This window comes from Felis catus, chromosome C1 (genome assembly GCF_018350175.1).
Source record: "Felis catus isolate Fca126 chromosome C1, F.catus_Fca126_mat1.0, whole genome shotgun sequence".
Lineage (NCBI taxonomy): Eukaryota > Metazoa > Chordata > Mammalia > Carnivora > Felidae > Felis > Felis catus.
Window position 1 is genome coordinate 160,201,068 of NC_058375.1, and position 576,716 is coordinate 160,777,783.

The following is a 576,716-nucleotide window of genomic DNA, read 5'->3' on the forward strand; positions in this document are numbered from 1 at the left end:
GATTTCAATAGTGTTATGTTTTCAAAAATTCTTTAAGAGAAAATAAAAATGCTACCTACCACACTACAACAAAGAACTGAAGAATTATTTGCAATGCTGATAAATATTTATTTATTTATTTATTTATTTATTTATTTATTATTTATTTATTTAGCTAGCTATTTATTCCAACAGTAATCATTTTATTTCTGGGCTCAAATAAATATTCCATGTGTACACGATGAAATTTAGGAGAAAACACAGGAATTAGAAGTTCTTATTGCTAATTTTCATAACTGTAACACTCCAGCTAAGCAAGTTTACAACCGTCCAAGGATGCTGAGTAAAAACTGAATAAAGACTTACAAATTTTTTAAAGACAAATTGTCACATTTCTGACAGAATGTAAAACTTTAGTTTTATATTTTAGATATTGCCTAAGATGCCACATGAAACCTCAATAAGGCGTTTTCTCCCTAAAACTGGTGTATATAGCCTAAAAAATGTTGTTCATGTGCAGTGTAATACATAGATTCACAGCCGGAAAATAGCCCTTCTTAAAATCCGGCCAGTGTTGAGTCAAAGATCTTAATATATAACTTATACAACACTGTGAGCGCTGACCAATGGACCAGAATACTGGTTTAAGGCCAGTGCTGGCAGCTTCTCTTTGGGATACCGAAGGTAGAAGGCCTCGACTTGGGAAACCGTAAGCCTCGGAAAACACTACACGTCCCAGCATACTTTGCGACTATCATTGACCATAACTCCCAGAATGCCTTGCTCGGCGCACGCAGGTTTCCCTTACAGCTGGGGCTTGTAGTTCTCCCTCTCTGGTCGTGTCAATCTGTAAGGCAAGGGCGGTGGTTGCTTATCCGGTCCGAGGATATCAGGCGTATTCTTCCAGATTTTAGCAAAGTGGAAACACTTCGGGTCCCTGGGCTGACTGAGGTCTTTGTCTTACCTCTTGGTTTCTACTTTACACAGGTAAGTCACGGAGGGGCTGCAATTCCACGCAGCGGGGCCCCACCCCTTCTTTCTGGAAGCGACCTCGTTCTGGTGAAGCCATTTGTCCCTAAGCTCTCGCCGTAGTGGCCGCCGCCCATCTCTCTTTGTGTGTGCCTCGGCAAGTCGCGGAGCTAGTGGCGGCGATTCTTGGAGTCGGGGGTGGAGGAGAGGGACGTTACCGGGTCGTTGCAGGCGGGCGGACTCTTTTCTTTCCCGCCAGCTTACAGGTGGGTTGACTGTGCTTCCCTCAAGGCCTTTCTGTCTGCTGTGTCTCACGTCGGGGCTCAAAGGGCGGTTTGGCAGTTCCTGCTGACTGCGCTGCCCGGCCCGACTCCTGAAGGAGAGGCGGGGAGAGCCAGGTGCGGTGAGTTGGGAAGGCGGGTGGAGACCAGACCACTTTCTTTCCTCCTTGACCCACCGGAGGTGGCCGGCGGAGCCTCGAGTCTTGCTCGGTCCCCAGCGCCCCCCTTTCCCAGACCCCCAGTCCTGGACTGCGCCCTCTTGGTGGTGACCTCAGGGGAAAAGCAACTCTTCGCCTTGTTCCATTTTATAAATAAATTACTACCCGGCGATGACAGCGTCTTCCCTCCCCGCGCGTGTTGGAAAGTACCCGAACATGGAGGTTGTAGCACAAAATTACCGAGACTTTGTCTACCTTGTAGTTTTGAGAAAGTGAACTTGTCACTCGTGGAGCTCCCGGCCTCGGAGGAAGAGCCGGTCAGCTGTAGGTAGTGAAGCCAGTCAGACTTTGTTGTTGGGCTCTGTCTAAAAATATTCGTACTTTAAATACATGTGACAGTTAATGATGGCAGTTTTTGTGTTTTGCTTGTCCTGAATGTTAGTATTACACGTCGGTTTTAGAATTTACAGGAATTTTTGTCTGCATATTGTTTTCATCAAATTTCTAGGGATGAATACAAAACTCTGGTGATAGATTTGGTTTATGTCCTATAGTCGAAGAGCTCCTTAAAGCCAATCCATGCCTTCTGTTTTAAGAGTCAGAGACATTGTGTTAAATTTGGACATTTGAACGTTAAAGAGCTTACTGTGTGCTAGCTACTTTGCTCAACTCCAAATATTTACTTACATACATTTCTTCATAATGTTTCCCAAGTCTTAGTGATATATATATGCTTCCATATTTTTTTTTATTTTTTTTCAACGTTTTTTATTTATTTTTGGGACAGAGAGAGACAGAGCATGAACGGGGGAGGGGCAGAGAGAGAGGGAGACACAGAATCGGAAACAGGCTCCAGGCTCTGAGCCATCAGCCCAGAGCCTGACGCGGGGCTCGAACTCACAGACCGCGAGATCGTGACCTGGCTGAAGTCGGACGCTTAACCGACTGCGCCACCCAGGCGCCCCTAGGCTTCCATATTTGAAAAGTAGAGTTTATATGTTGTCTTTTGATCGCAGTGCACTACATGGCCTCTTGAGATAATTCTCTTTTTGAAGACTGATTTTTTAAAAGAGCCCTGCTTTTACCAACGTAGTGATGATTGTAAATGATTGTATATTTTTTCCAACGTAATGATGATTATAAATGATTATATGTTTTTTAAGCTCACAAACATGTCGGACAAAAGTGAATTAAAGGCAGAATTGGAACGTAAGAAGCAGCGGTTGGCCCAAATCAGAGAGGAAAAGAAGAGAAAAGAAGAAGAAAGGAAAAAAAAGGAAGTATGTTTTCTTTTTTTTAATAAACAGTGTAAAATAATTGGATTTAATATCAAATACACTTTTATGTAATACCTGCAGAATAATTAAAAATCTAGCAGTTGTGACTGCAAATAGAGCACTGTATGTGAATTTTAAGGAAATCAGATTAACAAAATGTGAAAATGACAAAGTTGATAAGTTAAAATGATTTTTTTTACCGAATAAAAATATTTCATATGGATTGATGCATAAAAGTTCAATTTACATATTTCTAAGAATATACTTATCATATAAGTAAGGGACATCTGCCTTGTAATAGCTCTTAAAAAGCATGGCATATATATCATAACTTAGTCTGGATTTTGAACTTACCTTTCTGAATGTTTTGCCAGTCTGTTCTGCTAATAATTTGCAAGACTAAATAACAGCAAAGAGAAATACATAATAGATTATTTAATTGATAGGGAACTTGTTCTTTTTTCATCATGTGTGGCAATTACACGTTAATCCTGAGCTGGAGATATTTTACTCGCTCCTGTGTTGAAATGTACATTTTTTTCCCAGTGGAAACTATTTGGACAGACTTGTATAATTTTACCACAGATATGTTTTAAATGGTCAGTGTACAATAATTTGTCCTAAGTGTGACATTAGTTCCAAGGTTTTCTATTTGATAGCTAATAGCCAAGACTTCTAGAAATCTCTTAAGGGAAAAGAAAATCAGAAAAATTAAAAGTATGATTTATGTGCAGCATTGCTATGATGCTCTAAAGGCCTGTAATTGAAGAATTTTCTAATTTATTCTGAACCTTGGAAAGTTGGAGATTTAAGTTAGCTGTTTGATTAAAAGTTAACTGATAGAATGGTAGAGTCATTCCAAAGTAGTATCTATAGCCTTAAACCCTTCAGTGCTGAAAGCATATTTGATTTTTGTTTTCCAGAAATGGCCTTAAGTGGCATAAATTGCCTCTTAGGCATATCTACTACATGATTTATAGCTAATTTAAAATTTATAAAACATTATGAGGGATAAGTTAATAGCATTAAATAGTGAGTCTACTAATACATTGCTAGGTACAGGTAAATTACCAACTTGGTAATATAACCTCTTTGACTATTTTGATGAAGTTCATGGATGACTTCTTTAAGTTAAAATGGTATCATAGAATGTTATGATTGACAAAATTCACTGCAGATAATTGTATGAGTAATAGTGGTTAGCCGAAATAGGCATCTGAGGTGAATATATAACACTTTTCCTTCAAAAAACTTAAATTTCACTTGAAATGTTTTGGATGATTTCAGATTATTGAGGCTTATCTAGTTTAACTGAAGGATTTTGCTAAAACTATAAAAGGCTAAAATCCGGCAATAATTTTGCTATGCAAAAGTGAATTTTAGCTTTACCAAATCCATCCGTGTTTTTATTATTATAAAAATACTACCTATAGTTTCAAAAACTAAGATGTTTCCTCCAGATGAATTTTTGACAAACATCCTCTACATAAAATTGCATAAATACAATGAAAAGCACATTGTACAAAAGTTTGAGATACTCATACTTGATTTTCAACAGAATACGTTGTCTATTTACTTAAAATGTGTTACCTGTTAAATAATCTTTTTTTCTTTTTTCAATACTGTTGTGATATTTATATCTACGCTTTTGTGTCTCTAGGGAAGGTTTCCACAATTCCTAACCATGAATAGCAGTTTCATACTGTGGATAAATAGAAATAACTGTACTTTTTAAATTTACTAGTTAAAACTTTTGTGGGAACTCCTTCATTACATATCATTTGGAGATTACTTACTAGAACTCTATTGAGAATGGTTTTCATTTAATGACTATAACGTGTATTCAAAATTAAGTCCACTCTCCCAGAGTATACAGTATTAGTACATTATTTAAAATACATTTTTTGGCAAACAAATATTTCATGTCCTATGTAAACTTACGTTTTTAACTTTAAAAATTTAGACTGATCAGAAGAAGGAAACAGTTGCTCCTGTGCAAGAAGAATCCGATCTTGAAAAAAAAAGAAGAGAAGCTGAAGCATTGCTTCAAAGCATGGGGCTAACTCCAGAATCCCCCATTGGTAAGGACAAGAATATATCCATTTATAAGAGATAGAAATAGATTTTATTTAGCTTAGACATATCTGAGATGAATGAATTGACTTTCATACGTTTTGCATATTTTTCTTATTTGTGTCTCTTAAAAATGACTAATCTTGCAATTTATTCAGAATTATCTTTTTTCACATATGCCAATACATGGTTATTTTGTTTGTTTAAAAGAGCTGCAAGATTAGGTATACTTATTAACATACAGTGAACAACCAATTGACTTTTATTGTTCAATCAGTAATTTATTTCAACATTTGTTGGATAAGTTTTCTGTGGTATACTGTATTTAACTCAAAGATAACTGTGATTCCTGGTCTTAACTCTATATTTCTTTCTGTAGGTTAAAGAGAGGTATAATGAGTCAGAGTTCTAAAAGCTTATTAGTATTCAGAGGTAGAGGAAGGACAGGATACACCTCTGCTGTCATTGCCAATAAGAGAAGTAATATTGGTAGCTTATTCTGGCAGTGATTTGACTTGTTCTGCTTTTGTGCTATTCATTTTGATAACAGTACTAAACCAAAAAGCTGAAGTAGTAGAGGTACTGGAGACAATCTAGTTACATATCAGAAAGCATTAAATATTTAAATGAGCTGGGTGCTGTTACGTAGTATTTTAGTTTGATATGGCCTTTATCATTTCTGGTTCGTTTGTGGGTTAATTCCATCTAGTTCAGGGTACATATATTTTAGAAATAGTAACTGCTGTTTGCCTCTTGTGAAACTACAATATAACTATTTCTAGAGCTGATATTTCTAGGTTTCAAGATGAAAAACTAGTTACTCTCTTAGTCTGCTTCATTGTTATTTCTTTCAGCTCATTTGCCTTTCTTTATGGTAGAATTTGAAGATTGAAATATATTAACTTGAATTGTATTTATTTATTTATTTATTTATTTATTTTGAATTGTCTTTATTTAATAAGCTAATGTTGCATAATGGCAGTTTTAAAAGTAAATGAATCGTAACACTACTGTTAAAAAAATACTCTAGTAACTAAACCAAGTTGCTTGTTAGTTGCATAGACTATAATCAGTTTTTCTGAGTCTTTGGCTTCATTTTTCTCCTATAGGAATTTTTTCCCTTTTCTGTTTTTAGGATTTCATTTTCATGGAATTCACTTGCTCATAATTCTCAGTTCATATTCGTTATCAATTCTTGAAAGGACAGTCTTTTTTAAAATTTTTAAATTTTTTTTAATGTTTATTATTTTTGAGAGAGAGAGAGAGAGCGTGAGTCGGCGGCGGGGTGCGGGGGGGCAGAGAGAGAGAGACAGAGAGACAGACAGACAGACATAGTATCTGAAGCAGGCTCCAAGCTCTGAACTGTTAGCACAGAGCCCGCCTTGGGACTCGAACCCATAAGCCGAGATATGACCTGAATCGAAGTCTGACGCTTAACCGACTGAACCATCCTTGTGCCTTGAAAGAATGGTCTTTCGGTGTGTGGGTGTGGGTATGTGGGTGTGCATTTCTCCCTCATTCCCCATCTCCAATTCCATTCTCCTTCCTAGTCTTGCATTAAGTTCCCATTCTTGCATTTTTAACATATATCCTCTTGATCTGTCCTACATGTGCGTACGTATTTCAAGGTTTCATATTTATGTATATTTTACACACATAAACGGCATTGTGCTGTGTGTGTCATTCTGTTTATACCTTTTTGTCAAGCAGCATTTGAGAGCTACCTATGTTGCCAAATACAGATCTAGGTATTTATTTTTGACTGACACCTAATATTCTATTCTGTACCATATTTTACCTGTTTCCCAGCAACAGGCACTTGGCTTGCTTCTCTCTCTTTGCTTTGCTCTCACAAGCAACACTGCAAAGAATATATACTTTCTCTTTGAGAACTGTGGAAGAGTTTCTCTGGGATGTAAGCCCAAGAGTTGATTTGCTATGTTATTTGTATGGGCTTACTTACATTTATTAGATTCTACATACCACTTTCAAAAATGACCCTCCCGGTACCACTGAATAAGAAAGTAACAATATTACCGTATCCACATCATCACTTGACCTTCTCCAACTTTCCAGTTTTTGCCACCTTGATGGGTATAAAACGGTATACCAAAAAAATTTTTTAAGTTTATTATTTACTTAGAGGGGGAGAGAGAGAATGAATGGGGGAGAGTCAGAGAGAGAGAAGGGGACAGAGGATCTGAAGCAGGCTCTGTGCTGACAGCCAAGAGCCCAATGTGGGGCTTGAACTCACGAACCATGAGATCATGATCTGAGCCAAAGTCAGATGCTTAACCCACTGAGCCACCTAGATGCCCTTACCAAAATGTTTTAATATAAATTTATCTCTTTATAGTGAGGTTGACCATCTCTCAAATATCTGTTATTTTCTCTTCTGTGAATTGCATATTCATATCTTTTGCCATTTACCATTGGAGTTGTAGGAGGTCCTTGTATATTTTAGGGAAGGACTTCTTTATTTTAGTTTTTTTTTTTTTAAATTTTTTTTTTCAACGTTTATTTTTGGGACAGAGAGAGACAGAGCATGAACGGGGGAGGGGCAGAGAGAGAGGGAGACACAGAATCGGAAACAGGCTCCAGGCTCTGAGCCATCAGCCCAGAGCCCGACGCGGGGCTCGAACTCACGGACCGCGAGATCCTGACCTGGCTGAAGTCGGACGCTTAACCGACTGCGCCACCCAGGCGCCCCATATTTTAGTTTTTTAACAAAAATACCTCTCCCAGTCTATTACCTGTTAACTCTGTTGATAGTATCTTTCATTGAACCAAATCCTTCATTTTGATAATAGATCTGCCAATTATAACCCTTTTTTTGTACCTTTTTAAAAAAAATTTTTTAATGTTTATTTATTTCTGAGACAGAGAGAGACAAAGCATGAGTGGGTGTGGGGCAGAGAGAGAGGGAGACACAGAATCTGAAGCAGGCTCCAGGCTCCGAGCCGTCAGCACGGAGCCTGATGTGGGGCTCGAACTCACAAATGGTGAGATCATGACCTGAGCCAAAGTCAGTCGCTCAACCAGCTGAGCCACCCAGACGCCCCTGGTCTTTTTTTTTTTTTAAAGAAATACTATCTTTGAGGACACAATATATATTCTCCTACATTTTTTTTTTTTCTGTTAGGCTTTATAGTTTTAGCTTTCACCTTTAGATATTTGGGTTATATTTTTTAATATAGTATGAGGTAGGTATCCAATCTAGTTTTTCTCCATATAGTTAGCTAATTTTCTCAATACTGTTTATTAAATAGTCCATCTTTTCCCTCACTGATATCTGATGCCAACTTTGTCGTACAATCAGTTCCCATGTATTCATGGCATTTCTATTTTCACTGTTGATCTAATTTGTTTGATTTTATACTATTAACCCCCAATTTTAATTACTGTGGCTTTGTATTATATCCTAATTTCTAATAGAGAAAATCGCCCCTCTTTTTTCCTCTTTTTCAAAATAGCTCTAGCTTAACAAATTTTTCTTCCCTATAAAAAACTAGTTTAAGTTTCCCCCCCAAAATCTTGCTGCACCATATGTTGCATTTAGTGATATGTTTGTAGTCTTTCTAGATCTAGAAGATTCTTCACACACTACTTTTTGCCCTATGTCATCAAGTTGTTGAAGAGAGTGGGCCAGTTGGTCTCTAGAATGTCCCACCTCCTGCGTTTGTATGATGGTTTTTCTCACATTTAGCTTTTGTTCCTGTATCGTTTGTATTTCCCCTACCCTGGAAATTTGGCTTAAAAAACTTGTTTGGGGGGCGCCTGGGTGGCGCAGTCGGTTAAGCGTCCGACTTCAGCCAGGTCACGATCTCGCGGTCCGTGAGTTCGAGCCCCGCGTCAGGCTCTGGGTTGATGGCTCAGAGCCTGGAGCCTGTTTCCGATTCTGTGTCTTCCTCTCTCTCTGCCCCTCCCCCGTTCATGCTCTGTCTCTCTCTGTCCCAAAAATAAATTTAAAAAAGTTGGAAAAAAAATTAAAAAAAAAAAAAGTTGTTTGGAACATCTTTGGAAAGAATATCTCATAGAGATTCTGTGTACTTCATATTACATCATATCAATAGTACATATGCCTGGTTGTTGAGCTATTAGTGATGCCAAGATTGATTACTGGGTTACAATTATGACAGGCAAGTTTCTCCATCATAGTTTTTTGTTGTTATTGTTGTTCTCCTTATGACTATTCAGTAATATCTGGAGATGGTACTTGGGCACCATGTGAATGTTCATTTCTCCATCAACTTTTCACCAAATAGTTTTAATACTTCTTGGTGATCCTTATCTAAATCAGTTTTTTAATTAGGAGTTGCAGAACTGTTTTAATAATTCCATCTTTTCTAGTGCACTTAGTGGCTGAAATTCTTCTGTAAAGGGGAGCTTTCTCTCATAATAGATTTATTTGGTTACCCTAAATGAATTTCCTGTTAGAAAAGCAGAAGACATGCTTAGTTTTTTTCACTTTAATTACTAAGAGTCACCTCCGGGGATTGCCAGAGATTTTGTGTGTATTTTTTAAAAAGATTAGCCAGTACTGTATTTAGAATCTTTATATATATATATATATATGTATATATATATATATATATATATATATATACATATATATATATATATTCATAAGTAAATTTGCGTGTAATTTTCTTATACTGTTCAAGTTCATTGGCCATCATGGTTATGATTTTCTCTTTTTTTTTTTAATTAATTAATTTATTTTGAGAGAGAGCAGGGGAGGCAGGAGGAGAGATTGAGAGAGAGAAAGAGAATGAATCCCAAGCAGGCTCTGCACTGTCAGCACAAAGCCCAGTGCAGGGCTGGAACTTGAAAACTACGAGATCATGACCTGAGCCAAAATCAACAGTCAGATACTTAACTGATTGAGCCACCCAGGCACCCCTGGTTATGATTTTAAAATAAATTAGACAGCTTTCCCTTTTGATATTTTGTACAACAGCTTGTAAAAGGTAGATGTTACTTTTCCCTTTAAAACTTGGTAGAATTCAACTGTAAAACTGCCTGGGATTGCAACTTTTTTTCCCAGGGAGTAGTTGAGAGCAGAGATTATTCACCATTTCTAGTCTTCTTTTAAAGTTACAGTCTATTCAGGTTTTCTATTCCTTTTTGTATCAGTTGATTTTTTAAAAATAATAATAAACATTTATTATCTCTCATAGTTTCTGCCTGTCAGGAATTTGGTAGTGACTTAGCTGACTGGCATTGGTTCCTGGTCTCTCATGGCATTGAAGTCAAGATGTCAGTCAGAGCTGCAGTCATCTGAAGGCATGCTTGTTACTAGGATTTGCTTTCAAGGTGCCTCACCTACATGGCTGGCAGTTGATATTGGCTATTGGTAGTGGGAGTCCTGAGTTCCTCTCCACACAGAACTGCTTGAGTATCCTTGCAGAATGTCAGTTTCTCCCAGAATGAGCAATCCAAAGATAGAGAGACCCAGGAAAAAGCTACTCTTTTTGACTTATTCTTGGAAATCATAGAGCATCAATTCCACCACATTCTGTCAACTGGAATTCACAAAGAATTTGGATATTTTTTAAAACTGCCAAAACTGCAACAAATTCATTGTTCTCTTTATATTTTCAAATATGTTTTTTTTTCCTTTTACTGTATTAATACAATGATTTATAATGATAGTTTTTCTAATGTAAATGCATGTTTACATTCTGGAACAAATCCCACTTAGTTATGAGATAATTTTTTTTCTTATACATTGTTGAATTCATTTGCTAATATTTTATTTAGGAGTTCTTTATGCTCATAAGAGAATAATGCCTGTAATTTTTTTCCTTTTATTATATCTTGTCTGGCTCTATTATAATAGTTATAATAGCCACCTTAAATGGGTTGTGTGGTTTTCCATCTTCTTCTGTTCTCTGACAGATGCCTAAAGATCTTTCTAGTATTTATTTAAAATTAGACTTGAAGAATACAGGATACAGATGAAGTCAGTGTCCGTAGAACTTTCTTGACAGTAACCCATAATAAAAAATATATTTTATATCATGACCCAGGATGGATACTTGTTTTCCTTTTCACTACAGAATGTACTTAGTAAATATTTTTGAATTGTAGAAGTATAAAATACTGCTAGAATATTCAAGAGGATTTATTAAAAACACCAATCTCTGATTTTCCTAAAACAGACTTTTTTCTTTTTTTTTTAAATTCTGAAAGGAATTTGTTTTATATTTTTATTTTTTTGAAAAGATTTGATTTTTTAAAAAGTTACAGCTAGGGACACCTCAGTGGCTCATTCAGTTAAGTGCTTGACTTTCAGCTCAGGTCATGATCTCATGGCTCGTGAGTTCGAGCCCTGCATCAGGCTCTGTGCTGACAGCTCAGAGCCTGGAGCCTGTTTCTGATTCAGTGTCTCCCTCTCTTTCTGCCCCTCTCCTGCTCACACTCTGTCTCTCTCTCAAAAATAAACTTTAAAGAAATTATTTAAAAATATATATATAGCTAATAAAATCTCTTTTAGCTTCTCTTTGTTGGTAGATTCTTACTTGGTGAGTTGACTACTTTTTGTCAGGAATCCTCGAGAGTAGGGACAGTAACATTTTTATCCCTGGTGTCCAGCACAGGCTAGACATTTAAATGTTTGTTCAGTTATTACTAGGTCATATGTCTTTATGTACCTTGTAAGGCCAAATAAAAGCCATCTGCTTTAAAAGTAATAACAAAATGTAATTGTTTAAATTTCAGAAAAAAGCATAGTGGAAATTGAAATTTTTTTTTTTTAATTTTTTTTTTCAACGTTTATTTATTTTTGGGAGAGAGACAGAGCATGAATGGGGGAGGGGCAGAGAGAGAGGGAGACACAGAATCGGAAACAGGCTCCAGGCTCCGAGCCATCAGCCCAGAGCCTGACGCGGGGCTCGAACTCACGGACCGCGAGATCGTGACCTGGCTGAAGTCAGACGCTTAACCGACTGCGCCACCCAGGCGCCCCAGAAATTTTAATATTTCATAAAGGAAGCATGGCTTGGTTTTGTTTTGTTTTTAACTAAATTTGAGTGGCCAGTCAAAGAAAGTTAATTTTATTTATTTTTTATTTTTTTAAATTTTTTTAAATTTTTTTAACGTTTATTTATTTTTGAGACAGAGAGAGAGCTTGAATGAGGGAGGGTCAGAGAGAGAGGGAGACACAGAATCTGAAGCAGGCTCCAGGCTCTGAGCCATCAGCCCAGAGCCCGACGCGGGGCTTGAACTCACAGACTGCGAGATCATGACCCGAGCCGAAGTCGGACACTTAACCAACTGAGCCACCCAGGCACCCCAAAGAAAGTTAATTTTATTTTTTTTTAAATTTTTTTTTTCAACGTTTTTTATTTATTTTTGGGACAGAGAGAGACAGAGCATGAACGGGGGAGGGGCAGAGAGAGAGGGAGACACAGAATCAGAAAAAGGCTCCAGGCTCCGAGCGGTCAGCCCAGAGCCTGATGCGGGGCTCGAACTCACGGACCGCGAGATCGTGACCTGGCTGAAGTCGGACGCTCAACCGACTGCGCCACCCAGGCGCCCCAAGAAAGTTAATTTTAGATACAACTTTCAAACATGTTCTATCCAGTGTGGAGCTCTTAAACATTGATGATTGAAAAAAAGTGAAGTGAATCTCTTTTGTATGTGTAATTACTGTTTTGACCATCTTATAGAGAGATGAAAACAGATACTGTCAATTAGTCTGTAGCCTGAGTCTGTATCAGTAGGACACAGTACATTGATTAGTATGATAGTTTATTATCTGTATTTTCTTTTATTAGGAAGAAACAAAAGGACTTTGCTAGTCAAAAATAAGTACTACATTTATTTCCCTCATACTTTGTAACTTTTCAATACCTTAAATCTCATTTTTTGCCAGTTTTATCGAGAAGTAATTGACATATGTCACTATATAAGTTTACTTATTTGTAGTGGTGTGATTTATATATATTGTAAAATGATTACCACAATAGGTTTAGTTAACATCCATCATCTCATACAGATATACTAAGAAGAAAAGAAAAAAAAATTTCTTCTTATGGTGAGAACTCTTAGAATCTACTCTTTTAACAACTTTCCTATGTACTATATAATAGTATTAACTGTAGGTCATGTTGTAGGTTATATCAATAATATTTATTTATCTTAAAACTGGTAAATCTGATTTTTAGATAGAATGAATGCTTCCCATGTACCAAGTCATTTCTTCAAGGTTAGACTGATTTTAACAAATGGTTCCTTCAAGTATATTAATGCTACAGAATTTTATTTTTATATATTAATTTCTTTTAAAAAACTTATCTGATGCTCTGAACTACATTGAAAACAATAAAGGAAATGAAACATTTAGGGGAAATTAGTGGCAGATATTTAAACTTCATTATCAGGAGAAGGGGCCATAGAAAGAGAGAAAACATTTTTAGATGTTTGTTTATTTTTAGAGAGATGGGAGGGGCAGAGAGAGAGGAGAGAGAGAATCCCATGCTTACAGTGGGAAGCCCGACCTCAGGCTTGATCTCACGAACCATGAGATGATGCCCTGAGCTGAAATCGGGAGTGGGATGCTGAGCCATAGACACCCCATAGAAAGGGAGAAATTAATATTTAAGACAATTCATGTTTAAAGCAACACCTTTCAGGACAAAAAGAGGAAGTTATGAAAAAGTTATTTAAATGTTATTTTTCCAGGCTAAGAGTATCCACAAGGGGGCATTATTGTAGTGTGTGCTGTGTTTGAATGTTAAGTATCATTGATTACCTAGACAATGTCTTACAACTTTGGGTTATCTCAGAAGCTCACTTCTTCCATTTTACTGTCTATACTAGCTCTTACTCCATACATTCGCTTTCCTTGGTTGTTCACTTTTTCTAGGTTCTACTTCCTGGCAAAAGCCCCTTCTTGCCAGAGGCTTTCTTCTACATGAGAAATAATTGGGCTATGCATCATCCTTCATCTCTTGAGACTTGTGTGGTTCTGAGTTGTCAACTCAAACTTAAGTCTAATTGTAAATCTAGGTGCATTCCTAGTTCCCTTCTCATTTAAAAATAGTCTAGTTGTTTCTTTGTGTGCCAAAAGGCAGCAGTGTTTATTTTACATCCTTGGAAGGCCAAGATCTAAACTGGCAGGAAAGGCCTTCTTGATTGGGTTTTTGTTCTAGAGAATTTAAAAAGTCACAGTCTTTTTTTTTTTTTTTTTTTTTTAATTTTTTTTTTTTTAACGTTTATTTATTTTTGGGACAGAGAGAGACAGAGCATGAACGGGGGAGGGGCAGAGAGAGAGGGAGACACAGAATCGGAAACAGGCTCCAGGCTCTGAGCCATCAGCCCAGAGCCTGACGTGGGGCTCGAACTCCCGGACCGCGAGATCTTGACCTGGCTGAAGTCGGACGCTTAACCGACTGCGCCACCCAGGCGCCCCAAAAGTCACAGTCTTTCCATACTACTTAAGTGATCAGTGAAGGCCATGGTGCAGATTTGTTTACCAGTTTACTCCATGTATCTCCCCTGGTTTTCAAAAAAGGAAATAGGATCTTTGCTCTAGACTTCTAAGAAGCTTGAACTTGTTAAACATTGTCATATGGTAATGTTAAATCTAGTAATGTGATTCAATCACTGTTCTTACTAAACATTATATCTCTGATACTTGGCAAAAGCTAATTAGTAATGGCTTTTGTTATTTTCAAAGCTGATTGGACTGTTAAACCATCTTTGCAAATGAATTCTAGAGTTGAGTCTTGAGATTTGAGGGACTGAGTTCAGAGGTGTTTTTTGTTTTTTTGTTTTTTTAACCTCCTTGAATACATGCTGTTTGTTCTTGGGAGGTTGTTGAATCTGGGAGTATGGAGGCGTTGCCTTGTTGTGCAATTGCTGTAGTCTTTGATTTTTTAGACTAATTAGGTTGAAATATGGTAGTGACCAAATAACATTATCATTCCCCTTTTTCTGTTAATATTACTCCTTTTCAATAATGGTAATTTTCTTTTTCTAGGCTTGTCCCTTCTGTAGTATACATTATTTATTATTGCAAGATGAAGTTGGTGAGCCAGATAATAATTTTGAGTCTTTAATGAGTCCTCTCCATAGGTTGCTTGAAAAATACCTTTTGTGAGAAATAATATAGTTCTAGGATGGAGATTTTTATTGAATTACAAATTTGATGTCGTGGCAATTAATTTTGCTTCTGTCTAATAAACCATGGTAATTTGGTAGCATCACCCCTGTAATTTATTTTTTATTTGGGAAACTTTTACTTCTGACACTTTAAAGGCTAGGTTAGTGTATTTATTTTGTGTATAATTACTTTTTAACTTGTTTCCATAAAGAACTTGAGGTAACATTTTTTATAGTGTAGTCTTAACCAGTATGATACTGTTGAATTTATTGAGTGGAGTCACTGATACTTAACAGTCATCAGAAAGGGTAACAAATATGGTAACCATATTAAACTGCAAAAGAATTTTATAGTTCACCACAAATAAGTTGATAGAAATATTACTGTTTTCCTCCAATCTTTGCAATATGTATACCTAGACACATGATTTTCCTAAGCATGAAGTTAAGTATGTAACTTAATACAAAATTTCTTCTTTAAAAATCTTTAATATGAAAAAATCATGGTGTCTCACTATAATAAACATATTTGTGCTTTACAGCATAGTTGGCAAGCCCCTGTTAGATACTATTTATTCCTGTATTTATTCCTGTTGGGATTTAGACTAGGGGAAGCCTCACATTGAGAGATATACAAAAAGATGAGGAAATGTGATCTAAGTGAAGTTAGGGGACATTAATATTCCTTTATTTCAGATACAGATCATGTTTAGCTACTTTGAGTTGTACATGCAGCACCTAGCACAGTGCCATCCACCTGTAAACTATATGAAGGTGACCTGGTTTTTCATTGTTTCTGAGAGATTTAATCACAAAGTTAGAAACATTTGATTTTAAGTGAGAATTAACCACTATGTCTTGGGAAACCTTCTAGCTATGATTTTTTCCCCTTCTAATCTTACTATTGGTTACCAGTAGAATTTACCATTGAAAACATAGGGATGGTTAGTTTTGTTCCTGTGTTTAAGATGTAATTCATCGTAGGGGCAGCCGGCTAGCTCAGTTGGTAGAGCATGCAACTCTTGGTCTTGGGGTCATGAGTTCAAGCCCCACATTGGGTGTAGAGCTTACGTTACAAAAACAATGTAATTCATCATACTATACTTGTACATTTTGTTAGATTAGCAAACCCCTTTTTTATTGTATCATGTATAAACAATTAAACATAATTTCAAGGATTCAGTGAATGCAACTATCCCCAAAACAGATTTTTAATTAAATATATACTTCTTTAGATTAGTTCCTTTATAACTAGGAACTCACCTTCTTTTCAATACACTATTAAAACAGCAGCTTGCAGCTCAACATAAAATGTGTTAGTCACTTAATATTGTATACTGAAAAATTATTTTAAAAAGATACTTGGGATGGGGGACATTTATGGTAAAATTTAACCAGAAGATGGCAGTGATGATCCTCCTATACTTCCTGCAATGGTAATCAAAATGTTTTACAAACGTAATAGCATGAAATGTGCACGTTTAATTGTTGGTATATAATGTTAAGAGTGATGATTTAGGGGAAAGCATTTGCTGTTTGTTTTATATACTTGAAAAATGTGTATTTTTCTATAAGAAGGGATTAAGAATATTTTGGGTGTCTGTATCTTTGTTTGTACACTTCAGTTTTTTCTGAATACTGGGGTAAGGAAGTTATCATAAGTCTTGCCTTGTTTAAGTTGCATGCATCACTTTATGTTATGCATCATGTCTAGAAGGCATGCTATTTTATGGCCTGTTTGCATTTTTCACCCAAATTGCTGGAAACTAATGGACATTTTAAAGGAGCCATTCCTTTAGCTGTAGTCATTTCTCTAAATTGGCCCCTTTTCTTGTTGGGGCGGGGGAGGGGGAAATGAAATCATTTAAGGCATTAATTCCTAAAATAAAAAGTTGTTAGACAAAAAATAACATTTTGAAATATCAGAAAATCAGAAAGCAAATGACTTCTGAAGAATATTTCAGAGTTTTGATTTTGACAGCAATTATAAATAATATTTATAATCTGGTGATCTTAAAAGTGAGAAGTTGGGGGAGAAGGAATGCTCTCCTTTGAAAATTAGTGCCCACATTTGGTGTTGGCTGGGATGAAGATGCATCCTTTCATAATCTTGCTTTTTTTTTTTTTAATATAAAGCCCAAATGCATTTTGCCAGAGAAATTGCATGAATCGTCAGCATGCATTGTTAACTTTGTCTTTTTCCTCTTCTTTCTACTGTTCATTTTCATTCATGTATTTTTGTTTTTTGGTTTGCCATTTTTTCTTTTTTGTTAATTACTTCATGTTAAATTACTTTTGAAACGTCATAAGCTGAGCAACCTCTCCGTGTAGTAACAGCGGATACCTGTCTATTTCACTATTTAGTCCCTCCTCCTATGTCTCCATCCTCCAAATCTGTGAGCACACCAAGTGAAGCTGGAAGCCAAGACTCTGGAGATGGCGCAGTGGGATCTAGGTACAGTAAATTTTTAAAAATATTTTAATGATAGAATGCATTTAGTGCCCAGATACCATTGATGCTTTAGAGGGATTCTAAATAGTTGTGTTGAACCTAACATTTTGAAATCTAAATTGTCATAGAAGTTATTTGTTATAAATTGGGGGAGATTTTTTTAATAGTATTTTAATTGTCCCCATTGATTAAATCAGACTGATTTTATGGTATTTTATATTGAAAATAGAGTGTTAATTCATTTAATTTTTTTATGTCTAAGCCTACTGCATGAGTTATTGTGTAAAGGTTTTGTATATATAATATATATGAAAAATGTAAATAGTGTATAAATAGTGTAAATAGTGTATGATAATATAAAATAGTATCAATATAATAGTATAAATATAGTGTGAAATAGTTTATAAATGGTGTAAAACCTCTTTGTTGTGCTTAATTCTCCATTCAGTAATTGAAAATCTAAAGAATTCACTTAAACATTTCAGTTGTGTTCTATTGAGTCACTAGTTCTAATTGGGATAGAAAATAATAGTGCATAAAATATCAAATAGAGATAACTGCTAAGGAAACATTAAGAGTGTTTACTGTCCTGGGGCGCCTGGGTGGCTCAGTCAGTTAAGCATCAGACTTAAGCTCAGGTCATGATCTTGTAGTCCATGAGTTTGAGCCCTGTGTCGGACTCTGTGCTGACAGCTCAGAGCCTGGAGCCTGCTTTGGATTCTGTGTCTCCCTCTCTCTCTGCCCCTTCCCCCCCTCACTCTGTCTCTGTCTCTGTCTCTCTCTCTGTCTCTCTCTCTCTCTCAAAAATAAATAGACATTAAAAACAAATTTAAAAAAAGAGCGTTTACTGTCCCAAGGGCAAAATGAAATACAAAATGAAATTTCATGCAAAATGAAAAAAGTGAGAGAAAGACAAATATTGAATTATGTCACTTATGTATGCAATTTAAGACCTCCCCGCCCCCACCCCCCAAAAAAATCCAAGCCGTAGTTAAAGAGAACAGATTGGTGATTGCCAGAGGTAGTGGATAGGGACAGTCGAAATGGGTGAAGAGGCTCAAAGGGTACAAACTTGCAGTTATCAAATAAGTCATGGGAATGTAATGTACAGCATAATCACTACAGTTAATAATACTGTATTGCATATTTGAAGATTGCTGAGAGAGTAGATCTTAAAAGTTCTCATCACAAGAAAAATACTATGTATGATGATAGATGTTAACTAGAATTATGGCGATCATTTCACAATATATACAAATATCAAATCATTATTTTACATACCTGAAATTAATATAGTGTTATATGTCAGTTATACCTCACTTAATAAACATTTACCCCCAAGTTTTTCTGTACTCACGTCTTCCTTGTAAACTGTATTTCATGTTTGTTTTAGGATCCTGCACACATGTTGAGACTTGCTTTTCCAAAGTTCAGTAAGATTTCACTTCTTTCCAAAGATTGTATCAAGGAAAGTATTATTATTCCTTTCTGTCACGCTAACAACATGCCTTTTAAAAACAGGATTGAGACGCCTGGGTGGCTCAGTCAGTTAAGCTCCCGACTCTTGATTTTAGCTCAGGTCATGATCTCAGTTGTGAGACCAAGCCCTGTGTCAGGCTCTGTGCTGAGCATGGAGCCTGCTTGGGATTCTCTGTCTGTCTGTCTGTCTGTCTGTCTCTCTCTCTCTGCCCCCTCAATAAATAAACATTAAAAAAAAAATAAAAGGAAAAACAGCATCGTGCTTTTTGACTCCTTGTGAGAGCTGGAATGAGATTAAACATAGTTAAAATCTTTATTCAGAATCCTTATTTTGGGCAGGAAGTTAAGTGTCCTCCTCCGAGCAATTTCTTAACACACCATTTAATAAGAAATAAACATGAGAAGTTCTATCTTCTTTGTGCCTGAGTTCCTCTGATTAAGGTTACAAATAAATAATGAGTATCAAAAAAGCAGGCAAGAAAAAAGAAGCAAGGAACTAGATAATAAACTCAGTATTTTAATTAATTCCTGAATAATCGAGTTATCGTTAACAATTAGAGAACACAAAAGTCTCACCAGTTTGTATTTGAGCTGTGTTTTCCAAAACTGTTTTATAAATAGAACTGAAATTACAAATCTAAGCTATACTGTCATTTGAGGTAAATGATACAATTATCATTTAAGAAAAGTCAGAACTTTTCTTTAGAAATCATCGTACCTTATAAAATAGTATATATTATAAAGACTAAATTTATTTAGTCTACATTCATTTTTAAGGCTAAATTTGTTTAATACTTCATACTTCTGTACTTTTATACAAATGTATTAATATTCTTTTTGTAATAAGCAAGTGGTATTTTCTTTCTTTCTTTCTTTCTTTCTTTCTCTCTCTCTCTCTCTCTCTCTCTCTCTTTCTTTCTTTCTTTCGGGAGCCTCTGCACAAGCAGGGGAGGGCTAGAGCAAGAGGGAGAGAGAGAATCCTAAGCAGGTTCCATGCCCAGCACAGAGCCCAATTTGGGGCTTGATCTCACAACTGTGAGATCATGACCTGAGCAAAATCAAGAGTCGGATGCTTAGCTGACTGAGCCATCCAGTCACCCCAGCAAGTGGTATTTTCAAGAGAAGGCTTTTTTTCCCCTTCTACAACATTCTTGTAATACAAATATTTACCCAAAGAATTATTATATTTATTAAATTTGTTTATTTCATTATACATTATTTTTATGTAGATATTATACTTTGTTCATTTTGCACTCCCTGTTCTTGATTTTGAATAGGAGTAGAAAGATAATTTTAAATGGAGTATTAGCAAGTTTGCTTTCAAAACTACTGTATGACATCTACTTGGTTTTTTAAATTTGAATTAGAGCATGTCCTCCTGATGGGACACCTGGGTAGCTCAGTTGGTTAAGCATCTGACACTGGATTTCGGCTCAGGTCATGATCTTACAGTTCGTGAGTTCAAGCCCCACATCGGGCTCTGTGCTGACATTGCAGAGTCTGCTTGAGATTCTCTCCTCCCGCCCCCTCTCTGCCCCTCCCCTTGTTTCTCTCTTTCTCAAAATAAATAAACAAACGTCAAAAAATATATTAAAAAAAAGAAGAACATATCCTTCTGAGTTTCACTGGGAAACTTAAGAGTTTATTAGAGACCATTGAAATACTGTGAATTGGTATAGGAAGTAAACGCTGTTAAGAAAAATATTTCTTTGTATATGGAATGCATTTATCAAATTGCCAATTTAATGTTAAATACTGTATAGGTTACCACAGAAAATAAAATATTCATGGCCCTTGCCTTCATGGAACTTACATTCTAGTGATTACATCATTAATTTTAAGATATTCACTGTACTGAAAAGTTCTAAGCATAGTGTGCTAACTTGTGTTTAAGTTTAAAGTATAGGTTTTTAATGGTAAGTAATAAAACAAGAAAATAGGTACTTAAATATCTTCAGAGGCATTTGTTCTTATTAGATAATGAATATAAAATTCAGTTTCTTCGAAGTTTAACAGGAAAAAAATTCCTCTTTTTGAGTGAGATGACCTTGTTATCTTTTTAATCTTACTACATACATTGTCCACTTTGAGAGCACAGACTCAGTTTTAATCATTAATTTTCAAGAGAGCTGTGTATGTTCTTTTTTATGTATATATGTATGTATACATACAAGAGTAAAAACTATGAATTCTGCATCATCTCCAGATTCCATAGTAGAAGATAGTTAATCTTGTTGATTAATTGGTGCTATTGGCAGTGAAATAATAGCATTTCTAAATACATGGCTTTTAAAAAGAATGCTAAGGGGCGCCTGGGTGGCTCAGCTGGTTGAGCATCTGACTTTGGCTCAGGTCATGATCTTACAGCTTGTGAGTTTGAGCCCTGACGCTCTGTGTTGACAGCTCAGAGCCTGGAGCCTGCTTCAGATTCTGTGTCCCTCTCTCGCTCTGCCCCTCCCTCACTCATCCTCTGTCTGTCTGCCTCTCTCTTTCTTTCTCAAGAATAAATAAAACATTAAAAAAAAATCTGTTTGAAAAGAATGCTAAGATCTGAGAATGAAACAGAATGAACTTGAACAGAGCAGGCATGTTGGTAATGAAAAAATGAAGAGAATAAAAAGTGTCAACGGAAAAATACATGAAGATGTGTGAAATGTATGAACGTCTGCATTTACTTGGCAAGACGTCCAAGATTAGTACACTCAAGAAGTAGGAAAAGATATATTAGACATTACCAAGTATGGTATTAAGACATATCTGAATCACTATTTCTAAATGCCAAAAATTTCTGTTGGGCCTGGTTATAATTTACGAATAAATATAAATATAAAAGGCCATGAAAAGTGTTCTCTCTAACTTTGTAGATTTGGAATTGCATTTCATTAAGTTTCTAGTTTTCTTAGCACTTCTCTTATCTCTAAAATTTCGCTGACAGTTACTCAGTTGGGTAATCCATACTTTGTGTTCCTTTTTCCATTCTTGATGAGTTTTTCTTTCAGGCTTTTAGATTATGTTGGAATTTCACTTTATATGTCTATTGATGCCTTTAATATAATTCTGTATGTTACACAATGTATTTTCAGTAATGGCTGTATTTTGAGGCAAAGTTTTTCTTAATTTTAGACTTAAATGGCATTCTCAATAAGGAGCTGTATGTCACTGATAACAGTTATCCCTCTCATATAATGTAAAGGCTGTGGACAGAACATTCCTTGGAGAGCAGCTCATAGAACCCCCTCTGATTCAACAAAGCCTAAGTTTGTTGCTGTTCATTGCTTTTAGTACAAAGTAGATCTTCAGAGTGACCTTTACATACATTATACACAATCCTGTTTAAATCCCAGAATCTTTCTTTATATTTTTAATATGAAGAATTTCTCTAGCTCAATTCATCTGAAAGTTTTTATTGATAAATTATATAGGAAGTAAAGTATAGAAATGATTTGTTGTATTTAAATATTATAGCTATCTTAGTTATATGTTAGAACTTTATATAAATGAGAAACATTTGACAAAAATGGTAGTACTGAATATATTGTGGTTAACTTTTTTATAAAGGACTATGAGCATCATATAGTACTATACCTAATTACCTTATATACTGTTAACTTACAAGAATGCCAGTGTGATAAAGTACCTTTTGTTTTAGTCATATAAGATTTGGCTTTAGTGGAGAAGGTCCCATGTAAGTTATTTATCCAGTAGGCAAGGCTAAAACACAACCAAATATTTATTTAGAATTAATATTCTTTAGAAGTTTATTTAGGTAAGTCCTTTGAACATAAAACACTTTTCCTGGAAAAATTTATCTTTTCCTAGAGACAGAAATCTTTAGTTGCTTTCTAAAGCAGATGACATGTAAGCCCAAGGCAGTGCTTAACCCATAAATTACATAGGGGTCACATTTTGGAAACTTTAGCTTTTTTGTATCCCAGTGGAATAGTCTTTGGTTTTCTTACCAAAAGGCTTATGTGTTGATTCATTTCCTTTACCAATATGACAATTTCCTGCACACATTTAATGCTTTGGGCAAGATTATAATATGTTAACTAAGATGTTTTTACTAATGTTTTTTTAATTAAGAAAATTAAAAGTTTGGCTATTTTTATAGCCTAACTTGATATCCAAAAATAATATATTATTTGTGTTGTATGCTTTGGCTGTTCTTGTCCATTATTATGCAATACTAGTTTCCTGTAGTCTCAAAATACTGCCTTTAACTATTCTGGGTTGTATGTTTGCATCTTTAACCACATTATGCTTATGGCATGCACTAAGCATTGAGTGATACCTGGTGTTTTTTTCATACTAACCAGAACATGTGGTTTTTAATTGTGAACAGTATTTTAGCTTACCTATTCATAGAATGTATTTGCTTTACTAACGTATGGCCTTTTTTGCTAACGCTTCATGGTTGTCCTACAACCATTTAGGACGCTGCATTGGGATACAGATCCATCAGTTCTTCAGCTTCACTCAGATTCCGATTTGGGGTATTGAATAGATTTTTTACCTTCCCTCTTTTATAGTTAATTTGATTCTTTGTGTAACTGTCCTAATTTTACTTAAATTTCTAATGTACATTATACAGTTAGGGAAAGAGTTAATATTTTGCTGTGACACCTCATTTATCCTCTATCATTAGTGAAAGAAATCTTTTATGTATATGATTTTTTAGGTACCCTAAGTTTACCTGTTTAAGTTCCAAAGTCCTTTTTTTTTATTTCTGTGTTTTTGATGTAAAATTTTCTAAGCTGTGTTACAAACTTCCCAGATTTTTTCTGATATATGTTCTACATACAATTGAAACTTTTCTGGGTTACTAGATATGAATATTAATTTATTTTTCTATATTAATATTTCCTGATGATTCCTTCCTTAGAAGGTTTCAAGAGGAACAGAGCTGTTGGTCATCTACACCATGGCCCCAGATTGTATTGATTTATTCATTAATTCATTCATTCACTCATTTATTTATTCTAGTCAAATTATAAATGTTTATAGATGCCATTGTTCCTTACTCAGATAGTTGTTTTACACTGATAATTTGTACCTTCTAAAACACATGACCAACACCTTTTGGAATTATGTCTAAAGTCAGAGTAAGTTTTCCCACTTAATTCTTTGATTATGCACTTTTTTCCCTTTGAAGCTAAGATATTCCTAAAGTGGAAAACACATTAAAAATTTATTATGGCCCACATTTGGAACCTTAGAGAAAATTAATCCATTTAATGTACTAATTTTATTTTTTTGTACAAGATTTTGAAAATGATGTTTTATAAGAAAAGTTACTATATTACATATATATGTATATATATGTATTCATGGGTGTGTATGTATGTATGTGTGTATACGTACCCTGTGTGTGCATGTATGTATGTGTGTATACATACCCTGCTTGATATTCTGGAAGTTACAGCAGTGCTTTTATTAGATGTTCTTTTAAGACTGTCTTCTAATTGAGAATTTCTTTGGGAGTTTGTAAGCGTACCACATTATTTGATTTAGAATTTAGATATTCTAATAAACCAAAAAAAAAAGATATTTTTTATTTGATCCATTTTCCTCAGTTACAGTTCTCTTCTTTTGTTTATCAAAAAAGAATGTATTCCCTCTGTTTAAAACAGAAGGTGACTTTAGTAGTTTTATGGTGTTCAAAATACCTGTTACTTTAGTTCAAGTATAGACAGTCTGTACTATAGTTTGTCCATGTGTGAATCAAGGACAGTACTGACCATGCAGAGATTAGAGATTTAAAATTTTTAATTTAAATTGACTTTACGATTCTCAATTTCTGCAAAGTAGAAAAAAGGCTTTCAAGAGGAACTTATTTTCCATTCTTAAAGCCGAAGTCTCCTAATGGTGAAGGAAATGAAATGTGGACTGAGTGAGGTCTGTATACCTGACTCTTCAGAAAAGTCAAGATTCCTATCCTCCTGCTAAGAGCATTTCTTATAACCAACAATATTTAGCAGTCCACTCTGAAATTCCTATCCTCTTACTCTATTATGCACACATTTGCTCTAAGAAACTAAATTATTTTCCATTTTAAGGTGAAAAATAAATGAATGATTCAGAAATATCTTTGTTTTTGCTACCTTCTAAATTTCTTTTCTTAAAATGAAGCCAATTCATTGTTCATCTAAAATTTCTTGAATAAAACAGGGTTTTAAATTACAGTGTTGGATACATAATGTTTAATTCTTAATTTTCCAAAATAACATGATTTGATGTAGTCAAAATGTTTCATTTGTTGTATTTAAAAACATTTGTCTTTATTTAGACGAGGACCTATTAAACTTGGAATGGCTAAAATTACACAAGTTGACTTTCCTCCTCGAGAAATCGTCACATATACAAAGGAAACTCAGACTCCAGTTATGGCTCAGCCCAAAGAAGGTGAATATCTATCCTTAATATGATGGGCATTAAGCTTCCATATTGAATAAATGGATTCTTTCTTTTTTTTTCTCTTCCTTTTTTTTTGGGGGGGGGCATATTTTCTTAGGGAAATATGAAACTAATATATTAAGGTTTCTGTATTGATGTATTTGTTTCTTAGAGTTTTAAAACTTCTAGAAGTTAATAAAACTATAAGCTGTGATTATGGTTTTTAATTTTATTGGCATAAACTTGAGTTTTTTAATCCTCATTTTGTCATTGATATGTGCTGTTTTAGAAGCAGAAAAGGTTAGCAATTTATTTCTCTGTCACTGAGCATAATCCTCTAAAATAGTATATCACATAGTAAATGAAACCATGTAAATTATTTTCTGTAGAGCATGTATATTCTGATATGCTATCATTGTTATTCGTATTAATGAACAAATCTAGACCTAATTCTTAAACTTTTTCTTTTGTGATCTAAGGGCTCAATTATATTGAGCTTATAAGCAATCTTTAATCTGTGCATAATGGAGAGAAGTATACACAGACATTGAATGTGGAGTCCTTTGATTCTTAAACCAGAAGGAGTTACCTTTTTTACATTAGGGACTAATTTTTAAAATCTCATCAGATAGTTAATGATTCAAGCATGAAGTTAATATGCTAGTTCTTATGTTTTCCAGTGAGGCTAATAAATTTATGTCACAAATAAAAGAGGTTTACATAAGATCCACAGTTTCTTATCTGAAACCTTTGAAGCCATATATGTATTCAAATTCAGAATTTGTCAGATTTTGGAAAAGTTACTAGTAAAGTAGATGTACCATAAGTAAATACTCCAGCAGCATCTTGGACATTAATATTTTGGCAGCAGAAGATATGACTGTTCAAATTAAGTAAGATAAATAATAATTATAAATAGCTTTATCTGTGGTCAGGGTTTACCACCAAATGAGTTATGGATTTTAGAGTTGTTGATATTTTGGATTGTGGTCCCGTAATAAATTTTCCATTTAGCAATCTGTGCATAAGGAACATTTTTTTCTCTTTGGCCAGGAAGATTCCTATTTAACAATGGAATATCAAACATTAAAATGTTATTTATCAAATTTTTAAAATTTTAGTTGCATTGCTGTATTTCTCCCTGAAGGAGAAACAAAAGTAATATTCACTAAAGAAAGTCTAGAAAATACAAGTAAACAAAAAGGAGAAAAAAAATCCTTGAAACCTCTGGCTATTACCAAAGAAAATCTTTAAGTTTTCATGTTTATATATACCTCAAAAGGTATTAGGATATACCTGTTTAAGTCTTTTTTTTTATTTAATAGTAGATTATCACATGCACTTTTTAACAACTCTCCTTTCCCTGCCCACTAAGGATGGAAATGAAATAAATACCTTAAACTTTTTTGTTGACTTTCCTCTTGTTCCCCAAAAAACCATACTATTACGCTTGGAAAAATTTGAGGAAATCAGGGTAACATTTTTATCGTAAGTAGTTTTTTTTTCACTTGATCATGCAAATGTTCATTTCTATGGATACGTTTTTTCAGTTCTATTGCTCCATTGATTGGTAAGATTGCTTTCACAGGTGGAAAAATCCTCATCTTACTAGAAAAAAAAGCCACTGATGGTAAACTAAAGACATAAGCAACTTAAAAAAGGAAAGATAAAGTGTTGGACTATCAGTATGGAGAATACTAATACTGCAGGATTCCATAATTTCTGGAAAATAATACTTTATTAATTAGTATATTCAAGTATTTTAATGTCTCTCTGAAGCTACATTATTAGATACATTAACTCAAAAAGTGAGCAAAATAACCAAAATTAGGGCACAATGACTCATTTAAAAAGTATATTAGGCTGTCTTTCTTCATCTAATAATTTGGAGATTTATTGTTAGTTATTCCATCATAATTATGAAATGCATCTTGGAATGTTTGAAATGTAAAGCATTCTGAAGCAGTTTTGGTCAGTGCCATCATAGTAGACTTAAACTGAGTTTAAGTGAAGAGTTCCTTGTTTTTTTTTAAATAATTTTTTTTCTCATTATTACAGTAGTATATCATAGAGAATTTAGAAAATACAGAGAATGAAACTAGGATACTATCTTTCATCATACACAAAAATAAATTCAAAATGGGTTAAAGATTTCAGTATAAGACCTGAAACCATAAAACTCCTGGACTGGAAGAAAACATAGACCGTAAGTTCTTTGACATCAGTCTTAGCCATATTTTTTTAGACCAGTTTCCTCAGGCAAGGGCAGCAAAAAGTAAAATAAGCAAATGGGATTACGTTAAACTAAAAAGTTTTTGTGAAACCATCAACCAAAGAGGTGACCTATCGAATGGGAAAAGAAATTAACAAATCATACATCTGAATAGAGGTTAATATCCAAAATATATAAAGAACTTAGACATTATAAAATAAACTCAATTAAAAAATGGGCAGAGGACTTGAATAGACCTCTTTCCAAAGAAGACATACAGATGGCCAATAGACACATGAAAAGATGTTCAACGTCACTAGTCATCAGGGAAGTGCAAATCAAAACTACAGTGAGATATCACCTCACACCTGTCATATTGGGTAGAATCAAAAAGACAAAAAATAACAGATGCTGGGTGAGCATGTGGAGAAAAGGGAACCTTTGTACACTATTGCACTATTGGTGGGAATGTAACTTGGTGCAGCCACTCTAGAAAACAGTGTGGAGGTTTGTCAAAAACTTAAAAATGGAGTCACCATATGATCCAGCAGTTCCACTCTGGGTATTTATCAGAAGAAAATGAAAACACCAATTTGAACATTATATGCACCCTTATGTTCATTGCAGCATTGTTTACAATAGTCCAAAATATGGAAGCAACCTAAGTGTACATCTATAGATGAGTGGGTAAAGAAGATGTAGTGTGTATATATACAATGGAATATTACTCAGCCATAAAAATAATGAGCTTTTGTCTTTTGTGACAACGTGGATGGACCTAGAAGGTATTATGCTAAGTGAAATAAGAGAAAGTTACTGTATGTTTGCGCTTGTATGTGGAGTCTAAAACACAATAAAAAACCCGAAACAGAACCCAAAGAGACTCATAGATACAGGAAGCAAACTGTTGGTTACCAGAGGGGGCAGATGTTGGGGGTGGGTGAAATAAGTGAAGGGGATTAAGAGGTACAAACTACCAGTTATAAAATAAATGAGTCATGGGAATATAATATACTGCATAGAGAATATACTCAATATTATAACTTCATATAGTGACAGATGGTAACTAGACTTATTGTTGGGGTCATTTTGTAGTGTATAAAAATATTAGATCACTATGATGTACACCTGAAACTAATAGGATATTTGTGACAATTACACTTCAGTTAAAAATATATATATAGGGTGCCTGGTTGGCTCAGTCAGTCAAGTGTCCGACTTTGGCTCAGGTCATGACCTCATGGTTTGTGAGTTCAAGCCCTGTGTCCGCTCTTTGCTGACATTTCAGAGCCTGGAGTCTGCTTTGGATTCTGTGTCTCCCTCTCTTTCTGCCCCTCCTCTGCTCATGCTTGTCTCTCAAAAATGAATAAACGTTAAAAAAAATTTTTTAAAGTATGTGTAGGATGAGCACTGGGTGTTGTATGGAAACCAATTTTACAAATTATATATTAAAAAATATTATGTGTATAAAGGATATAAAGAGGAAATGTCACGATTCCATTGTGTAATAGCCGCTGTTAATATTTCCAGTTTTCTGTGATCTATTTTTTCAAAAATTCTGTGTATATGTATATACACACACAAATATATATACACATATGGTTTTATATCCTGTTTGAAATTTGCATTTTAATTGCTAATTTTTGAGATGTGTATAAATTTTTATTTTTTATTTATTTTTAAATTTTTCGTGGGGCTTGAACCCATGAACCATGAGATCATGACCTGAGCTGAAGTCAGATGCTTAACTGACTAAGCCACCCTGGTGCCCCTGTGTGTAAATTTTTAAGTGTGACCATGTATAAGACTGGCATTTTTACAAAATTCTTTTTCCTATTTTTATTTTGCAAGTAATTAAAAATTTGAAAGATCATGATTTGTTAGATAGGCTGATGATCCAGAAGCACAAAATAAACTGTATTCTTTTCAGTTTTAAATTATTTGGAGCAAGGCTTTTAGCATCATCAAACTTTGTCAGATTTTCCATGAGCATAATAAGGACTGTTTCTTCTTAGCTGCTGTAATACCTGGTCTGGAATAGTGCCTGGCATGTAGTAAGAACATAATATTTGGTGAAGGAATTAATTGTTTATATCTACTGTGGAGAATAATTTTGCTTACTTGGGTTATTAATTTTCATGCATTTACTCTGGAAGTAACTACTGGAAAATGGGTTATTTTCAAGTGTTAATGCTACAGTATAATTATTGATGAAATTGGTGAAAAAGTGTGATTAGTCTCAGTTCTTGGTTTAATGTGACTATATAATTTTCTAATCTCTATTTGCTCTTAGATCTATAAATGAAACCATTATAGATATTCTCCTTATAGCCTTTGTGGATTCCATTGTGACAAACTATGTAGATACTAATGTGTTATTTTATGTTCCTGTGTATCCCTCAATGTTTTGAACAAAATTGAACATGTTAGCATCTTTCAAATATATTATTTTAGCTATTTATTTGTAAACAGTTCTTCAAACTTTATGTTTAATAGCTGAAAATTTTAACAGCAAAAAGTGCTACATGTCAGGTATAGTGTAAGCACTTCACGTTATCGCTAATCCTCTCACCAAATATTGGTTCTTTTTACACATGAAGAAGGTAAAACTGAAGGAGATAGTTTATCAAGAGTCACGTAGCTGGTAGCTAAGATTCTAAACCAAGTCTGATTCTAAGATGTGCTTTCTCTCGCATGCTGCCACTAAAGCAGCATTTGCTACTTTTCATAATAGTAACCTATGATAAAAATTCAATTTATAGTATAATACAGTACAGACGTGGGTACAGATGTATCACTGAAACAAAAGTTTTATTAAATAGCACCTCCCCTTTTGTTACATTTTTTTTAATGAAAAATGACCATAATGTGCTAAATTTATATCTGCATCTGGATAATATTTTATAGTAATTGTCTAAGAGTAATGAATAAACAGCTTTGATCTTTCATAGTGCTGTGTGTAATTTTTCTTATCTTATTGAAGGTGAAGTGACGAGATACTTGAACTCAGCCATTGATTATGTCTGCATCAGCAGTACTACCTTTTAAATGTTCTTATGCAGACTAGACCTAGATACTACAATTAATAAAGGTCCTATTTGCAACCTAACAAGTATTCACTATTCTACAATTTTATGGAGTATGCACTGTATATGAAGGCACTAAGTCATTTTTGTTGTTGTTGTTGTTTCAAGTTGAGTTATGTAAGTGAAGGAGAATGAGAAATTTATCCTGCTACCATAGGGCCATCCTTACCCTTTGGAGCTGTTGATAAAAATGAAATCATTTCTGTATTATGATAATTATTTTCATGTCTAGGGCTCTTATATTAAGTTTCTTTTCCCAATTTGGGAAAGTTTTAGAAAGAAAGAAAAAAAAGCTGAAATTAAGGTTTTTTAATGAAAACACTTTGTGCTGAACTGCACTTGTACTCATCCATTTTTTTAATGCAGTGGTTCTCAAACTTAGCCTGGTTGGTTTCCATTTAAGAATTATGTAACAAATTCCCAAACTCACCATGAGACAGAATTGTTGAAATTACAATTTGAGTGTAGCAGACAGTAAATTAAACTTGGGTAGGCAGTGTAATCAGTGCAGAAGTAATATGAGTTACTAAATTGAAGATAAAAATTGGTGTTAGGCTTAACTCTACCATTTTTTTTTTTAAGGCTGAATCTATTATTTTAAAAAGCAGTGGGTGTTTTGTTTTGTTTTGTTTTGTTTGCTTTGTTTTTCTTTTTCCCCATTCTAGCCATCTTCTTGGTTTCAAGTTTACTCTGTAAGTTGGTAGCACTGTTTCTGAACTGAGGTGCTTTGCTGTCTTAAAGCACCTACTGTGAATGAAATTGACTAGGAACATGTGACCTCAGTCAATTTCTCTCTCGGCAGGTAAAAAGCTTCTTATGGTGCCCACAGATAAACTCCTGGAAAAGTTACTTTCTTCCCTTACCTTTTAGAAGTCTAACTCTTTTGAAAATAGAATTATTTTTTCTTACCTACCTTTTCAGGATGAATTTTTTTGTTGCTATTTTTAGACAGATTTTCAAAGGGGAAGAAATCTGTCACCTAATGTAATCAGTTTGTTTACATCAGAGGAAACTGAGGCCTGAGGAAGTTAATTGACAAGCCTGTCCTTACAGTGTGGGTGAATACTAGGGCCACAACCAGAACGTGGCTTTTGATTTCCCCTGAAGTGCAGTTCTTACGCTATTCCAATGTCTTATCTGTGTGGAGTTTTACAATTACTTTTGGTGTTGGTTTAGTAACCAGATATTTTTCCTCAGAAACGTCAATTAGTATTTATAATGTATAGAAAAATATTATAAGTAAACAGCTCTAAGTTTTTTTTTTTTTTTTTGCATCATCTCAATATCTATCAGTAATCCACGCTTACCAGGTAGACTAAATTTGTGGGCCTTCTTGTTGATACTACCCTTGTCCAAAATTGATTTTTCTTTTTTAAATTCTGGAATAAATAAGGTATTTAATAAATTCATTTAACCCTTAGAGAATCTGTGAGAATGTAAATATAATTGAAAATTAAAGCGTTTGTTCTAAATCTTAAAGACTTTTAATCAGCATATCTGAAATTATGGCTTGAGAAAAATGTAATATTTATGACATCATAGATCTCAGGATCTATGTAAATGATGCCACTACTGCCTAGATAAAATCTGAATTTTGTATAAAAAAGACCATGTAGAGAGACAAATTGTGTTAAATGGTATAATTGAAATTTTACTTCTTTCTTATTTCCCCCCAAGTTAGCATTAGATCTGTATTCAAAATATTTCTTGATTAAAAAGTCTGCTATATATCTTCCTTTGTTGAAGCTCTAAATTATTAAGGAAATCCAAGTGACCTTGCATATCACTCTATGTTATTTTAAAAAATAATAAAAGGAGTGGATTCTGTTGATCCATTCATGAAGCTTTGTCCCAACATAAGGTTCTCTTAATATTGATTTTAAAGAATAAGGTGTAAGTAGATGAGATTAAGGACAAATGGGTTGAAATGAAGTGGGTCAAATGATTTTGATCTAGAAATTTTTAAAGGAAAACTATTTATATCTAATTTATATTTTAAAACTAATGATGAAAGCATTTTCCTCTAATAGTTTATGAAAGATTTTGTGAAGTTATTCATAAGTTGAATTTTTGAAAATTATGTTTTTATATGTAACAAATTTTATAATTTTTAGAACTTGGTGGCAACTTCCTTTGTACCGTGAATAATCAACCTACTGTGTAACTTAGGAATACTCCATAGGACATTAAATTATTTTAAAATAGGGCACACCGATATAATGAAACTACAAAATAAATTTATAGGCAACAAATGTATTTCCTAAATAACATTAATGCACTAATGATGGGATTTGTTTTTCACTTCATAATGAGAATTAATCGTGATAAATGATAGATTAAAAGTATCAGTGTTTAGTGAGGATTCTCTAGAATGTTACACATTACCTGTTAAATGTGTTATATTTTAAAATAATTCAAAGTGTACTTTGTCGCTTATTCTTAACTCAGATGTCTCTTAAATGTAATGTGAGATATAGATGAGAAAACTTGCTCTGTAGACTCCTTCCCTCAGCTTAACAAAAGCCACCCATTTTACAGATGATTTAACTTTGATTAACCTACTCCATTGTAACAGATTATTCCGACAACTGGAATTTCATTCTTTGGTGTTATTTCTAGGTGCAGCTTAATTTACAGAACAGCTTTTCTTTCCATCTCACCAAAATACATCACAATTTTGATGTTAACTCAAAGTAAAAATTCAATGGTTCATTAAACCTAGTCTTAGCATTCATTGACAAGAGATTTGTCATTTTAAAAGTAACTGCTACTTTATGCATTCTTTACTGCTCAGTTTATAACCCTAGATTCCCTGTCAGAGAAAGCATGGAGTTAACCACTTAGCATATTGCAATGAATATTCATCAATAAATTGATGTGACATGGCAGTCCCATTTTTCAGTCTTCTTGCTCTGTTGCATTCTTTTTCTGTTTTAAATATATTATAGTTTATCATGTAATAAGGACTCGCTTAGAAAATTTCCAGAATTATGATACTATATTTTTGATCATGTTAATAGTCATTTAGTAGCTATTGTATTAGTTTTTAATAAGAGAAGTGTATTTGTTCAGAGGAACATTCTCTAATCTGATGTTACTGATGGGCGTTTTCGTCAAATATTTGGTATATATAGATAATTGCCTAAGACCAACTTTATAATAGAAATATTTTTTGTAGTTTTTAAGAACAGATCATTTGTTTTATGTTCCTTGAAATTTTGTTTAGCTTAGTCTTTTGACCTATCACAGTTTTTAAATCAGTTTTTAATCCATGTAGTAAGGGAGCTGTGTACATTCACTTTAAAACAAAATCCTGAAAACATGTATCTAAATGGTAAGTCATCATTCAGCTACAAGTAAACTATATGGGCAAATAGCATAGCAAATGCCGTATAATAGGCAGATATAGATCACTGTCTAACATACTTCATCTACATTTTAAATTTTAAAAGGAAAAGAGTGTCTATAAACAAGATCTTTTCTGTTAAATATGTAGATTATGAGGTCACTTAGCACTAAAGTACTGACCATATGCATTATGACAGGAATTTGACACCTGTCATTGGAAATGGTACTTAGAAGCCGTATAATGCAACAAAGTTGAGGGAGGAAAATACAATGTGGCTAGGAGGCTGTAATTTATAATTCACAGTGCTCAAGAATGACCTGTCCAGGGTATCTCAAAATCCTTCTCTTTGATTTTAGGATTTACATACAGTAAACCCTGCTAGTAAACAAAATTGATTAGGATAGCTAACAGCAGAAAATAGAATATATATATATATATATATATATATATATATATATATATATATATATTCTCAGACTTCATTAGAATATATATATTCTCAGACTTCATTTTTAATTGAAGTAAATATATCATTCTAAAAGTCAGCTTCTGAGTTAAATGTAATTCACCTATTTTATTACATTACACCTGCAGGTGATTTTATGGTAGAATTTCATCCTAATGTTTGAGCAGTACAGTATAGAATTGTTACCAGTTATACTGTTTTCAGATTAATAATCTGTTGTATATGAGAATTCATCTAAAAAGAAGTACTGTCTTTCTGTTTCTCTGTGTGATTATTTTGCCCAAAAAAAGCTTTCATTTTTTTAAGTAGCACAAAAGCTGTAATTGGCATGCTTTGTAAGGAAGTGTCAATGTGCAAGAGAGTGGCGATCACTAAGAATTCTTTTACGTGTTCTTTCCCCTTTGCACCACCGCCTCCTCAGCAGGGTCACTGAGATCACTAGCTTTTCTTGAAATGGCCATTTTCACTGGCAGGTGCATTATACCCTGTATTTTCAGATTGTTTTTCCATTCTGAATGTTTGGCAGGTTGATTGCTCTGGCTGCATTGACGGAGAAAGGGCTGACAAATGCGGTTGGGCTGGCTGAAAAGACAGTGATTACTGTTTTCCTTTGTGGCTGATTGAGGCCCTTGAAAGGAAAAATTTTAACCTTCACCATTTGGTTCAAAAGTATGAGCATATATTGAAATCATTCGTGCCATTTATCCTAGTTCTGTAAACTTGTCAGAACGTAAAAATCGCTCAATTTCAAGTAATGTAGGATTGGCATACGTCATTATCATTTTGATTAAGTTGGAGGTTGTATCATTGTGTGCATTATACAGTGTCATTTAAAGCTTTCTCTCCTACAGGTACAGTTATATTTTTATTGCTTATACTATAGACTTAGAAAGATTTTCATAGCTCTCCAAACCTAACACTATGTGTGTGGTTTGGCAGCTGGTGTGGCCTACAAGCTGCATTTTGTTTGCAGGGTAAAGGCTTATCTGTAGGCCTCCTGGAGTGTGGGTAATTGCACAGGCTCACCATTGGGGAGAGACAGGATTGGAAGCAGCCGAGCGGAAGAATGTTGTGCCATCCCTTTGCCACCTTGCAGCAGAAAGACACAATCCCGGCAGTGCCATCTGGTTGTTGCTATCTTGTCAGCTGGCCTGGCTGCTGGGACCATGACTTGGCAGCTGGTTCCCATCCTTGACCAGTTCTTTTGTGTATGTAGCATGTATGTGTGCTTTAGATAATTTTGAACATAGGTTGGGGAAATGACTATAACTAACAAGTCCCCTTATTGAATAGGCCCTCATTACTTCAGATGCACTGTGCTGTAGACGCCTGCTGCCATTCCCTTATAGACAAATGACACATCTGTTTAGGCAGTGAAAATAACCGTTTTCTCCATAGAAAATCTATCCCAGTATGTAGTGCAGAGTTGTCTGTTCTAAAACATTCTAAAGTAAGTGATTTTAAGGTATCTCTTGGTTTGGAGAGGAGATTTAGTAATAAAGTCTTCTTATAAACATTGTATATTATCTCAATGTATATTTTTGTTCAAGTTAATAAAACATTATTTTAAGTGCTTATTGCCACATCATGCAACGGTACATAATGAGACTTGCATTTAAAATGACAGAATAGAAAATGTGGTCTCATAGCTATTATCTTTAAAATCTGCCTCTCAAATAGCAACCTGAGAGTTAATGTAAGCCGTCTTTATGCCATATGAAGACCCATTAGACACTGATGGTTTCAGATCACAAGTAAGCAGCCAGCTCTGTAGGCTATTTTAGACATTTGATTTTCTTCATTCTGCAGCATTAATGTGTCAGCATGCTACATAAAACTATGCAGGAGTTACATGTTATTCTGTCTGGAATGATAAATGCTTGCAAGCTTTTAGAGATTTCCATGAGGAATTTATCCTAGTTGCATATATATCTTATTTCAGTTTATGTAGCTACAAAATTTGGAATGACTGTTGGAAGTGCCACATAGGTATGTATAAACACCAAGAAGTTCCACTTATTTCTTTCTCTAAAATTGTGTTGATGAAGTTTGTATCATTTTTACTCATTCTGTCTTATCAGCGGTTTATCTTTAGCTTTTATCTGAAATTAGTTAGATACCTTCTGAACTATTGCTCAGAAGTTCAGTTATTTTCATAGAAATAATTGTTGTGTTACTGCTCTGTGTTTTTAGATGAAGAGGAAGAAGATGACGTAGTGACTCCTAAACCACCTATTGAACCTGAAGAAGAGAAAACTTTAAAGAAAGATGAAGAAAATGATAGTAAAGGTATCTTAAAGAATTTAACTTTAAAAAATTTTGTTGATTCCAATTAAGATTTTTTAAATTATTTATGTGTTAAGGTAGAATAAAATGCTCTAAATCGATGAGGCGAACCTAGTTGGAAAAAAAATGTGTGGCATTCACTGATCCAAACTGTGATAGTGAGTTGACGTGATTTGATGGACATAAATCAGACTTCAGGAAAACATTTGTTTTCCAGCTCCCCCTCATGAGCTGACTGAAGAAGAAAAGCAACAAATCTTACACTCGGAGGAGTTTTTAAGTTTCTTTGACCATTCTACACGAATTGTAGAAAGAGCTCTTTCTGAGCAGATTAACATCTTCTTTGACTACAGCGGAAGAGATTTAGAAGACAAAGAAGGGTAATATTTAATTGCTAAAATTACGGCTTCAGCAACATTACTTTAAGATTACTTAAATTACTTTAAGATCAAGAGTGAGAAGTTATAACACCATCTTTTCTTGGGTTTTATTCTTTTTCTGTAGAGAGATTCAAGCAGGTGCTAAACTGTCATTAAATCGACAATTTTTTGATGAACGTTGGTCAAAACATCGTGTTGTTAGTTGTTTGGATTGGTCATCTCAGGTAAATTGTAACAGAATTGGTTACTGTTAACTCATTTCCGAATTAAAATTAATAGACACTTTTAATTATAGAAATGTAATTAAATCAATATATATCATTTAAGGTAATAATGGATGATGGTTCTAATGTTATCATATTTACTTTATTTTATATACTTTGGAAGAAAGGATTGGAAACACTATTTATATTTAAAACTCAAGATTGAATTTATGCCACAACCCAGGTTTGCCGATTTCAGTTGCTCACTGAATCCTTTGGATAAAATTGCAGCATGTTTTAATAAAATGTTTTAACATTAACATTTAACATTTTATTAAATGTTTTAATGTTAAAACATTGTAAATAACTAATTGTAGTAACTTAAAGTTGTGTTAACATCCCATTGAGCATTAACTCTAGAGATATCTCTCTTGCAGAAATGTTAGGTATTTCTTTGCAAAACAATTGATAAAAACAGTTGAGTAACTAAGAATGTGAGGCAATTCTTACGCATAGCATTTTTTTTCCCACTTGATTCTTGTGAGCAGTATCCAGAGCTACTCGTGGCTTCCTATAATAACAATGAAGATGCTCCTCACGAGCCGGATGGTGTGGCCCTTGTATGGAATATGAAATACAAAAAAACTACCCCCGAATATGTGTTTCACTGCCAGGTAAGATGGTCTCTTAACAGTCTTCCCTAAGTTTAAGAATTCATTAATGAATTTAGACAAGTGCCTTTTTTCTTTTCTTGTCAACATGATGATTTCATTGGATTGGCATTTACTAAACCACCCCATATTTGCAAACAGATGTTAACAGAAAACTGAGGACTTCTCAGTTCAACATGATATGCCTTTTGTAGCTTTTCTGACATCTCTTATGTTTAATCACACCTAAAGTCCTTTGCAGTTGTGATTTTCTGTTATTGTGATTGATTGTTTAAAAGGAATCTTTTATAAAATGTCTTTTCTACAGGGAGTTTCTCAGGAACTTATTTGCTGAATATACAATTAGATGGTTGGCCCACTGAATTACTTATACATGGCCTGAGGAATTGGAACTAGATAGTTTTAACTAGGAACATATGTTTGAAGCAGGAAACAGATGCAGATTTTTAAAGTGGGTTTAGTGGAAGGTTAGAATTTGTAAGCCTTTTCTGGTTGCATAAGTTATAATCTTTTAATAATAATCATAATTCTGAAAAAAATGCTTCACTGAATCACAACTAACTTATACTCTGTTGTCAGATTACTGTTAGAGGCTAATGGAGAGCCAGTTGTCTTTTGATTTAATACTGTAAGCACATGAAATAATTTTTTTGCTTTTTTTATAAATTGAACACATTTATGCAAATAATCATTACTTTTGACTTTTAAGCAAAAGCTATTCTAAAGGTATATTTTTATATTCCAAAATAAAATGAAAATTTTAAATAAATTTCTTTTTATAATCTCTAATACCTTATAATAAAAGGGAAGATGTTTTGGATATAGAATTATTTTTATAACAAGCTTCTTCCATTTGAACCTTAAGTATAAAAATCTTACTTATTTATAGTCAGCTGTGATGTCTGCTACGTTTGCAAAATTTCATCCAAATCTGGTTGTTGGTGGTACATATTCAGGCCAAATTGTGCTGTGGGATAACCGTAGCAATAAAAGAACTCCAGTGCAGAGAACTCCGCTGTCAGCTGCTGCACACACAGTAAGTAAAGAGCTTATTTCCACTAGACTCCTGTGCTGTCTCGCCATTAAATACTTAGTAGTGTCCATCAGAGTAGTCTCGGAATGTGTCTCCTTTGATGTATGAGTTCCTTATCTAGCCACCAAGAATGAAGGCAGTTTGTTTTGTTTTGGTTTTTTTTTTGTATTTTTGGAAATCTGTTTTATTAGAAACTCTTCTATCTTCTGAGACAACATTTTGTTAATCAACAGAATAGCATCAAACTTCACATTAAAAATATCACATCAAGATAGGAGACTGTTTTGATGTGAAACAGAATACTTGTGATTATAGTGTAAAAACGGTTTCATTTCTTTGGTAAAATAATCCCAGAAAACTTCTTTTAACATCTTTCTTTAGCATCCTGTATATTGTGTAAATGTTGTTGGAACACAAAATGCTCACAATCTGATTAGCATATCTACTGATGGAAAAATTTGTTCATGGAGTCTGGACATGCTTTCCCATCCACAGGTAGGTTAAACTTGGAAAACTGAAATTTTGAGACAAGTGTTATTTTTTAAGTCTGTACTGATCCCAGCTTATGTTTTTCATAAATGTTTTATAATAGTATTATAAGTTTATAAACTAAACATGTATTAAGTATAGTTGTATGTATACTTTATTTTCAAACCTGTGTCGTTTAAAGTACATTTCTGTAAGTATTATAGTAAAAGAATTGCTTTTAAACCGATTAAACTAGAAAATTAAAAATTGCAGGTTTATCATTTCCTCAATTTTCTTCTACGTAGGATAGCATGGAATTGGTTCATAAACAGTCAAAGGCAGTAGCTGTGACATCTATGTCCTTCCCTGTTGGAGATGTCAACAACTTTGTTGTTGGGAGTGAAGAAGGTTCCGTGTACACAGCATGCCGCCATGGCAGGTAAATCTAAACTGGAATTTGTAATTATTTAAATGTCTCCCTTTAATAATCTCATTAAAACAAGCTGCCCCCTGTTTAAGTAGAAATTTGTCAGAGAGCCACTCATTATTTTTGACAAATTATATTTGAGTTCAGATATATAATATCAAAACTTATATACTTTTTTAAATAAAAGGTTATTTGGGATCATGATGTGTTCTGGATCTTAAGGATTGTGATGTGTTTTTGTATGTGTGCATGTGCTCACAGAAGTTAGCGGTAGGAAGTAGCTTTTAGCAATTGGAAATACAATATGCCCGTGCCACATACTGACCCTTAGAGTTGTAAATAAAATTTTCAGCCATTTTCCCATTTGATTTATTTGTACTTTGAGCTTTGGTTCATCTTCCTGATAATTATAGTTGTAATGTCATGTACATATTTTAAATTGACTGGTATGTCTTCTGCTGTGCAGTTTGTTTTGAAAGTGTCTAGCTGTACCTTATCAGTTGCTTCCTTAAAAAAAAATGGTGTCGGGGCGCCTGGGTGGCACAGTCGGTTAAGCGTCCGACTTCAGCCAGGTCACGATCTCGCGGTCCGGGAGTTCGAGCCCCGCGTCAGACTCTGGGCTGATGGCTCAGAGCCTGGAGCCTGTTTCCGATTCTGTGTCTCCCTCTCTCTCTGCCCCTCCCCCGCTCATGCTCTGTCTCTCTCTGTCCCCAAAATAAATAAACGTTGAAAAAAAAAAATAAATAAAAAAAAAAAATGGTGTCTAGGTTTCATCTCAAATACAGATGACCTTCACTTCAAAGCTTTTGATACAAAAGTACCCCGGATTTTCTGTCTTACGTATAGCATCCCTTTGTCTCTATTCCACCACCTTAGATATTGAAGTCATGAGTTCTGCTGTCAACAGCATATATTTATGGTTCATCATGTACCAACTGCTTTAGTAGTGTTTTCAAATCTGAATAGTTACACTCAACATAAGTTACTCTGATATGTTATGAACAGAATTAGGTTTGTTGAAATTATGTTAGAGTCTGACGTATAACCCTTAATAAGATGTATTTATAAGTGGTCTACTTACAAGAGATTTCCCTAACATTTTCACTCTTATGAAATAGCAAAGCTGGAATCAGTGAGATGTTTGAGGGACATCAAGGACCAATCACTGGTATCCATTGTCATGCAGCTGTTGGAGCAGTGGACTTCTCACATCTTTTTGTCACTTCATCATTTGACTGGACAGTAAAACTTTGGACAACTAAGGTATCTAAAAACTAAGGTATCAAGGCTCATTTGCTCAGGTTTCTGACACAAGGTGGTGCTCTAATTCTACATGGGAAAGATGAAAAGCTTTCTGGTAGCTTAGAATGATTCACTGATAGATGAAACCGGTTAAGTTATACTGAACATGAGTGAGCTACTAGATGTTCTAGTTTTCATAAGTGTACTGGCAAATACATTAACCCACACACAATCAAAGACCAGTTTTCCCACTTAAGGCTTTTTAGGCACAGAACTGTTTATCCTGAACTGAGCTGGGGAAGAAGCACCTGAGTATCTCTCATAGCACCTTACATAGCTGTGTATAGCCTGGCACAAAAGCCATCTATTTACTCTTGGGAGAGCTTTCTGGAGGCTGCAGTAGCTCACAGAGCTGTTAGAAAAACGGAGAAAACACAGCTAACTGACATACAATAAATCCTATAAAATAAGACTGTACAGGGGCGCCTGGGTGGCTCAGTCAGTTAAGCGTCCGACTTCGGCTCAGGTCATGATCTCACGTCCCGTGAGTTCGAGCCCTGCGTCAGGCTCTGTGCTGACAGCTCAGAGCCTGGAGCCTGCTTCAGATTCTGTGTCTCCCTCTCTCTCTCTGACCCTCCCCCGTTCATGCTCTGTCTCTCTCTGTCTCAAAAATAAATAAACATTAAAAAAAAATAAAAATAAATAAGACTATACATAACAAACTTGAATCATTAAAGAAGTATTGTGTGAAGAAGAAGTATTGTGTTATTTTCCACAATAAACACTTTAAATTGTTTTGGTTTTAATAAGCTTCAGTTTTTTAAAAAAAACCCACTGTGTTATTAAGTGCTTCCTAATCCTCTAGCAATTCCAGATAAATGTGACATCGCCCTGCTTCAGTGAAAGTCTCAAGGCAAATCCAAGTAAGGAATGTTACTTTTTGTGATAAGCCTTCTAGTTTCCTTTAACCCCATATTTAAAAAAAAATTTTTTTTATTATTTAATGTTTATTTTTGAGAAAGAGATAGAGCGTGATTGGGGGAGGGGCAGAGAGAGGGAGACACAGAATCCAAAGCAGGCTCCAGGCTCTGAGCTGTCAGCACAGAGCCCGACATGAGGCTTGAACCCACAAACCGTGAGATCATGATCTGAGCTGAAGTTGGACGCTCAACCTACTGAGCCACCCAGGCGTCCCTCATTTGCCCCATGTTAAAACTAAGAAGTCTTGACTTTGCTATCTTTCTTTTCTGCAATATTACATTGTAGTTGGCAAAGCTGCACAATCAGAATATCAGATTCTATTTAAATCAAGTTAAATTTTAAGCTGTATTTTTCTCATGTTTCTATTTGCCTTATTCTAAATGTTGACACTTTGAATAGTTTCTTATGAGACAGAGTTTAGAGATCTTACTTTGTTCTTCAGTTTCTTTGAGGAAACCTAGTGGTCTTAAGAAATGTTCTTTATTGTTAACAGTGAACTCATGTTTATATGTCAAATGCTGGCCTCAGAAAGCTGGGAAGGATTCACTGTTCACTCTTGTTCTTTCATGATGCTTTCTTTCGTGTAAAATATGAAGTGAGTTAGAAAATTTTGCCTCTAAAAGCTTGCCTTTTAAATTTGAGCATTTTCTTGTTTGGCATTAACGAGTATAAAAATAGCACTTAAGGCTAATGAAGGAAACTTCTAGAAAGGTACATAACACAGTGTCTAGCATGTAATAGGCACCTAGCACTGTTTAGTTTCTCTCCCCTTCATGAGGATCAGACAGAGCCTGAATGCTTTTAGTCAATCATTTGTTTGCTTTCTTGGGTTGTTCTTAAAAAAATAAATAAATAAATAAATTTTAATGAGATTTTTCAGTGGAAAAAGGTAGAGGAAGAAGAAGGTTCTTACAACCACAAGCAAAAAATACATAGTTTAGCTAGTAAAACCAAAGGAAGATGCAGAATTGGAGAGATGAGGCCAATTATTTCAGTATAGGCTGCAGGCAGCTGTATAAGAAGCTAGATTTCTTAATGTGTTTTCACCTGAGTAGTCCTTTGTATAGACACAGCAGACATCACATCTTTGTTAGGTTGTTGCCCAGCTTCCTTTTTCAGTAATTGAAAAGAATCTTTTATAGATTTGTAGATTTAAATATTTCACAGGGCTTCAGTTGCCAGGTTTTTAGCTTTAAACTTAACAGCAGGACTGGGGGCGCCTGGGTGGCTTAGTCAGTTAAGTGTCCGACTCAATTTCAGTTCATGAGTTCAAGCCCCACATCGGGCTCTGGGCTGGCAGCACAGAGCCTGCTTGGGATTTTCTGTCTCTCTTCCTCACCCCCTCTCATGCTGTCTTTGTCTCTCAGAAAATAAATAAACTTAAAACAAATTTTTTAAACTTAACAGCAGGACTGGAAAATGAAGAATTCCTCTTCATTGCCTAAACAAGAACAGAACGTATGTCTGTGATAGCAGACTGATTGATGCTTGCTTTTGTGGTGTTACACAGCTGGTTGATTGGTGGTTGGTATTTTTTGTTCTAGTATTTTGCTGTATTTCAACATAGAACTGCCTTCTGAATAAGAATGACAGGCAGGCATATAGGTTTCTTTGCTAATTGAGCTAGGCATTGCTTCCTTCTGTGAGCTTCATTTATTCATTCATCTGTGATACATATGTCTCCCCCCACCCACATACATATGTACATACCTCTCCAGTATTAGTGACCAAAAGACTAGCCCACATTGAACAGGGTGTTTTTATACATGCTCAGGGGCCCTCTAAAACTTTACAGAAAAGTTATCTTTTATTCTAACTTTTCTACACACAACTAATTCTAGTCTATGAAGAATAGAACAGCAACAATCTGAATAAATATTTTTTTATTTGATCATATCATGGCTTCCAGTATTCTTGTTTTGATCTTGGATTTATACTTCATGATTAATTATATTATTGGTATTTACTGTCTGCCCTGTCAAAAAACCTGATAGAGCCTCTGTGCTCTCCAACACAATAGTTATAAATAATAGACAAGGTTTCTAAATAATCTCCTTAAAAACATTGTTCCAGTTCCATTTTAAGCTTTTAAATCAGTATCTTCACATTCATGAATTTAACAAACTTTAAATGTTTTTCTTCTCTGCCTTGTAAGTCTGTTAAAAAAATCCCAGAAATCTCAATTTGACACTGCCTGAAATTTAGCTTAAAGTAAGCTACTTTTGGGGCACCTGGGTGGCTTAGTCTGTTAAGCGTCCAACTCTCAGGTCATGATCTCATGGTTCGTGGGTTCAAGCCCCGTGTTGGGCTCCATGTGTTCAGCGCGAAGCCTGCTTGGGATATTCTCTCTCTCTCTCTCTCTCTCTCTCTCTCTCTCTCTCTCTCTCTCCCCCTCTCCCTCTCCCTCTCCCTCTCCCTCTCCCTCTCCCTCTCCCTCTCCCTCTCCCTCTCCCTCTCCGCCCTGCCCCTGTGCACACACACACTCTCTCTCTCTCTCTCTCAAAATAAATAATAATTTTTTTTTAAAGTTCAAAAAAAAAAAAAACTATTTCTGTAGTCAGCTTCTGATTTTTGCCTGGTCAGGAATTTATAAGGCAGCAATAGTTCTGGGTCATCAAATTGTTTTCATGACTTTTTTTTTAATTCAGTTATTTTTAGTGAAGAAGATAAACAGAGGGAGATGATTTTCCACGTTTTGGTGAGGTTTATACCAACCAAGACATTGCTTCTAATATATTTGGAAGACACTATTACCTTTTCAAAATGCCAAATTTGAAAGTTTACAACAGAAGTATTTGGCAGCCCTGAAAAATTGTGGGAAGAATGTGTGAGGAATGAATCTTCTTGAAGGTAACCAGAGGATTCCGTAAGAGCTCAATTTAGGGGTAGACCTGGTAAATTAGCTTAATATTCTACCACATCTAACCATACTTGTTACATAATCACTCTTAAAATATAAGAATTACTTATTTGGGGGCCAAAATGTTTTCATGTATGCACAGTATATTCTAACCTCAGAACAAATGCCTGTCAGAATTGTATTTACCAGTCATGGTTAAAATTATTAATGTGGGTAATTTCTTAGAATAGGTAGTTTTCAGACTTCGATAGTCCATCTACACCTTGAATTTTCACAATCTCTGATGTCTTAAATCGTCTTTTCTATTTTAACAGCTTAATTATTTAACTCTCAGAGAATACCAGCCTTAAAATGGGGTTAAAGAGATTTTCCTAATGCTTGGAATAGCAACTGTGCACATGTTGAACAAGTTCAAATGAAAAAATGCTTTGAATTTGGATTGTTTCTTGGGGAAGGCTGTCCAACCATTAGGACCAGTCCTCCATGTTAGCATTACTATAGTAACTTGCTACTAGCCAGTGTCCAGCCTGCCCTTTGCATATTCAGAAACTTAGTCTTGTCAGTCTGCTAGAGTTGATTAGCCAGGGAGTGCTGACTGGAACTAACAAGCTTCTAAGACGCTGACATGGAGAGGATCAATTTATTAATTTACCAATGAGAAACGATTGCCAGAAGGCCCAGAGACACTCATGCTGGCCTGGCCAGCTCATTGTTTCCCTGTAGACAACCCACGTGGGAAGCCAAATTATAATCAGAAGATTGCTTAGTGAGCAAGGAATTGGAACAAAAGAAGTTTTCTAATTTGAATGTTTAATGGCATCAAGCAAAGATAGTGTGATTCATTCATTTTCATAGAGAGATAGCCTTGCCATGGGTGGTAATTTTTAGAATCCATTGGCTGAGATTCTCTCCTGGACAATTGGGTACTGTCTTCAATTTTCTTTTAAGACTCTACTTTGTATTTCCATTGCTTTTAAATAGACATTCCTTCTCAAAAAGTTTGTATCTTCAATAAGGCTATATAGGAAGATGTTTCTGATCTTGGAATTATTTGTTTTTAAAGAGATTTTGTTTATTTCTCTTCTCATCCAAGTGAGGGCATACTTAGTTCTCTGGAGAGCACTTACCTGTTATGTTCATAGGTTTATTATAGGGACACTTTTGGTTATTAAGCTAGAACTCTCTCTATAGAAAAATATAGAATTACTATATTAGTTTCCTAAGGCTGCTGAAACAAATTGCCACAAACTGGGTGGCTTAAAACAACAGAAATTTATTATTTCACAGTTCTGGAGACTAGAAGTCCAAGATCAAGATGTTGGCAAGGTTGGTGACTTTTGGAGGCTTCTGAGGGAGAATCTGTTCCTGTGCTCCTTGCCTCTTTCCTAGCTTCTGGTGGTTGCCAGCAATCCTGGTGCTTCTTGGCTTGCAGCTGCATCACTCCAGTCTCTGCCTCTGTCATTACATGGTATTCTCCCTGTTTGTCTCGGTGTCTCTGTCCAAATGTTTCTCTTTTAAGACAGCAGTTACGCTAGATTTGGGGCCCACTGTAATGCAGTATAGCCTCAGCTCAACCTGATTACATCTGCAAAGAACCTGTTTCCAAATATCATCACACTTACAGGTTCCAGGCGGACATGAATTTGTAGGGGGAGAGAGAGAGAAACTATTCAACCCAATACATAATCGTAAAGAACTCAGAAAAAAAAAATATGGCTTCTCACTTGACCATACAGTGTTTATTCACACCACTGTACTATAATGAGCTACTTTTGCTTATTCGGATGCTACCTATCATTCAAAGAAGCTTGTTTTGATTCATTCTTTTGGCAGATGTGTTTGCAGACCTTTTATTTGTAATAATTTTACAGCTTCAGTGATCCTTTAGATCACTTTAGATCCTTAGATCCTTTAGTTAAGTGGGTCTCAGTTTGGGTCACATTAGAATAACCTGGGCAACTTTTAAAACTTTTAGTGCTAACCTCGGGATGCTTGGGTGGCTCAGTCAGTTGAGCATCTGACTCTTGATTTCGGCTCGGGTCATGATCCCACAGGGTCAAGGAACTGAGTCCCACATTGGGTTCTGCACTGATGGAGCCTGCTTAAGATTCTCTATCTCCCTCTACCCTGCTCACACTCCCTGTCTCTCTCTTAAAAAAAAGAAAAAGAACACTTTTAGTGCTCACTTGGCATGCTGAACTAATTAAATCAAAATATCTAAGGGGAGGAGCACCTGGGTGGCTCAGTTGGTTAAGCATCTGACTACAGCTCAGGTTGTGATCTCTCAGTTAGTGAGTTCAAGCCCCACATCAGGCTCTGTGCTGACAGCTCAGAGCCTGGAACCTGCTTTGGATTCTGTGTCTCCCTCTCTTTCTCTCTGCCCCTCCCCTACTAGTGCTTTGTCTCTCTCTCAAAAATAATAAACATTTAAAAAATTAATTAAAAAATATCTAAGGGGGAGATCCGAACAACAGCGTATTTTTAAAAATTCTCCAGGGTTAGGGGGATTACAATGTATAGTCAAGGGTCCGAACCACTGATACAAAACCTTTGTCTTGTAAATAAGGAATTAGGGGCCTAGAATGATGAAGTGACTTTTCTAAAGTCTTAAAACTAGTTATTAGTAGCCCTGAGACAGTGATCTGGGTCTTGTACCCCTCTTCAATTCCTCCCTGCTGCCTCTCTGCCATTTAGGCAGAAGTCTTAAAGTTAAGAAAAAATGTTACCGTTAAAATGTACTTTAAGTGATCCATTTGGGGTTTTAATTGACAGTTATATAAAATTATTATATTACAAAACAGTATTTGGTGTTAAGTACATGTTTTCTTTTTGAAAGGAAAAAATTGCTAGTCCTTGGATGAGTGTTTTTAAAATTAAACTTGAAACAATTGTAAGAGGTCTATAATCACATTTGAAAAATTTGGGAACATGTTGCCATTTATTGTATTTTTATTTTTAATACAATCTTTTACCCAGTTGTACTGCTTCCTGCTTTTTTTTCTGGCTGCAGCATAGTGCACTGAGTAGATGAAACATTTAATCTAAATCATTTCCTGAGATATTTACCAGTCTTCTTTTTCATTATAAACATGAATAGCTTTTAATCTAGTTTGCATACAACTTTTTTCATATTTTATAAAAATGGAATCATATAATATTTACTTATTTGTGTCTGGCTGCTTTTGCTTAACAGTATGTTTGTGAGATTAATTCATATTGTTTTTCTTCTCTTGGTTGTATACTATTCCATTGGTATACTACCAATTGTAGGTATACCACAATTGGTCCATTCTACTGCTGATGGTTTTTGGGTTGATTCCAGTTTGGGGCTGTTATGAATAGTGTTGCTGTGAGCATAGTTGTAGATGTCTTTTGATGGACATAAGCAACCATTTCTCTTGGGCATATATGTAGGAGTGAAATACTTGGCCATAGGATATGCCTGCATTCTGCCTTAGTAGCTACTGCCAAGCAATTTTCCAAAATAGTTTTACTAGTTTGTAATCCACTAGTAGCACATGAAAGTTCCCCCAGTTCTGCATCCTTGTCAACACTTAATATTTTCTGCCTTTTTCCATTTTAATCATTCTGATGGGTGTAGTTGCATTGCATTGTGGTTTTAATATACATTATCTTGAGACTAATGAGATTAAGCACCTTTCATGTGGTTTTTGACCATTATGTGAAGTGCCTGTTCAAGTCTTTTGCCCATTTTTCTATTGATATCCCCTTCTTTAGAACATTATGTAGACCAATATGTATTCTTACAGAGCTGAGCAAGTGAACATGTTTTGAACAATTTCTGTTTTAAATCTTTGGGACCACAAAATTGCTTGAAAATGGGATGTCCTTAGGGAAGTATACTATCACCTCAGGAGTAATATACCTTAGCATGGTGGTTCTTAATCGTGGTATGCATCAGAATCACTAGTGCAGCAACACCAGAAACACGGATGAAATGTATGGAGCGGGGGGGAGTGGGGGGCGGGGGAGGATGGGTTGCTGCATCTAGATTTTTAAAAAGCTCTGCAGATGATGGTGATGCCAGGCCTATGTTGAAAACCACTACCTGAGAGAGAGACTTCATTTATCATTGTTGCCTAAGAGATTTATAGGAAAATAGTGATCTTAAGAGGATAAAAAACTTATTAGTTTATGTTTATAGCTTATAAAACTTTTAAGTTTTGTGAAAAATTTCTTAATTACAAGCAAACATTTTTAGATACTAAGATAGTCATGCTGTTGACATTTACTATGATATCTGAAATTTTTAAATATTTTAAAACTATTATGGAAAATTCCAAATAGATACAAAAGCAGAGAGAAGAGTATAATGAAGCCATGCATTACCTAGCTTCCACAATTATCAACACATGACCAGTCTTGTTTGATTCATTCCCATGAACACTCCCTCCGTACGCCTGGATTTTAAAGCAAGCCCAGACATATTATTTCATCTATAATTATTCAGTATGTATCTCTAAAAAAGAAGGTCTTTAAAAAAGAAAGCCATGGTGCTCTATATCACACCCCCAAAAATAAACAGTGATTTCTTAGTTTCATTAAATAGCCAATCAATGTTTAGTTAAAAAAAATTTTTTTTACCATTTGTTTGCAGCAGGACCCAAATAAAGTCCATATATTTGCAGTTGATATGTCTTTTGAGCCCCTCTCTTAAGATAGGGCTTCCTTTCCCTCTCTTCTTGCTTTATTGCTGTTGTTGAAGAAGAAACCAAGTTGGTTGTCCTGTTAAGAGTTTCTCACAATCTGGATTTTGCATTCTTAGTGTATTATAGTTGTAGATTGTTCACGCTTCCGTAAAGTGAAGTTTACCCTCATGAATCACTTGGTATCTCCCTGTCCTTACTCTGATGTCTCCTCAGGTTTGTTTTTTTTTTTTTTTTTTTTTTTTTTGTCATCTGAAGCTCATTCTGCAGTAGAGTGCTTGTGGATGTGCTTGTGGTTGCATTATTCCCAATTCATAATAGCCTGTCTTGTTAGAAAGGTCAGTTTGGCTATATATAAAATCCATGATTTAGTTTTTTGTTTGATTACCTTAAATGTTATTCAGTTGTCTTCTGGCAAAAAGCATTGTTGTCAAAAAGTCTGATGACAGTCTGATTTCCTTTTCCTTAATTGTGACCTGGTCTTACAAAACTTTTTTTTTTTTTCTTCTTTTTCTTTAAAGGGTTGATTTTCCTAGATACAAAGGAGTACTCTTAAATATGTAGTTTCAAGCCGTCTTTTATTTTAGGAGAGTTCTCTTGAATTATTTTTTATATTTGTACTATATTATTGCTTTGGTTTTCTTCTTCAGTGGCTGCCTTTATAGGTATATTTTTGTTAATTTTTGTCTGTCACTTTTTAAAAAGTTCACTTTATCTTTTTTCTTTTTTTAATTAACAGTATTATTGAGATACAATTCAAATACCATAAAATTCACCCTTTTAAAGTGTACAATTCTTAGTGTATTCACAGAGATGTGCACTGTCATCACTGTCTAATTTTAGAACATTTTCAAATTTCAGAAAGAAACCTTATAGAAATCCATTAGCAGTCATTCCTCATTTCCCTTCTCCAGCTCCTGGAAGTGACCTAATCTACTTTCTATTTCTGTGGAACTTCCTGTTACAGACATTTCATGGAAACGCAGTATGTGACTGGCTTCTCTCACTTCACATAGTATTTTCAGGATTCATCCATGTGTGGCATGTATCAATACTTCATTCCTTTTGCGGCCAAAAACTATCCCATTTTATGGATATACCACTTTTTGTTTTACCCATTCATTAGTTAATGGGCATTTAGGTTGTTTCCACTTTTGGGCTGTTGTGAATAATGTTGCTGTGGACACTTGTGTACGAGTTTTTGTTGTGTACTATGTTTTCATTTCTCTTGGGTATATACTAGGAGTGAAATTGTTAGGTCATATGTTAACTCTAATTAGCATTTTGAGTAACAAGCTGTTTTTCAAAACAGCAGCACTAATTTATATTTCCACCAGCAATGTATGAGGGTTCTGATTTCTCACATCTTCACTAACACTTACTATTGTCTGTCCTTTTAGAAGACATCCTAGTGTATGAAATGATATCTTATTGTGGTTTCGATTTGCATTTCCCTGATGGATAATGATGTTGTGCATCTTTTCAAGTGATTATTTGTTGTATATAGATCTTCCTTAGAGAAATGTTTGTTCAGATCCTTTACCCAGTTTTTGATTGGCTTGTTTTCCTTTTTTATTAATAAGTTTAAAGAGTTCTAGATACAAGTCACCTATCAGATGTATGATATCCAGATATTTTCTCCATTGTATATGTTGTCTTTTCACTTTCTTGAGGGTATTGTTTGAAGCACAAGAGCATTTAATTTTGATATAGCCCAATTTATTGACTTTTTCTTTTGTTTTTTGTACTTTTGGTTTGGCGACTCCAAGGTCACAACAACTTAACTCCTATGCTTTTTCCTAAGAGTTATAGCCTTACCTCTTTATTTGGATATGTGATAACATTTTGAGTTACTTTCTTTTCTTCTTTTAAGTTTTAATTTTAATTCTAGTTAGATAACATGTAGTGTTAGATTAGTTAACATACAGTGTTATACTAGTTTCAGATGTATGATATAGTGATTCAGCAATTCTATACATCCCTGGTGCTCATCACAACAAGTGTACTCCTTAATCCCCATCACCTGTTTAACCCATCCTCCTCCCCCCATACACCTCTCCTCTGGTGACCATCAGTTTGTCTTCTGTAGCTAAGAGTCTGTTTTTGGTATATCTCTTTCTCTCTCTCTCTTTTTATCTTCCCTTTGTTCCTTACATTCCACATTAGTGAAATCATATGATATTTGTCTTTCTCTGACTGATTTCGCTTAGCATTATACTCTCTAGCTCCATCCAAGTCATCACAAATGGCAACATTTCATTCTTTTTTATGACTGAATAACATTCCTGTGTGTGTGTGTGTGTGTGTGTGTGTGTGTGTGTGTGTGTGTGTATACCTACTTTATCCATTTATAAGTCAGTGGACACTTGGGCTGTTTCCATATCTTGGCTATTATAAATAATGCTGCTATAAACATAGGGGTACATGTATCCCTTTGAATTAGTGGGGTTTTTTTTAATTTTTTTTTTTAATGTTTATTTATTTTTGAGAGGGAGAGAGACAGAGTGCAAGCAGGGGAGGGGCAGAGAGAGACACACACACACACACACACACACACACAGAATCCCAAGCAGGCTCCAGGCTCTGAGCTATCAGCACAGAGCCCGACGCGGGGCTCAAACTCACAAACTGCGAGACCATGACCTAGGCTGAAGTTGGGCGCTTAACCAACTGAGCCACCCAGGGGCCCCTGAATTAGTGTTTTTGTCTTTTCTGGATAAATAACCAGTAGAGTGATTGCTGGATCATAAGGTTGCCTCTATTTTTAACTTTCTGAGAAATCTTCATACCATTTTCCATAGTGGCTGCACCAGTTGCTTTCCTACCAACAGTGCAAGAGGGTTCCTTTTTCTCCATATCCCCACCAACACCAGTTGTTTCTTACATTGTTGATTTTAGCCATTCTGATAGGTGTGAGGTGATATCTCACTGTAGTTTTGATTGCATTTCCCTGATGATAAGTGATGAGGAGCATCTTCTCGTGTGTCTGTTGGCCATTTGGACATCTTCAGAGACTTGTCTGTTCATGTCGAAGACTTGTCTGTCTATTTTTAAATTGGATTATTTGGGTTTTGGGTGTTGAGTTGTATCAGTTCTTTATATATTTTGGGTACTAACCCTTTATTGGATATGTCATCCCATTCCGTAGGCTGCCTTTTAGTTTTGTTGGTTGTTTCCTCTGCTGTGCAGAGGCTTTTTATTTTGAGGTAGTCCCAATAGTTTATTTTAGTTTCCTTGGTTTCCCTTGCCTCAAGGGACCTATCTAGAAAAAAGTTGCTATCGCTGAGAAGTCAGAGAAGTTACTGCCTATACTCTTCTAGGATTTTTATGGTTTCAGGTCTCACATTTAGGTCTTTAATCCACTGTGACTTTATTTCTATGTATGGTGTAAGAAAGTGGTCCAGTTTCATTCTTTTGCCTGTAGCTGACCAGTTTTCCCAGCACCATTTGTTTAAGAGACTTTTTCTCATTGGCTGTTCTTTCCTGCTTTCTTGAAGATTAATTGACCATATAATTGTGGGTTTATTTCTGGGTTTTTTTTTTTTTTTTTTTTTCTCTTCTGTTCCCTTGATCTTGTGTCTGTTGTGGTGCAATACCATACTGTTTTGATGACTACAGCTATGTAATATAACTTGAAGTCTGGAATTGTGATTACCTCCAGCTTTGTTTTTCTTTTTCAAAGTATCTTTAGCTATTTGGTGTCTTTTGTGGTTCCATATAAATTCTAGAATTTTTTGTTCTAGTTCTGTGAAAAATGCTGTTGTATTTTGATAGGGATTGCATTGAGTGTATAGGTTGCTTTGGGTAGTAGAGACATTTTAACAATATTCTTCCAATTCTTGAGCATGGAATGTCTTTGCATTTCTTTGTGTCATCATAAGTTTCTTTCATCAGTGTTCTGTAGTTTACAGGGTATGGGTCTTTCATGTCTTTGGTTAAGTTTATTCCTAGATATGTCAATTATTTTTGGTGTAATTGTAAATGGGCTGTGTTCTTAATTTCTCTTTGTGCTGCTTCATTATTGGTGTATAGAAATACAACAGATTTCTGTACACTGATTTTGTATCCTCTGACTACTGAATTCATTTATCAGTTCTAGCAATTTTTGAGTGGCATTTTCCCTATTTTCTGTATATAGTATCATGCCTTCTGCAAATAAAGTTTCACTTCTTCCTTACTGATTTGGATGCCTGTTATTTCTCTTTGTTGTCTGATTGCTGTGGCTACTAGTATATTTTGAGTTACTTTTTGTGTAGGGTACAAGAAAGGAGGGGTCCAACTTCATTCTTGTGCATGTGCATATTCATCTTGTACCCCCCAAAAAACATTCTTTTCCCATTTAATTGTCATGACACCATTATTGATGATCTGCAATAACTTTGGGATTTGGCTAAGAACCTACTATTGTATTTATTTGTTTATTTATTTGTTTAATATAGAGAGAGAGCATGCATGAGAGAGAGACAGAGACGGGGGTGGGGGGGGGGGGCGTGGTGTGGAGAGAATCCTAAGCAGGCTCTGCACTGTCAGCGCGGAGCCTAATGCAGGGCTTGAACCAGGAACTGTGTGAGGTCATGACCTCGGCCAAAATCAAAAGAGTTGGGTGCTTCACTGACCAAGGCACCCAGCCACCCCAACTAAGATTCTTTTTTGTTGCTTATTGTCTACTAGTGAACTGATTTTTTCTCTACTCTTAGGAGGGAGGTAATGGGCAAGGATAGCTTTTCTAGTTTCATAGTCTAGGTTAAAACTCTGTTGGGATGAGCACTGGGTGTTGTATGGAAACCAATTTGACAATAAATTTCATATTAAAAAATAATAAATTTTAAAAATTAAAAAAAAAACCTCTCTCTTCTGTGTTTGTTTCATTTATTTAAGAAATCTTGGGGCGCCTGGGTGGCGCAGTCGGTTAAGCGTCCGACATCAGCCAGGTCACGATCTCGCGGTCCGTGAGTTCGAGCCCCGCGTCAGGCTCTGGGCTGATGGCTCGGAGCCTGGAGCCTGTTTCTGATTCTGTGTCTCCCTCTCTCTCTGCCCCTCCCCCGTTCATGCTCTGTCTCTCTCTGTCCCAAAAATAAATAAAAAACGTTGAAAAAAAAATTTTTTTTAAAGAAATCTTTACACCCACTGTGGGGTTTGATCTCACGACCCCGAGATCAAGAGTCTGTGCTCCTCTGATGCCCCTTTCTGCAAAGTGGATATTTACCTCTATGTGTCTATCTTGTACTTTCTGAGATGTGTGTCTTATGTTTTTCTCTACCACTTTTATCTGAGCCTTGTCTTTCCTTTGTCCTACTGTGCTATATATGCCACAACTTTGATTCTTCTCCCAGCGGTTTCTCTTTGGTGAGATTTTGTCTTGAAAGAGAACTTTGGTTTGTTAATTTTGAGAGTTTATAGAACTCTGACTGCACCATTAGACCTTACTTACATCACATTGGAGTCTGCTTGCATTATTTATAAATAGGATTGCATTAAACTCCCTCCTAGTTTCTGCTGCGATTCTCAGACTCCACGTGCTCCCCAGCACTATGCAGTGAGCATCCGCTGTCAACTGTGAGTCTCCTCTCTTCTGCTCTCTGGTCGTCAAAAGCCCCATGCCTTTCCACACTTCTTCTTGCAAGGATGCTGGTACCCTGTAGGTCTTGCAGTTGGCAGAGGTTTGTTTCTACTCACATTGGAGCTTTGTCTCCTGATTTTGGTGTACATATTGTCTGTGAATCTTTGGTTTTGCTATCCTCTTTGCTGTGTCTGGGTTTATGGGGAGATTTAGGGGAGGTTCAAAAAGTATACAGCCATTACTATCCTCTTCCCAGAATCCTCTCATGGTCAAGTGTTTTTGAAGTACATTCTGTTCCTTTTTTTTTTTAACAGTATGGTGTCTACAAGTTAAAAAGAAACTGCAATCCCATAGTTGATTCTTAGTTTATAACTCCAGGTAATTTTGTAGCGAAACAAATAAGAGGAACTTCTAGGCTGAGTTAAAGATCATAAAATGTTATTCATACCTATTAATGTATGTTGTATTTTGACTATGCTAAGAATCAACTTTTCCCTTTCAGAATAACAAGCCTTTGTATTCATTTGAAGATAATTCAGACTATGTTTATGATGTTATGTGGTCACCCACCCACCCAGCCCTGTTTGCTTGTGTGGATGGCATGGGGAGGCTGGATTTGTGGAATCTCAATAATGACACTGAGGTGAGCAGGATAATAACAAAAATAGCACTGAAAAATAGAAAATTGGAGATTTATTGAATAATTTGTGAAATTCTTTTTATCCCAAGGAATGTAAAAGGGCTCTGTGATTGTAGCTTCATCACAAAGCAACCAAATAAGCTTTGTACCCTAAATAATAAACAGCATGCTGTGCAGAATTGAAGGGAGAAATAATGTTGCCAAGAGCACTGGGGCATTTCCTTTTACTTCTGAAAAGCACTATCATGTCTGTAATGTCCTGGCAAAGTCTCATTCATAAGGCAACTGGGATATTTTTCATTCATAGACTACAAAGCAGATAGTTTCAGACTGTTGAAATATGTTAACCTTAATTCTGAATTTCTAAATTATCTCTTAGCCTTGACAGAATTGTATATCATCCGTAAACATTGGTCTTAGCCTGACTTACTTGAATGAAAGAATGTATTTTGATGACTTGTTCCATAAAGGACTGAAAACAGGTTGTTACTGTTACTATAAAACGAATACAGAAATCACCAAATTGCCTAATTACTATGCTAAAATCATTTACTGTCAATGAAATTTAACTGTAGCTATTACTTATATTAGCTATGTGTATTTTTACCAACTTAGAGATGTTCCTTGAGTTCTCTATTGCTACGTGGTGGTAAGAAGTAATATTTTACAGTTCTATCGGAAGCAGTTATTGAGGGGAAAGTCTCCTGGTGCCTTCCCCCCGCATTCCACATTTCTTCATATGTCTAGTGGCAGCTGTCCAAATTCCTTGAAATAAAAGTTGGTTATACAGGGCAATGAAGTTATGTATTGGAAATGTAGGAATACTTAACTGTCCTAACTACTGGTCTAGTAGTTTGAGGAGGAACATTCAGATACTCCTAGGAAAAGTTGTTAAGCCCTGACTAGATGGTTGGGCTTACTATTACATTTGTAGTTACCTAGAATGGTATACTAAGTAATTGTATTTTTTTACTCTGGGTTTGGTGTTTGAGATTTGTGGTAATGCTTAAATTTGGATCTTTCCTATAATCATTACCTCAAAGAATATATCTAAATTATAATTTTTCTCTATAACAGTTTTGGCATTCTAGGAGTTAATCACGTGGGGATGACTAGTGTCAATTAAAAGGATTATTTTTAATCAGATTGCAGAAATTTTATTGTGTCTCCAGTCTGAGCCAAACATTAAATGTCTGTTCCGTGTGTGGCAAATAAATCTCTCTTTCCTCAGCATAGGAGAGGTACAGTCAGAGTCCAAGGGGCTGGTACCACTGTGTTGGTGCTGTCTTCCTACTCGCTCCAGAGAGTTCATGGGAACAAGAGCTTTGGAAAGACCCACACTGCACCTTCAGTATAAGCTGTTTCTAGGAACTGTGGATCAAATCATGGGTTTCAGCTGACAGAGTTGCAACCTACAAAAGTAATTTCTGTCCTCTAAAATTGAACCGTAATCTGTTTATGAGGGCTTTTGAAATTTCTTTAAAATGGGGTTTTGGCCGTCTGTTTTCAAACAGCTTGATTTCTTAAAAAAGTTAAAATAACAACAAAGAATCCTTTAATAAACAAAAGATCTTTCAAAATAACGTATCCAGTTGCGTGAGAATTTCTTATATAAGAACTTCAGTTATTTTCCCAAACCATTTTCAAGGATTGACTATAATGTCATTCATAAAGTATTACCGCATAGGAAGAAAGTTGGGAAAATTCTTTATCTATTTTCATCTTTGTTTTAAAAAATGTAGCCAGATTGAAAGAAAGAAGAGTTACTGCTTTACATGTTTATAGAAATCTTGATGAAACTTTTAACACTGCACTATATTTTAAATGACTTTAGGTGCCAACTGCCAGCATTTCTGTGGAGGGTAATCCTGCTCTTAATCGTGTAAGATGGACTCATTCTGGAAGAGAGATTGCTGTGGGTGATTCTGAAGGACAGATTGTCATATATGATGTGGGAGAGGTATGGGGCTCACTGCCTGTAATTTTGATACATCTGTTTAGCTTTCAGGGCATTGCAGTTATGGTATCTTTGTGGCTAAAACTAGTGTTCAAGGTTCATGAATTGTATAAACTATATGGTTGTAAAGATGAAACTTTTTCCACCACAGAAGCAACTCTTGGAATTAATTTTCCTAAACTAGACGTTCTGTGTCCCCATGCAACAGATTTTGAGGATAATATCATACATTGGAAGTACCTTGTTTCTTGAGGCATAAATCACTAGAAATTAGAAATTCTTCAGGAAGAAGCAGAAATTTAGAGTCAAAGTTGAGTTTATAGACGTTGGGGCTTTCCAGAATTAAGTTCTTATTTTTCTGTATTTGTAGATTTGTTTGGGCCAGGTAGTAAAATACCTTTTGAGGGGTGCCTGGGTGGCTCTGTCAGTTAAGCATCCAGCTCTTGAATTTGGCTCAGGTCATGATCTCACAGTTGTAACATAGAGCCCCTGCACTGGGCTCTGCACTAACAGCACAGAGCCTGCGTGGGATTCTCTCTCTCCCCCTCTCTCTGCCCTTCCCCTGCTTGTGCATGTGTACACTCTCTCTCAAGATAAATATTTTTAAAAAGTAGTATTACTCATTTGAGAGTTATTTGATGACTGTGTGTAACGTGAACCTTGTTGCAAAGCCATTATCACTGAATCCAGTAGGATGAGTTGCATCTCTCTCATCTTTAGTACTTGGGTTGGCCATCCGCAATGTCCAGGGTGATTTCCTTCTTGTTAGTCCTGACTAGTGCCTTAGTCACTCTTGCTTTTGCTCTGCCTTTATGATTCGCCACCCCTCTGGACACCCTGCAGTTTCTAGCAATTGGATCTGGGGGGAGGTAGATTGAAGCATTTAGAATAACCAATTGAACTGTCCACACAGATGGAATTCCTGTCTTTCAGCACCAATGTAGTAGTTACTAGCCACATATGGCTATTGAACACTTAAAATGTGACTGGTACAACTAAAGAACTGAATTTTAAATGTTATTTCATTTTAAGTAATTTAACTTAATTGCCACATGTGTCTGGTAGCACCATGTTGGATATCACTATCCAATCTGATATGGTAGGTTAAGAAACAGGCACATTCATTTGCCACCCTGAGTGGTTTGTGTCCTCATACGGCAGTATCTGAATTCCTCCAATATTATGATGACAGTTATCAAAAAGTTTTGGTCCGGGGCGCCTGGGTGGCTCGGTCGGTTGGGCGTCCGACTTCGGCTCAGGTCATGATCTCGCAGTCTGTGAGTTCGAGCCCCGCATCAGGCTCTGTGCTGACAGCTCAGAGCCTGGAGCCTGTTTCGGATTCTGTGTGTCCCTCTCTCTGACCCTCCCCTGTTCATGCTCTGTCTCTCTCTGTCTCAAAAATAAATAAAACGTTAAAAAAAAAAAAATTAAAAAAAAAAAAAAGTTTTGGTCCTTGGATGCTTCAAGGAAGCATTTTTTTCCCCTTTTGCTGTTTGTACATCACTAAAGTGTTAAGAGATAACGTACCTTCTGATGAAGGGATGAAGATATCTAAAAAGGTTATCTTATGCTCCAAGCAAAAATAAATACTTATAAGAAACCCCTTTGAAGCATGCTTCAAAAACTATTTCCTATTAGGAATAGTGCAAGAAGTAAAAACTGTTAAGGAATTCCTCCCCACCAGCAAAATCCATGAGATAGTGCATGGGAGTTATATTTACAGAGCGTCATTGTTATTTTCTCTTGCACTGATGGTGGTAACAGCAAAATCATTTCTGAGGCTGTCACAACACACTTCACAAACATCATCGTTTGTTTTGAAATGTATTGTAAAGCGTTGTTATAGTCCCTGTAATTATGGAAAGACCATTTAGGTCAATTATTACTTTTTAATGGAGAAATTATTTGAAAACAAACTGAAATACTGGGTAAGATGATCTTTTATTTCAGCGTACATTGAAAAAACATTGTTTTTCTTTTAACAGCAGATTGCTGTCCCCCGAAATGATGAATGGGCACGGTTTGGCCGAACGCTTGCAGAAATTAATGCAAACCGAGCTGATGCAGAGGAGGAAGCAGCTACCCGAATACCTGCTTAGCTGCTGACAGGGTGATATTGTAGCCTTAGTGGATTTGGGGAAGACTCTAAGTAGAACCTAAGCTATTTGCATGTTTCTATCTAAATGTTAATTAACAGGAGATTTCATGGATTTAATGCAGCAAGCAAATCTTACAGTCTTACAAAAATGTCCCTTTTATATAACATGCATCTTGTTTTGGATTTGTGTCATTTTTAATACAGCCGATTGACTTTACAGATTGTAGCCTTTTCTGAATTCTTAAACACAGGTGTATATTTAGTATTAGTTATTCTTTTGAATTCTTTTCAACTTATAACACTATTTGCAGGTTATTTCTAAAGTACAGATTAAATAAGTTCTGCATATTTTTAAATAATCACAATTCCCTGTTCTACTGATAATGTTCTCACTAACCATAATATGTAAGAACGTTGTTTATTCTTAGCCAAAGCATGCATACATCTGCCCAAGTTCCATTCTGATGTTCTTTTTCTTCTTTATAATTCATGTGATAGCTATCTATAAATAAAAACAAATATGCTTTAACTTTTCAGATTTTTATTTTCACTTAGCCTTGCAGTTTTAACTTTTCCATCTCTTTTATAAAGTGTCTTTTTTTTCCCCATATCTTTCTTTAAGCTCTTGTAAGCAGTCACCTCAAATCTCGTAGTTTTATGTCTTAAGTTTTTTTTTTTTTTTTTTGAGAGAGAGAGTGTGGGCAGGGGGAGAGGCAGAGTGAGAAGGAGACCGAGTCTGAGCAGGCTCTAAGCTGTCAGCACAGAGCCCAACGTGGGGCTTGAACTCACAGACTGCGAGATCATGACCTGAGCTGAAGTCGGACACTTAACTGACTGAGCCACCCAGGCGCCCCACAGTTTGGTGTCTTAAATATTCCATATGTTATACTGTAGATCTCTTAATGAATTGGACTGATGTTTAAATAACCTGTCAGTTAAAACATTTCTCCTAGGTTAACTTTTGCATTACTCCCCTACTTTCCATCTGAGATCTATTTAGTCTAAAGAATAAACAGAAAGCTGCCTCTTATTTTCACTGATTGAGATTGCTATGTATGTGAGCTTTCTGAGACTAAAACCTCCTTTGAGAGAAACTGATTTCATGGTTGCAGTAGTAGCCGTAAAGGAAAAGTGTTCAAATGACATTGTCATTGTATCAACTCCACATCTTGAAATCTGTTACCACACAACCTTGTGTAATAAGTCTGAAAGATAAGTGACAAATATCTAAGAATTAGTGTTGAAATCAATTTCAGGATTAGAGGAAAGCATTATGATCAGATCTTTATTTTATCCACTTTAAATTGTCCATTTCCTTAATCCTGACCTCTTGTCTTTCTAAAGTTTACCTGTTGTTTATTCATCAGAACATGAACTAGGAAGGGAGAGGAGATAGCAGAATTTGAACATTTTTGTTTTGGTTTTATAATTCTAAAATCTGTTGGAAGATAAATTTCCAAATACAGTAATAAAATTTCTGAACTATGAGTATCATATAGTGTAAGAAATAATCAACTAGGAATACTAGACTTAACTCTAGTTCTAGCTCTGGCACTCATGAGAAGTGTGATTTTAGGCAAGTCTTTCCGTCTGTTTGTATCTCATTCTTTTTATCTAGGAATAAAGCTTAGATTAGAAGATTTTTAAATTTCCTTCCAGCTCTAAAATTATTAATTGTAATTACTTCAGGCAGTTCTCCATTTTAATATATTCAGTTTTCACAAATTAACACCCTAAAATTGCCTATAGCATACCAAAGATAAGTTGTTGTTGTTGTTGTTGTTGTTGTTTTTTAATTTTTTTTCAACGTTTATTTATTTTTGGGACAGAGAGAGACAGAGCATGAACGGGGGAGGGGCAGAGAGAGAGGGAGACACAGAATCGGAAACAGGCTCCAGGCTCTGAGCCATCAGCCCAGAGCCCGACGCGGGGCTCGAACTCACGGACCACGAGATCGTGACCTGGCTGAAGTCGGACGCTTAACCGACTGCGCCACCCAGGCGCCCCAAGTTGTTGTTTTTTTTTATATTAGTAGGCAAGCATCTCATGTTAGCTCATGGTAGCAGTGTCTTTGAGTCAGAAGTTCAATTTCAACAGGATAACACTGTCTTTGTATAGAGAAATTCATGTAGTCACTGTAATAGTTATTATGTTTTTTGCCATCAGTCTGTAAAAAGGACTAGAAAAAGGGAAAACATCATTATGACTAGGGTTGGAAGTCAGAAGATGTGGCAAATCAGATGCTCTTTGGGCTCCAGTTGATGTGTTCAGTTGCGAAAGAATAAAGTTGGTAAGTAAAATACTTAGCACGAGAGATTGTGCTTTTGAGGAATACCTTCTCTCCCTCTCCCCGCAAAAATGCAATGGAGACCTTTGCCGATTTAGTCTACATTTTTAGGAATACAGCAATTTAATGGGAGGAACTGCCTTTTGAGGTTGATTGTATGACAGGAAAAAAGTAAGTACTAAGACTGTCAATATTGATGTAGAATCTTCTGACAGATCAAGCTGACTAGAAGAGTAGAGCACAGCTCTTTACTCTTTTACAAATGAAAACCTTAAAATTTTCAAAAATATCCAGTTATGGAAATTAGACCTTATTCGTGATCAGTTATACTTTTTTCTGAGTGGGAAACAAGCCATAGCTTTCTCACTAGTTTCTTATTTTGTTTATTGTATGGTTATTATCTTTTGAATAAGATGTTAAAGATCATGTTAAAGGGTTATCCCTGTTTGTGTTGGAAGAATAGTCAGTTTTGCAGACAATAATTAACTTAGAATAAGTCTCAGAAGTAATTTTTGGTATAATTTAAGCAAAAAAAGAAACACAAAAATTCATTGGTAGAATCTATCTTCGTGTTTATAGATCCCATTCCCTACAAAGTTTAGAAAATCTCTAGATATAAAATATTGTTGCAGTAATGCTGACATACTGCATCTTGAAGGAGTGGATGACTTAAAATTTAAGGGGAAGAAACTAAAGGAAAGTAGTATTAGGAGTGATCCTACTCTTTCAGTATTGTAAGAATGTTGATTCATTCTGTTTTGTACTAGTACTGAATAGACTAATCTCTACCTCTTAAACCATATGGAAAAGAAGGGCTTGAATGAATGAAAGAAAATCTGGTGTAAAGCATGTGATTTTTCATCTTTCCATTCTCTTGGGCAGTGCAATTTTAGAAATTCTTTTTTGTTTTATGTTTGTTTATTTTTGAGAGAGAGTGAGAATGGGCAGAGGAAGGGCAGAGAGAGAGGGACAGAGGATCTGAAGCAGGCATTGTGCCGACAGCGGCAGGGAGCCTGATGTGGGGCTCAGACTCACGAACCGTGAAATCTTGACCTGAGCCAAAGTTGGACACTCAACCAACTGAGCCATCCAGGCGCCCTTGAGCAATGCATTTTTAAATCTTTTCCACAATCCAATCCTGGTATTTCAACATTGGTATTGTGTTATTTTCTAAATAGGAAAAGCTCTGCAATTAGGTGTATATCGGAGAGGATGGATCACTGGTTACAGCTCCAGCTGCTCCATGGTTGTGGGAACTGAGTTGTTCCAAACATGACGTAGCATCCAAGGTGGTAGTGTCATGCCTGAATCTTGGGCATAAGTCTAGGATAAAAAGCTATTGGCTTTGCCTCATTTGATGATTTAGTGATGAGATTTCCATTCAGATTTTTTTCCCCCAAGCTACAAAGAAGCAAAAAAGGAATTCTTGCTTTCCTGCTATCATCTTGCCAATTGCTAAGCAACTAAAGAAAGATCTTACGGGTTTGGGAAAAATACCTGGGACTCTTCTAGTGCTGGTCAGCTATTTACTTAAAGATCTGGTTTACAGATTCTGGGGGCTTCTAGTGCTACCAAAGAATTTGAAAGTTGCCCCAGAGACAACCCATGTTTAATAAAAAAACACCCATGTTCAATATTTTTTTTGAATTCAAAGATTACAGTAAAGAATATTAACCAGTCTCTTTAATCTTACTGCCCCCAAAAGGTAACTTAGTATGTTAAATTTTTTAAATCCTTTTCACATATAACAAACCTGTTTTAGAAAAAGATGCTACAATCCTAACTCAGAATGCCAACCAGAAGACTGTGAATAGTCATCACATTGCAGTACTTTTCTCAATAGGCTGACACTCTTGGAGCTTTAGCTGGATTTTAGGTGTACAGATTCTTTCTGCCTGCCATGTTCACAACTTCTTAAAGTTCAAATGGATTTCAGGTATTTAAGTTTTCAGTATATAGTTCCTAACCACTGATAGTTTCAACATAGCCAATCAGCTATCTTTTACAGACTTTTCTAAAATTACAGTATTTTGTGTTGTTAGTTTCATAGCAGGAATCTCGGTTTTGGCTTCTTAATATTCCATTACCAGTTCCCATTCAGAGGATGGAACAGCTTGCACTCAGGTAAGCTTTCAGAAAGGTCTGTTTCACTTTGTGAGGTCATTTATTCAGGTGTCTGGTAATGTATTATCATTACTGTTTTTTAATGTGCTTGATTTGGCCAGAAAGCTGTGAGGCAGTGATTGTGTGGGGTGTAGAACACACCCGCCTGGTGCCGAACATGCAGAGACCTGCCTCTGGTGACTTCAGAAATCAGGTATAGCACCGGTAAGGCTTTGATGGCGAGGAATGTTATCTTTCGTGAATTTTTATGCTAGATTAAAAAACATTTTTTTCTGAACAAAGTAACGGAAATGGTTTGGAACAAAATCTCTTCTGCTTAAGTGTGGCTGGTGTATGAGGAAAAGAACACTGGGCTCAGAAGACCCAAGTTCTATTCCTGATACCACCCGTAATGTAACCCGGGACAAGGGTCAGTATTCGTCTGGGTTAAATGAGGAAAATGTTCACTTTCTGTGAAGATTACAGGAGATACTGTGTATGTGAAAACTTGTAAATTATAAAGCCCCACACAAATAAGGAACTTTTCTCTTTTTCTTAAGGATACAAAAATGTAAAGAGACCATTTGTGTAGCCATCTGTGCCGCGTAATAAGAATGCATCTTCTGAGGGTTAAGTGGTTTGGTGTCCAAGAAAAAATTTTTTTATTCTAAGACATCATAATTTAACTCTCAGATGTTTAGGAATGGCAGTGAACTGAGGGATATTAATTACCCTTAATCAGCGATACTTTTCCCAGGAATGTTTTATTAAATTCTGTGGTTTATAAATTATGAAAATAGGAAAACAATGACCCACTCTGAATTTCCAGCCTGTACTCAGCTGTTGCTCTTATGTTACTTACGTATAACATGGGTTGTGATATCTGGAGACCGAAAAAGAGGAGGTGGAACCTCTTTTACAAATCATTGAGAAAAAAATTCATGACTACCCAACTACATGGTAGCAGAACTGGAATCAGTCACTTACACAAAATTCTGGGGAGAAGTTCTTCAACTTTTAAAACTTACAGTTCCGGGCGCCTGGTGGCTCAGTCAGTTAAGCGTCCGACTTCAGCTCCGGTCATGATCTCATGGTTCGTGGGTTCGAGCCCCGCATCAGGCTCTGTGCTGACAGCTCAGAGCCTGGAGCCTGCTTCAGATTCTGTGTCTCCCTCTCTCTCTCTCAAAAATAAACATTAAAAAAAATTTTTTTTAACTTACACAGTTCCATTCCTTCTTCCCTACAGTCAGTCCCTTTGAAAATAACTTGTGTTTGCTGTAGGAAGATAATTACTAGAAGGAGGAGCTTCAGTCCTTGATGACCTGTGTATGGCTGTCAGGCTTAGAGGAAGCCCTAAGATGAGTCCTGCACTAATAGCTTTTATCTAACTCACATCTGGATTGGCAGATCTCTGCTATCTCATTGTATCCAAAATGTGATTTTGAAATAAGTCAAAACCTGACATGTTAATGAGTACCAGTTGAGCAAGAAACTTGGCAAAATGACTAGGTCCTTCCTAATGGGCTTCATTCCCAATAATGTTTGATACAGTCATGATCTGTCAGTACATGGAGGGTTGTTAGATGGCTGTGAAAGACCTGTCCTCTTCCATCAGCTCTCCTGAAACTTAGGAGTTACTTGAATAGAGGTGGTATCAATTGGGAAAAAGGACTTTTGTATTTTGTGTTGAAAATCAGACAAGGAAGGGTGCCTGGGTGGCTCAGTTGGTTAAAGGTCTGACTCTTGATTTCAGCATAGGTTGTGATCTCAGTTCATGAGATTGAGCCCCACATCAGGCTCTGTGCTGACAGCGTGGAGGCTGCTTGGGATTCTCTTTCTCTCTCTCTCTCTCTCTCTCTCTGCCCCTCACACTCTTGTGTACTCTCTCACACAAAATACACATTAAAAAAAATTAGATAAGAAGAACAGTGTGATTCATAGAAGACTGCCCCGGGGTTTGCTGTTCCTCATCTCTCTTGACCTTCATCCTAAATATTGTAAAATGAATGCCATAGTAATAATAGTGTAACAAGAGAATAACTGGAATAATAGATCCACAGAGATCAAAAGCCCCCCAAAAGGCTATAACATTATCAGGATGTTGTACCTTAGTTGGAACTATATCCACTGAGAGGAAACAGTTGACCACAAAATTCTAATGTTTGGTTCAAAACATGGTGGCTCTGAGATTTGTATTTCTAGTATAAAGAGTCTTGGACTTATAGTCAGCTTGTGTTGAAACTCGGTTAACCGTAACTTTGAGCACATGGTTTCACCTCTCTAAGCTTATTTCTACATCTGCTGCTTCACAGGGCTGTTACAGAATTAAACCAGAATCTGTGTGAAAATGAAGAATTATACAAAAAAAAAAAAAAGATACAAATATGAGGCATTGCTATTATGGTACGTGATGAGTAAATAACCTTTAACAGGTTCAATAACTGCTCTTCAGTAGCACTTACAAGTTTATACGCTTTATCTCTTGGCTGTTAGAGCTTAAAAACAAGCTTGTACAAGTTCAGAGGTCTCTGCTTTACCACACAAGGCTTTCTGGATTGACCCGTTAGGATTCCCTTCTAATCCTTCTCCCCTCCCCTTGCTTCCTCTACTGAAAGAGACCGCAAAACCAGAATGCAGTAAGCTTCAAAGAAAAAGAATGGGGAAGAAACACTCAAAAGATCTTCCACTAACTCTTCATACTTAATGGAACTGTATATTTCTTGTTTCCAAAGTTTCCTCTGCTTTACAAAGAACTGGCCTTTATGCATTCTGACCATGTATTTATTAATAACTGGTAGCATTTATTGAGCATTTGCTAAATGATTATATATGACACATACTCTTATTTATCCTAGCTTCCTATAATGTGGGAACTATTATGATTACTAATATACAAAAACAAACTAATTTGAACCAATTTCTTTGGGCCTGATTTGTAGCCAGTTTGCAATGGTACAAATGCCCCCACCACGGCCAATAAATAGCAAACTACCAATGTGATATCACTGAATATGGAATTGGGAACATGCGCATATAATGGGGTTCTCCTTCAGCTGGTACAAGCCAGGTCCAGAATATCACTGGGCTTCGGGACATTAAGTGATTCACAATCTACAAACTAAACCTAAACAGTCTGATTGAGAGCTGTGTTCTTAAGCACCACACTACACTGCCTTTATGATCTTAGCCAATCAACAAGTCAGTTTTTTATCCAGATAAGCCTATGTACTAGCTACATGTTTAGAAGACTATATTAAAAACAAACAAACAAAAAAAAACTCTGTAAGAGAGAGGAATTAAGATTAGTTTTCTGGCTTCTAGGAACCTACAAAGTCAGTTTCCACTGGCTGAGGATGATGGCAGTAGCTGTGACTTTACAGCTGAGCCACCGTATGACATCCCTTATGGCATCTCTGTTAGCAAGGACTGTACCTAAAACCCATTTAGCAGTCACTACTTTTCTCCTCTGTAGGCCCTCCCCCTAACATTTACAGGCCTTGAAGCAGTAGGTCAGAAGATTTCACTGTTATAAAAACAAGCTATTAAATTATGTTCATAGCATGTACATATAGCTTGGATTTTAGAATTTTCAGAATTCCACCTCAAAATGCAGCAGCCAGAGGAGAACCAGCCCACAGCCCATTCCTCTCCTTCTCTTCCACCTGTTCTGTGAATGATGAGCCTCCAAGGAACTCTTGGGAATTCTTCAGCCCACATGCCTAAATTTTGAACCACTGGAAAACCACAGGCACTTCTTGACTACCCTTTAGATTTATAGGTGCATTTTATGGAAGATGGACCTGGTTGAAGAAGCTCATGCAGGCTCTGGAAGCTGAGCTGTTCAGGGAGAAAATTTGAGTCCCAGCTACCTTGAACATGATCTTATAAAGGAATAAGATGGGCTCGAGGTGGGGATATCCTGTTGGCCCTGCAGGGGCACAGCTATAGGAGGGTGTAGGCATAGATTTTGAAGATACCCTCTAAAATGAGGCACCTAAGGGCAGTGCTGGGCCTTTTCTCTTAAAGTCAATTGAGTAGTTTTTTTTTTTTTTTTAATTTTTAAGCATAGTTAAGATATAAGATTGTGTAAGGTGTCCAACATGTTTATTTTATATACTTATATAAACAGCTATTTAGCATGAAAAAGTGTTAGCTAATACCTATTTCATGTCACATAATTACATTTTTTTTTTTTTTTTGTGGTGGAAACAATTAAGATCTAATCGCTTAGCAACTTTGAAACTTACAATATGGTACTGCCTATAATCACTGTGCTGTGCATTACATCTCCCAAGTTTGTACCCTTAAGTAGTATATCCCCAAGTATCTCACCCCCCAGCCTCTGATAACCACCAATCTACTCTCTGCTTTTGAGTTTGGCTTTCTAAAAAGATTCTGCCTATAAGGAATATCATACAGTATTCGTCTTTGTGTCTGACTCACCTCACTTAGTATTAATGCCTTCAAGTGTCCATCCATGTTGTTACAAATGACAGGATTTTCTTCTTTCTCATGGCTGAATAATATTGCTGTGTGTGTGTGTACCATAACTTCTGCATCCATTCATCTGTTGAAGGACAATTAAGGTTGTTTCCATATCTTGGCTATTGGAACAGTGCTGCAGTAAACATAGAAGTGCATATATCTCTTCAAAATCCTTTTTTTCATTTCCTTTGGATATATATCCAGAAGTCGAATTGTTGGATCATAAACGGTAGTTCTATTTTTAATTTTTTTGAGGAGCCTCCCTACTTTTTTCCCATTGTAGCTACACCGGTTTACATTCCTACCAACAGTTATACAAGGGTTTCTTTATCCTCACGTCCTCACCAACACTTATCTCGTCTTCTCAATGATAGCCATTCTAATAGGTATGAAGTGGTATCTCATTGTGGTTTGATTTTCCCTAATGATTAGTGATGTTGAACACGTTTTCATGACCTGTTGGCCATATATATGTCTTCTTTGGAAAAATGTCTATTTCCTATGCCTATTTTTTAATTGGGTCATTTGGGGTTTTGTCATTGAGTTGTAGGAGTTCTTTATATATTTTGGATATTAACTTATTGGGTAAATGATTTGCAAATGTTGTCTCCCATTCCATAGATTGCCTTTTCATTTTTTTAACTTTTGTTTACTGTGCAGAAGCCTTTTTGTTTGATGCAGTCCTACTTGTTGATTTTTGCTTCTGTTGCTTGTGCTTTTGGGGTCATATCCAAAATATCATTGCACAGACCAATATGAAGGAGTTCTTCCCTTTGTTTTTTTCTAGGAGTTTTACAGTATCAGACCCTACGTTTAAGTCTTTAATCCATTTTGAGTTAATTTTTGTAAGTGCTATAAGGGTTCAATTTCATTTTTCTACATGTGATTATCCACCTTTCCCAACACCATTTCTTGAAGTTCTTTTCTGATTGAGTGTTCTTGGCTCCCTTGTCAAATAATAGTTAACTCTGCATGTAGGGATTTATGTCTGGGCTCTTCATTCTGTTCCATTGGCCTGTGTGTCCTTTCTTTTTTTTTTAATGTTAGTATCCTACTATTTTAACTATAGCTTTGTAGTGTAATTTGAAGTAAAGAAATGAGATTCCTCTGGTTTCTTTCTTTTCTGGATTGCTGTGGCTAGTCGGGGTTTCAAATTTTAGGATTGGTTTTTCTAGGTCTTGAAAAAGGCCATTGGAGTTTTGATAGAGATTGTGTTGAAGCTGTAGATGGCTTTGGGGAGTATGGACATTTAAACAATGTTAATTCTTTTGATCTATGAGCATGATGGGATTTCTGTTTGTTTGAATCTTTCACTTTCTTTCATCAAGGTCTTGTAGTTTTCATTGTACAGATCTTTCACTTCCTTGGTTAAATTTATTCCTTAAGTATTTTATTGTTTTTGATGCTGTTGTAAGTGGGTTTATTTATATGTTTCACCGTTAGTGTATAGAAATGCAGTTGATTCTGTATGCTGACTTTTATCCTGCAACTTTGAACTTGTGTGTCCTTCAAACTGAAGTGAGTCTCTAGTAGGCAGCATATAGTTGGGTTTTTTTTTTTTAATCCCTCCAGCTACTCTGTGCCTTTTGTTAGTGAATTCAACCCATTTATATTTACAGTTATTACTGATACGTAAGGACTTACTAATGCCATCTTATTAATTGGTTTCCGGTTTTGTATTTCCATTTTTTTTTCCCCTCTGTTTCTGCCTACCTTTGTTGGTGACTTTTCACAGTGATAATGTTCTTTTTCCCCCTTCTGAATCTTTTGTGAATCTGTTCTAGGTTTTTATTTGTGGTTACCATGAGGCTTACATAAAATGTCTCATAGATAGGAGCATCTGGTTGGCTCAGTCACTTGAGTGTTGGACTTCAGCTCAGGTAGTTCCTGAGTTCAAGCCCTACATCCAGCTCAATGCTGCCAGTGCAAAGGCTGCTTCAGATCCTCTGTCCCCCTCTCTGTGCCCCTCCCCTGCTTGTGCTCTCTCTCAAAAATAAACATATTTAAAAAACAAAATCTCATAGATAAAACAGTCCATTTTAGGGATGCCTAGTGTCTCATTTGGTGAAGTGCCTGACTCTTGATTTCAGCTCAAGTCATGATCTCACAGTTTGTGGGTTCAAGGCCCACATTGGGCTCCACACTAACAGCACAGAGCCTACTTGGGATTCTCTCTCTCCTCTCTTTCTGGCCCCTCCCCTGCTCGCACTCTTGCTCTTTCAAAATAAAGTTAAAATAGTCCATTTTGAAGTCCTACTTCAGTTGCACAAAAAGCTTCATCCTTTTGCATTTTCCTTTCATATTTTTGATGTCATTATTCTTTGTATTGTTTATTCATTAACAAAGTAGCTATAATTATTTTTAATACTCTTCCCCTTTAACCTTTCTACTACAGTTAAGTGGTTAACAAACTTATTACAGAATTAGAGTTTTCTGATTGTATATACATAAACTGCATATATAACACTTTTACCAGTGTGTTGTATATTTTCCTGTGTCATCATGTTGCTGATTAGCCTTTTTTGAGATTGAAAAACTCCTTTCAGCATTTATTGCAAATCTAGTGGTAATGAACTCCCTCAGTTTTTGTCTGTGAAAATAGTTCTTCTTCATATCTTAGGTATAACTTTGCCAGACAGAGTATTCTTGGCTGGCAATTTTTTTCTTTCAACACTTTGATTCTACTCTCTCCTGACCTATAGTTTCTGCTGAGTCTCTTCTCATAGCCTAACAGGGATTCCTCTGTAAGTTACAGGCTTCCCCCCCCCCCCCCCCCCCCACTGGCTGCTTTTAGGATTCTGCCTTTATCTTTGATTTAAAACAGTTTTATTATAATGTGTCTTAGAGAAAGTCTTCTTGCATGGAGATAATAGGGTGACCTCTTAGCTTCATGAACTTGGATGTCCCTATCTCTCCCCAGGTTTGGTAGATTCTCAACCATTATTTATTTAAATAAATTTTCTGCCCCCTTTTCCTGTTCTCCTTCTTGAACCCCAGCTATTCTAATATTTGTTTTGATGGAATGCTATTGATTACATAGGCTTTCTTCTTTTTTATTCATTTTTCTTTTTCCTGATCTGTGTTATTTCAACATTTCTGTCTTCTAAATCACTTATTCTGTCTTCCATTTGCTTTTACTCTGCTTCAGATGCTCTCTGTTGGATTTTTCATTTCAGTCATTCAGTTTTTCAGCTTCAGAATTATTTTGGTTCTTTATGATCTCTGTCCCTTGGATAAATATTTCATTTTGTTGTTTTTTGTTTTTTTTTTCCCCCTCTGATTACATTGACTTGTCTGAGTTTTCTTGTAGTTCATTTCTTATTTTATCAGGTAGATCACAAAACTCCATACCTTTGAGAGCATGGTTATTGGATAATTATTTTATTTTGGTGATGTGTTTCCTTGATTTTTCATGTTCCTTGTAGTTTGGCTTGCTCCTTTTGCATGTGAAGTAGCTGACATCTCTTTAGATCTTTACTAGATGCTTTCAGCTGGAGTATACTGTTTGTTAGTGCTGTTGTATTCGGAGTTTTCTCTGGCTTTGTATAAATACACCCAACTACATAGATTCTTCTTGCTCTCTGTTATGGCAGAATTCTTAAGCTTTTATAGCTTCCCTGGTCCTTACCACTCACCAGTGCCCACTGGAATCCTCTCATTTTTCAGAATGTGGCACTACAGCTCAGGTTTCTGGTTTCTCTCTGATGGTGTTTACTTGACTTACTGTTGCGTTTGCACTCCAGTGTGCACAAGCAGCTGGCTGCAGGGTCAGGGATGTTGGTTTAGCCCTTGGGGTGATTGGGTGCCTATATGGACCCAGTGGGATGATCCTTGGGTGAATCACTCCCAGAGGCTTGTGGGCTGAGTTCCTGAGCACTGCCAACAGGAAATGCATTCTTCGATGCCCTTTGATAGTCTTATCTGGCTCTTTCCCAGACCACCCTCACCCCAGTCATAAAGGTCCCTCACCACTGGTCCCCTCACAGTGAGCCAGACACTCACTGCTTTCCTTGACCCCAGGGAAGGGATTGCCACTGCTGGATAGTTCAGCCCTATCCATCATGGCCATGTGAAAGTTCCTCTTACAGTCCACACTAAACCAAACTTACCTTTTGTTTTGTTTTTTTGTTTTGGGGGGTTTTTTGTTCCCATGGTGTGCTGGAATCTCCTCTTGGGAAGTCTGGATTTTTGCAAATTCTTTCTCATCCATGCATATCCACCTAGGACAGTACTTTCCAAGTTCTTCTCTGACTGCAGCAAGAGGGTTTGAGGCAGTTTTGCTGGTTCTTCAGCCCATAACAAGGTCTGGTTGCAGGGGTGGGCAAGACTCCTCCTAGGTTCCTTGGCAGATGGTGCTCATTCCCACAGTGCTTTTGTTCAAGGATGGATGTCTAATTCATTGTTTAAAAAGGGGGACAAAAGTCACTACGATCCTGAGTGAAGATAGTTCTATTGTCTCTAATGCTTCAATGCAAATAAAATCGATTATCACTAAGTACTATTTCATGACCCCTAAGAGTATTCACTGCTGCGAATTGCTTTTTAGTATTGATAGGTGCATCACAAAATTGTGGGTGTTAGGAAGCAAAGAGCTAAAATTTCAATAGCTCCTTGTAAACAGTACTTTCTGTGAACAGATAGTAGTACATCACATTTGGTAACTAGAGGACCATCCTAGGAGCCACTGCAACACTAGTTCTTTTCAAGGAAGTTAACTGGAATAAAAGAAAGGCTACAAGAATTTTTTTTTTTTCTGTTTTCTTAAAGTGGTAGTAGTAAGATTGGATCAAGATGGTAAACAGGACAGGATCTACTATCTCTCTCAACCCTAAATTCTATATAAGGTGATAAAGCAGAAGAGAAATAATAAAATCTGCTACAGCGCTGAAAAACTAAGGGCTAGCAAAAGCGTAGAAGTTTTGAAAAATGCCAGAAAGATAAAAAGCAGCTGGGATCAAAGCTATGGCAAATAAAATGAGGAAACTGCAACACAAAAGAGATAGAAACTACTACACACAAAAGAATGGGTTGAAATCCAGAATCAACCGACACAAAGAGCAGGAAGGTGCTCATGGCTGCTGGTAAGGGTGATTCATTAGGGAGTTGATGCACAATAGCTAAGCAAGTCCCATTCCCCAACCATGGGCCAAGTGGTGGGCAGAAGGGGTGTCCATACCCAACTATAACATAACAGGGAAACCACTGGAGCAGGAGAAATAGGGCAATGCCACCCCCCACCACCACCAGGTACTTGCTTATCAAGAGAAGTCTATACCCAGAATCAAAATATTGGCATATATACACCTGGCAGCATAGCCCACCCCTCCCATTATGGGCTTTGATAAACAGAACAACATCCACAAAAAGAAATCTCAAACACAAAAGTGATCAACTAAATTACAACTATGAATCACCAAAATATTTCAAGAAAGCCAAGAATATGAAAGGCCCAAACAAATTTTTTTAAAAGTCCACAGAATAAACTGTATTTAATATATCCCAAAGGCATAGAAGAGGATATCAGAGTCACTAAATTTAAAAAACAAGAAACAGGCCAGTCAAGGGATACAGCTGAAGAGCAAAGCTGTCAGCAGAATGATCACAAGGTAGCTCCCATTACTCATCCTAGAAGTATTGATGGAGAAACTCTCAAAGAAAGCTAAAAGATGCTGGGGTAGTTCCAAAAATTCCAAAATCTACCTAAACAGAAAGGAGATAAATGAGAAAATGTAGAGAGACCAAAAGAGCGGAACAGATTCCTTTGGTCTGAAAAGTTTTAGGAATAAAAGGGTTCATGCCCATTCAGCATAGAAGCAGATGAAATTTTAAAAGGAAAATTTTAAAGTACCAACACTATAGGACCAATCCTAAAAACTGTCAGAAGCCAAAAAAACAAGTTATATACAAGTTAACACTACTGGCATCAAGTGTCTCTTTGACAAGAATATATGAAGACAAAATTACTTTGAACTAAGAATTCTAGACTTCCAGTTTCTAGTCCTGCATAAAAGAAGTTTAGAAGTTGCCACTCTGTACTAAAAGCAAGTAAAAAGCTGAACAAACAACTCTTCCTAGATCCATAAGGGAAGTAAGTTCAAAGTGCAAACCACTGTCCCCCCAAAATTAGACCAACAAGCAAATATAGAAAACCACAACATGCTAGAGCAATTACATCCATGGGAACCAGTGCCAGGGTAGGGAAAACTGAACAGCAATTGACAAATTGCTGGAGGTTCAATGTGTGGAAAAATCAGTTAAAACTCCAGGGGAATCCAGTCATGTGAAGTGTAGACTAGGGGAAGGAACAGCTTTTGTTTTACCACGGGAGTCCCTACCAGTATCTCAGTGAATACCTAAAAATAATCCCCTTGTGTTTTCAGCAGGAGGAGGAGAAAAGGAACTACTTTTGAAGTATGCTAGAGCATTCTGTTTTAAGGTCTGCCCTCAGAAGAAAGTAATTAACCAGAGCCTAACTACCTGAGGGAAGAGAAGCACCCAACTCTGGTGTACTCTAGCCATCCTGTCCCACCTATCAAGAAAAAAATTACAGGATTCACTAAGAGTCAGAAAACTTACTTTTTAAGAGAGTAAACATCAAAATTATGTGACATGGCAGGAATGTTGGAATTACGAGACCAGGAATTTAAAACTAGGATTTAATATGTTAAGGGCTCCAATGGAGACAACATGCAAGAACAATGGGCAACATAAAAAAAGAGATGGAAATTCTAAAAACGAACCCAAAAGGAATGCTAGAGATCAAAACACAAATGAGGAATGCCTTTGATGAGTTTATGAGTGAACTGGATGTGGCTAAGAATCTCTGAGCTTAAAAATGTCTCACTAGAAACTTCTAAAACAAAAAAGTATCTAAAAACTTGGATGACTACAGAAGTTGTAATGTGTATAATGGGAATACCAGAAGGAAAAAATAGAAGGAACAAAACAAGTATCTGAAACAATGAGAATTTTTCCCAAATTAAGGTCAGATACCAAACCACAGAACCAGTAAGCTTAGGGAACATCAAGCAGAAGAAATGCCAAAAACAAACAAAAAACAAAAACCCAAAAAACAACCTACACCTAGGATTTAGTTTTAAAACTACAGAAAATCAAAGATAAAGAAAAAATCTTAAAAGCAGCCAGAGAAACACCTACCTATAGATGAACAAAGATTTAAGAATAATACCCAACTTTTCAGAAACGATGAAAGGAAGAAGACAAATATTTAAAAGTGTTGAAAGGGAAAAAACCACCAACCGAGAATTCTGTAGCATGTGAAATTATCCTTCAAAAGTGAAGACAAAGATTTTCTCAACAAAAACTGAGGGAATTTGTTGCCAGGAGACTTACCTTGCAAAAAATGTTAAAAGAAGTTCTTTAGAGAGAAAAAGAATGATACAGGTCAGAAACACTCTGTTCCACATAGAAAAAGGAAGAGCATCAGAGAAGGAATAGTGAAGGTAAAATTAAAACCATTTTTCTTATCCTTAATTGATGTAACAGGTAAATTTGTTTAAAATAATAGCAACAGGGGTGCCTGGGTGGCCCAGTCGTGAGCATCTGACTTTGGCTCAGGTCATGATCTCACAGTTCCTGAGTTCGAGCCCCGCATCATGCTCTGTGCTGACAGTTCAGAGCCTGGAGCCTGCTTCAGATTCTGTGTCTCCCTCTCTCTCCCTCTTCCCCTCTCATGCTTTATCTCTGTCTCTCAAAAATGATAAACATTAAAAAAAATTTTTTTTTAAATAATAGCAACACCATATTCAACTATATATACTTGTGTGTGTGTGTGTGCGCACTAATGTACAAGTGAAGTGAATGACAACAATGAAAGGACAGAAGGGAGGAATGAGGATTATTTTATTATAAGGTATTCCCACTATGTATAAAGTAGAATATTACTTGAAAGTGGACTTGGATTGGTTATAAGTTTATATTGAAAACTCTAGGGGAACAACTAAAGTTTTTAAAAACTATGCTATGGGCGCCTGGGTGGTTCAGGTGGTTAAGCATCTGACTTCGGCTCAGATCATTATCTGGTATGTGAGTTCGAGCCCCGCATCAGGCTCTGTGCAGACAGCTCAGAGTCTGGAGCCTGCTTCAGATTCTGTGTCACCCTCTGTCTTTGCCACTCCCCCGCTTGCTCTCTCAAAAAATAAATTTAAAAAAATTTAAAAAAATTTTTAAGTATGCTATAAAAAGGAGATAAAATGGGATATGAAATGCCCAATTAAAGCCAAAAAAGGCAGAAGAATGGAAGATAAAAATAAGAAAAAGGGCAAGGAATAGAAAACAGTAACAAATATGGTAGGTATTAATGTAAGTATATAAATAATCACTTTGAGCATCAGTGGTCCAAAATTCATCAATTAAAAGGTAGACTATCATAGCTGGTCAAAAAATAAGACCCAAATATGTGTTGTCTATAATAAACACACTTTAGCAAGGTGCCTTGGTGGCTCAATTAAGCATCCAACTGTTGATTTCAGCTTGGGTTATGATCTCATGGTTTGTGAGTTTGAGCTCTGCGATTCTCTCAAATCTTGGGATTCTCTCTCCCTGTCTTCCCCTGCTTATTGCTCGCTCTCTCAAAAATAATTAAACTTTATAATAAACACATTTTAAATATAAAGACACAGATTAAAAGCAAATGGGTGGAGAAAAATACACCATGCCAACACTAATCAAAAGAAAGCAAGAGTAACTATATTAATTTGAGACAAGAGCAGACTTAAAAACAAGACAAGTTATTGGGAATCAAGAAGGATTTTATGTAATGATAAAAGGGTCAATTCTCCAAAACAACCCCCAACAATCCTTGATGTGTATGCACCTAACAGAACACCTAACTGAGATTAAAACTAATAAAACTGAAAAAAGAAATACATAAAACCACTATAATAGTTGGAGACTTCAACACCCCTCTCTCAGAAATGGACAGACCCAACAGGGAGAAAATCAGTAAAGATGCTGTTGAACTCAACAGCACCATCAATCAACTGGATATAATCCATATCTGTAGACTACTTTATCCAAGCTCACATGGAACATTCACCAAGATAGACCACATTCTGGGTCATAAAACACACACAAAAATTTTTTAAAGAACAGAAATCACACAATCCCCTCAGACCACAATGTAACTAAACTATAAGTCAATAACAGAAAAACTGGAAATCCCAAAATATGTGGAGATTAAGCAACATACTTCAAATAACATTGGTCAAGAAAGAAATCTCAAATTTTACAATATTTTGAATTAAATGAAAACATATCAAAACTCATGGGAGTTAATAGAAGCAGGGCTTAGAAGAAAATATAAGCATTGAATACATATATTAGAAAGGAAAAAAGATCTAAAAGTAATCTAAGTTTCCACCTTAGGACACTAGAAAAGGAGCATTAGAAGAGAAATAAACATTAGAGCAGAAAACAATGAACTGAAAATAGGTAATCAATAGAGAAAAATCAGTGAAACCAAAAAGCTGGTTCTTTAAAAAGCTCAATAATATTGATAAGGCTCAGCCAAACTAAAAAGAGAAAATTATTGCTAATAACAAATGAAAGTGGGAACATCACTTCAGATCCCAAGAATATTAAAAGTATAATAAAGGAATACCACAAAAAACTTTATGCCCACATATTTGATAACCTAGATGAAATAGACTAATTCCTTGAAAGACACAATTTGCCAAAACTCCCAAGAGAAGAAATAATATGAATAGGTTCATATCAAAGAAATTTAATCAATAATTACCTCTCCAAAACAGAAAGCACCAGACCCAGAAGGGTGCTTCTGGTAGGATTCACTGGTGAATCCTACCAAACATTTAAGGCAGAAATTCTACTACTTCTCTACAATCTCAGAAGATAGAAGAGGGAGTATTTTCTAACTCATTCTATGAGGCCAGCATTATCCTAATACCAAAGCCAACGACATTATAAGAAAACAGAACTATAAACTATCTCTCATAGATGCAAAAATCCTCAATAAAATATTAGAAAATTGAATCCAACAATGTGTAAGAAAAATTACACACCACAACCAATTGGGATTTATCCCAGGCATGCAAGACTGGTCAACATTTGAAAATCATTGTAATCCATTACAATAGGCTAAAGAAAAAACACATGATCATATCAATACATGCAGAAAGAGCATTGACAAAATCTTGAACACTCATTCTTGACAAAACTCTGTAAACTGGGACTAGAAAGGAACTTATTCAACTTGATAAAAAAAAATATAGCTACAAAAACCCTACAGCTTAATGGTGAGAAACATGAAGCTTTCCCACTAATATGGAAGAAGAGCTTTCACATTATGAGAAAGCAGACAAGGATGCCCCCTCTCACCATTCCTTTTCAACATATTGGAAGTATTAGCTAACACACTAAGACAAGGAAAGGAAATAAGAGATACACAAATTGGGAAGGAAGGAATAAAACTATTGGCTTGAAAATGAACATGATTGCCTATGTAGAAAATCTGAAGGAAGTGACAAAACAAGCCAAAAAACAAAAAACCAAAAACCTTCCTGGACCTAGTAAGTGATTATAGCAAAGTTAAAGGATACAGGATTAATGTACAAAAAGTCCATTTCTTTCCCATATTCCAGCAATGTACAAGTAGAATTTGAAGTTAAAAACACAATACCATTTACATTAGCATGCCCAAAATTAAATATTTATATATAACAACAGAAAAAGATCTACATGAAGAAAACTATAAAAGTGATGAACAAAATCAAGGAACTAAACAGATATTCCACGTTTGATAGCAAAACTCAACATTGTCAAAATGCCAGCTTTTCCCACCTTGACTGATCAATTTCAATTAAATCCCAATTGAAATCCCAGTAAGTTATTTTGTAGGTAACATCAAACAGATCCCAGAGTTAATAGAGGCAAAAGACAAATAGCCAACACATATTGAAGAAAAACAAAGAGGACTGACACCACCTGACTTCAGACATAGTATACAGCCATAATAGTCAAGATGGTATGATATTGCCCAAAAAAAAATCAATGGAACACAAGAAAGAGGCCAGATTTAAACCCACATAGTCAAGCAATCTTTGACAAAGGAGGAAAGGCAATACAATGGAGCAAAGATAGTCTTTTCAACAAATGGTGCTAAAATAACTGAACATTCACAAATTAAAAAAAAAAAAATCTTGGGGCACCTGGGTGGCTCAGTCAGTTAAGTGTCTAAATTCTACTCTTGAAATCATTATTACACTATACATTAGCCAAGTTGGATATAATTTTTCTAATAAATAAATATACTCTTGCCATTTGATCTAGTAGTTAAATAAACACTTACCATATGATCCAGTAGTCATGCTCCCTGGTATTTACTCAAAGGAGCTGAAAACTTGTGTCCTGCACCTGGATGGTTACAGCAGCCTTATTATTCATTATTGCCCAAACTTGGAAGCAACAAGATGTCCCTCCGTAGGTAAATGGATAAACACTTAGTATATCCAGACAGTGAAATATTTAGCACTAAAATGAGTACTCAAGCCATGAACAGAGATGGAGGAATCTTAATTATATATTACTAAGTTAATGAAGCAATCTGAAAAAGGCTATATACTCCATGATTCCAAATACATGACATTCGGGAAAAGGCAAAACTACGGAAATTAAAACATCAGTGATTGCCAGGTGTTGAGGGCAAGGGATGGAGGAGTAAGTGGGACACAGAGGATCTTCAGGGCAGTGAAAATACTCTGTATGCCACCATAATGATGGATAAATGTTGTTATGCATTTGTTCAAAGTCATAAAATATACAACACCAAGCGTGAACCCTAATGTAAACTATAGACTTTGCATGACTCTAATGTGTCAATGTAGGTTCAATGAGTGTAACAAATGTTCCACTCTGATGGGGGAAATGTTGATAATGAGGGAGGCTCTGCATGTGTGGAGATATAGGGGGTATATATGGAAAATCTCTACAATACCACTTAATTTTGCTGTGAATCTAAAACTTAAGAAAAAATATTTTTTAAGATAGTAAAAACAAATTAAATGATATACTACAGATATAAATATAAATATCTATTTAATAATCTAGTAAATATATCTTTTACACAAAAGAAAGCAGCAAAAGAAGACAGGAACAAAAAGAAAGAAATAAGATATATAGAAAAAATCCAGTTACCAAAACTAAGTGAATTCAGCAAGATCATAGGATACAAGATCAAATAGAAAAATCAGTTGTATTTCTATATAGTAACAGTGAGCAATCTGAAAATAACACAATTCCATTCATACAAGCACCATAAACAATACTTAAGAATAAATTAACCAAGGAAGTACCAGACTTGTGCAATGAAAGCAAAACAACATAGCTGAAATTTTTAAGTATCTAAATAGGTAGAGATTCCAAGTTCATGGATTGGAAGAGTAAAGACTGTTAAGGTACAATTCACCCCAAATTTCTTTACAGATCCAACAAAATTCATATCAAAATACCAACTGGAGGCACCTGGGTGGCTCAGTGTGTTGAGTGTCCGACTTTAGCTCAGGTCATGATCTCACAGTTCATGAGTTCAAGCCCAACATGGGCTTATTGTGGTCAGCACAGAGTCTGCTTTGAATCCTCTGTCTGCCTCTCTCTCTGACCCTCCCTTTGGCTCATGCTTTTTCTCTCAATAAAACACTAAAAAAAAAACAAAAACAAAACCAGCTGGCTTTTTGGAAGAAACTCTCAAGCTAATCTAAAATTTATATGGAAGTACAAAAGATCCAGCCGAATAATTTTGAAAAAGAACAAAGCTGGAGGGGTGCCTGGGTGGCTCAGTTGGTTAAGCATCTGACTCTTGGTATCAGCTGAGGTCATGATTTCCCACTTGGGATCAAGCATGTTGGGCTCTGAGCTGATCATGAAGCCTGCTTGGGATTCTCTCCCTCCCTTTCTGCCCCTCCATCACTCTCACTCTCTCCCTCCAAAAAAAAAAAAAAAAGCTAAGCTGGAGAATTTACACTTTCCTATTTCAAAACTTAACATTAAGGGGCACCTGGAAGGCTCAATTAAGCATCTGACTTCGGCTCAGGTCATGATCTCCTGGTTCATGGGTTCAAGCCCTGAATCAGGCTTTGTGTTGACAGCTCAGAGCCTGGAGCCTGCCTCAGATTCTGTGTCTCCCTTTCTCCCTGCCCTTCCCCTGCTTGTGCGCATGCTTGCTCGTTCTCTTTCAAAAAGAAACATTTAAAGAAATTAAAAAAAAAAAAGCATAAAGCTATAGCATGTGGTACTGGAGTGCCTGGGTGGCTTAATCGGTTAAGCATCCAACTCTTGATTTCAGCTCAGGTCAGAATCTCACAGTTCTTGGGTTAAAGCCCTGCATCAGACTGCATGCTGACAATGTGGAACCTATTTAGAATTCTCTCTCTCCCTCTCTCTCTGCCCCTCCCCCCCACCTCTCTCTCAAAAATAAACTTAAAAAAAAGTGCAGTACTGGTGTAAATTAACTCCAAATAGTTCAAAGATCTAAATGTGAAAGTTAAAATATACAATTTTTCAAAGAAAACACAGTAGAAAATCTTGACGACCTTGGTTTAGGCAGAAGTCTTAGATCATACCAAAGCATGATCCATAAAATTCAAAAATTGATAAACTGGACTTAGACTTTAAAACTCTTGCATTTCAGGGGTGCCTGGTGGCTCAATTGGTTAAGCATCTCACTTCAGCTCAGGTCATGATCACGGTTCATGGGCTTGAGGCCCACATCAGGCTCTGTGCTGACAACTCAGAGCTTGGAGCCTGCTTTGGATTCTGTGTCTCCTTCTCTCTTTGACCCTCCCCTGCTCACACTCTCTCAAAAATAAACATTAAAAAAAGAAACTCTTGCATTTCAAAGACACCATTAAGAAAATAAACTGGGAGGAAACAATTGCAAATCTGATATAGGACTCATATCCAGAATGTATAAAGAACTCTTACAACTCAATAATAAAAGGACAAACCCCAACTTACAAATAGGTAAAAGGCTTAAACACCAATATCTATAAGCACATGGAGATGCCCAACATCATTAGTCAATGAACAAATGGATGTTAAAATCACAATGTGTATCATTTCATGCCCACTGGGTAACTATAATAAAAGACAATAAAGTGTTGGTGAGAATGTGAAAAAACTAACATTCATATGCTATTGATGGGAATATAAAATGATACATTTTACATTTGGGGAGCTAAAGAAAATGTATTAAAATTGGATTGTGGTGAAGGTTACATAACTTCGTAAGTACCTCAGCAGCAAAGCTGTTACAAAGAAAAATTAATCACTATACCACTAGACTTCTAGTTTATAGTATTGGGACAAGTTAGACAATACCACAAGGACACAATCAGATAATCAATGCAGGACGTTCTGTAAGACAAATGACTTACATACAATGTTAATGACCAACAGACAAATGAAAAGGCATGGGACTATTCCAGAATTAAAAACTAAAGATGCACAACCAACCATAATGCATCAATACTGATTAGATTCTGCCTCAGAAAAACAAAGACATTTCTGAAGTAGTTGGGAAAGTTTGAATTTAGACTGAATATCAGTTTATGAAGTTATTGTGAATTTTTAAAGAGCGTCCAACTTCAGCTCAGGTCATGATCTCGTGGTTCGTGAGTTTGAGCCCCACAATCAGGCTCTGTGCTGACAGCTCAGATTCTGTGGATCTGAGGGATTCGGTGTCTCCCTGTCTCTCTGCCCCTCCCCCACTCACACTCTCTCTCAAAAAAAAAAAAAAATTAAAAATTTTTTTAAAATAAAATGTGTGATAATGGTGTTGTTTGGTTGCAGAATGTCCTCATTTTTAGGAAATGTTTGCTAAAATATTTAGGGATGAAGCACCATGTTGTCTGCAACATACTTTCAAATGGTTCAGCAAAAATAACTGTATTTGCAAAGATAAAGCATGGAAAAATGTAAATAAGTGAATCCGGTTAGAACATTCAAAGAGTTTTATATTACCTCTTCACAAACTTTTCAGGTTTGTAATTTTTGAAAATAAAAAGTGAGGAGAAAATTATATTCCTATATACCAGGCATCTAAATTATATGACATACCTACGAATGAATATATATACACACAATGTATAAGACCTCTTTGGTGATAATAAAATGTTATTAAGACATTAAAAAGACTTAAATAAGAGATATCATGTAAATGGGATTAGAAGGTCTGGTATAATGATGGAAATTCTCCCCACGTGGCCTATAGAATCATTGGAACTCCAATTAAAATCTCAGTGTGTTTGGTTTGTTTAGTCTTTGGGAGGAAGTTCACAAGCTGTTTCTGAAATGGATATGAAAGAGCAAAGAAACAAGAAAAGCCACAAGCTCTTGAAGAACAACAAGGTGAAAGGACTTGCAGTACTACATATAAAAACTGTTTTTTAAAGATAAGGTAACGGGGGCGCCTGGGTGGCGCAGTCGGTTAAGGGTCCGACTTCAGCCAGGTCGCGGTCCGTGAGTTCGAGCCCCGCGTCGCGCTCTGGGCTGATGGCTCAGAGCCTGGAGCCTGTTTCCGATTCTGTGTCTCCCTCTCTCTCTGCCCCTCCCCCATTCATGCTCTGTCTCTCTCTGCCCCAAAAATAAAAAATAAGCGTTAAAAAAAAAAATTTTTTTTTTAAAATAAAAAAATAAAGATAAGGTAACGAAGAGAGTGTATATAAGCACAGGGAAAGACCAATAAAACAAACAGTCCGGAAGTAGATGTCTGCACACACCAACGCTCAATAGATAACAGAGAAGGCACTTCAAAGCAGTAGGGAAAGGAAGGTCTTTTCAATAAACAGGGCTGGGACAACAGACTAACCCGTATAAAGAAGCAAAAAAATCACCTCCTACCACACACCAAAGACATTTCCAAGTAGGATAAAACCTCAATGTGGGGGGCAAAACTATAAAGCCTTTATGAAAAAAAATAGCAACCATATTCATGACCTAGAGAAAGAATAATTTTAAAGTGAAATATAAAACATGCTAACTGTAAGGTAAAAGTATATTTGAACGTATTAAAATGTTAATATATCAAAAACACTGAAAAGACAAGCCACAAATTAGAGAAAGATTTTGCAAGCACAACTCATGAAAGACTAGTATCCAGGATATAAATATAAGAATCCCCTGCAAATTATTGGGAAAAAAATTAACAAAATACTTTAGCACATACTGCACTCACCAAGCCAGTAAACATGTTGACATTCTCATATGCTGTCAGCAGGAAAGTACGTCTTTTTGAAGAACAATGTGGCAATATATATGAACACATCAAAGGCTCGTTCAGCCTCACTTGACATAAGGAAAATGCTAATTAAAACCAAAATGAGATAACATCAAGCAGCTTGGTAAAAATTAAAAAGCCAATACACCCTTGGGTGAATGTACATCAGTACAAGGATCTCTGGGAAATAGTTTGGCATGACCTGGCAAGAATCTAATGAACCTGTGCCTCTCTGGTTCTACTCTTTGGTATGTATCCTTTTAAAAGTGCATACTCTAGGGGTGCCTGGCTGGCTTCATTAGGGGACCATGTGACTTGATCTCAGGGTATTGAGTTTGAGCCCCATGATAGGTGTAGAAATTAATAAACTTAAAAAAAAAAGTGCATACTCTAGGGGTGCCTGGGTGGCTCAGTCAATTAAGTGTCCCACTTCAGCTCAGGTCATGATCTCACAGTTCTTGAGTTCAAGCCCCATGTGGGGGTCTGTGCTGACAGCTCTGAGCCTGGAGCCTGCTTTGGATTCTATATCTGCCTTTCTCTCTCTGCCCCTCCCCCGCTCACACACACTCTCTCCTTCTCTCTCATGAATAAACATTAAATTTTTTTTTAAGTGCATACTCTAGGGGCGCCTGGGTGGCTCAGTCGGTTGAGCAGCCGACTTCGTCTCAGGTCATGATTTCGCGGTCCGTGAGTTCGAGCCCCGCGTCGGGCTCTGTGTTGACAGCTCAGAGCCTGGAGCCTGTTTTCAGATTCTGTGTCTCCCTCTCTCTGACCCTCCCCCGTTCATGCTCTGTCTCTCTCTGTCTCAAAAATAAATAAACGTTAAAAAAAAAATTTTTTTAATAAAGTGCATACTCTAGAATACACATACAAAATATCCACTATTTGTAATATCCCCAAGTTAGAAACCACCCAGATGTCCAAACTAAAATGGAAAAATTATAATATATTCATATAATGGAATAAGCAAAGCATAGCTACATACAATTACATGGATGAATCTTATAAACATTTTTAGCAAAAGAAGTCTCAAAGTCTATAATATGACTCATAAATTTCAAAAATGAACTAAATATTGTATTAGGGATGTATATATGGGTGTAAAACTATAAAGAAATGAAGAGTAGGACTGGTATTAAAGAAGAGAGAAGGAGTGTGATGGGGAGAATCATGTGGGAACTTCAGAGGTGTTAGAAATACTCTATTTCTTGACAGGGTAGTTACACTAGTGTTCACTTTATAATTTTAAAAGATGTGTGTATATACATACATACACGTATGTCTCATGTACTTTCTGTATATTCCACAATAAGAAAATATACAAATGGCCAGTAAATATGAAAAGACATTCAACCTCATTAGTAATCAGGAAAACAAAAATGAAAACCACAGTGATCACCCATCATGATTTACCTAAAAGGTAAGACTGATAATACCCATTTTTTCTGAGGTTACAAAGAAATAGGCATTCTTATATGCTGTCAGTAGGAAAGTAAATCAATAAAGCCTTTTTGAAGAACAATGTGGCAATACAGACATCAATGTAAAACCCATATTATCTTGTGAATTATCAGTCCAAATTTCAAATACGCTAATGAAATATTAGCACATGTACTCAAAATATATGTACAAAGATGTGTACCATTCACTGCAGCAGTTCTTGCAGTAGTAAAAAAAAAAAATGAATGTCAATAAGGGAGTAATTACTAAAAGTGTCTATAACCATACTATGGAATACTACGCAGCTATTAAAAATTAAGATAAATCTCTATGAATTGGCATGGAAAGATCTCAAAGATATTAAGTGAATGACAGTCACAGAACAATACATACATAGCATAGTCCTGTTTTTAAAATATAAATATGTACATATATCTTTATATAGATGTATGAAAAACAGACTACAAATTTAGACTCTAACCTATTAGCAGTGATTACCTCTCAGGAAGCAAGTGGTAAAGGGAGAAGCGGGGTAAAGAGGGCACTTTCACATCTTTCTCTATATAGTTGACCTACAAACAACTTGGGTTTGAACTGTGTGGTCTACTTATATTTCATCAATGCAGGACTGTGTTATGATTTTCTTAACATTTTCTTTGCTCTAGCTTATTTTATTACAAGAATACAGTATTTAATACATATAAAATATGTGCTAATTGATCCTGTTATCAGTAAGGCTTCTTTCTGGTCAATAGTAAGCTATTAGTAGTTAAGTTTTCAGGAGTCAAAAGTTACACGCCCATTTCCCACTGCACAGGGGGTTGGTACCACTAGCCCCCAAGTTGTTCAAAGGTCAATTATATGCACAGATATTCTATGAATCTTTTGTAAGAACATATCCATGGGCTACTCGCATATTTTTAACAGGTGGCAATAGTGAACAACTGTATTGTTATTTATTCCATTCCAATGAGAACTGAATACATTTGGAAATAACTTGCTTTCAAAGCTAAGTCTTTTGTTGCTGGAGGGCCTGAGAGTGCCTATAGTTGTGTTACAGACCTGTCAGCCATCAAGCAATGAGTGTTGTGTAGGATACTAAGTGACTTGGTCTATCTCCAAGTTTGTCCCTTGAAAATATTTGCATACATTCTCCTATCCCGGCTTATCGGCAACAGCAATAATGTTTTCCCAAAGCACTTTGCTAAAGTAAATTCTGACGTACACATCAAATCACAAGCACAGCAAAGTGTAGATGTGGCTGTCAAGATGCATGTTTAGATCTAAATTAGTAATCACATCCTGGGTGAGTGACTTTTGGAATAAGTAGTTTGTATTTGGATTCATAAGGAAGAACCTAGACCCCACTAAAAATCCCAAGGTACAGCTTCTCTTTATCGTCCTCCCTCCCCTCACTCCCAGAGCCCTTTCCAAATCAAATACTTTCTTACAGAAGTGGGAGAGAGGGATTCCTGATCATGAGTTCTTTGGAACTGGTAGTGAATCAAAATAAAAAGCACTATCAGAGTATTTACGAAGGAAAATCCAACTACATGCATACATTTTGGTGTGCATTTTATTTTTGATTGGAAACATGTCCATATGAAGGAAAATTGCCAAAGTATCTTTAAATCTTAAAAGCTAGGCCCTTGCCTTGCTGTGTCAGAGGAAAGCAAAACTAAGCCAGTAATGCTGGGAGACATCCCTATTTCCGTATGCCCACTGACAGGAGAGGAGCTGTCTAGGAAATGCCTTTTGATTGATGAACAGAGGAGAATCTATACACATATTAAATACAAATGGAAACACATCAGCACACACAAGTCATTAGCCTGGTCCTCTGGCATCTACTAGCATGCATCTTCCAAGGATCTCTTATTCGATGGTGTAAGCACTTGGCCTCATTATGCCTCCTTATCAGCAAATACCTTTTTATTCCAGAATGGAAAACGAGCTGGGAATTAAATACATCCAATATTGATGCTTTATTTCTATAAGTCACCAATAAGAGAATGAATTTAATTTTAATACATTTATTTTTGTGTGACTCTTAATAAAACACTTTCAAAACATTCTGTACATTTCAAGCCACTTAGAACCGCATTACATTCTATAAACGTGATTTGTTGGGATGAGGTGCCAAGATGTCTCTGTACAAAGATGTACAATATGTACAGTCACTATAAGTGCAAGCTGTGCAAAGCAGTCTAGAACACTAATTCATGCCAAGGCTTAGAAAACATTTCAACACTTAAGACTAAAGCTTGAAACTGCGTTGTCGCTTTTTCCTGGGCAAATGATTACTTTATAAACAAATATATGTATATGTCATATAGAAAGAATAGTTTGACTCCTCAGCTCAGTCAGCACCATGCAGCTGACTGGATACATTACAGGGCTGCTCTTCGAGGCCCCTTTCTCCAGGGCAACCATTTTGCCACACTCAGTGGTTGTCTCATCACTGAGCGGCCGCCGCCACTGCCTTTGACTGAACCACAGCAACACTAGGAGCTTTAAATTTGGGGAGATAAAGGCCAAACTTGTTTTCAATGCCAGCAAAAGTGGCTGTGGCCAGTCTGTATCCACCGATGTGATCAGGATTGGCAGGAGGAAGGTCTGCGATGCGTGACTTAGGTGTTGGTTCTGAGCCAGAGGGCTTGCTGTTGATAGGAAAAAGCTAATGGTTAGTGCGCGCCAGACTGATGAGGACGGCACGTGAGGATGGGAGAACACTTTCAGCCTCACCCATGTGCCACAAAGAGGAGTGTTCGTCCGAATAGTTCCTGGTCATCTATGCTACGTTTGTTATATTTATAGCTGCTTGGAAAGCAACACATTCACATTTTTTTTTGGTGGTCTCAATTTATAAATAGGTCCACAGAAAAAAGATCAGAAACAAATACACTTAAATATTAAAACTCTCTGGGAAACAGGACCATGAGTGACTTTCTCTTTTACACTTTCCCATTTTCCAAATTTTCTGTACTAAGCATAAATTAGTCATAAAAAGTTTATATTTTTCTTTTATTCTGACATAGTTTAAAAAGCTAACTTTTGGGGCGCCTGGGTGGCTCAATTGGTTGAGCATTCGACTTCGGCTCAGGTCATGATCTCACAGTCTGTGAGTTCAAGCCCCGCGTCGGGCTCTGTGCTGACAGCTAGGAGCCTGGAGCCTGCTTCAGATTCTGTGTCTCCCTCTCTCTCTATGCCCCTCCCTGCCCACACTCTGTCTGTGTCTCTCAAAATAATAATAATAAAAAAAAAATTTAAAAAGCTAACTTTTTAAATAGTAAACTCATGAAGTATTACTAAATTTAAAGAGAAATAGAGAGAAATCTTACGTTTACACAATCTGAAAGCATAGGAAAGCCTGGAATTGTGAGACTACTATTCTTACTTCCTTTGTTTAAGTCCCTCTACTTCTTGGTTCAACAGCTAATTTCCTATTTGGCCTCTGAGCAAGAAAGGGGGTCAAAGGTTTATGAGGTGAAGACCCACATACGGGATTTGATCATCTGCTGAAAAGCTGATAAGTACTTGCTTGGGTACAACCTTCCCCCTCAGCAGATTCAACAAGTAGTTCCTTTTCTTCTCAGAAGAGACTTCAAGTGGCCCAATTTCTGACCTAGATCTCACCAGTGATTATGTCCATGGGCATAACCTCTCTCTTTTTTTCCTGTTTGTTAGCTCTAAGAACACCTATACCTATCTAGTCATAAATTATGGTGAATAATGAAGTCTTGGAGGTATGAAAGGGCTTGATGGAGCCTTTGAAACAAAGTTCATTAAAATGTTACTAACACAAATTTACATTACTTCTGGTTAAAAGACCATATAATAAATTCAAATAATAAGGACCTAGATCCATGAAGCTCAGTATTTGCTTATACTAAAAAATAACTTATTCACATAACATTTTAATTTGCTGCTTGCCTTCACCTTCCCCAAGTAACTGCTTAATACTGTGTATGATGTCCCCCTACCAAGGTCTCACTCCCCTGATACTGAAGCTTCTCAAGCCCACTGTTTGTTTTATTTATTTATTTTTTTACATAGGCTTCGTGCCCAGTGTGCAGTCCCACACAGGGGTTGGACTCACAACCCCAAGATCAAGACCTGAGCTGAGATCAAGAGTTGGATGCTTAGCCAACTGGGCCACCCAGGCACCCCAAGCCCACTGTTTGTTTTAAATGCACTGGTCCTGTAGGATTCTCTGTCCTCCTAGTTTCTAATAGTTTCAAAAATGCCTTTGTAGGCCAAAGGCCTACTTTGATTTTGGTGCTTTCTTTTACAAGGAGTTGAATAGCTGCACTTACAGGCCTCCAAAATCAATGTAAAACCACCGCTGGAGAAGTTCATAGGTGACCAAGGTAACACCAAACTGGGGAGAAGATCGAAACACTCGAGCTGAAAAAGATGGGAGTGGGGATACTTAACATGGCTGTGGCAAAGCCGACCAGTGAGTAATGGGAGCAGGTCCCTAACACCAGACAGCCATTCTGCACGGCCCTAGTCCCTACCTGCAGTCCCCTTCCAAAATGCTGAGGGCCCCTCTTCCCGGAGTATCTTCCTGAAACAGTCAATGACACCACTGTATGTCGTCTGGCCAGCACGGGCGGCCACTTGCAATCTTGTCTTGATGACATCAGCGGGGGTCACCAGAGAAGCAGCAGGCACACCTTTCAGGAGAAAGGCACATGTAAGTCATCCAAAGTACCTTATAAAGAACAGACATACTGCTAACATCTAACAATACAATTAGCAACTTTAACTGCTCTAACTCAAAGTTTCTTAAATAGATGCCTGGGCACTCATGGAAAAAAGGACACATAAGCCTAACTAGCTGCTTCAGTGTGGAACAGAATCCTTTTTTCTTTATGAATTAGAAAAATCACTCTATACTGCATGATCCCAAAGAACTGTGACAAGAAAAAATGCAGCAATATTACCAGGATGATTCCCAAGTATTCCTCTTTAGGTTTCAATTATTTTACCTCCTTTTTTTGGTAAATAAGACACAAGTATTTATGTATATAGTAAGAAATGAGGACACTGTCCATTTAATGAGATGTTAAATGTACCTGACAACAAACCAGTGGTTTTTGCTGATTCTTGTCATCTTACTGTGCAAGGTGACTGTCAGTACTCATATCCACTCACCTGTTTGAGGGCTAACTCAAGAGTTGACTGGGACTCCTTTCAGACATGCTTACATGACAGAAGTCATTACAATTGGAGCAGAGGCAGCCAGGCAACCAGTTAAGGAACAATATGAGAACCGATCATCAAAAGGCCTTATTATCTATCCCCTGTGCGTGAGCTCCCTGGGGTCATGCTGAGATTGATCAGCAGCGGGACACCCAAAATGGATTTCACAACCACGTCTTTCACATAAAACAAAGCAGGGAATAAAGGAGCAAGATAACCTTCCTCAGGGGGAAGATATTCAAATGGCCTGAATATCACTGAATCATCACCAGGCAGGTGGAGCTAGTGGACTTTGTGGGAGCCTGTTACAGGATGATGCGAATACCCCCCCTTCCACATGGCCCTGCACCGTATTCAGATGAAACAAGGAAAATTGCCTGTCTTTGGAATGTTCTGAATTCTAAATGTTCTCAGGCCCTGCCAGCAAGGCTTCACTGGAAAAAAAATGAGAAAAAATCATCTTCCATTATGAAAACTTGACATCGAGTATCTGTGGGCAAAAAGTTGGTGCTGACAGTTCCATGGAAATGTTTCCTTGGTTCCATCAACTGTTGGCAAAATGCCTGTCCACGATTAGACTGTTCTTTGGCTGGTTTTTTGCTGCTGACTGGAAAGCACAGGCCAAAGTCTGGAGGAAAAATTTCCTGGCCCCATTTAAAACTGGGAGCCTTTGGTGAGTACCCAAAAGAGGCTGGATGAGCACTCAGTGCCAAGACAGAGCAGATAGTTTTTCTGGCTTTCAAATGTGCAGTTGACTGAAATAGCAAAGGCCAGAGGACACGGGATTTGGTAGACCCCAAATAAGGACTCAGAGCTCCCTGGAGAGTTTTTTTTAACCATCACAAGTCATTCCCTGTCATCGTGGGCGAGGACAAGAACATGGTCCATCCCAACACCCTTAGAACCCCACCATATGCACCCCACACTTCAGGAAGTGCTCAGGCTGTTCTGCTGTATAGCCAGGGCACCAGAGGAGAACGAACCCAGTGAGAGCCAGACGGCACCATGAGTCCAGGCAGTTAGACCTACACCAGCATCTGGGGACTCCGTTTGGGTCTGTGTACACCCTTCATGTTTCTATCTCTGACCAGCAGTAATGGAGAGCAAACACATGCCTTTTCCTTCCTCTGTCATTTCTGAGTGCCGGTGCAGCCAAGGACACGTGGTCCTCCCCTACTATCCCCAGTCAGCTCCTTCAAGAGGAAGGCTAGGCCTGTGCGATCAAAAGAAAACATCTTAGTACCTTCCTGCATGTGTTAGGCTCCTCTTTCAGATGGAATTTCTTTTGTGTCTAATTTGGGATCTTAGACCAGATGAAGATTTTCATTTATCCCACTGACATTTTTTGAGCTCCTATTATTACCATGCTGGCCACGAAGGGATAGTAAGGATAAAGAGAATAAAACTCCTCCCTGCAAAAAGCTCCCAGCCTAGTACAGAAGATAAAACTTACGCAAACAAGTATTATTAAAGAAAGCGTTAAAGGACAGAGAAGAGATGCCCATTTGAGTATGGGATAGTTTGCTGGGAAAGTACTGCTTACTTTGATCTAATTAGAATGACGGTAGAAGGAACATCGACAGTATCATGAGGAAAGCTCAAGTTCTAAGGCAAATCATGGGGACTCCAACATGCAGAAATAGCAAGTGAGGCAGGCTAGACCTGGGCATCACATAAGATACAATGAAGCAACTGATTTGATGAAGAATTTTTCCACCTTAATGCTTAGCTTGGCTACACCCAAGGTTTCAGGGGCATGGGAGGCGCACATTAATGATGAAAGCCCAATTTAGATGGGCAGATCTAATTTGGCTCTGAGTTGCTAAGCTGCATTATGCTGTTTATCCACAGTATGCAAATGTAATTAACTCTCATCAGAATTAGAGCACATCCCACAAAGGAAAAAAAGTGATCATATTTAAACTAAGTCAGATACAAACAATAACCTTCCAGAAATAAAGGCAGACGGTACACAGAGATTCTGTACTTCTTAAAGAGAATGGGGGAAGGGTTCTTTGGTTTAAAAAAGAAAATTCTAGTTACCTGCCATGGCTCCAGCTGCAAGGAGATTTATACCTCCCACGTGTCCATTTTCATCAGCCAGAAGTAGTTTACAATGAGCATAAACAGGAAAATAAATTGCAGAGAAGGGAATGTCTCGGAGGAAACACGCTTTGGCACCCTGTTACAAGTGAGGAAATAGTGCAAAACAGTTATGTAAACAGGGCCATGAATGCCCATAAGGGATCCAGGGTGACAAGTATTAGGTATTCCCTCAAACAGCATGGGGACTGATGTGGAATAGAAATGGGGGGCGGGGGGGTGGGGGTGGCGAGAGGAGCATAGACAAATATACATGGCTCAAAGTTTGAGAAAGGCTTGTGGACTCGAGTCCTAGAGTTCATTAAGTGGGTAATGATGTTATCCTGATAACTAAGAATTTTCTGGCATTTCCAATACAGATTGAGATTTTTTAATGTTTATTTATTTTTGAGAGAGAGAGAGAGAGAGAGAGAGAGAGAGAGAGAGAGAGAAAGAGAGAGAGAGAGAGAGAGAAAGCAAGCACAAGCAGGGGAGGGGCAGAGACAGAGGGAGGCACAGAATCTGAAGCAGGCTCCAGGCTCCGAGCCGTCAGCACAGAGCCCAACGCAGGGCTCAAACCCATGAGCCGTGAGATCATGACCTAAGCCAAAGTTGGACGCTCAACCAAGCCACCCAGGCACCCCCAGATTCAGATTCTAAGGTTAAAAAAATTGAATTCTCAAACTTCCAGACTGCTTGTTCCGTGTGGCTTTGGTGGATGCAATGGGGAAGGATATGAGTGGCAACAGACTTGGAAACCCAAGGTTAATAGCTTGATTCCAAAGTAAGCAGCAAAGGCAGCCCACAGTTCTAACAATTCACCAATTCGATCTACACAGCTTAGAACCCATGAAGTACCAGTTAAGAAGCTACAGACAATGGCAGTGGAAAAGAAAGGTGACTATTCTACAAAAGGGGAAAAAAGAAACCACCAATCTTCCTTCCTGGGCCCCCATGTCCTGAACAGCAGAGGAGGGGCGGGGGTGGGGAACTAGGACAAATTATTTTAGCGGAAGTTTCCACGGGAGTAGAAAGCTCACAATAAATGCCTCCCTCAGCTTGGTTAGTAGCCCATGCTATTCTACTATCCAGGGCTTTATCTAGCCAGGCAAATACACTGTCTTTGGCACTTGTTTCCCTAATGGTTCTGTTTTCAAAAGACAAACTCAAACATTAAAAAAAAAAATTCCAAGAACTCTCTGAAGAATGATACAGACAGAAACAGTATCAATAAATTTAGCTCTCAAAGGTAATTCCACAAAAAGGATGGAAATTGCGGGTGAAGGGGAGGGAATGTATACAGAACTCTCCCAAGATTCAAGCATCATTGGTTTACTGGTCTCCCAAGAGCCCTGTACCTGTGTGAATCTAATCTAGAGAAATTCTAATTTCTAATTTGCAGCTCCAGAAGCCAATTTACACATTTCTACAGCAACAGATCTATAAATAAATCAGATGCTGTGGAAACACAGTTGTCTAATAGCAGCTAAATTTACGTATTCCCCTCTTATACCAGGCAGAAGAATGGAAAGAAATACTCTTCCTTGTTTAAGAAAAATAATAGCTTCTGCTCCATTACATCTGATCTGTAATGATGGGAGTAAGTATACCTGCAGGGAAGGAATCTGTTGACTGGCATTCTGCTAAAGTACAGTACACTCTGGTTTGTTTTGTTTTTTTTTTTTTAATGGAATTCATTATTGACAAATCCTACCACTTAACTTCTTAAGACCTGAATTCTACCAAACTCTACTACTGTTTCACTGTGGTCAAATTATTAAGACAAACAGAAGCTCCTACTGGGAAGATAACAATAGAGATAACTCAGACTCAAACACAAGACTATTTTGAAGTCCTAAAACAGCCCAAAGAGAACACCAAAGAAACTTTTCCCAAACCTGTGGTCAAATAAAAGGCTGTGAGCCTAAAGCCAGCAGGTCTGCAGTGCTGGCCTCCCTGCTGGCAGCCTCATAAAAGCCTGAAGATGACAACAGGAGAGTGTGTTTGTATATCCCACTGCCTCTAATAGAAGTGTCCTGATTTTTTCTTTTTGTCTGATTTTGTACTCAAGGGACTACCCTGCTGGACAAAATTACTTTTCCAGTTTGGAGGGAGAAGCCTGGTTTCCACATTCTTTCACGGTTCTATTGAGTACATTATAAGCTGTCTACTGAGATAACCCAAGGGAATCTACCCACCTTATACAGACCAAAAAGTCCCAGGTCCCGGAGTACATTCAGGGCACTGACCCTGGGTCCTGTGGTGATTTCTCCAGCTACCTGCAGGCGAATCTTTACTATCTCCAGTGGATTAGTAAAGATGACTTGAGAGCCGCCAGCCTGTAGGCAAGGGAGGAGAGACAGAAGCAGATTTCCAAATCAGAGACCGACTGACAGTGTAACCAAGAAAAATCCAGAAAAGCCTCTACATGGTACCACTTTACTCTTCCCTCTTCACAGGAGACTGAGAGTCCCACGCTTCGGCCAATAATGGAGGGGCCCACAGGGATGGTCCCAAATTCAAGTCAATCTATGTCTGGGTTTGTTTCTATCTGAAATGTCAGGAGTATTTCTCAGACCAGTTTTTCCAGAGTCAACTCAGCACCCAAAATGGCAAAACTAATAAACTCATTTGGAAAACAAAAGTGAAGCCAGATGAGGCAGTGGGGAGTTCCCCAATGAAAGGGAAAGTGATGGCAGAAGACCGGTTGGTATCTTTTGTAAGCTGGAGGTAAAATTTGGATCTACAGTTGTTTTTTTTCTTTTCTTAGCAATCATTCTTTTTAGCTCAGCCACCCATTTCCACTGCCATGGATTGTAAAGCAATTAACACAACTTCGCCCCCACAGACGTGCCTTAAGTCAGAGGGGAAAAGTCTCCCATGGTTCAAATTCTAAAATATATTATCCTGAGCAAAACTCTGGAGACAGATACACAGCTAAAAGGAGAGAATGTAGAAAGACACGTTCAGTATTAAGACAAAACCAGAAAAACTCTGCTAGGAAGTGGAACCTCTAGTTACCACGAGTACAAAACTGGCAAATCAAAGCCACACTCCACAATGGTGGTGAGTGACAGGGATTTGAATTTGGATAATGAGGGTGTATTTGCATCTGAAATCTGTTAACTAGTCGAGGAGAAAAAAAAGAAGAATGTTTAACAAAACTGCTACCAACTTTTTTTTTTTTTTTTTTGGTTTTTGTAAGAAAGTAAAAAACGTATATGGGTGTGTGTATGTGTATGGATACATAAAAATACATTTGTTAAAACATAAATAAATATATACATCTCCATGAAGTGAAAAAATCTCATTTGCACATCTTCATCTGAACTGCAGTTGTTTATATTACACGATTATAACCATATTCATATAGTCATAATTATATTCTATAATCGTAACTTCACTGCAACAGCAAGTCACATGTGAATCAGGAAACAGGAAAGGCCTCACTGGGGCACTATAGTTCCACAGGTATAGAAATATTGCAAACAATACCCATAAAACCCAACACTCTACCTTCACCCCCATCCCTGTTCATTTATCTAAAACCCACAGTCCTTCCAGTCCTACTTTCACGGGGCAGCAAGTCTCAGCCATTCTGCTAACTGGCCGGAGCTGGAAACCCCTCAACTACGCCTGCTCCAATCCTGACCCCTCACTCCCATCCATGACATCCACGACTGCCGACACTGACGCGAGATTCCTTTCCACTTCGTGGGCAGCTTACTGTCCTGGATCCCCCAGGGCCCTAATCCCCTTTTTGTCCACCAAGCTCAGGGGGCGAGCAATTTGCTGTCTCTCTCTGGGTCTCCTGCAGCTCCCAAGTCGACAATCCAGACCACTGGCACACAAGTCCCCGAATGATACGTGACCCAATTTTACATGTTGATTTGCCTGTGTTTCCCTCTCTTTTAATCTGTTGCACTGCAGGCAGAAGGAAGCATTTCAATGTTTCAATCTAAGCAAACAATACTTTCAAAAGGATTGCTGGGTAAAAAAATTATGTTAAAATGATAATCCAAGTAATTGCTCCTGCAGCTAGTATTAAAGACCAAACGAATTGAAAAAGTTTACTACTTCCCTGAAATCTCTTGTATAAATAATGGTTGCAAAGACCATCTTTGGGAAAATGCACCTTACGTTCTCAACTAAAGCAGAATTAAACAAATAATAATAGAAACACAAATTTTGATTATAACCCCCAAACTTTGTCACCACCAGATGATGTCAAACCTTGGGTGATCCTCACATTAAATATGGACATCATGTTTAAATAAATACAAAGTTCTTCCATGTTTTTAATCATTAGTAAATTAAAACATCCCACAGAGCAAGAGTATTCCAACCAGCAGTCTCCCAGCCCACACTTCCTCCTCCCCAGCTCGCCACACCCTTCTGGAAATAACTGCCAGTTTACTGAGATTTGCACTCCTTTAACAACTCTTACATTTCTTTCTCAGTGTACATGTAACGTGTAACACAGTAACTGTTGTGTGCTTTGAAGATCTGTTACCCAGAATGCATACAAAGTCCTGACAATGCACTGGACATAATGACAAAACTAAACTGATTTGGATTTATACATACATCTGACAAGCGAGCATATAAACAACAAAGCAATGACACTATAGCAAGGCACATATCTATGAGTTTCATTCACACCTACATACTCTACTATATTTGAAGGAGGAAAACATCTAGCAATTGCACAAGTCTGTATATGCGGTAAAACTTATACTTTTGTATTTTATTATATTTATTTATATTCTATTATATTTATTAAAATTTACTTATATTTTATGATAGACCCAGGAATATGCAGGCAAATACTATCCAGAAACATTGAATAATTTAAAAAATAATAAAAATGATTATTTAAGTTGTCTAAAACTTTGGATATTTCATAACAATTAAAGGGAAACACACATGGCAAATATGTGCTGTCCTTTTCCGAACTCTGAGATTGACCTAAACTGGGGACATGAGATGGGGGGATAAAATCTGCAGTTAATTCAATTGCTCTAGTAAGAAATCTAGTGACCCAGAACAAAGATTATGTTTTACCACATTTTTAAAAACATTTTTGAAATTTATTTATTTATTTTGAGAGAGACAGAGACAGTGTGAGTCGGGGAGTGGCAGAGAGGGAGAAAGAATCCAAAGCAGGCTCCATCCTGCCAGAGCAGAGCCCGATGTAGGGCTTGAACCTATGAAACTGTGAAATCATGATCTGAGCCAAAACCAAGAGCTGGACACTCATCGACTGAGCCACCCAGGTGCCCCAGGTTTTATCACATTCTTAATTGTTTCCACTCTGAAACACAAATATAGGAAAATATCATTTCTATTTTAAGGCTCTACTGATTTTAAGTAATATTATTACATTAAAAACAGCTTTTCACAGGGGAAAAAACCCTGGTTATGATAAATATAATCATTGAATATGCTGAATTTCAGAAGTGTTAAATTGTGAAATAAAAATATGATAACTTTACAATAGAATAAAAAGTATATTTTTACAAATATGTCCATATGTTTTGCTTTTTACAAATATGCAAATATGTTTGCTACTTTAAAGAGCAATAAATTAAACAAAAGAATGTAAATGCCCAAGTAAGGAAAGAGTTAAGTGGAAACAATTATATGCTCTTGATCAGGTAATAGGATCATAATAAAATCATGCCAACGTAAACAAAACATAAAATATAGGTATCCACTGATGACCAATATGTCAAAATTAACCTAAGTTCATCAAAATTGGAATGGCTTAGAAATGAAAATATTGGTTGCCTCGTGGAAAGAGAAATGTGTACCTGAAAGCATATCCTATTGTACCTTTTAAATCCTGAATTATGAAATGTATTAACTGCTCAAAAACAAAAAATAGAAAAAAATAATGAGAAACAGAACTGGTCTTAGAAACAATGACTTCTTTTATAGACTATGTCCTCTTTCACACATTCTTCCCCAGAATAAATTTGGGAATTTATATACGTTGAATGCATTTTAAAAACTGGTTAGCACTAGTTATCTGTGGATCCAAAACTTTAAACAGGCTTATCCATCTATTTAGGTATGAACATCAAACAATCTAACCAAATATAGACAGTGATCTGAAATAACAGACACCAAGACATATAAAATTTCAAGTTAAATTATGATGATACACAGCTATACAGTCTTAAATGGACACGGTCTCATCTGCCATCCTGCTGCTCCTTGTACTGATGCTTACATTAGATAACCCCACTCCATACAATACCTTTGAGGAACTTGTTTCACTCATCAAATCACCAAAATTAACTTCTAAACTTCTACTTGCTAAATTTCCCTCTTCAAATTTGCTGCCTATTTTTATAGAGAGAAGCAAGCATTGATATTAAAACTGTTTTAGAAGCTTTCACTTTTCAGTACTAAGTTGTTTCTTTGTTCTAGAATTGAATTACAAATGACACAATAAAAGAGAACAACTCCCATTTTGAATGAAGGTTATCTATATATAACAGAAAGAGAAAGAATGTAAACACTTCCATTCAATCTTGTGTCACATAAATTTTTTCTTAATGAGAAAATAAACCAACTAAAGTGGACAGCAAAAGTCAGGAAAAAAGGATGGAAAACTGAGATGTCACCAAGCCTCTGATGTGCCCGAGGCCAAGGGGCTGCACGCAGGATCAGGCCTGCTCAACCTCCTGCCCTCACAATCCTGCCCCGGGGCAGAGTCCACAAAGAGGCAGGAGGACCTGGCCCTGCTCGTGCCAAGTCTCCTGTTTACTTTCTTCTTTGATCTGTTTCTCCTGTAGTTTGGAAATATTTCCCTCTAACCACAATCTGAACAATTCATTATAAAGTCTTTCCTTACAGATATTGATGAAAATCTAATTTCAGTTTAAGGCCACACCAGGAACTTGAGCAGATGTACAAACTCTGTGCATTTAAAATAGCCAAACAAATAAAAGTCACAGAATTAACTGTCACCAGGACTGACTCCAGAAGTATAGGAACAGACAGTGACTCTGTCTCAGATACCATCAACCAAACTTTCTTACATATTTTATAAAGCAATGGGAAATATTAATGGTTCTTTCTAAAATAGCCTAGGACCATGATAACTTAAAAGGACTAAAGTACAATTTGCTCATTGTTGAGTCACTAATATATGTGAGGGTGTTAAGATATGAATAGATAAAACTACACATACCTCTAACGAGAGTAAAGGAAGAGTCAGAATCTGTGTATCTATCATGAGCCCCTCTGACATAAATATATATGGACTTTGAACTTGTACACATATGTATGTGTTCACATAAATATGCAAGCATCAAGTTGGGAACACACTGATTGGGGGGATGGGAGGTGGAGAGACTGCTCCTAAGCAACTCTTTAGAGATGTGCAAACTCAGCTTGTTGAGGAAGACACAGTATAATGAGCTGGCTAGCTACAAATCTTGGCCCTAGGGTCAGTAGATGCTCCAACTAACAAATGGACCTCTTGCTGCACCTACAGTTGTGTGCATGCACAGACTGAAGGGAGGAAGCATGGAAGAGTGGAAAGATTCTAGGTTTGCTGACCTATAGTGTCATTGACTTTGTAACCCTGGATAGGTCATACCCTTCCCATTCCTTGGTTTCCTATATGACAATAGGGATCCCAACAACAGCCCAATATACCTCACAGAGCTCTTGTGCACTAATGTGAGAGCACCGTAGACTGAAAGCAAGATATCAAGGGAAGGGACATGTTGTTCAGGAGGTATGTTCACACAGGGCTAAGAATATCTGCAACACATTAAGATTACACTAGCCTTCTGCTGAACAATAAATACACCCTGAGTTGTATGACTTCTACCCATTCAGAAGTATACACTCCCTGAAAGAGTTAATGTGATCAGGCAGGTAAGTGCTCTGGTTAGAGTTTAAACATAAAAACAGGTACTTACCAGAGAGATGTTTAAAAACTACATATAGGTTAGTCTATTTAGACTGTTAAACCTTCTGTGTTTTTGACTTGGAAAGACATTAATTTTTTTCCCATTTAAGTTTACAGATATGTCTAAGAAACTCTACGTAAACTTTTCTTCGAAAAAACAACCACAGAGTGGGCAGATCAACATGGTAGTATGAGAAAACCCAGAACACACCAAATCTACAACTACATATGGAACAATTCTCTCCAAAAAAGACCTAAAAACTAGCTCAACAGCTCCTCCACAACAGATAAAAAGGCCACATGGAGATAGGTATAATAGGCAGAGATGCAGTATTGCCAAAAACCCCACCCATTCTAGAGTGAAATCACAAATATAGAGTATATCCCTGACAAGCAACAAGTTCGAGCCCCATATCAGGTACCCCAACCCTTGGGACCTGTACTAGACAGACAAGTTCCCAAAACGCCTGACTTTATTTTTTTTTTAATTTTTTTTCAATGTTTATTCATTTTTGAGAGAGAGAGAGAGCATGAGGAGGGGAGGAAGAGAGAGGGGGAGAGAGAGAGAAGACAGACAGACAGACAGACACAGAATCCGAAGCAGGCTCCAGGCTCTGAGCTGTCAGCACAGAGCCCGACATGGGGCTCGAACCCACGAACCGCGAGATCATGACCTGAGCCGAAGTCGGATGCCCAACTAACTGAGCCACCGAAGTGCCCCCCAAAATGTCTGACTTTAAAAACCAGTGAGGCTCACTTCCAGGAGACCCAAGGGCTGAAGGAAACGGACACTCCCCTTTTGAAGGGCTTGTGCACATACTCACTCACCCTGGGACCCAGTGTAAAAGCAGCAGCTTAAAGGGCACCTAGACCATACATGAAAGAGATCCATAGGCTAGACATAAAGTATCTGCTGGAAGGACAAGGGTCTGTTGGAATCCTCTCTGGGGACAGGTTGTGCACTCTCCTGCCTTGCTAGTGCTGGCAATGGTAGGCATCAGTCTTGCATTCTTCCTCTCCTTGCTAGCATCACTTGCCCTGACCCTGCACTATTCTGCAGCTTTGCCCTGCCTAAACCCAGTGGGCAGCCTTACCCCAGGCCTGCCCTCTTCTGTAGCCCTGGTCCTGCTAAACCTGGCAAGTGAGCTTGCCCTGGCCCTGCCCTCTCCTGTGGCCCTGCCAAAGCAAGTGGGTATAAGCAGTCTGCACAGGGGATGCCCCTTGACAAGCATCTGGCTGTAGTGGTCAGGAGGCCTGCATTTCTGGGGTCCGCAGGACTAAAACAATTGGAGAGACAGTTCCTGACAGACTACCACCCCCAGGGTACACAGACAGCAGATAGAAACACATCCCCAGTCTTCCTATGAGCACTTCTTCAAGACTGGGAGAGATGGCTGTTTTACTTATGATAGAGAAACAAACAGAGTCAAACAAATAGAGGAAATACAGGAATATGTCCTAAATGAAATAATAAGATAAAATTCCAGGAAAAAAAAATATCTAATGAAAGAAACAATGAAATGGAGAGAAGTCACTTACCTGATAAAATGTTCAAAGTAATGATCATAAATATGCTCACCAATCTTGATAGAATAGATGAAGAAACTTCAATAAAGAGACTGATAATGTAAAAAAGTACAAAAAAGAAGTTACAGAGCTGAAAAACACAATAACTGAACTGAAAAATAAACTAGATGGATTCAAGAGCAGACCAGATGAAGCAGAAAAAAAGGATAAGTGACCAGGAAGACAGGGCAGAACTCAACCAAACAGGGCAGCAAAAGGAAAAAAGTGAAGATACCTTAAGGGACTCATAGCACAACATCAAGCAGAACAAAATTCTCCTAGAAGGAGAAAAGAGAGAGAAAGAGACATAACTTATTTGAAGAAATAATGGCTGACTACTTTCCTAACCAGGGGAAGGAAACAGACACCCAGATCTAGGAAGCCCAGAGAGTTCCAAATAAGATGAAGCCAAAGAGATTCAAAGCAAGAGACATTATAATTAAAATCTCAGAAGTTAAAGAGATAATCTTAAAAGCAGCAACAGAAAAAGAACCTGTTATATAGAAGGGAACTCCATGAGACTATTAGCAGATTTTTCAACAGAAACTTTGCAGGCCATAAGGGAATGGCAATGATATATTGAGTGCTGAAAGCAAAATCTCCCAACCAAGAATACTCTAGCTAGCAAGATTATCATTCAGAATTGAAAGAGAGGTAAAGTTTTCCAGACAAGCAAAAACTAAAGGAGCTCATCACTGCTAAACTGGCCTAAAATTAAATGTTAATGGGACTTCTTTAAGCTGAAAAGAAAGGGTACTGGTTGGGTAACAAAGTAACATATGAAAGTAAATACTGTACCAGTAAAGGTAAATGTACAGCAAAGGTAGTAGACTAATGACTTATAAAGCTAGCATGAAGGTTAAAAGATAAAAGCAGCAAAAATAACTACAACAATTCACAGAATAAGAAGATATAAAATGTGACATCAAAAACATAAAATTGGAGGTGAGCGTAGTAAAAAAAGTAGAATTTTAGAATGCATTCAAACATAACTTGTTATCAACATAAAATAGACTAGTATAGGGTGGTTCAGTCAGTTAAGTCCAACTTCGGCTCAGGTCATGATCTCATGGTTCACGAGTTCGAGCCCCACATTGGGCTCTGTGCTGACAGCTCAGAGCCTGGAGCCTGCTTCAGATTCTGTGTCTCCCTCTCTCTCTGCCCTTCACCCACTCACTCACTCACACACACACACACACACACACACACACACACACACACACATACTCTCTCTCTCTCTCTCTCTCTCTCTCTTAAAAATAAATAAACATTAAAAAATTATAGACTAGTATACATACAGGCTGATATAGGTGAGCCTCATGGTAATCACAAAGCAAAAACCTATAGTAGGTACACAAAAGATAATGAAAATGAAATCTAAACATAACACTAAAGGCACCAAACCACAAGAAGAGAGAACAAGAAGAACAGAAGGTCACTACAAAACTGCCAGAAAACAATTAACAAAATGTAAATAAGCACACACCTACTTGTAATTACTTTAAACATAAATGGACTAAATTTTTCAACTGAAAGACATAAAGAAGCTGAATGGATAAAAAAACAAGACCCATCTATATGCTGCTTACCAGAGATTCATCTCAAATGTAAGGACATACACAGACTGAAAATGAAAGGACAGAAAAAGATGTTTCATGCAAATGGAAACCAAAAGAAAGCCAGAATGGCTATACTTATCAGACAAAACAAACTTTAAAACACTGTTAATCAAGCAAAGATAGGCATTATATTATGATAAAAGAGTCAATACAGCAAGAATATATAGCATTTGTAAATATTTATGCACTCAACATAGAAACACCTAAATATATAAAGGAAATATTAACAGACCCAAAGGGAAAAATCAACAGCAATACAATAATATTTGGAGACTCTAATACCCCACTTACATTAATGGATAGATCACCTCAACAGAAAATAAAAATGGAAAAATCAGCCTTGAAGGATACATTAGACCAGATACACACATACATATATATATATATATATATATATATATATATATATATATACATATATATAAACATATATAGAACATTCCACAAAGAAGCAGCAGAACATACATTCTTCTCAAGTGCACACAGAACATTCCCTAGGTGAGATCACAAGTTAGGCCACAAAACAAGTCTCAGTAAATTTAAGAAGACTGATACCCTATCAAGCATTTTTTCAGACCACAACAAAACTGGAAATCAATCACAAAAAAATAAAAAAGGAAAAATCACAAAGATGTGAAGATGTAATAACTTGCTACTGAATAACCAATGGGTCAACAAAGAAATCTAAGTAAAAATTTTAAAAATCCCTTGATACAAATGAAAATGAAAATACAACACACCAAAATCTGTGGAATGTAGCAAAAGCAGATATAAGAAGTTCAGAGTGATACAGACCTGCCTGAAAAAACAAGAATAATCTCAAATAAACAATCTAACATTACACCTAAAGGAACTAGGAACAAATGAAGCCCAAAGTTAGAAGAAGAAAGGAAATAATAAATATTAAGGCAGAAATAAATAAGATTAAAAAGAAACTAGAAAAGATCAATGAAACTATGAGCTGGTTCTTTGAAAAGATAAACAAAACTGATAAACCTTTAGCTACATTAATTAAAAAAAAAAAAGGCTTCCCAAATAAATAAAAATAGAAATAAAAGACAGGAAGTTACATGAAGGGGTACATGCACCCAATCTTTATAGCAGTACTATCAATAATAGCCAAGGTATGGAAAGAGCCCAAATGCCCATCGACCGATGAATGGATAAAAAAGATGTGGCATATATATGCAATGGAATATTACTTGGTGATCAAAAACAATGAAATCTTGCCATTTACGACAACGTGGATGGAACTAAAGTGCGTTATACTAAACAAAATTAGTCAGAGAAAGATAAATATCATATGATTTCACTCATTTGTGGAATTTAAGAATCAAAACAGATGAACATAAGGGAAGAGAAGCAAACATAAGATAAAACCAGAGAGGGAGAGGGGTGCCTGGGTGGCTCAGTCGGTTAAGCATCTGACTTTGGCTTAGGTCATGATCTTGCAGTCCCTGAGTCGAGCCCCACGTCGGGCTCTGTGCTGACAGCTCAGAGCCTGGAGCCTGCTTCGGATTCTGTGTCTCCCTCTCTCTGGCCTTCCCCTCTTGAGCTCTGTCTCTCTCTCTCAAAAATAAATAAACATTAAAAACAAATTTAATGGGGACTCTTAAATACAGAGAACTGAGGGTTGCTGGCAAGGTATTGGTGGGGGTGGATGGGCTGAATGAGTGTTGGGCATTAAGAAGGGCACTTGTTGTGATGAGCACTAGATGTTATATGTAAGCAATGAATCACTAAATTCTATTCCTGAAATCATTACTACACTACACATTAACTAACTTGGATTTAAATAAAAAAAAAAATTTTTTTAAAGACAGGAAGTAACAAGTGATAGCAAAGAAATACAAAGGATCATAAAAGACTACTATGAACAATTATATGCCAACATTGGACAACCGTGAAAAAAAATGGGTAAATTCCTAAAAACATACAACATTCAGTCTTCCAAGACTGAATAACAGAAAAACAGAAAATGTGAATAGACTGATTACTAAGAAGAAAACTGACTTGATAATCAAAAACCTACCAACAAACAGAAGTCCAGAAACAGATGGTTCCACTGGTGAATTCTACAAAACATTTAAAGAAGAACTAATACCTATCCTTTCTCTAAGTTCCAAAAAACTGAAGAGGAGGGAATGCTTCAAAATTTCATTTTATGAGACCAGCATTATCCGGATACCAAACACCAAACAAGAACACCACAAAAAAAAGAAAATTACAGGCCCAAATCCCTGATGAACATAGATGTAAAAATCCCCAACAAAATATTAGCAAACCAAATTCAAATATACATTAAGAAAATCATATACCATGATCACGCAGGATTTATTCCAGGATGTAAGGATGGTTTAACATCTGCAAATCAGTCATTGTGATACACCACATTAACAAAATGAAAGCTAAAGATCACACGATCATCTCAATAGATGCAGTAAAAGCATCTGGCAAAATTCAGCATCCATTTATGACAAACCCACAACTAACATCACACTCAATGGTGAAAAAAATGAAAGCATTTCCCATTTCCTGTAAGATCAGGAACAAGAGAAGGATGCTTGCTCTCACCACTTTTATTTAACATAGAATTGACAATCTTAGCCAGAGAAATCAGGCAAGGAAAAGGAACAAAAGGCATCCAGTTTAGAAAGGAAAAAGTAAAGATCATCATTTGCAAATGAGATGATTCATATATTAAAAAACCCCATAGACCACCAACACACTGTTAAACAAATACAACAAAGTTGCAGAATACAAAGTCAATATACAAAAACCTGTTGTGTTTTTACATACTAACAATGAACTATCAGAAAGAGGAATCAAGAAAACAATTCCATTTACAATTGCATCAAGATGAATAAAATACCTAGGAATAAATTTAACCAAGGAAGTGAAAGACCTGTATGAGAAAAACTACATTGATAAAAGAAATGGAAGAAGACACAAATAAATAGGAAGATATCCTGTGCTCATGGACTGGAAGAATTAACACAGCTAAAATGTCCAAAGTACCCAAAGCAATCAATTCAATCCCTATGAAAATCCCATGGCATTTTCACAGAAATGGAGCAAACAATCCTAAAATTTATATGGAACCACAAAAGATCTTGAGTAGCCAAAGCAATCTTGAGAACAAAGGGCAAAGCTGGAGACCTCAAGCTCCCTGATTTCAAACTGTATTTAAAAATGACAGTAATCAAGGGGTGCCTGGGTGGCTCAGTCGGTTGAGCATCCGACTTCAGCTCAGGTCATGATCTTGCAGTTCGTGAGTTCAAGCCCTGTGTCAGGCTCTGTACTGACAGCTCAGAACCTGGAGCCTGCTTCGGATTCTGTGTCTCCCTCTCTCTCTGCCCCTTCCCCACTCATGCTCTGTCTCTCTCTGTCTCTGTCTCTCAAAAATGAATAAACGTTTAAAAAAATTTTTTTTCAATGACAGTAAGCAAAGCAGTATAGTATTGGCATAAAACATATAGATCGATGGAACAAAAAGAGAATCCAGAAATAAACCCGTGCATATATGGTTAGTTACTTTACAGTAAAGGCAGCAAGAATATGCAATAGGGAAAGGACAGTCTCCTCAATAAATGGTGTTAGGAAAACTGCACAGCCGCATGCAAGAGAATGAAGCTGCCATCACTCTCTTACTCCAAATACCAAAACTAACTCAAAATGTAGTAACTTAAATATAAGAGCAGAAACTATTAAAAAAAAAAAAAAAACTCCTAGAAGAAGACATAGGTGGTATACTCCTTGATACTGCTCTTGGCAATATTGTTTTGGATCTGACTCCAAAGGCAAAGGCAAGAAAAGTGAAAATAAACAAGTAGGACTACATCAAACTAAAAAGCTTTTGCACAGCAAAGGAAACCACCAGCAAAAGGAAAAGGCAGCCTACTTCAATGGGAGAAGATATCTGCAAACCATATATCCAATAAGGGGTTAACATCCAAAATATGTAAAGAACTCATATAAATTCAACAAAAAAATCCAATTAAAAAAATGGATAGAGCATCTGAATAGCATTTTTCCAAAAAAAGACATACAGGTGGCAAAATAGGCATATTAAAAGATGCTCAATATTATTAATCATCAGAGAAATGCAAATCAAAACCACAATAAGATACCTTATACCTGTCAGATTGACTATTATCAAAAAGATAAGAAATAATCAGTGTTGGTGAAGACAGACAGAAAAGGGAATGCATGTGCACTATTGGTAGGAATGTAAATGGCACAGCCTCTATGGAAAACAGTATGGAATTTCCTCATAAACTTAAAAATAGAACTACCATATATATAGCAATATTACTTTGGGGTATTTATCCAAAGGAAAACAAAACACTACTTTGAAAAGATATTTGCACCCCTATGTTAACTGCAGCATTATTCACAATAGCCAAGATACAGAAACAACCAAGGTGTCCATCAATGGATGAATGGATAACGAAGATGTGGTGTATGTTTACAACGGGACACTACTCAGGCATAAAAAAAGATGAAATTTTGCCATGTAGAAACATGGATGGACCTTAAGGATATTATGTTAAGTGAAATAAAGCACAGAGAGAAAGGCAATGAATGGATTATTTCACCTATGTGTGGAATCTAAAACACAAAATAAATGAATAAAACAAAACTGATAGGTGCCGAGAACAGACTGGTGGTTGTCAGAAGGTAGGGAGATTAGGAGGGTGGGTGAAATAGGAGATGGGGGTCAAGACACACAAACCTCCAGGCATAAAATAATTAAGTCATTGGGATGTAATGTACAGCATGGTGACTATACACAATAATACTATACTGCACATTATGTAACTTTATGGTGACAGGGAAACTACACTTTTGTGGTAATCATTTCACAGTATGTACAAACATCGAATCATGTTGTACACCTTAAACTAATATGTTATATGGCAATTATACCTCAATACAAAAACCCCACAGACCCATTAAGATAATAGATGAGTCACAGACTGGGAAAAATATTCACAATACATACATCTGACAAAGGACTACATCCATGATGGATAAAGAACTCCTACAAGTCAATGATAAAAAATATAAAAACCTAATAAAAAATAAGCAGAAAACTTTGAACAGATACTACCAAAAAAGATACACAAATAGCTAAAAAACACATGAAAGGAAGATCAATGTCTTTATACACCAGGGAGATGAAAATTAAAACCACAAAAAGACATCCTTTCACTCCAACTTGAATGACTAAAATAAAACAATTAGGGGTGCCCGACTGCCTGTCAGTAGAGCATACAACTCTTGATCTCAGGGACGTAAGTTGGAGCCCCACACTGAGTATAGAGATTACTTAAAAAATAAAATCTTTGGGGTGCCTGGGTGGCTCAGGAGGTTAAGCGGCCAACTCTTGATTTCAGCTCAGGTCATCATCTCATGGTTTGTGAGTTCAAACCCTGTGTCAGGCTCTCTGTCTATAGGCTCAGAGCCTATTTCAGATCCTCTGTCCCCCTCTCTCTCTGCCCCTCCCCTGCTCATATACTCTCTCACACTCTGTCTCTCAAAAATAAATATATATTAAAAAATATTAAAGAAATTAAAATAAAACTAACAATATCAAATGTTGGTGAGGATGTGGAATTACAAATATCTGACACTGCTGCTGAGACTGTAAAATGGTCCATCCATTTCAAAGAAGCAATTAGCAGTTTCTTTTTTTTTTTTAACTTTTTAAACATTTATTTATTTTTGAGACAGAAAAAGAGAGCAGAGGAGGGGCAGAGAGAGGGGGGAAAGAGAATCTCAAATATGCTCCATGCTGTCAGCACAGAGCCCAAAGCAGGGCTCAAACTCACAAACCATGAGATCATGACCTGAGCCAAAATCAAGAGTCAGCCACTAAACTGACTGGGCGACCCAGTTTCTTTTAAATTGAATACAACCTGTACTCTATTCTACTCTTAAATACTCACCTGTGAAAAATGTTGACAAAAAGATTTATACAAGAATGTTTACAGCATCCTTATTTATAACAGATACAAACTGGAAAAAACTCAAATGTCCATCAACAGGGGGTGCCTGGATGGCTCCGTCAGTTAAGCAACTGACCAGCTCAGGTCCTGAAATCGCAGTTTGTGAGTTCGAGCCCCACGTTGGGTTCTGTGCTGACAGATCAGAGCCTGGAGCCTGCTTCAGATTCTGTGTCTCCCTGTCTCTCTGCCCCTCCACTGCTCTCACTCTGTCTCTCTCTCTCTCTCTCTCTCTCTCTCTCTCTCAAAAATGAACAAACATTAACAAAATTTTTTTAATGTCCATCAACAGAAGAACAAATAAGCAAATTGTGGTCAATTCATACAGTGGAATAATACTCAGTAAAATTAAAAACAAAACCTAACTACTGATACCCACACAATAATAAGGATGACTCTTGAAAACAAGTTTAGCAAAAGAGGCCAGCTATGAAAGGATGCATTTTGTATGATTTCATTTATATGAAATCTAAGAAGAAACAATAGTGGTTGCCTAGGGGAACAGAGGAATGATTGATTAGAAAGAGGAATGAATCAGCTTTCTGAGGTGAAATGTTCTATATCTTGTCTTGAGTGGTGATTTCATGGGTATATACAATTGTTAAAACTCACTGAGCTGACATCTAAGATCTGTTCATTTTTTGGTATGTTAATTACACCTAGTCACATATGTGTTTATATACTCAGATATATACTACATCTTTATCATATAGATAACAATGTAATTAAAAAAAAAGTCATCACCAAGTTGAATAGGCTCACCTAGATTTATTTTGACACATGAAGAGGGCCTGGATTTGATTCTCCAAGAGAGCATTATCAAACAAAAGGAATTGTTCTTAAAATATTTGGTGCTCACATGAAACCTGCAGCATGTATTAGCTGTGTGATTTGGGGTGAGACTTAACCTTTCTAAGCTTCTTTTCCTCATTTACCTATTTCACAAGAAGTGACCATGTGCATATTAAAGTACTTTGAAAATTCTAAGTTGACATTAAAATATTATTCTTGCTCACAACAGATATAATTAAGCACTCAATTATATTATGTCTGATATGGACATGTAATATGCGTGTATACATGTGTGTATGGATTTCTACACATACAGAGACCTTCTAAAAAAAAAAAGAAAAAGAAAAAGAAAAACATATGGCCTAATAAGAATGGCTTGCCTATAAGAGCAATGAGAAAAAAATATTTGAAACCAAAAATATTTGTTACATATGCCACACATACAGCATCTGTAACACATATTTATGGGTAACCGTACACACAAATACTGCCCCAACCCCACCTAAAGAAGGGTCAAGCAATTGTTAAACCTAAAGGTCAATGGATAGGTTATACAACAGCTGGCTTCCTTAGTGTAGTGGTTATCATGTTCACCTCACACACGAAAGGTCCCCAGTTTGATCCCAGGCAGAAACACGCTTGTTTTCCCTCTCTGTAGAGCTGTAAAACTTACTCAAGAGTAACTGTATTATCATCAGGGAAATACACATCAAAACCACAATGAGATACCACCTCACACCTGTCAGAATGGCTAAAATTAACAACTGCAGGCAACAACAGATATTGGCAAGAATGCAGAGAAAGAGGAACCCTTTTGCACTGCTGGTGGGAATGCTAACTAGTGCAACCACTCTGGAAAACAGTATGGAGGTTCCTCAAAAAATTGAGGCGCCTGGGTGGCTCAGTCGGTTGAGCGGCCAACTTCGGCTCAGGTTACGATCTCGCGGTCCGTGAGTTCGAGCCCCGCATCGGGCTCTGTGCTGACAGCTCGGAGCCCGGAGCCTGTTTCAGATTCTGTGTCTCCCTCTCTCTCTGACCCTCCCCCATTCATGCTGTGTCTCTCTCTGTCTCAAAAATAAATAAATGTTAAAAAAAATTTTTTTAAATAAATAAATAAAAATTAAAAAAAAAAATTAAAAATGTAACTACCCTATGACCCAGCAATTGTACTACTAGGTATTTATCCAAAGGATACAGGTATGCTGTTTCGAACGGGCACATGCACCCCAATAGGTATAGCAGCACCACTGACAATAGTCAAAGTATGGAAAGAGCCCAAATGTCCATGGACTGATGAATGGATAAAGAAGATGTGGTATGTATGTATGTGTGTGTGTGTGTGTGTGTGTGTGTGTGTATACATATACGTATACATACGTATATATACGTATATGTATATACATACACAATGGAATGTACTTGGCAATCAAAAAAATAAAATAAAATCGTGCCATTTGCAACAGCATGGATGGAACTAGAGTATATTATATGCTAAGGGAAATTAGAGAAAGACAAATATACGATTTCACTCATATGTAGAATTTAAGATACAAAACAGTTACGGGAAGAGAAGCAAAAATAATATAAAATAATATAAAAACAGGAAGGGGGACAAAACATAAGAAACTCAAATACAGAGAGCTGAAGGCTGGTGGTGGGGTTTTGGATGAGAGGATGGGCTAAATGGGTGAGGGCATTAAGGAGGACACTTGTTGGGATGAGCACTGGGTGTTATACGTAGGGGATGAATCACTGGATTCCCCTCCTGAAATCATTGCACTATATGCTAACTTGGATGTAAATTTTAAAAAACAAAAATATTAAAACAAAGAAAAAAAGGTAACTATGATATAGATACAACAACAAAAAACTTACGAGGGCACATCTATATTATTATAAATTCTGAATTAGAAGTCTTTTTTCGAGGTTTTGGTACATTTTAAAAAGTTGGTTAGGGGCGCCTGGGTGGCTCAGTCGGTTGAGCGCCCGACTTCGGCTCAGGTCACGATCTCGTGGTCCGTGGGTTCGAGCCCCGCGTCGGGCTCTGGGCTGATGGCTCGGAGCCTGGAGCCTGCTTCCAATTCTGTGTCTCCCTCTCTCTCTGCCCCTCCCTCATTCATGCTCTGTCTCTATCTCAAAAATAAATAAAGGTTGAAAAAAAAATTTTTTTAAATAAAAAATAATAAATAAATAAATAAATAAAAAGTTGGTTAAAGTTCGCAATGAAGATTTAAAATTTAAAAATGCATACCCTGTTTTATTTCTTTTCCCAAAAGTTATAGTCTGCTTCCAAAGTGAAATGTTCTGCTGTTGATTCTCTGCTGCCTTTAGAAAGTAAGAGCAGCCTTGGGGCACCTGGGTGGCTCAGTCACTTAAGCGTCTGACTTCGGCTCAGGTCATGATCTCGTGGTTCCTGAGTTCAAGCCCCACATCAGACTTTCTGCTGTTAGCCCAGAGCTCACTTTGGATCCTCTGCCCCCTCTCCCTCTGTCCCTCCCCACCACGCACACTTGAAAATAAAAGAAAGTAAGAGCAGCCTGTATCTTCGATCAAGAACTCAGAGTCAACAAAACTTCCATTTGGTTTTAAAAAGCGTGTGTGTTGGGGCGCCTGGGTGGCTTGGTCGGTTAAGCGTCCGACTTCGGCTCAGGTCATGATCTCACAGTCCGTGAGTTCGAGCCCCGCGTCGGGCTCTGTGCTGACAGCTCAGAGCCTGGAGCCTGTTTCAGATTCTGTGTCTTCCTCTCTCTCTGCCCCTCCCCTGTTCATGCTCTGTCTCTCTCTGTTTCAAAAATAAATAAACGTTAAAAAAAAAAAAAGTGTGTGTGTGTGTGTGTGTGTGTACACATGCAGATGAGCATGTGTATGAGAACACTAGAAGGAAATATATACCAAAATGTTAACAATGAAAAATAAAACTGTCATTTAATAATCTCTATGCTCAGGGCAAAAGACCCTAAAAAATTAAGGTTAACAATTTGTGTGAAAGATCGAAGACCTAAATGTAAGAGCTAAAACTATAAAATTCTTAGCAGAAAATGGGTATTAATCTATGTGATCTTGGATTAGGCAATAATTTCTTAGACATTACACCAAAAGCACAAGCAACAAAATATAATTAAATTGGACTTCATTAGAATCAAAGTCCAATTCTCCAAAGGACACAGTCAAGAAAGTGAAAAATACTAGAAATCACATGTCTGGTAAGGGATTCTAAATATACGAAGAACTCTTATCACTTAATAATAAAAAACAACCCAATTTAAAAACAGGCAAAGGGGGGCACCTGGGTGGCTCAGTCGGTTAAGCGGCCAACTTCGGCTCAGGTCATGATCTCACGGTACGCGAGTTCGAGCCCTGCGTCGGGCTCTGTGCTGACAGCTCAGAGCCTGGAGCCCGTTTCAGATTCTGTGTCTCCCTCTCTCTCTGCCCTCCCCTGTTCATGCTCTCTCTCTGTCTCAAAAATAAACAAACATTAAAAAAATTAAAAAAAAAAAAACAAAAAAAAACAGGCAAAGGTTCTGAAGAGACATTTCTCCAAAGAAGATATATAAACGCCAATACATTCTTAAAAAGATGTTCAACACTGTCAGTCATTAGATCACAACAAGGTAACATTCATACCCACTAGGATGGCTATAAATCAATGACAAGGATGTCAAGAAATCTCAAAGCTCCTACACTGCTGGTAGGAACATATAACTGTGCAGCCACTTTGGAAAACAGTCTGGCCGTTCCTCAAAATACAAATTAGAGTTACTATATGACCCACCAATTCCACTTCCTGGGTATATACCCAAGAGAAGTGATGACGCATGTCTGCAGAAAACTTTTTACATTAATGTTCAGAGCAGCATTATTCATAATAGCCACAAAGTGGAAACAACCCAAATGATCAACAACTGATGAATCAATAAACAAAATGTGACATATCTACATAATAGAACACTATTCAGCAATAAGACCTGAGGCATTGATCCATGCTACAACATGGATGAACCTTGAAAACATTATGCTGAATTTTAAAAAGCCAGACACGAAAAGCCACACGTTTTTCATTCCATTTACATGAAATGTCCAGAACTGGTGAATCTGTAGAGATGGAAAGCTTATTAACGGCTGCCCAAGACTTGGCAGAGGCAAAGAGGAAGGACTGATGGGCGACAGCTAGAGGGGACCAGGTTCCTTTTTGGGGTGATAAAAATGTTCTAAAATTGACTTTGGTGATAGCTACACAACTCCGTGGATATACTAAAAACTGCTGAGTAGTACACGTTAAAGTGGGGGAATTGTAGGGTATGAGAATTATATCTTAATAAAGCTGTTGCTTTAAAATATTCCTGAAACATGGCAGGCATTCAATGAATGAGAGAATAAATAAAAAATGAATAAACAGAAACAAACACCAAATATTGCTACATTTCACTGAGTTTTTAGTTTCTTCAATTCAAGCTGAGAATAATGAGAAGATGCCTATAAAGTACAAGTCCAGTACGAGATGCTTAAGAAATGGCAGCTATTATGATGAATTATAATCATAAGCATGTATTTTCTTTGGTGATATGTAGGAATGAAGCAAATCACAATAAGAAATTCTACTTTCAAATTGCCACAGAATATGATTAGACTTAAGATTAAGTTTTATCTGGTGAGAATGATCAGCAACTACCCTTTTTCTATGAGATGTAAACATATCCTAAGTCTGGTTTCCTTCACAGGAAAAAAGAAGCTAAATCCTTCTCAGCCTTGATGGCTGGTTTTGAATCAGAATGAATAAATGGAAGAATGAATAAATGGAAATATACCAAATATGAATAAATATGGATTTGAAACAAAAGTGGTTTGAATCCTAATTTTACCATTTACTAAATAGTGGATCTCACTTAGGTTTCTTTTCTTCACCTCTAGGTGAGAATGATAATGAGATAGTTAACGCCTATAAAATGTTCAGATAGGAAAAGTCCCTACTGCTTGCTCATTAGCAATCTTAGCATATTAGAGCTACATTAGAAGCAAAAACCAGGGGCGCCTGGGTGGCGCAGTCGGTTAAGCGTCCGACTTCAGCCAGGTCACAATCTCGCGGTCCGTGAGTTCGAGCCCCGCGTCAGGCTCTGGGCTGACCGCTCGGAGCCTGGAGCCTGTTTCAGATTCTGTGTCTCCCTCTCTCTCTCTGCCCCTCCCCCGTTCATGCTCTCTCTCTGTCTCAAAAATAAATAATCGTTGAAAAAAAAAAAAAAAAAAGCAAAAACCAGTGTCAATTATAGTAATATTTTAGTTGGGTGACAGGCTTATAGATGCTCATTTTATTATTACTCTTTAGATTTATATAGTATGTACTCTTTGGCATGTATCAAATACCATATTTTTAAAAAATAGGTCGTAAAACAAAACAAACAACAAAAAATAAGGTCTAAGGACCAGGTATTTTTATTTCTTGGTCAATTCATTATCTAGTCAATGAACACCATTTTTCCTAGAGGGCAACAGTCATTTTCACAGCAGAATTTCTCTCCATTAAAAAAAGGCAACTCAAAGCCCAAGTCCTAGATGATCCTTCTGCTGGGGAAAAAACCTATAAAACCAATAATGACTGCTCAGTTTGAGCCATTTCCTCTGAAATAATCTGCATTAGGCTAACATGTTTTGCATTAGGTTAACACAAGGTAGGTCTTTAAAACTGAGTGATTTTTGGAAAAACATGAGCACTGTTCTTAGCTGGTTGCACTGACAGCATTCAGCCAAATACCCACAGGGACACTGCACATTAGATCACCACCAGTAGCCAGGATGGTGAGAGTTCTCACGATCAGGCGCACGGGTAACCACTCTTCCCAGTGTTTATCTGGTGGCTGTCTATCAGGTTTCGTTCGGTAAAGAGAGAATTCCTGTATTCCACAGTGGCTGATATTCTTTACACAGAGACTCACTCATTTCGTTTAAGGCCTTATTCTCTGTTGAAATACATAGACCTTTGAGAGAACTGGCAGATTATGCTTTAACAATCATTTACAATGTAGTGTAATTGAATTCATCAATACAAACTCAGTAATTACACATTTTCTTTCCTCCCCGAATGAAGAAGAAATTTAGAAAAAAGAGGGCAGCAAAAAATGTTTGAGATGAAGAACTGTGGACAACGTCATCGTTCTGCCTACAACCCAACCTGTCTATTTTTCATGCTGTCAATTTCCAACTAGACAATCCATCAAAGCTCTCAGAAAGAAGTCACGATGAAAGAAGAAATTTAGAGTGTCAGCACAACCCTCAAGGCACCCCAGACTTCAATAGAAATTCCCAAAGTTCAAACCTAGAAACAGGGTCCATGGTAGGAAAAACAAAGGAACCAAATATCTGATTACAGTTTAACCACCTAGGTCACATGTCAGACATGGGAACAGGTCAGTTTCATGGGCAAAAACCTCTGGGTATTACAAATGGAAACAAATAATTAGCTACATGGGACAGAAAGAGCATGACTCAGGATATTTCTGGCAAGTGTACACATGAGCAGTTGCAAAACTAAGTTAGGAAATTTCTTAACCAAACTAAAACTAAAACTGAGAAAAAGAATATTTACGATTTGCAAACATTCTCTCATGACAAAAGAAATAATTACAGCATCTAATTAGGGTAAAGGAAGAAGAGAAACTATATTTTTTGTGATCTGCTTAAACAAAGGTCTTATTCTATGTTTGTTATTTGTCCTTCATGAAAAAAGAAAGTCAGCCAAAGAGGTGAGTTTTCTTCCTGAGAATGTACTTGGGTGGACATGTGTACAAGCACACACACAAATGGACATACATACATATGTACATATGTACACACACACACACACACACACACACACACACACACACACACACACACACAAAGAGCCCAAGTCACCTCTTCAATAGGAACTTCAACTGCCCAAAGGTGAGGACCCAGGTATGTACCAGGCTGACAAATCTCATCAAGAAGAATCCAGAGCAGCCCCTCTCTCTGACCCTCAGGGCATCTTCTCTGAATTAAAAGTTGCAAAGGTCACTGACCTTATCACCTCAAGTTCCACTAGCAACTGAGGAGGGTTTAGCCAGGATTGTCAGCCAATTCAACTGGAAATTATTAAGGGCTTCAGGACAAAACGGACTAAATAAGTCTTAAATTGTGTATTAACAAATTTGAAATGAACACCACAAATAAAATTAGTTGAGCTACAAACTTAGATTAGAGAATTGGTCTAAATCCAATATTATACTTACATTTTAAAGATAGAAACCTTTGTGCTCTAATTAAATATAATCTGAAACTCTGCATTCAGAAATGTAATAGCCTTAACATAATTACAGTTGTTTGCTATAACCTCTGGTCCCTAAAGAAGGAAAATTATAATTATACCACAATGGTTTACTCAGTCCTACACCTGAAATATAAGAGCTCAATTAATCAGTCATCTCACACTTAAACTTCCAGACAATATAAATGTATGGGAACCCTATCCATTACTCTATTTTCTATAATATTTAAGAATCAGAATCAGAACTTTACAAAGTGTGGAACATAATGTCAGGAGCTTCTAAGAGTTACAGCTGACAAAAATACTACCTCTTTTCTGCACTTAAAATCAGTTAGATCATGCAATGAAATTAAAAAGCATTCCTTATTATCACTGAGAAAATCTTAGAAACCCTTGAGTTCAGAAGGAATGTCACTCAGATATTATACCTAATGTGCAAAAAAGGTTAAAGGAACATACTTGTCATGAGAGATGCCCAGTATTAATACTTACACAACCTCCAGCAAGAATTTCTGCTAAAAGTGGAATGGAGCCATCTCTTCTGGTAAATTTGTCCCGGACAAAATCATTAACCTAATCAGAAAGACAACATCGGTTAACTAGAATTCTCAACCATTTCCTCTAATGGCATGTTATTCATTTCCCAAGTCATCAAAATATTTGTCTCAGGATAAAATTAAAAATTATCACATCGGGCGCCTGGGTGGCTCAGCTGGTCAAGTGTTTGGCTTCAGCTCTGGTCATGATCTCGGTTTGAAAGTTCAAGCCCTGCATCAGGCTCTCTGCTGTCTACACATAGCCCACTTCGGATCCTCTGTCCCCCTCTCTCTCTCTGCCCCTCCCCTGCTGGTTCGCTGGTTTTCTCTCTCTCTCTCTCTCTCTCTCTCTCTCTCTCTCTCTCTCTCAATGTAAATAAACTTTTAAAAAATTATTAAATGTCTACATAAAAGTTTAAAGTTTTACAAATGTCTTGATAGTGTGCCAGTCTCAGCAGCAGCACCATTAATTTTTGGCTTAATGATAATCTAAACAAAAGACATAAATTCAAAGAGAAAGATACTTACAGTCAGTTTAATGGCCTTTTCTGGAGCAACACCTATAAGCTGTGGTATCAGACCTAGGTAAACAGAAAGAAGCATTAACAATATGAACATACTAAACATGAACATACAAGCCCAACAAGCAACGGTTTCCCTCATATTATTAATGCATCAAACATTTTAGGGTTTTCATTAAAATATGGAAAAATGGACTATCCTAAAAACTCTGTACATGTATACAATACTGATGTGAAATATAATGTTATGCTTTCTTGAGGCTATAAATCCTTAAGCATGCTTCCTTTAAAGCCTAATTATCTAACACCTCTCAAAAAGTATGTGAGCAAGGAATGGAGACCATGGATCTTCTCTACTCCTGAACATTGCCAATAACAATGTAACCAAATCCCCTCCCTTTACAACCAACAATATACAAACATAGGCACTTTAAAGAAGCCAATGTTGTATGCTTGGAAAACCTCTGCAAAGCCTGCTGTTGAAAAGACCCAGATTTTGCCACAGATGCTGCTACCTATATAATAGTATATAGTGGTTTGGTTATTACAGAACACCAACTTGCATAATTTTCTCTTTATAGAGAAAACCAGAATTCAGTACCATTTATTTTAAAGGAAGCCAAAACTGCAAAGAAAAATGCAGTTTTAAGTATCATTTAATGGATATCTTTTACAAACAAAAACATATGCCTGCTACATTCTTATTTACTAATGTATGTCAAACTTCAGACATTTCTAAAGAATCTTCTTAAAACAAAGGAAATCATTATTCTTAGAAAGTTAAATTTCCCAGGCTGGCTGCAAACTGCAAAAGAAAAAAATATATAAACAATTCAACATCTGTAGATATTCATAAGGCTCAGCTTTGTAAAGCACACAGATTACTCAAATTGTTGGCATACATTTTTTGCATACATTTTTTAAAGATGCTAACAATAAACATTCTATATCCTTTAAATCACCCAGCCAAGGGGGAGTTATGTATGTGTTTGCACACTCACTGCTGATCTTAAGCCTACTTTGAGGATACTGCTGAGTGATTTTCTAAGAGTTGAGAGCCAGCAAGTAATCATACATACAGGCTACTGTCAGTCAAACTGAATTATCAATGACAAACACAAATCTGCACACACCTTTAATGGGTAGCAGACTGATTTAAAAGAATAAATCAGCAGATGGCAGTCTTAACTTTCTAACCTTCATGATTATGAGGCCCTATTACTTTTAATCTAACTTCCATACAACCATGTCAGCATGTGTATTTGTTTTACAACTTGCCTCAATAAGGCTCATGGAATTTTAATAAAGTACTGATTTATGTCATTTTATCACTGTTGCCTGCAAAGAAATTTAGGCTAATCTGTCAACAATTTTGTCAATCATCTGACAGAATAATGGACCAGTTTTAAGCCATATATGACAATCTCAATAATCATAGTGTTCACATACAGGACTCCTACAATCTTCTCCCTAATACAAGAGTCTCTCATTTAAAGAACTGATTTTATCAGCTCACATCCTGGATAACGCTAACAATCCCTCCACCTCTCCCCCACCCCTAAACTTGCTATATTGGACTCATTTCATTAACATGACATCTCTCCCAAATGAAATTTTCTATAAGCATCCATCCATTGAGAAGGTTAAATTGTGCAGTATATATCTAGGTTACTTCTGATAGAGAAAAAGTAAACCAAGGAGGAAGAAAGGTCATTTTTCAACAAAGAAAGATTGGAGATGACAAAGAAAAAAAAAACCCTTGGCACCACTCAATCCTCATTAAATTCCTCATTAAATATAATCTAGATATGCAGGGTTTAGTACAGATTAAAATAAGCATTCCCAGGCAGAGATCTGCATTCTGGACAACACACACCTTCCTCCCGTGGAGTACATGTGATACAGCTGGAATTCAGGGAGGTTAGAGTTCTGAATATTTGAGTAAAATTAACTACATTCATTCTTAGGAGCAGGGTATTTAAGCCTACTTTGATTTCAAAACCACTCTCTTTTCTTATTCTATATAAAATGCCAATAATGAACATCCTCATGACCCTCTCCTTTAACTGTATCAGAGATACATTTTTCACTTGAATATCTGCAAATAATGCTAACCAGAGGTGTTTTTTCCTCCTGTACATGAGCATAAGCTTTGTTCAGGTCCAGTCCTTCTTTCCAAGGAAGAAGTTCTAGGCCAAACAGTTCAACAGAGCTCAGAGTGAGCTAGGGATTAATGAGACTGTGTGTGCAAACAAATAAGTACAGTAAATTACAAAAATGCTCTGGACTTGAGCATGTAGAGAATATTTTCAAAGAATTCCAAGTGGCGCCCAAAGGGATTAAAAAATTAATCTCCCTCCCAAAGGAAACCCTAAATTCTAATGTGAAAACATGTACATGAAAGTCATTCCCTCTCCAAAGAGAACAAGTTCCTACAAAGCCGACGGGGGTGGGGAGAATTCTACAAGGGGGTTGTTGCCTCTGATGCTGACAGCACTGTGCTCAGCCTAGACTTGGTGGTAACATTCTCTGCAAAAGAAAATCTCTCTGCTTTTACTCACAGTGCCTCTGAGCTAAGCGGAGGAAAGGAGACAGAATGAGACATGAAGCCAAGCATTTTCTTTTATTCATTTTTTTTTTTCTAACTTCAGATGACTCACTGGAAAAAAAGACTTGTGAATGGTCTCCTTGGAAGAGACAAACACATTTGATATCTCTTTCAATTGAAACAAGTGCAGAGAGGGTAAACTCACTTTCAGCTAACTGCCTGGCTTCTATTTCACAGAGCAGAGGCATATCTCTTTTCTCCAACTCTTTGAGAAAAGCAGCTCTCTGTTTCTTAGCTGTCATCCTTTACTCCACTTGCAGACATGTGCCTGAGTTTGTCAGAGCACAGTGGCAACAGAATTTGGATTCCATGAAATACACACATCAGGAAGAAATAAAGGCCTTGTCTACACACATATTGCTAGTTACCAGCAAGAATGTAAAAAGGGAAACAAGCAACAAGAAAATTAAAAGAGAGAAACATCTTTACTCTGACTGGACAACACACTTTTTTCATAATCAAGGTGTTAAAATCTGCTGCTGCTGAGATAAAACCACTAACTTCAGCAGCTAAGATACAGTTACTCACCCCGGTAGAGTCCAAAGAAGCCCTCATAACGCAAGACTTTCTTAAAACAGTCAAAGCTGTTTTTGTACATCAGCTCCCCAACAACAGAGCCAGTGCCACGCTGGTTTTGCATGCGGGTCTTCACCAGATCTATAGGATATACTGCAGTGGCTCCCACAGCTACAAAGAAAACAAGTTTTACCCTTAGAAGAGAGCGCAATTAAACGGAGGCTCTTTAAGGACAACAAATCTCATCTCAAAGGACTAGAAAACAAAACACGGTATCTATTCTCACAAAAGAGACTGTATGTTATTCTTCCTTCTTCCATACACTGCTGAAGGATGACAGGCTAGCATTTGGGACCCATAAATACAGCTGCTTCAGAGAACAACTGCGTGCATTTTCAAGTCATTACCAACGTTAAGTCATCAAGACTTGATTTCCACAACATGAAACTATTATATATTTCTTTATACTTTCCATTCAATGCCTAAATATTATACCATTTACCCTTTAAAATAACCATATGTGTAGAAACAGGTAGCTATAATTTTAAAACTTAGTTTACTAAAGCATTTTGGTAAATTACTCTTAGTTATGACCATAATATTGGAACCACATCTCAACATGACCCTATCCCTTTGTACAGAATTTGTGTTTTTTGGCTTTTTTTAATGCCAGGCTTTAGGATTTCTGACACTGGAAAAATTATAAAATGAAGTGGAGTGTTATTTTTCCACTGTTGAAAACCAAAACATGTTCTGCAACTTCTAAAACTGAAAAGGAAAAAACAATAGTTTCATCAGTTCAGGCTTGTTTTGAAAAATCATAAGCATTTTAATCACACCTCCTAGGATCTTCTCAACAAAGCTACTTCAGATTCTATACATTTTCTATGGAAAGATGTAAGAAAAAAAAAAAGTCTCTCAAATGTTGCCTAGGAGCAGGGACTAGGGGTTCATTTTAGCAAATATTAACTACAAGTCTAGATAATTCTTTAGCCAGTAAAGAGGGAGAGGAAAAAAAAAATACAAGTAGAAAAGCTACAGTGAATCAATCACTTTAGGAGGCTGTTTTGTTTTGTAAGGTTCTGGGATTTGTATACCTGCCTCACCCCCAACACCATTATTCCATTTCTGCACACTGTCTTAACAGGATAATTAAGGCGAGTGCAACACACATGCAGACTTTCACTTTATTACAGGGGTTTGTCCTGAAGACACACTGGAGCCAGAGGGGCCACAGCTGTGCTGCGACAATCCTCTCATCACAGGTAGAAATAAAGGACACTGCAGAAAGCTCTGTAGTTATGACCCGCAGGAACTAGAAACTGCACCTTTGCTGACCTGTCTCGGTCTAGTGAGATAGTACTGAATTAACACAAGCTTGAGACAGCACACAGACATGTCACTCACCTCCAGCAACTGAGCCCAGAGTGAATCTGTAAGCAGACTCGGCAATCTGGAGCCAGATCGGCCTGCCTAAACCGTGCGATTGCTGCAGGGAGGAAAAAATAGGTAAAGACACTCGGAAAAGTATATGGCAAATAAAAAAGGCTACAATTCAGCTACTTTACGATTTTAAAATAGATACCTCGATTAGCCTAAGAGACACAGTTGCCTTCTTCTCACCCCGTTTTTTAATAAGCCTATTAATACCTGATTTCTCTAATATTGGAGAATACACTATCATTACAGAGAAGTGAATCTTTCGGGTAAATAAATGTCTCGAGTAAAAAATCTTTCCCCCTTCTTTAGCTAACTTAAAATTTTAAAATACTTCAAAAATGGGGGCACCTGGGTGGCTCAGTCAGTTAAGCATCCAACTTCATCTAAGGTCATGATCTCACAGTTCGTGAGTTTGAGCACCACATCGGGCTTGCTGCTGTCAGCGTGGAGCCTGCTTTGTATCCTCTGTCTCCCACTCTCTGCCGCTTCCCCGCTCTCACTCGCTCTCTCTCAAAAGTAAACATTAAAAAAATATATTTCTAAAAGGTACACAAACTATCTTGATTCCTAAATCAGAGAATACTGATGATAAAAAACACCTTCTCTAATAACTGAAAGTCATCAGATTCCTAGGTCCATCAATTACTGCATCAAGATCTAATGCACCTGTTGGTGCTATCTTCCCATGCCTCAAGGCCATTACTTCTTTCACCAACAGCCTCCTGGTTGGATTTGGTTTGGCCGCCTATCGCCTCTTTTCTTAAGGCTGGAGCAGTCACACAACTAGGATTGTTATGTATATGTAGGTGAAGCAAAGTCAAATGCTTCTCTTTGGGACTAAAGTGAAAAACTTTAATAACTACAGTTTTAAGAGTTCAGAGCCTTGGCCCCCTTACTTCTGGCTTTACAAGGTCACCACTGAGGTTATCACTAGTTAACCACATATTTCTGAACAATGTTACTGAGCATTTTTTTTTCCTAGACCTATGTATTCTCCAGCTATACCTACCCAACGAAAGGCTTTAAAAAATAAGTCTCTGGGGCCTGGAGCTTACTATTTTTTAAAGGCTTTAAATCATTCTGCTATGTAGTTAGGCTGAAAACTATCCTAGCTACTCACATTTATAGTTACAACATAGGATTTATGATGGTAACAATGCAAAGGAAAAAACCCTATTGTGACTCAGAATGTTATTTCATGAGTAACCCACAACATAAAGGATCTAAAATAATTTGTCTATACTAGTCTGCCAGTCTTGTTCTTTAATATTTTCTTTATGAAAACAGCAGTTATGCTGCATAAACAGTTTGAAATGAAAGAATAAAATATTTGGTTTATTACAAAGAAAACTTGAAAAATATTAACTTGGAATGAGCTTTTTTTAAAAACCTGCATAATAAAAAGCTTAGATACGCTCATTAGAATAATTTAATGGAGAGGGAATCCATGCCTAAAATCTAAAAGAAAGAAAAAAAGCTAGTCTACTCTGACTTGCTTTCATCTGTACAATCTCTTCAAAGCTCAATTAATCAAGATAAATATGACAAACCTGGATATTTACAAATAATTTGAGAAGCAGCCTATAGAAAGGTTTTATTTGGTTGTTTTGTAAATCTTGAATCACAATACACATCTTTTCAGTTTTTAACCAAAGCATGTGATACCTAAATGTTTAATGTTTGATTGTGATCTCTGTAGGCAGAGATCTTTTAAAAGCTCTTTATGCTTAAAAAAGAAAAAAAAAAAAGCTCATTATGCTTGCCAGTGCTGTGGTTCAACAAATTCTATAGTAAAAAGGAAAATAAGTAATGTATGATGAAAAGTCAAAATGAAACCCAGAGAAAACCCTTGGCAAAAAAAATTGGTAAAACACCATTATTTCAAATATCAGTGCATATTTTATAAAGCTCAACTATCACAATATACTAACTTTATTATAATCCATTGCGTGAAAGTATATACCTATTATGTACAAAACTGAATTTAGCATGTGGAAGAAACCATCATGAAAACGGTGGAAAATTACAGAGTAGTACATTATCATGATCTTGTAGGAAATACATTTTTTCCTACCAAGTTAGCCCAGACAACTGCATTGCCATCCATTGTGTTTAATTTATGTACTGTAACAAAAGTGAGCAATAAATAGAAACTGATATTTATATTTGAAATCAAATAAGGGAAAGAGTAGGATATGTTAACAAAACCTTAATATAAGCATAATTTTGATTCATTCATAGAAGAGCAAATGGGCCATCCAAAAAGACAATTACTTGTTGTTCTCTTTATCACTACAATAACAACACTAATTTTAGACTGTTTAGAGATTTACTATCTCCCAAAGGGTAAAGGAATTTACCAAGCAGCACTCAAGACTTGTGCTCTAATGTAGCCATTGGGGGGCCCAATGTTTCTCAATCTTCTGTAAATAAACTCCCTTTGAGACCATCAGGATGGTCTAACCCACCGTGAGACCACAAAGTACTAATTTCTCAGTCAGTCCACTGTGCATTTAAAGGTAAGATGGCCATACTAAGGACAGGACAAGTGACAATAAAGGTCTCATAGTGAGATGGGGAATAAGCAGACATGTGGCCCTAGTCACCCCACTGCATTCTCCACCATTATTTAAAGTAAATAGTTTCAACAACCGTTTATGAATGAATACTCTGCCAACCAAAGATTATGATTTCATTTATAAATTATATACATGATCCATTGTACTAATATCTATATAAATCTAAGTAATAGGTTTTATTAAATTACACATAATATGCATTGTACACTTGATCTTAGCCAAAAGGGCAAAAAGCGATTGCATTGTAAACATCTACAAAAGTAAAAGTTATAAAAGAAAGAGATCAGAGGTGCCTGGGTAGCTCAGTCAGTTAAGTGTCCAACTCCAGCTCAGGTCATGATCTTGCAGTTTGTGAGTTCAAGCCCTGCGTGGGACTCTGTGCTGACAGCTTGGAGCCTGGAACCTGCTTCAGGTTCTGTGTCTCCCTCTCTCTTTGCCCCTCCCCCACTCATGCTCTGTCTCAAAAATAAATAAACATTAAAAAACAAAAAGAATGAGATGGTATAAAATAATTTTCAAAAAATTTTATTTTCATTTACTAAACCAAAAATCTTTTTGATATCACTTCAATGTATTATATTAACTATGTTCAGTTAGTTTTTTAAACGTTGATTGAACAAAGCAAGGCTAACCAGTTACTTCTAATACTCTGTTTCAAAGATAGCACAGTGGAAAACACAGTGTGTGTCTTCAAGGTAAAGATAAGTTAAGAGTCTGTTTCTTGGACAGCAAAAATATTTTTAACTTCTAAAAACATGCACATAAAACTTTATCCCAAAATGGAATTTCTCAATTACAAAACTGGGTGAAAACAGGCCTCATTCTCATAGATTTATTATTTTCAATCATGTCTCCTTTCAAAAAAATATGTTGAACTAAAACTCAAATAAGGGCTATGATCCCAAAAAAGAATGAAATTACCACTATTTTTTATTAATATAAAAAGCCTCTCCTGTGTTCATCACATATATTTTCTTTACCCTCTCTCTTCCTTTACAAAATGTTTATGGATCAGTCAGTGAAGCATCCAATTTCAGCTCAGGTCATGATCTCAGTTTGTGAGTTCGAGTCCCATGTCAGGCTCTGTGCTGACAGCTCAGAGCCTGGAGCCTACTTTGGATTCTGTCTCCCTCTCTCTTTGCTCCTCCCTCACTTGTGTTCTGTTGCTCTCTCTCTCAAAATTAAATAAGCACTTAAAAACTAATTTTTTAATGTTTATAAGCCCTACAAAATCCTATGAAAACTGAAGGATTACAGTGTGTTTTAATTCTTAGCTAAAAACATCTCTAACTATAAACACCCAAATACGCAAATGCCTTTGGCCTCTGCCCTTATTAAATAGCATTTGTTTATTTTTTTAAATACAATATGGTCAGTAAGTTTTTCTCAAGCTTAGCTATCACTGTAACTTATGGTTCACTTGTATTCAGGTATGTAAATTAATGTAATTAATGCTATGGATTTCACTTCATGAATATTCATAAGTAGAACGCTACTGTAGCTGTCATGCCTGTTAATGACTGTGTACTGAATTTTTAGCATTTAGACTGAAAGAAAATACTCAACACTAAGAAGATCGCCTACCGTGAGCAAATGGGCCAAAGGAAAAGGCACTTTCCCTTAAGTTATGATTATGATCATGAAGCTGATATTTAACAAGATTAATTAAGTGTTTTTCAAAGCAAAATAAGAGTTGAGAATCTTAACTGATTTTTAACCTGTTCCCTAAGCACATGTGTATGATAGGAAATGACTTGAGACCTCATTTGGGTAGCAGAAAGTTCTTCTGCTTTTGTTGTTGAACATACCTCAATCTATAAATGAGAATGACCTAGAGCAAGATCATGCCACAAGTCAAGCTATGTGCCCAAACCACACTACTTCAGGTAGTATGCCAATCCAATGAAGAGAGCTACCTCTTCAAAACAGCGTACTATTAATGGAGAGAAGAAAAGGAAAAGGTGAAGATTTGTATACTGACTATACGAGGTGGGGGAGAAAAGAGCTAGATTTTAATACCTACTGAGATGTACGATTGGAAAAATAAGGCTAGGGAAAATAAATTAACAAAATTCTTTTGCCAGTAAATCACACCTGAATTTTAATTCAATATTCTTGGCCTTACAAAACAAGATTTAAGAGTTGGTGGGTTTTGTGTTCATTTTGTTTTTTTTGATACCACAGGTAAGTAAAATCAGATGATACTTGTCTTTCTTGGACCTATTTCACTTAGCATTAATACCCTCTAGGTCCATCCAAGGTGTCACAATTGGCAAGATCTCATTCTTTTTTATGGCTGAGTAATATTCGTGTGTGTGTGTGTGTGTGTGTGTGTGTGTACCACATCTTTCTCATCCATTCATCTACTGGTGGACACTTGGGTTACTTCCATATCTTGGCTGTTGTAAATAATGGTTGCCAGAGGGAATGTGTAGGGCGGGGGGGGGGGGTGCAAAATAAAGGGGATTAAGAGGTATAAACTTCCAGTTATAAACTAAATCCGTCACAGAGATGAAAAGTACAGCATAGGAAATATAGTAATGTTATAAGCTATTTATAGACACATAATACTGAAAAATCTTTTGAAATGCAACTTTTTCAAATTTCTAGAGCAAATTTTCATAAATGTATACCACAAAATATAAAATTAAATTCACTAAGCTCTTTAAATATTTCAATATCTCAACCATTTAACAATTTTATTAAATTTTATTATAAATCAATGAACTGGAATAAATCCATCTATTTTTTAAGGACCTGAGAACATACAGTGGAAATAAACTTTGATGGCAGCAGGTAAGAATTCTTTGCTACTAAAGAAGCTAAATTGTAAGGAGTTACAGATATATCTTAATCTGCAGAAAGCTTTGTTACACTCCAAAGTATTAACATAAAATGTAGATATAAAAGCAAAATTTTCCATTTTCAATCTACTTACCTGACTACAAACATTCTTATTTATTATGAAAAGTAGAACTAGAAATCCTAATTAGCTTTAGAAGCAGAAACATCATTTCATGGAGCACAAGTAGAAGAAAAACTTCCTACCAAAATTTCCCAAAGTGAACCACACTTAACATGCCTTGATGTTTTACTAGCACATGTGGCTATTCACCTATGTGGCAGCAATGAAGAAAAAACAGACTTGGGCTCTTTCTGTGGCATGCCCATTTAGTGTTTTCTCTCTCTCCTTTTTTTCCTGTCTTCTTCCCTATCTCCCCACACCCTTTCAATGTCTCATACGGCACAAGTCTCCTCAGGAATCATGTGGGACACAAGCATTGTCTATGACAGCAGGGAAATACCGGGACAGGGAGGAGCCCTCCTAACCCTCACCCCACACACAAAGCCATGTATGTGACCATAACTACAACCGGGGCCTCCTCCAAGTGCCACAGAAGTGAAAGTTTCAATTTAAAACAAGACTTAAAAAGAAAAGAAAAGAAAAATAACTGTGCCATTGTACTCTTCCATGTAATATCATGGGGTTTATTTTCCCACTGAGGTAGTATTTTTGTAATCAGAAATGGGACTGTATTAACTTTATGGGACTCAGAAGCTATTGTTTAAATCATCCTTTAAGAAAAAATGCTGGGGCGCCTGGGTGGCGCAGTCGGTTAAGCGTCCGACTTCAGCCAGGTCACGATCTCACGGTCCGTGAGTTCGAGCCCCGCGTCGGGCTCTGGGCTGATGGCTCGGAGCCTGGAGCCTGTTTCCGATTCTGTGTCTCCCTCTCTCTCTGCCCCTCCCCCATTCATGCTCTGTCTCTCTCTGTCCCAAAAATAAATAAACGTTGAAAAAAAAAATTTTTTTTAAAAATGCTAATATTTTATTTAAAAAACGTAGTAATATTCAAGGTTGTCTTTCTGGCTCATTACTTATATAGTTTTCCTGTGTTATTATTGTAATCTATAAAGCATGATCTCAAAGATGTACTTCATTAGAAGAATGTTTTGTATTTTTAAAGCCCTATAAATATCAGTCTAATTTTTCAAAGTGAACTTAACACTAATCTTTAAGTGTCACCACACAAGTGAAAGGAAGACTGCTAGTTCTAGGGAGGAGTCAAGCCCGTGTATGTCTGCACTCTTATTTCCCTTATCTTAATAAAGAAAAAAACACAAACATAAATTTAGGTCCCCATAAAAATAGTCCATGAGGGTGGGAATAACAGTTGCAATCTTTGAGCTAAGTAGAGACTTTTTCTGGACAGTTTTTAATTTTCATAGCATTCAGGAACTTTAGGTTGTCATGTACATACTATTTCAGCATTTTTGAAGGTGATTCTATTTATGAGACTCCTCCTACCTGTCTCTGAAGTTCTGCCAGGTTGTAAGGTAAGGCTCCCTCAGCCAACGGAGCTATTCTCTCAATATCTGCCAAAGTCAAGCGCCTTCAGGCAAAAATATGGGAAAGAAAAAACTGTTAGACACCAACAAACTCCTCATACCAAGATCATATTTCTTCAGAAAAAAAGAAGACGGGAAAAGAACTAGGCTTTTTTATTTTTTTAACCTTTTTATTCATTTTTGAGAGACAGAGAGAGAGACAGAGCATGAGCAGGGGAGGGGCAGAGGGAGAGAGGGAGACACAGAATCCAAGGCAGACTCCAGGCTCCGAGCTGACAGCACAGTGCCCAGTGCAGAGCTTGAACCCACGAACCAAAAGATCATGACCTGAGCCAAAATCAGAGGCTTAAATGACTGAGCCACCCAGGTGCCCCAAGAAGCATGCTTTAAAAAAAAATTTTTTTAATGTTTATTCATTTTTTGAGAGAGAGACAGAGTGTGAGTGGGGGGGTGGGGGGCAGAAAGAAAGGGAGACACAGAATCCAAAGCAGGCTCCAGGCTCTGAGCTGTCAGCACAGAGCCTGACTCACGGCTCAAACCCACGGACCTCAAGATCATGACCTGAACTTAAGTCGGATCCTTAGCTGACCGAGCCACCAGGCACCCCAAGAACGATGCTTTAAAAGTAGTATTTCTTGGGGCGCCTGGGTGGCTCGGTCAGTTGAGCATCTGACTCTTGATTTCAGCTCAGGTCATGATCCCAGGGTTGTGGGATGGAGCCCCTGTGTCGGGCTTGGTGCTGAGCATGGAACCTGCTTAAGATTCATTCTCTCTCTCTCTCTCTCTCTCTCTCTCTCTCCCTCTCTCTCCCTCTCTCTCCCTCTCTCCCTCTCTCTCTTCCTCTCTCTCTTCCTCTCTCTCTCTCTTCCTCTGCCCCTCTCCCCTGCTCATGCTCTAAAATAAACATAATAGTAAAATAAAGTAGTATTTCTCTATTCACTCAGATCATCTTAGTGAGGAAAAAAATCTCCAAACCCAGGATCCCACAACAAAAAGCAAAAGATCTCAGAAAAATAATATGTACTACACAAATTTAATAATACTCCAATGGTAGATACTAAAAGTAAAGAACTAATCCTTGTTAGAAGTAAAGTATAGACATTGACAGTTCATACATACTAAGTGTATTCCTTTAGGGTACATATTTAATGCATAGGTACAAAGTATCTTGAGAAGGACAAATACAAAACTGATGAATACTGGTTGCCTTTAAGGAAAGGCACAAGGATAGAAGAGATACTTTTTACAGCATGCTCTTTTAAGCTCTGAGTTTTGAACCCTGCACTACTGTTTCCAAAAAATTTACTTAAAAATAAGTACATTCCATGAACCAGGTAGATCACTTCAGATCTAGTTTTGAAAAGCATTTTTTGAAACCATTTATTATCTTATAAAGGTGGCACAGAACCTCTGCTAAAAATGTGAATTCTAGATGAATGAGACATGGCCTGATATTTCATGTCAATCATCAAAGACTGGCTGGCATTTTTAGTATCATCTCCAGACCAATAATTCATTATGTAGCATAAAGGCAATAAATCACCCATATATACCCAGATTCTAATAGTCCTCAGCTCTAGGGTTAAAACCCATTTTTCGTTTATATACACAATGGAATACTACGTGGCAATGAGAAAGAATAAATATGGCCTTTTGTAGCAACGTGGATGGAACTGGAGAGTGTGATGCTAAGTGAAATTAAGTCATACAGAGAAAGACAGATACCATATGTTTTCACTCTTATGTGGATCCTGAGAAACTTAACAGAAGACCATGGGGGAGGGGAAGGAGGAAAAAAAAAAAAGAGGTTAGAGAGGGAGGGAGCTAAAACATAAGAGACTCTTAAAAACTGAGAATAAACTGAGGGTTGATGGGGGGTGGGAGGGAGGGCAGGGTGGGTGATGGGTATTGAGGAGGGCACCTTTTGGGATGAGCACTGGGTGTTGTATGGAAACCAATGTGACAATAAATTTCATATTAAAAACAAAAATAAAGACAAAAACCATTTTTCGGATATTCCTACACTTTAAAAAATCTTGCAACCTAATATAAGAGCGTAAGTCCCGCATCCCACAAATCCTGCCCAGAGATGAAGGTTTTTCTTTTGGATTTACAAAAGAACTTCACAAATCAAAAACTCTCAATGTGCTTTGGTTATTTTAGTCTATAAAGTGGAGGCATTAGGGGTCCCTGGGTGACTCCGTCACGTAAGCATCCGACTACTGATTTCACCTCAGGTTATGATCTCACGGTTCATGAGATCGAGTTCTGAGTTGGGCTCTGCACTCATAGTGCACTACCAGTGCAGAGCCTGCTCAGGATTCTCTCTCTCTCCCTCTTTCTCTGCCCTTCCGCCATTCACATGCATGTGCTCGCTCTCTCTCTCTCAAAATAAACATTAAAAAATTAAAAAATAGAATGGAGGCATAAAATATCTGAGCTTGACTATGATGATAACCATAGCGATAATGTCACGAACATATTTCAAGAAATGATACCTTCCAACACAAAATGATACATACTATTCTGTAAAAATGACCATTTGTGAATGAACCAAAAAGATTATAAGACACCTGGACATGTACTGCAGTTTACTTTATAAATGTAGGCAAATTTTCACAAATCTCTTACATTTAATCGAGTCCAGATGAAATCAACTTTTCCCCATTCCTCTCTTACTTCTCACTCCCCCTCACTCTCTTCTGTCCCCTATCTCCCTCTCACAAGTCCCATGAGCTCTTACTCTCTTCTTTTACCTCCCTCTCTCCCTCTCTTCCCTCCTTTTCTCTTCTCCTCCTTGCTCTTTTCCCCTCTTGCTCTCTCTCCCTTTACCTTCATTCATTCCCCCCAACCTAAACGTCTGTCTTCGTCTGTCTCTCCCTCCTCCTGTTTCTCATTTGGCCTCTCTCTCTTTCTTGGAATTTGTAGACTGAATTAACTACCATAAAATGAACTGAAAGCATACCCCTGTTTCACGTTACAGGAACTGTCCTATAATAAATATCATGAAGAATTATTGGAATAGTTACCCTGTAGCATTATATAAGTCTGCAAGTTGGTAGAGGATATCAATTTCTAGTGGAGTGACTTGTCCATAGCGTATGGCACTCTGGGCAAACTCCTCTAGAAGAAAAAGAAAGAATTGAACATCTTAAAACATTCTTAACATGCTTCTAGTTTAACCAACTATCCTCTGAAAGCTAAAGGCATTTTAGAATTATTTTAAAAATCTAAAACTGAATTTAAATACCTAAGTTCCACTATGAAAGTTTGAAAGCTGGCAAAAGATAAAATGTTAACACAAGGAACCAGCAAAAACAAATTTATTTCAAAGATAAAACAATCTCTTTAGAATCCTCTCTCTTATCTTGTTTATTTGCTTTCGTCTCCAGAGTCACAAGATAAAAGACGTGCTATTCTCCAACCAACGAAAACACCCTACTACAACACAGCAAAAAGAGGAGGCTTGCCCATCTTTCTGCCACAACTCCCTCCTAGTACAAACAAGTTTCGGCCACACTGCCACTAGCCGGTTTGACAGACTGGACCAAGGTTCTTTTCAAAACTGTCAGAGCTGCTTTTTTATTCCTGACCCCAGCACCCCATTAAATGCACCTGGATTTTTGAAGACCACTACCGCCCAAGTGAAGCATACGCACACCGTAACACACTCTCTAGATCTGGCTTCAGAGTGGTAAACTTAGGTCAGCTTCATGCCCTAGATAAAGAAAAGTGAAAATGCACATTCCGATCAACACACAGTTTTGAAATCTTACCCTTTGTGACTTCGACATCTTTCCTTGTGCCAGCTAAAGTGCTATATATCTTACGAACAAGCTCCATGTTATTCAGTAAGGAGTTAAATGCATTGAAGTAGGAGAAGCTAACCTGGTGTGAGATGCTGCCTCCAGCTGCCTAGGAAATGACAACAGGAAAAGTTTAAACAGTAAGCAAAAACAAATAAAACACGTTTAAGGACACTACACTTTTCTCAAAGAAGATCCCAAGTAGTCTTCATTATTAAAGTGATTAACAACCAGTCCATAAATACAAAGAAAGTATCCTACTGAAACACTCAGTGCATTTCACGCCCTCAGGGAGGTCTATGTAATTTAGGTTTTAAGGAAGAAAGCAACATCTGGAAGTTGGACTTCACGGTTCATATACCTATAAGGTCAGAAACAACAAATACAATTATCACAGATCAAAAATAATGGTTATTTAAACAGGATTTTCAAGATCCTCAACTATGAACTCTTGCTAGTCTAGGATAATTCAAACATCAATGTACAATACAGAGTATTTTTTAAACTTGCTTTTTTTCCATACACAAAAACCAGTGGTAACTTTATATTTTAAAACTATTTCACTATATCAACTTTCCTAATTGTTTTCTTTTTTTAAAGACCACTACTATAATTAAGATATTTAACAGTCTGAATCTGCATCACGAAAGGTACAACTACCAAAAACTCCAAAAAATGTAGAGAAAATCTAGGGAGGATTTATTCACTATAAATTACATCTTTAGTGGAACAGTGCAAAAGAGGCTCTCTTGTGCCTGGGGAGTGATGGGGGTGAGGGGCAATCTGGCCTTCATTACCTCTGCAGGGTGAAGAGGTAAGTTCTCCCTCTGCCCACCACTTGGATATAAACTCAAAAGAGAACATTTTTCATAGTTTGCAAAAGCCTAATTTCTAAGCCAGGAGTCAGAGGAACCCATATGATTAAAAACATTCTCTAATAAAAACTCAAAGAAATACTTATGGAAATACCAGTGTGACCTTAATCACAAAGGTCTACTAAGAATAGTGTAGGTAATGATGGGCAAATGTACCCATCCCTCACATACATGCCTTAACCCAAATATAGATGATATTTGTATTAGCTTGAATTTGGATGCCAGTGACCCAAAAGGAGAACTCAAATTATTTAATACATTCCTTCAGGGACTGAAATGGCATTTGGTAAGTTGAAGCTATAATAGGTCTATGTAACCCAATTGGAAAAGATTAAATGGGTCCCCTCATTCCAAGGCAATGAGAGTCCCCCTCTGTAGGATTTTCTTTCCTTTCTCCCCCCCCCCCCCCCCCCGGCCTTTCCTCCTTCTCTCCCTTTCTTTCTGTCCTTCTCTCATTTTTTGGCTAGGGTATGAGGTAAGGGTTCAGGGAGTGGGAGATGGGTGTCAAGGAGGTGAAATGTGTAGGACAAAGTGACATGCTCCATGTTCAAATTCACTGAAGAAAAAGAACAGAAGTTGATCTTTCTACCCCGGTCTAAATCAGGGATAATGATCTTCAGCTGAAACAACAAAAGCACTCACTGGCTTCCCTCCATATAAAACAAGCAGCAATCAAAAACTTATACATAAGTACAATGCACGAACAAGAGAACTGGTAAGTGAGGAAAGTTTCAGCACTCTTTGTGAGGAAGTGAATGACATCAGTTTGCTATTGGTCCAGATGATTACTTTATAGAGATTAGCAGTTTGACAGAACAAAAAAACCGTCTGGTCCATGCAGACTGAATGCACAGGTGAAGGGGCAGAGAGAGGAGGGAGCCACATTGGCTGATGCCCACATATTTCCTCCATACCTTCTGCCACGGCCATGGTTATTAAAACAGTGTAGAGGCCAGTGATGATTCCTCTAGCAAACAGCACCCTGCAGGCAACAAAGGAAGGAGCCATCTTTATAGCAAGGCTTTGGGAGCCTGGTGGGATGGAAAAAGGCCAAGGTGAAGGCAGCAGTGTCTGGGCGAAGTACTGCCCTGCCCACTGGGAAAAGTAATTGCACACCCCTGTCTACAAACTCCCTTGTTTTCTTTCATTGGACTCTGTAAATGGAAATAAACAATTTAGAAATATAGGAGAGCACGATGGTGGCTCTGAAAAAAACTTGATCCAGGGAAAGACTATTCACCATCACAGCACTCCCACCTCCCTTACACATACCTGTTTACCTTCTACCAACCAAACATTAAGTTAGAATAGTTGACAGTCAGGTGTGTCCAAGGAGGCGAGCCAGGACCCAATGGTTCAAAAACGTTAAGGAAAGAGAAAATTGAAGTACTTGCTTTCTACTTACTGAAACTAAATTCTCCTCCACAAAGGGAGTGAGCATGTGAGACCGAATGGTAACCATGATGTCACTGAAATCCAGACCAGAAATCATGCCACTTTTGCTTTTGTCTTTCAGTGCAAAGGCTTGTCTTGCATGTTCCAGCTGCAGCTCCTAGAGGGAAGTTAGAAATAGAACAGTAGATTGGTTAAAGCACATCCCAACTGCATGTTTTGAAAAAGGAGGACATTCTTCCCTTGCATGCACTTACTACAGAAATGAACACTGCACAGCTCTGAATTTACAACAAAACTTTTAATTTCTTTTAAAAAGCACGTTTTCCTGAAAATGTACTACACAGTACTCCTCGGGAAGAATGAATCATAGCATGACAATAAAGAAAGAGGAGGAGGAAAAAAACCTTAATGCACTTGAAAAGTTTTCAACACTGAATGAACCCTTCTTAGTGTTTTAATTCAGCTTTTAAAATGTATTCTTTCTTGCTTGAAGGCATTCTTATCCAAGGGTACCTTTTTTTTTTTAAGTTTATTTATTTGAGAGAGAGAGAGAGAGAGAGAGAGAGAGCGCGCGAGGGAATAGCAAGCAGGAGGCACAGAGAGAGAGAAAGGAGGAGAGAGAATCTCAGGCAGGCTCTGTGCTGCCAGTGTCTCCCAAGGGTACGTTTTGAAATAAAAGTTTAGATTTGGGGTACCTGGGTGGTTCAGTCAGTTAAACATCAGACTCTTGCTTTCGGCTCAGGTCACGATCTCACGGTTTGTGGGACTGAGCCGTATGTCAGTCTCCACACTAACAGCGCAGAGCCTGCTTGGGATTCTCTCTCTCTGCCCCTTGCCCACTTGCACTCTCTCTCTCAAATGAGCAAACTTAAAAAAGTTTAGATTCATTTTCAGTATTTCAATGTAATACTGTAATTAAAGGGTCTCTTTTTCTCTCTCAATGAATTAGACACCATTTTTCAAACAATTTTTAAAACATGAACTTAGTGAGAAAGTCTACTGACTGGTAAGAGCAATAATTAGTAATTCTAACATGAAAGTTATAAATAACAAACTGATAACTAGTGTTCAGCTATCACTGTCTGGCTTGGGCAGCAGTTACTCATAAACTGTAAAATAATCCAGAAGATCGCTGAACTTCTGAATTATTCAGCAGTCACATTTTGTCATAAATGATATCAATAAAAACAATAAAACGTGCCAGTAACATGCTGAATACTATACAAAAGTGAAAAGTAAAGCATTTCTGCACTGAGGACCTATGACATAATCCAAATAAATCTGTTACCACAACATAACAATGGTGCTATTGGGTGCCATTTTCACACTATTTGCAACTTTAAAAATAATATTCATATCTAAATATATATTATTCACAGATACAATACTGCAATTTTCATTACCATATTTATACAAGCCTACAAGTCAATGTTGCTTTTTCTGATATTTCAAAGTTTTGGTAGCGGGGCGCCTAGGTGGCTCAGTTGTTGGAGCATCTGACTTTGGTTCAGATCATGATCTCATGGTTCGTGAGTTTGAGTCCCATGTCGAGCTCTGGGCTGACGGCTGGCATACTGGAGCCTGCTTCAGACTCTATGTCTCCCTCTCTCTCTGTGCCTCCCCTGCTCATGCTCTAAGTAAATAAACATTTAAAAAAAATGTCTTTAACAGTTTTGGAAAAAGTCTCATTACTTTACTAATTTATTTTCCTATGGGCTTGTGATAGTTCATTGGTAATTCAAAGACATTTAAATTATCTTAGGTTTGTCTTATAATTCATTAAACTATGTATTTGTTTTATGTGGCTTTCTAGATTTTATTTGTATGCTATTTAATAAGTTTTAAAAATATTTTTTCTTAGCAGGTTGGCAGGCTAGAGACAAGTATATCAAACCTATTAAATCTTCCAATAGTCTTAAAAAAATTAAATGAGAATACTGAGGGAAACATCTAAGGTATTTTAACATCTATCACCCAACATCTAAATGTTTGGATTTTTTTGAAAAGCTAACAGAAGTGGAGAAACTAAAACTCAATTGGTAAATATGAAAGAGTACAAAATAAACAACCAGCATGATATGACAAAGTTGTCTCTTCCCTACTCCTACTTTTTTATTTTTTATTTATTATTTTTTTTTACCCTACTCCTACTTTTTTAAAATTTCAACTCTATTGAGATAAAAGGGACAAAATTGTGATATATAAAAAGTGTGCAACATGATTTGATACATGTATACATTGGGAAAGGAGTCCCACCAAGTTAAGTAACATATCCATCACCTCAGTTACCTTTTTTTATAGGAACACTCAAGTTCTACTTCCTTAGCAAATTTTAATTACACAACACAGTATTATTACTATTATTATAGTAACCATGATACACATTACATCCCCAGACCTTATTCATGTTATAATGGAAGGTTTGTATCCTTTTTCCAGCCTCCGCCCCCCTACCCACCCACCCCCACCCCGCCTGTCAACCATTATTCTTTCTGTTTCTGTGTTCAACTTTTTTTTAAGGTTCTACAAAGAAGCAATCCCTTGTAGTAGGTCTTTCTTTGGCTTATTTCACTTAGTATAATGCCCTCCAAGTTCATCTGAGTTATTACAAATGGAAGGATTTCCTTTTTTGAGTGAACAATATTCTATTGTGTGTGAATACACACACATTTTTCTTTACTCATTCACCTCTCAATGGACACTTAGGTTGTTTCTATGTACAACAAACATGGGAGTACAGCTATTTCTTTGAAATAGTGATTTTTGTTTCCTTTGCATACATACCCAGAAGTGGGGTTGCTGGATCACCTGGTGGTTCTATTTTTAATTTCTAGAGGAACCTCCAGACTGTTTTCCATAGTGGCTGCACCAATTTACTTTCCAACAATGTACAGGGTTCCCTTTTCTCCATATCCTTGCCAGCATTTGTTGTCTCTGGTTTTTTTGATAATAGAGATCCTAATAAATATGAAGTAACATCTCACTATGGTTTGGATTTGCATATCCCTGGTGATTAGTGAGATTGAGCAACTTCTCATATACTTCCTGGCCATTTATATGTCTTCTTTGGGAAAATGTCTATTCAGGTCTCTTATCCATTTTTAGTTTTTATAATTAATTAACTTATGGAGTTGAAAGTGTTGTTCACATCCTATATATATATATATATGTGTGTGTGTGTGTGTGTGTGTGTGTGTATGTATATATGTATGTATCTGGGATACATACATATGTATATATGTACATATATATGTGTCTGTGTATATATATACATGTACATATACGTGTATATATATGTATGTGTCTCTATATATATACATATATATACGTGTATATATATATGTGTGTGTGTGTGTGTGTATATATATATATATATATATATATATATATTTGCATGTGTGTATGTTACTGTGTTGTAAAGTTCCCTACATATTTTGGATATTAGTCCCTTATTAGATATGTGGTTTGCAAATATTTTCTGCCATTCCATTGGCTGCCTTTTCATTTTGTTGATGGAGTCCTTTACTGTGCAGCTTTTTGGTTTGATGTGGTCCCACTCATTTATGTTTGCTTATGCTGCCTTTGTTTTCAGTGTCTAATTCAAAAAATCGTTGCCAAGACTGAAGTCAAGGAACTTACCCACTATGTTTTCTTCTAGGAGTTTAAAGTTTCAGGTCTTATGTTCAAGTTTTTAATCTATTTTCAGTTGTTTTTTCTGTCTGGTATAAGATAGGAGTCAAGTTTCATTCGTTTGCATATGGATATCCAGTTTTCCCAACACCATTTATTGAAAAGACCACCCTTTCTCCATTGTATATTCTTAACTCCTTTGTCAAAAATGAATAATCATATATGCATGGGTTTATTTCTGGATTCTCTTTCTGTTCCACTGATCTATGTGTCTGTTTTTGACAATACCATCCTGTTTTGAATACTATAGCTTCATAATTTGAATTTTAAAAATGTGATGTCTCCAGCTTTGTTCTTCTCAAAATTGCCTTGGCTATTTGGGTTCTTTTGTGGTTCCATACAAATTTTAGGACTGTTTTTCTATCTCAGTGAAAAGGCCCACTGGAATTTTGATAGTGACTGTATTGAATCTATAGATCACTTTGGGTATTACATTTTAACAATATTAATTCTTCAAATCCATGAACATGGAATATCTTCCCATTTATTTGTGTCTTAACTTCTTTCATCAACATCTTACAGTTTTTAGTGACCAGATTTTTCACTTCCTTGGTAAAATATATTCTCAAGTATTTTATCCTTTTTGATATTCTATAAATGGGATTTTTGTAATTTCTCTTTTCAGTAGTTCATTGCTAATGTATAGAAGTGCAACTGTTTTTGATTGTGTACCCTGAAACTTTAAGTCATTTATTAGTTCTAACAGTTTTTGATGGGTTTGTGTGCATGTGCGTGTGCATAGTCTTTAAGGGTTTTCTATATCTAATATCATGTCATCTGCAAAAAGGGACAATTTTATTTTTTCCCTTCTAATTTGGATGTCTTTTGCTTCTTTTTCTTGACTAATTTCTCTGGCTAAAGCTTCTAGTACTTTTTTGAATAAAAGTGGTAAGAATATGCATCCTTGTTTTGCTCCTGGTCTTTGAGTAAAAGCTTTCAGCTGTTCACTGTTGAGCATGATGTGAGCTATGGGCTTGTCATATATGGCCTTTATTTTGTTGAGGTATGTTCCATCTATACCTAATTTGCTAGGCACTTTTTAAATATTTTTTTTAATGCTTATTTATTTTGAGAGAGGGGAGTGTAGGGGCAGAGACAGAGAATCCCAAGCAGGTTCTGTGCTGCCAGTGCACAGTCCAACATGGGGCTCAGTCTCACAAACTGTATCATGACCTGAGCCAAGATCAAGAGTTGGATCCTTAACTGACTGAGCAACACAGGCACAACTTGCTAAGCATTATTTTTAATTTTTTTTTTTAATGTTTACTTATCTTAGAGAAAGAGAGCAAGAGAGAGCGAGAGAGAGAGAGCACATTCAAGTGGGGAGAGGCAGAGAGAGAGGGAGACAGAATCCAAAGCAGGCTCCAGGCTCTGAGCTGTCAGAACAGAGCCCCACATGGGACTCAAACTCACAAACTGTGAGATCATGACCTGAGCTGAAGTTGGGACACTTAACCGACAGAGCCACCCAGGCACCCCACCCCTTGCTAAACATTTAAAAATTTGTTTAATGTTTATTTATTTTTGAGAGAACAAGAGAGACAGAGAGACAGAACACGAGCAGGGGAGAGGCAGAGAGAGAGAGGGAGACACAGAATCCGAAGCAGGCTCCAGGCTCTGAGCTGTCAGCCCAGAGCTCAACACGGGGCTTGAACCCACAGACTGCGAGATCATGACCTGAGCCAAAGTCAGATGCTTGACCAACTGAGCCTCCCAGGTGCCCCGCTAAGCATTTTTTATCATGAAAGGATAATGGATTTTTCCAAATGCTTTTTCTGTATCTGTATCTATTGAGATGATATGATTTTTATTCTTCATTTTGTTAATGTGATGTGTCACATTTAATGATTTGCATATGCTAGACCATCCTTGCATTCCAGGAATAAATCCCATTTGATCATGGTACATGATCCTTTTAATGTACTATTAAATTCAGTTTACTAATATTTCGTTGAGGCTATTTGCATCTACCTTCATCAGAATACTGACCTGTAATTTCCTTTTCTTGCAGTGTCCTTGTCTGGCTTTGGTATTAGGATTAATACTGGTCTTGTAAAATGAATCTGGAAGAAATGTACCCTCCTCTTGTACTTTTTGGATAAATTTGAGAATGATTGGTATTAACTCTTCTTTAGTTGTTTGGTAGTATTCACCAGGGAAGCCATCTGGTCCTATACTTTTCTCTGTTGGGAGATTTTTAATTACTGATTCAATCTCCTTACTAGTAATTGGTCTGTTTAGATTTTTTATTTCTTCATGATTCAGAATTGGTAGACCGGATATGTTTCTAGGAATTTATCCATTTCTTCTAGGTTACCTCATTTGTTGGTATATAAATGTTCACAGAAGTTTCTTATGATCCTTAGCATTTCTCTTATTAATTGTAATGTGTCTTTCATTTCTATGTGTTTTTTCTCAGTCTAGGTAAAGATCTGTCAATTTTGTATATCTTAAAAAAAAACAGCTCTTAGTTTTATAGTCTCTGTTGTCTCCCTAGACATTATATTTCATTTATTTCTGCTACAACTTTTGTTATTTTCTTCCTTCTGCTGACTTTATCCTTAGTTTATTCTTCTTCTAGTTCCTTGAGGTGTAAAAAGATAGTTCGAGATCTTTTTTTTTTTTTTTTAATGTAGGTGTTTATCATTAGAAACTTCTCTCTCAGAACTGCTTTTGCTGTATCCCATACATTTTGGTATGTTGTGTTTTCATTTTAATTTGTCTCAAGATATTTTTTTTAACGTTCCTTTTATTCTATGATCCATGAATTATTCGGGAGCATGTTACATAATCTCCACATATTTGCAAATTCTGTCTTCTTCTACTTTCATCATTCTCCCTACTCACTCCATCTTCCTATCACCTCAGCTCCAACCCTATCATCCTTCAAATGAAGCAGGAATTTTAAGTCTTTATTTCAACCTTAAAATATGATTAAAAGTATTCCCCCACAGAAAGGATGTTCCTAAGCAGCATCAGAAATAGACATAGGTCCTCTCCTTATCTTATATGTTTTCCCTTACTCACTATTTTTTCCCTCCTTCTCTATGTCTTTGTTACACCTTTGTCTTCTCCCATGTACGTCTTCGTTTTTCAGAAATATCTAGTGGCAGCCATGGACATGATGAAGCCTCATTAATGACACTCAATACTGAAGAAAATGTGAACTTTTATATTAATAAGACAGAGCAGAATCCTCATTGCAAGAGTAATACTGGAAGAAGAGATTTTCTATTTTCTATTAGGTCAGCAATCGGAGGGCTCCTATGTATCTTTTAAAGATCCATAGTTAGGAGCGCCTGGGTGGCTTGGTCGGTTAAGCGTCCGACTTTGGCTCAGGTCATGATCTCACAGTCCGTGAGTTCGAGCCCCGCATCGGGCTCTGTGCTGACAGCTCAGAGCCTGGAGCCTGTTTCAGATTCTGTGTCTCCCTCTCTCTCTGCCTCTCCCCTGTTCATGCTCTGTCTCTCTCTGTCTCAAAAATAAACAAACGTTTAAAAAAAAAAAGATACAGTTAAAGTTGCAGATAAAACCAAATACAGTGTTTGGGATTGGCTTCCAAATGATCCAGGAGGGAGCACAGTGAAGAGTACAGACAAAACAAGATGGGCCAACAGTTAATAACTGTTGAAGCTGGTTGATGGGTACGTGGAAGTTCATTACACTATTCTATTTTTAAATACATTTGAAATCCTTAAAAATAAAAAGTTTAAAAAATTAAAATTAATGACTTCAAAATGAGAAGCAAACAAAGGGGAAAAAAAACCCATATCTAAAGCTCTCAGTTTATGTAGTACAGTTAGTATATCAGGGTAGAATTAGATATTGTAAAATACATTCAGACAATGCAAGACAACCAATGAGAAGAACAAACCATCTTTGGAGAAATCTTAAAAAATACTAGTTGAAAGAACATTTCTTTTTTAAATAATCATCTCTCAAATATATAATACTTTCAACTTTTCAAGTGTGAGCATTTTCCAATGACAGTCAGGTGGGCACTAACAGTGCAAGTGTTAGAACAAGCACTGGGTTCCACAAATAATCACACATAGCACTCGCTTCGGCAACATGTATACGAAAATAACCACACCTAAAGGATACAGTTTTCAAACTGTGATCACGCTCATGAAGTAAAACAATACCCCAGGGTTATAAAAGATAAAATACATAAAAATACTCTAAAAAGATGCTTTATCTAAAAAGATAAAGATACTCTAATAAATAAAAAATAAAGTCTGCTTCCAGATTTCAAGTGTGGATAGGGGAACTGAGGGAAAGGATGAAAAAAGGAAGCTACGCTAAAGCTAAAGATCTCAGACACCTGGAAATGCATTTCATCTAACTATGAGATGAAAACTGCTGCGCTTCAGAAACTGTGGCTTTGAATGAGAATGAACTAGTACATGTAATTCTGCAGTCTTCCAAAACTTCACTCTTCACTAAAAATCACAGTAAAGGAACTAAAAGCAAAACAGAAACTCAAGGACAAAGAGAACAGAAAAGAAGATAGCAACTACGTTTTTTAAGATTGTAGAGCAGAAAGGCAAGCGACAACTGACTTAGCAGAGTCAAGAAAACTAAACACGGAGGGACATCTGGGTGGCTCAGTGAGTTGAGCATCTGACTCTGGATTTCAGCTCAGGTCATGATCTCACAGTTTGCGGGTTTGAGCCCCATATCCGGCTCTGCACTGACAGTGTGGAGGCCTGTGTGGGATTCTCTCTCTCCTGTCTCTCTGCCCCTCCCCTGCTTGTACATACTCTCTCTCAAAATCAAAAATAAAAAGTAAAACATTAAAAAAAAAATAAAAGAAAACTAGACATTGGAAAAGCCAAAAAGCTATGCAATGTACATTACAGGACCCCTTAAAAACTCCAGAACTGGCTACACGAGTACTCTCACAAGTGACAGTGAAGGTGGAGCTACAAACAGGAAGCTCAGATGGAAGTCTGTTGAAAACTCACTTAGTCACCTGCACTACTTCACTATAGCCAGGATTCTGGCCTTTCCCAACCCTGGTAGAGGACTAGAGACTCACTGCCTAGAGAATTTAATAGAGGATCTGGACTAGGGGAGACCAGGTACAGTGGAAAAGAGGTAATAAAATCAAAGTCCATCTCCACACTTAAAGTTGAGACCTCTAACCCTCTTGAATTATTCAGCAACCATAATGTCAATAGCCAGATCTAATATTCTAGATGATTATTCTCTGGGTCCCCAATGCAAAAGAAAGACCTGAACATACAGACATTAAAGGGTCCCCAATATGACAGCCGAGACAGCAAACTTTATAATAAGGTTTAGAGTTAATAAGTAATACCATGAACTCAAAGTTCCCAATAAGCCTCAATCTTAAATATGAGCAGAGGACCAATGACTGTAAGAAAAGCCACTAACATGAAAAACAAAAACCCAAACAGAGAAAAAGAAAGAAAATTGAAGAAAACAGACAATTCGCAGGAAGAAAAAAATCACCTATCTTTAATATATTTGGAGAAGTGAGAGAAACTAGTACACCTATAGAAAAAGAACAATATGTTATTTTTTAAAAATGAATATTCAGAAAACGAAAAAGAACTGAAAATTTTAAATGTAACAAAAATTAAAAACTTACTAAAAGTTCAGGCGGAAAGTGGGAGAGAAAACTAAATTATACATTTAATATATTTACTAGTTCCATAAAGAAAGAAAATAGAAGTAAATAAAAAAAAAAAAAGCAATGAGAATATTTTCAAGAATTGAAGGACAAAAGTTTTCAAATTCAGAAAGCCCACTAGATGCCCAGCACCAAGGAATATCATCATGGAATTTCAAAACACTGAAGAAAAGGAAAAAAAATCTGACTCTCCAGAATGGGGAAAAAAAAAAATGTCAAAACAGAATCAAGAATGAGAATGGGGGCGCCTGCATGGCTCATTCAGTTAAGTGTCTGACTCTTGATTTAGGCTCAGGTCATGATCTCACAATTTCCACGAATTCGAGCCTCGCATCAGGCCCTGCTTTGGCCCACTTCCAACTCCATGCTGACGACACCAAGCCTGCTTCGGATTCTCTCTCTGTCCCTCCCTAGCTCACGTGGAGATGCAGGTGAGTTCTCTCCCTCTCGCCCTTTCTCTCAAAATAAACTTAAAAAAAAAAAAACAAAAAACAAGAATGAGAATGGCATTGGACTTCTCAGCGGCAATACTAGAAGAAACAAAACAAAAAAGAAATGTTTTCAAAATTAGGAGGGAACTAATTTCTACTAGAATTCTAAACCTAGCCATACTAAGTATAAATAGAACAGAGGTTTTCAGGTATAAAAAGTCTCACAAAAAATTACTATACTTTCCTCAAGAAGCCACTACAGGAAATATTCCACCAAAAAGAGGAACTACACTATAATAAAGAGATGGAATCCAATAAGCAGAAGATTCAACACAGAAGATAGACAAATGCATTCCCCAGTATGAAGCTAAGGGGGATTACAGACCGACAGCTATGCAAAAAGTACAAAGTCCAGCCTCCAACCATGAAGCAGGTCAGAAAGTTCCAGGAAAATGGTGCAGGGGCTATGAGAAACAGTCTGGCAATTCCTCAAAAAATTAAACATAAAATTATCATATGACTCAGCAATTTTATATCTAGAGATGTACTCAAAAGATTTGAAAACAGCTATTCAAACAAATACTTGTACATCAACGTTCGTGATAACCAAAAGGTAAGAACACCCAATTAGTAGGCTCCATTAACTAATGAATGGATAGACAAAAAACAGTACATCCGTACAATGGAATATTACCCAGCCATAAAAAGGAATAAGGTACTAATACATGCTACAACTTGGATAATCCTTGAAAACATTATGCTAAGTAAAAAAAAAAAAAAAGAAAGAAGAAGAAAAAAAAAAGCCAGACACAAAAAGTCATGCTGTATAATTCCATTAATAGTAGTCCTCCCTTACCTGTGGGGTGTATGTTCTCGGAACCCCAAGTGAATGCCTGATACTGCACATAGAACCAAACCCTATATATGATGTTTTTTTCCTATACATGCATAAGATAAAGTTTAATTCCTAAATTGGACACAGTAAGAGATTATCACTAAAATAATAAAAAATTATAACAATATATTGCAATAAAAGTTATGTGAATGTGGTCTCTTTCTCTCTTGTCCTCTTAAAATATCCTACTGTGCTGTACTCACCTTCCTTCCTGTGATGATGTGAGATGATAAAATGTCTAAGTGATAAGATGAAGTGAGATAAATTATGTAGGCATTGTGACATAGCAGTAGGCTACCATTGACCTTCTAACGGTACATCAGAAGGAGGATTATCTACTTCTGGACCACGGTTGACCATGGATCCACTGAAACTGTAAAAAGCAAAACTGTAAATAATGGGGGGACTACTGTACATGAACTATCCAGAATAGGTAAATCCATAGAGTCAGCGCTGTTTGGTGGTCACCAGGGGCTGAGGAGAAACAGGAATGGGGAGTGACTGCTTAATGAGTAAACAATTTTTTTTTTTTTGGAATAATAAAAATGTTTTGGAATTAGACAAAGATAGTGGTTGCCCAGCACTGAACTGTACTAAATGCCACTTAAATTATGCACTTTTATATGGTTAAGTTTATGTTAAGTGAATTTTATCTCCATTTCTTAAGAAAGAAAGCTCTTAGCTCCAAGAAGATGAAATTGATAGAATACATAATATTTTGTAAACACATTAAAATGAAATGTTAATAAGTGAGGCAAAATTTAAGAATGAATTAGCATTAATACATAGAAAACTAAACAAATAAGAAAAACTAGAAACGCTAAGAAAAGTAATCATTTTAGTCAAGCACAGTATTTTTTTTTAAGGTTATTTATTTATTTATTTAGAGAGAGAGAGAGAGAGAGAGAGAGAGAGAGAGTGCTCAAGCAGGGGAGGGGCAGAGAGACGGGGAGACAGAGAAGCCCAAGCAGGCTCCCCACTGCCAGTGCAGAGCCCAATGCAGGGCTTAATCTCATGAATCATGAGATCCTGAACTGAGCTGAAACCAAAAGTTGGACGTGTAACCAAATGAGCCACTCAGGTGCCTCTATTTTTATTTTTATTTTTTATTTTTTGAAAGAGAGAGCAAATTAGCGAGTGGAGGAAAGAGGCAGAGGGGGAGAGACAATCTTAAGCAGGCTCCATGCTCAGTGCAGAGCCTGATCCCACAACCCTGGAATCGTGACCTGAGATGACATCAAAAGTCACACACTTAACCGACTGAGCCACACAGGCACCCCAGTCATCCATAGTATTTATAAAATTATAGTAATTCAGATATGAATTATATGGTGATGGAGACAGAAAATGTCTGTGGGAGAGAGGGAGAGATGAAAGAACCAGCTCCTGATCTTCCACAGTTCAAATTCAATGAAAAATACCAAAAAGTGAAAAATTTAAAAGTAGAGTACAGAACTACAAAAGACCCCATACTGTCAAGGCAATCTTGAGAAAGAAGAATAAAGCTGGAGGTCCAGATTTCAAGATAAATTACAAAGCTGTAGTAATCAAAACAGTATGGTACTGGAACAAAAACACACACAGATCAATGGACCGGAATAGACAGCCCAGAAATAAACCCACAATCATATGGTCAATTAATCTGTAACAAAGCAGGAAAGAGTACACAATGAGAAAAAGACAGTCTCTTCTACAAACGGTGCTGGGAAAACTGGACAAAACTATGCAAAAGAATAACACTGGACCACTGTCTTAACCATACACAAAAATAAACTCCAAATGGATTAAAGACTTAAATGTAAGATCTGAAACCATAAAACTCCTAGAAGAAAACACAGGCAATAATCTCTCTGATATTGGCCTTAGCAACATTTTTCTCAATAGGTCTCCTGAAGCAAAGGAAACAAAAACAAAAGTACACTATAGGGACTACACCAAAATAAAAAGCTTTTGCACAGTAAAGGAGACCATCAACAAAATGAAAAGACAATGTACTGAATGGGAGAAGATATTTGCAAATCACACATCCAATAAAGAGTTAATATCCAAAATACATGAAAAACTTCTACAACACCAAAAAACAATGATTAAAAAACAGAGGAGCTGAACAGACATTTCTCCAAAGAACACATACAGATAGCCAACAGACACATAACAAGATGTTCACCATCACTAATCATCAAGGAAATGCAAATCAAAACCACAATATCACCTCACATCTGTTAGAATGATTAGTATTAAAAACATAAGAAATAACAAGTGTTGTTGAGGATGTGGAGAAGACGGAACCCTCATGCACTGTTGGTGGGAATGTAAACTGGTGCAACCTCTCAGGAAACAGTATGGAGTTTCCTCCAAATAATTAAACATAGAAACAGCATCCAATCCAATAATTCCACTACTGGGTATTTACCCAAAGAAAATGAACAATAATTTGAAAAGATATAAGCATCCTTATGTTTATTGCAGCATTTAAAAAAAAAAAAGTATTTATTTGAGAGACAGAATGCTCACACAAGCGGGGGAGGGGCAGAGAGACGGGGAGAGAGAGAATCCCAAGCAGGCTCCACGCAGTCAGCATGGAGCCCAGCTTGGGACTCTAACCCATGAACCGTGAGATCACGACCTGAGCAGAAATAAAGAGTCACACACTTAACCACCTGAGCTACTCAGGTGCCCCTACTGCAGCATTATTAACAATAGCCAAGACATCTGGAAGCAACCCAGGTATTCATCGATAGATGAACAGATAAAGAAGATGTGGTATATACGTACAATGGAATATTACTCAGCCATTAAAAAAAGAAAGGGGGAATGAGATCTTACCATTTGCAGCAACAGTGATAGACCTAGAGGGTATTATGCTAAATGAAGTAAATCAAAGACAAAGAAGACAAATACCATATGATTTCACTTATATGTGGAATCTAAAAAGTAAAACAAAGCTGAAACAGACCCATAAATACAGAGAACTGGTGGTTGCCAGAGGGGAAGTGTGTGGGGGGATGGGCAAAATGAATGGAGGAGAGTGGGGTGTACGGGCTTCCAGTTACGGCGTAAGTCAGAGATGAGAGGTACAGTGTGGGTAATATAATGAATGGTACTGTAATAGCACTGGACGGTAACAGATGGCAGCTATACTTGTGGTGAGCTATGAAAGTGATTGCTGAAAAGAAACAAGTTTAAGAGTGCTTAAAAGTTGCCTCTGGAAGTGGGAAATAAGAAATGGGGGTGTAATGCCACAGGGAATTGCTATTTTTGGTAACAAGCTTAAACCTGCAGTGGGAAATAAGAAAAGCCACAGGGAATTGCTATTTTTGGTAACAAACTTAAAACTCAAAGGGAAGTGGAGAAGAAATGGTATATATTTACATCGGTTATGAAAACTAGGCTCACCTGGAGAAACTGTGTGAATTCTGTGTAGTTAAGATGCTTCTTCCGATTATGCCCAAAATGCAGTCGGATAAATTCACAGTCCCAGTTAAAAGGGATATGGTGATGAATAATAGTCTGTCCAAAAATTTCTTTGACATTTTCTTAAAAGGGAAGACAAAAATAAACAAATTATATCTGGAATAAGTAGTTTAGTCCACTGCAATGTTCCTACAGAAAGAAATTAAGAGAAATTTCAAGTCAATATTATCTGCTTCTATTAAGATTAGCTGCAAAATTTTTCGTGCCCAGAAACCCATGCACAGGAACACAATTGATACAAAATATAATTTTACACTTAAGATTGTGTACCATTACATATAAGGCCATGAGATTCTTAATTTCTCTTGATTTAATTTTAATTAGGAAGTGATTTATATCTTGCACTATAAATGGCTGCTACTTTGCATTCCTGTATAAAATCAATAGTGTTTTCCCGGTTCCTCAAGGAGTCGAATTAAGCCCTTTATCAGAAGCATGAATACCTAAATTACAGTATAATGCAATATTTGTCATACTAAGTATGGTTTGATTGAGGCTTGATTATTACATTCACACTAGCCTGAATCTGTCTATTGAAGATAGGTATAAGAAATACTACCAAAAGCGTATCATTAGCTCAGCAGCAAGCACCTTATTAAAAGCTTCTGATATTGTCAAAAATATGGTCTTGACACAAAGCTACAAAATCCCCATAAAAAGCATGATTATTAGTCTCAACTATTAAAATATTTTAAGATAAGTGAAATTAGTGATTCACTTTTAAATAAAGAAGGACTAAACACAGTACACTAACTTTAAGATAGGAACCAGTCACACTGTGTAAATATACAACCAAAACCCTCTGACAGCTGGTCTTCATGCACTAACAATGTCAGTCACTTTCTTACACAGTTCTACACTTATTATAAAAGTCAATTCACAAATGACTGGTACATTAACAAGCATAGACTGGATAGCCTAATTTAGAAGCTCATGCCAAAAAAAAAAAAAAAAAAGTCATTAACAAAGTTAAGAAAGCAGGAAGCCTGTTTTATTGATGTCTTAAGAACAAAATTATTTTCAAATGTAAGCCAATTAGTGGAAGCGTTTTACCATCCATAGCTACAATTTTACTAATTAGCAAATACAAGTTTAATGTTTTATAATCTCCAACTATGCTACTTTCTCTACTTTCTGTAAATTCTTTGAATAAGATACTGATCTCATATTGTAAATGGTTTAATGGATTCCCTTTAGTTTTATATACCATTTTTTTCTTGATAAAAGCATTACTGGGGTGGGAAGGGGGAGGTGGAAGAGAGTGTAAGAATTCTGAACTGGAAATCCTACCAGTCTGGACTCAATATAACAGCTCCGAATAGGTCACTGCTATCAGTAAGTTGGAAGAAGGCATTGGATGTCACTGGGGAGATGGGATTCTCATCTTTTCTTTCAAATGGAATATAGCATTTATTTCTTGCCTAGTTAGCAATACTATATCATAATTTTCAAACCACATTAAAATATTTTCACCTTCCATAAACACAAATTAAATATATGGGGTTTTGTTTCTAAAAGCAAAAACAAACAAACAAACAAAAACAAAAAAACAAAAACTCAGTAGCAATTCATGGGATAGATCTTGGCTTTTAACCAATATAAAAGTTTACCCTCAAATCTATGTGGAATATCAACAGTTGTAAAATATGTCAAAGTTTATAAGATAACTAATAAGGGTTACCAAAAATAGAGCTAAATATATTAAGAGAGATCAGCAAAGATTTTTTTAGGATCTTTTTTTAAATAATTAGCTGCTTTATTCCCAAATTAATTACTTTGATTTCTTATTTTTAAGATCCAACAAATAGTGTTAAACTAATAAGACACAAAGAAATTAAGGGAAAGCAGAATAGAATAACTTAAACTACTACATATATTTAATTTAAATATTAAGATTATGAAAGGGAATACATTTTTTATAACCTTTATTTTAAAGGTTACAAATCCTAAAACTCAACTATTTGACAAGAAATGTACATACTGCTACCTAGATTAAGTTTTAAACAATGGTGGAATAAAACTGAATTCCCTTTACATGATCAGAAAATATTAGAATATTACTGTGAAATTAATCAAATACAATCAAAGATTCAAAAGCTTTCAAACTATGAAAATTTACTTAATTATGAAAATTGTTTTCTACTATCACAAAAAGGATAAACCGAAGTTATAATGTCGAATTTACATTCAGAAAAAGTTCCATAATAAAAACTTTAACTAAAATCCTATTTTGTAAACTTCCTAGCAACCTCTAGCTAAGATCTTGGAATATCTTTGAAACAATTAAAATGATAGCTTAAATTACTCATAGTAATCTTCCCAAATATTGAAGTGTCATTTTCCATGACTATTTGTTTCAACATTTCCTACTTCTCCCAAAGTGGTCATTGATAGCTTTGGACATGATTTTATTATAAGCATTAATATATGCTGTTTTATTTACCACCCCCCAGACACTTAGTTATTTTGACTATGTCACAGGCTACAACTATAGTTACTAGGACTAACAAAATTTCAAACCTACTTTGGCACCTCTTGATGTGTCCCACTTCCTTTCTGTTATTATTTTACTACCAACTGCCTAAGGCTAATTCAGGAAGCTTATAAAAATAATTAGTACAACTATTATTTTAAAATCCAATTCATAATTACCACTTTACCAGGATGTGCTTATCCAAAAAAAAAAAGTTATACAAAAGCTCCAGAACTGGAGAGCTTCTACTTGTGTGAGGCAACAGCTCAAACATGTGATGCTCTCTTTATCCAGTTTTATCCGGTTCTGCATGACATAAAAGGGAACCCCAATAATCTCAAATATTCCCAATACATCTAACTGAAAATGCATAGCAAGTCCCCCCCCACCCCCACCCCCACCGCCCCCACAGAGAATCCCGTCTTTCCAGTGGCAAACAAGGGTCTTTAGCTCTAAATAGCACTCCTTGGAGTATTATCTCAGTGGCCATAGTTCTGGCCTGGATGAAAGGGCTATGACAGTCACATCTTATTGGCAGCAAGATCATGATCTACTGTTTTATACTAGGTTGGTATTGCTACGGGATATAGGAATCCATTCGTTTTCTGACATATAGAAAACAATAGACCACTTTTTCACTTCCTGCAGAGCATGGGCTTATGAAAGAGATGGTTTATAATTCCTCTTGAAAAGGGAGTTGGGGCCAGATACAAAAGTAGCCTGTCATTATGTTCTCTTTGCTCAAAGGAAAGGAGTATGATTTGTCAGGAGGGCAGGTAATGGTGACAACTGTGATTAAGTAAAAATGTTCACAGACGTATAACATTAGTCAGTTCAGCTGTATCAGTCACTTATGATGATTGGACTAGATGAATTACACATTGAAGCATATATATTATGTAAATATGTCTTAACAGAGGTTTTAATTTCCCCAACAGCCCACAATGTGTCTCCCCATCTCATCCACCCTCATCCCTCCCCTGGTCCTTATGGGAGCTTCCTACTGGTCTTGTTCACCTTTCTTCAGTACAAAATTACCTCTGACCGGGGCTGGCACTCTTCTCCAAGACTGCCGCCATGCCTGTTCCATGAATGAGCCTGGAAGGAGCTGCTGTACCAACGGTGTGGCCAGAGAACTCCTCCTGTAGGTATACAAGCCATCAGCCCTGTGACACAGCCCACCTACCATCAGCCCAACGACATCCTGATTCCAAGGATTCCAGCCCAGCAGGAGCCACTGCTTCCAACTTAAGAGGCTTGAGACCAAACATTTTTATTGTCAGTGGGGGTGGGGGCGGGGGAGTCCTCAATAGCTCAGTTTCATCTGCATAGTTCTTAAAGTGAAGTCAGAGAGGCTTTTAGAAGGACTCCCACCAAAACAGTGAATTCCTTGTGTATAACTGAACAAAAACAATGGCGAGACTTGTGGAAGTAAAGAGTTTTTCAGTGAAGGAAAACTTGGGGAGAAAGAAGAGGAACAACTAAGAGACCAAAAAAGAAAACAAAGGAAAACAAACAACAACAACAGAATGTTCAACAACAGGAACTTGGTAGAGGAAGTCCCAACCAAAATAGCATGTAGACTCAGTCCCAGACTACTAGGTTCTACTTCCAGTTGGGTCATTAATTTCCTAGGTGACTTCCTCTGTTTCTCTAAGCAAAAGTATTTCTATTAATCCTTTACCTACCTCCAGAAGGGACTACCATACAATTAGTCAACAGAGTAGTCCTGCTGCCAAATATATGTGAAGGTCCGTTTCTCAGGAAGGATGAGTTTACATTTAAAGAGCATCTATTACTATAGAAACTAGATGCTTCACCAGTCTATCACCAAATGCATAAAAACTAATAACACTATGACCTTTTTTTTTTAACCTTAAACTCTAAGCTACTCTAGTAGCCTTCAGTATTAACAGGATTTTTTTTCTGCAATATCTGAAAGGGGTCTCAAAATTCTTACTGATTTATTTTGAACACCCAGGTGAAGCTCTAATTCTTACTAGACCAAATTAGGTATTGGTTACCATTAGATTTTCATAGTATTCCATGTCTACAGCTTTGTTCCCACTGAGAGAGGGTAATTTTTCACATCTAGACTTCCATCTCCCGAACCTTTTAAAAACAGCGGTGGTTATGCCTAAGCCACCCCAATCTATTCTTCCCTTCAGGGAAAAAGAGTCTATTTTAAAGGCACAAATGGAACCCATTTCTATTTGCTGTATTTAATGACAATCAAAAACAGTACCAAATCAAAAGGAATCCCTGCTTTTTCAGGGTTCTACAGTGAGGGGATAAAGATGTGCCCTTGAAAAAAATCACTTTGGAGAGGTCCCATTCCTAGGCAAGCGCTTTGGAACACAATGCTGATGAGATTTTAATAAAAAACTTAGACTGTACAACATATCTTATATTCATTTATTAGTTAATAGACAGGAGTTGGGGTTTCATTTTTTTTAGAAGGATTACATCTTTGTTAACGCAATGGGCTTTTATTTTTTAAATGTGGGACAAATGCAAGGCAGCTACTGACAACACAATGTAGTATAACTGGTTATCTAGGTTACCTCAACCTAATTCTATCAAGCAGAATACCCAGTACACTAGAGGCTAGTAGTGAGACCAAGGCAAGTTTAGACTGTATCTAGCACACACCAATCATGCAACGGCCTCCACAAGGCTCAACAGTGGCAGTAACAGATATATAAGCCATTAAGTAATTATCCACAGCATGCATTAGAAATTTTATTAAAAGAACATCAAAGAGGAAACAACTATGGTTTTATTCACTCTTTTAAAAACTCCAGAACCCTCTCCTGCGCTTGCTTGCACATTCTGAAATGGATTACCGAGGTCTCAATGTAAGTCTTCTCCCCCAAAGTAGAGGCATCTCTAACAATTAAAAAACAGAAACAAAAAACTTGTCCAGCACTCAAGTAAATGTTGTTCGATATTCCTATTTACATAAATACTTGCAAAAATGTACACAACTTAAGTATCTAATCTGATGTGTATTAAAAAGCGTATCTAAAAAAACAAAAGCATAGATGAGAACAATATATACAAATACACAGATAATAACATCATCATCATAGTCCACGAGATACCAATGGCATAACAGTCCCCCCCCCCCCCCACTCCATTACACCTGGCATCCAATATTCTCTCCCACCTTTCTCTCCTGGTGTGCACAAGAGAAAATTGTACTTTAAATAAATTCTAAACTAGAAAATACAAGGCCATTTGGTGAAAAGGATTTACAGTTAGAATGGATCTATAATTTCCTTTTACCTAAACATATATCTATAAATACATAAGCACAATTCATTTTATTAAGTGGATACAAACATGAAAACTGACCTTTAACACAGATCCAAAATCCTATAAAAATAAACTCCAAGTTAATTAGTTCCTTATGCTGAAATTCTGTAGTCTTGAAAACAGCCTGTAATGAGTAGGCCTTAGAAATCTTGTTAAATGGCATTTGTAACAGTTTCAATGCTTTTCCTCTTTCCTTAATAATATAAAATTAAACTTTCTCTCCTTCATTATGATTTTTATTTAAGAAAATTTGTCTAAAATGAATCCTCAAAACCAGGGAGGCAAGACAGGAAGGGAAAATGGTCAAGGTCCCCAAGAAACAGATGACCATCATCAAGACAACCACCCAACTGGCCAGGGGCTCCAAGAACAATGTTGAAAGGGCATTCAGCAGTACCTCATTCCATAGGAATCTTCCTATCTCTACATTATGAAGCAGAAGAATGAAAGCAGGATTTTGGAGGGTTCATATGTTTATTTTTCAGGTCATATCAGGAGCTATAACAACTGAAACTGATTTGTTTTGCTTCTAATCCTAATTATATTTTCTTAAAATTCTAACTCATGAATCATAGTCTGGGAGAAAAACAAAAGATCTTTAAAATGCTAAAGTTGGGATCTAATAACTACAAGCTCTCATTTGCATGAAATAAATGTGTTCATAAACCACTCAACTGCTTCTTATACCCATTTTAATCTACTAATCAACACTGGCATGGGTCTCTATTGTTAGTCAACTGGATGAACTGACTTGAGTGACTTGTTTTTTAAAATAGAAATTGCGAAAAGCATCAAATGGAGATGACACAAAGAACCATGATACCAAGGTAGGAAGGACAAAAGTCCCCACAATTTGGTTTTGGGAAATCTAATTCTTAAAACAATGGATACATGATAGAAGCACAGGTCTACCATCACTAATACAGATATTTGTATGGAAGTATTTCCCAAGTATTGCTGCACATTTGGAAGTGAGACATGTGAGAATGTGTGATACCTATTGAAAACAGAAAATGCAGCATTATTAGTGGTCTGGAGTTAATGCTGAGTGATGAGATAATAAGGTTTTATATTTTAAACTACAGAATTTGGGTGCTTCTGGGAAAAATCAACCTTCTTTACGAGGCAGAGTGGCCAGAGCTTGCTCCAAAGCAGGAGTATGCCAACATGGATACAGAAACCTAAGGAGTTCTGCATAGGTAATGATTTGGGGAAATCTTACACTGACAACAACTAGGTCAATGGACAAAAGGAAACAGTCAATGCCAAGCTAGAAAATGTGCCCACTAAAAGCATTAAAGAGCACCACTGGTCCTTCTAATACCTGTATTTTCTCACCATTCTTTTCATGGCAGTGATACTTCCTCCTTTGGGTGTAACTGAAGGATTTTTTTTAGAAGACAAATTCTGTGGTGAATAAATATTTAGCTCAGGGAAAGCCTGATTTTCAAGAGTCTCTCTACAACATATTGATGCAAATTCACCCTATAAAAGGGGCTCAAGTTCAGCTTTACAAGATAAAAAAGTTCTGGAAATCTGTTTCACGACTATGTGAATATACTCAATGCTACTGAACTGTACACTGAAAAATGGTTAAGATTTTATGTGTTCTTGTATCACAATAAAAATATATAAATATTTTTTTAAAAAGAAGAGGATTCAAGGTCTTTGAAAACACTGCATTGTTTTTATTGAAAAACCTGTTGCAGGAAAAATTAGCAGATACGGTAAACATAAACTAATTTCTGCAAATAAGCGTCTTTAAAAACTAAAACATACATGGCTACAAACAGAAATTCTAGTTTATATGCTTGTCAAACACTGATCTTGTGCTAGATTATACGCCTAGCAAAGGATTTATATCAATTTCTATATTTAACACAAATGTTAGTTTCAATGTTCTAGGCTTGTTTCCTAAAATCAAAAATTTACAATGGTGATTCAGAGAATGCTAACTATTGTTAACTCCCTCCTTCAGTTCCATTCTTGGTGTTACATCGTAGCACTTTTCCAAACTGCTACTGAGGAGCTATGCACTCTCTACCCAAAAATCCCTTCAAGAATGATATGATTATTCCATGTTGTTCCTCGTCTGTTTCATAAAGAATTTTGCTCAGGCTAGCCCAGAGCAAGAAAAGTTTACACCACATATTTTTGGAATGTAAAAGTGTCAATAAATGACTCAATGAGCAAAGATTCCTTAATTTTTTGCAATTGTCTAATGCTTTAAAGAAAATACACCATTTTAATTTTATCTGTGTAAATTCTTTGAGGAAATCAATACTTCACTTATTAACTAGCTCCTAGATAATCAGCAATTTATATGCATTTACTAGATTTAGCAATTAAAGACTGGACCAGCTTCACTAACTTCACTTATCCCTTATAATCTTTTTTTTTCCTTACCAAATGTCACCTCTCCATTTCCACTCTTGTCAAACAACTGGAAAGCCACTATGAACATAGAATCTGGAGCACACAAAACAGATTCAAATGCCAAGAATTCTTGATAGGAGATCAATCTGCAACAAAATATAACATGTTATTGGCTGGTAAAGAAAGGGAAAATATCAGGCATTTAACCTGTCTTTACTGTATGAACTATAGCTCAGGGTAACCACACAATTGGTAAAGGGAAGTCATCTGGAATTTGCTTCAAAATAATCCAGGAGATGAAAAATATAAATAAAACAAATTTAATAATTATTTTAATAATTACCCAAACTTGGTGATGAGGATATTGAATTTGCTACACTAGTCTGGGTTTTATAGGCTTGAAATGTCAATAATACATTTTTTAAAGGAAGATTCAAAACAAGAGGAGGGAAACTAAAGCACATGGAGTCCTAGATTACTCAGGGTTGTGAAATTGGCCAGTGGCCAAAATTATACTAAAATTGCCTTCAATGATCTTATACAGTTGGCATATGCTAGTACATAGTTTAGAGTCATCTTCCATAGCAAGCTTGCTGCAAACATCCCACACCATGTTGCTGCTATTGGTAAGTGACTAATATCCAAGTAACAGCATTATAAAAATCTGGTTTTTTATAAATATATAAATACATGTAGTTATTTATTTACGTATTCATATTAGTAATGGTGCTGCCTTTTATTCTCAAATGGCCTGGTTTGGACAATACATTTATAGTCACCCTATCAAAAGGAATAGACCTAATCTTAACGTGGCTTCTTGCCCCTCAGGATCTGATCTCTGTATGCCTCCCCTTTGTTCTCTGCACTCCAACCCACTCTTTTTCAATCCCTGCTCCTTCCACCCAGGACCATCACACAACATTTCACTTTCCTTGGAATGATCCCACCATCTCCAAACTTCTGCCCATTTAATTTGTACCCATCCTTACATAGCCCAGATCAAATATCATTTCCTCAAGACAACCAACCAACCATCTCACAGTCTCGAGATGATTTCACTTACCCTTTACAGCCTTACAGCAGCACACTGTACCTTTTTAGTGCCCCTTGCAAAATTTTTATTAAAATAGTTATGTGGGGCGCCTGGGTGGCTCAGTCGGTTGGGCAACCGACTTCGGCTCAGGTCATGATCTCACACTCCGTGAGTTCAAGCCCCGCATCAGGCTCTGTGCTGACAGCTCAGAGCCTGGAGCCTGTTTCAGATTCTGTGTCTCCCTCTCTCTCTGACCCTCCCCCGTTCATGCTCTGTCTATGTCTCAAAAATAAATAAACGTCGAATAAAAAAAAATTTTAAATAAATAAATAAATAAAATAGTTATGTAATTCATTGTTTAAAGTCTGATTTCCTGCGAGAAGATAGGCTTGTCACAGAGCACAAGTTTGATTCAGGTAAGAACTTGTAAATATTCTTGAATGAACTCAATTTATAATATACGGCTTTTATTTATTTATTTAAGTGTTTATTTTTGAGAGAGACTGAGTAAGCGGGGAGGGACAGAGAGAGAGGATTCAAAGTAGGCTCTGCACTGTCAGCGGAGAGCCCAAAGTGGGGCTCAAACCCATGAACTGTGAGATCATGACCTGAGCCGAAGTTAGACGCTTAACTGACTGAACCACCCAGGTGCCCCAAGAATATATGGCTTTACAGAGAGCTATATTTCTCAACACAGATTTAGGAAAATGACTACATTTTACATTTCATTTTATGTCTCCATTCATCTAAGACATATTTTACATTTGTAGTTTCCTTTTCCATTACTTGTAACACTCTGAATTATGTTTAAGTTACACAAATTACATTATATCCAAAGCAATGGTGCATACTATGCCTTTTCCCTTTATTGAGGGAAAGGCTTTGTGGTGGTATGATTCAGGGCACTAAAGACTATGCCTTCACTGTGCCCCTGCTGAAGAATCTTTGGTGGAATTAGGAGCTTAAGTGCCTAATGAATCCTGGGAAGAACAACCCAATAAACTGTTTATCAGGTCACCTTTCATAATACATTTTATGCATTGGTATACTACTAAAAACACAAAAGCGTGGTTATCATTACACAAATTTTCAGGTAGTAAAAACAAATGAAGTTATAACATATCAGGTATCATCATCTACACACTCCTAAAAAGCACTGAGTCCTATGAGGTTTTAATAACAATGTATAACACAAGGGTTGCCTGGCTCTGGCTCAGTCGGTACAGCATGTGTCTCCTGATCTCAGGGTTGTGAGTTCAAGCTCCATGTTGGGTGTAGAGATTATAAATAAACTTAAAAAAAAAAAAAAGAATATATAACACAAATACAGTAATGATATAGGGATGACTTAGAGAAGGCCTTCATTTTCTACATTATGTAATTCTATGTTTGAAATTTTTATCATGAAGAATTAGCATTATTCTTTTGATTATAAGAGTAATTTAAAAACTACAAAGTAATTAGGCTGATTATGAATTAAAAATAAAAAAAAAAAACCTGTAACATCATGGTTTTTCCAAAATAGTCTCAGGAATCTGACATCAAAAATACAATTACCCTAAAATACAGAATATGTAGCTTTAAAATACATTTCATACTCAGTAGTAAAACTTTTCTCTATGAGAAAAGGTAAGACTTTTTCCTTAACTAGCAAAGGTCATAAATGGTCGGCTGGCAGAGTAAATTTAGCCCACACATGTTTTCTTTGGCCATGCAAAGAATAGTATTTTTAGTTACATTAGTTGCCAACATTAGGAAATTATAAATATTTCACACAAATATCCAGCTTTCTGGTTTCCCTTGTTAAATTGTGAGCAAGGGCAACCAGCTTCTGGTCCCAATACTTTTCATTCCACCAGTCTCCTGGAGCCAAAGTGGAAGCTACCTCTTCAGGGACAGCAGGGCCCATCAGTTATCTACACCTGCCCCTGGGGACCATCCCCGTGAGCTCGAGCCCCATGTCGGGCTCTCTGCTGTCAGCACAGACCCTGCTTTGGATCCTCTGTCCCTCTCTCTCTCTCTGCCCTGCCCCTGCTCATGCTCTTTCTCTCAAAAATAAATAAAACATTAAAAAAACAATTAAAAAAGAAGATATTGGGGGAATCCTCAACCAATCCTCAATACTCACTTACCTTTGTTACACAGAGTGATTTATTTGAAGAAAGATCAATTAAGAAACACAAAGGCATCAGCAACTTAAAAATTAAGTCACTTCATATTAATCGGCCTTAAAAAGGAACGAAATTCTGACACAAGCTGTAGCATGGGTGAATCTTGAAAACAACAGGCTAAGTGAAATCAAACACGAAAGGACAAATAATACATTATTCCACTTACATGAAGTATCTAACATAGTCAAACACATTAGAAACAGAAAGTACAATAGTGATTACTAGAGGCTGAGTATCGGGACAAAACAGGAACTCACTGTTTCATGGGTACAGAGTTTCAGTATGAGAAGATGGAAAAAAAAAAAAAAGGTAGAATGGATAGTAGTGATGGTGGTACAACAATATGAATATACTTAATGCCACTGAAATATATACTTAAAAATGGTTAAAATGATAAATTGTATTATATATATATTTTAATACGGTAAAAAGTCACCTGAGATTACCCAAGTATAGGCATTTATTAGAACTCAGCAAATGCACCTTTAAGTTTTGTATTTGTCACTGTGGGTAAATTTTACATATAAAGAAAACACTCAAAACAAATACTGAAATCCAGTTAATAATATGCATGCTGAAATGTGTAAGAAAAGTATCAGTGTTCGCAATTTACTTTGAAATGGGTGAAAAAACAAGATGGATTGATGTAAAGATAGATATATGAAAAACGAAGCATAGAAAAATGTTAATGGTAGAACATGATGAGTATGTTAAGTATACACTGTAAAATACCTTCAACCTTCCTGAATGTTTGAATTTTCATAATAAAATATTGGGAAGAAGTAGGAGGTGAGGGTAATGGACCATTTTGTCTCTCTGATATGCTCCCTATCTATCTTTAGCCCATAGGCCTTTTATACCACATGACAGTGGAACAATACTTTTCATAAAGCAAGAAATGGCCTGTTTATCTGCTAACATAAAGCAAACGTGTTCTGGAATAATTTTTAAGGCTCTTTTTCCTTTATCCTGCTATGAATTCCTCTATTGTTAGAAGGCCTTGATCAAGACTTAAGCAGCGCCAATGCAAACCACAAGACGCTAACTGGAGTGAAGAAACCACTGCTAAGTTCATAGTTTAATAAATTGTTTGTTTTCTTTCAATAAGGATGGGGTGGCACCTTCACTTTTTACCATACCTGCTGCTTGACTTTTTACAAAGAACATGTATTCATTTTATACTCTGAAATAATGGATTTTACGGGAGCCTGGGTGGCTCAGTCGGTTGGGCATCCAACTTCAGCTCAGGTCAGGATCTCGCCATTTGTGGGTTCGAGCCCCGCGTCGGGCTCTGTGCTGATAGCTTGGAGCCCGGAGCCTGCTTCGGATTCTGTGTCTCCCTCTCTCTCTGCCCCTCCCCTGCTCACATTCTGTCTCTATCTCTCTCTCAAAAATAAATAAACATTAAAAAAATTTTTTTTGAAATAATGGATTTTATGAATTGGATGTTTTAAAATTTTTCTACAAAGTTCCTTTTAAATTTACTGAATGGAAACTAATAAAATTTCAAAATATTAATATGTTAATTTTGCAATTTTTAAAACCATCAAGATTTTTGCATAAAAGGTTTTTCTACATGCATCATTTTTTTTTTTAATTTTTTTTTTCAACGTTTATTTATTTTTGGGACAGAGAGAGACAGAGCATGAACGGGGGAGGGGCAGAGAGAGAGGGAGACACAGAATCGGAAGCAGGCTCCAGGCTCTGAGCCATCAGCCCAGAGCCTGACGCGGGGCTCAAACTCACGGACCGCGAGATCGTGACCTGGCTGAAGTCGGACGCTTAACCGACTGCGCCACCCAGGCGCCCCATCATCATTTTTTTTATATACATGTAGAAGAGTAAAGGAAAGCAGTTATGAAAAACTAAAAGAGAAAAGTAATAGTTTTACACATTATAGACTAGAGCTTCCAGATGAAATTCTGGCCAGAGCTAAATATAGAAACTATAATTCTAGAAGTTACAGCTTCAAACAAGCAACTGTCTAAACACTTTAGATTATATCACACAAGAATAGTTCCTGAAATCTTCATTTAATGCATAAAATCATTTTGCCTTTCATTATAAAAGCACAATTTCAAAGTTTAAGCCACAATTTCACAAATAACATTTGACTAATGACTTTTACTTTAGACAACCCATCATGCTATTTATACCATACGATGTTGCTTCTACATGGTTCTGCACAACAAACACCTATATCAAAACACTCCTGCTTATTTTACTATCTATTGGAGGAAAAGGAATGCGGAAGAGGAGAAAGGGGGTGGTTTACATGCTAAGAAAACATGCAGCAGAGGGTGAGGCGGTCCAGGGTACAAAAAGGTATGGTACTGACCTCTCTCAAACCTGCTTTTCCCACATACTTAATTAAATCACTTAGACCTCTGTATACTAGTGCTATTAAGATTTGGTTTTGATAATTATAAACAACCTATGTGATGCTACTTCAAATTATAAGACTCTCATCAAAAAAAAAAAAAACACAAAAACTACAACAGAACCAAGGAATACCTCTTGGGGCTATAAAAAAAATGTACCAACTACATACACTATTCTAATCTTTGATCACTGTCCTTGGTAAAGGAGTGGGAAACAGAAAGTGGGGAAGAAAGAGAACATCATTTTTTAAAAAGATGATTAAAGAAGGAAAATGGACTAAAAATTAAGAGAATTTTGTGTTATTGGGCAAATCAATCAATCTCTCTAGGCCTCATTTTCCTTAAACGTTAAATGAACAAGAGTGACTACTTGGAATAAGTTAAACATCATCAAAACCTTTCATTTTCTTGGGGCGCCTGGGTGGCTCAGTCGGTTGGGCATCCGACTTCAGCTCAGTTCATGATCTCACGGTCCGTGGGTTCGAGCCCCGCGTCGGGCTCTGTGCTGACGGCTAGGAGTCTGGAGCCTGCTTCGGATTCTGTGTCTCCCTCTCTCTCTGACCCTCCCCCATTCATGCTCTGTCTCTCTCTGTCTCAAAAATAAATAAACATTAAAAAAAAATAAAAATAAATAAAAAAAACCTTTCATTTTCTTGAATTACAAGTATTTTTTTAAAGGTTTTTTTTATTTTTTTTTGAGAGAGAGAGACAGAGAGCAGGGGAGGGGCAGAGAGAGAGGGAGAGAGAGAATCCTAAGCAGGTTCCACGCTCAGCACAGAGCCCAGTGCAGGGCTCGATCTCACAATGGTGAGATCATGACCCGAGCCAATATCAAGAGTCAGACACTTAACCAAGCGAGCCACCCAGGCACTCCATCTTCAATTGCAAGTATTAAAGAAACTTCAGCAATGATACTTAACCTTTTTTGAAGTCACAGGTCCTTCTGAAAACCTGGGATTTCTCCCGAGAAAAACGCAGATACAAATTCACTCATTTTGCATGATATTTCAGCAACTTCAGGAACCCCTGAAGACTATCCATGAATAAGAGGTTAAGAATTGCTGTGTTTCTAGAAAATTCCAGCTTTCTCTGCTTTTACAAATTACCTATATGTTTCATAAACTCACTGATAATTTTTATGATCTGTTTTTTTTAATGTTTATTTATTTTCAGAGACAGTGAGCGTGCAAGTGTGGGGAGGGGCAGAGAAAGAGGAGAGAGAGAAATCCAAGCAGGCCCCACGCTGTCAGCACAGAGCCCAATTCGGGGCTCCATCTCAGGAATCAAACTGTGAGGTCATGACCTGAAATGAAATAAAGAGTCCGATGGGTGGACAGATGTTTAACCAACTGAACCATGCAGGTACCCTATGTGATCTAGCTCTTTGAATCAGATTTCCTACAGAACCCAATCTGACTAATTCCAAAGAGAGGAAAAAGGAAGCTTAAGAAGTTTTTAAAATCTGAAATAGGAAAGATTTACCTTTTACAAAGAGAAATAGATTTGTCTTTAAGTGAACACTATTAACATTATCAGATACTTTCCTAGCCAAAACCCATCTTTGATCTATTCTACTCTGGCAACTTAAACCCTTGATTCCATTCAACCACATCAACAATGCAACGGAGTCTGGGAGAACCACATGAAGCTTCAAAACAAACACACTGAGAAAGATGAGCAAAAATGGTCACAAAAGAAGCATCTGAGAAGATATGGGTACTCTGAAAGCAGGTCTCAGGCCAAATTAATGACAACAAATACCATCCTAGTTTTTAAAAGAGCTAAATATATATGTTACCTTTAATAATTTTGAAGAACGAATTCTGATTAAAAATAATTTTCATATGCATTACTGTCTAATGACTGTTAAGAAATCCAATGACTAAGTGGTTTATCATAGCTTATCAGCTGATTTCACTTTTTTTTTTCAATGAAAGGGACACTTTATTGAAGTCCCAGGGCCCTGGGTCTTGGGCAGAAGGCATCCCTGCGAGTAAAGGAAGAGCCGGTAGACAGGCCTTATTTGACCTTCTTAGGGCGTGGGTTGTTGGTGTGGCCACACTTCTTGCGGCAGTTAACTGCACAGGGATGCAACACTTGTGGCAGATCATCCTGTCGCAGTTGTATTTCTGGGCCAGCTGGCAGAGGGAAGGCTGAATGACGCCACCCGCAGGCAAAGCACCAAGTATAGGGTGGACTCTTTCTGGGTATTGTAGTCTAATGAAGTGCAGCCATCTTCCAGCTGTTTGCCAGCAAAAATCAGACACTGCTGGTCAGGCGAGATGCCCTCCTTGGCTTGGACTTTGGCTTTGACATTCTCACTAGTGTCACTGGGCTCAACCTCGAGGGAGATGGTCTTGCCCATCAGGGTCTCCACAAAGATCTGCGTCTGCAATGCTGCCACCAAACCGTTGGGAACCTAGTTTTGACTTTTTTTTTTTTTAAGTTTATTTATTTTGAGAGAGTGTGCACGCGCACAATCGGGGAAGGGGCAAAAAGGGAAGGGGACAGGGGATCCAAAGCAGGCTCTGCGCTGACAGCAGAGAGCCTGACATAGGGCTCCAACTCACAAACCGTGGGATGGTGACCTGAGCCAAAGTTAGATGCTTAACGGACTGAGCCATCTGGGCACCCCTGATTTGACTTTTTAAAAGACTAATCACGAAATGTATGCAAGTTCCCCAACATCTACCACTGACAAATTACATAAAATCTTTATCTAAGATATAAAATATTCAAATTTCATGCACTATACTAGATTTTGTGGGAAAATATGAATACTAACCCTAGTTTCAAAGAACTTAGATATCAACATTTCTAGTTTAACTATAGTCTCCTAGTTTACAATATAGTCTCTAGTTTATAATAGTCTCCTAAACGTATTTCATTGCATGCAAATCTTGCCCTATTTCAACCTACCATTTTTTAAAAATCTCATCATATCTGCAGTAGTATCTTTTTTTTTTTTTTAATTTTAGAGAGAGGGAGCATGAGTCGGGGAGAGGCGCAGAGGGAGAGAGAATCCCAAGCAGGCTCCACACCCAGCATGGAGCCTGTTGCAGGGCTCGATCCCACAACCCTGGGATCACCAACTGAGCCACCCAGGCACCCTATGGAAAATAACTTTTAACAACTCCTCATTGCCTAGTTTTTCACACAACTACCTCTACAGGTAGGAGAAAGAACCTGGGCCTTTGAAGGCCTGAGGATGTAGCTTGGAACTCACAAAGCAAGAAAAAATTTTCTTTATAATTCATAAGAATACTCCATTTGTTCTATAATACAGTCATATTTGATCTTAACTTAAAAACGGTGTGCTTGGGGCGCCTGGGTGGCGCAGTCGGTTAAGCGTCCGACTTCAGCCAGGTCACGATCTCGCAGTCCGTGAGTTCGAGCCCCGCGTCAGGCTCTGGGCTGATGGCTCAGAGCCTGGAGCCTGTTTCCGATTCTGTGTCTCCCTCTCTCTCTGCCCCTCCCCCGTTCATGCTCTGTCTCTCTCTGTCCCAAAAATAAATAAACATTGAAAAAAAAAAAATTAAAAAAAAAAAAAAACGGTGTGCTTTTTCCCCTTGAGTAAAGTGACACTCTAGTAAGATGCACCTTGCTATTTCTGTGACTGCACACACCCATACACTGCCAGGCTAAAAATACCTCCAAGACTAAGTCACGAGCCTACAGGATACAGTCAAAGCTTAGCACAGACGGTCCCCAGTTCCACTTCAACCACAATTCCAAGAGTAACAAGGCAAAACCACAGCCACACCAAGGTACATGTAACACAACCTCTTCAATGTCACTCCCCAAGACACACACACACACCACTGCTATTCCCTTTCCTGGAATTCTCCCAGCTTATCCAACCACCAGCAACTTCCCGTTCATCTTGCCAGATTTCACTCAAGTATCTCTTCTATGATGCTGTCCTGACCACCCAAAACAGAGTTAACTATGCCTTCTTGGGTGTCCTTTGTATCTTTCATATACTTCTATTACAGCATCTTATACCCAAAGTATTCTTTTCTTTGTTCACTCATCCTTCTTCTCACTAGGCCATGAGTTTCTTCTTAAGGCCAAGAACCCCATTTTTTTAAATTTATTTTTTTAATTTGTATCCAAGTTAGTTAGCATATAGTATAACAATGATTTCAGGGATAGATTCCTTAATGCCCCTTACCCATTTAGCCCATACCCCCTCTCACAACCCCTCTAGTAACCCTCTGTTTGTTCTCCATATTTAAGAGTCTCTTATGTTTTGTCCCCCTCCCTGTTTTTATATTATTTTTGCTTCCCTTCCCTTATAGAACCCCATTTTATTTATGTTTGTATTACTAAAGCCCAACAGTGCCTGGCTAATGGTGGTTGTTCAATAAATGTTTGTCAAATAAATGAGTAGACAGATAAATTAATAAATACTACTAAGTTCTTCCCTGATTCATTCTTCTTCATAGCACTTCTAACCTAACATGCTATAATTTACTTTTAAATTTTTGTATTGCTTTTGCATTTATCACTTTACTCGCTGATGTAATTCCAGTCCTTAGAACATTAGAAAACATAGTAGGTACTCAATGTTTGTTGAATGAATGAAAGAAAACCATTCTGTTCAGATTATTCAATACAAAATATGGTTCTCCATATATAGTTTACTTCCAAAAAAAAACCAAGAAACAAATGCTAGTTTTGCCCAATCCTTGATAATGGCAGCAAGTAATACTTCTTATAAACTTCTAAGAAAAGATAATGGTTTATTAATATTAAAATTCCAGGTGGTCATAGGTAAACTTAGGGTGTTCCTATTTTTTGGTAAGATATTGCAGAACATTCATTTTCAAAAAATGTATAAAGGTTCTTACCCATCCTTGGTTTGATCGGCTACTCCTGCCAAGAGCTGCACGACCTTCGGATTACTATTTGGATCATTATACAGTCCAAGATAGCGCTGGACAAAGTCTTCTGGGGTCATGTAATGCTCTCCATCAACCTCAGTACTGGCATACTAAAAAATAAATAATGTATACTTAAAATTAAAATTATTCAACATCATATTGTAGCCAAAAACATTTTGTGAAAAGGTATATAAAGGACAGTATCAAAATCAAAATAAAGATAATAAATGCAGGATAGTGCATTTTCCTCTGGACAGTGAAAAACAAACACTCAGAGCCAGATTTAAGAACACTGGCAAAGTGCTGACACATGCCACAACATGGATAAACCTTGAAAACATTACAAGTTAAAGAAGCCAAAGGCAAGAGGCCACAGATCGTATGACCACATTTACATGAAATGTCCACAAGAGGCAAACCCACAGTGACAAACAGCAGAGGCACAGGTGCCAGGAACTGGGAGGAGGGCAAATGAGAGTAACTGCTTTAACATATATGGGGTTTATCTTGGGGGCAGCGACCATGTCCTGGAATTAGATGGTGGCAATGGCGGCACACTGTAAATATACTGAAAAAAAAAAACACTGCAGTATACTCTTAAATGGTTAAAATGGAGAATTTTGTCTCATGTGACTTTTATTTCAACTAAACATATAATATGTAAGAGACGAAATACGAGAAAGATGAAGAAAGGTGAAAGGGCAGCTAAGGTGACTAAGACCTGAGAGTGAGAAGGTGACACATGTAGACTCCCAGAGGCTTCCCACCTACAAGAGTGGGGAGCAGCAGGAGAACACAGGCTGCCAAACCTTAAAAATAAAACGAATGAGAAAAGCATGACAAACACACAAGACCTTCCATCACAGGTATTTGTTCTACGTTCCAGTAGCTGGAGAAAAGAAACAAAAATATTCTGCTTTTAGGTCATTAATTTTTAAAAATAAAATAGTAGAATCTGCCTGTCAAATAAAGACCTCACTATTTTAAGGGTTTTACGCACTATGGCATGATCAAACACAACCAAAGCTCTCCTCTTCGGGTTGCAGCTGATCAATTTAGCTACTTCAGTCAACTATCAAAGTAGTAACATCAGAAAATTTCCCAGAATTGAAGAATACAAGGGCTAAGTGCCAAGCACAACACAGTAAAACAAACAAAAACCTACACCAGGCCATGGCCCATCATCATAAAATTACAGAACACCAGTATAAAGAGAAAATCCTACAAGTTTTCAGAGAGAAAAAAGGTCACTTATAGAGAATTATGAATCACGGGCACCAATGCTTCCTCAACAGAAACACTGAAGCTTGAAGACAATGCAGTAAGGCCTTGAAAATTCTAAGATAAATGATTTGCAGCCTAGAATTCTAAACTGAGCCAAACTTTGAATCAATTAATTATAAGGGTAGGTTAAAAGTACTTTGAGATATCCATGTTCTCAATACTTTTTTCTCTTGCCATGTGCCTCCTCAGGAAGCTATAGGAGAATCTGCTCCAACAAAATGAAGGCATGAACCAAGTGGGATACAAAAATCAGATGACCCAATCCAGAAAAGTGGCCAAGAGAAATCCCAAGACAACAATTGTGCTGCAGGCCTCTAGAGTACATAGTCCTGGCAGGGAGCAAACGAAGGGCTCCAGGAAGGAAAGCCACTGGGAAAAACGGAATGCTTATCCAAGGCATTTGGCTAAACGAAAAATAACATTGGGAGGAGTATGAACCTTTGTTCAAATGTCACCTTCTCAATGAGATCTATTCTTATCACCCTATTTAGTATTATAACTCATGCCTGCACCTATATTCCCAATCCCCCTTACATTGCCATCCCCCCCCCCTCGGCAGCTATCACTTTCTAACACACTATGTATTTTACTTATTATGTTTACTGTCTATCTCCCAACAAAGGAAGGAATCTTTGTCTAGTTTGGTCACTGATGTATCCCAACACCAATAACAATGCTTGGCACACAGTAGGCACTTGGCAAACCTTTTTTTTTTTCTTTTGAGAGAGAGAGAGTGAGAGAAAAAAAGAGAGACACAGAGAGAGAGGCAGAGAGAGGAAAGAGGGAATCCCAAGCAGGCTCCCTGCACAGCACGGAGCCCAAGCCATGGCTTGACCTCATGACCTGAGCCGAAATCAAGAGTCAGATGCTTAACTGACTGAGCCACCCAGGTGCCCCAGCACTCAGTAAATATTTGTTAAATTAATGAATTTGTATGAGGTACACAAGTTGCTAAGTAAATGAAAAGTTAGATAATTTTTAACTCTATCAGAAAGTAAATTACGAAAAAGCATTTTTGTTGTATAAAAACAGGAAACGCATGACTTGGCTCAAATAAACAGTATTCACGGTCATAATAATATAGATACCAGATATTAATTTAATAACAATGATAAACATACTGAGAGGAATGGAGGAAGAAGAATGGAGGAGGAAGTAGTGTAAGGAAGTCCTCAACTACTCTCATAGAAAGCCAATAATATCTAGAAATAGCAGTATAGAAATATGAAGGGAAATACCAAATAAATAGTTAAGAGTTAGAAGTGGTTGCTTCTGTATCAGATAAAGGGCTAGTATCCAAAATCTATAAAGAACTTATCAAACTCAATACCCAAAAGACAAATAATCCAGTGAAGAAATGGGCAGAAGAGATGAATAGACACTTTTCCAAAGAAGACATCCAGATGGCCAACAAACACATGAAAAGATGCTCAACGTCAATCATCATCAGAGAAATACAAATCAAAACCACATTGAGATACCACCTCACACCAGTCAGAGTGGCTAAAATGAAAAACTCAGGAAACTACCGATGCTGGCAAGGATGTGGAGAAATGGGAATCCTCTTGCACTGGTGGTGGGAATGCAAACTGGTACAGCTGCTCTGGAAAACAGTGTCGAGGTTCCTCAAAAAATTAAAAATAGAACTACCCTATGACCCAGCAATAGCACTACTAGGAATTTACCCAAGGGATACAGGAGTGCTAATGCATAGGGGCATGTGTACCCCAATGTTTATAGCAGCGCTTTCAACAATAGCCAAATTATGGAAAGAGCCTAATTGTCCGTCAACTGATGAATGGATAAAGAAGATGTGGTTTATATATACAATGGACGACTACTTGGCGATGAGAAAGAATGAAATCGTACTATTTGCAGCAATGTGGGTAGAACTGGAAGGTATTATGCTGAGTGAAATAAGTCAGTCAGAGAAAGACAGATATCATGTTTTCACTCATATGTGGATCTTGAAAAACTTAACAGAAGACCATGGGGGAAGGGAATGGGAAAAAAATAGTTACAAACAGAGAGGGAGGGAGGAGAACCACAAGAGACACAAATACAGAGAACAAACTGAGGGTGGATGGGAGGGTGGGGGAGAGGTGAAAGTAGATGATGGGCATTGAGGAGGGCACTTGTTGGAATGAGCACTGGGTGTTGTATGTAAGCCAATTTGACAATAAATTATATTCATAAAAAAAAAAAGAAGTGGTTGCTTCTAGGAAATAAGACAAGGATGGGAAGGATCACAGAAAAGGACTGTTGGTTTGCTTTTTGGTTAAGCATTTCAAATGTTCTCATTTGTGAATCTGACTAAACCAAGCAACCAGCTCTTTCAACAAGAGGAGAATTAAATTAAAAAATGTTTCCTCTGTCATATTCTAGAAAACCCCACAGAGGCTATCATAGCAAATGCTTGATCAGCCTGCACACAGGTAGACATATTTTTACTAACTTGTACTACCCAAAAGCACCTAACAAATATCACCCCAAGATAAAGTCATGTTCACTTTACATTCTATAAAAGTCATTGCTGAAATGGTCCTAAGTTTAAGTCCTGGCTCAACAACTCCATTCTCCTCCCAGGCTTCTACATATATCACACATCTATAAAATTAAGACTAAATGATCTTTGACATTTCAAAACAATAAGTATGCAAATATAGGATAAAGAAAAAATAAACTGTATGGTATTAATACTAATAGTGAATGGATTCTACCAATTATTCGACTACTTCTTCTATTCTGTGTTCCTCAATATCCTTCATAATCTTACATGTTTTACCAAGATCAGAAAACCACAAAGTTAAGAACAGGCAGGAGTGGGGAAAGGCACAATGTCAGGAAGACTACTGCAACTGGAAAGAGGAATCAACACAAGGAAGTCTAAAAATAGAATTTAAAGCCACTGACAAGTCAAAAACTCACTAGATTATGAGTGCCAAACAATGGTATGAGAAATGTACTATAGGATCCAAAAAGGAGTGGCTCGTTCTAAGGACAGGTGGAATGGGGCTGCAGTAGGAAAGAGAGAGTATGTTCAGAATAGGCCTTGAAAGTAAAATTTGATTTTAACTGCAACAGACAGAAAGGGTCTACAAGGTTTTAAAAAAATGTGAATACAGAGATGTTAAAATAAATTATTCTCTCTTTTTTGGAGGGAGAGAACTAGTTGGAGACACAAATGTTAATAAAGAGAGGGCATACAAAGATATGAAGCAGGGGCGCCTGGGTGGCTCAGTCAGTTACGCATCCCAATCTTGATTTCAGCTCTGGTCATAATCCCGTGGTTCATGAGACTGAGCCCAGCATCAGGCTCCTTGCTGACAACACAGAGCCTGCTTGAGATTCTCTCTCTCCCTCTCTCTCTGCCCCTCCTCTGCTCATGCTCTCTCTAAAAATAAATAAACTAAAAAACAAAAACAACAACAACAACAAAGCAAAGATGTAGAAGTTGAAATGGAAAAGACAAAGGCAGTTTGAGATCAAATGATGGAAGACTTTGAATGCTAAGTTGAACAGTCTGAACTCCATTCTGTGGGTAATGGGATGCCACTAAAAGTTTTAGAGGATGACAGAGACATGATCTGACCTGTGCTCTCTCTTGTGGCAATGTAAAAGATGATTTGGAGAAGACAGAAAATGACTGGGGGCAGGGAGACCAAGTGTCAGCTACTGAAGATCCAGGTGAAAGAGGATGAGACCTGAACCAAGGTGGTAGGAGTGCAAATGAAAAAACAATGGGTACTTTCACCCCTTGTTAATGACTTTTTAAAGATGATTTTAATAGTGTTACAGTCATACCATTCAAAATTCAAAAAGTACATTGGGGCACCTAGGTAGGTAGCTCAGTCAGTTAAGCATCTGACTCTTCGTTTCGGCTCAGGTCATCATCTTATGGTTTGTGAGTTCAGCCCCTGTGCTGGGCTCTGCACTGACAGTGTGGAGCCTGCTTAGGATTCTCTATCTCTCCCTCTCTGCCCCTTCCCCGCTGTCTCTCTCTTTCAAAATAGATAAACATTTTTTTAAAAATTCAGGGGCACTTGGGTGGTTCAGTCCGTGGAGTGCCTGACTCTTGGTTTTGGCCCAGGTCATGATCCCAGAGTCGTGGAAATTGAGCCCTAGTCAGGGTCCTGACTTAAGATTCTCTCTCTGTCTCCCTCCAAAGGCAATCAATTTCTGGATTTTTTTTTTTTTTTAATGTTTATTTTTGAGAGAGAGCGTAAGCGCACCCAAGTTGGGGAGGGGCAGAGTAAGGGGGACAGAGGATCTGAAGCAGGCTCTGTGCTGATAGCAGGGAGCTCGATGCAGGGCTTGAACCTACAAACCAAGAGATCATGACGTGAGCCAAAGTCAGACTCTCAACCAACTGAGCCACCCAAGCGCCCCAGAAGCAATCAATTTCTTGTCTGTCCTTCCAGAGATGTTTTATGCATAAATGATTATACATATATGAAATATATGCATATACATGCTAATGTATACACATGCAAATGTGCATACTCTTACCCATTTCTCTTTTTTACACAAATGATAACATAATTATTAATTAACATTGTTCTGTAGATCTTACTTTTTTCAATTTCAGTCTTGTTGAAAAGCAATTCAGCTACACACACACACACACACACACACACACACACACACACACATGCATATCATATATAAAGAACTATAAGAATGCTCACATCTTTTGTCAAAAAATCCTGGCCTGACTCTTATGAGAAATTTAAAAGAAGGAAGAGCAAAACACAAAATGCAAAATTAAAAAAAACACTAGAGATGGGCTATGGAGATCTTTGTTCTCTTCACAACTTTTTGCTGCTTGCTTTCTGAATCAGATGCCAATTCTCAAAAGAGAGAATATGAAAACATTTCAGTTAGTATTAACAAAATGCAGCAACTAATTCTCCATTTATTTTTGCCACATAGGTGCCTAATATCTAATACTAATACCTGAATTTGACTGCCAGGACTACCACCACTATACACACAGAACACACACACACACACACACACACACACACACACTATACACACAGAACACACACACACACACACACACACACACACACACAGAGTAAACTGTACCTACAGAATCACCAGGATTTCACAACAATCTTGACTTTAAAACTATCAGGAAATAAAACTATCAGGAAATAGCCTTAGCACAAACCACTAGCACAGCAGCCAACAAGGAAAACAAATGCTTTTGTTGACAAGTACTGGAACAGGCTTTGCCAGTATCTGGGGTTATAAATGATGCCAAAGAATCAATTACCCTGAGGTATTTTGCTAATGTTTTCCCCAACTCTCCTACTCTATTTTAACTTGATTTTAACTGAAAGATAAAGTATATAGCTCAGAGGGGAAAAAAAGTCTTCTCATCCATAAGGAGTCAGTACTTGACTTCTCCAGGAGACAGTTAACTAATTAACTCATTAAATTACAGACAATTACTTGGCAATGTCAATGAGTCTGTTGCCTGAACAGACAGAAGAGGGAGTGTAGAACAGAAACTAGAATCTACCCACAGTCAGTCAAGATGCTAAAACACTGTAGGTATTATGTTAACAAAGCAAAGCAGATACCTCAAAAACAGGTGATTTATTTAAACAAAAAGTATATTTTAAAATAAGAATGACTCATTTAAATAGTTTCATTACTTTCAATGCTTATTTTAATTGCTGGACAATAATGTTTTAAATGAAGTAAACATGGCCTACAGTAACACAGAAGGCTAGAAATCAGAAAAGATTAGGTGGCCATATTGAGACCTTCTCCTTCTGCTAACCAAAATGACTTGCATGTTTATACTAAAAAGAATAAAAAGAAAATTAAAACAAAGTTTTGGGTCTCCCATGCTAAATTATTCTAAAAACCTAATATGTCAACTTAATAGTTTCATAATATTTCCATTTTGTTCCTGTCATTTCAAAGGAGGAACAAAAATGACTTTAAATGAAATTAACCAAATATTATATCCATACTCCAAATAACTTTAGAGTTAATCATTTGCCATTTCAAAGATGTCTCTTAAGCAGTTGTAAATCTCTCTTGGGCAGGAAGTCAAGGACACACGAAAGACACTGACAAGAAGTAGCTGACAGTCTCCAAACAAAAATAGGTGATTTATTTTCTTGATGAAACTTTCCAAATCCAACTCAAGTATTTGAATGTAAAAGTACACATAGCTTTGACATTTCCAGAAATATTTAAGTTTACATTGAGTATAGCTCACATGTGCTTGAAAAAGTCTTGACATTATGAAGCTTGAGAAATGAAATGGATCTCGACGAAAGATCAGAATCTTTATACATTGATTGCTGATAAAAGATGGCAGGGTTTCACATACAGATATATATAATTACACTATTGCACTTACACAGAACTACCTCTAGCTCCAAATGAGATCATGTTATCTCCAAATGTTTTGCCTATCCAGCCAACAGATCAACATATTAAGGTCTCACTTGACTGGAGTAAGTTGGAGAGTAGTAATTCCTTTACAATTTGCCAAACTTTAACCCATATAGCAGGTTACCTGTAAAGCAGACTTTACAAAGAGTTTTCACACAACCCTAGATTTCTATCGAGTACAAGGGGAAAAAAGAAGATTAACTTAAAATTTAATCACACGAATGAGTAAAAAAACCAAATAGTCTAAATGATGCAAATTACCTGTTTAAATGATTTAAGTTCAAAAACAGATCTTTTGATATTTTATATGTCCAGAAGATTTTCCAGAGGTTATAAAGAAAAATTCTGATCTCCTGTAACTAGAAGGCTGGTTACTTTTTAAAAAGTACACAGTGTATCAAGATCAAGGATTTTCTTTTTAAGTATGCACACCAAAACCAAGTAATATATTTAGAAGCATTACTTTTTAAGCCAAAAATCTGCTATTATCAAATCTTCCAGGTAATTTCGCTTTCACTTAAAAACATTTATTAAGTACCAGTCGTGTGCTGGACATTATACCTGATACCAGGGATGCAAAGATCACAAAAACAGAGTTCCTACCCCAAATAACTCAGAGACGGTGGCATGCTGGACACTGAAACCCGGGTCTAAAAACAAATTCTAATCCCTGTGCCATTAACTAGTTGTGATTTCTTGAGTCTTCTCTGAGTCTCTTCTCTAATAAGAAGATATAGAAACATTAACGGTCTTGACATAAGGAAAAAATGAGATCCTGAACACCAAAGTTCTTGGAAATTGTAAAACTAATAAAACATAATGAAATACTGTAGTTACTCTAAAATGCTTAGAAACACAGAAAAGCAAAGGATCCAAATTTCCCTCCTTGCTTATTTAATTATTCTGCTTTTGCCCAAACATGAAGGAGTTAATGTTCTACCTCCTCATCTTTCTCCAAACCAAGGTTTCCTTGGGGTTGGCTCCCACTGTTGTTGGGTTTACCAAATCAGTCCTAACTGGTCTAGCCAGCTTCATCTCTGCTCATCCAACATGTGGCTGTAATAGGAGTCAAAACACACTGCTGCTCCAAGACTTTGTTCCAACTGAGATGAACTGACATTTTCAGATCTTAACATCCTTCCAATTTCAGTAACTCTCACATGACAATGCCACAAAGTTCAGTAACTACAGAGATCATGTAAAGCATTTCCCATACAGAAAAGTGAATTATAGGAACAATGGAAGAGCTGAGCTTCTGAAGCTAATCCTCTTGCTGTCCTTCACTTACATGGCTCTTACTCCTAACAGAAACCAAATTTAGTCAGGAACCAGGAACGTATGCCCTTTCACTACACAAGCACTCTGCATAATGAGCAGACCACAACAAACCCTGTTACAATAGTACAATGTGGAATTTATCTGTTATAAATTAATATTCTAATAAGAAAAAATAATTCTAACACATATGGCCACTTTTTTAAAGATTTTAATTAGTGATGCAAATTTTTTCCGATATTTACTAAAATCAACTACACACGCATTAGGAAAAGGCAATTTTATGCATCTAATTTTAACTAGCACTCTTAGTCACGTATTTCAGATACACTAGAAACAAAACCTTCTATTGGATTTTGCAAAAAAGGTTCTCAGAAGTCTGCCTTTCTAACTCAGTTTGCCTCCATGAAATATTATGTGCTTATTTTTCTTTTTGCTTTAATATATGTATTTTTACCTTCCATTATATCAAATCCTATTGTCAGCGACTAAACAATGTAATTCCTAACAGAGCAGAGAGGTATAAGCTCTTTATTAATCACTGAAATCAACTGAAGCTACTATAATAAACTATGTATACCAAAACAATTTTCCCCTCAAAGTTTCCAAAAACCTTGGAAATAAAATAATGACCCCAGAGAACTCAATAACTGAAACTAGAATGATTCTCAGGGCAGATTAAGTTGAATAATTAATTCACATTGTTCTTAAAATAAATACTTCAATCTCTTGGTCTAAGTAACCATGGGAACATACAAGGAGCATATATATTTATAAGCCTGGGCAAATCATGTCTTTGACAATCAAGGTGCAGCTCCTAGGGGGACACAATGCTTTAAGGTTGGTAAGCCTTAATTAAATACCAAGATTTTTGTCACAGAGAAAGAAGGACCTTTTTCCTGGTAAGGAGTGGAAAATATTAGAAGATTTAAGAGAAAGGGCAACCAAATGTAATGTATGAACACGTCTTGGATCATGATTTTAATAAAGCAACTCAAAAAAATGAAACCATCAGGGAAACTTCAACACTGAATGGAAATCCACATTAAGGAATATTTTTACATGAAATAATCAAATTATGATTTGATGGTTTTCAGAGTCGTCAAGTATCAAGTCATCATTCAGTAGCTTTTCGAGATACTAAAGTATTCATATATGCAGTGATACAATGTCTGGGAATTGCTTCAAAATAATCCAGTGCAGCTGTTAATATCGAGGAAGCAAGATTAGCCAAAAGAGCTGATGAAGCTGAGTGACAGATATATGGTAATTCATTATACTATCTTCTCTAACTTTATATAGGCTTAAATTTTTCCATAATTAAAAAGGTTTTTTAAAAGGATACAGAAAAATAATGAGGTGATTCTATATATACTAACATACCTGTATCTCCCAAACAAAATTAACTTAGAAAGGCAAGTTGCATTGAAACATATAAAGCAAGTCTCTTCTATTTACTGTATAACCTTGAGCAAGTTACCTAACCTTTCTAGGGCTCAGTTTCTTCACCTATAAAATGAGAATGTTAATCGCTTCTCGGCCTTTTTGGCTAAGATCAAGTGTAAAATGAGAATGTTAATGGTTCCTACCTTTTAGAGTTGTTTTGAGGACTGACTATAAATGATTTATATAAAATACTTAAAATAGTGCCTGAGACATAATAGTGACTCAGTAAGTAAGCAAGAGCACAATTCTAAAAGCCTAATAGTGGCCATAGAACTGATTTCGGTGAATGATGCTTTAGAAACTTCAGTATTATTAAGTAAAAGAGAGCTGGACATAAGGGGGAAATGATTTTTTTTTTTGAGTTATACACATAAAGAATGAATTATAAGTCTTTCTTTCAGATCTGTGTCTTGGTATTTCAGAGCTTACAGTTGGACTATTAGTCCTTCTCTGATCCAGATTGAGCAGTTGAAGGTTCCAAAGAAAACTGTTATCATCCACATATCATCCACAGTCTATCTTAGACCATGGCTATACCCCTTCTCAGAACCTACAAACTTGAGAGAAATTACTTCTTATTCTTATTTCTGAATGTGGAGATTTGTAAATATCTTCAGGTATATGTCTCAACAATATGAGTAATTAGCTGATTATATGTACATAATCATAAACACATATTAATATTTTAGTCACTTTATAGGTCCGGCACAGTTAGCTGGGAAAGATAAGGGACTCAGATCTTATTCACGAAAGAAAGTCCTCATCCCATCTTAGAAGGAAAAAAAGGGACCAAGGAACTAAGCTCCATTTGTCAGGCATCATTTACAAATTACCTCATTTAATTGTTATAGCATCCCTATGTGCTAGGTGTAATAATCCCTTCTTAGGTAAGGAAACTTACTGGTATAAATACCTAAGGTCCTAGAGGAAAAAGGCATCCAGTAAGGACTCAAATCCAGATCAGACTACAAAGCTCTTGCAGGCTCAAGCTACACTCTGCTGCCTCCTGGATGAAAAAGAGTCAGCTGAGGCCCCACTCAAGATGTTCTAAGAACCCTATGGACAGAAAGAAATTAAATTGGAAGAATCACAGTCTAATTAAAGCAGTCATCCATAAGAAAGCATAGAAACATGTAAGGAAGTTAACATTTTTTTTTTTAAGTTTATTTATTTATTTTGAGAGAGAGTGCATGCGTGAGCAGGGGAGAAGGAGAGAGACAGAGAAAGGAGACCATCTCAAGCAGGTTTGGCACAGCACAGAGCCTGAGAATGGGGCTTGAACTCACGACTGTGAGATCATGACCTGAGCTGAAATCAAGAATCAGACGTTTAACCAGCTGAGCTACTCAGGTGCCCCGAAAGTTTACATTTCAATATGATCTATTTCAATATGATCTATTTGAAATGTAAATTGAGGGGCGCCTAGATGGCTCAGTCGGTTGGGTGTCCGACTTTGGCTCAGGTCATAATCTCACGGTTCATGGGTTCGAACCCTACATTGGACTCTGTGCTGACAGCTCGAAGCCTGGAGCCTGCTTTGGATTCTGTGTCTCCCTCTCTCTCCTCCTCCTCCCCCGCTCACACGCTCTCTCTCAAAAATGAATAAACATTAAAAAAAATTTTTTTTAACGTAAATTGAGGGGCGGCTGGGTGGCTCAGGTCATGATCTCACGGTTGGGTTTGTGAGTTCAGGTCCCACATCAGGCTCTCTGCTTTTGGCATAGAGCCTGCTTGGGATCCTCTGTCTCTCACTCTCTCTGCCTCTTCCCAGCTCATTTTCTTTCTTTCTTCCTCCCTCTCCCTTTCTCTCTCCCCAAAATAAACAAACATTAAAAATTTTTTTAATGTCAATTATTCCACTTCCAAGGTGAAAGACCTTTGGTGGTCTCCACAACAATCTTTGAAAAAAATCCAAACTCTTCCCTGAGGCCTACAAACAAGGCCCTGCTTGATATGGCTCTCCTTCAGTCTCATCTCTCACTGGCCATTCACTCCCTCACTTACTGATGCTTCGGACACACTGGCCTCCTTTCTGTTTGTCAAACATACCAAGCCCTTATCCACATCTAAGCCTTTACACATGTGAGCCCTCTGGAATTCTCTACCCACTTTATAGTCTCATCTCTAGTCCCACCTTCTCAGGGGTCTTTACTGACCACTTTCTTGAAAAGTGATGGCCTTTTCCATCATTCTGTTTGTTTTCTTATTAGACTTGTCACCTTCTGAAGTTTGTTTTGTTTTGTTTTTTTAAATGTGTGGGCTTTGCTACTGTCTCAGCCCCACCCAGAATGAGTTACTTTCACTGAACTCCTCTATCTCAACTCTATAAAGGTAGAACCAAGCACAATGCCTGGCACATGGTAGGCAATTAAAAATATGATTGGTAGTGGAACATAACATGACATTTAATAACACTAATTTTCTCATCTTTTCAATTACTTTTCAATCCTTGTATCAGACTCAAGGATAAAGTCTCATTATGGTGCTAGTATGCCCTTAATGCCTAACACTTTTTTTTTTTATGTTTATTTGTTTTTGAGACAGAGAGACAGAGTGTCTCTGTCTCAGAGACAGAGCAGGGGAGGGGCAGAGAGAGAGGGAGACATAGAATCTGAAGCAGGCTCCAGGCTCTGAGCTGTCAGCACAGAGCCTGACGTGGGGCTTGAAGTCACCAACCATGAGATCATCACCTGAGCCAAAGTAAATGCTTAACCAACTGAGCCAGCCAGGTGCCCTGTCACTTTTTTTTTTTTTTAATGAAAACTTTATACAGTTTATTGCAAATACTAATATACCAAAGATAAAGGCTATCGTCTTCAATTCCTAAATTCTAAAAAAGTGGCGAAAACACTTAACAGTTTAGATAAGAAAACTTTAGATCCCCTTCTGTGTGTCTCATAGACTCTCATTGGCTTTATTCAACCCAATTTATTCTGGGAAGTCCTCTTTTAACTTCAGATTCTGAAATTTCTAAATTCTTACTTTTTTTTAATTTTTTTAATGTTTATTTTTGAGAGAGAGAGAGAGAGAGAGAGAGAGAGAGCACGCGCAAGAGAGAGCACACCAGTGGGGGAGGGGCAGAAAGAGAGAGAGAGAGAGAGAGGGAGACACAGAATCTGAAGCAGGCTCCAGGCTCTGAGCTGTCAGCACAGAGTCCTATGCAGGCCTCAAACCCACGAGCTGTGAGATCATGACCTGAGCCGAAGTCAGATGCTCAACCGACTGAGCCACCCAGGCGCCCCTATTCTTACTTTTTAAATTATTCACTTGATCAAAATCTAATACATACACATTAAGGCTTTATTTTTACTTTCCTCTAATTCTTCTATAAATGTATATGTGTAAATATACATACAACATATATGAAGCGGCTTACAGAAAACTAGAGTCATGCTATAGACACTTCTTTACATCTTATCCCACTTAATAGTACATTGGAAATCTCTAAATCAGCTGAAATAGGCCTCATTCTTTTTAGTTTTGCATAATTTTCCATGGAATGGTTTTTCCATAGTTTTTCTATCACTCCTCTCTGATAACATTTGTTTCTCTTTTCTTTTTCCTACTTTTTCTTCCCTCAAGGAACAATTGAGTGTTACAACTAACAACCTTGTACATATATATTTTTATGAGTATTTTTATTTTTCTGGGTTAAATATCCCCAAAGTAGGATTGTTTATTCAAACGGTATCTTTGTTTTAAACTATTGCCAGATTGCTTTCCAAAGAGTCTTTGTTTCCACAAATACCCCATGAAAGCACCTTTTTTCTCCACACCGGGCCTCAGTCGATGTTATCATTTGTGATACACATTCCATCCTTTTGAAAACATAGCCCTGGGGCACATGGGTAACTCAGTCAGTTAAGTGTATGACCCTTAATTTTGGCTCAGGTTGTGATCTCCTAGTTCCTGAGTTCAAGCCCCGCATTGGGCTCCTCAGTGACAGTGTGAAGTCTGGTGGGGATTCTCTCTCCTCTCTCTGCCCCTCCCCTCTTTCTCTCTCAAAATAAATAAATAAACTTGAAAGAAAGAAAGAAAGAAAGAAAGAAAGAAAGAAAGAAAGAAAGAAAGAAAGAAAGAAAGAAAGAAAGAAAGAAAGAAAGAAAGAAAGAAAGAAAGAAAGAAAGAAAGAAAGAAAGAAAGAAAGAAAGAAAGAAAGAAAGAAAGAAAGAAAGAAAGAAAGAAAGAAAGAAAGGCATCTGGGTGGCTCAGTTAAGTGTCCAACTTCAGCTCAGGTCATGATCTCAGTTCATGAATTCAAGCCCCACTCATGAGTTCAAATCCCACTTGGGATTCTCTCTCTCTCTCTGCCCCTTCCCTATGAACACACACACTCTCTCTCCCTCTACAAAATAAACTTAAAAAGAAAAAAAAGGAAAACATAGCCCTAATGCATATTCCAACAAGGCAGAAGGGTCTCCCGCTTAATTAATTCCCTTCTGAGCCCCAGGTTATTGCCAAAAATACATACATATGTAATATGTAAACAAATATTTATTGAGTAAAAGAATATTTCTTTTGGGGTGCCTGGGTGGCTCAGTCGGTTAAGCATTTGACTTTCGGCTCAGGTCATGATCTCGTGGTTCCTGGGTTCGAGTCCCGTGTCAGGCTCTGTGCTGACAGCTCAGAGCCTGGAGACTGCGTCATATTTTGTGTCTCCCTCTCTCTCTCTTCCTTCCCCTACTCATGCTCTGTCTCTGTCTCTCAAAAATAAATAAACATTAAAAATTATTTTAATAAAAAAGGATATTTCTTTCAATTAAAAATGAATACATTATCATAAAAACACTAAGGAAGAATCACTCTTTGCTTTACGTTAGCAGCACCTTCTTCCGTTTATTCTATAAAATAAACAACACAGGGGTGCCTGGGTGGCTCAGTCAGTTAAGCATCCAACTTAGGCTCAGGTCATGATCTCATGGTTTGTGGGTTCAAGCCCTACCTCTGCTGTTAGCACAGAACCCTCATCAGATCCTCTGTTCCCCTCCTCTCTGTCCTTCCCCCACTGTTTCTCTCTCTCTCAAAATAAATAAACTTTAAAAAATAAAATAACACAGAAAACGCATTTTCATAATTTTTACATGGGATATGATAATCATTGTTACATTGGGTGATAATGAGAAAAAGAACAGGTTCAAAATAATACTTGAATTCTACACTGCAGTATATTTTTGGTCTAACATATATAATGATACAGTCTTAACATGTGTTGCTTTTACCATACAATACATTGATTAGCAAACAACAAAAAGTCTACCAACCAAAAAAAAAAAAAAAAAAAGAGAGATCTTGACAAATCATTCACTTATAACAGTTTTTGATAAACCTACTTTGCCACATAGCATAGACTAACTTCTCGTTTTGAGGTTCCTCACGTTTATAACAATCAGCCTGTGACAGTCCTGTTATCCTCACCTTACCTCCCTCTTCATTGCTTCTCTTGTCTCCTTTTGCTACTGTATATTTCTGATGTAGCAAAATCAGGTCAATGATAGTGTGTGGGTGAGAGGTAAAAGAAGAGAGAAATCACGAAATGACAGTTGTAAGGGTAGTAATAGTAAAATCTTAGCTTGACAACTGGTTGTAAATTACAGCACAGTCTAACACATAAGAATTCATTTGTTGTGCTCCAACTTTATGAACTTGTAGGAAGCTGGAAACAGCAGAATCCTAGTGAATATTATTGCTCCTTTTTTTTAACTAATAGAAAATATAGGTCATCAAAATTTGAGAAGCAATGAACACAGAAAAAATAAACCTATGTCCCTATACTCAAAATAATAATGCTTCACTTTTCTAAAGCCCTTTTCACATACTTTTAAACATATATATATCAGCATTTTCAAAGAGAAGTATTTTCCTGTTTACAAAAACAAATGAGTATTTGTGAATTTAGACAGTTAATGCCACAGATCTAAATTTACAAAAAACAGCTTTCAGTTGTATTCCAAAATTCAAAATTAAATCTCTCTGTAGTCTTTAAATATCTCACTGATCCAGAACTCAAGTAACCCCCAAATCCTACCAAAATCAAATTATACTAATAACAGAATAATTTTAATCTTTGACCATATCCTTTTTTTTGAAACTACTTTAAACTCCCATAGGACAACTCTCCCTCGTTCTCCTCCTCCTTCTTTCCACTTTAATTATGGATATCACTTATAAATCAGTCCCTTATTCCTGGTCCTGGTTCTTTTATATTTAAACTCCTAACCACAAGGATTTATCTACCACCTGTACAAATTTGTATCTCTCCACTCTTGTCGGATTTAACATATTAGGACATACTTATTTAACAATGAAACTTAAACTTCTCTCCCCCACCAATAATTCCCAAAATAGATGCCTTATCAATTAACATCCATCCAGATTCACTACTTCTTCCTTTACTTCTATATTTAATACCAAATTCAATAGATTCATCCCTTACAAAGTCCCTGGTATTCTTATTCCTTCCCATTTCCCCAGCCATCAGACACTCCAGGTCATTATCTCCCACATGTATTATTTCAATAGCCTCTTAGCTGATCGCCCTACCTACTTCCAACCTCTCCACACTTTATCCAACATACACAAAGAGATGTCAGAATTTACCGCTTCAATTTGCCCACTCAGAAACCCATAGTGCATCCCTACTGTTTCAAATCCAAACTCATTGGCCAAATGTTCTAGGTAGTTACGGTGCAAAGGCACTTTTTTTTTTCATTACCTAAGTAACCAGATTTTTTCCTTTAACTTAACAAACACAGCTGCCATTAGCACCTCATGTACTTCTAGCTTTCAAAAAATTACCCACCCCCCCCCCCACTTAGAGACCCCCCCACAAGTGATTTAGTGTAAGGGTTAAGAATACAGGTTCTGCAGTTTGATTGGACTCCAGCCTCCACCACTTAAGAACTAAATGACATTAACCAAGTCATTTAACTTCATCTATTTAACGGGGACTCTAACCCTACCTCCTAAGGTTGTTATGAAAATTAATGTAATACCCTTAAAGCACTAGGCCAATGCCCAGGACACCGGTGAATGATCAATAAATGTTAGCCACTGTCATTATTATTACAGCCACTTTTATCCAGGCAAGCCAATTGCTCTACCAGAGGCTATGTATCTGACTTCATTATTCTTGACTCCCTCAACTGCAATCTGTTAGAGGTGGAATGGGTTGAGAAAGGAGCTAGTCACATGTCAATTACCATCCAAATCTTGGCTTAGTCCTCTCCTTCGATTATTCAACTGATGCCTACTGCTAAACTAAATACAAGTGCACACATGGCACACAGCAAATAGTCCTTAGTAAATATTTCTTGGGCTGATATGTTAAATGCTAACGAAATACTGTAGTTAGTATATATTTTTTTGCCTATTTTCTCTAAAATATTAATAAACCATATGCTTCTAAAATAAAACTGCTCCTAAACAGTGTCCTATAGCTTCAAGTAGCTACAGTTTGAAGTACTCAAAACAGGAATAAAAAAATTTAATATGTTACTTAGTAACTGTCCTCAAATAGATTCAACTAACTATATTCTACCTTTCTAGCTGGTGAAGGTAAGTATCTGTGATGTCTTATCTATCAATTAATTCTTGGGTCAGTGCTTTATAACTAGTACTAAATGCACTGTTATTAATTCCACAATTTTTCAATATAAAAATAAAACAAGGGCATCATCAAAATAATAATGTGCAAAAAGATAATGATAGGGGGCACCTGGCTGGCCCGGTCGGTAGAGCATGAAACTCCTGATTTTGGGGTTGTAGGTCGAGTGTAAACATTACTTAAAAATAAAATTTTTTTTTAATTTTTTTTCAACGTTTATTTATTTTTGGGACAGAGAGAGACAGAGCATGAACGGGGGAGGGGCAGAGAGAGAGGGAGACACAGAATCGGAAACAGGCTACGGGCTCTGGGCTGATGGCTCAGAGCCCGACGTGGGGCTCGAACTCACAACCGCGAGATCGTGACCTAGCTGAAGTCGGATGCTTAACCGACTGCGCCACCCAGGCGCCCCAAAAATAAAATATTTTTTAAAAATGATAAGATTTTAAAATTGTCAAAAAGCTAAGCATAGATACTCCCAGTTCTTTCCTTGTATTCTTATCCTCCCTCTCCCAAAAAACCAAACCCATGCAGAAGCACAGATTTTTTTTCCATAGGATTTTTAAAGCTGAAAGGACCTCAATTCCCATTTCCCAACATCCCACTGAGTTCCACATGAGAAGGTGAAGCCCAGAAAGGCCAGACAGATAGCTACAGATCCAACAATCAAAATGAGGCAGGAGCGGGAACTGAACCCAGTGTTCCTGACACCTAGGTCAGTGCTCTTTGCACTACATCATGAACCATTTCAACTGATTTCTTCCATGCCTACTTAATATAGAAAATAAAATTAACTGTATCACATGAACATCTCACAAAATAACTAAGTATAATCATGGTGTGGTTAATACTGACATATTTTACACTATTTTTAAGAACACTTGTGAGGAATAAAGGTTTCAAGCCAGAAACAGACTATTTCTATTATAATTACTTATGTTCTGGAAATGATCCTTCCCTTTATCAGATTTTATAAAATCTAAGATTCCAATTTTAGCTAATTTTTTTTCATGAGTTACACATGGTATGGTCATCTATGCAGCCTCTTCCCCAACAATAGCTTAAGCAATCCATGTCTCAGATAAAAATGTCATCTAGTCCAGGCTGATGAGCATATGTTAGAATCTGTTCCTAATATAGAATCATACACTTTTGGAGTTGGAAGGAACCTTGGAGATCACCTCTCATTTTACAGAGGAAACAAATACCCAGCAGGGACCTGCCCAAGGTCAAAGTTTCTATATAAGAACCCAGGTCCAGAACAGAAAGTTTTCAAAAGAAGATTTCACAGAAAAACACAATACTTAATCGAACACCTTAGCTTGTCTCCCTTTTCATCTATTTAAGTACAACTTCCTGCATGAGGTCAACTTCTGAAATTTAAGAAAAGAAAGCAAAACAAAAAACTAAGCCAACTTGTTTTAAGTCTACAGCCAAGTCACTGATCTTAAAAACTTAGAAGGTAGATCTTTGCAAGAATTGCAGACAGTAATATTTTATAATAAAACCCCAAAAGGCTATCTATGAATATAAATAAGCAGAGGGAGAAAAGACACACACATTATCAATATTCTTATCTCGCTAACAAATTACATAAATGCTTATAAACAGGAAAACTATAAACTTGCAACTTTCAAGAAAGAAAGAATATTAATCACCATACATAGTAATTACAGAAGAGTGTCGATATGTTTTGAAGTTATATTTTGATCATAGTGCTTAAGGGAAGCTGGAAATTGTTTTTAGTCTCCTTTCACATACTTTAAGTCATGTTAAAAAACAAAATTTTGAGGAAAATATTTTATCAAACCTTAATAAAAAGGAAAATGTGTATTCACACCTTAACAAAATAAGAGAATTACAAACTACATTGTCTACCCATGTTTTTAAGAATAAACAGGGGAAAAAACAGAATAAATGAAAACAGAACATTCCTGAAAGTTAAGGCCTGAGAACCATTAAGCTTACACTTTTTTTTCTCAATAAAAAAAGGTGCCACACAAGCCAATTTACCTGGAGGAATATGTTTCTTAACTCATGAGGATCACCTCGCTTGGTTGTTTGCACCTGTAAGGAAAAAAAGAAAAAAGAAAAAACCAGTTAATGCTTTACTAGAGACCATATCATCTCTTCAGATTAGAGTTCACAAATGCTAACAAATCAATGCTCTTATCTTTTATAGGGGCATTTCGTTTAAAACAAACCAAAAGTATTAACACTGATAACACCTGTCAAATTGGAGATCTATGGCTACAGAGTGGAAGTACAGGTGTGAAGAGCTTAATATACAGCAAATCTACCAGATTTCCTCTGGACTGGAAATGGAAGTCAGTGAGGATCAATCTCTTATTTTATTCCACATCCACTAGCAACACAATAGCAACCACCCACCTCCAAATCAAAAGGCCAGGAAGAACAGGGCAACAGAAAAGTTAAAACACCCAAATCAATCGCCTGGCCTAGCAGCTTTTCTCCCCCATGGAAAGCAATCCAGAATATAATTATCACTGCGCCCCTGTCTTTCGCCACCCAACCTAAAATACGAAAGCTGCTACATTTCCAAATACTTTCGACATCTTGCCACCAGCAGCACAAATGCCAACCACTGCCCCCAGCCCCACCGAAGCCCCAAATAACTCCAATTCCTCACCCCCTCCCCCACTGCAATACACAGATGCCTTAGGTTATCCCCGGCTTTACATGCCACTTCCTCCCACTCCCTTTCTGATGGCCTCCAACTCCGGGCTCACAATTTCACGCACCTAAGGCAGGGCACTACTCTTCCTTCACCGACCTGGTCCTCACAAGCCCCTCCAACTCATAATCCCTCCTACTTCCCCTCCCCCAGCCGGGCATCCTCTCCCTCCGGTCCAAGCCCCCACACAGCTCTCCCACCCGCAAGCTGGAGCCCCAGGATACGCTATCTAAGAACCAGGCAACGAAGGAAATGGTAAGAGGTGAGGGCCTGGGGGCAAGGTCCCCGGGATGTCTCTTATGCAATAAAGGCAGCAGCAGAGAGTCGGGAGTCACCTTGACCGCCATGCTGTGCTCGGAAGCCGGGGACGAGCGAGTGAGCGAGCAGGGCCGAGCTGTCAGGGCGCGCGCGCGCCGCCTCCCCGACCGCGCCCGCCCACCCGCTCGCCGACGCCGCGCGCGTCCCTATGCAAATGAGCCCGGGGCGGGGCGGGAAAAGGGCCCCGAATCCCCGCCAGAAAGGGAGCTGGTCCCGGCCGGCGACCTGTCTCGCTGGGGAGGGGAATAATCCTCCCACAGGCTAGACTGGAGTGCCAGCCCTGGGATTCCGATGCGCCGCGTGGTTGTCTACTGCTCAGTCGCCGCCCAGGTTTCTTAAGGCCTCTTAATGGGTGTGGCTTTGGGCACCGACTTCAGCCAAAGTCGTTTAATCCTGAGACTTAAAGGAACGCTTGGGGCCCAGACTGAGTAAGATTTCGAAAGATCAGATGACATGTCCCATTAATGATACTAATAAATGAATTAATGACAACTAATGGCAAATATTGACAATGAAAAGGATTGGGGACCATGCACTCTGGGCAAAACCTAAGGAAATATAACTTGAGAAATCTGCCCCTAAATTGGCATCGGATGAATATGCTTAATATATTTGTAATTCTTGTACTTCTATAAAGCTTTATTAGTAGACTCACTCCACATTCCTAATCATCCAAATCCTTTGTGCAATGAGGTGGGGCACAAATGCATACAGAAAAAAAATCCATCTGTCCATGGACAGGACTGGTACTGAATTCTGGCCCAAGTCTCCAGTACATAAAGATTGCCGGCCCTGCCTAAGTAGTAGCTCTACCTGGAACCAAAATAATGTCTCTAAAACTGAGTTCTGCCACTATGACTATATTGAGGTATTGAGCCACATAACGATTCACTCAACATTTACTGGGCATCTATTACATGCTAGACATAGTCCTGCTTGTAAAAAATACAAAAACAAATAGCATTGTGTCCCTAACTTCTAGGATCTTACAGATGGTTAATGCTTACCCAAACCCCAACCTTAAGTATATTTTATTTGTGACTACAAGCATACTTGCTGTTTTTTTTTTAAAGCTAACAACATAAGATTTATTTTAATATCACTTAGCTCTACGATCCCATCCCTCTCCACCCTCTTTCACATTTCCAATGTTGAATCTAACAGGAGGCTTCCCTTTTCTCCAGTCTCACTAATCATGTTTGTATTAAGTATCCAAGTTAATAGAAATGAGGAAAGAGGAATGGAGAATGTAAATTGTTGATAAGGAATGCTACATTACTAGTACTCCTATAATGAGCTTTTCTGCTGCAGTTGACTTAACTGTTTACCACCATTCTTTCTTCAACTTGTTCAAAGTTCTTTTAACAATGTTATCGGACATAAGGATTTACAAATTCATATTTTGTTCTTCTACACCCTTATGCCCCTGATACTTTGCTCTCTCTTATTTCATGACATTTCTCTAAGTAGGATTCTTAAGATTTTTTTTTTATATTACTTTACAAGGGAAGAATGTTTAGTAGGCCAAAGTTCCTTAGTTTGAATAAAAGTACTTAAGGAAAGGAAGACATTTATTTAAAATAAAAGTATTGGGGCACCTGGGTGGCTCAGTCAGCTAAGCAACCAACTCTTGATTTTGGCTCAGGTCATGATCTCATGGTTTGTGAGTTCAAGACCCTAGAGGACTCTGCACTGAGAGTGTGGAGCCTGCTTGGGATATTCTCTCTCTCTCTCTCTCTCTCTCTCTCTCTCTCTCTCTCTCTCTCTTTATCCCTCCCCAGCTTGCACTGACATGTGCACTCTCTCAAAATAAATAAATACACATTTAAAATAAATAAATAAACAAAAGAATTATTTCCTATTGGAATACATTGTTGGCCAAATCTATATAGTTGGAGTGAAAATTTAGGGTCAGACTGGCCACTCCTACAGAGGAAGACATCACATTTAAACAGAGCCCACCACAACAATGCATAGGTATAAGCACCAAGCCACAACGAAAATTTTCTCAAATAAAAATAGCCAACTTTTAAAAAAAATTATACATATCTATATATATACATATATATAGATATAGATATACACACATATATATATGCCTTAAAAAATAGTTGATTTTTGAGTAAGTCCAAGAGCTTCACTGGTGCCAATCTAGTTGCAATGGAAATGATGTAATAATTTAAAACTAAATTAGGGTGCTATACAGAGAAAATAGAAAAGCTCAGCTACCCTAAATAAATATGGATTTTGCTAAATTTTTTATCCATCATAGAATAATAAAATGGACAAAGGTATTAAAACTATCTACTTTAAGGAAATTAAGTATTTAAAGGAATACAAAAGCCCATGAGTTAGAGTTCCTACGCTGAAGAGTTTTCCAACCTATCATTCTGTTATAATGATTGGCTCAGTTAAGCATCCGACTTCAGCTCAGGTCATGATTTCACAGTCTGTGAGTTCAAGCCCCGCGTTGGGCTCTGTGCTGAAAGCTCAGAGCCTGGAGCTTGCTTCAAATTCTGTGTCTCCCTCTCTCTCTGCCCCTCCCTGTTCACGCTCTGTCTCTCTCTATCTCAAAAATAAATAAACACTAAAAAAATTTTTTTTAATTAAAACTTACTTGTGCTTCAATTGCAAATGAGCAGGATTTAGGGAAAACTTAGTCAATGGGGTATCAAAAGACAAACCTGTCAAATAAGATTCACAATATATTTGGGAAAAGGTAGTAGAAATAGTTCAAAACTTTTCACAGTTTTTTAAAATTACTTGCCAATATAGTAATTTATAACTCTTTCCTTAAATTGCAAATGACATTTGTAAACATGAAATAATTTTAAAACTATGGAACAACTACAGGTTGAAAACTTGATCATTGAAAGTCTATAGAGAATGACATTTAGGAAGCACAGTTGTCAGTTAAAGGCTAAGAAACTGTTGCAAATATATTTATGTTTATATATTGTCATTAATAGTCACTTTTTAGAATTGGTTTCATAAGAGATTCAGTATGTAGCTTGACTGAGCTGGGAATTTAAATATGCTTGTGAAGTTGTGGCCCATGAAAATAATATATTACCCCAGATGTAAAACCAAAATATGGGTTTACTAGACAAACCTGCAGAAACATGTTTCTAACTCCCAAACAGCTTACATTATATTAATTTGAAACCAGCCAATCACTTTGTGGGTGAAAGTTAGAATTATACTAATGTCTAGTGCCCTAATAAGCTAAAATATAATAATTAAAACAAGAGACAATTTCCAGTGAGCCTGTTCTGCCACAACTCTTGGCCCTCCTTCCATCTTTAATAACATACTATTTCTGTTTATCTTTTAGCCTCCTCTGATTATTTTACTGACATGAATACATTTTTGTTCTTGTTTCCATATCCCACATAGCTACTAGGAGTGTCATCTTGCAAGAAGTAAATCCAGGTGGTATATGAACACTTAGTAGAGCATTAGGATATCACTGACTAATTAAACCAGGAGTGAAGCTCCTGGCATACAGCATCATTATGATAAAGAATAAGCGGCATTTTACGCCTGCCATCAAGATGAAACTCACTTAAAATATCTGAAATAGGGGCATCTGGGTGGCTCAGTTAGTTAAGTGTCCGACTCTTGGTTTCCACTCAGGTCATGAGCTCATGGATCTTGAGTTCCAGCCCTGCATGGGACTCTGTGCTGACAGTGTGAAGTCTGCTTGGGACTCTCCCTCTTTCTCCCTCTCTCTCTGCCCATCCCCTGCTTGTGCTCTCTGTCTCTCTCAAAATAAGTAAGTAAACTTAAAAAAATAAAATAAAATATTTGAAATAAATAGCATGATCTGACTTTGGCACATATACACAAAGGATGTTTGAACATCTGGAACTAGAATATAAAATGGTTCCTTTTATTTTACTGAAATATTACAAAACTTTCAATTTTATTTCATTTATTTCTTTTTAAATATTTTATTTTTAAGTAATCTCTACACCCAACATGGGGCTTGAACTCACAACCCCAAGATCAAGATACACATGCTCCACTGACTGAGCCAGCCACGTACCCTCAAAACTTACAGTTTTATAAGATGTGCTTTTAACTCCTTCTTTGCTAAGAGTCTATATGGGGAAATGGCAAGGGGTAGACTAGAGAGAAATATGAAGGGTTGAGTGTCCAAGTTTGAGAAAATTATGTTCTAGATGGTAGGCTGACCTCAAAATCAATCAATCAGAAATTATTAGTTCAACCCAAACCACTCATAGACACTAGATAAATGAGACACTTTAGGATTCCTCCATACTATACAAATATACTCCCTGTATGCACATTTTCTCTAGTTTAAATAAATTTTTTTTTTGGTGGAGAGGGCAGAGTGGGATACCAAAAATCAGATGAAATAGTTGTACTTCTGGAGTTACATCTTCCTAAACTGTTCTTCCTCACAATCTGACTCTGAGTCCTATAAATTATGCAATGAGGATGAGTAGTCTTATTTTTGGACCACAGTCTTCTTTATTCCCTTGTGGAGACAATAACAGACAGTTTTCTTTTCAGTGGATTTTGGAAGGAATTCACGGAATGACCTTCTGTAGAGGTTTAAGTCTGTGAGGGCCCTATCACTATATTAGTCATGTGAAAGCTAATATTTAGTGGAAACCCTTGTGATCAGATGGAGGATTGAACTAGATGAACTTTAATGGTTTGTTTTTTTTAACACTCTAATGTCATGATTAAGAGTGAGCCAAATTTTAGCTAATAAAAACTTATTGAGTGCCTTGTGTTTACACTAAATTCACTGTTGCAACTATAGGAAATAAGAAAAATAAATACCATGATCCCCATCTGACCATGGCAACTGCTATTATTCATTTTTTTGAGGAAGAAAGCTGATGATACCAAAACCTTCTGCATGTGGCAAAGGCCAAGGCAGCTGTAGGTAATAATGGGGTATTGCCACATATTCCCACTCCAACCAGAAGTATGTAATTGGGACAACGAACATCTTGCCCGGTTCGTGAGCCACTTACCTCTCTCTACCCTATCCCTGGAGATTTACCTGGATCTCGTTTTTGCCTCCCTTCTATTTAGAGGTCAATAAGGAAGGATGCTAGGGATCTGGTCCAAAGTAAAGAAAAAAATTTCGCTTTAAAAATTGTGCCAGGTGGGGCACCTGGGTGGCTCAGGTCATGATCTCACAGCTGGCCACATCAGGCTCAGTGCTGATAGCTCAGAGCCTAGAGCCTCCTTTGGATTCTGTGTCCCCCTCCCTTTCTGCCCTTCCTCTGTTCATGCTCTGTCTCTCTGTCTCTTAGAAATAAATAAACGTTAAAAAAAAATTATAAAAATTGTGCCAGGAGAAAAGCAAAAGCTTCATAATATCCAAAGTAACTTAAAAAATAACAAAGTCAGAGGCACCTGGGTGGCTCAGTTAGCTAAGCATTCCACTCTTGATTTCAGCTCAGGTCATGATCACAGGGTCATGAGTTTGAGCACTGCACCAGGCTCCATGATGAGCATGGAGCCTGCATGGGATTCTCTCTCTCCCTCTCCCTCTGCCACTTCCCTGCTCATGCTCTCTCTCTCTCTTAAAATAAATAAACATTTAAAGAAAAAATAAAAAAAAAAAAACAACAAAGTTAGGGGACTCACACTACCTGACTTCAATTTACCGTAAAGCTAAGGAAATCAGTACAGTGTGGTACTGGCTGACATAAGGATTGATAAATAGATCAATAGAACAAATTAGAGAGCCCAGAAATGGATCCAAAATTACAAAGTCATCTGATTTCTTTTTCTTTCAATGTTCATTTATTTTTGAGAGAGAAAGAGAGAGAGAGCCTGCAATCAGGGGAGGGGCAGGGGCTGGGAGAGAGGGAGACACAGAATCCAAAGCAGGGTCCAGGCTCTGAGCTGTTAGCACAGAGCCCGACACAGGGCTTAAACTCATGAACCAGGAGATCATGACCTGGGCCAAAGTTAGACACTTAACCAACTGAGCCACCAAGGCGCCCCTAAACTCATCTGATTTCAAAGGTACTAAAACAATTAAATGGGGCAAAGAGTCTTTTCAACAAGTAACTCTAGAATAACCAGAAATTTATATGGGAAAATAAACTTCAACCTCTACTTCAAACATGCACCAAGACTGATTTGAGATAAATAATAGACCTAAATACAAAAGCTAAAATCATAAAGCTTTAAGCAGAAAACATAAAAGAATATCTTAGTGACTCAAAGGTAGGTAAAGGATGTTTATTCAGGACATTAAAAAGCAATAACCATAAATTAAGAAATTATGTTGCACTAAAATTAAAATTTGTACTCATCAGGGGCACCTGGGTGGCTCAGCTGGTTAAGTGTCTGACTTCTGCTCAGGTCATGATCTTGCAGTTCATGGGTTCAAGCTCTGCATCGGGCTGCTGTCAGTGCAGAGCCTGTTTCAGATCCTCTGTCCCCCTCTCTCTGCCCCTCCTTCCCTCTCTCTCTCTTTCTCTCAAAAATAAATAATTTGTACAAGTACAAAATTTAAAAAATTTGTACTTATCAGGGGTGCCGGGGTGGCTCAGTAGGTTAAGCATCTGACTTTGGCTCAGGTCATGATCTTGCAGTTTGTGGGTTCTAGCCCCGTGTCGGGCTCTGTGCTGAGAGCTCAGAGTCTGGAGCCTGCTTTGGATTCTGTGTGTGTGTGTGTGTGTGTGTGTGTGTGTGTGTGTGTGTGTGTGTGTCTGCCTCTCCCCTACTCACACGCTGTCTGTCTCTCTCTCTCTCTCTCAAAAATAAACATTAAAAAACAATTTTTTTAAATTTGTACTCATCAAACAACAGCATTAAGAAAATGAATAGGCAAGCCACAGTCTCTGGGAGAAAAGTCAGCAAAACATATACACAACAAAGGACTGATATTCCAGTATATAAAGAATTCCTGGGGTGCCTGGGTGGCTCAGGTGGTTAAGCATCCAGGTTATGATCTCATAGTTCGTGAATTTGAGCACTGAGTCAGGCGCTGCTCTGGGCAGAGCCTGCTTGGGATTCTCTCTTTGTCTTTCTCTCTGCCCTTCCCCCACTCGTGTTCTCTCCCTCTCTCTCCTCTGTCTCTCTCTCAAAATAAATAAATAAACTTAAAAAAAAAAAAAGAGCTCCTAAAACTCAATGATGAAGAAACAACTTAGTTTAAAAATGGGCAAAAGACAAAAGACTCGAACAAATACTTTGCAAAAGATAATGTACAAATGGCCAATAAGCACATGAAAAACTGCACATGATTAGCCATCAGGGAAATGCAAATTAAATCACAGTGAAAAGATAGCACTACACACCCACTAGAATGGCTAAAATTAAAAAGACTGAAAACAGATGCTGGCAAGGATGTGGAGCAACCAGAGCTCTCATGCACTGTAGTGGGAGTATAAAATGGTATAATCACTTTGGGAAAAGATCTAGCAGATTCTATAAAACTAAACACACACCTACACTATGACCCAGCAATTCTACCTTTTGGTATTTACCCAAGAGAAGTGAAAATATATGTGGATAAAAAGACTTGTACAAGACTGTTCATGGCTACTTTATTCATAAAATCCAAAATCTGGAAATAGTCCAGGTATCTATCAATAGGAGAATGGATAAACTATGGTATATCTACAGAATGTAATACTATTCAGGAATAAAAGATAGAGCAAATTATTGATACACACAACATGGATGAGTCTTAAAAGTATCATGCTAAGTGAAAGAATTAGTGCAAAAAAGCATATGATGGGGATGACTGGGTGGCTCAATTGGTTAAGCATCTGACTCTTGATTTTGGCTCAGGTCATGATCTCACAGTTCGTGAGTTTGAGCCCTATGCCAGGCTCTGTGCTAACAGCATGGAGCCTGCTTGGGATTCTCCCTTTCCCCCCCTCTCTCTCTGCCCCTTGCCCACTTATGTTCTCTCTCTCTCTCTTTCTCAAAATAAATAAACTTTTCAAAAAAAGATTTTTAAAAGGTGTACACTGTATGATTACATTTATGTGAAGTTCTAGAACAAATAAAACTAATCTATGGTGGAAAAGAAAACAGAACCATGTTTTCTGGAGGAGAGGAATTGAAGGCACTATCTGGATGATGGTTATAGTCTATGTCTTGCTAAGAGTTTAGATTACAGGTATATGTATTTTCCAAAACTTAGGGAATGTACACTTAAGGTTTCATTGTGTGTAAATTTCCTCAAAAGGAAAACTATCTGTGAATACTGAATTGTAGCTAACGAAGTATTTAGGGGGAAAAGTACTAGTATCTTAAATTTACTTTGAAATGTATAAAAGAAGTAAGATTGAAGACTGGATAGAGAGAGACAGATGAACAGATGGACAGATGGATGGATGAATGGATGGGGAAGGTAGGGGAGAGAGAGAGAGAGATGTGACACCTCACTGAGGGGCATATGGGAATTCATTGTAAAACTTTCAATTTTCCCATACATTTGAAATTTCTCATAATAAAACTTTCTGGGAAACTGTACTGGGTCTTTGTGTTACTAAAGATGGCTACTCAGGTACATAATTCTATCATTTGGCTAGAAATTGTAATGGGACTTGTTTTTTGAACATTGTTAGGCCTCTGTGCCTTGTTGGACAGTAGGGAATAGAAACTTCTTGACAAACTTCTTGTCAAGAAACTTCTTGACAAATAATGTATCTCTATTATGGACAGGGGAATCTGAAAACTACGTTGAATTGAGAGAAAAAAAAATGTTCTCCTTAATGTGGATTCAGACAGTAATTACATGGAAGTTGTGTTTGTGTGTATGTGTTTCTTTGGTCTAATGCTTACCCACGGGAAAACTGGAGGAAGTATATGGAAGTTTATTTGTATAACATACTGACAGAAATCTTGGAAATTCCAGCCTATACTGAAACTGTCCTGCTTAAGTGTACCTACAGTGTAAATCTAGACTGAGAAACCCAAGACTTTGGTAGGAAATACTCAGTAATGGGTCATTGTGTCCTTGGATTGCCCTGTTGGGAGAAGGATGAAATCCTAGAGAGTTTCCAAAAAGGGGAAAGAAGATTTGTAGCAGCAGACCTACAGAAAGGACTCACTGAGGAAGAAAGGGCCACAACCCTCAAGACAAGGAATCCAGGAACTGGGGTATGCACAGGAAAAACTTCTGAAGAATTACTATAAAGAAATGGTGTAATATTGACCAGTATCAAATTGTACTGATCAGACAAATAATCAGGAAGTTTAAGTTAGAAAGTCTGGAGAAACAGTATGAAACAGCTAGACTTTGGAGAGGAAGCCTTTCTGGAAAGAGACAGATCAAGGAGGAAAATTGGGCAGAATTGTGGAATGGTTGGCATTCTTTTAATCAGAAGAGGATGAAGCTGAGAACACAGAAGGAACTTGACCAAGAATTGTTGAAGGTCTCAAAGTTGTACTCTGCATATTCCTTTCCCAGTAGCCCTGACAATAGAATACCACTTTAAGGTACTGACAATATTATAAGGAAAAACTACATGAAAATGAAATAAACAGGAATTAAGAGTTGAGTCCATAAGAGGACCATAACCTCTCTGTACTGCGAAAGATGTCAGAAAGAGTAAAGAATATACTTACACATAAAAATAGTTAATGACAGCTTGTACTTCTGAAGAAGTTTGTGGGTAATACTGATAATAGGTAATACTGACCTGCTGCTTCTTCCCTGATTCTGGTCAAGTCGGCATTGGAAGAAATCAGAGTAACACATCTCTATATGGTCTTTCCTATATTATCCTATATTATCAACTATCACTACTTGGAAAGAAGCACAGAAACAGTCATTGTTTGCTCACCCTGTTCTTCTATCATCCCGGATGGATAGCTTACCTGGAAGGTTCAGGATAGAGATAGGTAATAAAATAGGTAGTCAGCAATTATATAATTTTAGCATCCCCAACCCTTCAACAAAGCCTTACATAAAACAAGTTTTGTGTTGATGGTAGAGAATAATATTAAGGCGCAGTAGTGGGAAGAGTACCTTTCTCATATCACCCCTTCACAGAGATCCATGTGGCAAAAGCAACAATATCATTTCATCAAATACAGTAGACTCAGAGTTCTAGGTGCAAAACAGAAGCCAAGTGAGTGCAATTCAAGTTACGACAAATGGTAACAGGGGGCATGGATCACAGAGAAGCAAAGGCTTAGTAGCAGATGAGACAAATCTCCCTTTCCTTAAACATACTCGGGAACCTTAAAGGGGTGGTAGGGCATCTTGTCATACAGAATTCGATATGGCTATGAAGTTCTAATCCATCTCTTATTTTTTAAATTTTTAAAATATTTACTTATTTTTGAAAGAGAGAGAGAGAGACAGAATGTGAGTGGGGGAGGGGCAGAGAGAGAGGGAGACACAGAATCTGAAGCAGGCTCCAGGTTCTGAGCTGTCTGCAGAGCCCGATGTGGGGTTTGAACTCATGAACCACGAGATCATGACCTGAGCTGAAGTCAGATGCTTAACTGACTGAGCCACCCAGGTGCCCCTCTAATCCATCTCTTAGATGCAGCATGTCTGCTACTATTGATACCTATGAGTAGGAAATATGAAGGGAACATAATTATCCCTCTCCATAAAGATCTTACAATGTATTGGGAAAACAAAACATAGGTAAAACCATTAAGTTACAATGCATATGCTTAGCTATGTAGTAAATTTCTGCAATATAGGTTTAGAAAATGAAAAAATTGGTTCAAGCTGGATAATATACAGAAGGTTTCATAGAAACTGTAATTTACTACTTGTTCCTGACTTTACCATTTCTCTGTGTTCCTTGTGGAATATGTCTTATTCCCCTTATCCTCCCTTCTTCATCCACACCCTCGGTCCTAACACTTATCTCAATGCCTGACATTAGCTATCCAGGTACTAATTAAATGTTTGTTGATTATTCCTAGCTGATCTCTCCACCACAAGCCATTAGTCCTTTCATATTTCCTATATTGCTTTAGTTACTCAGGCCAGAAAACTGGGTATCAGACTCTTCCTTACCCCTCACATCTGAATTGGTACCCAGTCCCTTGTTTTCCACCCCCTTCAGCGCTTTTTAAAATCTCTTATCATCATTATAATAGGCTTTATTAGGCCTCTTGATTGTTCTTCCAAGCCTCTAGTTCTCCACTTTCTGACTCCTATCACTATCCTCAAATCCATTCTCCACAGTGCTGTCAAGTATTCAATCTAAAACAGAAATTAAATTTTGTAACTTCCCCATCCTTCAGTGGCTTTCTACTGACTTCAGCACAAAATCCAAACTCCTCAGTATGGTGAAGAATGGAAGCTTCCCAAACTGTTCCCTTTTAGTTAAATCTTCTATCTTACTGCTACCATACTTGTTCCTTTAGTCACAAGGATTTTAGGGCTATTTCCTTTGTGCTAATCCTTTGAGAATATTTTACTCCACATTTACTCCACACTGCATATTCTTTAAGGTACAGCTCAAGAATCTTCTTCAGAAAACAATCTTTCATCCCCTTTCCCTGACTAGGGTAGGCTTCCCTCTGTGTACAGTATTTATCACTGTGTTATAATCACTTCTTTGCTTATTGTCTTTTCCACTGGTGGCTTTCAAACTTCATTGACCCAGACATATATAGTAAAAAATACATATTTTTAATCCTAACCCCACCCAGTACACACTGAAATAAAAATTTCATGAAACAATATCTAACTTTACTATATGCAACATACTCTGGTATTTATTATTCTGTGTTAGTCTCCTTCCTTTTTTTCCTAATTCTGGTTTCAACATACTGAATTGGTTTCATGGCCCAATTTAAAAATACTGCAACAGACTGTCAACTCACATAGATTCGTGAGCATGATAGATGCTCATTATAAGTAATCAAGAAAAAGAGAAAACAAAAATCTCTGTATCTCTAGCAATTAGCACAGGGGTTGACATATAGCATTAGTCTATAAAAATGTTTAATAAAAGAATGAATACACACTTCTGGGGCAGACCATCTTCATAAATCATCTTTTGCCCCCATCATTTCCCTTTTTTTTTTATTTACAAAAAAAATTAACGTTTATTTATTATTCAGAGACAGAGAGAGACAGAGCATGACCAGGGGAGGAGCTGAGAGACAGGGAGACACAGAATGTGAAGCAGGCTCCAGGTTCCGAGCTGTCAGCAGAAAGCCCGACACGGGGCTCAAACTCACAAACTGTGAGATCATGACCTGAGATGAAGTCAGACGCTCAACCAACTGAGCCATCCAGGTGCCCCAATCGCTTCCCTTTTTTAAGAATAAGAGTTTCTTACAAGACATTAAATTAAAATATAGACCTGTAAGCACAGATACAGAGACAGGAAAAACTGGAGAAGGGATTTGAAAACTGTTGAGTTTGGGGGCACCTGGGTGGCTCAGTTGGTTAAGTGCCCAACTTTTCATTTTGACTCAGGTCATGATCTCACGGTTCATGAGACTGAGCTCCATATCTGGCTCTGAGCTGACAGCATGGAGTCTGCTTGGCATTCTCTCCCTCCATTTCTCTCTGCCCCTGTCCCGCTTTAAAAAAAAAAAAGAAAGAAAGAAAGTTTATTTATTTTTGAGAGAGAGAGAGAGAGAGAGAGAGCAAGCACAAGTAGGGGAGGACAGAGACAGAGGGAGACACAGAATCCAAACAAGGCTCTAGGCTCTGAACTGTCAGCACAGAGCCCGATGTAGGGCTTGAACCCACGAACCCATGAACTGTGGGATCAAGACCTGAGTGGAAGTTGGACACTCAACCAACTGAGCCACCCAGGTGCCCCGCCCCTGTCCCACTTACTCTCTCCCTCGCTCTCAAAATAAATAAATAAACAAAAAAAAAGTTTTCAATTGTTGAGTTTAAAGGGTATAATGAGAGAGGCATGATTGCTGAAGGCCAACTGTTAGATATTTCAAAAAAGGCCCAATATGGTGAAGTTACTGAGGTCCAGGATATCTGGTCATCAGTTCCAGAGGTCAGAAATCATCTTGTAAATGACCGAAAGATCACTTAATCTAACCAAATTCACAAGATACTGATGCATAGGGGTGCCTGGGTGGCTCAGTCAATTGAGTGTCTGACTTAGGCTCAGGTCATGATCTCACGATCCGTGAGTTCGAGCCCCACATCTGAGTGTCAGGCTCTCTGCTGGCATCTCAGAGCCTGGAACCTGCTTCATATTTTGTGTCTCCTTCTCTCCCTCTGCCCCTCTCCTGGTCATGCTCTGTCTCTGTCTCTGTCAAAAATACATGAACATAAAAAAAGATACTGATGCATAGCTCATTTTAACTAATACTTATTACTGAGTACTTACTTTGTATCAGACAATATCCTAAGGTCAAAATACGATTCTATCCTCAAAACAACCCTGTGAAGTAGGATTATCTCATATTATTATCTCTGTTTCAAAGATGAGGAAACTGAGACTGAGACATGTAGTTACTTCTCCAAAGTTAAACAGGTAATAAGTGTAATAAAAAGGTTAGTAAAAAGATTGTGATAAAAATCTTGCAAAAAATCTCTCAAAAAGCAGAGCAATACACAAAGAAAAGGAGGAAAGATATTTAAATATGGAGAACTAATCCAAGGAGCCCAATAATTGATTATCAGGTGTTCCACAAAAAATTGAGTTTTAAAAGGATAGGAGAAAAATCAGATAAACAAATAAGAGAATTTTCCATATCCAAAAGATGGAGTTTTGAGTCTCAAACTGTCCTCTGTGTATCCAGGATGAATGAAAAAGTTTCAATACCAAGGCACATTTTGAAATATCAGAACATTAGAGGTAAAAAGGGTAGCCAGAACATACAGCTCCATGAGCCAAGAGGAAGAGGTGAAAATGGCCCCTGTCACTATCACACCAAATAATCCACAGGAGAAATTTCTGCCTCCCTTCCCCACAGCTTTGGGCTCATGGATTTTGAGGTCCTGTATCCAAGGGAGGAATGCTTCCATCAGGAAATACCACCAAGGTTCAGATGAATTAGAAATTAATACTGCCCCCTGGCCATTTGGGGCTTCTCAAACTGCAGAATTAAAGGCAGGAAGGGGTCACCATAGCCATGTGGTGATTAATTCCAATCATCAAAGGGAAACTAAATGATGAGACAAGGATGACTATGTCCAAAACCCAGCTGAGGCAACTCTATAGCCAACCCAACAAAGATAAGTCTATACTGGACTCAGATCATTTGGGAATTAAGGGTTAGGCACTGCACTAGATATAGAATTAGATCCAGTTAAGGTGCTCATAGGGATAAGGGAGCATGTAATGAAGGACTGAAAAAGAAGTTATTAGTAGTTTAGGCCTCATGGGCACCTACAGAAGGAGGGTTCAATAGCAGCTACACTATATTATTCTTACTCCCCATTCTACCCCACATTATGTGAAGAGCATTGGCATTGGCTAGCATTTTAAACCCCATCATCCTGTGATTATATGATGACTGATAGGTCTATGTGTGCCCATTGTGTTGGGGACAATGATTGTCATACAAGGGATGATACATGAATTTCTTACAGTACAAATTACACAGGAAGATATTGGGGCTTGATTGCTTTTGTAGTATTCCATCTAAAGGAGAGACCTACTAACAAAGGAGACAAAAGCAGTGAGGAGCCAGAGTTTTCTTTTCAGGGAATTGGTATAAAACAGAGGCCCCTTGGGGCGCCTGGGTGGCTCAGTGGGTTAAGCGTCCGACTTCAGCACGGGTCATGATCTCATGGTCCGTGGGTTTGAGCCCTGCGTCGTGCTCTGTGCTGACAGCTCAGAGCCTGGAGCCTGTTTCAGATTCTGTGTCTCCCTCTTTCTCTGACCCTCCCCTGTTCATGGTCTCTCTCTGTCTCAAAAATAAATAAATGTTAAAAAAATAAAAATAAAAATAATAAATAAATAAATAAAACAGAAGCCGCTTTCAGAAGCCCACTGAATAAATTAAGAATGCATGCTATATGAGAGACAGGGCACTGATGGCAGTCATTGTCAACTAAAGAAGCAGGGATGACCGAAACAGAGTAGTTAAGTAGCAAGATACATTTCTCCTCTCTTCCTACTTCTAGCCAACACCAGAAGAGTTCGCGTTGAGAAGGAAAGAGGAAAAAATATACTAGAACCAACCAGGCATCCCCCAACCTAATTTTTAGGGGTTTAAAGAAGGAGAATGACTGAAAAATTGACTATACTCCTTTCCTCATTTCAAGTCCCCATGGCTATAACTCTACATAGCAATGGAGGAGGTTTCAAAACATCGAAGTTTTGGGGCACCTGAGTGGCTCAGTTGAGTGTCCAACTTCGGCTCAGGTCATGATCTCACAGTTCACAAGTCTGAGTCCCATGTCGGGTTCTGTGCTGACAGCTCAGAGTCTGGAGCCTGTTTCAGATTCTGTGTCTCCATTTCTCTCTGCCTGCAACACCCCCCCCCCCCCCGCACTCTGTCTCTTTCTCAAAAATAAATAAACATTAAAAAAATAATTAAAAAAATAAAACACCAAAGTTTTAACTAGGATAGGCTAGACTTTTTTTTTTTAATTTTTTTTTTCAACTTTTATTTATTTTTGGGACAGAGAGAGAGAGAGAGAGAGAGCATGAACGGGGGAGGGGCAGAGAGAGAGGGAGACACAGAATCGGAAACAGGCTCCAGGCTCTGAGCCATCAGCCCAGAGCCTGACGCGGGGCTCGAACCCACAGACCGCGAGATTGTGACCTGGCTGAGGTCGGATGCTTAACCAACTGCGCCACCCAGGCGCCCCTAGACTTTGAATAACTCAAAAATTTTGTAAATGTTTATTTATTATTTATTTTGAGAGAGAGAGGGAGAGAACGAGCAGGGGAGGGGCTGAGAAAGGGAGAGAAAGAATCCCAAGCAGGTTCCACACTGCCAGCAGAGCCCAACACCAGTGGAGCCTGACTCACGAACCGAACTGTTGAGTTCATGACCTAAGCCAAACGACAGTCAGATGCTTAACCAACTGAGCCACACAGGTGCCCCTAGACTTTGAGTAACTTAAAAGAGCAGAAAATGTACTCTAGGAAAACATAATACAGTAGAGCGATGACTAGAGAAAAATAAAGCATTTTAGTACATACCCCAAAGAACTTCAGATTCCTTAGTAACTTGGTCACATAAAAGAAATAGTAGTATGTAGTTTATGATATAATGTTAAGTGGATGAATCAGAACTTAAAATTGTATGTATGTGGCAACTACAATTGTACGACTAATCTGAATATATTAAACAATGCCTGGAGCAGATAATTGAGTTTTCCCTAAATCACAATTTTTCATAGGGTCAGCAATGATCATATATATAACCAAACCTACTATTACATTTTTTTTTGCCACCTATTTGTTTTAAGAAGTAAAATAAGTTTATTTTGTAAGATTGCTTTTCATAAATCCATGTTGGATGATAGATACTTGGCCACCCTCTGTGGACTTGTAAATTATGATTTTCTGGTTTTTGTTTTTTGGTTTTTTTGGTTGTTATTGTTTTTCAAAGATTAACACCATAGTATTTCAAAGAAGAAGACTAAACAAAGTGTGGTCTCTCAGTTCTTCCCTTTTCCATTAAAATTTGAGTATTATGCTTGAGTTTTTCCATTATCTGCAATCATTCTAGTTTGCAGGGAGTCCATACATATAATTGTTAATAGCACAGATATTTCAGAGAACATGTCTTTGAGTCCTCTAGTGAAGATTCCTTTAGGCCCACCTGATGTGAAATCATCCACCCTAACCTATTCTATCTCTGACTCCAATTTCTACAGCATCATTGGTAATATTTGTATGAGGACTCTAATTTATGAAGTCTTCCTCTCACATTGGAATATTTTAGGACACTGGAGCAGGGTGAGAATATCCTGGAATTATTTACAGCATATTGATCTATACTAGGAATGCCCTTACCCCCCCCCTTTTTTTTTTCAACGTTTATTTATTTTTGGGACAGAGAGAGACAGAGCATGAACGGGGGAGGGACAGAGAGAGAGGGAGACACAGAATCGGAAACAGGCTCCAGGCTCTGAGCCGTCAGCACAGAGCCCGACGTGGGGCTCGAACTCACGGACCGCGAGATCGTGACCTGGCCGAAGTCGGACGCTTAACCGACTGCGCCACCCAGGCGCCCCCCCTTACCCCTTTTTAACCCAATCCTGGTAAGAGATAAAAAGTTTATGGCTATCTTTTTAAAATATCAACCCCATATGATCCCAATGGAAAATATATATGAACTAGATAGCATAAAAGTAAAGTAAGGCTCACCAAAGAATCACCTTTCAAATTACAGCTTATGTTCTTATCTGTTATAATTATGATTTAGATAAGTACTCAGCTACCTTTAATAAATGGATAAGGTGTTGTAATATACTAAATACATAACTATGCAATTTTCATTTGTGCTTAGATATGGGCTCATATACCAAAAAATCTCCTAATAGTATATAAAATGTCATTTGGTATTTAAACACATTGTCTAGGGGCGCCTGGGTGGCGCAGTCGGTTAAGCGTCCGACTTCAGCCAGGTCACGATCTCGCGGTCCGGGAGTTCGAGCCCCGCGTCGGGCTCTGGGCTGACGGCTCAGAGCCTGGAGCCTGTTTCCGATACTGTGTCTCCCTCTCTCTCTGCCCCTCCCCCGTTCATGCTCTGTCTCTCTCTGTCCCACAAATAAATAAACGTTGAAAAAAAAAATTAAACACATTGTCTAATTTCTTTTGCTTAACACAAAGCAAAGCAAAACCTAAGATAATTAAATTATATTGATGCTATTTGAAAGAATTGGACATTTGTCATCTCCCTGCTGCAGTCCTTCTGTGCATTTTGATGAAAAGAACAATATAAAGTTCAAAATCTGAGAATAAAAGAACTTGAACGTCTACTTGAAAAGGAAAAATAGCAAAAATCTTTACTAAATGAAAGAAACATACAATTTAGCTCAGCAAGGCTTCTACATATCCAAGGACAACGTAGATGTGCAGCCACAATTTTTTGAAAAGAAAATGTCTTCCCGGCCTGTCTTGTGATCTTGCATAATAAAACTTACATAAAACAAAATGTTGTAACTACTTGTTAATATTTTAAAATATTTTAGGAACCCCTTGCAATTGTTCTTGCAACTTTTTTTTAATAGAATTTTTCATTTCTCCAAGTATTTGTCCTTAAATAAGGATATTACATATAATTTTTTAAAGTCAACATTCGGATTTTTAGATAAGAATTCATAAAATAAAAATGCAATAAATTATAATAAATAGATAATTCCAGTATTACAATAAATAGATAATTCTATTTACATAGGAATTGTCCTTAAAGGCCAGGCAGAGAGGGGAGGGAGATAAACCTGAGCATGGGCCTAAAGAAGAGGGGATATGGGCAAGCTTAAATATTAATGTATTCAATACAAGACTTTCTCTGAATAAAAATCTTTCATAAATGGTAAAAGAATTTGTTCTCACTTCAAGTAAGAACTCAGAGATGAAGATAATATTCTTCCAGCCCTGGAGGAGTTATCAATAAGAGGTAAATAAGCTTAAGAGAGGAGAAGGTGATGATTCATAATTATCCCCTAGGAGGACAGATCAGAAAGTGAGGCAATCTTTCTGTGATAAGTAGGCCTACCTTGGTGAGTGAACACAGCAGGCCCCAGATATAGCAGGCCTCAATGGAGCCAACTGGAGAGAAGTGAGAGAAGAGTATAAAAGCCTCACTTGGGGTGAAATGTGGGGCTGCTGCGGGGAACAGCATGCGCTCACTCCTGTTTGTTGTGGGAAACCCAGGGAGGAAAAGGAGGAAGGATGTTATATCCACTGGTCCACTTACCCAATACCTCTCTTTGACTCTGTAAGTGTATTCCTAATAGGACCTGGGTTTGGGGAGATGGCAGCCTACATCTAGTGTCTGAATGTCTGGATGCTCAACTGATTGAAGGATAGAGATGGAAGTATAGAGGAGCAGGGTAAGCTGCTCATGAGGAATAGCTAGGCCTTCTTAGAGCTCTGTGAGAAAGCTCAAATCTGGGTTAAAACTCTCTGGGGAAAACCAGGGCTACTGATGATCTGGGCTTGTCTACAAGAATACATGTGCCCCAGAGAATCTTGTCTTTGGAGCCACTGTACCAGGGATAAACGTACTCTGGCAAAAGATCATCTCCTGGCAATTGTGTCGATTACCCGCCTTAGGCCAGAGCTACTCCCTGGTGACATCCAAAGAACAATTTAATAAGGAAAGGCCTGCAGTATACACATATTGGCAGGATGAGTTGAACATGAATAAGGTGGTTTGTAGTCTTTGATTCTAATCACATGCTGAAGGATGTTTTAAAGCAAAGAAACTTAGCAGTTTCCAATCTCAAGAACCATGAATTGCTGGAACAAAAGCGGAAGCATAGTTGTTTTGTGGAGAAATGATGTTCTTGATAGTATTACACAAAATCATTTAAAATAAACACTTAACGGGTATCAATCATGAGCCAGACACGGTGACTTTCTTTCCAAAGTAAAGTATTTCATGAAAGAAATTAACCCTTTCAACAGCAAGAATGGGAAGAAGAAAACCCAGAAAAACATAGGATCAAACTGAGAGTTGGGCCACAGTATCACCTCTATCAGTAACTCACTGAGAAACCTTAAAGAAGAGTGTGGGATGAAGTCAGGGATTTTCAGGGGTGCACAGGTGGCTTACCTAGGTGGAATATATTAAAAATTAGTATTCATATTCTTTTTTGTCTAAAAAACAATAAGTTAACAATAGTAATATTTAATATAGGAATGAAGAGTGACAAAAATATATTAGATATACATTTATATGGAGATACACAAATTTTTATGCGTATATATACCAAATTAAAAAGATGGCAATGACTAGATTATCTGATTTCTAAAATCACTTTGCTCTAAAGTTCTGATTCTACATTATTCAAAGTACTTTAGTTTCTCTTAAACCATATCTAAAAATCACACCATATCTATAATAACATAAACTTCCCCATATACAATATACAAAATTAAATCTTACAAAGATATGAAAAAGTAAACATTTTATTATTTAAATGCATCCTAGCCCTACCAACACACCCTTCTTACCTGATGAAGCAGGTTCTCTCTGTATTATATGATGCCAGTTGGCATGACCCTTTCGTCCTCTTAGCTCATTCAAGAGACTGGCAAAGGGATTCTCTGAGAGCCCTGTGTTGATGAGATTAATGACAAACTTAAAGTCTGGATTCTCTCTAGGAAAATTTTCAGAATTCTTTTAATTTTACTAATTTGCACAGCCACTAGTTTGCTTCGTTTGTTGATAACTGTATATATATATATATATATATACATATATATATATATATTTTAGTTTATATTTATATTTTATTTTATAATTCTTTTAATTAACAAGTTAGAAATATTAAGAATCAATAATATATATTGCTGATAACAATATATATATTTTAGTTTATAATTATGTTTTATTTTATAATTCTTTTAATGGATAGATTTATGAACTAAACATTTAATTCACAGTATTATATAACTGGTATAAAAGCTACTCACTTTGTGTGCCCAGATGATAGCAAGTTAAGAGTCTTACTGTGCATAGTAATATGGATAAATAGATCAAAAGGTGAAAACCAGTCCATTAAAATGTCAGCTTTGGGGCTCCTGAGTGGCTCAGTGGGTTAAGCATACAACTCATGATTTCGGCTTGGGTCATGATCTCGGGTTTGTGGGATTGAGCCCCGTGTAGGGCTCTGTGCTGGCAGCGTAGACCCTACTTGGGATTCTCTTTCTCCCTCTTTCACTGCCCCCTCTACCCTGTGCACGTGCTCTATCTCTCCCTCTTGCTCTCTCAAACCAAATAAATATTTAAAAAAATGACAGCTTTCACAATTAAGTAAATATACTTAACACTACTAAAATGCGTGTTTAAAAATCATTAAAATGTTCAATTTTATGTGTTTTATACCAGTCAAAGGAAAAAAAAAAGACAAGGACTGAAATAATATATCATTTTAAAATGAATATTCTAGTCATAAGTTTTCATTTTATTTGTTTAATATCTAAGTAGCTTTGATAGTGTTTCCTTCACCTTCCCCCTACCCTGAAGCTTTCCACATTAAGAAACAACCCAAAACAAGATCAAAAAAATTTAAGACAGGGGAATAATGGTCATTTTTTTGTTAGCTAAAATTGAAAAAAAAATGTATGAAACAGCTTTTTTTTTTAATTTTTTTTTTCAACGTTTATTTATTTTTGGGACAGAGAGAGACAGAGCATGAACGGGGGAGGGGCAGAGAGAGAGAGGGAGACACAGAATCGGAAACAGGCTACAGGCTCTGAGCCATCAGCCCAGAGCCCGACGCGGGGCTCGAACTCCCAGACCGCGAGATCCTGACCTGGCTGAAGTCGGACGCTTAACCGACTGCGCCACCCAGGCGCCCCTGAAACAGCATTTTAACTATGGAATGTGAAATATCTTAGGCCTTATTGTATTACCCTAAGTAGAGACACATAATTAATGCCATTTTTAGAAATTATAGTTTCAAAACATGAAGCATGCGTTGCTGGTTGGTCATTTCATAAACAAGTATAATAAATTATAGTGCTCTTTCCTCATTCTGATCAATATTTGCTTGTAAATAATGACAGAATGCAAAAGTAGAAATAGTGACTTTCAACTGTTCCTTGTTTCAGTTAAGCTGCTTCTCTTTGATTCTGTGTATCACAATTCATAGAATGTAAAGAAGAGGGTAAGAGTTAGCACATATGTCTAAAAACCTCCAAAAAGGTTAGTAAGTTTCTAATTATGAAAGAAACTAATATAACCTCATTAAAAGAAGCAAACAGTATTTTTTAAAAATTCCTCATTAATTCTCTTCAAACTTTCCCTTCTACAGGCAGTCACAGTTAACCTTGTTAGGTATGTTTATATCAAAATACACTTCTTTATATAAATAACATAACATTATAATGTTATGTAACTTAGTTTTTAGCCTATTATATACTAGATATTCTCCCATGTCAGTACCTATTAACCAGCCCCTTTTGATGAATGTTTAGGCTATTTCCAATTTCTCAATAAAATTAATGCTGTATTGAACATCTTTGTTCATACATCTTTGCATTCTTATGCAAACAATTTTGTAGACAAATGTTTGTAAGTGGAACTTCTACCTCAAAATATATACAAATTTAAAAAAATGTACAAATTAAAATTTTTGCTAAATTTGTTAAAATTGCAAAATTGCTTCTTAAAAAGTACTAGTTCATACATCTATGGCTAGTGTATGAGAGTTACAAAATGGAGTGTGCAAATTGTTGGTAATGTACGCCTTTAAGTTACTATTCTAATAGTAGTTTTCGATATGAGCTTATCTATTTTTATTTTAACTCATAAGAAAGTCAAGTAGGCGGGTAGGGCATTCTAAATAATTGTTCTGGGAATTGAAACTCATTGCCCCCCTCCCCTCCCAATAAGCACTATGAACCAAACAAATGAGTTGACTAGCTGTTGTTACTACCTGTAGAGAAGTATACATTTTGAAATAAAGACATATTAAAGATCTGCATTTTCTTTTAGATTTCATATTTCTTATACCCACTTTCTGATGTCCATCACTTTAATACCATGTTTTTTTAAAAAAAATCTCTTCTGGAGGTTTCTTTCTTTCTTTCTTTCTTTCTTTCTTTCTTTCTTTCTTTCTTTCTTTTAAATTATTTTTTTAATGTTTATTTATTCTTCAGACAGAGACAGAACGTGAACAAGGGAGGGGCAGAGAGAGAGGGAGACACAGAATCTGAAACAGGCTCCAGGCTCTCAGCTGTCAGCACAGAGCCCGACGGGGCTCCAACCCACAAACTGTGAGATCATGACCTGAGACGAAGTTGGACGCTTAACTGACTGAGCCACCCAGGCACCCCTCTTCTGGAGGTTTCAAGACAGGATGCCAAAATTTACTAGTCCATTTGCACTTGAATCTATATCAAACATACAGTTGCTAGTTGATTCCTAATAGTGCAATATGGCCTTTTTCTTTGGAGAAAAATGCCTTTTCCAAACCTCCTATTCTAGAATAAATATTAACATACCGATATCATCTCATATTAACATATAATTTTAGAGTTTACAAACCTCTTTCATAAATATTGTTCCATTTCATTTTCACAACCAAGGTGTGGTAACTGGGAAGGTATTATCTCCACTGAATAAATGAAACAGGTCCCACAATCATGAAGCAGTAGAACTGAGACTAGTAGAGCACTGAACTGTCCACACCCCTCTGTTGCCTCTTATATATGTATAAGGACAGCATATTCCTTTCGCAGAAATTTTACTCCACGGTGGTAACATTCACCCAATAAATTCCCTTTATAACAAGGTAAAAGATAAATTTTAAAAAGAGGGGCAAAAACCCTGCAAAAAAAGAAAATACCTTTCTCCTTTTTGGTAATGTTACTACTACCTTTCTGAAGGAAGTCATTCTTTTTACTTTTAGGTAAACTGTACCTAAACATGTGTTCTGTGGCATTGTAATAAATATGTGTGAACAATTCTAAGACAAGGACAATTTAAAAATGTAACCTCAATTTTCCAAGTAGATCATACTAAATGCTAGTCAAACAATATATGTTTCATTGTATTTCTAATTCACATTCATCTTATTTCTTATTCATATTTATCATATATAGGTTTCACTGTTTTTTTCTCTACAACCATAAAGTCACAGGACTAATCCATTTCAGATTTTATTTTCTTATTATAAGGATAATTGCTGGTCAGCTATTGGCTGATCTACAAATAAGGTGGTTTTGTAAAGGAATGAGCCTTGTCATTTTGAAAAAATGATTATTAAAAAAAGATTGTTTTCCTTTTTTGATCCATAATGTCATTAATGGCAGATTTCAGTTTCCTTCTTAACATCATGATCATAATTTCTTGTGTTTCATTTAGATGTAAAGAAGGATCCAAGCATTCTTGGTACCTTTTCTGATCTTTATCTTCAAGAAGGCCATCTCCATGCAGTTGAACAAATACTGGGCTGAGTATCTGGAGAACCTGACTCTAAGGTAGGCTGTATACTGAGTGTGAACTTGGGGAAATTTCTCTTTTCTGGGCTTTAATGTCTTTATCACTAAAATGAGAGGATGTATTAGTTCTAGACTATCATCCCAAGGGTCCAATTTAGCTTTCGCAGTATCATTGTAAAACCTATTAAACAACATTTGTTTAGACAAGACATTCTAGTGTTTTAGACAACTATTTGTGGATACCTAAATAATGATTTATCTTCTGGGACGAAAGGTTTCAGCAATTATGAAATACTAGCAAGTACTATGGCCCAAATCAGGAAGCATCCTGTGCGGTGGTTCGGGCCACTAGAGTTTGAGGTATTATTAGGTAACAATTTCAGCGGCAGAGTACCTCAACGTTACAATATATACTGTTTAAACCCATGAGAAAAGAAAAACGAAGTTAAACAAGAATTTCGGGCAAAAATAGAAACAAATAGGGGCACCTGGGTGGCTCAGTCGGTTAGGCCTCCAACTTCTGCTAGGGTCATGATTTCACAGCTTGTGGGTTCTGACCCCAACGGGATCTGTGCTGACACCTCAGAGCCTGGAGCCTGCTTCAGATTCTCTCTCTCTCTCTGTCCCTCTCCAACTCGCGCTGTCTCTCAAACATAAACATTAGAAAAAAATTTTTTTTCAAATAGAAGCAAATACTTGTAAATTTCTCCCGCGAATGCAACTCAAACCCTACATTTTACCTACATAAATCTAGGCCTTAGGTGTTGGCGCAGGCCAAAGGGAAAGTTTCTCTACCCATCTCTGAAACATCGCTGGGGGGAACAGAAAACAGCTCTATGGTATTTATATCATTCAAATCCAACCTAAAAGAAACTGTCCTCGCGCCAGCCAGCGAGCATCTTAACACGTTAGGTCCCTTATGCGGCCTCCACCTCCGGCTCAGGCCTGCAAAGCTGCTGACCGCGCTTGCGGTGGCTAGGCAACGGTCGGAGCATTCCCCGCGGTGTCAGCCCCTCCTCTTGGGGTGCATCCACCTCCCTGCGCCTCGAATCTCCTTCTCTCATTGGCTAGCGACATGCCAGAGGTGGGTGGGGGAAATGCGTCAGACAACGAGCTCACTTCCGGCCAGGGAGCGCGCGGGTTGATTCGTCCTTCCTCAGCCGCGGGTGCTCGCAGCTCGGAAATGGCGGGTAAGTTCCCGGGAAAAGTTTACCAAGGGGAGGGGGCGGTCAGGTTTGGGAAAGAACGCCGAGACCGTGGTGACAGTGCCCGCCTGGAACTTTCGGGCACCAGCCTGGGTTCCAGAAGGCTTCCTTCAGCCTGGAAGCACGGAACTCTCACCCCAGCTCCTTGTCGGCCGAGGTTCGTGCCCCCACCCCCAACTACTCGGGGTTCTGCGGCTTCTGCGAAGAACTCGGCCCCGGCGGAGGGCTGAGGAAGCCGGGGGAAGGCGTCGCGATTTGGGCTTGTAAGGTGCTAGATGTCTTGAGGCCTGTTAATCTCCTCGTTGCTTCTTCCCCACTGCTGTCTCAGCCACAGTAGTCTGGTTCTGTTCCCGCCAGCTGATTTTAATGCTCAGATCTTCCTCTTCCAGGTCTCCCTCCACCTTCCTTCCACTACAGTCAACTTCTGAGCTAGCGCAGTTCTGCCTTGCCCTGCGTTAGGGCTCTCACTTGAATCTTGACTTCGTAATCGTTTTTCTTAATCTCTCGCGTTTAATATTCCTAGGCTCGATTTAGATTTCCTTTGAGAAAGAGTTTCTCGCATTCTTCCTTCATCTAAACTTCTCTTAGTATTCTTTCTACACTATAATTCTCGTGTTCATTCTATTCTGCTTTCTTTATTGAGTCTCTTTAGTTTGCAACATTTAATGACTAATTGCTATTTTTTACATGTATTAAGCCTATTTTGGTGTGGTTTTCCAATTACATATTTTTTGAAGTGAAGGGACAGTTTCTACTTTATCTTTTCCCGCTGTCTTCATAGTTGTCTTACTACACTTTTATGGATGTGCTGGATAGACAGGCTATCACGTGAACGCTACAGACATTTAAGGAAGGACTGTTCTACCGGATAGTGACTGTGGGATTTTGGGGGTACACTGGTGCTATAAAAGAGGGGGACCATATGTATTATGTATGGTGTGCATATAGTAAGAATTACACCTAAATTTGAATCTCTGTTTCACCACTTAATAGTTGGGCGCCTTTAAGCAATTAAACCTCTTTCTTTCTAATCCTGAGCTTTTGAATATGAAATGGGACTGATAGAGTATTTACTTGTCTAAGAGATTGTGGGGATTAAGCCAAAGTATGATTTCACAAGTTAGATTTTGTTGCTTGCGTTGTATATAATTCCCTTGAAGTGGTTCTGTTGTCTCAGTTTCATAGGTTAGGGTCTGAGGAGTCAAGTGCTCTAGTTCTAGTTCACAGATCCAGTAAGTGGTGAAGACTGGATTTGATTCTAGGAATTCTGACTCCAGACTATTAATCTGTAGTGCCTCAAATGTTCCCATTTTCTGTGTATGATGTCTCAACCACTTGTTAAAGTTTATGGCGTGTCATTGTACCTTTCTTTTGTTTCTGCTAATGACTTCTTTTTTCCTGAATTTTTACTAATTTTTATGTTCATTATGTCAGGAGATTTATTGTCATCTTTGCTTGACAGTTTACTTTGATAATGATTGCTTCCATTTTTAATTATTACATGTATTGATGGGTGCCCACGTTGTAGTAAAAACCATTTAGCTGCCAGTAGCCCATAGTTTATGACTTTATACATATATGGTTAAAAAAAACTTCAATGCAGTTAAAATTTTCTTTCCCAACCTAATCCCCATTCCTCCTCTCTTATCCTAGAAATAACCATGGTTACCAGTTTCTTGTGTATCCTTCCTGAGATAATGTATGCATTATCAGTTGATGGTTTTTTAATAGTTGATATGAAGTACTTTGGGCAGAATTTTTCCAGTATTAGAGATGAAATGGTATTGTAATTATCAAAGGATATTCTCATTTTGTTTTTTGGTGGAGCAGTGGCATCCTTTTTATATTTTAAAAAGCCGCTTAGGTGTAAATCCTAGCAGGTAGTATATATTAGTATTAAATATAAAGAAAGGTCAGTAGTCATTAATTTTCAGATTTACTTATTCATGTAAAGCAAGCCTAGTTCATAAGCTACTATCTCACAAGTGATATTTCTCTTGTTTTCTAATGAGGAAGTCATATGCAGTACATTTATTTAGGAGTCTATAGGCCTTTACTTTTATGATCTGTTAGCATGTTTTAAATCTTACCTTTTATTCTACTTCTAATAAGAACGCTATTTGTAGGTTTGACTATTTAAACCAGTTCCAACAAGGCCTTTTAAAAACTTTCCCTTAGGATTTGGTGCTATGGAGAAATTTTTGGTTGAGTACAAGAGTGCAGTGGAGAAGAAGCTGGCAGAGTACAAATGTAACACCAACACAGCAATTGAACTAAAATTAGGTACGTATGCTATTTTGAAGTGGTATTATATATGCACTGTGTGTTCATATATAATCTTTTTTTTTTTAATTCGAAGTAGAAGTTTACATAAGAGGAGTTGTTCATGTACATGGTTAGTTTTCTGCATGTATTGAACACATTCCGATTTTATTCAGTCTCGATTTATGTCATAGAGTGGGTAGATGTTTAAGAAGTGGCAGAGTGTACATATAGGAAGTACAGTGTGGCAAAAAATGATAGGTGTCAATGTTCTCAGACTCTTAAAAACATTTACCTTTACATTTTTCTTATAAAAATAGTAGACAGTAAGTGTTGGTGAGGATGTGGAAAAACACTTGTATTGCTGATGAGAATGTAAAATGATGCAACTACTTTGGAAAACAGTTTGGCAAGTTCTTAAACAGTTAGATGTGCTATATGACCCAGCAATTCTACTCCTAGGTATCTATCTACTCAAGAGAAATGAAAACATATGTCCAGGGGCACCTAGACGGTTCAGTCGGTTAAGTGTCCGACTTCGGCTCAGCTCATGATCTCATGGTTTGTGAGTTCGAGCCCTGCGTCGGTCTCTGTGCTGACAACTGGGAGCCTGGAGCCTGCTTCAGATTCTCTCTCTCTCTCTCTCTCTCTCTCTCTCTCTCTCTCTCTGCCCCTTCCCTGCTCACGCTCTGTCTCTCAAAAATAAATAAACATTTAAAAAAATTTAAAAACATATGTCCATACAAAAACTAGTATGTAAATATTTATAGCAGCATTATTCACAGTAGCCCGAAAATGGAAACAACTGAGATCTCTGTCAACTGATAAGTGAATAAACAAAGTGTAGTATATCCATATGATGGAATAACTACTTGACAATAAAAAGGAGTAAAAGATACTACAAACATGAGAGAACTCAAAAACATTCCAAGTAAAAAAAAAATCAGACAGAAAAAAACCTCACATACAATATGATTGTATTTATATGTATGTTTGGAAAAGGCAAATCTGTAGACAGAAGGTAGAATGGTAGTTGTCAGACTCAGTGTGAGAGAGAATGACTGCAAATAGGCATGAGATTTCTTTTGGGGACAGTGGCAATGTTTTAAAATTAGATTGTGACAATGGTCACACAATTCTAAATTTACTAAAAATTATAGAATTATATGCTTAAAACAAGTGTTATTATGTAAATTATACCTCAATAAAGCTATTTAAAAAAAGTTTTATGTTCATGAATTCTGGTTCCATCACATTCCATCCCTGAATATTCTTATAGTGAAGTTAATAGTACTTACTTTTACAGTGGTTGTAAAGATTAAATGAGGAGGTTAAGTACAAGTAAAGTGCATTAACAACTTGACTTTTAAAAATTCTCAATAAATATTAGCTTCCATTATTTAAAACAATACAAACATAACAAAAATATAAAGAAAGTGACAAAGAAGGTACTCTTCACTACAGAGATAATACTTACCTAGGTTTTTTTTTCTTCTGCATACATAGATTTATTTTTCTAAAATCAGGATCCTGTTGTAAGGATATAAGTATTCGTTTTCCATATTGGTTACTCCATTTTGCATTCCTACCAACAGTGCACATAGGTTCCAATTTCCCTACATCCTTGCCAACACTTGTTATTTTCTGTGGATTTTTTACTGTATTTTTTAAACTATTTTTTTAATTTGATAATTAACACATTTTTGATTCTAAGAAAAGTATATCCTTTGTATCTAAGTGAATCAGCCCTTATTATATATAGTAAGTATGTGTTTTTGTCATATCTTACAAAAAGGCCCTCCCTACTCTAAGATTTTAAAGTTTATCCATTGTTTCTTTTAATATTTTTGGGATTTTTTTCAAGTGCAAACTTTTGACTCTTTCCTGCTATAAGGCATGAGATAGGAATCCAGCTTTGCTTTCTCAGATGACTTAGCCAATTTTCCACCTGCCAGTTTAAGTTGTCTTTTCATTAATGATTTAAAATTGCTTTTAGCATATTAAAGTATCATAAAAATCATGTATCTTTTGTCCTTGCTCCATTAGTGTAATGCTGTTAAAAATTTTATGATATATGATGTGACTAGGCCCCCCACTTGTTATTCTTTAAGAGTTTTCCTAAGTTTTCTCTAATTCTGTTTGTTCTTCTAGATGAACATTTTATCAAGTTCCAAAAAGATTTTTTGTTGATTGTTTTGTTTTTTTTTTTTATTTGAGATCCTGTCAAATTAAGTTTAACTTAGGGAGAGTCAACATCCTTACATTGTTGAGTCTTTTCTTTTTAATAGTAAGCAAGAATATTTTTCGGGATGCCTGGGTTACTCAATTGGTTAAGCATCTGACTTCAGCTCAGGTGATGATCTCACAGTTTGTGAGTTCAAGCCTCATTGCTGTCAGAGCCTGCTTGGGATCCTTAGTCCCCCTTTCTTTGCCCCTCCCCCATGTGCACCCTCTCTCTTTCTCTTTGTCTCTCCCCCAGAAATAAACACTAGGGGTGCCTGGGTGGCTCAGTCAATTAAGTGTCCAACTTCGGCTCAGGTTATGATCTTGAGGTTGGAGAGTTTGAGCCCCGTTGGGTTCTGTGCAGACAGCTCAGAGCCTGGAGCCTACTTCAGATCCTATGTCTCCCTCTCTCTCTGTCCCTCCCCTGCTTGTGTTCTGTCTCTCTCTGTCTCTCAAAAATAAACTTAAAAAAAAAAAAAAAAACACTAAAAAATGTAAAAAAAAAAAAAAAAAAAGGAATATTTTTCTATTTATTTGAGTCTTTTTTAAATGTCCATCTTTTTAAAGAGTTTTAAACTTTATAGATGGTAAACATCTCTTATTATGTTTATTCCTAGGTATTTCATTCATGTTATTGCTATTACAAATGAGATTTTCTCTTCCACTATATGTTCTGTCTTTATTAGTAGTGTGTGAGAAAACTGTGGAAAACAATTTTTAATATATATTTATTTCCCCACTTCAAAATCCAAGTTACGTAACTCGAGTTCTATACATACATAACAGAATTAAAACTGGGTTATTTGGTCATTCTAATTCCTTACAGTTATAGTAATAACTTGTAACCTCAAGCCAACCTTCCTTTCTCCCTCTTTTTTTTCAGCTCTCCTGTCCCAGTTCCCTCCCCTTCCACCTTGTCTGGACAAATGGTTATTGAAATCTATGTGACAGGCATTGTGCTAGACACATGGGATAACTTTAACTCTTGACTGCATACCCAGAATTCCACTAAGGTTTATCCTGAGATTCTTCCTCTCATAGAAGCTCTTGTTCACTTGGTTTGTGAGGGATTGACAGACACACTTTTTTTTCCACAGAGGTTTGGAGCTTTGGGGTAGGTTATTGTAGAAAGAATGAATCTTTTTTTTCTGTTTCTTTTTAACCATTTTTATGTGTACAATTAGGTAGCATTAATTGTATTAATAATATTATGTGACCATTAGTGCTATCTTTTTCCAAAATTTTTTCATCACCCCAAACAGAAACTTTGTGCCTGTTAAACAGTAAATCTCCAGGGTGTCTGGGTGGCTCAGTCGGTTAAGTGTCTGACTTCGGCTCAGGTCATGATCTCGCGGTTCGTGAGTTCGAGCCCTGCATCGGGCTCTGTGCTGACAGCCCAGAGCCTGGAGCCTGTTTCAGATTCTGTGTCTCCCTCTCTCTCTGGCCCTTCCTCTCTCCCTCTCTCTCTCTCTCTCTCTCTCTCTCTCTCTCTCTCTCTCAAAAGTAAATAAACATTTTAAAAAAATTAAAAAAAAAACCAAAACAGTAAATCCCCATTCACTTTTCCCCTCCAGCCCTTGGTAACCTCTAATCTATTTTCTGTTTCTGTGAATTTATCTGTTCTAGATATTTTGTTTAAGTGGTATCACAGCAGTATTTGTCCTTTTGTGTGTGGCTTATTTCACTTAGCATAATGTTTTCAATTTATTTCACTTAGCAGATATTTCATGTTGTAGCATATATCAGGACTCCAGTCCTGTTCATGGCTGAATAATATTCTATTGTGTATAGATACCACATTTTGTTTATTCATTTGTTCATGGACATTTGGGTCTTTTTTTTTTTTTCAAAGTTTATTTATTTATTTTGAGAGCAAGAGATAGGAGAATTCTGAGTAGGCTCCGCAGCATTCATTGGTGCGGAGCCCGATGTGAGGGTTGAACTCATAAAGCATGAGATCGTGACCTGAGTCAAAATCAAGAGTCAGATATGTACCTGACTGAGCCATGAAGGCTGCCCCCATCTTGATCTTTTCTACCTTTTGGCTATTGTGAATAATGGCACTATGGACGTCAGCCTACAGGTATCTGTTTGAGTCCCTATTTTCAATTCTTTTGAGTTTATAGCTACGAATAGAATTACTGAGATATGTTAATTCTATGTTTAACTTTTTGAGGAACTGCTTAGTTATTTTACATAGTAGCTGAATCATTTTACAGTCCTACCAGCAATGTACAAGGGTTCCAATTTCACCACATCGTCAGTGCTTGTTATTTTCTTTTTTTCCTTATATTATTATAGCCATCCTAATAGATGTAAAATGATATCTTACTGTGATTTTGATTTGCACTGTTCTAATGACTAAGGATATTGAGTGTCTTTTCATGTGCTTATTTGCCATTTGTATATCTTCTTTGTAGAAGTGTCTATTCAAATCCTTTGCCTATTTTTTAATTGGGTTGTCTTTTTGGATATATTTTCTTCGTTTTATTTTATTCTGTTTTATTCTTTTATTCTGTTTTATTCTATTTTATTCTATTTTATTCTATTTTATTCTATTCTATTCTATTCTATTCTATTTATTTTGAGAGGGAAAGCATGAATGAGGGAGGGGCAGAGAGAGGGGAAGAGAGAATCCCAAGCAGGCTCCATACTGTTACTGCAGAGCCAGGCGCAGGGCTTGAACTCACAAACCGTGAGATCGTGACCTGAGCTGAAATCAGGAGTTGGACACTTAACCGACTGAGCCACCCAGGTGCCCCTGTTATGGTTTTTTCCCCAATATATTTAAAACATTTTTTTTTTTATGTTTTATTTTTGAGAGAGACAGAGTGTGAGTGGGGGGAGGGGCAGAGAGAGAGGGAGACACAGAATCCAAAGCAGGCTCCAGGTTCTGAGCTTTTGGCACGGAGCCTGAGGCGGGGCTTAAACCCACGGACTGTGAGATCATAACCTGAACCGAAGTCAGACAGTTAACCTACTGAGCCACCCAGGTGCCCCTTTCAGTATATTTTAAAACCTGATAATTTTACTGGCTTCTCTTACTTTCTGGGGAGTGGCTTCAGCTGATTGTTTCTTAGGCTTATAACCATATCTGGTCATTTTCATAAATTCACTTTGTTTTTGATATACATGCCTCTTTGTTCTCTTTTCAGATTGCATTGGCAAGCACTTTCAGAACAGTGTTTAAAAATGATTACAGTCATCTGTTCCTTAATTTAATGAGAATGGTTCTAGTGTGTCTTCACTAAATATCCTTGCTTATTACTTTGAAGAGTAATTTGTCTTGTTTTGCAAAGAGTTTTTATTTAAACATCCATATTAGAATTTATCAAGTGCCATTTTGGTTTCCATGGAAATATTTGATTATATTATGTTACATGCAAATGTTACTACTACATAATATTTAATATAATAGATTTTATTATCATATCTTTGTATTTTGAACCACCCTTGCATTTCTGAAACGAATATCTTGAGGTTTTTTTAATGAATTGATGAAGACTATTTTATGTTTAAATATTTTTATCTTACCACCACTTATAGATGAGATTGGTCTGTGTTTTTGCCCATTTTGCTTTCTTTTTAGAGGAGGTGAAGATCAGCTTTTGTATTTTTTGTGACTACTTTTCTTGGCCTTCCTATTTTATCACTCCCACCCTCACCAGTTTTAAAAACATTAGATTTACCTAAAGGTAAAGGCTTGAAAGAATTCACCTTAATCATGAAGAGATCTTATGCCATTTAATGCATTTTTTTTTTTTACAAGTTAGATTACATTTTCAGGTTTTGTAGTTTGCATGATACATTTTTGACCCTTCCATTTATTTTTAACTTGTCATTCCTTTTAGGTATGTCTTTTATAGAGTATATACTTGAATTTGATTGCATAGGTTTTTTTACCTGATAATTTTATCTCCTTTATATTTATTGTTTGGTGCTTTTGTTATCTTATTTTTCTCTTATTTCCTTGCACTTCTCATGTAATATATATATTGTTTTCCCTGATCTCGTCATTCTCCAGTATGCTCTGTTTTAAATTCTACAAAAAAGCCATATAACCTATTATTAAAATACAGTATATTGTTAGTTCTACTGAGATTGTTTATATTTTAAGTTCATTTACCATTTGTCAAATACTGCGTTGGTCATATAGTGGTGAGCATAGCTGCCTTCCATTTGCCAAATACTCATTTAGCTATACTTATGTGGCAGAAATTTATCTGGGGATAAAAAACTGCACTGGAGATAGAGCGGTATACAAATAGTTTCTCTTTTCATGGAGCTTACATTCTGGTTATGAGAAACAGACATAAATACATGGAAAATTGTGATTTGTGTTATGGAGAAAATACAGGGTGATCAGGTCCAACTACTAAGGTGACATTTGAGTATGTAACAAAAGGAATGAATTTGTAAGCAATGTAGATATCTCAAGGAAGATTGTTAACATACAGCAGAATCGCAAGTGCAGAACGTGCTGTATGTGTTCAAGGAATATTAAGGAAGCCATTGTGACTGAGAAGGCTAGCTTGGGAGAATGAAGTATCTGGAAGCCAAAAGATTGAAGTATTTGAAGGAGGAAGAGGTAATCAACTATGTCAAATGTTGCTGGTAGTCTCATAACATAAGAACTATTGGGATTTAGTGATTTGATAACTTTTTTTTTAATGAGAGAAGTCATAGGATCTACTTTATAGTAATTTAGAGAAATTAAGAGGAGAGAAATTAGAAGTGGAGTATAGACTCCATATTTGAAGAGATTTTCTCAGGAGTAGAGTTGAGAAATGGGTAGCTAGAGAAAGACCTAGGATAAAGTTAGAGAACTTTATTTTTGCTTTTTATTTATTAAAAAAAAAATTTGGGGGCGCCTGGGTGGCGCAGTCGGTTGAGCGTCCGACTTCAGCCAGGTCACGATCTCGCAGTCCGTGAGTTCGAGCCCCGCGTCAGGCTCTGGGCTGATGGCTCAGAGCCTGGAGCCTGTTTCCGATTCTGTGTCTCCCTCTCTCTCTGCCCCTCCCCCGTTCATGCTCTGTCTCTCTCTGTCCCAAAAATAAATAAACGTTGAAAAAAAAATTTTTTTTTTTAAATTTTAATGTTTATTTTTAAGAGAGAGAGAGACAGAGTGCACGCAGGGGAGGGACAGAGAGAGAGGGAGACACACAATCCAAAGCGGGCTCCAGGCTTCAAGGTGTCAGCCCAGAGCCCAACATGGGGCTTGAATTCATGAATGGTGAGATCGTGATCTGAGCCAAAGTCAGACACTTGACCGACTGAGCCACCCAGGCACCCCTATTTTTGCTTTTTAAAAAGTGTTGTACAATTTATACATGATGAAATGCACAATAAGTGTATGATTCAGTGAGGTTTGAGGTTTCCCCCCAAAATAGCTGTTTTTTGGGGGTTTTAATTTAAAACCCAGTTTTGGGGGTTGATACATGCAGCGGGTCTGGTGGGCTACATTCCTTTGTTTTGTTTTGTTTAAAGTTTATTTTAAAAGAGACGGAGAGAGAGCATAACCTGGGGAGGGACAGAGAGAGAGAATCCCAAACAGGCTCTCCAACAGTGCAGAGCCAGATGGGGGACTGCTCTCATGAACCGCGAGATCATGACCTAAGCCAAAATCGAGTTGGATGTTCAACCAACTGAGCCATTGAACCAATTTTGTTTTGAACCGGTTGCAGACTTACAGAAAAGTTGGGTATAAATACAGACTTTTTCTCCCTGAACTGTTTGAGAATTGCTGACTTGATGCATCATCACCACATATTCTTTAATGTATATTTACTGTAAACAAGAACATTATTATACGTGGCCAGAATATAGTCATCAAAATTAGAAAATATCAGTACATTATCACCATCTAATTCTCAGACTCTGTTTAAATTTCCCACTTATCTTAAAATGCCCTTTATAGCAAAGGGATCCAGTTTAATTAGGGCCAGGGCTTACATTTGGTTGCCTTGTTTTCTTTTGTCCCCTTCAGACTGAAACAATTGTAAGTCTTTTGACTTTCATGACCTTGACCAGTTGAGGATTATAGATGTTATGTTGTAGAATGTTCTCAAGTTGGGTTTATCTGATATTTGCTCATGGTTTATTTAAGGTTATATATTTCTGGTAGGAATATCACAGAAGTGATGTGCAGATTTCATTGCACTTGTTAGTTTTTCATTAAACTTCCAGTTCTTTCATTTATTTAGTTCCTCTTTTATTTAGTGGATTATAATCTGTTACTATCATTTATTTTGGTGCCTATATTGTCCCTGATTTGGCCAGTGGGAGCCCAGTTCATGCTGGCCTCTATGTCATTTTTACATGTCCTCTTCATTTGATTACTTCATTCTGATTGTTTTTTAGAACAAGATATTCCAGGCTCATCTGTTATGTCTGTCATAGCTCTGGAATCAACCATTTCTCCAGGGAGCCCTGGTTTTTTGTTTTGTTTTGTTTTTTTGTTTTGTTTTGTTTTTAAGAGGAAAATGGTATTTCGAAGCCAAGATCTAGTAGGTGAGCTGGTAAACTCATTGCTGTTAGTGTTGTTCTAACATTAATGAGGATGGCCTTCTCAGTGGACAGAACTTTGTTCCTTCCCTTTCGGTCCCTGCTTCCTGCAAAGTATTACTGTTCTGCTTCCTTTCATTAAAAAAAAAAAGAGTTTTGCCTGTTTTAGAACTTTATATAAATGTAGTTATGCACGTATACTCTGTGACTGGCTTAGTTCAATCAGCATGGGTTTGAGGTACATCTTATTGTTGCCTATATCAAAGGTTCATTCCTATTTATGGCTGAATACTATTCTGTTGTTGGATATATCGCTATTCATCAGTTAATGGACATTTCGGTTTTTCTAGTTTTTGGTTGTTATAAATAACTCTGCTAAGAATGCTCTTGTAATAAGTCTTTTTGTGGACCCATGATTTTATTTAGGGTAAACTCCTAGCAGTAGATTTACTCGGTCATAGGATGGTTGTATGTTTAGCTTTATGAGATACTTGCCAGACTGACTCCCCAAGTACTTTCACATTCTCTGATAATGTATTATAATTCTGGTTATTCCATATCCTCATGAATGTTTGGTGGTGTAAGTTTTCAAAATTCATAGATTGAAGGGCTCAGTATTATTATTTTTAAAGCTTATTTATTTTGAGAAAAAGAGAGCATGCACACATGAGCAGGGAAAGAGCAGGAGAGAGAGAGAGAGAGAGAGAGAGAGAGAGAGAGAATGAATGAATGAATGAATCCCAAGAAGGCTCCATGCTGTCCTCTCAGAGTCCAATGCGGGGTTCGATCTCACAAACTGTGAGATCATGACCTGAGCCAAAACCGAGTCAGATGCTTCACCAACTGAGCCACCCAGGCACCCTGAAGGCCTCAGTATTATTAAAACAGCAGTTCTCCCCACATTCGTTTATAGATGTAATCTTTTTTTCTAGGTCTTAGTTTGATTTTGGTATGAGGGTTTTTGCCAGCCTTATAAAATGCGTTGGCAAGTGTTCTCCATCTTCTAAAAAGAGTTTGCAAAAGACTGATATTTCTTCTTTAAATGTTCAATAAAATTTGCTGGTGAAGCTTTGTGGGCCTTGAGTTTTCTTTGTCAGAAGGTTTGTCACTACAAATCTAATTAGTAGATTTAGTACTATTCTGATTTGGTGTTTCTTCTTGTGTCAGTTTTGGTAATTTTTGTCTTTTAAGGAAATTGTCCATTTTACCTAAATTTCCTGTCAGATTGTTGTTCATAATATCCCTGTTACCCTTTTAAGGACTGTAGAATCTGTAATCCCTTTTCTGGGATACTGGTAATACGTGTTTTCTCTCTTTTTTCTTAATGAGTCTGCCTATCAGTTTATCAGTCTTACTGATCTTTTCAAAAATTGCTTTTCTGTTTATTTCTTATTTCTCTTAATCTTTATAATCTTTATTATTCTTTCATTTGCTCCTAAGAAATCTCTCTTCTTGGGGTGCCTGGGTGGCTCAGTCTGTTAAGCATCTGACTCTTGATTTCAGGTCAGATCATGATCTCACCATTTTTTATTTTGAGCCCCACAACAGGCTTTGGCCAAAGCCAAAGTAGGCGGAGCCTACTTGGGATTCTATCTCTCTCTGCCCCTCCCTTGCTCATGTTCTTTCTCTCTCAAAATAAATAAACAAACAAATAAACAAACAAACAAACTCCCTTCTCAAGGTGAATGCTTAAATAACTGGTTTTAAACTTTCCTTCTGTAATACTAGCATTAAAATTATAAACTTACCTATGAATACTGATTTACTTGCATCCCACCAATTCTGTTATGTTGTGTTTTTTATTATTGTTCTGTTATTATTTCTTCTTTGATCTGTGGGCTACACAGAAAAAATGTTGCTTAATTTGCAAATACTTGGGGCTTTTCTAGCTACCTTATTACTGATTTCTGTTAATTCCAGGAAGGTCAGATTATTTCAGTCCTTTTAAATTTGAGATTTGTTTTATAGTCTAGCACATATTGTCTGTTTTGGTGAATGTCCCAGGTGTTTGGGGAGGGTCCCAGAGAATGTAAATAACTTATATTCCGCAGTTTTATACAAGGTTCTATAAATGTCAGTTGGTGTAATGGTGTTATTCAAGTCTTGTATATTTTTGCTGATTTTTATCTACTTATTCTGTCAGAACAGTTGAGAGAGGACTATTGAAAATTCCAGCTATAATTGTGGATTTGTCTGTTTCTTCAGTTGTCTAGTTTTGCTTCATGTATTTTTCTTCTTCTTTTTTTTTTAATTGAAGCATAGTTAATGCTTCATATATTTTGAAGATTTGGTATTAGGTGCATACATATGAGTCTGAGTCTTCTTGATGTATTAACCCTTTAAGCATTTATAAAATGTTCCTTCCTGCCTAAATGCTCCATCATTTAGGCATCCAGCTCTTGATTTTGGCTCAGGTCATGATCTTACGGTGGTGGGATTGAGTCCTGCTTCTGGCTCCGTGCTGGGCATGGAGCCTGCTTGGGATTCTCTCTCCCTCTCCTACTGCCCCTCCCCTGCTCACACACATTCTCTCTCTATCTCAAAAAAAAAAAAAAAAAAGTTCCTTCTTTATTTCTGGTAATAAAGGGGTCTCTATCTCTGTCCCCACTTTAACTCTTCATCTTGCCTTATATTGAAGACGGCTTTTTCAGATATGAGTATTGCAACAAGAGTTACGTAAGCATGGGAGAAATAACAGCATGTTTATATGCTGATGCCTATGATCTGTCAGAGGAGGGGAGAATGGTACAGGAAAAGAATGAGGAGTATTTGTGGAGTGATCTTGAAAATATGAGAGAATATTCTTGAGAATATCATTGTAGGGCTTAGTCTTAGATGGGAGCATGGAGAATTTCTCTGCCAGTTTAACAAAAGGAAGACGTGGGAATGGCTACAATAAATTAGGTGTAGAAGTGGCAGTTGTGCGGGTTCTTTTGTGAATGCTTCTGTTTCCTAAGTGAAACAAGAAGCAAGGTTATCAGATGAGAATGTGTTTCTAGAAGATGTTGGAGGTTTGAGGAAGTAGTCATCTTGTCAAACAAGAGTGAGTAGCCTTGACAACTATAGTATGATTGTCAGGTAGCACTAAGGGTCCACTTCCAAGTTTTGTACTCATGAATGTAAAGTCAAGGTCAACTACATGAAGATGCAAGGGTGTAACAAAAAGTGGGCATACCGTCAGACTTCACTAGAGTGGGGATTTAGCAGACTGGCATGACAAAGATTGGAGCAAAGGAGTTAAGGATGTTTATGAGGGAGTGATAATATTGATTGGCCATGGAATCCTACACTGGAAAGTGAGGGTACAAAGGAGGGGAGGAACAGTGAAAATTGTGTTCTAATCAATACACTGTAAGTCCTGGTGGAGGTTGGAGGTTAAAAAATTGTTAGAGTTGAGGTATCACAAGGAGTGAGCTAGGAAGAGGTAGTGGTAAAATTGCTTGCGATTCCCCCACCCCCCAACTTGTGCTTTCTCTCTCTCTCAAATAAACTTAAAGATTAAAAAAATTATTTAAAAAACTTTATTTATTAGATATTAAAAGAATCCTTTATATATAGCATTGGTTTTAAAGAATCTCTCTTGAATTATTTCACCCAAATCTAATCAGATCCAAGCAATAAATATTTAATTATATATTTGCCTTAAAGTATTTGAGTTTTACTTCAGTTAAAAGACTCATCACTTTGCTTTCTCTTTCTTTTAGTTCCTATTACCTGTGGACTACATTTCATGCCGAAATAGTAAAACCTTAGTAGTTTAGATGACAGGAACGTTGAAGAAGGCCAATCCAAACTATAGAAATAGTTATCACAGCTAGGTTTTTGACACTTATAATGTTTCTTTTTGTCTGTGTCTCTTCATCACTACCAAAGTGCTCTATATTAGAAGCAGTAGTTTGCAGTTAATTTTTAATAATTTCTAGAGGCTTCTAAACATTTTTAAATATTAGAGATGCAGTGGTGGGAAATTTGGGGGGTTAATGAGTCTAAACATACTGGATTTATTTATTTTTTTTATTGTGAAATATTACAGACATGCAAAAAATACATAGCAAACTAATGAATATCATGATCCCATCACTCAGCTTTTCCACATCTTAACATTTTGCTGTATTTGCCCAGGCTTTTTTTAATTTCAATTTTCATCATGAAAATTTGTAAACAGAAAACTTGAGAGAATAGAACATTACTTACTTACATATCTAATACCTAAATTCAGCAATTAAAATTTTGTCATATTTGCTTTAGAATATTTTTTTACATTTTATTTTATTTTGGGGGGGGGGGTCAGAGAGAGAATTTTAAGCAGGCTCCACACAGCACAGAGCCCAGCATAGGGCTTGATCCCACATCCCTGGGGTCATGACCTTAGCTGAAATCAAGAGTCCGACACTCAACCTACTGAGCAACCCAGGCACCCCATTGTATTTGCTTTAGCATGTACATTTGCTGAATTCTTTGCAAATAGATTTCTAAATATGACAGTTCCCTCATAGCACAGGTTCTAATATATGAATATTTACATATATAACCATAATTCCATTATTACACCTATAAAAAGTAATGGTAATTTTTTGATATCATGTAATTTTCTGTTTTCCTTGGTTGTCCTTGAAAGTCTTCAATAGCTTCTTTTTTTTTTTTTTTTAATTATTTAAACCAGAATTCAGTCAAGGATCGTGCATTATGGTTGGCTGTAAAGTTTCTTTAATTTCTTTTAATCCAGAACAATTCCTCCCCTCAACATGGAACTTTTTGCCCCTCTGCCATTGATTTATTTGGTAGAGTAAAGTCATTGTATAGAATTATTAGACAAATCTACATTCTTGATTTGTCTGTTTTCTTTTAGTAGCAGTTCACCTGTTACTCTGTCCTCCATATTTCTTGTAAATTGGAAGGTTTAAAGCTGGATTAGATCTGGCATAAACATTTTTGGTAGGAAAATGTGTATTTTATATTGCATTGAATCAGCAGACATACAATGTTGGTCTTGAAAAGGTGGTGACTGCCAGATGTCTATGTGAAAAGCTATCTTTTCTTTTGTAAATCATTAATCTGCTGGATGATACTTTGGCATCCTGTGAATGATCTGTTGTAGGAGGACAATGGTAGAAATTTTTCATGTACAACTTTTCATTCTTCAATTTAAAGATGGTGGGGTAAGATAAATTATACATAAGATAAATTATACTGGGAAAATGTCCAGTAATATCAGAAGTCACAATAAATGCAAATAAAATAACAGAGTACCCTTTTCCATCTTAAATTGGTAGAAATTAAAGTTGAGTGTCCAGAATATTGTCAAGAATGTAGGAAGCAAAGGAATCTAAGTAACTGCTGGTAGGTGGGTATGTGTGCATGCGTGTATATATGTATGTATACATATACATACACGTATACATATATACATATGTATGTACATATACATACATACATATACATACCGTTAAAGTATTTTTAGAGAACAGTTAAGCAATATTTACAAAAATAATTCAGTACTTTTACTCAGCACTTCTACTGCCAGGAATTTATCCTGTGTGTACTTGTACAGCAAGGTGTGTGTATGAGGATGTCATTGCAGTATTACTTTTAATAGCAAAAAAAACCCCTCTAAAACCTAGTAACAACATAAATATCATCTTGCACTGATAAAGAATGATGTGACGATAAAGGCCTTTTCAAAACTCAGATTATTCTTGTCCTCAGAATGTTTTCCATAGGTTTTGTTGTTGTTGTTTTTGTTTTTCTTTCATTGATGCTATAGCTTTTCTTACCTGCGAGTATCTTTTTGGTTTTATTTTCTTTTACTCTTTTCATTGTATATAAACATATAGAAAAATAAAAACTAAATCAGATGCCTCTCATACCTAGTTTTCTAATTCTTAGAATCAGTAGGGTTTTGATGCTAAAGCACTCAAAGCAATATTATTCATTGTTCATTTGTCTCATGAGAATCCGATGTAAATCATATAATGGAGAAGTGACATTTTACATAAGAAAAATGTTGGCTGTACCCTAGTTATAGTGAAATTCTTGAAATGGAAATACCTGTCACCTTTAATATCTTTAATTTAGTATCTTTAATATCTCTATATTTTTTATTCTTTTAAACAGTTCGTTTTCCTGAAGATCTTGAGAATGACATTAGAACTTTCTTTCCTGAATATACCCATCAACTCTTTGGGGATGAGTAAGTAACATAGTAAGATGTTTGCCAAATTAGTATGGCCAAAAAAAAAACCAACACTTTTTTTTTTTTTAAGATCTAGAAATCAGACTTTATTTTCTTTGTTGTTTTTTATGTAATTTATTTAAAATATACATTAGAATGGCATTTTTGACATTGAGACACCAGTTTACTATATAATACTTATCACAGAGTACTTTAGAGGCATTCTCTCATTTAATTCTCACAGCTGTTTTAGTGATGGTATTACTAGTCATTACACTGTACATTGGTGGAATTGGGTAGTTGCTTAAGGACATCTGACTGGCCAAAGTTCAGATTCAGGCAGTCTGACTGTGAAGCCCATATTCGTAACTACTACTTTTTTCTTCCTCTTGCTGTGCTATATTGCTTTTAGTACAAAATATACTCTCCTAAAGCTGGAAAGCTCAAGTTGTTCTTCGATGATGAGTAAGCAGTTTATTTATTTACAGAGAAATTTATTTTTGAAAGCAATGTTAAAGATATAACCTAGGATATTCAGCACAATTCCTTTATTTCTTATAGCTTCATTACATTATATAGCCAGTTACCATTTTTTTTAACTTTTGATTTTGAAAAAAACTTCAGATTTGCAGAAAATTATAAGAATAGTACTCTTATATCCTTTAAAATCTAGATTCCCCAGTTACCATTTAGTTATATTTGCTTTAATCGTTCACTGCTATATAGATCTGTTGGTATGTTGTTGAACCATTTGAGGGTTGGTTGCAGATGTATCTTGATCCCTTACTCCTAAATTCTTTACAATGTATTTCCTAAAAGCAAGGACAGTAACCATAGAATTATCAAAACTCAGGAAATTTAACATTGCTGTAATACCATTTTCTAATATATCATCCACATTCCAAATTTTGCCAGTTGGTTTCCAGTAATTCTTTTTAACAATTTTCTTCATTCTGGATCCAATCCAGAGTCATATATTGCATTTAGTTTAGGCTCCTTTAATCTGAAACAGTTCCTCAGCCTTTTTGTTTTTCATGATATCACGTTTTTGTGGGTTATAGGCTAGTTTTATAAACTTTAATTTTGGATTAGTTTGATTTTTCTTCATGATTAAATTCAGATATTGTGCATTTTTGTAGTACCTTAACAGAAGTTGTGTGTGTCCTTAGTCTGTCACAATCAGAAAGCCCATGATGTCAGTTTGTTCCATAACTTGTTAACTTAGTTTAGAGGTGCCTGTCAGCTTTCTCCACTGTAAGGTTTTTTCCTTTATTATGTAATCTGTGGGGAGATACTCTGAGACTGAAAATATACTGTTCCCTATCAGTCTTTTTCACCCAGTAGTTTTAAATCCATTGATGATTCTTGCCTGAATTGGTATTTTACTGTGATTATAAAATAGTGATTCTCTAACTTTGTCATACCTTCTACATTTATTAGTTGGCATTCTGTAAGGAAGAGCTCTTTTTTTCCCCTTAACTATTTCTTTGTGTATATCAGAAGAGACTCAAGGATTCTTCTTTTTTAATCCAATGAGTTATAATCCATTACTGTTATTGTGACACTCAAATTACCCCATTTCAAATGGGCTTTTGAATCCTTTTGATATATCATCATCATTTTGGGGACACTTTACCTTCTGATATGGAGATTCATCGTATACTTTTTCCAGTATTTCTGGAGTCAGCCATTTTCCTAAGGAACCCTGGTTTGTTGTAGGAAGAAAGCGTGTTTTGATATAGTTGACATTTAAAATATTTCCCTTCATGGCTGTTTTACCTATGTGTTATTTCAGCATTGTTCACATATTTATTTAATGTGGTTTTTGTTTTTAAAGTATACTGATCTTAAGAGAAAGAGAGCACGCTAGTAAAGGAGGAGCAGAGAGAGAGGGAGAGAGAATCCCAAACAAGTTCTGCACTGCCAGTGCAGAGCCTGATGCAGGGCTCAAACTCACGAATGGTGAGATCATGACCTGTGCTGAAATTGAGTCGGATGCTTAACCACCCAGGTGCCCCTCATGTGTTTTGAAATGGACAGATGTCTCTTCATTGACAAATTTCCTCCGAAGTTTTCATTATTAATGTATCAGATTAGGCATTTTATGTGCTATTAAATAGTAATAATTGTATTTTATTATGTATTGATTCATGCCAAAATTTGAGTCTTTTGTATTTCAAATAGGTTTTATTTTATTATAAAAAGAGGAATGTTTTCTTTTTGGATTTCTATTTTTAAGGAGCTATTTTTTTTATTCTCTTCCTATTACTGCTATTTTAAATCTCTTCCTTTGGTGCATAGGATCTAGTCTACAGATGATGCTTCTTAATGGTATTCTGTACATTCATTCTGTTTTGCATGTCATTAAAAATGCTTGCATACTCCTAAGTTAGACAGATGACAGATAATTATGATGACCATGTCTTATGACTCAGGTATGACCTTGATACTACTATCATTGCCATTCCATTTTATAAACATAACTTTCAGAGTCCTGGAATGGGCACTGCTAATACTTTATTTTGGTAGTCTAGACAGAAATCTGGAAATGGCACTGCTTCTTCCAGGCACTCTTCTTCAGAATTCACTTAAAAAAAGAAAAGCTTTATTGAGATATAATTTACTATATAGTTGATCTACTTTTTAAAACATTTTTTAATGCTTATTCATTTTGAGAAAGAGAGCACAACCAGGGAGGGACAGAAAGAGAGGGAGACACAGAATCCGAAGCAGGCTCCAGGCTCCAGGCTCCGAACAGTCAGCTTAGAGCCTGACGTGGGGCCCGAACTCAGAAACTGAGATCGTGACCTGAGCTGATGTCGGACGCTTAACTGAACTTGAGCCACCCAGGCGCCCCTGTATTTAAAGTATACAGCTCAATGATTTTTAGCATAATGAGTGTTGTGTAGTCATCTTCACAATCAGTTTTAGAATATTTTTGTCATTCCTACCCAAATTCCCATAACCAGTTAGCAGTCATGCTCTTTTTCCCCATTACTCTCCCCAGCCCTAGGCAATCATTAATCTACTTTCTGTCTCTGTAGCTTTACCTATTCTGAATATTTTATTTATTTTATTTATTTATTTATTTTTAATGTTTATTTATTTTTGAGACAGAGAGAGACAGAGCATGAATGGGGGAGGGGTAGAGAGAGGGAGACACAGAATCGGAAGCAGGCTCCAGGCTCTGAGCGGTCAGCCCAGAGCCCGACGCGGGGCTCGAACTCACAAACCGTGAGATCGTGACCTGAACTGAAGTCGGACGCTCAACCGACTGAGCCACCCAGGCGCCCCTACCTATTCTGAATATTTTAGATTCACATTTTGGAAGACTCTTTTTAGAGAATATCAAGGCATAGATGGATGTCAGGGAGCAGGATTGGAAAAATAGCAGCCCCAGATCTGCTTTCTGAGTTCATACAGGGGTGTAATTAGGTGTTTTCACCACTCTCAGCAGCTCTGGTATCTTGATGATAGAAGCAGGTGGTAAATTGGAGGCAAGACTGGGCCAAAGCTACATGTTAGCTGCTTGCCTAGCCAGGTACCAGTTTAATACCACTTGTGTCTGATTTGAAATGCTCTCTGGTACTAGTAATAATAGCAGCAGCTGCAACAGTAGCAGTAACATCTGACACTTATTACTACTTGTATAATGTGTTAGTCAACATTATGAGCAGTTTACAGGTATTACCTTCCTCATTCAACCCAAACAACATCCCGAAGGTAGGTGCTGTTATTTTCTCTTATTTTTTTTAAAGATTTGATTTTTATGTAATCTCTGCACCCAGCGTGGGCTCAAACTTATAACCCCGAGATCAAGAGTTGTATGCTTCACCTACTAAGCCACCCAGGCGCCCCTCTCATTTTATAAATGAGGAAAGCTGAGACAGTTTCATTACAAATACTTGTTTCTTTTTAAAACAGGTGTAGTTTAAAATCTTGAAACTACCCATAAAGTTAAACTTGTTTATATGGATGGTTAATACTTGGTAATGACTTTGCAAGATTCTTTCTGGGGTCTCAGATTATTGATATTTTTTTCCTTTTCAGTGAAACTGCTTTTGGTTACAAGGGTCTGAAGATCCTGTTATACTATATTGCTGGTAGCCTGTCAACAATGTTCCGTGTTGAATATGCATCTAAAGTTGATGAGAACTTTGACTGTGTAGAGGTAAGAACAAAAATGAATTTATCTTTAACTCTGCTTTCCATTTGAGTATAAAGCAGGTTTTAAAATTTAAAGGTTTGAGGGAGGAGAGAATCTGTTATATAGTAGCTTTGAAACCACATATTCAATCTTTAGTTATGGATGTGATTGCCTGCCTATCATGGCAGTTAACGTTTGATCATGATCCTTAGCCTGATCTTTTTCCTGAGTGGTCGTTCTCTATAAAAATGTTCACTCTTATGATCATAGTTGTATTTTGTTTACCAAATACAATTCTGGCCACTAGAATTAGAAGAAGCAAGGAACAGATTCTCCACTGGAGCCTCTGGAGGGAGTGTGGCCCTGTTGACACCTGAGTTTAGCTCAGTGATACGGTTTGTAGACTTTGCCTCAAGGCTGTGAAAGAATAGGTTTCTGTTGTTTTAAGCCTCCAAGTTTGTGGTAGTTTGTTATAGCAGCCACAGGAAACTAATATAGATTTTCATACCAGGAAGTGGGGTGCTACTGCAACAAATAACTAAAACTCTAGAAATGTCTTTGGAAATAGGTAATGGGTAGAAACTGGAAGAATTTTGAGGTACGTGATAGAAAAAGCATTGACTCCCTTGAAAAGACTGTTGGTAGAAGTATGGACATTAAAGGCATTGCTGGTGAGGGCTCAGAACAAAGTTAGAGGCATGAGAGAGAAAGCCAATATCATCATAGAGAATAATGTACCATCACAAACAGTATATTGGTAGAAATAGGAATGTTGAAGGTGCCTCTGTTGAGTCAGAAGGAAAGGAGGAACATGTTATTAGAAAATGAAGGAAAGGAGATAGATACTTGTTATATAGTGTCAGAAAGCCTAGCTGAATTGTGTCCTACACTTATATAGAAAGAATTTATAAGCAGTGAACTTGGATATTTAGCTGAGGAGATTTCCAAGCAAAGGGTTGAAGTTGTGGCCTGGTTTCTTGCGCTTATTATAAATTTGGGAGGAAAGGGAGAGATTGTGAGAAGAACCGTAAAGCATAAAAGATCCACGACTTGAGGATTTGGGAGACTCTTAGCCTATCCAGGTTGCAGAAGACACGGAAATTAGGAGATTCATTGTTAGGAAAGCGTGCTGTGGAGAGAAAGCTGAAAGCATGGCTAGATAACTTTTTACTCTTGCTGAAGAGATTAGGCATGTGACTCTTGTATCTCCTCAGTAATCTCAGCAAAAGCCAGGAACAGAGATTGAGTAGAGATCAAGTCCTTTGTAGGACCATCTTGTCTAATGGCATGAACCCTCATGGCATACACAGGTGACCTAGAAGGGTTTTGAGAGTGTTATATCAGCAGAAACACTGCCAGTGTGGACTAACAGGATGAGGAAAGGCAAATGAATTTTCTAAATTCTATAGGTAGGAAACAAGCTGATAACACTACTCAGCTGCAAACATGTACTTCCCTTCGAGAAAAAAGGAGTAAAACCCAGAGGGTAGAGCTGCAGGCCACAGTATCCCCAAGTCTTGAAACCTAATGGAATTTGACCTTCTGGATTTTGAAATTGCCTGGTACCAGTGACACCTTTCTTTCTACCATTTCCTTCCTTTTGGAATGGGAAACTCCTTAACTTTTCCTGTGCCTGTCCCACTACTGTATTTTAGAAGCAATAACTTGCTTTCTAGTTTCACAGTATCACAGGTGGAAAGGAATTTTGCCTCGTGAAGTATCCTACCCAGAGTCTCACTCATACCTGATTAGATAATGACATTTTGGACTTGAGTTGATGATGGAATGGTTGAAACTTTTGGCAGTGTTGGGATGGGATGAGTGTATTTTGCATGTTTAGGATGGATATGAATCCCTGAGGGACCTTAAGAAAGCTGTATGTTTTCAGACATCTTGGTGGCTCAGTCAGTTAAGTGTCAAATTCCTGATCTCTGCTCAGGTGAGGTGTAGCCTACTTAGGATTCTGTCTCTCTTCTCTGCCCCTTCCTGGCTTGTGTGCAGGCTCTCTCTCTTTAAATAAATAAATAAAGTTTAAAAAGAAAAGAAAATTATGTGTTTTAGAGTTGTTCAGTTTCTGCGCATTCCTATTGAAACACACTGAAATTTTTTTTTCCTTTAAGGTTTTGTTTAAATTCCAGTTACCATACAGTGTAATACTAGTTTTAGGTATACAGTATAGTGACTCAGCACTTCCATACGTTGTCACCCAGGGCTCATTACATGTGTACTCCTTGATCCCCATCACCTGTTTAACCCATCCCCCCCCAACTCTCTTCCTTCAAGGCATTGAAACTTTTCATTAAGAATTACTTCACAGAAGGGTGCCTGTGCCTGGGTGGCTCAGTCGGTTAAGCATCCAACTTCTTCCGCTCAGGTCATGATCTTGCGGTTCGTGAGTTTGAGCCCCTCATTGGGCTCTGTGCTGACAGCTCGGAGCCTGGAGCCTGCTTTGGATTCTGTGTCTCCCTCTCTCTCTGCCCCTCCCCTGCGCTCGCTCGCTCTCTCTCTCTCTCTCTCTCTGTCTCTCAAAAATAAACATTAAAAATTAAAACAAAGAATTATTTCACAGAGTTGAGTTTTTTAAATGCCATTTTTGTCGCTGAATCACATTTACAAAATTGCAAGTTGCATTCTTATTTTTTAAAAAAAGGTTTTTTTAATGTTTATTTTTGAGAGAGACAGAGTGCCACTGGGGGAGGGGCAGATTAGCAATTAAACCAACTTTTTCAAGGTTTTAAATGGACTTTAAACTTCTGACTTAAATCTTTTGCCAATCTCATGCCCCATCTTTTGTTGGCTAAAACCTCTCCATGACTTGGGACTGGTTGATTTGGTTCTTTTTATTGTTTAATTTTTAAAATTTTGTTTCATTGTAAAGGACTTGCCCAAATTCACGCAATGCTGTATAAACTAGCACATAATATAGACTTATTAAAGTGAAGTTTTTCCCTGATCATATGTTTCTTATTAGATTGTTAAATTCTCAGGCCCAGCTACATACTCTTATTAAAAATGCAGGTAGTAGTTTCCTTGTGTAGTACAAAATATAATATCATTTGAAGATTTTGGTGGTGGTGTTTTTTTTTTTTAAAGTTCCAGCTGATAATACTGGATTGATTTCTTCCAAAGGAACTATTGACTTAGTTATTGGTAAATCTTTCAAATACTATTTGCAGTGAAATAGCTATGTATTTGCATTGACTTCTAATTGTTCCATTCTTGAAAACCAGGTTTTTCCATTTAGAAGTGCTGTGTTAGGAGTAAGGAATCAATCTTTTATGGTGTCTTTTTGTAGGATTATTTGCTTCATGACTGAAGATGATTTGTATAAATTACATGTTCAAGCAAAGACTTTTTTCCCCTTATAAAAAAAGAATGGGTAGTGGATGTTGGGGGGATGGGCTTACCTCTTCTATCTTAGTTTGTATTGAGATACCACTATGCCTCTATATTCCTGATGCTATAGTGGCAACAAAACAAAATCATTCCTCTCATGGAGCTTGTATTGTAGCTAGGAGGAACAGTCAGTAAACAAAGAGTTTTGTTTGTATGCTTTGTTTTTTAGATTTCCCTTAACATAATACTCTGTAGGTCCATCCATGTTGTTGCAAATGGCAAGATTTCATTTAATTTCTTTTTTTTTTTTTTAATTTTTTTTTTTAACGTTTATTTATTTTTGAGACAGAGAGAGACAGAGCATGAATGGGGGAGGGGCAGAGAGAGAGGGAGACACAGAACTGGAAGCAGGCTCCAGGCTCTAAGCCATCAGCCCAGAGCTCGACGTGGGGCTCGAACTCACGGACTGTGAGATTGTGACCTGAGCTGAAGTCGGATGCTTAACCGACTGAGCCACCCAGGTGCCCCAAGGCACCTCATTCTTTATGACTGAGTAATATTCCATTGTATGTGTATTTATATATATCCCATCTTTATCTACTCATCTATCAATGGATACTTACAGTGCTTCACATTTTGGCTGTTGTAAATAATGCTGCAGTGAATACAGGGGTGCATGTGTCTCTTCGAATTTGTGTTTTCATCTTCTTCCGATAAATATCCAGAAGTAGAATTCTGGATTGTATAGTAGTTCTGTTTTTAATTTTTTGAGGAACCTTCATACTGTTTTTCCATCGTGGTTGCACCAATTACATTTCCACCAACAGTTATGAGGGTTCCCTTTTCTCCACTTTTTAGTATGATGTGATCCCACTTGTTTACTTTAGCTTTTGTTGCCCTTGCCTGAGGAGACTAGTCTGAAATCTACTGCTAAAAACAATGTTAAAGAGTTTATTGCCTATGTTTTCTTAAAGGAGTTTTATGGCTTCAAGTCTTAACATTCAAGTCTTTAATCCATTTTGAATTTATTTTTGTATATGGTGTAAGATAGAGGGTCCAGTTTCATTTTTCTGCATGCAGCTGTCCAGTTTTCCCAATGCCATTTATTGGAGAGACTGTCTTTTCCCATTGTTTATTCTTGTCTCCTTTGTCATTGATTAATTGACCATATATGCATGGGTTTATTGTTAGGCTTTCTATTCTATTCCATTGATCTGTTTTTGTGCCAATACCATACTGTTTTAATTACTATAGCTTTGTAGTCTAGTGTGAAATCAGGGAGCATGATACCTCCAGCTTTGTTGTTCTTTCTCAGGATTGCTTTGGCTGTGCAGGGTCTTCTGTGGGTCCATACAAATTTTAGGATTCTTTGTTCTAGTTCTGTGAAAAATGTGTTGGTATTTTGATGGAGGGTGCATTAATTATAGATTGCTTTGAGTAGTACAAACATGAACACAATGTATCTTCCCATTTATTTGTGTTGTCTTCAGTTTCTTTCATCAAGGTCTTACACTTTTCAGAGTCTCCCGCTTTTTCTGAGGTAATTTCATTGCTTTTTAGTGCAAGGGAGTGGAACTAAGATTGCTCAGTCTTGCTAATTGTTAGCATTTCTGGGAAAAGGTTTAGTAGAGAAAGTTGAAATATTTGGGTACAGTTTGTATTATCTGTGAATTTCAATCATCTATTTTATCTTTGTCTTCCACTAATATGGATTGAATTTGAGAGTAGATGAGAGCAAATATTTAAAATTTGCTGGATTCTTTAGCATCTTAAAGAAAATCCTTGTGCACTCCTAAAAATTTAATCTTGAGGAAATGAAAAAATAATCTTTGGTAGACTAATACTTCACTATACTCTTTTTGATAATTTGGACAGTGTTCTTAGTGTGTAATGCTTTTTATAAAATATAAAAAGCTTTCAAATTATATATTGAGATTTCTATCTTAGAATTTTATATATGAGCTTAGGTAGCAAAATACTAATGCAGTATAAATCAACAGGATACCACTTTTGTTTTTCCAGTAGTGAAAAAGTTCACACTGTTAACTTCTCTAACAACACTCAGATTTCCAGACATGTTGTCGGGTAATGTAAGATTGAGCAAATTAAGCAGATACGGAAATTTTTTGGCTTGTAGTTTGTAGTAGATCTTAGGTAATCTTAGAATTCTAGTCAATGTTATTAAGTCTGCCACTTTAGCCAAGTAAAGGAGCACCTACTTAACAGGCCTTTTTAAAATCATTATTTCAAAAATAACTCACAATAGACAAATTTACACAAATGATGCTGTTTAGGATAAGATACTAATGACATCATTTGGTTTTCAAATGTGTATAAATACAAATAAGGTGTAAATATATTTACATCATACAGACTACCAGTTATTCTCAGGCACATTGCTTTATGCAGTGATGAGGAAAAGCAAAAATTGCTTTCTGGGAAAATCGCATATATATCAAGGTATAGAACATTGGAAGTTGAAATGATCATAATGTGAGATAATGCAATCTAAAACATTTCATCATGACTTACCTAAGAGCTAAATAGTATAATAGTTACCTTTATACTTTCCTTTATATTTATTTATTTAAAAAAATTTTTTTAAATGTTTATTTATTTTTGAGAGACAGAGCATGAGCAGGGGAGGGGCAGAGAGAGAAGGAGACACAGAATCCAAAGCAGGCTCCAGGCTCTGAGGTGTCAGCACAGAGCCTGACATGGGGCTCAAACCCACGAACTGTGAGATCATGACCTGAGCCACAGTCAGACGCTCAATGACTGAGCCACCTAGGCACCCCCCATACTTTCCTTTTTAAAAAGATATTGCTAAATGTTTGGAAAACATTTGTAAGGCATGTCTTTATTAATACATCTGGTTGTATTCTGGATTCTTGATCTATTCATGAATGCTTAATTTCTTATCTATAAGTACATTTTTTCTTTAATTTTAATTGCGGTTTAAAATAATATTCTTGAAAGTAGGGAATTTTTTAGTGATTTAGAAATAGAAATAAAATCGAAGCTTTTAGCAGCAAGCATTGGAACTAAAAGGTTTCAGTTAAGCTTTGATTCTACATGGAATTTAAAAAAGATGAGATGGGGTGCCTGGCTAGCTCAGTCACTGTAGCGTGCAAATCTTGATCCAGGGATTGTGATTTCAAGCCTCATGTTGGGTGTAGAGCCTACTAAAATAAACAAACAAACAAATAAAAATATTAAAAAAATTTTTAAATGATGAGATGGGGTTTTCTTTAATGACGATTTTTATTATCTGGCCAGTAATCCAATATGAGAAATGAATATTTAACTGAACTAAATTAGTAAAGAGTACAGATTTCTAAGACAGGGTGGTTATGGGATATTTTCCTTAAAAGAGTATATTTAGTAGATAAGAGCCATTTGGTTTTATGCGATGTATTTTTTGTAATATATCCGATACATGTTTTTTCTAACCTATTATATGTAATAGATTCCTTGTTTTTAAACTTACTCTTTTATTCTTCTGTAAAAGTTCTTAAATGTTATGAACTTGCCCAGAGCCAGGTATTTATTTGAAGATATTTATTACGGTAAATAGGTATCCCTTGAAGGCTGAACGTTAAACATTAACTCTCTTTCAGCTTTATTGAGCTCAGACCTTTGGGTTTTTCTGTCTTCCACCAGAACTGCTACTTGAAACTTAGTTTCTACGTTTGATGCAAGATATGTGAAGTTATTCGATCATACTTTGCAATGCCTTGTTAAGAAGACAGGATATAGGGAATGTTTTTAAAATTTACAATTATACTATAAATGCTTTGAAGTGTTTTCTTTTAAACTGATAGGTTATAAACCTTTTTATTTAAAAGTAATATTTCTTGACTTTTTTTAACTTGGACTAAAATTATACTACTTTACCTGTCACTACTTTGGATTTTAATTGCCATACATCAGACTGCTTAAAACTATTCCTTATTGTTACAGTTTCCTCTTGTACTTATTGAGGTTGTACATATTCTATAAAATATGTTTAAGATGGTTTCTTCACATTAGATGGCACTTTAAACAAAAAATATCAAATGCAGTTTATTTGATCTTGAAGGTGAATGCACTGCAAGGACTGATGTACGCATTACAAATAAGCTGTTGGGCATAATATTGAAGAGCTATGTTTTAAATAATAGCTCTTCTTTTTTTATAGCTATAAACAAGTTATGTATAAATGTTGGTGGTAGCAGAGCATTAAAATAATAAAACTTGTTTGTGATAAACTCCATCCTTGGTTCTCTATCCTAAATTGTAACTGAATGATAATAAAGTGCTATTCATCTGCAGGTGCATTGCTTCTACTTAGTTAAAAGATGGTTGAAAGGACAGGAATTAGTAGCATGTTGTATTAGCCTTTTGTAGTGTATTTTGTCCTAAGCATCTTAATTTCCCTGTTTTGAATGCTAAGTAGCAAGGGTCTTGGTTTAGAACTAATACCCATCATGCATGTAAACGGTATGAAAGAGCTGCTTAGTAAGTTAACACAAAGTGTTCTTGTGTCAGTCCTTGTGGAAATAGATACAATACAAACATTACAGCTGAACTCACGGCAAACTCCATTAAGTAAAAACCTGGCCTCATTGTTCAAGAAAAAGTTTGAATAGAATGCAAGCTCATTTTGTTGAATGTAATGTCAGGCTTTTAGGGACTGTATTGAGGGATAAGGTTTTGTTAAGTTGAGACCAATTCATTAAGTTTTATTGCCTGGTGAGAAGCAGTAATACTTTATTGTAAGACTTCATCAAATATTCATGGTTAAAGAGAAGTAGTAAATGTATTCAATCAAGTGGTCTTTTGGGGTTTTGAAAGGGATTATGAAGTCTGCTCAGCTGATAGTTTTAACATTCATTGAGGTTGTTTAACAAGGGTAATTTTAGTCTCTGAGTTTAATTTTGTTGTCCAGGCTTGTCTCTTTCTACTGTCACAAATCCAAGTCTATAAAATTTGTGTCACATTATAGGGATGAGTGGATAATCTATCCATTCATATAAATTATGTATGTCCTAAGTGGGCATATTTTTTAAATTGTCATCTTAATATTGAGTTTAGTGTATGAAGGAGTTACGACCTACTTGTTAATGTAAGTTTGCTGTTCGTTTGGTCAGACTGTAGCCTCCCCTTACTACTGCTTGTGATCTTGGATAATATGGTCCCCTTGACACTCATAAAATAATAAGCGGTTTTTTGTTTGGGCCAGTTCCAATTGTCCTGAAGGGATATGGTCAGCATTTTCTATATGATGTTAGAAATTTCAGTAGCATTGCCCTCATTCTTGCACCTGATTTCAGGCTACCTGCCTCTTCTTTTTTACTTCTTTATTATACTTATGTTCATCTCCGATTTGTGTGGTAGTAGTCTCTTGTGCACATGAAACTCATCCTTTCTCATTTCTCCATGTGTCTTCTTCTTTGGTTTAACTGGGAACTTCATTTTTGTGATTTTTGTGGGTTTTGTCCATTTCAAAGAAATTAAGTATAATCAACTAAAAGTCAAATTTGTTATTAATGTTTTCTTATGTCCTTTAACCTCTGTTCCTTAGGCAGACGATGTTGAGGGCAAAATTAGACAAATCATCCCACCTGGATTTTGTACAAACACGAATGACTTTCTCTCTTTGCTGGAAAAAGAAGTCGATTTCAAGCCGTTTGGAACCTTACTTCATACATACTCTGTTCTCAGTCCAACAGGAGGGGAAAACTTTACCTTTCAGATATACAAGGTAAAGATAAATCTAAATATTTCTTGGGTGAAAGTATTTCATTTGCCTGAAACCGGTGTGCTGTTTTGTTGTGTTATTTTCAGTGACTCATTCTAAGTTCAGGAAACAAGTTTCAGTCAGCATTAAAAACAAAGATCTATTTTGTGTGTGTGTCTGTGTACACATCTTAATCTGAGACTTCTAAACATTTTCCCACAGGATAGTTTTGTGTTCTGCAGACTTTCACTTACCTCTGTGATGAGTTTCACCTGACTTTTCCTGGCTTTTTCCCTAGGCTGACATGACATGTAGAGGCTTTCGAGAATATCATGAAAGGCTTCAGACCTTTTTGATGTGGTTTATTGAAACTGCTAGCTTTATTGACGTGGATGATGAAAGATGGCACTACTTTCTAGTGTAAGTACAGTTCTAAAGCAACAGTAGACCTTATTACCTCCACAAAGCCAGCATTTTAATTGTGGCGGCCCAATTATTGGGACAGTATAATGATATTTTTCCCAGGAAAGAAAAACTATTGTTTATGAGGCTTGAGTTTTCCTTCATTATGCTTTCGGAGACCTTGAGAATAGAGCTGAATTAAATGCTGTTGTCCGTTAGGGCCCTGAATGTAGGCTTAAACAGTAAAATGAGCTTTGCCTGTGTTTTCTTTTACTTGCCACCTATTCATCTTTATAATAGGCAAGTGCACTGAAGTGATGTAAAGAGGTCTGATTTATCCAAGTTGCTGCACACCAATTAAGTGAATTGTACATTCAGAACATAGCAGGTGTACCCATTGGGCCCTCACAGAGTAGCTTGCTGACACTGAAAATTCAGTCGGAGAATGGAAAAGAAAATGGACACTGCATGGGAGCGCGACTGTAATTGACCTGCTTGGCTTTCTGTTTTATCTGCAGATTTGAGAAGTATAATAAGGATGGAGCTACGCTCTTTGCGACCGTAGGCTACATGACAGTCTATAATTACTATGTGTACCCAGACAAAACCCGGCCACGTGTAAGGTAATTGGCGGTATAACACGTGCCTTGTCTTTTATTTCAGAAGAAGGAACTGCTGAAGTTTCCAATACTTGTTATAATAGTGTTGATTTGTTTAAAAAAATCGCCATTATTCATTGGCTATGTACTGATTTATTTCATTGTTCCCTTTGAAACAGTGTGGAAGATTAAACCAATTTTGCGTATCTTGATAATTTTGGGATTTCTGGAAGGTTGATTGAAAAAAACCACACTAACTTTAAAATGTTCTTAATGCTATAGTGATTTGCAATTCTTAAACGGATCATGTTATGATATTTTAATTTTAAAATCATTTCTTTACTGTAGTCAGATGCTGATACTGACTCCATTTCAAGGTCAAGGCCATGGTGCTCAACTTCTTGAAACAGTTCATAGATACTACATTGCATCTCCTTCTGTTCTTGATATTACAGGTATGTGAAATTTGATTTGTTACTGAAAGAGCCTTTCTTAAAGAATCTGTTCTTTACTGATTAATTTTATTTTTGTCAAAAAATAACTATTCTGGTTTTTTAAAATTGTTTTTAATGCTTATTTATTTTTGAGGGGGGCGGAGGGAGACAGAGAATCCAAAGCAGGATCCATTCTGTCAGTGCAAAGCCCAACATAGGGCTCGAGCCCACAAACCATAAGATCATGACCTGAGTTGAAGTCGGATGCTCAACCGGCTGAGCCACCCAGGCATCACAAAAATAACTATTCTGTTTTATTTTATTTATTTATTTATTTATTTATTTATTTGTTTATTTATTTATTTTAACGTTTATTCATTTTTGAGACAGAGAGAGACAGAGCATGAATGGGGGAAGGTCAGAGAGAAAGGGAGACACAGAATCTGAAATAGGCTCCAGGCTCTGAGCTGTCAGCACAGAGCCCGACGCGGGGCTCGAACTCACGGACCGCGAGATCGTGACCTGAGCCGAAGTCGGACGCCCAACCGACTGAGCCACCCAGGCGCCCCAACTATTCTGTTTTAAATAGCAGCATTCTCTTGGGGTCTTTTTGGAACTGTGTGAAGATGGCTTATGGTTACATTTTAAATTATACACCTTTGGTGGGATTGGATTATATATCTAAGTAAAGTGCTTTGTGAATTGAACAACTTGAAGATAATGAACTGAATATATATTGGGAAATTGTGGTCAGGCATAGGTACTTTGTAAGTGTGGTATGATTTTAGTTGTTCAGTTCATTTGCCCAACCATTGCATTGCCACAGGCCCTGCTCTAATTTTCATGTAGAGAAAGAATATTCTGAGCCTCACGAAGAAAGAAAAACCTAGGCAAATCGTTCCTGAATAGAATATACTTTTTTTTTAATGTTTATTTATTTTTGAGAGAGAGCATGAGAGTGAAGGGGCTGGGGGAGGACAGAAGATCGGAAGCTGGCTCTGCATTAACAGAAGCGAGCCCTATGCAGGGCTCAAACTCATGAACCATGAGATCATGGCCTGAGCCGAATGAAGTCAGACAGGTAACCAACTGAGCCATCTAGGCACCCCTAGAATACACATTAAAAAAAAAATTTTTTTAATGTTTTATTTATTTTAGAGAGAGACCGAGTAAGAGTGGGGGAGGGGCAGAGAGAGAGGGAGACACAGAATCCATGAAGCAGGTTCCAGGCTCCGAGCTGTTAGCACAGAGCCCAACACAGGGCTCGAACCCATGAACCACAAGATCATGACCTGAGCTGAAGTTGGATGCCCAACCAACTGAGCCACCCAGGAGCCCAGAGAATACACATTTCTTAAAACATGTGTTTTATATCCCTAAAATGCACACCTTCACAACAGTAGTTTATAAGGCAAAATGCAGGCCTATTTGTTTTGGATACATCTTTCATTATGAATTAGCCAGAGTCATCATTAGATGGGGTTACAGATGATAGTGTGTAACATGTGAACTACCAAAGAACTGAGTGGCTGGAACATTTATGTTATTGTTATTTTCTTCTCCGTGAGTAACACTGTTTCAGATTTGTTACTCATACAGTTGCTGATTAAACTGAAAGTCACCCCCCCTTTTTTTTCATGAAAAATACTATATCGGATATTCACATCCAAATTAGGTTTTACATTTTATTAATTCTATAATAGTTGGAGTACATTTTTGTTTTTGAAGCTGTAGTACCTAACACATACTAAAATGTTAGTTTTTTAAAAAAACCCTGTTTTGGAATTTTATCAATTTGTTTAAAGATACCAAAAAAAAAAAGTACTGGATGTGGGACTAACAAAAATATAAGTAGGCTTTTGAAAAAAAAAAAAAAATATATATATATATACACACACGCATACATATACACACACACACACACACACACACACACACACACACACACACACACAGGCTAATAGGCAGATTAGTAGTCTTTCATGTAATGTAGGGGTTTCACTTGTCCAGAGTAAACAAAATTAAAGTTACTGCAAAACAGATTCTGAATTGATCCTATAGATTAATAAAAAACTAGAGGGAAAGCATTTGCTTTGAAAAGGGAGTTCCATATTTAAATTATCTTTTCATCTTACTTTTGTGCTACTGTGAAATGGTTTGGAAATTTGGAAGCTAAAGAAGTAACTGCTTAAGTTAGTTTGTATTAAAAGTTACAAATTGTTTAAGTGATACCTTCACTGGCTAAGTGAAAAATTACAGGGACAATAAAAATGATGACACTTGTTAAATAAGCTGAAAATTATTTGGCTTCTGTTTACTCTATAGAGCTTAGACTTGGTGCTAAACGAAGGGACTTTTTGGGTGATTTTAATCTGGAGACTTAGAGTTCACATAAGTAGTCTTTGTCTTCTCTAGTGGGTAATGTGCCAGCAGGGGTTGTTTCTATGAAGCCTCTTAACCATTTTCTTCTGTCTACTCCAACCAATAAAGTCCTTGATACTTAGCACCAATTAGCAGATAAAGAATTTTATTTCTTAAATCTCAGTGAAGAGTCATCAATAGTGTAGCCTTTATTCATTGCAAACTGAAGTCTCCAGAGAGAAAAGGCTAAACGTGCTAAAGGACTTCTGAATTTGAAAACTAGGTATCAGCTTTTATTTTCAGCGTTAACAGTTCTCAGCATTATAAATTACTAAAAATGCCTTATCAGCTGTTCTCGTTAAGACATTTCTTTTAGATTTCCATACCCAGTCTTTTTTAAAAAAGAAAACATAATTTTCTACTTTTTAGTCATTTTAGTTGCCTGTTTCTCCATTATTTTGTATATATATTTTTACCTTTGTTGATCTTTAGTAGGTTCTTGATCTTCCTTTGCAACCCTGAATATTCTTTATATTGAGATGGCCTTTTGCTTACTTGATTTACAGCCTGATATGGTAATAATTAAGTTAACATTGATGGGCCTATGTTACAGGATAAACAGGTGGTTGTGGTGTAATTGCCACTCATTTTCTTTTTTTTAGCACTTAATTTTAAAGCAAAATATTGGAAGATAGTTCTTTATAACATCTGCACCTTCCTATTCAGGATGTCACTATCTTAAGATATAAAGCATTTGAATACACCTCAGTTGTATGACCTTATAAATATAATCAGTGATTTATTTCTTCTAAAGTTCTGAAGAGAATTGAATTTAGCAATAGAAATTGATCTTGCAGGGGCGCCTGGGTGGCTCAGTCGGTGAAGCGTCTGACTTCAGCTCAGGTCACTATCTCGCGGTCCGTGAGTTCGAGCCCCGTGTCGGGCTCTGGGCTGATGGCTCAGAGCCTGGAGCCTGCTTCTGATTCTGTGCCTCCCTCTCTCTCTGCCCCTCCCCCGTTCATGTTCTGTCTCTCTCTGTCTCAAAAATAAATAAACATTAAAAAAAAATTAAAAAAAAAAAGAAATTGATCTTGGGCTGGAATATATATCAGTATTACTAATCTATCAGTAGTGTATTAAGAGCTAATTATAACTGTCCTTTAAATGTCCCTTTATAGTACTGGAATAGAATATTTTAGAATATTATCTGTAAAATTTTTATACTTAGGTGATTTGTGTTATCTGATTTCATATGGTTTTTTATCTCTAATATAACATATTAATATGGAGAGGTTTTTATTTTATTATTTTTTTAATGTTTATTTATTTATTTTTTTTTAATTTTTTTTTCAACGTTTATTTATTTTTGGGACAGAGAAGACAGAGCATGAACGGGGGAGGGGCAGAGAGAGAGGGAGACACAGAATCGGAAACAGGCTCCAGGCTCTGAGCCATCAGCCCAGAGCCTGACGCGGGGCTCGAACTCACGGACCGCGAGATCGTGACCTGGCTGAAGTCAGACGCTTAACTGACTGCGCCACCCAGGCGCCCCTTTAATGTTTATTTTTGAGAGAGAGTACACACACACGGGGCAGAAAGAGGGAGACAGAGAATCCGAAGCAGGCTTAGAGCTCTGAGCTGTCAGCACAGACCCCAACACAGGGCCCAAACCCACAAACTGTGAGATCATGACCTGAGACAAAGTCGGATGCTCAACTGACTGAGCCCTCCAGGCGCCTCTGGAAAATTTTTCTTTTTAAATTTTTTTTTTAACGTTTATTTTTTAAGGAGACACAGAGCATGAGCGGAGGAGGGGCAGAGAGAGAGAGGGAGACACAGAATCCAAAGCAAGCTCCAGGCTCTGAGCTGTCAGGGCGCAGGGCTCAAACTCACAGCTCAAACTCACGAACAGTGAAATCATGACCTGAGCCCAAGTCAGAAGCTTAACCGACTGAGCCACCCAGGCACCCCTGGAGAGATTTTTAAAAAATGATAGAAGAGCACTTATGTTGTTAGATAATGTATTTAATTTGGAAAAAACTCAATTTTTGATTTTGAATGTGACTGTAGATTTAAACTCAAGCAAATTTCATCTTTTAAACGTGTTGCTTTTCTTTGTAGCAGAGAAACAAAGGAATTGAAAGATGTCACAGATTACTGAGTGTCACCATTTTAAGTTCATTTTCAGTCTGACATTTTTGGTTAAAGTTCTTACAGATTGAAATGGTGACTTGCCTCCTTATATTGTCAGTCTATCACAGCTTATGTAAAACTAAATGGAAATTTTTTGTATGTTTTTCTGAATTACAAGAAAATTTCTGATAGGAATGTAGTGTGAGTTTTAGATTTTTCTCAACTGTAATTCTATTTTCTATGTTTTTTCCTAATATTCTGAGATTATAGAGGTTACTTAAGCTGTCACTCATACTAAATTTTATTTTGAATTTATATTAGCGAAAACAGTGTTTTTCTAAACAGATTAGAAGAGGTAGACTTGAAAAAATTGACATTAAATAAGTTTGAACCTCATCTGTTAGTACTGAAATTTTTTAAAGAGATGCTTGCTTGAGAGTATGTCATTTAGTAGAGGTTTAATTAAAGCAATTTTATTGAGGTATGATTTGCATACCATAAAATTCACCCATTTTAGGCATACAGTTCAGTGAGTTTTAGTGTATCTGCCTAGTTTTACAGCCATCACCACAGTCCTGTTTTAGAATATTTCTATCACAGTTAAAAGACCCCACATGTCCATTTGCAGTCATTCCCTGTTCCCAGTCTCTTAAATGAGGTCTGTGATCCATTTTGAGTTAATTTTTGTATATTATATAAGTTTCTAAATTCATCCTTTTACATATGGCTATCCAGTTGATGCAGTGCCATTTGTTAAAAAGACTGTTTTTTTTTCCTCCATTGAATTGCCTTGGTACCTATGTTGAAAGTCAGTTGATCATAAATGGGAAGAGTTATTTCTAGATTCTGAGAGTCAATGTATGTCTGTCCTTATGCCAGTATTATACTATCTTGATTAGTTTACTATAGCTTTATGTTGAGTTTGTTTTTTTTTTATTATGTGAAATTTAATCCACCAAATATGTACATTGAGTTTGTGGCATGTGGTTTTCCTGGGTGCTGCAGAAGTTTCTTGAAATGATCAATGAGTAGGGTTAAAAATGGATACTGGCCCTGCCCAGGTAGCTAGGAATGGGGTAGGGAAGGGCAGAGAGAGGAAGCCTCAATTAGAGGGGACTGGCTGGGAACAACCATGACCTTTAAGGACCTGGAGTGGAGTATAGCCTCTGTGAGTGAGCCCCCAGTCAACACAGTCTGGGGCTGGTGTTGCAAGTTTATTAGTAGCTGACCCCAGCACAACCACCCCATAAGGTGCAATCTACCTGACAAATGAAAACTTCTTAACCCGTTTCCTATATATTCCTTCTACCCCCCAACAGAGGTTTAAATTCTTAAAACAGAACCACTCTAATGGTTACATAGGAAACACAGTCCTCATCTTTTTGTCTCAAGGATAGCAGCTGTTCCCTCTCCAGCCAGCCCCCCAGCTCGCCTTTTCCCCCAATTATTTATGTGTTAAGATGATGAAGAGGAGGACCCAGGCCATAGGGAGACTCCTACTTCTGAGGGGCTGCTTCAGTGGTGCCAGGGCATAGAGTGGGCAAGACATAGCAGATGTCCTGGCAAAAAGGCCCAGTTGCCTGGTATTTCCTCCAAAAGGCCTTGCTTACTTATTAGGGTAAGGGATTGCATTTGTTTTCCTGATAAAGTTGCATCCTCTTTTGCTTGTCTTGCCTCTTCTTTCTTCCTGGTGACCTGCTGCACTCCTTTCTGCTCTTTCTGATTGATCTCTGGCCAGGTGAGGTCAGCCTTGGCCTAGTCTGTCTTCCCAATAAATGCATTTTAATGTGATGCTTTTTTGCTTTCTCCCTGTCTTCTTTTTCTTTCCTTGAAAGCTCCTTGGGCTTGTCCAGATACACTTGTGTGACCTTTCTAATTATCTGTGCCACCCAGTTGTGGTTCTTGATGTTGATGAGCCCTTCCACACCTTTGCTGGTGGTCATCTTCATCATCCTTACTCTCTTCTGAGGCTAGAGATTTCTTCTTCTTTTTGGAGTCACCTGCAGCCTCATCACCTTCTTATCTTGCTTCTCCTCTTCCCTGGCCTTTTGCTTTCCAGCCTAAAGATGTGCATCATTCTCCTTGGGGCTCATGTAGTGCTGGCTAGGCCTTTGTGGCCTCCCTTTCTCTCTTAAGTATCATGGCTCCAGCAACAGCAGTACCTCAGCCTTTATATTGAGTTTTGAAATCAGAAAGTGAAATTTCTCTAGTCATGTTCTTTTTCAAAATTGTTTCGGTTATATAGGATCCCTTGTGTTTTCATAGAAATTTCTATTTCTGTTTTCTACTTACTTGATTTCCACTTTAACTTTTATTATTTTCTTCTTATTTGGGTTCAATTTGCTCTTATTCTAATGAAGACTGAAACTTAGGTTTTTTATTTGATTTGATGTCTTTTCTAATGCAGAAGTTTAAATATATAAGTACTTTCATATTTATATACAACATGTATTTTCATAAGTTATGCTTTTATTCAGTTCAAAATACCTGTTTTTTAAATTTTTTTTTTTTTTTTTAATTTTTTGAGAGAGAGAGGCAGCATGAGGACGGGAGGGGCAGAGAGAGAGGGAGACACAAAATCTGAAGCAGGCTCCAGGCTCTGAGCTGTCAACACAGAACCCAACGTGGGGCTCAAACTTGTGAACCACAAGATCATGACCTCAGCCAAACTGAGCCCACCAGGCGCCCCATCTTTTTCTTTTTTTTTTTAAGTAAACTCTATACCCATTGTGGGGCTTGAACTCATAACCCTGAGATCAAGAGTCGCATGGTTTACCCACTGAGCCAGCCAGGTGCCCAGTTCAAAATCTCTTCCAATAGCATTTTGGTCCATGGGTTATTCAGAAGTATGTTTAATTTCTAAATATCATAGATTCCCAAATTTCTTTCTGTTGTTGATATCTAATTCTATTGTTGTTGGAGAACATACTTTGTAACTTCAGTTCTTTTTCATTTCTTGAATTTTAATTTATACTTTACCTTAGGGTCCCTAAACTCTTTCTTTAAAATGTGAAGCAATAAATACCTTATGTTTTGCAAGCCATGTATGTTCTCTGTAACCATGGTGAGATTTGGTCCATGGGCCATTGTTTACTAATTTTTTGCCCAACATGTGGTCTTGCTGGAGAATGTTCCATGTGTGCTTGAAAGGAATGCGTATTCTGCTGTTGTTGGGTGAAATGATACCTAACTACCAGATAGGTCAAGTTAGTTGATAGAGTTCTTCACGCCTTCTCTATATTTGCTGATTTTCTGTCTAGTTGTTCTGTCCGTTATTGGGTAGTATTGAAATTTCCAACTATTTTTATTGAATTATCTATTTCTTCCTTAATTCTGTCAGCTTTTATTTTATGTATTTTGGGCCTCTGTTGTTGTCTATGTGTTTATAATTGTTAACATCTTCATGAATTAATTTGTCATTATAAAATGTGCCCTTTTTTCTCGTTTTTTTTTTTTGCCTTAAACTGTTTTTTCCCAATTTTTTTATTTTAGTAATGCTTAAACTCATCCTTTGACTTTCAGCTTTCGAATCCAAAATGTTTCTGTTGTAGATAGCATATCGTTGGATCTTTTTTTATCCAGTCTGACAATCTCTGCTTCGTTATTGGAATGTTTAATGTATCTACATTTAATGTAATTATTGCTGTGGGTAGAATTATGCCTTCCATTTGCTACTTGTTTTCTAAATGTTGCTTTTTGTTGTTCTTCTTTTGTTTCTTTTTTGCTACCTTTTTGTTTAAGTTTATTTTGAGAGAGAGGTGAGAGTGCCTGCCCACAAGCGGGGGAGGGGCAGAGAGAAGGAGAGAGAATCCCAAGCAGGTTCCTCACCATCAGCGCAGAGCCCAGTGTGGGGCTCAAACTCAAGAACTGTGAGATCACGACCTGAGCCAAGATTTTAAGAGTCAGATGCTTAACCAACTGAGCCACCCAGGCACCCCATTGACATATATATTACATCCTTGTACATTAGAAACCAAACGTTGGTTTTATAATTATTTTTTCATGTAATTTTTTTTTAAACCAGTTGAGAGGAGAAAAGAGAAAAAAATTACACCAACTTTTATATTTCATAATTAACACGGTTCTTTTCTTCATATAGATTTGACATATCATGTTCTTTTAATCTAAAGAACTTTTTTTTAGTATTTCTTGTACGGTCTGTTAGCAACACTTTCTCTTTCCTTTTCTGAGAATATCTTTATTTCACCTTCATTTTGAAGGATATTGCTGGATATAGAATTCTTTAACAGTTATTTTTCTTTCAGTACTTTGCATGTATCACCCCACTGACTTCTGGCCGTCTATGGTTTCTGATGAGTTGTTTTCCTCTTATTGCTTTCAGGATTTTCTTTTTGCCTCTGGCTTTTGACAGTCTGTACTTCAGTTATTTTGTTCACTGTTGATTTCATCATCTGTGTACATTCCTAATAGACCATAATTTCATACCAAACTGATACAGTGACAGAATTTCACTTACCATTTTTAAGCCATTGTCATATAATATTTAATTAATGATTACATGGATACGATGTTAATGTCACATGGAAACATTAAGAAGGTGTTTAGTTCATACGGATTGAATGAATGGAGGATTGGATAATGACTCAGAATCATAAAACATTACCCCTTGCTCAGACTTTTTTTTTTATAAACAGCTTTATTGAGATATAGTTAACATATTCTGCAATTCACTTAAAGTGTACAATTTTTAAGTGATATTTATAGTGCAGCCATTACCATAATCTAATTTTGGAATGTTCCATTCTCCCAAAATAGAAGCCCACTACTCATTAGCAGTCACTCCTTTCCTCATTCACCGCCTACCACCTATACCCCTCCAGCTCTAGGCAACCACTAATCTATTTTAGTCTATAGATTTGCCTATTCTTGACATTGAAGTCATATAATAATACGATGCTTCTTTCACTTGATGTGTTTTCAAGGTTCATCCTTATTATAGCATAGGTTAGTACTTCATTTCTTTTTATTGCCAAAGAATATTCCATTGTGTGGATATACCAAATTTTATTTATCCATTTATCAATTGATGTACATTTGGGTTGTTTCTACTTTTTGCCTCTTATGAATAGTGCTACTGTGAATATTTGTTTAGAAGTTTTTTGGTGGACCTATGTTTCATATCTCTTGGATACATACCTAGGTGTAGAAATGGTCAAAAACCTGGTAACTGTGTTTTACCTCTTGAGGAACCACCAGTTTATTTTCCAAAGTGGCTGTACCATTTTACATTTCCACCAGTAGAATGAAGGTTTCAATTTCTCCACACCTTCATCAATATTTCTTATTGTCTTTTTTATTCTAGTCATTCTAGTGGACGTGGAATGGTATTTCATTGTGGTTTTGATGTGCATTTTCTTGTGGCTAATGATTTTGATTGAGCATCTTTTCATGTGGTTATTGTCCCTTTGTAGATCTTCTTAAGAAATGTGTGTTTAGATCCTTTGCCTGATTTTTAAAGAAATTTTTTAATGTTTGTTTATTTTTGAGACAGAGCTTGAGCCGGAGGAGGGGTAGAGAGAGAGAGGGAGACACAGAATCTGAAGCACCTTTGCCTGATTTTTAATTGAGTTCTCTTTTTCTTATTGAATTGTAAAACATTTTTATATATAAAATCTGGGTGCAAGTCTCTTACCATATATGTAACTTGGAAGGAAATATTTGCTCCCATTCTGTAGGTTGTATTTTCATTTTCTTAATGGTATCATTTGAGCACAAAAGTTTTAAATTTTGATATAGCCCAATTTATCTTTTTTGTTGTTATTTGTGCTTTTGGTTCTGAGAAACCATTGCCTAAGCAAAAGTCATGAAGATTTATTCCTATGTTTTATTCTAAGAATTTTATAGTTTTAATCCTTCTTTTTTTTTAAGTTTATTTATTTTGAGTGAGAGAGAGAGGAGAAGAGAGAATCCCAAGCAGGCTCCATGCTTAGTGCAGAGCCCGACATGGGGCTTGGGGCTCCATCTCATGACTATGAGATCAAGACCTGAGCCAGTATCAAGAGTCGGATGCTTAACCAACTGAGCCACCCAGGCATCCCTAGTTTTGCCTCTTACATTTAGGTATATGGTTGATTTTGATTTATTTTTGTGTACGGTGTGAGGAAAGGGGTCCATCTTCATTCTTTGGCTTGTGGAGATCCCGTTGTCCAAGTACCATTTGTTAAAAGATCATTCTTTCCCTCACTGATTGGTTTGGGAACACTTCTCAAAAGTCAGTTGACAAAAAAAAAAAAAAAATTGATCATAAATGTAGAGGTTTATTTTTAACTCTCAATCCAGTTCCATTGATCTGTTCTTATGCCAGTACCGTACTGTCTTGATCACTGTAGCTTTGTAGTAATTTTTGAAATCAGGAAGTGTGAGTCTTCTAACATTTGTTCTTTTTCATGATCGTTTGGGCTAGTCTGGGTTCCTTCCATAACTGTATGAATTTTAGGATAAACTTAATTTCTGCAACTAAAAAGGCTAGCTGGGATTTTGATAGGGATTGCTTTGAATGATTTGTAGAGTATTGTTACTGTAACAATATTAAGTCTTATGATCCATGAACTAGCTCAGAATTTAGTATTCTTTGTTTCAAGCCATTTACTGATCAGAAAACAAGAGCTCAGAGAAGTGAGGTGACTTGCCCATGGTCCTGTATCTATGAATGACAGAACTGGGACTCAAACTGATTTTCTTTGTGTAGTCTTCTTTCTACTCATCATGTTTTGCTATTTTCCTTGTCAACTACTTAGTCTAATGTAGGTAAGAGACAAACAAAGGAATATCTATGCTATTCAGATGCAGTGAAGAAAGGATCAAAATCATATTGTCATTTTATTCTTAAATATATATATATATTTGCTTTTGTGGAAGCAAGAATTTTTTTTAAATTAGGGGAAAGAAGTATGGCAGACTGTAAAGGTTATTGGTTTAGGGTAGGGGAGTTATACATTGAGCTTTAGAAGCTTTAGATATCACTGAATACTTGCTTTTGGAATTGATTATCCAAACTTGAATCTCTTGTTTATACAGCTACTTTAATTGAAAATAAAATTGGGGCGCCTGGGTGGCTCAGTCAGTTAAGTGTCTGACTTCGACTCAGATCATTATCTCAACGCTTGGTTCGTGGGTTCGAGCCCCGCGTTGGGCTCTGTGCTGTCAGCTCAGAGCCTGGAGTCTGCTTGGGATTCTGTGTCTCCCTCTCTCTCTCTCTGCCCCTCACCCGTTCGCAGTCAGTCTCTCTCTCTCTCTCTCTCTCTCTCTCTCTCTCTCTCTCTCTCTCTCTCTCAAATTAATAAACATTAAAAAAAAATTTTTAATAAAAAAACTAAGATGCATAGGATAGCACCCATGAAAAAGTCTACATCTGAAAGGAGTAGCTCTAATTTCACAAATACTATGTAATTTTATTTAGCAAAGATAATGGTGCCATTGTTTGATTAATAAGGAATAATCCTTTCTCATTATAACTTTTGTCTTGTAAAATTCTTTTAATAATATTTCCTTTTTCTAGCCTAACATGTATATTGAGATCTCAAATGATGAAGGAATTATGTTGGATAAGAGAAATATTATTCTGCCTTTTCTTTAGCGGAAGATCCATCCAAAAGTTACGTGAAATTAAGAGACTTTGTGCTTGTGAAGCTCTGTCAAGATTTGCCCTGTTTTTCCCGGGAAAAGTTGATGCAAGGATTCAATGAAGAGATGGCAATAGAGGCACAACAGAAGTTCAAAATAAATAAGGTATTTTTATTCTGTAGAAGGAAAACATTTCAGTTTGGAAGTTTTCTTTCTTTTTTAAGTACAACTTAAACGTTGCAAATGTATTAAGAATACATGTGTGGGAAGTAGCAGTGGTTGAGAGTATAGGCTCTGAAGCCAGATTGCCTGGTTCAGATCTGGGTATAGCACTTGTTCTGTGACTTAGGGCAATTTAATTTCCTCATGAATAGAATGGAAAGATAGTTGATTTTATGGCTTATTAAGTGTAACAAGCAGAAAAGAATGGATAGTATGATCTTACTTTTGCTTTTTAAGAAAATATTTCAAATGATAAAATAGTTAACACTTCTGGAGACAGTATTGGTGGGGGGAAGGGCTGAAGGAAAACACTTAACTTTTACTTTATATACATCTGTATATTTGAATTTTAAAGTAGTAAATATCCTAAAATAGGTACAGAAGAAATAATCTGGGAGTTCAGAGGAGGGAGTTTAGTTTCTTATATTTATGTATGCAGGGGAGTCAGAGTTTTTCATGGGAGGGAGATGCATCTGATCTAAGCTTTGAAGAATGGGTAGGATTTGGATTATGAAGGTACGTGAGATGAAGAGTATTCCAATAAGGACTAGTATGTGATATTGTTGACTTGGGAGATCTCATCTAACTCTCCAATGTAGATTTTCCTTCTGAACTTCAACACTGTATATAAAAAGGTTCCTGATCACTGATCTTCAACAGCTTAATTTGAACTGAAACTTTCCATTTTCTCCTACCTTAAAACACTTTAGTGGCTTCCTAGTTTTAAGATAAATAAATATTTTAGAAATATTTGGTATGTCCAGACTGTATTAAACCTTTAGAGAATTTATTCAATAGCTCAGCTTTTAAAAGAGAATACAAACACCTTTTTTCCTTTAAGAAAAAGAATTTAAAACTTAGTATGGCACATAGAGCCAGTCATGATGTGGACCCTGCCAACCTTGGTAGACTCATTTTCCTACCACTTTCCTGCAAGCTGTGGCATTAAACCTCTTGCTATTTCCCAACTGTGCTACATCTTTCTTCTTTCGAAGTCTGTTTAACTATTCCCTTTGCCCTTGATACCCCCTTTTCTTGTTCCTCCATCTTTGCCTTGCCGGATATTACTCATTTTTCAGGCTCAGCTCAGGTGTCCCTTCCGGAATGTTCAGACATCATCTTCCCCATCTACCTATACTTGACCCCTCCCGTCTTCAATAAATAGATGTGAAACAACACAAACAGAAAAACTATGGGCTACTCTTTTGGCTTCAGTGATACCAAAACTACTTTTGGTATCGAAAGCTTGATCTTCCTAATATTTCTTCGTTTTTGTCTTCTCCCTGCCCTTTAATTGTCACTGTAGTACAGGGTTCTGACATCTCCCTCTTCACTGTTTATGCTTTCCTAACCAATCACGGTTTTAACTCTTGCCTGTGTACTGATATTGCTTAAATCCTCACTCTTTTAAACTAGAATTTTCTTTAGGTTTATATGTTCTGCTGCCTCCTGACTCTCTCCTAGGCTGTGAAAACTCTATCATCCCACATGCTTCTCCACACCCAGTCTTTCCTCTTCTTCTAGAATCTTTGTTCCTGTAGTATTCTTACTTGTGCTGTCTTAGTTAATGCCTTCATCATTTTTGCCTGATTTAATAGCTCAGCTTCCTAATTGGTCTTCCTACCCTTTTTGCTACCATTTCTATGTAGCTGAGAGAATACTTTTCTTAAAACTCATATTTGTGCACTTTGTTCATGCCATTTAAAATCTGTCACCTGCTAGATAAAAGCCAGTGTGTAAAAGCCCAGTGATAAAAACACAGTGTGTAAGCCTCGATGTAAACACACTTCTGCTGTATCCTCACTTTACTTCTACTCACTGCTTTTCATTTTGTGCTCCAGCAACGTCAGGCTGCTTCAGTCCTGCATGTGTGTTGCATGTGTGCACTTGTATACACACAGTGCCCTCCCTTCTTTCTAGAATGGCATGGTCCCTTCCCTTGAAGATTTAGCTCGGGTTTTGGGGCTTCTGGGTGGCTCAGTCAGATAAGCATTCAACTTTGGCTGTGCTGACAGCTCAGAGCCTGGAGCCTGCTTCAGATTTTGTGTCTCTGCCCTTTCTGCCCCTCCCCCACTCATTTCCCCTCTCTCTCTCTCTCTCTCCCTCTCTCTCTCTCTCTCTCTCTCTCCCCCCCCCCAAAAATAAATAAACATTAAAAAAAAAGAAAAAAAAGATTCAGCTCAGGTTTTGTTTCCCCAGGTTTTGTTTTTAGTGTTTATCCCATTCCCAGGCTACACTACCATAATACCCTATGCATATTTCCATCATTAAATTAACCACTCCTCAATCATTTGTGTTAGTCATTAGGCTGCTACCTCCTTGAAGACAGAAACTATCTTTTATTGTTTTTCGTCTGGTACCTAGCACAATTTCTGGCCCATAGGAGATATTCAGTATATCCTGTGTTCTTTTGGAAAAGTGTCACTATTTTGTGATTTGAAAGTGTTCATGTTTTTCTTTTGTTTCATTAAGCAACATGCTAGACGAGTTTATGAAATTCTTCGACTACTGGTAACTGACATGAGTGATGCTGAACAGTACAGAAGCTATAGACTGGACATTAAAAGAAGACTAATTAGCCCATATAAGGTAGGACTTTGTAGAGTCTTAAAGATTGTATTCTTGTCATTGTTTAAAAGTGGAGAAGAGAGGCACCTGGCTGGCTCATTTGGTAGAGCATGCAACTTGATCTTGGGGTTGTGAGTTTGAGCCCCACGTTGCAGGTAGAGTTTACTTAAAAATAAATAAATAAGTAAGTAATAAAATAAAAGAAGAAAGTGTAGCAATTGCCATTGTATGGGAGAGTTCAAATAATTTTCCTAAATTATACTTTTACAAAAGTGAATACATTCTTCCAATTAGTTATAAGAAGTCTTGCTGTCATAATTTTCCAGTGTAAGCTATAAATCTCTTTTCATTCACTTAAAAACTAATTCTGAGAATAGTTTATTCATGGTTACTTTTTATTTCATTTGTTTGCCCTCTTTTAAAAATGTGAATGCCCAAACTTTTCCTTAATAAATTATTTTGTTAGTTTTTTCTGAGTCTTTAGTTTCCTAGTTGTCATATATATTATGTTTGCCTTTGCTGCCTTCTTCCTAAATATGCCCTTGGTTGTCATTTTTAACATCTATACTTTACCATAGCTGAAACTGCAACATAATATTGTTTACTTTTTTTTTTTTAATATTCTTTCTTCTTGTTCCCTACCCCCACCCCATATTTTTCATATCCCACATTTTCCTCTAACTCAGAAATTTCCCCTCCTAGATCAGGTTTGTCCTGATCATCATGTAGCCATTATTACGGTAGATATTGTCCATGGCAGCCTCTGTGAATGGGGATTTGCTATGATAGCTGCAGCTGTGCAGTAAGCTGATTGGGGAGAATATTTCTTAATTTGTTCCATAAATAATATCTGACATGTGGTTGCTACAGTTGTATACATCATACCTGTAGGCCTGTACAATACAGGAGCTGAGAACATAAATGATAAATCCAAAAGTTTTCTGTCTTATGGACTACTGTCTGCCTATAAACAGGTTGTAATACATTGCACTGTTCTCTCTTCCCCAAAATTGTTCAAAGTTGCATTTTATTCTTTGATGTTTATCAATTCAGAAACATCAGACAATTGGTAAAGATGGTGCTTTCCAAAGGTTTTGAGTTTTAAAGTAACATTAGTTTGTCAACTAGAAAAAAAAAATTTAAGTGTTTATTTTTGAGAGAGAAAGAGAGTAGGCACACAAGTGGGAGAGGGGCGGGGAGGTGGGCAGAGGATCTGAAGTAGGCTTCTCACTGACAGCAGAGAGCCCAATGTAGGGCTCAAACCTGAGAACTGTGAGATTATGACCTGAGCCAAAGTTGGACGCTTAACCAATTGAGGCGCCACTAGAAAATTTATGGGAAATTTGGGCATATAGAACAGTATAAGTAGATGTGATCATGGCAACATCAGAGTATAGGGACACCTCAGAGATACTGCAGGTTCAGTTCCAAACAGCTGCAATAAAGTGAATATTGCAATAAAGCAATCAAGTGAATTTTATGGTTTTCCAGTGCATAAAAAAGTTATGTTTACGTTATACTGTATTTTGCTAAGTGTACAATAGCATTATGTTTTTTTAAACTGTACATACCTTAATTTAAAAATATTTTATTGCTAAAAATGCTAACCATTATCTGAGCTTTCAGTGAGTCATTATCTTTTTGCTGGTAGAGTGTCTTACCTTGATGTTAATGGCTGCTGTCTGTCTGTCTTACCTTGATGTTAATGGCTGCTGTCTGTGTCTGCTGGTTGCTGAAGGCTGGGGTTGGTTGTAGCAGTTTCTTAAAGTAAGACAACTGAAGTTTGTCACATCAGTTGATTCTTTCTCTACAGCGTGTGATGCTGTTTGATACCATTTTATTACCTACAGTAGAAATTTTTTCAAAATTGGGAGTCAGTACTCTCAAACTTTGCTACTGCTTTATCAACTAATATTCTAAATTCTTTGTTGTCATTTCAATAATCTTCACAGCATCTTTATCAGGAGTAGTTTCCATTTCAAGAAACTACTTGCTTTGCTCATCCATAAGAAGCAACTCCTCGTCTGTTCGAGTTTTATCATGAGAATTGCAGCAATTCAGTCACATTTTCAGACTCACTTCTAATTCTGGTTCTCTTGCTATTTCTTCACTGAAGTCTTAAATCCCTCAAAGTTAATCCATGTGGGGTGGAATCAGCTTCTTCCACAGTCCTGTTAAGGTTGATATTTTGCCTTTTACCATGAATCACAAGTGTTCTTAACGGCACGTAGAATGGTGAGTCCTTTCCAAAGGTTTTCAGTTTACTTTGCCTAGATCTATCAGAGAAGTCATTATCTATGGCAGCGATAGCCTATGAAAGGTGTTTCTTAAATAATAAGACTTGAAGATAAAAATTACTCCTGAGTTCATGGGCTATAGAATGGATATTGTGTTAGCAGACATGAAAACAACATTAATCTCGCTGTACATCTCCACAGAGCTCTTGGGTAACCAGGTGCATTGTCAGTGAGCAGTGATATTTTTAAAGGAATCCTTTTTTCTGAGCAGTAGGTCTCAACAGTGGGCTTAAAATACTCTGTAAATTGTGTTGCAAACTGATGTGCTGTCATCTAGGCTTTGTTGTTCCCGTAGATCTAGCATAGGCAGAGTAAAATTAGCATAATTCTTAAGGGCCCTAGGATATTTGGAATTACCCTTGAGCATTGATTTCAACTTAGTCACCAGCTGCATTAGCCCCTAACAGGGGACTTAACCTATCCTTTGGAGCTTTGAAGCCAAGCATCTCCTCTTTCAATAGAAGGCTGTTTTGGGACTCCTGGCTGGCTAAGTCAGAAGGGAATGTGACGCTTGACCTCTAGGTTGTGGGTTCGAGCCCCATATTGGGTGTAGAGATTAAATAAGTAAGTAAAAAGAAATAATAAATAAATACATAGACTTAAAAAAAAAAGGCTATTTTGTCTATATTGAAAATCTGTTGTTTAGTATAGCCACTTTCATTAATTATCTTGGCTAGATCTTCTGGGTGACTTGCATAGCCTCTACATCAGCACTTGCTGCTTCAACCTTGCACTTTTATATTATGGAGATGACTTCTTTCCTTAAACCTCATGAACCAACCTTGGCTAGCTTCTGGGTTTTTTGGTTTTTTGTTTTTAATGTTTATTTATTTTTGAGAGAGAGACAGAGCGTGAGCCGGGGAGGGGCAGAGAGAGAGGGAGACACGGAATCCGAAGCAGGCTCCAGACTCTGAGCTGTCAGCACAGAGCCCAACACTGGGCTCGAACTCACAAATCATGAGATCATGACCTAAGCCGAAGCCGGATGTTTAACCGACTGAGCCACGCAGGTGCCCCTCCAGTTTTTCTTCAGCAGCTTCCTCACCTCTCTGGCTTCAGAGAATTGAGGAAAGTTAGGGCTTTGTTTTGGATTAGGTTTTGGCTTAAGGGAATGTTGTGGCTGGTTTAATCTTCTATTGAGACCACTATATCTTTCTCCATATCCGCAATAATGCTGTTTTGGTTTCTTATCATATGTGTGTTCACTGGAGTGGCACTTGCAATTTCCTTCGAGAACTTTGTGTTCACAACTTTGTCTCTTTGGCACAAGAGACTTACTTTTTGGCTTATCTCAGCTTTCAATATGCCTTCTTACTAAGCTTAATCATTTCTAGCTTTGGTTTAAAGTGAGATCTGTGCAGTTCTTCCTTTCACTTGAACACTTGGAGACCACTGTAGGGTTCATTTCACTATTGGCCTAATTTCAAAATTGTTGTGTCTCAAGGAATAGAAAGGCCCAAGGGGATATACCTGGTCAGTGGTACACTCAGAACATACACAACATGGGCCTCCTGGATGACTTGGTCAGTTGGGTATCTGACTTTGGCTCAGGTCATGATCTCACGGTTCATGGGTTCAGACCCCGCATCAGGCTCTTTGCTGTCAGCACAGAGTCCGCTTTGGATCCTCTGTCTCCCTTTCTCCTCTGCCCTTCCCCCTTTCACACACTCTCTCTCAAAATAAATAAACATTAAAAAAAAAAAAAAATACAACGTTAAGTTTACCATCTTATATGGCTCAGTTTGTGGAGCCCCAAAACAATACTAACATCAAAGATCACTGAATATAGATGACCACCACAAATACAATAATAATGTAAAAGTTTGACATATTGTAAGAATTACCAAAATGAGACACAGAGACATGAAATGAACAAATACTGTTAAAGAAATGGTGCCAGTAGACTTGCTTGATGCAGGGTTGCCACAAACCTTCACTTTATAAAAAGAATATCTGCGAAGCACAAAATGAGGTATGTCTGTATTAAAACTATTTTAGTAAAGTAAAATAATTTATTGAATTATGTGTCTCATAATTATTTGATGTTTTACATAGGCAGATGTAGCACATGAGAGATGATGGATTCTAAGTGTAAATAGTCACCAACTCACGCCAAATAGGAATTTCTGTACTTTATAAAAGCAAGTGTTTTTCACCCTTAAGGAATGGTAATGATTTTTTATATTAAGTATCCTCATCTGTCAAACAAGTCATCTATCTGAAAGACAACCGAAAGCGTTATTAAAACTCTTTAGGTTCTCAACACCACTGAGATGAGAGTACCACCATCCTTGCACTAAAGCTCACACAGATTACAAATTCTTCAGATACTTGCTTAAACCATATTTATAGTAATGTACACTTTAATCAGTTCAGTTATCCAGTATTCTGTCCCACTGAGAAAACCAGGAAAGCTTGAGGGTCCCCCTCCCCTCCTTTAGGTTGATAGTCCCAATGTTTGGGATAAGAAACCTACCACAAACTTTAAGAAAGCCTAGAAATGAGTTAAATGTCCTATAGGCATAGAAGAAGTGCTGTTATTTTTTTGTTGATTGTGTGTAGATGATTTTCTTCAGCTTGTCATTGCAGTGTGATACTATGTACTTTGCTGTTATTACAGCATTCTTAAATGTCAAATTATATTTAAGAATAAAGTAAAGTTGCTTAATAATATGGTTTAGAGTTTTTCTTTTTTTTTTTTTTTTAATCTTTAAATGTATGCCCAATGGGGAAAGTTTGGAGTGTAAAATTTATGTTTACTTTCAAGTTTTATGAAAAGATTATAATTTTGATTGTCACTAAATTATTACTGAGATATGAAGTAATTTATTGATTGTTAGCAAAGTAGTGCTGCCTTTATTTGAGGAATCAAGTTTTCCTATCAGTCTAATTTTTTTTTTAATGTTTTATTTATGTTTTGAGACAGAGCATGAGTGGGGGAGGGGCAGAGAGAGGGAGACACAGAATCCTTGGCAGGCTCCAGGCTCTGAGCTGTTAGCATAGAGTCCGACCCAGGGCTCAAACCCACGAACTGTGAGATCATGACCTGAGCTGGTCAGATACTTAACCAACTGAGTCACCCAGGCACCCCTCAAGTTTACCTATCAGTCTAAACACACTCTCCCCCTAAAAAATTATTTGGATAGCTATTAGAAGTACTTGTGCCTTACTTTAAAAGTTTTAAACACTGATAATTCATTCACATCAATGCCAAAAGAGGGGAAATAACCTATATTAACTAGAATCTTTTTTTTTTTGTTGTTAAGCATAAAAAGAAACTCCCATCTCTAGTACAGAAATAATTTTCTTGAAGAAAAGATACATTTGAACAATTTGGCTAACAAAAGAAAAATTGGTGTACCTGCTTGGTTTTAGCATTAAAGCTTTTTTATATGGTTTCATAGGAGTATTTTAATTCTTAGTTGGTTTGCAAATATAAAATTTCGAATCATTGTTATGTCATTGCATTTAGAATCTAGAAACTCAATTTTGAAGTTTTGTTCTATCTTTTAGAAATTGTGTGATTGTCGACAACTTATTAACACTTGGATGTTAGGCTTCCCTTGCATAAAATGGAAATACCTCCATAGTTAGGAACTGAACAGAAAGAAATGCAGTACAGTGGTGCATGTTTTAAAAGATGTCTTTTGGCAAGTCTTTGGAATTAATGTGCCTCTACACCATTATTATTTTAAAATTCTTACAAAAGAACCTTCTCTCTGTACTTCGCATAAGTGCCTGACTAGTTCAGCCAGTGGAAATTAAGGAGCCCTTAGATGTGGTGGCATTTTTGAGATTATACTTGTAACCCCTCTTGGAACCTGTGAAAACTAGACAAGAAGAAAGGATTATTTTCTAGAAATAAATTCATATTCAAGCCAAATGTTAACATAAATAAATTTAAAATAATGCCATCTTCAATTTATCTTGATTAATTAAAAGTTATGAACTGCCAGGGCACCTGGGTGGCTCAGTTGGTTAAGTATCCAATTTCGTCTCAGGTCATGACCTCATTGTTCGTGAGTTTGCGCCCTACATCAGGTGAGCTTGAGCCCCACTTGGCCTCCACACTCTCTCTCCTTCTCTCTCTCCTACTCCCTCTGCCCCTCGCTCACTCACACACTCTCCCTCAAAAATAAATGGGGAACAGCTGGGTGGCTCAGTTGGTTAAGCATCTGACTTCAGCTCAGGTCATGATCTCGCGGTTTGTAAATTCAAGCCCCGTGTCAGACTCTGCTGATAGCTCAGAGTCTGGAGCCTGCTTTGGAATCTATGACTCCCTCTCTCTCTGCCCCTCCCCTGCTCACTCTCTGTCTCTCAAAAAATAAATGTTTAAAAATTTTTTAAAAAGTAAATGACTAAATAAAATAATAAATTATGAACTGCCCTAATCTATGAAGGAAATTAAGTTTTTGTTTTTAGAGGGAAAAAATTATTCTGAAGCTTATAGAACATCTATTCCAGTCTTAAGTTCTACCTTTCATTGTTTCATTTGTTCTCCCAATGTGTGTCACTTTGCTGGATAGACATGTTCTGTAAATCAATTTGGGATTTTTATTTCTTTACCCATTCTTTGAATGTTTATTTTTGAGAGGGAGAGAGAGAGGGAATGCAAGTGGGGGAGGGGCAGAGAGGTGGGAGGACAGAGGATCCAAAGCGGGCTCCACACTACAGCAGAGAGCCCGATGCAGGGCTCAGAATTCACAAACCGTAAGATCATGACCTGAGCCAAAGTCGGACGCTTAACTGACTGAGCTACCCAGGCCCCCCCCTTTTTTACCCATTCTTTGAAAGATTAACTTATAATACACATAGAGTGGAATATATAGTGTAAGGAATATTAAAGGATAATAAATACCTCAATGTAGTTATTTTTTAAATTGAGCCATACCTTACATGTTCATGTTCATATATAGTTTTTTTCCATGAAGCTATTTATAGGCATTTTTTATTCCTACGTATTTTAGAGCTCTTAAATTCATAGATTTCCATCATGCCAATAAAAATTACAATAGAGATTAATTCTGACATCCATTTAAAAGAAATAGACAATGAAGAAATTGAATGTGGTGAGGAGGGGGGAGATAAATTGGAGATATAAGCTCTCAGATTTTAAAACAGCATAATAATTTAAAACAGTATGTTAGGGCGCCTGGGGCTCAGTCCTTTGAGTGTCCAACTCTTGATTTTGGTGCAGGTCATGATCTCAGGGTCCTGGGATTGAGCCCCTGTCAGGCTCTACTGGGCATGGATAAATAAATAAATTAATTAAATTACTAGCACATGATTCATTTTATAGGTTATTTAGAACAAAATTTGATAGTCTAGAAATATTTAAGAATTTAATATGATGGTTCTATTATATATAAGAATCTAATATGATTAGAGGTATCTTCAAGCAGTGGGCATCAATTATGAAATAAATAAACATTATAACTGGTTAGCAATTTCGAAAAATAGCTTCTATTCCTATCACACACCACACTAACTTGCTGGTGAATTACCCTTTAGTTCCTGAACTGCTTTCTTAAGTTAAATACTCTTATATAGTATAGTGAATAACTTTTACAGCAGAAACAAAGCATTTCTCATCCAGCATGATTGAGGGAGTAAAAAATACACTGTCCTCATGGGTCTTAGGAACAATAAATTTGAATTTTCATCAGTTCTCTAGAATATTCAGAGTGTGGTCGGTAGATCAGTAACATTGACATCACTTAGGAGCTTGTTAGAAATGCAGAATCTTGCCCCATCCCACATCTGCTGAGTCAGAACCTGCATTTTTATCAAGGTCCCCAGGTGGTTTATGTGCACATTAAAGTTTGAGAAGCACTACTTTAGAGGGGGCATCTTACGCTAATGAAGTTAACTTATTTTATTTCAGATTATAGTAGCAACAACCTTATTTACTAAAGCCCCACCAATTTAGACCCAGTATCAACCTGTTTTTGTAGTGTCAGAAAGGCTTATCTACAAACTTTATTGTTGTTACCTTGCTTTAAAAACATGTGTTTAGGGGCACCTGGGTGGCTCAGTCGGTTGAACAGCCTTCAACTTGGGTCATGATCTTGCGGTCCGTGAGTTCAAAACCCTGCATCAGGCTCTGTGCTGACAGCTTGGAGCCTAGAGCCTGCTTCGAATTCTGTGTCTCCCTCTCTCTCTGCCCTTTCCCCATTCACACTCTGTCTCTCTCTTTCAAAAATGAATAAATGTTAAAAATTAAAAAATAAATAAAAATAAAAACGTGTTTAGGGGCGCCTGGGTAGCTCAGTCAGTTGGGCAGCTGACTTAGGCTCAGGTAATGATCTTGTTGTATGTGAGTTGGATCCCTATGTCGGGCTCTGTGCCGATAGCTCAGAGCCTGGAGCCTGCTTCTGATTCTGTATCCCCCCCCCCCCACCCCGCCCCTACCCCACTCATGCCCTGTCTCGCTCTCTCAAAAATAAATGTTAAAAAATTTTTTTTCAATTAAAACCGTGTTTATAGGGTCACCTGGCTGGCTCAGTTGGTAGAGCATGTGACTTTTGATCTCAGGGTCATGAAAGTTGAAGCCCCATGCTGGGTGTAGAGCTTACTTTAAACAAACAAACAAACAAATAAATAAAATGTGTGGTTATAAATTTAGCTGTAGTTTGAGCTTTTTAAGTAGTAATCATGACACATTTGCCTAGTATTCCAAAAATATTAGGGTTCTCTTTAAAGGACATTTATTAGTATTTAGGTTTTTTAAATTTTTTAATTTTTATTATTTTTTAGAGAGTTCTCTTGAGCAGGGGAGAGGGGCAGAGGGAGGGTAGGAGAGACAGAGAGAGACAGAGAGAGAGAGACTCTTAAGCAGGCTCCACACTCAGCACAGAGCCCTTTGCAGGGCTTGATCCCACAATCCTGGGATCATGATCTGAGCTGGCATCAAGACTCCAGTATTCTCTGGCTCTGCACTGGCAGTTGGGAGCCTGCTTGGGATTCTGTCTCTGTTCCTCCCGTGCTTGCACATGTGCATGTGTGCACACACTCTCTCTCAAAATAAATGTTTAAAAAAGAATAGAGTCCAATGCTTAACCAGCTGAGCCACCCAGGCGCCCCAGGGCTGTTTGTATTTTTTTTTTTTTAATTGTCCAACCAGATTGTTAGGGTTTGCATTCTGGTTTCTCCTACTACCTCTGTGTCAAGTTATTCAACTCCTATATCTTGTTTTTCTTCATCTGTGAATTGTAGAAAATTATCTTACAGAGTTGTTAGAATTACATGAGTTAATACATTTGATTTCTGATTTTTTTAAAAAGTTTATTTCAAGAGAGAAAGCACGAGTGAGGAAAGAGCAGAAAAAGAGAGAGGGAGAGAGAATCCCAAGGGGACTCCACACTGTCAGCATGGAGCCCAACACAGGGCTCAAACCCACCAACTGTAGATCATGACCTGAGCCGAAATCAAGTTTGACTGAGCCACCCAGGCACCCCTGATCTTTATGTACATAAAGTTAGCTCTTTATTATGTACTCTAGTAAAAGGGGATTAATGTATTAATCTAGAATAGTTTACCCAAAATGTATGAAAGTTTCATGTATTGCAGTGTTGCCACCTATCCAGGAGTCTTGGAGTCATATTTTTTTTAGTTTTTATTTATTTATTTTGATAAAGCATGAGAGCAAGCAGACAGGCAGGGCAGAGAGAGAGAGAGGGAGGGAGGGAGAGAATCCCAAGCAGGCTCTGCGCTGTCATCACAGAGCCCAATGCGGCGCTTGATCTTGCGAGCCCTGAGATCATGACCTGAGCCAAGATTGAGAGTAGGACACTTAACCAACTGAGTGACCTAGGGGCCCGCCCCTTGGAGTCATTCTTAATTCCCCACATCATCCAATATTTTCTTCCCAAATACGCCCTTTCCCCTCCATCTCTGTTCCTATTGACTTGGCCTCTCAAGTGAGAGGCTTTCATCATCTCACTTAAATTTTTGCAGTAGCTGTTAACTTAGTCCTCCAGTCCCATCCTCAGCATTATTAACAGTACTGTTCAGACACAGCATCTGGCTTAAAGTTGTTACTGGCTCCCGACTGGCTCATCATGATGGGTTTCTTCTCAGTAAAATGGGGAGGGTTTAATAAGATAATGTATGTCTGGATAGTAGAGATTCAATAAGTGCTAGTTAATAGTGTCTTCTTAAAATGTGACAGTTTTTGGTTTATCTTTCTGAAACTCAAACAGTTTTGGTTAAAATAATATTGGGCCATAAATACATTGTAAGGAAACTTAGAAATTAATTTAGTGGCAGGAAAAAGACACTTTGGAATTTAAATTAATGTAATGAATTAATGATTGAATAGTGAAATGAAGAATAATAGCACTTAATCTTACTTGTCTTTTTTCAGTTAATGTATTTATTTATTAAAGAAATATTTGAGCATCTATACTGGCCAGTTCTTTATTATGCTTTGGAGAGGGGGCTGTTAGTGACATGTATATTTACCATCAGTTGACACAAATTCCAAGTCTTCTAGTTAACTCCATTTAGAAGGTTCATAATTCAGGGCTAACATTATATATATTTTTAAATATAGTAAAAGAGGATTAATATTTACTATAACATTATGATTTTCTTAACAAAAAAACTATATGGGACAAATTGGCCTATTCGTACTATTATTTCTAACAGTAGAGACTTAAAATTCTAAGAATATAAAGAACTATATCTTCTTTCTTAGTCTAACCAATAATTGTATTTGTTGCTTAGAAAAAGCAGAGAGATCTTGCTAAAATGAGAAAATGTCTCCGACCAGAAGAACTGACAAACCAGATGAACCAAATAGAAATAAGCATGCAACATGAACAGCTGGAAGAAAGCTTTCAGGAACTTGTGGAAGATTACCGACGTGTAATTGAACGCCTCGCTCAAGAGTAAAGGTTATTCTGCTGTGTACAGGAAGTTTGCAAATTTCTGTACATTGTGTTGTGGAAAATCTGATGATGACTTTAATCTTAAAATCTTGTAACATTTACTTACATTAAAAGTTATCTATCTTATCTTTAGTTGAATATTTTCTTTCGGAGAGATTGTATATTTTAAAATACTGTTTAGAGTCTATGAGCGAATATTACATTTTAAAAAAATATATAGCTTCTGAAATACCACTGCAATTGCTTCCCTTCTTAACAGTATAATAAATGCATAGTTGTGATATGCTAATGTGTGATGATATGATTCTTAAATACTTAGGGTAAATTTTTTCAGTCTTGTTAAAAAACTTGAGGTTTTCAGGGTACCTGGGTGGCTCAGTCGGTTGGGCGGCCGACTTCGGCTCGGGTCATGATCTCACGGTCCGTGAGTTCCAGCCCCGCGTCGGGCTCTCTGCTGACAGCTCGGAGCCTGGAGCCTGTTTCGGATTCTGTGTCTCCCTCTCTCTCTGACCCGCCCCCGTTCATGCTCTGTCTCTCCCTGTCTCAAAAATAAAATGTTAAAAAAAATTTAAAAAAACAAAAAACTTGAGGTTTTCACATCATATGATACCCTCTAGGTCTATTCATGTTGTCACAGATCGCTTTTTGGCTTTTATTATCATTCCTCCCATATTTTGCTTCTAAGATTTTATATCCGGCACCTTTAAAACACATTGAAGGCCTTCCTAGTAATCTTGTTTTTCCTGGGTGATTTCTCCAAATAGGAAACATTCCTAGTAAGATTTGTTTTGTTCCTCCTCTGTTAACTGCTTCCTGGGGGTAGGTTGGGTAAAAGAGAGAAAAGAAACTAGATACAGCCTAAAACCTTGGCATCACATACTAATCGAAGATAATTTAGAAGTTAGCATAAACATAAATAAATTTTTTTAAAAGCATAAATGCTTTATAAAAATGTAAAATAATAAGAAATCAGTTTATAGAAATCAGTTTACACACCATATATTGAAATATATCTTCTGTGAAAATGAGGTGTGTATCTGTTGTGATTTGTTATAAGGTTATGAAGATGTTGAAGTCCAACAGGGAAAAAAAACAAAGTAAATTACTATAGTCTTTATTTTTTTATTAGAGTACAAGTAAATTGCTTGATATAGAATCATTAAAAGTAAAAGCTTGGTGTTTATAACGTGTGCTAGTAAGTGAAATATTGTATAACATAACAAATGGGATGTAAATTGAACTTTACCTTTAAAATCTGATTTGTTCAGTGCTTAAGGCAAAATCCCAACTTGGACAAGTACTATCTTGTCCTTAGATCAGCTTTCCATTAGGAAAGCCTGTCAAACGTAAGAGAAGCAAAGTAACCACTATCCTCTGGGCACAAAATAGCTGTGGCCAGCAGCATACCAACAGCACTAAGCCCATCCCCTTAGAATCGGGGTGTTGCAAAAATTTTAGTCTCATCTCAGAAGCCTGTATATAGATAAAACTGATTGATTTCTGAGAGTATATACACAATTTGCTATAGATAGAATGAACTAGTTCAGTTAAAATCCTTCCTGAAAATATATGAAAGCAATTTGCTTTTTATCTAAATTTGCAAATTAAAAATTTTTTAATTAAAAATTCAGAATCGAGGGGCACCAGGGTGACTCAGTCAATTAAGCGCCTGACTTTGGCTCAGGTCATGATCTCACAGTTCTTCAGTTGGAGCCCCACGTCGGGCTCTGTACTGACAGCTCAGAGCCTGGAGCCTGCTTCAGATTTTGTCTCCCTTTCTCTCTGCCCCTCCCCCACTCACATGTGCTCTCTCTTTCTCTCAAAAAAATGAATAAACATTAAAAAACATTTCTTTTAATTAAAAGAAATTCACAATCAAGGGGCACCTGGGTGGCTCAGTAGGTTAAATGTCCTACTCTTGATTTTGGCTCAGGTCATGATCTCACAGTTCCTGGGATGGAGCTGTGCTGGGCTCCACGCTGGCAGTACGGAGCCTGCTTGGGATTCTCTCCTTTTCTGTGTCCCTCCCTCACTTGTGCACATTTTCTCTCTCTCAAAAATAAATTTAAAAAATGAAAAAAATTCACAATTGATACCTAAAGATGAGCTCTGAGGCGTGGTTGGCAGGGGAGACAGTAAAATCTAAACAAATTATCTTTCAACATACTTTTTTTTTTTTTTTTAAGTTTATTTTTGAGAGAAACGAGACAGTGTGAGCAGGGGAGGGGCAGAAAGAGAGAGAGAATCCCAAGCAGGCTCCATGATGTCAGTGCAGAGCCCAATGTGGGGCTTGAACTCATGAAAACTGTGAGATCATGACCTGAACTGAAATCAAGAGTCGGATGCTTAATCGACTGAGCCACCCAGGTGCCCTTCAACATACTTTTTATGTAGAAACCAGAAAAATCCAGTGGGATACCAATTTTTTTTTTAAAGCAATGTTCTGTGATCCATTTATGGATAAAAAATCTGGTTTAGCATTAATCTTTGGGATTTGAAAGGATGTACCTTCATTTGGATTTAGAAGAGTGAAAATCTGATAGATCTGTACCTTGTGTAGTGTAATTAAATACCAGGCTGGGTGTGTAGGACTATGTATGAACCCAACACAGCTACCCTATAGGCCCTAGTGATCACTTTCCACCCTCCAATAGTAGCCTTCACCCCTTTTATCATCCATACATACATCTACTGTATTTACTTGTTGCCTTTATCTCTTTCACTGATCTTCCCCACACCCCCCATCTCCATCACCCTTAATTTTTTCCCTGTCCTCCAAATTGCATTTTCTGTATATGTAAGAACATGTTTCCTTTCTGACCCTTCAGTTTTTTCATCTGTAAAATGAGGTTATACTAGAACTATCTCTAGGTTCCTGCCCTGTTCTAAGATATATGTTTATCCTTTTCATATCTTTTCTTCTCACCCTTACTGCTTTTATACTCAATTGTGAGTGTAGATGTAGTTTATAAAAAATACAACATTTTTGTAAGTCACGCAAAACTCACCGTTTGTATGTGAGTGAGTTTATGTGTGAGAGGAGAAACTATGTCTCTGATTGTCTCCAAATTGCTGGGACCTCAGCAGAACCTTGTCTATTCTGAAAATTTATCTCATCCACTGTCATCCTTGCCTACTAGAAGAAAGTGGACAGCAAAGCACCCTGTATCAGAGAACGATTAGAATCATAGACCATAGAAGCCAAATGATTTAATTCTTTAAATTCATTCTTAAGCTCTTTTTATTAGAATTTAAAAGTCAGTTTAACAGTATTAAATAGTGATTAAATAATAAAGTACCCATAATTCTTCCTTCTAAATGAAATTATTTACATTTGTATGTTATTTTTGTGTATACATTGAACATGGCAGTATTTTTAACATTTCCAGTGTTTAAAATGGGTCTTCTAACAGATGAACAATATTTCATATTGCTGTACCCATAATAAGGTATTTAGGTTTTTTTATTACAACATTCAAATGAACTAATGTCTGTGTATTTATATTTTTGTATCTGTTAAATCATTTCCTTAATATAAATTCCTGGGAAATGCAGTTACTGAATCAAAGGGCAGGAATATCTCTATGGCTTAGCTACATAAACATGCCATATTTTCCATAATGGCTTGTAAATTACTAACATATGAATGTGTGCACTAGTTTTAACAGAATTTCAATGGCATGGGGTGTTGATTTTGTTGTTTTAATAGGTATAAAATCTCAAATTTATATTCCTTTTGGTGAATGGCAAGGCTAAGTATTCTTCCATTTTTTAATGAAATTTTTTTCCCTGATAAGAATTATCTGTTTGTTTGTTTATGTCTTTTGGGATCTACACTCTCACTTTATAGATGGATAATAGATCCAGAGGTTCACTTGTGTAAGGTCACGTTACAAATTTGTTGGAAAGCCAGGACTATACTCTAGGCTTCTGACTTCATTTCATCTTCCATTAAGTAGGCCACCAAGTCTTAAGCATGCCAGCTCACTAAGTTCTTTATAAGAGGGGCTTTTTTTCATCACCATCTGGTGTCACTTGTGTGACATTCACCCTAGGCACCAAATACCACAACTGCCCCTTTGTTTTTATAACCGTAGAGAAGCATGTATTAGGAAAAGGGTGTTTGATTATAATGACTAAATGGTGCTTCATTTGAGGTATAGCTTGAAGTTCCTCATTTCTTCTCAACATTTTCAACATCTACACCTTTTCTGTATTTCCATATTCTTTTATATCTTTTTATAACACATATTTCATTCTCCTTGGATTATGTGTTATAGTAAGGTTATATAGTGCATTTACTCATTGACTTGGGCTGAGCTGTCATTATGTATATAACAAGTAGTATGCACATAGCACAAAAATGCAAAGGGGCATACAGTGAAAAATCCATCCAGAAACAATCCCTGAATATATACCAGAATATATATACATATATATATATATACATACACACACATATACATATATATATGCATATATATATAATCAGATGTATGCATATGCATAAATGAGCACATGTATATATCTTATATATCATATATATATATATATATATATATATATATATATATATATGGTAACCTATTCTTTTTTTTAACTTTTTAAAAATTTTTCAGACAGACACAGTGCAACCAGGGGAGAGGCAGAGAGGGAGGGAGATACAGAACCCAAAGCAGGTTCCACGGTCTGAGCTGTCAGCACAGAGCCTGACACGGGGCTTGAATTCACAAGCCGTGAGATCATGCCCTGAGCCGAAGCTGCATGCTTAATCGACTGAGCCACTCAGGTGCTCCCTCTAACTTGTTTTTTAAACTTGATATATCTTGGAGATCATTAAAGCTATCTTGTTTAATGGCTGCATAGTATTCCATTGTATGGGTATACTATAAGTTATTCTACCAATCCCGTTATTTAGGTTGTTTCCAATATTTTCCATTACAAACAGTGCTGTAATGCATAGCCCTGTATATGTGCTGTGTGTGTACATGTGCAAGCATACCTGTACATTGAAGCCCTGGAAATCATGTCCTTTAGTGTGACCTCATTCTTCTAGTGACTATACTACACTTACAAATAAACACGAAATAACATAAGGTTACAGAAACTTGACATTGTACCAATGTGGAATAAACTATGCAGACAGGAGCATACTGGACTTCTCCAACTATCCTCATTCACGGCTAGAAATAGGAATTATTTTAAAGTCACAATGGGGCGCCTGGGTGGCGCAGTCGGTTAAGCGTCCGACTTCAGCCAGGTCACGATCTTGCAGTCCGTGAGTTCGAGCCCCGCATCGGGCTCTGGGCTGATGGCTCGGAGCCTGGAGCCTGTTTCTGATTCTGTGTCTCCCTCTCTCTCTGCCCCTCCCCCGTTCATGCTCTGTCTCTCTCTGTCCCAAAAATAAATAAAAACGTTGAAAAAAAAATTAAAAAAAAAATAAAGTCACAATGATTTGAATGATTAAGCATATACAGCTGACTTGTTATTCCTCTAGTCTTGCTTAGCTCTTCTCCAACCTTATCCAGAAGAATTGCTCTACAGCAGGGTTTCTCAATCTCAGCACTACTGACAGTTGGGGCCAAACCATTCTTGGTTGTGTGGAGCTGACCTATGCACAGTGAGCCAGTTAACAGCATCCCTGGCTTCTATCCACTAGATGCCATTAGCACTACCCCCATTAACAACCAAATGTGTCTAGACATTACCACATGTCCTCTGGGGAACAAAATCACCCTTGGTTGAGAACCACTGCTACACTGGATGAATATTCATCCACGTTAAGCACTATTATTTATTATGTAACATAGACATTGTACAAAATTCAAAATAAGTAAGAGTATTTGGTGAGAAGCTGCCCTCCTTTCTACCTCAGCACCCAATTCACTTCTCCAGAGGCAGTTACATTTACCAGTTCTTCTTGTATCTCTCAGAGTTAATTACCAGTCTGCAAATATCCATAATTTTTTGTTTTAACACAAATGCTGATATACCATATGCAGTACTCAGAGCCTTTTCCAACTAAATTTAGCTCATATTTTTATTAGTACATATTAGAACAATTTAATTCTAAAACCTTGATTCTGAACAGCTGTTTGATATTACATAGTTTGATTTCAGTGTGTGTAAACATTTTTTAATGTTTATTTTTTTTAATTTTTTTTCAACGTTTTTTATTTATTTTTGGGACAGAGAGAGACAGAGTATGAACGGGGGAGGGGCAGAGAGAGAGGGAGACACAGAATTGGAAACAGGCTCCAGGCTCTGAGCCATCAGCCCAGAGCCCGACGCAGGGCTCGAACTCACAGACCGCGAGATCGTGACCTGGCTGAAGTCGGACGCTTAACCAACTCCGCCACCCAGGCGCCCCAATGTTTATTTTTGAAAGACAGAGACAGAGTACAAGTGGGAGAGGGGCAGAGAGAGAGAGAGAGAGAGAGAGAGACAGACAGACAGACAGACAGAACCTGAAGCAGATTCCAGGCTCTGAGCTGTCAGCACAGAGCCTGATGTGGGGCTTGAACCCATGCACCAAGCGTAAGATCATGACCTGAGCTGAAGTCAGACACATAACCAACTGAGCCACCGAGGTGCCCCGATTTCAGTGTGTTTAAACCAATCCTATATTAACAGATATTTAGTTTGTTTCCCATCTTCTGCTTTTTTTTCTTTAATTTAAGAAATCTAATTCTTACCATAACCAGTAAGGAAATCAAATTAGTAATCAAAATCTCTCAAAAAAACAAGAGTCCAGGGCCAGATGGCTTTCCAGGGGAATTCTACCAAACATTTAAGGAAGAGCTAACACCTATTCCCTTGAAGCTGTTCCAAAAAATAGAAATGGAAGGAAAACTTCCAAACTCATTCTATAAAGCCAGCATTACCTTGATTCCAAAACCAGAGACCCTACTAAAAAGGAGAACTATAGACCAATTTCCCTGATGAACACGGATGCAAAAATCCTCAACAAGATATTAGCCAACTGGTTCCAACAATACATTAAAAAAATTATTCACCACGACCAACTGGGATTTATACCTGGGGTGCAGGGCTGGTTCAATATCTGCAAAACAATTAACATGATTCATCACATTAATAAAAGAAAGGACAAGAACCATATGATCCTCTCAATAGATGCAGAGAAAGCATTTGACAAAATACAGCATCCTTTCTTGATAAAAACCCTCAAGAAAGTAGGGATAGAAGGATCATACCTCGAGATCATAAAAGCCATATATGAACGACCCAACGCTAATATCATCCTCAATGGGGAAAAACTGAGAGCTTTCCCCCTAAGGTCAGGAACAAGGCAGGGATGTCCACTCTCACCACTGTTATTCAACATAGCATTGGAAGTCTTAACCTCTGCAATCAGATAAAGAAATAAAAGGCATCCAAATCGGCCAGGAGGAGATCAAACTTTCACTCTTCACAGATGACATAATACTCTATATGGAAAACCCCGAAGATTCCACCAAAAAACTGCTAGAACTGATTGATGAATTCAGCAAAGTTGTAGGATATAAAATCAACACAAAGAAATCGCTAGCATTCCTATACACCAACAATGAAGTGACAGAAAGAGAAACCAAGGAATCGATCCCATTTACAGCTGCACCAAAACCCATAAAATATCTAGGAATAAATCTAACCAAAGAGGTGAAAAATCTATACACTTAAAACTATAGAAAGCTTATGAAAGAAATTGAAGAAGACACAAAAAAATGGAAAAAGATTCCACGTTCCTGGATAGGAAGAACAAATATTGTGAAGATGCCAATACTACCCAAAGCAATCTACATATTCAATGCAATCCCTATCAAAATAACACCAGCATTCTTCGCAGAGCTAGAACAAAGAATCCTAAAATTTGTATGGAACCAGAAAAGACCCCAAATAGTCAAAGCAATCTTGAAAAAGAAAACCAAAGCAGGAGGCATCACAATCCCGGACTTCAAGCTATACTACAAAGCTGTAATCATCAAGACAGTATGGTTACTGGCACAAGAACAGACACTCAGATCAATGGAACAGAATAGAGAACCCAGAAATGGACCCACAAACGTATGGCCAACTAATCTTCGACAAAGCAGGAAAGAATATCCAATGGAATAAAGACAGTCTCTTCAGCAAGTGGTGCTGGGAAAACTGGACAGCAACATGCGGATGAATGAACCTGGACCACTTTCTTACACCATACACAAAAATGAACTCAAAATGGATGAAAAACCTAAATGTAAGACAGGAAGCCATCAAAATCCTCAAGGAGAAAGCAGGCAAAAACCTCTTTGATCCTGGCCACAGCAACTTCTTACTCAACACGTCTCCAGAGGCAAGGGAAACAAAAGCAAAAATGAACTACTGGGACCTCATCAAAATAAAAAGCTTCTGCACAGCAAAGGAAACAATCAGCAAAACTAAAAGGCAACCGACAGGGGCACCTGGGTGGCTCAGTCGGTTAAGTGTCTGACTTCGGCTTGGGTCATGATCTCAGGGTTCTTGAGTTCGAGCCCCACACCAGGCTCTGTGCTGACAGCTTAGAGCCTGGTGCCTGCTTCAAATTCTATGTCTCCCTCTCTGTCTGCTCCTCCCCCACTCATGCTCTCTCTCTCTCTCCTTCAAAAATAAAAACATTATAAAAAAATAATAAAATAAAATAAAATAAAATAAAATAAAATAAAATAAAAGGCAACCGGCAGAATGGGAGAAGGTATTTATTTGCAAATGACATATCAGATAAAGGGTTAGTATCCAAAATCTAAGAACTTATCAAATTCAACACCCAAAAACCAAATAATCCAGTGCAGAAATGGGCAAAAGACATGAATAGACACTTCTCCAAAGAAGACATCCAGATGGCCAACCGACATGTTCAACATCACTCATCATCGGGGAAATACAAATCAAAACCACCATGAGATACAACCTTATAACTGTCAGAATGACTAACAACTCAGACAACAACAGATGTTGGCAAGGATGTGGAGAAAGAGGATCTCTTTTGCATTGTTACTGGGAATGCAAGCTGGTGCAGCGACTCTGGAAAACAGTATGGAGGTTCCTCAAAAAACTAAACGTAGAACTACCCTACGACCCAGCAATTGCACTACTAGGTATTTATCCAAGGGAAATAGGTGTGCTGTTTCAAAGGGACACATGCACCCCCTTGTTTATAGCAGCACTATCAACAATAACCAAAGTATGGAAAGAGCCCAAATGTCCATCGATGGATGAATGGATAAAGAAGATGTGGCATATATATACAATGCAGTATTACTCGGCAATCAAAAAGAATGAAATCTTGCCATTTGCAACTATGTAGATGGAACTGGAGGGTATTATGCTAAGTGAAATTAGAGAAAGACAAAAATCATATGACTTCACTCATATGAGAACTTTAAGAGACAAAACAGATGAACATAAGGGAAGGGAAACAAAAATAATATAAAAACAGGGAGGGGGACAAAGCATAAGAGACCCATAAATATGGAGAACAAACAGAGGGTTACCTGATTACTGGAGGGGGTGTGGGAGGGGGATGGGCTAAATGGGTAAGGGGCATTATGGAATCTACTCCTGAAATCATTGTTGCACTATATGCCAACCAATTTGGATGTAAATTTTTAAAAAAAATCGAATTCTTATTTAACATCACAGCTAACATCAAATGTTTATTTAAAAAAAAAATAATGGCAACTGCTTTGAATAGGGTGAAAATCTACAGAGAATTTACAATTTTGGGCTGATATGAAACTATCGAGTATCTCATAAAATGGAAATTCTGCAAAAGACCCTACAGTAAACATTTCTAGTTTCCATTTTCAGAAGTGCTAAAGACATGTTTTAAATAAATTTAAATAAATTAAAATTGCAACACATACTAAAACAATCAAGGTACATTACTTTCCAGCTTCTCATAAACAGAATTGTACTGACTTTAGGAAATTGTAAGTTCTGCTTTTATCTTCTAGGCTACCCAACTCTTGTTAACTGTACCTTTTATTTTTGCTTCTTAACTATTTTCAGAAAATTTTTTTAATGTTTACTTATTTTTGAGAGACAGAGCACAAATGGGGGAGGGGCAGAGAGAGAGAGGGAGACACAGAATCCAAAGCAGGCTCCAGGCTCCAAGCTGTCAGCACAGAGCCCGACGCAAGGCCTGAACCCACAAACCGTGAGATCATGACCTGAGCCAAAGTTGGCGCTTAACCGACGGAGCCACCCAGGCGCCCTGCTTAACTATTTTTGATGTAAGTAGGCCAGTTCATTCTTTTCAGCAATTTATCTTTTTAGACCAACCCCTTTTTATTACGTCTGCTAAACTTCTTGAAACACCTCTCTCCAGATAAAGCCCTGAATTTAAATAATGCCATTTCACCCTACCCCTGGCTCACTCCTTAAAATTATAGAAATATGCAAAATTGGTTGCTTAATCACACATGTTCATATTAATAAGCATACTGAAATGCTTTCCCAAACCACTACAAGTATACTTAGATTCAATACAAAGATCCCATCTACTGCTCTTAACAAGCAGTGCTGTACTAAATATTCTTGTGTATACCCCATTTTGTACATGTGGGAGTCTGTGTGCACAATGGTGATAGAATCACTGAGTAAAGGTGTATGGACGTTTTGCATTTTGGTAGGTTTTATACACACTTGAGACAATAAAGAAGTTTGAATATGGACTCTATATTAGATGATATGGGATTTTGGGTGGTTGTGATAATGATATTATGATTGTGTAGGAAAAGGTCTTTATTCCTAGGAATCACGTAGTGAAGTATTTAGCAGCAGAGTCATGGTGTCTACAGCTTACATGCAAATGGTCCAGAAAAAAAGTATGTGTAGGTGTGATATATGTACTTACATATACACAGGCATATATAGACAATTATATAAACAGAAAAAGAAAGTAAATGTGCCAAATAATTTTAAATTATTGAATCTAGGGAGAAGATACATACAAGTGTTCACTATATGATTCTTCAACCTTTCTGTATTAAGTTTTAAAGATAGGGGTGCCTGTGTGGCTCAGTCAGTTAAGAGTCCAACTCTTGATATTGACTCAGGTTGTAATCTCCTGGTGGTAGGATTGAGCCCCACGTTAGATTGAGTTTGGGATTCTCTCTCTCCCTCTCTGCCCTTCCCCTGCTTGTGCTCACTCACTCTGAAAATAAATAAATAAGCTTAAAAAGTTTCCAAAATAAAAATTGGGAAAGAAAAGTTATTGCATACATGAAACAAAAACAATACTGTCAGAAGGGAACAATTGGTGAATAAAAAAGAGCTCTTGGAAATTTAAAATAAACATTGTAATTCAAGCAGTAGAAATGTGGGGCATAAAGTTGAAGATGGTTCCTAGAACATCGAAAGGAGAAAGTATGAGCGAAAAGAAATCCATGTGGGACATCTGATAGGTTATTTTCATTTCAGAGAGGAAAAGAGAACAGAAGAATATTATCAAAGAAAGGCAGAATAAGTCTGCCAAGTTGGAGAAATGAATCTTCAAGTTAGAAGCTCAGTGAAGGTTGAACAAGTTTAAGCCATCAGCACGAACATTTACTGAGCACTTACTATCTGCTAAGCACTTGAATCAGTCCTGTCAATTCTCACAACGACCTTCAGCGGCACATGGTATCCTCCTCAGGTGAGGCCTGGGAAGGTGACTTGGTCCAAGGTCACACTGGAAGTAGGAGAGCTAGGATTTGAGCGCTGTCTAATTCGCCTGGGTTCTTAACCACAACACCTCTTACCTAAAGAGATCCGCATATAGGCTAAATTATTAAATTTCAAAACTCTGAGCATAAAAGAAAGATCCTAAATACTTTCAGAGGGCAAAACACAGGTCACCTGGGGGAGGAGGGGGCCTTTAAATAGCCTTTAGACTTCTCATCAAGCGTGCTTCATGCAAAAAGACAATGGAATAATGTCTTCAAAGTTTAGAGTCCTATACCCAAATGTGAGGGTAAAATAAAGGTGGTTTGGGAAATCTATGAAACTAGAAGGCTTACTTCACACACTTTCTGATGAAGTTATATAGGTCTATTTTAGCAGCATGAAGGTGAAATCAAAGAGCATGTTAGGTGTGGAGTATAAGAAAGAGTAAAACTAGGGCTGCCTGGGTGGCTCAGTCAGTTAAGTGTCTGACTCTTGATCTGGGCTCAGGTCATCATGTCATGGTTGTGAGATTGAGCCCCACTTTGGGCTCCATGCTGAGCATGGAGCCTGCTTAAGATTCTCTCTCTCTCTCTCTCTCTCTCTCTCTCTCTCTCTCTCTCTCAATCTCTGTCTCTCCCCCTCCCCCTCTCTCTCCCTCTGCTCTCTCATGCATGAGTGCAAGTGCATATGCTCTCTCTCTCTCAAAAAAAAAAAAAAAAAAAAGTAAAACTAATCTGATTTCAATAAAAAGAAATCCAAGGATGGCAACCGAATAACATATCAAGGAAAGTAACTGTCCATTTTATAATAGGAAATTATGAACTCAAGGAAAAAAATATATAAGAAAGTCAGAGTCCAAACATAATAAACTGTAGTTGGCATGACTCTGAGCAGCAACTAGAAACAAATTTGTTGAGTCCAGTCAGACCGAGAAAGTTTAGGACAGACTATCCCTTTTCATTGTAACCCTTGTTATAACAGCATGTTTTTAAAAACTATGTGTTACTTCGGGGCGCCTGGGTGGCTCAGTCAGTTAAGCGTCCGACTTCGGCTCAGGTCGCGATCTCGTGGTCCATGAGTTCGAGCCCCATGTCGGGCTCTGTGCTGACAGCTCGGAGCCTGAATCCTGTTTCAGATTCTGTGTCTCCCTCTCTCTGACCCTCCCCCATTCATGCTCTGTCTCTGTCTCAAAAAACTAAATTAACATTAAAAAAAATTAAAAAAAAAAACAACTGTGTGTTACTTTGATACAAAAATTTATTTAAATAATACAACTATATTGTTCATCAACTGAAGCTCCATATAGTTATCAAATAAAACTATAATATGCATAGATTTTATTTTATTTTATTAAATAAAAAAAATTTAATGTTTATTTATTTTTGAGACAGAGGGAGACAGAGCATGAAGGGGGAGGGGCAGAGAGAGAGGGAGACACAGAATCTGAAGCAGGCTCCGAGCTGTCAGCACAGAACCTGACGCGGGGCTTGAACTCACAGACCATGAGATCATGACCTGAGCCGAAGTTAAATGCTTAACCGACTGAGCCACCCAGGCGCCCCTAAAATGTGTAGATTTTAAAAGTAAGTTTACTTGAAGCAGACAAGTGTCACCTTTAAACAGTGGAATTGTGCTCAGCCTGACTTCCACAAAGCAGAACTCGCCAAAAGAAAAAATAATGAAGAGCTTTCTTTAATAAAAAACAAACAAGCCAAAAGCCCCTAAAAACCACAATACTCAATCCTTTTCTTTGGAAACTGATTCTAAAGGGATCATAGTTTAGCATGTTCTTTATTTGGCCACCAAAAGCAAACTGCCCCTATCTTTGACACCCTGGCTCTGTGAATCAACAAGCAGACGCTACGTATAAAACCAAAGCTTTGAAATTTTTCATGTCATAATTTTTGGGGCTTTCCATGAACCCTGTGGAGAAATATAATGCAATAAAAGCGTAATGCTATCTCTTGTGAATATCTGAAGAGTGTAAGATGATACAAGAAGTACCTTATAAATAGCTTGTAAAAAAATTTTTTTAAGAGCTCCAGTGTTATAATGTACACGGGATGGAAAAGGATTGCACCTTCTCTCCTGTGATCTTCCTGGGCCTCACTGTAGAGTTGGAAGGGGAAGAGTTAGAGTTGGATTAGGCGGTCTTTGAAGCTCTTTCCAGTTCTTCAACTGTATTCTCTTTGAACTTAATAAAAGACCAGTTGGAAAATGTGCTTTGGTTAGACTCCCAGTTCACCTGGACAGTTCTTCAGATATTTTATTAATAATTCTGGCAGGTGAATCTGTGCGGAAGTCTTGGGCTGCACAGCGTGTTTGCCTAGCTCTCTGAATCCCCCTTTGTGAAGGCTGTGGGGCCACCACAGTGAGGTTTGTTTGCTGTGTGTTCCTAGAGCAGCTGCTGCTTTTCTTCCTTTATCCTTTATCGAGCAAAAGAAAATGCGGCGATGTTTGTGTGTGCTTCAGAGGAGGAGAATGCTCTCCACACAGGTTATTCTCTGGGCTAAAGTGGACGGGGTGAGTGCAGAGCAGCTAGTTCAATGGGAAGAGAGGTCGAGGCAGCATCTGCCCTCCTGTTTGTTTCGACAGTTTTGGTCTTGAATGTAGAATTGGTTGAGTGAGAGGCAAGCAGAAGTTAAGAAATGCACTACTGCTTGGTTTGTCAGCCAGTTTGGGGAGTGGAGGCGGAGAGTGGGAGGGGAGAAAGGGACATACAGCTAGTTTTCTTTTTCTATGATTAAATCCCTTGTAATTTCATAATCTCCACCTCGGAGATTCTCACTGCGGTGTATTTTGCATAACTGTTAACGGACCAAGGAGTACTGTTTCCTTCTTTTGGTAGGAAATATCAAAATTCCAAATATTTTCAACCTTGTGATATTAATGGTCAGACCTGGTTTCACACAACGCTACAGGACCATATATTTTTGCTCAAACACACTAAACATGAAATCGCAAACAGAACCATAAATCCAGCAAAAGAAGATGCAAAGATGGAAAGATACAGGAAGGGAACCAGGAGTGTACCATCACTTCAGGAGGGAAAGGAAAACACCACTAAGTAATCTCACAGAAAATGGAAACAATGAAAGGGAAACAAGTGCAGGGTGAGTGCAAAAGGAAGAGAGAAAGCACAGTAAAGCCATAGGTAATAGTGTGCATTCCTGGGCTTCTACATATGGATTGCCGAGCCTGCTGTCTTTTACTCTATATAGATGTGTGGCTGGTCGTGGTAAAAATAGGTTCCTTCCCTTAGAAAGCCCAGTCAATGGTACATGCTTAGAAAAAAAAAAAAATGGATGACTATACATCAACTTAACACTGACTACCTGGAGAGAGCTTTTCTGGGGGACTTCTTTCTATATTATATATCTGGGTACTTTTAAATGTTTTTAAAGAGCACATATTACATACTTGTGTAAACAGAAAAAAAACAAAACATACTTTTTAATTTTTTTTAAGTTTATTTATTTTGAGAGAGAGAGAGAGACCCACACAAGCAGGAGCAGGGGAGATGAAGAGAGAGAGTGTGAGTGTGTGTGTGTGTGTGTGTGTGTGTGTGTGTGTGTGTGCGTGTGCACGCACACGTGCAGGGGAGGGGCAGAGGGAGAGAGGGAGAGAGAGAATGTCAAGCAGGCTCTGTGCTGGCAGAGCAGAGCCCCTACTTGGGGCTTGATCGCATGAACCATGAGATCATGACTTGAGCTGACAATCAAGAGTCAGCTGTTTAACTGAGTGAGCCACCCAGGCACTCCCAAAATAGACTTTTTTTAAAAAGTTTCAACAAGTATAGGGCTGCTGGGTGGCTCAGTTGGTTGAGTGTCTGACTCTTGATTTTGGCTCAGGTGTTGATCCCAGAACCTGGGGTCAAGCTCTGTGTCAGGCTCCATGCTGAGTATGGGGCCTACCTAAGATTCTCTCTCTGTCTGTCCCTCTCCCTCACTATTGTGCTCTTTCTCTCTCTAAAAAAAAAGGGGGGATGGGGCGCCTGGGTGGCGCAGTCGGTTAAGCGTCCGACTTCAGCCAGGTCACGATCTCGCGGTCCGTGAGTTCGAGCCCCTCGTCGGGCTCTGGGCTGATGGCTCGGAGCCTGAAGCCTGTTTCCGATTCTGTGTCTCCCTCTCTCTCTGCCCCTCCCCCGTTTATGCTCTGTCTCTCTCTGTCCCAAAAATAAAAAATAAAAAAAAATAAAAAAATAAAAAACGTTGAAAAAAAAAAGGCGGGGGGAGCACCTGGGTGGCTCAGTTGGTTGAGCGTCCGACTTCAGCTCAGGTCATGATCTCACAGTCTGTGAGTTCGAGCCCCACGTCGGGCTCTGTGCTGACAGCTCAGAGCCTGGAGCCTGTTTCACATTCTGTGTCTCCCTCTCTCTGCCCCTTCCCCACTCATGTTCAGTCTCTGTCTCTCAAAAATGAATAAACGTTAAAAAATTTTTTTAAAAACTCTTTTAAATTCCAACAAGATCTAGAACATTTTCCTTTCACTTTTATAAACATGGATTAGAGATGATAAAGGAAAAGTTATATCCCTTTCTCTCACCTTCATCTTTGTAGGAAGTGAAGGATATTAAACAGATTCCAATATTTACATAATTAGAGTTCAGCATTTTTCTCAGTTCTTGACAGCCAGCGTTACAGAATCTGTGACCGCTCACCCCTGTCGTCGTCCCTATGGGGCTTATAGTCTCAAGGGTATTTGGTCTTTCTTTACGGACCATCTTGTGAGCATGTTAGTCTCAGGTTTCCAATTCTTTTTTTTTTTTTTTCAAGAGTTTATTTTTAGTTAATCTCTACACCCAATGTGGGGCTGAAGCTCACAACTCTAAGATCAAGAATTGCATGTTCCACCAATTGACCCAGCCAGGCATCCCTCCAATTAGTTTCTTAAGAACAAAAATAGTATCGTATCTCTTTGGAGCCTAGAGTAGGCATTTAAGTGTTTCTTCATTGGCTGTTTGATTGCTAAATTCTCTTGCCAACCTTTTGCCTTTCTTCCTTACTCTGACTGGAACTCTTCGTTCTCCAGAAGTGTCTAAGCAGCTGCTGCTTTTTCAAAGATTACTAATATAGATGGTAGTTGCTAATGGTACACATCTTTATTTAGATTTCATAGGGGCAAATGCACACTTCTGTTTTAACCCAACTTCCCTCAGAGCCAATTCCAAGAGATGAGATCAGGGAAGCCTTTTGTCTGAAACCTGCACAGTTCCAAAGGCAAATCTAACCAAAACAAGTATTATCAGAAAACTTGGATGCATCAGTGTGTGAGGTCTCAGACCACCCTCATCCTCTTCCCTATAGTCTTCCTATGCCCTCCTTCCCTTGGCTCTTGCCACCATTTCATGCTCCAGCAATGAATCGGCTATTAGGCTGAAGCATCATTTCTGCTTACAATCTCCCATATTATCTTTCAAGCCAAGAGGTTGAACCAAGTTAAAATTAATACTGGCCAGACTGGGCCTGAAAGCAACAACTCCCTAACTCCCTTGGGACAATGTTTTGGTCTTACCCTACAGCTAAGTTAGCCCTGTCTGACCCCATTTTACTCTGCTTACCTTGACAGACTGTTCAGGAAGGTGCAGCAAGCTATTTGCTGAGTCCACTTGGATCAGGCCTATAAGTGGGTATAAATTCCTGAAATTTTCTGAATTTCAGTGTAGGAGGGGCTCAGGTAGGACAATGTTGTTAGAAGGGGGTGGGACTTCAAGTTTCGCTTACATAGGATTTATATGACTGAGAAAACGTCATTGGACAAATCAAAAATGAGAGGGACAGAAGAGTCACGTACAAGTAAAGCCCCACTCCCTTGCCCCCTGGCTCCTTGTTAGCACTGCTATAGATCAAAACAGGGCACAAGCGGCAAGGAGAAATCCCTTGATTTTTCACAACTGCCTTAGATATAGCATTAGTTTTCCTCAAAAAAACATGGAGCATCTACACATTTTCTCTGAGGATACCTCTAGAATACTCAGTAACATATCCATTGTTGTCTCAAATGATTGCCATAGGAAATGACATTCTACCAGAAAGTTGGTTAAGAGAATGTCTTAGAAACGTTCTGCCTGCACATGTAATCATTTGAAGCTGGACCCTAACTTTACAGGGGTCCAATGAACTGCTGAGACAGGTCCCTGTTGTATGGGCAGACATGTTTATGCAGGACTCCTAGTTCCTGGAAAGAATGTTCATTTGACTTAAAAAATGTAAATAAACAGAAGTATTTCCTCATACTAACATCAGCTAAATCAGAGGGCAAGATTGGAATTATTCTTCTCAAGCCATGGAGTAAAATGCTAAGTAAGAAACGATCCTGAAATCAAAAGACAAGTGTTTCTAATTCAGATGGCAAAATTGAGAAGCAAGGTCAGGAAGGGCAAATGAAGGCATCTCAGGCTCAATGACAGACCTGCCGAAGCTGTGCAGGTCACAGGGCACCAGGTTCCCTCAGCAGGCCATAGAATCTGCTTTGTGCCCAGTAGGAAATACTGCATTATTTCAGTTACTTTTACAATATGTCCCTATATTCTTCTACAGATATGTAAACATCTTAGTCTTTACTTTATAGTCTATGTTTTTAAGTATCTTGCATCATAGGTAATCCTAACAAGCATTTAAAAAATCTAAACTTGCAAAACAAGTTGCAGGAAGATGTTTTACAAAGCAGAATTTATTTTATTTCATTTTATTTTCATTTGGGGGGGCACCAGTGAGTGAGGGGCAGAAAGAGAGACAGAGAGAGAGAGAGAAGCAAAGCTCACCCCAAGCGGGGCTTCTGCTTGCCCGAAGCGAGAATCAAACTTACAAACCATGAGATCATGACCTAAGCCAAAGTTGATGCTTAATGGACTGAGCCACCCAGGTGCCCAAGCAAAATTTATTTTTAAAGAGATTTAATCCGTGTTGCATAATCTCCTAGAACATTTTTAAAATGTGAATTTGAATTACAAATTCAAAACATACATTACAGAAGCCAATATAATTTAAATTTTTATCACAAACTATATACAACTTTTGAAAAAGGGATATAGTATGTCTACAATAAAATATCATTAAGTAAAAGAAGGAAAAACTGACTTCAAAAATAGGAATATGACAATTTATTTCTGAATTATTTCTTTTATAAAAGAAGATAAAAAGATTTTTTTTAAATTTTTTTTTCAAAAAATTTTTAACGTTTATTTATTTTTGAGACAGAGAGAGACAGAGTATGAATGGGGGAGGGTCAGAGAGAGAGGGAGACACAGAATCTGAAACAGGCTCCAGGCTCTGAGCTGTCAGCACAGAGCCTGATGCGGGGCTTGAACTCACAGACTGCGAGATCATGACCTGAGCCAAAGTCAGACACTTAACCGACTGAGCCACCCAGGCACCCCGAAGATAAAAAGATTTTAAAAGATGCTAATAAGACGTGGACTTAGGAAAAAGTAAAAACCAAGATAAAAGACCTATAAAACAGCAATTAATCACAATTAATAAAATATTTTAATGTTGAAGAATGAATTTTTGGACACAAACTGAAGGTATTAAGAACTTATCCTTTATTATTATTATTTCATGTTTATTGTTTTTGAGAGACAGACAGAAAATGAGTGGGGGAGGGGCACAGAGAGAGGGAGACACAGAATCAGAAGGCTCTAGGCTCTGAGCTGTCAGCACAGAGTCCGACCCGGGCCACAAACCCACATACCACAAGATCACGACCTGAGCTAAAGTCAGACACTCAACTGGCTGAGCCACCCAGGTACCCCAGAAGTTACCCTTTATTTCTTGAGCCCTGGTTTTGAGAAACTAAGTACTCAACTTTTTGTTCAAGAATCCCAAGTACAAATATGAATATTGGTGGGAGTTGAAATCAGTAAATGCCACAATGTAATTAACTTTCATTTCACAGGTGGGAAGATGGACAGAACTGGAATAGAGAAGTGAGTCAGTCGTGGTTACTCGTCTAAATGAAAGCATTCTAATGCCCTGAATGCCCAGGATCACAGAATGTTGGAATTGCAAGGGATTTCGGATGTCAGTGGTCTGGCCTTTTATCTTGTTGGTCAGTACGCATTTATGTCATAAATGGATGATTTTGGAGGACACATACTGGCAACGTTTAATCCTTCTAATGTCAGTGCAATATGGCATGGGAGAAGCCAAATCCACTGGCAGGAGGTCAGTGGATGAGCTGTATAACCTGTGCACGTTCATATCTGCCTCATTTCTAGTGCATCCTAGACACATACCTTCTATGCTGAACTTATTGAGTATATCCTCACTGGATTTCACTATGGTGGTGTCACCCGAGTCCTTTCCTTTTCCCTTTCCATCTAGTTGCAGGGGAACAGAACAGATTTACCATAGTCAAAAACCCTCTCCCTGGAACTGATCTGACTTTGAAAAAGGTGGAGCTTGAAGTAACCCGTGGGAGTACTTTTCATTCTCGTCCTTGTACATCTTAACTTACCTCAGTGGAAAACATTATTTCTCTTTATCTTTTAAGGTGACCCAAAAGCATCAGAAACTGGGTCTCCAAGAAGTATAGCATGTGTCCTCCAATGAACTGCCCAAATCCATTCTCTTTGAAAGTAAAAATATCAAAACTATGTAGTCATTCAAAAGAATCAGTTTGAACTAAGTGTTGAGATTTGATGTTTGCAATGAGTGCAAAAAGCAAGTCCTAACAGTAGGTATGTGAGTCCATTTAAAATATTTTACACATATTTGCCTGTAAAGGGCATGGAATGATGCACTCAGTGGTTGGCTGGAGAGTGGGACTGTGGTGTGCAGAGAGGGTTAGGAAGCGGACTTGGGTTTTTTCCTTTATATATGTCTGAACTGTCTGGATGGTTCACCAGGTGTGTACTTAAATTCTTAAAAAATTAATTAGGAATCATCACACACATTCACCAATCTTTGCTGCATTAAAAGTCCGGGAAACTGTTAAAGTCTTGGTTTAACTGGTTCCATAAAGAGTTCAATTGCTTCGGGTTCTTTGCTGGGCACCAGGCTACCAAGATCAATAATGCCTGGTCCACGACAGGATGGAAATCTGCCCCAAAATGCAGGTAAGAGGAAAAGAGAATTTGGTCAAAAAAATGGGCAAAATGGTCAAAAAAATCAGCACCCTCACTTGTCTCACAATTGGCCTTCTGTAGGCTTCATCTTTTGGCAGAGCCACGGGCAGACGTCATCCTCTCATTCTTAAAAGTCAAATTTAGGATTAAGACTCCAGTTAATACCGCTGAGCGGGAAGCGTCCTTGGGGAAAGAGAAGTCCCCGAACATACCCACTGGGGTATCCAGAATTGATTTTGCAGCTGCACACAGATTCCTGTCTTGTCTGAAGTCTCTGCTGAGTAACGGACACTCTGGGACAGCAAAGGGGCAGCTGGTGACTTTGAACCGAATTTTACCTTTCAACTCAATCCAAGGAAATTGCCAACAGAGTGGCCGACGATGCAAAGTGCTATGTGGAACGCTAGACTGTGTTGTATTTTTTTCCTCCCAACTTCACGTTTCCATGCACCAAAATGTTGATGCTACAAATATTGGATGCCACGCTTACCTGACAGGCTTCTTCCATCCCACCTGGGCGCGGGGGCTCTGAGCGAGAGCGCGAACCGTGGCTGGAGCCCGCCTCTCGCGGCCGGAGCGGGTTCGGCGGACCGCGGGTTCCCCTGCTGGCCCCAGTGCGGGGGCCGCTTTGCTGCCGGCGCTCCCGCAGTCAGCCCCCCGCGCGCACGCGCGCTCCCCCTGGGGCGGCCCGGGCGCCTCCAGTCTTCGGCTGGGCTGCGACTGGACAGCTCCGGCGGGCGGGGCGGGGCGGCTAGGGAGTTGCTCCGCGACCACGTGACCGGCACTAACATGGCGGCGCCCAGCGGCGTCCACCTGCTCGTCCGCAGAGGTAAGCACCTGGAGGACAGACCCGCGGGAGGTTGCACTGTAGCTCGCGCGCTAAGCCCTCGGGTTCACAGGGTTACACACCCGCGCTCAGACATCTCGGCGCACATGAATGTACTTTCAGTTCTACCGATACGCGCGGGCACACAGGCTGACACATTGACACGCCGCAGAAACAGATAGACATATTTGTTCACTCGTCGCTTGCCTGGACTCCGTCACTGCCTGGCATCTATTCGCCGTCACTCCTTGAGGTTTATGAGACACTGTCTGAAGTTTTCTTTCCCCACCTCAGTTGTCTGATTCGCGATAAACCTATGGGAACTCTAAATGTGCCTGGATACCCAGTTGCCAGAAAGAAAACAGTTGGTGTTTGTTGTATCTGTTGGCATGCTGCAACACGTCTTTGGGGAAACTTGAAAATTGTGATTATTCTCGTACAGTGACTTAAAGTTAAGAAGAGGAGAAATTATGTCTGGGTACCTGTTAGTAGGTGTTATCCTTGCGTGCGTGGTGAGATTTTAGTAAACGTGCAAATACTTTTGCAGGTAAATTAGGGAAATCCTTTTTGGTTTTGAACTAGTTTGTGAATCTTGGTTAGAAAGAACTAGGAAGTTGTTTCAAGGATTGGGAAAGAGGGGAGCCGACATATTTGGAGGGAATGCGTAAATGTCAGGTCCTATGAAGTGAACGTTATTTTCACAGTAAATAGCTACCTTATATTAAGTGCTTTTTAAGTACACGATACTGTGTCGGCACCTTACACATGCTAGATACTTTTATTTTTTTTCTTCAATGTTTATTTTTAAGAGAGAAGCAGGGGGAGGAGCAGAGAGGGAGACAGAGGATCCGAAGCGGGCTCCTCCCACGAAGGGGAGCTCTTGACCTGAGCTGAAGTCCCACGCTTAACCGACTGAGCCACCAGGGCGCCACTGCTAGATATCTTTTAAAACCTAATGAACTAGTGAGCTAGTGCTCGCTTTGGTAGCACATATACTAAAAGTGGAGGGGCGCCTGGGTGGCTCGATCGGTTAAGCGTCCGACTTCGGCTCAGGTCATGATCTCACGGTCCGTGAGGTCGAGCTCTGTGCTGACTGCTCAGAGCCTGGAGCCTGCTTTGGATTCTGTGTCTCCCTCTCTCTCTCTGCCCCTCCCCTGTTCATGCTCTGTCTCTCTCTGTCTCAAAAACAAATAAACGTTAAAAAAAAATTTTTTTTTAAATAAAAGTGGAATGATACAGGGAAGATTAGCATAGTCACTGCACAAGGATGATATGCAAATTCTTAAAATGTTCCATATTTTTTGGAATTAAAATTTAAAAAATTAATATTTATTTATTTTTTGAGAGAAACAGAGTGTGAGCAGGGGAGGAGCAGAGGGAGGGAGACACAGAATCCCAAGCCTCCAGGCTCTGAGCTGTCAGCATAGAGCCCCACACAGGGCTCCAACTCACAAACCTGAGATCATGACCAGAGCTGAAGTCGGAGGCTTAACTGACTGAGCCACCCAGGTGCCCCTAACATAATTTTGTTTTAAATAAATAAAGGAAAACTTTACTGTGGAAAAAAAAACCCAGTGAGTTAGGCATTACTCCCTGTTTGCAGATGAGAAAAGTAAGGCAGTGACTAAGGTCACACAGACTGTGAGGGGCAAAATGGTGTTTGAACATGACTGATTTTTTTTTTTCAAGTTCATTCCTCTGCACTGCATGGCATGGTCTTTCCATACAGATCAGTATACAACACTCAGATGAGACAGGAAAAGTATGATGAGTGTGTGAAAAGTAAGAGGAAGTTGTTTTTAGAGAGGAAGGCACTTGGTTGGCAGATAGACCTCAGTATTTCAGTGTTAGTGGAGATGAGCAAGGAGCCACAGGAAGATTTGAAGTGAGAGGTGTAAGCAGAAGGTGATGTAAGCAGTATTTTGGACTAGTTGGATGGAAGAGTGCACATCAATGGAAGAGTGCAGCCTTGTGAAAAGGGGCCCAATTTACATCTCTTAAGATCTGGGCTCCAAGCCAAGCTCTGTTTACTAATCAAGTTATTTTTCTGTTTCCTCTTTTGACAAGAAATAATGGTGTTTAGACTTTTTTGTTTGCTGCAGGTAATGGTGAAGAGGATCTGGGGAGATAGTCAAGGTGGAGGAGAAACCAAAACACATGTATGTGTATGTGTATGTATGTAATCCATGCAGATTACAGAAATAACATATTAATCTCTTTTTTTGTCACTTATGATTTTGACAGATGGTGGTTCAATCTTGGAAAAGGCTGCTATAGGGAAACCGGGTCAGGTTATTGGTTCCTATAACCCATCCCATTCTATCCCATAGTGCTGCAACAACTGTAAGAGGGATCTTCTGATTAGACCAAGGAGAGAAAATGTATCATCAGGAAGAGATTTAGTGACTGGGAAAGGTCCCCTTTATGGACTATCCATAATTAGTTTAAAATTACAGGCAGGTTGTCATAAGACAACCTGGTACAAACCACCTGCTCCCCACCCCCCAGGGTGGAAAACGAAGGGTAAATTCATGAAGGCTCCTCTCCTCTCTCATCCTCCTTTTCACACACTTAAATTGATGGAAATCAATTCACTACAAGTCTTTCTGTGTCAGGGTTTATCATTAGCATCTCTCCTTCCTGGAAAATAGAAAGAAGACATTTTTTAACCTCTTAAGAAGGACATGAGGTTTTTCTGATGACTCTCCAGCTCACTGTAAACCTCCTCTCAGCATTCCCACTCCTAACTAGATTGTTAATTCTTGTTCAGCAGGAACTATTGTCATATCTGTCTATTTTAACAAACAACTAACTGGGTCAAAGTTATACTCATTAAACTTGCTGAATTGAGAGGCTATTAAGACTTGTTCTCTCCCATGATGGGTTAAGGGATGAGTAGAAACTATGAGTAGTGACATTGGAAAGGAGAAAGGACAGATCAGTCTCTTGGAACCAAGAGGAAAGGTAACAAGAGCCTTTGAGGGATGAAAGTATTCCCTGGTATTAGCACTGGCAGGAAGTCCCAGATCACAGTACATAATCCCTACTCTCAGGCCCCAGGAACTCTTCCTTGCTTAGTCTTTCACTCCCAGTCCCCACTTACTAGAATTGTTTCAGTTCCTGAAGGTACTCCATAAGATCCTTTGTGTGGGAAGGAATGGGGAAGGCAAGTAAGTGGGGGCATACTTTCTCCTTTACACTTTGATGACTTTTATGAGCCAGTCTCTCCTGGCTTGTCTTCTATCAGTCTGATTTTCCCAGACTTTCACTAGTCTCTATCTATTGTTAAGTTTCTAAATATTATTGTTCCCCAGGGTTCTGTCCTAACCCCTTATCCCTGTTTCCTCTCTCTGTTGTCACCAAACAAATTTATCTACCTCAATGACTGTCAAATCTAGATGATTTTTTTAAACATTAAAAAAAAATTTTTTTTAATGTTTATTTATTTTTGAGAGAGAGAGACACAGTGTGAGCAGAGGAGGGGCAGATAGAGAGGGAGACACAGAATCCGAAGTAGGTTCCAGGCTCTGAGCTGTTAGCACACAGCCCGATGCAGGGCTTGAACTCACGAACCGCGAGATCATGACCTGAGCCGAAGTCGGACACTTAACCAACTGAGCCACTCAGGCGCCCCAAATCTAGATGAGTTTTTAAAAAATGAACAGAGTATCTGCTGGAACTGGACAGCAGGCCTCAATGCCAGCTCTCTGTTGGGCATCTTTTCCTAGATGTCTCATAGGCCTCTTAAACTCAACATGCCCAACATGGAAATGAATATTTGTCTCCACATCTTCTTCCTGTGCCTATAGCCTCTATCTCCATTAATGGTATTACCATCCAGTCAGTATCTAAGTGAAAGCATTTGAGTTCTCTTAGATCCCACCGTTCCTTTTCATTTCTCTGTCCAGTGAGTTAGTAAATCCCATTTGATTGATTGATTGATTGATTGATTGAACACTAGCAGGGAAGGGTCAGAGAGAGAATCTCAAGCAGGCTCCATGCCATGAGTTCAGAGCCTGACATGGGACTCAAACTCACGAACTCTGAAATCATGACCTGAGCCGAGATCGAGTCAGACCCTTAACCGACTGAGCCATCCAGGTACCTCTTTATTTATTTTTAATTCAAGTATAATTAACATACAATGTTATGTTAGTTTCAGGTGTACAGTATAATGATTCTACAATTCTGTGCATTACTTAGTGCTCATCACTCTAAGCGTACTCTTAATCTCAGTAAGTCCCATTTCTAGGATCCCTCCAGTTTTCTGTATGGTCTCAGTACAAGTCTTTACCATTCTTTGGCTAGGCAGGGCCTTTATAATTGATCTCTACCTCAGTCCATCCTCTTCCCCACAGCCACAGTTATTGCTCTAAAATTCTGATCTGATTATGATGCTTCCCTGCTGAAAAACTTCTGGGAACTCTTCATGGCTGAGATAAAGTCTGAATCCCTTAGCATGGAAAGCCAGCCTCATCACAGTCTGGCCTCACTGTATCTTTTCAGCCTCATTTCCTGTCAGTTCCCTATCCTCATATCTCTGCTAAGGTTTACCACTGTCTGCCTTTTTAATTGTGCTCCTAAAGTGTCCTTTTTCACCTGACGAACCCATTCATCCTTCAAGGCCACACCTAAGTGCCATCTCTCCTTTGAGCTTTGTTTGCTTCTACCCAGCTAGACCAACCCACTCTGCTTATGTAGCACTTGGGGCATAACTTTACCATAACACTTGTCACCTAGCTTCAAAGTATATGCCCTCATCTCTAAAAAGCATTAGTTTAGGGGCACCTGGGTGGCTCAGTTGGTTGGGCGGCCGACTTCGGCTCAGGTCAAGATCTCGCGGTCCGTGAGTTCGAGCCCCGCGTCGGGCTCTGTGCTGACTGCTCAGAGCCTGGAGCCTGTTTCAGATTCTGTGTCTCCCTCTCTCTGACCCTCCCCCGTTCATGCTCTGTCTCTCTCTGTCTCAAAAATAAATAAACGTTAAAAAAATTTTTTTTAAATAAAAAAAAATTAAAATAAAAAAATAAAAAGCATTAGTTTACACCTCTATCTCCCTGCTAGAATGGGAGCTTCTTATAGGCCTATCTTACCTTCTTCATCTATCTCCCCAAAGTTTGGAGCACAGTGTCTGCACATAGTAAGTACTCTGTTTCACAACTGAATGAAAACCCTTCAGAATGCAACCTCCTATAGAAATATTTGTGCACAGGAGTTGTCTGGTAGGCCTGAAGAATAATTATCTCAAAATGTCAGTTTTCTTCACTTAACAGGCCTAGGTGGTGATTTATTTTCTTCCTTCCTTCTTCCTTCTTTTCTTTTTCCTACCTTCCTTCCTTCCTTCCTTCCTTTCTTCCTTCCTTCCTTCCTTCCTTCCTTCCTCTCTTTCTTTTTTATATTTCATCTGTCTCCAAGAATAATTTAAGGCAGTTTTACTTCTGCGTATCTTTTTTGGCAACTCTGAGAATTTCCATTCCAGGTAATTTGAATTGTGAATCACACTTATGATTAGGAAAAAAAAGAAGCTGAAATGGGGGAAGGGAAGAAATCTAAAAGACAAATGCTTGAAGCTTAAGCAGTATAGCCATGGGAGAGGTGAAGGATGGTGATGGAGGTAAACCGTTGCAGCTAAGCACTATCCTGCTGTCCTTCCACAAGCCACGGGGAAGTTGCTGAAGCTGTGAGAGGAGAGCGGGCAGACTGTTGGCGAGTCTGGCATAGACTCTAAGTAAGGCATAGCTGAAGGGTGTGTGAAATAGTTTGGCCTTTCCAGAGGGCTGTGTGGCGATGGCTGTCAAATGTAAGATATACACGCCTTTTACCTAACAATTCTGCTTTTAAGAATTTATCCTAAGAGAACAATAGGTTGAGTATGAAAAGGTGTCTGAACAAGATTGTGTGTTGGTAATATTGGACAGGATCTGAAATGTCCATTGGTAGGAGAAGGGCTACATAAATTGTGGTTTATCCATGCATGCTGCTGCATTTAATGGCTGTATAGCAGCCGTTAAAAAAGATGACGTCAGTGTACTATAGACATAAAATAGTCACTGACACATTTTTTTAAATGTTTTATTTATTTTTTGGGAGTGAGAGCGTGAGCAGGGGAGGGGCAGAGAGTTGGGGGAACAGGATCTGAAGCAGGCTCTGCACCGATAGGCTGACAACAGCAACCCGGATATGGGGCTCGAACTCACAAACCATGAGATCACAACCTGAGCCAAAGTTGGACGCTCAACGGACAGAGCCACACAGGTGCCCCGTCATTGACACATGTTGAGGAAAAGAAGGCAGGGTATAGAACAGTGTATCCCACTTATGTAAAAGCATGTATCTGCTTTCTTACGTGTAGATATGCACAAAGTGATATCTAGAATAATGTTCACCCAAATGTTCATAATTGTTATTTCTAGATGGTGAGATTAGACTGATTTTCATGTTTGAATTTTATGTTGAGCATTTTTATTATCCAAATACTGTATATCCAAATAGAATATTTATATCATTATTCATTACTATAATTTAAGATGTAATGCTACTAATATTTTATTATTGTTTTGTTTTAGCTTAACAAATGTGAAAAATATTTACAAGTGCCTCTGTTCATTTGTGACTCAAAGGCCATCGATTCTTCCACTGAGAATTCTCTTACCATAGTGGTTTTTCACAAATTTAACCTCCAGGAAGGGGAGGGGCTGTTGTACATCATAAATTAAGTATTTTTTTTAAGATTTTTTTAGTAAAATGTTTTAATGTTTATTTATTTTTGAGAGAGGGAGAGATGGAGACAGAGAGGAAGAGAGACAGAGCATGAATGTGGTAGGGGCAGAGAGAGACAGAGACACAGAATCTGAAGCAGGCTCCAGGCTCTGAGCTGTCAGCACAAAGCCCGATGTGGGGATCAAACTCACGAACTGCAAGATCATGACCTTAGCTGAAGTCGAATGCTTAACCGACTGAGCCACCCAGGAGCCCCTAAGATTTTTTTTTTTTAAGTTTATTTATTTATTTTGAGAAAGACAGCAAGTGCAAGTGGGGGAGGGGCAGCGAAAGAAGGAGAGAGAATCCCAGACAGGCTCCGCACTGTCAGTGCATAGCCTGATGCAGGGCTCAAACTCATGAACCATGAGATCACGACCTAAGTAGAAATCAGATGCTTAATGGACTGAGCCACCCAGGCACTCCATGTATTAAGTATAGTACTTTAAACTTCTGTCAACTGACCTGAGATTCTTACTATCTTGTATATCTTCTGTAGGAAAATGTATCTTCAATTTTGCCAAACCAAGTCAGAATTAAGTTTTGGGATGCAGTCTGTGCAATTTGGAAAATGCTAATGTAATAAGGAGTTTCCTGTGAAACTCTGATAACCAGAGAATGAAACGGATTTTCGCTATATGATATTTTTTAATAAATACCTTTCAACCCTATTATAATATGGCTTGTGATATACTCATAGATTAAGGCCTACTTAATAATCAAATCATGGCCCTAAATTCTCTAAAGTCAGACATATCCCTAAAGCCATATAGACCCGTCTGTTTATCCTCTGCTTGAAACAGCTTTCTATGACACAGATAGTTCCTGACTCCCAATGAAATTTTAAAATCTCATGCACGGTGTAGGACACGTAGACCCTCAATGAAGAATACTTGCAGTCATTAAAAAAAAAGAAAAGTGATGTTGACCTGTATTTGTTGACATGGAATGATGTCCCCAACATCTGTTGTCTGGAAAAAGCAAGTTATAGAACAGTGTAATATAATCCCATTTTGTAAAATAAAACACCAATATCTTCATGTGTGTCTACGTATATAACATACAGAGAGAGAAAATGGCTAAATGTTCTAAATATTCAGTTTTTATAAAATGCCCACTTTCCCCAAGTGTTGGAAATCTTTGAAAATGCCGAGCGGATGCCACATACCTTAGGGAATTTGGCAAAGAAGGGAGGGGAATAATATGTATGCAGGGCGTCACTTGAACATCTTATTTTACAGGTAAAACAGCTTTTTCTTGTGGAGAGTCTCTTTTTTAGCTCTTGAATATGGAGAACTTCAAACATACACAAAAGTAGAGAAAGCTGTAAAATAAACTCCCACCTATTCATCACCTAGTTTTAATAATCACCACTTATGGCCACTCTTGTTTTATCTTTACCCCTAGCCACTCTCTCCCCCAAACTGGATTTTTTTGAAACACATCCCAGATATATAATTTCATCCATAGATTTTTCATCATGTATCTCTAAAAGACAGGGAGCCCTTTTTATTTTCTTCACATATTGTACTTACCAGTTCTAGAATTTTTGATTGGTTCTTTTCTTATAGTTCCCACTTCTCTGTTGAGATTTCCCAGCGGTTCACTCATTATGCCCATCTTTTCCAGTCAGTATTTGAAAATACATTTTTACTAGCCATTTTAAAGTCCTTATCTGTTAATTTTGTCACCTAGGTGATCTCAGGGTCTGTTTCCGTTTTACTGACAGCTTGGTTTTTTGTACTCTCAGCTATTTCTTTTTATTTACAGTTTGTGTTCAATGCAGATCAATAATCTAACACGAGAAGTTACTATGAATCAAAGCATAAATACACAAACACAATATACAGTCTGAAAGATGTAGAGCATTGAGATAGGAAACAAAAGGGGAACATAGTAGCTTGAGATCTGTTGGATAGAATTGTAGCTTCCTGAAGAGGAGAAGAAATTACTTTGGTTATCAAGAGTACTGTGGCCAGATTAGATGTTGGAACATCGAAGCATCAGTGTGGGACCATGCACACAAAAGACCTTAGGGAAGGTCTACTTTTAAAAAGTTTTCTGTGCTTTGAGGCAGTTGTGAAAAGATTGTCTTGCCAGAGTCAAGCCCACTTTAGGTTTAGGATCAGGTTCTAACTTTCTAAATATACTGACTGAGAACAGAAAAGTGTTCCAAATATGGGTATTCTGATTGAGTTTTTAAAAAATTTACAGAAAGAGTATAGAAGTCTGTCTGAATTTAAAGAGGCTTACAGTTTTCACTTCCCAAGTAACTAGAGTTACAGTTTTGGCTCCTGCATATATTTGCCTTTTTTATTTCAAGGTTTGGCAATTGTACCTTCAAAACAGGTAAGTTTTTACATTGTAAAAAGTATTCAGCATATGCAGAAATAAAAAGCATTTTGAAATTAGTTGAGGTCAATGTACTGATTCTTTGGAATCAGTTTAGCTGAATAAGTCTGATGCTCTTGTTGAATAGGAATGGGTGACAAGCATAAGCAAAATTTATGCATTATGCTTTGATTTGGGGTAGATTCCAATCCATCACTGGCCTGGCACATGTTAATTTCTATATAAAAAGTCAAATGCAATGTCAAACCCAAAGCCTCAGAGAGAAGAGTTCAGTTCTCAAAGAGAACAGTGATAGCTTAACAGTGTAAAACTTTATCCAGAGTACATAAGCATTAAGTTAGTACTGCTGAAACAATGCATTGAGGATTTTCAGTAACACCCAGAAGTTTCTTCTAGTGTACAAATAAACAGGATCTTGGAGAGCTTTTTGTATTGCCTGTTTTATAGCCTTAAAAGATTTAATGAACCAAATGAAAAATGAATCTCTGGGGCACCTGGGTGGCTCAGTTGGTTAAGCATCTGACTTCGGCTCAGGTCATGATCTCACAGTTGGTGAGTTCGAGCCCTGTGTCGGGCTCTGTGCTGACAGCTGAAAGCCTGGAGCCTGCTTTGGATTCTGTGTCTCCCTCTCTCTCTACCCCTCCCCCACCCGTGCTGTCTCTCTCTCTCTCTCTCTCTCTCTCTCTCTCTCTCTCTCTCTCTTAAAATAAATAAACATTAAAAAAAATTTTTTAAAAAAAGAAAGAAAAATGAATCTCTGTTCCACATTCCATCCTTTATCTCTAGGTAAGATAAAATTGATTCTCATTTTCAAAGTGGAGTTTTTCGTGTCCAGATGTTTTAAGCCACATGGAAGTAATCATCTCTTTCTTAACTAATCTTGGATGTTGTCCCTTCATCTTGTATGTGAAACCCCACTGGACATAATATTGATAGTCATCATCTATTCAAACCCTCTACATGCTCTTCACACCAATAAAATTTGGGATCCTCAACACTTTCTGTGTCAATAAAGTAAGGTGTGGAATTAGCAGATTCAATGAAGATCTGTTTTTTCCTCGTCACACTGGATGTCCAGATGCCATTTGAATTGGGTTTAGAAGATGGGGTAGTATGGGTGCTTCTTGACTTGAGTCTCTAAACAGAATAGACGTAGAAAGGAGAATGAGATTATAAGGAGACTAGCTTTTGACTGCAGAGCACCGCCACGGTTGCCTTGATGGTGACATTAGCTGGATTAGGAGCAACTGAGATATTCTGGGAGGAATTACTTGAAAGTGATACAACAATGATTTGAATAAATCTGTCTGGGTAGGAGCAGTGCTAGAGCATTCGCTCCAGTCTGAGCTTGGCCACCATCACTTTGCCCTTGTCCACTGCATTGTCATTGGTCGTGGCACATCTCACTGGATGCTGGGTGAGTGGAGAACGGCTGGCTCGGGGCGGGCACAGGTGAGGTCTACTTTTTCTTCCTTGATGGTGGGTTACATTTGTCTGCTTTTTTATATGTTATCTAATATGTAATTGTATATGTGACATAATGAATATTACCTTGTACAGATTATGTTGTTTTCTTAAAATACGTTGAGTTTTGTTCTGACAGGAGTTAAATTACTGGCAAGTCTTTTTGATTCTGCCAGACTTGGTTTAATTCTTTGTTAGAGTGAATCTGTTTGTTTTGCCCTAAGAGCTAGAGCGCAGCCCTTACTCTAGCACAGAGATGAGCAAACTTTCTGTAGAGGGCCAGGTAATAGTAAATATCTTATGCTTTTGTGGACTCTATGGTCTCGATCGCAACTATTCAATTCTGCCAATATAGTGCAAAAGCAGCACAGACAGTATGAAACAAATGAGCATAACTATATTCCAATAAAATTTTATTCACAAAAACAGACAGCGAGCCAGGTCTTAATCTGCCCACCCTTGCTCTGCTAATGCATGGTTCTTATTCCTAAGGCATGGTCTTTCTGAGGTCTCAGTGAAAAGGTCTGAGCCTTTTTAGCTCGGTGAGGTCTTTCTACTCTGTTTGGCCTGGGACTCCAACTTTCTCAGCCCTGCAGCCTCTGGAATCCCTGTTCACTCTCAGCCTACAGCAGCCACTGTCTGCTTGACCGTGTACCACTTTTCCAGTACTGTGACACACAGATTCCAGCTGTGTCAGCCACCAGACCTCTGCTGCCTACCTCCCTAACTAAGCAGTGAGGTCCTGTGGTTGGCTCAGGTTCCCCTTCCAAATGCCACAGTTGGAATGGTTTCCTCAGGCAGAACGCTGGGGACAGTGTGGGTTCACTTTGTGTATTTGTTTATCCTCAAGGTTTACCATCTTGCATAGTTTAGTATCAAGTGCCAAAAAAGTAGCTCCTTCACATTTTGTCTAGTTAATTTAGTTGTTAAGAGAGGAGGGAATTGTAGTACCAGATATATGTCAACATGGCCAGAAGAGAAAGTCAGATTTTTTTTTTTTTTTTAATCTGTAGGTTTACTTTCCCACTCTTTGGTCTTTTTTTTATATTGAAATTTATTTGTTTAAGCAACTGGTTAGTACGTCTGCCATATGGAGCTTTCTACATTCTGGATTTTGCTGATTGTATATCCATTGGGGTCATTGAAAATGTTCCTCTATAAACTGGGAGTTAAGATCTCAGGCCTGACCTCATTTAGGTTAGACTTTTTTGGAGACAGGGGCAAAAATACAGGAGACAGGGTGTTGCCTTTTGTGATGTTAGTGGCCCCTGATGATCATTACTTGGCTCCATTAACTCATTTGTTATTTGTAAAATGGCAATATTTTAATTCAGTCATTCTTGCCTGATTTATTATAGAAAATGTCTACAGAGAGAAACTTTCTCATCAAGTAATTAATTACCCTGATAGACCTCATCCTGGAAAGGAAAGTTAAATGCTTGATTTGTTCTCTTTATTTACCAGTTTTTAAATAGCAAATTTATCCTCCAAAAGCGACCAATGAATTGTTGTTCAGAGTAATGTGGGTTTATTTTTAATTGTGTATCTACTTCTTTAGTTTTATGAAAGTATATGAAAGGATCATGCAGTGTTGAAATATAATCCTGGGGGAGCCTGGGTGGCTCAGTCAGTTAAGCATCCGACTTCGGCTCAGGTCATGTTCTCACGGTCCGTGAGTTCGAGCCCCGTGTTGGGCTCTGGGCTGACAGCTCAGAGCCTGGAGCCTGTTTCGGATTCTATGTCTTCCTCTCTCTCTGACCCTCCCTGTTCATGCTCTGTCTCTCTCTGTCTCAAAAATAAATAAACATTAAAAAAAAAATTAGAAGAAAAAAAGAAATATAATCCTGAAGCAAGATTGCAAGATTGAAGGTAGAAGACCAAAAGCTATTGATAGAAGTAGCATTTTAAAAAATGAATTCAGGGAATTCTTACTATAATTTCATGTTAAAGTGGAAGCTTATAAGGTAAGAAAGCTTACCTCTGAATGTCCCCCAGAACTTGTTGCAAGCCGAGTCTCATAGTATTAGTTCTTCACATTCTAGCAAGAGGGTCAGTTTTGTATCTGGCAAAATGTCAGATCTTGTGCTTACAATAAATATGCTTCTTAATATTGAAAGGGTGATTGTATAGAGGATGAAAAGGCAAGGGGTAAAGATCTGATTTTGAATTTTATCTCTACAACTTATTATCACATGAATAAAAAAAGTAACAATTTTCCACTCGACTTTGCCGTGAACCTAAAACTGCTCAAAAAATTAAGTCTATTTAAAAAATAACTGAACCTCGGGCGCCTGGGTGGCTCAGTCGGTTAAGCGTACGACTTCGGCTCAGGTCATGATCTCACAGTTCATGGGTTCGAGCCCCACGTCGGGCTCTGTGCTGACAACTCAGAGCCTGGAGCCTGCTTCAGATTTTGTGTCTCCCTCTCTCTCTCTCTGCCCCTCCCCTGCTCATGATCTGTCTCTCTCTGTGTCTCTCAAAAATGAATAAACATTAAAAAGGTTTTTTTTAATAACTTAACCTTTTTGAATTTCACTGTTTTCATCTGTTAAAAAAAAAGAGGGAGTATAAAGTTATCGAAATCAAATGAAAATTAAGTGAGAGGACTTGTGAAGACACCTAGCACAAGAAATGCCCCTTTCCTTTTTGGCTATTGTTTTCCAATGAAGCAATCACAAGGCAGCTCAGAATCAGGGGAGTGGACATAGGAGTCCTGCCTAATGGGGTAAGTGTCAATGACAATCTAAGGCTGTTTCTTGAATGCAGTGGGGAGGGAGAAAATGAACTTCCCAAATATATACAAAATTTTATCTATATGAGCAGTTTTCTGAAAGAAAATATGCATGACTTTCATTAATTTTTTAAAATAAGATGTGATTTGAAAAAAAGAAGCATTTCCCTTAGATTATCAAAATTCTTTGATACTCATCCCATGGAAAAGTGGGGTCTATGTCCCCTCCCCTTGAATCTAGACTGTCTTGTGACTGCTTCAACCAAAAGAGAATGGGGGAGGTGATGCTATGTGACTTTCAGGGCTGTCATAAAAGGGGATAAAAAGGGATGCAGACTCTACCTTGTTCACTAGAACAGTCATGCTTAGAGCCTAAGTTGTCTTGTAGGAAACCCAACTACCCTGGGGCAATCGTGCTGTGAGAAAGCCAAGCCACTTGGGGAGGCTACTTGGAGGTGGTCTGGTCAGGAGTCCTAGTTGTTGAGTCATCCCATCACAGGCACCACACATGTGACTGAATGTGCCTTCAGATGGTTCCAGCCTTGAGCCATTGAGTCATCCTCAGCCTTCAAGTCTTCTTGACATCAAGCAGCCTCACACATTCATTTTTTAAATTTCTGACCCAAATAATCCATGAGCACAATAAAATTATTAGTTTTTTTTACACTGTTAAGTTTTGATTACCTCGTTACACAGCAATAGTAGCTGGAACAGATTATAATATTTAATAGCTAGCAGTAACTCAATTTTCAGTAGAAAGCCAATAAAGAACCACTTGGGAGTACATGCAGGCATATGTACATACAAATCTCCACAAATCTTGGAGTATAGGTTCTCACCAGGTATTTATAACTTATTCATAGCCCCAGTGAAATTTATCAATCTGGAGAAATTTTTATCATAAGTGATAATACTTAGTATGATGGGTGACATTCCACCTTTACCAGGTTTCCAGGAGACCTGAGCTAGAAAATTAACCAAAGTCAGATTTGTCAATAGAAAAATATTCATTGAGAAAAAGCAAAGTAGCAGTATTACTATTGGGCAGAATAGAATTTAGGGCAAAAAACATCAAACAGAACAAAGAGGTTCATGCACCTTTTCTCTCTGTACATTCACTGTTATCTTAATGATCTCATCAATCCCATGATCCATTAAGCTGTCAACTCCCATAGTTATGCCTCCAGCCAAGACCTTTCTCCTAAATTCTAAGCTCATACATCCAACTGCCTACTGAACATTTCCACTTGGATGTCTAATAGCCATCTCAAAATTAGCATGTCCAGAATTCCAAAATTGGATTTATAATCTCTTCCCTAAAATTTGTTCCATTCCAAAAACTTCCCTACCTTAGCTGATAGTAATTTTGTCCTATCAGTTTCTCAGACCATAAACCTTTGGATGACCCCCCAGTACCTTTCTTTCTCTCCCTCTCTATCTAATCTGTTTAAGAAATCCAGTTTACAGGGCACTTGGGTGGCTCAGTTGGTTGAGCGACCAACTTCGGTTCAGGTCATGATCTCGTGGCTTGTGAGTTTGAGCCCCGCGTCAGGGTCTGTGCTGACAGCTCGGAGCCTGGAGCCTGCTTCAGATTCTGTGTCTCCCTCTCTCTCTCTGCCCCTCCCCTACTCATGCTCTGTCTCTCTCTGTCTCAGAAATAGATAAACATTAAAAACAATTTTTTTAATAAAAAAAAAAAGAAATCCAGTATTATCTACCTTTAAGATTTACCCAGAATGCAAACATTTTTGTCTTCTCCCTACTGTCACCATCTTGAGCTGAACCACTACCATATCTTACCTGGATTACTGTAATAATCCACTGCCTTCTTCCTGTTTCTACCCTTGCCCTCCTCAACTTGATTCTCAATGCAACAGCCAGACTGATCTTTTAAAAAAGCCAGATCATGTCACTCTTTTGTTTAAAACTTGTTTTACTTGGAGTAAGAGCCAAAGTCCTTATAATGTTCTATATTATACAATATAATAACAGTCTAACACACTGTACGATTTACTTATTTGTCATTTTTGTGGCTGTTAACTATCTCACCCACCAGAATGCAAGTTCCATAAGGAGAAGGAGTTTTGTTTTGTTCCCAACGTATCCCAAGTACCTAGAACAATGCCTGACACATAATAAGCATTCCATAAAGATATTTTGAATGAGTGAATGAAAAGTGGTAGTTAATGTTGATACAATAAAGTTATCAATAATGAATCTTTATGAATCAAAAAACATGATAAAATACGTAAAGCAAGAGCTGTTAAAAGCAAAAGGATAAAACCACAATCATAGTGGGAAACTTTAGCATGCCTCTAATTTGGCAATTTCAGTAGACATAATAATAAGGTTACTAAAGTTCAGAATGTTATAATTAGTAAATTTGATTTAATATTAAATTTGATACTTTGAATTAAAGATTGTTTTTACAGATATACAGGATAAAAGTTGATGTAAAACCTCAATAAGTTCTAGAAAGAAAAATTGTATGAACCACATTCTCTGATCACAAAGCAGTAATGTACAAGTTAATGGGGAGAGAGAAGAAATTTGATCCACATGTTGTGGAAACACAGAAGGAACCTAGATAATGAGGAATGTGATGCTAACACTGTAAAGGACTTGGAATCTACATTTCTTGTCCTCTGTGAGTTCATAGTCCTTTAGAGGAATCAGACATATAAGTCAGTTACTGCCACAGAGTAAGACAGATGCACAGATAGAGGTAAATAAATGGTGCATTGGGGTCATCCAGTAGAGACTGAGGAGTCTTCACCTTCACAGAGAAGACTGGGCTCAGTTGTGCTGTGCAAGGAGAGCCCGATCGGATGAAGGAGCCTAGAGACAGAGAAGGCCTCTTGTCCAATGGCAGAGAGAGAGGTGAGAGCCTCTGCAGCCTCTGGAAGCTTTGCTGCTTTAATACAGCAGGCAAAGATGGAGAACCAGGGGTAGCCAGAGGAGACTGGCTGCAAATGGATAAGGAGGGAGGAGGGGAGGGAGGGGGGGGGTGAGGCGAGGTTGGAGACAGCTACTTTTGGCAGTAGAGTATACAGTATACAGGATTTGGGATCCACCTGAGACACGGGACAACTGAGACACATGTGTGAGAAGGGGTCAAGATACCAGACTTCTCCCTGAGGACTGGGGGAAATGATAGGTATGCATGTAGATGATTCTTCACATGGGAGAGGGAACAGAGAATTGAAGAAGCTCCTCGTTCCCCCAATGACCTCTTTTTTTTTTTTTTTTAGTTTATTTATTTATTTTGAGACAGCACGAATAGGGGGTGGGCAGAGAGAGAGGACAAGAGAGAGTCTCAAGCAGGCTCTGTACTGTCACTGCAGAGCCTGATGTGAGGCTTGAACTCATGAACTATGAGATCATGACCTGAGCTGAAGTCCAACACTTAACTGACTGAGCCACCCAGGTGCCCCTCCCCCAATGACTATTTCTTTCTGTACATTTTTGCAGAGATTGGAGATGAAATGAATTAGGGGATTGGGAAATAGGAGAGGAGACTGATAAGGGATAACAGAAGAATTGCTCAACAGTGTTGAGGTCCAAGTGAAATTAGAGACAGTGTATTTGTACTAGCCCCATTCATTGCCACTGTGTGATTTTCTCCAAATGGGCATCATCTTGTGTGTGTAAAAGATTGAAGGTAGATAGTGGAATTGACTGGGGTTTTCCAGATGGATGCCCTGGAAAGACCAGGGAGTAAGAGAAGTGAGTGGTTGGCAAGATGGGGCTTGATTTAATGAATTCTAGAGTCTAACCTAGTTTCCTAAGGACGTGGACCCTGTCTATTTTGTTTGTTTCTGGGTCCATTATTATCTGAATAATCTAGGATGTAGAAGTAAAAAGAGAAGAGGCTGATAGTTTGTGGGGGGAGGGGGAAGAGTTGTTCTAAGATGAGAATTAGAAGCAAGGTCAGAGAACAGGTATAGTGGGAATGAAGGGTGAGAGAACTGGAAGGTTTGGGGGTAGTAGTCTGCAGTTTCATGATGGAGGTGACTTCTGAATGAGCTCATACAGTTTTTAGTTTAATGGGAGGAAGCAGCCTAATACATATGACAATGCAGACAATGCAGACAGCAATGACAATTATTCCCAGGGGCTCTGGGAATAAGAGGCAAGAATGCTAATTTGGAGGGGAGGTGCTCACTTCACAGAAGAAATGACCATTGAATTGGGCCTTGACAGGTGAGTACAGCGTTCAGCAGGGAGCCTGGGAGTGGGGGCAATACTAAGGGGATGATGCAGGGCAGTGATGGGAAAACCTTGTGGATATAGGAAAAGTTAAGACATGGCTAGAGGGCTCTGGAATGGAGACTTTGGCTAGAGCTGAGCATTTGTGTAAGGAAGTTATAGGAGATGAAGATTAATAATACAGGTGAGGGTCAGGTCGTGGAGAACCCTGAGGGCAAGGTTAGGGTCTACCTTACAGGCAGCAGAGTTTTTTGACAAATAAAGGAAGTGGTGTCTCTTCACATCTACTGCTGGTGCTGTTCTGGAGGTGTTGGAGAGGAAAAGCCATTGCAGTCAGTTGGGAGGTTATAGCAGAAACAGAGTGTTGGGGGCCTGAGCGAGTGCAGTGACTACAGGAAGGAAAGGGAGAGATGGATGCAGGAGGGATGATTCAGGGGAGAAATCCACAGGCTCTGGAGGTTGGAAGGGGACTTAAGGAAGGAGAGGAACTGCCAAAGCAGAATAGGAAGGAGTTGGCACAAACCAAGAGGAAAAGAGTCTCAGGGGGAAGTTTCTGGATGGCCCAGTAAAGGTCAGTGAATTTGGCCACAGGGAAGTCATGGTGATTTAGACCAAAATTTTAGCAGTGGAAGGAACGGATGAAAAGTAATGGTGGTGGCTGTGGAGACGTATGGAGGTTTTTAGTTCTTTATTTAAGTAACAACTTTTATCAAAATATAACTCACAGACCATATAGTTCACCTGTTTAAAGTGCACAGAGTTATGCAGCCATCACCACAGTCAATTTTACATTTGCATCACCCCAAAACCAAACCTCTTACCCATTTGCAGTCTACTCCCCAATGTCTTCCATCCCCTACCAGTCCCAGGCATCCACCAATCTACCTTCTGTCCCTATAGTTTTCCCATTCTGGACCTTGCACATAAATTGAATCACACAATATGTGATCCTTTGTGACTGGCTTCTTTCACTCAGCGTGATGTTTCCAAGCTTTGTCCATATCGTACCGTGTGTCAGTGCTTCATCCCTTTTTATTACCAAACACTATTCCACTGTATGGACAAGTCACGTTTTGTTTCTCTATTCAGCAATTGTTGGATATTTGGGTTGTTTCCACTTTCTGGCTCTTGTGAATAATGCTGCTGTGGGCATTTGTGTATAAATTGTGTGTGAACGTGTATTATGTTTTGTTCTTGAAATAGAGGCCCTGGCTAGATTTAGAAGCAGAGGGAGGGAAGGAAGCTGATAAGGAGTAAGGACTGCTGGAAATCTGAGAACTCAGGGGGCGTCCTGGACGGAGAGCCGGGCTGAAAGAGGTGAAAAGGAACAGAAAGAGGAGAAGGGGAAAATTCCCCTTAGAAGTAAGGAAAGTGTCCACCTCTGAGACAGAAATGAAGGAAGAATGGGCATTTCTTTTTCTAGGAATGAAAATACTTTTAAAATATATTTTCTTTTTTTATGTTTATTCATTATTCATTTAAAAAATTTTTAGCGTTTATTTATTTTTGAGAGACAGAGAGGGAAAGAGCATGAGCAGGGCAGGGGCAGAGAGAGAGGGAGACACAGAATCTGAAGTGGGCTCCAGGCTCTGAGCTGTCAGCACAGAGCCCGATGCAGGGCTTGAACTCACAAGCTGTGAGATCACAACCTGAGCTGAAGTTGGATGCTTTACCGACTGAGCCACCCAGGTGTCCCTATGTTTATTTTTTTAAAGAGAGTACAAACAGGGGAGGGGCAGAGAAAGAGGAGAACAGAGGACCTGAAGGGGGCTCCTCAGTGACAGCAGCAAGCCCAATGCAGCAAGCCCAAAGGCTTGAACTGATGAACCGTGAGGTCTTGACCTGAACCAAAGGCAGACGCTTAACTGAGTGAGCCACCTAGGAGCCCCTAAAATATATTTTCTGATTATAAAAGTAATGTGAGGAAAGCTGTAGAATAATGGCTAAGACCACGGTTCTCAAGTCAGGCTGCTTACTTTGAATCCTGATGCTGCTGCAGCTATTTGTGGAACTTTGGACATGTTAGTGAGCCTATCTAAGCTTCAGTTTCTTCGTTTTTAAAATCAGGATGAGACAAGTGCCTATCTTACTGGGCTGTTATGAGGATTTAAGAATAATGCCCGTGCAGCTGTGTTAGTCACCTATTGCTGTGTTAACAAATTACCCCAAACAATAAGCGTGTATAATGACACAGGTTCTGAGGACCAGGAATCTGGGTGTGGCTTAGCTGGCTTAGCAGGCCCTCTCATGAGGTTGCAGGGCTGGACCACCTGTTTCCAAGCTCATTCACACGGCTCATAACTGGCTTCAGTTATTTGTGGAAACTTCACTTTTTTTTGCCACCTATGTCTCTGCACATAGGACTGTTTACAACATGGCTGTCTGCTTCTTCTAGAACTGGTGATCTGTGAGAGAGAGAATCAGAGTGCCCATGACAGAATCCACAGTCTTTTATAACCTAATCTCAGAAGTGACTTCCATCACTCCTGCCATATGGTCTTGGTCACATAAAACAGCACAGGGTGGCAGACCAGGGTGTGAATGCCAGGAGGCTGGGTCTTTGGGGACCATCTACAACTGGCTCTTAACACAGTGCATGACACATAATAAGCCCTTGCTATCCATATTGGTAGTATTAAGGTATTATGAAGAGGGCACTCAGGTGGCTCAGTCGGTTGAGCGTTGCCTCCTGATTCTGGCTCAGGTCATGATTTCACAGTTCATGAGATCGAGCCCTGTGTGGGGCTCTACGCTGACAGCATGGAGCCTGCTTGGGATTCTCTTTCTGCCCCTCCACCTTGTGCATACACTCTCCCTCAAAATAAATAAACATTAAAAAAATTTATGAAGATACATAAAGAAGAAAGTAATAGTCACTTATGGTCTGATCATTCTCATAAAAAGAATAAGCATTTCTTTTTCTTTTTCTTTTTTTTAACATTTTTAGAAAGTGTATTTATTTTTAGTAATCTCTACACCCGACATGAGGCTCAAACCCACAACCCAAGATCAAGAGCCACATGCTCCACTGAGTGAGCCAGCCAGGCGCCCCCAAAAAGCAGGCATTTCTAAAGTGATTTTTTTTTCCTCTAAGAAGGGCTGCTAATAATACAACCATAATGTAAAAAAAAAAAAAATTTCCACCACATTCACAAGAAAAAGCTTATTAATGGGGCACCTGGGTAGCTCAGTCGTTTAAGCATCTGACTTCGGCTCAGGTCATGATCTCACAGTTTGTGGGTTCGAGGCCTGCATCAGGCTCTGTGCTGACAGCTCAGAGCCTGGAGCCTGCTTTGGAATCTGTGTCTCCCTCTCTCTCTGCTCCTCCCCTGCTCATGATCTGTCTCTCTCTGTCTCTCAAAAATAAACAAACATTAAAAAATTTTTTTAAATAAATAAATAAAAGAAAATGTTTATTAATTACTGAAATATTAACTTAAGAAAATTAACCTTGATATCCTTTTACCTCTTACATATGGAGTCTTTGTGGCTCACTCTTGTTTATCCTTCTGTTAGGCATTGTGATAATTCTGAATTTGGGGCATCATACCCTATCTCTGCCATCAGTAAGACTATGATTTTCCTATAAGATCAAATAAAATTAGGTCAGGGGTGAAAAGAACACCCTTACGATCTCCCTGCCAACTGGCTGATGCTGCTGAAAACCAGTCCTCTAGGAATTGAGATTTCAAAAGACAGCTTCTCTCTGTCGTCTTCTGTCATTTCTCCCCTACTTTGTGCTCTGTGAATAGCAGCTGTTCAGGGCATTGCTGAGCAATCAGAAAAGTGAGTGAGCGACACAGCAGGAGAGGGCTGGGGCTTAGAGAGATGCTGTTCTCTGCTGATACCGTGAGTAAGGGGGAGATATGGCAAACAGCACTGTGATGGCCCATTGGGAAGCGTGTGAAAGATTATCAATTACCTAGATTAAAAAAAAAGGAAAGCAGAAAGCCCTGGAATGACTCTCGGCAATCACTTTTCAGCAAAGCTAGCTCAGGGGACAAGGAGACTGCACATTAAAGAAAAATCACAGCTGCCAAGGAGAGTCTTACACAGTCGGCTTAGGTGGATCGGTACTCTGTGCTAGCTTCTTTTATAAGGGTCAGATTAATTTTCTGTTACTGTCTTCTACTTTAATGTTATTGCTTTAATCATTAGACTACCACCAATTCCTTCAGGCAATAGGAAGTGATTGAAGATTTAATGAGATTCATATTGCTTATGCTTAAATGTTGATGACTTCCTGCATGCATATTAATCATTCCTGACCTTGATCTTAAATTTCTTCCCAGTACAAATTCTCATCAGGCGTACCTACTAGAGCCCTCAGTGCTCACCAAATAACTGGTTTGTTTCCACAAGCAGATTATCTCTAATGTTCGTTGTGTGTCACATTTTTCAGTACCCTAGCTAAATTTGTCTTCCGGTTCTTACTATGACTATAGATCTGGAAATTTTGTGGGGAGAAAAATTGGCAACCTTTAACAGGGGATTTAGCCTAGTTTAAAAGACTATTCTGTTCAGCAGACCTTGAACATGCCTTAATTGGTTGTCTAGGTCAGTATGGCCAACTGGCAACTCTCAGACCCCATCCAGGCCACAGAGCGTTTCTAGGGGGTTTCTGTGTGTGCACTCCGGCTGTCGAGCAGCAGGACTCGGCCTCTGTCTCCTGCTTTGGTGGCCCCATCCTTTAGTTCAGGCCTACCCCCTCCTGCCATGGAGGCCTGGGAAACCCTGGCTAGCCACCTGGTCCCCTCATGCCCAGCGTCCACGCATCTGCACCCCCACCGTTGCCCCAGTTATCTCCTCAGCCACTTCGGCACATTTCCTGACCAACAGTCCTTCCCTGAACTAGGACTCTGGGCGGGAGTTGTTCCCAGTGTGAGAGGAGAGGTGAGAGGGCCAAGAAATCTGAGGGACGATGAAAGTGAGGATGAAGGGATGTGGGAGAAAAAGAGGGGAAGGCTCACTCACATCTGGGAAGTGAGAACTGGAAGGTGAGGAGGTTTGTAGACAAAGAGACAGAATATGAGTGGGAAAGAGGTAAAAAGGTAAAACAAGCTTGTGTTTGGCGATGCCACTCGCTGAGATGAGATACAAGAGGTAAATTTGTGTGTGAAAGGGGCCACATGTGAGAGAATAAGAAGAGAAAATGGGGAGAGCAAAACAGCGGACCGTGCACATCCCTGGGAAACATGGTCTGACAAAGCATTTCCTTCAGATTTGTGAGTCTATTTTTAACAACAGTGAAAAACGTAGCGTTATAAAAAAAAAAAGTTGAACCACAGTTAGATATACCCCTTGGAAGATTACAATACATTGAAACTATTTTCGGATGTCACAAATGTGTAGTCATTTGATTCAGAAACATAGCCTGCTTGCCGTCATACTGTTTTTTTTTTTTTTAAATGTGGCTCATCCTAACCAAGAAGTTGGACAGTATCGATTTTTATGACGTAGGTGCTTACCATTTAAAAAAAAAAGAATAAGTAGGGTATTTTTTTTACATAGAATACAAGTTTTTCATCTTTTTATCTTCTGCATTTAACTGAATAGGTGGGGAGATACTCAGTTTGTAAAGTATATTTTTCTTATTTATTTACTTATGGGGTTTTTTTTGTTTTGTTTTTGAGGGAAAAAAAAAGTGTGAGTCGGGGAGGGGCAGAAAAAGAGTGAAAGACTGAGAATCCCAAGAAGGCTCCATGCCACCATCAGCACAGAACCCGATACAGGCTCAATCTGTGAGATCATGACTTAAGCTGAAATCAAGAGTCAAATGCTTAACTGACTGAGCCACCCAGGCACCCCTATTTTTCATATTTAATGATCAAAATCTTTATCTTCAAAAAACAACTTTAAAAAATAGCCAGAAAATTTCATACCTTTTAACTCAAGTATTTAACTCTACTTCTAGAAATCTATATTCAGAAAATAACCAGGGATGCTGGCAAAGATTTAGTTTCAAGGATGTCAATTATAGTATTGCTTATATTAGCAAAGAACTGAAAACACCCTAAATGTGCAATAAAATAGAGGCATGATTAAGCAAATTATGATAGATCCATAAGATGAGAGGAACTGTGATACAGTCATTAAACTACTTCCACACTGCAGTCAAGTGGCCTTTTAAAAAACACACTGGAGGAGGTGCCTGGGTGGCTCAGTAGGTTAAGTGTCCAGACTCTTGGTTTCAGCTCAAGTCATGATCTCATGATTTGTGAACTGGAGCCCTGCATCAGGCTCTGCACTAACGTTGCGGAACCTGCTTGGGATTTTCTCTCTGCCCCTTCCCCCCCCCTACCAGCACATTTTCTCTCTCTCTCTCTCTCTCTCTCTCTCTCTCTCTCTCTCACACACACACACACACACACACACACACCAAACAAACAAACAAAAAAGAACAAATGCCCTATTAAAAAACAAATTTAAAAATAAGAGCACCCTGGGAGGTGGCTGGGTGGCTCACTTGGTGGAGTGTGCAATTTATATCCCGGGATTGTAAATTCAAGCCCCACGTGGGTGTAGAGATTACTTAAAATAAAATAAAATAAAATAAAACCTTTTAAAAAATAAAACAAATAAAAAGCATACTGGATCATTTCATTCCCCCTCATAACTTCTTGGCTTCCCATTTCACCATGAAAACCCTAACCTCTATTGCCCACTGGCCTGGTCTTACTATCCCAGCTCCCCAGTCCTTCCCCTCCTCTGTCCACTGGCCTGCTTTTCAGGTGTTCTGATTCCCTAAACTGTTTCCTCCTTAGGATCTTTGCATATGCTGTTCCCCATGCTGAACTGTTCCCTCACTCTGTCTGCTAATGCCTGCTCATCCTTGAGGTCTTAGCTTGGCCTCCTCTGCTACCCCCACACTCCACCTTCTAGTATATTCTGTCTATGTGGTGGTCTGCACTTCTTCATAACACATATCACATTTTAAAAGCATATATTCCTTTGTGTGGCTATTCTTTTTTTTTTAATGTGAAATTTATTGTCAGGTTGGTTTCTATACAACACCCAGTGCTCATCCCAAAAGGTGCCCTCCTCAATACCCATCACCCACCCTCCCCTCCCTCCCACCCCCCATCAACCCTCAGTTTGTTCTCAGTTTTTAAGAGTCTCTTATGCTTTTGCTCTCTCCCTCTCTAACCTCTTTTTTTTTTCTCCTTCCCCTCCCCCATGGTCTTCTGTTAAGTTTCTCAGGATCCACATAAGACTGAAAACATATGGTATCTGTCTTTCTCTATATGACTTATTTCACTTAGCATAACACTCTCCAGTTCCATCCACGTTGCTACAAAAGGCCAGATTTCATTCTTTCGCATTGTCAAGTAGTATTCCATTGTGTATATAAACCACAATTTCTTTATCCATTCATCAGTTGACGAACATTTAGGCTCTTTCCATAATTTGGCTATTGTTGAGAGTGCTGCTATAAACATTGGGGTACAAGTGCCCCTATGCATCAGCACTCCTGTATCCCTTGGGTAAATTCCTAGCAGTGCTGTTGCTGGGTCATAGGGTAGGTCTATTTTTAATTTTCTGAGGAACCTCCACACTGTTTTCCAGAGTGGCTGCACCAATTTGCATTCCCACCAGCAGTGCAAAAGGGTTCCCGTTTCTCCACATCCTCTCCAGCATCTATAGTCTCCTGATTTGTTCATATTGGCCACTCTGACTGGCGTGAGGTGATACCTGAGTGTGGTTTTGATTTGTATTTCCCTGATGAGGAGTGACGTTGAGCATCTTTTCATGTGCCTGTTGGCCATCTGGATGTCTTCTTTAGAGAAGTGTCTATTCATGTTTTCTGCCCATTTCTTCACTGGATTATTTGTTTTTCGGGTGTGGAGTTTGGTGAGCTCTTTATAGATTTTGGATACTAGCCCTTTGTCCTATATGTCATTTGCAAATATCTTTTCCCATTCCATTGGTTGCCTTTTAGTTTTGTTGATTGTTTCCTTTGCAGAAGCTTTTTATCTTCATGAGGTCCCAATAGTTCATTTTTGCTTTTAATTCCCTTGCCCTTGGGGATGTGTCAAGTAAGAAATTGCTGCGGCTGAGGTCAGAGAGGTTTTTTCCTGCTTTGTCCTCTAGGGTTTTGATGGTTTCCTGTCTCACATTCAGGTCCTTTATCCATTTTGAGTTTGTTTTTGTGAATAGTGTAAGAAAGTGGTCTAGTTTCATTCTTCTGCATGTTGCTGTCCAGTTCTCCGGCACCATTTGTTAAAGAGACTGTCTTTTTTCCATTGGATATTCTTTCCTGCTTTGTCAAAGATTAGTTGGCCATACTTTTGTGGGTCTAGTTCTGGGGTTTCTGTTCTATTCCATTGGTCTATGTGTCTGTTTTTGTGCCGTGTGTGGCTGTTCTTTTAATGCCCAGTTCCCTTCTGGACTTTGTCATTTGGGAGAGTTCCTCAAGTTTATTCTCTATCCCTTCAATCGAGGTTTTACAATTTCTGTTGTAATATTTTTAATCTCTAAGAGAGTCTGCCTTGTTCCCTGAAAAAATTTTTAATAGTTTTGTTGTTGTATTTTTCTTGAGCATATTATTAATAGTTTTCTAGAAATTTTCTTCTAGGTGTATTCTGTTTCCTCTGAGTTTTCTTTTTTCTTTTTTTTGTTTTGTTTGTGTGGTATTTATTTTCTACATAAGAGGGCTTCTGATATATCTGGAAATCCGTGGTTGTTTTCTTCTGTATGAGTGGTGGATTTAAAGAGCTGAGTGGGCTCATGAAAGACAAGACTGAGAAACTGTCACAAGATTGTGGAAGACTAAGAAGACTTAATAACTAATCATACTGTGGAATACTGGATTGGATCCTGGAAGAGAAAAAAGGGCATTAGTGTAAAAACTGGTAAAATTCAAATAAGATCTATACTTTAGTTAATTATATATATATAATAACTAGTTACTAACTATCCATATTTTAAGTACTAATGTTAATTTCCTGGTTTTGATGATAAAACTATGGTTATTCAAAATGTGAATATTAAAGTAAGTTGGATGAAGGATGTATAGGAACTCTCTGTACTTTTGTTTCCCTTTATACTATTATCTGTAAGTCTAAAATTACTTCAAAATAAAAAGTAAAAACAAGGCAAACTGAGTGGAAGCTCTGAGAAAGTGGTTGGGGAGGTAGGTTGCTATGGGTCAGCTCTGAGCTATGGAGTGATCTGGTTGGCCATTATCCTGGGGAATCAATATCAAGAGTCAGTATCCTTAGGTAATTTTTCCTAGGATATTCAGAATCCCCAGAGCAAGTTCTGCTCATCTCCTGCCTGAAAGGTGAAGGCCTGGCTGCCAACATTCTGGAAGCTAAGTGGGAGGGCTGGATGGTGAGGAGTGGGTGTCACCACCCAAGTATGTCATTGTTGATTTAATCCCCTATATTCATTATAGCACCCCCCTCCGCCAACTGTTCCTGGTGCTCTCCAGCCAGAGACCTTCTATTTTACTCTCTCCTGAGAATAATTCGTATGCCAAAATGGGGGGGGGGGGAGGGGATGGTCATTCCACTTTGTAGAGTAGAATATGAGATCTGGGGACTAAGCTGTGTCTAAATTTAAAAAGCTTTTCAGCTTCCATATTTCCTTCCTTATTTTAGCTCTGCTCCACCCTTATATCTAGAGAAACCTATTACCACCAGTTGACTCTTAGGAATTCTTACGGCTCTCCACCTCCTGAACAGGATTCAGTTTTCTTGCTTCCATTTCATCATCTACCTCCTATCATCTGCGTTTCAGTTTCCATTCTTCTTCCCCCACCATTGTTTGCTCTCCTGTTCTCTCTGGTCTTATAGGTTCATGCTTAATCTACAAGAGAAGCAGTAAAAGTAGGTGATGTGTGTTCAATTCACCATCTTTATTGACTTCTTTAATGAATTTTGGTGCATGTTGGCCAGAAATATTGCCCAAATATTTGTCACATTTTTGTTTAATTTTACTTCAGGTTCATAATCTCTTTTGTAGCATTAACCTTTATCTAACTTTCCATCCTTTTCTTTTACCCAGTGACAAGTTTCAGACTTGTTGAATGGTTCTCAAGGTCTTACTTAACCTCTGGAATGATGAAAGCTAAGGGGTCTCAAGTTTTTCTTCAAATCTTTTTATTTTTCTGTAAAACTGATTTACCCATGAATCACATTTTATCCATATTCATAATTCTCTTTTTCTTTACTTTCTTTTGCCCTAATACTTCATATCTGGTCATTTCATTGATCAGGAATCTATCAAGAACTTACTGTGCATGGGGCTTCATTGATGAAGAAGACCTAGTCCTCTCTTTCAGGGAGCTTACAATGTAGTGGAGGGTATAGACAGGTATGAGAGTATTGGTATTACATGTGTTAAGAGCTGTGAAGGAGTAAGCACAGTGTCTGTGAAGCAGAGTGGCAAGGCTCCTACCCCAGTCTTAGGGGATCAAAGCAGACTTGTTAGAGAAGATGATATTTAAGAGAAGACCTGAAAGATAAATGATGGTGAAGCGAAAGAGTATTCAAGGTAGAGGAACAGTATGTACAAAGTCCTAAAAGGGAAACAGCCTATTATGTTAGAAGTAGATGAGATTCAGGGTGCCTGGGTGGCTCAGTCAGTTGAGCGCTGACTTCGGCTCAGGTTAGGAACTTCTGATTCTTGAGTTTGAGCCCCGCATCAGGCTCTGTGTTGACAGGTTGGAGCCTGGAGCCTATTTCAGATTCTGTGTCTCCCTTTCTCTCTTTCTCTGCTCCCCTCCCGCTCTCATGCTCTGTCTCTCTCTCTCTCTTAAAAATACAATAAACAGGGGCGCCTGGGTGGCTCAGTCGGTTAAGCGGCTGACTTGGGCTCAGGTCATGATCTCGCGGTCCGTGAGTTTGAGCCCCGCGTCGGGCTCTGTGCTGACAGCTCAGAGCCTGGAGCCTGTTTCAGATTCTGTATCTCCCTCTCTCTGACCCTCCCCCGTTCATGCTTTGTCTCTCTCTGTCTCAAAAATAAATAAACGTTAAAAAAAATTTTTTTTTAAATACAATAAACATTTTTAAAAATTAAAAAAGAAAGAAGTAGATGAGAGTCTTGGTACAAGGGTCAGGTTTTTATTTAAAAAAATTTTTTTTAATGTTTATTTATTTTTGGGAGAGAGACAGACAGGGCGTGAGTGGGAGAAGGGGCAGAGAGAGAGAGAGGGAGACACAGAATTTGAAGCAGGCTCCAGGCTCTGAGCTGTCAGCACAGAGCCTGACGCAAGGCTCGAACCCACAAACTACAAGATCATGACCTGAGCTGAAGTTGGACACTTAACCAACCGAGCCACCCAGGAGCCCCAAGGGTCAGGTTTTAAGCGATGAGACATAAGAGGTAATCAGATCCAGATCATAAGAAGTTTGTAAAGTACACTAATGTGATAGACTGCAAAACACTACAAATTCTGACCCTTACTGTATGTATATTGTTTGTAGCATGACTTTGAAGACCTTCCCATCAAAAGGTCATCTCTTGTTTCTCTATCCTTTGAATCTGGGCTTGGCCATGTAACTTCTTTGGCCAATGGGATGATGTAAGCAGAGGCTTAAAAAGCACTTGTATATTGGAGCTTACTTTCTGCTGCTCCTGGGAACCATCTGGCCACCACATATGAATGACCCCAAGCTGGCCTGTTGGATGATGAGAGACACATGGTTGAGTCCTCATCATTTCCCAGCTAATGTTGAGCCAACCTTCAGACATGGGAATGAGTCCATCTCCATCTCAGCATAGCCTGTAGCTGATTACCACAGAGACCAGCTGAGCTTGCTCAGGCCAGAAGAACTGCCCAGCCAACCCAGAGTCATGAGAAATTTTTAAAAAGTTTGTTGTGTTGAGATACTCACTGAATTTTGGGGTGACTTTGACAAAGCAAAAGCTAACCAATTCGAATAAGATGTTAAGATTTTATCAATAAGGGCAGTTGGGAAATCAAGTGAGAAATCATAAGGGAGTGACATGTTCAAATTTGTATGGTATAAAGATCCCACTGGCTTCAGGGAGGAGAATGATTTGCAGGATGATGACTCTGAAAACTGAGAGAACAGTAGGGAAGCAGTTGCAACTATTTTGGGTAAAAGATGATGGTGGCCTGGACCAGAGTAGTGGGGGTGGAGAGAAGTGAATAGTTTTAGTAGATATTTGTGTGGTAGACTTCACAAATTGGTTATCGATTGGATTGGGGGATGGTGGTGATGGGAAAGGATTAGTTTTGGGTGACCCCCTGATTTCCAGCTTCAGGTTTGGGCAGTTGAGTGGATTATGGTGCCATTCATTTGGAACAATGGAGTAGGGACTAGGTTTGGAAGAGAATATGATCAGTCCAACTTGGGTAATGTTGAGTGTGAAGTGCCTGGAGACAGCCAAGTAGAGATTCTAGTAAGCAGAGGAGATGAACAGATAAGAAGAGTTCTAGGGAGGGATCTTGGTTAGACATACAGCTTTGGAAGTCATGAACATGTGGTGACAGTATAAGCTCCCTAGGAGAAGGTGTTGGTTTGGCAAGAAGAGAAATGAGAATGGAACCCTGAGAAAAACTGATCTGTAAGGTGTGATCAGGGAAGGGAAGCCTGCAAAAGAGGATGAGGAATAGCTAGAGAAATAGGAAGTCTTTAGAGTTAATTTCTTTTTAGTGAATACTTTAGATAAAGTATCACCAGATACTGAGGTGAGTTTCCAGATTCAATATGGTTGACCTCTCAGAAAAAAAATCCTGCCTTTTCAGATGCTCTCTGGACACCCTCACATAAGGTCTTGTTGCTTCTTCACATTCAGTAAATCCAAAGCCAAACTCAGTCTTCCCCAGAGCCGAACCAACTCATCCTCTTGTGCTCCCTCTTTCTGTTTTTGGAACCACTGTCCTCAGAATCATTTTTGACTCCTTTCTCCTGATCTATGTGTAATTAATCAGTTGTCAAGTTATGTGAAGTATACCTCTGCAGTCTCTTACATCCATCCCGTTTCTTACATTCCCTAAATTACCACAGAGGTTTAATCCCTCACTGCTTCTTACCCATCCTCTTGTAAGAGCCTCCTAATTGTACCATATCCTGATTCCCCATTCCAATCCTTGTTACCCTTTTTAATTTCCCTAAGGAGTTATATTGGTATTCCCCTACTCAAAAACCTTAATAAGTTAGACTGAATTAAATCTAAACCCTTTACCCTAAGCACTTTAAACCTTTCAGAGTATGGCCTTTTTTTTTTTAAGCTTATGTTTGTTTTTAGAGAAAGAGCAAGTGGAGGAGAGCAGCAGAGGGAAGGAAAGAGAGAATCCCAAGCAGGTGTCATGCTCAGCTCAGACCCAATGTAGGGCTTGATCCCATGACACTGGGATCATGACCTGAGCAGAAATCAAGAGGCGCTCAACCAACTGAGCCACCCAGTACTTATTTACTTTTCAAAATAAGTATATTCAATACTTCAGCAAAAACCAGACCACTCAACCCTTAATGTACCCTGAGCTTTCATAACTCTGTACTTTTGTTCACACTCTGCCTTCAGCCTAGTGATGCTAGTTCCTTCCTTTTTGTTTTTATCAAAATAATGTCTATATATCAAGGACGATGTCAGGCACCACCTTCTTTATAGAGCCTCTCTTGATCTTCCCTGATACTTGTGATCTTGTCTGTCTGCCTCCCCTCCTCCCTCCCCTCCTTTTTTCCTACCAATATTGGAACCCCACCAGTTGGAGTTAAGTTGCAGAAAACTAAGGTCATTCTAGCTATTTCAACTAGAAATGCCTTTAGCTTAGGAACTGGGTATTCCTAATTGTTGGCGGGTTAAAGAAACAACCTATAGGTTGAGCCTGCAGGAACAACATAGGGAACAGCTCCTCTGAACTGGCCTACAAAGGGAGTAGGTGGGACTAGCCTACCAGGGTGGCTAAGCTGCCACCACTTCCAGCTGCTTCTCAATACTCACAAACCTAGTATGGGACACCAGAATGCTGCTCAGAAAAACCTAATGCTTCCACAGCTGTGCTCACCAGCTGAAAAAAGAATAGCACATCGCTTCCCAGCCTTTTGGCTAAGATCAAGTGTAAAAAAGAATAGCAGAAGCAATAGGAATGAGGCCTTCACCACACTCCCCCCTTCAGATATCCCATGAGTGCATCTAATTGGTAGAGCAATATCCAGATGTAGAACCTCTGTCTAGAAGAGTTTGGGAAATGTCGTTTTTAGCGATCTAGTCTCTGCAGTACCGGAGACAGCTTAGGAAAAGTTTGGGATGGATGCTGAGTGCATCTTTTCTTCTATAGTTACTTACTGTGAAGCGTGAACTGTTATATTTGTAATGGTTTTCACACTAACCTTGGCATGCTACTGGATTATCAAGACTGCTAGGGCAGGAAATGTGTATGAGTAATTCCTAACTGCCTCTCTCCCTCCCCAGTAAATATATAAGAAGGTAAAAACTAAATAACTATTTGCTAAATGAGTGAAATTTGGTTATCTTGCCAAGAGTAGCATTAATACTTGGATATAAGGGAGAACTTTTTACTACTAACCTAAGAGAAGATAAGGTTAGTAATTAGAAGGGAGTATAAAAAAACTCCAGGGGAAAATTTGGGTTTTTTATGTAAAAAATAGAAATTTAATTGAGAATTTCACTACTCTTGTTGTGATGAGCACCAGATGATGTATGGAAGTGTTGAATCACTACACTACACACCTGAAACTAATATTACACTGTGTTAAATGGAATTTAAATAAAAACTTAAGGAAATAAAAGAGAATCTCACTATAAATAACTCCTTCTTCCCAACATTGTAGAGAGCCTGTAAATGGTCCTCGTGTCATTGAATATGAGGAAGTGTCCTTTGGGGGAGATGCAGTTGCCATTGAACACAGTGTTTGGAATGAGAAGATTCAGGATAGTGGGTAGAATTGAGACCTGTAAATTTGTGTCTGCTTATTAAGAACAGAGGCAGATGACCTACTATGATGATTAAGATACAAAAGTAGAAAAGCAAAAATGTTATTATAAAATACATGCATCTGGGAAGTAGAGGACCTTTCATGCCATAGATGGCAAGGTGATCAACTTGACTTCATGGCTATTGACACATTTATGAGAAAGTAGGGATTCCAACAATGAATTGCAGTCAGAATTTGAAGGGTAACTTATTATATTAAGATACAACAAATAAGACAAATTGTACTAAAAGTTTTTCCTTTATCTAAAAAGCTTACTTAAGAGACACTTGTATGTGGGGCGTCTGGGTGGCTCAGTCGGTTAAGCATCTGACTTCAGCTCAGGTCATGATCTCACATTCTGTGAGTTTGAGCCCCACATTGGGCTGTGTGCTGACAGCTCAGAGCCTGGAGCCTGCTTCGGATTCTGTGTCTCCCTCTCCCTTTGCTCTTCCCCTGCTCACGCTCTGTTTCTCTCTCTCTTTCTCAAAAATAAACATTAAAAAAAAAGAAAAGAGAGAGACACTTGCATGTGGTGCAGAGGTTCCAAACAGGAGACTGTATGAGGAGTGGTAACTTTAGCTGGTTGTAACTTACCATGTGACCTTAGTTGTCTCCTAGTTGGCAGCCTGTGGCTTTAGCTACCACTCCTTTCTAATCTGCTTATCTATCTATCTATCTATCTATCTATCTATCATCTATGATATATTCATTCCCCAAAGCTAACTATCCTCTGGAGCTAGAAATCAGGCAATGCCAGTGGTTCTGAACTTCAGTGTGTTATTAGAATCCCTGGAGGGCTTGTTGAAAGGTAGCTGAATTCTACCCAGCTCCCCAAATTTGTACTTCTGATGAGTTCCCAGGTGATGCTAATGCTAGTCTGAGGAAGCACACTTTGAGAACCACTGCAATGTCAACATGTCAAAAGTGGACTCATCATCTTAGCCCCAAAAGTCTGCTTCTCTTCCTCTTTTCCCTCTCTGGGTTAATAACTCCAGCACTCACCCAGGGTTCTAGGCCAGAAACCGGCATTAGGGAGGAGAAAAGGGGGTAAGCAGTTTCTAGACTTCTCCATCTTACTCATTTCACAGTGACTTACCAATCAGGGCCACATCCCTTGTCCCCTTCTGTACTGCAAGATTCATTTATTTCCTTGCCTCTAATCTGCCCCTAGCCCCAACCCACCCCAATTAATCCATTCTCCAGATATTTCTTTTTTTTTTTTTATCTTTTTTTTTAAGTTTATTTATTTTGAGAGAGAGAGCATGAGCAGAGGAGGGACAGAGAGAGAGAGGGAGAGAGAGAATCCCAAGCAGGCTCTGTGCTGTCAGCACAGAGCCCCATGTGGGGCTCGAACTCACGAACCATGAGATCATGACCTAACTAAGCTATACTTTAAAAGGTAGAATTTAAGGGGCCCCTGGGTGGCTCAGTTGGTTAAGCATCCAACTCTTGGTTTCAGCTCAGGTCATGATCTCGTGGTTCATGGGATTGAGCCCCATGTCAGGCTCTGTGCTGACAGCACGGAGCCTGCTTGGGATTCTCTCTCTCTCTCTCTCTCTCTCTGCCCCTCTCCTGTTCACTCTCTCTCTCAAAGTAAATAAATAAGTTTAAAAAGAAAATAAAAGTCATAATTTAACTTGTACCTAATCAGAAGAGAGCTAAAGATTTGCAAATTTCAAGTCTGGTTTCCCTTTATAAAATAGATAATAACTGGCTTTCACATTATCTCATTGGGAGAGAAATAATTTAGGGAATTTCTTCCAAGGAGCCCTAAGTAAATTATGTGATATAAATTTTTTACTACTGTAAAGAAAAAGGGGGGAGGTGTGTACCTGGGTGGCTCAGTTTGTTGAGCATCTGACTTCAGCTTGGGTCATAGTCTCGCCATAAGTGAGTTTGAGCCCCACATCGGGCTTGCTGCTGTCAGCCCAGAGCCTGCTTCAGATCCTCTGTCCCCTTCTCTCTGTCCTTCCCTGCTGGCGCTCTCTCTCTCTCTCTCTCTTAAAAATAAATAAACAATTAAAAAGAAAGAAAGAAAGAAAAAGGAAAAAGGAATTAAGCCATAAACCAGTAAAAAGAAGTTTGTTTTATACTAATTTACAAGACTGATTTATTTTTACTATTTTTTTTAAAAAATTTTTTTAACGTTTTTTATTTATTTTTGAGACAGAGAGAGACAGAGCATGAACGGGGGAGGGGCAGAGAGAGAGGGAGACACAGAATCGGAAGCAGGCTCCAGGCTCTGAGCCATCAGCCCAGAGCCCGACGCAGGGCTCGAACTCACGGACCGCGAGATCGTGACCTGAGCTGAAGTCGGACGCTTAACCGACTGAGCCACTCAGGCACCCCTATTTTTCCTTTTTTGAAAAAACCTTTATTTGAACACCTCTTTTCTTATCTTCCTCCTTCCCCATTTTAATTTTCTGTTTGTTTGGGTTTTCATATTTAGATAAATAGTATTGGTCCTTGCAGGATTATAGGAAAGCCTCAACACATAGATGAAGAAGCATAGGACTTTAGCTTTACTTACTTACCTCTCTGGAGTGCTCAGAAGTAAGAGAAACAGGCTGGTTCTGTGGGGAAAATCTCTTATCCATCTTTACTTTCAAATAACTTAATCAAAAGATCTAATGTTTCACTGCAAACGGTCTTAAAAGTCAAATTAATGTCACCTGCAGAGTTAGCTAAAAAAGTGATGAGTATTGTTTCGCACAGCAGTTCAAACTATTTGCAGAGTCCTACCACAATGGAAGACTTTTCTTGCACTCCCCAAATACTAGAACTGTGTGGTAATTCTGATGACTGTCAGTTCCTGTGGGGTGTTTACACAAAGGTACTTTTAAATGAAGAGTCATTTTTAGAGCAATTAGAAAAGAGGCTAGACAGAATAGCTGGCGCAGGGGCCTGGCAGGTCGGGGTTAAGGTTTATTGACAGGACAGGGTCAGGCCTCTGCTCCGCCACCATTGCCCCTCATACCTGCCCTCCGGATACAGCCAAGACCTCAGCCGGCCTTGGCTCCCTGCCATAGGCCGAACCCCTTGTGCAGAATGTAGAGAAGGGAAAGAAGAAAGGAGGAAGAGGAGGGGAAGTTCTGCTGAAACATTACAGTTTGGTATTAAAATGCAAGTTTGGAAATATTTGTGTATATTTTTCTGGCCCAGATGTTGTGTCACATTGGGGAGGAGAAATTTTAAAACATACAAAGGATTGTCTGTTCTTTTCAGCTTTGTAGTTTGCAGTTGTTGCCTCCTGAAGAAAGAAATTGCCTGGCCAAAGTAGTCTTTTAATTTCATTTTTCAGTTTTGAGTTACAGGTTCCTGGCAAGCTCCCTGACCACTACTGTTACCTGGTGGCGCCTATATTTCATCAAATTTAGACGCGCAGACTACCTGGATCCAGGCCCAGATGAACTGTTGTGACTGATAAACATGATCCCGCCCTCCCCCATGAGCGCTCCTGCTTTTCCCTTTAAGGGAATCTAAGCCGCTGAGTCCCTGGGTCCCCAAGGGAGCTAAAGAAAAATGTGTTCCGGTATTCCGGTATTTGAGTTCGCTCTGTGGTTTTCTGTGCTGCGTCTCTCCCTGCCCAGAGGCTGGTGAACATCCCAGCAGTGCCCCACTTCTCCAGTGTTGGTAATTAATGCAGGGAAGATTTTTGTTTTTAATAAAAACAAGCAGAGACATCTATCAGTACCCACAGTCAAGGCAGAATTTGTTTGACATCTTATGATTGCTGCTTACAAAAAAGAGTGACAGCAGTTATTAAACAAATAAGAAAAAAGATGCTGTTTACTGGTAGATTTAAGATATCCTAAGAATATTCTTACAACATTACTGCCTTTGCTTGCATAAGTAGAAAATTGTAGAATGAACAGAATCATTAATTTTTGAAATCTGGGTTGTATTAGATTTAGAATAATAATAAAAATTCAAATATTAAGCAAATATATTATTTTTAGCTGTGCCATATACCAGGGGCTTTTCCTTTCATTAGACCATATTTCAAACATTTGTTTTTATGATTGCAGGGGTAGTATTAGTATTCAATGTAATTAAACTTAATTGCATTTCCTATGTGAATTATTTTTAGTCTCTTTTTCAAATGCATTTATGATCTTTTTTGCTATACTAACTATTCGTGTAGATTTGCCTTGATAAAAGGCTACGGAAAAATTGTCTGTTTGCTTGGAAACAGAAGTCACAAATTTGATTTTCATTTAATTTAGAAGTTTTGAAGTGAAATTTTGGAATACAGTCAAGTAGGAAAAGCATGAAATCATTCAGGGTCTGAGGTTTTGGTTCTCATGTCATGTTCATGTGATCTAAGAAAAATAATTAATCTCTCTCTGGCCTAAGTTATCCTATCTGGGAAGTGTTATAATAGTTTTAGTCCCTAGCCTAACCAGATGATGTAGAAGCATCAGATCACATGTTTCCACAGGTACTAGATTGGGGGGTGGGGTGGGGCGGGGGTTGCTGGGAAGGAAGGGGAAGGAACTTCTTAGGGTGTTATTAGTAGTCTATATCTTGATAGATATTTGGTTACACAGGTGTATGCATTTGTCAGAACTCATCAAATGATATGCTTAAGATTTGTGTATGTCATAGTATGTAAATTTTACCTCAGAATACAAAAACAAAAGGACTTTTAAATACATATTGAGGGTTGGTTAATAACATGCATGTTGAAGTATGGGGGAAGGGGTTACTGATCTTTGAAACTTACTTTGAAATACACTTCTCCCTGCCAAAGAAAAAATGAATGATGGGATGTTTAGAAGTGTGATAAAGAGCAAATATAGTGAAATGTTAATTGTAGAATGTACGTCGTACGATTGTTTACCATAAAATTCTTTGAACATTTTTGTATGTTTGAAAATTTTCATAAAATGTTGGGGGGGAATGAAGGCCCTGGGTTTTGTTCATTAGAGGGTCTGTGTACCTCCATTAAAAAAAATGTTTATTTATTTATTTTGAGAGAGAGAGAGAGAAAGAGAGAGAGAGAGGAGGAGGGCCAGAGAGAGAGGGAGAGAGAGAGAATCCCAAGCAGGCTCCTCACTGTCAGTGCAGAGTCTGACTGGGGGGCTTGAACTCATAAACCATGAGATCATGACCTGAACCAAAATCAAGAGTCAGACGCTTAACTGGTTGAGCTACCCAGGTGCCCCTGTGCACCTCCATTTTTAATTCTAATCCCCACCCCCATTCAGAATCAAACCACTTGGATTAATACCAGAAGGAGGGAGGGGTGTGAATGTAGCCATTTAATAGAAAAATGTGCCCACATCATACTTTCTCCAGTTACCTTTTGAAAGGCCATTACCAAGCATGGAAGCCAAGGGTGTCCTTACAAACAAGAAGAGCTCTTAGAAATCCAAACCATGCGGCACAACCATTGACCTCTCTGGGCAGATAAGAATTGGCCTCCAGAACCATAACCACGGGGAAGGGCATGGCCTCCTGACACATAATCTTCACCAATGGCAAGCAGGTGACTCCGGTGCTATATACCTTATACTAAGACCCTATCAAATGAAAATGGACTTTCAATTTCAGCCAAATCCCAGGGATTTGGCCAAGAACACCTCGACTTTTATCAGAATGCCAGACTATCTCTTACATCCTGATAGAGCCCTCTATTTAAAAAGATCTTATATGGGCCTCCTGCAATACTTATGTTGTGTGTGTATGTGCTTTATTCTTGAATGGTCAAAAGGGTAAATTGGTTCTGGTGGGATTGGAACTCAACTTTTAAAAGCTAATGATAATATGTTTTTAAATGAGGCCGTGCTGCTCAGTTGGTGTTTGAATGGTAGACTGGAAAGTCAAGATAGGAAAGGCTCAAGGATCTCAATTCTTTCAGAGTCTCAAAGTGAATCCTGGCCAATTAATTTATCTCTCTTCTTTGATTTTCTCACTTGGAAAGTGAAAAATGAAGTCTGACACAAAATGCCCAGTCAATGATTCTCAAATTCTAGTGGTTATAAGAATCATTTATGTAGGAAGTTTCAGTGTGTGTAAAAATCATTTAGTTTTTAAAAATGAGATTCCATGGGGCGCCTGGGTGGCGCAGTCGGTTAAGCGTCCGACTTCAGCCAGGTCACGATCTCGCGGTCCGTGAGTTCGAGCCCCGCGTCGGGCTCTGGGCTGATGGCTCAGAGCCTGGAGCCTGTTTCCGATTCTATGTCTCCCTCTCTCTCTGCTCCTCCCCCATTCATGCTCTGTCTCTCTCTGTCCCAAAAATAAAATAAACGATAAAAATGAGATTCCAGCTTCCATACCTGGGTTTTCTCAATCAGTATGTCTGGGACAGAGCTCAGAAATCTGCATTTTAGTAAATACACAGTGTGATATTAACGTGGTTATTGGACCACATGAGAATTGGTGTAGATGCATTTTGATGGGTCTTATGTTAACTGATAGAATCTTGTGTGTGTGTGTGTGTGTGTGTGTGTGTGTGTGTGTGTGTGTGTGTGCTTTTTTTTAAGCTTTTTCTTAGGGAATTTTTTTAATGTTTATTTATTTTTGAGACAGAGACAGAGTGCAAGCAAGGGAGGGGCAGAGAGTGAGGGAGACACAAAATCTGAAGCAGGCTCCAGGCTCTAAGTTGTCTACACAGAGCCTGATGTGGGTCTTGAGCCCACAAACCATGAGATCATGACCTGAGCTGAAGTCAGATGCTTAACCAGCTGAGCCACCCAGGCACCCCTCTTGGGGAAAATCTTAAACATACGCTAAAGTAGAGAGAACAGTGTAATGAACTTTCATGGACCCATCACCCAACTTCAACAATTCTGGTTCATTTCTATGTTCATCTACTCCTCCTCCACAGATTATTTTGGGAATTAAATCTTAGATATATGATTACATCAATAAATATTCTAGTAGGCAACTCTAAAATATTAAAATATAAGTACTCTAGAAAGATATCATTATTAAATCTTATAAAATTTGAGAGTAATTCTTTAGTATCAAATATGTCAGTGGCTACATTTCCTTGATTGTCTCTCTCTCTCTGTCTCTCTCTCTTTTTTTTTACACAATTGATTTGTTGAAATCAAGAAGCAAACACAATCCACACACTGCATTTGATTGATGTGTCTCTTTAATCTTTTAATCTATAGGTTCCCCTTCCCTCTTTTTTCCCCCATGTGATTTATTTGTTGAAGAAACCAGGTCATTTGTTCTGTAGATTTTCTCAGTCTAGATTTTCTGATTGGCTCCCCATGATGTCATTTACCATTTTTCTTTCCCCTGTATTTCCTGTAAACTCCATCACTTCATTCTGAAGCTTGACCAGATTAAAGTTCAATTTGGGGGCAAGAATACATCATAGGTAGTGTCATATGCTTCCATCATGAGACACATGTCTGGTTCTCTCTCTCTCTCTCTCTCTCTCTTCTAAAATTTATTTATTTGAGTATCTCTACACCCAATATGGGGCTCGAACTCATGACCCCAAGATCAAGAATTGTATGCTCTTCCGACTAAGCCAGCCGGGTGCTCCTGGGTCTTTCTTTTTTTGTCATGTTAGTGACTGTTGTTGAGATCCGTTATTTCCTAGGGATAGCCCCATATTTTAACTTAGTAAGTAGTTCATAAAAGAACCTTCTCCCTCTCATCGTGGAGTTTTCTTTTTTTTTTCTTTTTTTAAAATGTTTATTTATTTTTGTGTGAGAGAGAGACAGAGTGCGAGCAGGGGAGGGGCAGAGAGAGAAGGAGACACAGAATCCAAAGTAGGCTCCAGGCTTTGAGCTCTGAGCACAGAGGCCAATGCAGGACTTGAGCCCATGAACCACAAGATCATGACCTGAGCTGAAGTTGGATGCTTAACTGACTGAGCCACCCAGGTGCCCCGGAGTTTTCATTTTCTAAGTTAGGCTTTTAAAGCATTCACAGTGAATCCATAGCTACCTACTAACACTGTTGGCACCCAGAGCAGAAAGGCTTTCTTGCGCTCACATCTTAGTCTTATTTTCACAATATAATAATCTTTAAAATTTGTCCTGGTGCCTCCAACATTTATTTCATTAAGATATTTCATTATCTCGGGGCGCCTGGGTGGCGCAGTCGGTTAAGCCTCCGACTTCAGCCAGGTCACGATCTTGCGGTCCATGAGTTCGAGCCCCGCGTCGGGCTCTGGGCTGATGGCTCAGAGCCTGGAGCCTGTTTCCGATTCTGTGTCTCCCTCTCTCTCTGCCCCTCGCCCGTTCATGCTCTGTCTCTCTCTGTCCCAAAAATAAATAAACGTTGAAAAAAAAATTAAAAAAAAAAAAGATATTTCATTATCTTAATGAAGGGATGGCCACACGATTGAACAGAAGGCTGGGGGCCCTGTGGTGAAACCATAGTTGCTGGCAGGGTGACCTGGTATAAGTACAAGTGAGTCGGAGCCACTGATTCTGTACCTCCATCCCATTCTGAGGCTGAGGAGATGAGTTTTTAATACTTGCATTTATTTTGTCCTGAAAGCAAGCATGAGGTTTCTGGATTGGGGCAGTTTTACTCATAGCAGAACCACATTAGTTCCTTACAGCCCAGTTTTCCTTCAGAGCAGTGTGAAGATGTCTAGAAGAATGAAGTTAGATATGCCAAGATCATTCCAGGGTTCATTCCTTCATTCAACAATTGCATACTGATTGCCGACTCTATGCCTGGCACTGAGCCAGCACTAGGCTAGATGATAAATACTAGAGAACTCCCAGCCAGCACTGGGCTAGATGATAAATACTAGAGAACTCCCAGCCTGAAACAAAACCACATATCTGTAAGTCTAGAGTTAGTCATCAGATGTCATCTTGTACTTACAGATAATGTATGTGTGTGTGTGTGTATAATATATGTGTACTTGATTTTATATATATGTAATTTTGTACACAGATAGATATATATTTGTGTGTTATTTGATTTTTCCGTTCTTACACTATACTTTTAAGAAAATCAGTTTCTTCATTTTTAATTTATCTACAAATGTCATTTGCTGGGAAGTTTGCATGAAGTTTTCTCATCCCCAGCTTTTTGGGTAGCAGATGAATTAGCTGTGTTTTATATCTACTGTGGTGTTTGCTTATGTGGATAGTTCTTTTGACAAGTTTCTTTGACAAGAAAGTGAAATCCGAATTATAAAAGTGAGACTCTGAGGGGCACCTGGATGGCTCAGTCAGTTAAGCATCTGACTTCAGCTCAGGTCATGATCTCATGGTTCGTGAGTTGGAGCCCCACGTCAGGCTCCCTGCTGTCAGCACAGAGCCCACTTCAGATCCTTTGTCCCCCGCTCTCTGCCCCTCCCCCACTTGTACTCTCATAAATAAATAAATATTTTCTAAAAATGAGACTCAGAAGAAGAAACTCCAAGCGCAAAGTACTAAAGATTTTACCAGGCTGAGGAGACCTAAAGAAAGAGAAGGACAGACCCCAACAGCTGCTGCAGCAGGAGGTGGAGTATAGACCTCATGGAGTTGGTGTTCTGGTAGGGGAGACAACCAGATACAATTAGGCAAACCCTGTGACTCCAAAATAGGGAAAGTGCTTTGAGGGAAATGAAGTTAAGAAGGAATGAGTAACCGAGGAGACCACTTTAAAGACAGTGGTCTAGAAGGCCTCTTTGCTGAAGTGACATTTGAGCTGAGGCCTGAAGGATGTGAAAGAACAAATGCAAAAATGAGAAGAGACTTTGTGCATCTGAGAAGCAGAAAGGGGGTCCCCACAGCGAGTGACAGGGAGTGTGAGGAGGCCAGAGAAGTAGGGGCCAGACCATGTGGGGCCTCATAGACTCTGAGAAGGTGGAATTATATTCTTTTTTTCTTTTTTTTAAGATTTCATTTTTAAGTAATCTCTACACCCAACGTGGGTCTTGAATTCACAACCCTGAGATCAAGAGTCCTATGCTCCACTGACTGAGCCAGCCAGGTGTCCCTGGAATTATGTTCTAAAAGTAGTTGATGAACATTGAGGATTTTTTTTATGTTTATTTATTTTTGAGAGAGAGAGAGAGAGAGAGAGAGAGAGAGAGAGAGAGAGAGAGACCGAGCACGAGCAGGGGAGGGGCAGAGAGAAAGGGAGACACAGAATCTGAAGCAGGCTGCAGGCTCTGAGCTGTCAGCATAGAGCCTGATGCGGGGCTCAAACTTATGAACCTTGAGATCATGACCTAAGCCAAAGTTGAGTGCCCAACCGACTGAGCCACCCAGGCACCCCTATTTACTTCTTGTACTCTGTGCTTTCTCACTTTGATCACATTGAAATAGAAAAGTAAAAGATTAGATACCATTCATCGTTATACTTTTTAAAATAATTTTTTTAATGTTTATTTATTTTTGAGGAGAGAAAGAGACAGTGTGCAAGCAGGGGAGGGGCAGAGAGAGAGGGAGACACAGAATTGAAGCAGGCTTCAGGCCCTGAGCTGTCAGCACAGACCCTGATGCGGGGCTCGAACACATGAACCATGAGATCATGACCTGAGCCGAAGTCGGACGCTCATCTGAGCCCCCCAGCAGCCCCACATTGAGGATTTTAAGCAGGAAAATTAGTAACTTGAACTATAAAAACTCCAACATCGTTTAGTTCTTGCCCATTTGTAAAATCTAAGGACAAACCTCAATAGGAGAAACTGTCTAAATTACAGTAAAGCAAAGATGGGGATTATATTTTCTGGTTTTAGAGTCCGCCATAGTATGGACATTTATGGCAAACATTTTCCAAAATAGTAGGTGAATGAGAAAACTATAGCCCTCAAAAATAACCTCCTCAAATTCATGAACCCCAACTTTGTTTATTTTTAAGTCCACATTAAAAAAAAAAAACATATCGCAGAGGTGGAAACGAGCTAAAGGAGGCAAGAAGTGAGGGGATCCAGAGATGTGTAACAAAACATTGCTATCTCATTATAGGAAGTATATCCCGGAAAAAAAACCATGTCTGCATTCTTAACCCGTGAACTCTGACCCCAGCCTTCAGCATTGAGAAGTATCTTTCCCAGTTCAAATCCTTGATATGCTTCTGGGTTTGTAATAAAGTTGTGAGCAATAGTAATGCACTTATTAACCTGTCTGCCTTTTATCTTAAATTGGAGACACTGGAGTAATATCAATTAGCAAGGAATATTCTGTTTCTTAATAAAATCTTTCATTTAATTTTCTCCTGCATTTGGTAATGAAAACATAGGGGCGCCTGGCTGGCTCAGCAGAGCATGCGACTCTTGATCTCGGAGTAGGGAGTTCGAGCCCCATGCTGGGTGTAGAGATTACTTTTGAAAAGTAAAATCTTTAGGGGCGCCTGGGTGGTGCAGTCAGTTGGGCATCTGACTTCAGCTCAGGTCATGATCTCACAGTTTGTGGGTTTGAGCCCCACATCAGGCTCTGTGCTGACAGCTCAGAGCCTGGAGCCTGCTTCGGATTCTGTGTCTCCCTCTCTCTCTCTGCCCCTCCCTTGCTCATGCTTTGTCTCTCTCTCTATCTCAAAAATAAATAAACATTTAAAAAATAAATAAATAAAAAGTAAAATCTTAGAAAGAATAAATAGAAATAAAAATATATTTAGCTTCCACAAATATTTAATTGTATGTGATCCATTTGTTAAAAGATGTCTTAATTCCATGATTAATTGTATACCCACCTATATGAGTATATATGTATATATATGTCAAAAAATCTTCCTGTTGCTTAGTTTTAAGTTGTTTTTTTTTTCCAATTATTTTTTTCTAATTATTTTGAGGGAGAGAGAGAGAGAGAGAGCGAGAGAGCGAGAGCACATGCATGACCCAGGGAGGGGCAGAGAGAGAGGAGAGAGAATCCCAAGCAGGCCCAGTGCCGTCAGCACACAGCCCAATGCCGGGCTCTATCTCATGAACCGAACTTGAGATCATGACCTGAGCTGAAATCAAGAATTAGGTGCTTAACCGACTGAGCCACTCAGGCGCCCCTCAAGAAATTCTTTTGAGAAGTAAATACTGAATGACAATTTAGAAATATCTTATTTTGGGGCTTCTGGGTGACTCAGTTGGTTAAGCATCCGACTTCAGCTCAGGTCATGATCTTACAGCTCGTGAGTTCGAGTCCCTGCATCAGGCTCTGTGCTGACAGCTCAGAGCCTGAAGCCTGCATCGGATTCTGTGTCTCCCTCTCTCTCTCCCCCTCCCCCACTCACACTCTGTCTTTTTCTGTCTCTCAAAAATAAATAAACATTAAAAATTTTTTTTATCTTAAGGGCTTATCATTTTCAAAAGTTTGTAATCTAGAAATAGTTCACTGGAAGAGGAGACTAAGATATTTATCGTCATCTCCTCCTTCCCCCAGAGCTTCATATATATGAAACAGATTATTAACAAAGGCGTCACTAAAATCAGTGGAAGAGTCCACTGGCCCCAAAATATCTCCCCTCCACACTGTTTGGAACCTAAAATTTCAAACTATTAGAATCTGGGTTAAGGAATTTTTCCCATAAAGCCTTAGTTTAATAGGAGTTCTCATTCCTGAGCTTTGCTAAGATTTGATTATAAGGAATAAGTTGGAATGTTTCTAATAGTTTTGGTGAGGAGGCAGAGGGGAGAGTGGGGATTCTTGGTGGGAGGCAGGGGAGACATTACCTACCAAGAGGACTTTAGGCTGTGGGAGAGGCAAAGCCCCTGCTTCATAATTAGGATATGTCTGCTTAGGCAGAAGCCATATGTAAAACTGATAGTACTGTACTCATTGTCTGGGTTGTAGAATGGATATGATAAGATAAACTACATCATTTGCGAACACTTCTGTCTCTTGTTGAGCATAATGCCAGTGTGTGTGCAGAATAACTTGGCACCTTCACTGCCTCCACAGTCTGGAAGTAGAGTCCAGAAAACAGTCTAGTTGAATTCTCAGATGGGTTTTTGGCAAGAACACAAGGTGGCTTTATACAGTTTGTCTCCGATGTTTTTCACTGAGTGTCTGAAAGAAAAGGGAGGATTTGTGGACTCGATTAAAACAAGGAAGTAACCCAGTGACTTAAAGAGGCGAGTTGTGGAATTTGAATCCTAAAATAAAAGCCCTCCCTCGTTGACTTTTCAGCCATGGGAATAACCAGTTGCTTCATTGTGTGTTTTGTCAAAGTGCCTCAGCCATTTGGCCGGCCTGATGGTTACCTGCTGCCTCTTTTTCTAGCCTTTGTGTCCTTTGTTGTTGCCCGGCTGGTCACACATGTGTACCGGGGCCCTAGGGCACCAAGCATGCCCTCAGGGAGCTAAGTGCTGCCAGATGTGGGGAGCAAGGGTTGATTCACATGGCCATAATTTCCAATAGCTAATTTTACCTGTTTTCTTTCGGTTTTGGGTTTCTTTCCTAAAGAAAAATCCATTTGGAGTTGGGTTTTACCTCCCTTTAAATTGCAGTCTTGTCTTATTAACACTAATCTTCCAGCCCCACCCACCCCCAAAATGAAAGTGCGAGAGGATGGAGAAGATATGTGATATTAAGTCTGGGTGATTAATGTTTTTACTTCATGATAAAAAATAAGTAAAATATTTTTGTTTTACTTGACTCTGACTTCAAAGTGAAGTTTCACTAACTCAGTCTTTCTCATATACAAATCATTTATACTGAAATAGGTAATATTTTAGATCAGGATGTTTTAGGTGGAAATTTTATCTAATCTCTGATTAAGATATTGGTTGTTCAAAGCTCTAGGTTTTTAACTAGCTAATTCTGAAAACTGGATAAGTAGAGGGAAAGAATCCAGCCTTTAGCTTGATTTCATATATAAATTGAACCTCAGGTTGATCAAATACTTTGATGAAAGAAAGGTTTATAGAGAGGTATGCCAGCCAAGGAATGAAGAAGGACTGATAAAATATCCCCAGTTGGCCAACCCCTGATGAATTAATGGATCAAGGCACTGACTGTCAATGACTGCTAACATCACAAGAGAGAGAAGTGGTCAGAGCACAGCACCGCCCGTTAAATATTCTTGCCAAAAAAACTGAGCTTGAATCAAAATGGGTATCTAGGCTTCATATCAGTCTATAGGAAATATAAGGGACAGGGAAACATGTTAAATGAGATATAACTACTGAATATAACTAGTGAGATATAACTAGTGAGATATAACTAGTGAATTATGAGATATAACTGAGATATAACTAGTGAATTCCAGAATGTGGGAGATGCTACGGACAAATAAATACATTTCTTTAATAAATCACATGGAAGGAAAAAAAAGGAGAAAAATTGATTAAAACACAAAAAAGACATGTCAGTCAAATACAAAGTGTAGACCTTATTTGGATCCTATTTTAACAAGCCATTTGTTAGATCTTTAAAAATTGTACACACAGGGCGCCTGGGTGGCTCAGTCGGTTGAGCGTCCAACTTCAGCTCAGGTCATGATCTCACGGTTTGTGAGTTCAAGCCCCGCGTCGGGCTCTATGCTGTCAGCTTGGAGCCTGGAGACTGCCTCAGATTCTCTGTCTCCCTCTCTCTCTGCCTTTCCCTCTCTCTCTCTCTCTCTCTCTCTCTCTCTCTCAAAAATCAATAAAAAACATTAAAAAAATGTTTTTAATCAAATAACACCAACCTACACAGAACAATGTTATCTTATTTTGCCTCCCTAGATTTCTTCCCAAAATTCCTTACAAGAACCTCTAATATGGGGTGCCTGGGGGGCTCAGTCAGTTGAGCGTCCGACTCCAGCTCAGGTCACGGATCTCACAGTTTGTGAGTTCGAGCCCCACGTCGGGCTCTGTGCTGACAGCGCAGAGCCTGGAGCCAGCTTCGGATTCTGTGTCTCCCTCTCTCTGTTCCTCTCCCCCTCGCACTCTGTCTCTCTCTCTCTCAAACATAAATAAAGATTAAAAAAATAAATAAATAAAAATTATGCACACATATATATGTAAAATTGTCATATATAGGCCAGAAGGAGACTATCTGAAGACTGTCCAAATATTTGATGATATTAGGAAATTACTGTTAATTTTTTAGGTGTGATAAGATTATATTGTTAAATCATTAAAGAGAGTTTTCATCTTTAGATACACATACTGAAATATTTACACATGAAATGATACCATGTCTGGGATTGGCTTCCAAATAACTTAGTAGGAAGGGAGGATGGTTATAGATGAAGTGAGGTCAGCATGAGTGGGTAATTGTTAAAGCTGGATAATGGGTATATGGGAGTTTGTTACAGTAGTGTCTACTTTCTACTTTTGTGTATGTTTGAAATTTTCTGTAAATAAGAAAACAACTTTTGCGATCTTGGGCAAATCCCTTAAGCAACTTGAGTCTCAGGGTTTTTTGCCTATAAAATAAGTATAAGAATATCTTCCCAGTTTACCTTACATAGGTTGTTGGACCAAATTAAATATGTATAAAGTTACTTATAAATTGCTACAACATGTCAGCTGTGTTATTATTGTTGTTATATACAGCTTGTGAAAAGATAGTTTTCCTACTAAGAAAATTTGGTAGCTTTTTCTGCTTCAGCAAGCAGTATAGCTGTCCCATGTGCATTATATCAATTAGAAAACTCTGGAATAGGAATGCAGTTACGTGGTCATCAGGGTGTTTATTAACCAGTTTGTAATAATAGAGTAATTACAAGAATTCATTTGAAAAATTTTCAAATATAAATTTCTCAAAGCCTAGTCAATTAAATGCAATATAGACAACAATGCTATTAATTTTTTCACTATGTAGTAAGAATGTTTCTAATTTTTTATTTTCCTTGATTAAAAAAAATTTTTTAATGTTTATTTTTGAGAGAGAGAGAGAGAGAAAGGGGGGAGGGGCACAGAGAGGGGGAGACACAAAAACCGAGGCAGGCTCCAGGCTCCAAGCTGTCAGCACAGAGCCGGACACAGGGCTCGAACTCATGAACCATGAGGTCATGACCTGAGCTGAAGTCCAGCGCTTAACCGACTGAGTCACCCAGGTGCCCCTTTATTTTCCTTGATGAAAAAATTGCTTGAATTTCATGTATTAATAAATATTACAAATTACTTGTGTTATATAGAAACCTAATTGTTACAATGCTTTCTCTCCTTTTATTTGTTTTGTTTGTTTTCTAGTTCTTTTTTCCTTCCTTCCTTCCTTCCTTCCTTCCTTCCTTCCTTCCTTCCTTCCTTTTTCCTTCTTTCTTTCCTTCCTTCCCTCCTTCTTTTCCCGCCTTCTCCCCTCCTGTCCTTCTAACACTTTATTGTGAATTATTGTGCATTATATTGTGAATTATAATGCATAGGGAGAAACGTGTAAAACAAATGTACAATTTAATAAATGGTTACAAAGCAAACACCTATATAACCACCGTACCAGTTAAAAAAAATTTTTTTTTGAACATTGCCTGCACCCCAGAAAAGCTCTGCATACCTTTCCCAGCTCAATCTCTTCCAGCTCTTAGGTAATCACACCCTTGACTTTCATAGTATTCACTTCCTTGCTGTTGTTTATAGTTTTACCCCCATGAGTAATTCCTTAACAGTATGATTGAATTTTGCCTATTTTTGAACTTTATATAAGTAGAATCATACAAGTAGGTATTCTTGTTTTGTGTGTCTGACTTCTTTGATTTATTATATATGTATATATATATATATATATGTATGTATATATATGTAATGTTAATATGTAATATTATATATATATATGTATATATATATATATATGTAATGTTAACTTTTTTTGAGAGAGAGGGAGAAAGAGAGAGCATGTGCACTAGGAGGGGAGGAGCAGGGAGAGGGAGAGAGAGAGAATCCCAAGCAGGCTCCACACAGCATGGAGCCCAACTCACTACTGTGAGATCATGACCTGAGCCAAAATCCAGAGATGGATGCTTAACTGACTGAGCCACCCAGGCACCCCAGCTTACTTTATATTTTAAAGATCCATCCATACTACTGTCTTATTATAACTGTAGTTCATTAATTTTGGTTGCTATATAATCTTTCATTTTATGAATTCATCATAATTTATCCATTCTATTGTTGATGGACATTTGAATTATTTCCACTTTTTCCTGTTGCAAACATTCTTGTGTATGTCTTTTGGTGTATCTCTGTATGCATTTCTGTTGTGTATATACCTAGGCATGAGCCAGTGACTTCATATTGACTATTTTCCAAAGCGGTCATATCAATCAACACTCTCTGCAGTAGAATATGAATGTTTTTGTTGTTCCACATCTTCATTGGTAGTTGCATTGACTTTTAAAATGCTTTCTTTTAGAGGTACCAGCGTGGCTCAGTTGACTAAACATCTGACTTCATCTCAGGTCATGATCTCACAGTTCATGGGTTCAAGCTCCACAGTAGGCTCTGTGCTGACAGCTCAGAGTCTGGAGCCCGCTTCAGATTCTGTGTCTCCCTCTCTGTCTCTGCCCCTCCTCTGCTAGCATTCTCTGTCTCTCAAAAATGAATAAAAATGTTTAAAAAATATAAAAATAAATAAAATGCTTTAAGTATTATTAAACATTATTATAAATGTATAAATAATATAAAATATTATTAAATATTAAAACAACATAGGTAAAGTAAATTTATTGTTTATTACCCGTATGTTCTTGTAATTTAAACATCTGGATTTTATTTGAGGAGTGCATATGTGAGGCAGGGGTGAATAGAAGTATTTCAGAGGTACATAAACTCTTTCTGGTTATTGATGTCCACTTGCTAAATTATGTCTTCCTACTAACCTAACTACTACTCTGAAGACCAGGAAAAAAATAATACCGCTTTAAAAAAGGAGAGAGAGATGCCTGGCTGGCTTAGTCAGTAGAGCATGTGAATCTTGATCTAAGGGTCATGAGTTCAAGCCCCACATTGAGCTTGAGAGCTTATTTAAAACAAAAAAATGGAGAGAACATTTATGTAACTTTTCATTCGTGGTGATATCGAATCTATATTGAGTGATAACGTCTTGATTGCTATGTGCCAGGCACCATGCTAATAAGTACTTAATACATGTGAACTTACTTAATCCTTATAACAATTTTTCCCATTTTTTAACAAATGAAGAAACTGAGGCACAGAGTGGTCAAGTAACTTGCTGAAAGTTGACAATTGGTTAATCTTAGAGCCAGAACTGAAGTTAGTCCAGTTTCGCTGGCTCTAATTTGTGAACAGTTACTAATTAGACCTCCTGCCCATATTGGTGAACTTTGGGTAGAGTGACAGTAATCCTCCGGAGCCACCGTATTTCCTCTCAGGTGGCTGAATTAGGGCTTGAGATGTTTACTCTGGTGCTAAGGGTTAGGTAAGAGGGGTTGCTTGAACTTCAGAACAGACTTATTTCCTTTCACTTGCTCCAGAAGTTGGAAGAAGCTGAAGCCATATGAGTTCTGGGGCAGGTACCGGTTTTATCGGAGTGAATGAGACTTGGCCTCCTCCTCTCTTCTCTAGTGTTTTCAGGGGGCACTCAGCCTTCATTCCCCTTGGGGCTTGAGAGGAAGATGTTGAGAATGGGAGATAGGAAGCCATAGAGGAAATTTTTTCAGTTTCCCTAATTGTCCAATAATGTGCAACACATTCTTCTGTAGAAAAGCTACATTGTAAACATCAGAAACCTTCCCAGACTGGCTCAGAAAACCTATAATGTAGCTAAAATAGTAGGTGTTTGCAGCTGAATTGTTTCTAGTTTTTTGTTTTCATTGCAAATGTGTAGGACTTCAGTTATAGGCAAATGGGCTAGCCTGAGAATTTAGCTACATTATTTATGTAGGAAAATAAACAGCTTTCCAAACAGCCAAGACCACATATTTATCTGGGTATAGAAAAACTGCTTCAAGAAAACTGTATAATAAGCACTTTTTATAATAAAGTGAAAACCATGTCTAATAAGATAGGGAATCATTTTCTATGGACACACTGTCACTGGGACCAAATTTTGATTAGCTAAGATAGTTAAAAAAATTCTATCAATACAGGGGCACCTGGGTGTTTCAGTTGGTTGAGCATCCAACTCTTGATTTCAATTCAGGTCATGATCTCACGGTTCATGGGTTCAACCCCCGAGTCAAGCTCCGTGCTGGTAGCGCAGAGCCTACTTGGGATTCTCTCTCTCCTCCTCCTCCTCCTCCTCCTCCTCCTCCTCCTCCTCCTCCTCCTCCTCTCTTTCTGCCCCTCCCCCATCCATGCTCGCACATGCTTTCTCTCTCTCAAAATAAATAAACTTTAATAAAAAGTATAGCGATGCAAAAAATTCATCTGCTTTTCATTTGTCATACATGGACTTTTATTTACCAGCCTACTTAAAACATTGAGACATATTCATGTAGCTTCCTGAATGAGTTGGAGATCTTCAGACTTGTGTGGCAAAAGGAATGATTATTAATAATATGCTTCAGGCTACAAGCTAGAATAATTCAAAAGGAAATGTGCATTACTAATACAGCAGAGCCCATAAATTCTCAGTGTCAGTTTGCCACTTGTGGCTGAAAATTGCAGTCAGGCTGGTTGGCTAGAGGCAAAAAGACTAGAGTTACATAATATTTATGAGGTCTGAAGTTAGCAGTCACCAAAACCAAATATTGTTAATCTTTCAGATTACTCAGTGAAGTCAGCATCATCTAGTCGTGACAGTGGAGTTGAGAGTAGATTTGGTAATGATGAAACATTATTTATAAGTATAAATTCTGTCCATGTCAGTCCACTGCTACCCCCCTTTACAGGATATATAGCTTTCTTATTTTGTATATTATCTCCAAAATAACTACCTGAGGGACCCCACACCATTGGGCAAAAATCTACTTGCTGCCTAAGGTTTTATAAGGCAAAGGTGGGAACAAAACTTCCCTCACTCTGCAGTATTTCTCTAAAATTTCCCATGTTGAACTTCCATGAGGACTTCTTGCCTCTCTGTACATCATCACGATGGCCACGCCCCAAACACTTTTCTGATCCCAGCCAGCATGTTACATCACACTGTGCTCAGAAACAATGAAGTGTCCAGCCCTGTGCTCTTCTTCTGTGCTCGAGTGTACTCTTAGGAGTCTGACTTGCATAGTATGTGAGCGGCTGAAGGTCTGGACCCTTGAATCACTCCCCAGCAGCACATGTGGTTTGTGAAGTGCAAATGAGACATGTGTGGATAACTGGACGGTTCCACCATCAAGAAGCACTAGTCCCAGAGCAGTTCCTGGCTTACAGCCCAGGAGCAAGTGCAGGTCAGTGCTCATTGTAAATGCTTGTTTTTTCACGTATACACAGCATCTAGATTTAAAATAACCCTTCCATTTCCCATACTTCTTAGAGTTCTTTAGGAAAGATACATTTTTTTTTTTAGTGCTGGATGAGATACTTTTTAAACTTTTTATTGAAAATTTTAAATATAGGGAAAAGCACACAATAAACTTCATGCTCTTACCTGTAGATCAGATATTTTTAATGGGAAAAAAACTAGTCATATTTTTTTCTGTCATCTGTATAGCATAATGATTTTCCAAACTTGTAGGTGGAGTAGGAAGTAGTATTCTGAAACTCATAAAGGAAAATGCATCAGGAGAACATTTGCTTTATAAGGAAGCAATAGACGATTCCCTGCTTCTTGCCCCTCTTCTACAACTCTAAGACATATTGCTCTTCTCAAGGGGACATCAAACTAAATTCAAGAGGATCCTAGTAACTAGAGCTAAACAGAATCCTTGTTCAGAAGGCTGGCAGATTAGCCTTTTTTTTTTTTTTTTAATGTTTATTTTTTTTAGAGAGAGAGTATGAGCAGGGGAGGGAGAGAGAGAATCCCAAGCAGGCTCCATGCTGTCAGCACAGAGCCCAAAGCAGGCCTCGGATTCATGAACTGTGAGATCATGACCTGAGAAGAAATCAAGAGAAGAAATCATTTATCCAGCTGAGCCACCCAGGTGTGCCTGGCAGATTAGTTTTAAATTTAAAGTTCCTGGCCTCTTTCACTGTTGTAAAACCAGGGGAAGGTTTGTAATTGTGCTGTTTGCTTGATGCATTCAGGTATTTGCATGCTTGTGGGCACAGTTATAGTTATGGAAGGGCTGGCTGAATCGAGATACGAACCCAGCACTAAAAAGATTTATGGTCATTCCAGCATAACCCAGACGTGTAATTCAAAATAAAGCAAGACTAAGCTATAAAATGAGATAAGTAATATGGACAACATATATATAAATAATATAGATACGTAAATTTATTTAAATCTTAAAAAACTCTTCCCCCCACCCCCTTCCCTCCCTGCCATGATTAGGTCATTGCTTTTGGGGGGAAATATTTTAAATATCAAACCCTTCCAAAAAAGTCTATCCTTTTTTTTTTTTTTTGATGTTTTTAGTTTATTGGCACTTTTAGCACTTGTTAGCCTACCCAGTCCAGCACTTCATATTTGGGAAGAGGGAGGGTATTTGGGGAGGAGAGACAGAGTAAGAAATGTGAATGGGCAATAATGGAAATAAAAGTCTAGTTAACCCATCAGCCTAACTCACTTCTTTCCAATAAAATTAGTGTATGAGTCTGTATGTATGACTTTTTTAAATGTTAAGGAACATAAAAATATGACACTGGAGTATGTCAGTTGTTTTAACTTAACTCTTTAAACTTTTTTTAAATGTTTATTTATTCCTGAGAGAGAGAGAGAGAGACAGAGATAGAGTGTGAGCAGGAGAGGGGCAGAGAGAGAGGGAGACAGAGAATCCGAAGCAGGCTCCAGACTCTGAGCTGACAGCACAGAGCCTGACATGGGGCTCGAACTCACGAACTGTGAGATCATGACCTGAGCTGAAGTTGGTTGCTTAACCAACTGAACCACCCAGGTGCCCCTAAATTTAACTTTTTAAAGAAAAATAAGTTTAATTATTACACAAAAAGAAGTTGCTGTCTTATATTTATGCAGAAAGTTTGAAAAAAAATCCATTTATAATAGCATTTATAATCCATTTATAATAGCCTAGGAATAAACAAATAATAACAAATATACAGGACTTGTATGAAAAAAAAACCATTAGACATCTACTGAGGGATGTTTAAAAAGTCTGTGGTACTTGGGGCGCCTGGGTGGCTCAGTAGGTGGGCAGCCGACTACAGCTGGAACCTGCTTCCGATTCTGTATCTCCCTCTCTCTGCCCCTTCCTGCTTGCTCTCTCTCTCTCTCTGTCTCTCTCTCCAAAAAATAATAAACATTTAAAAAAAAAAAGTCTATAGTACCTATGAAGACATCTCTCTCTTTTTTTTTTTTTTTTTAACATTTTAACGTTTATTTTTGAAAGAGAGACAGAGACACCGTGAGTGGAGGAGGGGTGGAGAGAAAGGGAGACACAGAATCTGAAACAGGCTCCAGGCTGTGAGCTGTCAGCACAGAGCCCGATGCGGGGCTCGAACCCACGAACTGGGAGATCCTGACCTGAGCTGAAGTTGGATGCTCAACCAACTGAGACACCCAGGCACCCCCAGACATCTCTTAAATAAGACAACTAAGTATTTTAAAGAGTCAGATTCTCCCTAGATTAATCCATAAATTCAATGTAAGTCCAATTATGTGGCCAAAAACACTTTAAACAAGGTTGAAATGCAAATGGAAAACAATAATTTGAAACAATACAGTGCACAAATGTTTCATATTTCTAATTCACAGAGCACTCTTAAAAATCAGTCAAGTAAAAAACAACTCAAGAGGCCTAAATAAGATTTCACAAAGGAACATAGATACATAAAGAGATCTTAATAGTATCTGAGGAAAAACAAGTAAAAGCAAGATATCATTTTTTGTTTATCAGATTGACAAAGATTTTAACAATAATATTGGTGATGATGTAGGGAGATAGGCACCACTGAGAATGTAACTTGCTATTATGTGAAAAGCAGTTTTGCAAATGGCAGAATTTTGCATATTTCTTAACCTATGAATTCTGCTTCTAGGAACTTAAGCTAAAAAGAATAATTGGTCAAATGTGCAACTGTATTTGTAAAAAGCATATTATGCAAGACAAAAACAAAAACAAAAAACAAACAAAAAGAACTTACCTAAATGCTCATCACTGGTTAAAAAAAGTGCTATGTTACCCATCGATATAAAGGAATACTATGAAACAAATAAAACAACCCAAGGGGCGCCTGGGTGGCGCAGTCGGTTAAGCCTCCGACTTCAACCAGGTCACGATCTCGCGGTCCATGAGTTTGAGCCCCGCGTCAGGCTCTGGGCTGATGGCTCAGAGCCTGGAGCCTGTTTCCGATTCTGTGTCTCCCTCTCTCTCTGCCCCTCCCCCGTTCATGCTCTGTCTCTCTCTGTCCCAAAAATAAATAAACGTTGAAAAAAAAAAAAAAACCAACCCAAGAGGCCTAAAAAGAATTGTGTAGCTCTGTATTTGTTGTTAAAGGTGGATATCTTCCATATATTGTAGAGAGACGTTAATTGCTTTCAAAAAGCAGGTTAACAAAACTACATGTACAAACTGAATATTTATAAAATATGATACATTAATATGAAATGTAATAGCAATATATTAATGAATACTTAGAGAAATGTTCTAAAGTGTGTTTGCAGCGGTCATCTCAGGAAGCTTTTTACTGTTCCTAACTTTTACTGTTTATGCTATTTTAATGTTATAAAAATAATTAATACCACACACGTACCATTTTCATAGTAAGAAAAACAAAACAAAAAATAACAAGAAAAACAAAACATGGGCTTTCCATGGACTATGGCTCATTCTGTGTGGTTTCAGGAGAGGACAGAGCACATCCACTCAAGAGGATGACTTTTGAGAAGTGGGTTTGGAATGAAAAAATTAATGCTGGACACTGTCTTCTTCACAGCTGCTGAAGACCCACTAAAGAGCTTCCATTGGGAAGATTGTATGTCACGTCCATACTTGTTATTAGAAAGCACTTGGTCATATGGAACAAAGTAGGATGATTGTCCGGAATAGTATTCTGGCACACGAATAGCCACATAGACCAAATCATCCCTCGGTCAGACCCAGTGTAAAGGTCAGTCATGACAATGAAAGGCAAAGGGGCTGTGGAGTTGTTGTTGGTGAGCTCACACCTATTATTTCCATGTTCCTTACCAGGTCCTTTTGACTCAGGGCTGGAACAAAATGATTTGCAGCTATTTCTAAAAACTGGTTCTGCTTTTTCTTTTTCTCCTCTCCACTTCCTAGGAGCCATCAGCAGGTAAAGACAGGATTATTGTCCATAGTGAGGGCAGTGTCCTCATTTGTGTTGTGGTATATTTTTATAGACATCATACACCTGACACTATCCTTAAGCCGAGTCTCATTTGTGGCTGGGCTCCCCAAATTTTATTCTTCTCAAATGAAAAAGTTTTCATAGATTTCTATCTAATGCTTAAAAAAAAAAAATTACAGTTTGGTATCTCAGAAATCTGTCCCTGTGGGTGTTCACTTGGATTCTGAAAATGGAGCTAGGTCTTGAAGTGGTTTCTGAATAAATAATGAAACATGTGTTCAAAGTCTGTAACTCTTCCTTCTGCTTAACCACATCCTAGATAACCCGCCAATGGTAAGTGTCATTTGTGTGAATAGATTCTCTAGTTTTAGTTTTCAAGGCCCTTTTTCTTATTCTAGCTGTCCGAATGATTAATGTGACTAGGAAAATACTGTTGACCCATTTAAATCATGTCAAACAACATCCAGTGCTCATCTACATAATGAAATACACACTGAACATTACATCTTGAGTGTGGGAGCCAGTGAACTACAAAATAATGTTTTACTCATGTAGCTTATAAAATAAAATATAAGACATTATGACTAACTATAGCATTAAATATTAAACTGTTTAAATGGTAACTGTCAGCGAAAATCACCTGTAAACTGAAACAGCTAATAGCATTTCTGCTTTTATAGTTAATTAGAGGAAGTGGGGGTGGTTGCATGCAACAGTGTGAGTTTAAGAAAAGTCTTTATGTCAAAGCACGTTTTAATATTATTTGACTCTTATGAGATTTGTTGTGTATAGTTGAGTTTTTTCAATTGTTAATCAGTGGTTGTGAAAATAACAGTTTGCTGAAAAATTAAAAAAATTGTTTGACATTTTTATCATGGTTTCATTAAATTGGTCCCTGAATAATTTTAAAAGCAGCTAATTTATAGTTGAAACTATTTTGATCAATGATCAGATAACAAAGATAAGCTTTGACTGCTTTTACAATATTTAAACTTTGTAAGGACATCATTTGCACAGTGTTTAAATAAATGCAAATTTTAAAGGCACTGAATTTAGGCTATTAGGTTTCCATGGTTACACCTTTCCAAGTTATTTTGTGTACTGTGTAAATAGGTCTGTGAGTCACTGATAATTATTTGTTTTTTTGTTTGTTTGGTTAGTAATTCTGTGTGTAGCTGAATTTAATACAGTTCACATGGCTTGCTTTGGTTTATGTATATTTTGGTGTTTGTGATTGACAGTGATTGAGCATTTCTTATGGAGTGCTTGCCTTTTTTGTCATAAATGATGTATGTTGGTGGTGCTTGAAATGTAAATAAGTTCTTCCTGTATCACTGTTTAATAAACAGGAATTTTTATGCAAAGAAGACTTCTTGGTACAATAAACAATAAGGTTTGGTGAGCTCTAGAATATTTCTGTTAAATAGTTGCACACTGAAACAAATATATTGAAAACCTTACAAACTTTAAGTGATTGAGTTTACCAAGGACAATGTAACAATTTATGGATAAACACAGTATGGACTGAACACTGTTTAGTAACAGAATAAAAAATAGCATCTGCTGTCACTCTTAAAATTGTTTGTAATTGGGGCGCCTGGGTGGCGCAGTCGGTTAAGCATCCGACTTCAGCCAGGTCACGATCTCGCGGTCCGTGAGTTCGAGCCCCGCATCAGGCTCTGGGCTGATGGCTCAGAGCCTGGAGCCTGTTTCCGAATCTGTGTCTCCCTCTCTCTCTGCCCCTCCCCCGTTCATGCTCTGTCTCTCTCTGTCCCAAAAATAAATAAACGTTGAAAAAAAAATTAAAAAAAAAATTGTTTGTAATAGTGAGCTTTATAGGGAATGTCTTCAATGCCAAGTAGAATCTTTCTAAAACATGATTTCTCCTATCTCACCTTTTGCACAGATATCAAAACTATTCTGTATACTAATGTGTTTGGAATGATATGATTCTTGAGAAAAACTGGGGTCTTTTATGCCTCTGAATGGAAAAAGAGATTTTCCTTAGACTTCACCATTAGCCATCAGGATTCTAGAAAGGAAGGCCTCACCAAGAATTCTCAGAAAAATGTCAAAATTAGGCTGTGCATAATTCATCCTAGTGAGTCTGACTCTTCTCTCAATACACTACAGTCATGAGATGCTATCCGGTTTGTAAAGTATTAATACATCTGCAGCCCCCATTGATGGTCAGGATGGTCCTATAATGAAGGCAGGAGAGGCCCTGTGCTCTGGATAGCGTGGTTTTTAAGTAGCAGCTCTGAGACCCAATCTAGGATCTTATGAATACTTTGTGAATGGCCAAAGCACATTTTGAAATTCGGGCTGGTTTCTACCTACTGATTAGTCCATTTTACAGTGCCCTCCTTCCACCATACAACCTATGATCACAATTGCAATTTATCAAGGGCTTACCTTGTGTCCCTTTCCATACCTCATGTCATACAATTATCAAAGCAGCCCTGTGAAGAGGGTATTACTGTTCCTGTTACCGGATGAGGAAACTAAGGCTTAGAGTGTCTCACTAACTTGTCCAACTGAACCAACTATTGCTCAAAGAAGGAAAATCAATTTAAGCAAGAACTCAAGTAAATATAATGCCACGTGCATTCACAAACAAAATATAAAAATTTTTTAAGTTTATTTACTTATTTTGAGAGAGACAAAGACAGCAGGAGTGGGGGAGGGGCAGAGAAAGAGGGAGCTAGAATCCCAAGCAGGCTCCACACTGTCAGCATGGAGCCTGACATGGGGCTTGAACTCACGAAACCGTGAGATCATGACTTGAGCCGAAACCAAGAGTCAGATGCTTAACCAGCTGAGCCAACCATGCACCCCTAAAAAAATTTTTTTAATTTATTTATTTTGGGAGAGAGAGACAGAGTGAGAGCAGGAGAAGGACAGAAAGAGAGAATCCCAAACAGGCTCCGCACTGTCAGTGCAGAGCCCAACACAGGGCTTGAACTCACAAAATGTGAGATCATGATTTAAGCCAAAATCGAGTCGGATGCTTAACAACTAAGCTACCCAGGTGTCCCTCAAATGTTTAAGTTCCATAGTATTTACTTCTTTTTACCTCCAAATTGGCTGTGTTTTATTTAGGCATGTTAGGGTTGTTTTTCTTTTTCTAACATTCCACTAAATGTTCAATACACCTCACATTAGACAATAAACATGTTTCAAATATTGTATACATCAGATGTTTTGGTATTGTGGTTATATTGAAGACGTTAGTCTAAAACTGAGATGATGGGGGCACCTGGGTGGCTCAGTCGGTTGAATGTCCAACTCTTGATTTTGGCTCAGGTCATGATCTCATGAATTTGTGGGTTTGAGCCCTGCGTCAGGCTCCTCACTGTCAGAACGGAGCCCTCTTAGGATTCTCCCTCTCTCCCTCTCTCTCTCTGACCCTCCCCCCCTCATGCCCCCTCTCTCTCTCTCAAAATAAATAAACTTAAAAAAAAATAAAAATGAGATGAAATAAATAAGTAAAAATGAGATCATGAATTTGTCATTCCACCAAATGTGAATAATCTTGGTCAGCTATGGTTTTCAAGTAATACTGTTTTCAGATTGAAAAGCAGCCTGCTTAATACAGATAAGAATACATGTTTTGTTAGGGGTGATGTGATAGTTTTAATTTTTAATCTTAATCTTCAGTACAAAAATAATGGTCTTATAGTTGAGCATTCGTTAAACAAAAAAAAAAGACAAGGAAGAGTTTGTAAGTAGGCTTCTGTGGGACTCCTTTTAAGCCTGTACCATTTTAATGCATTGCACTTTTTGCATTCATGCCTAAAGCTGTGGAGTGATTATTCACATGGTTAACTAAGTCTGTACGGTTTAATTGAATATAGAACTATTTGTGGCAGCATAACTACATCAGTCCAAACTTTTTCTTTTAGTAAAGAGGTTACTGTTTATTTTCTCTTTATTTTTCTTGTGAAAATAACCCCTTGGTGAGTAATCTTGGCTTCTATTGTTTAAATCTATATAATCTCAACTGCAGAAGGTTAGAAATATATTGTTTTCCTGGACCTTTAGCTTCCTCATTTTGGGTTGTGATTATTGACCTACCTACATACCTATCACTCCTGTTGCCTGGGTACAGAGCAGAAACAAAACTCCCCAAATTGTCAAAATACCATGGTAGAATTTATATTTAAATGTTTTCTTTTTATCTCATGCCTTTCACTTGGAATTGTACAGTGAAACATTCTCAGAAAAATATTATGATGTAAAAAAAATTTTTTTTTTTTTTGGTGTTGATACTGCAGTTTTGGTCAAAGCTCTGAGCTATTTTATACCAGTTGTTTGCATAAATAACTTTAAATGGTTCATAAAAAGATAGAAAAAATACACCCAAAAATATAACTAGAGCATGTTGCATATAGAATTCAGTTGACACTATTGTAAGATGAGGACTAAAATTATACTCTTTTCAAATGCTTTAATACAATTGAAAATTTTTCATGGTAAAGTTGTGCCTTTTTGATCACAAACTGTAAGTCCCAACGTCTTCTATTAAAGGGTATTGTTATCCAAATAAGTAATATTTTGGGTAGTGTTTTATATGACAGTAGTATTTACAAAGTCTTTTTTTAATTAAAGAAGGACTTTCTTACTATATCATTTTTTAAAACTCATGATATTTTTATATGAACTTTCTCTAAAGTTGAATTCCATGTGTGATTTCTGTGAAATTGCTCTTTCTGATTCTTATTTATGTGCTTTAATATAGAATTTTTCTATGTTCCTCTTCTGTAACCAAATTGTGTGGTAACAGGAATGCTTCTTTTGAGAAATTTTGGAAGGTTGAAGTTTGCCAGATGTTCTGCACTAACCTACCTAGAAGAGTTACATTCTCTGGGTATCAGGAGTGTGTGAATTTCTTTCCTCTTCCTTTGATGAAATGAACATTTGCTTTTGGTTCGTTTTGGTGTTGTACTTCTACTCCCATCAGAGTTTGCCTTTTATTCTGTATTTAAACGATATCACGGCATCCAGAAAATCTGGCAAAGAAAATGATATTTTGATGACATTTTCCACAGGGCTCAACTAGAATGAATTATTACATTTTAACCACAGCCCTAATAAACAGCTCCTTTATTTCCCCTGGAAAGACACAATATTTCTTTGTCCAAAAAGTTGCCTGAGTATATGTATTGTTGAAGTGCTAAAAAGCTGCTTTTCTCTAAACTTTAGCTGAGAGACAATGGGATTTTCTAAGCATATACTATTGCAGTGTGACTCAATATTGTATGATTCTAAAAATGAATTTAGATTTAAATTTTGAAGTAAACATTTTTTACCCTAAATGGAGAAAATTCACACAACAGCCCTATTTCCTTCTACACGTTAGTCATTTCCACGTAACTTCCACTTATCCACCAAGTGATCTTTCAGTTTTAGATTTTGAGTTCTTACTCTAATCTTTGACTCCCCTCCCCCACCTGTGGTTGGGCCAGCCCAAAGGAATTTTTTTCTAGGCCCACAAATATAAGTCTACTCTATTAACTAGGTTTTGTTGATTGATAACGTGTTTGCAGACTAGGTTGGGGGTGTGTTTGTCTCCCAAGAAGAGGGGAATGCTTTTCGTTTCAGTCACATATTCCTGGGTGTTGGTGGTATATACGTTAATGAACAATCACATGTCATCCAGTTGGCTTTTGTAAAGAAGAAAATGCAGTGGTTTCCCAAACCCATTTCTGAGCTCGTCATTGTCGTTATACTCTATCATTTGCTATTGCTGAATTTTTTAAAAGGAGGACGGAGGTAGCATGGAGCCAACTTCCTGATGGAGCCTTGGGGAAGGTCATGTTTTGCCGTGACCTGGGCATCATTCTTGAATGTTGTTATTATTGGAGGAGGGTGCCCTCAGGCCACCGCCTTTCCTTTCCCCAGAAGTGCTCTCTCACTGTGGCTGACTTTCTAGCTCATCTTTTCTAGAATCAGGACTCCTGGGCTTTGGCTTATGGCTTGAGGGTGAGTTCTGACATCCATAGGCTAGTACCTGTGAAGGCTACTATTTCTCCTTCCTTTGCTTACTTTTATTGGTAGTAGTGGCCCAGTTCTGTTTTCATCTGACACGATGCAGCCTCCTAACAATCGCAAATTTAGAGCTTTAAAGCAACCAGGACAAATGTTTATGTGTCAGCATAAAATGATTTGTGATTTTTTTTTCACTTAAAATAGTTTACACATTTCTTTTTAATTCGTGTGAAATCTCTGTTACTGCGTTAGTAGTCTTAGCTATAACATACTTCAAGCGCACACTATTGGATGTTAAGTAGAATCTTTATTTCAGACAAGTATCTATGCCAGTATATTTTAGACTTGACTTTGTGCTTTATTTTGAACATTAAAGTAAATAATCTGTTTTCCAACACCTGCATAATTGGGCCTGCATCCTCTTTAGAAATGTTGTTTAATAAACACTGTTGCTTTATCATCCAGAGGCTATTGCCAAATGCCGTTAATTAGGCAAAAGAAAAGGAAAAAACAAGGTTGTTTTTTTTTTACAGTTTTGTCAAACAGATCCACACTTCTTCTTATGGTGGCATCTTAGCTTGAAATCCAGGAAGCAGTGGTGTATGGTGTCCATATCCATGATTTCCTGAATTGGAGAAAAAGTGTGGAAAGCATCTGGGGAAAAGGAGGCTCTTTACCAGCTTGTTTCCTGTAAGCTCAATTGGAAGACCTTGTCTGTGCAAATAGATTTCAAAATAGAGCCTGCCCTTTGACTGTCTCCATAATTACATGGCTCACTCTGTATTTTATTTGGCAGCCAGAACAGTTAACCCCTGGAAGGAAGGGGCTGATGGCATGGCCAGCTTGGCTCCCCAGACGTGTCCATGGGAATGAATAAACCACTGTTTGGGGAAGACCATAGCAAAAAACACAGCAGAACAGTCTTCAACTGAATTGAAACTTTTAAAAAACAAGTTTAATAGTGTGTTTATTATGATTGGTTTAGAAACTTACTTTGTCCTTATTGTGTAAACTGTAGAGAGGTATTAATTGTTTAAAAAAAATTGGGAGTTGGGGGAGTTCCTGTCGCTTTGATGTAATCAACATCTGTCAACAGAATGAATTTGCTTTTGTTTAGTTTCAAGGGCCCTTGTCCTTTAGCTTTGCCCAATCAGTATCTGCTTCAGCCTGGGGCATTCCCCTAGCTGATTTTTTTTTTTTTCTTCAACAAATGCACAGGTTATTTCTTGTGAAATGTGAGCTTCTTGTCTGCTTTATAGTCTCCTTGAAATGGGAAGGAACCTTCAATCTTTCTCATTTACTTTTGAAACATGTACATCTTAGTACTAGATTATGAAAATCAACGCGAGTTATATCAAGTGATGCAGACTATTTAATTTTCCTTTCACAACATCTGTGCAAGTTATCAAACCTATCAAGCAGACAGTCAGTGCTTTAGGTCAAGAAATATAAGGCATGGATGCATTTGCAGTGTTCCCTTTTGGACTTGAAGCACACAGTGCTATAAAAGCCTGTGCTCCTACTCTAGGTAATTGGTTGGAGTTCATGAAGTGTGATCTTTCTGTGACTCTAAATCAGCACCTCGAAAATGTATTTCTGTGGTACAGTCCCTTTCGAGCCTACTGTAGGAAGCAATATTTCTAAACAGTTAAAAATATCTCAGTTTGCTGTCACAATGTAAGTTACTTTTTTTTTGTAAGTCATTGTATTATTTAAGCAAATCATTTGGTTAAAAATTAAAATTATCAATGATTGTAAGAGCCATATTTGAAAACGAATTAGCAAAACATTGTTTTCTCTCTTAGTAATCATAAATCATTTAAATCTGGCAGGCATTCCCCCCTTCATCCAAAATAATTGCCTCCATTTGTAAAATCAATTAGATGTTGATATGCTATAAATAATAGTTTTGTTACTAGACTTTGGCATTTGATCATTATGAAAAAATATATTCAGTAAGACATTTTACAGAGTGTCTTTTAAATTACATATTATCTCTGGTTGACATTGTTAACTAATGTAAAGTAGTACAGGCTACTTTATTGTGTTGTTTTCTAGCCGGATACTTAATACCTCTGAAATGTAACATGACGGAGGATTGATGGCTGGCTGCAGGGTGAAAGTGCTTCCCTGGAAACATACAATGAAAAATATAGGTGTTGGTAGCCCACACTTGAGTACAAACAAATATACTTTGTGCAGTTTTACAGCTACTTAAAATAATAAGCATTTTAAATGTCTTTTTGAAAGTTCATTCAGGCCTCTTCCCTAAAAATACTTGTTGGCCAGAAGAAAACTCACATTTTCAAGGATAAAATCGGCTTAATTAAGGGTCATTAGTAGAGGTGCACAGAAAAACCCAGGGCTCAGTGGGTGAAATGGAAGCATTTCATTATGTGGTATAGAATGCATGAGCAGATAACAATTAAAATGGACCCTGAGTAAGAGGCCAGTAAATATAGGGCATGTTGCATGCAGCAACATTAGTTATTTAAAATGAATTCCTCCCTCCATCATACTTGAATTCTGTAATCCCACCTTTCAGACTTCATCTGTAAAGGGAAATAAAATGGAGTTTTTAGAAATTGATGCTATTACCAAATATGAAAATATTTAAAACCATAACTTAGATTTCCATTGCAAATACAAATTTAAAACAGGAAGAATGTGCTGCACTACCCAGAGGACATATACCAATTTCAAAAGACACTCAGGCCGCACAGTGTGCTCCTCCATGGAGTGACAGAAGCAGTTGCCTGTAATTTTCGACGTTCAGCTGAAACTAGACGCTGATAGAATTTTTGTGACACTGAAAATAATTCTTACTATTACCTTTGATAACAGTAAATATTCTGGTATTTATAACAAATAACGTATAGATGTACTGCCTGAGGGAACCCTATATAGAGTTTCTGTTACATAATCAACAGTAACAACACTCACTATGATCATTCTTTTAAGATCAAATTAGTCCAAAGCGGCTCCTTGCTGATCTGGGGCTCTCCTCTCCTGAGGTTTCTGATGATTTTCAGTTTGTGTCTCCTTAACCCAGATTGGTCAGCTCGTCCCTTGCAATAATTAGCACGCACCTGAACCTTGTTTCCTGAAAATAACTTTAACGAAAGGGGGTGTGCTATGCGTCCTTGGTAAATGGTGGTGCCCCAGAGACAGAGAGGCCAGTCCTGTGACTGATGGAAACCTGGCTGGTGTCCCTGCCTGTGATGATGGATGTTGTGCATCAAATTAGCTGTAACATTGACGGTAGCAAGTTGGAAAGTTAGATGCAGTTGTGATAAGGTATCAGCGGTGCTCTTATTTGTTTCTTTGTTTACTTGAGATATAATTAACATAATATTTGTATTGTACTAATTTCCAGTGTACAAAGCAGGGCTTTTATAAAGAAGGGAAATACAAAGGAAACTCAGCAAACCTTTTCTAGAATAGTATGTAGCAGTAACTATAGTTTGGTTATCCTTCGACCCTGAATATAATTGGTACTGGAGACTTTAATTTTACTCACTCTGCATTTAGAAAATTTGTTAACTACTATTTATTAGTTATAATATGATAAACAAAATAGAGGATTTTGCCCCACCTCTTTTTTGCCACATTAATTGGAGGACCATTATCTTCTAAAGGCATGTATTTCTTAAGCCCATTTCTTCATTTCACCTGTGAAAACAGTAGATTTTTTTTCTAGTTTGTAATGAATAGTTAGTGAAATAAACACGGTATGGTACCTTATTATCCTGTTACCTTGTGACAGCATTTATAGGGTGTCTTTTATCAGATTGAAAGAAAAGATTTTGCTTCAAATAAAAAAGTATCATATGAAAGTGGAATTTCTGAGTAGAGTGCAGAACCGTAATTGTCAACAGATTGGATATGTTCAGGCTGTGTTCCAGTGTTTAAGTCATGTGTGGGTGTGCCTGCATCTTTTCGGCAGTGAGCCTATCATTTGGCAGGACAGGTACATTGGCAACACTGTTCATTCTAAAAGTCAATGTCTCAAAAGCCTCAGCCAGATATCCAAGTAGAGGCCTGGTGACTTCGTGCCTCAAGTTTAAGTACATAAAAAAGATTCCCCCTGTAATGACTGTGTACTTGAACTTGATAATGCTGATAAAGATGATCTCTCTATCATGTAATCAGCTGCATTGAAAAAAATCTTCATACGTCCTAAAATTGATCGGCGTCTACATCATCCCATTGCCTGGGATGTAGCATGACAATCAGATGCTGCTGAATGAAGGCACAAATGTCAGAGCTAAAGGAGACCTCAAAGATCATAAAGTACAACTCCCTCATTTTCTTAAGCCTTTCTGTATCAGTGGGCAGCGTCTGAAGTGCTCAGCATAGAGCTTGGCACCAGGAAGCTCTCAACCAATGTTCACTATTATTGTTACTACTTGAGGTCACATAGTTAGGTTTTGGCGGGACCAGGAGCAGAACCATAGTTCCAAGGTGCCATCCGCTGCTCACCCTGGCCCATTTTTCATCATGCATATCACCATCTTATGTAATCTAATGTATTTGTTGGTTTACTTGTTGTCTGTGTTCCGCCACAGAATATAAGCTCCATGAGAGCGGGGACTTTGTCACCTGGTTCAGTCTGCATCCAGAGCATGGCATATAGGAGGAGCTCAGTAAGTAGTTGTTGAATAAAATAATAAATTTAGAGGCCTGCAGGTAAACATGTTGCAGATTTGAGAAGGGAAAGGAAAAAAAAATTAACGCTTATGGAATACCTGCTTTTTAAGATGATTTACATACATATATTAGCTCATGCTCACAACAGCCTAGTGTAGAGGAAAGCATTGTTCTTCCCATGTAATGGTGAAGAATGTGGGGCGCAGAAGTTCTGGTAACTCAGATCTGTCTGACTTCAAAGCTCCTGCTATTTTCACTACTACAATGCCTCCCAATTAGGTCAGATCTAAGAATTTTCGTGAAAAGTACCTTCATTCTAAATGTTGGATGGTCCCATGTTTATTTTTTCATAATTTTTCAAAAAAACTTTCCTTTAAATCTAATCCCTGAGGAAAAAAAGAAAAGCATGCTATCTACTAGAGCCCCTGCACACTATAGAAAGGCATCTAGGAGTGGCAGACACAGTCCTTGGTTGTGGAGCAGGGGATGTGGAGCCTTAGGCCCCCCATTGACCACTAGAGGTGTGAGTCTTAGTTCCTCATCTGTAAAATGGTGCCATCAACAGCCGCCTGCCTACCAGACAGAATTGGTAAGGAAAAGATCGTGTGTGTAGAGCACCTAGCACTGAACTTCATTAAAGAAAGTGGCCATTAAATGTTAACCACATTATTATTGTTACTAATTCCATTAGTGTTACCAGAACAGCAATCATAACGCATACTTTCCTCCAAAGGGAAATACTTACAACCTTGTGTCTTGTCTGTGATCCTGTCTAGGGATGCAGTTAGGGAGCCTGGAGTCATCGGTTGATTCCACCTAAGTCTTTGCTTTAGCTGGGATCCAGATTTTCTGTTCCATATCCTTAGATTGCCAGCCAACTTCTGTCAGCCACCTCACCGAAGCCTGTGTTTGGTCAACAAAGGGAGCAGGGCTTGAGAGAGTGGATGGATTAGGTCAACCCAAAACCACTTTTGGAAAAATAACCTAATGGTAGTACCTTTTAATAGTTTTGTAATGCCTTTCTGTTTTCTGGATGTTTTTCGTGTGTATGAGAAAAATAATATATTTTGGGGAGGCAACTTGACCTGCTTTCTCACAGCTTTGGGACTTACTACATGTCCCTGGGGAAGTTACTTACCTTTGGGTGCCTCAGTATCTTCAACTGTGAAATGGAGCAATAACAGGTCACAACGCATAGCGTTCTCATTAAGATTCAGGAGCTGGCATATGTAAAGTGCCTAGTACAGTAATTGACCCATAGTAAGTGCTCAGTATTAGAAGCTATAATGGAGCACATATTTTCTTTCTCATTTTACTTTTTAAGCGTTCTTGAAGGAAATACCATTTATTAGAATGCAAAGTGTTTTCACATACTTTTTCACATATTCTAATTAATTCTCACCTGAGACTCAAAAGAAGAAACTTGATCAGGGCCATACAGCTACTGAGTGATAGAGCCTAAATGAAAGTCCAGCTTCTGCTTTCCAACCATCTGCTTTTCCTAGGAAAATGCCCTGCCCCCACATACCAGTTGACAGTCCTAGAGCTGGTGGTGGTGTCTTCTGGAAATGTACAAGCTTCAGGGAATATGTACCTGCCTCTATTTAAAAGAACTTTTGATATTTCAAAGAAGTGGTATTGCTGCATTTTGTCTAGTATTTGGAATTGTTTAAAATAACACCAAAACGATTCTAGAAGTTTGATTCAGCACAATTACATTCAACTTTATGGAAGAACGTAATTGAGTGAAACTTAGGACACTGAATCACTGACCACTGGGGTTTGTTTGTGTCCGTGCCGTTTTCCAGTTCACTTGGAGATCTTGACTTTGGAGGCCAGTACTCACCAGCAGTTCATGTTTCTATTATGTTTCACAGCTGAAATGTTACTCTAGGCCAGTAATTCTCATACTTTAATGGGCAGGAGAATCACCCTGAGGGCTCATGAAGGCACAGATTGCTGGCCTCATGCCAAAGTTTGAGTCAGTAAATTGAGAAGGGGTCCGATATCTTGCATTTTTTCCCATGTGGCGTTGATATGCTGGCCTAGGTACCACATTTTGAGAAGCAGTGCTCTGGACCAGAAGTTGATGAACTTCTGTAAATGACCAGATAGTAATTATTTTGGGCTTTGTGGGTCATACAGTCTCTGTCACAAGTACTCAACTCTGCCACCGTGGCTCAAAGCAGCCATAGATAATTATAAGCTGTGTTCCAATAAACCTTTATTTATGGGCATTGAAATCTGAATTTCATATGATTTTACATATTAAAAAATATTATTTTCTTATTTCTTTTTAACCATTTAGAAACATAAAAAATCACTTTTAGGTTATGGGCTGTACAAAAACAGGCAGCAGGCCAGATTTGGCCTTCGGGCTATCGTTTGCTGATCCCTGATGTGCAATTGTGACATGTTGGGGAATTTTCAAACTATTGTTTTAATTATAAAAGTAATGCAAGTAGGTGGCTTAAAAAGTGGATGGTTAGAAGTATAGAAGAAGATAAAATGAATCAGGAAGTCTTCCTCCCCACCCCCAGCCCCGATCACATGCCCCGCAAAGAACCACTGTTGATGAGTATCAATTTTCAGAAATTTTATAGGCATATACAAACTTATATAAATGTATAAATTATTTTTACATCAATGGGCTTTTTATACATATTGTTCAGCATGTGTTTTTTTCCTGACAACGGATGGTGGCTTCTTTACATATCAACACATAAAAATGATTAAGCTGCTTCTCCAATAGCTTCATAGTTTTCTGTTGCGTAGATATCCCATAAAGATTTCCCCAGTCCCCCATTGAGGGGAATTTGTGTTATTTCCCTTTTTTTCTACTACAAAGTGAGGGTCCATCTTCGTATGTCCATTATTGCATAATACCTGCAAGGTAAGGTCCTAGGAGATGAACTGCTGAGTCAAAGGATATGTGCATTTAAAATTTTTGATAGATGTTTCTAAATTCCTGTTGTGGGTACTTTCAGATCCTGTGTTCATTTTGTTTCAGGGTTACACCCTACATTTCTGCTATTTAGTCTTCATCTGACTTGAGCATTCATCATAGTGAATTTTGGTATAATGCCTCCCTGCACATGAACTTAACACAGAGTAGTAATCCTATCAAGGGCAAAAAGTGCAGCTGGCAATTTGTCCGTGATTCTTGAAAGGAAAACAGCTTTAAAGGATATAAAGCCACCCAAACAGTGCCCTGAATCTAGGGTCATCCGCACATTTGCTGCATAAGGTACCACAACAGAAATTGTTCTTTTTGCAGACCTGGTACTTAGCAGATGCTTCTATATGTTTGTTTCCCGTTAGAGTGGAGTTTTCCATTGTCAAACATTTATGTAAACATAGTATTAGCTAATAAATATGCTGTGCTATTATTGTACTAGAACTCAGAATACCACTGCTTTCCTTTCTATTTGGGGCTTTTCCTTTTTTGAGCCAGTGAAGGATTAGGATAATGACTTAATAGACAACAAAGCAGCATCTTAACATGCAGCACTATGTCAGGTTTTTTAACTTAAAATATGCCTCTTTCTGCTCATAGGTTATCATAGAATTCTGTCTTCACCACTCAATCATATCTACTTACACAAGCAGTCAAGCAGTCAACAAAGAAGAAATTTCTTTTTCCGGAGACAAAGAGATACTTCACACAGGATAGTTTTGCCGGCCGCAGCTTCTCCAGCCCACCCAGTGCCTGAGGTACTGTATTGCCCATGATCTGCTGCATTTTCCAGCCAAGATAAAGGTTAACTGCAGAAGCGATCAAATGTGTTTGCGCCTGTCATTTCTGAGCCTTTTGAACCCTAATTTTTAAAGTTGGTTTATGATTCAAAATTGTGATTTGAGAAGTTGTAACATCTGCAGTTCTATCACGTTAATTTTTTTTAACTAAACCTCTCATCTTACAGCTGCTTAGATTATTCAGAATTAGTTTCTACCATGAAATTTTCTGTATTAAATTTCTAACATGAAGGTAAAATTGCGTGTCTATAGTTTCTTAACTTTTTCGGAGAAATAAAAAAATTGGCTGTCAAATTGGGATCATTCAAGAGAGATGACTTGAAGCCAATACACTAGGTGTTTTTTCCTGAAGCCTGCCCTTATACTTTCCATAAGATTAGTGCTGCTGTTTTTGAATCCTCTCTTAGAATAATTAAATAAAACCTCTTGCCTCAGAGCATTCTTGATTTTTTTTTCAGAGATTACAATTCTGTGGAAAGAATCTATTTTCGAAATGCAGTATAAAGGAGGTGTGTGGGTCATGTAGGAAGAATGAGAACAGCTGAAAGAAGTATAGATTTCTCACAAAAATCACCTGCCTTCCCCCTTTTATGCATTTTTTTTAGCAGTAAACCCACATTAAGTATATTATACTCCCTGAAAGTGAGTGGCCCTTTTTTGTGGAAAGGGGCCAGTGAGACAGGCTACCAGAGCCCAGAAGTATATTCCTGGTATTTCCTTAGTGGGAAAGAAAAGGAAATATCCAGAGAGATGAATGTATTGTTTTAGAAGTGTCAGTGACAACCCAGTAGCCCTTCTGCCTGTAATTGTAACCTGGCCACATCACAAAGCAGAGTGGAGACGAGAGCACAGTCTGCGGGGGAGACCGAGCGAGCTTTGGGCCCTGGTGGCAAAGCTGTAGGAGCAGGTGCTCATCCAGAGCTCAGCTGTGGTGCTGCGAGCAGTGGCATTACCTGTGTCAGGAAGGCCCCTCTGAACACAGGAATCAGTGACAGTCCTAAGCCCTGTGTGATACGCTTCGCGAAGAGCAGACCCCTAACCTCAGCCCTTCCACAGTTGCTGTGATGTCAATTGAAATAGCGTTATCTCCCTCAGCTTCCTGTTCCCAACTGCCGTGTACCCTTCCTGGGTACTGTTCAACAATGCTTATGTGGCACTTTCCATAAATAGATTGTAAAGACCTGAGCAAAACCTTGGGACTGAAAGAAGCTCTGTGTGTAAAATTGTATTTATTTTCTGAATGCTGCCCACAGGTTTAAGTAAGCAGTGGAGAATGTTCTGCAAGGGTGATCAGAGTTGAATGTTTTGAGTTGGGGGGGGTTTCTTTGTTTGTTTTTGACAAGTGATGGAAATGTTCTAGGTATTCTTTTTGCACTTAAAAAAAAAGAAAGAAAGAAAAAGAAAAGAAAGCTGTTTGGTTTTGTTCTCTAGTCCCTTCTTAGTTTGGGTACAGTTGCGAAGTGTAAGAAAAGTGTCTACGTAATAGGCTTCAGAAGACTTGACAGTCAGCCTTTTACATACGTTCATTCGGAGAGGGTGTTGTGAGCTATCCTTTGCATAAATTTTATCTTTGTGTTACGAAGATGAAAGTGCTCTTAATTAGCCATTGGGCAATTTGGAAGCTTGGTGCTATTTTTTTCATCAATGGCAATAATGCTTCTTACGGGCTTGGGAGGAGGAAGAAAAGAAAACCACTGTTTGTTTTGACCAGAAGTCTACTTCAGACCAGTTTGACTCAAAGCACAGTAAGGTTAACAGACCATCCAGAAGCAGCACTAACAGGCAACGTTAAGTTCAAAAGGGCAGGGGAAGGAACTGGGGGCAGCCTGGAGGGTCTGTTGTGCTGGCTTCGGAGGTCGGTGCTCCGGCAGGAAGGGCAGAGCTCCATGAAGCAGGAGGCTGTGTCCGAAAAAATGATCCCATTGTCGTGTGCTGGGTTCTGATCTTCATTTTCAATCCTTTTTCCTCAAGCACATAAAGAAGCCAGACTATGTGACGACAGGCATTGTACCCGACTGGGGAGACAGCATAGAAGTTAAGAATGAAGATCAGATTCAAGGGCTTCGTCAGGCTTGTCAGCTGGCCCGTCATGTCCTCCTCCTGGCTGGGAAGAGTTTAAAGGTGGCGTCTCACCAAGCCTCAGAAGGGCTTACAGAAGGGGCAACAAACCCTCCTCTTTGCCTTCTTTCCATTTAACTCTTCTTTTGTATACATCTAATTTGTTAAAAACCAAGTAAAGACTGGGATGGGGGAAAGGGATTTTATTATTTTATGTGTTTTTTTAAGAGGTAACTTAAAATCCAAATTCAGTTTTAAGTATCAGGATTCCAGAGATACTTTGGGCCCAGTCAGCCTGTCCAACTTGATCCAGGGCAGACAGCTCTGACTTCTGCCTCCTTATTCCTGCCTGTAGTTTCTGCTTTTATTCCCCACATTATTTCTGTGTGCCTGAAGAGTTGTTCTGCCTCATCCTTTGTTTCCTGTTTTCTTGCATTAGCTCTGCAAAGAAAGATTAGAGCAGATAACACAAAGCTATAGGTAATATAAAAATGTAACTATGGACAACTATCTTACTACAAGATTTAGTTCTTCCAGAATAATCTGAGAAACACCCTGCTTTATAGGAATCCTTAAATATATATGGGCCTGTAGTTTTCAAAAGGTGGGCAGAATTTAAGAAGTGAGTCTCAGGAATGAAATCACTTAGGGTATCATTTGTGTAATAAAGTTGTTATAGCAACATAACTAAGCTTAATGTGAATATCAAATAACACAAAGAAATATTACAGAAATAGTTAATTTTTAATAAAAGATTTTGTTTTAGAATTTTATGACTTACGAGTTTATGGAGATATCTTCATGTACTCATAAAACTCAATTTTATTTTTGTTTTTTTTAGTTTGAGAGAGGATTTTTTTTAGTTTGAGTTTGAGAAAAAATACTCTCCAAAGTATTTTTTTAAAACAATGGATTTATTCAGGTATGTAAGAAATCAAGATTTGTGAAAACCAAATTTCTACGATAGGTATCAGACTGAATTTTTAAAATAATGATCCATAATCTCCCCACCATTGCTGCAAAGCCCATGTAAGATTTCTCTTAGATAAGAACGTGTGGGATGACCTACTTTTCAAGCTTTGTCATCTAAACTGAAGATACTTTTGAGAATGTATTTATATGCTTCAGCTAGCCTGAGGCACTAACCATTGAAGAAGAGGAAGGAATTGCCCAGGAAGCTTTGTGAAGTGTTCAGGCCCAAAGGAGTCATGTCATTGAATGACTCACGGATAATTTAAAGGATCTTAGAGTTTAAAGTCTCCATTTCCTAATAGCCCATAACACCATCCTATGCCCAAACAGTTGTCCAAAAGGCACAATTAAAAATTTAATGTTAATCACCATTAATTAAACTGTTGTATCACAAGTTTATCACAGTAAATTTATATAATCTCATCAGAAAGTACTGTAGCTGTAGACATAGTCAATGAGTGCAGGAAATGACTTCAACGGTTGCTGCACAATTTCTTTATTTAATATTTTAGGTTGACATGACAACTGAAGAGATAGATGCTCTTGTCCATCAGGAAATCATCAGTCATGATGCTTATCCCTCACCTCTAGGCTACGGAGGTTTTCCAAAATCTGTTTGTACCTCTGTAAACAACGTGCTATGTCATGGTATTCCTGACAGGTATTCATTGCTTAATAACATATTGTTCCTTCGGAAACTAAAACATGAAACTAAGATCTATAACATATGTTGAAAGATACTAGTTTAATTGAAACCCACCTGTAAACTTTTGAAGCTGATTATGGCAAAACAAAAATTTTGAAGTATTTTGCCTCAACGGGACATAATTTAATGTTTGTTAAAGCAGTGTGTAATCCACACAAGTCATGGTTCATGAAATATTTCTTTTACCTTCTTAAGTTTTAACCATATAAATGGTAAAAATCCAAATGTAGGCAAATATAGATTATCAACTGTTGTTTTGGGTCTTTGCAAAATTAAGGAAACTAATAAGTACATTTTTTTAAAGACTGTTTTAAAGATTTTTAAACAATGGCAGTATGTTCCTATTATGTATGTCTTGTAAAATTTGATGTGACTAATGTAACTTAAAGATTAGATATAGTTATTCCATTTATTCCTCTTCCACTCCAAATTATCATTGTGACTCACTGGGTGTGTGATAGTCTTAGGTATTTATTTTTACATTCCTTTTATTGAGATCTGTCTATCACCATTTTTATTCTGTTTATGTTTCAGTCGACCTCTTCAGGATGGAGATATTATCAACATTGATGTCACGGTGAGTAAATAATATAAAAAAAATAGTCTTTGATCAACTTCAGAATTGCTGGTAGCAACAGGAAGAATTGTGGATTGAAAATGTGAACTGCACCAAGGGAAGTGCTGTTTACTTCCAGACCCAGACGCAAGCAGCTGGTTTCCTTTTTTGTCTTTAACTCTGTGTTTATTCCAAGTAAACCCAGGCCTGACTTGAATTTAGGGCTGGAATCAGATGCACTGAGATCAATGTTGGCCTAAGTGAAATGTCAACCCAATCCTGCTATGTGTCATGTTTTTGAGAAGGTGTAATTGTTATTGATCCACTGTGTAGTTAATGCAGAGCACCACAGCACTGGGCAGCTGCTGAAGCTAGATATGTATGAGATGAGCTAACGCGAAGAAAGCCAGCATTTTTCCTTCACTCTGCCAAGATTGATCTTCCTCTTCCTGCTGATTTTGAGTGGGGCCTGTCATTATCTTACTCTGTCATTAGGGGCTACATTGGCCTGTGTGTGTCAGTCTATTTGGACAGCAACTCTTTTGCTAGCAGTGTTCCTTAGATTTATTAAAATCCCTGAAGGTAACGTCGTGTTCCATTTCTGGTATAGAGGGTGTAGAGAGCCTTGAACTTGGAACATACAAACAGAGTGGTTTTCTCACTGAACCTAAGTTTTTACCAAATGGTTAACAGCCTTTCTTTTAAATAACAACCCAAAGTGATTTCACATGGGAACTTAGAATTGTACAAGCTCTAACCTTTACTAATTCCCTCAGCCTCTCACTATTCTCAGACTTGGATGATTTGTGCCTTGGCAGTTCATTTTACTAAAAAATTTTGTAGCGGTTCCTTTGGATTATGTAGATTGGAGATAAATTCTATACATCTGATGATTAATAAATTATTTTTAAATGAATAAATAAAATTTAATCATCTGATGAGAACTTGTTGAGATAGACAACATTCAAGGAGTATAGCTTCTATTAATAAGGAAATATTTTTAATAATAGTTATTTGTCTATCCAGACCATGAAGACAGGTAAGCGTGGGAATGAGGTAGAAATTGGCATCCAGCCATTGGGTTTGGTCAAATTTTTAGTTGTTTAAATTAACTCACCCTCTTGTCTTCCTATCAGTTTGTATGATAATATAGTCAGGGATTCTTTTATTGCTGATACTTTTTCATATATCATTTTGTCCTACTTAGAATACTTGAACATTTGCTCCACATAGATTCAGTTGGTTTATCTTTCCAACTCAGAATCATGTAGAGGGAGATATTTTATGAAGTATACCTGAAATAAAGTATTTTTCATGATATACTTTTCTTTTGAATTGTAACTGATTTAGGGGTTTTACATTTATCATCTCACCTAATCACCCCCTAATAAAATATTGCTGCTTTGAATGAAACCAGCACACTCTTTCTTGCTGCTTCCAGTTCATCCAAAGAGAATATTCCATGCCTTTTCTGTTTTCCTGAAGACTTTTAATAAACAATTCCAATTTTAACATTCAAATATTTCACAGTTGCAAAACTAATAAAGCAAAGTGAAATATTTCAGGTGTCTAGAAATATGGAGGAGTCAGGAAGCATACAGGTAGGTATCTTAACAAATTATATTTCTTTTTCTTTACCCTTCCCCACAAATTATATTTCTTATGAGATCTTTTATTAAGTGAAAGACTCCACTATTAGATCCTTATACTTTATTAGAAAATACTCATTATGTGTTTTATAATTGTTTACATGTAGTATATACATCACAGGAAAACAGGCGTCTTTCCCCCTTGAAAGTTGAATGTTAAAAAATAGACAATGAGATATCCAGAGTAGTTGCTCAATAAATATTTGTTTAATAAATGAAGTACAAAACAAGAATACTTTGTGAACACAAATCCTAATTATAGATAACTGCCACAGACTTTCAAAAGTATCGTTATTTCCATATATATTGAGTTTTCTAAGTAGTCATTTTGAAAGCTAGCCAAAAGAATTATACAAAGGCAAATAAAGATTTTAAAAAATATTTTTACTTAAATAACAGTTATAATTATAACACTGAGTTATACATTAAAAAATTTTGAGAGAGAGAAACACAGAGTGCAAGCAGGGGAGGGGCAGAGAGAGAGGGAGCACAGAACCTGAGGTAGGCTCCAGCCTCTGAGCTGTCAGCACAGAGTCCGATGCAGGCTGATGCAGGGCTCGAACTCACGAACCGCGAGATCATGACCTGAGCCAAAGTCAGAGGCTTGATGGACTGAGCCACCCAGGTGCCCCTATGCATTTTGTAAAGTGATTATTACTCTTGTATTGGCAACTGTTATATATTTGTGTATAAAATCAAACTTGTACTTTCTTGGATTGCAAATGGGGATAAATGTATAAAATTCTATTGCAAGGAGTTAAGGTCATTTGACATAGTAGAGAAAACATTTGATTAGAAGCCAATAACCCATCATATTAATCTGGATCTACCTCTGTATTCCACCACTAACCTGAGACAAGTTACTTGTGTATGCCTCAGTTTTCTAACTTAGAAACTGAAGACATAGTAAAGACTTTTCCTGCTTCCCTTACAGAGGATAGTATTTTTTTAATGCAGAATAGTATACAGATTTAAGATATTAAATCAGTATTAAAACAGTCAGGAAGCTCAGATAAACATCTTTTTTATAAGTTTCTGCATTCTACTTCATGAGAAAGAGAAATGTGAAAAATAATTACATAGGTCAAATTTATGCAAAATAGCAAATGCCATGCTATGTCTAAGGATCAGCTTTCAACCAGTCTCCTCTACCTTCTCTGTTTATTATAGTGTTTGTTATTATTGATTTTTATAACAAATCTGGTATTTTTCAAGATCCTATGGGGCCTTCTGAATCATTGACAACTGATAAAATTGTTTTTTCTGTAATTTTATCCTTAAGTCTATTTTGTTATCGTTTAATCCTTTAAAACCCATGTATAGTGTTTTCTGTTAACATTCTGCTATCTGGAACATTTGATTAAGGTTTCACTTCCAGATAGGACTTTTCCATAGCATATTTCATTCTCATATCAAGCCACTTCAATTCTCAGAACTAAATTCTCCTATGTCTAATACTGACAAGTCTATTTTATTTCTTCTTATCTATCACTTCCAAGTATAGAAATGGTAAATAAAAGATCATATATCTCCATGACACTGAAGAAACTTCTCACTATGTTAAATACTTCTGGGTTCTTTAGACCTATTATAGTAATTATGGGTCAGTGTCTTTGGTCAGTAAATTATGCATATGTAGTTTTGTCTTCTCAGAAACAAAATGAGGTATCAAAACATTTTAATAGCATTGCTAATCATAATGCTATTGAAATAGCCCTACCATTACATATTTATTTTTAAATTTTGTAATATTGTCGTATGGCTTCTTTTTTTAAAATTTCTGTGAGGCTTTAGCATGTCCCTTTTTTTTTTTTTTTTTTTTTTTTTGGTAGGGAAACTTGAGAGTAATTCTGGAAGGGTGAAATATATGAATCTACTAAATGCATACATGAGCACAATATATACTTTAATGAGTACATTTACAAACGAGAACATATTTTAAAATATTTGCCTGTGTTTAGGTCTATTACAATGGCTACCATGGAGATACCTCTGAAACATTTTTGGTGGGCAATGTGGACGAATGTGGTAAAAAGTTAGTGGAGGTTGCCAGGAGGTGTAGAGATGAAGCAATTGCAGCTTGCAGAGCGGGGGCTCCCTTCTCTGTAATTGGAAACACAATCAGGTAAGCCTTACACTGACAAGTAAAGGGAGGGTTGGCAAATGGTACAAAGGTTATTGGTGGCTTGGTATAAAGTTGATGACATGTTTTATGATTCAGAACCATCATTTCAGTCTGATATCAGTATGTGGACTGCCAAGCTGCAGTGTTGTTCCCTGGGTTTAAAAAAAAAAAAAAAAGAAAGACTTTAAAACAGTGAATTATACTCAGGTCAGCGGGAAACTTATAAGAGCAGCAAGCAATATTTATACGACTGCTTTAGTTTTAGCTCGACATACTAGTCTGTAGTGTTCCTTTACTCAAAATCATACCAAATATGGAAAAAAGTACCTAAGGGGGTAAACATCCCAACTCTTGGGTAATGAAACAGGAGAAAAGCTAAATTTTATAAAGGAATGAGGTGAAACATATTCTTGTGATACAAAGGTAAAAAGCATTAGCTCGAGCAAGCCTTACCTTTCAAATCAGTGGATTAGCAAACAGGCTAAAAGGGTAAGCTAATGTCCTTTTCTCGTCCGGTTCAGTTTTCCTGTACACCATTGTTTATTTTCCAAACGGTATTCTATGCGTGCTTTGTGAGTATATGTGTATTTTCTGAACTCAAGACTTTTCCCTATAATCTGTTACCTACGTTTAGATCTTTTTTCCCCCATAACTGTTTTGAAGTAGACATACGGAATATGTGTTTTCATCTAAAAGTAATACATTTTGTTAAAGATGATCACATCAGTACCTTTTAAAGCACTGTTCTCATTAATATGAACCATTGAACACTTCCCGTTTGTCTAAAGGATGGAAGGCGTAGTCACCTTGAAAAGATGCTGCCTTTTTTCTTCGTAAGCCCTCAAATACTTTAAGAAAAAAGGCAATAAAATATCAGTTAAATGTATTTATGGCTTTAAAAATATTGTAACAATGTCTGAATCAAACTTTAGTAAAATCTCTTTGGGTTATATCTGAGAAGCTTTTATTGAAGACTTCGAGCAAAATTGTGTTTTTGACAGTTTTAAATTATAGGCTAACTAGCCTGGGAAAAAAGGATAGTGTCTCTCTGTTCTTTCATAGGAAATGTTGAATCAGACCCCTACTGGGAAAAGAAATTTAATGCATATCTCACTATCTTACTGTCCATGAATATAATAGAAATGAATTCAAAATGCAGTTTTATTTTTGCAAATGGGATGAGTCGATAGATGTATCTCATATTTTTGAACACCTAGGGTTCAACAAATTTACTGGTGGTGCTCTTGCATTTTAACAAAATTTATTCTTCAGTAGAAGGGGGCAGAGAACACTAGATTCTTATTCAAGCATTCTATCGAGCTCTGCATTCATGGCTGTGTCTAAAGGGCATGTCAGCCTTTGATTCTCTCTGAGAGGTAATTATCCTTTTCCTGTCACGGAACAACAAATGATAGCTAACTACAGAGGCACATTTGCAGTAGTCACATTCATCAACTGCAGAAAAAAAAATTCAATTTAATTGTGCAACACAGCTGCACATGGGCTTTTGAGCATTTCTGTTGTTCTCCCTGTCTCGCTATTCCTCCCTCCAGATCTATTTTTTAAACTTTTTTTCTGGTTATTTTTTCCCCTTTTTGTCTCTTCTTCCATTTTTACTCTCTGTACTTTCTTGTTAAAGTAATTTTCCTTTGTGGCTCTCATTCTTTTTTCCCCATTGAAGGCTATGAATGTAGAAAATTATCACAATTACTCATATAATTGAGCCTCTTTGTAGCAAGTGCAACTCCAGTAGCCTTTCTCCATCATGAAAATGGTTTCATTATAGGGTTTTTCATATTCTCTGACACCATCTACACAGAGGAACAGGCGTGCAGATGAGATGTGCTAGGAACAGGCTAGATCAGTAAGGTCACAGTAGGAATAATTAGCTCTGCTATGGAAAGAGCATCTAGGCCTTTTACTGCTACATAAATGTACTGTCCGTGGCTTTTAGTCACAAAAAAACTTACTAACAAATGGAGCTCCCGCCTACTACTTTGAAAAAAAGATTTGTATCAACACTACAATTTTCCATCATTAAGACTAATAACACAGAGCCTAGTATACATCAAGGGGAATAAAAAGAAAAATCTCACATTCAAGTGGCGGCTGGGTGCTGACCTTTGTTCCCTTTTTTTGTGTACGACTTAACTCTTTACAAAAAAGAGCCACACGCCACACCAACATGCAGGTGAACTCCAGCTAGTACTCGCAAAGCGTAGCATTCAGTCGGAAAATCTGATAAATCTCCATGCAGGATAATGCATTTCATTACATATTCACTACATTAATTCTAGCTACATAAAAAGAAGAAGAAGAAGAGGAAGAGTAGAATTGAAAGTGACATTGGATTTTAGCTATCTGGATGCAAAGGTCAGTTTTCGCAGAGGATGAATTTGCATGTACAAGCTCCTTTGAAAACCAGATCAGTCTCAACAACTACACTTACAAAAACTACGTGAAAAATAATAGACAATGAACTTTTTACTTTTACCCTGATACATTTCGTTGTTTAGATGGCTTGTGTCTGCCACTGGGGACTAACAAATGTTTGTTCTGGTGTGTTAAGGCAGTGTTTCTGGACCTCTATTATTTCGCCTTTTCTTATTCAGGCAAGATCTCAAGGGAGTAAATAAACAATCTCCACCTTTAAGCCAAAAGTACTTGGAATCATTACAGACCGAAGGTTTACAAGCATCTTTCAACCAGCCTTACTTATTTTAAGATATTTACCATCTTTCGCACAAATTCCTTCTCCTGATACACCATGAAAAGAACATGCAAGCATCTTTTATGAGTAGTACGTCACCAAAAACCGAGTGATCTTTATGGGAAATTTTGAAATTCTCTGAAGCCTGTAAGGATGGGATGATATCTCCGGAGAAACACTGGCTAAAATAGTTTAATGAAAAGAGTTCTCTCTGTGCCCTTGTGCTTCATGAGGGATGGCTAGTGATGTTTGGGCTACAGTGTTACCATACTCCCTGTACCTCCATTTGCTTTAAATTATTTCTAAATCCGTGTATTTGTAATTATCTCTAGATGATATGATCCATGCATATGAGAATACTGTGAATGTGTAGATTCACGCATCCCAAATATGTGACAGTTCAATCAAAAATAATTTAAACTTACAGTTGTAAATGTCATGATGAAAGTATCAATAAATGGTTTTTAATGTTTAATTCATAAGTATATGTTTTGATATTAATTTAGAAGAATATAAAGCAGATTTTTAAAAATAATCTCTTTCTATTAGATTATGCACATTTAAACAATAAGTGGCTCAGGCAAAATAAGTCATTTTAATGTCATCCGTGATGGATTTTTCTTGACAGCTACTGTAAATTACAATTACACTGCTTCCCTCTGCACACGAAAGTAAGCACTGCAATAAATTATCTTTTATTTCAATCCATCATGTCTGCTTTTCGGAAACAGAAAACCTCAAATAAAAGTTCAGCACTATTGTAAGAAAAATACAGTAATTTGTGATCCAGCTTGAGACATAAACGTGTACCGCTCTTTTGGAAAACGGTTGTTGGCTTTCAAAAATATTACTAATTGTACTTAAACATTACTTGTCATTAGAGGGAATCCTTGGACTTGTGCATTCCTTCATTCAAAGCTTACTGCTTAAAATAAAAATCTGGAAAGACTGAAGTAAAATTCTGTAACTTGGAAGATCAGGTGCCATTTAATCAGAGATACGACTGTTTGGAAATTGGTGCTGTTTATAGGATTCACGTAGAAATGGTGATAAAACTATTTCCGTGTGCATTTTTATTTCTTTAGAAGAGCATGCACTTAAATATAGTACTCCTCTGCCCTCTTGGCGAATGTATCCTTAGTCATAAAATGTAGCTGAAATGTATTAAGAGTTTTAATTTCTCCAGACAATACTTCAATTGAGGAAAACTACCTCATGAAAGGGAATTAAACTGAAGAAAACAGTCACAAGATGAAATTCCTTAAGAGAGATTTCTCTTTCAACTATAAACTGTAACTGAAACATGAACTATGATAATAGTATAATTTGAAAGTAAGTTCATAGACTATGTTTATACACTTCCTTCTTCCTTTCCCCTCTTCTCTCACCCCAAATAGTCCCTATGAAGGACTTCAAGTCATAAACGTGCTCAGGCTCATAGTAAACGTACTGCCTGAGAGGATTTCTAGTTAGGGAAAATCAGAACAAAACAGCTAATGCCAGGATAATTCTTTTCAGTAGATTTCAGCAGAAAGAAGGCAGATCTCATGAGTGGAATGTCCAGGACAAGAAGACCCTTGTGCTCAGAAATGGTCAAGGCCCTGTAATGGCTGGTGTTGGGGCTCAACGGAGGCATTTCTTGGGCACCCTTGCCTGTCCAGCTGTTTCCATTTTCCTCAACACACCAGTTAAGAAAAGCACACATGCTCCACCTTCCCATGCCACAGTCAGGGTTACCACTACTTGCTTTCCTGTTAGAGCGGGACCTACTATTACAGGTCCCTTGGATTATCTCCATGAAATTAGATTTGGACCCTAGAATCAGGTAGATAATCTTGTGTGTCCCATATATTCCAAAGTAGTAGAAGGAGCATTATTTTAAGTAGTAATTAGGGACATTAATGAGATTTAATGGCATTTAGTCCCAGTAAGTATGTGTTGAAAAGCTCACTACAAATCCAAAAGGAAAATACCCTGAAAAAGCAGATAGAAGTATATACTTAGCTTCTGGGAATCAAGCATTGAGATGGGTGCTTAGCCAAGGAGCTGAGTGAAATTTGTCCGGTTCTTTTCTTCTTTCCACCCGGCTGTGAAATCCTGACCTTTGCGTTCATGACACACACATTCTATGATACTCCTATGACCATAAGTTCCAGCAGGATCCAGGCAGCAAATTGTTGTAGGAGAATGCACTCAAGTATCTTTAGCCACCTTGTAATTGCCCAGCTTTTTTTATGAAGAGGAATGAGAGGGATGATGGCAGAGGGAACCCAAGTGTTTTTTCAGAGTGGGTTTTCTTCCTCTCCTTTCATCAGAAATTAAAACGAAGATTGCCATTGTAACACACATTTAAGATGTAGCCGTGATGCCTACCAATCAGTTAGATCCCAGGGTTTTTTTTTTTTAGGGTTTTGTTTTGTTTTGTTTAGAAAATAAAATAGAACAGTTTACATTGACTGTTCTTAGAATCATTGAGGTCTGTTGGGATTGAAGTCACATAATTTACAGGTTTAAGTAGAACACATTCTTGTAAAAAAAAAAAAAAGTCTTGATCAGTATTGTCTTGTCTCAGTCTCTCTTCCACCCTCTATCCACTCCTCAGTTTTTATTCAGAAATTGTGTGGTACAAATGGAAACACCTTGGAAAAGTTTTTGTACCTCCTGCCCAAAGAGCAAAAGCACATAGAAATAACTATAACCATAAGGTACAACTTTAAGAGATAAAAATGTTGAGTTATTATTCCTGTTGTCAATACATGCTTAGCTTACCTATTTCTGCACTATCGGTTACATGGAAATTCATTCTGAATGAGAGGCTGTCCACCTGCTATTTGTAGTGACATCCTGGTCCAAGGGAAGATATCTTACAGGTCTGGAGATGCAACTTAAACATATTCAGTGATAACTATTGACATGAATGCTCATAGAGATGCTGCCTTTGAGTTCATGTTAAATTGAACCTAGGGTCTGTTGGAAACTCTAGTTTGAGATCTGAAAACTTTGATTTTGGTAAAAATTTAAATAGGAGTCCTATAAATCCTGATTTATTGTTATGGTTAGGGTTAGGGCACTGTGCCCCTTATCCATGTGGAAATATAAATTGTTAATGGTATATATGTTCTTATCTTTGTGGTACTCCTAGAAATGAATATGTTCACCTGATTTCAAAAACAACTTCTTAACTTTATAGGTGAAGATTTTAGGGTTGGATTCTATTTGCCACATTTCATTTATATGGAATAGATGGAACCCAGTACATTTGCATGTAGAAATAACTAATAAAGCGTTAAGAATTAGGAATCACAATACTAGCTTCTCTTAAGCATCACAGTGATTTAAAAACATTCTGTGTGAATTTTGTTAATGATACAGGTCTTGCATGGAAATCCCAATGAGCACAAAGTTTTGGAGTATTTTAAGAATATTGACAAAGCAGATTTGACCTTTTGTATGAGTGTTTCTGTTTCTAAGATGTATAATGTTTTGAAATAGGCCAAAACAAGGGAACTATAAAAGTAGGAAGTCACATTTCTAGATTGCATTTTTGTTTCTCTGTTTGGTTCTCAAATTAGTATTAATTTGCACAGTCTTTGGCGAAACCTCATACAAACAAGGCAAGTTTTTATTCCCTGCATTCTATACACATGTATTTTGGTTATGTATGTCGATCTATATATGAGATAACACTCATTTGTTATCTAAAAGTGGCCTTGTTTGAATGCTGTACTAAGGTAAATGAAACAAACTACTATGTTAGATACATACCTTTTTTCTTAATTTATCCAAAGGGAGTCATTACATGCAATGGCAACAATTTTAATTATTCCAGAATAATGAAAACAGTAATGTTATCATCTGACTCTAAATATAACTGATTTTTTCTCTTTCAGGGGCTATTTTAAAGTGACTTTAAGTATGCATTAAAAACTTACCTAATTTAATTAAATATTTTGTTTGGTCACTTTTAAAGCCACATAACTCATCAGAATGGTTTGCAAGTCTGTCCACATTTTGTGGGACATGGGATAGGATCTTACTTTCATGGACATCCAGAAATTTGGCATCATGGTAAGAAAGTGATTGAATGGAATCTGGAAAAGGCAGTTTTGTTCCTGAGGCTCCTCTAACTTTGAATGCCTATTATCATCCTTTGGTGTGTATGCATGTGTATGTGTAGTGGGTGGGGGGGTTTACTTAATTGTAACCAGCACATTACAGTGTTATTGGATTAGAGCCCAGCAGTTTTCAGTCTCAAAGAAAGGTTTATTTTGCTTTTTGTCTTCCCACAAAAGGTGATGGCTAGAAGGCACAAGGGATATTTGCCTAGAAAGTTACTGAAAACAAAATGCCACTGCATCAATGTCCCAGCAGCATGCACATACGACTGTTTTCTGTTTTTCTTTTCCTACCCCCTTCTCTAACCGCTGACTGTTGTGGTTAAACTTCATTACATCCTACACAGCGTTGACAGCTGATCTATTTAGCAGCATGTACTCTTTAGTGATTTCTAGATTATACCCACCCTTGTGTTCCTTCCCCAGAGCCTCCTCTTTTCACTGCCTGGGTGTGCACCCTACAGTGAGAGTGCAAGGGTGGGCCAGAGCAGTGGGAGGATTTGGGTGTGGGTAGGAGGCGGTTCTATAGAGTGGCCCCCAGGGGAGCTGCACACCTGGACAGGGACCAAAGGAAAGTTGGGCCTTGACCTGTGTGCTTGGGGTGGGAGCAGTCCCTGGAGGGAATACCGCCTGGAACCCATTACCCGGAAGATCTCCGTAGACCCAGCAGGTCAGAATTCCTTTTGCACCAGAGAGTCCTTCCTCCCCCCGTCCCAGGCAGCTCAGAGGAGGTCCGGGCAGGAGTGCAGACAGAGCATCTCAGGCGTGTACCCCACCCTGCCCCAACACTTGGAGTTATTGCAGGGTTACCCGCCCTGTCCTAGCCTCCTGCTCCAATCTGCACACTAAGTGGCTGCCTTCCCTTCGTATCAGTTCCCCAAGGTATCTTCCTCTTTGGGGTAGGAGGGCAGGGCCTAGGACCCAGTGAAACCAGGAGACCTTGAAGCAAGTGGCCAGGGGACAGTGGAGGGGGGAACGCAACAGGTGTCTGGAACACCCAGGCTGCCTCTGCTAGGCCTTGGTGCACCCTTCCCAGGGGTCTTGACCCCCAGCAAAGAAAATGTAGAGGCTAAGGCCCAGAACCCCTGTGTTTAACCCCTTGGCAGTAGCCACTACCAGGATTCTAGATCTCTCCATCCTTCCTTCTACCCTAAAAGAAAATAAGTAAAATGACCAAGGTTTTTGAGCAGTCCTGTCCTTCTAATTCTGTTTCTCTTTCTCTCCATTTCCCACTCCCCCTACTCCATATATTTTGTTTTGCAGCGAATGACAGCGATCTACTCATGGAGGAGGGAATGGCGTTCACCATAGGTCAGTGCCCAAGTTCCCCTTTAGAGAGCGGTGGCTCCTGGGTGGAGGCAGCAGCGCTGGCCTAGGCCAGGCAGTCCCGTGAAGGAATAATAAAGCCAATCAGTGTAATGAAATAATTCAGATGCATAGCAAATCTGATTAAATAATATCCTCGAGTCCCATCTTCCTAAATCAGATACTTACCGACACATTTAGAAGACGGCAGCCGTCCAACCTCTAATTTTGTTACCAGCATAATGTGGTGTTTGGTTTTTTGTTTTGTTTTGGTTTTGTTTTGGTGTTGTTTTTTTTTGTTTGTTTGTTTTTTGTTTTTTTTGGTTTTGGTTTTGGTTTTGGGGTTTTGTTTTGGTTTGGTTTTTTTCATTAACACCCAGTGACTAGAAGTGATTATGTCCCTTGCTCTCTGTCAGCAAGTGGTATGTCCTTTCTGGCTGCCCATTCCTGGCTGATCATGTGGTTGGTGTCACCACCAAATTCCAATCACCTCAGACCTCAGAGGCATCATCTTTCTGACTGTGGTACTTAATGGAGAAGCAATTAGAGTGAAATAAGAAAATTGTTATTTGCTGATTAATGAACATTTTGAGCATGTTTTAAAAATTCAAATATTTTTAAAAACTGACTGGTATTTATAAGAGGGACTGGTGTTTGGGTGGTTATTATCCACAGGGTCCTAATTAAGGCTTGATTAAAATGCCCTTTTTTCTAAAAAAAAAATTACGAACTAGGCAACTTCATACATTTTTTAATGCGGTGGTGTTTCCTCTTCCTACTGTTTAGTTTGTAGTATACTATGTAAGCAACATCAATTATCAGCCCTTGCGAGATGACAACATGAACCCGTGGGGGAAGCGCTTGCGGGGAGGGGAGGAGAACCATCTTATTCTCTTTTTTCATAATCAGCCGAAACAGAAACAATATTTGACAAGAATCTGATTAGATCACTGCAGTAAATATTTTCCTTCTTACAGAGCCAATCATCACCGAGGGATCCCCCGAATTTAAAGTCCTGGAGGATGCATGGACTGTGGTCTCCCTGGACAATCAAAGGTGTTTGCTTTCTGTGCCGTTGGCTTTGAATTCTATGGGAAGGGAAGCTTCGATCAACGGCCCTGGCGGGCTGCTGCTCCTCGCCCCCGTACCCCGACCCCACAGCTAGGGGTGTCGCTCTTTCCCATGGCTGCTGTGTGTGTTTCAGGTCCGCCCAGTTCGAGCACACCGTTCTCATCACGTCGGGGGGCGTGGAGATCCTGACCAAACTACCCCACGAGGCCTGAGGAGCCACCTGAAGGTCACAGAGGCCAGGAGGTTTTTATCCTAAATTGTTGAAATCTAGCTGGAGAACTTTTAAAAGACACAGGCGAACGGCAGTTCACGCAGTAACCAACCTAGCATTTACTCTTGGAAAAACCCGGTGGGGTTTGGGGGCAGCTGGGAACTCAGATCTCAAGCCCTGCCTTGGCCTGAGCGGCTTCAGAGGGATGGATCCTGGAGCCGGCTCGGCTTCCCAACGCTCCGCACTTCCCAACGCAGGGAAAAGATTCTGGAGGGGAATGGGGACGCCCTCGGTTGGAAGAGGAGGGATTTCTAGAGATGCATGGTTTTCGCTTTGCCTTGTCTTGACTCTGACCAAGTAAAAAGCTTTTCCTTCTTAACCATTGTGTCTGTGCTCCTTGCATCTCTGACAGTTACTAGGGGGAGAGAGTGGGTGGTTAATTTTTGAATCTCTAAACTTTTCACATGTGCATGTAAGGAGGGAAAAATGAGCCTAGATGTTAGCTGGGAATTTTTTTAAAGTCTCTTTTTTCTGCCTTGTGGATCCCACGTTGGCACTCTCAGGGGCCAACCACCCCCCAGCCTTTCATAGCTGCTTTTGGAGATGAAAAGATTAGCCCGCAAATGGAAGGGTTGGTCACAAACATTTCCTTGCCTGTGAACCCTGGGCCTGGTCCCTACAGGGCTTTATCAGTCCAGAAACATGACTTTCCCAGTCCCCTGTGGCTCCTCCTACTTGTCCCTCATCCTACCCTAAGTGGCCATCCCTGAGGTTACTTTTGAGAGCCCCTCTCCGAACTCCCATCACACACACACACACACACACACACACACACACACACACACACACAGGACTGTATGTTGCACTAGGAATTAGAACATCGGCCCCACCTGTCCAGATGTGAGCAGTGTCCAGCTGGTCTACCTCCTAAGCAGACCATATTGGCCCCTTTTGGACTGTGCTCTTCTGATGGAGACCCAGAGGATCCCAGCACGGGGAGATACGGAAACTTTTGAGGGCTAGAGCCAAGTTAGCTGGGATTGGAGCTGGCAAGCCCACAGCTCCACCTGCTTCCGAAGCAGGAAATCCAAGGGGCCACGTTCTGCATTTGCCAAAGGCCGATTTCTGATCAGAATACCCTTCCTTCCTCAGCACCCTCCCCCCCCCCCCAGCACTTGTTCACACCTGGGCTCAGGTGAAGAGGTTTGGGGCCTCTAGCAGACCACATAGAAACTATCCCTGCTCTGGTCATAGTTTAAAGAGCAAGTTCAGTGAAGGTGTCTGGGCAGTCAGGGGTTGTGCTAACTTTTGCTTCTACTGAAACGGGTTTTGCAAAGTTGCCACCCTCTAAATACAGCTTGAGCTGCAGATCATCAAGGAAATGTGAGCACCTGTAGTTATCATGACAGGTGGCCTCTGTGATCAGGACCCAAGAGGCAGCTCACTTTGTGACACTCAGAGTGGAGAAGAGATGGGAAACTGAAGCCAATAAGTGCACTCAGAAAAGTGGCTAGTTCAAGCTTTTCCCTAAACTTGGATTCTCTCAGGTGTCCTCCAACTCCCTTTCTCTGTGTCCAGAGATGTAGAATTTGGACCGAAGTAGTTCCAATTCAAGTGGATCTGAGAGCTGGAAAAGACGAGGAAAAGGTTGAAGATTTAAAGGACCATAGAAAAACTTGGGGGATGCTTGAGAGTTGGCCAAGCAAAAGCCTCAAGATGAGGCTGCTGCTCTGGACCCATCCGATTCTCTAGTAAGGAACCAGGCCCAGATGGCCTTGGGGGAGGTTTGCCAGATAATGATTGCACTTCTCTCCTAGAACAATCAGATTGCAATGGTTAGCCACTTATCTTATCTACGGATCAGTTTACTCCAAGTTCCTCAAGAATAATTTTATTAGGACCACAGGATTTTACCATCCACTGGGATAACATGCTGCTTGGGCAGCAATTATTCTGAGGTGGAAGTATTTGGGGGACAGGTTTATAATCTTATATATTAAAGTAACTAGTTTAAGCCTAATTTAAATATTATACACACGTATATGTATATATACCAGCACCAGCCAATACTCGCTCCGTAGGAAACAAACTTGAATTAGAACGAACTCCGTTTAACCTGCTTTGAAGTTGAAGTTAGAAAGCAGATTTAAAAATACCCCATGCACCACAGCTACCACCTCCCAGATGAACTGGCCCCAAACCTCCCGCGGGGCCGCGGGGATTTCCGCCCACGCGTGGCCACGGCTACCACCACCCGGCGCGGGTCCTGCGGTGTCTCCAACAGGTTCTACTCGGAATCCGGGACTCTCAGAAAAAATGTGAGAGTTTTGCTCCCTCACAGAGTTGGGGCAGGCAAAGATCTTAGCAAACCAACGTTTCAGAACAGGTGTCTTAACAGCGGGGGTTTGGGGGGCCTGCGGGGGAGGGATCCACTCTGGGCTCCGAGAGTGGGGGGAGATAAGATCGCTCACTCAGAAGCTACTCAAGGCCTGGCGTCTCCGCTCCCGAGGGCCCGGGCTCAGCCTTCCCTCCCCAGACCTGCTTCTCTGGGGCTAGGAAATAATTCCCGAATGTAGAGACTCCCTCGCCCACATATAATTCATTTCTAACACAAACAAGGCTCTGAAACCTTTTCCTGAGGGGGCGCGTGCGGGTCCTTTGTTCCACGGAGCCAGCCCTGTCCCCTGCGCTGGAAAGGCTTGGATTCTCCCCCTCCAGATGTGGACCGAGAGCCCTGTAGACAGTCGCGACCTGTGGCCGTCTCTCCCCCCTTCCCTCATCTTGCAGTTCTCTGGAATAAACCCAGCCGTCGGGTTTCCTCACGCGTAGCCCTGAGCGCCCGAAGTCAACAGCCACTTCCCACGGTCCCAACCCCGACCCCGCGCCAGCCGAGGCAATCACTTACGTGGGCAGGGCCCGCTATAGGTGCGCGCGAAAGACCGGGGGCCCGGGAGGCATCCGTGCTGTCGTGCGTGCGTACCGCACCTCACTCCACACCCCGAAACAGGCGCTAGGAAGGAGCTATTAAAACCACAAGTGCAACAAGGAAATCAAGAGGAGTCGAGCGGCTCCAAGAGCAGTCTGGTGGCGGAGTCATTAGCTGGTTGTTACTACAAAGCATCACCGTGTGGTTCGGTGATTAAGGGGGAAAAAAATCTTTTTAAACGTTGGCAAACCCGTTATTGGTTTGAAGGATTTTTTTTTTTGCTTTTGTTTTTCTTTTTGCTCCAACCACGCTGCCTGAAATATTGCTATCCCCAACATCATGCCCTTAAACCAAAGGAGAGGGATTCCGCGGGCAGCAGCTGCGGCTACAGAAGTTAAAAAAGAGAGAAGCCCCTTCCACTAATATCTGTAACGACAGCACGATGTAATTTGTTTTGAATGTTCATTTTTATTGGTGTTCCCTCTGCCAAAATGTGCTTGATTACAGAGGTTTGTCCTGTGATCATTGAGCACTCCAGACAGGGGAAGGTGCATCGCCGAAGGTTCAGCTCAGGCCAGATCAAATCCCGGGCTGTTTAACGCTGAAAGGCTGCATGTTGCTATTAGTGTTAAATATATGGCTAATTATGCGTATGAAAATTAAACATCAGTGTTATGCTAATGGGGCGCCTTCAGCTGCGGATCGGAGCACTTGAGACTACCATTTAATCAAATGAATCAGTAACTAATACATCTGCACGTGTGAACTTTCACAAGATCATTTCCCCGTTCCCGTCACACCGCTAAATTATGAAAGAAATAATTATCAACACTTTCTAATTACCTAACAAAGTAATTTGGGATTCACCGTGGGGCTGGCGGGATGGGGAACCAACAGTCCCTAGCAGGCAGCGTGGTGTGCGCCACGCCTCGTGGGGGTGGCTGTGTGGTGGCGGCGGCGGGGGGCTTTTGTGCGCTTTTCTGTACCTAGCGCCCCAGAAGATAGAAGGCGCCGTGGCAGCTTTTGCTAGCCCTGCCCCCAGGCCCAGTGGCGCCCGCTTTGACCACTGGAGATGAGGAGGATCCTGGGCGACAATGAGAGACATGATTGTACAAAGATATGCGAGCCTGCCACTGGCCTGTTTTTGCCGCGGGTTTCGGTGTTCCCCAGGACTCCTAAACCCGGGGTACTCTCGCCAGACCCCGGAAGGCCGGAAACTGACCACCTGGTGCTGGTTGCTCAAGCCAAACTGAGCCCGCCGGCTCCTGGGCTCCACTCTGCGCCGCGCCCTTGGGGCGAGTGCGTCCGGGGCTTTCGGCGCAGAGGGAGTGAAGAGGAAGGGGAGGCGGAGGAAGGTTGGGAGGGAAAGAGGGGGTGTGTGTTGGGGGGAGGGGGCGGTGCGGCCGCCTTTCCTGGGAGGAGAAGCGCGGGTTCCTGGCTCTCCGCGCGCACTGCTTTAATCAGACCGGTGCAGCCTCGAGCTGGAGTGGCCAGCTGGGCCTGGAGCAATGCGAGCGGGCCCCAGGGAACGGCGGCGGCGGCGCGGCGGCCGAGTGAGTGAGTTCGCCCAGAGGGCCCCAAACCTGCCCCCAGGGATGTGGCAGAGCGGACCCGAGCCGGGGAGGCGCCGCCGAGGGGAGCGCTGCGCTAGGCACACGGCTCTCGGGAGGACAGCGCTCGGTTGGCCGCCTCCGGTGCCGCCACCCCCACCCCCGTGCGCGACTTCGCGCTCCGAGGCCGCGGCCGGGCTCCGGAGCCCTAACTGACCGCTGGACCGGGTGACGGCGGCTGGGAGAAGCGATGCCCCTTTCTGGGCGTTGGGGGCGGGCGGAGGGTGGGGACAGTAGTGGGGGGAGGGCGGCTGCGCCGAGCCGCTGGTTTCTGGGAAGTACGGCGCGCCGGGGGAGGCGGGAGGCTGAAGAGCCGCGGGCCGCGGAGGTCCCGGCGCGGGTGCTGCAGCCCATTGTGCGCCCCACGCGGCGCGCTCTGTTGCAGAGGAGCCCCGGCCGGGAAGTGTGGACGCGTTTCTCCCGAGGCCCGGCCGCCTCGCCCGCTCTAGTCCAGCGGAGCCGGAGCGCCTCGGACCAATCCCCGGTGATTATGCAAGACAGCGGACCAATCAGCTCCGTCAGCTCATGAATATTTATGACCTTGGCTGAGTCAAAGCTTTGAAGCGAGTTTGGGGAGCTCGGCAGCATCATGCTTAGACTTTTCAAAGAGACAAACTCCATTTTCTTATGAATGGAAAGTGAAAACCCCTGTTCCGCTTAAATTGGGTTCCTTCCTGTCCTGAGAAACACAGAGACCCCCAAAAGGGAAGCAGAGGAGAGAGAGAGACCCACACCCAGACCCCGCGAGAAGAGATGACCATGACCACCATGCCAGAAAGTCTCAACAGCCCCGTGTCGGGCAAGGCGGTGTTTATGGAGTTTGGGCCACCCAACCAGCAAATGTCTCCTTCTCCCATGTCCCACGGGCACTACTCCATGCACTGTTTACATTCGGCGGGCCATTCGCAGCCCGACGGCGCTTACAGCTCGGCCTCGTCTTTCTCCCGACCGCTGGGCTACCCCTACGTCAACTCGGTCAGCAGCCACGCGTCCAGCCCCTACATCAGTTCGGTGCAGTCCTACCCGGGCAGCGCCAGCCTCGCCCAGAGCCGCCTGGAGGACCCAGGTACGTGCGCCTGCCAGGGAGAAGGAGAGGGAGAGGAAAGGGTACGAAGGGAGAGAGGGACAGAAGGAGGGAGGAAAGGAGGGAGGAAGAAGGGGGAGGAAGAGAGAGAGAGAGAGGAGGGAGAGGGGGAGAGAGAGGTGGGGGTGGGGAGGGCGCCGGAGCAATGGAGGTTTCGGGTATCAATCTATGGATCCTTGTCATAGCAAAGAAAAAAAAATATTTCAAAATTCCACCCAACTCGCGACTATCCAGTAAAGGATAAATCTGAGATAAATCCCCTGGCACTGTCTGGGCCTCTGGGTGGCTCTGTGCGCCGAGCACACAATGCCCCTTTGGAAAACAGAAACCCACATGTGCACGTATTAGTCTCAGTAATTATTTATTGCGTAGCGCTATAAACAATGTATGCAATTAAGGGTAATTAAACCTCAACTGCCGCCTGCAAAAATAGCAAACTTTCCCTGCAAAGGCAGGAACTGCACGCTTGGGAACTGCCCCAGTCCGCCTGCAGCGGCCCGGGTCTGGCCCTCGGACTTTACGGGACACTTCCCTGGCTTTCGGAGTTTCTTGAGCGTTCTTTCTCTCAGCCCAGCCACCGCCACCGCTCGGTTGCCACTGGCCCTGGGCTCCCCACACTAAAGGCTGTCCCTGCATTAACAGCGGCCCTCCGCTTCTGCTGTCCCTCCAGGGGCTGACTCCGAGAAGAGCACGGTGGTGGAAGGCGGTGAAGTGCGCTTCAATGGCAAGGGGAAAAAGATCCGCAAACCCAGGACGATTTATTCCAGTTTGCAGTTGCAGGCTTTGAACCGGAGGTTCCAGCAAACTCAGTACCTAGCTCTGCCCGAGAGGGCGGAGCTCGCGGCCTCCTTGGGACTCACGCAGACGCAGGTACCTTGCCGCTGCCCCTTCTGCCAAGCGGGCTTCCCGCGGCCGGCCTGCGCCCGGAGCTTCGCGTCTTGCTCTTTGCGTCTCAGGGTCGGAGATTGTGTGTGTGTGTGTGTGTGTGTGTGTGTGTGTGTGTGTGTGTGTGTGTGTGTGTGTGTGTTCCCACCCCTGGCTCTCCCTGCGTCTCTCCTTCCTTCCTCGTTCTTCTCTCTGCCCTGGCTCTGGCTCTGTCGCTGCACTCTGTACTCCACGCTACTGGCCGCCCGGCCCTCGGCCCTTGGACAATCTGATTAGGGCGAGGATTTCCCTAGACGTTTGTTTGGGGACTCTCGGGTCACACGTGCCCGAACAACTGGAACAATAGACGCTGGGCTTAATCCCTTCTTTGCCTTTAAAGTGTGTGGCTAATGACTCAGGGCCCGGGCCGGAGCCTCTGTCTCCCTCCTCCTCCTCTTTCTCACCCGGTTGGGGTAGGAGGAAATCCTTTCCTCCGCCTTCTCACCTCCCAAGTCCCAGACCCTGGAGGAGAAACGGGACCTTCCTTCCCGGATTGCGCTTAAGACTTTGGGGAGCCCGTGGGCTTTCTGATCACGACTGGCGCAGGTTTCCAACGTCTGGGCCGGGATTTGGAGCAGAGCTGGGGAGCGCAAACAGACACTAAGACACTTAAAGGTTGATTTAAGTCCAAATGAAAAGTTTAACGAAACCTTTGGCCTCCTCAGTCAGCCCCCAACTCACTCAAGGGCAGAAAGAATGGAGCAAGGAGAAAGCAGGTGGCATTGCAAATAAATTTCCTCCACTCCTTTCCTCCACACGATTCTTTTATTGATGTTCATATTGGACTTGAAGACTCCATGTTGTGCAGGCGCTGCTTCTTCCCCAGACTATTGCCAGGGTCGGGCTGAGTTCCTGACAAGCGAAGGTCTGGACCCCCCCCCCCCACCTTCACTCCTCACCACCACGCCCCCTTGGCTCTCTGAGAGCTGCCCCTGCGGGCCACCCGAGGCCGGCAGCGGGGCCTGCCAGGCTTTGATTCTTATAGGTGATGGTGGGGCTCTGCTCCTCCAGCGGAGAGCTGCCCAGCGGCACAGGGCAGAGAGGGGGATCCTTCCTCGACTGTCCCACGCACAGCCCCCTTATCTCCCCGACGACCACGGTAGGCACAATGGACCTAGCCCAGTCACATTGTTGTCCGCTCTTGCAGGTCAAGATCTGGTTCCAGAACAAGCGTTCCAAGTTCAAGAAACTGATGAAGCAGGGCGGGGCGGCTCTGGAGGGTAGCGCACTGGCCAACGGCCGGGCGCTGTCTGCCGCCTCCCCGCCAGTGCCGCCCGGCTGGAACCCCAACACCTCATCCGGGAAGGGCTCGGGCGGCAGCGCGGGCTCCTACATCCCCAGCTACACGTCGTGGTACCCCTCGGCGCACCAAGAAGCTATGCAGCAACCCCAACTCATGTGAGGTTGCCCGCCCGCACCCTCCCGCCTCTTTCCCGTCTCCCCCGGCCCGGGCCCCTCCCGCCTCCCGGTCCATCCACCCTGTCCGCAAGCCCTGGACCCGGAGAAGGACCCGGGGGGAAAGAAGAAGGAACAGCGAAGGCAGGACGCCCGCCAACTCCTTGGAGTCCCGCGCGGTCTGGACCGGCGACTTCCCGGCGCCCGCGCGCTCGCCCTCGCCCCGGCCTGGGCCGCGCGGCGACAGCAGACAGCGGCCTCGGAGCGCGGGCACAACTGCCCGAGACAGCCAGAGCAGCAAGACGAGCCAGCTGGACCCGACCTGCCGACCCTCAGCTGTGTGGGACTATCAGGAAAAACAAGAACAATGTAGAAAAAGCAAAAGCTCTTTTCTGTTCTGTCCGTCTCTTGTCTCCTTTCGCTGTGTATCTGTGCGCTGACGAAGTCGAGGTCCTCGTCCGTCCACTGTCCTCAGTCTGCGGCCTCTGAAAAAAGTCACCAGGTCGGAAGAGGCTCCGGCCGCCGGGCCCCAGCTCCGCATGCTGGGACGTTTTGCCCTTTCGGACCTTCTCCTGGGCCTGCCTCACCATCTGTGTAGTTCGTTCGGGAACTGGGGGGAAACTGGAGGGAGGGGTACTTATTTATTGAGAAACGGACTTCGCCTGAGGGTGAATGTTGGCCAATTCGCAGTTCTGTGGGGCGCAAGGAGCGCACGGTCCGAAAGCGCCGATTACTTTAAACGCACCCGGAAAAACGAATAAGGAGGACCTGGTGATTTTTAACTTCTACAGGAACTTTTGTACTTCGCTGGTATGGAGAGGTTGGAACCTAATGCTTTGCATTTTTACATGTTCCGTATTATTTTTAAAAGAAAAAAAAAAGAGAAATGAAGCAACACAATTTTCTCATCTCGGGAAAAACACTTTGGTCGCTTAGCCTGGACAAGAAGGAAAATCCTAATTCCCTCCTTGGGAAGCAAGGGAGAGGACCGATGGACAGTGAGGAAAAGACAGGCAGGCAGAAAGGAGTGCCCTAGAGCCAGTGAGCTTTAAAGTAAGACAAAAGCAGCACTAATCCCCAGAGGCTCAACCACAGAATAATGCCAGGCAGCACCCTGGACGCCTAGTCTCCAGTGCAGGATCTAATCGCTGTACATATTATTATTGTTGTTAATTATTATTGTTATTATTATTGTTCCGTAAACATGTTGCACAAGCTTAGCTTTTTTCCGTTCTGTTGTGTGTGGCTGTAAAACCCGATGCTTTGTGAAATGAGAATCTTGACATTTTACTTGTGAAATTTGGAAAATGTGATCAGTTGAAATCAACCGTGTTTTGTGTTCTCTATGTCAAAGTTTAGTTTTATATTGAGAATGTTAACTTATTGATTTGTATCTTGAAAAAAAAGAACTTTGTAAATAAGTTATAAAGTTTCTCTGAGACAGTAAAATTATGGTTTCGAGAAAGAACTGCTGTCTGGTGTGCTGTGTGAGGGGGTTCTGTGGGCTGGGCCAAGCCTCCACCTCCCGGGACACATAGCGGCAGGGGTAGATTCCTGCTCCAGACTACCAGAATCGCCGGCAAGGCCCTCCCTAGCCGCTGGGACCGTTTATCTTGCCCTGCTTCTAACCCCCAAGGGGTCTGATCCCTACCTGGGTTAGAGGGTGGGCAGTGACTCTTGGCCAGGGCCTTGGAAGGGGGGGATCAGGAACAGGTGCTGTGTGAAGGGGGGGAGGGGGGGTTCTGGAACCAAAAGGACTGCGAAGGCTGGTTGAGAGGAGATGAAAGCAGAGCTCAAAGGCAGCCGGCCAGGGAGACTTGAGTGCCCCCCACACCCAGTCACCTCACCGGAAGCCTAGACGAATGAAAGCAGAGACACTGGGGGCTTGGCCCCTCGCGAAGGCGGCGATCTGGCCTTCCGGCTTTTGCTTGCCCGCAGGGCTCCCGATCCCGACGCGGAAAAGACGCGGCCAGACACCGGAAAGGGGCCGGAAGGACACGTCTGTCAGGCTACACCCAGTCAATCACTGAGCTCCGGGGGACAGTCCCAAGGCGCCACCTGGGCCCCTCCACAGCCACTCCCACCCATCGGGCCCATCCTCTACGAGAGGCCTCTTCCCGCCTAATCCCCAGCTTCTCTCTGCGCCTCAGATGGAAATTCCAAGGGAGGGGCGGGAAGGCTCCGCTGACTCCTTGGAACCCAGGAGCTGGCCGAAGACACCCACCCCCGCCCCCCACTCTAGCCCGAAAGTCCCGAGGCCAGGCCAGTAAGGGGGCACCTTCAGTGGAACTCTCTGATGAGTTCTTTCCAGGAGAATGTGGACTCTCGAGCAACTAGAACCCGCCTGGCTCCCTCCACCCGGTGGCCCGGCGTCTCGCCCCAAACCCCAATCCCAGACCCTGCAGCTGAGCTCAGGAAGCTCGGCGAAGCTGCGGGCCCGGACGGGCTGCTTGGAGCGGTTCCCGCTTCCCTCGCACTCGCCTTCCGACACTGCTTCCTGCGGGCTGGCCCTCCGCTTTGGGGGGCCCTTTGCAGCGCGCGGTGGGGAGCAAAGCAGGGAAGGCAGTGATCTGTGTTGTGACAAGCACCCATTTTTCAATTGGTGCTGGTGAAAGAGCAGATGCTCCAGGCTCTTCTGACGCCCTTTGGGAAGGGGAGGGGAAGTGGTGGAGGGGCGGTGATGGAGAGAGCTGGGGAAGTAGTGGGGGATGGAGCCCGGGGACCTCGAGGCCCCCTCAGGGCTTGGGATTGGAGCTTGTCCTGCCCTGCGGGCCCCCATAACCCGGAGCGCAAATGCGGGAGATAAGATCTCCGAGACCGGGAGCAGACGGGCCTCAAAGCTGGGAGAGAACTGATTTCCCAGACCGGGTTCCAACGCGGGGTAGGGACCTTCCCGGATTCGGTTTTGCCTGGAGATGTGACTTTGCTAGAGGGGAGTTTTGGCGGATTGCTCTCGCGCATCCGACTCCGGTGCGGCAGCCAGGGCCCAGCGCCTGAAGCCACAGGCAAAAATCTGTTTGGTCAAGCGGATTTTAATATTTCGAGATATTAGCTTATACTAATTTAATAATCTCTTGCTAACAGTTCAAATAGAGAAATTATTAGTTTTAGCTCAACGAAGGCGGTCTTTAGTTAGGCTCTATTATAATTATAAGCAGTTGCACTTTTAAAAAATGTTAATCTCAATATAGGCCTAATTAATGCTGCCTTGTTACTGACAAGTAGTTCATCAAATATCTGATTCAAAGATTTTCATAATGAGTATATTAATTAAACTATGAATAATCTAAAGGTGGTTATATTTAAACAATACCTCATTATAATGATTAAATACTGATTTCGAATATTATGTCTTAACAATTGTCACTTAGAAAACACAACCTTTCCTTATGTATGAGTCTGTAATGGCAAAATGCAATTTTGGGATTTTTTTCCCCCTTGTTCAAAAAATGTGAACCTCATTTTAAAACACTTCTGAAATAGGTTACACACAGCTTAATGATTATCAAAATGACTCTTTTCTGCAAAAAAAGACCCCAAAGTGCGCGTACAGCTGCAAACCCAAGAGGGTCAGCATCATTTCACTGTATTCTCTTCTTGATTACAAGCCGGGCCCATCAAACACAACATAATTACAGTAATTTCAGGTTTATTTATTCTAATGCAGTTTCCCCATCTCTCTGGTAATTATGAGCAATTTTTTCGCCCAGGGAATCTTTTTGCATTAACAAAAGAGATAACGCACTGAAAGCCAAATTTGCTGTGCATTGAGAAAAGGGAAAAAAAAAATCAAATAGGTGCGAGCTGCCATCTCTGCAATTCTCTGGTACCGGAGCCGGCAAATTGCTTGCAGGTGTATGGAGCAAGCTTGTCAATGGCCAGGCCTCCAAATTAGCAAATGCACAGCGTCGAAGTAGTGAAGACAGACTTAGCAAAATTGCCAAACAACAGATACCTCTTTAATATCTTCTCTCACACACACTTGCTCTAAAAGGGGCAGGGGTGGAGGGGGGTGGAGGGGCACAAGCAACAATCCCCATTCCCCTTCTCACTGGCCTTGGCTTTCATAAGCCTGGGACTGAGTGATCCTTCAAGTAGTAGTCTCATTGTGGAGGGACCCAGCTTCTCATTCTAGGCAACATTTTTTAAAATATAAGATTTGGAAACATATTTATCGTTCACAGCTTTCCTTCATTGATTTTTATGTTGTATTTTTCTTTCTTTCTTTTTGGGATCTGAACCTGGGCTGGGTCAGATGGCTCTTCAGCCTTCCCTATTCTGCGCTAATTTTAAGAGCCACAAAAAAAGTTTAAAAATTCTCCCATCTGAGCACAGAAATATGAATTTATTCTTAGAATCATTTAGTGAAAAAATTAACTAAATCTGTCCCCTTGAAGAAATTGCCCATTTCTGTCACCTATGGAAAGGTAGGTCTGGGCGCTGGATATAGAACCTGAGATAGTTGATCCCAAGAAAAATTGAGAGGAAAGAAGCAACTTGGGTCCTAAGCTGTGCATTTTCATCCTGCTATCTGTTTCTTTCTGTATCTTTTAACAACCGATTTCAGAATTATCCGGGTTTTGTCAAGCCACCGCCTGGGCTAAACATCCTGAAATCACAGGTTAAAGCGAACTTTTCTGCTCCTCATCCTGCACAAGCCATAGGCACCTCCATCAAATGCAGTACGGAGGGTAAGGGTCTCTCCCTCCCTGACTCAAAGAAACCCTCCTTCTTCAGTCCCCAGCTCCACAGCAGACCCCAACTCCAGTGTAGACAGGCAAACGGCTCTAAAGGGTGCCTTCCCCAGGCTCAAGAAACATGTCACCCACACCCACTCCTTTGCTACCCCCGCCCTCATCCCCCAACCTTCAGGGATTAACACTTCCTGAAACATCAAGTGTTTTTATAAAAAGAAAAAAAAAATAATCCTGACATCGCTGACAAGAAGTTTTGATGGAAGAATTAGCTGGTGCATACATAATCACTCCCCCACCCTCCTACTCCCGGAGCGGGAGCCACCGCGGCGGGCGCATTGCAGCCTTCCAACCCTCTGAAAAATGAAACCAGTTTCCACCCTTACCTTCTTCAGTGTCAATTTCAGATAATCTGGACACAATCTTTGCTAGATCATATCAAAAGGGTCGAAGGCGGCATTTGTCTGGGAGAATGACAGGAAAGAGAAGGCAAAAAAGAAAAAAAAAAGGAAATAAAAAGGAAAAATAGGAAATACAAAACCGACCAAACCAGATCAAAACAAAACCAGAAAACCAAAAAGAAGCCCCCAGCCCCATCCTCCTATCCTGAGAGTAAAGAGTGGAAAGAGGTCTCCAGGACCAGGCGCCTCCGAGCGCCGCAGGCTTTTTGCAGCGCTGCGCTTGCAGAATAGGACTGAAATTTTCGGCTATATAGCCTCTGTCTTTATAGCTGATGAAAAAAATTGCAGATTATTAGCATAAATGTTTACTCTTCATTACGCTGATGACATTGTGCACTCGAGATCTTGGTAATCTTTGGGAAAATTATGAGTAATTTTTAAAAATTTTAAAGCAGCAGCAGTTACCATGCAATTCAGGCTAATTCTGCGTAGGCTCCGAACGGATATAATTATCGAGGAGTCAAGATGTTATGCTAAAAACTATGCATTGATATTCCCATTTATTATGTACATACAACTTTGACAATGTTGATGCTTGAAATAGCAGGAAATTGTCTTGCGCAAAAATTACAGTCCATATTAGGACATCTGAAATTGCGAAGAATTATATAGTAATTGCAGGCTTTCAGATGGGAGAGCCAGAATGCTCAAACTAGTGCAAATGTGGATAAAATTACAGATCAGAGCAAAAATTAGGGAAAAAGGGGGTCTGGGATTTTTCAGGTTGGCTATAGGATTCCGGAAGTGTCTAATGCCACATGATTGCTGCAGCTTTAGGGGAGACATTCATGCCTCAAATAGCGCCTTGGCCAGGGTGGCTTTAATTGAATTTCTTGGGCTTTTTCTTTTAATAGGGGCAAATGAGAAAATTGGCCACCTAAGGCAAATTTTCACTGTTCTCCTCGAGAACATGTCGAGAAGAGAATCCCTTTCCCCGCGTGCCTGCTTTTCCCGGCTTGGATGCCACGGAAGCCCCGTGCCCCCATTCTAAATGTCGCAACTGGCAAGCAAGTGACTGAGCCGGACCTCCCGCACCCCCACCCCGACACTCCTTCCTTTCTTGTGTCCACTTCTACCCCCCTTCCTTCGGCCCCTTTTCCGGAGTCCCCTCCACCTTGCCGCCGGTCGGGGCCCCGGAATTTGAAGGCCGGGCCGGGGGCGGGCGGGGGGGGGGGGGGAGGCGGGGAGTGGAGTGCGGGAATAGCTGTCGGACTGAGGAGTTGGTGTGAAAACGAGTCTGCTGTTTGGAGGCTTTGGGACGAGGAGGGAAGAAGCTGAGGGTCGTTGTGGCCCACCCTGAGACCACCGAGGCCCTTGTTTGGTCTCCACCGTCGCGAGATAGCGCCCCCCAGAAACACTCACTCCCCACTTGGGCGGCGCTTCTCTGGAGCTCTGAGACACCCTGCGACTTTAAGAAGCCGAGGCCAGGGCCGCGGAGGGATGGGGCGGGGCGGGGGTTGCCCCAGAGGAGGGGTCGACGCCGCTGCTGCCGCGGGCGGGAGAATCCTCCCGGTGTGCGGCCACCATTCGGAGCAGCCCAGACTCTGTCGAGTTCCAGGGCCAGAAGTGCCCATTGTTCTGCGAGCGACGATTTCATTTCTAGGGTGTCTGAGACTCCTGCGCCACGAAAAGCAGGGCAGGAAAGGGAGTGTGGGAAGCCGGCCGCGTTTGCTCCCGGCGGGCCCAGGTCTGCCCTCTGGGATTACCCTAGGGCGCTCCAAGTCCAGTCCTTCCCTCCCTCTCGCCTCTTCTCCGTCCCCGAAGTTCTAATCCTCGGCCCCGCAGCCCCTGCTGGCCGCACGCAGCCATTCTTCACTTTCCCGGGCTCCACACCTGATCCTCGCCCTCCCCCGTTACCCGCCCCCACGCCCCCTTGCGCTGGCAGGACGCGACCCGGGACGCGGCGGGTGGCACCAGGGCTCCTGAGGATCTCCCCAGACGGCCTCGGGACATTTGCGGGAGCGCTGCCACACAGCCCGCAAACTGCTAAGAGTCAGTAGTGATTGTGGTCTGGCACGACCCTGAGGACGAGTGAGCAGTCGGAGCCGGAGGCGGCCCCTGGAAGAAAGGTCTCTAGAGACTGTGCCTGTATTCTCACGTGGAGGCTCCGAGTGGTTGCTCTTCCAAGACCTGCCTGCTCTTTTCTTTCCTGAAACATATTGTCTCCCCCGCCCCGCCGGGCCCGGCCCCAGGCCCCAGGGCGGAATGTAACATCTTGTAATGTGGCAATCACTGCCAAACCCGTCCCAGCGAGGGGAACTCCCGCCGGGGGGGCCTCGGAGCGACGTGGGGCCTCCGCATCCGCCCCGGCCGGGGGTTTAAGGGGGGAAGGGGCGGGGCAGCAGGAAAGGCGTGCGGGGCAGATCCCAGGTGGGGAGGGAGGTCCCGGCCGGGAGAGGCTTCTCTGGGGCTGTTTTGGGCGTCACGACCTTGCCAGAGCCCTCTAGTCTCGGGAAAGCCTGGTCGGACAGGGCCAGGGGCCCGCGTAACCGGGACTGCAGGATCGCGCCCCACTCACCGGCTTCTGGGGACCCCAGAAATCAAATGCAAGGGGACCTGTATTTTAGGAGGAAGAGAGGATCTGTAGCTTCATTCTCAAGGAGATCTCTGACCCTAAACAGGTTTATGGCACTGGTGGTCGCTGGTCCCTTTCGGGAAAGGAGCCGGCTTTTGACTTTTGAGCGAGTGCTTGGGACGGCGACAGCGGGGTGGGCTGTGTGGGTGTGCGGAGTTGCTTCTGGGTTTTACCGCCAGTGAGGACAACTTTTTTTCTTTTTTGAAAGGCAAGGAGGCTCTCTGACCCCTGACGTCTTTCTTCCCGGGGGCTTGTAACACTGGAGGGGACCATTCCACCACTTCTCTTCTCCCTTCACCCCCTCTTTCTCTCATCCCCCACCGTCTACCGCTGAACTGTTTGTAAACAAAGCTCCAGGTTTCCAGCGCACTCTCCGCCCCCAGCAAACCTGATACTTCCCCCAAACTCGCCCCACCAGTCTCGGAAATTCTTACACAGGACGGATATTCACAATTTTCACAAGTAATCCTGAAAGAAGGCCGAGGGGAAGCCTCCTAAACGGTCCCACATTGCAGCCTCACTGATTAGGCCCGGCATCCGTTCTCTTTCTTCTCTGCTCTCCCCAGCCCGGGAGTCACAGGGCGGGCGGCGGGAATTCGGGGCCGCAGGAGGGGGGTGTGTCTGCGCCTAGCGGAGCACCCGGGTCTGGTGGCCCGCAGCCCGGCGCGCGCTGGGGGAGGGGAGCCAGGAATGAGAGGAGAAGGGGATGCTGGCGCGCGCGGGCTGCCTGCCTCGGGGACTGGAACTCAATACCCGCGCTCTGCCAGAGTTCCAAGCAACCCTGCCAGGAGGTGGGGCGGAGAGGGCCGGGCACCCCTCACTCTTCGGCTTCCCTCCCCCTGCTTCCCAGCGCTTGTCATATCCTGTCTCTGGCCTGATATTTCACGCGAGCAAATGCAAGGGGATTACAATGAAGATTTATGTGTGTTCCGAGCGCGACTGGTTTCCCAGTGTAGGGAGCCGAGGTCGCTGCTTCCCGTTTCCATTTTTCATTCGCGCTTTGGGTAGCGCAGTCCCGCGCGGGGGGAGCGTGTCTGCGCGGCGGCGGGCTGATCACAGGGCTCCGCGTCTCCCGGCGGGCCGTGAGACTGTGAGAAAGACTTGCCAGCTCGTTGCCCCCGGCGGGGCTGGAGCCGGCCCCTGCCTCCCCCAGCCGGGCTTTGTTTGTCCCCTCGCTTACCCCTCCCCCTCCCCGCCCCCCTCACTTCTGGGACCTGGGCGCATCCTAGCTTTCCCTTCTCTTTGCCCTTCTCCTCGTCTGCGGAAACGCCCCCTTCCTCTGGCCCCTGCACCCTCCTGCTCTCTGCTTAGCGGGCTTCCCGGGGAAAGACGCGCCGTGGCCTGGCGCGACCCCGCCGCTGCCGGGTGCCAGGTTCGGTGACTCCAGCGAGTCTGTGGGGCCTCGGCCCACCCCGGAGCTGAGGCCGCCCGCCCTCCTGGCTCCCAGGCTCGCTCATGCCAAGGCCTGTTGCGTGATTCCAACTTGGGCTGACATTCCCTGCCCCGGGCGCTCCGGCGTAGGCCTCTTAATCATCTTGTCTGCTGCAGATCCTCGACACCAGCCAATTTACTGCCCCGTCTCTCCTCGCTGGTTTCAGGAGGGGGAGGGGAGTGCGCGCAAAGGGGGGGAGGGCACATACAACCGCAGGAGGAAGGCTGGCACCGGCTACTGGCACTCAAAAGAAAACCACGGAATTTGGAACTGGGGGGAGAGAGAGCAGGCATGGGGGTCTTCTAGGCAGCGGCTGCTTAGGGAAGCTAGAATCACAGGGTCAGTGAGCTTTTAGCTCAGGTCTTCCTAGCCTGAGAAAATAATGCAGGAATGAAAATGGACAGTGGATTGTGTAGCCTCTCTGTGTTTCCCAGAGCCCCCCACTCCCTGTCCGTATTCGGTTGTAAGCTAGACTCCATGCAGACCCCAAAACAATCTGGCCGGAAAAGACAAGATTCCTTTCAGGATGATGCCACTGAGCCTAGAAAGTCGCCCCCGTCTTATGTCTGTGTTTTTTGGCAGAGTGGAGTTGAAGACACACAAGGATGGCCTGAATAGCCATCCCAGAGAAGAGGAGGCCTGGATCTGGCAAGCAGAGCTCTCTGGTCCGTCTGTAATCTCCTCTCCAGTAGAGGCAGGTCTCTTCAGAGGGGATGGCTGAGGTTCAGGCTCTCCTGTAAGAAGGGGCCAGAGCTTCCCCAGCTCTAGAGTGCTGCTCTAACACACAGGGTGAAGTTGGAAAGGCCTCTGGGTATCTCTGGGCCTCAAAAACACAGGCACAAGTGAAGCCTCCCTGTTTTGGGAGACATTGGAATAAAACAATATACTATCAACAGCAAAAATGGGTACTTACCATGTGCCAGGCACTGTGTTACATCATCGTCTCATTATACACTCACAGAAACTCTGAGATAGTTGTTATTTCTCCTATCGTATAGATCTGCACACTGAGGCACAGAGAGGTTACACTGAGCAGCCCAAAGTGGCAAAGTCAGTGATGGAAACTAAGAAGCTTCCCTTGTAGGCCCCAGTGCTTTGAAGGAAAGGGGCTTTTAGTTCAGGCCTGCATTAGCCCCCTAACCCCTGGCCTTTGCAGAGAATGTCAGAAAGTAGGGTCACTTCCAAAACTGGAAGCCAGTTGGGGTGGGATCCAAGGTGGAAGGCAGAGCTGAATGGTGTGACGACCTTTCCCCTCAGAGAAGGTGAAGTGGAAGGATGCCGCCTGCATCAGTGTCTGCGTGAATGTGCATGTGTGCACGTGTGGGTATGTAGGTTTCTGTATCAGTGTGTGTGAATGTGTGTGCATGAATTTTTGTCAGTGTGTATGTGTGTGTGTGAGACTCAGTAGGAGTGTGTGTACTTGAGAGTGAGAGTATGTCAGTAGAGATGTGACTGTGAGAGACACAGTGCGTGATTGTATGTGTGCTAGCGCAGCCCTGTGTGCCGGGGTCGCCCTGCATTCCAGAGCAGCCAACCGAGTTTCCCGAGGGCCCGGGGTGACTCACTGAGCTCTCGGCTCAGCCAGCCCCAGAAGGGCCTCAGGGCAGACAGAGGGGAGGGTCCAAGGTAGGGGTCTGACCCCGGTTTCGGCAGCGCTCCGGCGGCGACTGCAGGTCCCCCGTGGCGGCTCCGATGCACCGCCTGGCCAGCACTACTGGCGCGGGGGCGGCAGAGACAGCCCAGGCTCGGGGCGGCGGCGCCGGCACTGGAGGGGCCCGGCGGGCGTAGGCTGCAGCCGCCCCGGCTCGGAGTGAGTCACCGCGCCAAGAGCTGGCGAACCCAGCGCCGAGACTCGGGTGCCGGCAGAGCGTGAACGTTTCAGGGAGGCCGGCGTGGAGCGCGCCTGTTCCCGCCTCGCCGCGCCCCACGGCTCTCTCGGCCTCTGGGAGATGTGAATGTCACTCGTGGCTGGCCAGGTTCCCCGCCCGGGGAAGCGGCTCGAGGTTCCAGGTCACTGCGCCAAGGAACAAGCGCACACATCCAATGAAAACAATAATTTATTTAAATAATCTCTTCATATTGTAAAATCAACATTAAGAGCATGTTGTTTTCATAATAAATAACCCCAAAATACCTTTCATTTCAAGAACAAAGACTTTAGGATAAGATAAAACAAAACCAAATCAGTAGCTTAGTTCAACTGAGAAAATTTTCAAAGGGAAAAATAAAATGGAGGGGTTGCTGAGGTTACTGCCAAACCGCAGTTTTCACAAGTGGGCGTTTACAAAAAGTCCGAAAAGACGAGTATTTTTATACAAATAAATCAGCGGGAAAATCTGCACAGACACCTTTATTTACAAACTCTATGTCGAAGTCCACCCTAATAATCCTGAATAGGTTTTAAAAAAGATAATTTAAACACATTTTTTTTGCAGTGTCCACATATTAAAAAATCATTTTTTTCCCCAACATCAAAATGAGGTCATCCGCAAAGGCACCTAAACTTTTACAAAAATAAAAATAAAAAAACTCCACTGGTGATGGATGAGGAGAGGGCTAAGGAAGCGCTCCTGGGGGAGAGCTATGGCGGGGCGGAGGGGGGCTCGGAGGGCTGGAGACGGCAGGGCAGAAAAAAAGCGCGGGCCGCCCGGGTCACGGGGGCGGGTGGGGGAGGGCGCGCCGGCCCCGGGAGGTCAGTCAGCCCGGCCGACTGGAGCTGGGCCTGGGGGCGGGCAGGGAGAAAGGAGCCTCAGAGCACCCAGGAAACCTCGCGGGCGGGGGAGGCGTCCCTCTCGGACTCAGCTCGTGGCCCGCGGCGAGGACGGCGCCCGACCGCCTGGCTGGGCGGGGAGGGGTGGGGAGGCAAGTCTGAGGCGGGGCTCAGGTCGGAAAGGAGGCCGCGGCGGGCTGCCCTGCCCGGGGGGCCTCGGAGAAGAGCCTTCCAGGTCCCGGCCGCTCTGTGGCCGCGCGAGGGAGCAGGGCCCGTGGCAGGCCATCTCGGTCGCTCCTCCCGGAGGGGTGGGAGGCATCCGCGGGCCAGTCGGAGGGACCCTCTGGCTCTTGGAGCGAGCACGGAGGATCACCGGTCTCTGCTCTCTCAGTCTCTGGCGCGGTCTCCCTGGGGTTAGAAAATCGTCCCGGCGCTCACCGGGGCGCCCCCGCCGCCGCCGTGGTGGTGGTGGTGGTGATGGTGGTGGTGGTGCGGCTGCGGGGTCTGCGTCGGGTGCAGCAGCGGCGCGGCGGCCTGCAGGTGTGAGGTGGGGCCCGAGGCCTGGTGGTACCACGGGTAGTTGCCCAGGAAAGCCGAGGCCGCGCTGCTCGGGCTGGAGCCCGAGCTGCCCGCGCCGCTGCCGCCGCTGTTCGGGCCGCCGCCGCTCCCCATCCGCTGTGGCGCGCTGAAGTCCCAGGAGGCCGGCGCCGACACCGGCGGCGACGCACAAGGTGGCGAGCTGCTGGCCCCAGGGTGCTGCTCCGAGGGGATCTCACCGCTTTTCCACATCTTCTTGAACTTGGACCGGCGGTTCTGGAACCAGATTTTGACCTTTGTGGAAAACGGACCGAGCGTTAGTGGAAGAACCTGGGTCTGGGGCAGGGGAGGGGGAGGAGGCGTAGAAATCACAGCCGGGCAGGTAAGCGGATCACGTGCCGCGGCCTCGGAGACTCGGGATGGCTCCTGCTCCATTAGGAGGTAATCTCCGAAAGTCCGAGGCAGCTGGATTGTGCGTGCCGCGGGGATGGTGACAGCGGGAAGGGGTCAGGAGGGCCAATTATTTTACCCGTTTAATCAGTATCGCGCGGAAAGAAGATGTGGAAGCGGATTTCTGCCCGCCCCAGGCCTTTCCTTTTCTCAGGCGCGGCGGCCCCTTGGGGGATTTCAGCTCCAGGCGTAGAAATTTAGGCCGCCCGAGGCGCCGGCCTCGAAATCCTTAAAGTTACTTTAAACGTACTTTTTAAAACGTTGTCCGGACCCCTCCTGCTTCCCAGCCATCCCAGGCCAGCGCCCTCCTCGTTCCCCGCCAGGCCGGGAGCCCTCACCTGAGTCTGGGTGAGGCCCAGGGACGCCGCCAGCTCCGCTCGCTCGGGGAGGGCGAGGTATTGAGTCTTTTGGAAACGTCTCTGAAGAGCCGCCAGCTGGAAACTGGAGTAGATGGTACGGGGTTTCCGGACTTTCTTTGGCTTCCCATTCACGATCCGGATTTCAGGCTCGAGGTCCTCTTTCTCTGCAACGCAACGCCATCGTGAGAACAGTGCAGCGGGGGGACCCAAACAGTTCCCGCTGGGCTTAAGGGCCGGCCGTGGCACTTGGCCTGCGCCCGGAGGCGAGTTGTTGGAGACGCTGCGGGGCGCCCAGGCGCAACTTCGCTAAGTGCGGACTCCGGCCGCCAGACACCCGGGAGCTGGACCCTCCCGGAAGGGGAAGAAGGAGCAAACCGGAGAGAAAGAAGGAGCAGGTGGTAAGGAAATGAGGTTACCGCGAGGCATGCACCCGGCGCCCTTTCGGCCCCCGAGTCTCACCAGCTGAGCGCCGAGGGACGTACGAGGTGACCCTCGGCAGACTGGTGGTTGAGGAGGGTAAAAAGGCTCAAGGAGGGCAGGGAGCAGGCAGTGTAGGCGTCCGGGTCCCGGATGGATCCCCGTCCCAAACATTTTTATCCCACCCATCCCAGTAACTAGGCTGACTTGGCACCTTTGACGCCAGCGTTGTGCTTACCAGGTTCGTTGTTGGCCGGGGAAGAACTGGTCCCGTAGGGTGCGTAGGAGGTGTAGGCGGCGGTGTAGCCCAGGTCGTAGCCGCTCTTAGCGGAATAAGGGACGTTGTTGAGGCCGCCGGCGTGGTACTGGTAGGAACCCATGTGCGCGTAGGGCGAGCCCCCACTTCCGCCGCCGCCCGCCGGGTGCTGCTGGTTGGTGTAGTAGCTGCTGTCGGTAGCTGTGGACACCGGGAGTGTGGGCGACTCCTGGGGCTTGTGGAGGCTGCTGCCGTTGCTGCCGCCGGGGCCAGCGCCGCCGCCGCTTGGGGGCTGCTGGTGCTGGTGGTACGTGCTGGAGGCCGTGATCTGGGTCGAGTGCATATCAGCCACCAGACTGTCAAAGACTCCAGTCATCCTGGCCCGGGATGGGAAAGAGCAGGGGTGGCGGGCGCGAGGGGGGAAGCGAGGCGCCTCCTCTGTCTCTCCCTGTCCCCTCCAGCAGCCAATGTAATTACGGGGGGTGAGGGAGGGTGGGGAGGAAAACAAGAAATGTGGCAACGGTCTAGGCAACTCCTCCTCTAGGGGAGGCGATCACCGTGCACTGCTCGGGACAGCTGCCGCCGGCCGCATCCTCTCTCCGCCTCTCTGCCCGCTCGGCTTCTTGCCCAGCGCCCGCTCGGGCGGGGGGCGGGCGGCGGAGGGGGCAGGGGTGGCGGGGCCAGGCCGGGGCTCCGGGAGGCGGGAGCAGGTGAGCAGCCCAGAGCGGCTTTACGATTGTCTGCGGGGCGGGTTCCGGCAGCGTGGGCATTTAACACTCGTCACGTGAGCGCAGGCGACGTCACCTAGCAACAGCCAATCGGAAGCGCCGGGCCGCGGGGTTCCTGGCGCTCTGGAATGCCCGGAGGGGGGCGAGGGGGGGAGGCTGGTGTCACAGGGCGGGCGCTGCGGCTGCTGTGGTTGCGGGTGCAGACAGGCGGCTGCTGAATGCGAGCAGCGAAGCGAGGGACTGGGGAAGGGGCGCGGTGGGGAGTCAGGGTGGCCAGCAGCAGGAGGACAGAAGGCGTGAAGGCGGAGACTGGCATTACTTCTCAAAGGAAGAAGACTTGGGGTCTCCCATCCCATTCTGTGTACAAGTGCCAGCCAGTTGCAGCGATTCGGCTCTTCCTGTCCGAGGTCAGCTTGCAAACATGAATCAAAATAAAGCGGTACCGCGAGCCCGGCCAGGTCGAGCTCCACTTTTCCTCGAAGCGTCTGGCAGTCACTCTTGTCAGTCACTCGGCACTTGATAAAGTCAATTGATTTAAATGATCCATAAACCACGTATTATAATACCTACTTCCACATACCTGCTTAACCAGCCCACAGCGATATTAGGCAATTAATTAATGTTTAAACGATTTTTCCTTGCTGCTTGAGAGAAAAGCACTTTTGAATAACTTTTCTGAATAAATTCAAAAGTATTATTTCTAATGATATATCTGAAACCATTTTTTTTTTCCTTGTGCTTTCCTGACAGGCCAAGACTTTGAGTAATTATGTATATTAGATGGCTAACTGACAGGCGAAAAGCGATCCCGGGGATTTCCTCTCTTGCTTGCAATGCTAGACCATAAAGACCAGATGGCTTTCAAAGTTCGTTCTAATTCTAAATGCTATATTTTTACGAAAAAAGAAGTGGGATAATAGGTGAGAGAGTCGTCTCGATACTACAAGTCTTGGTAAACTTACAGAAACAAGTAGAAAAAGTTTTATTTCATGCACTTAACCCTATTTTAGTTTTTGCGCCCTGTCATTGCAATTTCTTCGTTTAAATCAGCACCGGCGACTTCCTCCATATCAGTATTTCCTAGTGGTTGGGGACAGTGGCCCGGAGTTGAGGGACACTCGCCTTTACTGGACTCCCCAAGTTCGCAGTTTCGGCGGCAGTGCTTGCCTTGTGGCGCCACCTGCTGGAGGTGTGCGTAGTTGCAGCGGGCCCAGTAGACGGTCTAATCATGCTGAGGCGCCAGCCTCTGAAACCCCCCAAAAGAACAAAATAGTAATTAAAAGCCACAAAATTGTACAAGTGCGAGCCATCTGAAGCACCCTTTCCTAAAGACCTAACATGTCGCCGAAAGAACTTGTTTCAACAACTGCCTAATGGAAAACAAGTTGATACTTTGAAAAATATGATCTTGGTCTTCTTCCCCAGAAAAAGCAAGTGTGTAATTAAAACTCCAGCATCCACACAGCTCACTCGCTGCAGAATAACGAGGAAGGTAATCTACCCTCAAATCTGCCTGGATTTAGTTCCCAGCCTTCCTTTTGGTTAAGGAAGGCTCCTTGATGGAGGCTAGCGAACTAGTTAGAAATGCTTTGGGAGGTGGGGCTCACCACCAAGGGACTGCATTGCTTCACTGCTGTGCTCAGCTTCTGCTTTGTGGGCCTCAGTTACAAAACTAACCACTAGACATTTAATCAGTATTACCTTTTGGTGTCTTGACTCCAAATTCCAAGTCTTTCTGTCACCACCAAAGTAGTGGTAGCTGCTTTGGCCTAATATAGAAATCCACCCCCCCCCACCCCACCAATGAAATATAAAAGAGCCAATTGCTGTAGCTTTGCCTTCTCTCTGCTCCTTTGTTCCCACTCCAAGCATATCCTCCAGGCTTTTTCCTGGTGGCAAGTTTGTTGTATTTTGTTACCTATGAGGACCTCCATTAATAGCCTAAAGGCTAGGTCAGCTGAGATCTGGAAAATGGCATCTTCCTGGAAGGAAATATGATTCCAGTTTCCTTTTAACTGGAAAACAAAGGACTGTGTGTGTGTGTGTGTGTGTGTGTGTGTGTGTGAAGGAGAAAAGACCAGATGCAATGAGCAAGGAGAGTCAGCAAGAGTGCGAGAGCCAGAGAGGAAGAACTTACCACTGCATTTGGAGAATCAAGTAAACATTTGAAATATTAATTCTGATACTCCAGATACAAATCTGGGTTTGCCCAAAGGCTCTGATCACCGTAGCGCAATATCCAAATGATTTCCTCACTTTGGTCTGAAGTCCGGGAGACAGTACCTAGAGAACTGACGCACTCATCCACAGTTCAGAGCAGAGTGATACCCCTCTCCAGAGATTGAGTTTAGGGGAACACCTCTGAGTGGCCAAACTTCCTCCTCTGCCTCAGGGCACTCTCCATCACACTTTTCTGCTTCCAGTTCTCTTGATCCTTTCTTGATCCACAGAGGCATTCTTTTACTCTGCAAGGACCTGGAAAAGAATGGGGGGGGGGATTTAGGGAGGTGGCCTTGTATGTCCTAATCCCATCACTAAGACATTTCCACTTTGAATCCCACACCCAACAGGTTGTTTGATGCAGCACTTGGTCTGATCACAGAATCCCACTGTGTTCTCCCAGAAGCCTTTGCCAGAGGTGGATGGAATCATCATTTCCATTGTACAGAGGAAACTGAGGCTTGAGGGCAGAAGCGACATACTTTGAGTCAGGTACCCCTCCTTTCTCTGTTGCCATAGTGCAAATCACAGGGTAGTACTCTAAGCCTTGGCTGAACAGCTGGAGAACAGGTCTGGGGCATCTACCTGGCCTGCGCTTCCCCTGACCCTGTGTGCTCCTCTGCTCCACCACTGGGTGTCCTCAATTACACCGAGCAGCGGGAGGGGTCGGGGGCCGGGAGGGGGTCGGGTCGGGGTGGGGGTGGAGAGGATGCCCCCTGCCGGCAGGGAGCGTGGAGTGGGGGTCTGGGTGCTTTTTTGTGCGCAGAGGGATGGGCTCATTCTCACTCGCCCATTCTCCTGGAGGGTCACACCCACGCTGTTGCTGGACTGCCCCTTTTCCTGGGGACACAGCTTCCTTCATTGGTCCTGGAGGCATTCTTTCCTTTTTCATCCCCGAAGTAGTTCTAGGAATCTGAGCTTTGGAATCTTTCAGGCTCCTTCTAGAACTCAAAGACATTTGGAGAAGTTGGGAGTCTATGGGAGCCTCCCATCCTCACCTTTCCAGGACCATACCTGCCTGCTCTCCTCCTCCGGCCTCCATTGGTCATTAAGTCTTCTTGGGTACAAGCCTTGCCCAATCCTTTCACATTGCTAATGTCCTCAACTTGCTTCCCCCTCAACCCCCCCCCCCCATCACTAATGGAGCTTCGAGGGGATTCCAGGTGCGGTCAGTTCCTCCCAGCCCCTTTGGTCCTCAAGCAGATGGGATCTCTGAATCTGGGGTCTGCGAACTTAGACCCCACTTTTTTTTTCTTGTGTAAACTTGGCAAGAGGGCATAACGGAAACATACCCACTGCTGGTGTGGGGACCTCTAGAAAACCCTTAGGGAACACACAGCAGAATGAATCATCACTTGAACTCAGGTCTGAGCCACAGAGGCAAGGCCAATGCTCCTTTGAGCTGGTTTTTGGCCTGGGGAGTACGGGAGAAGGCCGAACTACCCCCACCTTTCGCGGGTTCTGAACACAAGCTCACCCCTCCGGCCCCAAGAGCAGACTGGAAGGAGAGATTTCTCCCGGAGACTAGCAGGCGCGCGGGCACTGAGTGGGAGGCATCCCCAGACGCACCCTAGGAAGATCCCGGAACACTTCGAGGGTCAACAGCGAGGGCTGGAGGCAGGCGGCCCCTGGCCCCGCACGCGAACCGGAGACCCTGCAGTGTCCGCCTTTGGGATTACCTTTTGCTATCTGCTAGTGAGCAAACCAAAAGGACTTGAATGGGAATAAGCGGGTACACAGCCATGACCTTTCGAGGGAAGTCGTAGCGCTGAATTGTTAGTTCAGCATGCTTCTAGAATTTTCAAACCCAGTTTCGCCTTCTGCCTTCTAGGTCTTCCAGACATTCCCACCCCCTCACTCAGGCCCATTTTGCATTATAGACTGCCCAATAGTTAAAAAGAAACACAAGCTATGGTTCCTGGCACCCAGCCTGGGTCGAGGCTCTGAGGCGCTAATCCGATGGCCTCTTCGTTGAGTCCCAGTTCACGGGCCGGGTTACTAAGAGCTCAGGCGGGCAAGCCGCAATGGGCGAGAGAAACACATACTCCTTCGATTGCTAAAAGCTGCCAGGTCTCGGTGTCCAGGTCCTCAGTTCCACGAACGCCGATGGAATATGTTATAGCCTCCACCCCACCCCAGGACAAAAACTCAGACCGCTGGGACTTGCACTAGGAGCAGGTCTCACATTGCTTAACGAAGGAGAGGTATGCAAATTGCTCACGGGAGGTCCTTACTGAAACCTGAAAGAAAACAACCCCCGACATTCCCCGCCCCTGCTCCCGGCCTTGGCCTCGGCCTCGGCCTCGGGCACTAGTTGCACCCGCCAACGCCGCAGGGAACATTCGGGCGCCTGCCGGCCGACGTGCAGGGCGCTCCGGGACCTCCGCGAGGGCCGGGAGGGGAGCGCCGCCTTTCGTTCGGGAACCTCCTGTCCTCCGCGGGTGGCTTCGGGCTGTCAGGTTGAAACCGCACCTCCTCCCAGAACAGCAGCAGATGAAACCCTGTTCATCACCTGGGGTTCACAGCGCTGGCTTGTCAGTTACGGCATGCTTCTGGAACTTTCACAATTTTGCCTTCTGCCTTCCATGTCTTAGATCCTAGTCCGGTCCCTTTTACTTTGTCTATTCAGTGGTTTACTTTGTCTATTCAGCGCGCGCACACACACACACACACACACACACACACACACACACGGGCAGAACGAGGAATGAACTGTTTGAAACTCCAAGTATCCTTCTGAGTACGAGGATTCCTTTCTCCCCGCTCCCTTCCCCGCCCCTACATCTTCTTCACTTACTAAAGACGTGTGCCACCTCCTACGGTTGCAAAGAGGGTGTGCTGACGCGTGGAGTAAGAGTCACACTCCGCTGGGTCACTGTGTGGCCTTTGCAAAAGGACTTAATTTCTCTGTGCCTCATTGTTGCATCTATAGAATGCTGCTAATAATGACAGTACTCTCCTCATGGGATTATTACCTGGGAACATACCATTACATGTTTTCTTGACTGCTGCCGGATTACCTGGAGAACTCCGCATTCTCTGACCTGACTTCCGAAGGTTTTTAAGAGGCCAAGGCAAGGGTGTTTGCCCACTTTCTTTTTTAGTGCGCGAGGAAGTCTTCTCCAGGCGCTGAGAGCAAACGTGGTCTCCAGGTTTCCGTGGACCAGAGCGGGCAGGGGGATCTGGGCGTGCATGACTGGGGCAGGATTACATGGTCCGGGTGCTCTGGAAGAGGTCAGGCAGAGCACCCTCTGGGTGAGGCACCCGACCGTGGCTGCCTGCAGAGCTGAATTTAGGAAAGGTTCTTAAAGCTAGCTCCTAACCCATGCGCATTGCAGTGGGCTGGGCCGACTACCACTACACCAAGCCTTAGGTAGTTTCTATGTGTGGCATACCCAGGCTGCTTCTGCTTACCTTTCTGAAAATGCCGAGGGGGTGAGGGTGGGTGTGGGGAAGAGCTCCGTAAAATATTCATAGGAAACTGTCCCTCTAGGTAGCTATCCCAGGTTCTTTGCATCCTTTTTTAATTAAACAAACAAACAAACAAAAACAACATTATTGGGGCACTGGGTGGCTCAGTCCATTAAGCCTCTGATTTGGTTCAGGTCATGATCTCACAGTTCCTAGGTTCCAGCCCAGCATTGGGCTCTGTGCTGACAACTCAGAGCCTGGAGCCTGCTTCAGATCCTGTCTTCATCTCTCTCTGCCCCTCCCCTGCTCTCTCTCTCAAGTAGAAATAAACATTAAAAAGTTAAAAAAAATTATTATTGTTAAAAATTGCAAAGTAATACATAGTGGTTGTTGGAGAATCAAACAGTGTTAGAAATATAGCAGAGTGGTTAAAAGTAAAAACTCTAGGCTTAAATCCTAACTTGGCCATTTGCTAGCTGTATGACCTTGGGAGAATAAACTCCTCTGTGCAGCAATTTAATGTTTAATCAGAGTAAAACTTCATCATTTGGACTAGTAATGGATAATTGTGGACCAAGTGCCATCTCCCCAAATTTGACTTTTGGGAGAATTCAGCTAGACCACCATTTGCCAGCTTCCCTTGCAGTCAGGTGTAATGATATATGACTCAGTTCTAGGCAATGAAGGGAATTTGAGTGGAAGTCATGTGTGCCACTTCTAGGATGGAAACTTTCACTGAAGCCTTGAGACTCCTCCCTGCTCTTCCTCCCCCACCCCATCCACTGGCTGGAACCAGCTTCAACTATGCAGATGACTTGGCCCTAGGGGAATCATCTCCAACACTTAACTTGGAAGGTTACCTGACCAAGAAATAAACTTCTGATGTTTTAAGCTCCTGAATTTTGGGATCTATTTAAAAAAAAAAAAACAACAACATTTTCTTTGGAGTCGCCTAATAGCCTGTGTAACTTTTGGGCTCCAGCAAATTCATGGCTTTGCATCATCACACTGAAGGTATATAAACTTAGCTACTATAACTAATATGACCTTGGAGTCAGGGGTGATGACTTTGTCAGCAAAGTATAGAAAAAAGTCCAGAACATCTTTTGGCTGTGAAAACCAGACATTGCATTGGGAGCCAAGCCTAGAACTCAAACCATTTGATTCCTAGGTGCATTCAGTCCATGGATAGAAATAGTTTAGCGCAGCTGATTGTTATCATTAGGAACATAAGTCTTGAAGTGATCATTAGTGAGGTTCTGGCAGGTAGGTCTAAGCTCAAATCATGTGTTTCCTTTTCAAAGCTGACAGGTTGCAGAAGTCTGTCATCCTGCCACGTGGGGCCCTCCCTCCTTGTCAGTGTCACTCTTGCCTTGGGGCACATGTTTATTATGCTTAGGGGTTGTTATTAGGTGATAAGCCCACTTCCTACTATAATCTGTTTTGGATCCACAGTACCTAAACTAATGGATGAGCCAACGGAAAGTCAGTACAAAGGCTAGAAGTACTAATGATGAAATAACTTAAAATAGAAACACAAAACAAAACAAGAGACTTCCCACTAACTGGGCCCAAATAACTGTCCTAAGACTTTGAAGAAAGTGTACAAATACAAGTAAAAGGTCTTGGAGATGTCATGTTGGATGACTTCAAGATGCTAGTTTTGCTTATTTTCCAGTCCTTAGCCGTGTTCCCCTGGCCCATGTTGCCCCATAGCTAAGTTCTAGGTTGATAATGTGCTTTGGTCCCATTTAGAGCTGAGCACAATTTATCTCCACCTTCCAGAAAAGGTAGACCACGAAGGAGCCATGGCAAGGCTGTTGCCTTGTATAAGACTTCGATGACACCCAGTGGTCATTTCCAGTCTTCATCTACATCATCGCAATTCAGAAGAGAGCCAACACATTGTACAAATTACTATAAGGAAAGTGCTGTTTGCTTATTAAACAAAGCAGAACTTCATTATAACACAAATAACCAAACCCTGACATTCTCCACAGAGGGAGACATACTGTGAAGGAAGTGACAGCTTTCACAGCCTCTACTATTGTATTTTTAAAAATTTTTAATTAAAAAAAATTAAAAAAAAATTTTTGCAGAGACAGAGAGAGAGAGAGCGCGAACTGGCAGGAGGGGCAAAGGGAGAGAGAGAGAGAGAGAGAGAGAGAGAGAGAGAGAGAGAGAGAATCCCAAGCAGGCTCAATCCCATGACCCTGGGACATGATCTGAGCCAAAACCAAGAGTTGGATGCTCAATGAACTGAGCCACCCAGGTGCCCCTCTACTGTTGTGTCTTAATAGTGTTACCTTGAGCATTTCTCCCTATGTTCTTTCTTGCCCCAGGGGAGCTCAGTGGAGGATTTCAGTAGGCTCTTTTTCATTATACTTTTGATACTCTGACTCATAACCTGAGGATCATAATCTAAAGAAGAACTAGGGGAATTCTGAGATGTTTAAACAAGGTTTTACTAAAGTATTGGGATAGCAGAAGGGAAAATAAACATCAAAAGGAACCTGAATCCAGAAAGCCAAATGCTATAAAGTCTCTATCAGTATGGACTGTATGTATTCCAAATGCTGGATCCCCATCATGTAGTGAGTGACTGAATGAAAATAGTGACATAAAAGATACTTGAAGGATCAATTAGAGTTAGGTGGGTAAAGAGTATAGAGAAGAGCATCATGGGAAGAAGGAATAGCATGTGCAGAGTTTGGAATCTGAAAGGGACATTTGAAGATCTGGAAGAAAGCCAGTTGGACTGGCCCACAGTGAGTGAGAAGAGCCTGCAAGATAGGGCTGTAAGGTAGGCAGGTACTAGATCATATAGGACCTAATAGGTTTTTGGCTTAAGAACAATGGTAAAATCTAAAGGTTTAAAACATTAAAAAATTTAAACTTCTTATTTTGAGATAATTACAGGTTGACATGCAGTTGTAAGAAATAATGAAAGACATCTTTTATATTCTTTACTCAGTTTTCCCCAATGGAAATATCTTACAAAGTCATAGTATAAATCACAACCAGAAGATTGACATTGATATAGTCAAGATACTGAATATTTCTATCACCACAAAGATTCTTCATGGTTGCCCTTTAAAAGCCACATACACTTATCTCTCACCCTACCTTCTCCTTGACACAATAACCACTACTCTGTTCTCCATTCCTATAATTTTGTCATTTTAATAATGTTACATAAATGGAATTCCATGATAAGAAATGTTTTTGGATTGGCTTTTTTCACTAAGCATAATTCTCTGGAGATTCACCCAGATTGTTGTATGTATCAATAGTTTATCCTTTTAAAAAAAATTACTGCTGAGTAGTATTCTATGGCATGTATGTATCACTGTGTGTTTATTCACCTGCTGAAGGACACCTAGGTTGTTGTCAGATTTGGGTTATATGAATGAAGCTGCTATGAGCATCTGTGTATATCCCTCTGTGTTAACACAATCTTTGTTTCTCTGGGATGTATACTCAGGAGTGCAACTGATGGGTCTTAGGTTTGTTACGTGTTTAATACCCAAATTCATATGGTGAAGTCCTAACCCCCTAGTACCTCAAAATGTGAATGTACTAGGAGATCAGGCATTTAAGGTGGTAATTAAATTAAAATGAGGTCATCATGGTGGGCCCTAATCCAATGGAAATCCTCCTTATAAAAAAAGGAGGTTAGGACACAGGCATACACACAGAGGGAAGACCATGTGAAGATACAGGGAAAAGGCCATTTGTAAACCAAGTAGGGAGGCCTTGGAAGAAACCACTCTGTGATGCAGATGCTGGCTAACCCTATGGGGGTAGTCATTTTGTAATATGTAAGTGCATCAAATCAACACATTGTAACCTTAAATCTGCACAGTGTTATATGTCAATTATATCTCAATAAAGCTGTGAGGAAAAAAAAAAAAAGAAACCAACTTTATGAACACCTTGATCTCAGACTCCTAGCCTCTGGAATTGTAAGAAAATAAATTTCCATTGTTTCAGACATCCAGTCTGCGGTGCTTTGTGATGGCAGTCCTAGCAAACTAACACACTGCTGAACCATTTCCCAGAGTGGCTGTACCATTTCATATTCTCATCAGCAAGGTATGAATCCACTTTCTTGGCATCCTCACCAGCATTTCATGTTGCCACTATTATTATTATTTTAGAGAGAGAGAGAGAGAGAGAGAGAGAGGGAGTGAATGGGGGAGGAGGGGCAGAGGGAGGGAGGGAGGGAGGGAGGGAGGGAGGGAGAGAGAGAGAGAGAGAGAGAGAGAGAGAGAGAGAGAGAGAGAGAGAGAAAGAGAGAAAATCCCAAGCAGGCTCCATGCTGAGCATGGAGCTCAGTCCCACAACCCTGGGATCATGACCTGAGCCGAAATCAAGAACTGGATGCTCAACCGACTGAGTCACCCAAGTGCCCCTACCGCTGTTATTTATTTTAGCCACTCTGATAGGTGTATAGTTGTATGTCTTTGTGGTTTTTATTCACATTTTCCTAACAGCTAATGATGTTGGACACCTTTTCATGTGCTTATTTGCCGCATAGACATCTTTTTTGGGTGAAATATCTCTTCATGTCTTTTGCCCATATTCTAACTGCATTGTTTTCATTTTTGCTATTAAATTTTGAGAATCTTTGTTGGATACGTTATTTGCAAATTTTTTCTCCCACCCTGTGGCTCGCCTTTTCATCCTCTTAACAGGGTCTTTCACAGAGTTTCTCTTCTGTTTTATTATAAAGGACACTTTGTTGTCTGGGGAATAGAGTGTAGAAGGGACAAGAATAGATGTGAGGAGACCAGTTAAGTCATTTTTTCCCTATCATACAGGTGCTATGTGACGGTGGCTTAATCTCGGTGGGGAGAGGGAAAATGTTGAGAAGTGAGTGAAATCCAGAAATATTTAGGCAGTAGAATTAAAATAGAATTTGGTGAGGATGAAGAAGAAGGAGGCTTCAAGACTGACTCCTAAGTCTTTGGCATAAAGGACTGGATGGATGGTGGTGCTTTTTATCAAAACAGAGGATATTGGAGGAGGCACAAGTTGGGGAGAACACTATGAATTTAATTGTTTAAATAAAATAAATCGTTTAAATAAAGAAAAATATTCCAGTAATAAAAAATTATTGGAATACAGTCATATTCTCTTTTATTGAAGTATATGTGACATAATGTGTAAATTTAAGGTGTATAACATGTTGGTTTGATGCATTATTTATTGTAATATGATTATCATTGCAGCAATAGTTAGTACCTCTATCATGTTACATAATTATCAACTCTGAGTTTAGTTTTAAACATGCTGAGTATGAGGTGTCTCTATCAATTAGCTATTGTTGTGTCACAAACTGCCCTGAAAGTTGTTAGCTTCAAACAATAAGCATTTATTACTGTTCCTAAGTCTAGGAGTCAGCTGACTGGGGCCAGGTTCAGCTGATCCTGCATAAGCTTGCTTGTGTGTCTGTAGAGGGCTGAGTGGTCAGTTGGAAGCTGGCTGGTCTGGAATAGCCTCATTCTCATGGCTGGCAGTTGGCTGGTTGGCAGCTGGGACAAGTGGGGTGACTGGGCCACACGTCTCTCATCATCCAGCAGGCTGACCTGTGCTTGTTCACGTGGCAGTGGCAGGGTTCTGAGAAAGAGGAAAAATGCACTATGCATCTTGAGATCTATGCTTGGAATTTGCACACTGTTATTTCCATTACATTCTATTGGCCAAAGAAGTCACAAGGCCAGCCCAGATTTAAAAGGGGAAGTAGAATTAGTGTGACCAATTTATCCTGGTTTGCTCTTGACTTTTCTGGTTTTAATACTTTAAGTCCTGTGTCCCAGGAAACTCCTCAGTCCACGGCAAACTGGAATGGCTGGTCATCCTAAGTAGAGTCCACCCCTTGATCGGAGGAAGAGAGGTCTGGTCTGGAGATAAATTGGCATATAATTGTGTGTGTGTGTGTGTGTGTGTGTGTGTGTGTGTGTGTGTGTGCGCGCGCGTGTGTGTATTGTGACCTAATATTTATTGAACAATTGAATGGCAAATACTAATGCAATAAATTACTTAATTTTAATCCTCATAAATTAGAAAATATACATATTTTTAGGAGTTCAAAGTTTCTCAAGATAAAAGGAAGCAAAGTAGCAGGAAACTGATGGTCAAGAATGGGGTAGAAAAACTACCAAAAGCTGATAGATACCCCCAAACACAGCGAATTAACATAGGGGGGATGTTTTGACACACTTTGATTAGGTCCTGATGGATCTGGTAAATTGTTACTATTCAGAATAATGGTCTTGGTAACTCAGAAAAAGTTGAAATGTTTTCAGCATACATTTCTAGTTCAATTCCACTGTGGTCACAGAACATACTCTGTAGGATTCTAATCTTTTGAAGTTTATTGAGACTTGCTTTATGGCCCATACATGGTCTATTCTGTGAGTGTAATATATGTGCTTGAAAAGAACATGCATATTGTGTACAATGTTCTAAAATGTCAATTAAGTCATGATGGCTGATAGTATTATTGAGAATTTTATGTTTTTACTTTTTTTGGGTCTCATTATACCAATTATTGAGAGAAAGGTGTGAAAATAGTCAATACGGATTGTATTGTTTTTTCCCTTTAATTCTATCAATACTTTTATGTATTTTGAAGTTTCGTTAGGCACATGTACATTTATGACTTATGTTTTCCTAATTGAATCTTTTATCATTATGAAATGTCCCACTGTATCTTTGGTAATACTCTATCTTAAAGACTACCTTATATGATAATAATATAGCCAGTTTAACTCTTTTTGTGATTATTGTTTGTAGGGTATTGTTTTTTACATTTTGAAAACCTATATATATATATATATATATATATATATATATATATATATATATATATAATTTTAGCGAGAGAGAGAGAGAGTGCCCAAGCAGGGGAAAGGGGCAGAGGGAGAGACAGAGAGAATCCCAAGCAGGCTCCATGCTCATCATGAAGCCCAATGTAGAGCTCAATCCCATGACCCTGGGATTATGACCTGACCTGAAATCAAGAGTTGGACGTCCAACTGACTGAGCCATCCAGGCGCCCCATGTCTTTATATTTAAAGTGCCATATCAGTGAGGATCTATCCAGGAGACAAACTACATAGTAATTAACCAGGAAAGTTTAATATAAAGAATTATTAAGTAAAATTGAGAATTAGAATAATGAGGGATCAGCTAGTAGGAAGTGAATAAAATTCTTTTTTTTTTTAAATGTTTATTTATTTTTGAGAGAGAAAAACGTAGCACAACTGGGGGAGGAGTAGAGAGAGAGGGACACACAGAATATGAAGCAGGCTCCAGGTTCTGAGCTATCAGCAGAGAACCCGATGTGGGGCTCAAACCCGTGAACCGTGAGATCATGACCTGAGCCAAAGTTGGACACTCAGCCAACTGAGCCACCCAGGCCCCCCAGAAGTGAACAAAATTCTAAAGAATGTAAAAATGTCAGATTTATGTGTCAGCCACTATCCCTAAGGCTAAGATAGGATGACCAAGGAAGGGCTTCTTCCTCCTAATATTTCTCACCCTCTTGCCAAAGCTGAGAGCTAGACTTTGTTGGAGAGGGTGGGGCATGTCTTGCAGATGGCAAAGAAATCAGTGTGGTGCTGCACTGACAGAACTTGCTGGAAATCCATTCTGTGGAAATTGCCAGAGACTTGCTCTCTGGACTGTTGAGGAAAGTTATTCATGCAGAGGTTGTCTCACCACCAGTTTTCTGCCAGGAAACTGCCCAGGAGGTGCTGGAAAAGCTGCTGGTTACTGCGTGCTGCTGACCGCAATGCACTGCAAAAACAGGGCACTAGAGATGTTGATAGTGCTAGATATCTGCTAAGAGAGCACTCTGTAACTAGGAAAGAAAATCCTCGTTTCCTCCACTGTTTCTGAAGTGCTCACCATTGAGAAAGGTTACTATTGGGCCAGATGGCAAAAAGAAAATATTTAAAGGGCCTAGATCCATTTTTACAGAGCCTACAATGAAATATGAATTTGGGACTGAGAGGCAATATATTGATAATTGGTACAAGTGTGTCTCTTGTAGGAAACATATAATTGGGTCTTACTTTTTTGTTTGAGCCTGATAATCTCTGCCTTTTAATTGGAGTATTTGGTTCATTTATATTTAATATAAATTACTGACAGATTTGGATTTAGGTCTATCATTTTACAATTTGTATTCTATTGGTCTATCAGTTTTTAAAATTTTAAAAATTTTGTTGTTGTTTCTCTGTTTTGTTTGTCTCTTTGTTTTTGTTTTCAGTAAGCTCTATGCCCAATGTGGAGCTGGAACTCATGACCCTGAGATCAAGATTTACATGCTATACTGACTGAGCCAGCCAGGTGCCCCTCACTGTTTTCTTTTAAGTCAACCAGATATTTTTTAAAATTCCATTTTATTTTTTATATTGCCTTTTTAGTTATTTTTCTTTGCATTTTTGTTTCGAATGGTTGCTGTAGGGATTACAATATACATCCTCAAGTTAAAAAAAATTTTTTAACGTTTCTTTACTTTTGAGAAAAGAGACAGAGCATGAGCAGGGGAGGAGAGAAAAAGAGGGAGACACAGAATCCGAAACGGGCTCCAGGCTCTGAGCTATCAGCACAGAGCCTGACGTGGGGCTCAAACTCACAGACCACAAGATCATGACCTGAGCTGAAGTCAGACACTTAACTGACTGAGCCACGCAGGCACCCCTACATTGTCAAGTTTTTAAAGTCTGCTTAGAGTTATGGAACCACTTCATATAAAATGTAAAAATTTTGCAACCATACAGTTTCATTGACCCCAATCTTTTATGCTGGAGGTTTACAAACTGTGACTTTTTGGCTAAATCTAGTCCTGTACCTGCTTTTGTTTAATTGTAATATAACTGCACTCATTCATTTATGTGTTGTCTATGGCTGCTTTCATGTTATGATGGCAGAGTTGAGTAGTTGCAACAGAGACCATATGGTTTATAGATTAAAATATTTTCCATCTGGGCCCCTTATAGAGAAAGTTTGTTAATCCTGCTTTATGTTATAGTTGTCATGTGTATTAATATTAGTATGCTATAAATACCACAATACTTTGTTATAATTTTTCTTTAAATAGCCAGATGTATTTAAATAAATCAAGAGAACAAAAATAAGGCTTTTATATTTAACCAAATATTTATTCTTTCTGGTGGATTTTATTTCTCCCCAAATATCTGAATTTCCACCTGGTATTGTTTTGCTTCATCTTGAATTTTCTTCGTTTAGCATTTCTTGTGGTATAGTTTTGTTGGTGAATTCTTTTAATTGTAATTTACATGAAAACATTTCTACTTTCTTTCACTCTTGAAGGATATTTTCACTGGATATAGAATTTTAAGTTGGATTGTTTCTAATGCATATTTATTTTTGAGAGAGAGAGAGAGAGACAGAGAGACAGGGTAGGAGCCAGCGAGGGGCAGAGAGAGAGAGAGACACAGAATCTGAAGCAGGTTCTAGGCTCTGAGCTGTCAGCACAGAGCCCAGTGTGGGGCTGGAACTCACAAACTGAGAGATCATGACCTGAGCCGAAGTTGGATGCCCAACTGACTGAGCCACCCAGGTGCCCCAAGCTGGAAGCTTTTTGTTCTTTAGACATTTTAAGGATGTTGCATTACAATCTTCTGGCCTCCATTGTTTCAGATGAGAAGTTGACTATTAAAGATATCATTGTAGTAATGAGTCATTTTTCTCTGGCTGCTTTTATTCATTTATTTTTAAGATTTTATTTTTAAGTAATCCATATACCCAATGTGGGGCTTGAATCCACCACCCCAAAATCAAGAGTAGCACATTCCACTGACCGAGCCAGCCAGGCACCCCTCTCTGGCTGCTTTAAAGATTCTTCTCTTTATCTTTGATTTTCAGCAATTTGACTGATATGCCTAGGTGTTTGTTATTTCTTCTGCCTCGGTTTTGCTGAATCCTCTTGAATTTATGTCTTTCACCAAATTAGGGAACGTTGGAGCCATAATTTCTGACACCGTTTTGGCTTCTTTCTCTCTTTTTGGTCATTCTGGGATTCTAGTTATATGTATGTAAGATTGCTTGATATTGTTTTACAAGTCTCTGAGACTCTTTTCAGTTTTTTATCTATGCTTTTCAAACTGAATAATTTCTAGTTTACTGACTATTCTGCCTTTTCAATCTGTCCGTTAAGTGCAGTGTTTATTTCATATATGTATTTCTTTCAGTGCTACAATTTCTATTTGCTACCTTTTTATAGTTTTATTTTTTTGCTTAGATTTTCTATTTGTTGATCTTATGTCTTATGTCTTTACTGATTGCAGCTCATTTATTTGTTGCAACTTATTATTGGGTTGTGAAATGAAAAAAATTTTAATGTTTATTTATTTTTGACAGAGAGACAGAGCGTGAGTGGGGGAGGGGCATAGAGAGAGGGAGACACAGAATCTGAGGCAGGCTCCAGGCTCAGAGCTATCAGCACAGAGCCTGATGTGGTGCTCGGACCCACAAACCATGAGATCATGACCTGAGCTGAAGTCAGACACTTAAGTGACTGAGCCACCTAGGTGCTTCTGAGTTGTGAAATGAAATTGAAGTTCTGCATTCACAGATTTTTTTTAATTTTTAAAATTTTTTTTATTTGACGTTTATTTATTTTTGAGACATAGCGAGACAGAGCATGAATGGGGGAGGGTCAGAGAGAGAGGGAGACACAGAATCTGAAACAGGCTCCAGGCTCTGGGCTGTGAGCACAGAGCCCGATGCGGGGCTCGAACTCACAGACTGTGAGATCATGACCTGAGCTGAAGTCGGTCGCCCAACCGACTGAGCCACCCAGGTGCCCCCTGCATTCACAGATTTTAAAAAAAGAATGAAAATGCAATGTGCATGTGAGGACCTTATTCTGTGGAAAATTTGTGTGTGTGTGTGTGTGTGTGTGTGTGTGTGTGTGTGTGTGTGTGTGTGTGTTTAGTTACTATATAACATAGATTTCTTATTGTGATTATGGTCTACATTTTTGAAAGCCATCAGCTAGAAGACAGATATGGAGTGGGATCTGTTTCAGAAGAAAGACCTCGAGTTCTTAGAGCCAGAGTTTGCCTGAGAGAAACAAATGTATGTACAGATCTGTATGGAGGAAGAAGCACTTGCCTGTTATTTGCCAAAGGTTGGCTTTCTGCCGCAGAATCTCTAGGACTCTCATTAAAAAATTGAAATGGTGCTTCTTGAACCTGGCTCAGCAGTCCCCAGGGCAGAGGAAAAATCTCTTAAGGATCTGGTGATCCTTAGGCCAAAGATAGTTTGGGAAACAGAAGCCTACACTAGAGATTAGTATCTGAGAAAGAAATGATTGTGGCTGTGATTCACTGAGTTTTGTCTTAGAGAACTGAAACCAGAGAGGTCAAATGATCCATCTGAGGTCACACAGCTTGGAAGTGATGGGCCTGAGACTCGGAGAGGGCTGTCTGACCCTAAGCCCTCACTCTGAACCACTGAGTGGAACAGTGTAAGACACTGAGTCTGCAGAGAGGGAGAAGTTTATTACCAAGCACTGGCTTGGCTGGGTTCCACTCTGTTAGCTGAGTGACCCCAGGCAGATTTTACAAGTTGTCTGGACTTTGATTTTCCTCTCTATAAAATGGGGGTCTAATGGCCCTTCCCTGTCAGGTTTTTGAGGGGTGTGGACTGCATTACATGCCGGGCAAGTGCTGTTGCTATCTGTGTTCTGTCCTTTTATCATGCTCTGTCCTTTTCTCAAATTGGGGCTGTAATGAAGGAGGTTCTGGGGAGATGATAGGCCCTTTTGCAGCCAAACTTGGGATGAGAGGACCTTAAGGGCTAGGAGGCGTGAGCTCTGAGAATGCAGGCCAACTCCTGCGGTTTTCAGGCAAGGACAGGAGAATGCAGAGGGCCTGTTTGGGCCTGGGAAGGGCTGCTGGGATGAGCTGCAGAGGGCCTTTGTGAGGTTTTCCTGTGCCAGTAATCTTCATGAGACCAAGGCAGTCTGCTTTGGACCTGGTTAAAGTGCATTACCAAAGCCGAGGGCTTCCAATTTCTCACTGGGATGTTCTGAGAGTTTATATTTTTGAAGTATATCAATTGTTTCAAGTGAAATTGTTGTAGAGGAGGGCAGAGAATCATTTGATTACTTAATTTTCATGTTTACATAGCATTTGTTCTAAAGTAGTAAGAATCTAAATTCCAAATGTGGTTACAGAATCAGCCTCCACTTAAATTGGTAAGTGCATTTTAATGAAGCTTAATTTTAAAGCATATATTTGCATATTGGAATTTACTTGAGACAACTTTTAGAGAACTAGTTTTCTACTGTTTTGAGAATGTGGCAGTTCTTTCTAATTGCTTTTTATGGCCTGGAAACCTTAGCTCAATTGGTGTAAAGCTTAGCAAAATGGAGAGGATCCAGATTAAACATTAGTTATGATACAGTCCCTTTAGAAGTTGTTCTTAGAATGTTCTTGGGATACCTTCAAACCCAAATGTCACCATTTTGAAACAGTGTGTTAAACATACTTATTCTACAGCTCATTTGTATTTAAATCAATAGGCATGCGATCTTAAAATAGCATCTGATAATTTGCCAAGTCAGAAATAGATGGCTCCCATTTTCTATTGATACCTTCCTGCAAAAATTAAGCTGTATTAATACACTTATTACAAGTCTAACAATTTAAAAGGAACTTCTATAGTTATATAAAATGAAGCTGATTTATTTTACCCTTTATTAATTGTGAAAGATAACACAGAGAAAAGTGCATAAAACACAAAGTGAAGTATGATGAATAATTATAAAGTAAATACAATTAAAAAAGCCATGAAAACACTACCCAGATAAATAGGACTTTGCTGTTACCCCCAGAACCCCTTCCATGTGTCCCATCCCGATCACCTCCTTTTCACCCTCCCCCTTCCACCTAGGTAACAATTATCCTGATTTTTATGATTATCACTTCCTTGCTTTTTAAAGTTTTGCCTGTTTTTGAATTCTATACACAAATAGAAAAATACTAACAAACACTGACTTGGCTACTTAGCTTGCTGATGCCAGTGCAAACCTGGCCAGTCTAGTACAGTCCCCACTGGGGAACATCATGTATGTAACAGAGGCATCCAAACCACAATCTTGAAGTTGGGGTGTGAGCCCATGTATACAGGGACCTCTCCCAGTCAGCCCAGGCCTTTTACTTAGCTCACGGTCCTGCATGTCCACCGCCAATCAGCAATGGTAGGAGGTTTTGTTTTCCTAATATCAGTCTGAAACAGATCTTGGTCTTTTGGTTTTAAAGTGACTCACTCCATTTCTTATCCCCCTAGTGTCATCCTCCGGACCCTAGATTCTGTGCTGGATTAGGTTCCTCAGCTTGGTAGTAATTTTTTTTCTCATTCTGCACTCAATCTTTTGTCTTCTTTTTTTTCTACATTTATTTATTTATTAAAAAAATTTTTTTTAATGTTTATTTTATTTTTGAGACAGAGAGAGACAGAGCATGAACGGGGGAGGGTCAGAAAGAGGGAGACACAGAATCTGAAACAGGCTCCAGGCTCTGAGAGGTCAGCACAGAGCCCGACGCGGGGCTCGAACTCACGGACTGCGAGATCATGACCTGAGCCAAAATCGGCCGCTTAACCGACTGAGCCACCCAGGCGCCCCAGCTACATTTATTTTTTTTTTGAGAGACAGAGACAGAGTGAAGCAGGGGAGGGGCAGAGAGAGGGAGACACAGAATCTAAAGAAAGCTCCAGGTTCTAAGCTGTTAGCACAGAGCCCGATGAGGGGCTTAAACCCACAAACCATGAAATCATGACCTGAGCTGAAGTGGGAGGCTTAACCGACTGAGTCATCCAGGCGCCCCTCAATCTTTTGTCTTAAAATACTAAGATATTAAATTGTTATTTTAACAATACAGAATATATGTCTTTTAAAAATTATTTTAACAGTATAGAATTTTATGTTTTTTTCTCAACTTTATAAGATTCATCCATGTTGTATATATAGCTGTAATTTGCTCATGTTCACTGCTGTATAATATTACAATATGTAAATATAATGTATCCATTCTATTATTGAGGGACATTGGATTGTCTTCTTTTCTTTTCATCTTCATTTCTGTTAAGAATATTCTTCTGCATATGTCCTGGTACACACACACACACACACACACACACACACACACACATATATATTTCTGTTGGATATGTACTGAGAAATGGAATTGCTAGATTATAGGATATGTGTATCTTATACTTTAGTAAATAATTCTAAACTGTGTTCCAAAGTTGTTGTGGTGTGCATTTGTGTAACAGATTTATTTATTAAAAATTTTTAAAATGTTTATTTATTTTGAAAGAGAGAGAGAGAGAGAGAGAGAGAGAGAGAGAGAGACAGAGTGTAAGCAGAGGAGCAGAGAAAGACGGAGACACAGAATCTGAAGCAGGCTCCAGGCTCTGAGTTGTCAGCACGGAGCCTGAGGAGGGATCTGAGACGAAGTCAGTCGCTTATAATTAATTGACTAAGCCACCCAGGTGCCCCTGTACAACAGATTAAAAAAAATGTTCAATATAGAGAAATATGTAAAATATATCATTCTTCAGCATGCATCTGTTGATTTCCGTCTTTAGGAACGGTCTACTCTAAGAGACAGTTGTAGATGGCCTCAGGCTCAAATGAAGTGGTCCACCTTTAGTATTGCACCCTTCAAGTGCTTCTGGTGGCTTTTCAAGGGAGACAAGTGTCCTTATCAACTGGTAAGACACTGGTAGATACCTGGTAGGTGTCTTGGAGAAGGTAGGGCAGGAGCTAAGTGTTCTTTTCATAGTTCCTATGTTCTGCCCAAAGCGGGAGGCCCCCTTTTTTAAATTTTCTTTTTTTTTTTTTTTTTAACGTTTATTTATTTAATTTTTTGGGACAGAGAGAGACAGAGCATGAACGGGGGAGGGGCAGAGAGAGAGGGAGACACAGAATCGGAAACAGGCTCCAGGCTCTGAGCCATCAGCCCAGAGCCGAACACGGGGCTCGAACTCACGGACCGCGAGATCATGACCTGGCTGAAGTCGGACGCTTAACCGACTGCGCCACCCAGGCGCCCCCGGGAGGCCCCTTTGAGGGTGACTTTCCTTGGAGCTGTACTTACTCCTGGGGTATGAATTTTGCCCTGAGTGTGTCACTCTTCTCATCTGCCGTCCTGGTTATGAGTGAGGGCCTCATTTAAGTTCCCTGCCCTCAAATTATAAGGCTGGTTGTTTTGTAAATGGCAAAATCAAGAATGAGTCAGGGGAGTGGTTTCCCACTTATTTAGCATGACAAACCATTAAAATTTTTTTAAGCTTATTTATTTATTTTGAGGAGAGAGAGAGAGAATCCTTTTGTGGAGCCTGACACAGGGCTCAATCTCACGAACTGTGAGATCATGACATAAGCTGAAATCAAGAGTTGGCCACTTCACTGAGTCACTCAGACACCCCTAAAAAATTTTTTTTTATTATGGGCTTTTCTAAACATAGGCAAAAGTAGAAAAAATGGTATCCCGTGGATCCGTGTCTGAGCTTTAACAGCTATCAATTTATGGCCAATCTCGTTCACACTGCTCTCACTTCCCTTCCCATTGGAATATTTTGAAGGAAATCCCAGACATCAAATGATCTCGTCCGTAAACATTTCAGGATGTATTCCTAAAAGGTAACTTTTTTTTTTTTTTAAACACAACCACAATACCCTGTCATACTTAAGTAAAATTAGGAATTCTTTAATACCATCAAATATCTTCTCCATGTCCCCACTTGTTTCATAGGTGCTTTGTTATGGTTGGTTTGTTAGAATCAGGTCTCACGAGGGAGATACATTGCATTTGCTTTCTGTATCTTCCGAGTCTCTTATTCTCTATTTTCCTCACCTTCTTTCTTTCCTTGCCATTGATTTGTTGAATCAACTGGATCATTTGTCCTACCTTAGATATTTTGTTTTTTTTCCTGTGGTGACACAAATTTTATTTCTGTGGTGATAAAGGCAATTGTAAGCTATGTGACAATACTTTCAGCATCCTTGATTAAAAAAAACAATATAAGGTGTTGTATATAAGTGATGAATCACTAAATTCTACACCTGAAACTAATATTACACTGTATAGTAACTAACTGGAATTTAATAAAAACTTGAAAAAGAAAAGAAAATGAAGATAAAACACGATAGCCAAAAAACTACTATAGATTCAGGAACACTTTCAAATTAATTTGTGTGTGTGTGTGTGTGTGTGTGTGTGTGTGTGTGTATGCATGTGTGAACAAACAACTAAAAAATTATAGATCAGTGTGTCCTCAAACTTTCTTGGTCAGGAGCTGGGGCACCTGGATGGCTCATTGGTTAAGTGTCTGACTCTTCATTTCAGCTCAGGTCATGATCTCACAGCTCTGTGAGCCCCGTATCGGCTGTGTTGACAGCCTGGAACCTGCTTCAGGTTTTCCCTCTTTCTCTGTCCCTCCCCCACTTACAGTCTCTCTGTCTCTCTCAAAAGAAATAATATTAGGGGCGCCTGGGTGGCGCAGTCGGTTAAGCGTCCGACTTCAGCCAGGTCACGATCTCGCGGTCCGGGAGTTCGAGCCCCGCGTCGGGCTCTGGGCTGATGGTTCAGAGCCTGGAGCCTGTTTCCGATTCTGTGTCTCCCTCTCTCTCTGCCCCTCCCCCGTTCATGCTCTGTCTCTCTCTGTCCCAAAAAAAAAAAAAAAAAAAAAAAAAGAAATAATATTAAAAAAAATTGAGGAGCCACAATAAAATAAAAGCCACTTGTTTATTTACTGATATTTATTGTACTAGAAAATGAAACTAAAAAGTTTAAAAATATTTGTTAATTCATTAAAAAATAACAAACCCAATAGATGTTGATACAAATAATGTATTTGTCAGAAAAAGAACATTTTCCAAAAAAACAATTAATGAGAAGACAAAAACAATGAGAAAAGTGATATTGTTTTACATCTTTGCAAATCTCTTTCACGTCTCACTTGATGGAAGACAGCTGGATTCTCATGTCTACTTTGGCATTCGTTCTCTTATGATATTGCGTGCCATGTGGGCTCTGGAAAACTTTGCTGTCCACTTTTGAGAGATTGGGAGTGAAAAAGGCAAACAGTGTCTCAGTTTTATTATGAAAATAGTTTTGATCTCATGGAGGCTCTCATAGGGTTTTGGGACACTTATGGGTTCCAGGACCACACTTTGAGAACCACTACTATAGAATATCTGTGTACGGAAGATATTATTGTTATTGTTATTACTGTGCTATTATTATTAGTGTGTAGACAGGGGTTAGTGAAGGAGTGTATTGGAGGATCCCCTGCAAATACTTCTCAGCTCCCACCCTCTTCCTGAGCTTTATGATTTCCCTCTCCTTCCAAATTTGGGACCAGCGGTAAAACAATACTCTGTGGCTGTGGTAATGGCATTCTGTTTTATGTTCTTTTTAAAAAGTGCTTGTTTACGATATCTCCACTCCCACCCCTTCCCCCCACCACCCAGATTCCATAGCAAGCTTCATACTTTTTTTTTTTCTAAGAATACAGATGAAGGTAGTGAGGGGAAACAAGGGAAGATGGAATGTTGGAAACATGGCTTCTAGTCTTAGGTCTGCTTCCAATGAGATGGCGTGGGCAAGCTGTTTACCCTCTGTTCTGACTCTCTATTTAGTTCCTAAAATATAGGAACTGGATTAGGTTATTTTAAGGCCTTTTCTGCATCCCAGATCTAAAATAGGCTCTTATGGCTCATAAATAAGCTCTACCTTGATGTTTCCTTTAGCTCAAGGATGTGATCTTGGCCTGACACGTGGTAGAAACCCATAGTAACCTGAGAAAAGAGGGTTAGGATGCTTTTTGATGAGTTGGAGGGATAGCAAGGACTGGATACACTGTGGCAGACTCAGCATTAAAAAGTATTGAGATAGAGGAGCTCCTCATCAAGGGGGTTTGCAAGATTTCCCACACTAACCAGGTTCAGAACAAGAACCAAAGCCCAATATGTTTTTCCTTCTAAGACCTTTATAAACCTTCTAAACTCCATTCCCTAAGTCAGGGATCGGCAAACTACAGCTCAGGATCTAAGGATGGTTTTCACATTTTCAAATGGTTGAAAAAAAGTCGAGATGCGAATAATATTTTGTGACACATGACAGTTATGTGAAATTCAAATTTCAGTGCCCGTGAGAACAGTCTTACTGTAACGCAGACAGGCTCATTCATTTATGTAATGTCTGCGGCTACTTTTGTGCAATCGTGGCAGAGTTGGTTGATGTGACACAGTATTGCTTGCTAGTATTTACTATCTGGCCCTTTACAGAAATTTGCAGACCCCTCCCTAATACAAGCATATAATTTCATGGCTGTTGTTTTCAAAGATTGACTCCAGTCAACAAACACTTTTTTTTTTTTTTTTTACGTTTTATTTATTTTTGAGAGAGACAGAGAGAGAGCGAGTGTATGAGTGGGGGAGGAACAGAGACAGAGGGAGACAGAGGATCTGAAGCCAGCATGGCACTGATAGAAGAGAGTCCCATGCGGGGCTCAAACTACAAACCGCTAGATCATGACCTGAGCTGAAGTCAGACACTCACCGACTCAGCCACTCAACAAACACTTTTAAATCACCCATTCATACACCTTCTCTGATTTACATTTGGTTCAACTTTCAGGTTCTCTTAGGTCTTTAATGATTTCTGCTCCAAATCTTTCCTTTATATAAAAATTCGGTCTCCACTCTGACACCTTAAATTAGGCATTTCAATCCCTCTTCTGTAAAATCTTGAGGGCTCTGGCAGGTGCTTTTCTGTGATCCACCCCTCTTCAGATCTGAAACCCCCATCCTGGCTTTTCCCGCAGACTTCCTCAAATTCAAAACCACATGCACCCTTCGGCTTCGTATTTCCAAGGCCTTCCTACCTACTGCAGTTGTTGAGAGTGGCAGGAAGAAGATGTGATTGTTTTTTAAGCCAGGGAACAGTCTGCTCAGCAAAGTCACTAGAGTAACTTCACATTTGCAGTTTTGTCACTCTCTGGTTTTCAGTGGTCTTCACTTCCCACTTTTCAAGGACATAGGCTGAAGTCTGAATTAGCCGGGGAATAAGTTAATCCAACAGTTAAAGTGAAAAACAAAACAAAACAAAATGGTGGCTTTCTCCCTATTTCTCTGGAAATCCCTGGAATTTTTAAAGATACATAGCTGCCGTTCTAAAGTTATGATACTCGGGATTTACTTTATATAGGGGTGATTGAGTGATAACACTGAAGGGTCTCCGCCACTGAAGGAAGATTTTACACCACAGCGCACGGCTATTCCTCTTCCCGGCTGCCCCCAAACCAGAATGATCTGGAGGCAGAAGACAGGAGGAGGAAATCTTTAGGCCACAGTCTTTACTGGGGTTTCTGGAGAAAGGCAAGTTAGGGTGGAGAAAACAGTTAAGGATTGGATAGTTTGACTAATTCTACTGGGCCTTGACGCATATGGGATATTCCAAATTGCCTAATATCTGGACCTGGGTTTGATTTAGGGCAGTGGAAACACTGGCCTGGTTTGGTTGTGTGAGAGTTAGATTAGCAGCTAGTTGGGGATATAGACTCAGGGATTGGTTGATTTGCTTATGAAAGGCATGCTCTTTGGCAAACTTATTATTCAGGACTTAGTAAACCCTGGAAGGGGCAGTCTCTCTGAGTCTGCGAGGCTCTCAAATACTAGAGTATCAAGAATACAGAAAATAAAATATAACTAGTCCTGTGATGAAAATGGATGCTAAATAGGCAAATACAGAATGTAAGATAACATAGAACACTACAAAGTGGCAAATTAATTGAATGTATGTATCTTTTGGAATGATAATTTTTATGTTTTATTTTTTTTATTTTTTTTAATTTTTATTTTTATTTAAAAAAAATTTTTTTTTCAACGTTTATTTATTTTTGGGACAGAGAGAGAGCATGAACGGGGGAGGGGCAGAGAGAGAGAGAGACACAGAATTGGAAACAGGCTCCAGGCTCTGAGCCATCAGCCCAGAGCCTGACGCAGGGCTCGAACTCCCGGACTGCGAGATCGTGACCTGGCTGAAGTCGGACGCTTAACCGACTGCGCCACCCAGGCGCCCCGAGTTTTATTTTTTTTAGAGAGAAAGAGAGAGCATGAATGCATGAGCATGGAGGGAAGGGGCAGAGGGGGAAAGAGAGAGAATCTTAAGCAGACTCCATGCTCAGCATGGAGCCCAGTGTGGGGCTCCATCCCATGGCCCTGGGATCATGTTCCGAGCCACCATCAAGAGTCTGATGCTCAACTGAGCTACCTAGGTGCCCCAAGGAATGATTATTTATTATTATTATTATTTTAAGTTTTGAGAGAGAATGAGCATGAGCAGAGGAGGTCACTTGGACCTGACAATCATACCTATCCTACACTTCTATCTCCTCCCCTGATTTCTTTTTATCCTTTGCACTTAACAATTTAAGTTTATTTATTTATTTTGAGAGAGAGAGAGAGAGAGAGAGAGCGCGCACATGAGCGGGGCGGGGGGGGGGGGCACAGAGAGAGAGGGAGAGAGAGGGAATCCCAAGCACGCTCTGCACTGTCAGCACAGAGCCTGACATGGGGCCTAAACCCAGGGAACCGTGAGATTATAAAATGAGCTGAAATCAAGAGTCGGAGGCTTGGGGCGCCTGGGTGGCGCAGTCGGTTAAGCGTCCGACTTCAGCCAGGTCACGATCTCGCAGTCCGTGAGTTCGAGCCCCCTGTCGGGCTCTGGGCTGATGGCTCAGGGCCTGGAGCCTGTTTCTGATTCTGTGTCTCCCTCTCTCTCTGCCCCTCCCCCGTTCATGCTCTGTCTCTCTCTGTCCCAAAAATAAATAAACGTTGAAAAAAAAAATTAAAAAAAAAAAAAAAGAGTCGGAGGCTTAACCGGCTGAGCCATCTGGGCCATCCTATCCTTTGCACTTTTTACATGGTACACATAACTTTTGTTTATTTCTCTTGTTTATTATCTGTCTCCTGCACTGGAGTAAAAATTCCATGTAGGTAAGGATTTTTGTGTAGTACCTGATACACAGAAGATGCTTCATCAATATTTCTTGAATGAATGAATGGATGGATGGGTGAACATCAAGCACAACTACACAGACCACATTTATTTGTATAATTCTTTTTAACACATGGGATTGTATTAGATGTGCGATCTCCAGATTGTTTTTCTTTATCCAGATGGAATTTTGAACATTTTCCCATGTTAGCACATCTGGATAAAGCTCATTCTTTTAAGTAGCAGCATAATATTCCAGGGTAGAGATAAAACATAAATTTATTTAACCATTTACTGATGGTCATGAAGACGTTGAGATTTCACAATTTCCTACAACTGAACAAATCAAGGAATAGAATTCACACCAGGTCCAGGGTGTAGAACTTATTCCAGAATAGACTAGGAGGCTATTAGTCATTTTCTGACTTTCTTGTGCTGTAACTTATATTTTTCTTTAATCCTGGCTACTCAGTTAACCTTTTCATAAGAAGTATGAGATGAGGTGTTGGCAGAGATGGATGCTGGGGCCATCCCATGTACTCACAATAAATCTACATTAAAAATTAATTGCTAGAGCTGAGGGAAGACCTCTGCAGAGGTGGACTCCAAGCATGGGGAGGGTGCCTCAATTTCCTTTGACCCAAGTCACCCCATTTATCCACATCTGTATCTGGTCTTGTACGCCCCTTGCCGACTAGTCCATTCGTCTACCATGTGCCTTCAAAATTAATACCTGACACTCCATGTGCTGGCCAATTTATCTTCTCAGTAATCATATCTCTTCTATTTTCTATCATTTAAACCCCACTTCTCAGTCTTACCCTCCTTTAGAGCCTAGTCACATGGTCTTTTTCCCCATGGAAATCTGCCCAATCTGTGACATCTTCCATACAAAAGTTCAAGCCTCCTCTCTTAGTGGTGCTTGATGATATGGCCTTCATCTTGCCTTTCATTTCCTCCCTGGCCCTGGACCAGTCCATCTGTTCCTTCCCTGCATCTCTGCAGCTTTTATCTGTTCCTGCCTCTGATCTGTGCTTGTTACACCTGCAAGCCCAGCCCATGTAATATGCTCTTCCTTCCTAACCTCCAGAAACCTCATCTGCTTCCCTGAGTGATTCCAGCCTTTCAGCCTTTCCAGCATTCCTGGAGCACTTCTGCAGGTTACTTGAGCAGTATTCTCTTGGGGACCGGATGTTCATTTTCTGTCCTCTATTCCTTTCAGCTCTTTTGAATGTTCCCAGTTTGGCTTAATTAGGGTGCTGTGGGAACATACCTGGCCTACCACTGCAGAGGGGCCTGGCATCACTAGGCGGGCACAGGAATGATAGGAACTGCCAGCTGGGCCACCAAGTCTGGTGTTGCTGAGTTCCTGGAGCCCCCAGCTCCTCCATGGTACCAGTGGGGAAGAGGTCACGATTTTCAGGAGGGCGGGGCAGTTTTGGTTTTGAAAAAATACTGATGGATTACAGAAGATATTTATTCTTACAATAAGTTAGTGTTTTTAGTGTTGTTGTTGTTGTTGTTTCCTGAGGAGTGGGCCTCTTGATGATAGCTCTTTCAACCTTGTTTCTAGAAAAATGTGCATATACACAAACTTTTGAATGAGCTTCCAAGATGTGCACGGACCCCCTGAAGCTCAGCACTGTCCACTGAATGTGGCTGGAAAGCATTATCTTAATGAGATAATGCAATAGACACAAAATGACTCTGATGGCATTTTGTGCTTTTCTTTTTTAATTTTTAAAGCAAGTTTTGTCTCTCTTTGGCAGTGTTCCATATTGGGACTTAAAGAATTAGGTAGGGTTCAGGGTGCCTGTGTGGCTCAGTCCATTAAGCGTCCAACTTCAGTTCAGGTCACGATCTCACAGTTCGTCGAGTTCGAGCCCCGTACCCCTGCATCATCCTCTGTGCTGACAGCTGAGAGCCCACACCATGCGTAAGTTCAGGACTATAGTAGTGCCCCCTTGTCTGTGGTTTCACTGTCTCTGGTTTGTTACCTGCAGTCAACTGTGGTCTGGAAGCAGATGATCTTCCTGATGTACTGTTAGAAGGTCAGTAGTCGTCTGAGGCTACCTCACTTTAGCCTCACTTCATCTCACCACACAGGCATTTTGTCTTCTCCCCTCATCACAAGAAGAGTGAGTACAGTATGGTAAGATATTAGGAGAGAGAGAGAGAGAGAGAGAGAGAGAGAGAGAGAGAGAGAGAGAAAGAGAGAAAGAGAGAGAAACCACATTCATATAACTTTTATTATGGTATAGTGTCATAATTGCTCTATTTTATGATTGTTGTTAATCTCTTACTGTGCCTAATTTGTAAGTTAAACTTCATCATAGGCATGTAGTATAGGAAAAAAACATAGTGTATATACATAGGGTTTCTTATTATCTGCAGTTTCAGACGTCCACTGGGGGTCTCGGAACACATCCCCTACAAATAAGGGGAAACTACTGCACAAGATGCTGTCTTGTACCTGAGTTATTCATCCTGGGGAGTAGGCTAGTAGGGATTCTCCTCTAAGTTATCCTGGGGATTCTTTGATACTGATCCTTTGCCTCCTTCCCCACACAACTCAATTTAGATCCGATGGGCTGAATAGGAAGAAAGGGAATAATGGAGAAGCAGAATAACTAGGTGTTAAGGGCATGGACCCCCAGAGGCAGGCTGATCTGAGTTTTGAACTCAAGGATCTTAAACTGGTGACTCAAAGGCCAGAGGAACCAGTGGGTGAGTTTTGTTTTGCCTTCCCAGCAATTCCAAAAGTAAAGTAATATTGATCTCGATAATAGATGTTCACTTGATCTGGGTTATGCTGACCTTCTGAAAGTGGTATGTCAGTTGCTTGCCCCAAGACAACTGAAGTTAGGATTTAGTTTCCCCATCTGTAAAATGGGTATAATAGCTACCTCAAAGAACTAAAGGAGCTTATGAATATAAGAACTAAATGAGCTAGCTTGGTTGCTGTAAATTCTGAACAAATTATACATCTGGTGATTAATAATAACCGACAATGATGAATGCCTTAGGAAGTGCTTAGGGAGGCAGCTAGAAGCATGGGGATGGAGGGGATAGGGACAGGATGGGGCTGAGAGATATCAAGTCAGTGTGAGCATACAATTAGACCTGTTTGCTGGGAAAGCCATATGAAGTAGGACAGCAGAACTGGTCCAGAAGGCTGCAGAACAGTGGCCGGAGTTGCTGGCACACAGCTCAGAGAAGTCAATGCCCAGGGTTCCGTGGACATGTCCAGGTTCAGTGTTGGTACAAGCTCAGAAGTCAGAAATGCAGATCCTGGGCTCAAATCTCAGCTCTACTTTTGACAGACTATGTGGTCTCGGGCAAGTCATCTCATCTCCTGGAGTCTCGGTTTTCTCATTTGTAAAAGGGGATAATAACAGTACCTACTTCAGAGGATTGCTGTCAAGGTTAAATATATGTGTATGTGTGTGTGTTAGCTTGTAAGTGTTAGATACGATTACTAATATTAGTGTAAGGCCAAGGCTTGGATTGCTTAGCTGGGCATTAGGAGTATGCAGTGGTCAGGGCTGGGGACTGGAGTGAAGGTAAAACAGGGAATGAAACTTGGAATTGAGGACAAACTTTACAATAGCTGGGGTTAGGGTTGGCTCTGGAATATAGCTTGATCCAGCCATTTGCTGCAGATTTTCACTGGGGGGGGGGGGGGGTGAGAGGAGCATGGCAGGGGTAGGGTGGGGGGAACAAAGGCAGCCTCCTTCCTGTCTTCAATCCGTGAGCACCGATACAGACACATGTGTACTCTTGCCTTCCCTTGCTAAACAGGGTGCCTACAGCCATGGAGGGAGCTAGGAAGGGGGAAGCAAGGGTCTGAGTTATTCAAACACGGATCGGGGGTGGTTTGGCAGTAGAGCTGGTGCCAAAGGTTGGTAGAAGGGGAAATATAACTGCTGTTGTCAACTGCCTGGCAGATCTCTTCCCATTACAGGGAGGTAGTTTGGATCCCCAGGGCAATGGAGATGACATCGATCTTTTCCTATGGCTGCTCTGACAGCACGAAAGTTTGGATGAAGTCCTGTACAGGATGTGTTTCCCTAGGGAAGACCTCCTTGCCCCGGTGGCACATCAGGTCCATACACGGGAGGTCACTGATGATGTATTCCTCTGTATTTGTGTCCACAGTCCTCATCACCTGGAAGCAGCTAGTGGCATATAGCTTGGTTCTGAAAAGGAGGAGAGGTCTGCAGGAGGTGGAGAAGGTCTGAGACCGTAGAAGGGCAGTGTCTCTCCACAAGCTCTACCATGGCTTCCAGTCTCAGTCTGCTTTGAATCAAGTAGAAGGCACAGAAAAGGAATTTGCTCAATCACTGATGGGTGGGTGGACCAAGGAAAGACCCAGAATTCACCAGCGTCATTGTCTGGAGCAGAAGTAATTCCTTTTGTATCATTTCAATACACTGTTTGCTTCTTCTGCTGATTAGGACAAACACATAGTTACTATCCATTTATTTGCATGGCGCTGCCAGGACTCACCCTGAGAAGGGACATGGTTGCCAAGGCTGCTAGCACCTGATGTCCTCAGAGCTTCAGGAACTGCCCTCGCTGCAAGTGCTGCCGGTGTACTGGAGCCCTTGAGGCCTCAGCATCCCCCCGCCATCCTCCACAGTCCAGAATCCCAGAGGGGGCATGACCGGACATGCTACGTTTGCTGTGTGTGCGCATGTGTTTGTGTGTAACAGAGGCACAAGAATGTCCTGACGTTGTGGCTTAGGGACAGAAAGGAAACTTCTTTGAGAGTTAGCCACCCTGGTGTTATTAGACTTACATTATCACATTAGGATTATTTTAAGTGGTCTGTAAGAAGAGTAAAGTGAAAGGCAGTGAGCACATGAGAGGTTGCTGGGCTCCAGTTGTGAAAATCACAATGAGGAAACACCAGAGGCTTCTCATTAGAACCATGAATGGATTATAGAACACCCACCACTACCATTATCATTTGATGTCTTTCCCAGTTTGTAGCTAGGGCAATTAAAGATGAAACAGAAACAAGATTTAGATCACTGGAAGGGAAAAGGCAAAATTTTATTATTTGCAGATGATATGATTTTATACCTCGCCTACTAAGAGAATCAAACAAAATGAACCCCGACTCTTGGATTTCACAAGAAAGCTTAGTGGATTTCGCAAGAGGGTTATCCTGCTAGCAGGACAGATATACTAAAATCAAAAGCTTTCCCACATGCCAGCAGTGATGGGCTCTAAGATATAATGAGGGAGGGAGGAGGGAGAGAGAGAAAGAGGAGAGACAGAGTCCACTTTTAGAAGCAAAACTCGCAAAATACTCAGAAATGACCTTAATGAGAAATGTGCTGTGGGATCTACGTAGGGGTCCCATGTAAGAGAAATCCCTATGTAAAAAAAAAATCTGCAGAGATTTTATAAAAAGAAAAAGGTAAGAATTAATGGGAAATCGTACCGTGCTTTTTTTTTTTCTAATTACAAATGTTATATATATCTTCCTTCATTAACTACTTATTACATTTGCATTATGGGCTGGGATTTCAATGGTGAAAAACACAGACATGGTCCCCACCTTTATGCAATTTACATTTGAGTGGAAGAGATAGATGAAAAAGAATAAACAAAACAAATTATTCGTATAAATACAGCTCACAATAAATATTCAAGAGAAGTGGCCTTTCCCTTTGACTTCTGTGGCCGAGCTCCCTGACAGACTCCTGTTCAGTCTTTACTGCATATGTCTTTACTGACTATAACAAATCTGTTAAATAAGCAATGAATGATGAATCTAGTTTAACTAAGAAAATATGTAAACAGGGTACCAGTAAATCGCCTGGGCTTTCAGTTATGGAAGTCAGAATTCCCTGCAGATTACATTCTTTTCTTTAAAAGGCAATGTTTTTCTTGTCTTTTTACTTTGCTTAAATGCGTTCTTGCAAAAGTCCTGCAAAAGACAGGAGGGTTTGATTTGGCTTGTGTCTGCTAGAGCGGGGGGCAGGTCCACTTCTGGGCTTCATGCTAGCCGAGTCTAAACTCTGTCGTTCGGCATAAGACTACAACAGGTTCTTCTTGACTCTGAACTGTCACAGTTTTGTGGACCACTGCTTGGCTTGAATGGTCAACCTAGGAGGCTTGTAGTTTAAGTATTTTTGCATCATCGTTTATTTAAAAGTGAACAGGACAGAAAATACCAGCATAAGGGTGTTAAAGCTGAATGTGGGGATGAATCAGTCTCCAGTACATCGTTTTCTAACATGTTTTTTTCCTCCATTTATTACCCATCTCTTAAACTTTTCATCTTCTTTATCTCCCCTGGTCACACCCTGGATGAAAGTTTTCGGACTTCCTCTACAATTCCTGCCCTCTCTTCCATCATCTTCTTTCCTTTGGCCCTGTCAGAATTTTCCGAGGGGGCCTATAGCTAACAGACAACGTTCAGCTTTGGAGAATAAAGGAAGTGGATAACCATATTCCACACAGGGTGTCCTCCTTTGATGCTCTCTTTATATAGCATGCTAAGGACATATGGAATTAATTCTTCTGAGGCTTCACAAGTTGCCAACTGACACATTTGTTTTCAGAAGGAAGGTAAGCATAGGCCAGGTGTGGTGGTGGGCTAGGTCTTAAAAAATGTTTCCGGTTTGCTGGGAGAAGAGCTGAGAGCGCTACTTTACTGTGGGAGCATCCAAGAACTTGAGGACTGTTCTCAAGCAGGAGGACTCACCCTTGGCTTTGCCTCCTGGGCTGTGCAATAGACACATTCCAGGAAGCAGAGACTTGAATGATAAACGTGTGAAGGGAGCTTTAAAAACATTCTTACCAATCATTCCCTTTAACTCCAGACGAAATCCCTTAGAGGTGGAAGGACTTTCCAAGGGGAGTCTCAGTATTCATCTCAGTGGTGTTCCCAACACCCTCGGCATCTGCTAGAAACTTCAGAAGCCACTCCTGGAATCCACCAGCGATCTGAGCAGAGGGCTCTGGGAGTGGCCCCCTCTTGCTCTACAGCAATGAGGAAGTCAGATGGTATCTTTTTCTCTAGAGACTGGGAGAATGATTCATCTTTAAGTCACAAAAAGACAGTGACAGATTCCTAAGGCTGCACACATCCATGAGAAAATGACAAACAGGTGAGGTGCTGATGCAGAAAAGTGCTCCCAGGGGTGCAGCTGTGAAGAGGAAAAACCCTGCACGCTTTTGGGCAGTGGAAACAATGCTTTGCTTGGAACAGGTGTGTGTTCAACTTCAAGTGCTTCAGGAGGGTCAGAGTAGAAGGCTTTTGAAACCAAAGATAATTTGGAAAGACATGGGGAATGCTTTACCTTCCAGGATCATGAAGGGAATGAAAAAAACCATTCAGCCCGTATTTGAGTCTCCACCACCTACATTTTAGTCGAAGCATTTGAAATCTACAGGAAAGTTGAAAGGATAATGCAATTAACTGCTACGCATCCTTCACCTAGATTTACCAGTTGTTAACAGTTGAAAGTTGTAGATACTGTGACACTTTAGTTTGCCTCTCTTGAGAATAGTGACATTTCCCCTATGTAACCACAATACCATGACCATACCTAAGACAATTAGCAATAACTGTGGTGTGTAGTTTGTATTCAATTCCTCCCCTAAGTGTCTTTTTATATAACTGTTTTTTTTTTAGTCTGGGGTCAATCAAGATTCATGAATTATATTTAGTTACCATGTATATTTGGTCTTTATAGAATAATTGCCCACCTCCCTTTTTCATGACACTGGATTTTTTTTTTTTTTTGAGAGGGTACAAGTGAGTGAGAGGCAGACAGAGAGGGACACAGAGAGAGAATCCCATGCAGGCCCCGCACCATGAGTGTGGAGCCCGAAGCAGCTGGAGCTCACTGAAGCAGGGCTCAAACTCATGAGCTGTAAGATCATGACCTAAGCCAAAGTCAGATGCTTAACTGACTGAGCCACCCACGTTTCCCTGGATTTTTTGAAGAGACCAGGTCCAGTTGTCATGTAGAATGTATCATACTCTATTGGTCTGATTGGTTTCTCTCGATCATCTTTAGGGAAACAGATTTGGCAAAAATACTACATGGGTGAGATTGTGTGTCTCTTTTTGTATCATACTGGGAGATACATAATGCGTGGTCACTCAGTCATCTGCCAGTTTGTGAGATGTTCTCCATGTCCCTCTCTTTCCCCCTTTAGAATGAGTGAGTTCTCTGTGCAGTGACACTTGGGAGTCCCTGTGAATATACTGCCCCCTGTAGTTTTAGTCATTGCTTGGGCTCATGATTGCATCACAGGTTGCAAAACCAGTCATCGTTCAATCCTGTATCACTCCTTCTATGTTTATTAGTCGACATTCCTCTGTAAGGAAAATGATACTCATCGTGGACCACGAATTCTCTTTCAAAAACATTTCATTGTGTTATAATCCATGGTCATCATTACTCCATTATTCGATTTGCTGCTCAAGTTGTACCAAATTTAGGTAGCAGGAGCCCTTTCTGAGTGCCCCCTACAGCCTTAGGCATGTCTTGGTTCATCTTTGAGCAATTCCTTGCTTTCTGGGGCAACAAAATGTTGCAGGCTCACTTGTATTTTCCCTATCCTAGACTTGGAATTGGGATTTTTATGGGGAATAATATTAATAAGCCACAGCCCAAGCACTAGATATGCTCCTTGCTTCTGGGGCACATTCACATAAAAATTAAATCAACTTACAACAAATTTTAGTTACATTTCTTTCTGAGATATGCAAATAATCCACTTTCCTGACACTAAAATTACACAAATCAGGAGTGAATAACCAGGGTCAGTAATAAGAATTCTTGAAGAAGCCCCAAGCATTTAAAAAAAAACCAAACAACTGGGGCACCTGGGTGGCTCAGTGGGTTCAGCATCTGATTTTAGCTCAGGTCATGATCTCACGGTTTGTGAGTTCGAACCCTGCAACTGCGCTGACAGTGTGGAGCCTACTTGAGATTCTCTTTCTTCCTCTCTCTGCCCCTCCCCCTGCCCTCTCTCTCTCTCATAATAAATAGATAAACTTTAAAAAGACAAAAATAAATAAAAAAAAACAACTGAGTGACTTTGAGGGACACTGTGTTAGTTTCCTGTGGATGCTATAACAAGGTACCACAAACTCAGTGACTTAAAAGAAATTTATTGTCTCATGCTGTCTGGATGATAGAAGTGTCAATTAAGGTGTTTACAGGGCCACACTCTCTCTGAAATTTGTAGTGGAGAAACCTTCCTTGCCTCTTCTAGCTTCTGGTGTTTACCGACAATCCTTGATGCTCCTTGGCTTCTAAACACACTACTCCAATCTTTGCCTCCATTGTCACATGGCTGTCTTCTTCCTTTGTGTCTCTTCTCTCTTATGAGAACATCAGTCATATTGGATTAGGGGACCCACTCTACTCCAAATGACCTCACCTTAAAGCTTGATTACACATGCAAAGACCCTGTTTCCAGGTAAGGTCACTTTCACGGGCATCAAGGGTTAGGACATCAACATATCTTTTTTTGGGTGTCCAATCCAATCTGCAATAAACACCGTAATCCAGGAGGTAAACATACAGGTGGTGTTTAGCTAGAGTATGGAAACATCAATTTTATAGGAAAATTGTATGGGAAATCACCCTTGTAAATTCTGACAAGTGCTCTCCTTAGGACTCCAAATTGAATGAAAAAATTTAATACATAAGACAAACCTACAGTATTTATTTTACTCAGTTTTATGTATTGGCTAGGCAAGGATAAAAGAGAAACAGAGGGAAGAAAGAGAGATGGAGACAATGAGTAACATACTGAAAGAAGGAGAGAGAGAATGGTCTTTGGACATCAGGATATAAGAGATTGAGGGACCACCAAAGAGGGGATACATGGGGGGATTTACAGGAAGAAGGCAGGGGGTGATGCTCAACTGCAGAAGAGAAAGATCATTGTTTTCTGCTCATTTAATGGGACTCGAATTGTGTGACCACACAGTCCATTTTGATTCTTTACTTGCAACCACGTTTTTGACTTATGCTTCTTTATTGACAAGGCCAGATGTTAACCCGTTTTACTCTTTGGCAAGGTAGGGACTATATGAAGTGTGTATCTTTGTCATGACTACCCCAGGGCTGATGTGCATCTTAACAGAGGTGGCAGTCCATGAGCAACACCAATGATGAAATTTTGGGGGCCAGCTTTGAGCCTGGGTGAGGCCAGTGTTCAGGTCACCAAATCCAAAGGGTCAGCCTTAACTAGACATGGATGTGACCTGAGGAGCCAGTCCAAAGGCCGATCACCAATTTGGTGGCTCTGGTGGGGACCAGAGCTGGGAGCCAGGAATGGGTAAGGTGCTAATACATTAGAGCATGACAAGAGAGTGTGCAGGGGTGCACTGTCACCAAGGAAGGTGTGTGTCTAGGGCACATAAAGGGAAGGTTTAACTCTGTGTATCTTCCTGTGGGACTTCCCGTCTGCCAGGCTTGTTAGCATCAGTCTGAGGGAAGCTGGTGGAGTGGCGCCTCTGGGATGTGCTGGCATAAAAGCCTCAGCATGTGCAGGCCTCCCCCAAGTCTCTTTCAGCAGAACCCAGGTCCTGAACCCAGGGGTCTGACTGTGATCTTGATGTCTGCTTACCTCCTGGTTTATTTTAGAGACTTCTCTAAGAAGCTCAGTGAACAAATACATGTGCCTGACACTGTGAGGGACACTGGAGACCAATGGGGAACAAGACAGACAAGGGCCATGCTCTCCTGGGGCTGAGCTGAGGCTTGCACTGCCACATCGAGGGCACAAGGGCACAGCTTACCGCAAGGGCTCATTCACCTGTGTCGTTGCTCTGCTTTTTCGGTTTCATTTACTTCTTTATTTTTTTAGGTGAAAGTTTCTAATAGTTAATGCTTAAAATAATAACCTCAGACTAACCCCACACACAGTCCTTTGCTTTTATGACCATTTATCATAAGAAGAGTTATGATGGTGGTCAGTTATATTATATATGTATAACTCATATATGTATAACATATATATATTATATGTATTATATATAATATATATAATTATAATTATATATGTATAATATATATTATATATAATTATAATTATATATATTCTATAGCAAAAATTTTCCTTGGCATCACTTATTATACATCAATGCTAGGCTTGCTTATATGCTATACAAGTTAAAAAAAATTTTAAGTTCACATAGCAAAATTAATCATTTCAAAGTGAACAATCCAGTAGCATTGAGTACTTTCAAAATGTTGTGCAACCATCAACTCTGCCTAGTTCCAAATCATTGTCATGACCCCAAAAGGAAACCTCATACTCCCATATGCCCCTTGCCCCAGCAACCACCAATCTGCATTCTGTCTCTATGGATTTACCTAATCTGGACATTTCATATAAATGAAATCGTACAATACGTGACCTTTTGTGTCTGGCTTCTTTCACTTAGCATAATGTTTTTGAAGTTCATCTACTTTGTAGCATATATCAGTATTCATTCCTTTTTATGGCCGCATAGTGTTCTATTATATGTAACACCACAATTCATTTATCCATTCACTCATTGATAATGAGGGCATTTGAATTGTTTCCACTTTTTGACTATTGTGACCTATGCTGCTATGGACATGCCTTTACATATGTACATGTATTTGAGTACCTGGTTTCAGTTCTTTTGGGTCTGTTGCTTTGTTTGAAGAGAGCACAGAACTCTGCCTAGCCCAGGTCCTCAATGCCATCAGCGTTTGGGTCCACCATCTATCACTGCTAATTGGGTAAATCTCTAACCCTTTTATCTGGGCAAGCTTCTGGGTCCTATTTGCTCTCATCTGGGAGATGGAATGGGCTGCGGGAGCCTGGACAGCACTTTTACATCTACATAACGTAGTTTCTGAGAAGATTAATTTGTTTAGTCAATGAAGAAATTTCTTTTGAGCATCTTTTCTGTGAAGGTACTGTGCTAGAATACTGAGAGAATAGGAAGAGATCTAAATCATGATCCTGTTCATCAGTGTTGTGCTAGCCAGTGATAAAGATAATATCCACATGCAAAGAACTCTAAACCAAGCCATTTGACAAGTGTAATGGGCCAAGTACAGAGGGAGAGAGACCTGGCGAGGGGTGACCAGGGACACTTTCATTAGAGTGTATTACTTGAAATGAACCTAGGTTGAACTCATATTAATAGGTGAGGCGTAGGGGGGAAGGCATTTTTCATAGCAAAGGTGTAGCAGGAGGAATTCAGTGAGTAGATCAGTTTGGTGGAAGCAATGATTATCGTAGGACAGGAAGGTTCAAGAAGGCTGGCAGAGGTTTCGTTTCAAAGGATTGGGAGTTTGTACTTTATCCTGAGCCAAGATAGAATCTGGTGGGAGGCAGTCTAATAATTGGGCATAAATCTTTATTTTGTTTCATTTTATGGCTGTATGGCTGTGCCGAACTTTAGTGGTGGTGCATGGTCACGGTTTAGAATGGTTACCCGTGGGGCGCCTGGGTGGCTCAGTTGGTTAAGTGTCTGACTTCGGCTCAGGTCACGATCTCGCGGTCCGGGAGTTCAAGCCCTGCGTCAGGCTCTGTGCTGACCACTCAGAGCCTGGAGCCTGTTTCAGATTCTGTGTCTCCCTCTCTCTCTGACCCTCCCCCGTTCATGCTCTGTCTCTCTCTGTCTCAAAAATAAATAAACGTTAAAAAAAATTTTTTAAAAATAGAATGGTTACCCGTGCCAAATCCTCAAGGACCCTTCAAGGTTTAGTCATTTATTTTCAGCTTCTGTGATACTTACTGAAATTCCTTCTGAGGACCTGACCAGCAGGTAAATTATAAGTTTGTACCAGAATGTGTTCTGTGGAACATCACTTCTGCGAGTAGGATTCCATGGCCAAGTAAATTTGAGAATCATTACATAGTGCATCTTGTTACAAAATACTGAAGCAAGGAAACTGGTTTAGTTTGTTTAGTCCAGCATTTCCTTAAAAAAATTGTTTTTAATGTGTATTTTTGAGAGAGAGAGAGAGCGAGCATGAGCAGGGGAGAGGCAGAGAGAGGGGGAGACACAGATTTTGAAGCAGGCTCCGGGCTTTGAGCTGTCACCACAGAGCCTGACATGGAGCTCAAACTCACAAACTGCGAGAGCATGACCTGAGCTGAGGTCAGATGCTTAACTGACTGGGCCACCCAGGCGCCCCTAGTCCAGCATTTCCTAAATTTACCTGCTGTAGTGGGTTACATGGTACCCCCCTCCCCCACTCCCACAAAGATATATCGACATCAAATCCCTGGAAATTATGGATGTTACCTTATGTGGAAAAAGAGTCTTTGCAGGTGTAATTAAACTAAGGATCTTGAGGTGTGATCACCCTGAATTCTCCAAGTGGGCCCCAAATCCAATGACAGGTGTCTATATAAGAGAAAGGTAGAGGGAAATTTGAGGTAAAGAGAAGAGAAGACAGACGCAGAACGGAGATGATGAGAAGAGAAAGCAGAGATTGGAGTGATGTGGCCACAAGCTGAGGAAGCTAAGGATTGCTGGCCACTACCAGGAACTGGAAGGCTAGGAAGGATTTTCCACTAGAACCTCTAGTGGAAAAATAGCCCTGCTGACACTTGGATTTCAGACTTCTGGCTTCCAAAACTGAGGGAATACATTTCTATTGTTTTAATCCACCCAGTGTGGGGGAATTTGCTATGGCAGCCCTAGGAAACAAATTCATTTGTCCATAAACTCTTTTCTAAGAAAGCTTTTTGGGGTGCCTCTATGGCTTAGTTGGTTAAGTCGTCTGATTTCAGCTCAGGTCATGATCTCCTGGTTCATGAGTTTTAGCCCCGCTTTGGGCTCTGTGCTGACAGAGCAGAGCCGGCTTTGGATCCTCTGTCCTGTCTCTCTGCCCCTCCCCCACTTGTGCATGTGTGCGCTCTCTCTCTCTCTCTCTCTCTCTCTCTCTCTCTCTCTCTCAAAAAATGAATGAGCATTAAAAAACAAAGAAAACAAAAAAGAATAACTACGGTGTATGCCCACATATGAGGCAAGGTTTTCTGGTTCCAAATTACCCCTCATGGGTATATAAGATTGAGATGGGTAAGATATATATAATATAAGGCAGAGTTTCCTTATATTTAAGGGCTTCCAAGATCTCTCCCTTCAAGCCATTTTCTTGATTACTGAAGTTTGGACAACTAAAGTACTGTACGGGGAGAACTTACTCCTGAAACAGTTTTGATCAGTGCTAGCATTAGCTGCTGATAAAGGTCATCTGATTGAATTGGTTAAAAAAAAAAAAAGAGGGGAGCAACTAAATATAACACAAAATCAATAAGTATTCTTGGGAGAATGGAGCAGATGGAATGGACTAGCTTGCTCATTGTCTGTCCTAACTTCCCTCTTATCTGTCTTCTTGAACTGAAGAAGCTGGAAAGCTAAAAATGACGCTTTCTAGACTCTTCCAGGGAGCATCGCAGATGCACTTTCGGATCTGCCTACATAACACTTGCATTCAGAACGAGCCAGTCACTCTGGCTTGTGGGTGGTGGCACAGGTGACATGCAGCAGCAGCATCTCGATGCAGCTGGCAGCTTCCTGGTCACAGCGGAGATGGCAGTGTCACACAGTGCAGCCACAGCGCCAGGTGCGGTGTGTGCCTTCATGTCCTCTAGCCAGTCCTCTGGTGTGGCTGTGGGATTACTCCTGGAAGTTCAGCCTAGGGTCGGTTTCTTGCCCAACCTTCCCCTCCCCGCCCCCACTTCGTGATTCTGGAAGTTGTACAATACTCTGTTGCAAATATCTTCTTGCTTCAACTAGCCAGAACAGATTCTGTTCTCTGTGGCTAGACCCTTACTGATGACCCCTCTAAGTCTTGGGTGTATATGTAAATAAGCGATGATTAAAAGGCAATACAGCTGGTGAATATCACAAATCTAAACCAATAGCAAAAATTTGAAAAAAAAAACCCCAACAAACAGCAACCCCAAATTTATAGAATTCTGGCTTGCGACTAAAAATATCCAGTAATACTGTATGTAAATAAAAGTGAGTGTGTTAGATGCTTTAAGAAGTACTTCTCGGGATGACTAAGATACTGAAAGACTCCAAGGTAAGAGTTGAAATAAAATTGCTTCATAAAATGTGAGTGTGGGGGAAAAAAAGCAGTAGTATGAAATGAACTATTTCACATATGTGATTTAAACTTTATCTATCTATCTATCTATCTATCTATCTATCTATCTATCTATTTAAGAGAGAGCGTGAGTAGTGGAGAGGGGCAGAGAGAGAGAGAGGGAGGGAGAGAGAATCCTAAGCAGGACCCATGCTTAGCAGGGAGCCAGATGCCTAGCTCCATCTCATGACTATTAGATCATGACCTGAGCTGAAATCAAGAGTCAGACTGTCAACAGACTGAGCCACCCAGGTGGCCCTAAACTTTTACATGTAATTAAATGAACGCATTAAATCCTATACACAGACATTTGACTCTCTTATCTATTGCCAAAACATTTATATTTTCAAGTTGGCCAAAACAATCCCCAAACTTCAACCTTGTTTTTTGAGGAATTTTTCCCTTGTATATATTCAGAGTTACCTGATATTCAAATTAAATGGCATTAATATGGGCCGAAACTAATGTGCAAGTGGTGACTATTGAGAAATGCTGGCCTACTGGATCAAGGCTCAGGATAATATATGGCGATTTTGGTGTTCAATCGACTACTTAAATGACAGATAAAACTGGTGAGTCACTGTTGCTGTTGTGACACATTCTCTTTCTTCTGTTTTCTTTCCTATTCCTACAATCTCCACGGTTTCTGTCTTTTCCCCTACTCCTAACACAGATGAGTAAGATCTGGTCTCTGCCTCAGGGAGCTTGCAGGGTCCAGCAAGGGAGATGATGTGCAGATCTGATTCACAGAGGAGAGAATCGCACAGTGAGCAAAGAGGACGCCTGAGAGACTGATTTTTCAGGAAGGCGGTGGCTTTTCTGTTGAGCTCTCCATAGATTTCGCTAGATCACTGGAGTGAGCCTTCAGATGGAAGTTGATAGTTTCTTCCATGGACTTCGTAAATCACCAGTTGTCTGGAATTCTAAATAAAAAAAACCCGTCTCCAAAAGCAGACCTTCCCAGCAAGTTGGTTTTCACCTAGAGAGTGGGTGAAGTGCAGGTGTAAGAAAGACTTGTGAAGTTTAGCAGCACTGTTTTGGCAAACAGACGGCCTCCCTGCCTTTACGAAGGAGGACGGAGGCTGTTTTCGCGTCAGCCTTTCCCCGAAGACTGTAAGAGGTGTGGGAGGGTGGGAGGGGTGGCCGTCGGGCGCAGTTTCCCCGCGCTCCGCTGGGTCGCACTGTGGCCCCACGAATGCGCGTCCGGGGCCGGGCAGGGGCGCTCGGAAGCGGCCGCCGGGTCGGGCGCAGCGGCTGCCGAGCCGTAGGGCTCCGGGGACCGTGCCCGAAGCAGAGCTTTTCCAAACTCCAGCAAAGCTTGCACTCGACAGCATATCTCAGGGGTGGGACCTCGCCGACCCCGTCTCCGGGGAGTCTGACCCTTCGATTTGCTGTTGTCTTTCGGGGTGCTCCCTGAAGAGAGAGGGCGGGGCGCGGGCTCCAATCGCAGTCAGGGAAGCAGGTGGTCCTCCCCCACCCAGCGGCGTAGCCACGCTCATTCTGACTCACCGCACACTTGTCGAAAGTGCTCTTTTGATTTCTTCCAGAACACAAGTATATAGACATCTCCTTTTAAACTCTCTCCTTACACAAAAACTTGGGTCGTCTGCGCTTGCACACCCCCCAACCCCCGACCATAACACGTCTTGGAGATGGCCGCACATCGGCACATGTGATTCCTCGCCATCCTTTGGAAATGGCTGCCTGACGTTGTAACAGGCGGCACGCCGTAATTGTTCAACCAGTCCTCACCGAAGGAGGTCAAGCTCATTTGCAGTCTTGTGCAGTTACAGACAGATCTGCAGTGAACACGTGTGTATGTGTCTTGGGCTACGCGTACCTGTATCTATATGGAGAAATTCTTAGAAGGGGAATGGTCTTGTTGAAGCATATTTGCATTTTTAATTTTACAGACCTTGCCAATTAAAGGTACCACCAAACCACGTTCTCCTCAACGACTACTCTCCATCTCCCTCCTTAAGTTAGGTTTGCTGAGCTTTTAAACTATTTGCCAATGTGAAAGATTAAAAAGTAGCATGTCATTGTTTTAATTTGCATTTCATGTTTATTTTGATAGAATGCACACGTGTGCGCAAGGCGGGTGGGCAGCGTAGAGAGAGAGAGAATCCCAAGTGGGCTCTGACTGCACCGTTGCACAGACCTGGAGAAGGGACTCCTATGATACCCACCGATCGTGAGATCATGACCTGAGCTGAGTTCCAGAATCTGTTGCTCAACCAACTGAACCACTCAGGCGTCCCTCCATTCAGTCTTTGGCTTCCTTCCTTCCTTCCTTCCTTCCTTCCTTCCTTCCTTCCTTCCTTCCTTCCTTCTTTCCTTCCTTCCTTCCCTCCTTCCCTCCTTCCCTCCTTCCCTCCTTCCCTCTTTCTTTTCTTTTCTTTTCTTTTCTTTTCTTTTCTTTTTTCTTTTTTCTTTTCTTTTCTTTTCTCTTTTCTTTCTTTCTTTCTTTCTTTCTTTCTTTCTTTCTTTCTTTCTTTCTTTCTTTCTCTCTCTGTCTCTCTCTCTCTCTCTCTCAAATGTAAATCCAAGTTAGTTAACATACAGTGTAATAATAATCTCAGGAATAGAATTTAGTGATTTATCACTTACACGTAACACCCAATGCTCATTCCAACAAGTGTCCTCCTTAATGCCCCTCCCCCCTTTAGCCTTTCCCCCCACCCAACACCCCACCAGCAACCCTCAGTTTGTTCTCTGTATTTAAAAGTCTCTTATGGTTTGTCCCCCTCCCTGTTTTTATATTATTTTTGCTTCCCTTCCCCTAGGTTCATCTGTTTTGTATCTTAAATCCCACATTTGAGTGAAATCATATGATATTTGTCTTTCTCTGATTGATTTATTTCACTTAGCACAATATACTCTAGTTCCATCCATGTTGTTGCAAGTGGTAAGATTTTATTCTTTTTGATTGAGCAATATTCCATTGTGTGTGTGTGTGTGTGTATATATATGTACATGTATATATATATAATAAATATATATGTATATATAAATAAATACATATATATATATACCACATCTTTATCCATTTATCAGCCGATGGACATTTGGGCTCTTTCCATTCTTTGGCTATTGTTTGACTTCATTTATAGTATTTATCATTCATAATTTTAATATTTATAGAGTAAAATTTGTCAATCTTTTACTTTATAGCTGCTGGGTTTTCTGTTTTGTTGAAAGAGACCTTCCTGAATCAACTATTGCATCCAGATGCTCCCAAGTTTTAATTTAGCCATCTCTCCAAAGAGATTGCTGGTATCATGAACAGCTTACTATATGTCAGAACAGAAGGGAGGGAATATTCTTTTATTCCATGAAGAAAATATGTGATTTGGAGTCAAGCAAGTAGTTTGTCTTTTAAAAAATGACATATCCTTCCTGTTTACAAAGATTATATATTTTCACTGTAGGAAATTTGGAAGTGCATAATGATATGAAGAAGGAGGTAAAAGTCATCTGGAAGTCCACCACTTAGGGATAAACAATGAGACATATATATGATACATTTATACGGTATATATTGTGAACCTACATTAAAAATATAGCAATATTCTATGGGGACTTTCTCAGGGTAGTAAATACTCTTTTAAACATGATCTTAATTGGTGATCAATTTTTATTGTGCAAGTTACTTAACATGTTTAACCAACCCTAGCTGTAAGATGTTGAGGTAGTTTTTTAGTTCTTCACTGTTGTAAGCCATGGTGATAATATGCATGTCTGTCTTTTTCTCTTTTACCTTTTACCTTTTCTCTGTACATATATAATGCACTGCAAAGAAAGGAGAATATGGATTTCACTTAAGGATGGAGCCTCCCTTTCCTTAACTGTGTGTATTTTTAAAAAAGATTTATTTATTTATTTAAGTAATCTCTCCCCCAGCGTGGGGCTCAAACTGACAACCCTGAGACCAAGAGTCACTCGCTCTTCCGACTGAGCCAGCCAGGCGGCCACCTAACTATGTTTTTGTACATGATCAGTTAATCTCTGGTAATAATGTGCCGGGACCCTATAGATTCTGTGCCTTCCTTTAATATCTTTTGGGCAAATATTCATGCTTTTTGCACGTGCAGGAGGAAATACATCAACAATTCAGTTCCTTACTGTTTTCATATTGCAGTGCTTACCTGATAGACTAAAAATAAAAAATTTTCTTTTTAAATATATAAAGGCTCTGAAGCTTAGAATGAGAAACTATAAGCAGTATTATTTGTGTGTCTAGAAATGAGGGCAGAGACCATCTAGTCCAATCCTAATTTCTAATTTTCAGGTAAAGAAGTTAAGGCTCAGAGATCTTATGCCCTGACCAGGACTCACACCTCAGCCCCATGAGCTGGCACAGGATTTATATATATATATATATATATATATATATATATATATATATAGAGAGAGAGAGAGAGAGAGAGAGAGAGAGAGAGAGAGAGAGAGAGTCCATTGTCTGAATTGTCCATTCTTTCTTTAATGCCATGTTTTTAGGTGAATTGGCCTTTATTAGTTGTGATTACAGAATCTCCAAGCAGGGCACACTTCTGTGGAATCCTGGCTGTGCCAAATGCCTGGCTTCAGAGAAAACCCCTACATACAGGGTCCTTAGCATCTCCTTCTAGGTCTACCATTGGCATTGAACAGTTTCACTTATGAATTTCCTTTCTTCCTTTCTTGTTTGCCATTTTCCTGCCACGAAGAGTTTAACCTATTTTATGCTGGGCTTTCCCCTTGATACTCACCAGGCTTTTATTTTACTTCTCATTGAGAAAGGAGAGCTTTCCATGAACTCTCTTCATAAGGGCTTTCATTTACAGTACATAATAATGCTTTAGACAAACAGTATGAAAGCTCTGGAGTCTTCTACGTAATTGGTTTGAAGGTAAGTATAGTGAAAGAGACTTGCTTGGATACTGCACACCTATATACATCAGTTGTTGAGAATGTTTTAGGGCAAGAAATCAACAAGATTAGTCTGATGAAGCTCACCTGGCTGGGAAACTGAGGAATTGGAAATTGGTTTGTTTTGGTCCTTGCTGTTTCTTGGACTAAGACATCATAAGACAGAATCCATCTCCCTTTTCCTTTCCTTAGTATGTTTTTCAGATATCTCTCTCCTTTGCTTTTGACATAAAGCCTTTTTTTTTTTTTTTGGTTTTGCTTTGTTTTTTTTTTTTTTTAAAGTCTGGGAAATTATTTTTGCTCTGAACTTGGCTTCTGATGAATTGTAGGACCTTGGGAGAAATTCCATCTAGAGAGTTCCTTGTACCTCCTTTTCCTGAAGAATAAATAGGACATCCTACCTAACAACGACATTCAGAATATTAGAATATAAACTTAAAAAAATTAAAAAAAATTTTTTTTTTCAACGTTTATTTATTTTTGGGACAGAGAGAGACAGAGCATGAACAGGGGAGGGGCAGAGAGAGAGGGAGACACAGAATCGGAAACAGGCTCCAGGCTCTGAGCCATCAGCCCAGAGCCTGATGCGGGGCTCGAACCCACGGACCGCGAGATCGTGACCTGGCTGAAGTCGGACGCTTAACCGACTGCACCACCCAGGCGCCCCTTAAAAATTTTTTTTAATGTTTATTTTTGAGAGAGCGAGAGAGAGAGAGCGAGGGAGCGAGAGAGCACATGAGCCGGGGAGGAGAAGAGAGATGGACACACTGAATCCGAAGCAGGCTCCAGACTCTGAGCTGTCAGCACAGAGCCTGATGCGGGGCTCGAACCCACGAACTGTGAGATCATGACCTGAGCCAAAGTCGAACGTTTAATTGACTAAGCTACCCAGGAGCCCCTAGAATATAAACTTTAATTTGGATTTTGAGTGTGGCTGATACTTACGATCATAGAGTGGCTTATAAAACCTTCACTGAGAAAAAGGTGATATTAATTAGGTAGGACCATTTGGACTGCAAGGGAGAAAACTACCAGAATCCAGCTTAAGCTACAAAGGGGGATTTATTGATTTCTACAAATGGAAAGTCCAAGTGGGGATAGTTGTGGCTTCAAATGTGGCTGAATCCACAAACTGAAGTGATGTATTCACTCTCCATTTTTCAACTCTGTTTACCTCTTCCTGGCTTTATTAAAGCCTTTATGGTCTCTACGGCTCAAGATCCTAGAGTAGGAGAGGCAACATTTCTCTTTTAGTGCCCACATGTCAAATCTTAGGGAAGATACTGATTGGTACAGCTTAAGACACTTGTCTATCCCTGAACAAATAATTGTGGCTAGAGGAGTGGTGAAACCTGGTGGGCGAATCAGGCATTTGAACCCATCTTTTCAGCAGGGGGACAACTGGGGCATCATGATAGACAGCCTCACCACGATCCCATGGAGTCAGGGGAGGGTGATTCTGCTGTTCCAAAGAGCAAAGGAATGATAAACAGGCCAAACCAACACTAGAAAAACCTTTGGATGAAGTGAGTGTATTAGCTATAGGTTTGTTGAATGTTTAGACATGTTTATGTCTCTCACCATAAATGTAATTTATACATATGCTCACATTTCATTTGATTTCACCTAAAACTTAAATTCTTTTGAACAGAAGCAGCACCATACTAAGCCTGGCAAAGGTGCAGTATTAATACAGAAATGTGTATCAGGGTAAAGAGGTTCAAGTAAGAAGATAACATTTTTTAGCCTCAGTTAGCATAGAGACTATGCTAAAAGAGCCTATGCTATGCATCTAAACCCCATATTTATAATAGTTGTTCTTGGACTCTTTCATCTTATAATTTAGAAAAAGTCTTCAAAACTATTTTTTATCAAAGAAGTAGCACAAAAGAATATAAAATTAAAGTGAAACTCTTTCCTGCTTCCAGAAATAGAATAGTTTCATATAGTTCTAGAAACTTCCCATGTATTTGCAAGAATATATGTTTTGTTTGTTTGTTTGTTTTCTTAACAGAGGGTGGAGAGGGGCAGAGGGAGAGAGAGAACAAATTCCAAGCAGGTTCCACACTCAGTGCAGATCCCAATGCGGGGTTTGATCCCATGACCCTGGGATCATGACCTGAACTGAACTCAAGAGTCAGACGTTCCACTGATGGAGCCACCCAAGCGCCCCATAGGTATATTTTACATAGACACAGGGGATATATGTCTGCTCTGCAACTCACTTTCTTCACCCAGTGCCATATTTTGGAGATCTTCCTTTGTTAGTATTGATAAAGTTCCTTCATTTTCTTTAACAATTGCACAGTTGTCTGCAATATGAATGTGTAACTGATCCCCTCACCAGAGGATCTGAAGGTTCTTTACAAAAAAAGCATCACTCTTTTGGTCTCTCCTGCCTACAGGAAACCTGGTGTGGCTGGAGGACACTTGTGGCTCAGAGTTGGGCCAGGCTTTGCCCATTGATGGTAGATGCAGCAGAAGCAGTGATGCCATCAGGGATTTCCCAGAGAGAGCAACATTCCCCCAGGGCTGAATTGGAGCCAGAATCTGGTGTCTATTAATGCCCTCCCCCACCCAACGCTGCCTTCCCTGTGGTTAACCAGAAAGGAGGTCCATTGTTAAGTGGTTTGGCAGGTGTCTAAGAAAATTGCAAGAGTGTAATGACTTCCCGTCTAGCTTATAGCCAAACCTGAGGGGACTGATAGAATTTCTCAGGATTACTAGGTAGCTTTTATTCTCCAGCCCCCTGGACGGGCTTCTTGGTGTTCTTTACCGGTTTGCAAACATTAGCATGTATTCCTGGGTTATGGTCAATCACAGGTAATTAATTTATGTCTAATTGAGGAATGCTTATATGAGATGTAATTTCCCCCGCGTTTGTTTCTTGCCACCAAGTTACCAAGACTGTCCTAAAAAGTAAGCTGGGTTGAAGGGAAAGAGACCACGATAGATTGAGAGAGCACCTTGAAGGCAAATGAGCAAATGAGCCATCCTCAACTAAACTCTCTAATTAAGAAAAGGTCTTTGGTGGCCTCCTCATCTCCAGACTTCGCCTCCCAATATTCCTTTGCCCCTCCTGCTTCACTCCCATCAGCTTCCATGTCAAGGAAAGGCTTTTTATTTAAAAAATACCTTAGCTCATGGAATCTCCTAGGAAGATGAATGGCTTCAGAGTTGCATTGACCTAGTAAGTAGAATTTTAGACCAGAAGGTGTCTCATCCCTAGTCCTCTTGTTTTCCCTCAGACTTCTCTGTCTCTGCATTTCATTGCCCTCCCATATGGCTTTGCCTATTGAAATTCTTATCCTCTAGACTCAGCTCTGATGCCACCATGAAGGTATCTCTAGTTGTCCTAGTGAAAAAGGGTCCCTTGCCTCGGCTGCATGTACCAACTTCCCATTGTCTTCCTCACTGGACCCTGGACATTCTTGGAGGCCTTGTCTTGGAGGTCCTGAGGTAGACAAGCTTTGTCTCTTCCATACCAGACTGTCCTACTATCTCCCTGAAGGATCAGAAGACACTCTATTCCTACCAGTAGCATGAGGCTTGGCTCATAGTAGGTACTCAGTACATCTGTTGAAAACCTGAATCTGTCTTTTTCAAGATCTACTATGAGGACTTGGACTTAGGGCTTTGTTTGTTTGTTTGTTTGTTTTGAGACAGAGACAGAGAGAGAGAGAGAGAGAGAGAGAGAGAGAGAGAGAGAGGAGAGAGAGAGAGAGAGAGATTGCACCAGCAGGGAAGGGGGCAGAGGGAGAGAAAGAGAGAATCTTAAGCAGGCTCCATGCTCAGTGTGGAGCCTGACTCGTGGCTCAATCCCACGACCCTGGGATCATCACCTGAGCCGACATCAAGAGTCAGACACTCAACCGACTGAGTCACCCAGGCACCCCTTGGACTTAGTTTTGTAATTAAGTCACTGGCATCTTTTTTGGGGTTACTATATTTGTTCCCTTTATTGGTGTTTGAGTTTGGTGATGCTTTACCATTTGCAAATATATATTTATAGTTTTAAATGGAAGGTTTTCCCTCCTTTAGTTTTCTAGTAGACTTTAAAACTATCAGATCTTAGGGAAGTAACCACATGGGGACAGGTTGTACATAAGTCTAAATTGTTTTGTAAATTCTAAAGTCAGAGCAAGAGGGAAAAAGAATAAATGTAAAAAGACCCCAGGAAATAGCATCTTGCCATGTGAGAGGTTGGGCACAATCCCCATTTTGCCGCAATATATTTTTGGACCCTGGAAATCCTCCTGAGCTTCTCTCCAACATAAGGAAGAACCTGCAATTACAAGCACGATGACATTATTTTACCTCCCTAGGGTGGCTGGAGCACAAAGAACTCAGAGAGGCCCACGTGGGTGTTGGTTTGGGGCTACAGGAATGTACTCTGAAAGAAGGTTCTGTTTGTTTTATTACTTGACACAGATGTAAATGGCAGCCCTTGAGGCCTTTGTTTTTATTTATTTATTTATTTATTTTTATTTAAACAAAAAAAATTAAAAAAAAATTTTTTTTTTCAATGTTTTTTAATTTATTGTTGGGACAGAGAGAGACAGAGCATGAACGGGGGAGGGGCAGAGAGAGAGGGAGACACAGAATCGGAAACAGGCTCCAGGCTCCGAGCCATCAGCCCAGAGCCTGATGCGGGGCTCGAACTCACAGACCGCAAGATCGTGACCTGGCTGAAGTCGGATGCTTAACCGACTGCGCCACCCAGGCGCCCCTAAACAAAAATTTTTTTAACGTTTATTTATTTTTGAGACAGAGAGAGACAGAGCACGAACGGGGGAGGGGCAGAGAGAGAGGGAGACACAGAATCAGAAGCAGGCTCCAAGCCGTCAGCCCAGAGCCCTACGCTGGGCTCAAACTCATGGACCGCGAGATCGTGACCTGAGCTAAAGTCGGACACTCAACCGACTGAGCCACCCAGGCACCCCTTGAGGCCTTTGTTAAAGCAGACATTTACTCTAGGTTTTCTGTCTTGGTATATCACCTCCTCTTTCCCGGATGATGGCAATTCTGACTAAAATGTGCTGTAAAAGCTATCTTTGGCTTTTATTGTCTTCCAAAGACAGTCCAACCTCTTAATGTAGATTTTTCAAGGCCCCACAAGGCCAACTCTGGCTCTGATAAATGGTTAAGATGGCAAGTCTAAAAGCTATATGGGAATCTATCCCCTATTCCTAAGTGGAAAGGATCAAGATGTCGCCTATTTTCAACGACCTCTAGCAAAATTTCTATAACTTCTGTTTAGTGACCAATTTTTATTTATGATAGCTCTCTTGCTGGGGATGTTCTGATTGACCTTCCCTTCTTCATTTCCCTTAGGAAGCCCATCATGTGGTTTAGGAATTTCCTTTCATTTCCTCTGTCCAGACTTTATGAGTAATTAAAATTGTTTCCTCTGAAGAAAATGTATGTTCACTGAAAAAAAATCAGAAAAACACAAAAAGGTTTAAAAGAAAATAAAAGTAGTCTTCATTTTATCTGCAAGATTAAAAAAACATTTAAGCTATTTTAGGGTATTTCCTTTTGAGATATATCTATATCTATATATCTATATCTATATCTATATCTAAAAGGTATATATACACATCTAAAAGATATATATCTATATAAATACATCTCAAAGAATTTTCCTACATTAATATAATTCTTTATTAACACTTCAAATACTACATATAATATCCAAACTATGAGAAGTTGCAGGGCTTATGGTGAGCTCTCCCCTTGTGGTAGACATTTAGATAGTTTTCATGCTGGCAATAAAATCTTTGCCTACTTTTTCTACTTCCTAAAAATACAGTCTGAAAATTGGAATCACCAGTTAAGAACGTATAGACTTTTTTATAGTGGAAAAACATGCATAATATAAAATTTACCATTTTAACCATTTTCAAATGTACTGTTTAGTGACATTAAGTACATTCACATTATAGGTATTTTTTAAAAAGTTTATTTATTTATTTTGAGGGGGGGAGGGGCAGGGAGAGAGGGAGAGAGAAGTCCCAAGCAGGCTCCACTCTGACAGTGCAGAGCCCAACATGGAGCTTGAATCCACAAACCTTGAGATCATGACCTGAGCTGAAACCTAGAGTCTGTTACTTAACCAGGAGCCCCAACTACATTCACATTGTACAACCGTTACCACTATCCATCTTCAGAACGTTTGCATCTTTTCAAACTGAAACTCTAAACCCATTAAACACTAACTCCCCATTCCCATCTCCTCCAGCCCCTGGCAACCATAATTCTACTGTTGGTCTCTATGAATTTGACTACCTCACGTAAGTGGCATCATACAATATTTGTTCTTTTGTGTATGGCTTATTTCACTTAGCATAATGTCTTCAAGGTTCAGCCACGTGGTAGCATGTGTCAGAATTTTATCATTTTTTAAGACTAAATAATGTTTCATTGTATGCTTATACCATTGGTAGACATTTGAGTTGTTTCCCATTTTGGCTAAAGTGAATAATACTGCTATGAACATTGGTGTACAAATACTTGAATCCCTATTTTCAATTTTTTGGAGGTGTATACCCAGAGTCGGGTTAGGGTAATTCTAAGTGTAATTTTTTTGAGGAACCACTGTACTCTTTCCCCAGTGGTTACATCATTTTACATTCCCACTAGCAATGTATGAGGGTTCCAGTTTCTCAGAATCTTTGCCAATATTTGTTATATTCTACTTAAAAACTAATAACTATCTTACTGAGTGTAAAGTGGTATCTCACTGTGGTTTTGATTTGCATTTTCCTAATAATTAGTGATGTTGAATATCTTTTCAGGTCTTTACTGGCCACCTGTGTATCTTCCTTGGAGAAATATCTATTTAAGTACTTTGTTTTTGAATTGGATTGTTTGTTTGTTTTTGTTGTTGAGTTGTAGGACCTCTTTGTATATTCTACTTTAAAAAATTTATTTATTTATTTTTAATATATATATTTAATGTTTATTTATTTTTGAAAGAGAGAGAGTGCAAGCGGGGCAGAGGCAGAGAGAGGAGGACAGAGGATACAAGACAGGCTCTGTGCTGACAGCAGACCCTGAGGTGGGGATTGAACCTGAGAACTGCAAGATCATGACCTGACCTAAAGTTGGACGCTCATCCTACTGAGCCACCAGGTGCCCCTATTTATTATTTTTAAATGTTTATTTTTGAGAGAGAGAAAGAGAAAGAGAGAGAGGCATGTGAGTTGGGGAGGGGCAGAGAGAGAGAGGGGGACAGAGGATCAGAAGCAGGCTCTGTGCTGACAGCAGAGAGCCTGATGTGGGGCTCAAACTCATGAACTGTGAGATCATGACCTGAGTTGAAGTTGGATGCTTAACTGAGCCACCCAGGCACACCAGTATGTTTTAGATTTTAACTCCTTAACAGATATCATTTGCAAATATTTTCTCTCATTGTGTAGGTGACATTTTTACTGTTGATACTAGTCTTTAATGTGCAAAGTTTTAAATTTTTATATAGTTGATATAGTTGATATATTTGATATAGTCCAATTTATCTATTTTTCTCTATTTTACTCTGTGCTTTTTGTGATATATCCAAGAAATCATTGCCAAGTATAATGCGATGAAGCTTTCTCCCTATGTTTTCTTCTAAGAGTTTTCAAGTTTTAGCTTCATATTTAGGTCTTTGATTTTGAGTTAATTTCGAGTTAATTTTTATATATGGTGTAAGGTAAGGGTAAAATATCATTCTTTTGCATGTAGAGATCCAGTTTTCCCAGCACCATGTGTTGAAAAGACTGTCATTGCTCCCATTGAATAGTCTTGGTACCCTTGTTGAAAATCATTTGACCATATATACAAAGATTTATTTCTGGGCTCCCTAATCTATTCCATTGGTTTTATGTCTGTCCTTATGCCAAAAACATACTGTTTTGGTTACTGTAGCTTTGTAGTAGGTTTTGAAATCAGGGAATATGAATCTTTTTACTTTGCTCTTTTTAAGATTGTTTTGGCTATGCAGAATCCCTTGAGATTCTATACAAGTTTTAAGATTGAATTTTTTTTCCTCTTTCATTTTTGGAGGATAGTTTGGTTGAATATGAAATTCATGGTTGATTTTTTTTGTACTTTAGATACAGTATCCCACTGCCTTCTGGCCTCCATGGTTTCTGATGAGTAATGAGCTATATCTTATTGAGGATATTTTGTATATGATGAGTTGCTTTTCTCTTGTTGCTTTCGAGATTCTCTCTTTGTTTTTGTCTTTTGAAAGTTTGATTATGATGTGCTTAGGTGCAGATCTTTTGGGATTTATTCTACTTGAATTTCATAGAGCTTCTTGGATATGTAGGTTAATGTTTTTCATCAAATTTACAAAGTGTTAGCCATTATTTTTTCAAATATTGTTTCTTCCTCTCTTCTTCTGGGAGTCCCATTATGTGCATATTGCTATGCTTGATTGTGCCCCATAGATCTTGAGGTTCTGTACATTTTTATTCATTATTTTTTCTTGCTGTTTCTTGAAGGGTATACTTTCAATTTGCCTGTATTTAAGTTCACTGATTCTTTCTTCTGCTTGTTCACATCTGATGTTGAGTTCCTCTAGTGAGTTTTTCATTTCAGTTCTTGTACTTTTCAACTCTAGAATTTTTATTTTTCAAAAAAATAATTTTTATCTTTTATTGATATTCTCTATTAATAAGACATCATTCTTATCCTTTCCTTTAGTTCTTTAGATCTGGTTGCTTTTAGGTCTTTGAATATTCTTAAAATAGCAGAATTTAAAGTCTTTAGTAAGTCCAATGTCTCAGATTTCTCAGAGACAGTTTCTACCAATTGCTTTTTTCCTGTGTATGGGCCATACTTTCTTGCTTCTTTGCATGGCTGATAATTTTTTGTTGATAATGGAAATTTTAAATAATTTAATTTTTTTAACGTTTTTATTTATTTTTGAGACAGAGAGAGACAGAGCATGAATGGGGGAGGGTCAGAGAGAGAGGGAGACACAGAATCTGAAACAGGCTTCAGGCTCTGAGCTATCAGCACAGAGCCCTATGCTCGAACTCACGGACCGTGAGATCATGACCTGAGCCAAAGTCGGACACTTCACCAACTGAGCCAACCAGGCACCCCTGCATTTTAAATAATTTAATGTGACAACTCTGGAAATCAGAGTCTTCTTCCTTCCTCAGGTTTGTAGTTGTTGCTGTTTTTTTACTGATTTTTCTGAACTAATTTTGAAAAGTTTGTATTTTTTGTTGTGTGTGGCCACTGAAGTCTTTTTTCTGTTAGCTTAGTGGCCAGCTAATAACTGGACAGATTTCCTTAAATGTTTGGAACCTATAAGTCTCCAAACCTTTGCTGATGGGTTTGTGTGTGTGTTGGCATATGCCTTCAATGTTCAGGTGAGTATGTTACATCTCTGCCTCAGTCTTAAACTTGCTGCTCACACACAGCCTCAATGTTAGCCAGAGGCAAGAACTTAAAGTCTTCTCAGGTCTTTCCTGGGCATTTGCACACAGATGGCCTTCTAGATTCACAAGAATATGTTGGAAATTTTCAAAGTCCCCTATGAACAAATTATTCCCCAGCTTTTCCTTTTAATTTTTAAATTTGTTTGGTTGCTTGCTCCAATTGTTGTCACTACCTCAGACAGTTGTGATGTTAAACAATTGCCACTGATTGTTTTTGATAAATGTGCCGAGGGGAAAATGTTATTTGCACTAAGTGAAATCTGAAGCTGGCCAAATAAAGAAAAAGACTGTGAGTGAGTTTTCCCAGGAAACTGTTAGAAAGGTCAAACAATGACAGTCATCTGGGAGTTGGGCTTTGAATGAACTCCAATCTTAAATTTTTAAAAAAACATTTATAAAAAACAAAACAAAACAAAAAACACTTATTTGTTTTTGAGAGAGAGAGAGAGACAGAGTGTGAGCAGGGGAGGGGGAGAGAGAAGGAGACACAGGACCCAAACCAGGCTTCAGACTCTGAGCTGTCAGCACAGAACCCAATGCAGGGCTTGAACTCACAAACCACAAGATCATGACTTGAGCCTAAAGTGGACACTTAACCAACTGAGCCATCCCGGTGGAATGAGCCCCAATCTTGTTCTCTGCCTTTTAGAGGCTATTGGGTTGCTGTGTTTTGCTGTCATTGTGGGGCTATTGGTTTTCAAGGCTTCCATGGGGCTGGAAATAGAGGGATGGAACTAAGTCAAGTTAAAATGAAACAAAAGCTTACTCTTGTTAGAGATTTAGCTGCTTTCTTACATGAATCCTCCCCAGATTGTTACAAGCCTTTGGTTAATTTCCAGGCTTCTGAAAAAGTTGATTTTGACAGTTTTTGCTTGTGTTCTTACTAATTTTATGGAGGAGAGGATTTTCAGAGGTTCTTACTCTGCCATTTCTGTTGATGTTACCTCTTCCATTGACCCCTGAATCTGGTTTTGTCAATAGGAAGTCAGATGTTAATTTTATTCTTGTTAATTTTAGAAACTTTGTTTTTAATTTCTTGTTGATAGTGGACATTTTAAATAATTTAATGAAATTTATGAAATTTCACCGTAATATATCCAGGTTGATTCTTTTGTTCCAAGGATATGTGTGCTTCCTCAGCTCTGGAATATCTTCTATTGTTTCTTGAGGGATTCATTTCTTAGGTTCTCTTCTTTCCCACCATGTCCCTATCATACTTTTCATTTCTTTATCCTGTTCTTTCTGGAAAATTTCTCTATCCCACCTGTCTGCTTTTTAAGTCCATCTTTTGCTGTGTCCATTCTGTCACAGTAAGGGTTTTATTAAAATGCTTGGTGGTTTGTGACTGTGTTTTCATCTCTGATTTGAGAGGCTTATATGATGTGCCTGAGAATGTGCTATCCTCTGGTGGTAGGGCAGGAGCAAGAGGTGAGGTTGGGCAGGATGAGTCAGTAGAATTGTCTGGCCAAGATGCTTCCACTCTTTCTGGGTGAAACCAACTACCAGAAACATTGCCTTGATTTTCTGGCTCAAATGCTGGCCCCAAATATGCCTCTGGGGACTCTTGCTCCTATAATTTGGTGTGTGTGTGTGTGTGTGTGTGTGTGTGTGTGCGTGTGTGTGTGTGTGTTGTGTGTGTGTATGGGACCACCAGCTTGGCTCTTCCTACTATGATGGCCCAACCAGTTCTGATGATGGCTCAGAACCTTCCTATCCACACAGCATCCCAATATCTTTGCTTTCTAATTTGGGGCCCCGTGGAGTCATCTCCACCACTGTCCTCTCCTACGCATGTTCTAGGTTAATTAATCCGATTTCATCTGTCTTGTGTCTTTTAGGGATGGCTCATATTTCTTGCCATAGAGGCTACCATTCTTTGCTTACTTTCATTGTTTCTGTTTTATTTCTTTAAAATTATTTTCTGTCATTGCTAGTGATTTGGATTGGGGACGGTAGGCTGGAGTATGTCAGCCTTCTTTATCTTATCTCCTCAGGTGACTTTTAAAAAAGTCATTTGAAGTTTCTCTGGGGACATTATTTGCCTCCCAGTATCTTAATAAGTGTTTGGAATTTAAAACTGAGTATGGAGAAAATATGGTTCTGAACCATCCCCTTGACTAAAATTCAAACTCTCTTCATCCGTACGTAGTTAAATGCCACTTTCCCTCAGAAGCGGCTCCTTGACTCTTGCCAACCTTGTTGCTGAAGAACTTTGGTGTCCCAACCCAAGGCAGCACCTCCTTGGCTGGAGGCACTGTTTTAAAACTTTGCAACTTTAGGGAGCGGTCTGGGTGGGGTCATGTTCCAGCTGCACCCCATAGCATTTCCCACGAACTGGCTGTGTTGATAGCTGGTGCTGTCTGCGGTTCACTGTTTTGGCCAATGGAGGCAGAAGAATTGCTTGTGATGAAAAGCTTTGAGTCATCGAGCAGCCTCTGGCTGTGGTTTACTCACATGCATTTACAGACCTCTGGGGCTGGCATTTCTGTGAATTCTTTCAAGTTCATTCCTGTTCCTCGGGCTCATCCCTTTACAAGTGCTCGCTTGCCCAGCATGCCTAAAATGACAGAAGGACATCAACTCCACGCGATAACTTGTCAGTGGCTTTTCTTAGGATTCTCCTGCACTTGTGTGTTATCAATGTAATAATAAAGATACTTTGTGCATCTCTAGAACCTTTCCCCTGAGGAATTTTTGAACATTTAAAGGCAGCAGTTTTGTAATCTCATAATTTTTCAGTCTGAGGTAAATATTTCTTTGTTAATTTTTAAGCAGTGAATATGACTTTGAAGAGAGCACAGCAGGCTTTTCATTTTACCACTGAACAAAAGACCTCTGTATCTTAGGCTGGCATAGAAATGTGACATTTTATACTAATTAGAGTTGTAGATATACATACAGGCATCTCGCATATAATAGTATTTCGGTAAAGTCAACAACAAGCTATTTGTAACGAAACTTATTTTTTTTCCCCAAGACTTTTTGATATGAAATGAGAGATTTATTTTTCCAGAGGGAAAAATTCTAACAGCAAATGTTCAAATTTTTCTAGGCAGGATTAAGGAGAGAATTTAGCTCTCTGATATTTAAAAAAATTTTTTTTAACGTTTATTTATTTTTGAGACAGAGCATGAACGGGGGAGGGTCAGAGAGAGAGGGAGACACAGAATCGGAAACAGGCTCCAGGCTCTGAGCTGTCAGCACAGAGCCCGACGTAGGGCTCGAACCCACGGACCGTGAGATCATGACCCGTGCCGAAGTCGGACACTTAACCAACCGAGCCACCCAGGGGCCCCAGCTCTCTGGTATTTAGAATTGTAGTTCTTAACCATGTGTGCATGCTAGAAACAGTTGGGAAGTTTTTTAAAAATACAGGTGCTTGAAATCTGTAGAGACTGAAAACAGACCAGTGGTGCCAGGGACTGGAATGAGAACAGAGACTGACTACAGACTGGCACTGACCAGGGAGCTTTTTGAGGTGAAGCGAGTATTCTGCATCTGAATGCAGTGGTGGTTACACAACTGAATATGTTTACTGAAAAAAATCATCGAATTTACAATGGGTGGATTGTATGGTATGTAGAGTATATCTTAATAAAATTCTTTTAAAAAGCCTGCCCAGCTATCACTTCAGATCAATAAACTGAGACTCTCTGGAAATAGGTCTCTGGCATTTTTATTTTTATTTTATTAAAAAAATATTTATTTATTTTTGGGAGAGTGCAAGCAGGGGAAGGGCAGAGAGAGGGGGGACAGAGGATCTGAAGTGGGTTCCATACTAGCAGAGAGGCTGATGTGGGGCTCAAACTCATGAAATGTGAGATCATGACCTGAGCTGAAGTCAGATGCTTAATGGACTGAGCCACCCAGGTGCCCCGACATTGACAGTTTTTAAAAAATGTGTATTTATTTATTTTTGAGAGAGAGAGAGAGAGAGAGAGAGAGAGAGCGTGCAAGTGGGGGAGAGGCAGAGGGAGAGGGAGACAGAGAATCCAGCCCCTTGGCAGTTTTTAAAAACGTTTTACTTATTTAGGTAATCTCTACACCCACATGGGTCTCAAACTCACAACCCCAAGATCAAGAGTCACATGGTCTTCCAACTGAGCCAACCAAGTACCCCTGGCATTGGCATTTTTAAAAAGCTCCCTAACTGATTTTAGGGGCGCCTGGCTGGCTCAGTCATTTAAGCATCCAATTCTTGATTTTGGCTCAGGTCATGATCTCAAGGTTTGTGGGATTGAGTCCTGCCTTGGGCTCTGTGCTGACAGCATGGAGCCTGCTTGGGATACTATTTCTCTCTCTCTCTCTCTCTCTCTCTCTCTCTCTCTGCCCCTCCTCCCTAATAAATAAATAAGTTAATGTTCAGCTAGGGTGAAGAACCACTGGCCTAAACCTTGTTTGTCTTGGGAGGACAATCCTGCCCTAAAGCCAAGAACCTTCCAAACATATTACTTAGTAATGAGGTTGGGTTTCTTTCCCTATCCCTTAGAGTAATACAGGCTTATAAGACTTAGATGTAAAGACAGGGTGTCCATCTTGATTATAGTGCAGCAGTTTGAATTTAGGCGGCAGTGCTATCTTGGAAATAGAAGTGAGTGACTGAAAGAGTTACTGCTGTTTTGGGGAAACCCCAGACTTTGCATGTCTGGGTGATTCTTTACAGGCCTAGTCAGGACCGTGGCGTGGGTAAAGTGAGAGAAGTGGTGTAGGTAAAGTGAGAGAAGCTAAAGTGAGCGAGGCAATCACCTTGGGCACAAAAATGTAAGGGAGCACCAAAAATCTCAGTGAACAAGATAAGTACTATTTTAATGCAATTTAAAAAATAAAAATTAAGACAAAAATCCACAATGATACATATTAACAGTTTAAATGAAGACAAGATCCTCCTTAGTGTCCCCAGTGAAGCTTGGCTGTCCCCTCTTCTTGAGAGCTAGAGCACATCCAGCTTGCTCCGTAAGAAGAGGGTCAGATGACTCTCCGGGCCTGAGAAGGGAGGACTCCCACCCAGTCCTGGCTGTTGCTGTTGTACCTGCTGGGCGCACACATCTCTCGCCTCTCTTCTTGTTGAACGAGAAGAAAGCCAGCTTTTCAGTGCTGAATGTGCACTGAACCCCATCTGCAGTGGTAAGAAATAACTTCTAGTTCTCTCTTTTCCTCGCCCAGGGCACAGGAGAGTAGGAGTGGTTTTGAACGTTGCCTGCGCTGTTTTCCATATTCTGGTGGGTCTGTGATTCTCTGCTTGGTGTCCAAATCTGGAGCTAGAAAATGAGTCTCTCATCTGACAAATTCATGGTCTCATCCAGGGACAGATCCAGGTTTTGTGGAGTCTGAAGCTTATACCATTTTGAGCCACCTTCTTTAAGGAAAAGGAAACATGTTTATAAATACAAAATTAAATTGAGAGCTTTAGAAGGAGCTTCCTGCAAATGAAGAGCACACAAGCTTCATTAGCTTCGTGGGAAGATTGTCTCCAATCTCAACTTAATATTTCATTTTCCTTAGACCTGTGCAAGATTTCTCTCCGTAATTTGTTAGCTCGCAATGCTCATAGACTGTAGGACTATGTCTTAAGTCTTATTTTCCAATTTCATACGTTCTTTTTTTTTTTTTTAAGTTTATTTATTTACTTTGAGAGAGAAAGAGAAGAGAGCAAGTGGGGAAGGGGCAGAGAGAAAGAGAATCACAAGCAGTCTCTGCACCACCAGCACAGAGCCCGATGTGGGGCTTGAACTCATGGACCACGAGATCATGACCTGAGCAGAAGTCGGATGCTTAACCGACTGAGCCGTCCAGGTGCCCCAAGATAAGCTTTTATTCCCTGAAATAAACACTTTCATCCATCCCTCATGCATCCCCCAAACAAATCTTTTTATTTTTCATGTGAAGGTGACTTATTAGAACGAGTTTCCAAAAAAATCTTGGTGCAAATTGATTTGCATGGGGAAGTGTGTTTGCCCTGCTGTAATACTGTTTGAGTTCCAGAAACTTATTTTGTAAAGGGAAAAGGTTTGTCTTAAAATTTTTTTTCTTCTGAAATAGAAATGTAACTTTAAGTTTTATAACATCTCTTCCTAGTTCTCTGCTTTGCTTATCTAAAACGCTGCAGAAACTTAATTTAGGCCACAATTGGGTTTGGTTTAAGCTGTAGGTAATAACTGGGAGATGGGACTGGAGATATCCTGGGTCATGCAAGGATACAAGGAAAGGATGTAATATAAGATCAAAGGAAAGACATACAGCTCAGCCATGGTTGGCTTATGACTGAGACAGTCTCTACACAAGATAATGCATGTGTGGGGCTTCGCGCAATGCCTAATACATAGAAGGCTCCCCATAAACACTGTTTCATCTATCAGCCAGGATTCTTGATCCTAAGCGATAAAAACTTACTTATTTTCACAAAAACCTATTTCGTGCAGGCAGTCATACTCCTGCCCCTGTGTAATCAAGGGGTCAGCTTTCCTCTTCTTCTTGAAAATTACCTCTTACCTCTGATTTTCCAAAGTTTTGAGTCGAAAAATTTGCCATGTGTGCAATAAACAGTGAAGATCCCCCCGTATGTATAGGGTTTGCTGCTATAATAAAGTTACATTTATAACCCAGTTACTCTGACGCATGTTCAGTGACTTAAAAAAATGATCTTGTGTTCCACGGGGGACAATGAACACTTTCCATAAATGAAGAAATTTTTAATAGCCAAATGAACATTTGAGGTGTTATTTTCTCACTCAGCGTGTCCAGGACTTGTAATAACCCTACTGCCCACCTTTCCCCTGACATTCTGTATCTTTTAGTGAAAACCATTTCACACTCAGTCTGATATGATTTAATACAGAGGCCCTGGGTCTCTTACTGAAGCCAAAACCCTCTGGTCCCCTGCCCAAATCTTGCTCCCCAGAACTGTTGTGCCTTGGGACTGCCCTCTGCATTTCTTTCTTTCTTTCTTTCTTTCTTTCTTTCTTTCTTTCTTTCTTTCTTTCTTTCTTTCTTTCTTTCTTTCTTTCTGTTTACTCATTTTTGAAAGACAGAGAGAGACAGAGCACAAGCAGGGGTGGGGCAGAGAGAGAGGGGGACACAGAATCCAAAGCAGGCTCCAGGCTCTGAGCTGTCAGCACAGAGCCCAACGCGGGGCTCGAACTCACGAACCGCGAGATCATGACCTGAGCCTAAGTCAACGCTCAACCGACTGAGCCCCCCAGGCACCCCATCCCCTCTGCATTTCTTGTTTAACTTCTCAAATGTGAAGGTTGGACAATTGCTTTGGCTCCCATACCAAACAACACCCTGGGTTTTCCTGTGGGCCGAGAACCCTTCCGTTCTTCTTTTTTAAAAACAATATGGCTCTGAGAGGCACCTGGGTGGCTCAGTCAGTTAAGTGTCTGACTTTGGCTCAAGTCATGATCTCATGGTTCATGAATTTGAGCCCCGTGTTGGGCTCTGTGCTGACAGCCTGGAGCCTGCTTGATTCTCTCTCTCCTTCTCTCTCTGCCCCTCTCCTGCTCATGCTCTGTCTCTCGGTCTCAAAAATAAATAAAGATTAAAAAATTTTTTAAATGATTGAGTAGATTTAAAAAAATCTAGCTCTGAGATGGTTCCCGTTTGTTTGACAAACAGGGATAAATAGCTCTTGCCTTAAATAAGTTCAAAGATTAGTGAGGGAGGAGGAACCATTATAATTCCAGGTTATGAGTGTAGGTGGGGAACATCACAGTGCTCGACAGAGTATGATGAGGACTGGCACTCACAGACTTCCCGGGGAGGTCAGGAGATCTTCCCATAAGAGGTGATATCCCAGCTGTCTTGGAGAGTAAATGAGAATAAGCCAGACAAAGAAGGATGGGAAAGGTATTCAGCACACGCAAAGACGAGAGATGATGGAGAGCATGGCAGCTTTATGAGACAAGTGGTATGGTGGGGACAGCTAGCACAGGGTTTAAGGGAAAAATGGTCAGAGATGAGGCTGAGGGGAGACAGGGGCCATGTCTGGGGGCGCCTTTTATGTACTATGGAAAGCCATTGAAGAATGTCAGGCAAGGGAGTGAAATGGTCAGATTTGATTTTAGAAAGATAATTTTGGACAGGCTAGGGACTGGTGAGAACGGGATCAATGTCTGATGTAAGCTAATGGCAGGGGAAACAGAGATGAGGAGGGATTCTGGAAATGCAAGTAGAATTAACAGGACGGTGTATCTGGTTGGATGCAGGCAATGAGGGAGAGAGAAGAGACAAATATGATCCCCAGGTCTCTGGCTTGGGTCATAGGATGGACTTCTGAATCTAGGAGGAAAAGGAAAGGCTTTGTGGGGAAGATGTTAAGGTCCATTTGGGGCACATGGACTTTGAATGCTTGTGAGACATCCATCTGGAGATGTTAAGCAGGAAGTGGGATCTTTGGAGTAGGGACAATGGGGGAGGTATGGGCTGGAGGAGTAGATGGGCTCATTCAGGGAGGAAGCGAGCATGAAAAGGGGGGGGAGTCTAAGCCTCTGGAACTATCAAGTCCCTCTCTCCCTGTCATCCCAAAGGCCTAAAAGGGTAACCTGGGGCTTTCCTCACAAGTGTTGGCTGCTCTGGCCTCCCTGCCTCTGGTTCATCCTGGCCTCTGCCATTGCTCATAGGGGTGAAATTCCAGAATGCAGGAAAGAGAAATCCTCTTATGATCCCTTAGTGTGGCCAGTCCCTTTGTCTAGAAAGCTGCTCCCCCAGATGCCCCTGTAGCTCATTCCCTCACTTCCTTCAATATTTTGCTCAAAAGTCACATTTTCAATGAGGCCTGGTGTGCATGGGGTTAGAAAGCCATGCAGTTGTCAGGAGCCACAAGTAACTGTTCTTATAGTAGCCTGCAAATTACTTCGCTTTTCTAGCCCCAATTAATGCAGTTTTTCATCATATGAAGTGTTCAAATAGAGTTCTCTGAGAGGAATTTGTTGGTGAGGGAATTCTGTGAGTTCCATCCATCTGTTTTATAATAATTCAAGGGGTAAAAGTCTAGACAACCATATAATAGCTGTGCACTCAGCTGGCAGCTGTTTGGGTCATCATAACACCCCTCTCCCTGAGCTTCCCACCTCGGTAAACATGTGGGAGGGGGCTGGGGCATGGAGGTTAATGGATGAGGGCAGTGTGGCTTTGTAATCTTGCCTTGAAAGTAAGCTCTGATCCATTTTTACAGCTAAATATTTCTACTCCAGAAAGTTCTGTAACTCTCTGCCATCTCCCTTCCCAAACCAACAGGAAAGGTTTAGATTGTGGAAAACAGGTTAGAACCTTGACATAGCCAGGTGTGCTTATCCATCCCCATGGCTCTTCCTGTTTCCCAAGTAGGAGCTTTCTGGGGGATTGTCTTTGTAGTTGGATGTCCCAGGTGACATCTCGTATGGGAATGGGTTAGTATAAGAGGGAGAACTTGTATTTCTCACACTGTTCACTGCAGGAATACCTGCTTCGGATATAGACACATCGAAATAATCAGGGACTCCCTTTCATTCTTATTTCTTTTCCTAATTCTCTTTCCAGGGGTAACACCCAACTTCCTCATTTTCAGATTTCAAGGGCATCTCTGTTCACAGTTATGTCCCATGCTACCTTACAGAGGCAAGGATGGGCTTGTCTACCATCTGCTGTCTCCACCAGACACATGGGAGACGGAACATGCGTTATCACAGCTCTTTCCCTTCAGCGGAGCTCACGAAGGGTTCGGCAGACCAACCCTAGACCCATCAAGATGGATTTTGGTTAGAAGGAGGGATGCATTCTCAGTGAGAGTTGTTAATCCTGAGGAGACTGTGGACTTTCTTTTCTCCAGGCCATGACAAATCAAAGATCTTTTTGTTAGTTAAGAATGTGTCATGCTCCTGTCTGAAAGTTGGAGGGAAGCTTGAAGGACTTCCGTATGGAAACTGCTTCCCCGTGTCTCTGTTTTGTTGTTTTTTAGCTCAAAGGCGCTAAGATTGAGTAAAAGTTGAGGTAGCAAAAGAATCTATTTATAGAACTTAGTTTGTGAAAAAAAACAGTCAGGGAAAGAGCAAGTCTGGGATGGCAATTTGCAAGGCTATATATTGCGAAATAGCCTAAAGAGGGAAGTGGCCTTGGTGTGATTCCTATCTGGCCCCTCTTTCCATGCTCATGAAAGTCGGTGAGCCTGGGGTCAGGGCAAAGGATGACTTTTGACTTGATGGCTCAAACGTCATAGGCTTTGTGCAGGTTTGCAGGGTGTACCTGGCGCAGCACTCGAACTTGCCAACCCTCCCAATTCCATTCCTCACACTTGCTGAACAGTCTCAGGGAAACAACTGGCATATGAAAATGATAAACTGGGGGAACGCATACATTGCTGAGTAGTGGAACATTAATAGAGGATTCAGCCACGGGTTCATATCGTTTAGACAGGTTTTTCTTGTTGCCAGAATAAAAAAAAAAGTTTTTTTAATGGAACTTTGGAGGTTATTCTAGCCCTTATCAATCTTCCTTTTTGAAAAAAAATGTTGATTGATTGACTTTTTAATTTATATCTTTATTTATTTAAAAAAAATTTTTTTTCAACGTTTATTTATTTTTGGGACAGAGAGAGACAGAGCATGAACAGGGGAGGGGCAGAGAGAGAGGGAGACACAGAATCGGAAACAGGCTCCAGGCTCTGAGCCATCAGCCCAGAGCCCGACGCGGGGCTCAAACTCCCGGACCGCGAGATCGTGACCGGGCTGAAGTCGGACCCTTAACCGATTGCGCCACCCAGGCGCCCCTATCTTTATTTATTTTTGAGAGAGAGAGGCAGAGCGTGAGCAGGGGAGGAACACAGAGAGGAGACACAGAATCTGAAGCAGGCTCTAGGCTCTGAGCTGTCAGCACAGAGCCCGATGTGGGGCTCGAACCCACGAACTGCAAGATCATGACCTGAGCCGAAGTCGGACGCTTAACTGACTGAGCCACCCGGGTGCCCCTGATGTATTTATTTTTGTTTTTTGTTTTTTTTTTTTTTAATTTTTTTTTTCAACGTTTATTTATTTTTGGGACAGAGAGAGACAGAGCATGAACGGGGGAAGGGCAGAGAGAGAGGGAGACACAGAATCGGAAACAGGCTCCAGGCTCTGAGCCATCAGCCCAGAGGCCGACGCGGGGCTCGAACTCACGGACCGTGAGATCGTGACCTGGCTGAAGTCGGACGCTTAACTGACTGCGCCACCCAGGCGCCCCGGGATGTATTTATTTTTGAAAGAGAGAGAGAAAGAGACAGAAAACACAAGTGGGGGAGGGGCAGAGAGAAAGAGAGGAAGAGAGAAAGAATCCCAAGTAGGCTCCACGCTGTCCAGCACAGAGCCTGATGTGGGGCTCAAACTCACAAATTTTGAGATCATGACTTGAGCCGAAATCAAGAGTCGGACACTTAACCAACTGAGCCACCCAGGCTCCCCGCTTATCAGTCTTTCTAATGAAATTCCTATTAGCCTTTGCTGAAAAAAGTTTTTATATATTATAAAAATTGTGAAAAATTAAAAGTTTAATTTGTGAAAATTAATGTGAAAAGTATAAAAGTTGTGAAAAATTAAGCCAAGAAAGTAACAAGCAAAAGCCGGTTCTTCCTTTTCCATTCTCTCTCCTAGTGCCCTGCTGTCAGATGGTATATCATCCCATGACCTGCTCCACGGGAAAGGCCTGGTCAGGTGTGGGGCGAGTTCAGGGAGGTTTGAAATCCTCTGAGCCTGGGGTAGTCAGGTCAGGGGCAGGAGGGGTTTGAGCTGGGCCTTAATGGGACAAGATTTGGTTGGAAAGAAGGGCCTTTGCAGAAAAGGGAATGTCATTAGCAAAAGCGTAAAGGTGGAAAAACACAGGGTTGATTTAGGCAATAATGAATGGGTGAGAATAGTGGCAGATGATCCTGGAAAAGTAAATTGCGTCAAGGAGAGGGTCTCAAAGGCCAGGAGTTTCGTCTTCAGCACACTGGCAGTGGCAGCTAATTGGAGGTTTCTGAATAAGAGGCTATCTCTATGGTACTCAGTCACTTCATGTTGTGGTAGATAGTCTCCAAGGTTTCTTCCCTTCCTGTACATGTATATTATTCATTCCTTCAAGAAGTGGAGACTATTTCCCTTCCCCTCAAATCTGGGTTGGCCTTTGTGACTTACATGACTGACAGAATGGAGGCAGAAATGACATTTTGAGACTTCTAAGGCTAGGTCACAAGAAGCCTTACAGCTGCCTCATGGATCCCTTTGAATACCCAATCTTGGGATGCTCCCTCTTGAAACTCAGCCATCACGGGAGAAATCCAAGGCACGTGGAAGGGTCATGTGTTTGCACTCTGGTTGACAGCCCCAGCTGGGCTCCTTCACGCTATCAGAGCAGAAAGAAGGATAGAACGTGCGGCCTCGAAAATGTACTTAAGTCACTAAATCAAATCCAACTCTGACTTCCAGGTATAGGAACCAATAAATCGGTTTTATTGTTTTTAGCCAGTTTGAGTTTATTTTTCTGTTTCTTATCATGAAATGCATTCTAAATGATACAAAGGAATATTGGATAAGTACGGACCCTTGTCATCCCCTCTTCAGTATGAGATCAGGGGCAATGCCTCTCGACTGCCTTCCTTATTTCTACATCTAAAGATGCGTGGCATGGATGGCCTTCAGGTTGCCTTAAAGTATCCCATTTCTTTTGCTCTAGATAAAAGCATTTCTCTCTCCTGGACCTTGTTGCATGCATTTTGAGAAATTTCTCTCCTTGAACTGTCAACTACTCTTATGCTTCAGAACTACTTTCTTTCTGTTTGCTCCATGCATTAAAGTATTACCCCACCCTTAATTTCATATATAATGCTTGTCATAACATTCTCAAACATCTACCTTTTTTCAACAATGCCACTCTCACTAAAAAACCTCTCTATGGAGGGGGACGGTCCTGGGTGGAACATGCAACTGCCGAGTCATAGGAAAGGTTTTATTCAGTTTAATTCAGTAAATTAGCCCTTAATTAAAAATCAGTGTTGACAGAGTTTGGATAGAATGAACAGTTTCCCTGGAGCCTAATTACCTATGGTTAAGCTGACTTTTGAGGTTTTGAACTTGTAGCTCTGGAACAATTCCCAGTCTGTGAAAACCAGCCAAGATGGTACCCAATGAGACCTTGGTCTCATTAAACCTAAACTTCCTCTTTAACTTACTGGACTCCTGTCTCCAGGGATTTTGAAGGAGGCGTTTGGAAATTTTCTCAATTCTGGAACATCATAACAAAGTGGGTGTGGATGTGGGTCTTCTGAAGTAAAACAAATCTCATGTCCAAAAATGTTGGAATTACTAACCTAGAATACACATTGTCAAAGGGGCTCTGAGAAGTTCTTCCATTGCCATCTTTTTTAGTCATACCTGGAGGGCTGGAGAACTTTGTTTTCTCACTCTTACTGGCATTGTGAAGGCAAGGGTGGAGGGTGTCGATGCCATGGTTAGAAAGCTCTATTTTAAAGATGTAAACCCCACAGGTGCAGAAGCCAAGCTCAGACACCTCTGTATTCTACCCTCAGGTTAAGGGAATCAAAATTATACCTTCCTTGGTATTTGACTCCTAGAAATACACTCCAGCCCAGTCTCAGCATTCAGGAGCAGGAGACCTGAGTCCTAGGGCATCTTTGACTTTATTAGCCCTTTGACCTTGGGAAAGTCACTTGAAGAGGCAGTTTTCATGCATGTAAGATAACCACCACCTCACAGCGCTGTGGGATGAGACACACACAATATGAGCCAGCCCACTGAAAACAGAAGCACTAGATCTGTGCAGGTCAACCTTTGTGTGTTCGGTGTATTGTTTCAAAGTGAGCGTTTTGGGTGGAACACTTGTAGCCATCAGAGGTGAATATCAATTAACACAGAAGTTGGATTGGCAACATTGCAAATAAATCCTTCTGTAAATGGTAGGCCCGTGCAGCCTATCTTCTATTAGCCCCAGTAACTTTTGAAGGGAAAAAGGACAGAAGAGTAAATAGTAATGTATGGAGGAAGGAGAAGGAGCAAAAGGAGAAGAAGCCCCAGCAGATGCTCTGTAGCTTGTCTGCGCATTATATTGGAGGCTCGGCAATTATTTGGTTAATTTGATGGTTGTAGACAGACATACGATAATTACAAGGAGAAAACATTAGCTCTGGGACATGATTTGCCTAGATTGACTGTCTAGAATGATCTAATTATCAAGCGAACCAGCAAATCTTCATTTCACTTGAGGCTATAGAGAGTTATAGCTATTTTTATATAACTGGGAGCAATGCTTAAAAATATATCGTATATTTCTGGTATAGTGCTAAAGGAGATTTTTTTAGAGTGTTTTTTTTTTCTTTTTTCTTTTTCTTTTTTCGGCAGGGGTATTTCAAACAAACAAACAAACAAAAAACCCTACATCAAATTTCTAGACCCTCATTGTATTTCCATTTGAGATGTATAGTTCTGATGTTGCCCATGCATTTAGTTATGGGCTATTTAACACCACCACGTATTTTAAACTCCCCTTCTCCTCCATTTCATTAGCGATGAGAAGAAGATTACAGCCTACAATCATAGTCTTTATAAAAAGGAAAAAAAGGAAATTGGTTGGTTCTTCTCTTATTTATTCATCTTCTGTGACTTCCTAAATTTTCCAAATTAGCTTTTTGGGTTGTGAGCCTGCCAGGGTAGTTGGCATTCTGTTGATGTGGGAGTCCATTTCCTGCTCACTGGCCTTCTAACTGGAGTGTCACATTGCTTTCTTTAAATTAAACCTCTGAGAGCAGTCCAGCTAAGAGTTGGAGTAATAGCACTTCCAGGTCTGACTTACATTAAACTTAGATTCACTGCAGCTACAGGTTCTCTGACGCTCAAATGGCGGCCTGTTATTGGAGGGGTCGGAGAAGGCACCGTGGAAAGCCGCAGCATAAAGTAACTCTGCAGTGTATTGTTCTCAGGGCAAAAGGGCCTCACACCTAGCAGCACAACAAAAGAGTGAAGAGAAAGAGCCTTTTGTCACCCTGGAGAATTCTTCGTCAAAACTCCCCCCTGCTTGGAAAGGATGAAGAGCTTTTACTAGGTTGAAAAGAGAGCGAGGAAATATGGCTCCATTCCCATGTCGGGACCTGCTATTTCTTGGTGGGTACAGAAGGGCGCTTGTGCACTTTCACCCAATTATGGGAAAAAAGCATTTAGTGACGTAAGTGTGCCATGCTTAGAAAAGGCATATGGCCTTCCTTTCTCCCCAACATAAAGTGACAGTTTGGTAGAGGGGAATTTGTTCATTCTGACAGGACAATACGAGCAACATTCTCATCTCCCTTGTATTCTTCTCAAAATTACCTTCCCTTAATAATAAAAGTCTCCCCAGGACAATGAGTGTTGAATACAAGAGGCATTAGGAAGATTGTAGATATGCTGTCAGCACAGAGCCTGCTGCAGAGCTTGATGCTTGATTTCACGAACCCTGGAGACCATGACCTGAGCTAAAATCAAGAGTCGGATGGTTAACTGACTGAGCCACCCAGGCGTCCCTGTATAGGGGTTTAAGACTGGTCGAGATACACATAGACACAAAAGTTCATAGAGACCTTATGCGGTGGGATAACTTTCCTTACCCTAATTTTCCCTTTATAATCCTGAATTCTTTGAACCTACAAATAATTTATTTATAAGAAGGTTTGGATTTGAGAATATTACATTCTGTGCTTCCCTTAGGATAAGCCTTGGGGTCTTGTTCTTAAATGCTTTTCTGGTAAACAGAGAACTGCTCTGAATCAGGTCTCAAGAATTTTGAGACTTTTGGGAATCTACTCCCGAATCCAAGAGCACACTGTATACACTGTATGTGAGCTAACTTTTAAATGATATTTAAAAAAAGGAATTTTGAGACTTTTACCTCCGGCTAACACAGGCAGGCAGGGAACATGCCAGAATCCGGCCTTACACAAATGCAAACCATAATGTCATAGGATGGTAGGGGTCAATCTGCGCCTTCTTCAGATGAGTAGGCTGCACCAGAGTGTCTGAGGGAGGTGGCTGGTGAATTGCACAGTCTAATGTGGCAGCAGGTGATGGGTCTGGGTAGAGGGGAGAAGTTCAGTGTAAAAGGGCCAGTGTGTCTTGTCGCCCTGTTTGTGCCTTTGCGACCTGGCGTGTGGAGGCGGGGGATTCAGGCTCTGAGAGGAGGAGGACATCACTGGACCTGGCGGCTAAACCGCGAAACCACCATCCTTCGGATTTCGTTGCGTCTGTAGTCTCCTTGGGAGGCCGGCCAACTTGCTGTCTGCTGGTGAGTGTGGGCGAGGAAGTGGGAGGGAAGAGCCGGGTGATGAGCGAGTAGGAGGACAAAAAGAAACCGTGAAGGGTGGAAAATTTGTTGAAGGGGGCGAGGAAGAAGCTGGTGAGGCAGAGGAGCCCCAATTTAAAATACACAACTTAAGGGACCCTGCCATCTACTGCAGACCAGGGACTTCACATGTGTTGTCACTTGATCCTTGCAGGCTTGTGCTGGCCATGGACCCATTGCCTCCAGATGTAGCCCTGCTGTAAGGCACAGGAGAGGAATTCATAGGGCACGTGTCCCGGGCTGCACATGGATGATGTGTCCAGTGCACGGCATTGGTAGGACTGAAAGGTGAGGGGAAGGAGGATCCCAGAGAATCCCCCTCTGCACCCCTGTCTCTGCCTCAGGTGGCTGCTCTGGCCTCAGCTGCCAGACAAGTCCTCACAGACCCAGCTTCCACAGGCGACCTTGGACTTCCATTGTTTCATCCCTCTTGTCTTCCACCCCAGGGTAGGTAATGGTTTCCTCTCTCTCAGCTCCTCCTTCATCTGTGGAGAGAATTCTCTGCGTTGCACTCTCTCCACTGGAAATACTCAAAAGTAGTTCGTTTCCTTGGTTAGATCCTGAGTATACAGGTTAGACTTCTTATCCAAAGTGAACCGATGAGTAAACTCAAGCCTGTATAGGTTAGGTAACTTGTTCAAGGTCATCACAACTAGAAAATGATGAAATTGACATTCAGAATGTAGGCCTGCGGACTTCACGCTCTTAACACAATACTATATGGCCTCTCAGAATGAGTTTGAACGAATTAAGAAAAAGGAAGAAAAGAAACGTTTTCATGTATGAAGCAGCGGTGATGGTGTGCAAATGTTGCTTTGACCTCAAGCAATTAGGTGATCTCTGTGGTAGAGTAGGCGTGTGTGCCCTGTGTTCTGCTGTCCTAAATCTTGGCGAATTTATTCAACTCAGGCACTGATGCTAGTCTTTTATTCTAATTCCTCGTTTTCTTGGTTGATCACAAGGGGTTACTTATTTCCACTCATCGAGCTGTAGTTTGTAAAAATGTGGCCTAAGCCTTGCTTTGGAACTCAGGTTGCTATAGAAACCTTTGACTGGAGGTGGATGGATCACGGAGGTTTATTAATGAAAATTTCCCCATTCTACCTCTGGGCTTGGTCTGTGTGGAAATCCAAGAAAGCCTCATTAGTTTTTATATTAGTCAGTATTCTCCAGAGAATCCAAACCAATAGGATGTACATGGATAGAGAAAGAGATTTATCTAAAGGAATTGGCTCATGTGTTTATGACAGTCGACAAGCTAGAGACCCAGGAGAGCAATGGTGTAGTTCCAATTGGACTTTCAGCGGGCTCGAGATCAGAACGAGTGGTTGTTTTAGTTTGAGTCCAAAGGCGAGAAAAGCTGATGTCCCATCTCAAGGTAGGAGGACGGGAGTTCCTCCTGGCTTGGGGGAGGTTTGGCCTTTTTGTTGTGTTCAGGACTTCAACTGATTGGAGGAGACCCACCTGTATTAAGAAGGCCAACCTGCTTAAATCAGTCCACTGATTCAAATGTTAATCTCATCCAGACATACCCTCTGAGACATACCCAGAATGATGCTCGACTAAATGTCTGGGCACCCCGTGGCTTAGTCAAGTTGAACATTAATAAATCACAGTTTTCATTTCAGCCTAATTGTCTGATCAAAGCTGATGGTTCTCTCTCCACTCAGCCCTACAGAATGCTGATCTCCCCACATGAGAGGAGAGTATTCTTGAGTTGATTGCTGTCTGTCTCCCTCCAAAGAAATCTGTCTTGAATTGAATACTATCAGGATGCCACCTAATATTTGAAAAGTAGAGGGCAGTGGTCTTCAAAGAGTGCCCCCCCCCCCCCCGCCCCCGCCCGGAGCACCAGCATGGGTATTGCTTAGGGAACTGTTAGAAATGTAAATTCTTGGGCCCTACCCCAGACCTACCCAATTGGAAACTCTGAATGTGGGGCCCAGAAATTGGTGTTTCAGCAAGCCCTTCCAGGTGATTCCGATGCATACTCAAATTTGAAAAACAGTGGTCTATATTACAGCAGTGTTTCTCAAATGGAGAGCCTTGGAGCCTCTATGGGTCTGCAAACATGTTCTTGGGAACATAAGGTTTTTCTAAAAGAATAAAAAAATGAAATGTTTTGTTTTGACAAAAGTCCAAAAAAAAAGCTAATATGAATATATTCTAAGTAACCTAAATGATCAGTTTAAAAACAAATACTGCCATACTGTTTCTTTGTTCATAATGCGTGTCTGCATAAGTTTCTGTGTTGGTACAGAGTAGAATTCCTTTGCTACAGGTGAATGAGAAACATTTGTGCTAAGCAAAGCCTGATGGATTGCTGTGGGAGTTTGCACCTAGAAAAGTGATGGAGAATTGAGGTGTTATGTAGTATGACACCTTGTGCACGTCACACATGAGGGCCCTGTGCTTTAGCAGTCAATGTCTATTCAAGGGTGATTCAGTTTCAGCAAATGGCATCATCTCCCACATTAATTTGATGTTGGTACTTCATTGGTTTTTATAGGTTTGTGTTAATTTGTAAGCTGGATATAGATACAGTTATTTGAAGCTGAAACTTAACATTTGCATATATCTAAGTAACATAATAATGAAAATAATTTATATTAACTTCGGGTCTCTATAAATTTATTACCTTTATAAGGAATTTGTGTTTTTGTATCAGTAAGGATAGGCAAACTTCTGCAACAATAAAAACCAAACAAAGCAAAACAAAACACCTCAGTGATATAACTCAAAAGAAGGTGAGGTAGTTTTGTTAATTTGAGGTCAGGTCGGGACCCAGGTTAACTGAGGCTTCGTTCTGACCTTAGCATTCTTTTCTAAAAAAAAGTTTATTTATTTTGAGAGAGAGAGAGAGAGAGAGAATATGTGAGTTGGGGAGGGGCAGAGAGAGAGAGGGAGAGAGAATCCCAAGCAGGCTTTGTTAGTGCAGAGCCTGATGCAGGGCTCAAACTCATGAACCGTGAGACCATGATCTGAGCCAAAATAGAGAGTCACTTAACTGACTGAGCCACCCAGGCATCCCTGACCTTAGTATTCTTTTTTTCTAAAAATTTTAAAAGTTTATTTATTTATTTGAGGGGTGGGGTGGGGGAAGGAGGGCAGAGAGAGGGAGGCAGAGAGGCAGAGAGAATCCCAAGCAGGCTCCTGACAGTCAGCACAGAGCCCAATGCAGGGCTCAAACCCACGAACTGTTATGACCTGAGCAGAAACTAAGAGTCGGATGCTTAACTGACTGAGCCACCCAGGTGCCCCCGTTAGCATTCTTAAAAAATTTTTTTTATTGAGATATAATTTACACACCATCACAATTTACCACTTAAAAGAGTACAATACAATGTTTTTTGTTTTTTTAGTATACTCACGTAGTTGTGCAAACCTGTTACCTAATTCATCACCTAATTCCAGAATATTTCATCACCTCATAAAGAAACGCTGTGCCTGTTGGCAGTCACTTTCCAATTTCCCCATGTACCACACCTGGCAACCACTAATCTTTCTGTCTCTTCTCTATGAATTCACCTATTTTGGACATTTCATGTAAATGGAATCATACTATATGTGGCCTCATATATCTGCCTTCTTTCATTCAGCATAATGTTTTCAAAGTTCATCCATGTTGCAATATGTATCAAAACTCCATTCTTTTTTATTGCTGAATCATGTTCCACAGCATGGATATATCCCATTTTGTTTATCCATTCCTCATGTGATGGCCATTTGGGTTGTTTTCACCTTTGGGCTATTGTGAATAATGTTGCCATAAACATTCACGTATAAGTTTTGTGTCAATATAGGTTTTTAATTCTCTTGGTTGTGTATCTAGGAGTGAAATTGCTGAGTTGTAAGATAACTCTATGTTTAACTTTTTGAGGAACTGCTAAATCTGCCATAGTGGCTGCACTATTTTACATTCTTACCAGCAGAGCACAAAGATTCCAATTTCTCCACAACCTCCTCAATGTTTGTTATTATTTATCTTTTTTTGATTATAGCCATTCTACTTCGTAGGAAGAAGTTTTGATCTGCAATGACTAATGATGTTGAAGATCCTTTCATGTGTTTATTGGCCATTTGTACATCTCCTTTGGAGAAATGTCTGTTTAAATCCTCTATTTTTTCTTTTTTTAAAAAATGTGTTTTTTTAAATTCATTTATTGAGAGAGAGATAGAGAGAGAGAGAAAGAGAGAGGCAGAGAGAGAGAGGATCCCAAGCAGGCTTGACGTTATCAGCACGGAACCCAGTGCGGGGCTCAGTGCCATGAACTGTGAGATCATGATCTGAGCCAAAATCAAGAGTCAGATGCTTAACCAAGTGAGCCACTCAGGTGTTCCCAAATCCTCTATTTTTTAATTGGGTTGTCTTTTTATTGTTGAGCTATGAGAGTTCTTTATATATTCTGGATACTAGACTGTTATCAGATATGTGATCGAACATTCCCTCCCATTCCATGGGTTGTTTTACCACTTTCTGGGTACTGTTCTTTGATGCACAAAAGGTTTTAATTAAAAAAAATTTTTTTTAACATTTACTCATTTTTGAGAGACAGAGTATGAATGGGGGAGGGGCAGAGAGAGAGAAAGAGAGGGAGACACAGAATCTGAAACAGGCTCCAGGCTCTGAGCTGTCAGCACAGAGTCCAACCTGGGGCTCAAACCCACAAACCATGAGATCATGACCTGAGCTGAAGTTGGACACTTACCCGACTGAGCCACCCAGGCGCCCCTAAAAGGTCTTAATTTTTAGGAAGTCTAATTTATCAGTTTTTTTTCCTTTGGTTGTGTGTGCTTTTGGGGTCACATCTAGGAATATTTGTTGAGCACCTTTAATGACCACAGCAGTATGATATTGTGGTGAAATGTGCTCTGGTATTTGAAGCTTCCAAGTGGGAGCTCCATGTATTATTGAACTGATGAATGGATAAAGAAGAGGTGGTTTCTATATACAATGGAATACTACTTGGCAAGGAGAAGAATGAAATCCTGCCATTTGCAACAAGGTGGATGGAACTGGAGGGTTCCAGTGAAATAAATCAGTCAGAGAAAGACAGATACCATATGTTTTCACTCATATGTGGAACTTGAGAAACTTAACGGAAGACCATGGGGGAAGGGAAAGGGACAAATAGTTTCAAATAGAGAGGGAGGGAGGGAGGCAAACCATAAGAGACTCTTAAATACAGAGAACAAACTGAGGGTTGATGGGGGGTGGGTGAGAGGGGAAAATGGGTGATGAACACTGAGGAGGGCACTTGTTGGGATGAGCACTGGGTGTTGTATGTAAGGGACGAATCATGGGAATCTATTCCTGAAGCCTAGAGCACACTGTATATATACTGTATGTTATCTAACTTGACAATAAATTGACAATAAATTATATTTAAAAAAAGTTCACATTTCATAGGCTAAAGAATGTCACAGTGTTTTACCTAACCTAAGGAGACAGAAAAGTACAAACTTTCTGTATTTGAAAGTGGGGAAAATAAGAAATATTTGTTAAATAGCACTCATGACCACCATGATTGAACTTACTTGAGAAACACCAAACTTGGGATCACCCAAAACACATATGTGATATATTTTAGAACTAAAAGATACATCTTCACTGAAGTACAACCAGATCTTATGCCCTTGTCTTTTCTTAAGGATCTGTAGGAGAAGTGGTCATGTAAAAAATTTTACATCTTCAAGTTTAGGACAAACTATATTGTTTGCTATGTTACTTGGTGGCTTTGGCATAAGGAAATGCATGATAATTCTTCTTAGAACTTAGTAACAGGAAGACATTTATTTCTAGATAAACTTCTATTTTTCCCTTTTATTTTGGAATGGGAAAATTTTTACTTTTGTTCTAGGAAGCTCAGAGCTGAAATTAATGGCCATCTCATATCCTCCCACTCATAGCTAATACTCTCTTGTTCAAATATTGAGGTTTTTTTCTTCTCTAAATTTTTATTTTAGCTGTCTGGTGTCTTTCTTTCTTTCTTTCTTTCTTTCTTTCTTTCTTTCTTTCTTTCTTTCTTTCTTTCTTTCTTTCTGAGTGAGAGGTTGAGTGGGGGAGAGGGGCAGAGGGAGAGAGAGTGACAGAGAGAGAGAGAGAGAGAGAGAGAGAGAGAGAGAGAGAGAGAGAATCCCAAGCAGGCTCCATGCTCAGTACCGAACCTAATGTGGGGCTAGATCCCAAGACCCTGGGATCATGACCTGTGCCGAAATCAATAGTTGGACACTCAACCGACTGAGCCACCCAGGTGCCTGCATTTTTGTTTTGTTTGAACTACCTCACTTTTTTGCCACATAGTCAGGAGATAAATTACAGATATTATTATTTTTTTCAAACATAGTTCTTAGGAGGAATGTTATGCTTAATTTTCAAATTTTACAGATCATTCTGTCATGTTCATGCATCAAAAGTAAAATGCATTAAAAGCATAATGAACTTAAGACATAAAATTGGGGCAGCATGAGTACGGGGTTGAGAAAATGGGTGAAGTCACTTTTTACTCTTAGCATCAACACTTTAGTAATTGCATGATATTCTCAATTTACACTTTTGTGGGTGAGTGGTTTTGTAATTATATCACAAGCCTCAAAAATGTGCATCCTGTTAGACGCAAAATTGAACTTCTGGGTATTTATCCTAAGAAAATAATTTGGGGGGGGGTGCCTAGGTGGCTTAGTCGGTTGAGCGTCTGACTTTGGCTCAGGTCATGAATCTCATCGTTCATGAGTTCAAGCCTGGTGTCGGAGCCTGCTTGGGATTTTCTCTGTCTCCCTCTCTCTCTGTTCCTCCCCTGCTAGCATGCTCTCTCTGCCTCAAAAATAAATTGACATTAAAAAATTAAAAAAAAGAAAATAAATTGAGAAGTGTGCAAAGATTAATAGTTATATAATCACTAATGCTTTTAAAGCTCATGGTTAGTGCTTTATATATATTATCTCATTTAAAAGGTAAGTGCCACTATAACAGAAAGGGAATGTGTGTCTCAAAAAGGTTAAATGACTTGTCTGAGGCCACTTGCAGCTAAGAGGGCAGTATTTAAGACTCAAACCAAAGCAGTTCAATTCAGAGTCCAGAACTTTAATTATTCCCGGTGTAGATGAGAGAGCAAAATTTGGAAATAATAAAAATGTCCAACAATAGGTATTTGTTAAATAAATTAATACATTGGAATACCATACCACCATCTACAGTGTTGCAAAACTGATTATTAATATGGAAAGCCATTCAATATACTGTTGAGTGAAAAATGATATAAATACGTGTGTGTGTGTGTGTGTGTGTGTGTGTGTGTGGTTGTGTGTATGTGTCTATGTGTGACACATTGAAAAGGGCTTAAAGCAGTGGTCCCCAACTTTCCTTGAGTCTAAGAATCTTTTGGGGAACCTCTAAAAACTACTGATGCCAGATCAATGAAGTCAGATCAGAACTATAAAATTTGACGTCTCCAGATCACTGAAATCAGAATCTCTGGGGATTTGTCCCAGGCTTTACTATTTTTGAAATGCTTCCCAGGTTATTCTAATATGTCGCCAAGGTTGAGGACCATGGGTAAAGCAGGAAGTTCACCTAGGTATTAAAAGTGGTTTTCTCTGAGTAGGAGATTTCCCCTACCTGTATAAACCCTATAACTTACCCTTTTATGTTCTAGAATGTAAATATATTTATAGCAAAGGTATACATTTGTCCATGTCTGTGTGTTTGTATGAGTTGTGTTCTTTCATGGTACCTGGGAGCCAAACTACCAAATAGATGCCTGTGGGACCAAGCCAGGTACAACAGTCCTGTTCTTCAGACAGCTTTTTTAAAAATTTTTAAAAAAATGTTTATTTTTGAGAGAGACAGAGGGAGAGACAGAGAGAGAGAGAGAGAGAGAGAGAGAGAGAGACAGAGTGTGGGCAGTGGAGGGATAGAGAGAGACACACACACAGAATCCAAAGCAGGCTCCAGTCTCTGAGCTGTCAGCACAGAGCCTGATGTGGGCTCACACTCATGGACCATGAGATCATGACCTGAGCCAAAGTCGGACGTTTAACTGACTGAGTCACCCAGGTGCCCCTTGTTCTCCAGACAGCTTGAGGTAGTGAAGCCTTGGGCTGCTCAGTTACCCTCAAGAGCCACTCCTGCGGCTTCCTCTGTGCCTCCTAGGGTGACCAATCTTCCCGGTTTACCTGGGACTCTCCTGGTTTTAGCAACAAAAATCTCGAGTCCCAAGAGACCTCCCAGTCTTGGGCAAACAGGATGATTGGTCCCCCGGTTCCTGCTCTTAGACACTCTCATCCTTTGCTCCCCACTTGGTCTCTGTCTGAGCCACACACTGCCACTCTTCCACTTTCCATAGCCACCTAATCCAACATGGGAAGGCAGGGACCAAGCCAACCGCATCAGTATCAATTTTCGCTCTAGGGCTAAAGCACAAATGAAAAATGTAATTTTCTTTCTCCATCTGCCTTTTGTTTGGAAGGAGGAGGATATCTGTAAGCCCAACAGTCCCAGGATTTACTCTTTTATTTTGCTCTGGGCTCTCCTTAATAGCCCTGAACATATTCGGTTTTCTAATCTACAGGAGAGCCGTGGTATTCCTGCTGAGTAGTCCATGTCTTTAATATTTCTGAATCATAATACGTTTCTCTAGGGTATGTTAGAGGCCTGCCAGCCAGTCCTTCCCTGTGACTTCATCTTTAGTAGGATTTTGCGAAACGCTGGCCTGGATTCTGCTTAGGTAACTTTAGAAATGGAATCCAAATAATGTTTCTTCTAGCCCCCCCTTTTCTTTTTTTTTCTTTCTTTTTTTTTTAACGTTTATTTATTTTTGAGACAGAGAGAGACAGAGCATGAACGGGGGAGGGTCAGAGAGAGGGAGACACAGAATCTGAAACAGGCTCCAGGCTCTGAGCCATCAGCACAGAGCCCGACGCGGGGCTCGAACTCACGGACCGCGAGATCGTGACCTGAGCCAAAGTCGGCCGCTTAACCGACTGAGCCACCCAGGCGCCCCTAGCCCCCCTTTTCTAAATTGCTGTTTGATCGTGTCATGCTAAACCTTGGGTCCTGTTTTCTTTTTTTAACTTACCACTTTAGTCATCTTTTTAAACTTTATTTTGAGAGAGTGTGGGTGAGCGAGAGAGGGGCAGAAAAAGAGGGCAAGAGAGAATCCCAAGCAGGCTTCATGCTATCACTGCGGAACCTGATGTGGGGCTCCATCTACAAACCATGAGATCATGACCTGAGCTGACATCAAGAGTAGGACACTTAGCCTTCTGAGCCACCCAGGTGCCCCAACCTCGGTCCTGTTTTAAATTGCGTATTGGGGTGCCTGAGTGGCTCAGTCTGTTAAAGTCTGACTCTTGGGGCACCTGGGTGGCGCAGTCGGTTAAGCGTCCGACTTCAGCCAGGTCACGATCTCGCGGTCCGTGAGTTCGAGCCCGCGTCAGGCTCTGGGCTGATGGCTCAGAGCCTGGAGCCTGTTTCTGATTCTGTGTCTCCCTCTCTCTCTGCCCCTCCCCCGTTCATGGTCTGTCTCTCTCTGTCCCAAAAATAAATAAACGTTGAAAAAAAAAATTAAAAAAAAATAAAGTCTGACTCTTGATGTCTGCTCAGGTCATGATCTCATGTCCCTGAGTTCGAACCCTGTGTCAGGCTCCACACTAATGATGCGGAGTGGAGCCTGCTTGGGATTCTCTCTCTTTCCCTCTCTCTCTGTCCCAACCTCCCATGCTCATGTGCTCTCTCTCTCTCTCAAAAAAATAAACATTAAATTGCATATCACTCTTTTCATATGGTTTGACTAATACAACAAACCTTATTTGAAATGCACACAGCACATCAAACTCTACTGGTCACTTATAATATTTGAAGTGTGACACCATTGCACATGAATTACTCTTTTCTTAAACTTGGTGCATCAGAAATTTTCCAATTCGTTTGCACAAATGTCATCTTTATTCATCAGTTCCCACTGAGTAATGGCACATGCCCGACCCAAATCAGGTACATCAGAGTGTCTTCAATATATTAAAAAAACTGTAAGAACCAAAGCTCCATTCCCCAACTACAGTAAGATCTAGTTTGGTCATTTGGATCTGAAGATTCGAGGCCAAGGTTGTGTGAGGGATGGTAAGGTTGTATGTTCTCTTTGCAAAAATGGAGACTGGATATCATTATGGACCGGCCATGGGTGAAACATTTACCCTCCTTCTGCTATAGCTGCTCACTTGGGAAAAACAGATTTAATTATGCAGAATTTCCTCCAGTCCCCTTATCCAATTCAGATAGCCTTGGGACATTACAAAATTGTTCCTTTTACAAGAGACTAAATAGCTAACTTTTCTCTAAAAATTGTAAAATTTCGGGTGCCCGAGTGGCTCAGTTGGTTAAGCATTTGACTCTTGATTTTGGCTCATGTCATGATCTTGTGGTGGTGAGATGGAGCCCATCAGGTGCTCCGTGCTGGGTGTGGATCCTCCTTAAGATTCTCTCTCTCCCTCTCCCTCTGCCTCTCACCCACTCAAGCTCCCTCTCTCTCTCTCTCAAAAAAATTTTTTTAAAAAATTAAAAAAAAAATTTTTTCCTTCAAAATGTGAATGGAAAATAACCCCCCAATTTAATTAGCTAGTGTGTTGGTAAGCATAGGGCCAATGGCTTTTCTTTGTTTCTGTGAAGTCCTGGCTTGTTACAAAGAGTTAAAAACTTGGGTAAACAGAACTTGCTTTCCACCCATCAGGTCATGACAGGGGCCACTTCCACCTCTTCAACTGTGAAGACACATTTTCCTCACAGCAAGTTTTGGGGAATAGAGGAGCCCAGTATCTTGGGGGCCCCCTTTTTTGGGAACCTTTGGACCATTAGCTACCTTGGGTATCTCTCTCTTGTGCCCTTAAGAATCACTTCTGTTCCATTTGCATTTCTTTTTGATAAAATGCCATGGTTTGAATACTAATAGCTTGGCAAATGTTAGCTCCCTCCCATAGTTTATGGATGCTCTTTCTCCTTTTAATTTCTAACATTATTTCCCCATCCACCCCCCACCTCCACCCCCCCTCCCCCCGCAGGCGTGGCAGGGATAGCTATGTTTAGAAGAAATATTGGGCACTTTCTAAATGTGTAAGATATACTTCTCTTTTTAACTCTCACTGGTAGAGGACTGAGGCCACCCGACCTAGCTCTTCCTACCCATCTTAAAATCTCTGTGCTTTTACCCATTCTCTCTTCCCTAAGATCACAGAAGCAGAAGTGTCCATAGGTAATTTTTTCCACCGCGTCTTATATTCCATCCCATCCTGCCTTTCCTGGGATCTTGCACGGTCCCTTAATTTGTACCGTTAGTCTGTGTCTTCTTTCTTTTTCCTTCCATTGACTCACTCTTGGCCTTCAAACATGCTCCATCTTCCTCCTCTTAAAGAAGTAACCTGCGGGGCGCCTGGGTGGCTCAGTCGGTTAAGCGTCTGACTTCAGCTCAGGTCACGATCTCACGGTCCGTGAGTTCGAGCCCCGCGTCGGGCTCTGGGCTGATGGCTCAGAGCCTGGAGCCTGTTTCCGATTCTGTGTCTCCCTCTCTCTCGGCCCCTCCCCCGTTCATGCTCTGTCTCTCTCTGTCCCAAAAATAAATAAACGTTGAAAAAAAAAATTAAAAAAAAAAAAAAAGAAGTAACCTGCTCTTATTTCACTGGCCTTTCGTGCGACTCTCCTCGTTATTGCTGAGCTTCTCCCTGCCTTGTCTCAAAAGTCCAATCCTTCCCATCCTTTAAGACCTTGCTCAAATAGCCGATAACCTCCAGGTGGGAAAGACCTTGCTCCCCTGCTCTCTGCTCCTTAAATCTCTTTTCTTCCACAGGAAGGATCCTCGTTCTCAGGATAAACTGTCCCTGTCCCCCAGGCCCCCACAACAGTGTGTAAATCAGAGAGGTAAAACTCAGGATCGCATTTTCCTTTAGTACAGCCACCATTGAGAATAGTAGTCGGCCTGGTCCCTGCATTGGTTGACCTGTTAAATTTAAGCATCTTCCAAATGACAGACGTTAATTGAGGATAAAGGGGGTGGATAATTAAATCTGAAATCACATTAAGAAAATAAGTATTTCCTTCTTTTGTCCCGTGGCTAAGCGCATTTAGATTCCTTCCATCTCTTTTCTCTCTTCGGCTTAGGTCGGGAGGAATCCACCAGTAGGAAAGAGGAGCTATTGTCCTTAATGGACCTTTTGTTCCTCAAAGAAGGGCTATGGCATTCTATCAAATGTTAAGGTTCTTTCTGTTTCAGTTAGTTTAATGTTTCTCAGTGAGAGTCCTATGGGTAATTTGTCCAGGGCAGTTCTACTTTGAGTACTATATGATGTTAGGTATCCTTGCCTCCCCCATGCCCCAATGACCCCAGGGGAGACCACTGTCAACAGTGGTTGAGATAACACTATTTTTACATATTATAGCTGGTAGAATTCTAAGAAGACCCCCAATCATCCACACGCTTGTCTAATCTCCCTGAACATGGGCAGAAACTATGAATACAATAAGATACATAGTTCTGTTATGTGATGTGAGAAAAGGGAGGTTATCCTGGTGGATGTGACCTAATCAGGTAGGCCCTTTAAAAGCAGAGTGTTTTGTCTGGCTGGTTCCAGAGGAGGCATTTGAAGGTCAGACAATTGAAGCAAAAGAAGGATTCTATGTGCTCTTGATGGCTTGAAGGTGGGGGCCATATGGCAAGGAATGGAGGAGGACTTTAGGGGCTGAGAGAAGCCTGGCTGACAGTCATGGAAGAAATGAAGATCTCAGTCTCATAACTGCAAGGAAACAGATTCTGCCAACAACTTGGATAAGCTTAGAAGAGAACCCCAGGGCCCCAGATGACCCACAACTGGACCTCAGCCCAGGCCGACACCTTGATTTCAGCCCAGTGAGATTTGAGCAGAGAACCCCGACACTCTGTGCCCAGACTTCTAACCTACAGAACTGTGAGAAAAATCAGCTGTGGTGATTTATTACATACTGGTAGAAAGTTAAAACCCATGCGTTTGTCTTTAAAAAGTACATAGATTTCTCCAATAAAACGTAATGTTCTCAATTACAGGAATGGTATCAGCCTCATCTTGGGTCTACCATCACGCCCAGGATGCCACCTCATTGTGGCAGAACTCAATGCCTACCTAGTGAATGAATGACACTTTGAGATTTATCTTAAAGGTGGAGGGTAGAGAGAAAGAAAGAAATGTTCTTTGTATAGTTATCCCAATTCAGCAGAACAGTATGGGTTTAGTACCTAGTCCTTCCTCTCTTTTTTATATTTATTGATTTTGAGAGAGAGAGAGAGAGAGAGCGAGCACACATGGAAGTGGGGGAAGGGCAGAGAGAGAGGGCGAGAGAGAATCCCAAGCAGGTTCTGCTCTATTAGAGCAGAGCCCAAGGTGGCTCGATCCCCCAAACTGTGAGATCATGACCTGAGCCGAAATCAAGAGTTGGATGCTTAATGGACTGAGCCACCCAGGCGTCCCGAGGACCTACTTCTTTCAGGGCACAAATATAATGCTGTCACACACTGATTTGTTTCAGTGGCTGAAGATTTTTAGCCAAACTTGGTTTTTCCTGGACTTTCCTGCAAGTGTTCCATCCTTGGCAAGGATGTAATAAGAAAGCTACATCAGCACATGTTTTTATTGGTGTTGTTCTACTGACACCCTGCTGTGTGTGTACAGCCTACCAGACTGTTGGAAACGCCAGGGTAATCACTTTGATTTTATAGTTGTTTTTCCTAATTCTCAGTATAGTCTCAGGTCCCTGTGGCGGGACAGGATGCCAGTGGTGGCTCAGGCCATGGCGAAACCTGGGCACGGCTCCCTGTGCTTATTACACGTCCTTGGGCACGGTGTGGGGTAGTGGTAAAGGGTTTGACTGTGGTCAGAGCACTTGCACTGACGTCGCAGCCCCACCCCTTATGGGATGTGCCTCTGTCTCCCTACTTGGCCAAAGGGATGATAATAGCACTATCTCATGGAATGGCTGGAGGGTAAACAAAATAACGTATGTCATAGCTCTCAAATATTAGGATTGTTCCTACCAAATGTAAAAGATTGATTTCTGTAAATTTAAGAAATGTTTGCACTTTCCTTTCTTTTTAAAAAAAATTTTTTTTAATTTATTTTATTTTTTTTTTTCAACGTTTATTTATTTTTGGGACAGAGAGAGACAGAGCATGAACGGGGGAGGGGCAGAGAGAGAGAGGGAGACACAGAATCGGAAACAGGCTCCCCGCTCTGAGCCATCAGCCCAGAGCCTGATGCGGGGCTCGAACTCACGGACCGCGAGATTGTGACCTGGCTGAAGTCGGACGCTTAACTGACTGCGCCACCCAGGCGCCCCTTAAAAATTTTTTTTATTTAAACGCATTTTCCTTTCTATAGTTTATATGGCAAAAACAATAGTTTTCCAAATATAAAGTGACACTATTGATGTTTTCTTGAATAAAACATCCTCCCATATACTCTCACTGTGCTCCTCTTACGGGGCAGGCTCCCAGCTCTGAGAATCCCTTTCACAGATGTGGGTAGCCTGGGTAGGGGCTGGGGGGCGGCTGGCTTGTTCAGAGAAAACCAGGTTCAGGCTGTTGGCTCTAAGCTCTTGCAAAACCAGGTGTCTCCGTCTGTGGGGGGTGTGGTGCACATGATTTACAGGGCCAGCTAGGAGAGGGCATCCAGAATTTTGGTTTCAGGAACCTGGGGAGGCTGTTCTCCCAGAAGGTTGGGCCCTAGATTTCTCAGGGAGAATGGAAAAGGCTTTCCATAGAAGGCAATGTGGAAACTTTGGGCTGTTCCTCTGTAGAGCAAAGAAAAAGAATTGCCAGTGAAACCTACTTGTGTTTTCAGAGTCTTGTTTTGAAATGGCATCTAGATTTCAGCAACATGCTTGCACTTGAAAAACGAAAACTCTGGACAGAGCTGGTGTTTACGAGTGTGAACTTGCTCTGGCATCCAGTGTAATTTTTTTTGGCTACGAAACTGCCATTCTTCCCATCTGCTCCCTCAAGCAAATCTTTGTGAAAGAGGAGTTCCAGCTGGGGAGATCTTGGTTGCCTCGTTAAAAATGTGCTGTGGGTGGGCGAGGGAAGGGGTTTCCCTGTCTCCAGCAGAGAAGAGGCTTACATGGGCACTTCCTCGCCAACAGGAGGTGAGGAGAGGGGAACTGTGTATTTACAACCAGAGAGATCAATGTGACACTGATTCATTTACCTTTCTTGGGGTATTTAGGGATCAGAACTGCTTAGTTCAGGCCCCTCCTGGTAGGAAGGTACTCTTACCAAGTCCCAAGGGAGGGGTCCTGGTGTGGGTGCAGTAAGGATTTTCTGGGCCTTAAAGGCCTGGTTACATTCCAGTGACCACCTGTGTGAGAGTGTCTGACCTTTATTAGCATGCTTATTTTTGCAAAGACTGTTCTATATTGGGAGCCCATGTATTGTTGTCAGGTAAAATCCAGGACCCGGTTAAATTTGAATTCCAGGTAAGCAAAAGAATAATTTTGTTTGGAATAAGTATTCACAAATATTGCATGGGACATGCACTAAAAAAAAAATAGTTAATCTGAAACTCAAATTCAACCCTTGTTTTTTGGCCGAATCTGGCGTCCCTGGCTCCACTGAGGCCTGGTGACCTGAGCTGCAGTGAGATAGCATATACCACGGAGGTGGTAGGGTTTATTCCCTGGTGGTTTTTGTGGTGACCTGTGATGACAAAGTGACACCAAGTGGTTCCCTCCCCAAGAAGTCTCTAAGTAGCAGAAAGCTGTTTGGAAGCAGAAGGGAGCCTGATCGAGAGTGCTAAGAAAATATCCCCTTCTCAAGCCAGCCTTTCCTTCTAGAGGACCAACCCCACTGGCTGACCAGTTGTCAGTACATCAGGCCTGGCATAATATCATTGATTGGTGCAGTGAGTTGCACTCTTTATCCCACATTCCTAACCTGGGAAATGACTCCCATGCTTCTTGCTGAGGGGTGGCACCAAAATGCCTTGTTTTAGAGCAAAATCAGAAACCCAGTGTGGGGATAATGTAATTGGGAGACATGGCAGGCTGTTGGGACAGGGAAACTTTACAGTGAGACCTGGGTTCAAAGCCTGGGACTCTGGCCTGTTAGCTATTGGATCAGGGGACCTGGGCTCAGTTGCCTCGTCTCTAAACTGGGATTGATTGCGGTATTTTTACCTCACAAAGTTGTGGGGAGGGTTACATGAGATAGTATAGTCAAGGCTTTTAGATAGGGTGTTATTTGGCTAGTGCTAACTTAATGACAGTGCTTCTCGCCACATCCATACAGTAGTTCAATCCACCCCATGCTGCCCATGATTGTTAGAATGATCTTTTCGCTTAAGTCTTGCCTTGTGCGATGGAAAGGGGATGTCTTAACATGCCTCCTTTTCGACAGCAGAAAGTGGCTGGCTGGCCTCCGAGGGTCCTTCTAGACGGACTCTGGGGTTTCTTGGCACCATAGTCAATGGCTACACTTGGATGGATCAGTCCTGCTTTGAGGTGGGGGGTGGGGTGGGGTTGGGCATTCCCCATGATTTCATGAGCTCACGCTCTAAACCTCTGCACATCAACATTAAATCTATGTAAACACAGTGTGCTTGCTCTGCAGAGCCAGCCTCAGATGAGTCCCTGTCCCCCCAGTCAGACTGGAGCCCAGGACCCTGTGTAAAGACTTGGGAGCCATTGCTGGGTCAGGTGAGAAGTGCCTGAGATGCCGAGCATGAGCAAGCTCTCCCTGCAGAGGGGCCACCAAGGTTCTTAGAGCACTGGCTCTGTAAGAACACAAAACACACAGAAGACATTTGAAAGTTTCAGCACTTTGTAGAAAGCTTCTTTATTAAGATTATGTAGCTAATTAGGTACCTATCAGAATGTGCTGATGTATGTGTTGCAATAAAGGATACGTGGGGAAAGGGCAGGTTTAATGGGACTGATAGGCTTTTAGAAAGGGCATTCAGAGAACGTTCCAGTGACATTTTAATGCAACTGATTACACAGAAGGATGGGGGAGGCTTGTTTTGGGGGCTGGCCCATAGACCCTGGGCCAAAGAGGCTGGGGCCTTTGGGGATTTGGGCAGCAGGAGGGGGCAGAGCCAGCACAGCGACCCTCTGTCTCATTGCGCTTACTGTCCTCGACCTGGCAGCTGGGGCCAGCCTTGTCCCTCCACCCACCACTGCCCCAGAGAGTCAGCTGGCTGGTGGGCTGGCTGACAGGGGTGTTGTGCATTGAGTTCTCTCCCAAGGAGGGGGAGGACATGCCAGCTACTCCATATATCACCCTCTCCACCTGCCAAGGAGGCAAAACAGTGCTGCGGAGAAAACAGCTTTTTACTCATTCCTTTGTATTCAGGCTTGACTAGGAGGCAGAAGCAGTGGGATTTGGTTAATAAGTCTGTTGCACATCATGGTGATGGCAGTGCTAGGGTCTGGGACATGAGGGCTGGGGGGCATGTGATTGAGCTGAGAACCTCTGGGTGTTATCCTCCCTAATGCTCCGCTTCTGGAGCTGTTCTGGTGCAATCACGTCATGGCTGGTGTGAGCAGCCAGCTGTGACAGGGAGGGACAGGCCAGGGTCAGGGTGGCAAACACTTTGAGGTCTTTCTATGATGTGATCATTGTGAGGTTAGCGTGGAACAAGCTGTTGCCTGCTCTCTGAGTGAAGGTGGAGGGCAGAGATCTTCTGCCTTATGCACAAAGACAAAAGAAAAAAAAAGAGCAAACAGTTTCTGGGGCTGCCACTAAACACAATCAGATGCTGTTAGGTTGGGTTTCCTCTGGACCTTTGTTACCTCTCAAGGTGGCCAAATTAGACATCATACTCAGAGAGAGGACGCATCATCTTCAGGCGGAATTCTTTTAGTGTTGGGGACACTGGGGTTTGGCATTGCTCTTCTTCCAGCTCTGTCCTGGTACTCAGCTCTCACTGGTGGCTCAGGTCTCAGCTTCATGCTATTTCCCAACTGTTCCTTCCTCCTAGAGATTCCTGTTACACTCCATGGACCAGGGGACCAGAGGCTGCTGACATCCTCCTCCGGTCAGTAATATGTGGCGCTAACGGGACTCGATTTCATCAGTGCCAGGGGGCTCTGCTGAGCACAGAAGAGTCCCCCACAGCAGAAAGGGTCAAGGAATCGAGGGCGGAGGTTATCAGGATGTCACTGTCTGGCTTACATGAGCCATCTTCATGAAAACAGGGGCGATCGCTTTTCCATTCGCTATTGTCCAAATGCCCCATCTCTTCTACCTTGCCCCAAACACACACCTGCACCCCGCTTGGCTCCCTTCTTTTCTCCCCAGATGACTATCGTTTCACGAGTTAATTTACTCAAAAGGGCCTCGGTATTTTTTTTCAGCCATGGCGGTGAACTAGCTTCTCCCCCTGATGCCTTCCTGAGTCATTGCCTGGCCCCGCTGCCAGGAAGGCCAGGAAGGCAGGAAGAGTTGGGTGGAGGAAAGAAGGGTGACTAACAACATGGGAGAAACTTCAGCCTGGAGAGCGATCTCCCTGCTTTCTTTGCATCAAGTCATTGTGTGGAATGAGCATGTGGACGTGTGCATGTGTGTGCGCGTGTGCACGTACGTGCTAGAACCTTGTCCCAAAGCCAGGGCTTTCTCAGCATCACCTGAGGCCCTTGCTGTGGGCGGGTGCTCTGAGGTCATGCTCTTCTCCTTCTCGTAGGCAGACTCAGAGTCCGATGTTAGCTTCGTTGTTCCACACAGACGAGGAAACAGACCCTGTGAAATTCATTTTTAAAAATCACGTTCAGTGAATGTTTCTGGATTTACTAATCCTAGCACCTTCCGTGGGTAGATCAAGGGTGGGCATGAAATATACTCAACCCTTCACAAAGTTCTTTTTCCTTTCTTTCAAATTTCTGTTTTTCCCAAACTGTAAAAATGAGCATATTCTCCTTCAAATGGAAGTCCCTCCACAAATGACTCTATTCAAAAAGAAAGTAAAATCCTTCAGCAGACTCCCCGCTTCCTGGGCCCTCAGCGAAGGGATCAATCAGTCTGGGAGATGGAGGTCAGGTACTCAAGCATTACACCTCCACCCACCCTGGAAAGAGCATCTGTGCCCTTATTTATAATGTATTTACACAGCTTGGTGGCCATTGAATAAGCCTGTTTAGGGGCGCCTGGGTGGCACAGTCGGTTAAGCGTCCGACTTCAGCCAGGTCACGATCTCGCGGTCCGGGAGTTCGAGCCCCGCGTCGGGCTCTGGGCTGATGGCTCAGAGCCTGGAACCTGTTTCCAATTCTGTGTCTCCCTCTCTCTCTGCCCCTCGCCCGTTCATGCTCTGTCTCTCTCTGTCCCAAAAATAAATAAAACGTTGAAAAAAAATTAAAAAAAAAAATAAGCCTGTTTAATGAAATGCTGGACTTCTATTTATTTACTATTATTTTAAATGTTTATTTTTGAGAGAGTGAGAGAGAGCGGGGGAGTGGCACAGAGAGAGGGAGACAGGAGACAGAGAATCCCAAGCAGGTTCCGCACAGAACCATCAGCATGGAGCCTGATCAGGCCAGCATGGGGCTCGAACCCATGTACCATGAGATCATGACCTGAGCCGAAATCAAGAGTCGGATGATTAACTGGCTGAGCCCCTCTGGTGCCCCTGGACTTCTATTTATTTATTTATTATTATTTTTTTTAATGTTTATTTATTTTTGAGACAACGCCAGAGACAGAATGCAAGCAGTGGAGGGGCAGACAGAGGGAGACACAGAATCTGAAGCAGGCTCCAGGCTCTGAGCCCAGAGCCCAATGCGGGGCTCGAACCCATGAACCGAGAGAGCATGACCTGAGCCGAAGTTGGACGCTTAACCGAATGAGCCACTGAGGCGCCCCTGGACTTCTATTTAGATGGGCCTGTTAGAAATCATTATGAGTAAACGTGGAGAGATTTATTTTCCTTTCCCCAGAGGCCTCTCACAGGTCCCTGAAGATAAATATTTGCATGGTGTCCAGTTTGTATTTCCCCAGCCTAATGTGCTGCTGAGGTAAGTGGTTTGCCTTGTTCCACCGAGGTTGTTACATGCTCAGAGCTGCTCTCCTCCCCGGGTGGCAGTGACAGTATAACCCTGCCTAGGAGACAGTACCTGGCCGGCAGCCGCTTACCCAGCCTAGAACGTGAGGGCAGGCGTGGGCTCGTTGCTGTTTCAAGCAGCCACACACCGCCAAGGAGTGGGCCAACGGGAATCAGATGAGTTTTGCCTTGAGTTCAGGAAGCCCCGTCTCCTCTGCTGTGTGAATCCACAGGCCGTCTGGGTGTTACCGAATTCAGGGGCGGTGGACATAATTCTCAAGAGTTCTGCAAAATGGAAATGTCTTGAATTCTGTGTGTTCCTTCTGGGAAGCTGATTTGAACTTTCCTTCAAATAACTTCTTTTTCCCTTAGACTCAGTAATATTCCAAGATGAACCAGGAGACGTTACCTAAGACCAGGATTTAAAGAATTGTTTTTGGATTGGTCTTTGTCTCCTTTCTTAGGTAAAAGTGGAGGGAGAAGGGATTATGGAGTATTTCATGCTTCTAACATACATTTTTATTTATTTAACTTCAAGTTAGGAAAGTAGGCCTAAGGTTACTCCATAAAAGACATGACTATTCATTTTAGCGTGCATTATCATTAGCATAAAATGGGGTTAAAAAGAGGTCTGAGACTATTCAATTTATTTCATGGCTTCATACTTGAGGATGGCAGAGGTCTTAGAAATTGGTGTCGAATACATTTAGGAAATATTTTCAGCTCCGATTCAAAATATTCTTTACTGTAAGGTATCAATAGCACCGTAACCTAAGACATGCTACATACTCATATTCATATCTATAATCTTGAAGTAGGCATACAAATTCATGGATGGGTTCGAGGAAGACTGAGGTCACCTGTCATGGGCTTAAAAGATGCTACACAGTTTGAATTTCGTCTGTGGGAATAGATCAGTCTAAGTATATATTGCCTGGCAAGCGTGGCTGCTGCCTCCTGCGAAAATCAGCAGGTGACGATTTTAAGATCATTGTTGGAAATTCAGGGCTGAAAGCTATTATGAAATCCTGCTTCTTGGGTAGCTCACCGTCCCCGCTATGTGAATTGTCCTGACAGGAGAAAACAGAGTGCAGGAGGCCCGTGAACTTTTGGAGAGACTGGCAGCCCAGCAGACATGCTGACGCCAGCAGGACACTGGCGGGAACTGAAGGTCTTTGTACCAGGAAGAAAACAGTCTTCTTCCTTGAAGGAGAGGGAGCCCGCTTGGAAGGCCCTGGGTAGGAACTGGGTAGTGAGGCTTGGAGGAAGGGCAGGGGCGCTGGCAAGTGGCTGCGTGCATAACAGGGGGAGAGGAATTTAGAGCTCTCCAGGTGTTAACGTAAGGGATGTCGCCATGGGAAGGGGGTGGAGAGAATGGCTGAAGCGTCTGTCAAGATGTGACCCTTCTTCTTGTGGAAACCCCCTTGTTGTTTTCCAGTGAAATCTCTCAGGAACTGCTTCATGCCGGTAGATTTATTTTGGGAACCAGTGAAAGGCCTGCATTTTGCTTTAGGGTTGGTGGGGGAACCAAACAAGAACGGTGTGCAAATTCAGGAGGTTGGAGGACACCAGACCCCCTGGGAATGAGCACGATTCTGGGGGGGGGGGGCTCTTTCGACCTTAGAATGTAGAATTGCTGGGATCAAGATAATTTCATCTAGACCTTACAGGGCTTGGTAGATCTGCACCTGACTTCTGGGTGAATCTGTAAAAAACAAAATAAAATAACGTCCACACGAATACTTGGTTCTTGAAACTCGTGTGCCGTCAGGCTTGCCAAGCCACTCTAGAGGTCCCTCAATTCTGCTTTCGTGACCCGACCAATGCGGAGTGGGAAGGGAGGACCCCGAGGAGCGAGCTTTGGAAACTCCGCCGGCCCGGCGAAGGGCTGACCGCCGCAGGCTGCGCGGCCGAGCCGGCCCCCGGGGCGCACGTGGCGCGGGAGGGTGGGCAGCGGCGCGGGGGTGGGGGGAGGGGGTGGCGGCGGTGGGGGGGGGGGCGGGCGGCGCTGTCAGCGGTGGGCGGAGCCCCTCGCAGCGCGCTCCGGGACAGCTGGCGGGCTCAGCGGCAGCGCCGCGAACGGTGACAGGTTCTGCAAATAACAGCTGCGGAGCAATCTTTATGTTTGGACAACGTGGGAAGGGCCATTGTTCACAAATTGGTCTCTTCAACAACACCTGCACGCACAGATAATAATCCATTGTCGGTCTCCGGCTTTCAAAGACAAAAGACAGCCGCGGAGGGAGGGGCGAGCAGTTACTGGAGATAGCAGAACAACTTTTGAACCGAGGAAAGTGCAAACGAGGACTTCAGGTTCTGTTCCTGGATCCGCCTGGGACAGCAATTCACTGTGGGCTCCCTTTCATTTGCCGGTGGTGAACGCCACCTCTTTTATCCTGGCAGGCCACCGCCGCCGCTGCCGCCGCAGCACTCATCTTTTCCTATGCAGTTGCAAAGCGTGCTCCCTTGCAAATCAGCGATCAATAACGGTAGAGTGGCCCCCGGATAGGAAAGGTCACACGTGTGTATGCAAATCGAAAGGTTTATGAGGCGCAGGTGGTTTATACTCCACCGAGATTTCAGTATTAGCATGTCAAAGCTAAAATGAAAACAAGGCGTATACGCAGAGTCTTTTCCTGTGGCTCCGGGAGGGCCTGAGAACAACCCTCTTGATCCTTCGGTTTGAAATCATATGGTGGCGCCAGATGCAGCCACCCTATTACTAATGCATCCAGTACCTTCCATTCGTACAATGCTTTGCAGTTTAAGGTTAAGTAGTTTGCTGACTTGCGTTTTCTCATTTGAGCCTCATGATATTTCTAGTACCTTCCATTTTCACAATGCTTTGCAGTTTTGTTAGGTGTTCTTACTTGGATTTTCTCATCCTGGCCTCATAAGGACAGTGTGAAGTCTGTCGTGAGTAAAAGCCCCGCTTTAACGGAAGAGGAACCAAAGGGACCAAGTCAGGTGTTCTGTCGATTATATTACGTGGCACAACTACAGCACACACTAGGGTATTTGGATCTTACTTTCTTTTTTCTTTATTAAATAGCTACTATTGGGGCCAAGATTAGGTAATAAGCTAGAGATGTAGGAGATACATTCCCTGTCCTCACTGCTCTGTCCTATGGTGCCACAAGCCACATATGACTAAATTTAAAATTAAATTAATTAAAATGAAATAAAATGTAAAATTTACCTTCTTAGTTGTACCAACCACATTTAAATTGCTCAATGGCCAAATACGCCAAGTGGCTACTGTATTGGACAGGGCAGAAAGTTCTATTGGATAGCATTGTGTGTAAAGGTTAATGATCTAGTGAAATTTAAGAAAATGTCCCTTCTTTTCTGTCCTGTTTGCTTTGTTCTTGAAATTCAGTTGTTTCTTGGTGCATAAGTGTTTCTTGCTTTCTAAAATATCACCTAAGGGGGCGCCTGGGTGGCTCAGTCGGTTGAGTATCCGACTTCAGCTCAGGTCATGATCTCACAGTTTGTGAGTTCGAGCCCCTCGTCAGGCTCTGTGCTGACAGCTCGGAGCCTGGAGCCTGCTTCGATTCTGTGTCTCCCTCTCTCTCTCTGCTCCTCCCCTGCTCACACGCTGTCTCTTTCTCTCTCTCAAAAATAAAGATTAAAAAAAAAAAAAGATCGCTGAAGTAATTTTACTTTCTCAATCAAGAGGTGGAATGTACTTGCAATAGATGCATTTGTTTTGATGCACAATTTAGTGAGTTTTGACTAATGTAAACAACAGTGCAGTATGGCCATTGTGAACACAGAACTTTTATTATATCTTTCCAAAATGTTCCCTTGTGCCACTTCCCATTCTTCCTCCTAACCCTTGTTCTAGTCATTAGTTTCTGTCTACTTTCTGTCGTTACTTATTAAATGTGTAGTTTCTAGAATTTAAACAAAATGGAATCTTATAAGAGTCACCTTTTTTTCTGGCTTCTTTCACTGAGTTTGAAGTTTGTCCATGAGATTTATCCATGTTGCTACATGTATCGATAGTTAGTTCCTTTTTATTGCTGAGTCGTGTTCTTTTGTGGGGATGAATGTATTACAATTTGCTTATCCACTCAACTGGTGAAGGACATTTGGGTTGTTTCCAGTTTTGGCTATTATGAATATTTGCATACCTGTCTTTGTGAGGACATGTTTCCACTTCCTAAAAGTGAAACTTCTAGGTCATAGGGTAAATATATATTTAACTCTATTAAGAAACTGCCAGACTGTTTCCAAAGTGACTATACCATTTTGTATCCTATTTAGTAAGGTTATAGGATTCAAGATTAACATATAAAAATCAATTCTATTTCTATATGATAGCTATGAATAATTGGAACTAAAAAATCTAAAAAGCACCATTGATAACAGCATAAAATATGAAATATTTAGGGTTAGATTTAACAAAATATATGTCTGACCTGAACATTGAAAACTACAAAATGCCGCTGAAAGAAATTTAAAAGATCGAAATAAGTGGGGAGATATATACTAGGTTCATGGGTTGGAAACTTAGTCTCAAGATGTTATTTCTCCCATTAGTTTGTTTTTTTGGGAGAAACTGGTAAACCAAAAATAGAAATCCGAAGAATCTAGAATAGTCAAAACAATATTGAAAAGAAGAACTAAGTTGGAAGGCTTATGTGACTCAATTTCAAGACTTATTTCAAAGCAATAATAATCAAGAGGGATGGTTCTGGTATAGTCTATGTAGAAGATACTAGTGAAGGACTAGAACAGGTAAAGATTTAGGAAAAGATGCATGGAAAGGGCTCAAACAAGTAGATTTGGGCTTATAGAGAGGAATTTGTGGGGAGAACAGAAAAATCTAATGGAGATTTTTATTAATTTGTTTGCCGTCTGGTATGTGATGTAATTCTTCCTTGGTGACAACCCTAAATCTTCAATAAATCTTGGTTTAAGTAAAATTGTCATAGAAAATCACAGAGGGCAGAAGGAAGATGGCAGACTCAGATGAAGGAGAGGAGGTGGGGGGCAGGGAACATCAAGAGGACATAGTAATTAAGATCCAGAAGTAGAGGGGCACCTGGGTGGCGCAGTCGGTTAAGCGTCCGACTTCAGCCAGGTCACGATCTCGCGGTCCGTGAGTTTGAGCCCCGCGTCGGGCTCTGGGCTGATGGCTCAGAGCCTGGAGCCTGTTTCGGATTCTGTGTCTCCCTCTCTCTCTGCCCCTCCCCCGTTCATGCTCTGTCTCTCTCTGTCCCAAAAATAAATAAAAACGTTGAAGAAAAAAAAAATTAAAAAAAAAAAGATCCAGAAATAGAATACAGTCAGTAAGTAGAATACAGTCAGTCAGATCAGGTATTTTATAAAAGTGTGAGGGCTTTTGGATATTCCAGGCTGTGGAAGTAGGGTCCAGACCATAGTCAGCCAGATTATCTATGGCTGGTAAAGACTTTTCTTATGTGAAGAAGAATTTCTGAATCCAATGCAGGTATATTACACAATTTTAAAGGGTACCATTTTCATGTTCTCTGAATTCTCAGTGAAAGCTGGTTCCCAGTATTGTGCCACCCAACTCAGCAGCCCTTATTGATTGAGTCTGAAAACCAGCTTTTTAAAATTTTTAAAGTTTTTAAAGTTTTTTTTAAATTTATTTTGAGAGAGAGAGAGAGAGAGAGAGAGAGAGAGAGAACGTGTGAGTGAGTGGGGGAAGGGCAGAGAGAGGGGGAGAGAATCCCAAACAGGCTCAGCGCTGTCAGCACAGAGCCTGATGCAGGGCTCAGTCTCTTGAACAGCAAGATCATGACCTGAGCCAAAATCAAGAGTTGCATGCTCAACCAACTGAGCCACCTGGGTGCCTCTGAAAACCAGCATTTTTATTAAAAAGGCTATGGGAGTGTGAGGTTTGCAGTATAATCTCCAAAACATCTATATTATCTATTTTGTGTTTCTCAGCCATGTCCCTATAATGTATTCCTTACTTTATAAACTTCTCAGATAAAGACCCATTAGAAAGGACAGACAAGGGACACCAAGTGAAGCCACATTGTCAAATGGGACTTGCAAAAGGAATTATTTTTGTTGTTGTTATTGTTTTTTAAAGTTTATTTATTTAATCAATCTCTACACCCAATGTGGGGCTCGAACTCACAATCCCAAGATGAAGAGTCACAGGCTCCACAGACTGAGCCAGCCAGGTGCTCCAAAAAGAATCCTTTTTTTCCCTCTTCAATCATCTCTGATTTGGGGAGTCAGAAAAAGGAAGGAATCACACCGCTTGGATTGAACTGGCTAGTTCATTCTGTCTAGGTCTTGATTTCATATTTCAAACCATTTACACAGTCCTTTCCATTTAGGTATTCCAAATAATCAGGCATGTCCGAAATAGAATGTAAAGCACTTTTAACTGATTTTTAACCTCCAACATCCATTTCCTCTTCTTTAGTACCCTGATTCCCCACTGAGAAATCACCCTCTCCCTCTCTCAGGGTAGAGTTGACTCTTCTCCCAGTACAGGGCAGAACATGCCCCCCATACCAAGACAACCGGGGCGTCACATTCCCTGGCTTTTCTGATTGGTTTTCAGTTGGGACACATGACCTAAGTTGGGCCAATCAGGGTGAAACTCATAAACGCGGAAAAGGCTGCCTTTTAAGTCGTGCCTAAAATCGGAAAACGTGTTGTCAATAACTCCTTTATTCCCCTTCAAGTTGGTGAGGTCGGTTCCATATTACCACAAAGCAGAATAACCCAAAATGAAACCTCGAGTTCGTTACCTCATCCTCCAAATTCATCACAGTTTTCTGTATTTGTTGTCAAAGTAGCATGACTGCTGTTTCAGTCTCAGGATAAGTTAACCGCGGTAACAACTGACTCCAGGGTTTCAGTCACTGCTGGGTGAAGTGCTGTTCCTATCTGGCAGGCTGGCTTTCATGTAGTCATTCAGAGACCCAGGCTTCTTCAGTCTTGTGGATCTGACCTCCTCTTCGGCCTGAGAGCCCTCTTCACTCACAGGGGGGGGGGGATGGGGCAGGAGAGTGGGGAAACCATGTGTGGGAGGTGTTCATGGACCAGACCTGGATGAGAATCACATTACTTCTGTTCAGGGTCTTTGCTCAGAACTCAATTACAGGGTACACCCAACCCCACGAGAGGCTGGGAAAGATGTTCTAGCTGTGGTCCCACAGGAGGAGGAGGGTGCAAACTCCAGGATGAAGGAGTGTAGTCATTTGTTATTTATTCCTCTCTGTTTTTTTTTAATGTTTATTTATTTTTTATTTTATTTTATTTTTGGGACAGAGAGAGACAGAGCATGAACGGGGGAGGGGCAGAGAGAGAGGGAGACACAGAATCGGAAACAGGCTCCAGGCTCTGAGCCATCAGCCCAGAGCCCGACGCGGGGCTCGAACTCCCGGACCGCGAGATCGTGACCTGGCTGAAGTCGGACGCTCAACCGACTGCGCCACCCAGGCGCCCCTTTAATGTTTATTTTTGAGAGAGAGAGAGAGAGAGAGAGACAGACAGACAGACAGACATAGGATAGGAAACAGGCTCCAGGCTCTGAGCTGTCAGTACAGAGCCCGACACTGGGCTTGAACTCATGAACTGCGAGATCATGCCCTGAGCCAAGTTAGACGCTTAACTGACTGAGTCCCCCAGGTGCCCCATTTATTCCTCTCTTTGAATTACTTTATTCAGCTGGTCACTAGGTCCTGTTAGTTTTTATTTAGCTGTGTCTCTCTCGTCTCTCCCTTCTCCTCCCTTCTCTCTTTCACCTTCTTAATCCAGCCCCAACTGTGGCTCTCCGGTGCTTCAAGCCATTCTGTATTCCCCTTTGCCAGACTCCTCAAGGGCAGCTACCGCCCTTTCCATCTTTGTATTCTCAGTGCCTACAGGCACCTCCTGAGCGTCAAGAAAGGTTTGCTTTGTGAAAACCTGACAGACTAATCTTCCTTATGCACCAATTTCAGAGTGTCACCCCCTTGCGCAGAAGTCTTCAGGAGATCTTACAGCTTATCCTGTCAGCCTTGTGTTTATCTGCTTGTTTTCAAGCGCTCAGGCCTTTATTTCTATCCTGTTCCACAACCTTCTCCTCTGCTCCCCAGGCCCAGCTCTGGCTCAGGTGGGTTCTGTCTTCTGGGCGCCTGAAGGTATTACTGTGCCTTTCCTGAAAAGCTCTCCTCTCCCGCTTCCCTCTGACTTTCTGAAAACCTTCTTCCTTCAAGGTCTGCCAAGCCCTGCCTCCTCCACAAAGCTCTCCTTTTCTACTCCTGCTCTCCTTGACTTCTCCTTTCTTTCAACTCTGGCTGCCTGTGCTGTTGATAACACGGGTGACCCCGTGTTCTGGTTTTTCTGAGAGGGCCCTGGGTGCACGCGATCTGCCCTGTTGTCAATCACTTTGGACTCAGATGCTCGGCATGAAAGCCAGAAAAGATGGAACTGCTCTGACTAGAGGGAGGCGGGCAGAAATAACCCCCGTGGCACCATGCCATCTGTCCCAGCATCTTCTTGCAGTCCTTTGAAGAGTGGAGTTTAAAAAGCAATGATCAGGGGCGCCTGGGTGGCGCAGTCGGTTAAGCGTCCGACTTCAGCCAGGTCACGATCTCGCGGTCCGTGAGTTCGAGCCCCGCGTCGGGCTCTGGGCTGATGGCTCGGAGCCTGGAGCCTGTTTCAGATTCTGTGTCTCCCTCTCTCTCTGCCCCTCCCCCGTTCATGCTCTGTCTCTCTCTGTCCCAAAAAAATAAATAAACGTTGAAAAAAAAATTAAAAAAAACAAAAAACAAAAAAACCAATGATCAAGTCTAATCCCCCCCTTTTACAGATGAGGAAATGGAGGCACCTAGAGAGGCAGACTAGCTGTTGGTGACAGGGAAGTAGTCCCAACCCTCAGCCCCTGGACTCCCAGTGCTGGTGTTCTCTCCTCGCATCTGGCTCCTCTGTATTCTGTCGTGCTCTGGTCTCTGGCACAACCGTGTAGGAGATAATAAATTCTACAGGGCAACACTTGCCTGGCAGACTTCCTCATGGCTGAGATTGAAATAATAGTAAAGGCTCAATTCATACTCATATCGACTTGAATTCAGTTTCATATCAGAGGGTTTGAAATGTAGTGAAATTTGCCAGGATCTGTGAATAAAACTACGAACGCATTGTATATGTTTGGACAGGGATTAGAAAGAGACAGAAAAATGGAAGTAATTTAATCTGATGGCTGGCAGGACTATGGGTGGGTTTCTTTTACTTGTGCCAGTTGTGAGTACGGCAATCAAATAGAATTAACTGGGGTCCAGGTATCTTCTATGCTCCTCTATGTAATTGAGAACAACTTTTTTCTCTCTTTCTTCTAATTTCAAAGTTTACTGATACCAATGTTCTATCTTCTTTGAAGTTCCCTCTAATCTTCTCTTTCCCATTCAAAACTACCTCAGGCATTTGAGAGTCTAATTCACATCAGAAATTTATTATTAATAATATCGGCGAAATGAAACCTGTAATTATATGCCCCGTAATTTTAAACATGGTAGAGCATTTTGAGAAACATGGACCTTGCCTCAAGGGTTGTAATGTGCATACTCCACGTCAATATTAAGCATGAATAAATCCTTTTAGACAAGGTGATTTCTGGATCTCAAATGTAGAGGATTCTTCAATTATGTTCAATAATAATATAAATCAATTTTTCAGAAAGAGACCATCCCCAAAGGACAGAGAACAAAGGCAAGACGGAGGCTGCTTTAAAGAAAGGCTTGAAAGAGATGCGGGGGAAGCATGGCATGAGGCTGAGAGCAAGCCAAGCGAAAACCATGGAGTATAAAGTTGCTAACAGCTCAGAGACAGAATTCCTTTGAAAGAGAGAATTCCGTGGCCTTCCTCCACTAGAATTAGGGACAAGGACCAGGAGCTGCTTATGTGTGAGTGAGATTGGTCTGATGCTTTCATTTCTCAACTCTTAAGAGCTGGGCAGTTTGAAAAGCCATCATTTGCAAAACTTGCTAGATCAGTGTGGTGCAAAGAGGGAAAAAAAAATGCTGCTTTCAAAAATTTTAAATCGCAAGGAAAGTTAAGAGTCAACTATAAGTAATTCGTATGGATCTTATTTGGAATCCTGTTGTGTAGACCTTGTTGGATGGGGGCCAAGGCTGCCCCTTAAGGTTGAACAGTTTGTGCACTGCACCAAGGCCCAGGCTAAGGTGGTGAATCAAGCCTAGCTTTATTATTGGACTCCACACTGGCAGAAGGCCACCTTAGCCCAAAGGATGGGCACTTTTTTCGAATTTATCCCAAACTGGTTTGCCAAATCAAGTACCCAAAGAGGATGTTCTTTTTTCCTTTGTGCAAAGGCACTTTGTGAGTAGGCTCATGGTGGCTTAGATAGAAGGAGCTGAAAAGAGAGATAAGGATACAGGAAGAAGATAACATGGAGAATTTAGCTGAGTTTGGAAGAGAAACATTCAGAAATGTTACAAGATACCCTATAATCCTTTGTGGCATTACCGACAGGATTCCATTTTCATATTTCTTCTACTCTTTTTTTTTTATTTTTTTTTAACGTTTATTTATTTTTGAGACAGAGAGAGACAGAGCATGAACGGGGGAGGGGCAGAGAGAGAGGGAGACACAGAATCTGAAACAGGCTCCAGGCTCCGAGAGGTCAGCACAGAGCCCGACGCGGGGCTCGAACTCACGGACCGCGAGATGGTGACCTGAGCCTAAGTCGGCCGCTCAACCAACTGAGCCACCCAGGCGCCCCATATTTCTTCTACTCTTTTCCCTGCCTTCCATCCTCAGTGATTTCCTTCAAGCCCATAGCTTTAACCTCCACTTAGATGCACAGGACTCCCAGATTTCTATTTCTTTTTTTATTAATTTTTTTTAATGTTTATTTTTGAGAGTTGAGAGAGATAGAGCACGAGTGGGGGAGGGGCAAAGAGAGAGAGGGAGACACAGAATCTGCAGCAGACTCCAGGCTCCGGGCTGTCAACACAGAGCCTGACGCGGGGCTCGAACTCACAAACGGCGAGATCATGACCTGAGCTGAAGTCAGATGCCCAAACGACTGAGCCATCCAGGTGCCCCAGGACTCCCAGATTTCTCTCTGCAGCTCTGATCTCTTTCCTTAGCTCCAGGACCATCTATCCAAAATCCTATGTTGGAAATAGACCTGGGTAGCCTTGATGCATTTTAAGCTCAACATGTGTGTCTCCTCCTTAAAACTCTACTGGTTCCTTTTTGAGGCCAAAGGTCTTCATGATCTGGACCCTGTATATCTGTCTCCAGCCTCAACTCCTGCTCCCATTCCCTTCATATTTTGTAACAATTCCGATCTGGAGGGTCCTGCTCCACTTCACACCTTTCTCCTTGCCTCCATGCTTCCACGCCTCTGCTCAGGACGTCTTGCTCTCCTTGCCTCCCAATTAAAGTTGTTACTCACAGTTTTCATTCCCCGAGGAAGCCTTCCCTTAAAGAATTACTCTTTCTTTTGTGCTATCGCAATGCCTTGTACTGTTTTGGAACATATTTCTCTACATGTCAATCTTGCCTCCTAGACAGGGCTCTGTGATGGATAATTTTATGTATCATCTTGACTGGCCCGAGGGATGTCTACAGAGCTGGTAAAACATCCCTTTTGGATGTGTTTGTGAGGGTGTTTCCAGAAGAGATTAGCATTAGCATTTGAATCAGTAAACTGAATAGAGATATCACCAATGTGGGTGGGCATCATCCAATCCACTGAGGGACTGAATAGAATAAAAAGGCAGAGGAAGGGAACATTTGCTGTTTTTCGTTTTTGTGCTTTACTTTGCTTCTGATTGGAGCTGGGCAATTGGTCTTCTGCCTTCAGACATTGGTGCTCCTGGTTCTTGGGCCTTCAGACTTGGATTGGGATTTACACCATTGGCTCCACTAACTCTCAGGCCTTTGGGGTAGGATTGTATTACACTACAGGCTTCTGGTTGTCCAGTTTGTAGATGGCAGATTGTGGGACTTCTTGGCCTCTATAATCACAAGAGCCGATTCGTGTGTGTGTGTGTGTGTGTGTGTGTGTGTGTGTACTAAGACAGAGGAAGAGAGAGAGAGAGAGAGAGAACTTATTGGTTTTGTTTCCCTGGAAAATCCTGATGAATATAGGCTCCATACATCAACGGTGAAGTCTTGGTCATCTGTGTGTAACTGATACTTGTAAATTTCTGGCCTCATCAGCCTGTGCCTAATTTAAAAAGTTATCTAGTATAGGTCCTGTTTTATACCCAAATGGTGATGGTATAGGTCCTCTGTAGCCCACTTGCCAGAAATGGGTTTTCTTTCAAATGGGTGTTCTGGTATTTTTGAGGAGCCTCTAGGAGACTGCTCCCCTCTCGTCCTCATTGTGATTTGGGAGCGAAGAAGACCCATGCAGACACCAGCCCACAACTGCTACCAGAATAATCATCCTTAGAATTTCAGGCCAAACATGACCTCAGAGCCCTCATCAAATCCCTGAGAATCTCTCAGCCTCTCCAAGCTAGTGATGGGCCATTTCACCTAAGATCTACCAAGCCACTGGCTGGCTATGACCGAAAGCCCAAAATGTCTTGGTCCAAAAGGCTTTCCTGGGACAGTCAGGTGTCCTTACTTGGAAATTTGAAGTTCAAAGCACTAAAAACAAGTTGCCAGTTGGTGATGGGGGGAAAAGATGGAAGGATGCTAGGTGGTAGTTCCAGGATCCTTGCCAGTCAAATCGTGGGTAAATTGCTGAATTTAGAAGCCAACAAAACTGTGAGTGAGCAGGGGAGGCCAGCTGATGGAGATGGAGAAAGAAGCAGACACGTAGACAGTAACAACTCTGTTAATGGTGGGGGCACCAACACAAGAAAGCTTAAGACTTTGTTGCTAACATCTTTAAAGACACCTCAATTCCAGAACACTTTGAAAGCTTAGTTCCCATGAGGACTGCTGTACCATGGCTCAATATCAGATCCTGTGACATCCCTGTCTCCTTCCTTATCTTTTATTTACTCTTAGAGTAACTCCACGCTCTCTCCCATTACTCAGGTTGAGCAGATGGCTGTTCCTTCCACTCCAACAATATGGCCCATAGTTGGAGCCCGATTAACACTTGTTAGATCCCACCATAGGGACTTAAAAAAGAGAAAATGCAGTGTAAATGGTTGTGGTCAAGCAAGGCTTCCTGGAAGAACTGGAACTTTAGGGGTGGGCATGAGTAGAGGGGGAGATATTCCGGGCACAGACAGAGCACAGTGAACAATCCTAAATCATGCCAAGGAAAAGGCTGGCTAGAGAGCAGTGATTTGGGACTGTGCTGGAATACTGAAGCTCGAGGTCCTTTCACATTTTTTCAGGCTGCCAACAACCCCCCCCCGCCCCGGATTTCCCCAAGTCATCATTTAGATTAGTCTGACCCCCAAACTTGGAGAAGACAAAGAGCGACTACTAAAGAATCACACTATGCCGGGGAAGATGGAAAGGTAAAATTGTGCTGTAATAGTCCCTCAGACAGAATAAATGTTGTAGTGGATTATTATGTTGTCTAAAAACAGTCTTTGTGAATGGTGAATGACACTTGTGAAATTTTCAGCTATTTACTTTGCAGCGCTTCCATTTCCATTCTATTTGGGGTGATGGTTTCTTTTCCAATGCCTCCCCCTTTCCTTCATCTTGGCAGTGGGAAATAGCCTGACAAGGTGCATTGGAACTCTCTCAAGGTAGAGCCACTCAAAGTTCTCCAGAGTTCTGGAAAGTTCCACTTCTTCAGTTATGCTTGTGTGTGTGTGTGTGTGTGTGTGTGTGTATGTGTGTGTGTGTGTGTGTGTGTGAGAGAGAGAGAGAGAGAGAGAGAGAGAGAGAGAGAGAGAGAGAATGGGAGCTACAGAGAGATCAGTCAGCGCTGGCCAGGCCAGCTGCCATGGAGACAGACATCCGTGAAGAGGCATTTATGCAGAAATACCCCAAGGGTGGGGGAAATACTTGAGGATAAAGCAAAACCCTTTAACATGTTTGAGCTTTGTACAATAAGCCTAAATGTAGCTTATGTGCCCTTCTAAACCTAAGCTTTTCCAGCATTTTAAATTAATTTTTAACATTTCATTTATTTTAACAATTAGGTAATGTGCTTATGGCACAACATTTAATATTTACATGACAGTTCGCAGTGAAAATAAAATCACTTTCTCACTTCTATGCCCCTGTGCATCAGGATCTTTCTTTGGAGACAACCTTTCTGTTTGTTCTTTTTTTTTTTTTTTTTTAATTGACTTACAAAAATAGTCCATGCATCAACCAGCAAAAGTGTATAGTAAAACCTTGGTTTGCGAGCGTAATTCGTTCTGGAAACATGGTTGTAATCCAAAGCAAATTTTCCCTAAGAAATAATGGAAACTCAGATGATTCATTCCACAACCCAAATTATTCATAGAAAAATGATTACAGGGGCGCCTGGGTGGCGCAGTGGGTTAAGCGTCCGACTTCAGCCAGGTCACGATCTCATGGTCCGTGAGTTCGAGCCCCGTGTCAGGCTCTGGGCTGATGGCTCAGAGCCTGGAGCCTGTTTCAGATTCTGTGTCTCCCTCTCTCTCTCTGCCCCTCCCCCGTTCATGCTCTGTCTCTCTCTGTCCCAAAAATAAATAAACGTTGAAAAAAAATTAAAAAAAAAAAGAAAAATGATTACAATACTGCAATATAATATAAAATAATAAAGAAAATACAAAATATAAGGAAAATAAACAACCTGCACTTACCTTTGAAAAGCTTCGTGGTTGGTGTGTGGGAGACAAGAGAGAGGAGGGTTCTTTCACTATCACCAGCAGAATCACTGCTATCTATCTATTGACTCAATAGAATCTTTTTATTAAAAAAAATTTTTTTTAATGTTTATTCATTCTTGAGAGAGAGAGACACACACACAGAGACGAGTGAGGGAGGGGCAGAGAGAGAGGGAGACACAGAATCCAAAGCAGGCTCTAGGCTCTGAGCTGTCGGCACAGAGCCCGACGTGGGGCTCTAACCCACAAAGGGTGAGATCATGACCTGAGCTGAAGTCAGATGCTTAACTGACTGAGCCACCCAGGCACCCCTGACTAGTATTCTTGTAAAAAGAGGAGCTTAGGACACAGACACACACACACAGAGGGAAGATGGTGTGAAGGCACAGGGAGAAGACTATCATCTACAAGCTAAGAGAGGGGCCTCAGCAGAAACCAACCCTGCTGACACTTTGACCTTGGACTTCTAGCATCCAGAGTCAGAAGAAAATAAATATCTGCTGTGAAGCCACCCTGTCTGTGGTGCTTGTTCTGGAAGCCCTAGCAAACTAAATACAGGTGGGTCTCCAGGTTGCATTCAATCTTTTGCTATTAACAACTACACTTGACTAATTAACACTGTTTATATATCTGTATGATAAATTCTAGAAGTAGAACTGTCAGGTCAGAGCAAACCTGGGCTAAAATAAAAACTGTCTCATTTATAGAACTATATGAAGGGAATTCAGAAAGTAGACAAACCAGATTTGTTGTATATGTTGAGGCCTTATTTAGTTAAAAAAACACACACACACACCAAAAAACCAGGGCATAGGAAAAAAAGAGGAAAGTATAGCTCATCGAATGTTAACATGGAAAGACCTGTAGAAACCATCTAGTTCCAATTTCCTGATATACATGTGAGGAAACGGAGTCCTTAGAAGACCACAATGTGAGCAGAACTGGGGTGGACTACAACCCCAACCACACCACCCCACCCCACCAGTATGCGGTACTTGATGCACTGTTGGCATGATTTTTCACTACGCTTTCATCAATAACCTAAAGTTTATTTGGGGAACATAAGGAATAATTTTACTGTGGGAAGGTGGTTAAGATACTAAAATGGAACCATTCTAAAATTAAGTAATGAAACTCCTCCTCCAAGAGGATATTTATAGATCCAAATTTCAAGCATCAAAATTTAGAAAGTTGCAATATGGTTCACCAAGCTCCAAAGCCAAATTTCTAGGAACAAATGTAACAGCTCATCACTTTGACAATGAGCATCAGAGCTACCATTTGTTGAGCACCTGCTATATATTAAACAACACCAGGTCCCTAAATACACTTTTTATTGATCTTGTTACCACTTAAACTCTCATCTGTGGATTCTTCTATAAACAGGAGACAGAAAGAGGGCCTACCTCATATGTAGGGTTGTCCTTTGGATGAAAGGAAGTAATGTATGTATAGTACTTAACAATATGCCAGGCAACACTTGGTGCTTCCTGTTAGCTGTTACTACTGGTATCTCATTTATTTTTCAACAGAGTGCAGTGAGGTAGGTATTTTTGTTTCTGTTATAGAAATGAGTAAACTAAGACTTGGAAAGTCAAATAACTTGCTGTCATATTGTTTATAATTTATTTTTATAACTTCATTTTAAACAGCATGATGTGGGGAGTCTGGGTGGCACAGCTGGCCGAACATCTGACTTGATTTTGGCTCAGGTCATAATCTCATGGTTTGTGAGTTCGAGCCCCATGTCGGGCTCTGTGCTGACAGCGTGGAGCCTGCTTGAGATTCTCTCTGTCCTTCTCTTGCTGCCCCCTGCCCCAAATAAATAAATAAACTTTAAACAGCGTGATGCATTTGCATATGTGAGATAAATTTCATCCCCCCCCCCCCAAGGGTGGTTGGTTGACATTGAAAGCACTCCATAAGAAACCCACTCTTTAAAGGTGGCTACAGGCAGGGGCTTCAAATAGCATCACCTATACCCTCATCAGAGCTTCTCTTAATTAGTGTAAGACATATTAGAAATAGGTTTTCGGGATGCCTGGGAGGCTCAGTTGGCCAAGCGTCTGACTTTAGCTCAGGTCATGATTTCACAGTTCATGGGTTCAAGCCCCATGTCGGGCTCTGTGCTGACAGCTCAGGCCTGGAGCCTGCTTCAAATGCTGTGTCTCCCCCCCCCCCCCCTGCCCCTTCCCCACTCATACTCTGTCTCTCAAAAATAAGTAAACATTAAAAAATTTAAAAGAAAAGAAATAGGTTTTCATTGGTGAAATGAGTGGCATGAAGAGGTTTGTAGGATAGAAAGACTGCACAGTCATTTCTACTGCCATAGGAACAAGATATAAGAGGTAGCTCAGCAAACCCAAGACCCCGACACTTACTTCGGGAGCCTCCACATTAATGGAAAACTCTGTCCTTGGGTCCATGAGAAGGTTGGCTGATTCTGACTTCACAATGGTTGAGTTCGCCTTGAGTGAAGCATCAATGCAAAATCTCGTAGGTACACCTAGGAGTGTCATCCACCTTATAGGAATGGGCTGTGTGACTGCTTCTGTCCAGTTTGCCAGGAATGTCTGCGTGTCGGAGAGTTGCTTTCATTGAAACATAACACTGTGGAGCAGGTTGCTGTGGGAGGAGACATAGCTCCCACCCACCTCCAAGGGTGTCAGGCCACTGGTATGTATCCAGGGCAATTGTTCAATGGTCACACTGTCTTGGGGATCACACAGATTGTGGCAGAATTGAAATTAGAACCTCAGCCTAGTTGACTCCAAAGTCTGTGTTCTCAGCCACCTCATCTTTCTACTTGATAATAGAAATGACTGAGGACACTTCTGATTATTCAGTTCAAGGTATTGCCATATAAAATGGCAGGGGCACCTGGACGGCCTAGTCGGTTAAGCGTCCGACTCTTGATTTGGACTCAGGTCATGATCTCTTGGTTTGTGAGTTCGAGCTCTGCATCAGGTTCTATGCCGACAGTGCAGAGCCTGCCTGGGATTCTCTCTTTCCCCCTCTCTCTGCCACACACACACACTCTCTCTGTCTCAAAACAAATAAATAAACTTAAAAAAAATGGCATAAAAAAGTATTATAAAGGATTGATAGTTTCCCTAAGATGGGAGTTTCCATGTTAAGATCCCATCAAGGATCTTAAGGGCCCCATGATAAGCTTCAGGGTTCCAGGAATTCCTGAAAATTGTTTGCAATAGTTTTGAGTTATGTGGACTTTGGAGTCAACTAAAGGACTAGAGAATTTCACAAAGGTCCGTCTGTGACTCTACTGCCTAGAAATGTTTAGTTCTGTTTTAGAAAATCAGTTATAGACCTTTCATGTGCCCTCTACAGGCATTTTGCTAGACATCAGCGCATGGATTTTCTCATAATTTACAGTCAGAGGTAAATGGAAAGTCTCATTGCCCTCATTTTGCTTACCACGGAATGGAAGTGCCAGAGAAGCGCAGATGATTCAGGGCGAGGGATCCTGTCCCGGCTCTGAAGCTGTTCTGGAAGGATCCTTTCCCTGGGGTCCGTCTTCTCTGGCTTCTAGCTCCTTGGTTACACGATTGATTTGCTGGCCTCAAAATCTTCCCCAAAAGTGCCTCCCGTGGTTCTTCTTCTGTGCTTCCTGCTCATGCCCTTTGCTTTGCCTGGAAGCTTTTCAGTTCTTCTCTCCCTGTGAGGCCCAGCAAGCGCTTACCACTAGAGAGCAGCCTCCCTAATGACCCCACTGGAAAGTGCCCTTCTCTTACCCTGTACCAAGACAGGACTTCAATGTGTGAAAGTGGGGGAAGGTGAAGCATTAACCATGGACTGCCTTGGATTGTTTCTCATATTCTGATTTTAAACTGTCACCACATCTTGTGTTTGTCACGGGTGTTTGCCAGGTCATGACTATCTGCGGCTTTCATGGAAGGGTATCAATCAGTGTTGTATTTCTTTCGTAGGCTCTGTCCTCACCTGCTGAGGCAGGTCCTTCTGTCTCCCTTAAGATCATCCTTGTTGTTTCTGAGAGTTCCCAGGTGGCCCATGTATGGCCTGAACCCCATCCCCACCTCCTGCATTGACTCTTGCCAATGGGGACGGCTCCTGTTGAGGCCGCCATGCTCACAGAGCTCCCGAAACTTGCTGCTGAGGATGCCTGCCAAAGCCCACTTGCACCAGGGCCACCGAAATGAGACTGCTCTGCCTTTTCTGTTCACGCTGCTGGCCTCAATCAGCCTCTCAGCTAAATGGGGCAGCCCCTGATCTTCGCCTCTGTGTTGTTCTTTGTTTCATGAGTCTAGAGCAGTGGGGCTTTGCTCCTAATGGCTTATGGGTTTTTATCTCCATAGCTCTTCACGTTTTATTTGTTGTCCGCTCCCCCTAGAATGCAGCTGGAAGTCCATGGGGACTGATTCTAGGGTACGATCACTGGTCCAAATTATATTTTCTTACCCCTCTTTCTCTTAGGGGAGATTCTTTGTGGAAGACATCTTGGTAATAATATGCCATAGACAGGCTCTGGCTACAGCCTTTGCCCCATTTCCTCATAGAACCCTTGCAATAAACTTATGAAGTTGGTACTTTTCCTGTATTCAGATGAAGAAGCCAAAGCCAGGGGGTGAAATAACTTGCTAAGGTTGCCTAGAAAATTAAGGTAGAACAGGCTTCCTGGCTCCCAATCTAGTGACTCTTCCTCAGATCAGGGATTTTCCAGCTTTCTTTCTGATTTTAAACCCAACTCTGCATGTCTCTTTATTCAAATGAAATTATTTGAGAAGCCCAACATGTAAAAACAAATATGGCTAGAGCTTCTCTAGATGAAAATAAGGAGCATGTGGCAGTTCCAAGGCTCAGCTGCCCCCTTCAAGGCAGCTGGGCCCTGCCTGAGCTTTGGCTGGGGAGGGACTCCCAGGACACTGCTCCTAGAGCTCCCAGTCTCATCCAAAACACAGACCAGCTCCTGTCCCATCAAAAAGGGACATTTCCGGGGCGCCTGGGTGGCTCAGTCGGTTAAGCGTCCGACTTCGGCTCAGGTCATGATCTCGCGGTCCGCGAGTTCAAGCCCCGCGTCGGGCTCTGTGCTGACAGCTCAGAGCCTGGAGCCTGCTTTGGATTCTGTGTCTCCCTCTCTCTGACCCTCCCCTGTTCATGCTCTGTCTCTCTCTGTCTCAAAAATAAATAAACGTTAAAAAAAAAATTTAAAAAAAAAAGGGACATTTCCCACCCATAAGGGATGCAAGTTCATTTTTACACAGGCCGGTAAGAAATGCAGTTTTTTCCTGGTGGTGATTTATTCTTTCTCTCCCTGCCACTTCTCTCGAGTCCTATCTCCAGTGCTCTGGGTCTTTAATCTTTCACTTCTCCCTCTTCCCCATGAGCTCCTTTAGCTGAGGCCCTTTCATCCTGGCAGGTGATCGCCACAAGCCTTTAAGGAGTGGTAAAGTGATATGGAGAAATAATCAGCAGCCCCAAGGCTGCTTTAGGTGATGTTTGTTCGGTCTCACCCACCCTCCCTCTGAGCTTTGGGTTTTCCATTTAGGCTCATGAATGCCACACCCGGGGCATTCCAGCTGAGCTCTCTGTAGCTGAGCCAGAGTTTGTAGACAGCTGGAGAAAAAATGTGCTGAAGAAGCAAGCCCTCCATGCGGTTATCCTGTTGGGACTCACCCCAGTAGCCTCCGCCAGGCCTAGTAGGGCCGGGTGCTGCAGTGGTCTGCCCTGTTGGTGAACCATGTGAGGGTAGTGAGCAGTACCCAAAGCCTGTAGCCTCTGTCTCCCCGCTCCCGAGTTGGGAATGACTGCAGAATGAGCAAGCATCAAGGATACAGGAAAGACTTGCCAAAGTGAGAGAGGTATGTGTGAGCCGTTTAGGATGATTCATGAAGTTTCCACCTGATAAAGGAATGTCAGCCCTTCCTGGTTATGCTTTAAGAGATGCTCAACTCTTGAAAACCCTCCCAAATGCCACACACCGCCAACTCCAGCCTGTTCCTGTTTCCAGATAGGGACAAACAAGACCACGGAAGGGAAACTGGATTCCAAGAATGACACTTAGAGACACCTTCCTGCTTCAGGGGCACATTCTGTTTAAAATGGCTGTTGGCCCTGGAGGAGACTGTTCAAGAGTGTCGCCCATGTCTGCTCTATCTGAAACGACACATGCCATAGCTCGTGGCTATGTCCGTGGCCCTTTTCCAGATGGCAGCTCCAGGGACCTGATGATTAACCATAACTCACCTTTCCACAGCAGTTTATAGATCCAGAAGCATTTTCCCACCTACAGCAGATAGAGTTCAGTGCAGGTAGCAGACCCACTTTAGTTTAAGCAGAAAGAGATTTAATACAGAGAATGAGGTGCACAAGGAGCAGGCTTCAGGTGGGGCCTCCAGGAATGACTCCCAGAGCCGGAACTGGCCCTCCCAGAGAGCATCTACGTCTGCCACAACCAGGAAGCCATTGCCAGAAATGCTGGCTGCAAGAAAACACTGCCTTCGCTGTAAAGGGGGGATCAGAGCTGCTGGCCACGTGGCCCTGGGACTCCAGTTTTGATCTGTGCTAGCAGAGTGCATACCTCATGCTCACCTCTCTCCCTTCTTAACTTTTTAAATTCCTGCTGTGCGCAAGGATGTCTGACTTGTGGAACCCAAATCACGTTTGGAGGCATAGCTGCAAGGGAGTCAGGAAACTAGGTTTTAGCTTTGTAGGACAGGAAGGCACGTAGAAAATTGGAATAGACGTCTATTTCATATCTGTCATCCTATACCATATCTCACAGGAAGTATGAACAGTGATGGGAAAAGGTGGTAGCCTCACGGGGTGCGTGAAGACAGGGGCATGATGGTGTGGTTACAGAGAGAATCACACCAGGGAGAGGAGCCAGTGAAGTCTGTGTCGAGGTCTCAAGAATATAAGTGCCTACCCTCGTTAAGGGACCAAGCAGGAGCAGCATTCCCGGCAGGAGGAATGACGTGCGTAAAGGTTCGGAGTCTGGAGTGAGCGTGCTGCAGACGCAGGACAGAACTGAAAGGAGGAAGGGGTGTGTGTGTGGGGCAGGGAGAGGAGGGAGTGGAATGAGGCTGGAGAGGCGCAGGGACAGGCAGGCAAGCCCTGGAGGCCCCATTGAGGGATTTGGCTTTTGTCCTAAGAGTAATGGGAAGCCACTCAAAAGTTTTCCGGAGGGGAAGGTTGGTGGAGGTGTGCTTGGTACATGGTCATATTTAATTTTGAAAAGGTCACTGGCTGCAGTGTGTCCCAATGTCGTGCCTGTATTCGCTTACTAGGGGGCCACCATTTACCATCAAGCTACCACTCTCTTATTTTCCTAAGACGGTTTATTTCTGCATCATTCCTGTTCTTTCATTCCAGGCAACAGGAGAAGAAACCAAGAGCAAGTTGTCTACAAATCTGGGAAGGTATTTATAGTTTTTTTTTTTTTTTTTTTTTTTTTAACATCCGTACAAATAAAAGCCTCTGGGGCAACCATTCATTTCATTTGTCTCTGCTCTAGGACGTGAGGAAGGGCGTTCGTTTGAAACGCTTCTGCAAGTTGTTCTGTGGGTGGCGTTCAACAGGTGAGGCCCCTGAGGTGCCTCTGGTCCTCTAGAAATGGGTGACTGGGGGGCTTCTGTGGCCTCTCGGCAACAATAGGGTTGGTGGGGGGTGGGTCTCCTCTCACCGATCAGCAGCTCGGGGCTTGCCTTCAGAGATCAAAGCACAGAAACTTAAAAAACTGTCCATGTGACTGTGCTCCAAAAAGGCCACTGATTTTAAAACAATTGGCCCCTGAGACTCAACTTTCTCCAGAGCCTTTCTTCCCACAAGGACCCAGCTGTGCTAGCACCTTCCTTCAGGGGGTATGGCTGCGGTGTCCAGCAGGCACAATCTCAGTTGGACGGAGACCCGCGCTCTGAGCCCCAGCTTCCTAACCAGGCTGTGGGCTCCTTGCTGGAAGGGATCTCACCTTTCATATATTGTTGTGTGTCTTACAACATCCGTCTTGGTCGGTTCATGGTCTGAATTCAGAACAGTCACCAGTCAGGAGATTTTTGACTTTCTTCGGGTCACGGCTGTGGGGTGGGGTGTCCATGGACCCCAGGTTAAAAACCTTTAAATTCTCAACAGGGCTTCTTTCAGAAGTAAACTTCTTGCTGATTCTCCCAAAGCCTATATGCTGCGTGGTTGTCCACATTGGTCCTGAGACCTGTGTCCGTGCGCAGGCAGTGTGCTTTGTGAGAGATTCCCCCTGGAGGGCAGTGATGCTCACCACTATACCACCGATGCTGTGAGATAGCCCCTGGGATGCTGAGTGGAAGCAGCCGCAGTCCTTGTGGACATGGCCTCCCTCTTCCCGCAGAGCTGTGTAGAGCGAGCGTTGGTCTGCAGGTGCATTTTGAGGCGGAATGTTAACAACCATTTAAACGTGTGGGCCAAAGACATCGATGTTTATTGCTTGCCCTGCTTTTCTTTCATTGGTTTCCCAGAAAAATTGCCAAGGTAGGAGACGTGCCAAGGTAGACGTGATGTGGCTCCCATGCTGGCCGTCTTTCAAAGCCACTGTTCCCCACCTGGGGAAAGCAATGGATTGTAGCAAACTGGTATCTCTTTGCAGAAGCGACCAGAATGTGTTGGGTTTGGTACCCTGAAGCTTACTTCTTTGTTCATTTGGAATACCCCCTGGTCATCTCTGCTTCCCCATCTATGGCTACCTAATAGGAATAGAAACTTCAGAGAACCATTTCTATTTATATTCAGGAGATTCTGAGAAAAAGCGCCCAAGAAGCCAAAGATAATAATGGAGTGATAAATGACTAATGAAGTAAAACGTTATGGACAGATAGCTTAGTTAAATTCATACGGACAGAAAGTAGAATGGTGGTTACCAGGGCTGAGGGGGAGAGAGAATGGAGGGTTAGTGTTTAATGGGTACAGAGTTTCAGTTTGAGAAGATGGAAAAGTTCAGGAGACGGATGGTGGTGATGCCTGCGCAATAATGTGAATGTACTTAATGCCCCTGAACTGGGCACTAAAAATGGTTAAAACAAAAATGGTAAATTTTAAGTTATGCATATTTTGCCACAATTGAAAACAATGGGACAAAACCATTTGGACAGCATTGTCTCAATGAGGAGACACTAAACTTGTTGCCTTTTAGCTTGGGTGCTGTGTGTGTGTTTATATTAAAAGTAACCAGTTTCCTGAAAACACATAACCTACTTCTGGCCAAGAGGCTCTTTTCCTGTGCTTTTGTGCATCCTGAAGCTGTCTCCACTGTGTGTTGGTCAGGAAGTGGATGACTCATGGGGCCTTTATGACAGATCTCTGAGTCACACACACATACACACACGCACACACACACACACACACGCACACACACACGAGTCACCTCCCCCACCCCCACAGGCTGCTAAGACAGGCAGTGATTTGGATGCCAGAGAGATGTATCTGGAACATTGCAGGAGGTAGTTGATGTCTGTTGCCAGGCATGCTCCTGAGCAGGCTCTCTGTGGCTTAGTAGTAAACCGAAGCTATGGCATTATGTCTCAACCCCAGGCTCCCTCGGCATTACCTCTCTCCCTCTGTCTCTCTTTAAGGCCAACCTGAATGGCAAAAGCAGTGGAAAGCAGTTGGTACCAGAGGCGCCTGGTGCCCACTTGACCACTGTGGCCACGCCTGTTTCAGGGGTCTCTTTTCAGTTCTGTGTGAGCGACACTGGATGTAGGTATACAAAACAGCAGGTGGGTGGTGGGTGCCACACGGTTAATGGTCAGGTTAACCACGGGTCTGGTTTGACACCTTGGTGGTTGTGATTCAGTTTGGAAGCTACTCAGTTATATAAAAAAATGGAAGGCTGGGCTAGATGTTGGGAGACCCGGGTTTAGACTCGGCTGGGACACTTGCTAGTTTCATTTCCTTGGTAAGTCATGTAAGCCCTCTAGCTTCTCTCGGTTTCCTCCTAGATCAGGATCAGCTCCCACATGGCCTACCCCTCCTGTGCTCACAGCAGACACTGCTCACTGATCACAGTACTCTCTCCCCTGAGCCCAGATGCCAGCTCATGGCCCTGCTCAGACAGCTTTTCCTGTCATTTCGTTGAATCAGAGTTAATGTCTCAAATGACACCGATTTGCCATCTTAAAGGCTAAATTGTTGGTTCTCAATTCAGACTACACATTAAAATCACCGAAGAGTGTATAAAAAATACAAATGTCCAAACCCTACCCGTATGGGTTCAGATTGAATCGGTCTAGGATGATATATTTTAAAAGCTCTCCAGGTGATTCTGTTTCATAGCCAGGACTGAGGGCCACTGGGTTAGATAATCACTAAGGTCCCCTCCAGAGCTCACATCCAATCACTGTACCAACAAGTGTTGGAATTAAGATGGCAGACGTGATTGGACCAGTTGAGTCAGGAGACCTGGTTCTTGTTTCTAGTTTATCCTCCTAATTTGCTTGTGATCGTGGGTGAGTGTATTTATCCTTTTTTGAGTTTTTTTTAAATTTTTTTTTAACGTTTATTTATTTTTGAGACAGAGAGAGACAGAGCATGAACAGGGGAGGAGCAGAGAGAGAGGGAGACACAGAATCTGAAACAGGCTCCAGGCTCTGAGCCGTCAGCCCAGAGCCCGACGCGGGGCTCGAACCCACAGACCGTGAGATCGTGACCTGAGCCGAAGTCGGACGCTTAACCGACCGAGCCACCCAGGCACCCCTCCTTTTTTGAGTTTTAGATTCCACATGCATAAACTGGGAATAATAATCTCTTGAACTTCTATTTCACCATATTTTAGGAGGATGAAATGATGAAAGAGGAATGAGGGAAGTACTATGTAATGTGCTACATAAATCATTCCATTTTTGACACAAGTGCCCCCAAATACTTTTTTAAAAAATTTGTTAATGTGTATTTAGTTTTGAGAGAGACAGAGACAGAGAGTGAGTAGGGGAGAGAGAGAGGGAGACACAGAATCTGGAACAGGCTCTAGGCTCCAAGGCATCAGCACAGAGCCCGATGCGGGGCTTGAACTCACGGACCGTGAGATCATGACCTGAGCTGAAGTCGGCCGCCCAACCGACTGAGCCACCCAGGTGCCCCCCCACCCACCGCCAAATACTTAAAAAAATTTTTTTAATAAAAATTTGAATCTATCCCTTATGATGATTTTGTAGAGATCCAATGAGACAGTATATACAGCAGCACCCAGCCTGATGCAAAAGTTCTTGTTTGAGAATTTTGATGGAGATTACTGCAGTAGTAAATCACAGATGGAGTTTTATGTGCCTTCAAAGGAAGGATAAGCTTATTTCTGTGGTGGCTTTGTTAGAACTAGAACTTTGATTTTTCTAAGGTAACAATTATGAATGTTAATGCCTGGAATAATCCCATTATAAAATGTGCAAATGATAGAGAAGTAAAGACAGCAAACTATGAAAGTCGTCCTTATCTCCTGCACCCCACTCCTCCCCTCTCCAGAAGTAATCACTGACAGTGATTGAAGCGTATCTGTCTAGGCCTCTTTCTATGCACTTACACACACACGCGCACATATTACATTTTTTCTAACAGCAATATCAAATATTCTGCAATTTTCTTTAATGAAGTGCTTTAGGGATCATTCCATGACTCCTGGCATGTTATTTAATCTCTTCATGCCTTAATTTCCTCATCTGTAAATTGGGATAATAATATAGGACTCTTTTTTTTTTTAATTTTTTTTAACGTTTATTTATTTTTGGGACAGAGAGAGACAGAGCATGAACGGGGGAGGGGCAGAGAGAGAGGGAGACCCAGAATCGGAAGCAAGCTCCAGGCTCTGAGCCATCAGCCCAGAGCCTGACGCGGGGCTCGAACTCACGGACCGCGAGATTGTGACCTGAGCTGAAGTCGGACGCTTAACCGACTGAGCCACCCAGGCGCCCCTCTTTTTTTTTTTTTAAACGTAGGACTATTATAAGGACTGAATTAGTTAATATTTATAAAGTGCTTAAAATAGTGTCAGCACTTTTCTATGATTAAGTTCACAGTAAATCTTATAGAAATATATTTTACTGAATGAATGCTTATTGGATAACAGTTTAAAAATTAAAAAAAAATTGTTTGTCTTCATTTGTGCTGAACTCAAGACTGATTATAAAAAAATACCTACTCCCCACCCCTAGCCTGCAAGTTGAAATTTAGGTAAGAGGTTGTTTTGAAAGTATGTGTATCCTCTATTGATCCTTCATATTTCTTACAATGAATGATGGGTCCTGGGGCCTATATCATAATGGATATTCTGATCTTAGCCTTTTAATTCCACTTCTGTGCCTCCGTTTCTCTACCAGAAAGCTAGGTACGGTATTATCCACCAGGCAAGAGGTACCCAGAAGAAATGGACTCAAAGTGGTTACAGCTCATGGTAGTTTATGACACTGCAAAGTGTTCACCTGCACTGCTGATGAGCAGTGGGTCATGACCTTGTCTTTAACTTCTCTTTGGGTTTTGTTAGGGAAGGTACAAGAGAAGAGAAGGTGTTGGCATTTTGCCTCCAGGAAGAATTTTGATTAACGATAAACATATTCCAAGATGCTGTGAAGTTGAAGTCACATGAATACTAAGTGATTTCTTGGCATCAAAAATCAATCTCTTTCACGTCAGTCCTAAAAAAAATAAACACTTTTACTTTCTTTGGTACTGGGAATAGCCAGGTTGGCTTCAGCTATTAACAGCAAAAGCTTTTAAAATAATTACTTCTAGAATACGATAATATTAATGATTAGCTTTGTGTTAAAATTGAAGAGATAAGTAGTTAAATACTAAGAATAATAAACCTTGGAAGTGTCATTGTGTAATAAGTTTGCCCTTTAAAAGTATCATTTTTCAATGATTTTGCTCATAGTGAATAGTTCATGAAAAATTACATCCCTCACTAAATAATCCTTTCTCTACAATTGAGGTGACTTCTTAAAATGATCTTTGATTTTCATACATTAGAGTCAGTCCCCTTCAAAACAACAGATTTTTTAAAAGTAATTACATTCTCGTTTATGGCGTACTTTCTATGTGCTGGGCCACGTGCACGCACAATCCGCAAGCAGCCCAATAGAGTGATAATGATGATTATCACCCCATTTTAGAGATGAAAAAAGTTGAGGCTTAGAGAGGTTAAGTCATTGGTCAAATGAGCGAACTACATAAATGGCAGACCTGAGATTCAAAGCCAGGTCTGTCTACTTAGGAAACAAAGTATCTGTCTGGTTGCTCCAAGAGCTAGAGATGTCTATTATGAGCCTAAGCACCCAAAGGGTCTGGATTTATTATAAGTCACATCACCCCCCCAGCAACATCAGAGGTATATGTGGTAAAAAGTGTGTGCATGCATGCGCATATGTGTAAAAATGTGAAGGATGGATGGGGTGAGAAGAACGGGCATCTGGTGAACTTACCGAATGTAACTAACTCTTTTGCGGAAAGCTCTCTCCCAGGACTTGTTTCTGCCTGGGCACGGGCTGACCCGCACAGGGTGACTGCAACAGGCAGCTTCTCTCTGAAGAGCGCCTGGTGCTGGCCTCCTGGAGGCCCCTGGGAAGAGCAAACTGCCGCATTGGGAATGTTGGTTTTGTAATTAAATTAAGGGTAAGGGAAGCTTTACTGAAATTTCTGCTCGGTGGCTGAGAACTTAAACTTCACACCACGGCTTCCTGCTTTTTGACTGTTGCTGCAACTAATGTAACAAAAATCACGCACAGGAGTTGACCGTAGACATGTTAAACCCTCTCCCCTTCGTCATTTATCTCCTAAAGGCAAACTCATTCTCTTACCATCTCTTACATTGATCGCCTCCAGGAATTTAAACATTGATCTATCAGGAGTACCATTATCTAATATGCAGTCCAAATTGAAATTTCCCAATTGTTCCAATAACGTCCTTTATAGAGTTTGTTAAGACTTTCTGACCCAGGATCCCACAAGGCTCGTGCACTGCATTGCCAGTTCTCTGTAGCATCCTTTAATGTGGTACAGTTCCTCAGCAATTTTTTTTCCCACTCTTTATGTCATTGACTTTTTTTTCAACGTTTATTTATTTTTGGGACAGAGAGAGACAGAGCGTGAATGGGGGAGGGGCAGAGAGAGAGGGAGACACAGAATCGGAAACAGGCTCCAGGCTCTGAGCCATCAACCCAGAGCCCGACGCGGGGCTCGAACTCCCGGACCGCGAGATCGTGACCTGAGTCGAAGTCGGACGCTTAACCGACTGCGCCACCCAGGCGCCCCCTGTCATTGATATTTTTGAAGTGTCCACATGAGTTGTTCTGTGAGCATGTCTGTCAATTTGAATTCAATAGACTGCTTTCTAATGATTAAATTAATGAGACCCAGTTGAAAGAGTCCAGTGACCCAGCTGATATATTTTTATATTATATTTATATATTATCTATATTTATGTGCAAATATAATATAGAAATATATGTTATTAAGGTCATATAATTACATAACCAGAGAACTTAAGTGACTTTAAAAAATACAACACAGGGGCACCTGGGTGGCTCAGTCGGTTAAGTGTCTGACTTTAGCTCAGGTCACGATCTCACGGTTCGTGGGTTCAAGCCCCACGTTGGGCTCTGTGCTGACAGCTCAGGGCCTGGAGTTTGCTTCGGATTCTGTGTCTCCCTCTCTCTCTGCCCCTCCCTCACTCCCGCTCTGCCTCTCTCTGTCTTAAAAATAAATAAACATTAAGAAAAAAATAAAAAGTACGACATAACAAATGATGTTCTCCTGCCCCAGTCTCTCTCCCTCAGGGGACACTGTTGACAAGTTTCTGTTTTGGTCCTGAAACACATCTGTGCATACACCGCCATATCCATATCCATGTTCACATGTGCTGTTTTGTTTACACAAAAGAAGGTATACAATGAAAAGCTCAGATCTTCGAACCACCTTTGTGTTTCAGTGAAGGGAAGTTCTCAGGGTGAAATGAATCTTCGGGTTGTTCCCTGGTTCGAAGAAAATCTCCATGTGACTGCTTTCCATCACCTTTGTGAGAAGCCTTTGGGGGCTTGCGTTGAGACAGCAGCATTTTGATGATTAATACAGACCAAGGTCATTGTACACAGTAGTTGTCTGGCATTGGCCCACTTAATCAAATACTTCCTTTATGGGGTTGATTGGGAAAATTGGTGGTTGATTCACTCAGGAGAGCTTTTAACAAGGCTGAATTCAGGAATGAAGAGAATGAAGGCCTCTGCTAAAGATGATGGTTAATATGGCTTCCTTTTTTTTTTTTTAAACTCATTGGCTCTTTAAAAAATGCGGTAAAATTCACGTAACATAAAATTGACCATTAGTGACATTTCATCAATTCACAATGTGGTGCAACAGTCACATTATCTAGTTCCAAAACATTTTCTTCACCCCACAAGGACACCCTGTATTCTTCAGCAGTCGCTCCTTTCTTCCTTCTCTCCTCAGTCCCTGGGAACCGATAATCTGCTTCCTCTCTCTATGAATTTACCTGTTTGGGATATTTCATATAGGTGGAATCATACAACAGGTGGCCTTTTGTGGCTTCTTTCACTTAGCATGAGGTTTTCAAACTTTGTCCATGTTGTTGCAAGTCTTAGCGCGTCATTCCTTCACGTGACTGAATAATATTCATTGTAGGGATGACCACACTTAAAAATGTCCATTTATCAGTTGATGGCCCATTAAAATTTTTTTTTTAATGTTTATAGATTTTTGAGAGAGAGAGAGACACACAGAGTGTGAGCAGGGGAGGGGAAGAGAGAGGGAGACACAGAATCCGAAGCAGGCTCCAGGGTCTGAGCTGTCAGCACAGAGTCGAACGTGGGCCTCGAACCCATGAACCATGAGATCATGACCTGAGCTGAGGTCAGACACTTAACCGACTGAGCCTTCCAAGCGCCCCAGTTGATGGCCCATTTTTATTTATTTTTTGAAAGAGAGACAGAGAGAGAGCATGAGTGAAAGAGGGGCAGAAAAAGATGGGGAGAGAGAATCCTAGGCAGGGGATTTGATGTGAGGTCATGACCTGAGTAGAAACCAAGAGTTGGATGCTTAACTGACTGAGACCCCCAAGTGCCTGATGGCCCCCTTTTTAAGAATTATTTATTCTCAAATTAGTTAACATACAGTGTAGTCTTGGCTTCAGGAGTAGATGCTAGTGATTCATCACTTACATAGAACACCCAGTGCTCATCCCAACCAGTGCCCAATGGCCCATTTATAAATATTGCTGCAAACCTTGGATTGAAGGGGCTCTCCCGCGTGGGACTATCTTCAATTGTAAAAGCCATGAACTATGTCAGTAATTTTCTTAGATCAAGAGTTTAGTAGGCCAAATAAATTGTTGAAAAATCATCAGGTCTGTGCTAACAGCTAATGGTCTCTGAAAGGTAGGAGAGAGAATGACTTTTGACCAGAAAATAGAGCCTGTAGGGTTTGTGACAAATTATCTGCCTTCTGATTCTGCGAGCCCTTCTACTGCAGCCCCCATTGGGTGATAGGCCCCGGAGACCAACACACTACTCAAATAATGGCCTGAATCATGAGTCAGCTGGAGTAGATCAGTCATTCCCCACAGGGCGGCTTAGGGACCAGGCAGCCACAAGCACCACAGTTGATGCCAGCAGCCCCGTCACCGCCGAAAACTGCTTCCCTTGCTTCGTGTCTGCTTATTACTTGAAAAACCCCAGGAAAAGTCGTCCTCTTTGAACAAAAGATTTCAGAATTTCTGCTGTCAATAATGGACTGCCTGCTGTGTACTCCAGCCTGAATTTACGCTGTGTGTGTGTGTGTGTGTGTGTGTGTGTGTGTGTCTAGAATCACCCAGACAAGGATTAGCAAGAAACTCCTTAAGAATTCATTTGATGGCTAATGATGGAAAATCCCAGGATTTAAAAGGAGCGGAGAAAAAAATGCCCGCCTTGTTTTCCAGACAGATGCAAGCCCTTCACCTTCCCTATAATTAAAGTCTTGAGCCCTACAGTGGGGGGAGGGGGGGAAGAGAAGGAAGTACAGTCCCAGAGAGCAGGAAGGTAATGTCAAATTGCTGATCCCTCGGTGGCACCGAGCATTGTCTAACTGATCAAATGAGATGAGGAATAACCAATTTCCCCTCTCCCCCTCCCAGCTTTGCTCAGTCTTTCCCATACTTAGCATTTTAAACACTTCAACAGGAAAGGGCATCCTGTAGGGAGCAAACAGGGGCATCCTGAAGGAATGCTCCAATGTCTGCCTTCCATATTTTCTGCGTGTAAATCCTGCTGTTCCACAGACTGTTTCTCTTCCACCAGCCAGCTGATTTCTCCTCACCCATTCCCATTTCTCTCTCTTTTCATTTGTCCTCCCCTTCTTTTCCTTCTGTGTCCCTCTCAGAATCCTGACAGCGACACCCCTCCCTGTCTGTGGCGTTGTACCAGCAGGTTGGGCTTTCCTTCCTCATGGACCATGGCTGCCCACGACTGAAACATCAAGCCCCACATCAGCTGTCCTTCCAAGGCCTCTCCATCAAGGCCAGCTGGGGCAGTAGGAGGGAAGTATTTTGCCCCCCGTATAGCTTTGGCTTTGAAGGTTCTAGAACACACAAAATGAACAGAACAGGCTTTCTTACCGCATGTTTTTGAGACCCACTTGGGAATTTGGGTGGGGTAGGTAGGAACCAAATGTCTGGCCTATCCCAGGGGATATTAGTCACCCAAAGTGAGTTTCAGGATAAAAAAAAATATTAGGCAAGTTTGTACATGGTAATAACTGTCAGACTGGCCGCTCCCTGTTGATGCTTGAGGTTTTGGAATTCTGATCTGCCTTCTCAAAGAATTTGTTCTTCAAAAGTAAGAAGGCCCACTGAGAAGGATCCTGGATTTTATGAATGTGATATCCTTATTGAGGTGTGACAACAGTTAAAAAAAAAAAAAAGCTGGGGCGCCTGGATGGCGCAGTCGGTTAAGCGTCCGACTTCAGCCAGGTCACGATCTCGCGGTCCGGGAGTTCGAGCCCCGCGTCAGGCTCTGGGCTGATGGCTCAGAGCCTGGAGCCTGTTTCCGATTCTGTGTCTCCCTCTCTCTCTGCCCCTCCCCCGTTCATGCTCTGTCTCTCTCTGTCCCCAAAATAAGTAAACGTTGAAAAAAAAAAAAAAAAGGAAGGCAGGGGAGTGCAGAAAAGGTAGGCATGATTGAAATAGATATAAACTCTAAAAGTAATCTCTGCACTGGGGCGACTGGGTAGCTCTGTCGAATAAACGTCTGACTTCGGCTCAGGTCATGATCTCACTGCTCCTGAGTTCGAGCCCCAAGTTGGGCTCTGTGCTGACAGCTCACAGCCAGGAGCCTGGAGCCTGCTTCAGGTTTTGTCTTTGTCTCTCTGCCCCGTCCCCCACTTATACATGCTCTCTCTCTCTCAAATATAAATAAACATTAAAAAAAATAAAAGTACTCCCTCTCTCTCTGCACCTCCCCCATTCATGCTCTGTCTCTCTCTGTCCCAAAAATAAATAAACGTTGAAAAAAAAAATTTTTTTAAAAATTAAAAAAAAAATAAATAAAAGTAATTTCTGCACTAAATTGTGTGCCATCTACAGTTGGGATGCTGAGAGCTACCTTGGTCCTTGTACATCAAAAGAGACCGAGGGGAGCCTGGGTGGCTGGGTCGGCTCAGGTCATGATCTCATGGTTCGTGGGCTCCAGCCCTGCTTTGGGCTCTGTGCTGTCCGCTCAGAGCCTGGAGCCTGCTTCAGATTCTGTGTTTCCCTCTCTCTCTGTCCCTCCCCCATCTGCTCTCTGTCTGTCTGTCTCTCTCTTTCACTCTCAGGAATAAATAAACATTAAATTTTTTTTTAAAAAACTTCAAAAAAAAAGACTGAGAAAACCTGCAGGAAAAGGCAAACACTGAGACCAAAAGGGGCTTCAGGATGTACAAAAGCAACTGTATGTTTAAAATCTTGGGTCCTTGAAAGGTTGGGCCCCTTCCTGGGACAGCTTGAAGGCCTCATTAGGGAGTCCGAGATACCTCAAAGCTCTGATTCACCAAATTCCAGAGATCGATACAAGGAAGTACTGATGGGACTAGCTTTGGCCCATTTAAAGAAAAGTTTCTGCATAAGACAACTAAAATGTAAAAGAATTATCCGAAGTAATTAAAGCACGTTGAAAAAGAAAACATTCAAGCCATGGGTGATAGATTCCTATCTTCTAAGGATGAGAGTATAAGGAAAAGTAGCTTCCATTAAGAAAAAAAAAAAGTGTTACTGCCTCCAAAGTTAGCCCTGGGAGATGATTCTGGATACTGACCCTGACCCTGCAGCTACTTTTTACCTTCCTCTAGAGCTGTGCTGTCCATTATGGAAGCCATTGGCCATATGTGGCTATTAGGAACTTGAGATGTAGCTAGTTTTATGCTTAAAGTATATATCAATAATATATATAATTTTTTTTAAATTTTTTTTTCAACGTTTATTTTTTTGGGACAGAGAGAGACAGAGCATGAACGGGGGAGGGGCAGAGAGAGAGGGAGACACAGAATCGGAAATAGGCTCCAGGCTCTGAGCCATCAGCCCAGAGCCCGACGCGGGGCTCGAACTCACGGACCGCGAGATCGTGACCTGGCTGAAGTCAGACGCTTAACCGACTGCGCCACCCAGGCGCCCCAATAATATATATAATTTATCAAATTAATTATTTGATTTAATTTATCAAATTAAACTTATCAAATTAATAATTATTTATCAATTATTCCCAGTTATTCCTCAATAAAGTTCAAAAACAAGTAAATGCAGCTGGTTTGAATTGAGATGTGCTATGTATAAAATGCATAGTGGATTTCAAAGACTTACCATGAAAAAAGAATATAAACTATAAAAATACATAAATATCTTTTCATATAGATATATTAAAATGATAATATTTTAGATGTATGGGGCTAAACAACAATGTTAAGGTCCCCTTTTACTTATTTTAATGTGGCTACTAGAAAATGTAAAAATTACCTATGTAACTTACGTTTGTAGCTCACATTGTATTCTTCTTAGAAAGCCTTGTTTAGAGTCCTTTGCTAATCACAGGATGATCGTGCTTAAGGGGGTTAATGTTGACATTGGCCCAAGCATGTCTAACACTGACCTGTGGCATGGATGGAATGTCCAAAACTCAATGTACTGAAGGGCGGGGGGCACCACCAGAGCAGAAACAGAGAATTTTGTTGACAAAAACAAGGTTGTTTTTAAAACCTTTCTTTCTGGAGCTGCTTTAACTGAGACCAAGCTCCCCAACGTGAGGGCATCTAATAGTGGCGTTGGGTTCATTCTCTCAAGGAACTTAAAACAGTGCCCATGGTAAATGCTTTATAAGCATTTGTTATTTTGCATCCTTTTCTTGTGTGAAAATGAAACTCTTTAAATAAGTGGGTTTCCCTGGCACTAATGTTTCTTTGTTTTTGCCCCAGTTTTTTAGTGTGGAGAATAGTGGCCCTTCCTTGCCTATCTACCAGCTAGTAGGGCCTGGCATTGCTTGGGTCTGCTAGAACCGGTACTTGAACCGATGGTAGAATATAGACCCTTGTCCTAGTGAGAAGGTTTGGACACGACCTGTGGTTCCCCCATGCCCCTCTCGAGGTGACTGGGATGGATTTTATTTCTGGGGCACCACTTAAGCACTGGATGTAGTCCCCCTGTCTTAGTTCCCCCGTGTCCTGCCTAGACTCCCTGTCTTCTTTGTCCTGGACGTCTCAGTCATGGTGTCTGCCGTCCTTCAGATCCACCCTTTAGCCGAAAGTACCTTCCACCCACCACATAGCCCCTGCTTATTAAATGATCACACTGAATGGCAATTACTTAAAAATCACAAAGAAACTTGGTTTTGAAGCGGCTACTTGTAACTAGCTGATGTGGATCTCACCTGTTCTGTTATTGTTACTAATCATTTAGATCAGTGGCTCTGCAAAAGAGGAGAGCTTCAAAACAACCTGGGAGTATTTTCAAAGGATGCATTGTTGGGGTCCGTTTTCAGAAATTCTGATTTAGTGGGTCTGAGGTGGGGCTTTGGCATTAGTACCTTAAAAAAGCTCCCACAGTGATTCAAGTGCATACACTTGATTAAGAGCCACTAGCTTGGCAATGAGTGGAACAGATAGTTTCCTACTATCATTTTGGGTGTCAACCAATTAATTTATTTGATGTCAAGATTAGATGGCTAATATTTCCGTTCAAACTTAACAGGGTATGAATTTGTGTGTGTGTGAATATACATATATATATACGTATACATATATATACATATACGTATATATATATGTATATATATATATATACGTATATATATGTATATATATATACGTATATATATATATACATACATATATATATATATGTTATATGTGTGTGTGTACTTGTTGCATTTTGCATTCCCAGCAATTACCACACTGCCTGGCACATAGAAAGCTCTAACTAAATGATTACTGAATTGATGACTATGCATATGGAATACATATTTGGAGAGAAATTATCTTCAAATGTATTCCATAACATGTTTTTTGAGACATCTTTAAAATACATTTTATTTATTTATTTATTTATTTATTTATTTATTTATTATTTAGTTTTAATGTTTATTACTTTTTTTTTTGAGAGAAGGAGACAGAGCACGAGTGGGGGAGGGTTAGAGAGAGAAAGGGAGACGCAGAATCCAAATCAGGCTCTAGGCTCTGAACTGTCATCACGGAACCCGACGTGGGGCCGGAGCTCATGAACCGTGAGGTCATGACCAGGGTCAAAGTCAGACGCTTAACCGATTGAGCTACCCAGGGGCCCCTAAAATTTCTTTTAAAATGTATTAAAGGTGGGGCGCCTGGGTGGCTCAGCCGGTTAAGCATCCGACTCACAGTTCGTGAGATCAAGCCCCAAGTTGGGCTCTGTGCTGACAGCCCGGAGCCTGCTTCAGGTTCTCTCTCTCTCTCTCTCTCTCTCTCTCTCTCTCTCTCTGCCCCTCCTCCACTCAAGCTCTCTCTGAAAATTAAAATAAAATAAACTTAAAAAAATAAAAATAAAATGCGTTGAAGGTTTCCATCAAATTTCATATGTTTTAAATAAATGAGAAATTTGCTTCAAAGGAGTCTGGCAGGTGGCCCTGTGCAGAATGCCAGCTTCAGAGTTCTCTCTGCACAGAAGACTTGGAAGGCAAAGCTCACTGGTTTTCTGACACACAGGAAGGGTGCAGCTGCAGGAGTGGCCTTTGTCAACACCCAGTTCCACGCTGTGGCAGTTACTAGCTGCTTCCTGTCTCACTAGCGAGGGCAGCACAAAGGACTGAGACAAGTGCTTGCACCCCACAGGCAGCGTGTAAGGTGGTGGAGATCCAAGAAGCCAGCCCATGGCAAGGCTGCCAGTGGGAACCTGGTCTGTGGGGCCCCAGGAATGATTTCACCAGTCAGTTGACCCCATGGGGCCGCCTTGTGTGGGGGGGGCGCACTTATGACTGTAAATATAGCCCTTGGCCTCTTCACCAGGCTCACCTTCCCTGACCTTGAGATCTCTGACCCCCGATTCTTCTTTTGGTGGTTAGCTCTGATGTTTCCGCAGGCTGTTTATGCTGCCCCTCCACCCCACACAGCCTCCCATTTCTTAGGTTTTTAAAGAAGAAACAACCCACAAACATCTAAAAACAGTTCAACGGTTGCAGAATTCTAAAAATGACTGAAGAATAACATTTACGGGGTATGAACCTATGTCCACAGCAGAGCTTTCAAGGGCCCTGTGGGAAATCCACACCCATGCGTCTGGCTGGTTGCATCTTTCCCACGTTAGATGGTGATTTTAATTAGTTTTTAATTTAGCAAGAATTTGTTCAGTGATGCTTCACTTCAACCACCCCTTTATCAGAGCGGGTAGAAGGTCATGTTCTTATATTGTTGGTCCCTGGCACTCTTTCATAAAAGCCCAGTTGTCTGTTCCTTCCTCGCTCAGGTCCAGCCCCCCACACCCCACGTCCCCATGAGCCTTTGTAACTGCAGGGAAGGGAGGAGCTCAGATAGTTCGAGTGGGAGGTTAGCAGAGGCAGAGAGAGGAACTGGGTGCAGACTTTCCACAGGTGACTTGGCATGTCCCCGAGCTGCACCCTGCACCACCAGCCCCCGTCCAGGCTTCACTGTCAATGACAGCGGGTCAGTGCAAAATAATCAAGGAAACCACAGGTGGCTCAGTCGGTTGAGCATCTGACTCTTGATTCAGCTCAGGTCATGATCCCAGGGTCTTGCACTGAGTATGGAGCCGCTTGAGATTCTCTCTCTCTCTGCCCCCCTCTGCCCTTCCCCTGCTTGCATGCTCTCCCTCTGCCCCTAAAATATAAAATAAAACATAAAAATCCAAAAAAGAAAAAAAACACAGGCTGACCGAGGGACTGCCAAGACCTGTGGCTCAACTGAAAATTATTCTGTGCTAGGAGTGGACAATCTACCAGCATGGATGAAAACTGGCCTCAGATTCAGAATCTGAGAAGGAGCAAGGAAGTCTTCAGAGACTCAAAAATATTGGAAATCCTAACTTACAAATGGACATCGGCACTTTCTTCCTCTTAGTTATGCTGTGTCCCTGTCAGACAGACAACTATTCAGTCAACACATATTTATTGGCTATCTGCCATGTGTTGGGCCCTGCGTTAGCTGCTGGGGCTCCACTGGTGAGTAAGAGTCCTGTTTTCTCACAGCTGAGAGGAGTGGCCTCCAAACTTGAGTCTTTGCTCACCCTTGTAGGAAAAAAATTGAGCCTATTTATGTTGTTTTTATTTACTTATAAATTACGCAATATATTGCTGTCATGGACATTATAAAATGTATTATGTACATTATAAAATGGGCATACAAAATTAATTAGGATGAGATAAATATACAAATACATATAGACAGATAAATTCCATATTTTCTCCCCCACTTCCAATGGCTTATCTTGCACAGCTTCTAATTTTTTTTTTAATGTTTATACATTTTTTTTTTAAATTTTTTTTTTTTCAACGTTTATTTATTTTTGGGACAGAGAGAGACAGAGCATGAACGGGGGAGGGGCAGAGAGGGAGACACAGAATCGGAAACAGGCTCCAGGCTCTGAGCCATCAGCCCAGAGCCTGACGCGGGGCTCGAACTCACGGACCGCGAGATCGTGACCTGACTGAAGTCGGACGTTTAACCGACTGCGCCACCCAGGCGCCCCAATATACATTTTTGAGAGACAGAGAGAGACAGAGCATGAGTGGGGAAGGGGCAGAGAGAGGGAGACACAGAATCTGAAACAGGCTCCAGGCTCTGAGCTGTCAGCACAGGGCCTGACACAGGGCTTGAACTCACAAACTGTGAGATCCTGACCTGAGCCAAAGCCGGACGCTCAACTGACTGAGCCACCCAGGCACCCCTTATCTTGCACAGCTTCTGGAGGAGGTGGTCAGGCACCCACTACAGAGACCACAGATGGGACTAAGAGCGTGACCTGGAGTCAGATTTCCTGGCTCCAGAACATACTTTTTTGTGTGGCCCTGGATTTTTTTTAATTTAATTTCTCTAAGCCTCAGTTTCCCCATTTGTAAAATGGGTGTTGTAATAATACTTTCCCCAGAGCTGCAGTGGCGATTAATGAGATAATCTATGTCAAATGCTTAGAAGGCTTCCAGGTATTTGGAAAGAGCTCAACAAATGTTAGTTATTATTATAATTATTGCAGTCTATTTGGGGAGAAAAACATTAATTAGCCAACTAAGTACTTAATTTCAATTGTGGTAAGTGTCACGAAGGGCAAGTATAGGGTGCGAGGAGGATGTGCACAAAGGGGACCTAACCTGTCGGTTTGAGCTGTGTTCTCCTTTTAGCGAGGAGCTAGGGTTTAGAGCAGGGACAGAGTGTTCTCAGCTGAGGGGTGAGCCTGAGTGAAGGCCTGGGGCAGGAAAGAGCTTAGCTCATTCGAAGAGGGGGATGAAGTCCCGTGAGAAGGGAAGGACACTGCCGGATACAACGAGAGAGGCAGGCTGCCTGGAGGTCATGTGGGGCTCTATGGGCACGGTATCTGTCAAGGATCTTGGTTACCAACGACAGAACCCACTCACAGCAGTTGAAGCAGAAAAGGACTTTATTAAGGGTATGTAGACACTCTTAAAATCTCGAGGAGGGCCAGAGAGTCAAGTGTGGAGGACAGGAAGCCAGAAGAAGGCTCAGACCAACCACATCCCAAGAGGGAAGCAGCAGAGGGCCTCTGTTGTTGCCTCTAGGTCTAGCTCACGCCGCTGGTGCCCCTGAAAGCTGGACACTCACCACGCCCCTTTCTAGTAAATGGATTCTGCCCAGTTGGCTTCCTCTGTGATGCTTTTCCAAATGAAGCCTTGTGTAAGACCACCTAACTGGTGGATCCCAGATCACATGGGTGAGGCCTAGCTGCAAAGGGAACAGGGAAAGTTTTTGGGCTTCTACTGAGAGGAGGTGAGCACTCCTAAGGTGGGACGTGCCTGAGATGTAGGAATGGTGTCAAGGGGTTTTGGACTTACCTGCTTTCACATCATCAGGTGTTTGCTTTGCTATAGTCAGTAGAATTGGAAAGGCAGAGCGATTCAATGTTCTTTGCAGAAATGGAAGGGTAAAAACAAACCTCAAACAACCAAACCTCAAAGGTGACCATTTAAGAAATGAAAAAATTGGGGGTGCCTGGGTGGCTCAGTCACTTAAGCGTCTGACTCTTCATTTCAGCTCAGGTCATGATCTCACAGTTTGTGAAAATGAACCCTGTGTCGGGCTCTGTGCTGACAGTGAGGGACCTGCTTGGGGTTCTCTCTCTCCCTCTCTCTGCCCCTCCCCCACTTGTGCTTCTCTCTCTCTCTCTCTCTCTCTCTCTCTCTCTCTCTCAAAAAAGAAAGAAATGAAAAAATTACTACCTCCTGAAAACTATGTCCTTCTATTAATGATAAATTTAACAAACCTCTTTTAAGAGTTGGTATTGAAGGAGCTAATAATGCGTGAGCTTGGATATATGTTCAACCAGCTCTGGACAGACATCCCAACGGAAGGGTATGTCATTCCAGCTTACAGTTTCTCTCAGGCCAGTTGTGGGCTGTTTCCCTCAAAGTTACAACCTGGAAAGGCCTGACTCACATGCCAAAATTAGTTTTTCTATGGGGTTATGGGTCAAGGACTGGAAGGACCTGAAGGTACAGAAATATGAGATGAAAGCATTTGCATGTCAGAGGGAGATAGATGGATAAGGAAACAAGGTGAAGGTTGAACAGAGAAGCTGCTTTCTTAAAAGAAGCTGCTTTTTTTTTCTTTTTTTTTTTTAAGTAACACCTAATGATATCATTTTCGTTGATTCAGGAAGCTAGTTGAGTTGGCAGAGCTTTTTACATTAAAAGACACAAATTACTGCTTTAGTTTGAGTAATAAATAATGCATTTCTAAACACAGAGGATATATATATATATATATACATACATATATATGTATATATATATATATATATATATACATATATATATATATAAAAGCTAAGGAAAAGAAGGTCAAAATAAAACTGGGCAGGATGGCTTCCATGCAGCTCAATATTTTCTGTTTAGCAGTCTGACAAGGCCAAAATAGGGTTCTCAGTTGTGTTGTTCAAAATAAAATGGTGCAGTACTTTCAAAATGGAAGATTGATCAATCTTCTAGGATAATACAAGCCATTTTAAAGAAGGAAATCTTAAATTATTACTTTAATGACTTCATCCTAGTCAGAAATTCTTAACTGATTAACAAGTTAAAGAAATTACAAACGAGGTAAAAATATTACAGGCCAGTTAAACATAATGAGCCTGTTCTTAGTCACATTCGTATACGCATCGTTTTTTTAAAGAGTGCTCTTGTGGTCTAAGAAGAAAAAAAGCAGTTTGGCTATGTTTTTGTTATCAGCATCTCCCTGGGACTTGTACTAACTTTGGTTTCAGTGCTCTTCTCCTAAAACAGTGGTTCTTTAGTTTTTGGGGGCTCATGGATCCTTTTAGCACCTGATGAAAGTTATGGACTCTTTCCCCAAAGCAGGGCAGTCTCACCTTATTTCCGCAACAGATTGGTATGGACTTCAAGGACGTTCAAGGATCCCAAGGTAAAGTCCGGATTTAAACCCTGGCTTTCTTTCCACAAATCATAGGGAAGGGAGACAGCAAGCTCAGGTGCTGGGTGATGATGTCCGCCATAATGGCAATGGCCGTCCCCTGAAATACTGATGGCTTCATGGCTAAGAGGAATAGGGCACTAGGAACTAATCAGTTAGTTTTTATGAACTGCAACAGGCTAGGTAGAATGAAAATGGAAAGACCAGAGCACTGTTGCCCTTTGGCTGCTCAGCATGAAAACTATGGCTTCCTCCCAGGCATACTGCAGGTGTTAACACTTTTTTTTTTTTAACGTTTATTTATTTCTGAGACAGGGAGAGACAGAGCATGAACGGGGGAGGGTCAGAGAGAGAAGGAGACACAGAACCCGAAACAGGCTCCAGGCTCTGAGCTGTCAGCACAGAGCCCGATGTGGGGCTCGAACTCACAGACCGTGAGATCATGACCTGAGCCGAAGTTGGATGCTTAACCGACTGAGCCACCCAGGCGCCCTAACACTTTTGACTAATACCGTCTTGTTAGCTTCTTAGTGACGGAGAATAGCTTCCTTATGGAGTTTCTACTTCAAGGTTAGGCATGTGCATTTTGAAAGGAAGGGGACTTTAATGTCTTAACCCAAAGATGTGTCCTCTCTGACAGGTCTGGTTGGTGGAGCAGAGGCTGATAGCACAGTTTGGGGAAGGTCCCTCAGTCGAATTCCTAAAACTCCTGAACAGAAGACAAAGCCTTTTAATTGCAAAACTACACATATGCATGAAAATGAAGTACCTTTTGGGGCCATTGTCAGGAAATATAAATTTCTACACAGAGGAAGTGGCTGATAGCCTCTTTTTCAAAGACCCTGTGGTGCAGGGTCCTGGCAAGACTTCAGAATTTAGAGTAAAAAATGTAGTTCAAATCCTGCCTCTCTATCTTATCAAGTTAGTGTGGGTAGGGGAGCTTTGAGGATCCTCAAAAAGTGATTCCATCCAAGTGCACACAGGCCTCATTTTGTGCCGTCAAGCTCTGGACGTTGCTGGTGAAACCATGACAGGAGTAGTGTTAACCCTGCCGGGATAATTTTGGGTAACTTTCTCAACTTCCTGAGCCCGGGTTGCCATCTGTAAAATGATGCGACACCTGGGGCGCCTGGGTGGCGCAGTCGGTTAAGCATCCGACTTCAGCCAGGTCACGATCTCGCGGTCCGCGAGTTCGAGCCCCGCGTCAGGCTCTGGGCTGATGGCTCGGAGCCTGGAGCCTGTTTCCGATTCTGTGTCTCCCTCTCTCTCTGCCCCTTCCCCGTTCATGCTCTGTCTCTCTCTGTCCCAAAAATAAATAAAAACGTGGAAAAAAAATTAAAAAAAAAAATGATGCGACACCTACCTCACAGTGTTGTTACATGGAATTAAGTGAGATAATACATGCTATGTATTTCATCAATTCTAAGACACATATTCTTCACCATTCTGCCCAACCCTCAACTCTAAAAAGTTCTCGGAAATTGAGATGGCCACCAGGAGTGGGTCCAGGTTTTATGTGGTCTGAACCTTATATTATTTGGGGACCTTTTTAAAAAAGAGAATGTAAAGTAATGAATGCAAAATTAAGTAAGCATGTGAATATTTTTTTGAGGTGAGAAAAAATTACAACAAATTTAGAAATTTTAAAAAGCTGACATAAATCACAAACACCATAAAACTCCACAAAACACCATAATATTTTTATTAAATTCACACTTCTGATACACTTCTTTGATACTTCTTTGTCTTTCCCCCGCCTTTTTTTTTTTTTTTTTGCTGTATGAACAGTGATTTTGCCATGCCATTTTCTTTTCTTTTTTTTTAAAGTTTATTTATTTTGAGAGAGAGAGAGAGAGAAAGAGAGTGTGGCACGGGCAGAGAGAGAGAGAGAGAGAGAGAGAGAGAGAGGAAGAGAATCCCAAGCAGGCTCCACACTGTCAGCGCAGAGCTGGATGCTGGGCTTGAACTCAAGAACCGTGAGATCATGATCTAAGCCGAAATCAAGATCAGCCGTTTAATCGACTGAGCCACCCAGGTGCCCCACCATGTCATTTTCTTTCTTTTGTTCTCTTTTTTTTTTTAAGGTTTATTCATTTTTCAGAGACAGAGCATGAGCGGGGGGAGGGGCAGAGAGAGAGGGAGACACAGAATCGAAACTGACTCCAGGCTCTGAGCTGTCAGCACGGAGCCAGATGCGGGGCACGAACTCACAGACTGAGAGATCATGACCTGAGCCGAAGTCGGACGCTCAACCGACTGAGCCATCCAGGCGCCCCTCATGTCATTTTCTATGGAGAATATAGGTAGGCAAATTCAGCCTTCCTTCTCTATGGTTGGTGAGATTTATTTTTTACTATACATAATTTAGAAAACTGTTTTCCACCTTCACCACTTATTTTAAGTAATGCCAGATGAATTTTTGAGATTGTCAAATTTGGGAAAGCCAAACTATGAAGTTTCTTTTCTATGTGAGCTGTAAGATTTGGAAGAATTTTCCACAGACGAATTGTTGGCTTCACACGCTTCAAACCTTGGCCACTTTGTTTCTTTGCCACTAAGCATGCCATATACTTCTGGTGAGTGCAGTGGGACGTATAAGATACGACCTTGAACCCTGCACCTGAGAGTCCCACTTTCAGGAAAGCTGGCATCGTGGAAGGTAGAAATACTGGAAACTAATGCATACCAGGCTGGCCAGCAATAACTCAACTGTAGGGATGTGACTATGACCACATACACTTATCACCCTGCACCCAGACTAAATGTATCCCCAACGCAACCCCCCATCTTGGAAGATCCCTGCATTGCCCATGGCCACACCAGTGCCACCCAACACAAGGGGGAGTGTGACAGAGGGAAAGTCAGAATAGAAGGAGACAGTGGTCTGAGTGCAGTTAGAATATCTTTTGCAAATTTTGCAAGAACAGATGGCCACGTGAACACATTGCTGGGTCCCCTCTGGGAACCTTGGAAGGATCCATGCAAATATGGGCCTTGAGGTTTATTATACATCCTTAGCTTCACAGTAAACACAGCCTGGATGGCAGGCATCCTTCAATTTGTTGATAGTGTTTTTGCTTTCCTGGTGGCACATGATATAATGGGTGTGTTGCAATTGGTAGAGACTTAGATCCTGTATAATATGAGTAGAGCATCCCACACAGTGGCTGGCATACACAGGGGATTGGTAAGTGTTCCTACCAAAACCCAGAGCTCCGTCAGTGGCAGGGGGCTATGCCTTTCAAGAGCATTAGTGAAGAATCAGCTTTATATATGTTGATATACCCCTGGTTTGCCTATAAAAATTTTAAATTGCAGGTTTTGAATCCATGAGTCCTAGTTCAAAGTCAATAAAAAATGATTGATGGGGAACCAGAGAGTGCCCAGGGATGGAAGAAGTTCTGTTGCTTTGTCAGTGGTCGATGGTAATGTACTTGCTTCCAGCCAATCACTAATAAGGCAAGCCCATTGCTAAGAAATAGGAGAAAAATGGACTACAATGTATTGAAGACACCCGACTTTTGCAGAGTGAAGGAGAATTTCCCCCAGAATTGGCCTCAGCACTGCCCCTCCACCTTCCTGAGGGCACATGAGGACAATCTGAGCTCAAGCCCAGTCAGGACACAATGAAAGCCACGTGTTATTTTCTTTCCTACTATTTCCTATTACTATTTTCTTTCCTTCTTCATCTTCGCTTTCACATTTTCCTTTCCTCCATTTTTCCCACATTTTCTAAAGTGCTTACTTGTCACTTTCTGAAAAAAGAAAAAAGATTCCATTTTTCATTGTGTGTTGGCGCTCTTAAGTATGTGATCTGACTCCCCACCCCTCAAAGCTATCCATCCGTGTATATATATATATGCACACACACATACACACACACACACACACACACTCACACACACACACACACACATATACAATGGGTCTGGGAAGGTCCATTTCTGTGTCAGTTAAAAGGCATATGTGTTTTCTTCCTGTGGCACCAGTTTAAATTTACTGTAATTCTGAGGCTGCCTACATGTTTCATGGAAGACTGTATGTTAATGCTGCTCTTAAATACGTTTATCCCATACCCTGGGTCAAGCTGTATTTCAGAGTAGGTATAATTATAACGGTGTTATCTCATGCACAACTATAGGGATCGTGAATAGTTAAGACTCATTCTAAAATGAGAGAGGAATTTACTGGAATAAAGGGGTATAATAAAAAAGCAAGACTTCTTTCAATTTTCAACAAGTAGTTTGGTGTGTCTATAATCTGATTTTGTAACACTTGTTTTCCTTAAAGCAATTGGGATGCTATGTTGGTTCTAATTATTATGATTTCCTGTTTAGAACCCAGATACCTACTTGAAATGTCCCCAATACTGTATTTCTGGAAATGACTTCAACCAATTACATTAGCTCTTATTCCCTTGGTTTTGATGTGGTTTGCCAGACAGGAACCAGGCTGCCCGAGTGTGCAATCCAGATAGTATGAGGCAGTGGGTAGAAAAAGCTTAAATTTATGCTAAGGTACTGTGTGGTCTGAAGGCAAGTGTAAGCTGAGAGTTGGGGAAGGGGCCATGTTCTTGATGTCTGAAATGTCTTGCCCAACTGGCCATTTAGGGCTGATGTTGGTTACTATATTTCATCTGATGCCAAGTCTACTGCTGGGGTTGACTAGTGAAGGTGGCTATTATGACATCGGTGATGAAATTTATCTTCAATTTCCCCTTAAATGTAGTAGACAGAGCAGCACTGGGAGAAATCTGAAAAAATCCTTACAATATCCTTAATGTCACCACTATTATAAATTATTATGCCTTATTTACAAGGCCCTTGCCGTATTGTATAGCAGGTATCATTATTCCCATTTTACAGATGTTTAAACTGAGGCACAGAGAGGTTTGCACATATGTTACATGTTGCTTACAGAGTAAGCAGTGGAGATGGGACTCGCACCCCAGTTCCCTGACTCCATTTCATCCTGTTCCTGCTGTCTCTCCCAGTGATATCAGCATGCAGCGGTGGTGGCAGGGGTCACAGGAAAGTGACAGGGGTCTTCAGTACCCTCAGGGTACCCTCTGCACTCCAAGGCTGTTCCTAAGGGGCCCGTGCCCTCTCCCTGTACACATATTGGCTGTCGGGGGACTTAGGAAATTCCACAGGAGAGGGATTTTTTTATTACGTTTGCATTGACCTGCTCAAAAATCCAGAAACTTAGCATCCAGCTACTTAGCTGGGAGGTAAGGCATTTAGCATAGAGAAAACACATTCTTCTCCAGTCAATTTCAACCATCATCCAAATGTCTAAGTTTTTAAAAAGGAGAGAAAAAGAGGGCAAACCTACTTTGGGCCACACTAAGGTGTTTGCGCGTGCCTGTGTTTCTCCTTGTTCCTCTTCTGAAACTGAAAACAGGAGACACTCTTCTGAGGTGTCTTTTCTTCTGGATACACAGAAGAAAAGCACCATGTGGATTTTGCAAAAAAAAGAGAAAAGGTTGAGGCTATGAATGTGCAGAGCACCAGAAAACAAGATACTCAGAAAGCAGAGACATTTTAAACCCCACTTGGTAAAACCAATGCTTTAGCTCCTCCCCCCCATCCCCACTCAGTAGTAGGACACAAGAGCTGGGAGAAATTTTACCAAGAAAGAAGTGTTTATTTACGGCACAGATAAAAGCCGGCAGGCTTAATTTCCCCCCAGTCCTATAAGAGCATGTAACTTGAAACCAGTTTAATGAAATGACTCCTGAATTTCAATGGCTGATGACCCTGGGCCAGAGCGCCCGGAACCACCACGGTTACTAAGGATGTAGTGGACAGGGGGTTGGGAACCCATCAGCTGCGGTAACTATGGGCCAGAGCAGGCCTTCTGTAATGATCCCTCCAATAGTTTTCTTCCAGGCCTGGGAGCGTGGGGGCCTTTGAGAAGGCCAGTGAGGCCTGCCAGGAGTCCCAGTTTCAATCTGTGTGACCCTGCTCAGCACCGGAACCCCGGCTCCCTGTGCTGTGGACTGCTCAATGGAACTGTTTGGCAGTGTCTCCAAATGCTGGGGCTGCTGGGAAGCAGTGGATCCTCTGGGCTTTGAAGTCCAACCCTTTTGGATTAGGTGAGGCTGGATATAGTCAAGTACATGGTGTTGATGTGTAGGCAAGAAATACTCACCTTAATGAAGGCAGAGCTGTGACTCTTCTGCTCTTTCAGAGAGGCACAAAGGGTCATTGACATAACACAGTGTTAATGGTGGGTGAGATCAGATCAACCTAATTTCAAATCCTGCTGCGCCCCACCCCCATTTATTCTTTGACCTCAGCAAATTACTTAACTTAAAAAAAAATACTTATTTTTGAGAGAGAGAGAGAAAGAGAGACAGAGAGACAGAGCGAGAGAAAGAGAATGTGCAGGGGAGGGGCAGAGAGAGAGAGGAGATAGAGAATCCCAAGCAGGCTCTGCATTGTCAGTGCAGAGCTTGACCCTGGGCTCAAACCCGGGAACTGTGAGATCATGACCTGGGCTGAAGTTAGATGCTTAATCTTAACTGACTGAGCCACCCTGGTGTCCCTTAGCTTTTTTTGAACTATCATTTCTTCAGTAGGAAAATGGGGGTTATAATAACTGACTTTGTGGAATTGCTGAGAAGATTAAATGAAATAAGGTAAGCTACGTGGCCATCTTATATGTGGCCAAAAGTAAGCTCCTGATCACTTTGGCCATGGGGAAAGATCACCTGCTCAGCTGGTTGATATTTGCTGGAAGACACCTTGATATGTTAATTTTGTTAAAGGAAGTTGGGAGCAGTGTCAATCTCAAATTTTTCATCAATTCAGTTTATCTGACATGTGTTTCCAGTGTCTTATATGCCAGGCACTGAAGACTCAGAAATGAATAAGGCAGAGCTCTGCCTTTAGTAGAAGTACCTTTTGGCATAGTGGGTTTTAACTGTGACCCATGGTAGGAAATATCACAGTACACACTCATATACACAGTATTTATATGAAAACTGGAACGAAAGTTTCTTGAAACAATATTTGCCCTTGCATACAAAGCACTATGATATTTTTATGCTATTTTATTGCATTAAAAGTGCTGATGGTGACTCACTAAATTGATTTTATGCCTACTTATGCATCACAACCTTCAGTTTGAAAAATACTGACTCTGACCTTCCATATGCCTAGGGCTGGCCGGAGCCCTTGGGAAAACTTTACGGGAGTGTAGGAAGGTGACCACTTAGGGAGGGCAGGAGTGGGCCTGGATCTTGATGATTCTAAGCCAGTCCTGAATTCCATCCCCTTTGATTATTGATTTAGAGGTAGACATGTGACACAATCCAGCCAATGAGATGAGAAGGGACATCTTCAGTGGAGCTCCTGGGAATGGCCCTGATCTAAAAATGGGGCAGGAGGAAGAGGCATTCCTTTTTCTGACCCTAAGCCTGGACCTGGGACCCAACCAAAATTAAATATGGTAATATAATACGCAGACCCCAACTTGGCCATCATAGAGGGTGATGGGAAGGAAGAGCCAGGGTTCCTGATGAATTCTGAGCCACTGAATTAACCAACTTTGGGATTGCCCCACTTCTGGACCAGTTATATGAAATAATGTATTTTTTCTTATCATTTAGGCTTCTTTTAGTTGGCGTCTCTGTTATTTATATCTCAAACGATAGACTGGTCTACCTGTCTCTTGCTTCTGGAGCATGTGCTGGAGCTATTTTTAACTTTGACTCACCTGGGAACCACTAAAATTAAATTAAAGGCCACTTAACTCTCTCTTCAATATGGTGTTAGTCAGGGTCACACCATATAAACAGACACTTTCTAATTATTTCTTGCAAACCGTGATATGACTGAATTGATCTTAAAATTTTAGTTAACCAATACAACAAATAATTCAGCTGTGTGAGTTTGGGCAAGTTACTTAACCTCTCTGTGTCTCAGTTTCTTCATCTGCTTATAAAACAAGACTATTAGACTAGAGATGATTCTCGTGGCTAGGATTTTGTGACGCTGTAGAGTAGTGTCCGAGTGAAATTCTACAGAGAAAGGAGTTTGCCTTTAAATGGCTGTCGTGACTATTAGTGGGGTCTTCACGTTTGAATAGGAAGTTTTCTTTTGGAAGTTGGCGGGGGGTGGTGGTCATGTCTTGAGATTTGATAGGATGAAGCTAGCCATCAGAGGATCTAGATTTGGTGGCCAAAAAACCCTCATAGGCTACATCATTCCTGTGTATAAAGCTGCCTTGGGCACTTTACTCTCTATGAGCTTCTGTTTTCCCCCTTCCATAAAATGGAGATACTAGTACCTTATCTGTTGACTTTTCAAAATGGTATAAGAATCAAACAAGGGAAAACAGCTAAGAGCACTTGGATAGCCATTAGTGTGCTATGTAAAAGATTTTACTGTTTTGGTGATGTTAAACCATAAGCCTGTATTTAGCTTGTGAAATTGTGGGCTGTGTTTGTAACAAACTCTCAAACTATTTAGATCTGATTTTGTGCTAGAAATAACTGTGCTCCTTGGCTGTCCCCTCTGGCTCTCTCTTTCCTCTATGCCCTCCTAGTGCTAACTGTGTGTGGACGAATAGTAGACACAGTCCACTGATTTTATTACACAACTCACCTCACTTGCTAATAAATAACTTCCGTTGTTTCTAGAACAAGGGAACTGAGCAAATGACTTGTGGGGTGGAGAGGTGAGTTTGGGGTTGAGGACAGACCTGCCTAGAGTTGACTTTCTCTTAGGAAAACCCAATCTTTCATTCAAATACAGTTTGGGCTCAGAAATCAGAACACCTGGTGATCCTCAGTAGGCAAGTCAATGAATTGGCCTAAAGAAACAAACGTGTTGATCTGGTGTCCTCTGACAACGTAGTCTGGTTTTAAAACAAAAGGGGAGGGGCGCCTGGGTGGCTCAGTCCGTTGAGCGTCCAACTTCGGCTCAGGTCATGATCTCGCAGTCCGTGAGTTCGAGCCCCGCCTCGGGCTCTGTGCTGACAGCTCAGAGCCTGGAGCCTGTTTCGGATTCTATCTCCTTCTCTCTCTGCCCCTCCCCCACTCATGCTCTGTCTCTCTCTGTCGCAAAAATAAATACAAACATTAAAAAATAAGATAAAAGGGGAATAATTTAATTATTTCAAACTAAACGTGTGGGGTCAGGCTCTCTTCCTGCTCTTTCTCCCCCAATATGAAATTCTACAGGTCTTACTCATTCTTGTTGGTGATCTAATCTGAAGAACCAAGAGATTAAATGATTTCCCTAACTGGTGAGTGTCTCTTACAAAACCCGTCATTTGAACTGAGGTCCAATGCCTGGACTCGGCTCCTAATGACCATCCCATATGTCTCTATAAATAGACCATTATTGAATGCTTTTTATCAGGCTTGAATTGGACAACAACCATGACTCTCAACTTTCCTTCCTTCCCTCTCATCTGATTTTAAATTATCTTTGACAGTCAGGATATGATAAGTCTACTGTGTTCAGAGTTCAGAGTTCTGAACACAATTTTCCAACATAAGGCAGGCTAGAAATACATATTTTAGACAAAACATGGAAATGCTACCAATTGGTGGTGAATTCCCTCTGAGTTTCTCTCTTCCCTTTCAGGAAATGTGGCTCAGGTCTCCTATCCTTGTTAACACCAGCTTCTCCGGTCTGGCTCTAAATCATTGCCTTGGCAACGCCACTTCCCACAGTCCACAAAGCTTTGGACAGCCAGTCTCTATTTTGCCTTTGTCTCCTATTCATCGGCCAATAGGGTTCTAAAGCCTGTGACCTGGCTCATCCCAGCTTTGTTTTGTCCAAACTCTTTTGTACAAAGAGGAAAACCAGGATTTTGAAGCATGCTCTGGGCTGGCCCGGCACAGTGCGCTGCAAAATAAATCACAACTTCTGTATTTTAGAACAGGTGAACATGAGCGCTTTTAATGGATAGGAAAGTCTGGCCAAAACAGGACTGGGGTGGGACAGGGTCATCCTTTTAGAATGGTGATTTTGGTGGGGGAGGATGCCTCTTATCTGTTTGTAATACGCCGTGAGTTCCCTTCCCTTACAGGCAGCTGCTGAGATGAAGGTGTTCCTGCGTCCTACTCCCGTCCACATGCTGACTGTGCAGATTGGGCGAAGCCTGTATCTTTCCAATCAGCATGCACACAAGGATGATTTGTTACTAACTCTGGAAAAGTCAGGAGAGGAGGTTTGACTTAATAAAATGAATTGAAATGTAAACACAACACAAGTTTATCACCAACAGTTTCATCTTCATGGAACAAGGCTTTACAACTGGTTGCAAAGGGGAGAAGAGCTAACCTTTACTGAAAGCCCCCTATGTGCCAGGCTCATACGAAACAGGTACTATTTTTGTTTCACCCTTACCCCTCTGGGAGTTGTGCCAAGAGGTGCTGGTGGTAGTGGATGCTGATGCTGGCAAGTAGTTAAGGAAGGGTTTTCAAAAGCAATATCTGAGCTGCAGGACATTTAATTGTCCTGGGAGTCATCCCTTGTTAGTGGTTATAACCAACAGGACTCTGATGGCTCTCCATAAGCACTTGGAAAGTACACTGTGTAACTAACTCCATTAAAATGATGTTGAAATAAATTGCATGCCTAGGTTGTGGGACATGGTTGGTTCAATCACTCATGTTGTATGATGATCCCATGATTTAAAAAATAATTTTTTTTTACATTTATTTATTTTTGAGAGACAGAGAGAGACAGAGCACAAGTGGGGTCGGAGCAGAGAGAGAATGACATACAGAATCTGAAGCAGCTCCAGGCTCTGAGCTGTCAGTACAGAGTCCGACGTGGGGCTTGAACTCACAAACCGTGAGATCGTGACCTGAGACAAAGTTGGATGCTTAACCAACTGGGCCACCCAGGCATCCTGACCCCATGATTTTTTAAGACCTGCATCTTAGTTTCAGCTGCTAAGATAGAATAATACGGACTGCTGGCTTAAACAACAAATACTTATTTCTCATCATTATGGAGACTGGGAAGTCTAAGAATAAGGTGCTGACACATCTAGTTTCTGGTGAGGGCTCCTTGGTTTGCAGACAACATCTTCCTGTTGTAGCCTCACACGGCCAACAGAAAAATCATCTCTTTTGTGTTTCTTTTTATAGCAGTGTAAGCCCATGCATGAGGGCTTCATTCTCACGACCTAATTATCTCTCAATGCTCCAGCTCCTAACACCATCACACTAGAGGGTTAGGATTTCAACATATGAATTGCGGTGCTAACACAAACATTAAGCCAGAATGATTTGGTTTCAATGTCTCTGAGTGTATTAGATTAATCAAAGGTACTTCGGTACTTGAGTATGGATACACCCATTTGACCTGGCTTTCCATTCTGTCTGGCTGGTAACAGCTTAGGAGTTGGAGGAGGGGAAGGAATCTTCCTCTGTGGAAAAGTTCTACACCCAAGAGGCAATAAGGATGGTGCTTACAAGCACAGAATTGGGATCCATAATTTTGGATTCAGACTGAGGCTTGTCATCCAAATTCTCCTACTCGTTTCTTGTGTGACATTAGGCATGTTGCTTAACCTCTTGATGCCTCAGTCTCCTCATTGATGAAATGGGGATCATAAATATGATGCTTAACCTTCCACAGGAGTTGTGAAGATTAAATGAGTTAATATATGCAGCATTCAAAACAATGCCTACCTTTAGCATGCCCTTGATAAGTATTTGCTGCTGTTGCTGTTATGGTGCCTGTAGTGGTTTTTCAGGGTACTGTAACAAAGTGCCACAGAATGGTTGGCTTAAATAATGGAAATTAATTTTCTCACAAGTATGGAAGCTACAAGTCTGAGATTGATAATTAACCATGAGCAATCACTGTGTCAATGGGTTGTTATTAGTTAGGAAATACCGTGTCAGTCAAGTTCCCAATTGCTGATGGCTGACATGAAGAGGTACATCGGTGTGTGGGCTGGGACTGTTCAGGCATGGCTGAAGGCTGGTGGAATTTACCTGGGGTTCGAATCTCTATAGATCAGTCAGTTTCACACAAGCTGGGTGTGTTAGGTAAGATTCTTTGGGTGGCAAATAACAGAAACCAATTCCAGTTGGCTTAAGCAGAAAAAGGGCGATATTGGGATGATACTAGGAAAACTCATGGAGTCCCAGAAATCACTGAGTTCTCAGGTTTCAGGGCTGGAGACCAAGGCAGGAGTTCTAGGCCTGTGCTTTTCCATTTGCCCTTCCAGTACATTTTCCACCCTTCTTATCCTGCTTTGTGCCTCTATGGACTACATCAATGAGCTCCAATTTCCTTGACTTTTGATTGAGTTTGGCCAATGGTGTATCCTGTCAGAAGATCAGAGGAAGAAAGGAGAGTGAGGTTAGGATGTTCCTCTCCCTAAATCCTACCTTGGGGAATGCCTTGGAATGGCCAAATCTCTTAGCCAACAGTCACAGGTCATCTTAAAGTGGCCTTCTCAGCTCTCTGCTTTTAAGTTCTAGTAACCCCTCTTTCCCTTCATTTCTTTGACCTTAGCTGTGGTAACAGCTCTGTTTTTACCACCCCCAGGGAGCTGCACTACCACTTGTGGTTTCCCTACATCTTGGGTAATATGCTGTGCTGGGACATATTGGAACTTGAAGAAGGAAATATCAGGAATACTGAGCCCCTCTTTACTTGAAGTGTTGACATTCTGTTCATCATAGGTGTTTTTGGTATTAATTTTGATTTTTTTAAATTACTGCATTAAAATATTATTTGTGTTACTTACTGAGATTTTTGGTGTCCCCTTAAATATTACACCTGAGGCCAGTGACTCACTCAGTTTACTCTAGGGCTAACCCTGCATTACATTTTGGTAAAGTGTCCTATGATAAAACCCTCCTCTCTTAGCAAGCAATTTGTGTTGATAGGACCCTGACTGATTTAGATACCTTCTCAAAAACATAGATTGTAAATTATTGGCTCTCCCACAGTATTTTACCAAAGACATGATTTATATGACCAGTACAGTTTTTAAAATTTTTTGAATGTTTATTTATTTATTTTGAGAGATACAGAGAGTGTGAGCCGGGGAGGGCAGAGAGAGAGGGAGAATCTCAAGCAGGACTCAAACTCATGAAACTGTGAGATCATGACCTGAGCCAAAATCAAGAGTTGGACTCTCAACCAACTGATCCATCCAGGTGCCCCCTATGACCAGTAAAGTTTTGAAGTTCAGTTGACAAGTTAAAAAAATTGGAAGGCCTTCACATAAAAATTGAGGTGTCTGGTTTCTCTTGAATAACAACAACAGAAAAGTCAAATAATGTGGCAACATGAGGCCCCTCTCCTACAGGGCAACAATTGGCTGGAGGTGAGTAGAAGCTTCCCCTTTAGACTGGGGATGTGTCTCCTGTTGGCCATAGTCCCCACCACTCCCTTACTGAGTGTTCGTTGCCACAATAAAAGCTGTTGCTTTTATTACACGTGGCCTGCTTGCCCAACTAACCCCTGGAGGTTACTGATTTTGAGATACCTTCTCTAGTTCTGTGCTAAACTCTACTTCTAGCTCCCCACCTCCATAACTTCTGGTTCAAACGTGACATTCCCAGAAGAATGGATCAGATTGAGTCAACCTCAGGCAAGTGGCCACCTCAGCACTAAGTAGCTGTGACTAGAGGACAGGTGTGGTTGAGCACCTGCTGGGGGCCCATCCCTGGAGATGGAGAGTGGAGATTTCCAGAGAAGAGGAATTGCTTCTGGAAAGCACGACACTGCAGTGCTAGCTGTTGAATCAAAGTGATATTGTGAACATTTTATATTTTATGGAAGGTTTAATTATTACAGTAAACAACCAAAAATGTCCCGTTCCGTGAATTCTGCAGGTTAAATGCTGCCAAGTACAAAAATGGCAAAAAGGAGTGCAATTTGAATTTTATTCTTTATGTGAGCGGTGTCTGTGAGAAGGAGTGGGGATGTATTTATGAGCCACAGGCTGGTTCTCCAAAGTTCCATGTAGGACACAGATCTGTAGTGATCTAGTTTGAGGCTGATGGTCTCACACATCTGAAATCCCAGGCAAAGGATGGCAAACGTGTGAGCCTGTGATTCTTTCTCTTGCCTGGCCCATGGCAGACATTGCTGATAATGTTGCAGAATTCCTTGCTGCTAAGTGGCAGAATCCTTCTCGATCCCGCTGTCCAGGAAGGCAGCCCTAAGGAGGTAGAACAGGAAAAAAAAAAAAAGCCCAAAAGCTCTCTGGGGGACTTATCATGCAGCCTCCTTGAGCTGCTGGGGCCAGCATTTTATTGGCACGTGTGAGAGTTTGGATGGGGGCTGCTGTTCTGAGCAGACGAGAGCAGGATGGTCTCAGGTCATCGAGGTAACTCCGCCACGTGTGGTCTTGCTACAAACCCAAGGATTCTGGTCTATGCCCTCTGCTCTGAGAGGCCTCAAACAGACACAAGTTGCCTCTTATTTAGTTTTTTTTTTTAATGCTTATTTATTTTTGAGAGAGAGAGAGAGAGTGCAAGCAAGAGGGGAGGGGCAGAGAGAGAGAGGGAGACACTGACTCTGAAGCAGGCTCCAGGCTCTGAGCTGGCAGCACAGGAGGCCTATGTGAGGCTCAAACTCAGAAACTGCAAGATCGTGACCTGAGTTGAAGTCGGTCGCTTAACCGACTGAACCACCAAGGCGCCCCAGCCTCTTATTTAGTTTAAAGGCGGGTAAGTGATTCTGCTGGGTCACAGTTGGGAAGGTGAGGGGGTGAGCCGTCAGAGGTCCCTGGGGTTAGGCCTGAAGGGGACTCTTCAGAGGGTCCGGAAAGCATCACTTCCTGGGTCCTGGGCGGGGCCCAGCTGAGGAAACGCCATCAGAGAAGCCTGCTTCTTTTACTCCCAGTCGTGGCTCTCCACCCACAGCAGTGCAGGTACAAATAGTGCAGTCAGCTGTAGACCCAAACTCGACCCCCTTATTCATTCCCTCCTGCCTCTTCCCTGTTTCCTGATGCTAAGTAAATAATCAAACGTGGATTGATTTTGTTTGAATGGAAGCCTTGGAATGAAATGGTTGGTCCCCCTCAGGACATGTGCGTGTCCTATTAGCCGGAGGTCATGTGTGGACTTCACGGATCCTCTCTTGTGCCGGTCCTCCCCACTCGGCGTTGAGAAGGGCTTTGGAACATGTGATATGAGGAGACGTGGGCTCTTTCTATCAGGCTGGGTGCCCTGTTCAAGTGCCCTTGCCTCTCTGGGCATCAGTCATCTCATCTTTAAAATATGGGGCTCAGGATTGGTGACTGAGCGCCTTTCAGCTCTCATAGCTAGCTATCAGTTAAGCTCTGAGCTCTCATTCTGTGCTCTGACTCTCAGTCACTTAATAAGAGTGATGATGATGAACAATTATTGAGACTTCCTGTGTGCTTGAAGTGGCGGGTAAGACTGTTGTACACATGCTCTCATTTAGTTCTCACAGAAACATGTCGAGGTAGTTAATAATGCCCCATGAATCAGTTACTATTCAGTTCAGCTGCTTATATGGACATGTCCTAAGCAATATAGCTTAATGAAGATAGAAGCTTATTTTCCTCCTGTGCACAAAATAAGACATCTGGAAGTAGGCCAGGCCACTCTTGTTATGGTGGCCCCGTGACATCATCAAGATGTCATCTTTTTCCTCCACCATCCTCAGCACAAGGCTTCAAGGTCGCTTCAAGGTCCAAGATAGCTGCAATAGCTCCATGTCTGTTTCAGGCAGCTGGAAGCAGGAAGAGAGGCTAAAAGGGCCACCTTATTTTGTTCCTAGAGATCCTAACCATACTTCTGCTCACAATTCATTGGTCAGCACTTGGTTACGCGTTGACACCTAGCTGCAAGGGAGGCTAGGAGAGATAGTCCTACTGTGTCCCAGCCAGCAATGTAAATATTTGAGTTCTGTTATAAGGAAAAAGTTGAGAGAGGATACTGGAGTGAATTCTAAGTTTCTTCACATCATGTTTGAGCGGCGAGCAAGCAAGGCACAGGGTGGTTAAAGTCCTACGACATAGAGTTGTTGGTGAATGAGGCAGGATTTGGAGCTAGTGCATCTGCCTCCAGAGCCTGTGGTCTTCTGTGCTGTGCTCTACGGTCCTCCCTCGAATTCCCGTGATGCTTCTTTCCCCTGGCAGGGGCTTCACGCAGCCTTCAGCCCTAAGCTTTCATTCTCTTTCTGTGTCAGAAAAGCCCCTTATTGAAGCTTGATGTTCAACCACCTCCAAAATGTGGGGAAGTCGGGTAGGGCTGTGAGCTCGAGGCCCAGCTGCTCTATATCAGGGAATACTGCCACCAGGAAGGCACAGAACACCTGTGGGGTCTCCTCTGCGCTGCAGTCATCTTTGGTCCCTCCCCATTTCTGCATCCCTTAGCTCCCTCCATGGTGTTCCCAAATACCCCACAGTGTTCTCAAATGCTGTCCTCCCTTACTAAATCCTGGAATAAATTGGTATCTCTCTTCTTGGAGTGTTCATAGTTAAGAAAACGAAGGAGTAACTTTCTTACTATAAAAGTTGAGATGAGTTTTTTGCTTTTCCTTTTCGGAAGTGGGAGATCCTTCCTAAGCAAAGCCCGTAAAACCAGGCACGACGACTGTGGACTCCTATTCAGGCTGTCTTGTCACCAAAGCCACTGCTGGGAGCTGCCATCCCCTCCTTTTCTCTTCTTGTCCGTTCGGTGCAGTCTAAGAGCTAGACACTCAAACTGTGTAGGGGACCAGCAGCATCAGGATCATCTAGGAATTGTTAGAAATGCAGGACCTCAGACACGACCTTACACCTTCTGAATCAGAATTGTACTTAACATGGCACATCACAGGGCCGCCAAATCTCTAACTTAGGTCAACAGAGATGCAGAATTTTAAGTAAGTGATCATGAATTGAAGAAATTCGCCTAAGTAAGAGCTTACTTGTTAAATACATTGCTCTCTTTAAAAGAAACTAGACTAAGAGAAAGAGAGCAAGTCAAAATCAGGTACTGACATAAATAATTGCCATTTTTGGACCTCTATCTACCCAGTGCATCATGTAAATGTCAACAGTTCATTGACTGGTTGATGTATTAGAAGGGAGAACCAGACAAGAGTAGATAAAAATTTTTCATGCTTAGATTTCTTCTTAAGATGCCCTGGAAAAATTACCCAAATCTGTGCACTTAAATCTTCAAATGGCTTTTGCAAACCAAATAAGCTTGGCATTTGGGGTTCACATAATTGGCCAGTTTTGCTAAGAGACTGCCAAAACACCGTTGTCTAAACAACTCTTTTGGTTTAAGGATACAATCTGGGTTTAAAAGCCAACATGTGACTCACTTCAAGATGGTTAAAAGCTCAGAGGAGAGAGAGCTGTTGTGCTTTCAATCTCTTTATATCCTGTAGTTGTCCAGATACCTGGGAGAATAACAGAGCTATTTACTTCTAGGAGCCCAAGCTTAAATTGTGGAGAGTCGCAACGATTTTCACATTTGGTACCCTTGAAATGCTCGCCTCTGGGTTCTTCATGCACAGAGAGGTTCTGTAAGCTGTGTGAGGTGGGAAAAATAATCTACTAGCTGCCATGAGTACTGAGTTAATGCAGGGAAAGGCTCAGTACAGTGTCTGACAGGTAGTGAGTGCATGTAAACATTTTGCTGTGACGATGCCTTCCTATGGCACCTAGACATCTGGCTCATGCTCTTTATCTTACAAAGGAGGGCATGAAGACTTTGAGAGGTTCAGGGTCTGTGTGCTTCGGGGTCTGGGTTGGGAGTCTTCCTTGCCCTCCCTACCCCCCTGGGGGCAGCTCTATGCTGGATGGGCACCCACCCAGCAGCTCTGTGGGGATTCTCTTCCTCCCACTCCATTTCACACGCATGCCTCGGGGACCCAGGTGAGGGTCAATGGCAAGAACAAAATCTGAGACTGACCCAGGTCCTGAGTTTTCTTGGCACGTTGATATCTGTCCTCACCCCATTCAAAGTCATTTTCACCTTTTCACCCCTGGCCAGGCAGGTGTGGTCTCGGATGTTGCCGGAAACCAGGCCAGCTTGTGACATCTGAGACACTAGCACTGCCGCTATTAACAGCAGAACTGTTTTAAGTGACTACGCTCAAAGCTACTCCTTCCCCAGGGTTTTGATAATTCCTCCTGCCAATTATAGCACTTTGCCGAGATTAACTGATTAATCCTCACCGTACACCCAAGAGACAAAATTAAAGATAATTCTTTCACACGTGTAAAGCGCTTTCATCTAAGGATTGCTAGCCCTGATGCATTTGTCTCCCATGACAACATTGCAAGTTTCAGAGGTGACAAGGAAAATCGTTACCGTTTCAAGAACTGGGGAACAAAGAAAACTCCCCTCCAGGACACAGAGGAGGAGATGGGGGTCACAGAGCAGGTACATGTTGGCAAGATCGGCACGGGGATGCTACACCTGTGTTCCTGGGGTCCGAAGGGAAACTTTCAGGTGGGGCCATGACCCAGTCTGGCCACCTTTCTCCACGCAGTTCACAGTACCCCAGGAAGCTGCGGAACATGGGGGTATTCAAGCCCGTGTCTGGCTTCCTACTCTACACTTGTCCCCAGGACGCGGGTTCCTCAGCTCCTCTGCCAAGTTCTGTTTGTGAGTGAGAGGAAATGGAGCCAATAGCCAAATGCTATGGGGGGGGGGGAGGGGGAGAAAACTGAAAAAGCCGTTGCAAACTGAGGACCTCAGAAGGGAGTGGAGGTAGGCGGGGTGGGGGAGAGAAGTCAGTCTGCCAACACTCCGGAAGTAACATTTGAGGGAAAGGAGGGGAAAAGAGCAGTCTGTACTTCATGACCCGATGATAGGTTTGCTGTGATTTCTTTGTAATTCCTCTGGCAGCACAGACAGCTGCTACCGGACCGCAGCGGAAGCTGGGGACTGCGTCGTCCTACATTATGACATGGGGGTTCCACTCGGGGCGGGGTGAGGGAGGGGGAGTCTCACAGACCATGACGGAGATGCCCATGGTCACTTCAGAGACACTTCTCCTGTAGAGGCCGAGCAACTATTTCTTCTAAGCCTCTGATTAGCGGCACAGACAACACTCCTGGAAACACTTGCCAGTTTCCCTTCCTGATGGTAGCTGCATCTCCGGAGCTCAGAGCCCTGGGCCTGAGGGGTCTGGTGCCCCCCAAGGCTGCTGCAACTCCCTCCTGGCCTCTGAGCAGTAAAGGTGTCAGAAGGAGAGGCTCTTGCTTACCTCAAAATTCAAGAAAGAGAGGGGCACCTGGGTGGCTCAGTCAGTTAAGTGTCCGACTTCAACTCAGATCTGATCTCATGGTTCGTGGGTTCAAGCCCTGCGTCAGGTTCTGTGCGGACAACTCAGAGCCTGGATCCTGCTTCGGATTCTATGTTTCCTTCTCTCTCTACCCTACCCCACACACACTCTCTCTCTCTCTCTCAAAAATAAACAAACATTAAAAAAATTTTAAAAAAAGAAAGTGAATGAGACTGTACATTTACAGAGACTTAAAAGAAACTCTCATTGGAGCTTGACCATATTTAAGCCTTATGACAAGCACGTAAGGCTAGATGGTGAACGGACACCTCTTCTTTTGCCAGCCCAGCATCGCTTTCTCTGGGAAACCGACTTTTCTTCAACCATTGCATTCCAGTGGGGCTGCTAATCACAGGACTGTACCCCTTTCCAATCCCTTCCACTCCCCACCTCCAAGGCCAGGCATATGGCTCTGGCGGAGCCACTGGACTCTTTGTGCTTTGGGGAGATTCCCCGGGGAAGAGGTTGAGTTGTGCAAAGAGAATTGCCTGCGGACTCTTATCCCCAAGATTCCCAGGATGGCCCAAAGCTGGGCTGTTCAGTTCTTTCTTCCATCCTGTGAGTTCTTTTCGTTTCCTTCCAATAGTTGTCTTTAGTTTGTGTTTGCTAGAGTCCACCAAAGAAGCCCACGTTGTGAACACCCCCAAGCTGCAAATTGCTGGGAGGCAAGCCCGGGACTTCTCATTCCAAGTCAGAGAGCTCTCATCACACCAAGTAGATGCAAAGATGCACAGCGTCATTAAGGGGGGAGAACAAGTGGGGCAGTGCCAGCTCTGAAGGTTTTCTGTAAGCCCGCGAAGCTGCGCATCTTTCCCAATTGCATCACATCAGGACCCATTCTGGGGAACGCACCCCAAGTTTAATTGTGCTTATGTAGCTGGCACACACCCGCATTCGCCCACAACCGACCCCGTTAGGCCAAGCTTCTTTTAAATATTGTTCTTGTTTTAGGGGGCACCTGGGTGGCTCAGTTGGTTAAGCATCCGACTTTGGCTCAGGTCATGATCTTCCAGTTTGTGGATTCAAGCCCCAGATCGGGCTCTGTGCTGATAACTCAGAGCCTGGAGCCTGCTTCAGATTCTATATCTCCCTGTCCCTCTGCCCCTCCCCTGCTCATGCTCTGTCTCTCTCTCAAAAATAAATAAACATTAAAAAAATTTTTTTTAATTTTATCCTTGTTTTATTATTGCTGGATGTGCCTTCGTTGGTAGGCTGATTCTTAAGTGTATTTGCCTACGGGTGTATCTTCGCATTTTCTAGACCCTACTGATTTGGCAAACAATTAGAAGTAGCTGGTATAGTTCAGATGGCGAGGGTAGTGAGGTCGGTGGGTGTGGCTAGTAAAAATTCAGTAGCTGGTAAAATTTTGACAGGTAGGAGAAATCTTTTGGGTGCAGTTTATGTGCTAAAACATAGAATCCAGCTTTTTACTTCTTCATACCACATAAAACTCCAGCATTTTACCTCTGGGAACTCATAATCCCATATTAAAGTAGAGGCCCTCTCTCCCTCTTGAGACTGTTCTTGTACCTTCTGCAATGGCATTAAATTAAGGATGGGGGATCTCTTTTGTGAGCCAGACCTTTTCCAGGTCAAACTGAGAATTATTGAACCCCTGAATGATTAACCGATTTAGAGTATTTCTAGCCCAGGGCTGGATCCCAAAGGGAGCCAGAAGTGATCCTGAGACTTTTGAACTTTCTCATACATAGTAGTTGAATGACTGAGGGAATGGATGAATGGAGAGAAGAGAGAGCAATCCTAGGAGCCTAGAGTGCTAGATGTGCAAGGGAACCTGGTGATCATTCAGCACAATCCTGTATTAGCTGTCTATGATGCATACCAGATCACTCCAATTCTCAGTGGCCTACTGCAGTAATCATTTATTTTTTTCTCATAGTTTCTGTGGGTCAGGAGTTTAGACCCAACCCGGTTGGGTGCTCCTGGCTGGGGGTCTCTCATACAGTTGCAGTCAAATGTCACCTGGGCTGCGGTCATCCAGAGACTTGACTGGAGCTGGAAGGTCTGATTCCCAAGTGGCTTGCTCACATGGCTGGCGAGTTGGTGCGGGCCCTTGGTGGAAAGTTTCAGGTCCTCTCCACGTGGGCCTCTTTGCAGAGATGGATGAGTGTCCTCCAGCATGGCAGACGGAATCCCCTAGAACAAATGACGCAAGAGAACATGGCATGAATACCATGTGGCCAGGATCACGGGGACTTACCTCAGATCCTGACGACCACAAACCCCTTCTTTTAAAACGTGACCAAAGTTTATCATGAAATATTTTCAGACATATAAAAAGAATAAAAACAACTAAGTGGATAGTGATGTACCTACCACCCAGTTCAAGAAATAAAATACTATCAATTCAATTGACATCCCCTGGGCATTGACTCACCCCGAGTGCATATCTTCCTCCCCTGTCCCACTGTCCTTAAAACACTGGTATTCTGAATTTCATGTTTATCCTTCCATGCATTCTTTTATATTTCCACTACAAATTTACGTGTCCTTAAACAACATGTGGAGTTGTTTGGCATATTTTCAAACTTCATGTATGGCATCATCCTGTAGGATTCTTTTGCAACCTGCTCTTTTGTTTTCAGAGTTGTATTTGTGAGATCTGTCTATATTCATCTGCATAGCTCCAATTCACTTATTTTAGTCACTGTGTAGCACTCCATCATGTTAACACATCCCAATCTGTTTATCCATTCTCCAGTGGATGGGCATTCAGCTTGTTTTTTTGTTTTGTTTTGTTTGGCTATTACACAATGTTGTTATGACAGTTCTTGCAAACTCTCCTTGTGCCCAGATGCAAAGGTTTTTCCAGGGTAAAAAAAGTTTTTCCAGGGTATAAATCCAAAAGTAGCATGGATAGGTCACATGTATGGTATGCACATTTCAACTTTATTCACTAGTGTCAAATTCTCTAAAACAGCTGGATTAATTTATATGACTACTGACAATGATTGTGTCCCTTTATTCTTTATTCTATACTATCAAATTAAAAATTTCAGGCCAAGCTGATGGATGTGAAATGATGTCCATTTATGGTTTTAGTTTGCCTTTCCTTGACTACCCATGGAGGTTTATCATTTTTTAAAAAATATGTTTGGTTTCCTTCTTCTGAGCACTGCTTATTTATATCTTTTGCTAATGTTTTTTATTAAAATTTTTTTAACATTTATTTATTTTTTGAGAGACAGAGAGAGATAGAGCGTGAAGGGGAAAGGGACAGAGAGAGAGAGGGAGTCACAGATTCCAAAGCAGACTCCAGGCTGTGAGCTGTCAGCACAGAGCCTGACAAGAGGCTTGAACTCACCAGCAGTGAGATCATGACCTGAGCCGAAGTTGGACGCTTAACTGACTGAGCCACCCAGGTGCCCCTCTTTTGCTAATTTTTCTATCAAGTTACTACTCTTTTTCTTATTGATTTGAAAGAGTTCCTCAGAGGTTCTGAATACTAACTTTTATTAATCATACATGTCGCTGACATTTTTTTCCTGCCTAATATTTGTCTTTTTTACCTTTCTGTTGTCTTTGCCAAACAGAATTTTTTAAAAAGTTTATTTATTTATTTTGAGAGACAGAGAGAGAGACAGAACAAGTGGGAGAGAGAGAGAGAGAGAGAGAGAGAGAGAGAGAGAGAGATTCCCAAGCAGGCTCCACCCTCAGTGCAGAGCCCGACACGGGGCTCAATCCCACAGCCGTGTGATCATGACATGAGTTGAAATCAAGAGTCAGACACTTAATTAATGGAACCACCCAGGTGCTCCTCTTTGTTGAACAGAGATATTTTTTAATGCTTTTTCTTTATTTTGAGAGAGAGAGCGAGAGAGCAGAGGAGGGACAGAGAGAGGTGCACAGAGAGAATCCCAAGCAGGTTCCACACTCAGCTCAAAGCCTGACGTGGGGCTCGATCCCTTGACTGTGAGATCGTGACCTGAGCCGAAATCAAGAATGGGACCCTTAACCAACTGAGCCACCCAGGCGCCCCTGTCGAACAGAATGTTTAAGTTCATATGATCAAATGTATCGGTCGGTCTTCGCGTTTAATCTGGTGGAGACTGCCAGCTGCCTGCCAACATCCGCATCTTCTTTCTTTTCTGCGCTGGTGAAGTGCTTCTACAAGTGATATGGGCAGCACCTGCCTCACTTGCTTCCGAGAAAACCTTTGTTTCTGGATGTCCATGCCTCCCGCTGGAGCAGGCCAGCACAGTGCCAACCAGAGAGCCCGGGGAGCCTCGCCCTGAGGTCGCTGGAGCTGCTGCTAGGCTGGCTCTCCCAGCACCCACCGCGCTCCGGTTAGCTGCCTAGACTGATGACGTCATGCAGACATTGTCTGCGTTTTCTTCCAAAAGTGTCCAAGGTTTCCTTTTCACATTTAGATCTCTAATCTGCTGGGCAGTGACTGTTATGATGGTCACAAGTCATACAGTCTTTTTTGCAAATGGATAAACCGTTGTGATACCCCACCATTTTCTTTTTTTAATTCCTTACGTGAACGAATCCCAGAGAAATCAAGAGACTGGATCAAGTTCACACAGCTAATCAGTGAGTTATAGGTTGTGTGAAGAGCTAGGGTTTACAATATTCTTCCCGAAAGCCCTATGAAGTGGGAAGTATCATAACCATCCCAATTTCACCAACGAGAAATTCAGTGTTACACTGCCGGGGTGAGTACCCCGTCCCCATGCCCTAGCTCCTCCTGCTGTGCCCTTTTCCTCTAGGACCGTGCCTTAAGAGAGAAAATTCAGCCGAATCAAATCCAGCAAATATTTATCAAGCACCTCCCACATGCAAAGCTCTGTGCTAAGTACACACCAGGATGAGTAAGACACAGCGACACAGACCCTGGGCTGAGGAGCTTACAATCTGGCCAGGGGACAAGGTGGAGTCCTATGTGTTGATGTGTGCGTCCACTTAGGGTATCAGGAAAATCTCTGTAATATTTGGGATTCTACCAGGCAGCCCGGGAGGAAGGGCTTTCTAGGAGCAAGGACGGCCTGAACAAAAGCACACAAGCTGGAAAGTACAGCTGCGTTTAGGACACAGCCAGACTGACCTTGAGTTTGACTGGAGCAAGGTCAGGTGTGAGGTTGTAGCAGATGACGCTGCACCAGTCCAGGCTGGAGTGTTTCTGGGAAAGAGCAGTAATGGCCACCAGAGGTGTGGGGTGTGTGCGCGCGCGCGCGCGCGCGCGTGTGTGTGTGTGTGTGTGTGCGCGCGCGCGCACTGAGTGCAGGGACTGCAGGGGGAAAACTCGGGGGGAGTCAGTTAAAATCATTGCTGCTTTAACTATCTTTGAAAATGTTAACGTGAAGTCTATATCCCTGTATTCTGGCCAGGTTTCTGAACTTTGCAGAACCTCATATCACAGGCAATTTAGGAGGTTGCAAAAAAAATGTAGTAGCTGAGGATTTCTCTTCCAGAGCCACTTTCCCCTCTTGTGGAGCTGGCACGGCGTGTGCCTGTGTACAGACCCTGAGAGACATGGCTGTTGGTCTCCAGCTTGGTATCAAACTACTTTCAGCAGAATTTCTTGGCTCTCTGAATTTCTCCAGCAGCTCATGCTTATACGCTTCTTAATGTGACCAGTCTTCTCCAAAGTACTTCAGGGATGGAGGCCCTGCCTTGTTCATGGTTATGTTCCCAGAGCCTGGCCCCATGCCTGGCACAAGGCAGGTGCTCCACACACATTTGGGGGATGAGTGAGTGGACGTTGGAAGGGAATGAAAGAATGAATTCCCCGTAGCTGCACACGGCGGCTGTCGCGGCACAACTGTGCACAGGACAGCCAAGACAAGGTGCCCAGATAGCTGCCTTACGCTGAGTTGACGAGAGACCAGAAGGAGTTTCTGGAAGTCTGGACCAATGAAGATACAGTCTCAGCTGCTGTCACAGAGACCCAGCTTATACGAGATAGAGGTTTATTTCTCTTGTACGTAATAGTCCAAGCCAGTATGTGCTCAGTTCTACAGAATTGTCAGAGACCCAGGCTCCTTGTGTTCTGTCGTTCCCCCACTCCCCCGGCCCCCCCAGAGTGCTGCCTTATCCACGGATCCCCCATTACATCCACATTCTAGGCAGAAGGAAGGGGGAAAGAAGGAAGGAAAGGGCATGCTCCTTGTTTTTTTTTTAAGTTTATTTATTCATTTTGAGAGAGAAAGTGCGCACAAGCAGGGGAAGGGCAGAGTAAGAAGGAGGGCAAGAATCCCAAGCAGGTTCTGCACTGTCAGTGCAGAGCTGGACACGGGCTCAAACCTACAAACTGCGAGATCATGACCCAAGCTGAACTCAAGAATCAGATGCTCAGCCGACTGAGCCACCCAGGCGCCTTGCTTGGTCCTTGTGTTCAAGGGCACAGCTTGAAAGTGGCACGTATCCCTTCTCACATCCCATTAGCCAGAACCTAGTCACTTGGCCATACCTAGCTGCAAAGGAAGTTGGAAATGTGCGGTCTATTCTGACAGCCAGTGCCGAGTTAATTATTATCTTAGCTATAGAAAGAGAGACTAGATATTGGCAAACAGCTTGCTATTTCTGCCATATAATGTAGCACAGATGTGAGACGCAATTGCAGACAGAAGAACCTGGTGATTCACAAATAGAAAGGATTTATTTTGAACAGATGTGTCAACATTGATGCTAAAAGCCACAGCCTGCAATTACGTGAGGACAGCGTGAAAATGAGCATTGTTTTCAAATGCAGAGAACAGTGGCATGTTTTCATGAGTTTGGTTTGGACATTATAAATCTTCCGTCTGCTTCTAAGAGAGGAAGTGGCCGATCAAACATGCCTCTGCGTCACAAGCATAAGAGCAATAGTGACGTGAAGGGGAGAAATAGTGCACCAGACTCGTGTAATTGTGTGGTTGGACATGTCCCTGTTTAAGTGATCAGGCCCTATCTTAGCACGTTTTCTGTTTGAGGGGGTCGCTATTGGTAGTTGTCTACCAAAGCTGTCCTCCCTTTCTTCCTGGGTACGTGACTAGACTGTACTTTCCACCCACCTTAGACGTATGTGTGGCAGTGTGACCAAATTCTGAGCATTGTGTGTCATTCCCAGGCCTAGACCCAAAGAGTTTGGGTGCCCCTCCAACACTCTCCCCTCCCTTTGTACCAGTGGCAACCTCGCTTTGACCAAATAGACAACAATAATGCCTTAGGGAGTGGCAAACAAGAAGACTGTCTCTGTGTCTTGTCTCCTAGACAAGAGCTGCCCACCAGGCTGGTGTGCTCATCTCTGACTATCGCATGAGAGGGAAAGAAACTTCTTGGCTCTCTACTCCACTCTACTGTTAGGTCTTTTGGATATAGTAAGCTAGCCTTTTAGCTTAACTAATCTACACTTCCCACATGGTCTCTGCAGCCCCCAACCGTGGGACCATGGGTAGGGAAGTTATTGATCAGGGTTGCGTGCTCTAATCCACCAGCAGAGAATGAAGTTGTTCTTTGTGACCTACCTCACAAACATATTTCTGTCCAGCTTTTTCAATTGCATTCTTTAAAAAAAAAAAAAAAAAGATCCCCCCTCCAGCCCAAAAGAATTCCAAGTAGTGATAAAAAGTAAAGTACTTTGGAAGAAGCATCTTAAAAGAAATGTACAGAAGTTACATGTGGAAAATGGTCAATTTTTTGAGGTGCATCAGAGAGGCTGAATTTAGAGACATAGCACATTATGAAAGATCCAATTCTGAAGACGTACTTTCTCTGCCAATTAAATTGCAAGTGTTAAGTCATTCTAATGAAAATTTCTGTGAGATTGTTTATGGATTGTAATAACAATGATTTAAAGTTGTAAGAAGAATAAATGGAAAAGAATAACCAAGAAAATATAGAAAGATAAGAATTTGGGGGAAGGCTTTCCCTACCAAACATCAACATTATTAAAATGCTATAATATATAAGTCAAGCTGACATTGTTTCAAGAATAGACTTGCAAGTTAATGGATATAAGAGAAAATCCTGATAATTGTGTACACATGCATACACATTTATATGAGTTTTGCACATTATAAATGTATGCTCTATATTAGTAGGAAAAAGTAACATTGCTCAATTAATGATCATGGGATGATAATTGGTTGACTAAATAGAAAAAAAGTTACATATTGATCCCCATAAAAAATAAGACTGATATTTTTAAAAAACATTTTTAAAATAAAGAAACTATAGGTAAATATTTATCTGATCTTGCAGCAAGAAAGCAAAAGATAAAATCATAAGAGAAATAGTTGATATATTTGACTACCCAAGAATTTAAAAATTTAAGTAAAAAAAAACCCATAAGCAAACCTAAAAGATAATTGACAATTGAGAAAAAAAAACCAAACCAAAAAACCCAGCAACTAAGAGCCTTTCCATGTAAAGAGCTCTTCAAATCAATAAGAAAAAACACCATAAAAATGGACAAGGGACCTGATAAGATAATTTGTAACAGCCAATTAATACATGAAAAACTCCAACTTTTAGTGATCAAGTAAATGATAATTAAAATAACAGTGTAGTATAGGTCTTCATTTATCAAATTGTCCAAAGTTTTTAAAAGTCATATCTAGGGGCGCCTGGGTGGCTCAGTCAGTTGAGCGTCCAACTTTGGCTCAGGTCATAATCTCATGGTCTGTGAGTTCAAGCCCCGCATCAGGCTCTGTGCTGATAGCTCAGAGCCTGGAGCCTGCTTTGGAGTCTGTGTCTCCCTCTTTCTCTGACCCTCCCCCGTTCATGCTCTGTCTCTTTCTGTCTCCAAAATAAATAAACATAAAAAAAATTTTTTTAATATAAAAAAAAAGTCATATCTAGTGGTGAAATGGAAATTCTTACACATATAGAGTTATAACTCATCAGACCCTTTCTGGGCAAATTTGGCAATTTGTATCAAAAATCTTTTGCATATTTATATTCTTTGATGAAACAATTACATGTCTAGGAATTTACTGTATGGATAAAACCAGGGATCTCCTAAAGATTTATGTGTTAGGCATCATGCTATTAATCACAGAGAAAAATAATTTTAAAAGCCACAAAAGATATTGTTTGAATACCTTTTGCTTGGTCCACATGGTGGAATTTTATACTGCCATTACAACAGTATGCTTTTGAAGAAAACCTGATGAAGTAGGAAAATGCTCACACTCTAACAATGAGTCAAACAAAACAGGATACACAATGGCTTACAGGCCTTCCATAATCTGACTCCCCCCACCCACTCCCCATTCTGACCCCTCTGCCTCATTCTACTCCAGCTACCCTGGACTCCTGAATCTTCTTTTTTTTTTTTTTTTACATTTTTTTTTACTGTTTTTTATTTATTCTTGAGAGAGAGATACACACACACAGCATGAGCGAGGGAGGGGCAGAGCGAGAAAGGGACACAGAATCTAAAGCAGACTCCAGGCTCTGAGCTGTCAGCACAGAGCCCGTGGGGCTCAAACTCATGAGCCCTGAGATCATGACCTGAGCCGAAGTCAGACACTCAACTGACTGAGCCAGCCAGGCGCCCCCTGAATCTTCTTCCGACACTTGCAGCCCCAGGACTTTGCACTTTCTCTTTCCTCTGCTGAGACGCTGCCCTGAGACACCTCACCACTGCTTCTTCCCTTTCTTCATACTCTGGTTGAATCACCTTGTCGGCCAGATCATCCCTGGCTGTCCCATAAAAAAATAGTGGCCACCCCTCCCCCCACTCACTGCCACCCCATACTTCCTGTCCCCTACCCTACCTGATTCTTCTCCATTGCATTTATTGCTGTTTGGCACATGGCACATTTTCACGTTTATTTATTGTTTGTTTCCCCATGAGCAGTGCCAGCCGCAGGAGAGGCAACTTGTCTGATTTGCTCATTGGTGCATCCCCAGCAAATAGTACGTAGGTCATCAATAAATATTTGTGAGATTAATAAATAACTACAGTAACAATATTATATGACTTTTGTACAGAGACCTTAGGTTTTAGGTAGATACTGCTCTAAAGGATGAGGATGCGGCCCACCAGATATTAACTGTGGTTATTGTTGTGTGTCCAGCCTACTGGTGACTTTTGTTACCTCTTTAAGCTTTGCTGTGTTTTTGCAACTATTTGCCATAAACATATGTTATGAGAGAATGTGTTGTTATTACTTCAAAATTCCATGAGTTTTAAAATCACTCAATACCCTAGCCGGCCAAATGTTCCAAAGCATAGAAGGATTTTCTTTCTTTCTTTTTTTTTTTTTTTTAAAGTTCTCACTTTTTCCACTTTACAAACCTAGTGACTCTTCCACAGGGCTATATTTTATCAGCTACTGACTGCCTCCTGGTATTTCCTTCCTCTCTGCCTTCCACTGCAACAAGCACCTCAGTGACGAGGAATTACTTTGGGGGCACTTTTCAGTTTACAACAGCAATGTATTACTCCACAGCCCATGTCCTTGGCCCGGTGCCAGCCTGAGAATTGCCAAGCCTCCCTTCTCCTCCCCCTCTTCCTCTTCCCCCTCCTCCTCCTCCTCCTCCTCCTCCTCCTCCTCCTCCTCCTCGGCACCCTTCCTTCTCCCCCTCCCCCTCCTCCCAGCCCAGACTCTTCCTCGAGTTCCTTCCTGGGCCCTGCACTGCCAGGTGCCTGGAGGCCTGAGGGAGTGGCCTGTCACAGGTCCTTGGGCCTCCAAGGGGAAGAAAAGGTTACTTGGGAGTCATTAGCCGAGAACCAGAGAAACCTGGTTTGGTAGGCTGGCTTGTTAATCCCCGTATGAGACCTAACTGTAGGGCCTAGCTCCCGAGTTCCACCTGCAGGGGGGGGCGGGCTGCTAGTGCTGTGAGGAAGCCATGGCCCTGCAGTCATATGGACCCACAGGGGCCTGAGCTGTAAGATTCTTTCTTTGGAAGGAGGGTTACTCTGTGTCCCAAACCTTGTGTGTACTCTCATGCATACCTTTAGTCTGGAGTACCTAGCTGCATGAGGTGAATGAAAGATTAGCACTCACAAACAGGCACTTGGCTTCGCTTCTCACAGCACCTCATTTTTAAAAAAAAATAATTCTCCAAGTACAAAGAGTAGCCATCTCTTGAAAACCAGAACCCACAACGACCAGTGCGTGCACAGGCCTGGACTTGAAGAAAGGAAGCCACCAAAACAGGATAAAGCTCCTCCTCATGCTCCTCCCAGGGTCCTGAAGGTGGTCAGCATTTTCAAGGTGAGGTGAAGGACATTGAGCATTACTTGCAGGCTCAGTGGGGAAGCCGCCGATGCCTGAGCCAGTCAGGGACAGCATTGGCTTTGAGCAAAGGGGACTATGTGCCAGGTGGTGGGAGGGCATGCCCACCCCAGAAATCCAGGCGGACCAGCAGCTCTGGTGGTGGTCTGCCCGGGGCGGGGGGTTGGGGGGGGGCTTTCTCTTCCCAGCCTCTTAAATATGGGTTACACGAGTGGTAGTTGCACCTTCTTAGAAGGTGCAGCAATGTGCTTGGCAGCGCTTGGTATTTCTGCAACCACAGCTGCCCTGGAAAGAACCTGAAAATGCATCCACTGTTCTAGGTCGGTCCCTGCCACCACTTAAAAATCTCAACCCCCTACATTGGCCCATCCGCTGCACTTTTTGAACATGGGGCATGCCTCTGTGTACTACTCACCATATAGGAGTTATCTGTTCATGTGTCAGTTTCCCTTCCTGGACACCCTATCTTAACTCGTATTTGTAGATCCAGTGTTTGGCCCATAGGAAGTGTTCAATCGGTATTTCATGAACCTATTTTTGGAGTCTATCTTTGAAAGTTCATTGTAAAACCTTCCAAAAAAAATGGTGACTCCTTGGAAAAGTTTTAATTTAGGGTAAGACTCATGGGGATACTTCTGGGGACTGCCTGTTTCTGAGTCTTCCAAAGCTGAAGGGAGCAGGGGGTCTCTAGGGCATCAGGAGCACTCCGTGTCTCAGATGGAGTTTGTTACTACTATTTGATACGATGATTGTCACAGTGGAAATCTCTTACACGTGTCTAACATGACACAATTTAAAGCCCTAGTCACTTATTATGTTCTGATCTCCAAGACATGATCTGGGGGGCCATATTTAAAAATCTTATAAAAGTCAGATAGCCTTTGTGATTTATCTGAAAGCTTAGGTTTAGAATTAGCACCATTTTTCAATCATTCAACACACATTTATCGCATATCTATCACGGGCCGGTGGAAGACGGTAGGAGACACTGAAGTACACAGATGAGAAGTCACGATTGCTGCTCAGGTTGGAGGCATTGCTACAAAGTGTAAGGACTATGATGAAGGTGTCATTAAAGGCTATGGGAGCTACGGACGAGAAGGCTCACCTCTGCCCGGAGACAAGTGGGGAGAGGTGTCAGAGCAAGATGATGGTGATGTTGAGGACGAGGATGGTGATGACGCTGCTTACCAATATATGGTGCTTACCGCGTGCCAGGCATTCTCCTGGGTGCTTCATACATAGCAACTCACTCAATCCTCACAACCACCCCATGAAGTAGGGGCTCTTATTATTTCCATTTTATAGATGAGAAGATTCAGGCCTACAGAAACCAGATAAGTTGCTCAAGATTATGCTAGGAAGGGGTGGACATCATCTGCTATTTCTTGGGTTTCTGGACCAAAAAACAGCAACAGTAATACTGGGAAAGAATAGGATCTTTGGCTACTGCCCAAACCACTTTCCTTGGTCCCTTTCCTGCGGTGCCGTCCATTTGTTTCTTGAGCCGGTCCTTGAGCTTGGCGGTACGTTGAGAGCCTTACCGTACAGATGGTAAGCCTGGCTTGTGGTCCTGGCCCCATGTACTCAAACAGCCCAGCGTGGATAAAGAGCAATGGTTAAGACATGGGATTTCAAATTAGACAGCCGTGGGCTGCACTTCTGGTCCCATCCATTCTTAGCCGTTGACCTCTGAGCCATAAGAGGTTCTCTGAACCTAAGAAATAGGGATAAAAGCCGTACCTATGCCTCTGTGGCCTCACACGTCAGCTACTTCTTGCTCACCCCACCCCCCTCAACGATGAGGCCCCTGAACCACACAGATGCTGAAAATGAGCCAAAAAGCATGTGGAGTTCCCCGGCACGATTGGAGCCATTGTTCTGCCACTGGGGAGGGCCCTCTGGCAGGGGAAGCAGGCAGAGGGCTTCAGCGCCTTCAGCAGACATCTGCCTCAGAGATTTCCTCTGCCTTGCTGTTGGGAGATGTAAGCTTTTCCTTCAGAGGCTGAGGTGAATGTAGTTGAAAGCAACTACTTCATGGAAACAACAGTGGTGACGGGCCGGGGGGCTGGAAGTGGTCTTAGCCCGGGGTTGTGTCCCTGGGGTACACTCAGAGAAACCTTGGGGCCAACAGCACACGCTCTGTTTACTCAGGGGTTTCCTCACTGAACCCGCCGAGGAAACAGCTTTGTAAGGAAAGGGAAAACATGGGTTAGGCAAGGTCCTCCGTGGGCCTGACGGAGTCCAAGTGGCCACCTACAAATTGCCTTCTAATTCAGTGCCAAGTGCCCGCCCTGCATGGGCTTAGGGCCAGCTGTGTTACTCCAGGCCCTTCAGAGGCGCCAGCCTTATGGACACCACCTCCTGGGCGCACCGGGGACTTTTTAGGGAGGGCCATTCACTCTTCTAAGCCTTTCGGCTGCTTAAGTAATTTGGAGAAGAAGAAATCTGCCTGTTTGTGAAGAACTATCTATTTCTTTACTAACTTCATTCCAGTCACCCTCATCTGTGGTAGCAGGGGTTTTCAAAGCATGCTGACGCATCACAATTATGCTGTGAAAGGTTATGGTCGTAGCAAGGATGAGGTTTGTCTAATGAGGGCTGCCCTTGGAAAAAGAAAGTCATGCAGCTCTTTGACAATGAAGGGCAGGCGCCAGAGGTCTCATGGCTCTGGAGCCTTAGCAGTGCTGGCAATGGAGGTACAAGGCAGAGGGTGGAAGGCAAGAGGGAGGGAAACTGAGAAAGCGGGAACGTAGTCACATACAGAGTTTGACTCTGTAGGGTCTGCAAGGCGACTTGATTGGCAGTAAATAGATGATTTTGTCATTCTCTGGACTCCCAGCTGCCTGCCATCAGCTGTGAGAAACACTGGATCCTTTCTGGAATTGGACTGTTTTAGGGGAGGGTAAACAGCATCGTCTACCTTAATGCAATGGCCCAAGTGCTTGCCACGTGCTGGCACCGTGCTCCCTGCCCAGGAGAGATCGAAGAATGTGTTGCTGCTGCAGGGGTGGTGCACCTGTAATTACGATCATAAACAGCAGCATCTAAGGAGCAGCAAGAGCCTCTGGTAGGTGATGTTCCAGGGAGGAGCCATGGAGGAGGCAGATCTCCTGGCCCTGAGGGACGACAGGACAGAAACAGGGAGTGGGAGTTGGGGTTGGGCCAAGCACACAACATTCCACAGCTGGCTTTTCAACCCGGCTGTAGTACAGTCTTTGAGGGAAAACTCTTCCCTGCCTTCAGATCCTCCTTCCTGCCAGGGATTACTGGCCCCTGACCAGTCATTGTGAAGGACTGGATCTGGGACTCAAGGCCGCACCGAAGAGCCTGGCCATTCTGGGTTCGAGGGCTCAGGGAAGTGTCTGGACTCTGGGCTCTTTGGCATCCTGGCAAAGAAGCTCCAGTGATACATATGTACTGGGAAATAAGGGAAATTGAACTGAGGGAGACCCTGGACAAGCTCAGGGAGGTTTTGCTGGTTGGAGAAATAAGCATGGTGCCCACTTGGGAGCGCAGCCCCAAGAGTTACAGCCGACAGAGAACAGGGGTCTGCAGAGCCTGGTACCCTTTCTGGTTCTGACGTTCAAGTCCGCAAACCTCCTGGCCCCTCCTCCAGGGACGTCCACCAGATGCAGCATCATGTGATCTGGACTGTTCTACCCAAGACCAATGCCCACCCCACCTTGTTGACCTGACTCTGTCCCATGGGCGTATTTAACCTCCTCCCCCATCGCACTTTGCAATTGTTTCAAAGAATGTTCTCCTTTTTGTTTTCTCCTTCAAGAATTTTATAGCAAAGAAGAATCTCAGACTGGTTGGTGCAAATAACGAGAAAAGCAGGATTGGATGGGTAGTTACAGGGTTAGGAGATCTAGAAGAAGAAAGACTTCTTTTCCCTTGTCACTGCATCCAGTTGGGAAATACTTTCAGCCATTCCAAGAAGTGTGAGCATTGAAAGGATTTAAGGAAGTGTGACCATTGAATTTCCTTGGTAGGAAAGTGCATCATGTATAGTACCTTATATTCACCAGATTTTATACATAATCAAGAATATCATTTTGAATTAGGGAAGGGTGTCGGATTGACCTTGGACTGCTACAACTAGCATTTACTCTGATGCCTGCAGTGTACAAGGCATCTTGATGACAGAGCTGAGAATGCTCTGATCTGTAGCATCCGAGGGGAAGGATCCAGAGAGGAAAGATTTTTTAAAAGAGTTGAACGGCAGTCCTTAGAATTCAGTGCCTTATTCTGCTTTAGTGAGACCATTCTTGCCATATTTTTTTTTTTACAGTGTAGACTACTTAGTTTACAAAATGTGTTTTTAGAATGTCATTTAATGTGTGCTCTGGTAACACATTATTTCATTTCAAGGTTCGTGTGTTTTTAGGATCTAAGCATGTTTAACTCAAATTCTCTGTGTAGGGTCTGTGTTTAGGCCTTTGCTACTTAGCATGTTTACTTTATATTTCTAGCTGGAAAAGTCTTAATAACAGAATCTTTTTTTCTTTTTGTCAAACGAAGCCCTACACAATGGTAAATTTTTCGCAAAGCAGCTGTATTTTCTGTTGCCACATCGGAATGTGCATGTGACCTTGCCTCTACTTTTTCAAATGCATGGCTGCCACCGTAGGTGGGATCCTTATCATCTCTCCCTTTTATTATTATAATTACATAACTGCTTCTCTTACCTTCATTCTTATTCCCCCTCCTATTCATCAGCCACACGGTTGTCAAACTGAATTTTGAAAGTACAGGTCTAAGAAAGTTGACAACACGTGGGCAAGGGTGTGTACAATTGAGTTATCTCAGAGATGCTGTGGTGTGGATGGTGCAGCCCCTTGGAAGGGCAATATGGTCGTATCTATCAGAGTTATGAAAACATACGCTTTGACTTGAAATTCCACCTCCAGGGATTTATCCTATAGACATCTTTGCATATGCAAAGATGTATGTGTGAGGATGTCAATCAAGGCATTGTTTATAAGGACAGGGTATTAGACATGAGCTAAAGGACCATTGGCAGGAGCTATTGAAATGGATGATGGTAACTGGATGATGGAATTTGTAAGGGCCATTTGCTGGTTGCTACCCTAGAA

The 576,716-nt window shown here is 40.2% G+C and overlaps 6 protein-coding genes, 1 long non-coding RNA gene and 2 pseudogenes across 24 annotated transcripts; 6 read left to right on the forward strand and 3 right to left on the reverse strand.

The window, feature by feature from the left end:
* Positions 1-786: 786 nt before the first annotated feature.
* DYNC1I2 (dynein cytoplasmic 1 intermediate chain 2) lies at positions 787-60,286 on the forward strand. 10 transcript variants are annotated; one of them, XM_019838257.3, is made up of 17 exons: positions 787-966; positions 2,551-2,667; positions 4,628-4,745; positions 17,158-17,302; positions 23,212-23,271; positions 25,065-25,180; positions 36,478-36,573; positions 36,788-36,950; positions 37,075-37,174; positions 37,702-37,827; positions 38,714-38,860; positions 39,239-39,352; positions 39,631-39,764; positions 40,871-41,015; positions 55,565-55,705; positions 57,537-57,662; positions 59,645-60,286. In XM_019838257.3, the coding sequence occupies exons 2-17, from the start codon at positions 2,560-2,562 to the stop codon at positions 59,756-59,758; spliced, it is 1,953 nt and encodes a 650-aa protein (XP_019693816.1). In that variant the 5' UTR covers positions 787-966; positions 2,551-2,559; the 3' UTR covers positions 59,759-60,286. The 10 variants fall into 10 exon arrangements, with proteins under 10 accessions (XP_019693816.1, XP_019693815.1, XP_044889881.1 ...); XM_019838256.3 differs by lacking the exon at positions 787-966 and adding an exon at positions 1,055-1,214; XM_045033946.1 differs by lacking the exon at positions 787-966 and adding an exon at positions 1,055-1,214 and having other exon boundaries at positions 59,648-60,286.
* A 27,596-nt stretch (positions 60,287-87,882) lies between these two features.
* SLC25A12 (solute carrier family 25 member 12) lies at positions 87,883-295,678 on the reverse strand. Of its 4 annotated transcripts, XM_019838261.3 has the most exons (19): positions 216,118-216,242; positions 211,319-211,420; positions 190,259-190,312; positions 170,185-170,327; positions 159,777-159,892; positions 151,502-151,641; positions 137,441-137,587; positions 135,131-135,269; positions 134,384-134,477; positions 131,314-131,398; positions 124,394-124,475; positions 122,999-123,157; positions 119,870-119,922; positions 119,298-119,378; positions 95,813-95,953; positions 93,576-93,714; positions 90,845-91,003; positions 90,641-90,731; positions 87,883-88,984 (listed from the first exon to the last, which is right to left on the reverse strand). In XM_019838261.3, the coding sequence occupies exons 4-19, from the start codon at positions 170,292-170,294 to the stop codon at positions 88,783-88,785; spliced, it is 1,938 nt and encodes a 645-aa protein (XP_019693820.1). In that variant the 5' UTR covers positions 170,295-170,327; positions 190,259-190,312; positions 211,319-211,420; positions 216,118-216,242; the 3' UTR covers positions 87,883-88,782. The 4 variants fall into 4 exon arrangements, with proteins under 4 accessions (XP_019693820.1, XP_019693821.1, XP_011283611.1 ...); XM_019838262.3 differs by lacking the exons at positions 211,319-211,420; positions 216,118-216,242 and adding an exon at positions 295,538-295,678; XM_011285309.4 differs by lacking the exons at positions 211,319-211,420; positions 216,118-216,242 and adding an exon at positions 191,276-191,376.
* HAT1 (histone acetyltransferase 1) lies at positions 216,301-274,605 on the forward strand. Of its 2 annotated transcripts, none has more exons than XM_003990857.4 (11): positions 216,301-216,444; positions 218,638-218,742; positions 233,563-233,638; positions 237,671-237,791; positions 246,670-246,849; positions 247,124-247,245; positions 247,746-247,850; positions 248,175-248,281; positions 260,352-260,503; positions 263,033-263,149; positions 274,153-274,605. In XM_003990857.4, the coding sequence occupies exons 1-11, from the start codon at positions 216,330-216,332 to the stop codon at positions 274,318-274,320; spliced, it is 1,368 nt and encodes a 455-aa protein (XP_003990906.2). In that variant the 5' UTR covers positions 216,301-216,329; the 3' UTR covers positions 274,321-274,605. The 2 variants fall into 2 exon arrangements, with proteins under 2 accessions (XP_003990906.2, XP_023115225.1); XM_023259457.2 differs by lacking the exon at positions 216,301-216,444 and adding an exon at positions 216,709-216,727.
* LOC102901666 lies at positions 254,269-258,932 on the reverse strand (annotated as a pseudogene).
* Positions 295,510-384,654, forward strand: METAP1D (methionyl aminopeptidase type 1D, mitochondrial). Its single transcript, XM_003990859.5, has 10 exons — positions 295,510-295,876; positions 366,598-366,755; positions 368,769-368,918; positions 370,340-370,488; positions 371,068-371,110; positions 374,700-374,863; positions 381,544-381,641; positions 382,952-382,999; positions 383,971-384,049; positions 384,198-384,654. Exons 1-10 carry the CDS (start codon positions 295,525-295,527, stop codon positions 384,274-384,276), a joined length of 1,320 nt encoding a protein of 439 aa, XP_003990908.3. The 5' UTR covers positions 295,510-295,524; the 3' UTR covers positions 384,277-384,654.
* LOC111562070 lies at positions 297,077-297,175 on the forward strand (annotated as a pseudogene).
* A 3,969-nt stretch (positions 384,655-388,623) lies between the features above and the next one.
* DLX1 (distal-less homeobox 1) lies at positions 388,624-393,682 on the forward strand. Of its 2 annotated transcripts, none has more exons than XM_003990860.6 (4): positions 388,624-388,754; positions 389,197-389,877; positions 390,566-390,765; positions 391,967-393,682. In XM_003990860.6, the coding sequence occupies exons 2-4, from the start codon at positions 389,565-389,567 to the stop codon at positions 392,219-392,221; spliced, it is 768 nt and encodes a 255-aa protein (XP_003990909.3). In that variant the 5' UTR covers positions 388,624-388,754; positions 389,197-389,564; the 3' UTR covers positions 392,222-393,682. The 2 variants fall into 2 exon arrangements, with proteins under 2 accessions (XP_003990909.3, XP_044889885.1); XM_045033950.1 differs by having other exon boundaries at positions 388,641-388,758.
* Positions 393,683-403,415: 9,733 nt separating this feature from the next.
* On the reverse strand, positions 403,416-406,786 carry DLX2 (distal-less homeobox 2). Its single transcript, XM_003990862.5, has 3 exons — positions 406,088-406,786; positions 405,412-405,596; positions 403,416-404,917 (listed from the first exon to the last, which is right to left on the reverse strand). The coding sequence occupies exons 1-3, from the start codon at positions 406,479-406,481 to the stop codon at positions 404,501-404,503; spliced, it is 996 nt and encodes a 331-aa protein (XP_003990911.1). The 5' UTR covers positions 406,482-406,786; the 3' UTR covers positions 403,416-404,500.
* On the forward strand, positions 405,591-497,700 carry LOC123379172. 4 transcript variants are annotated; one of them, XR_006583287.1, is made up of 4 exons: positions 405,591-405,830; positions 409,404-409,545; positions 416,458-416,559; positions 497,305-497,700. It is a non-coding gene; the product is annotated as an uncharacterized LOC123379172 (long non-coding RNA). The 4 variants fall into 4 exon arrangements; XR_006583286.1 differs by lacking the exon at positions 497,305-497,700 and adding an exon at positions 437,682-439,379; XR_006583288.1 differs by lacking the exon at positions 497,305-497,700 and adding an exon at positions 420,746-420,800.
* Positions 497,701-576,716: the final 79,016 nt, after the last annotated feature.

Excerpts from the sequence above, each read along its gene's own strand:
- SLC25A12 (XM_019838262.3), bottom strand. Across the intron at positions 93,715-95,812 it reads GACTTTTTGGTCTGTATAAG|GGTGCCAAAGCGTGTTTCCT; the intron begins GTGGGTAGATTC and ends CACTTGTAACAG. Across the intron at positions 88,985-90,640 it reads TACATTGATTTTGGAGGCCT|CAAGCCCTCTGGCTCAGAAC; the intron begins GTAAGTGCAGCT and ends TCCTATCAACAG.
- METAP1D (XM_003990859.5), top strand. The coding sequence starts at position 295,525 with ATGCCACGCTTACCTGACAGGCTTCTTCCATCCCACCTGGGCGCGGGG. Across the intron at positions 374,864-381,543 it reads GTAATTGGAAACACAATCAG|CCACATAACTCATCAGAATG; the intron begins GTAAGCCTTACA and ends TCACTTTTAAAG. Across the intron at positions 383,000-383,970 it reads GGGAATGGCGTTCACCATAG|AGCCAATCATCACCGAGGGA; the intron begins GTCAGTGCCCAA and ends TCCTTCTTACAG.
- DLX2 (XM_003990862.5), bottom strand. The coding sequence starts at position 406,481 with ATGACTGGAGTCTTTGACAGTCTGGTGGCTGATATGCACTCGACCCAG. Across the intron at positions 405,597-406,087 it reads CCCGGCCAACAACGAACCTG|AGAAAGAGGACCTCGAGCCT; the intron begins GTAAGCACAACG and ends GTTGCGTTGCAG. Across the intron at positions 404,918-405,411 it reads TGGGCCTCACCCAGACTCAG|GTCAAAATCTGGTTCCAGAA; the intron begins GTGAGGGCTCCC and ends TTTTCCACAAAG.
- DYNC1I2 (XM_019838257.3), top strand. The coding sequence starts at position 2,560 with ATGTCGGACAAAAGTGAATTAAAGGCAGAATTGGAACGTAAGAAGCAG. Across the intron at positions 25,181-36,477 it reads TATGGCTCAGCCCAAAGAAG|ATGAAGAGGAAGAAGATGAC; the intron begins GTGAATATCTAT and ends CTGTGTTTTTAG. Across the intron at positions 39,353-39,630 it reads ACATGCTTTCCCATCCACAG|GATAGCATGGAATTGGTTCA; the intron begins GTAGGTTAAACT and ends TCTTCTACGTAG.
- HAT1 (XM_003990857.4), top strand. The coding sequence starts at position 216,330 with ATGCCAGAGGTGGGTGGGGGAAATGCGTCAGACAACGAGCTCACTTCC. Across the intron at positions 233,639-237,670 it reads CATCAACTCTTTGGGGATGA|TGAAACTGCTTTTGGTTACA; the intron begins GTAAGTAACATA and ends TTTCCTTTTCAG. Across the intron at positions 237,792-246,669 it reads AGAACTTTGACTGTGTAGAG|GCAGACGATGTTGAGGGCAA; the intron begins GTAAGAACAAAA and ends TCTGTTCCTTAG.
- DLX1 (XM_003990860.6), top strand. The coding sequence starts at position 389,565 with ATGACCATGACCACCATGCCAGAAAGTCTCAACAGCCCCGTGTCGGGC. Across the intron at positions 389,878-390,565 it reads GAGCCGCCTGGAGGACCCAG|GGGCTGACTCCGAGAAGAGC; the intron begins GTACGTGCGCCT and ends CTGTCCCTCCAG. Across the intron at positions 390,766-391,966 it reads TGGGACTCACGCAGACGCAG|GTCAAGATCTGGTTCCAGAA; the intron begins GTACCTTGCCGC and ends CCGCTCTTGCAG.